The sequence below is a fragment of the Ranitomeya variabilis genome, chromosome 4, assembly GCF_051348905.1.
Source record: "Ranitomeya variabilis isolate aRanVar5 chromosome 4, aRanVar5.hap1, whole genome shotgun sequence".
NCBI lineage: Eukaryota > Metazoa > Chordata > Amphibia > Anura > Dendrobatidae > Ranitomeya > Ranitomeya variabilis.
In genome coordinates, this window is record NC_135235.1 from 254795969 (window position 1) to 255226665 (window position 430697).

The following is a 430697-nucleotide window of genomic DNA, read 5'->3' on the forward strand; positions in this document are numbered from 1 at the left end:
ATCGTGGCTCCAACGTTCACATTGAGAAATAATCAGTGGCGGCAAAAGAAAGAAGAAAAAATTTGCCGGTGGAGAGAGGGTCAACTTTCCATCCAAAACACATGTTTTTTAGTCACTATTCCTGTTATCTTGGCTGTTTCCTGCGTGTTTGTTGCTGGGGCGGCGCGCTCATCGAGGATGGGCTGTTTACTAGGCCTCTGCTCCATTCAGCAGGCATGTGTTGTCAATTTCCAAAATAAAAAAAAATAAAAATTTTTTTGCAATTTTTCTTTCATAGAACAAACTGAGACAAGAACCTTCCCTTCCGCCCTCGTCCTCTCTGTGTCTTCGTTTCAAAGCAATTTCTGGCTCTCGTTCCCCCTTTAGAGAAAGTTTCCTTGGCTGCTAAGCAAAAGTCGCTGGGCAGAAAGCCACAGCGGAGGGGCTGAGCTCTGGAGGAACAGGCGACTGCGGCATCTGCTCCCGGAGACCAGCGTTAGTCGGACGAGGCTGCGACACGAGACCTTTCAGGGCGGCGAGAAGGTAAGTGACGCACGGTACCCATCGCCGCCACGCCAGCTCTGCTATTTACTGTACACTTAAACATACTGTGAAATTAACAGTATAGATGTAGCAGAGTTTGGGGTGCGTGCAAAAGTAAGTAAAGTTTTACCTGCAGTCCTATGCAAAACCAAAGGTTAGACTTTGTGATATCACCATGCATTGTGCAGAATGACAAACTCAGCTGTGCAAACTAGCACTGCTACATCTGCTCATGACAGCTAGTTAACTGCTGCCTATGACAAACTCAGCTCTGCACCGTCCTACATACTATAGGATATTTGTCCTCAGGACATCTGACAAACTCAGCTCTACATCATCCTACATACTATAGGATATTTGTCCTCAGTTCATCTGACAAACTCAGCTCTGCACCATCCTACATACTATAGGATATTTGTCCTCAATTCATCTGACAAACTCAGCTCTGCACCGTCCTACATACTATAGGATATTTGTTCTCAGGACATCTGACAAACTCAACTCTGCACCGTCCTACATACTATAGGATATTTGTCCTCAGGACATCTGACAAACTCAGCTCTACATCATCCTACACACTATAGGATATTTGTCCTCAGTTCATCTGACAAACTCAGCTCTGCACCGTCCTACATACTATAGGATATTTGTCCTCAGTTCATCTGACAAACTCAGCTCTGCACTTTGCTAAATGATATAAACTACGGCTCCATTTGGGCTTCACCAGACGCCTCTCTGCTCCAATACAAACTCAGCTCTGCTACATATGTTCATGTTGTCGTAACCGTCCTGTACCAGTTCATTCAGACAAGTCATTAGCCGTGCAGATAAAGATGTGACAAGTCAACAGTAATGAAAAAAATGACACACTGACATAAACAGCGTCGCTTTCTGCAGTGTGAATTAAGTACAAGGTGCAGCACAGCTGAATTTGTCATTTTGACAGCAAGGTACATTACCGATGCTTTTGCACAGGGCTGAAACCATTTTACTACGTAAACTTCTATTTTTCTATCCCCTTGGTTAAATGCCACTTTCAGCCCTGCTACATCTGTATAGAAGTGAGCGATTGTAGCAATCGCAGTGTGACAGTGTATCTGATGGCCGCAGTCTTTTTTCACTGCTGGCTGGAGCAGTAAGGGTTAATCGTGGCCGCGCGCAGACACAGTTTCCAAGTCTTGCAGGCCGGGGTGTATGTTTACGGAGATCGCTTGGATTTCAGCCTCTAACTGTTAACCACAAAATTGCTTTATTTGTTTCCTTTAACAGTTTTAAAGTAAATTCACATTATATCGGGAAGATCCCGTGTTGCAGCGCCAGATGTGAGCGCTGCTGCGGCGGCGCGCGGAGAACACACACGGCTCACTACATAAATGTTGGGGCTGCAAAGAGGTTAAAAGATCTGGAGAGAAAAACCCAGCTTTCCTAAAGTCCTGATTAACAGAGGGGCGTAACTGAGCAGGGGGAGGGTGTGAAAGAAAGGGGGGGGGACTATAATATTGGCCATTAAATTTCACGCAACTTTAGAAAAACCAAAAATAAAAATAAAAAACAGATTCATTTTTAAAAATATTTTTAAACATTTTTTTTTCCGTTGATGGTTAGTGATTTGGGTGAGATGTAACATTGGATCTGTCAGAGCTCAGTGCTGCCATCTCTGAAGTATTGTGCCCCGGAAGGAGAGGTGCCAGTAGGTACACTCATCTGACCAGGCCAAATAAAAGGTTATCGCAGCAGATGGAGGTGAACTTTGTACAACAATAAACTAGTGGAAGTCACAATAATTGTAATGAGATTATGGAGCACCTTGTAACACGGATCTGAGTTTTAATTAATAGTCACAACTGCTCACATTAGAAGTGTGAGGAATAATACCAGTAGTAGTGATACTGTGATGTGGCCACCAGTCACACCCTATAAATACTGATCCTCCTGCATGTTCTTTTTTTCAGCTTGAATCTTAGGCTTCTTTACATCATTTTCACAATATTTGTCATTGCTCCTATTTTTTTTTTGCTATATCTCATCTTCTTCCCCTTTCTATTCTCATTGACCCGAAAAAAAATCTTATCCGTTCGATGTATCCATTGTCCAAAACATTCTATTATTCTATTTCCAATACCCCAATAGGTTTTGGCTTAGGATGAGGTTAAAGTTGCCCCCATATCTGTTCCCTTAAATAGAAAACAAAATCAATCCTGTTCCTTATACTTAATGTTTCATGGATATGAGACAGATGGGTAAGATAGATGTGAAATACAAACATATGAAACAAATAACATAAACACCCAATGTTTATTTTAAGACTTTGTGTACTATCTTTTTATGTGTAATATATACATATATAGTTTTATCTTCTTTTTATCTTGTATTCATCTATCTAAACATTTAGTCTATATCTCTCCTCTGCTTTATCTATCTATAAAGGCTCTGTATCTAATTATCCAATAATCAGGGTTGTACAGTTAATGTGACTCAATATTACTAATATCATGGGAAATGCCACAAGTAATACCAGTATCAGTGATCCTCAGTCATGGGATCCAGTCAGGCCCTATAAATGCAGCTTGTCTTCAATGTTCAGTTTTCTTCTTTGATCTTTGAGTTTTCAATGTCAACTGCATAATTTTTGTCATTGTTTTTATTAATCTTGCTGCTATTCATCCTCTTCAAACTGACCCTGCATAAAATTGAATCTATATGTGACAGATATAAGATTTCCAAACAGAGTATTATAATGGGGTAGATGTTGCACCCATTGCTGTTCCCTTAATTTGAAATTAAATGTAATCCTTATGCATAAAAAAGATGAACATCTAATAACTATATAAACCTATCAATCTATTATTTATCTATTATCTATATATATACTATCTATCTATTATCTATCTTCTATCTATCTATTATTGATCTATTATATATTATTTATATATTATCTATCTATCTATCTATCTATCTATCTATCTATCTATCTATCACCCCTGTCTTTGTTGTTTCAGTAATCAGGTTTGTGCAATCTCTGGATGTGGAAGGTTTCTGTCTCTCTCTTACACTACATTAGTGCTAATGTCTATGATTTAGGACAGGCCAGTTTCGTCTGTCCTAAATTAGTAGATTTTTCCTTCATGGTTCTCTATGGAGTATTGAAGGTATTGGTCTTACATTTCTTACATTAAAATAATAATGTAAGAGCTGTCAGTGGCTTACACTGAATGTACCTGGCATCCTTCAGGTTCAGTCTCTTTATGGGACTGCAGTTTCTATATTCTAACAGAAAGTTCTGAATATAAAATAAATAATATCAGACAGGAAAATCTGAGTTTTGTAAAGAGTTTGGATAAATTAGACGTCCTTTCTTCCTGTGAGTACATGTATTTCATTGGATTTGCACAGCTCCTATTAATAAAAACCAGCAGAGCTAAATACAGTCACCACATTTAGATAGAATAATCACATCGATATGAGAAATGAACATCGATGAGTGACAGATAACACAGATATGACGAAAATGCAGAAAATATATTAGATAAATAGAAGATACAGAATTTATAATTGGATGGATAAATAGAGCAATATATTGGATAGATTAAGTAGCTAGATATCAGATATTAGATGGATAGTAGAGTTGAGCAAAAGAAAAATTCTTAGGACCGTGGTCCAGCCAACAGCCATCTTGGTAGTCTCTGGCTTCCGGAATAGGGCCGTGTGAAGCTCCTCTGACCTGCCGGCATCCCCAGCGCCTCTCCTGCAGTAGGACCAACATGACATCATCATGGCGGTGTGACTCGCACATGACATCACACTGGGCCTACCAATCAGAAGAGGCGCTGGTGGTGATGGCTCGCAGGGCACTGTTCTTGCGGTCATGCATTACGCTGGACCAGGGTTTTGAGGCTTTTTTTCTGGTCATCTCTGTTGGATGGATTATCAGATATTGCACTGATGTAGCTCGATGTTAGATAAATGGATGATCTGACATTGGTTTTCTCAGCTTCATCGTATCTTATGACATTCATGTTTCCCTTTTGTGACTTTTCATGCGTTGGTCGCTCTGTACAGACCTGTGGTCCATATACCTTGGCTTATGCTGTAATCCCGAGCCCCTGCTCTTCTCTCATGTTACAGTCAATGGTTCGGTGCCAGGATTTAACCCTTCGTCATAAATGGAGAGTTCATGAATTACACAACGTATAAAGCAGTAATTGGGCAGAAAAGCTGCGCTCTGCAGCCTGAGCCTGGGAGACATTAACATCCATCATTTCCTGCATTTTCCTCTCTTCTCATAGATGTTTTCTGGCGATTAGGTCACTGGTTTTGCTAAACAAAATCTCATGGCTCGGTAATTATTCCTCTGGAGGATCCTCTGCTCTCCACCGGATCTTATTCTATATAGGTAAAAATAAACAAAAATGAGCATTTACCTCTAAAATAGAAATATATATCCTTAAATCATCCTCTTTCAAAAAGTTTTCAGAGTTTAATTTGTTCCTAGGAAGTTTGTCTGACAACCACAATGGCTTCCATTGTAGATCCCAGGGGAGTTGTCATACAGCTACTTAGCGTTCTTCATGGTAAATCTGCAAATATGTGCAGTGATCTAGGTAGAAACATCACAGCGTTGTGCTGGAGATTTTCTGCTCAGGAGTCTGTAAAAAGCGAGTGGCAACCAGTATATTACTAAAGCAACGCATGATGCACCAAACAACAACAGGAAAAGCTGTTCTCATCCCCCAAATTCTGTTCTAGGCATCACAAAATGTGTCAGAGTTTCCTAGAGCAATGACGATTCTACATGTAATGTATCAGAGGGAATGACCGGTCATAGTTTGTCTTAACTGCTGCAGTTCTCTAAGTCTGTAATCGCCTTTTTATTAAAATAAAAATCCACCTTTTTAATTTTCACGTGTTTTGTAGACTTGTCACAGATGATTTTAGGATGTCACAAATGATATCATTATATAACAGATGATGACATGGCAGCTGTGATATCATATTATTTGTGACACCACAATATTATCGCTGGTCATTACAACATACAGTACTGCGCAAATGTTTTAGGTAGAAAAATGCTGCAGAATAAGAAGCTTTCAGAAATGAAAGGGTTAATAGTATATTTCTATCAACTAACAAAATACAAAGTGAATGAACAAAAAAGAAATGTGAATCCCATCAGTATCTGGTGATTGCCCGTCACCTCCATCATCAGTATGTGGTGACCACCCGTTGCCCCGTCATCAGTATCTGGTGACCGCCTTTCACCTCCATCATCAATATCTGGTGACCGCCAGTCACCCCCATCATCAGTATCTGGTGACCGCCCATCGCCTCCATCATCAGTATCTGGTGACCGCCCGTCACCCCCATCATCAGTATCTGGTGACCGCCCATCGCCTCCATCATCAGTACCTGGTGACTGCCCATCTCCTCCATCATCAGTATCTGGTGACCGCCCGTCACCTCCATCATCAGTATCTGGTGACCGCCCGTCACCCCCATCATCAGTATCTGGCGACCGCCCGTCACCTCCATGATCAGTACCTGGTGACTGCCCGTTGCATCCATCATCAGTACCTGGTGACTGCCCGTCACCTCCATCATCAGTATCTGGTGATCGCACTTTGCCTGCATCACTTCTTCTTGTCACTTGTACACAGGTTATGAAGGATCTCGGCAGGAGATTGTGCCAAACATCTTGGAGACCTGACCCCAGATCTTCTGTGTATGAGGCTTGTGCGGATCCTTCTGCCTCTTCATGTGATCCCAGACAGATGGGATGATGTCAGATCAGGACTCTGTGGGACCGGATCATCACTCCCAGGACTCCTCGTTATTAATGAATTTGGCTGGATGTTGGGGTTCATTGTCCGACTGCAGAATAAATTTGGAGCCCATCAGACGCCTCGTGATGATATTACATGATGGGAAAGTATCTTCTGGAGTTTCAAGCATTGAGGACACCATTAATCTTGACCAAATCTACAATTCCATTTGCTGAAATACAGCCTCAAACTTGCAGGATCTTCCACCGTGCATCACCGCTCCTGCACACCCTCATTATTGTGCCTCTCATCAGCCCTTCAGGAACAATTTGCTTCTGCTACATTTCAATATTTAACATTTCGACTCATGAGTCTGGAGCACCTGATGCCATTTTTCTGCCCCTTGGCTCCTATGTTTTCGTGCATAGCTTGGCTTTGTTTCCATGTAGAAGAAAATGCTTTTGGCCACAATTCTTCTATGAAAGCTACTTGTGGCCTGACTTCTCCTAACAGTAGATGGCTATTTCTAGGTCCCACTGGTTGCTGCCAGGTCTCAGCTGATGGAACTGCTGAACATCTTCTGACTTCCAAAGGAAATAGCATGATGTGTCGTTCATCTGCTGCACTAAGTTTCTTTGGCCGGCCACTGTATCTACGGTTCTCAATGTTGCCACTTCTAGGTGTCCTCGATGCTGAGAAATCCTGGCAGATACTTACCCATCATGTAATACCATCAGGGAGGGGTCTGAGTGGCTCAGAATTTATTCTGCAGAAGGACAATGACCCCCAATATTCAGAAAATGTCATTAATGATGACGAGGAGTCCTGGGGGCGATGATCTCACATCATCCCATCTGTCTGGGATCACATGAAGACACAGAAGGATCCGCACAAGCCTCATACACAGAAGATCTGGGGTCAGTTCTCCAAGATGTTTGGAACAACCTCCTGCTGAGATCCTTCAAAAACTCTATGCAAGTGACAAGAAGTGATGGAGGCGATGGGCGGTCACCAGATATTGATGATGGGAGTGACAGGCGGTTACCAGACACTGATGATGGAGGTGATGGGCGGTCACCAGATACTGATGATGGAGGCGACAGGCGGTCACAAGATACTGATGATGGAGGTGACGGGCGGTCACCAAATATTGATGATATTTAAATTTTATTAATAGATAAAAATAAGCTATCATCATTTTATATTTTGAACCCATTTTTTCCACACCTGCCTAAAAGTTTTGCCCAGTACTGAATGTCACAGATGATAAGATTATATAACAAGTAGCAAAATAGATATAATAGAGAAAAACATAACTGAATGCTACAGATGATAAAATGTCACCGATGATAAAGTATCACAGATAAAAATATGATCTTATGATGTCACAGATGATAAAATCATGTAACCAGTCATATAATGATAACATAATAACAAAATAGATATCATAGATGACAACAGAACATGACGCCACAATGTGAGAAATGCTAAAATATCATAGATAAAAACATGATGTCACAGATGATAAAACAATATCACAGAAAATAATATGATGTCACAGATAATACAATTGTATCCCAGGTAACACATTTTGAATGATACGGTGATGTCACAGATGAAAAAATATCATGGATGATACAGTAAGAAGACCAGTTGTAGCAGCCGGTAACGTGTTTCATTTTCTCAGATGATATACGGTAATGTTTTATCTTCTGTGACATCATGAAGTTACGGACGGACCAATGCTGTGGAGCATCTGAATTCTTTGGGAGCCGCTTGGGAATTGTATAATTGGAGGATACTGCATGGAAATATATCTGTAATTTAAGGGAAAACGCTGTTTGTAGGATGGAGGAGATGATGCGTCACATTTCTCTTTAGTTCTGGGTTCAGCATGAGAAGTGCCTGATAACTGGAACATAACAAGGACTGTGGAGTAAATGGAAGCAGACAGTGCGGAGCATTGCTGGAGTGCGCAGCTCTGACACATCTGCAAGCGTTTTAGCCGTAGCGGAGCGGAGGGAATGCAGCTCGGGACCAGCAGCCGTGGTCCTGGGAATAATGAAACTGAAATTCTTATTAATGACCAGGAGAAATATTTCATGTAATTATACACTCGGGTCATCGTAAAGCTTTGATTCGGCTATATCTGGGTGATAATTCTATGGCTGCCATATCCCCCCAACCTGCCTTATTAGTTTCTAAGGCTAAGTTCACATTTGTGCGCCGCAGCGTCGGCGACGCAACGCACAACGCAAATGTAAACGCATGCACAACGCAGCGTTTTGTGACGCATGCGTCTACTTTTGCATGGTTTTGGGCGCAGAAAAAACTGCAACTTGCTGCGTCCTCTGCGCCCTGACGCATGCACCACAGTGACGCATGCATCACAAAACGCAAGTGCAACGCATGTCCATGCGCCCCCCATGTTAAATATAGGGGCGCATGACGCATGCGTCGCCGCGGCTGCGCCCGACGCAACGCAAATGTGAACGTAGCCTTACATGGTTACACTGTAATCCTTCCCCCACTCACACATCTTGTCAGTGGTTACAGTGTGAACGTTCTATCATTACAGCAGCACAGAACAGAGTATTTCAGGATGTGGGTGAGTTGATCTTGATCTTGTGGGTGATCACATCCTAAAAGTTATATAGTAAAAGGAGGAGCGTACGCTCTGCAGCGCAGAGTATTTTAGGATATCGGTGAGTTAATCTTGAGTTTGTGGGTGATCATTAACTAAAAGTTACGTATTAGAAGGAGCAGGGTGATATCTTCAGCAGCACAGAGTATTTTAGAAAAAGAGAGGTGCTGCTCTTTTTGGAGGTCACAAAATTAATGGGGTAGAAGTGTTTGTTAGCGAGGAGTAGGGGACAGTTGGAGGGTGTATGACTGTAGGGTCAGGGTTTGTATGTAGTCTGTAGCCATGGAGACACATAGGCGTGAACAGGAGCTGTGGACACAAAACGGTAGTGTATTTTCAGACATGACTTAGATTGGCTTATTGATTTTTCATACCTGGTTGTATAAGTATTCATACCCTAAAGGTAAAACGTTTGTTACAAAAGTCGAATGTTTTGGGTGTTTCCGGACCCTTAGCACTTTGCACAGGGGAATCATCTGAGGAGGTGTTGAGTGTCTGGAGCCAACCCTGCGCCAATGGCTTATTTCATCCTCAGGGAGGAATTGTTAAATGTCCCTGTGTGAGATAGTACCCACTGCCAAGCGGCACCAGCCTGTTTACAGTAACCGTGTGAGGCTCCAGCCTATAAAAGGCAATGTGGACCTGCGCCGGGTGAGGGAATGTAAACACTTGGGAGATTATTACTTCTATCATATACATTGAGGAACTGAACAGACCCCGAACCAAGAAACAAACCTGTCCCTGGACGCAGAATCCTGATTTACAGCTCCCAGCCACATACCAGGCACCAAGCAACTTCTTTGCTTTTTTTTCCTGAGTTTTATTTTTTTAGCGAATGGATAAAAAAAGGGAAAACACAAAATGCCTATACTGGTGGGGAATAATGTGCCAGAGACATGACAAATAGTTGCTGCTACTATGTGGAAGCCGGACGGTAACAGTGACTGCAATGGGCGCGATCAACACTCCATCATATTATTAGCAACAGTTGTGAGATCCATCCTGCTGTCTATTAATCTGCAACTGCAATCAGAATCCTTGGATAAATCACTTACATATTATATATTAATTGGGTCAGTGATTTACATTGTTTTTGTTTCATAAAGTTTGGAAATTTTGCTAATCCAATTTGCAATGAGGAAAGGGTGAATAATTTTGTCTCCACCTGTGTCTGTCCTATCTAAAAAGTAGAGAATCCCCGTGTACCACAGATATGGGTGCAAGCCATGGTTTTTAAATATTTATTTTGATCTATGAAGTTATGAGAATGATGTAATCAGGAATAAATAAAAGCCTTGGATTAATGTTACAGATAAACGGGAAGCACTGGAGCTCTGGGAGATGCGGGACCGGATAGAGCACTGACTCCGATCTAGTTAGTATTCTGGGATTTGTCATTCGTTATTATTGAATAACCTAAATGAAATGCTGAAGGTCAGAAGATGACATGTCTGAGGGTATGTGCACACGTTGCGGAAAGGTGTGCAGATTTTTCCGCACTGATTTTGGTAAATCCACAGGAAATCCGCACTGCGGATTTACTGCGGATTTACTGCGGAATTACCGCAGTTTTTCCGCGGATTTCACCTGCGGTTTTACACCTGCGGATTCCTATTATGGAACAGGTGTAAACCGCTGTGGAATCTGCACAAAGAATTGACATGCTGCGGAATAAACAAAGCTACATTTCCGCATGTTTTTTTCTGCAGCATGTGCACTGCGGATTTTGTTTTCCATTTTGTTTAGGTTTACATGGTGCTGTAAACTCATGGATAACTGCTACGAATTCGCAGCGGCCAATCCGCTGCGGATCCGCAGCAAAATCTGCAGCGTGTGCACATACCCTGAGTGTCTGCAGGTATTCCCACCACTTGGCTCTAGGCTTCCCCATACTCAGGGCAGAGATTCAGTTCACAGTCCGAGCCCTGTTGACGCCTCTGAGGCCGCTGAGTTTGGTTAGGAGCCCTGAGGCTGGTCCACACTTGGATCTCAAAACAAAAAAAAAGTAAAAAAATCAAAAATGCATCAAATGCCTGGACTGGCTAGGGCAGAGGTGTATAGAGCAAAAAGTATGATGCCCCACAAATATAAATCCTCCCAGCTCCCCACACAGTATGATGCCCAAAAGACCTCACATACCAAGAATGATGGCCCCCGCATACCCCCACCAACAGCATCATGGTCCCACATCCACTGTTCCACAGTATGATGTCCCCCAGAGCCTCCCACACAGGATAATGGACCCCGCTGTCCCACTCATAGCCCCCCTACAATGGTATGATAGGCCCAACAAGTACTGACATACTCAATTAAAGGAAAAACAATACTCCGCAACCCCCATTCTCTCGATGTGCTGCCTCGCTATTTACTGTGTGGACCGAACCTCCATGCAGCAGGCGCAATCTACTGCTGTCATTGCACCTACTGTGCTGAGATTCAGACATAGAGGCTGAATGGCGGAACAAGAAACTAATGATTCCCTGTTGCACCATTTTATTTAACTATCTGCACCCTGAAGATTCAGATACCCTTGAAATTGAGATGATGAGAGTAGTGCTGCTGCTGCAATTCATCACCTCCAACACGTGGCCCAATAGCCGCAGCATGGTCTGCCTCTATGGCCAGTACGCCACTGGACACCTAGCCCTACTTACCCAAAAACAGTAGAAAAGTTGCCTCAAATATTCTCAAATTCACCATAGAAGTTATTTGATTCTGTTCTGTAGAGCAATTAAACAAAACTGGAATTTTCAGACTTATGTGCCAGCGGAGTATGGAGGAAGAATGAAGCATATGCTGAGAAGAAGATGGCGGGACTCAGTGATGCCTGCAGTAAAGAACGGCGGGTGCTCGGATATGTCTACAGTGAAATATGGTGGGGGCTCGTTAATTCCTACAGTAAAGCATGGCGGGTGCTTGGATATGTCTACAGTGAAATACGTCGAGGGCTTGTTGATCCCTACAGTGAAGCACGGCAGGGGCTTAGTGATACCTGCAGTAAAGCACGATGGGGGCTCGGTGATTCCTACAGTGAAGTACGGTGGGGGCTTGGCGATTCCTACAGTGAAGCACGGCGGGGGCACGGTGATGCCTACAGTGAAGCACAATGAGGGCTCAGTGATGCCTACAGGGAAGCAAGGTGGGGCACGGTGATGCCTACAGTGAAGCACGGTGGGGGCTCGGTGATGTCTACAGTGAAGCATGTGGGGGCTTGGTGATATCTACATTGAAGCACGGTGGGGGCTCGGTGATGTCTACAGTGAAGCACGTGGGGGCTTGGTGATGTCTACATTGAAGCACGGCGGTGGCTCGGTGAGGTCTACAGTGAAGCACGTGGGGGCTTGGTGATGTCTACATTGAAGCACGGCGGTGGCTCGGTGAGGTCTACAGTGGATCACAGTGGAGGCTATGTATATATTGTGTGCAGCAGGTCACAACAGCTAGAGGGGCCCTACTAGATACTATTGATGCTGGTCATGAAGGAGTGAATAATCCTGAGACTGCAGGAATCAGGAATATTGCCATTTTGTGTTACATTTGGAGAAACCTCTTGGTGTAAATTGTGTTCAGATATTTACATTGTTCTTTTTTCTTTGGTTTACTGTGAACAGCAGAAACTTTGTACATTTTACTAATAAACAGAATTTACAATAGAAGAAGGGGGGATATAATTCGGATTTCAACTGTAAACTCCCCGGCCTCCACCGTGAGGCTTGTTGGCACCATCTCTGGCACCCGAAATATGGGAGAAATGCTCCGCCAGCTGAACCCCAGGTATAATCTATAAATGTCTGCAGAGCATTTCTCCATTGCATGAATAGCACAAAGCACTGCAAGCACATAACGTACGCTGAGCATTCCCACATTTTAATGTATGTAACATATAAACAGCTGCAGAGCATCACACGGTCTCATGTTTATAACCTATGAGCAGATGCAGAGCATTGCAACATCCTTCTACATGTACCGTATGGATGAGTGCAGAACACGAAGCGGCAACATGTATGACGAATGGATGTCCGCAGAGCATTCTCGCATTCTATTCTAACTGTGACATATGAACATCTGCAGAACATTGCAACCTGTAAATGTCTGCAGAACGTTCCCACGTCTGCGTCCACTGAAGGGCTGCAGAGCATTGCCATCCCTTGGCTCCACTGCTCCTGCGATGCTCTGCGCCAGCAATCACCGCTGGCAGGACTTATTCTAATGGCTGCCTGAGCGCAGAGCAAAAAAAATGAGACAAAGTAATGCAGCGCCTGTTTTAATTAATGGAGCAGCTGGAGAAGAGGGGCTTTATGGGACCCCTGTTCCTCCTAAACTCTCCAGCTGTACAATACTTTCCACATTAAACGCCGTTTCTTAACCACTTTCCTTAAAACAATTTTGGGCATTCATCTATAATTAGCTTTCCAGTAACGGAGAAGGAATTTAAGAGATTGGATGATGCCGAGCGAGGTGCAAAGGTAAAAAAAATATTATCGCACCGCTGCAGATAATGAGGCGACGCTGCGGGGAGTATGGGAACAGTTGGGAAGTGGGGGGTATGTGCGATCTTAAGTATGAGCTCCCCCAAAATAAACAAAATGTGTTGTGATGCGTGTGTTGTATCTGGGAAAGGGGGATGGTGGCTGCACTGATGATAGGGGCAATGGAGGGTCTGTGACAACCTAACAACTCCCGTCACATACTGACTATAAGACCATGGAAGTTCCCTTTAAACATGTAAGGGCACAGGTAAAGAATTCGGAACCTTCCACCTTTTGGGGACTCTTCTTACTTTCTTGCTCATATAATATGACTTGTATTCTGACTTCACTTTTTAAGAAAAAGATGTGTTTTCTGGGTTAGAAACTATCAAAAATCAGATAAAAATTCTCTGGAGAGGAAGCTGGCCGCCATCAGAGGCTAATACCTTCCTGAGGTTTTACTGTATGACCACAACATAGGAGCTGCCAACAGAGGAAAATCATTACCAGGGGCGGTCCTGAGCGCGGGCATCAGCAACCGAGAGGACGGGAAGCGGGGAGGATAGAAATGTACACACCGACTGCAACAATGTACACCCCGACTGCAACAATGTACACACCGACTGCAACAATGTGCACACCAACTGCAACAATGCAAACACCGACTGCAACACTGTACACACCGACTGCAACACTGTACACACCGACTGCAACAATGTACACCCCGACTGCAACAATGTACACACCGACTGCAACACTGTACACACCAACTGCAACAATGCAAACACCGACTGCAACACTGTACACACCGACTGCAACAATGTACACACCGACTGCAACTCTGTACACACCGACTGCAACAATGTACACACCGACTGCAACACTGTACACACCAACTGCAACAATGCAAACACCGACTGCAACACTGTACACACCGACTGCAACAATGTACACACCGACTGCAACAATGCAAACACCGACTGCAACACTGTACACACCGACTGCAACACTGTACACACCGACTGCAACAATGTAAACACCGACTGCAACAATGTAAACAACGACTGCAACAATGTACACACCGACTGCAACAATGTAAACACTGACTGCAACACTGTACACACCGACTGCAACAATGTAAACAATTGCAACAATGTAGACACCGACTGCAACAATGTAAACACCGACTGCAACAATGTAAACACCGACTGCATCACTGTACACACCGACTGCAACAATGTAAACACCGACTGCATCACTGTACACACCGACTGCAACAATGTAAACACTCACAGACGCACAAAGAGGACTTAAAAATCCTCCAGAAAATTGACAAAAAAAATCACTGAGAAAAAAGCAGAGATGGTTACCTGCTCTATTCACACAGCATGCATTTTGTAGCACTGGGCAGCCCGCCTGTATGTGCGTTAGTAATAGGCTGTAGACCAGATGCTCTGCATTGCTTGTGTAAACAATGCCACATACAGACTATTATCGCTTATCTTTTTGTGCACTAATGCCAAACAACCAATACTGGATTGAAAGTGGTTGTTTCATTGGTATTTTTTGCACCTGTGTTTTTGCCATCATTAATCGGGTCCGATGCGCCCTGCTGGTGCATTTGTTTGGAGGCTTCAGCAGGTAACCAACAATGTAAACACCAACTGCAACAATGTAAATGCAGCGCCCAAAAGACCTGGTCGTTGCAGTACTGACGCTCCGCCACTAAGGGGAGTGATGGTACGTCTGATGGCACTAAAAGAGTTCACCTGACCAGGTATCACAGTCACACATTACACTTCACACTCTGGCCACCAGGGGGAGCAAAGGGTTCTATGTATTAGGCCACTCCTCACAATCTGGTAAAACTGGGGGCTGGATAGGAAGTTAGTCAGAAGCTGACTGGGTTGGAACCAGGCAACATCCTGTGGCAGAGGGTGTTGCAGGGGAAGATTCAGGGGGGTCTCTGTCAGGGGTGGGATCCTGACAGTGACCTAGCGAACAGAACAGAACGTTACGGAGGCGCGCCTGCACCCATTGCGGCGGCATCCTAAGAAAGGAAACGAAGCAAGGTTTATTGTGGAGAAGTGAGAAACGAGATCGCAGCAAACAGGAGATAAAGCCAGTAGGAGTCGTGCCTTAAGATCGTGGCAACATCCTACTGAGGCACGTGGCCAGAACGCCGAGGAAGTATTGGGCTCCAAGCAGTACTTCAAACAGCGGCAGGACAGTTGATTATAGGTTGGCTGTCTCACCTAAATCACCTAAGCAGACATAGGGGGCAATTGTGGGAGAGGGGCGACGCTAGGGTCCCGGAAGAACTCCAGGCCTACCCGTCATACAGGTGCGTCCTATCCATATCATCTGGGGGACGGAGAAAGAACATCAGAACAGATACGAGTTGTGAGAAAGAACATCAGAAACAGACACAACAGTTGTGAAGACTATCCCGTGGTGCTCAGCAGGGAGGTACTACAACACACAGGCGCTAGAAGGTAGGCACTGATTTCCACCTGCAAAGGAAACTCTGGATGTGCCTTCGGACCGGCCGGTCTCAGCCAGCCCTGTTAGCAGTACTCTGGATTGCGGATCCCGAAGCCTTCAGTAAAGAGGTAAAGAGACTGCAACCCTGTGTCCTCGTTATTCATCGCGACCTGCACCACGCACCCTCATCACACCTTTCATTGGACGCCCCTTAGCAGGGTCACGGACCGGGTCTAGCCACCGTGACAACCCCAGGACCGAGACTGAGAGGCCCGGTACCGAGTACCCGGCGGCCCTGCGTCTGGGGGCGCTCTAACTTGGCGTCACGAACAGGATCTACTTAAGCCTGAAGAATCAGGTCATGTGTGCCTTGGAGCTGTGACTGAATTGTGCTTGAACTGTGATTTATTGCAAAGACTGTGAATTGCCACTTCCCGCCAAAACCGCCGCCATTACAGCGCCAAGGGGAGCGCAGGAGAAGAAGAAGGGCGTGGAAGTGGGCGTAGACAAGCTGAAGAGCGCGAAAGACAATGGCCGCCCAGTCTAAATGTTACTGTATCCTGAGGACGTGTCCGTCAGCAGCTGAGGTCCGCCTTCTTATCCTCTTTGGAGGGTGGAGACCATGGAGACGGGGCCGCCCACAAAAGAGAACGCAGGAAGACGATCTAGAAGAAGGGACAGACATGGCGGCCTCCAAGCAGCCATGTGGGGATGACCCGGCGCCAGCCCGCATCGTTGGGAGCGAGCCAGGACCCACCGCTACAGCGGGTGCTGACCGCTGCAGAGCTGCTTGCGAGAGGAGGACCCGGCAGCCGCTCGCCGGACGAATGGGTGGTTGCGGCCGAAGCCCGGCAGAAGGCACGATGCCGAGAAGCCCACGCCCGAGTGAGTTCCCAGCTGGTCCACTCTGCAGAGATCCGCCTGTCCCCTGCGTTTCCCTCTTCACCCGACCCGACCGCGGAAGACCCACGGACCCCGTCGCCGGGCCGTGAACCGCGGGAGCGGGATCTGAAACTGATGCCATGGATGGAGCACCGGCAGCGCCTGGTGGCCGCGTGGCGAAAGAAGGAAAGAGAAGCCCGACCTGTGGCCGTGATCGATCTGAGGGCCGAAGTGAAAGATCCTCCTACGAAGTGGGGTGTAGTGGTCACCTTTAACTCCCAGGAAGGAAGGGGAGTTATCCAGGAGATCGGGGAGTCGCTGAAGGTACATGTCGCCCAGGGCGAGGTGGAACCCTGCTATGGGGAGATTGACGCGGATCGCGACCTGCAGCCTGGAGATGCCGTAGTTTACACTCGGTGGCAGCGAGGGACTGGTTGGAGGGCTCAGGATGTCCAGCGGTGTACAGCTCTTCAGGCTGCCCCTGAGGCCCAGGAGAACGGACCCCTTATTGAGGAGCCGACTGCCGCCTGCGTTATGGAACATCCGGCGGTCTTGACCCAACGTGTGACCTTGAGTTCCACCCGTCCTCGGCTGAGAGGGGTGGACTTGGGGCCAGGCCTTCCTAAGCCACAGAGAGCTACCTGTGAGGTAAGGCCCTGGTGGAAACCACCTCCTGATTTATGAGCCTAAACTGCAGAAAGCTAAAATTGTATATAGTTCATGAACTGTTTGTCTTACGTGTCCTTTGCTGCTAATACCCGACCAGGGTTATTCTAAAAGGGATCCCTTTGTTTACCCAGGATCCCTATTGTTTTTTATTTTTGCTCTTGTTTTTATTTTTGCTTTTGTTCATCAATGTTACAAAGACTGCCGAATCATGGACGGTTCACAAACTGTATTGTAAATAGTTTGCACCTTCTTAAAGGTGCCCTTTACTGGTTTTACAAAAGAGAGAGCTTTTTGAACAGACTGTTCCTGAGTACAGCATGGAAGCTCTTGCCTTAAACGGACTTGCAGATAAAGAGAGTCTGCATTACCTCAAAGAGACTTGGTTCCCTCTTAAAGGGAACGTTCACTTGTTGCACTTAAAGTATAATGTTGCCGCAAAGAAAGTAAATGGTAATAATGTTTTACAGAGAAGTAATATGTAGTTAGTTAGATAGTTATAGAGAATGTTTTATAGTGTTACTAGAGATTGAGGACAGGAAAGAGTTGAAAGCCGAATTTCAATAAAGTAAACCCGTAGGGGTTAGTTAGTGAGTCCTCCTGAGAGCCATAGAGAGATGTTTAATTGATCCTGTACTAAGAAAAAAGGCAGTAGGCCTGGGCAGATAGACAGGCGGTCCTGCATATGAAAAATCAGAGAGTAAAAAGAAAAATGTTGCACTTAGAAAAGAGAAGTAAAGAAGAAGTTAATTTATATTTCAGAGTTTTATAGTAAGCCTTTAGTGGGTTCAGCCTATACGCCCTTAAAGGAAAAGTTAAATTATTGTTCAGAATTTGCACTTAGTAGAATACCCGGCTGGGTAATAGAAGTTATTTATAGTATGTTATTTAAAATATTTAAACCTGTTTTTGTTTGTAACTTTCAAGAGTCCTCACCTCCCATAAAGGGAAGCACTGTTATATTTACTTGTTCATTGCATTTCAAAATTTTGTATGTCTTTTGCTGACATGTATTGTTGTTTTCTTCCCAGTCTGGGAGTACTGGATTTAACCGGGGGGGGGGGGGGGGGAGTTCAGCGCCCCAGAGACCTGGTCGTTGCAGTACTGACGCTCCGCCACTAAGGGGAGTGATGGTGCGTCTGATGGCACTAAAGGAGTTCACCTGAACAGGTATCACAGTCACACATTACACTTCACACTCTGGCCACCAGGGGGAGCAAAGGGTTCTATGTATTAGGCCACTCCTCACAATCTGGTAAAACTGGGGGCTGGATAGGAAGTTAGTCAGAAGCTGACTGGGTTGGAACCAGGCAACATCCTGTGGCAGAGGGTGTTGCAGGGGAAGATTCAGGGGGTCTCTGTCAGGGGTGGGATCCTGACAGTGACCTAGCGAACAGAACAGAACGTTACACAGCCGCGCCTGCACCCGTTGCAGTGGCATCCTAAGAAAGGAAACGAAGCGAAGTTTATTGTGGAGAAGTGAGAAACGAGATCGCAGCAAAAAGGAGATAAAGCCAGTAGGAGTCGTGCCTTAAGATCGTGGCAACATCCTACTGAGTCGCGTAGCCGGCGGCCGGAACGCCGAGGAAGTATTGGGCTCCAAGCAGTACTTCAAACAGCGGCAGGACAGTTGATTATAGGTTGGCTGTCTCACCTAAATCACCTAAGCAGACATAGAGGGCAATTGTGGGAGAGGGGCGACGCTAGGGTCCCGGAAGAACTCCAGGCCTACCCGTCATACGGGTGCGTCCTAGCCATATCATCTGGGGGACGGAGAAAGAACATCAGAACAAATACGAGTTGTGAGAAAGAACATCAGAAACAGACACAACAGTTGTGAGGACTATCCCGTGGTGCTCAGCAGGGAGGTACTACAACACACAGGCGCTAGTAGGTAGGCACAGATTTCCACCTGCAAAGGGAACTCTGGATGTGCCTTCGGACCGGCCGGTCTCAGCCAGCCCTGTTAGCAGTACTCTGGATTGCGGATCCCGAAGCCTTCAGTAAAGAGGTAAAGAGACTGCAACCCTGTGTCCTCGTTATTCATCGCGACCTGCACCACACACCCTCATCACACCTTTCATTGGACGCCCCTTAGCAGGGTCACGGACCGGGTCTAGCCACCGTGACAACCCCAGGACCGAGACTGAGAGGCCCGGTACCGATTACCCCGCGGCCCTGTGTCTGGGGGCGCTCCATAAACACCAACTGCAACAATGTACACACCGACTGCAACAATGTAACAAAGATCCCGGAGTGACGGCCAGTGTTATACCATGTGGTCTTTATCTTGCACCCCAATGGTCAGCGTCATTATCCCGCACCCTGACTGTCAGCGTCATTATCCCGCACCCTGACTGTCAGCGTCATTATCCAGTACCCACAGTTTCAGTGTCATTATCCTGTACCCCCAGTGTCAGTGTCATTATCCTGTACCCCGAGTGTCAGTGTCATTATCCTGTCCTCCGAGTGTCAGTGTCATTATCCTGTACCCCGAGTGTCAGTGTCATTATCCCGTACCCCGAGTGTCGGCACCATTATCCTGTACCCCGAGTGTCAGCGTCATTATCCTGTACCCCGAGTGTCAGCGTCATTATCCTGTACCCCCAGTGTCAGTGTCATTATCCTGTACCCTGATTGTCAGCGTCATTATCCCGGACCCCAAGTATCAGTGTCATTATCCTTTACCCCTAGTGTCATTATCCTGTACCCCCAGTGTCAGTGTCATTATCCTGTACCCGAGTGTCATTATCCTGTACCCTGAGTGTCAGTGTCATTATCCTGTACCCCGAGTGTCAGTGCTATTATCCTGTACCCTGATTGTCAGTGTCATTATCCCGTACCCTGATTGTCAGCGTCATTATCCTGTACCCCAAGTGTCGGTGTCATTATCCTGTACCCCGAGTGTCAGTGTCACTATCCTGTACCCCCAGTGTCAGTGTCATTATCCTGTACCCTGATTGTCAGCGTCATTATCCCATACCCCAAGTGTCAGTGTCATTATCCTTTACCCCTAGTGTCATTATCCTGTACCCCGAGTGTCAGTGTCATTATCCTGTACCCCCAGTGTCATCATCCTGTACCCCGAGTGTCAGTGTCATTATCCTGTACCCCGAGTGTCAGTGTCATTATCCTGTACCCCCAGTGTCATTATCCTGTACCCTAGTGTCAGTGTCATTATCCTGTACCCTGAGTGTCAGTGTCATTATCCTGTACCCTGAGTGTCAGTGTCATTATCCTTTACCCCCAGTGTCATCATCCTGTACCCCGAGTGTCAGTGTCATTATCCTGTACCCCGAGTCAGTGTCATTATCCTGTACCCTGAGTGTCAGTGTCATTATGCTGTACCCCAAGTGTCGGTGTCATTATCCTGTACCCCGAGTGTCAGTGTCACTATCCTGTACCCCGAGTGTCAGTGCCATTATCCTGTACCCTGATTGTCAGCGTCATTATCCCGTACCCTGATTGTCAGCGTCATTATCCCGTACCCCAAGTGTCAGTGTCATTATCCTGTACCCCGAGTGTCGGCACCATTATCCTGTACCCCGAGTGTCAGCGTCATTATCCTGTACCCCGAGTGTCAGCGTCATTATCCTGTACCCCGAGTGTCAGTGTCATTATCCTGTACCCCGAGTGTCAGTGACATTATCCTGTACCCCGAGTGTCAGTGTCATTATCCTGTACCCCGAGTGTCAGCGTCATTATCCTGTACCCCGAGTGTCAGTGTCACTATCCTGTACCTCCAGTGTCAGTGTCATTATCCTGTACCCTGACTGTCAGCGTCATTATCCAGTACCCACAGTTTCAGTGTCATTATCCTGTACCCCCAGTGTCAGTGTCATTATCCTGTACCCCGAGTGTCAGTGCCATCATCCTGTACCCCGAATGTCAGTGTCATTAACCTGTACCCCGAGTGTCAGTGTCATTATCCTGTACCCCGAGTGTCAGTGTCATTATCCCGTACCCCGAGTGTCGGCACCATTATCCTGTACCCCGAGTGTCAGCGTCATTATCCTGTACCCCGAGTGTCAGCGTCATTATCCTGTACCCCCAGTGTCAGTGTCATTATCCTGTACCCTGATTGTCAGCGTCATTATCCCGGACCCCAAGTATCAGTGTCATTATCCTTTACCCCTAGTGTCATTATCCTGTACCCCCAGTGTCAGTGTCATTATCCTGTACCCGAGTGTCATTATCCTGTACCCTGAGTGTCAGTGTCATTATCCTGTACCCCGAGTGTCAGTGCTATTATCCTGTACCCCGAGTGTCAGTGTCATTATCCTGTACCCCGAGTGTCAGTGACATTATCCTGTACCCCGAGTGTCAGTGTCATTATCCTGTACCCCGAGTGTCAGCGTCATTATCCTGTACCCCGAGTGTCAGCGTCATTATCCTGTACCCCGAGTGTCAGTGTCATTATCCTGTACCCCGACTGTCAGCGACATTATCCTGTACCCCGAGTGTCAGTGTCATTATCCTGTACCTCTTGTGATAGTGTCGTGATACCCTACGTGGCACAATACGTGATATTTCCATCCTGTTCCCCACTGATTACCCCGCTGTGTGCCGCACACCGCTCTTCCTTTTGCCGTATGACATTGGTGATCGTTCTATGTCGATGACATTTCTGGTGATTTTGGGCATGGCGCCGCGGTTGTGTTGAGGTCTCACCACTGAGGATCCTTTTAGATCTGTTTTTCCCGCAGTCCTGGCGCAGTAGGGCGAGATCTCCACCGCAGATCGGGGGCTCCTCTGGCAGGAAGGATTATCTCATTTTCCAGCCTCAGGACGTCCTCTGTCCTCCGTACAAAACACAATCATTCTGCTAAGTTGAAATAATTGTGATGAGCGACGCGCCGGCTTTGATCTGCAATAATCTGACATCAGAGGAATGTTCAGCGGAGGATTAGAGGAGTAGGTGGAACGGAGGAGCAGCCACAATGGGCGACCTGGGAGCGCGGCGCAGCAATGGATGACGGGGCATTCCTGACACAATGGCCTACAGGGAAATCGATAACACCGGCCCTTTAATGATACATTGCACAAACTCTGCTGCCTCCGATTGTATGGACGACACCTCCATAGATGACAATATGACATCGCCCCGTTAGGAGTCACCCCGCACCTCACGTGAGCACTTTCCTGTGTCGGTATACAATCATCATTTCACACAATTGTTATTTATAGGCTCCATTCACACTGGTGTTCCTACAACGGAGCAGAAAACGGGACTGATAAGGTCAGGATCACGGCCAGGACGTCCTTATTGTCTATAATGGCGTCCATTTGTTTACATTACGGCTTCCGTCATTGTAACAGAAAAGTAATGTAGAACTGACGGCGTAGGCTCCCAATGGCCGGTCCAGGGGAGGGTGAAGGAAGCATTAAATCTGGTGTTTTATCTGATTACTTACTACTGTGATGACGCGTTTTTGGCCTCCACATCTGTCCCAGGCTTCCATCCCGAAACACGACCCCTAACCCAAAATGTCCAAAGTATGAAACTCTGACCCTGTGGATGTCTGTCTCATTAGTAACAAAGCTGAAGTCAATGGTTCCATCAAAGCCACAGACAAATACGGTTGCTTGACCATGTGCATGGCATTATGAAGTCTGAAGACTACCAACACATTTTGCAGCATAATGTAGGGCCCAGTGTGAGAAAGCTGGGTCTCCCTCAGAGGTCATGGGTCTTCCAGCAGGACAAGGACCCAAAACACACTTCAAAAAGCACTAGAAAATGGTTTGAGAGAAAGCACTGGAGACTTCTAAGGTGGCCAGCAATGAGTCCAGACCTGAATCCCATAGAACACCTGTGGAGAGATCTAAAAATGGCAGTTTGGAGAAGGCACCCTTCAAATATCAGGGACCTGGAGCAGTTTGCCAAAGAAGAATGGTCTAAAATTCCAGCAGAGCATTGTAAGAAACTCACTGATGGTTACCGGAAGCGGTTGGTCGCAGTTATTTTGGCTAAAGGTTGTGCAACCATTAGGCTGAGGGTGCCAATACTTTTGTCTGGCCCATTTTTGGAGTTTTGTGTGAAATGATCAATGTTTTTCTTTTTGCTTCATTTTCTTTTGTGTTTTTTCATTTAAGACAAATTAAATGAAGATAATAATGCCAAAGAATTTGTGATTGCAATCATTTTCCAGAAGAAACTGAGCATTATCTGACAGAATTGCAGGGGTGTGAATACTTTTGGCCATGACTGCAGAGCTCAATAATAGCACCGTATACAATAAGCTCTCCCTAGTGGTGCCTGCAGGAAGGGAGAATGTCACATTTTAACTCTTCATCTATGTATCCACATATATAACACTTATAGAACGCTCAGCTGTTACATTGTAGCAACCCAGCGTCCATACAGCAAGTAATATAGCAGCTGTATCTATATATATGAGGCATCGTGATTACTCGCTAATCCCGCTCCGTGCACAGTAGCTCCGCTCCCCACCCACATCACCACACATAATCCTGCCCCCCACCGCATTACCACACATAATCCTGCCCCCCACATAAAACCCACCCCCCCACCCCATTACCACACACAATCCCGCCCCCACCACATTGCCACACACAATCCCGCCCCTCCACCACATTGCCACACAATCCCGCCCCCACCACATTACCACACACAATCCGTGCCACATCACCACACACAATCCTGCCCCCCACATCACCACACATAATCCCGCCCCTACACCCCATTACCACACATAATCCCGCCCCTCCACCCCATTACCACACATAATCCCGCCCCATCACATCACCACACATAATACCGCCCCCCACCACATCACCACACATAATCCCGCCCCCCACCATATATAATCCTGACCCCCCACCCCATTACCACATAATCCCGCCCCCCTACACTATTACCACACATAATCCCGCCCCCACCCCATTACCACATAATCCCACCCCCCACCACACATCATCCCGCCCCCCCACCACATCACCACACATCATCCCGCCCCCCAACCACATAACCACACATCATCCCGCCCCCCACTACACCACACATAATCCCGCCCCCCCACCATATTACCACAGATAATCCCGCCCCCCACCACATTACCACACATAATCCCGTCCCCCACCACATCACCACACAATCCCACTCCCCCACCACATCACCACACATAATCCCGCCCCCCACCACATTACCACAGATAATCCCGCCCCCCCACCACATTACCACACATAATCCCGCCCCTCACCACATTACCACACATAATCCCGCCCCCCACCACATTACCACACATAATCCCGCCCCCCACCACATTACCACACATAATCCCGCCCCTCACCACATTACCACACATAATCCCGCCCCCCACCACATTACCACACAATCCCGCTCCCCCACCACATCACCACACATAATCCCGCCCCCACCACATTACCACAGATAATCCCGCCCCCCACCACATTACCACACAATCCCGCTCCCCCACCACATCACCACATATAATCCCGCCCCCCACCACATTACCACAGATAATCCCGCCCCCATCACATTACCACAGATGATCCCGCCCCCACCACATTACCACAGATGATCCCGCCCCCACCACATTACCACACATAATCCCACCCCCCCACCACATTACCACACATAATCTCGCCCCCTCACCACACATAATCCCGCCCCCCACCACATTACCACAGATAATCCCGCCCCCCACCACATTACCAAACATAATCCCGCCCCCACCACATCACCACAGATAATCCCGCCCCCCACCACATTACCACACATATTCCCGCCCCCCACCACACTACCACAATTATTGTTATTAACTTCATTTTAAGTTAATTTACCACCTGCGTAAGCGCTTTTGAATGTTGTCATTATTTACTTTAGTTTAATCACCTGCAGTGTTAATTAGATAGCAATGAGCGTGCCGAGATTAGCTGACTGGAAACAGCTAGTTCAATTACATAGCGGCAGTATTATAGTAGTTACAGTCATGGCCAAAAGTATTGACACCCCTGCAATTCTGTTAGATAATACTCATTTTCTTCCTGAAAATGATTGCAAACACAAATTCTTTGTTATTATTATCTTCATTTAATTTGTTTTAAATGAAAAAAGACAAAAGAGAATGAAGCAAAAAGCAAAACATTGATCATTTCACACAAAACTCCAAAAATGGGCCAGACAAAAGTATTGGCACCCTCAGCCTAATACTTGGTTGCACAACCTTTAGCCAAAATAACAGCGACCAACCGCTTCCGGTAACCATCAATGAGTTTCTTACCATGCTCTGCTGGAATTTTAGACCATTCTTCTTTGGCAAACTGCCCCAGGTCCCTGATATTTGAAGGGTGCCTTCTCCAAACTGCCATTTTTAGATCTCTCCACAGGTGTTCTATGGGATTCAGGTCTGGACTCATTGCTGGCCACCTTAGAAGTCTCCAGTGCTTCCTCTCAAACCATTTTCTATGGCTTTTTGAAGTGTGTTTTGGGTCATTGTCCTGCTGGAAGACCCATGACCTCTGAGGGAGACCCAGCTTTCTCACACTGGGCCCTACATTATGCTGCAAAATTTGTTGGTAGTCTTCAGACTTCATAATGCCATGCAGACGGTCAGCAGTCCAGTGCTAGAGGCAGCAAAGCAACCCCAAAACATCAGGGAACTTCTGCCATGTTTGACTGTAGGGACCGTGTTCTTTTCTTTGAATGCCTCTTTTTTTCTCCAGTAAACTCTATATTGATGCCTTTGCCCAAAAAGCTCTACTTTTGTCTCATCTGACCAGAGAACATTCTTCCAAAACGTTTTAGGCTGTTTTCACACGTTGCAGATTATTCGCGTTTTTTTCACGTTTTTTCCCTATAAAAACGCTATAAAACCGCAAATAATCTGCTTATATTATGCATCCTATCATTTTTAATGAATTCTGCACTTTTTGTACACATGATGCGTTTTTTTCCGCGGTAAAAACGCATCGCGGTAAAAAACGCAGCATGTTCATTAATTTTGCGTTTTTTTTGCGGATTTCCCACTTAAAATGCATTGGGAAATGTCCGGAAAAAACGCATCAATAACGCACCAAAAACGCGCAAAAAACGCGCAAAAAACGCATGCGGTTTTCTAGCAGATTTCTTGCAGAAAATTTCAGGTTTTCCTCAGGAATTTTCTGCAAGAATTCCTGAACGTGTGCACATAGCCTTAGGCTTTTTCAGGTAAGTTTCGGCAAACTCCAGCCTGGCTTTTTTATGTCTTGGGGTAAGAAGTGGGGTCTTCCTGGGTCTCCTACCATACAGTCCCTTTTCATTCAGACACCGACGGATAGTACGGGTTGACACTGTTGTACCCGCGGACTGCAGGGCAGCTTGAACTTGTTTGGATGTTAGTCGAGGTTCTTTATCCAACATCCGCACAATCTTGCATTGAAATCTCTTGTCAATTTTTCTTTTCCGTCCACATCTAGGGAGGTTAGCCACAGTGCCATGGGCTTTAAATTTCTTGATGACACTGCGCACGGTAGACACAGGAACATTCAGGTCTACAGATGGACTTGTAAAGGTGCCGTTACACTAAGCAACTTACCAGCGATCGCGACCAGCGACGTGATCGCTGGTAAGTTGCTGTGTGGTCGCTGGGGAGCTGTCACACAGACAGCTCTCTCCAGCGACCAAGCGACTTCGGCATCGCTGAAACTGTCTTCAGCGATGCCGAAGTCCCCATGTAAAAAAAAAAAAAACACTACATACGCACCTTCTGTCGTCCTTCATGTCCCTCGGCGCTTGCCGCACTGACTGTGTCTCAGCGCCGTCCGGCCGTAACAGCGGTGCCCAGCGGTGAACCGCAGTTACTGCAGGTTCACCGCTGGGCTCTGCTTTACGGCCGGACGGCGCTGAGACAGTCAGTACGGCAAGCTCCAGGGGACGTGATGGACAACAGACGGTGAGTATGTAGTGTTTTTTTTTTTTACTTTTACCATGGTATCCATGGTAAATATCGGGTTACTAAGTGCGGCCCTGCGCTTAGTAACCCGATGTTTACCATGGATACCAGTGAAGACATCGCTGGATCGGCGTCACACACGGCGATCCAGTGGTGTCAGCGGGAGAGTTGCGACGAAATAAAGTTCGTCCACTCTCCCTGCAACCAGCGATATCCCAGCAGGATCCAGATCGCTGCTGCGTGCCAAACATAGCGATATCGCTATGCAGGACGCTGCAACGTCACGTATCGCTGGCGATATCGCCTAGTGTGACGGTACCTTAAGCCTTGAGATTGCTCATGCTTCCTCACAATTTGGTTTCTCAAGTCCTCAGACAGTTCTTTGGTCTTCTTTCTTTTCTCCATGCTCAATGTGGTACACACAAGGACACAGGACAGAGGTTGAGTCAACTTTAATCCATGTCAACTGGCTGCAAGTGTGATTTCGTTATTGCCAACACCTGTTAGGTGCCACAGGTAAGTTACAGGTACTGTTAATTACACAAATTAGAGAAGCATCACATGATTTTTCGAACAGTGCCAATACTTTTGTCCACCCCCTTTTTTATGTTTGGTGTGGAATTATATCCAATTAGGACAATTCTTTTTGTGTTTTTTTCATTTAAGACAAATTAAATGAAGATAATAATACCAAAGAATTTGTGTTTGTAATCATTTTCAGGAAGAAACTGAGTATTATCTAACAGAATTGCAGGGGTGTCAATACTTTTGGCCATGACTGTATATTCTTGTACATAGGGGGCAGTATTATAGTAGTTATATTTTTGTACATAGGGGCAGTATTATAGTAGTTGTATTGTTGTACATAGGAGCAGTATTATAGTAGTTATATTCTTGTACATAGGAGCAGTATTATCGTAGTTATATTTTTATACATAGAAGCAGTATTATAGTAGTTATATTCTTGTACATAGGAGCAGTATTATAGTAGTTATATTCTCGTACATAGCGGAAGTGTTATAGTAGTTATATTCTTGTACATAGGGGCAGTATTATAGTAGTTATATTCTCGTTCATAGCGGCAGTATTATAGTAGTTATATTCTTGTACATAGGGGAAGTATTATAGCAGCTATATTCTCGTTCATAGCGGCAGTATTATAGTAGTTATATTCTTGTACATAGGGGCAGTATTATAGTAGTTATATTCTTGTACATAGCGGCAGTATTATAGTAGTTATATTCTTGTACATAGGAGCAGTATTATAGTAGTTATATTCTTGTACATAGGGGGCAGTATTATAGTTGTTATATTCTCGTACATAGCGGCAGTATTATAGTAGTTATATTCTTGTACATAGGGGGCAGTATTATAGTAGTTATATTCTCGTTCATAGCGGCAGTATTATAGTAGTTATATACTTGTACATAGGGGCAGTATTATAGTAGTTATTTTCCTGTACATAGGAGCAGTATTATAGTAGTTATATACTTGTACGTAGGAGCAGTATTATAGTAGTTATTTTCCTGTACATAGGAGCAGTATTATAGTAGTTATAAACTTGTACATAGGAGCAGTATTATAGTAGTTATATTCTTGTATATGGGGCAGTATTATAGCAGTTATATTCTTGTACATAGGAGCAGTATTATAGTAGTTATGTTCTTGTACATAGGAGCAGTAATATAGTAGTTAATTTCCTGTACATAGGAGCAGTATTATAGTAGTTATATACTTGTACATAGGAGCAGTATTATAGTAGTTATTTTCCTGTACATAGGAGCAGTATTATAGTAGTTATAAACTTGTACATAGGAGCAGTATTATAGTAGTTATATTCTTGTATATGGGGCAGTATTATAGCAGTTATATTCTTGTACATAGGAGCAGTATTATAGTAGTTATATTCTTGTACTTAGGGAGCAGTATTATAGTAGTTATATTCTTGTACATAGGGAGCAGTATTATAGTAGTTATATTCTTGTACATAGGGGGCAGTATTATAGTAGTTATATTCTTGTACATGGGGGCAGTATTATAGTAGTTATATTCTTGTACATGGGGGCAGTATTATAGTAGTTATATTCTTGTACATAGGAGCAGTATTATAGTAGGAAAAGCAGAAGTCCAGCGTGGGTGATGTCCATAAAAAATACCTTTTATTCCATTTTTGTTAAAAGCACATAAATCCAAAGTCCATCTTCATATCCATAGACACAAAAACGGGTGATTCATACCAGTGACAGTCACAGGCTTAAAGTGCATTAAAATCAAACGCGTTTCAACGGTCGTGCCGCCTTACTCATTGTGCGGCACGACCGTTGAATCGCGTTTGATTTTAATGCACTTTAAGCCTGTGACTGTCACTGGTATGAATCAGCCGTTTTTGTGTCTATGGATATGAAGATGGACTTTGGATTTATGTGCTTTTAACAAAAATGGAATAAAAGGTATTTTTTATGGACATCACCCACGCTGGACTTCTGCTTTTCCTTCATACTACTTGCAGCACTGCATGATCCGTGCGCTGGGACTGAGAGGAGGTGAGCTGATCTTCGTTGCTCTTTCTTTTCCAGTATTATAGTAGTTATATTCTTGTACATAGGAGCAGTATTATAGTAGTTATATTCTTGTATATAGGGGCAGTATTATAGTAGTTATATTCTTGTACATAGGAGCAGTAGTATAGTAGTTATATTCTTGTACATAGAGGCAGTATTATAGTAGTTATATTCTTGTACATAGGGGGCAGTATTGTAGTAGTTATATTCTTGTACATAGGGACAGTATTATAGTAGTTATATTCTTGTACATAGAGGCAGTATTATAGTAGTTATATTCTTGTAGATAGGAGCAGTATTATAGTAGTTACATGCTTGTACATAGGGGCAGTATTATAGTAGTCTTATTTTTGTACATAGGGGCAGTATTACACCATTTGCACCTTGCAGTGTTTTCCCACTTCATACATTACTATATTCTTGCTCTGGAGTGTGGCACACATTTACATTCCCCGTGTATCAGGTCCTTATGTCTGTACATAGCTGTAGCTTGTGTCCATGTGCAGACCCTAATCCCGCCACACTAATGTCGCACTAGTAAGCTCCATGTTTCCTGCTCGGCCCTCAATGATCTCACTGTAGAGATGTATAAAGTGTGAGGGACTGAGCACAGAGCCGGGTGACAGCTGTAAATCTGATCTTTCTGCTGCTAGTGGATTTTCTAAAATACGTAATTCATTTAATAACATTTCTTTGTTATTTTTATATGTTTTCCTTGCAGGATTTTGGCACTCGGACAGACGTCTCCAGGCCAGCTGCTCCAGGTAAGCGTGCAATAACTTAGTCTATATAATGAATGAATAAGAAAGTATGCGGCGTGAAAACTTGTGCAAACAATAGAGCCCAGGTCCTGAGTGCCGCCTCCGATATCAGCTTGTGATTGGTCACTATGGGTAAGGGTACTGTCACACAGTGGCACTTTGGTCGCTACGACGGTACGATCCGTGACGTTCCAGCGATATCCATACGATATCGTAATGTCTGACACGCTACTGCGATCAGGGACCCCGCTGAGAATCGTACGTCGTAGCAGATCGTTTGAAACTTTCTTTCGTCGTCAAGTGTCCCGCTGTGGCGGCATGATTGCATCGTGTGACACAGGTTGTATACGATGTGCGCACAGTAACCAATGGCTTCTACATCGCAAATACGTCATGAAATTATCGCTCCAGCGCCGTGTATTGCAACGTGTGACCGCAGTATACGACGCTGGAGCGATAATCAAGCGACGCTGCAACGTCACAGATCGTGCAGTCGTAGCGACCAAAGTGCCACTGTGTGACAGTACCCTAAAGGTTATAGAGAAGATATAACCTCAGGCGCATGACCTGTGGACAGATGTCTTCTCCATGAACTTGCCCATTCTGCTATGGGGGGTGGAGGATCAGCCCTGCTGCAAAACAGGAGCACCGCTTATCTCTGGGAAGCAGAGTGCCTTGCCAATAAAAATCACCCCCCAATGACACTGGATGGCAAGTGAGTCCTTTACTGATTGGTTGGATTGGGTTCCAAAATGATCATACCCATGGCCAGAGTGCCCTATTGTCGGGTGATTTTATTGGCTACAATGTAACTACATGATATGTATTGTAGTTGTTTGGCTTGTACCTTTAAATCTTAAAGGGGACCGCTCACAAATTTGAATGTTCCCTTTTTGAGGGAAGCGGAGGACTCACAAAGCAGTCCTGTCCCACCACTTATACCAGAGCACGTAGCTTTTAACCCCCATGTGCCCCGTCCAGGTGGCAGGTTCCCTTTAATTACTTGTGAATCAGAGCCAATAATACCTGACGGCAGGTGACACTGCACCTAGTGAGGCCATAATAAGCCCCTTACACATACTGCTCCTCAGTTTTGGGTATGACCTCAATTTTGGACGAGTGCCAAAGTAAATGGTGACGTGCCCCTTCCATATTTACTAGCAGCAGAGTGGGGGGTGACGTGACGGGGGGGCGGCTGTGCCCGGCTTTACGCAGCGTCGTGTCCTGAATGAGCAAAGTAACAGGAGACCGTTACATAATAGACGCAACGTGTACAAAGGGCTGGGGTGATCCCCCCCAGACACAGGGGATGAAACCCCCCAAAACATCGGAGGACCAGATCACACCGGGGAGTTATTTACAGGGGTCAGCAATGGAAATCTCATTATTTCTGTAAATATTGTATCTGTAAAGTTCAGACTTATATTTTACAATATGACTGATATCAGGCGTTCACTGTCATCTGACGCCCTGGGACGTGTTCTATCGATGTCGGACATATTGGAACGTTGCATCGTGTAATTATTGGTGACCAGGATGGTGTCTGTGCCTCGTGGTGGGTGCCACGCTGCTCCCTGGCACTCATTGTTTTCTGTTTACTTTTTTCCCATCTTTAAAACCATCAAGCGTTTGTGCCTTCCTGGAGATGGAACCAACAAGCGTTACATCTTCTCGTACCCGCGGGGCACAGGCCTCATTATTGTGTTTATGACTGCGCCATTCTTAGCTGTCACTTTCTACACCCTCGTCTTACAGATCGACCTAACACATATCTTGGTGTCTGAAAACGATTTGTGAGTTCATCCTTACACTTTGATAGTTTTCTTGCACCTTAGTGGGTCCTTCTACCCCGGGGGTCATTGTGGCTCCTATGTCCCTCTATAAAAGGAGCCTATGCCACCATTACCGTCATGTGGTCACCTCCAGGAGCAGCTCAATATTCCTATGGTGTCTCTCTTGGGGAGTTCTATTGTGCACTGTCGCCCTCGTTTTTCACCCGTCCCCTTCGTGCCAGTCTTGGAGGGATTGGGCCGGTCCTGGACGGAGGGTATGAGGCTGCCGGGGTGGGTGTTTTGGGTCCCTGTAGGCACCAGGAGGTTCTATGTTCCTTCTTCTCCTCCCTCCTCGGCCGCCATCCCTGCCACGAAGCACAATTGCAGGGATTTTGGCAGTGCGCTCTCCGTGTTTATGACATTTTCCGGCACAGATCAGAATGTTTTTTCCATCTTTGCATCGAGCAGCGCAGGCTTTGTATTCATTTTCACTAATCGACATCTTTTCCTCCTCTCTTCACTCTGCTGGGAAACACAATCCACTCTGGCAGTTCTCTGGATTAGCGCTAATGGAGGGAACGACTAAACTGTTTTTGAAGTAGAGAAGGCGGGACGGCCGGCTCCTGCAGCGACCCGAGCGGCGACTGAAATATGTCAGCTGCTCCGAGTGTCACTGATTATCCGACGGCAGCGGTGATCCAGCAAACCCAACACCCTGGCGAGGAGCGGGGAACATGGCGGTATAGGCCACTTTTCTTCATCTGCGGAGTTAACCCTTTGGGTAAAGCTGGCATCCTTAACTAAGCTCCTAAATGGAAAATCTAAAATGATACTTCGCGCTGCGCTTACTGGGGTCTGCTGGGCACTTGCACTTTTGGGTGCAAACGTGTCCATAGGCACCTAGTGGAATATAAAAGGGTCTCGGAGGGGCCGGAATATTTGGAGAATCGAGAAGATGCTGGACTGCAAGCAGTCGCCAGTTTTGCAGGGGACACTTGGCGGCTACCCAAGCACCCATAGCACTGGGGGTCCGTGCAATGCAGGGTGCCAGCGCTCCTCCAGGGTTGGGGCTCGATTCTGCTCGTCTCCTGGCTCATCGAGCCCCCATTTGCCTTTATACCAGCTGCTCCATTGTTGGTCCATAGACATGTAATTGGTCCGGGTCCGCTTACATACCCATCAGGCCATACGCCGCTGCCAGCCCTGGCATTGATGCACATAATACCCTATCCCATGGGGCATCCATAGGACATATGGCAGCGTGTGATGCCACGGAGGATCGGCAGCATTCCGCAGTCTGTGTGTACTGTAGCAGACATGGGGGGAAAGGTGCAGGGGGCTTTGATCTTTGCCCGCTGAATTTCCAAAGAAAACCTCTCAATGCCGCCTCTGCCGGAGCCGAATAATGAAAACAGCAGGATATGATCACTTTCCAAAGACTGATTCTCTGAGCTCCGAGCCGCAGCCATGAGGGATAAACGGCGGCCCTGAATGAAGGGTCAAAGAAAAAGATGGCTCAGGCCTTCAGAAAATCCTTTCAGAGAAGCCGGCCGCATTCTGCCCTGCAGCCATATTATTCTGCTCCTGTAAGTGGCCAGTGCCCGTCTCCGGGAAACCAGTATACGGCCACTTCTGTTCTCCGGGATGGGGAATGTTTGCTGGGTACACTGGCCACACAATATACCAGGAGGACACTGTCGGCCTCACTGCCCCGGGCTGCAGCTGCTGCACCGCCTCCTGCAAATTCCTGCAGAATATTAGGATCTTATGTAAATGTTGCATTAGGGGTTAATTTACAAAACAATCCTCCCTAAAATGCCTGAAAGAAGGTGGCACAATCTGTAACCATGCTGCCCTGCAACAATGTGTAGAGACCTAAGGCCTAAAATGGTGCGGAGGAAAAGAGCAATGTAGCGAATAGTGATGAGCGAGCATGCTCTGTTATCGGGTCATCTGAGCGTGCTCTGTTATCGGGTCATCTGAGCGTGCACGGATTGCGGGTCGTCTGAGCGTGCTCGGATATCGGGTCGTCTGAGTGTGCTCGGATATCGGGTCATCTGAGCGTGCTCGGATATCGGGTCGTCTGAGCGTGCTCGGATATCAGGTCGTCTGAGCGTGCTCGGATATCGGGTCGTCTGAGCGTGCTCGGATATCGGGTCGTCTGAGCGTGCTCGGATATCGGGTCGTCTGAGCGTGCTCGGATATCGGGTCGTCTGAGCGTGCTCGGATATCGGGTCGTCTGAGCGTGCTCGGATATATGGTTGTCTGAGCGTGCTCCGATATCGGGTCTTCTGAGCGTGCTCGCATATCGGGTCATCTGAGCGTGCTCGGATTTCGGGTCGTCTGAGCGTGCTCGGATATCAGGTTGTCTGAGCGTGCTCGGATATCAGGTTGTCTGAGCGTGCGTGGATGTTATCCTAGTATCCTGAGCGTGTTCGTATATTATGTTCAAGTCCCCGCGGCTGCATGATTCATGGTTGTTAGACATCCGCAACACATGTGGGAATTGTCTAAGGGTAGGTGCAGACAATCAGTAAACGCCATGGGTTGGACGTTGTGTACTTGTGCAGCGTCCGATGTTACAGCATAGTAGAGTTCAAGAAATCCCATCTCACTATGCGTCCAGAGAAGCCAGCGGCTCACCTGTGGAGACCGACATATGGTGCGTCTTTCCAGACAGCAGCAGGTCAATATCTCTTGCAGAGACACGAGTCTCCATAAGATAAATGTCCCGGTACAATGTATTGTACACGGTTTATCTGCACGGTTCAGTGATCACATTCGGATTCACCTGCGTTCAAAAGCCGGCAGCGGGCACGTGCTGCATCCAAAGCCCTGCCAGTTCCTGAATGTGTGCACCTACCCTTGCAGCCGCTGGGACTCGAACATAATATACGAGCATGCCCGAGATACTGAGAGAACACCCGAGCATGCTCAGATAACACGATATCGCTCATCACCAGTCGCGACTGCAGCATCTGCAAGGAGTCCAGACCAGATCAGATAATGTCATACAGTGAGTGCGGTGATGTCACAATCTCTGTGGTCGGTCGGTCTGTGATGTGATAATGTCATACAGTGAGTGCGGTGATGTCACAATCTCTGTAGCAGATCGGTCTGTGATTGGATGATGTCATACAGTGAGTGCAGTGATGTCACAATCTCTGTATCCGGTGGGTCTGTGATGTGATGATGTTATACAGTGAGTGCGGTGATGTCACAATCTCTGTAGCCGGTCTGTGATGTGATGACGTCATACAGTGAGTGCAGTGATGTCACAATCTCTAGCCGGTCAGTCTGTGATTGGATGATGTCATACAGTGAGTGTAGTGATGTCACAATCTCTGTAGCCGGTCGGTCTGTGATTGGATGATGTCATACAGTGAGTGCGGTGATGTCACAATCTCTGTAGTCAGTCGGTCTGTGTTTGGATGATGTCATACAGTGAGTGCAGTGATGTCACAATCTCTGTAGCCGGTCGGTCTGTGATTAGATGATGTCATACAGTGAGTGCAGTGATGTCACAATCTCTAGCCAGTCGGTCTGTGATTGGATGATGTCATACAGTGAGTGCAGTGATGTCACAATCTCTGTAGCCGGTCAGTCTGTGATTGGATGATGTCATACAGTGAGTGCATTGATGTCACAATCTCTGTAGCCGGTCGGTCTGTGATTGGATGATAAACCTTTAGGGATGGGGGCAGTGTTCTGGATCACTGCGTTGAGAAACACGTGATGGTGTCTCCGCGGTGTTGGATGTTTTGATCTCCCCGAGGTCATTCATCCTTATGTTTATAGTCTTTTCACTAGGCACTGCTCCTAATAGCCAGTTTCCTACTCCACACTGATGAGGGGCAGATACCCCGAAACAGCTGTCTGTGGATGGATACCATGTTTTGGCATAGGTGGTTTTCCTTTATTGGATGCTGCCCTTCCCGTGGTTGTTCCTTCCTGGTTAAAGACCTGGCTATTCATTGCTTGCGTTGAGAAACACGTGATGGTGTATCCGCAGCTTTTCTACATGTGATGTGATGATGTCATACAGTGAGTGCAGTGATGTCACAATGTCTGTGGCCGGCTGGGCTGTACATGACCTTGTTTGGGTGACATTACACAGTATAAGGGGACAGTTTTTTGCCATTGTTACTTGTGCCCCCCATACGGGCGGGGGCGATGCTGCGGCTTTTTCCCCGTTATTTTCTAGTCATCGGATAGTTTTGTTGCTGGTGTGTGAACCCCCGGACATGGCGCTGCCCCCGCATTGTCTGCATGATGGCCGCTGAATGCAGAGGTAGAAGAAGATCAGGTTCCAGCTCTGTGAATGCTGCGGACCCCCTGGGTGCAGCCATTAGGATCATTCCTGATTGGTCACACTCCACAGTCTCCTTCTTTTTCTTCCCTTTTTACTTTTGTCCTGCAAGCATGAAACTCTATCCTGTTACTGGAGGGGCCGGGGGCCAGGACAGAGGGGTCACACAGAAGCGGGGCCTCCTGCTGCATGCTACATAATCCATGGGAGGACATAAGTGTATCTGGATACCGCCCGTGTGCGCCTCATATGTACCCGGACTCGGGGGCTTGGGACCACGGCCTGTACCGCCATATGTGCAAAATCCATCTGTGACAAGGGCAACACAAATCTATGTTTCTTTTTCCATCTCCTGAAATACTCTGTGCTTCTGAAAAACTTTTACTTCCTCAACGCAAAACTTTTCGGACACCCCATTATCCCAGTGTTTTCCTTCTCCCATTATCACACAGATGAAGAGGTTACAAGACCAGCAGAAGACTCCTCTCCTGAAATACTCTGTGCTGCTGGATGATCCCGCCTCTTCTAGTGACTAATTCCCAATCTGTAGCCTCCCACAGGCTCAGCAGACTCCTCTCCTGAAATCCTCTGTGCTGCTGGATGATCCCGCCTCTTCTAGTGTCTAATTCCCAATCTGTAGCCTCCCACAGGCTCAGCAGATTCCTCTCCTGAAATCCTCTGTGCTGCTGGATGATCCCGCCTCTTCTAGTGTCTAATTCCCAATCTGTAGCCTCCCACAGGCTCAGCAGACTCCTCTACTGAAATCCTCTGTGCTGCTGAAGATACTCTCTATGGCAGAGCAGACATTTGCTGCAGCCATACTTTACTTCCAGAAGGGATGAACGCAGAATCGGAGCAGAACAGATACTGGAGGCGGCGGGACGTGATTGGACCCCGGGGATTATTCATCAGTTGGGTTTTCCAAATTTGCAGCAGAGGGTCCTGGGAGGAATCCGGAGTTTCTGGCCCCGTCGGAGCTTCCCATATCCTAGCGTGAACCCTGATACACGCCGTGTTCTGTATCGCTGCAGCATCAGAAAACATCACAAAAGCAAATTATCCGTGAAAGTATTCCTGCTGCCGTCCACGTGCCTGGATACCTGACCGGCAGCGACCCCTGCACAGTCCGAGGGCTGAACCGCGCCGCCCTATACAAGTCATGGCGTCGGGTGCAAATCCAGGACTGGCGGAGCTGGGTGACAACCAATGTACATTTTTTTCAAGCCAATAATTTGGACATTTTTGCCCTTTAAAGGAGTTTATACAAAATTATAAAAACATGGCTGCTTTCATCCAAAAATAGCGCCACACCTGACCACAGGTTGCATCTGGTATTGCATCTCCGCCCTATTAAAGTGAATGGAGCCGCAGACTCAACGGATGATAGAAACTAGTGAAATTAATGTACACAGTCAGCACTCGGAACGGACTTAGATCACCATTGGATGCTAACCTGCGGTCCTGTGCCCTTACTGCTGGCACCAGGTGGCTCAGGATGAACAGTGCCATTTCTCCTGCCCTGAGCCGTGTAGGTAACACCGCACCGTCTCCAGTAACTGATCCCAGGACGATTCTCATCCCAGATGGCGGTATATAATCCCGATGTTCCCGCTTCGTCCATTCCTCAGTGTTGGGTCACAGACATAAATTGCAAACCCCAAAAGCAGAAGAAAGCATAATCCGCGGGGACAATGGGGACGACAGAGGCCTTGATGAGATAACGAGGACCGTGCTGAAAATGGGCTCGGAGGAGCTGTCAGCGTGAGAACAATGGCCTCCTCAGAGAGCGGAGACACCGGGCGGAGGAGGCAGGTATGTTGATGACAGATCGCCAGGCTTCCTCATTCAGGTGCACAGGAGATTACGCCGCCCATATAATCGCCCCTGCAAAAAGGGATGAAAAACCCTCTGGGAAAATGGAATCTGGAAAAGTCTCAAAATTTTAGTTTCAAAGGGTCGTTCCACCTAAAACTCGCCACGTCGTCCCCCCGATCAGCACCTTACAGATATCTGGAAAAATCTTTACGCTGCAAATTTGGTTGTTCCTTTAAGGATCGCTGAGACCACTCTACGCCCTCCATGTCTGACGCTGTGAGGGTCCTACAAGCAGCCCCCCATACCTCACCTTCTGGAGTTACCTGCGCTCATACCTACATGATCAGGTCTTGGGTGGATTTGGGCATTAAATCCTCAGAAGCTAAATCAACAGAAAGTCCTGGACGCCGAGAGCCATAAAGTGGAGCGGATCGGCCAATCACAAGCCTTTATTATTTTTGTGGCCGGCGCTGGAAGGTGATTGGCTCTTGTGCTTTTTGTTGCAATTTTTGGGGCTAAGATCAGCGCAACATTGACCGAGTTGCATTGCGACATGCGACATACCAGAGCGCTGCCGAGAAGCGGAGGCGCTGTCCTCAGTCTTGAAGACCACGCATAATATTATTCTATGAATATTGTATAGGGGGATTTTTCCTATGAGAAGTGCGCTGCTGAATATGACCACAGGCAGTGTGCAGAGAATGTGCAGACCATTGCACCTACAGCATTGAAGGACACGTTCTTAGGCCACTCCTGCAGAACATTGCACTATTTGTATGAGACGGAGGTTTGTACCTTGTTCCCCCCCGGCTCTGTCTTTGCAAGTCATGAAGAACATCACCCCCCCCCATCAAAAACTTATTACAAAACATCCTGCAGAATGGGGTCCCACAAGACCCAGAGCCCCCAAAACTGTTCACTATGATGCAGAACATCTCCCCACTTTCAAATTACTGCAGATGATTTCTCCCAAATGTTAGAAAAATCGGGGTCTTCTCCAAGTCCAAAACGACTCCTATGTATAAGGCAGAGGACTGGGAACGGAATCTATAGACCACCGCTCTGCAGAGCATTGCACCCAGCACATATTGGCAACCATTGCTTCCCATAGATCTAGCATAACATGGCACCCCCATCATTGTCACTTCTTCATAGCACAGAGCATGGGAACCCCACACATTCTGCGGATCGTTACCCCCTACATATTTTGCAGATCGTTGCACCTCACATATCCTGCAGATCTTTGCCCCCCACATCTGGCACCAAGGAGGTAATATGTTCTATTGCATTGGTGCCAGGGGCTAATGAGGAAGTGATTTACACCCATGCAAAGTACCATTCTAATTAAGGTGGCGGCTGCTCTTTAATTAAGCAGCAATTCCTCCCCAAAGTCGCTTTTCTCATGCAAATCTGGAGAAGTTGCCTGACACAACAGCTCTATTGCCCATAGCTGAACCCCAATCTCAGGGTGTTAATCCTCTGTGCCTCCATTGTTGGGAGGATGTTGGACTTGTAGTAATTCCCAATCTTCTGCTCACGCTTGAAGTTTTGCCAGAGTTTTAAAAGTGGGTTCCCGCCAAGTGATGTGAAGGATTATCAGACACTTGGGAAATGGGACGACTCAATTCAGACAAGGACCAAGTGGAATCAACTTCACATCTTACATCAGATTTATTACATAGAGGATAATCTTACTTTTCTGCAGCCACCTCTAGGGGGAGCTCCCTTTATACAGAGATACATAAGATTCTGTCTGCAGCCACCTCTAGGGGGAGCTCCCTTTATACAGAGATACATAAGATTCTGTCTGCAGCCACCACTAGGGGGAGCTCCCTGTATACAGAGATACATGATAAGATTCTGTCTGCAGCCACCACTAGGGGAAGCTCCCTGTATACAGAGATACATGATAAGATCCTGTCTGCAGCCACCACTAGGGGGAGCTCCCTGTATACAGAGATACATGATAAGATCCTCTCTGCAGCCACCACTAGGGGGAGCTCCCTGTATACAGAGATACATGATAAGCTCCTGTCTGCAGCCACCACTAGGGGGAGCTCTCTGTATACAGAGATACATGATAAGATCCTGTCTGCAGCCACCACTAGGGGGAGCTCCCTGTATACAGAGATACATAAGATCCTGTCTGCAGCCACCACTAGGGGGAGCTCCCTGTATACAGAGATACATGATAAGATCCAGTCTGCAGCCACCACTAGGGGAGCTCCCTGTATACAGAGATACATGATAAGATCCTGTCTGCAGCCACCACTAGGGGGAGCTCCCTGTATACAGAGATGCATGATAATATCCTGTCTGCAGTCACCACTAGGGGGAGCTCCCTGTATACAGAGATACATGATAAGATCCTGTCTGCAGTCACCACTAGGGGGAGCTCCCTGTTTGCAGAGATACATGATAAGATCCTGGGCAGCGTCACTTTATGGGTTGTCACACCATTGACTTTGTGACCCCGGTAGCCCATTGTTTCACGGGTGCCCGATCTGTTAATGGCCGTTGCTGCTGTCCTCTGATGGCGGTGGTGTGTTTGGACGGTGTCCAGGGGAGGCGCGCGGCCGCGTCCTATCTCGCGGCTGCTATTTGCGGCCCAGCCGATGTTTATTTTATTCTTAGCCTGTGGAATCCTTTCACAGGAAAAGCCTAAATCAGCAGCAGCTATTTATAAGGTTGTGTGCGGAGTACACACACAGAATTGTCTCCATTCACAACACGGCGGCCATCTTTCATGGGAACCCGGCCACGTCCCATTACCATGGCGATTGTGTTTACTAGGATCACGCTCATCAGGATTTAGTGTCTAGACGTTAAGACTGGAACTTTACTGCGTGAGAAAAAGCCATAGTGAACGGCACGTCATGGTGCAGAGCGTGGCATCGATGACGGTAACGTGGCACCACAGCCGTCTACGACCAGTAGAGCCACCGGCCATAAATCATGACGAAATGTGACCAGGTCACCACTCACGTCTAGTTGGGTGCATCACACCACAATGGACACACATGAGATTAGATTGGATCTCCTCTTAGATGGTGAAGGCAGAAGGATCAGCAGAGCATTTGGGCTGTGCCCGAGGGGGAAAAAGTTGAGGGACACAAGAGTCTGATCATACTCCATATAGATGAGGAAAAGCAATGGTGGATCTGCCAAAAGCTGTGACTTTAATCACTTCATTGTCTGTGGTGGTTAATGTCCACACTCCACCCCACTATGGTGTACAGTCTATGCCAGCTACAGCCCACCTCATCTATGGTACACCCCATCTATGGTTCATCTTGTGTATTGTCCACCACATCTATGGTCCACCCTGTCTATGGTTCATTTTGTGTATTGTCCTCCCCATCTATGGTCCATCCCATCTATGGTCCACCCAGTCTATTGACCACCCTGTCTATGGTCCAACCTGTCTATTGTCTACCCAATCTAAAGTCCACCCCATCTATGATCCACCACATCTATGGTCTATGGTTCATCACACCTACGGTCCACCCCATCTATGACCCACCTCATCTATGGTCCACCTCATCTAGGGTCCACCTCATCTTTGGTCCACCCAGTCTATGGCTACTTTCACACTAGCGTTAACTGCATTCCGTCACAATGCGTCGTTTTGCCGAAAAAACGCATCCTGCAAAAGTGTTTGCAGGATGCGTTTTTTCACCATTGATTTACATTAAGCGACGCATTGTGACGGATTGCCACACGTCGCACCTGTCGTGCGACGGATGCGTCGTGCAGTGGCGGACCGTCGGGAGCAAAAAACGCTACATCTAACGTTTTTTGCTCACGACGGTCCGCTTTTTCCGACTGCGCATGCGCGTCCGGAACTCCGCCCCCACCTCCCCGCACCTCACAATGGGGCAGCGGATGCGCTGGAAAAATGCATCCGCTGCCCCCGTTGTGCGGCGGAGACAACGCTAGCGTCGGGAACGTCGGCCCGACGCTAGTGTGAAAGTAGCCTATGGTTCACCACATCTACGATCCACACCATCTATGATCCACCTCATCTATGATCCACCCCGACTATGGTTCACCACATTTAAGGTCCATCCTGTATATTGCCCACATCTATGGACCGTCTATAGCAGCTCCAGTGCACCCCATGTACGGTCCACCCTAGTTATGGAAGCTCATTTCTACCTGTTTTTTTTTTTTTTTATCTCCCAGTATATTGGAGCTCCAGTCCACCTCATCTATAGTCCACCATCTATGGCATCTTCAGTGTACCCCATTTTATGCTGGTTTCAGTCCAATCCATCTGTAAAGGGGTCTAAGGGTATGTCTCCACGTTCAGGATTGCATCAGGATTTGGTCAGGATTTTCCATCAGTATTTGTAAGCCAAAACCAGGAGTGGAACAATCAGAGGAAAAGTATAATAGAAACATATGCTCCACTTCTGCATTTATCACCCACTCCTGGTTTTGGCTTACAAATACTGATGGAAAATCCTGACCAAATCCTGATGCAATCCTGAACGTGGACACATACCCTAACTCTTCTGGTCTATGGCAGCAGTTAATGAAATCTATTTGGGCTTTTGTATATTTTTGCAATCCCAGTTCACTCCTATACTGGTTCCAGTCCCGGTGTTGAATACATCCAGTGCACACGTGTTACCGTGGTTTGTACTGTAATGTCCATAGGGGCCTTTTATTTTGACTGTAAAATTTTCTTGACATCAGAAAGTGAATTTCCAAACACCCAAACACTGCAGCCCTGACTAAGCCTGTGATTTATCTGCTGCAGCGCTCTGGAGATACTGGGACTATTCATGTGCCTGCAGGGCCAGGGTTTTTTCCTTTTCTTCCTCTTGGTGACTTCAAAGGCCTCCAGGATAAAACACAAATGTAGCAGCACAGAGGCTGCAACACAAGGAGCTTCCGCTGCTGAACACACCCAGAGGGCAAGTCCTGGAATGTGTGCGAGACAGGAAGTGTCCTGCAGTGATGTGTGCCCCCAATAGCACTACAGTGCATGCCAGGGGGTCGTTACCCTGTACCCCGAGTGTCAGCGTCATTATCCTGTACCCCGAGTGTCAGTGTCATTATCCTGTACCCCCAGTGTCAGCGCCATTATCCCGTACCCCGAGTGTCAGCGCCATTATCCCGTACCCCGAGTGTCAGTGTCATTATCCTGTACCCCGAGTGTCAGTGTCATTATCCTGTACCCCCAGTGTCGGTGTCATTATCCTGTACCCCGAGTGTCAGTATCATTATCCTGTACCCCGAGTGTCAGTGTCATTATCCTGTACCCCGAGTGTCAGTGCCATTATCCTGTACCCCCAGTGTCGGTGTCATTATCCTGTACCCCGAGTGTCAGTATCATTATCCTGTACCCCGAGTGTCAACGTCATTATCCTGTACCCCGAGTGTCAGTATCATTATCCTGTACCCCGAGTGTCAGTGTCATTATCCTGTACCCCCAGTGTCAGCGCCATTATCCCGTACCCCGAGTGTCAGCGCCATTATCCCGTACCCCGAGTGTCAGTGTCATTATCCTGTACCCCGAGTGTCAGTGTCATTATCCTGTACCCCCAGTGTCGGTGTCATTATCCTGTACCCCGAGTGTCAGTATCATTATCCTGTACCCCGAGTGTCAACGTCATTATCCTGTACCCCGAGTGTCAGTATCATTATCCTGTACCCCGAGTGTCAGTGTCATTATCCTGTACCCCCAGTGTCAGCGCCATTATCCCGTACCCCGAGTGTCAGCGCCATTATCCCGTACCCCGAGTGTCAGTGTCATTATCCTGTACCCCCAGTGTCAGTGTCATTATCCTGTACCCCGAGTGTCAGTGTCATTATCCTGTACCCCCAGTGTCAGCGTCATTATCCTGTACCCCGAGTGTCAGTGTCATTATCCTGTACCCCGAGTGTCAGTGTCATTATTCTGTACCCCCGAGTGTCGGTGTCATTATCCTGTACCCCGAGTGTCAGTGTCATTATCCTGTACCCCGAGTGTCGGTGTCATTATTCTGTACCCCCGAGTGTCGGTGTCATTATCCTGTACCCCGAGTGTCAGTGTCATTATCCTGTACCCCGAGTGTCAGTGTCATTATTCTGTACCCCGAGTGTCGGCGTCATTATCCTGTACCCCAAGTGTCAGTGCCATTATCCTGTACCCCGAGTGTCAGTGTCATTATCCTGTACCCCAAGTGTCAGTGCCATTATCCTGTACCCCGAGTGTTAGTGTCATTATCCTGTACCCCTGAGTGTTAGTGTTATTATTCTGTACCCCCGAGTGTCGGTGTCATTATCCTGTACCCCGAGTGTCAGCGTCATTATCCTGTACCCCGAGTGTCAGTGCCATTATCCTGTACCCCGAGTGTCAGTGTCATTATCCTGTACCCCGAGTGTCAGTGTCATTATCCTGTACCCCGAGTGTCGGCGTCATTATCCTGTACCCCGAGTGTCGGCGTCATTATCCTGTACCCCGAGTGTCAGTGTCATTATCCTGTACCCCGAGTGTTAGTGTCATTATTCTGTACCCCCGAGTGTCAGTGTCATTATTCTGTACCCCGAGTGTTAGTGTCATTATCCTGTACCCCTGAGTGTTAGTGTTATTATTCTGTACCCCCGAGTGTTGGTGTCATTATCCTGTACCCCGAGTGTCAGCGTCATTATCCTGTACCCCGAGTGTCAGTGCCATTATCCTGTACCCCGAGTGTCAGTGTCATTATCCTGTACCCCGAGTGTCAGTGTCATTATCCTGTACCCCCGAGTGTTAGTGTTATTATTCTGTACCCCGAGTGTCAGCGTCATTATCCTGTACCCCGAGTGTCAGCATCATTCTCCTGTACCCCGAGTGTCAGCGTCATTATCCTTTACCCCGAGTGTCAGTGTCATTATCCTGTACCCCCGAGTGTTAGTGTTATTATTCTGTACCCCGAGTGTCAGCGTCATTATCCTGTACCCCGAGTGTCAGCATCATTATCCTTTACCCCGAGTGTCAGTGTCATTATCCTGTACCCCGAGTGTTAGTGTCATTATCCTGTACCCCCGAGTGTCAGTGTCATTATCCTGTACCCCGAGTGTCAGTGTCATTATCCTTTACCCCGAGTGTCAGTGTCATTATCCTGTACCCCGAGTGTCAGCGTCATTATCCTGTACCCCGAGTGTCAGCGTCATTATCCTTTACCCCGAGTGTCAGCGCCATTATCCTGTACCCCAAGTGTCAGCGTCATTATCCTGTACCCTGAGCGTTATAATAAGTTATCTTTATATTTTAGGAGCAGATGAGATGCAGTGGAGGTAAAGTAGGCTGTGGGGACAGATGAGATGCAGTGGAGGTACAGTAGGTTGTGGGGGCAGATGAGATGCAGTGGAGGTACAGTAGGCTGTAGGGACAGATGAGATGCAGTGGAGGTACAGTAGGCTGTGGGGACAGATGAGATGCAGTGGAGGTACAGTAGGCTGTGGGGGCAGATGAGATGCAGTGGAGGTACAGTAGGCTGTGGGGACAGATGAGATGCAGTGGAGGTACAGTGGACTGTGGGGGCAGATGAGATGCAGTGGAGGTACAGTAAGTTGTGTGGGGCAGATGAGATGCAGTGGAGGTACAGTAGGCTGTGGGGGCAGATGAGATGCAGTGGATGTACAGTAGGCTGTGGGGACAGATGAGATGCAGTGGAGGTACAGTAGGCTGTGGGGGCAGATGAGATGCAGTGGAGGTACAGTAGGCTGTGGGGGCAGATGAGATGCAGTGGAGGTACAGTAAGTTGTGTGGGGCAGATGAGATGCAGTGGAGGTACAGTGGGCTGTGGGGGCAGATGAGATGCAGTGGAGGTACAGTGGGCTGTGGGGGCAGATGAGATGCAGTGGAGGTACAGTGGGCTGTGGGGGCAGATGAGACGCAGTGGAGGTACAGTAGGCTGTGGGGGCAGATGAGATGCAGTGGAGGTCGGTGTTTGCTCCATGTCGTGGCCTTGCAGGGTGCAGCAGCATTGCAGACAGAATATAATGTCACTTTGCCCCGAGCTGTCATTTCTGCAGTGAGGGGTCAGTCTAGGACGACCCTTTACCTAGCAGGAATGTGGGTGGGGGAGGGCACAGGGCCATTAACACTCGGTAGCCCGCACTGTCCCGGCACTGAAGGGGTTCATGAGGTGTATTCGGGATAGAGGGTCTTTCCCACACCAAGTCCAACCCTCGGAGCTTTCTCCACCCCCAGCTCCCTCCTCCGCCGCCTCCTCTACCTTCTTCCCAGTCACTTCTCCCGAGAGTTGAGCGCGGACGCTGCAGGCTCTGTGTGTTTTCTTGGGGTGTAGATCCGATCACACCTGAGCACCATTGTGCTGGCATGAAGAGGGGTCTCCGGTCCCCCAGACCAGGAGGAGCAGGCGTGACACCAGAAGCCATAACTGGCCACCGGGGATTCATACAAAGGATTGTTCCTGGCATCTCCAGAAAGTCTCGGAGAAACTCCTGATCTGTGCAGCCCCAGCACTGACCTGATCTCCTGGGGTGAAATTGCCTTCAGGGATCTTCTTGCGTGGACTTGTACTGGGAAATCCCTTGGTCTGGAATTATCAGAAGAAATACTCCAACTTGGACTTGTCCTGAGGGATCTCCTCCCTTGGACTTGTCCTGGGGGATCTCCTGTTTTTGACTTGTCCTGGGTTTTCTCCTGCTTTGGACTTGTCTTGGGGTTTCTCCTGTTTTTGACTTGTCTTGGGGTTTCTCCTGGTTTGGGTTTGTCCTGGTTTGGACTTGTCCTTGGGCATCTCCAGGCATTGGATTTTAGCTGAGGTTCTCATCGCTTGGACTTGATCTGAGGCATCTTGTTTGGATTTACTATAAGGGATGTACCCCGATATTCAGTTCAGATCCTATGGGCAGAGAGAGCCCTTGTCAGAGGTAAGATTCTCCCACCGATACGAACATACTATAGAGGTTCAGTCTTCATCAGTTACTTAGGAACCGTGTATTGTGCCACAGAGCTTACAATCTGGGGACCAGGATCTTCCCTGCAACTCCTTATATTCATTTTTTTTCTAGTCATTCGTGTTTCCTGTAGAATTTTCAATTATTTACTTATTTGTGTAGGAGGTTGTTTTGCCTCTCCAGCTGAAATGTGGTTATAACTGCCTGTTAACTTTGGGAGAATGATGGGAGTTGTAATTTTGTGGCAGCTGAAGAGGCACAGTTTGCAGAACATTACAGACATGAGTAGATGGACGGATGGGTAGATGGACGGATGGGTAGATGGACGGATGGGTAGATGGACGGATGGGTAGATGGACGGATGAGTAGATGGATGGGTAGATGGACGGATGGATAGATGGACGCATGAGTAGATGGACGCATGGATGGATGAGTAGATGGACGCATGAGTAGATGGATGGATGGATTGGTAGATGGATGGATGAGTAGATGGATGGATGAGTAGATGGATGGATGGGTAGATGGACGCATGAGCAAATGGATGGATGGATGAGTAGATGGACGCATGAGTAGATGGATGGATGGATTGGTAGATGGATGGATGAGTAGATGGATGGATGGGTAGATGGACGCATGAGTAGATGGATGGATGGATGAGTAGATGGATGGGTAGATGGACAGATGGGTAGATGGACGGATGGGTAGATGGACGGATGGGTAGATGGACGGATGGGTAGATGGACGGATGAGTAGATGGACGGATGAGTAGATGGACGGATGAGTAGATGGATGGATGAGTAGATGGACGGATGAGTAGATGGACGGATGAGTAGATGGACGGATGAGTAGATGGACGGATGAGTAGATGGACGGATGAGTAGATGGACGGATGAGTAGATGGACGGATGAGTAGATGGACGGATGAGTAGATGGACGGATGAGTAGATTGACGCATGAGTGGATGAATAGATGGATGGGTGGTTGCAGCAGCTGGACTAAGAATGTGTCTGGCAGTGTAAAACCTTGTACACATCAGTTCCCCTCCTCATCCTCCTTTGTGGTTTCTGGATGCAGTCAGGTGGTGTCTGTCCACATTATGGAGAACAATGCATACACGTTACTGTAGGACTACAACTACCAGCATGCTTGGCAGTCCCCTGTGTCACCTCTCCATCCCTCGCTGTATTCCTCGTGGATGTTACGTTCAGAGATTGTTTACACTTCTTGATACAATGTATCACTGCACAATGGCCGCTGCTTCTCATGGTTAGATGTTGTCATATGGGATTTTCCTTTTTTTCCCTTTCTTTGTCAAAGCTGCGATGTCACCTACTGGGGGAGCAAAGATCACCCCGAGCCTCTCCGCCAGTTGTGCATTGTTTGGAGTCTCTTTCAGGTCTAGACTGAATCTCTGCAGGATCCTGGCAGACAAATGCAAGGAAGAAAAAAGGAACTTTACACATTTGCAACCCAAGCTCTCCCCTCTCAGTCCCCTGCGGCTTCCCAGGCCTCTCCCAGCAGTGGGGGACAGCAGGGTAGAGGTGTGGGCTGCTGTCATTTCCATGGCTATATATCTTACTTTAGTTTGACCTCTTGCAGTCTCCACGTCATACCAAGCACCCACAGACCCCCAGGGGTGCACACAGGGTGACTGTGCTTCCTGGGCCTGGGAGCTATGGCTGTGATTGGAGTCATAGGGACCCAGAGATGTTCACATTTCCCTCTTTTCTGGAGTCTTTGTTCCTTTAATCCTCAATGGAAAGTTACTTTCCATCAATCTCACAAGGAAACTGTCAGTATTTACTCTGTGGCTCATTCCTTTTTATAAACTTTGTGAACTAATAGGAGGTACAAGATGTTACACCGAGGTGCCCCAGCTGGGATACACAGTGCACAGACCCAGCAGCTTAGGGGGGCCCTTTAAGTCCCACCATTAAACAGGGACAGCAATATATAAGGACAGAACATTGATAATTCTGCAGTATTGCGGAGATCTTCACAAATCTATAGCTTTGGATGATCTTTGCACATGTTTTGCTTTGGGGTGCAAGAGCCAGAAATAATATCTGGGGGTCACTCTGGGTAAATCCAGGCTGCGGAGAGGGTCGTGTATTCCTGTTAGGGTTTCTTACGTATATTCGATAATATGCAACTACACCCATATAGACTGTCATATAGACATCCAGCCAATAGATACCAAATTACAACACATTTGCAAAAAAAAACAACCATGACCTAATAGGTACAGTGCCAATTTTGATAATCCATTCCTAAAATCCAGATACTAAACTTCCAGGCCATCATTGAGGACATGGCTATATCATTATACACAGGCGAGACTGGCAACTCTGGTATCCCCCTTATGTCCATGGTGTAGATGGGGACCACTAGTGGCAGCAGAGCACTTAAGGCCCCGCACAGGAGAACGCCTTAATAAATTGATAATCACTTGCTACTATCTCTTTGTAGGACTATTTTACTAAAAACCTTCACTATATAATTAAAAAGTGAGCATTATAAACATGCGACGTTCCAAGATTTCGACATCTAAAGCTTTTGTTATGGGCACAGCCAGCAAATAAACAGGCCAAGCTTTAATAGACCCTCCCTGAGACTTATGTTTATCTTGGTCTGACCCTAAAATGCAGCCTAATAGTGACAATGTGAATAAGCTCCTACATAATAAATCTGATAGAATTGATGTAGAATTTCCATCAATCTGGAAGGTAATATTTCTGTAGAGTGTTCATGGATTACAATCACAGAAATTTCTGAAACAAACTGAAAGTATCCAGGGAAAGTAGAAAGACTGATACTCTGCCCTCTGTAGGTATAGTTGTATGTAACTCCCTGAAATAATGAATCCATTTCTGAAACAATATAAATCAGAGCACTGTTATAGTAGTTATATTCTTGTACATAGGGGCAGTATTATAGTAGTTATATTCTTGTACATAGGGGCAGTATTATAGTAGTTATATTCTTGTATATAGGAGCAGTATTATAGTAGTTATATTCTTGTACATAGGGGCAGTATTATAGTAGTTATATTCTTGTACATAGGGGCAGTATTATAGTAGTTATATTCTTGTACATAGGGGCAGTATTATAGTAGTTATAGTCTTGCATATAGGGGTAGTATTATAATAGTTATAGTCTTGTACATAGGGGCAGTATTATAGTAGTTATATTCTTGTACATAGGGGCAGTATTATAGTAGTTATATTCTTGTATATAGGAGCAGTATTATAGTAGTTATATTCTTGTACATAGGGGCAGTATTATAGTAGTTATATTCTTGTACATAGGGGCAGTATTATAGTAGTTGTATTCTTGTACATAGGAGCAGTATTATAGTAGTTATATTATTGTACATAGGAGGCAGTACTATAGTAGTTATATTCTTGTACATAGAGGGAAGTATTATAGTAGTTATATTGTTATATATAGGGGCAGTATTATAGTAGTTATATTCTTGTACATAGGAGCAGTATTATATTAGTTATATTCTTGTACATAGGGGACAGTATTATAGTAGTTATATTCTTGTACATAGAGGGAAGTATTATAGTAGTTATATTGTTATACATAGGAGCAGTATTATAGTAGTTATAGTCTTGTACATGGGAGCAGTATTATAGTAGTTATATTCTTGTACATAGAGGCAGTATTATAGTAGTTATATTCTTGTACATATGGGCAGTATTATAGTAGTTATATTCTTGTACATAGAGGCAGTATTATAGTAGTTATATTCTTGTACATAGGAGCAGTATTATAGTAGTTATATTCTTGTACATAGAGGCAGTATTATAGTAGTTATATTCGTGTACATAGGGGACAGTATTATAGTAGTTATATTCTTGTACATGGGGGCAGTATTATAGTAGTTGTATTTTTGTACATGGGGACAGTATTATAGTAGTTATATTCTTGTACATGGGGGCAGTATTATAGTAGTTGTATTTTTGTACATGGGGGCAGTATTATAGTAGTTGTTTTTTTGTACATGGAGGCAGTATTATAGTAGTTGTATTTTTGTACATAGGGGAAGTATTATACTAGTCATATTCTTGTATATAGGAGCAGTACTATAGTAGTTATAGTCTTGTACATAGGAGCAGTATTATAGTAGTTATATTCTTCTACATAGGGGCAGTATTATAGTAGTTTTATTCTTGTATGTAAAGAGACATATTGGACAGTGGGAAATTTGAGGACGAATCTTCACCTTGACCTGTCATGTTCCTCATTCTTAAACAACCATTACCCTGCTGAAGAGGACAATGTACAATGTTTAGGTAGCTTGCATGTATTGCGTCCAGCAGTGTATCGCCACATCAAACTGCCTATGCTGTTTTTTCTTCTTCCCATAGCACATTCGCCCATATGATGAAAAATGGGATTCATCCGACCAGGACTCCTCATTCAATTACTCCATATTCCAATTCTGCAGCTCTTGTGCCAATTGCATACACTCTAAGGGTACTGTCACACAGTACCATTTTGATCGCTACGACGGTACGATTCGTGACGTTCTAGCGATATCGTTACGATATCGCAGTGTCTGACACGCAGCAGCGATCAGGGATCCTGCTGAGAATCGTACGTCGTAGCAGATCGTGTGGAACTTTCTTTCGTCGCTTGATCACCCGCTGACATCGCTGGATCGTTGTGTGTGACAGCGATCCAGCGATGTGTTCGCTTGTAACCAGGGTAAACATCGGGTAACTAAGCGCAGGGCCGCGCTTAGTAACCCGATGTTTACCGTGGTTACCAGCGTAAAAGTAAAAAAAAAACAAACAGTACATACTCACATTCCGGTGTCTGTCCCCGGCGTCTCAGCTTCTCTCCACTGTGTGAGCGTCTGCCAGCCGGAAAGCGAGCACAGCGGTGACGTCTGACGTCACCGCTGTGCTTGCCGGCTATGGCGCTTACACAGTGGAGAGAAGCAGAACGCCGGGGACAGACACCAGAATGTAAGTATGTACTGTTTGTTTTTTTTTACTTTTACGCTGGTAACCACGGTAAACATCGGGTTACTAAGCGCGGCCCTGCGCTTAGTTACCCGATGTTTACCCTGGTTACCGGGGACTTCGGCATCGCTCCAGCGCCGTGATTGCAACGTGTGACAGCAGTCTACGACGCTGGAGCGATAATCATACGATCGCTGCGACGTCACGGATCGTGCCGTCGTAGCGATCAAAATGGTACTGTGTGACAGTACCCTAAGGCTGCCGTCACACTAGCAGTATTTGGTCAGTATTTTACATCAGTATTTGTAAGACAAAACTAGGAGTGGAACAATTAGAAGAAAAGTATAATAGAAACATATGCACCACTTCTGCATTTATCACCCACTCCTGGTTTTGGCTTACAAATACTGATGTAAAATACTGACCAAATACTGCTAGTGTGACGGCAGCCTTAAGGTACCTTCACACTGAGCGACTTTACAACGAGAACGACTGCGATCCGTGACGTTGCAGTGTCCTGGATAGCGATCTCGTTGTGTTTGACACGCAGCAGCGATCTGGATCCTGCTGTGATATCGCTGGTCGGAGCTAGAATTCCAGAACTTTATTTGGTCGTCAGATCGGTGTGTATCGTTGTGTTTGACAGCAAAAGTAACGATGCCTGCAATGTTTTACAATGGTAACCAGGGTAAACATCAGGTTACTAAGCGCAGGGCTGCGCTTAGTAACCCGATATTTACCCTGGTTACCATTGTAAAAGTAAAAAAAAAAAGTACATACTCACCTTCTGATGTCTGTCACGTCCCCCGGCGTCCACAGGGTTAAACTGCTTTCGGCAGGAGCGCTGCTAAATGCACGCGCTGCTGCCGAGAGCTTCACTGCACTGACTGTCAGTGCCGGCCGTAAAGCAGAGCACAGCGTTGACGTCACCGCTGTTACTGCCGGGTGCCGGCGCTGACACATTCAGTGCAGGGAAGCCGCCGGCGGGGGATGTGACAGACATCAGAAGGTGAGTATGTAGTGTTTTTTTTTTTACTTTTACAATGGTAACCAGGGTAAATATCGGGTTACTAAGCGCGGCCCTGCGCTTGGTAACCCGATGTTTACCCTGGTTACCCGGGTGCTGCAGGGGGACTTCGGCATCGTTGAAGACAGTTTCAACGATGCCGAAGTCGTTCCCCTGATCGTTGGTCGCTGGAGAGAGCTGTCTGTGTGACAGCTCCCCAGCGACCTAAACAGCGACGCTGCAGCGATCGTCTCGTTGTCTATATCGCTGCAGCGTCGCTGAGTGTGACGGTACCTTAACTGGTTTACATCTACGCTTTCCCATACACAGCAGGCTGCAGTGCTCTGCGTGTCCTGACTCCTTTCTATCATAGCTGTGATTCTCTGTGTGTCCTGACACCTTTCTATCATAGCTGTGATTCTCTGTGTGTCCTGACTCCTTTCTATCATAGCTGGGATGTTCTGTGTGTCCTGACACCTTAATATCATAGTTGTGATGCTCTGTGTGTCCTGACTCCTTTCTATCATAGCTGGGATGCTCTCTGTGTCCTGACATCTTACTATCATAGTTGTGATGCTCTGTGTGTCATGACACCTTTTATAGCATAACTGCGATGCTCTGTGTGTCCTGACACCTTTCTATCATAACTGCAATGCTCTGTGTGTCCTGACTCCTTTCTATCATAACTGCGATGCTCTGTGTGCCCTGACACCTTTCTATCATAGCTGCGATGCTCTGTGTCTCCTGACTCCTTTCTATCATAACTGCGATGCTCTGTGTGTCCTGACTCCTTTCTATCATAGCTGGGATGCTCTGTGTGTCCTGACTCCTTTCTATCAAAACTGCGATGCTCTGTGTGTCCTGACACCTTTCTATCATAGCTGCGATGCTCTGTGTGCCCGACACCTTTCTATCATAGCTGCGATGCTCTGTGTCTCCTGACTCCTTTCTATCATAACTGCGATGCTCTGTGTGTCCTGACTCCTTTCTATCAAAACTGCGATGCTCTGTGTGTCCTGACTCCTTTCTATCATAGCTGGGATGCTCTGTGTGTCCTGACTCCTTTCTATCATAGCTGGGATGCTCTGTGTGTCCTGACTCCTTTCTATCATAACTGCGATGCTCTGTGTGTCCTGACTCCTTTCTATCATAGCTGGGATGTTCTGTGTGTCCTAACTCCTTTCTATCATAGCTGCGATGCTCTGCGGGTCCTGACTCCTTTCTATCATAGCTGGGATGCTCTCTGTGTCCTGACATCTTACTATCATAGTTGTGATGCTCTGTGTGTCATGACACCTTATATATCATAACTGCGATGCTCTGTGTGTCCTGACTCCTTTCTATCATAGCTGGGATGCTCTGTGTGTCCTGACTCCTTTCTATCATAGCTGCGATGCTCTGTGTCTCCTGACTCCTTTCTATCATAACTGCGATGCTCTGTGTGTCCTGACTCCTTTCTATCATAACTGCGATGCTCTGTGTGCCCTGACACCTTTCTATCATAGCTGCGATGCTCTGTGTCTCCTGACTCCTTTCTATCATAACTGCGATGCTCTGTGTGCCCTGACACCTTTCTATCATAGCTGCGATGCTCTGTGTCTCCTGACTCCTTTCTATCATAACTGCGATGCTCTGTGTGTCCTGACTCCTTTCTATCAAAACTGCGATGCTCTGTGTGTCCTGACTCCTTTCTATCATAGCTGGGATGCTCTGTGTGTCCTGACTCCTTTCTATCATAGCTGGGATGCTCTGTGTGTCCTGACTCCTTTCTATCATAACTGCGATGCTCTGTGTGTCCTGACTCCTTTCTATCATAGCTGGGATGTTCTGTGTGTCCTAACTCCTTTCTATCATAGCTGCGATGCTCTGCGGGTCCTGACTCCTTTCTATCATAGCTGGGATGCTCTCTGTGTCCTGACATCTTACTATCATAGTTGTGATGCTCTGTGTGTCATGACACCTTATATATCATAACTGCGATGCTCTGTGTGTCCTGACTCCTTTCTATCATAGCTGGGATGCTCTGTGTGTCCTGACTCCTTTCTATCATAGCTGCGATGCTCTGTGTCTCCTGACTCCTTTCTATCATAACTGCGATGCTCTGTGTGTCCTGACTCCTTTCTATCATAACTGCGATGCTCTGTGTGCCCTGACACCTTTCTATCATAGCTGCGATGCTCTGTGTCTCCTGACTCCTTTCTATCATAACTGCGATGCTCTGTGTGCCCTGACACCTTTCTATCATAGCTGCGATGCTCTGTGTCTCCTGACTCCTTTCTATCATAACTGCGATGCTCTGTGTGTCCTGACTCCTTTCTATCAAAACTGCGATGCTCTGTGTGTCCTGACTCCTTTCTATCATAGCTGGGATGCTCTGTGTGTCCTGACTCCTTTCTATCATAGCTGGGATGCTCTGTGTGTCCTGACTCCTTTCTATCATAACTGCGATGCTCTGTGTGTCCTGACTCCTTTCTATCATAGCTGGGATGTTCTGTGTGTCCTAACTCCTTTCTATCATAGCTGCGATGCTCTGCGGGTCCTGACTCCTTTCTATCATAGCTGGGATGCTCTCTGTGTCCTGACATCTTACTATCATAGTTGTGATGCTCTGTGTGTCATGACACCTTATATATCATAACTGCGATGCTCTGTGTGTCCTGACTCCTTTCTATCATAGCTGGGATGCTCTGTGTGTCCTGACTCCTTTCTATCATAGCTGCGATGCTCTGCACGTCCTGCACCCTGTGTATACAGATAGATTTGTGATAGCGTACAGTTATGTGCAGACGGACCGCACAGCTCGTCTACAGCACATTGACATCGCAGTGGGCGATCCGCAGCCAGCGCCGTCCCGTACATGATCCAGTCCAGGTCTCTGGCACTTTCTTGTTATATACAGGAGAGGATCCAAGAACTGTTTGTGTTTTTCGATCTCCTTTTATCAATTCCCTTCTTGTACCTCGGCCAGTGATGGAGGAGAAACAGACGAGGTGCCGGTCTCCTCAGCTGTCACTGACATAAGACTGAAGAAAAGAAGTCTCTGCAGAAACAAAACTGAAGTGATGGATCATCCTGAGAGAGATCCCAGAGCTTGACACTGGGGGTGCAGGATAATGACACTGGGAGTACAGGATAATGACCCTGGGCGTGCAGGATAATGACACTGGGGGTGCAGGATAATGATACTGGGAGTGCAGGATAATGACCCTGGGCGTGCAGGATAATGACACTGGGGGTGCAGGATAATGACACTGGGAGTGCAGGATAATGACACTGGGCGTGCAGGATAATGACACTGGGGGTGCAGGATAATGACACTGGGCGTGCAGGATAATGACACTGGGGGTGCAGGATAATGATACTGGGAGTGCAGGATAATGACACTGGGGGTGCAGGATAATGATACTGGGAGTGCAGGATAATGATACTGGGGGTGCAGGATAATGACACTTGAGGTGCCGGATGATGAAACTTGGGGTACAGGCTTAACACTGACATTTGAGGTACAGGGTTCTGACACTTGGGGTACAGGGTTTTGACCAGTGGGGTACAGGGCTCTGACGCTCTGGGTACGGGGCTCTGACACTCGGGGCACGGGGCTCTGACACTCGGGGTACGGGGCTCTGACACTGTGGGTACAGGGCTTTGACCCTCGGGGTACAGACTGTACACATCTTTCTCCTGTTCTCTTCCTTTTCGCTCATCTTCATCTGTTCCTCATTTTCTCGGCACATTTGGACAGTAGTTTACGCCGGTTTTCGTGTGTGGAGGGGGAGGGGGTTAAACACAAATGTTATGTTTGGCTGTATCCAGTCACAGCAAATATTTCTTTCCTCGTTTTTTTTTTTCTTTTTTCTTGTGGTAAATTGACAAAGAAAAGTAACTTTCCTCCGCACTTCATATAATGTGCGCTGTGCGGGGAGCGGCGCAGCCCGGGCGCTTCGTTGCCTGCGAACAATCACATTACAGCTGTGGAATTAGCACATTCGTTTTACAGTTTTCTTTTCTTTTTTTTAATATATTTTTATTTTTTATTTTTAACTGCTTTTTTTTAATTCTGAACTTGAGATTAAACATTTTTTTTTTTTGTCCCTTGTTATCCTCTTTTTCTGGGAAATTCGAGTGCTATAGTGGCTGTAGAAGGGTCTCGAATGCAGCACAGAGTATTACGGGAGAGGAGCGCGCAGGCGGATTGCTGAATTGTGCCGATGTGCCCCAGTGCATTGAGGGATTACACCGCGGTGTCTGTGCAGAAAATGGCAACATGGGCAAGAGGGTAATAATGGTGTAAAATCGCCAAGCCTGTGATCACCCTGTGCCAGAAGTGGCCCTGGAGCTGGCTGTGGCCCCTGACCTCTTAGGGCTGTGCAGGTACCCAGAGCTACGTCCGCCCGTTCTCCAGGTCTTTTCACTGTAATTATGGGGTGGAAGCTCCTCCCATATGGCAGAGATAGGGCAGAGCATGACCAGGATGCCCCGCCCCTGTATCAGTTTTGCCCCTTGACTGCTCCTCTAAGGAGCGCAGGTCTGCCGCGGGGCGATCAGGCAGTCCTGAGTCTGCGTCGCTCCCCGTTTTCCTCCAGTTTTCGTCCTCCGGCCGCCGGTTTCCACATTTTTGTCCATATTCGTCCCCATTTCAGGTCTCCAGCGTCTTCCAGGCGTCTCCTCATCCTTCCCATTGTCTTCAGTTATTTAGAATGTAACGTCTTCCCAGCCGAAAACACTTGAAGAATGGCGTGGTCTCTTCTTCTCACGCCACAGCGGTAAAACAAAAGCCTGAACATGTGAACAGCGAGTCGTTTTCCCTTAGGAATGAATGGGAAGATTGTGTGTAGCGGAAACTGATATAAAAGACCTCAGTGTGAACACGTCCTGATATAAAGACCACAGTGTGAACATGCCCTGATATAAAAGACCTCAGTGTGAACACGTCCTGATATAAAAACCACAGCGTGAACACGCCCTGATATAAAAACCACAGCGTGAACACGTCCTGATATAAAAACCACAGCGTGAACACGTCCTGATATAAAGACCACAGTGAGAACACGTCCTGATATAAAAGACCTCAGTGTGAACGTCCTGATATAAAAACCACAGCGTGAACACGCCCTGATATAAAAACCACAGCGTGAACACGTCCTGATATAAAAACCACAGCGTGAACACGTCCTGATATAAAGACCACAGCGAGAACACGTCCTGATATAAAAGACCTCAGTGTGAACACGTCCTGATATAAAAGACCTCAGTGTGAACACGTCCTGATATAAAAGACCTCAGTGTGAACACGTCCTGATATAAAAGACCTCAGTGTGAACACGTCCTGATATAAAGACCACAGTGTGAACACGTCCTGATATAAAAGACCTCAGTGTGAACACGTCCTGATATAAAAGACCTCAGTGTGAACAGGTCCTGATATAAAGACCACAGTGAGAACACGTCCTGATATAAAAGACCTGTGTGAACAGGTCCTGATATAAAGACCACAGTGTGAACACGTCCTGATATAAAGACCACAGTGAGAACACGTCCTGATATAAAAGACCTCAGTGTGAACACGTCCTGATATAAAAGACCTCAGTGTGAACACGTCCTGATATAAAAGACCTCAGTGTGAACACGTCCTGATATAAAGACCACAGTGTGAACACGTCCTGATATAAAAGACCTCAGTGTGAACACGTCCTGATATAAAAGACCTCAGTGTGAACACGTCCTGATATAAAAGACCACAGTGAGAACACGTCCTGATATAAAGACCACAGTGAGAACACGTCCTGATATAAAAGACCTCAGTGTGAACACGTCCTGATATAAAAGACCTCAGTGTGAACACGTCCTGATATAAAAGACCTCAGTGTGAACACGTCCTGATATAAAGACCACAGTGTGAACACGTCCTGATATAAAAGACCTCAGTGTGAACAGGTCCTGATATAAAGACCACAGTGAGAACACGTCCTGATATAAAAGACCTGTGTGAACAGGTCCTGATATAAAGACCACAGTGTGAACACGTCCTGATATAAAGACCACAGTGAGAACACGTCCTGATATAAAAGACCTCAGTGTGAACAGGTCCTGATATAAAGACCACAGTGAGAACACGTCCTGATATAAAGACCACAGTGAGAACACGTCCTGATATAAAAGACCTCAGTGTGAACACGTCCTGATATAAAAGACCTCAGTGTGAACACGTCCTGATATAAAAGACCTCAGTGTGAACACGTCCTGATATAAAGACCACAGTGTGAACACGTCCTGATATAAAAGACCTCAGTGTGAACACGTCCTGATATAAAAGACCTCAGTGTGAACACGTCCTGATATAAAAGACCTCAGTGTGAACACGTCCTGATATAAAGACCACAGTGTGAACACGTCCTGATATAAAAGACCTCAGTGTGAACACGTCCTGATATAAAGACCACAGTGTGAACACGTCCTGATATAAAAGACCTCAGTGTGAACAGGTCCTGATATAAAGACCACAGTGAGAACACGTCCTGATATAAAAGACCTGTGTGAACAGGTCCTGATATAAAGACCACAGTGTGAACACGTCCTGATATAAAGACCACAGTGAGAACACGTCCTGATATAAAAGACCTCAGTGTGAACACGTCCTGATATAAAAGACCTCAGTGTGAACACGTCCTGATATAAAAGACCTCAGTGTGAACACGTCCTGATATAAAGACCACAGTGTGAACACGTCCTGATATAAAAGACCTCAGTGTGAACACGTCCTGATATAAAAGACCTCAGTGTGAACACGTCCTGATATAAAAGACCTCAGTGTGAACACGTCCTGATATAAAGACCACAGTGTGAACACGTCCTGATATAAAAGACCTCAGTGTGAACACGTCCTGATATAAAGACCACAGTGTGAACACGTCCTGATATAAAAGACCTCAGTGTGAACAGGTCCTGATATAAAGACCACAGTGAGAACACGTCCTGATATAAAAGACCTGTGTGAACAGGTCCTGATATAAAGACCACAGTGTGAACACGTCCTGATATAAAGACCACAGTGAGAACACGTCCTGATATAAAAGACCTCAGTGTGAACACGTCCTGATATAAAAGACCTCAGTGTGAACACGTCCTGATATAAAAGACCTGTGTGAACAGGTCCTGATATAAAGACCACAGTGTGAACACGTCCTGATATAAAGACCACAGTGAGAACACGTCCTGATATAAAAGACCTCAGTGTGAACACGTCCTGATATAAAAGACCTCAGTGTGAACACGTCCTGATATAAAAGACCTCAGTGTGAACACGTCCTGATATAAAGACCACAGTGTGAACACGTCCTGATATAAAAGACCTCAGTGTGAACACGTCCTGATATAAAAGACCTCAGTGTGAACACGTCCTGATATAAAAGACCTCAGTGTGAACACGTCCTGATATAAAGACCACAGTGTGAACACGTCCTGATATAAAAGACCTCAGTGTGAACACGTCCTGATATAAAGACCACAGTGTGAACACGTCCTGATATAAAAGACCTCAGTGTGAACACGTCCTGATATAAAAGACCTCAGTGTGAACACGTCCTGATATAAAAGACCTCAGTGTGAACACGTCCTGATATAAAGACCACAGTGTGAACACGTCCTGATATAAAAGACCTCAGTGTGAACACGTCCTGATATAAAGACCACAGTGTGAACACGTCCTGATATAAAAGACCTCAGTGTGAACAGGTCCTGATATAAAGACCACAGTGAGAACACGTCCTGATATAAAAGACCTGTGTGAACAGGTCCTGATATAAAGACCACAGTGTGAACACGTCCTGATATAAAGACCACAGTGAGAACACGTCCTGATATAAAAGACCTCAGTGTGAACACGTCCTGATATAAAAGACCTCAGTGTGAACACGTCCTGATATAAAAGACCTGTGTGAACAGGTCCTGATATAAAGACCACAGTGTGAACACGTCCTGATATAAAGACCACAGTGAGAACACGTCCTGATATAAAAGACCTCAGTGTGAACACGTCCTGATATAAAAGACCTCAGTGTGAACACGTCCTGATATAAAAGACCTCAGTGTGAACACGTCCTGATATAAAGACCACAGTGTGAACACGTCCTGATATAAAAGACCTCAGTGTGAACACGTCCTGATATAAAAGACCTCAGTGTGAACACGTCCTGATATAAAAGACCTCAGTGTGAACACGTCCTGATATAAAGACCACAGTGTGAACACGTCCTGATATAAAAGACCTCAGTGTGAACACGTCCTGATATAAAGACCACAGTGTGAACACGTCCTGATATAAAAGACCTCAGTGTGAACAGGTCCTGATATAAAGACCACAGTGAGAACACGTCCTGATATAAAAGACCTGTGTGAACAGGTCCTGATATAAAGACCACAGTGTGAACACGTCCTGATATAAAGACCACAGTGAGAACACGTCCTGATATAAAAGACCTCAGTGTGAACACGTCCTGATATAAAAGACCTCAGTGTGAACACGTCCTGATATAAAAGACCTCAGTGTGAACACGTCCTGATATAAAGACCACAGTGTGAACACGTCCTGATATAAAAGACCTCAGTGTGAACACGTCCTGATATAAAAGACCTCAGTGTGAACACGTCCTGATATAAAAGACCACAGTGAGAACACGTCCTGATATAAAGACCACAGTGAGAACACGTCCTGATATAAAAGACCTCAGTGTGAACACGTCCTGATATAAAAGACCTCAGTGTGAACACGTCCTGATATAAAAGACCTCAGTGTGAACACGTCCTGATATAAAGACCACAGTGTGAACACGTCCTGATATAAAAGACCTCAGTGTGAACAGGTCCTGATATAAAGACCACAGTGAGAACACGTCCTGATATAAAAGACCTGTGTGAACAGGTCCTGATATAAAGACCACAGTGTGAACACGTCCTGATATAAAGACCACAGTGAGAACACGTCCTGATATAAAAGACCTCAGTGTGAACAGGTCCTGATATAAAGACCACAGTGAGAACACGTCCTGATATAAAGACCACAGTGAGAACACGTCCTGATATAAAAGACCTCAGTGTGAACACGTCCTGATATAAAAGACCTCAGTGTGAACACGTCCTGATATAAAGACCACAGTGTGAACACGTCCTGATATAAAAGACCTCAGTGTGAACAGGTCCTGATATAAAGACCACAGTGTGAACACGTCCTGATATAAAGACCACAGTGAGAACACGTCCTGATATAAAAGACCTCAGTGTGAACACGTCCTGATATAAAAGACCTCAGTGTGAACACGTCCTGATATAAAGACCACAGTGTGAACACGTCCTGATATAAAAGACCTCAGTGTGAACACGTCCTGATATAAAGACCACAGTGAGAACACGTCCTGATATAAAAGACCTCAGTGTGAACAGGTCCTGATATAAAGACCACAGTGAGAACACGTCCTGATATAAAAGACCTGTGTGAACACGTCCTGATATAAAAGACCTCAGTGTGAACACGTCCTGATATAAAAGACCACAGTGTGAACATGTCCTGATATCAAGACCACAGTGTGAACACGTCCTGATATAAAGACCACAGTGTGAACACGCCCTGATATAAAAACCACAGTGTGAACACGCCCTGATATAAAAACCACAGTGTGAACACGCCCTGATATAAAAGACCTCAGTGTGAACACGTCCTGATATAAACACAGTGTGAACACGCCCTGATATAAAAGACCTCAGTGTGAACACGTCCTGATATAAAGACCACAGTGAGAACACGTCCTGATATAAAAGACCTCAGTGTGAACAGGTCCTGATATAAAGACCACAGTGAGAACACGTCCTGATATAAAAGACCTCAGTGTGAACATGTCCTGATATTAAGACCACAGTGTGAACACGTCCTGATATAAAGACCACAGTGTGAACACGCCCTGATATAAAAACCACAGTGTGAACACGCCCTGATATAAAAACCACAGTGTGAACACGCCCTGATATAAAAGACCTCAGTGTGAACACGTCCTGATATAAACACAGTGTGAACACGCCCTGATATAAAAGACCTCAGTGTGAACACGTCCTGATATAAAGACCACAGTGTGAACACGTCCTGATATAAAGACCACAGTGTGAACACGCCCTGATATAAAAACCACAGTGTGAACACGCCCTGATATAAAGACCACAGTGTGAACACGTCCTGATATAAAGACCACAGTGTGAACACGCCCTGATATAAAAGACCACAGTGTGAACACTCCCTGATATAAACACCACAGTTTGAACACGATAAAAATTAAAGAAAAGGACAGCGCCACACCAGGAAGTGACAGACAGGAATACGGCTGCAGGAGGCAGAATAAAGTGTATTCCTGTCTGTCACTTCCTGGTGTGGCGCTGTCCTTTTCTTTAATTTTTATCGTGGACTCTTCTGCTGGGATGGACCCCCTGGTGTGGACGTGCGCCCCGATGTCCATGGAGACAATGTCAGTATTGGGTGCGGTTTGACTTATTTTTGTTGGATACTCACAGTGTGAACACGTCCTAATATAAAGACCACAGTGTGAACACGTCCTGATATAAAGACCACAGTGTGAACAGGCCCTGAAGAGGTTTGGAGGTTTTTTTTTTCTGCAGCCATTTGATTGGACAGTGTCCAGTTTGGAGAACTTTTTTCTAAGTCTCTTCAGGGGAGGGGGAAAAAAGGCTCCGAAAACTTGTATTTCCACAAAGCAGATTTCCCATAGAAATGAATAGGACGCGTTCTCCAAGTGACTCTGGTTCTAAAATCCCCTTTATAGGATAGGACATGCTGGGAGTTGTAGTTTCTTGGCAGACGGAGACCACTGCCCGGGGCATTCCGGCTGCTACATGGTCTCCGCCTGTATTGGACGTCGTCTTCAGCTCATACACTGGCATCCACGGAGAATGGCCGCCCCCGCGGGAGGCGATGCGGACCCTGTGGGATACTTTAAAATTGACTTGGAAACTCGGCCAAGAGAACAGCGTGAAGATGCGGAGGATAAAGGCTTCTCTTCCATCTCCAAGGAGCCTCCGGCCCAAGGAATGTGTCAGTTTATTCTCTCTGTAGGAAACCTGTTGGCTCCACTACCTCCACAAAGGTAACGGGCCGGAGGCTTCCGCCGCTGCCCCCGCCTCCCCGAAACAACCCCGCCAACTGTACATTGTATCAAGATGTGAAATATTCCGGGTCTCTCTGTGCCATAGATGGAAAACGGAGCGTCAGATAAAGTCTGTGTAATAAGTAATTGTTCACACACCGCGGTTTTCAGTTTTCTGTATCCTGCGATGTAACATTTGTTATTTATTTGCCTTTGGGCATTGTACCAGCAGCCTGGCTCCATGACCGGTCCCTAGTTGACTCCCTGCAATGGTCGGGCGCACATGTAATAACGTCCTCACCCTTTATTATAAGCTTAAGGGTCTAGAAAATAGAACTTTTATAAGATTACATAATCATGGCCACATTAACAGCAGCGCCACCGCGGCCCGGAAGGTTGTGTGTGGTATTGCAGCTCTGCCTCATTGATTTTAGTAACACTGCATGGAAAGAGGGGGCACAAAGTGTTGTATGAAAGCAGCCATGATTTTTAGTCCACTACTCAACTTCTTAGGGTCTGTGCACATTTTGCGGATTCGCAGCTGTTTTCCATGCGTTTACAGTACAATGTAAACCTATGGAAAACAAAATCCGCAGTGCACATGCTGCGGAAAAGTAGCGTTGTTTATTCTGCAGCATGTCAATTCTTTGTGCAGATTCCGCAGCGTTTTACACCTATTCCATAATAGAAAACCGCAGGTGTAAAACTGCACAAAAACGCACTAAATCAGCTGTAAAACTGCAGATAAAACGCAGTGCGTTTTACCTGCGGATTTTTCAAAAACTGAGCGGAAAAATCCGCACAGAAATCTGCAATGTGGGCACATAAAAAGGGATCTAAACTTACTCAGAACTGTGCAAAAGTTCTAGGCAGGTGTGAAAAACAATTGCTGAAGGCGACGGTGCACTCACCAGATACTGATGATGGAGGTGACGGGCGGTCACAGATACTGATGATGGAGACGAAGGGCGGTCACCAGATACTGATGATGGAGGTGAAGGGCTGTCACAGATACTGATGATGGAGGCGACGGGCGGTCACCAGATACTGATGATGGAGGCGACGGGCGGTCACCAGATACTGATGTGATTTACATTTTTCTTTTGGTAATTCACTTTGCATAAATATTTGGAAACTTCCTATGTTGCAGATTTCTTCCACACCTGCCCAACACTTTTGCATGGTCCTTCACAATCAGGAGGGTAATGGCGTTGATGTCGCCGCTCTCCGCCCCTCGTAGAATCTTGCATTTCGCCTTCACTCTTGTCCTTGTGACAACACTTGTGGATGATGGGAGTTGTCGGCTGCTGGGGGAGCAGGTGCCCATTGTCCGACCTCCGATCCCTAATGATCTGTCTTCACTTGTATCACAATATTGATATCGGGGTGGACGGTTCCCGTACAGTGGAGATTTGGGGTCTGAGCGGCCATCGGACCCTGGTCCCCGTCTGATGATGACAGGTTGGATTTGTGAACTTTCCCTCAGGGATTCCTCCTCAGTGAAGCTTGTGCAGTTCTGCCTTTTTCTAGCTCGGAGCTTCAGCTCCTCTGCTGCTGTCAGTGAATGTTGCCGTCTTCATTGTATCCTGGGTCCCGTACACGGAGTCTGTGTAGATGATCCCCTGCCAGTGTCATAGGCTGCTCCATCCTCCTGCAGGTCCGGCCTCTGGATGAAGACGAGAAGCTTCTATTCACTGACAGGCAGCAGAGCTTTGCTGAAAAATTATGTTCATGCGACGTGGGTGGGGATCTCTCTGGAAACGCCCTGGCGGCAGCCCCACCCCGTGCTCTTCTCCCCTGTGAAGTGTTGACACCTCCTGTTTATTTTTCGGGTGTTCAAAGCCCCGACACCTGCCACCCCATCAGCTGCTCCGCCAAGAATGACCGCAACATTATCCGGGTGTCGGTCGGGCTTCTGCGGGGCGAGATGGTGCTGGAATCACTGGGGCTTCTCAGGGTGTAAGAGTCCACACTACAAGGGATTGTGACTGACTGTGCAAACCAAGCACAGCGCCCGGTGCACCCTCAGCGAGGCCAAGCATTGAAATGCCCCTTCCACATACTTTACCCATCTATCTCCTCCCTGCTCTGACTTTATGAAGCCAGAGCTGTCAATCAAAGAAGAAGAAGGGGCCGAGATAGAGGGAAGACCAGTAGGTGGGAAGGTGCACGCCAAGGGAGCATCGAGTGCGTGTGCTGGGTTTGATCAGTCATTCGATGCTGACAGTTCTGGTTTATTAGTGGGGCGCTTCTCAACAGTTTTATGGATCCTTCCCAGGTATCACTATGGGGCTCCAGGTGAGGGGCGGCTGGATCCCTAAATCTGCCATGCAGAGGGTTAGCTGCCAGCTGAGCATCCATGCAGCAGACCTCTATTCCTTCCCTGTCCCCCTATACACATGAACGCTCATCTCAACCGAGTGTCCATGTGTTTTCAGCACAAAGAGGAGAAAGCCGCTGCCAGACCCCTCTAGCCGCTGCCAGACCCCTCTAGCCACTTACAGACCCCTCTAGCCGCTGTCAGACCCCTCTAGCCACTGTCAGACCCCTCTTGTCGCTGTGAGACCCCTCTAGCCACTGCCAGACCCCTCTAGCCGCTGCCAGACCCCTCTAGCCACTTACAGACCCCTCTAGCCGCTGTCAGACCCCTCTAGCCACTGTCAGACCCCTCTTGTCGCTGTGAGACCCCTCTAGCCACTGCCAGACCCCTCTAGCCGCTGCCAGACCCCTCTAGCCACTTACAGACCCCTCTAGCCGCTGTCAGACCCCTCTAGCCACTTACAGACCCCTCTAGCCGCTGTCAGACCCCTCTAGCCACTGTCAGACCCCTCTTGTCGCTGTGAGACCCCTCTAGCCACTGCCAGACCCCTCTAGCCGCTGCCAGACCCCTCTAGCCGCTGCCAGACCCCTCTAGCCGCTGCCAGACCCCTCTAGTCGCTGCCATTTTTATGTTTGTTCTGTACCTTATATACTGTCAGGTTCTGGCTTTTTTGATACATTGATTTTATCACCGTCTCATCCTCAGACCCGGCAGTGACACTTGGGGGTCCAGTTTGCTCTCAGGTCTCACCTGGAATCGCTTTCATTCCTTGTGGTTTTCGGATTTGCCGGAGTCGTTACTTCTTTACTCTTCGTATATTTCTGGATTCTGCTTCTTATGTGTCAGATTCTTGCATTAGTTTGTTTCTTGCTGTTGGACCCTGGTGAAGCGCGGCCTGATCTCCAGCACTGGTCCCTTCCCATATTCTCTGTCCTCACAGTATTGTGTGTCAGGGGGAGTCAGGAGACCCCCATACATCAGCTGCTGAGACAGCAGGGGCCCCGTGTAGGAACAATACAGGTCCTTCTCAAAAAATTAGCATATAGTGTTAAATTTCATTATTTACCATAATGTAATGATTACAATTCAACTTTCATATATTATAGATTCATCATCCACCAACTGAAATTTGTCAGGTCTTTTATTGTTTTAATACTGATGATTTTGGCATACAACTCCTGATAACCCAAAAAACCTGTCTCAATAAATTAGCATATTTCACCCGTCCAATCAAATAAAAGTGTTTTTTAATAACAAACAAAAAAACCATCAAATAATAATGTTCAGTTATGCACTCAATACTTGGTCGGGAATCCTTTGGCAGAAATGACTGCTTCAATGCGGCGTGGCATGGAGGCAATCAGCCTGTGACACTGCTGAGATGTTATGGAGGCCCAGGATGCTTCAATAGCGGCCTTAAGCTCATCCAGAGTGTTGGGTCTTGCGTCTCTCAACTTTCTCTTCACAATATCCCACAGATTCTCTATGGGGTTCAGGTCAGGAGAGTTGGCAAGCCAATTGAGCACAGTAATACCATGGTCAGTAAACCATTTACCAGTGGTTTTGGCACTGTGAGCAGGTGCCAGGTCGTGCTGAAAAATGAAATCTTCATCTCCATAAAGCATTTCAGTTGATGGAAGCATGAAGTGCTCCAAAATCTCCTGATAGCTAGCTGCATTGACCCTGCCCTTGATGAAACACAGTGGACCAACACCAGCAGCTGACATGGCACCCCACACCATCACTGACTGTGGGTACTTGACACTGGACTTCAGGCATTTTGGCATTTCCTTCTCCCCAGTCTTCCTCCAGACTCTGGCACCTTGATTTCCGAATGACATGCAAAATTTGCTTTCATCAGAAAAAAGGACTTGGGACCACTTAGCAACAGTCCAGTGCTGCTTCTCTGTAGCCCAGGTCAGGCGCTTCTGCCGCTGTTTATGGTTCAAAAGTGGCTTTACCTGGGGAATGCGGCACCTGTAGCCCATTTCCTGCACACGCCTGTGCACGGTGGCTCTGGATGTTTCCACACCAGACTCAGTCCACTGCTTCCTCAGGTTCCCCAAGGTCTGGAATCGGTCCTTCTCCACAATCTTCCTCAGGGTCCGGTCACCTCTTCTCGTTGTACAGCGTTTTCTGCCACATTGTTTCCTTCCAACAGACTTACCATTGAGGTGCCTTGATACAGCACTCTGGGAACAGCCTATTTGTTGAGAAATTTCTTTCTGGGTCTTACCCTCTTGCTTGAGGGTGTCAATGATGGCCTTCTTGACATCTGTCAGGTCGCTAGTCTTACCCATGATGGGGGTTTTGAGTAATGAACCAGGCAGGGAGTTTTTAAAAGCCTCAGGTATCTTTTGCATGTGTTTAGAGTTAATTAGTTGATTCAGAAGATTAGGGTAATAGGTCGTTTAGAGAACCTTTTCTTGATATGCTAATTTATTGAGACAGGTTTTTTGGGTTATCAGGAGTTGTATGCCAAAATCATCAGTATTAAAACAATAAAAGACCTGACAAATTTCAGTTGGTGGATAATGAATCTATAATATATGAAAGTTTAATTGTAATCATTACATTATGGTAAATAATGAAATTTAACACTATATGCTAATTTTTTGAGAAGGACCTGTATAAGGGCCCTTTTGTATCCCAATTGCTCTTCATAATGCACAATCCCTCCTGTTTTGGAGGTAGTAGTGGCCCCCAGACCTCCTGGGCCCCTGGACAGCTGCTCAACGATATGTCGGCCCCTGATCAGATTGTTGGCCGGACCCTCTGAAATCTGAGTTTGGCCAATGTTCATCTCATGTGTCTGACGACCCTTCAATTATTAGTGAAATCCAGTATCCGGATCCAGTCCTGATCACAGGAAAGAGCTGCGGGCGATCGGGCAGCGTCTCTCCGGCACCTCGAGGACTCAGCTAATCTCTTCTGCTTCTCTTCCAGATTCTTCTGGTTTCTCCCCAACATTTGCACCGTTCATCGCTGTGACCTGGCGCTATGCATCCTGGACCGAGGCATCTGCTGCTTTGTCTCTCACTTCTCCTGCTGCCGACCAGGGCCGAGTCAGGTACAAGGGCAAATTATAATTATGTGACTGCACCAGCAGAACAGTGAGCGCAGCTCTGGAGTATAATACAGGATGTAACTCAGGATCAGTAATGTAATGTATGTACACAGTGACTGCACCAGCAGAACAGTGAGCGCAGCTCTGGAGTATAATACAGGATGTAACTCCGGATCAGTAATGTAATGTATGTACACAGTGACTGCACCAGCAGAATAGTGAGTGCAGCTCTGGAGTATAATGCACAACAGGCTGCGGGATCAATGCAGTAATCTTTAATATGGGAAGTCCTTGCTAATTTTTTAGGTAGATTTTCTTGAAATACCTTAGTGGTGCCACCTATAGGCGTCATTATGTGAATATATATTAGTTTCCTATAATTGCTCTTTCTTCCTTCCTTGTAGATGTGACTCTTCGCTTTCTGTCTGAGCCCCTTTCCACTGTGCAGAAGGCAGGGAGCAGGGTGACGCTGTTTTGCTCTGCAGAGTCGCCGCGGCCGCACATTTCATGGTTATTTAATGGAGAATTTTTGGATAGCAGAATGGGTCGGGATGTGGATGCTCCTCCAGGGCAGCTTGCCATCTCGGCTCTCGCTCCCCAGCACGTTGGACGTTATCAGTGCATGATGAATTCCAGCTCCGGCTCTATAATAAGTGCACCCGCAGCCGTGTCTATGGCCTGTGAGTACTGTGGGCGATGGACGGACGGAGCTCAGATACACCGATCCCTCAGCGAGACCTCTCAGCATGAGATCTTAGGGGATCACTAGGTCCGCACTCGTGTCACATTTTCTCTTTTTGTTTTGCAGATTTGGAAGATTTTGCAAACTCCTCGAAAGTGACTGTGACGGCTGATGAAGGAAGCAGCGTGATTATTAACTGCAGCGCCCCCCGAAGTGTCCCCCGTGTCCAGATACATTATAAAGTGAAAGGGAAATGGCTGGAGCGATCAGCAGGTGCGGCCGTGGGAACTCGTGTGATTGCATGGAGAGATGAGCCCCATAGCCGAGATTAAATGGTCCCTAGTATAACAATGCCAGGGGTCCGTCACTGGGCCCGGCTTCCGTCACTGGGCCCGGCTTCCGTCCCTGGGCTCGGCGTCCATCCCTGGGCCCAGCGTCCGTCCCTGGGCCCGTCGTATGTCACTGGGCCCGGCATCCGTTACAGTCATGGACCTCAAAAGCTCAAGGGGATGGCAACCATTGGGAGCCCTTTCGATGATAATAATATGGTCTCTTATCCACAAGGTGGGTGTCTTAGGGACCTCAGATTTAGGGTCCACAGTCTGACCGGACCCCGCACTCTGGTTCCTCAGTTTCCTTAGCTCCCTTGTGGATGGGGAGACCACCGAATGGTTCAGAATAAATAGTTTTGCTCCAGTCCACACTTCTGGGGGGTTTGCTTGCACCTTTATGGGCCACCTGTATGGCGTGTGTGCCCCATCACTAGTCAGGCATGCAGCGCCGGCTCATTCTTCATGGTTAGAGGTTGGAGGATCTCCTGGTATCTGGCACATGTCCCCTCCAGATGGAGCTCCCTTCGAAGCTGACCCTGCACAGACCAGTCCCACATGCGGCACTATCGCAGGTCAGGGATGACGCACTTTGCCTCTCTGTATAATAGCAGTTTCTATCTTTTATGTCTTTAGACAAGTTCCTGATTTTACCTTCAGGAAATCTGCAGATTTTCAATGTGTCCCTGGAGGATCGCGGACCGTATAGATGTGCGGCCTATAATCCAATGACCCATGAGCGGAAAATCAGCGCCTCGGTCTACAAGCTGGCTATAAGAGGTGAGCAGCGTGCATGGGGGGCCGATGGACCCACGTGGTCTAGTCTACGGGTCTGGACTGTCCTCTTACAGCTCTTCATTCCCTCCCGGCCAGATCCATCTCACGATGACGCCAGTGTCGCACCGCCGGTCATCACGCACAAGGTGTCCGCTCACCTGCACGACTCGCTGACTCTGGAGTGTGCACCCGCGGGCGCCGGTAATCTCCATGTTCGCTGGTATAAAGATGGACGTGATGCTATGGGGGAAAGATGGAGGAAACTGTGGTTCACTCATCTAGTGATCGAGGATGTGGAATCCGTGGACAGGGGGAACTACTCCTGTCAGCTGGGACATGACCCTCTGGGAATCGCTGTGGTCAATTATACAGTCACCATTCTAGGTAAGAAGCAGAACTCCAGAGCTGCACTCCCATGAGAAGTGTGGGTAGTGGGGCATTCGGAGACGGACGGTCCGGTGTGGTGTATATACAGGGCATTCGGAGACAGACGGTCCGGTGTGGTGTATATAGGGGGTATCCGGAGACGGACGGTCCGGTGTGGTGTGTATACGGGGCATTCGGAGACGGACGGTCCGGTGTGGTGTATATACGGGGCATTCGGAGAAGGACGGTCCTGTGTGGTGTGTATAGGGGGCATTCGGAGAAGGACAGTCTGGTGTGGTGTATATACGGGGCATTCGGAGACGGACGGTCCGATGTATATACGCCCCGGGGCATTCGGAGACGGACGGTGCGGTGTATATAGGGGGTATCCGGAGACGGACGTTCTGGTGTGGTGTATATACGGGGCATTCGGAGACGGACGGTCCGGTGTGGTGTATATACGGGGCATTCGGAGACGGACGGTCCGGTGTGGTGTATATACGGGGCATTCGGAGACGGACGGTCCGGTGTGGTGTATATACGGGGCATTCGGAGACGGACGGTCCGGTGTGGTGTATATACGGGGCATTCGGAGACGGACGGTCCGGTGTGGTGTATATACGGGGCATTCGGAGACGGACGATCCGGTGTGGTGTATATAGGGGCAACCGGAGACAGAGGGTCCGGTGTGGTGTATATACGGGGCATTTGGAGATGGGCGGTCTGATGTGGTGTATATACGGGGCATCCGGAGACAGACAGTGTGGTGTAGAGCACCGATCTGCTCCTGACTTCCTCATAAAATAACAATTCTTTATCAAGTTCTTCCTCTGTTATTCCTCTTGGAAATGAATGGCCAGATGAACAACTGGGCGTTACCATTCCTCCTGTCAATAAGGTGTGTTTCTGTGCAGCCTGACGCTGGACCCAATTAGTGTCGCCGTGTCATATATTTTCAGGAGGTGTAACCGAGGAACTACACAACGCAACATTGTAAGAAAAGAAACACCTCAGCGGCTCTATAGCCTTGTTCACATTGACTCCTATAGGGAACGTGGCGCCCAAAGTCTGCGGCCTCACATTCACCGATCAGACTCTGCTCGGGTCATGGACCTTGAAATACAAGGACAGCGATGGGCCCAGGCACCTGCAAGTCCTGCTAATGGTGTTGGATAAGTGGCGCACATGGAAATGACTGGATGTGAAGGCGTCCGTCATCTTTGTGATGCTGGAAGTGGGACCCTCCTTGAGCCATGACAGAGATTTAAGTGGTGAACTGTGTGCCCGCCCCTGAGCATCCTACTCCGCATGGAGGATGATGGGAAGAGTGGTCGTCACTCGTGAGTGGGGGCATTGCACCCCTGTAGCCCCCCAAACCCTCAGGGCCTTTAAGTTACTTTGTAATTAATTATCACCTCTTTGATTTGAGGACCCCCCGATCATGGAGCTTACGGGACCCCTGTAGGAGCGGTTTTATTGACTATTTTATGTATTTTATTTATTTGGGGACATTTTCTTCTCGCTTTATGTATTTTTCTGTTGCTGTCTGAACGCTGCAATTATCTGGATTTATTTCCCAGCTTATGTAATAGACGCGCTCATTATTTTGGCACGGGTGCCGATGCCGCTCACATCCTTGCTGGCACGTTCCCGTTGCCACCACAACAAGCTCTCGATTATGTGAGACAAGGTGTCTGGGTGATGGACAGGCGCATGGTGGGTGCAGTTGGCACTATGTCTGCGGGCCGAGTCCAGCACTAATCGGGGAGATTTACACTAGCTCCTGATCACGTCCATTACCGCCGCCCCTCCCCCCACCAGTCTCGGGGCACAGATCTATGGTCGCCTCTGCGTGTCCCAGCCGAGGACCCTCGCACAATGCAGGACGTGTCACCTCCAGATGTGGCGGCGCACACCACCGCTCCCCTGCTCCTCTTGGCACCGGAGTCGTTTTCTTCCATCTGTGCCAGTTCCATATTTATTATGTGATTTTATGTTCGTTGTCCCCGTTCCAGTCGTTGCGGCAATAAAACGCCGCTCGGAATGAAGTTTTCGGCTCATAGGAAAATATTTGGAAATTTACGTTTTATTGAAAATCCTTTGTTTATAGAACTTTTTCCTCCTTTTCTGGTTCATCGAGTGTAACGATCGCTAATCCAGAATTCCCGCTGATCGTGTAGATAGCGAGAACGGTCCAAACAGTGCACAGGCTGGGTGTGTCCATCAGCGGGGACTGGAGATGTTCACCATTATTGGGGTCTTCAGCGCCAATGCTTATGCAGTGGAGGCTTCTGTGAAACTCCACCCACTTGTCATTTTTCTTTCTGCTGGACTGGATCGTAGTAATGACCTCAGCGTGTGATTGCTACATTGTATCACAGTGATCTGTGGTCAGGTACTCTCAGCAGCACGGGCAATGAGTAAATGACTACTATACGAAAAATAAAATCTGTAGAAAAAAGTAAGTGAACCCAGTGCACGATACTCCCTCTCACATGCCGGCTCTGGCCTACAAGGCTTGTGACACCTGTTTCTTTTTTTTTGGGAAGGCTCGTGACTTTTATAGAGGAGACAGCTGTGGCTGCCCCATGGGTGTATGTGCTGCCATGCGCTGCCCCTCTGTGAGCAGCTCCAATGCACCCATAGTGATTTATTGATTAACCCTTCATATAACCACAGTTAGACATAGATGGGGGGACTAGTTTAGGGGGAACTACAAAATAAAACAAAGAGCTGACAAAGGGTATAGTCACCATAGAGACGCTTGTACTGCTGCTACTTATGGGGCCAATGACTTCACCAGGGGCCCTACTACTCTGGGATGGAGAGCTGTAGGGGCAGAGGACTCTTTTAAATGTGGGGCCCCTGTACGACAGATGGGATTACCACTATATGATGTCCTATTGCATTGATGGGCTTAACACCACACATTAACTGCTTTCCTGAGGTCAATTTTAGGGGCTCAAATGGCCATCCCCGCCCAGGAAGAGATTGCCTCCTCGGGGGCAGGACTGTAAAGTCACATGACCACATTGGGCTGTTTTGAATGGCTGAGAGGGTTCCCAGGAGGGCTGTTATAGAGCCCTCAGGTGCTGTAATTACTGTGCAGCTGTAAGATGTCATCAATGTAAAGGGTTTATGTTCCTTTATCCAGATCCCATGGGATTTCGTAGCAATTTAGTCATTAAGTTGTGAGCCACGCGGTGAATGGACACATGACCGTGGAATTGCTGCAGTGTTTCATGGTGATTCGTCATGGTAATGCTCAGCCGTGGTTTCTGAGGAATCGCTTTCCCTTTAAGATGCCGTTTTTCTCCAAGTCAATACTTATGTTTTATTATTATAGGATTATTTTTTACATTTGTCCTTTTTTATTCCTTGCAGAGGTCCCATCTATTTCGCACCCCCCTGAGGACCAGTCTGTGCTTCTGGGTGCAGATGTCACTTTTACCTGTGAGTGGCGAGGTAGCCCACTTCCTACCGTCACCTGGCTGCACAACTCCAAGGCGCTGCATCCGTCCTCGCGCCTCCGCCCATCGGGGAGCAAACTCCATGTTACAGGCGTAATGGCGGAGGATTCTGGGATGTATCAGTGCATGGCAGATAACGGCGTAGGGGCGGCACAGGCGGCAGCAAGACTCCGAGTACAATCAGGTGGGTGAAGATAATAGCACTGATGAGTATTGCACCGAACCGAGTTTTCAGACGTCTTAAAGGGGAAGTTTTGTCTCCTTTGCAAATTACAGATTAGGTTTGCGCTGCCCCGCTCTGAGAGATGCCGCCATCTAATGCTAGTGGCATCCCCGTTGAGAGATGGCGCCATCTAATGCCAGTGGCATCCCCGCTCTGAGAGATGCCGCCATCTAATGCCAGTGGCATCCCCGCTCTGAGAGATGCCGCCATCTGATGCCAGTGGCATCCCCGCTCTGAGAGATGCCGCCATCTGATGCCAGTGGCATCCCCGCTCTGAGAGATGCCGCAATCTGATGCTAGTGGTATCCCCGCTCTGAGAGATGCCGCCATCTGATGCCAGTGGCATCCCCGCTCTGAGAGATGCCGCAATCTGATGCTAGAGTCATTTCTAGTCTTTCTTCCATTCCATATACAGCAATACAAGAGCGCCACCTGCTGTCCGATCTGAGTCTTGCATCAATACTTGGCAAACAGTGAGAAGCCGATTGTAGCAAGTGGGAGGAGGCAGGATTCCCACTTTTTGCTTTTTTCTGATAGAAATCTTTACTAGAACAATTAGTGAGATTATTGACCTTTTTTACTCTGGACTGTCTCCAGTTATAACAATCTGGAAATTATGAGAAAAAGGGACAAATTCACGAACATGTCCCTGCAAAGTGACAAAATCCTGGAAGTGTAACTACACTTTTTTTGATACATTGTAGCCCCTCCAATGTACTGATTAGGGGGATCCGGGGACCCTCACAGACTGCACAAACCTCCGGGCAGAAGTGCTCAGTGAGTGCACACTTTCTATGTGTGAGGACACCGATCATCTGAGCTCTTGTGTCTTGGGGACTGAGTGATTATCGCTCCTGATTTGCCAATAGTCTGTACATCTAGAGGTTTTCTATTCTGGCTCCTGGGAAAGCAGGGTGGTGGCAGCGTCAGTCCCGTCGTGAGAGTGTCAGTCCCGTGATGGGAGCGTGGGTCCCGTGGTGGGAGCGTGGGTCCCGTGGTGGAGCGTCGGTCTCGTGGTGGCAGCGTCGGTCCCGTGGTGGCAGCGTTGGTGCCATGGTGGAAGCGTCGGTCCCGTGGTGGCAGCGTCGTTCCCGTGCTGGCAGCGTCGGTGCCATGGTGGAAGCGTCGGTCCCGTGGTGGGAGCGTCGGTCCCGTGGTGGAAGCGTCGGTCCCGTGGTGGCAGCGTCGGTCCCGTGGTGGCAGCGTTGGTTCTTGTTTTGCATCCTGTAGAGTAATTATTTAATTCCTTCCAGAATCCGGCTCCAGACCCTCCATTGTGTCGCCCCCTACAAGTCTGAGCGTTGTGAATGGAGAGTGGGTGACTCTGACCTGCAACGCCACCGGTCAGCCCACACCCGTCATCCGCTGGTTTGATGGCAACGGACCCATCAGTAGTCACCCATTCCATATCCTGCGTCCTAAACCGCGCAAGTCATCGCAGTCCAAGGCGGCAGGCAGCGGCGGCCCGGACCCCCTCCTTGTGGTCATGTCTCAGGCGGGGTCCAGCTCCTTGCACATCCCTGCAGTCCGGGGGCAGCACGCTGGCAGATACGTCTGCGAGGCCTCTAATCAGTTTGGATGGACCCGAGCAGAAGCCACGCTGACCGTCGGTAAGTTCTGTACCATAAATTGTGATTTCTTCTCCAAACATCTAATAAAATGATAAAAGCTTCGTAGCATCAATGTGATGGCACGGGTCCAACATGTAACTCGCCATCAGATATCGCACGATGCTCCATAGGGAACAGAAACAGCCTGGACTGGGCTTTGGGGCCCATTGGGGTAATGACTGGTCCCTGCGTTACTGTGGGGCTTGGTCAGAGCCATATTTCGCCCCCTACTGGCCATTGTCTTGCATTGCGCTCGTATAACAATATCTGACATCTTTTATTCTTGAGCCTCTTGCGGTCTCATGTGTCAGGTTTTGCTCTCTGGGGGGCGGTAATATTCTGAGCCCTTCATGTACGGCCCCCGCCTGGTCCGGCCATCTCATACTGGAGCCTCTGTTTGCTGATGGTATTTTCACGGCCTCGCAGGCAGCCAATGCTGGAGCCGATTATCAGCAGTTTCCGTCTGCAAAGGTGATTCATTCCGCTCGCCTTGTATGTGTGCAGCCTGTGTACGGGGGACAAATCGCAGGTGTGTCCCCCCGTGTCCCTCAGTTGTCCCTCCATTATAGCTGCTCCCTGGAAAGCTGGGTTCCTGGATGGAAGGTTGCCATTACACCGGCACTGTCCAGCTTTTCAGACTTCGGAAGGTCACATCTACCTAATCCTGCAGCAATAAATCCCTGGCCTCCATCCATCACCGGGCAGATTTGCCTCTCAGGGCTCTGGGACAGCTGGATAACAACCTATATGGCTGCCATTACAGGTCCTGTTAAGACTGCCACCCAACTGTTCCAGACTTGTGGCCAATCTGCTTAGTTATGGGATTATTTATCCCTCTGCTCCCTCGTATCGGTCAGATTTGCCTTTCAGGACTCTTGGACAGTTGGATGACAATCAATATGGCTGATGTTACAGCTTCCAGGTAAGATTGCCACCTAACTTTTCCAAACTTCTACTTAGTTGGGAAATTGTTGCTGTTATTGCAGAGAAGGGCACCCAACTTATCAAAACTCCTGAATGGCCGACCTGCCTGGTGACATTATGACCTGTTCTCTGATAAATCAATTGTACATTTGCCGTTATGGACACTGGGGCGTCTGGGTGATAACCAAAGTGACCACATTAATGCCATCCAGCTTTCCTAGACTCCTGAAGGGCAGAACTGCTTGGTTATGTAGTCTGCTGTAATTGCCACTATATTGGTGATCACCCCGCTGTCCGAGGGTCCGGATAGTTTGGGGCGCACATTGACTCATGCAGTTAATCAGAAGTATTTGAATTGTTGCATTTAATCCCTTAGTTCCCTATGAGATGAGCACGATACGTTTGGATGTGGCCCCCAGGACTACTGAAGACCCCGTCCTTGCCAGCGCTGCCCCCACAGACAAGCCTGTCAATGCCACCATGTTACCGGAGGCTCCCATCATCCTCAGCCCCCCACAGGCCACCAAGCCTGACATGTATTTCCTGGTGTGGCGATCAGGACGGGATGGCGGCCTACCGATCAATGCCTACTTCGTGCGCTATCGGAAGGTGAGCGCCATCATGTGCTGAAGTATGAGACGGAGCAGGATGCCCCGAGGCGCGCTCCTACAGGTTACTAAATCATCTCTCACCTCCGTAGCTGGATGATGATGGAAATGTGGTGGGATCCTGGAATTCTATACGAGTCCCAGCCAGCGAGAACGAGTTCCACCTCACAGAACTGGAGCCTGTCAGCCTATATGAGGTGCTGATGGTGGCCAGGAACGCAGCGGGCGAGGGGCAACCCGCCATGCTCACATTCCGAACCAGCAAAGGTGAGCCATGACCTGTACTGATCCTGCGTTACATACTGTATTATACCGCAAAGCTGCACTCACTATTCTGCTGGTGCAGTCACTGTGTACATACATTACTGATCCTGAGTTACATCCTGTATTATCCCCCAGAGCTGCACTCACTATTCTGCTGGTGCAGTCACTGTGTACATACATTACATTACTTATCCTGAGTTACCTCCTGTATTATACTCCAGAGCCGCACTCACTATTCTGCTGGTGCAGTCACTGTGTTCATACATTACTGATCCTGAGTTACATCCTGTATTATACCCCAGAGCAGCACTCACTATTCTGCTGGTGCAGTCACTGTGTACATGCATTACATTACTGATCCTGCGTTACATCCTGTATTATACTCCAGAGCTGCACTCACTATTCTGCTGGTGCAGTCACTGTGTTCATACATTACTGATCCTGAGTTACATCCTGTATTATACCCCAGAGCAGCACTCACTATTCTGCTGGTGCAGTCACTGTGTACATACATTACATTACTTATCCTGAGTTACCTCCTGTATTATACTCCAGAGCTGCACTCACTATTCTGCTGGTGCAGTCACAGTCACATTACATTACTGATCCTGAGTTACATCCTGTATTATTTGTCCTCAGAGCTGCACTCACTAGTCTGCTGACTTGAAATCTCCCACATCCCCTGGTTGCTCGGTGGCAGCGCAGAGCTTAGTCTGGTGATTTCTAGTTTGGGAATGACTATTGTCTACCAGACATTGTGCAGCTGATGTAGGAAATCTAACTGTCCTCCATTATAGCAGCTTTTAGTTGGTGTGTGCTCACAAGCTTGCTGACTATTTCCCATATGGCCCGGCTGTATTGTGTGCGCCTGGCCACTCATCAGCACATGTAATATTTTGCAGCACAACCTGATGTCAGATTGTTCTTTACTTTGCACAGAGAAGAGCTCGTCCTCCAAGAACACCCTGGCTCCTTCCCCTCCGGTCGGAAGACACAAGCAAGTCATTTCACCGGTGCAGAAGGACTCTGTTCGGCACAGCAGTGGTGAGTCGTCCACGGTGATATCTCGAAGTCAGTGAGGCTGCATTCACCTGTGCCGCAGTCCGACGCTTCTGGTTCTAAAATGGCTGATAACAGAGAACAATACACAGTGGTCACCTGTATATGTATGACGGTGCCATTCAGATGTGTTAACCCTTCACAGAAATGCTCAGGATGGCAATGGCGCTTTTTTTTCTGATGTGTAATATTTCTTGTTTCTCTTTCCTCTCCTCACTAATCTTCTCTTTGTTTCCTGCATTCTTTGTCCAAAGGGGATTGTGTTGTGTAAGTATCTAGTGTGCCAGCCGAGAAGACCACCACGTCCATCCCCTCCCCAGTCACTAACACTATACTGTGCTACATTCAACTCATCTCTGTGACCCAGATCATTGTTTCATCCATGTGTTATTGCGCACCCCTGGTACTTGGGGAACTGAGGATTCATGTAGTTATTACTTTATTATTTGTAAAAAAGAAACAGAAGTAGCTGGGTTTATACATCAATACGTCAGGAGGGATGGCGTTACCTGTGTTACAACCTAAGGAAAAGGCTGGTATAAGACTGGGGTGCTAGGACTGGAGTAGGGCAGGAACACAACAGAGGTAGGACATGTAGAGCATTGGCTGGTTGTGCAGGAGATGCAGCAGTCGCAGGCAGTGCAGGAGATGCAGCAGTCGGAGGCAGTGCAGGAGATGCAGCCAGGGTTGCTGACAGTGCAGGGGATGTAGCAGTGTTGCGGGCAGTGCAGGGGATGCAGCAGTTGCGGGCAGTGCAGGAGATGTAGCAGTGTTGCGGGCAGTGCAGGGGATGTAGCAGTGTTGCGGGCAGTGCAGGAGATGCATCAGGCCAAGGGCAGTGCAGTAAACGCATCAGGCTGAGAGCAGTGCAGGAGAAATGTCAAGGTCGCGGGCAGTGCAGGAGACACGTCAGGGTCACGGGCAGTGCAGGGGAAGGTGCAGAGCCGCGTGCAGTGCCAGGGACGCACCAGGGTTGCGAGCTGTGCAGGGAATGCAGCGGGGCTGTTGGCAATGCCGGGCATGCAGCAGGGCAGTGCAGAGGATGCATCAGGGCTGCTGGAAGTGCTGGGGGTGCAGCAGGGCCGTGGCAGTTCAGGGGGTGCAGCACGGCCACTGGCAGTGCAAGACATGCGTCAGGGTCGCGGGCACACAGGATGCAGCAGGGTTGTGGGCAGTGCAGGAGACGCGTCAGGTTCGCGGGCAGTGCAGGGGATGTAGCAGAGCCGCGCGCAGTGCAAGGGATGCAGCAGGGCTGCAGGCAGCGTCGCGGACGCAGCAGGGCAGTGCAGGGGATGCAGCAGGGCTGATGGCAGTGCAGAGGATGCAGCAGGGCCGCTGGCAGTTCAGGGCGTGCAGCAGAGCCACTGGCAGTGCAAGACATGCATCAGGGTAGCTGGCAGTGCAGGAGATGCAGCAGGGTCGCGGGCAGTGCAGGAGATGCAGCAGGGTCGCGGGCAGTGCAGGAGATGCAGCAGGGTCGCGGGCAGTGCAGGAGATGCAGCAGAGATGCGGGCAGTGCAGGGGATGCAGCAGAGCCACTGACAGTGCAGGGGATGCAGCAGGGCCTCGGGCAGTGCTGGGGATGCAGCAGGGCCTTGGGCAGTGCTGGCTGTACAGCAGAGATAGGTGTGGAGCTGTCCAGTGCCGCAGAGTCATCGGTAATGTTCATGTTTTACCCTTTTGTTCTGCATTCACAGTTCTAAATTGCATTTACTTTCCCCACTTTTAGTTCCTGAAGCCCCCGACCGTCCCACCATCTCCACTGCATCAGAGACCTCCGTCTATGTGACGTGGATTCCAAGAGCGAACGGCGGCTCCCCAATAACGTCCTTTAAAGTGGAGTATAGGAAAACTGGGAAGGCCTGGATGATGGCTGCAGAGAACATCCCTCCGTCTATGCTGTCCGTGGAGGTGTCTGCCCTGGAGCCAGGTATGATGGGAGCTGCCTGTAGCTGTGGCTGGCCACTGGACGGGTGTTGTAACCTGCTGGACATAATTACTCCACTTTACAGGTGCAGTGTATAAATTCCGAGTTATCGCCATTAATACATATGGGGAGAGCCGGCACAGTACAGTGTCCCGACCGTATCAAGTGGCCGGATACAGCAGCCGCCTCCCCAACCCCCTGATCGTCGGTCCTCGTATTGACCACACGGAGGCGGTGACTGACTCTGAGATCCTGCTGAAGTGGACGGTGAGCGACCCTCTGCCTCCTCTTCGCGCTCCTTATATTTGGGGTGACTTACAGCTTTCTTCTACTTTTCCAGTACATTCCGGCAAACAACAACAACACCCCGATCCAAGGCTTCTACATCTACTACCGGCCCACGGACAGCGACAATGACAGCGACTACAAGAGGGACATGGTGGAAGGTGAGTGCCAGGGGGACAGAGGCCTGGGGGGCTGACAGTCCCCTGGTGAATGCAGCAGATGAGGAAGAAACCAGAAATCTGATTAAGTCTAATTACAGGAACCAAAAAGCAGCATCAGATCAGTCACCTGCAGCCGGAGACCTCGTATGACATCAAGATGCAGTGCTTCAACGAGAGGGGAGCGAGCGACTACAGCAACGTGATGATCTGCGAGACCAAAGGTGAGCGGGCAGTGGCCGAGGTGGGAAACGAAAAGGGCCCTGTCATCGAGACAGGAAACGGCAGGGCCCCCCCCCCCCGGTCATCGAGAACAAGGAGGGAAACGGCAGGGTTCCCCCTGGTCATCGAGATAGGAAATGGCAGGGCTCCCCCTGGTCAGAGACCGAGGTGGGAAACGGCAGGGCCCCCCCTGGTCATCGAGACTGAGGAGGGAAACGGCAGGGCCCCCCCGGTCATCGAGACCGAGGAGGGAAAAGGCAGGGCCCCCAGTCATCGAGACCGAGGAGAGAAACGACAGGGCCCCTGGTCAAGGCCAAGGAGGGAAACGGCAGGGCACACCGGTCATCGAGACCGAGGAGCGAAATGGAGGGCCGCTAGTCATCGAGATTGAAGCGGGAAATGGCAGGGCCTCCAGTCATCGAGACCAAGGAGGGAAACGGCAGGGCCCCCCTGTCATCGAGGCCAAGGAGGGAAACGGCAGGGCCCCCCCGGTCATCGAGACCTATTAGGGAAACGGCATGGCCTCGGTCATCGAGACGGGAAACGGCAGGGCCCCAGTCATTGAGACCAAGGCTTTACACCCCCCGTTTAGACAAATACTGCTGAAAAAATCATTAAGAGGCGCATGCTGCCCCCAGAAATGATTCTACAAGCACGGAGTGGGCTACCCGTGTAAGCGGCTAAGCTCTGCTCACTTTTTAAGAAGATGGTGGAGCTGCCCGGAACAAGCGTAAGAAAACCCACAAAATTGTAAAAAATGTGCGAAATTTCAGTTTTATGTCCGAATTCTGGTGAAAACTGATAAATTGGCCTCTAGCTCTGACACACCGATACTATGGGTGCGGGGAAAGGATGCCGGCACACTGGGGTGCGGGGTAAGGACGCCGGCACTCGGGGTGCACACTAATGTATAACCGCATCACATTACAGCCCGCAGGAGTCCTGGAGCCTCGGAGTACCCGATGCTGCAGCTCAGCACTCCTTCCACCATAGAGCGAGGAGGGCAGGGAAGCTCCAGCTCATCCAGCACACTGGCGCGGAGCGGCGACATGCTCTATGTGATCGTGGGCTGTGTGTTAGGCGGGATGGTTCTGATCCTGATGACCTTCATCGCTATATGTCTCCTGAAGCATCGGCAGCAGAGTCTCCTGCACAGTAAGTTCTTCTAAAGCCACAAGCAGAACTTCTATTAGCTATGAGCAGAAATAATGGAGGAAAGTGACTGTACAGAGAATTAACAGGACACCGCCCAGACTACAGATTAGCTCCGTGCAGAATAAGAAGGAAATGGAGGCAGAATTTAGCTAAAAAGATGCAGAATAGTGAGTGCAGCTCTGGAGTATAATACAAGATCTAACTCCTCATCAGTAATGGAATTATGTACTCAGTGACTGCACCAGCAGAATAGTGAGTTAAGCTCTGGAGTATAATGCAGGATGTAACTCAGGATCAGTAATGTAATGTATTTACACCGTGACTGCACCAGCAGAATAGTGAGTGCAGCTCTGGGGTATAATACAGGATGTAACTCAGGATCAGTAATGTAATGTATGTACACAGTGACTGCACCAGCAGAATAGTGAGTGCAGCTCGGGAGTATAATACATGATATAATTTGATTATTACATATGAACATGTAAACTGTGATCTAGATGATATCAGAGACTTATTTGTCCATGTTGGACTTTCTTTCTGCAGAGTTCGAGCCTCCTGGTTATCTCTATCAAGGGTCAGATCTGAATGGACAGATGATTGAATATACCACTTTACCAGGAACAAGTCTCATCAATGGGAACGTTCATGGGGGATATATGGGAAATGGGAGCCTCACCAATGGCTGCCCCCACAGGCATCACAGCGTACATAATGGAGTAAACGGCATCCTAAATGGAGAATTATATACGACCTGTCCTAATTCTCTTAAGGGAACGTGTCCGGTGTATGAACACTTACCACACAGCATCTCCAATGTACGTCCACTGTAATAATGAGAACCAGTGTATTATAGAGAGCTCCATATCTGATCATACAGTACATGACGTCGGGGATGTTTTGTATTCCAGGGCGGTGTGCTTTATTCGCCTGTACCCCAGACAGACCCGTCCGAGTGCCGAAACTGCAGAAACTGCTGCAACAATAACCGGTCAGTAACGGAGGCAGCCACATGTTCCTTCTCTGTCTTGTTGCCTTCCTGGCCAGTGCACTACGATGATCACTAGCGGCTCACTACGTTCCTAGCAGTGCCCTCTCCTCCACCCTGTGGCACTTGTTTCTTGGTTGACATTCTGATCCCTTGCTTGCAAGCTGGAATTGACTCTTGCTCTTGTTGGGTTGAGTTTGGACTCGGGGGGGGGGGGGGGGTGTTATAGCACTGCATTGTGCTATTGTGTTATAGCACTGCATTGTGCCAGGGTTGAGGACTTAGGACTGGAGTCGATCGGTCTGGAGACGATCGTAGGTTTGCCCAACATGGAGGGCTAGGACCAGGGCCAGACTGGGACTAAAATTCAGCCCTGGCATTTGAAGTCGCACAGGCCCACTTGTCACATGGTGACTGTATAATATCTTTGTACACTTATAGGCTACAAGAAGTGAGGGGAGTGTAACACGACTATATAACATATAATTACAGCTGTATCCAGCATTACAGCTCAGCCCCCATAGAATGTAATACAGCACAGCCCCCATAGAATGTAATACAGCCAGCCCCCATAGACTATAATACAGTACAGCCCCATAGAATGTAATGCTGCACAGCCCCCATAGAATGTAATGCAGCACAGCCCCCATAGAATGTAATGCTGCACAGCCCCCATAGAATGTAATGCTGCACAGCCCCCATAGAATATAATGCAGCACAGGCCCATAGAATATAATGCAGCACAGGCCCATAGAATGGAATGCAGCACAGGCCCATAGAATACAATGCAGCACAGGCCCACAGAATACAATGCAGCACAGGACCATAGAATATAATGCAGGACAGGCCCATAGAATGGAATGCAGCACAGCCCCATAGAATATAATGCAGCACAGGCCCATAGAATACAATGCAGCACAGGCCCATAGAATATAATGCAGCAGAGGCCCATAGAATGGAATGCAGCACAACCCCCCCCCCCCCCCAATAGCTCCACAATCCAGTCATCACTCATTGATTAAAAAAAAACACTCTACTCACCTTTCCTCCTGCCCCGCGCTGCTCTGGCTCTGGTCTCAGCAGTCGCAGTCTGCCCGCCCGGTCACACAGCAGGTGCGCGATGATATGACGTCATCGCGCACCCGCAGTGTCAGCGGCAGGCAGAGCAGGGAATGATGGGAGAGGAAGCGTCAGCAGACGCTCTCTCCTCCATCATTGCATTCAACTGTACCGGTGTCTATGACGCCGGTATAGTTGAATGCGGGGCCGGGAGTGCGCCGACAGCGGGGAGAGTGTGCCGACAGCGGCACACTCGAGCGGCCCACTACTGCCACCGGCCCTTCTGGCATTTGCCAGAACTGCCCGATGGCCAGTCCGGCCCTGGCTAGGACTATTGTGTTGCTCAGCTTAGGGGGGGTTAGATTGGCCTTGAAACTTGAGCTGGGATTATTCATTGCTCGGGGGTTGTAACTAAAGGCCCCGTCTCACACAGCGACGCTGCAGCGATACAGACAACGATGCTGATCGCTGCAGCGTCGCTGTTTTGTCGCTGTGTGGTCGCTGGGGAGCTGTCACACAGACAGCTCTCTCCAGCGACCAACGATCAGGGGAACGACTTCGGCATCGTTGAAACTGTCTTCAACGATGCCGAAGTCCCCCTGCAGCACCCGGGTAACCAGGGTAAACATCGGGTTACTAAGCGCAGGGCCGCGCTTAGTAACCCGATGTTTACCCTGGTTACCAAAAAAACCAAACAGTACATACTCGCCTTTCGGTGTCCCTTGCCGTCTGCTTCCTGCTCTGACTGAGCCGCCGTACAGTGAGAGCAGAGCGCAGCGGTGACGTCACTGCTGTGATCTGCTCTCACTTTCCGGCCGGCAGTCAGAGCAGGAAGCAGACGCCGGGGGACCTGACGGACATCAGATGGTAAGTATGTACTGTTTGTTTCTTTTTACATTTACGCTGGTAACCAGGGTAAACATCGGGTTACTAAGCGCGGCCCTGCGCTTAGTAACCCGATGTTTACCCTGGTTACCAGTGAAGACATCGCTGGATCGGTGTCACACACACCGATTCAGCGATGTCAGCGGGACCTCAACGACCAAAAAAAGGTCCAGGCCATTCTGACACGACCAGCGATCTCGCAGCAGGGGCCTGATCGCTGGTACGTGTCACACATAGCGAGATCGCTACTGAGGTCGCTGTTGCGTCACAAAACTAGTGACTCAGCAGCGATCTCGCTAGCGATCTCGCTATGTGAGACGGGGCCTTAAGTTTGGAATCTGGGGTTGATGATCACCCATGTTGTTTTCAGATGCAGAACAGGCCAGACAAGCTTGGTTGACACCCTGATGATCGATCTTGAGAGCTCTCTGCCCTTTGTTATGGCTGCCTCATGACTACATTATATGATTTCTTCTTTTCTTTCAGGTGTTTTAATAAAATCAATGACTCTTACAACAGCAATGGCGCAGCCAGGGCTCCGTACCAAGAGGAGACCCAAGAAACCAAACCACTTGGTCCTGCATCAGCGCCCATGAACTTGTCATCCTCCGACGAATCTGAATATTCACCAGAAGTAGAGGTGGATGTGAAAGAGAAGGATGTACAGGCCCCGGCCCGACACCCTCCCCAGGACGGGACGCCAGAGATGAAAGCCGCCAATCCTGAAGGTGAGGGCACTAATGGCGCCAAGTGGTGTCTGTGTCTGGTTTGGCCATTGAGAATTTACAGTTCTATGGATTAAGGGAAGGTCACAGTTATATGTAGAATGTAAAGAGCCAAGTGTGACCAGAGGTCTCCTGGTCGGGCACAAGACTGTGAGGCCATGTGCACACGTTCAGTATTTTTCGTGTTTTTTTCTCGTTTTTTCGCTATAAAACCGTGATAAAAACGCGAAAAAAACGCTAACATATGCCTCCCATTATTTTCAGGGTATTCCGCATTTTTTGTGCAACTGTTGCATTTTTTTCCGCGAAAAAATCGCATCGCGGAAAAAAAAGCAACATGTTCATTAAATTTGCGGAATTGCGGGGTTCCGCACACCTAGGAATGCATTGATCTGCTTACTTCCCGCACGGGGCTGTTCACACCATGCGGGAAGTAAGCAGATTATGTGCGGTTGGTACCCAGGATGGAGGAGACTCTCCTCCACGGACTCGGCACCATATAATTGGTAAAAAAAAAAAGAATTAAAATACAAAATAGTGATATACTCACCTTCGATGGCCCCCGCAGTCTTTCCGCCTCTCAGGTGCATGCTGCCGCTTCGGTTCCTATAGCTGGTGTGTGGTGAAGGACCTGCAATGACGTCGTGGTCTTGTGATTGGTCGCGAGACCGGTCATGTGACCGCTCACGTGACCGCGACGTCATCGAAGGTCCTGCACACACACATCATCTATAGGAACGGACGCCGCTGTGGAGATCGGCTGCCTGAAGGTGAGTATAACCATTTTTTTTATTTTTTTTTATTACTTTTAAACATTCTATCTTTTACTATAGATGCTGCATAGGCTGCATCTATAGTAAAAAGTTGGTCACACTTGTCAAACATTATGTTTGACAAGTGTGACCAACCTGTCAGTCAGTTTTCCAAGCGATGCTACAGATCGCTTGGAAAACTTTAGCATTCTGCAAGCTAATTTCGCTTGCAAAATGCTAAAAAAAACGCGAAAAAAAACCGGGAAAAAAACGCAAAAAAAAATATGCGGATTTCTTGCAGAAAATTTCCGGTTTTCTTCAGGAAATTTCTACAAGAAATCCTGACGTGTGCACATACCCTGAGGGACATGCTGATAAAGAGGAGCAAAGATCTTAGGATTAGGCAGCCGATGAAGAAGACTACAGGTTGCAGAGACATAATCATGGAGTAGAGAAGATGCAGAGAATACAAAAACTCACGTCTGGGCAGAGAAGGCGGCGTTGACCACAGAGGACACCAGAGTGATGTTCTGTAGATAAGGGTATAGCTTCAAATTGGGATGGTTACAGGGATTGTTCACTACTCAGAAAACCCCTTCTTAAAGGCTTAAGAAGAAGGGGTGGACATGAGAGAGTATAGAGGATGGAGTATGGATGAGGACATGGTGAAGGATAGAGAATGAGGGAGAGTAACAGAGGACGAAGAAGGACGTGGGAGAATAATAGAGGCTGGAGGAGGATAGATGATGATATGGCAGAGTACTAGAGGATGGAGGACAATGAGGCTACGGGAGAGTAGTAGTGGTTTGCGGGTAGAAGATGAGGATATGGGGAAGTAATAGAGGCTGGAGGAGGATGAGGACATGGGAGAGTTATGGAGGAAGATGTGGTGGAGGATAGAAGATGAGGATAAGGGAGAGTAATAGAGGATGGAGGATGACAAGGACAAGGTGGAGGATAGAAGATGAGGATATGGGAGGATACTACTCTCCCATGTCCTCCACAATGTCGTCCTCCTTCTCCATCATCTATTACTCCCCCATATCCTCGTCTTCTACCCACCAACCGCTACTACTTTCCGGTAGCCTTGTCTTCTCTCCTCCACCATGTCATAGTCGTCCTCCATTCTCTATTACTCTCCCACGTCCTCCTTCATCCTCTATCCTCCAGCACGTCGTCTATCCCGTTCCTGGTGGTGTAGTGGAGGATAGAAGACAAGGATGTGGGAGAGTAAGAGAGGATGGAGGAGGATGAGGACATTGTGGAGGATAGAAGATGAGGATACGGGAGAGTTGTAGAGGTTAGCGGATAGAAGACGAGAATATGGGGGAGTAATAGAGGAGGACGAGCACATGTTGGAGGATAGAAGACAAGGATACGGGAGAGTAGTGGAGGATGGAGGAGGACTTGGTTATGGCTGAATAAAAACCACACTTCCCTGACATTCTCAGGTGACGGTTGCTCCAGTATACGAGACGATGGCGGCTTCACATCACCGACTCCTATTGTTCTAAGTTCCTGTGATGAAAACCAGACTCGGACGTTAGATGGCTCCACCGGCCGCCAGCAGCTGCCGATAGCAGAAGCGTGAACCAGAGCCCAGGACTGCACTTTCCTCTTTACAGCAGCATCACACGACTGCGGACCACCCATTACAATGTAACGCAGTCGTGCTTTGGGCCCATGGGACAAGTACATCACCTGTGCTGACATTGTCCCACCTGTTCCCCGGGAACACACGAGATTCACTTATTTATATCCCGTGCCAATATGGCTGCTCTGCTCACTACAAAAGAAATGTCCTAAAAGCTGCGGCTGCATTGGTAGGACCCTGCATCGCGTTCCCGTGACGCACGCCAGGCCAGTACATGCACTGTATAGAAAGCATAGTCTGTGCTGCCATATACAGAAAACATGCCCCCTGGTGTCCTGTGGGAGAAATAATCCTGACTGACAGAACCAAATTGGACAAAGTACGTTTTGCATATGGCGTCCGATCTGTCCCATGACTTTTGGTACAACCAATCATGGCAGATAATGGCGGCTTAGAGTTGGTGTTAGCTGTGCAGGTGGCGCGGTGTCGTTACTTGGCCTGTAAATATAGTGGCCGGGGGCAGACGGGCGTGGATGGCAGAGAGAAGCACTTTAGTCCTGGCTCTGTCCGTGTTATATGTGATTAAATTATAAGATATTATTTAATATTACTTATGCACTAATTGACCGTTGTAATAATCAGTAACGACCTCGTCCTGTACAGTCGTGTTCACAGCCGACACTCTGCAATTATATTTTTTTTTAAAGCAAAATATTAGTCACCTCGATGTGGCGCAGTGACGGCCAGAGAAATGAGTTGTATATATGTTGTATCATTGTCGGCGTGATGTAATAACGCACCGCTGCTAATTATGATTAGTGATGGCCGCCATTGTGCTGAGGGATTTGTCTTTACTTCCCGGTGGGCCTCGTTGTGCGGCCTAATACCAAGCTCACCTATGAGGGGCAATGAGCGCACGGGTTGGCAGTAATATTGAGGCGATGGCTGCAAACTGTCGAGCAAACAGCTCCATGTATCTCAGCTTCCTGCATCGTGAGTGAGTCGCACCCTTAATTTCTAGTTCACTTAATATCTAAACATGGTGAATTTGGGGACCGTTCGTGCGCTGTTCGGCAGCTCCAGAGGCGATGTTCAGCCTCGGGCTGTATGTATCCTCTATCCCGGGATGGGGGTCCGTGCTCTTAGCTAATCGCTCCCCACATTACTGACACCAGTATGTCTCAGGCTGAGGAGGGCACGACTACCTTCCACGTATGGTCAGTGTTGCCCCCGTGTCCCTGATTATGATGGGGGTCCCGGCGTTTGTGGGAAAACGTGCAAAGATATCTACAGGGAGCCCAGACTGTATAGTGACCTGGCCCCTCAGAGGACCCCCTTCCAGCAGCGGGACGTTCTCCGTGCAGCTCCTATCCGGCTGCGGTGTAATTTATTATAATGGCGCTGTTCTAAGTGTCGCGTATTATTATTTATGTCAGGAGCGCGAGGCGTCTGGCAGATCGCTCATGGTTATTGGTATATAGAGGAGGGGTGGCAGATTGAGACGTTGGCCAAGACACGAGGGAGACGATGATTGTTTCACTGCATCTTATGTCACTTAGCACATATATAACTGGTCTGGGACTTGTAGTTCTCCAGATGACAATGTCATGTCCCATCCTCCATGTGCCCATAGTGCAGCACTTTCCAGGATTGCACGTTTGTGTCCGATCCCCCCGTACCTTGTACACACTCTGACATACATGATCCGTGGAGACCCCCCGGACCATGGGACCTCCGTTCACAACTTTCTGCCTTGTTCTTAGTTTTATTTTCTGCAAAGTATAAAGTGTTATTTCTTATCATAGAAAAAATTACTATTTTCCTACAAAGAAGCGGAATTATTCTGTAGCAGTTTGTACATAAGTGTTGTAGGATTTCGTGTTTCCGGTTTTAACTTTTTGTTATATTGTAATATAATATTAAAAAGACAGATGCCTAATATACAACACGATGTGTGGCGTGATCATTGATGGAGGTGTGAGAGCCGCCAACATGCTGGAAACCCCGGGAATACACTGCAGTAATGGCAGACATGAGCCATTCACTGGCAGCAAGCAGTGGTACACTGCAGAAATGGCAGACGTGAGCCATTTACTGGCAGCAAGCAGTGGTACACTGCAGTAATGGCAGACACGTGAGCCATTCACTGGCAGCAAGCAGTGGTGCTGAAAGCAAAGTATTGGAATGCTGCCGGACTCTGCATTCGGGCTCACGCAGGGAGAAGGTGCAGAAATCATGGGATCGTGCAGATAGACTGCGACTTTCTAATCTTTATGCATCAATAGTCTCTATTCCCAGGATCTCTGCTAGCTGTCAACAGAAAGATTTACTCTGTGGCTACCAGACTAGGACAAAGTGATCTTCCCCAGCTGGCCAGCGAGGGCCGGGGGACTTGTGAGCCTCGTGATTACAAACACCTCCATGACAGGCAGGGGTCTGTGATGTTGCGGGGGTCCTAGCCATCACAAGTGGTGCTCAGGATGCCAGTGTACGAGTACAGTGTACATTAAAACTAAGGCGCTGACGTCATCTTGGTTTTAAAAGGACTTTTCCAGTTTTATGTGCAAAGTTTTTATTGTGAACTATGTACAAAAAAAATCCCGAACGCACCCAGGTACGAGGCTGAATTCCATCAGATCCGAAATGTTAAAGGAATTTCTGATCATAAATAAGGTATTTTCAGAAAGCTGAAGTCTTGTGATGAGTGAACGTGCCCGATAAGGTGTTACCATGCTCTGGTGCTAACCAAGTGTTTTCGCCATGCTTGAATAATATGTTCGAGTCCCCGTGGCTGCTCGATAGCCACAACACATATAGGGATTGCCTAAGGCTACGTTCACATTTGCGTTGTGCGCCGCAGCGTCGGCGACGCAACGCACAACGCAAATGTGAACGCATGCACAACGCAGCGTTTTGTGACGCATGCGTCCTTTTTTTGCTTGATTTTGGACACACAAAAAATGCCCTGACGCGTGCGCCGCAGCGACGCATGCGTCACAAAACGCAAATGCAACGCATGTCCATGCGCCCCCATGTTAAATATAGGGGTGCATGACGCATGCGGCGACGCAGCGGCGCCCGACGCTGCGTCGCACAACGCTAATGTGAACGTAGCCTTACAGGCGTGGATTGCGGCTGTCGAAAAGCCTTGAGACATGCAGCCGCGGGGACTCGAACATATTATTCGAGCACGCCGAAGACACTCTGTTCATTAAAAAGAGCGTGTGCCAACTAAAGTAACTATTAATCTGAGTTCATACCTCCAACATTTAAGTCCCACAACAAATCCCCCAGCAACACCCAGATATGATGAAACACCACCCTTAATAAGCAATCTGAGCATATAAACCACGTCTGTAATGGTCCCTTGTGTGGTCGGGTTACTCATCCATGCGGCCCAGGATTTCTGCGGCGACATCCCTGCTCCTCCACGATGAGACCTTCCTCTAGGACGATGCCGTCACAGTGATGGTGACATTGACCGGCGGCTCCTCTGAGGTTGGAGACATCTGGGACAGGGGCACCTCCGAGTTACTGGGACCAGATGCTAATGGGGAAATAGGAAAAATAAAATAAAATCAGCAAATTCTCTGATATTTCCCACGTCTCTACCTCCTGTCTGGACTGAACATGCCAGGAAACCCCAGCAGTGACCTCCTCAGCCATTGCCATTCACTGTGTGCCCAGAGAAAGCGGCAGAGAATTGGTTTTTTTGTTTGCCTCCTGAAACCTTAGACTTTAATAAGACCAAACTCACACAAGCACTGAAATAATCGGGCCGATCAGACCGGGTTTACGAGTGGCTCGCTGCAATCATCCACATCGCGGACGGGTGTAGGAACGGCTCTGTGCAATCATACACATCAGACGGGTGTAGGAGCGGCTCAGTGCAATCATAAACATCGTGGACGGGTGTAGGAGTGGCTCGGTGCAATCATACACATCGCGGACGGGTGTAGGAACGTCTCAGTGCAATCATACATATCGGAGTGGTGTAAGAACGGCTCGGTGCAATCATACACATCGGACGGGTGTAGGAACGTCTCGGAACAATCATCCACATTGGACAGGTGTAGGAGCGGCTCTGTGAAATCATACACATCATACACATTGGACGGGTGTAAGAACGGCTCGGTGCAATCATACACCTCGCGGACGGGTGTAGGAATGGCTCTGTGCAATCATACACATCGCGGACGGGTATAGGAACGGCTCGGTGCAATCATACACATCGCGGACGGGTGTAGGAACGTCTCGGTGCAATCATACACATCGGACGGTGTAGGAACGACTCGGAGCAATCATCCACATTGGACGGGTGTAGGATCGGCTCAGTGCAATCATACACATCGTGGACGGGTGTAGGAGTGGCTCGGTGAAATCATACACATCGCGGACGGGTGTAGGAACGGCTCTGTGCAATCATACACATCAGACGGGTGTAGGAGCGGCTCAGTGCAATCATACACATCGTGGACGGGTGTAGGAGTGGCTCGGTGCAATCATACACATCGCGGACGGGTGTAGGAACGTCTCAGTGCAATCATACATATCGGAGTGGTGTAAGAACGGCTCGGTGCAATCATACACATCGGACGGGTGTAGGAACGTCTCGGAACAATCATCCACATTGGACAGGTGTAGGAGCGGCTCTGTGAAATCATACACATCGGACGGGTGTAGGAACGGCTCGGTGCAAATCATACACATCGCGGACGGGTGAAGGAACGTCTCGGTGCATTCTCAGTGCAATCATCCACATCGGACGGGTGTAGGAACGGCTCGGTGCAATCATACACATCGCGGACGGGTGTAGGAACGTCTCGGTGCAATCATCCACATTGGACGGGTGTAGGAGCGGCTCTGTGAAATCATACACATCGGACGGGTGTAAGAACGGCTCGGTGCAATCATACACATCGCGGACGGGTGTAGGAACGGCTCTGCAATCATACACATCGCGGACGGGTGTAGGAACGGATCGGTGCAATCATACACATCGCGGACGGGTGTAGGAACGGCTCGGAGCAATCATACACATCGCGGACGGGTGTAGGAACGTCTCGGTGCAATCATACACATCAGACGGGTGTAGGAACGGCTCGGTGCAATCATACACATCGCGGACGGGTGTAGGAGTGGCTCGGTGCAATCACACATCGCGGACGGGTGTAGGAACGTCTCAGTGCAATCATACATATCGGAGTGGTGTAAGAACGGCTCGGTGCAATCATACACATCGGACGGGTGTAGGAACGTCTCGGAACAATCATCCACATTGGACAGGTGTAGGAGCGGCTCTGTGAAATCATACACATCGGACGGGTGTAAGAACGGCTCGGTGCAATCATACACATCGCGGACGGGTGTAGGAACGGCTCTGTGCAATCATACACATCGCGGACGGGTGTAGGAACGGCTCGGTGCAATCATACACATCGCGGACGGGTGAAGGAACGTCTCGGTGCATTCTCAGTGCAATCATCCACATCGGACGGGTGTAGGAACGGCTCGGTGCAATCATACACATCGCGGACGGGTGTAGGAACGTCTCGGTGCAATCATCCACATTGGACGGGTGTAGGAGCGGCTCTGTGAAATCATACACATCGGACGGGTGTAAGAACGGCTCGGTGCAATCATACACATCGCGGACGGGTGTAGGAACGGCTCTGCAATCATACACATCGCGGACGGGTGTAGGAACGGATCGGTGCAATCATACACATCGCGGACGGGTGTAGGAACGGCTCGGAGCAATCATACACATCACGGACGGGTGTAGGAACGTCTCGGTGCAATCATACACATCGGACTGGTGTAAGAACTGCTCGGTGCAATCATACACATCGGACGGGTGTAGGAACGTCTCGGAGCAATCATACACATTGGACGGGTGTAGGAGCGGCTCTGTGAAATCATACACATCGGACGGGTGTAAGAACGGCTCGGTGCAATCATACACATCGCGGACGGGTGTAAGAACGGCTCGGTGCAATCATACACATCGGACGGGTGTAGGAACGTCTCGGAGCAATCATACACATTGGACGGGTGTAGGAGCGGCTCTGTGAAATCATACACATCGGACGGGTGTAAGAACGGCTCGGTGCAATCATACACATCGCGGACGGGTGTAAGAACGGCTCGGTGCAACCATACACATCGCGGACGGGTGTAGGAACGTCTCGGTGCAATCATACACATCGCGGACGGGTGTAGGAATGGATCGGTGCAATCATACACATCGCGGACGGGTGTAGAAACGGCTCGGAGCAATCATACACATCGCGGACGGGTGTAGGAACGGCTCGGTGCAATCATACACATCGCGGACGGGTGTAGGAACGTCTCGGTGCAAACATACACATCGGACTGGTGTAAGAACGGACTGGTGTAAGAACGGCTCGGTGCAATCATACACATCGGACGGGTGTAGGAACGTCTCGGTGCAATCATCCACATCGGACGGGTGTAGGAACGTCTCGGAGCAATCATCCACATTGGACGGGTGTAGGAGCGGCTCTGTGAAATCATACACATCGGACGGGTGTAAGAACGGCTCGGTGCAATCATACACCTCGCGAACGGGTGTAGGAACGGCTCTGTGCAATCATACACATCGCGGACGGGTGTAGGAACGGCTCGGAGCAATCATACACATCGCGGACGGGTGTAGGAACGGCTCGGTGCAATCATACACATCGCGGACGGGTGTAGGAACGTCTCGGTGCAATCATACACATCGCGGACGGGTGTAGGAACGTCTCGGTGCAATCATACACATCGCGGACGGGTGTAGGAACGTCTCGGTGCAATCATACACATCGGACTGGTGTAAGAACGGCTCGGTGCAATCATACACATCGGACGGGTGTAGGAACGTCTCGGTGCAATCATCCACATTGGACGGGTGTAGGAGCGGCTCTGTGAAATCATACACATCGGACGGGTGTAAGAACGGCTCGGTGCAATCATACACCTCGCGGACGGGTGTAGGAACGGCTCGGAGCAATCATACACATCGCGGACGGGTGTAGGAACGGCTCGGTGCAATCATACACATCGCGGACGGGTGTAGGAACGTCTCGGTGCAATCATACACATCGCGGACGGGTGTAATCACGTCTCGGTGCAATCATACACATCGGACTGGTGTAAGAACGGCTCGGTGCAATCATACACATCGCGGACGGGTGTAGGAATGGCTCAGTGCAATCATATACATCGCGGACAGGTGTAAGAACGGCTCAGTGCAATCATATACATCGTGGACGGGTGTATTAGCGGCTCGGTACAATCGTAAACAGCGTGGAAGGGTATACGAGGGGCTCAGAGCAATCATCCATAGGGCATTGCAAAGATGGATGAGAATAAAGCATGCTGCATGTTTTTCCCCCAAAATTGCTCATGCACATGGACTGACATTGGGTCAGTTTGCCGTCCATGTGCACACTGACCATAAATAAGCTGGTCTGAACACCGGGAGACCCTGTTTAATATGCACCATCAGGGGCTTCACACAGTAATATGATGGTCCCTTACCCTCAGCAGGAGCTTCTGCCGCTGGTGCATTTCCGGCACTGGCAGGTCCTTCTTCACCATCTGCTGCTGTTTCCGCATCTTCAGGGTTGCGGATGTTTTCTCGGGACTCAGCCGTGGCGCTAATGAGCAGATGAGACAGAGTCATAGAAAGGTTCTCATGGAGACTGACCTACCGAACATACACAGGGTGAGTCCATATGGGACAGATGTGCTCGGTAACCAGTGAGACACAAAAGTCAGCATAGGAGCTGTATACACAAAATGAGCCACTTTTTAATCAACATTGCTTTCTAAATAATTCTTTTTTATAGATGGTCAAAAGCCATATAATTAGTTGTAATTTCCCAACTCATTAAAGTATTTTACTTACGGTCTGAAGAACAAGTCGTGCAATCCTGGAGGAGATATAAGAAGGAGAAATAATACTGTGGTTAGAAAACATTGGAGAGTTATTACAGCCAGACGTATCTGTCATCGCAGCTCCATTCAAACTCCCATTAACTGCATTCTTGCGACTGAGAAATCGGGGGGACAGTGGTCTCTCTGCTGGCGATCAGGGCGGGTGCCACTAATCCAGCGTTTATCACCTATGAGAGGCTTGTGGCTAAAATACCCCTGTAATTCAATGTCAAGCCTATGACTGTGTGGGCCCCCTGTGTAGGACACCGCTGCAGGGGGGGGGGGAAGAATAGCAAAAAATAAATAAATAATAGGACTCTCCTGTTTCTATGAAAACCCGGGCCCATGAGGAGGTGTGATGTGCACAGACCTCGCGCAATTCCACATCATGTGCTTGACAAATTTAGGAGAGATCCCAAAAAAGAGAATTAAAATTTTCTTCTCTACTGGGTGTGAAACCACCGGCACCGTGCACTCCATGGTCACCCAGAATCAGTAATATCAGATATTAATCTGCAGTCATTAGCCGCCATGTGAACAGTAACAATAAGGCCGCGCCAATATCCGGAGATCGGGTCATCGTCACTCACGTGGGTTGTTCTCGCGGTTCCGGACAATGTACTGGAAAACCAGAAGGCTGGCTACACTGGCCACCAACATACCAGCAAAGCCGGCCCCGATAGCGGCAGGGTAAACGTTATTTGGAGGATCGGCTGGAAGGAAAAGAATTATACTAATCTGTAAGAATGACCGGTTAAAAGGGATGGTACAATATTATTCTGTGTGGACAAATCTGATCAGTAAGGGACATGACCTGGCGCGGCGGCCATTACTGCTCTGACACGGACACTCTGGTGAAGGGTGCACACTGTATGACAACTCAGGTGTTACAGTCAGGTTGTCAGATGGTGAGACCCGAACACCGAATTTAACCAAAAATATTTAGGTATTTTCCAGGCACAGAGTTAAAAGGAATATGAAAAGTTTATGGAGGGAAAAAAACATATAAAAGAATAGAATTACTGACCACTAGAGATCCGACAGCTCAGCCCCGCAACATCCAAAACTGAACATGGTCCAATCACCAATCACCTGGCCGATGAGGACGATTGGCTGCAGCGTCAGGCGTCTGGTGGCCGGGACATGATCACATCCGATCCTGGAGGACAGCACTGGATTCCAGTGGTAAGTAACTTTCTTTGACATGGATGCCTCGCCTCTGTAAACTTTTAAGAAGTCATTTAAAACCCCTTTAAGGGTCAATAAAAGGAGAAAATAATAACAGAAAAAGTTAATTAGCACACTGCTCTTCTCCTCTCTCTCTCGAGAGAGAACAGGGGCCAGTGAACCCGAAGCCACAGTACAGTGAGAGAGACGTAGCTATACGAGGCAGGTGGTCCAATCACAGTGGTCAGAGAGGGCCAGCCATACAGGCAGAAATTGAGTGCACCCTATATATCCTGCAGCGGCCTCAAAGTAGAAGGGTCGGATGTTTCTGAAAATCGACTAAACTCCTTAGAAAATCCCCAAGATTCCCCAGAAGAACAGGAGTATGGAAAGGAATAAGGAGCAGACGTCAGCGCACAGCACCACATCTCACATCTGTATGCTGGAGGTCTGGGCCCCGTACGAGCCCCAGAAGGCAGTAAGGTCACCATCATCACTGGTAAATGTCACTCACACCCTGGCACTGGAATCTTTGGTACAAGGGTACCAATACTTTTACACCAGACCCATGAACCTCAGACTGTACCTGGTGTTTTCACCTCAGAAGGAAATCCCGTTGTCTTATGGTTGACAGCCAGTATCCTGAAAGCGTATACGATTGAAGGGTCCAGTCCTCCAAGTTTGTGCCCCCGGATTTCAGGCTCGATGTCATTGGCCACCGTGTCCCAGGTAGCGGCCTGGACGGATCGCTTAGGAATTGGGACAGATCGGATGCTGGCTTGTCGCTGGACCATAAAACCAGTCAGGTCCCCGGTGCCTTGTGTCATCCACTCCACATCCACCTCCGTCCTCTGCCGGCTGTAGAGAAGTTTACTGATGGTCACATTGGGGGGCGTAGGATATTCTGGCAAGGAAACGCAAAAAAGGCTAAAATAAACAATTAGTTAGGCATACACCATTTTCTGGGGCTTTTTGTTGCGCCGGGGGCATGGGTTAAAGTCTCAAAAGACTTGGAATTTGAGGTTGGGGTAAGCAAATACCAGGGATTAGTCTCCCCGGTGGTTGTGTTCCTTCTTCTCGATGGTTGAGGTTCTTCTCCTCGGAGGTTGGCTTCCTTCTTCCTGGTGGTTGGATTCCTTCTCGCCGGTGGCTGGCTTCCTTCTCCCCGGTGGCTGGCTTCCTTCTTCCCGGTGGCTGGCTTCCTTCTTCCCGGTGGTTGGGGAAGCAGGAGAACAGGGGGACCCCATTTATAATTACAACCAAGGCAGCTTGTACTCACTGTTCACACGCAGCCGCAGTAACAGAGACGTGTTCCCGACAGCGTTGGAGGCCAGGCATCGGTACAATCCACTATCCGTGTCCCACTCAGTCTCCCGCACTGTCAGCGCTGACAGCCCGTTCTCCCGGTATATGCCGTACTTCTGAGAATCAGTGATTATCTCCTTGTTGGAGTTGTCGTACCAGGTGATTTCGGAGCTGGGGGTGGCCAACGTTAGGTGACAGCTCAGCTGGGCATTATTTCCTTCTAATATGGAGGTGTCAAGATTCGGAGAGTCCAAAACTGGAGCCACTGTGAAAAGCGGAGGAGCGGGAAGGTTCAGAAAACATTCTGCAGACTTACATATGGTCTATGTAACAAGGGTGCAAATATAACCGAGAAAACAAAAAGGGTGGACAAGGCAAACGTCAGAGGCCGGCACGTGCTTGGGGGGTCATATAGTGAGGACTATGGAGGCTCAGGGGTCACCGCCTTCACCCTGAGGTTCTGCAAACTGAGCCAAATATTGTTCAAATTAAAAGCTTTGAAACATTTATAAACTTAGGGGCATTTGCATCTTTTTCATCTAAGTTCTGTTTTGTGCCTTACCGAGTTGGATGAGGCAGTGTGCGGGCTCCGCCATCATGGGGTGCAGAGCGGTGCAGGTGAATAATCTGCCATTGTACGTCCGGTCGGGCTTGAACACGTAGATGTTGGAGGACTCCTTGATGTCTCCGATCTCATGGTTATTCCATTGCAGGGTGATCCGGGGCAGCCCGCCACTCCACTCACACGTCAACATGATGAACTCATTCATCTTCGTGGCTACTGCAGAGCAATTGGGGCCACCAGGAGGCATCACTGACACAAAGGAGCGAAATGCAGCGAATGAATAAACCGTGCACAGTCTCTACGCATCACCTCCTTACTGATTTTATGAAATACAAATTTAAAAAGACAGATACTTAATTAAAGTGTTTTCTAAACGTTTAACACATCACAATCTGTATAAAAATAGAAATAATGTTTTACCCTGGACACTGGGGTTATATTATATTATACCTCCATACCTCATGTACCTTCCACAACACTTAACACCTCTATATACAGGGAATGTCACAGCTCACCTCCTCCTGTACAATGACTGATAACACCTCTATATACAGTAGATAACACAGGATCCACCATTCACAATAGGTGATGTCACAGCTCACCTTCTCCTCCTGTACAATGACTGATAACACCTCTATATACAGTAGATAACACAGGACCCACCATTCACAATAGGTGATGTCACAGCTCACCTCCTCCTCCTGTACAATGACTGATAACACCTCTATATACAGTAGATAACACAGGATCCACCATACACAATAGGTGATGTCACAGCTCACCTCCTCCTCCTGTGCAATGACTGATAACACCTCTATATAGAGTAGATAACACAGGAACCACCATTCACTATAGGTGATGTCACAGCTCACCTCCTCCTCCTGTACAATGACTGATAACACCTCTATATACAGTAGATAACACAGGATCCACCATACACAATAGGTGATGTCACAGCTCACCTCCTCCTCCTGTGCAATGACTGATAACACCTCTATATAGAGTAGATAACACAGGAACCACCATTCACTATAGGTGATGTCACAGCTCACCTCCTCCTCCTGTACAATGACTGATAACACCTCTATATACAGGGGGCATCCTACAGCATATTGGACGGCGGGGCTGTGGTCAACCTGGATGTTCCCTTACTCTCCATCACCCACAGTGGAGTGGCGGGGTTGTTACTTACCCACTGTGGTGCTGCAGTTGATGTCTTTCTTGAGAGACGGGTGGGAGATGGTGCAGGTGAAGGCACTCCCGTTCCGCAGCTCTGCGCCATTTTTTACCAGAGTTGTGTTTGAGTTTGACACAATGACTTTGTTGACTTCATTTGGTTGTACCCAGTGGACCTGCGCCAGGGGAAGACCCCCCGGCCAGGAGCACCACAGCGCCACATCCTTGTAGTTACCGTGAGGCTGCGCTGTGCAGGTGGGAGACCCCTCTGGTAAATCTGCACGAAAAACAGTGAGAATGCACCAAAAAAAACACATGAACGGGCACAATCCCCACCATATCAGCTGCGTCTGCTGCCACCTTCAGGCCCCTGCGTAGACAAATCAGTGAGAACGAATATGATATGTACAAAGTACTGTGCAAAAGTGGAGAGGCTGGAGAGAAAATTGCTGAAAATCGACAAACTGTCAGAAGTAGAAGAGATAATGGTTTATGTATATCTATTCTCAAAATCCAAAGTGAATGAACAAAAGAGAACAGTAAATCCTATCAGTATCTGGTGACCGCCCGTCACTTCCATCATCAGTATGTGGTGACCGCCCGTCACCTCCATCATCAGTATGTGGTGACCCCCCATCACCTCCATCATCAGTATGTGGTGACCCCCCGTCACCTCCATCATCAGTATGTGGTGACCGCCCGTCACCTCCATCATCAGTATGTGGTGACCGCCCGTCACCTCCATCATCAGTATGTGGTGACCGCCCGTCACCTCCATCATCAGTATGTGGTGACCCCCCATCACCTCCATCATCAGTATGTGGTGACCCCCCGTCACCTCCATCATCAGTATGTGGTGACCGCCCGTCACCTCCATCATCAGTATGTGGTGACCGCCCGTCACCTCCATCATCAGTATGTGGTGACCGCCCGTCACCTCCATCATCAGTATGTGGTGACCGCCCGTCACCTCCATCATCAGTATCTGGTGACCGCCCGTCACCTCCATCATCAGTATCTGGTGACCGCCCGTCACCTCCTTCATCAGTATCTGGTGATCGCCCGTCGCCTCCATCCTCAGTGTCTGGTGACAGCCCATCGTCTCCATCCCTTCTTCGTCACTTGTACACAGGTTATGAAGGATCTCGGCAGGAGATTGTGCCAGACATCTTGGAGACCTAACCCCTGATCTCCTGTGTGTGAGGCTTGTGCGGATCCTTCTGTCTTTTTAGGTACATTCTCACGGTCAGTAAACGCTGCAGGTTGGATGCTGCATACACCCGCAGCGCCCAGATGTTACAGCATAGTGGGCGGATTTCAAGAAATCCCATCTCCACTATGCGTGAGCCGGTGCCTGCAGTTTCCCTGCAGAGACGTACATACGGTGCGTCTTTCCAGACTGCAGAATATCAATTTATCTCAGCAAGATAAATGTCACCCGAACAATGTACTGGACGCGTTGATTCCGCACAGTTCAGTGACCACATGCGGAATCGCCTGCATTCAAAAGCCGACAGCAGACATGTGCTGAGTCCAAAGCCCTGCCGATTATTGACTGTGTGGTTGGAGCCTAACTTTCTCATACTTATTGAAAAAATGACCTAGTATGGGACTGACAAAGCTGCATTTAGATGGATTCATAACTGGCTCAGTGATCGTACTCAAAGAGTGGTCATAAATGGTTGCACATTCAGTTGGAAAAGGATTTCCAGTGGGGACCACAAGGTTCTGTCCTGGCCTTAGTGTTACAAGTGGGGACCACAAGGCTCTGTCCTGGCCCCAGTGTTACAAGTGGGGACCACAAGGTTCTGTCCTGGCCCCAGTGTTACAAGTGGGGACCACAAGGCTCTGTCCTGGCCCCAGTGTTACAAATGGGGACCACAAGGCTCTGTCCTGGCCCCAGTATTACAAGTGGGGACCACAAGGCTCTGTCCTGGCCCCAGTGTTACAAGTGGGGACCAAAAGGTTCTGTCCTGGCCCCAGTGTTACAAGTGGGGACCACAAGGCTCTGTCCTGGCCCCAGTGTTACAAGTGGGGACCACAAGGCTCTGTCATGGCCCCAGTGTTACAAGTGGGGACCACAAGGCTCTGTCATGGCCCCAGTGTTACAAGTGGGGACCACAAGGCTCTGTCATGGCCCCAGTGTTACAAGTGGGGACCACAAGGCTCTGTCCTGGCCCCAGTGTTACAAGTGGGGACCACAAGGTTCTGTCCTGGCCCCAGTGTTACCAGTGGGGACCACAAGGCTCTGTCCTGGCCCCAGTGTTGTTCAACATTTTTATAAATGATCTACACAAGGAAACTGAAGGTAAACTAATCAAGTTGACAGATAATGCAAAGCTAGGAGGGATAGCTAACACTAGAGAAGACAGAGAAAGGATTCTGAAGGATCTAGATAAACTGGAACAATGGGCAGTAACTAATAGAATGGTATTTTACAGGGAGAAATGCAAGATTCTACATCTGAGCAAGCAAAACTATAATTACATCTGTAGAATGGGAGGAATAGAACTAAACAACAGCACGTGTGAAAAAGATTTGTGTATACTAATAGATCACAGACTGCACATGAGTCAACAGTGTGATGCAGCAGCAAAAAGGCAAACACAATTCTAGGATGTATTAAGAGAAACAGAGTCTAGATCACGTGAAATAATTCTTCCCCTCTACTCCTCGTTGGTCAGGCCTCATCTGGAATACTGTGTCCAGTTCTGGGCACCAAATTATAAAAAAGGCATTGAAAAAGTGGAGCAAGTCCAGAGAAGAGCGACCAGGATGGTGAGTATGTCAGAATGTCCCAACAGGCCTCATACACAGAAGGTCTGGGCTCAGTTCTCCAAGATGTTTGGAACAACCTCCTGCAGAGATCCTTCATAAGCAGTGTACAAGTGACGAGAAGTAGTAATGAAGGCGACGGGCGGTCACCAGATACTGATGATGGAGGAGACGGGCGGTCACCAGATACTGATGATGAAGGTGATGGGCGGTCACCAGATACTGATGATGAAGGCGATGGGTGGTCACTGGAAACTGATGATGGAGGTGATGGGCGGTCACCGGATACTGATGGAGGCGAAAGGCGGTCACCAGATACTAATGATGGAGGCGACGGGCAGTCACTGGATACTGATGATGGAGGTGACGGGCAGTCACCAGATCCTGATGATGGAGGCGATGGGTGGTCAGCAGATCCTGATGATGAAGGCGATGGGCGTTCACCAGATACTGATGATGGAGGCGACGGGCAGTCAACAGTTCCTGATGATGGAGGCGAGGGGCGGTCACCAGACCCTGATGATGGAGGCGAGGGGCGGTCACCAGACCCTGATGATGGAGGCGATGGGAGGTCACCAGATCCTGATGATGGAGGCGACGGGCGGTCACCAGATTCTGATGATGGTGGCGATGGGCGGTCACCGGATACTGATAACGGAGGCGATGGGCGGTCACTAGATACTGATGATGGAGGAGATGGGTCGGGGGGGGGGGCACACTAGATACTGATGAAATTCACATTTCTCTTTTCTTTATGCACTTTGCATTTTATTCATTCATAAAAATAAACCATTAACCCTTCTATTACTGCACTTTTTTTCCCCTCACCTGCATAAAACTTTTGTAAAGTTCTGTATATAATATGAGCACGTATCACAAGTGCAAATTCTGAAAAAAATACAGGGAGCCCCCGCTTTTGAACTTGGGGGATTCAGCTGCAGTGCAGTCTCCCCCATGGTAAGTCATGAACCCAATATAAGACGATTACCTCCAGCATACAGAAGGTTGGACGTGGTGCCGCATCTGCACATGTGCAAGAAAAGTAACATCCAGAACAGAAACACAAGATGGTTACAAGTGATCACATCGAACAAGAGATGGACAAATAAATAGCAAGATACCCGGCTGGGTTACTGGCCTGTGCACCAGATGGCGGCACTTCATAGACGCTGCGGACAGCAGATTCTGGGAACTTCACAAGTTCTACAAGGTTTTTATATTTTAATCCTTCACAATCTATAGGATCTCTGCTTGTATTTAGTGAATGAAACCTCTTTGGCTTATGGTCACAGGGTGCAAAGCAAACAGATGTTGTCCTGTCCTAGCTGAGAAGCGAGTGCCCTGGCCAGAGCTGCACTGACACATTGCAGCAAACCATAGCAGTGTGCAGAGGATGTAGTCAGCTCTGGATTGCCGAGGCTGGAGACACTAGTAGCAAACGCTCAGCTGTGACAAGTGTGAGGTTTGTAGATGTTGTAAATAAAAATGTTCCTATTCTCTGACAGCAAGCAGAGATCTGGATGAGGAATTGTATCACAAGAGGATTAGGAAGTTGCAGATTGTGTTGTAATATAAAATAACAGAACTGGGAAAACATCTGCACAGGTGAAGAGGCGACGCACTTACAGTAGACGGTGAGGATGATGGTGCTCTGGGTCCGGGTGTTGAGCTGGGCGTTCTGTGCCAAGCAGGTGTACAAGCCGGTCTGTGTGCGGGAGATCTTGGGAATGACGTACATCTGCCCGGTGGACATCTGAGAGTTGTTATAAAACCAGATGTAGTGGCATGGAGGGTTGGAAGATGCTGAACAGTTCAGTGTCACCTCCTCCAGCTCGTTGGCAGCAAAACCAGTCTCACTGATGGCGTATGGCTTAATGGTGATTTCAGGTTCATCTGGGCCGTCTAGAAGAAACAGTGGACGCGCCGTTACCATATTGCAAGATATGTACTAAAAAAAAAAAAAAAGGTAAATTCACAGCATTTTCTCCAGGTTACAAAAACAGAGGAGTCACTACAGACATTACATACTGATCCTGTATTATGCTCCAGAGCTGCTCTCACTATTCCGCTGGTGCAGTCACTGTGTACATACATTACATTACTGATCCTGAGTTACCTCCTGTATTATACCCCAGAGCTGCACTCACTATTCTGCTGGTGCAGTCACTGTGTACATACATTACATTACTGATCCTGAGTTACATCCTGTTTTATACCCCAGAGCTGCACTCACTATTCTGCTGGTGCAGTCACTGTGTACATACATTACATTACTGATCCTGAGTTACATCCTGTTTTATACCCCAGAGCTGCACTCACTATTCTGCTGGTGCAGTCACTGTGTACATACATTACATTACTGATCCTGAGTTACCTCCTGTATTATACCCCAGAGCTGCACTCACTATTCTGCTGGTGCAGTCACTGTGTACATACATTACATTACTGATCCTGAGTTACATCTTGCATTATGCTCCAGAGCGGCACTCACTATTCTGCCGGTGCAGTCACTGTGTACATACATTACATTACTGATCCTGAGTTACATCCTGTATTATACCCCAGAGCTGCACTCACTATTTTGCTGGTGCAGTCACTGTGTACATACATTACATTACTGATCCTGAGTTACATCCTGTATTATACTCCAGAGCTGCACTCACTATTTTGCTGGAGCAGTCACTGTGTACATACATTACATTACTGATCCTGAGTTACATCTTGCATTATGCTCCAGAGCGGCACTCACTATTCTGCTGGTGCAGTCACTGTGTACATACATTACATTACTGATCCTGAGTTACATCCTGTATTATACCCCAGAGCTGCACTCACTATTTTGCTGGTGCAGTCACTGTGTACATACATTACATTACTGATCCTGAGTTACATCCTGTATTATACCCCAGAGCTGCACTCACTATTCTGCTGGTGCAGTCACTGTGTACATACATTACTGATCCTGAGTTACATCCTGTATTATACTTCGGAGCTGCAGTCACTATTCTGCTGGTGCAGTCACTGTGTACATACATTACATTACTGATCCTGAGTTACATCCTGTATTATACCCCAGAGCTGCACTCACTATTCTGCTGGTGCAGTCACTGTGTACATACATTACATTACTGATTCTGAGTTACATCCTGTATTATACCCCAGAGCTGCACTCACTATTCTGCAGTGGTGGAGTTGGAAAACTCACATATAACGTCCAGGTAGAGTCTCCCGCTGGTCTCCTCATTGACCATGTTCCTGGCGGTGCAGGTGTACCAGCCGGTGTGGGATCGTGTCGCCGGCTGCAGGATGAGGCCGCTGCTGTTGCCGTCTTGTACAGTGAACGTCCCGTCCAGGATCGTGTGTCTCTGCCAGATGAAGCTGAGGGGTCTGGTTCCAGCCTCAACAGCACAGGACAACACCACTGCGGACCCTTCCACCGGCGTCTGCTCGTCGATGTGTAGATTGGGCTTTGTAACCGGCACTAAAACAGAAAAATCCCAATGAGAGGAGACATGGAGAGCTACCTGTATGTGCACAGCTGATGGTTTGTTACACTGAACCAGCAAGTCCGATACACTGTAACAAAGTGCAGATGTGAGAGCACAGTGGATAAATGCTTTACCTAGAACAGTCAGGTTAATGGAGACCGTTGGTGCAGAGATGTACGACTCCTCCCTGAACGCTATACAAGTGTACCGGCCCGCGGCCGCCGGCTTCAGGTTCTCTATGAGGAGCGAGCTGCCGGTCAGCGTGACGACTCCCAGAGCTGACGCTTCCTCGTACACATTACCCTTGCGAGCGATGAGGACGATTTCATCCGTTCCGATGATAATAAACGTCCAGATGAGGACGAAGGAGGAGTCAATGTCTCCACACTTAAGCTCCACAGAACGGCCCAGCACCCCGTCCACTGATAGCACCTTGTTCTCGCGACTTAGCGCCTCACCTGGGGATGCAGAAAAGCTTCAATGAGGACGAGACATTATGGTGGTGATTTCAGCTCTGAGGTGCAGGTTTACATTGCGGATTTCATGTTCAGCAACGAATACGGCAAAATCTGCACCGAATCAGAGATGAAGATGTTGGTATTAATGCAGATTTGGTGCAAAATGGGACAAAAAAAACGGACTGAGAAGGGACAACGGACACTTGTAACGGGATGATTGATGGCCGCTTGTAACGGGACAACGGCTACTTGTAATGGGACAACAGCTACTTGTAACGGGATGACTGATGGCCGCTTGTAAAGGGATGAATGGTGGCTGCTTATTAACGAAACGATGAACGCTTGTAATGGGATGATTGCTTGTATCGGAACGACAACTGCTTGTAACGGGATGAGGGCCGCTTGTAAGGGGATGATTGATGGCCACTTGTAACGGGAAGATTGGTGTTCGCTTGTATCGAAACGACAGCTGCTTGTAATGGGATGAGGGCCGCTTGTAACGGGATGATTGAGGATCACTTGTAATGGGATGATTGATGGCTGCATGTAACGGGACGACAGCCGTTTGTAACGGGGTGATTGAGGATCACTTATCATGGGATGATAGATGGCCGCTTGAAACGGGACGACCGCTTGTAACAAAAGCTTGGATTAGTATTAATTTTTTGCATGAGAAAAATAAATACGATGCTGAAATATGGACCTAAAGTGGATGAAATTTGCCTTTTTCTTAAGTACAAAATGCCCCCTGATGTCTGAACGAGGCCTCAGCGCTCCCTCTGATGTCCCAGAAGTGCCCATCTATGATATATGTCACCTGCTGTAGCAGGGTCCCCTCAGATGCCACATCCGTAGCTGTGCTGCCCCCCGTACTTGCCTCCTGCAGGCTTGGACCACATGTTAATGTTGGGGGCAATAAGTCAAATATGTGCGGAGGGTCCGTGCAATGTGCAGAGGGTTCATGCAGGATGCGGAGGGTCCATGCAGGGTGCAGTGTGTGGAGGATGCAGTATGTAGCCACCCACCATATGCCGTCTACCCCTCCAGTTATGGTGGTCGTACTCACCCACTGTCAGCAGCGTGTGCAGCACGCACAGAAGTGCCAGGAGTTTCTGCAGTTTACATTCCCTGCTTACACCATGATCCATGTCCCCATGTCGCTCCTGGATGAAACCTACGAGGAGAAGTTGTCAGATGTCTGGACAGATTATCCTCTGCCAAACCGCGTCCACTGCAATCACTACTGGAAGAATGCGCTCAGTTTCCATACTGCATGGACGATCGCGTTTCAGGCAGTGAATTATTCAGTCCGGAGCTGTAATCGTGTTTCCTGTTACACACTATGGTCCTATCACAATGTATAATGCAGGAGCCGGAGCAGCACTCCCCAAACATGAAACCTCCTCCAGCCTCGGGTCTCCGCTGTAGCCGGGATATTAATCTGTAAGGTTATTAAAGTAAGTGGAGAAAGCAGAAAAGAAAGGTAAAAGAAGAGCAATGACCGTAGCGCAGGGTGGCCACGAGATCCTGCAGAGAACACACAAAAGCTGGGTGCCGGCCACAAGATCCTAGAGAGAACACAGAAAAGCTGCGTGCCGGCTGTGAGGAAATCAAGAGCCAGGGAATATGAAAATCCCCCCCCCCCCCCCCCCGCCGTCACCAACCTGTGACGGAGCTTAATCACAGCTCTCTGGCGCCCCCTTACCCTCAGGTCAGTCAGGGAACTGCACATAGGATAAGTTGCCAGAGAGGCTGCCCTGTTACGCACTGGTTATCGAGGCACTCTGCAGTGAGGGTGGTGTATATATCACCAGTCCCAGACCAGGAATATATAACACCAGAACGGTATGCTGCCACCAGTTCCTCGTTAGATATAAGCTCAGTCCGTTAACAAGCTCATATCGGGTCAGAAACCAACCCCAGGTAGCATATAAGTACTAGCTGGACTCACGGACATGGGAAATCAGGATTTGAAGTAAAACAGCAGCCCAAAATTAATTGATATTCTAATTGCCGAAAGGCGTGCTAGATACTACAAATACATACAGCTGGGACAGCTATAGAAAGAGGAGATACAGGGGTGCATGCGGAGGGCTACCAGGATTCTGGTGGCATTTTGGACTTAACCCCGAGATGCACGGTACTCCCATAATTCATCTCTACGTGTCGGTGCTCAAGTGTCTAAAACTTCCATTGATACTGTTGTGCAGCAGTATCCACGCGGTGCAGTGATGAGGCAGTGACCCAGCAAAGCTCAAAGCAAAATGTGTTTAATGTCCAAACTCTCACAGTGCACAGCACGCTGTATCCTCCGGATTGGAGACGGGAAAACAAAGACAGTCCGTGACCGGTTGCCGTGGGCGACTGCACCACGTGTACGTTGAGAGTGCCAGGCCTGTTAGCTCCACTTGGCCCTGTGTTGCCTCACACAGATTAAGCTCTGCAAAGCCTTCTGCTGTGCCAGCTTGCAAGGCCAAAATTTACACAATCAACCCACTGCTGCAGGGATTTTCAACAGAACCTGTGGCCGTTGGTCACATGGAAAACCCAGGGCCGGGGAGGAAACGGACTGCCCCACTGCCATTCTGTAGTCCATTAAAAAAATAAAAGCCCGTGGCAGGTTTTCTTAAACCTGCCTTGGACAAATAGCTTGCCCAATATCGACACTTACGTCTATTCTGCATTGCAATCAAAGCTATGCCTGTGACTTCAATACACTCCCACAGCCTCAATATGCTTCTTTGACATCCTGGGGGACACATAGCGACCCTCACATTTAACATCCTTCACTGCCTCACAATACTGATTGACACTGACAGCCTTGCACAGAAGACAGCAGGGGTTCCCAGCTCTGCTCCTCCTCGCCTTAATTAACACTTGGCCTCCAATTCTCTGGCCATATGGCAAAGTCCCGCTCTTTTGGGAATTTGTGTACTTATCCCAAGGGTGGAGGACACAATTCAGGGGTGAAGGGAGATCTCTGGATAATCTATTGGGCCTGAATTAATAAATTCAAAACGGAGTCTCCCTTGTCCCTCACACTGGCCAACATGGCGGCCATGAGATCCTACAGAGAACACACAGAAAAGCTGGGAGCCGGCCAACATGGCGGCCACGAGATCCTACACAGATTTGCAGACACACACACACAGATCCATCTGTGCACTTAATACCATTTTATGTTACTGTTGTAAACAGAAGCATTGAATCTGATCTTTGTATATTTTTCACTGCGTTTACGGTTTTTGCGCTTTTACTTTCTGCTGATTGGACATTTTACTTATAATGATATCAGATTGATACAAGTGGAGAAAACCGCTGCCGCGAGATAAAACGCACTAAAAGAAAAAAAAAATATATAAACATAAAAAGGAAATACAGTAAAATGTGAATGAAATTAAAGGGGTCTTCTGGGACAAGAAGCGATAATGCATCCATGGGACAGGAGACGACAGAGGAGTGAACGTCTCATTTGTCGGACCTCCGCCGATGTGATCATGTATGCTGTGACTGGGGTCACTGTTGGCAGAGGACTCTCAAAGTCAATGTATTTTACATTGTTTGCATTCATCTAACTGCACAATTGCAAAGAACAATAGTTTAACACATTATGCAATTTGTTACCGGAGCCCCTTTACAGTAATTAATACTGCAGAAAAAACAATTTTTTTTTAAACTTTCCAAATGTATTTGAGCATTAAAGGGAAGGTGCCATCAAAAATTTTTTTTCCAGCAATTGAAAAAAAATTAAAAAAATAATTATATAATAATTTTTATAATAATAATATTTTTTATTTATATAGCGCCAAAATATTCCGCAGCGCTTTACAAATTATAGAGGGGACTTGTACAGACAATAGACATTACAGCATAACAGAAATCACAGTTCAAAATAGATACCAGGAGGAATGAGGGCCCTGCTCGCAAGCTTACAAACTATGAGGAAAAGGGGAGAATGTAAAGAATTAATGTTTAAATTTTCTTAAAAAATATTATAATTTGTTTATAATTTAGTAAAATATGAAAAATAATTTTAAAAGGTTTGACATTTCCACTTTTAAACAATAGGGGGAGCAGCTAATGAAATTTGACAAAAAACCTAGTGTACAACTAGCTCACATTACTGCACTGCAGTAATTATGGGCGGAGTCTGCTGACATGTGTGTGATGTCTCCTCCCCTTCAGGGTGTTTGCTAAGGGATAAGAGGATGATATTCAGGAACCCAGTGAGCAGCCATTTTGTTGGTGACTGCAAAGTTATACTGACAAGTAGACAGTCATCGAGGATGGCAGGCAGCAAGGATTCTGGGAGATATGTGGTGGAAGGAGCAGGGTGACAGCAGCACAGAGTATTTCAGGAGAGCAGTGTGCTGGTCTATGGGGGTGGGCACCATGTTCAGTGTGCGGAGCAGCCAGGGATTTACGTAGAGTGCTATCTTTTATACACATGGATAGACCGTCTGCTCCACAGAAATCCAGGAAACATTTCTGTGGATTGATGGCCTGTTCTGATCCAGACTTTGCATGCAGACCCCATTCCCCTCCTCAGATCCTGTCTTCTCCATCCTGTCCTGGCAATGTGTGAAAGCGAGGTGACAGGCGCAGTCCGGGGTGACGCTGGGAAGGAAATGTAGCCATATAGTAACGATAAACATGGGACCCCTCTCTTCAGCTGCCTCACCAGCCCTGACTGCACCTAACTGGAGGTCATGCTGCCCCCTCTGTTACCCCAGACCCGTGTGCAGCTGCTCAGCCATGACCACCATAGAATGGGTCCCTTTTCTGAAGATAATACTGCCATAGTGTTCTCACAGAATACCACCATATATATCACACATAATACTGTCCTATAGTTCTCACATAATCCCATCATATAGATTGCAAATAACGACGCCATAGTGTTCTCACATACCGCCATATAGATCTCACATAATACCGCCATATAGATCACACATAACGGGGGAGAGGAGTACATAGGAGAGGATTAGATACATAGCTCAGCAGTCAGTATCACACAGGACAGTATTAGATACACAGCTCAGTCAGTATCATACAGGATAGGATTAGATACATGGCTCAGCCGTCAGTATCACAAAGGATAGCATTAGATACACAGCTCAGCAGTCAATATCACACAGGGGAGGATTAGATACACATCTCAGCACAGTAAGGGTACCTTCACACTGAACAACTTAACAACGTTATCATTGTGTTTGACACGCAGCAGCGATCAGGATCCTGCTGTGACATCGTTGGTCGGAGCTAGGAGGCCAGAACCTTATTTCGTCGCTGGATCTCCCGCAGACATCTTTGAAACGGCGTGTGTGACACGGATTCAGCGATGTCTTCAATGGTAACCAGGGTAAACATCGGGTTACTAAGCGCAGGGCCGCGCTTAGTAACCCGATGTTTACCCTGGTTATCAGTGTAAATGTAAAAAAAAAAAAAAACCACTACATATTTACATTCCGATGTCTGTCGCGTCCCCCGGCGTTCTGCTTCCCTGCACTGTCTCAGCGAAGGCTGGCCGTAAAGCAGAGCACAGCGGTGACGTCACCGCTCTGCTTTTACGGCCGGCGCTTACAGTGCAGGGAAGCAGAACGCCGGGGGACGCGACAGACATCGGAATGTAAGTATGTAGTGTTTGGTTTTTTTTACATTTACACTGGTAACCAGGGTAAACATCGGGTTACTAAGCGCGGCCCTGCGCTTAGTAACCCGATGTTTACCCTGGTTACCCGGGGACTTCGGCATCGTTGGTCGCTGGAGAGCTGTCTGACAGCTCTCCAGCGACCACACAGCGACGCTGCAGCGATCGGCATTGTTGTCTAGATCGCTGCAGCGTCGCTAAATGTGACGGTACCTTAACACACAGAATAGGATTAGATACACGGCTCAGCAGACAGTATCACACAGGATAGGATTAGATACACGGCTCAGCAGACAGTATCACACAGGAGATGATTAGATACACAGCTCAGTCAGTATCATACAGGACAGGATTAGATGCATGGTTCAGCAGTCAGTATCCCACAGGATAGGATTAGATACACGGCTCAGCAGACAGTATCACACAGGATAGGATTAGGTACACAGCTCAGTCAGTATCACACAGGATAGGATTAGATACACGGCTCAGCAGTCAGTATCACACAGGAGAGGATTAGATACACGGCTCAGCAGACAGTATCACACAGGATAGGATTAGCTACACAGCTCAGTCAGTATCACACAGGATAGGATTAGATGCATGGCTCAGCAGACTGTATCACACAGGAGAGGAGTAGATACACGGCTCAGCAAAGTATCACACAGGAGAGGATTAGATACACAGCTCAGTTAGTATCACACATGATAGGATTAGATGCATGGCTCAGCAGACAGTATTACACAGGAGAGGATTAGATACACAGTCAGCACAGTAACACACATGGGAGGAGATACACTGCTCAGAGTCAGCACCACAAAGGATAGGATTAGATTGCCTCTCCCCCTCCCCACTGATACTTACTTCACTGCTCTGCTGCGGAGTCCTTTCTCCCTCCCGTCTTGGTCTCCTTCTCCTCCTCCTATAACCGCAGGGCTCCTGCGATTATACTGGGAAACTGGAGCTCACAGATGCACTGTGAGCTCCAGGAAGATGGCGCCGGTCTCCTGCCTCTGCTGTGGACGGCTCAGGGGGCATGGCCAGATCACAGCAGGGAGAATCACAATGATAGTAATGGGGTCGGACGCCGACCGCAGCCTCCTATGCCCAGGGCTGCCGTATTTGCAGAGTGTAAGGCTACTTTCACACACAGCATATTTGCTGCGTATTTTTACGCGCGCGTATTTTGCTGCTGCTTTACCTGCGTTTTTTTACGCAGGCAAAAAACGCAGCTGCTTTCACACACAGCGTTTTTTGCTGCGTTTTTTGCAGCTGCGTTTTTTTCAGCATTGTGTACTGAAAATAAAGTTTGTTTGAAAAAAAAAAAAAGGGGAAAAAAAAAAAGAGTCATTGAGGTCATTTCCTGTCTTTATGACTCAGAATACAATACACACTGGAGTTAACATCATGTCGATTCTGCCAGCTGCAATGGCCTTGAGCCAAAGACGCCTCAGCAAGCGGAACAGACATCAGCTGGGGTTTACTAACCCCACTGTCACTAACCCCAGGTTACTAGGGCAGGCGTCAGTCAGACGCCCCCCCTCGTAACCCTGTACGGTGAGGGTATGTTCACACGATCCTGATTTCAATCCTTTTTTTTCAGGACAAAAACCGCAGCTCTTGGCAGAAAACGCAGGTGCGTTTTTGGTGCGTTTTTGATGCGGTTTTTAGTGCGGTTTTTTATGCAGTTTTCTCTGCAGATTGTCTGTGTTTGACACAAATAAAGCTTTAACTGCAGTGGGGGAAAAAAAAAAGAAATGATGTCATTTCCTTGTCCAACCCTTTTCTTCTTCCATCCTTCATTTTGGGACTAAACACCAAAATGAGTGGACGTGTTTTGAATGACAGCGCTCCGCAGAGTGCTGAGCGTAGGCCAGATCACAGCCCGCGGATCCAGCTCTATCCAGCTATTTAAGTCTACGTTCACATTTGCGGTCTGCGCCGCAGCGTCGGGCGCCGCATGCGTCATGCGCCCCTATATTTAACATGGGGGCGCATGGACATGCGTCGCACTTGCGTTTTGCGCCGCATGCGTCACTGCAGCGCACGCATCCGGCCGCAGAGGACGCAGCAAGTTGCATTTTTGCTGCGTCCAAAATCAATCAAAAAAAGGACGCATGCGGCGCACAACGCAAATGTGAACATAGCCTAAGTGCCACGTATTTAAGTGCCACGTATTTAAGTGCCACGTATTTAAGTGCCACGTATTTAAGTGCCACGTATTTAAGTGCCACGTATTTAAGTGCCACGTATTTAAGTGCCACGTATTTAAGTGCCACGTATTTAAGTGCCACGTATTTAAGTGCCACGTATTTCAGTGCCACGTATTTCAGTGCCACGTATTTCAGTGCCACGTGCCACGTATTTCAGTGCCACGTATTTAAGTGTCACGTGCCACGTATTTAAGTGCCACGTATTTCAGTGCCACGTATTTCAGTGCCACGTACCACGTATTTCAGTGCCACGTGCCACGTATTTCAGTGCCACGTGCCACGTATTTAAGTGTCACGTGCCACGTATTTAAGTGCCACGTATTTCAGTGCCACGTATTTCAGTGCCACGTGCCACGTATTTCAGTGCCACGTGCCACGTATTTCAGTGCCACGTGCCACGTATTTAAGTGTCACGTGCCACGTATTTAAGTGCCACGTATTTCAGTGCCACGTATTTCAGTGCCACGTATTTCAGTGCCACGTGCCACGTATTTAAGTGCCACGTGCCACGTATTTAAGTGCCACGTGCCACGTATTTAAGTGCCACGTTTCACGTATTTCAGTGCCACGTATTTCAGTGCCACGTATTTCAGTGCCACATGCCACGTATTTCAGTGCCACGTGCCACGTATTTAAGTGCCACGTGCCACGTATTTAAGTGCCACGTATCACGTATTTCAGTGCCACGTATTTCAGTGCCACGTATCAAAGTGCCACGTGCCACGTATCAAAGTGCCACGTGCCACATATTTCAGTGCCACGTATCAAAGTGCCACGTGCCACGTATCAAAGTGCCACGTATCAAAGTGCCACGTGCCACATATTTCAGTGCCACATATTTCAGTGCCACGTATCAAAGTGCCACGTATCAAAGTGACTGAGCGCCGGCCCTAAACTGAAAGTGAAAGCAGAGCGGTGACGTCACCGCTGTGCTGTTAAGGCCGGCGCTCAGTCAGTGTCAGGAAGCAGAGGCTGGGGGACGCGCAGGTGAGTATGTACTGTTTGTTTTTTTACTTTTACGCTGGTAACCAGGGTAAACATCGGGTTACTAAGCGCGGCCCTGCGCTTAGCAACCCGATGTTTACCCTGGTTACCCGGGGGCCTCGGCATCGTTGGTCGCTGGAGAGCGGTCTGTGTGACAGCTCTCCAGCGATCAAACAGCGACGCTGCAGCGATCGGCATCGTTGTCTCTATCGCTGCAGCGTCGCTACACACGCTACACACACACACACACACACACTCACACCATGCTGCTTCACTGGGGGGCGGGGCTTCCCTCTTCCTGTCCGACGTCACGTCCGGTCCTGGGTGTCAACCCCTCCGTACAAAGACGCCGACACCCAGGACAAAGGCGCTGTGTGTGCACGTTAATATGGGGCCCTAGGGGGATACGCAGACACGCCGCTGCGTAAAGAATTGACATGTCAATTCTTTTTACGCCGGCGTGTTTGCAGACAAAAGCGCCGCGTTTTTTTGCGGTGTGTCTGAACGGCAAAGTGAATTTCTCATTCACTTTGCCGGCAGACGAAAATGACATTGCGCATTTTTGAAAAGCGCCCGCAAAATAGCGCTCAAAAATGCGCTATGTCTGAAAGTAGCCTAAGTGTCGTGCAGCTACACTTACACTTCTGCAAAGCAAAAAGGCGTCGCCAAGTGGCTGAAAAAAAATTAATAAAAAAAAAATGTTAAAGTTAAAAAATGTAAATTTGTATTAAAAATAATTGTTTATATAAACAATCATTTTTAATACAAAAAATAAAATGCGGCACCTTCCCTTTAATTTTCAGTGCAGTTTTCTTTGGCTGCATGTGAACACATCCCAACGGCATCACAAGTCTGGGATCAATTCTGCTGTGACCGTCGGAGCAGTAACAATGGTCAGGAGCGCTGCTCACAAGAATACTGATAATGTGAGAAGACCGAGCCCCAGGCCAGTGGACCAGGAGGGTCCGGAGTGGAGCATTAGGAGGGGGACACAGTATAGCCGGCAAGGAAAGTGGCTCCCCGAGGTTGGTAATGTATGTGGGGTAAAGGATGGTGGTCTCTATGGTGGGCACAGTATGGCCAGAACTGGGCATGACACCCCAAGGCTAGTAATGTGTCATGGTTCCCAATGGCAAGGGAACGTAAGAAACATATAAATAACGAACGAGCTCTCGGGTGATGGAAACTCGAGTTGACCGTGAGCTAAATCTACCACACAACTAATAGTAGCCAGGGAGCATACCTACGGCTTCCTAAATGCCACGCGCCAGCCGGAGGACTAACTACGCCTGGTAGAGGAAAAAACAGACCTGGCTTACCTCTAGGGAAATACCCCAAAAGATGATAGCAGCCCCCCACATGTAATAACGGTGAATTAAGAGGAAAAAACATACACAGTATGAAAGTAGATTTAGCAAAGAGAGGTCCACTTACTAGATAGCAGAAGGATACAAAAGAGGACTTCACGGTCAACTGAAAACCCTTTCAAAAACCATCCTGAAATTACTTTAAGACTCCTGTGTCAACTCATGACACAGGAGTGGCAATTTCAGCCCGCAAGAGCTTCCAGCTACAGAGAATTACAAAAACTGCAAACTGGACAAAAGATACAAAACAAAAGGACAAAGTCCACTTAGCTGATCAGCAGACTAGTAGCAGGAACATGCAACCGAAGGCTCTGGTTACAATGATGACCGGCAAGGAAATGACTGGAGAGCAAGGCTAAATAGGAAACTCCCAAACACTGATGGAAGCAGGTGAACAGAAGCAGCAAAGGCAAACAAGTCACCAGTACCACCAGCAACCACCAGGGGAGCCCAAAAAGCGGATACACAACAGTACCCTCCCCTTAAGGAGGGGGCACCGAACCCTCACAAGAACCGCCAGGGCGATCTGGATGAGCCCTATGAAAGGCACAAACCAAATCCGAGGCATGAACATCAGAGGCTGTTACCCAAGAATTATCTTCCTGACCATAGCCTTTCCATTTAACCAGATATTGAAGTCTCCGTCTGGAAATACGGGAGTCCAAGATCTTCTCTACGACGTACTCCAATTCACCCTCCACCAGCACAGGAGCAGGAGGTTCAGTAGAAGGAACCACCGGTACCTCATATCTCCGCAACAGCGACCGATGGAACACATTATGGATAGCGAAAGATGCCGGGAGGTCCAAACGAAAGGAAACAGGGTTAAGAATCTCCAAAATCCTATAAGGACCGATGAACCGAGGCTTAAATTTGGGAGAAGAAACCCTCATAGGGACAAAACGGGAAGACAACCACACCAAGTCCCCAACGCGAAGGTGGGGACCAACACGACGACGACGGTTAGCAAACTGCTGAGTCCTCTCCTGGGACAATTCCAAATTATCCACCACTTGTCCCCAAATCCGATGCAACCGATCCACCACAGCATCCACTCCAGGACAATCCGAAGATTCAACCTGACCAGATGAAAAACGCGGATGAAACCCTGAATTGCAAAAGAAAGGAGGAACCAAAGTGGCAGAACTAGCCCGATTATTAAGAGCAAACTCCGCCAACGGCAGAAAGGCAACCCAATCATCCTGATCCGCAGACACAAAACACCTCAAATAAGTCTCCAAAGTTTGATTAGTTCGCTCCGTCTGGCCATTGGTCTGAGGATGGAATGCAGACGAAAAGGACAAATCAATGCCCAACCTGGCACAGACTGCCCGCCAAAATCTAGACACGAACTGGGTACCCCTGTCAGAAACGATGTTTTCCGGAATACCATGCAAGCGAACCACATTTTGAAAAAACAGAGGGACCAACTCAGATGAGGAAGGCAACTTAGGCAATGGCACTAAATGAACCATTTTAGAAAAACGGTCACACACCACCCAGATGACAGACATCTTCTGAGAAACAGGGAGATCCGAGATAAAGTCCATAGAGATGTGCGTCCAAGGCCTCTTAGGAATAGGCAAGGGCAACAATAACCCACTAGCCCTAGAACAACAAGGCTTGGCCCGAGCACACACATCGCAAGACTGCACAAAAACACGCACATCTCGAGACAGGGAAGGCCACCAGAAGGATCTAGCCACCAAATCTCTGGTGCCAAAAATTCCCGGATGACCTGCCAGAGTAGAAGAATGAACTTCCGAGATGACTCTAGTGGTCCAATCGTCAGGAACAAACAGTCTACCAGACGGACAACGATCAGGTCTATCCGCCTGAAATTCTTGCAAAGCACGTCGCAGATCTGGAGAGACAGCAGACAAAACCACCCCATCCTTAAGGACACCAGCAGGTTCAGAATTCCCAGGAGAGTCAGGCTCAAAACTCCTAGAAAGAGCATCTGCCTTCACATTCCTAGAACCCGGTAAGTACGAGACCACAAAATTAAACCGGGAAAAGAACAACGACCAACGTGCCTGTCTAGGATTCAGGCGCCTGGCAGACTCCAAATAAATTAAATTCTTGTGATCAGTCAAAACTACCACCTGATGTCTGGCACCCTCAAGCCAATGACGCCACTCCTCAAATGCCCACTTCATGGCCAAAAGCTCCCGATTACCAACATCATAGTTTCGCTCGGCGGCCGAAAATTTTCGCGAAAAGAACGCACAAGGTCTCATCACTGAGCAGTCGGAACTTCTCTGCGACAAAACCGCCCCCGCTCCGATCTCGGAAGCATCGATCTCAACCTGAAAGGGAAGAGAAACATCAGGCTGGCGCAACACAGGGGCAGACAAAAAGCGGCGCTTAAGCTCCTGAAAGGCCTCCACAGCAGCAGGGGACCAATTGGCAACATCAGCACCCTTTTTAGTCAAATCCGTCAGAGGTTTAGCAACGCCAGAAAAACCAGCTATAAATCGACGATAAAAATTAGCAAAGCCCAAGAATTTCTGAAGACTCTTCAGAGAAGTAGGCTGCGTCCAGTCGTAAATAGCCCGAACCTTGACAGGGTCCATCTCAATAGAAGAAGGGGAAAAAATGTACCCCAAAAAGGAAATTTTTTGAACCCCAAAAACACACTTTGAACCCTTTACACACAAAGAATTCTCCCGCAAAACCTGAAAAACCCTCCTGACCTGCTGAACATGAGACTCCCAGTCATCAGAAAAAATCAAAATATCATCCAAGTACACAATCATAAATTTATCCAAATATTCACGGAAAATATCATGCATTAAGGACTGAAAGACAGAAGGTGCATTAGAAAGGCCGAAAGGCATTACCAAATACTCAAAATGGCTCTCAGGCGTATTAAATGCGGTTTTCCACTCATCCCCCTGCTTAATTCGCACCAAATTATACGCCCCACGAAGATCAATCTTAGAGAACCACTTAGCCCCCCTTATGCGAGCAAACAAATCAGTCAGTAAAGGCAACGGATACTGATATTTGACTGTAATTTTATTCAGGAGTCGATAATCAATACAAGGCCTCAGAGAGCCATCCTTTTTAGAGACAAAGAAAAAACCGGCTCCTAAAGGTGATGAAGAAGGACGAATATGTCCCTTTTCCAGGGACTCCTTAATATACTCGCGCATAGCAGCATGTTCAGGTACAGATAGGTTAAACAAACGACCCTTTGGAAATTTACTGCCAGGAATCAGATCTATGGCGCAATCACAATCCCTGTGAGGAGGGAGTGAACCAATTTTAGGCTCTTCAAAAATATCACGATAATCAGACAAAAATGCCGGAATCTCAGATGGAATAGATGACGAAATGGACACCAAAGGAGTGTCCCCATGAGCCCCCCCGACATCCCCAGCTTAACACAGACATAGCTTTCCAGTCAAGGACTGGGTTATGAGACTGTAGCCATGGTAATCCAAGCACCAAAACATCATGTAAATTGTACAACACAAGGAAGCGAATCACCTCCTGATGGTCTGGAGTCATACGCATAGTCACTTGCGTCCAGAACTGTGGTTTATTACAAGCCAAAGGTGTAGAATCAATACCCTTCAGAGGTATAGGGACTTCCAGAGGCTCCAAATCAAACCCACAGCGCCTGGCAAAGGACCAGTCCATAAGACTCAGAGCGGCGCCAGAGTCCACATAGGCATCCACGGTAATAACTTATAATGAACAAATCAAGGTTACAGACAAAATAAATTTGGACTGTAAAGTGCCAATTGAAATAGACTTGTCAACCTTCCTAGTACGTTTAGAGCATGCCGATATAACATGAGCAGAATCACCACAATAGAAGCACAACCCATTTTTACGCCTATAATTCTGCCGCTCGCTTCTAGACATAATTCTGTCACATTGCATTTTCTCTGGCGTCTCTTCAGAAGATACCGCCAAATGGTGCACGGGTTTGCGCTCCCGCAAACGCCGATCAATCTGAATTGCCATTGTCATGGACTCATTCAGACCTGTAGGCGCAGGGAACCCGACCATAACATCTTTAACGGCATCAGAAAGGCCCTCTCTGAAATTTGCCGCTAAGGCGCACTCATTCCACTGAGTAAGCACAGACCATTTACGAAATTTTTGGCAGTATATCTCAGCTTCATCTTGCCCTTGAGATAGGGCTATCAAAGCTTTTTCAGCTTGAATCTCCAAATTAGGTTCCTCATAAAGCAACCCTAAAGCCAGGAAAAACGCATCCACATTGAGCAGAGCAGGATCCCCTGGTGCCAATGAAAATGCCCAATTTTGAGGGTCACCTCGCAGCAAAGAAATTAATCTTGACCTGCTGGACAGGATCTCCTGAGGAGTGAGGTCTGAGAGAAAGGAATAATTTACAATTATATTTGAAATTCAGAAACCGAGATCTATCTCCGGAAAATACCTCTGGTGTAGGGATTTTAGGTTCAGAAATAGGAGTATGCATAACAAAATCTTGTAAATTTTGAACCTTCGTAGCAAGATTATTTAAACCTGCAGCCAAACTCTGAGGATCCATCTTTAAACAGGTGAGCTCAGAGCCATTCAAGGATTATAAGGAGAGAAAGGCAAATGCAGTAATTAGAGCTGAAATACAACTGATCCAACTATGGAGCAAGCATAGGGAAAAAAAATAAAAAAAATTTACAGACTTCTTTTTTCTCTCCTTTCTTCTGCCAATAAGTTTAACACGGGCCGGTCATACTGTCATGGTTCCCAATGGCAAGGGAACGTAAGAAACATATAAATAACGAACGAGCTCTCGGGTGATGGAAACTCGAGTTGACCGTGAGCTAAATCTACCACACAATTAATAGTAGCCAGGGAGCATACCTACGGCTTCCTAAATGCCACGCGCCAGCCGGAGGACTAACTACGCCTGGTAGAGGAAAAAACAGACCTGGCTTACCTCTAGGGAAATACCCCAAAAGATGATAGCAGCCCCCCACATGTAATAACGGTGAATTAAGAGGAAAAAACATACACAGTATGAAAGTAGATTTAGCAAAGAGAGGTCCACTTACTAGATAGCAGAAGGATACAAAAGAGGACTTCACGGTCAACTGAAAACCCTTTCAAAAACCATCCTGAAATTACTTTAAGACTCCTGTGTCAACTCATGACACAGGAGTGGCAATTTCAGCCCGCAAGAGCTTCCAGCTACAGAGAATTACAAAAACTGCAAACTGGACAAAAGATACAAAACAAAGGACAAAGTCCACTTAGCTGATCAGCAGACTAGTAGCAGGAACATGCAACCGAAGGCTCTGGTTACAATGATGACCGGCAAGGAAATGACTGGAGAGCAAGGCTAAATAGGAAACTCCCAAACACTGATGGAAGCAGGTGAACAGAAGCAGCAAAGGCAAACAAGTCACCAGTACCACCAGCAACCACCAGGGGAGCCCAAAAAGGGGATACACAACAGTAATGTGTCAGGACTCTGAACATTTTTTACCTTTTGTGCATTACTGCCCTTTTCCAAGATGGCGTTTTTGGTCTCATGTGCACTGTGTCTTCCTGCTATAAAACTCCACCCCAGCCTTCAGTCTGTGCTAGAGTATTCTGCCTCGCATCCAGCTCCTGACCTCTGATTACTCCCTGGCTATACACCTGCTCCTGTGAACCTGTGTGGTGATCCTGCTACTCTGCTCTGAGTTCCTGCTGCATACACAAGTTTCCAGTAATCCTCCATCTGCTGTTCGAGTTTACTTCCATCTGCATTTGCTGGACATGTAAGCTGTTTCTGCTTTGCAATAACCTGAGACTATTAACCAGGCCTCCCTGGTTGAGCTAAGATATGATTTGAACTGCCTAATAAGCATATCTATCTGTGCCTGGACTAAGACAAGGATTTATTTGTGTCAAGTATCCTCAAGAATAACTGTGCTTCATAGACTTTCTGCTCGATTGCATTTTCCTCTGAAGTTTCCTATAGACTGCTAAGCTGCGTTTATTATTTGCACCAAGTGTTGTGGACTTGCGTTTCTTTCTGCACCTGTTTGAATCACCGTGTGATAATATAGACTTTACCACTTATAAAACTGTGTCCTGTAGTTGTCTTGTTCCACGCAAAGAGTCTCCTGAGTTATCCCCTATAATTATTACAGGATACTCTAGCCTAAAAAAAAAAAAAGGAGACTGCTGGAACAATGACTGCAGAAAGCAAATTGGAGCAGGTGTTTTCCATAATTAGATCACTGCAGAAAGATGTGGATGGTCTGCAAAATAAGTTTGGAAGCTTTGAACACAATCAACAAGTGTTTGGACAAACTTTGCAGGACTTGAGCAACCGCATGGCAGCCCAGGAAAACAAACTTGCTGGCATAGAGTCCCAGTATGGACGGGCTTTTCAGGACATAAGCATGCAAATAGCTGCACAGGTGACTTTACCTCTAGGCAACCGCCACCAGCTGGCCCACCTAAGTTGCCCCCATTCAGATTTAATGGTGATCGCGACAAATTTTGTGGCTTTGTGAATCAATGTATGCTATATTTTGATGTGCATGCTGACTGTTTTCCTACTGATAGATCCAAAGTATTGTGTGTAATAATGCTACTGACCTCACGAGCGCTTGCCTGGGTGAATCCGATGATTGAGTCTCGTGACCCACGGTTAAATGACTTGGATGATTTCTTGGCCGCTATGGCATTAATGTTTGATGACCCTAATCGCCGTGCAACCGCTGAATCTGCTTTGTTGTCTTTACGCCAGGCTAAACGTTCTGTTATTGAGTATGCCACTGAATTCAGGAGATTGGCGGTAGATACCAAATGGGACAGTTATGCACAATTGCCTATTTTTAAAAGGGGTCTGTCTAGTATTGTAAAAGATGAACTAGCCCGCTCTGAGTCACCACAAGAGCTAGAGACATTTATACAGCATTGTGTGCGCATAGACATTCGCCTTTCTGAGCGTAGGCAGGAGAAATTTGCTGCATATAACAGTGTTTCTAACTTTTCCCTTCCTTCCAAAGAGCCTGCAGGTAAAACCTCTCGGGAGGTGCACATGCAAATTGATTCCATTCAGAGGCACGAGATTAATGAGCGCCGGGAGCATCGCCTTCGTGAAAGTCTATGTTTCTACTGTGGCCAGTCTCACCACTTCTTGATCAATTGTCCTAAGTGTCCTAGACGGCCTAACAAGGTGCTAGCAGCAATAGGGGAGTATGACAACTGTGATGATGAATCTGACATCTCTGAATGTAGCCTGCCTTTAAACGCTGTATTCCATTCACTTTCTATGATTTCACCCCCCAAGGAGCTGAAGAAAAAGAACTCTCACTGTTCTCTCCCTATTAAGATCCTGTGTTCAGCCCTATTCTCCCTGGGTCCATCCATAGTGATCAGGTGGGCTTTGTGCCGCACAGGGAGGCCAAGGATAACACGGTGAAGAAGATTGCTTCTGGCCTCGTACATGCGCACAGGAAAGGTACCAGCATGCTTATTATGTATTGACGCTGAGAAGGCGTTTGATCGTCTAGGCTGGACCTTTCTACGAGCCTCCCTGAAACAACTGGGAGTGGGACCTAACATGCTGGAGAGGATTTTTGCTCTGTATCATAGGCCTATGGCCCGTCTTAGAGTGAACGGCACCCTTTCCCCGCCCATTGACATAAGAAACGGGACCCATCAGGGTTGCCCCCTTTCTTTATATCCTTGCGATGGAGCATCTGGCAGTGGCATTACGGAAGACACCTGATATTGAGGGTCTGCGGATTGGCCAACATTATTATTATTTATTGTTATAGCGCCATTTATTCCATGGCGCTTTACATGTGAGGAGGGGTATACATAATAAAAACAAGTACAATAATCTTAAACAATACAAGTCATAACTGGTACAGGAGTGAGGACCCTGCCCGCGAAGGCTCACAATCTACAAGGGATGGGTGAGAATACAGTAGGTGAGGATAGAGCTGGTCATGCAGCGGTTTGGTTACTGCAGGTTGTAGGCTTGTCGGAAGAGGTGGGTCTTCAGGTTCTTTTTGAAGATTTCGATGGTAGGCGAGAGTCTGATGTGTTGTGGTAGAGGGTTCCAGAGTAGGGGTGATACGCGAGAGAAATCTTGTATGCGATTGTGGGAAGAGGAGATAAGAGGGGAGTAGAGAAGGAGATCTTGTGAGGATCGGAGGTTGCGTGTAGGTAAGTACCGGGAGACGAGGTCACAGATGTATGGAGGAGACAGGTTGTGGATGGCTTTGTACGTCATGGTTAGGGTTTTGTACTGGAGTCTCTGGGCAATGGGGAGCCAGTGAAGGGATTGACAGAGGGGAGAGGCAGGGGAATAGCGGGGGGACAGGTGGATTAGTCGGGCAGCAGAGTTTAGAATAGATTGGAGGGGTGCGAGAGTGTTCGAGGAGAGGCCACAGAGCAGGAGGTTGCAGTAGTCAAGGCGAGAGATGATGAGGGCATGGACTAGGGTTTTTGCAGTTTCTTGGTTGAGGAATGAACGGATTCGTGAAATATTTTTGAGTTGAAGTCGGCAGGAAGTGGAAAGGGCTTGGATATGTGGTTTGAAGGAGAGATCAGCGTCAAGGATTACCCCGAGGCAGCGAGCTTGTGGGACTGGGGAGAGTGGGCAGCCATTTACTGTAATGGTTAGGTTCGTTGGGGGGGGGTCGCGTGAGATGGGGGAAAGATGATGAGTTCTGTTTTGTCCATGTTAAGTTTCAGAAATCTAGCGGAGAAGAAGGATGAAATAGTGGACAGACATTGAGGGATTCTGGTTAGTAGGGAGGTGATATCTGGTCCAGAGATGTAGATCTGTGTGTCATCAGCATAGAGGTGATACTGGAAGCCATGAGATTCTATGAGCTGTCCCAGTTTAAGATATCCCTGTATGCGGATGATTTATTGCTGTACATTACCAACCCGACCGTGGCTTTTCCTGTACTTCTCCGAGAGTTCCATAGGTTCGGGGAGGTTTCAAACTTTAAAGTCAACTACTCCAAGACGGAGGCGCTCAATATCTCCCTGCCTGATAATCTAGTCTCTCAGCTCCAGGCGTCCTTCTCTTTTAAGTGGAAAACCGACGCCTTAAAATATTTAGGAGTCTTAATACCTGCTGACATTAGTGCAACATATGCTCTGAACTACGTCCCGCTCTTGCAGAAAACTATCTTAGACCTTAAACGGTATGGCAGACCTCAGCTATCTTGGTTCGGACAGGTGGGAGTGGTCAAAATGGATATTTTACCCCGATTCCTCTATCTCTTTCAGACTGCTCCAGTGCAGATTCCGGATTGCTTTTTCAGGCGCCTGCAGTCGGCCATCAATAGCTTTATTTGGGGAACTAAGAAGCCGCGGACTCAATTCTCAGTGTTAGTGAGACCCAAGACTAAGGGTGGGGTAGGCCTTCCTGATTTTAAACGTTATTACCAGGCAGTCTTGCTCTCTAGGATTGTCGACTGGAGGTTCAGTGATGCTCATAAACAGTGGGTGCTTCTGGAGAAACTTTTATCGCCCTCTTCTTTGTACTGGCTGCCTTGGCTGGGGGGGGACCGGACGCCCACCTGTGTCGAGTTTTGCTCCACTCACACAGATTGTTTTGAGGTTTTGGGATAGATCCTATGTGAAATTAAGCCTGACCTCCCGATTGAGCAGACTGAGTCCCCTTTTTGACAATCCGGCTTTACCCCCAGCAATGAATAGATCTACGTATATGTGTTGGTCAGGACTTGACGGGGTGGGACTGGGTCAGGTGAAGGATAAGCTTGCGGGGCTCTCCGGCGTGCGGGGGTTACGAGGTTCTGATCTTACGACACCAGAGTTTCTGCAATTGTAGAGCTTTCTTTCCAGTGTGCCGATGGGGGCGCTGACGCCATTTGAGTCCCTGATGCTCCCTACCGAGGGTCCCTCCCACGTGGTTTCGGTGCTCTATGGCCTGGTCTTGAATTCACTTCCCCCTACTACGCTGGGATTTATGGAGGCTTGGGAGAGGGACCTGGGGATCACCTTTTCTGAGGCGGATAGTCTGAAAATTTTTACTCTTGCACATAAGATGACGATGTCCAGTCAGGCGCAGGAGAGGAATTATAAATTACTGACACGCTGGTATAGGTGTCCCACCTTTCTCCACAGGATTAACCCAGAGATCTCGGACGCCTGCTGGAGATGTGGCTCCGCCAAGGGCTCTATGCTTCATGTTTGGTGGTCCTGTGGTCCCCTGCAACCCTTCTGGAACTCAGTTTTCGATGCCTTTCACTTGATGACTGGGGTCCGCCACGAGCCCTCCCCCCAAATGGCCCTACTGTCCCTGATACCCAGTTCGATAGCTTCCGTTAAAAAGGGGATCCTGAGATTTTGCCTAATAGCTGTCAGGGCAGTTATTCCCCAGCATTGGAGGTCTACTGAGGTCCCTCCACGGAGGAATGGATAGCTGAAATGGGTAGATTACATCGTCTGGAGTCGCTGGTGGCGGGTGATGGTGATGCTGCATATGACCAGAGGCGCCCCTGGTTCCTCTGGCAATCCTTCAAGGAGAGCACAGGGTTCCTGACTTGGCTGCGTACATACTCATAATTCTCAATACGTGGGCGTGTACATTGCTGGGTCTCCCTTAACCCCCCCCCCCTCCCTCCCCTTTTCCTCCATTCCCTTTTTTTTCTCTTTCTTTCCTTTCTCCTATTTCTACAATTGCTTTTCTTACAGGTTCTGTATTTTGTATATAAGGTCTATGTCCCGAGGTGATTCTCAAGATGAGAACCATGTACCCTTTATGTGCCAGAGTTCTTGTTCAACTACACTTGTGCTGTGTTCTCAGAGACGTAATGTATAGCTCTGGACATAGTAATGATTCTTTTTACTGTTTTTCCTGTTTAAAATTTCAATAAATATATTTACTGAAAGATCCTGTGTTCAGGACAGTGGATTTCCAGTGCAGCTATGATTGACTCTGGTGCAGGTGGCAATTTCATGGATATCGCATTTGCCAAGGAACATGGTATTAAAATTCAGCAAAGAGCCTCTCCAATTACCATGGAAACAGTGGATGGGTCACCTTTAATCTCTGGGCCTGTGGATCAGGAGACCGTACCCCTTGAAATTTTGTTGGAGCCTAATCATCAGGAGCAACTTTCTTTCTTGCTAATTTCTTCTCCTCATTTTCCTGTGATTTTAGGCATTCCTTGGTTGCGTTCTCAGAACCCAAATATCAACTGGGAGACAAAGGAGATTATCTTCCCAACAAGGAGCAACTCAGCGTTAACAGAAGCTGTCCCTGAGTCCACGGCTACGGAACCACATGTACAGGTATTTTCTTTACCTCCAGCTTATAAAGAGTTCTCTGACATCTGTGACAAGAATGCAGATCAGCTTCCTCCACACAGGCATTATGACTGTCCCATTGAGCTGCTTCCCGGGGCAGCCATTCCTTTCGGTAACGTATACCCTTTGGCGGCACCTGAGCTTCAAGCCTAAAAGAGTATATTGATGAAAATCTGGCCAAAGGCTTCATACGTCCTTCTTCCTCACCAGCAGGGGCACCTATCTTTTTTGTAAAGAAGAAGGATGGGACCCTGAGACCCTGTGTTGACTATCGGGAACTCAATAAGGTAACCGTACGAAACCGTTACCCTTTGCCTTTGATTCCCGAATTACTGGAAAGAGTCCGCCATGCTAAGGTGTTCTCTAAACTGGATCTTCGTGGGGCTTATAATTTGGTGCGTATTCGTCCAGGGGATGAGTGGAAGACAGCATTCAGATGCCGGTATGGTCACTTTGAATCTCTTGTGATGCCCTTCGGGCTTTGTAACGTCTCTGCAACATTTCAACAAATGACATTTTCAGAGATTTGTTGGACCAGTTTGTAGTGATCTATTTGGACGATATACTAATCTTTTCTGACTCTCTACAGGAACATGAAGAACATGTCAAAACTGTTTTAAGACGTCTGAAAGAGAACCATCTGTATATTAAGCCGAAGAAATGCGAGTTCCATCATTCTGAGATACAGTTCTTAGGTTATATCATCTCTCCCCAGGGGCTGAACATGGAATCTGGTAAGATTCAGGCTATCCTTGACTGGCCGGTACCCAAGAACGTTAAGGAGGTCCAACGTTTTATTGGTTTTGCAAATTTCTACAGACGTTTCATTCGAAATTTTTCTGATATTGTCCGTCCCATTACTTTCTTGACAAAGAAGGAAAAGCCTTTTAAGTGGTCATCACAGGCTCAAGAAGCTTTTGATCGGCTTAAGATCTGTTTCACATCACCACCGCTGTTGATACACCCAGATCCAACACTTCCTTTCATTGTGGAGGTGGACGCTTCTGATAATGCTTTGGGGGCTATTCTCTCCCAAAGAACAGGAGAGAAGGGTCTGCTACATCCTTGTGCTTTCTTTTCCCGTAGACTAACCTCAGCAGAGAAGAATTACGACGTGGGAGACAAGGAATTGCTGGCTATTATTGCGGCTTTCAAAGAATGGAGGCATCATCTGCAAGGAGCTGCACAACAGATCATAGTGCTAAATGCCCATCGCAATCTAGAGTTCCTTAGATACGCTAGATGTCTTTCTCCTCGTCAGGCTCGTTGGAACTTATTTTTAAATCAATTTAACTTTGTTATCTCGTACCGTCCAGGTTCTCGTAATGGGAAGGCTGATGCTTTATCCCGAATCCATGCTGCGGATTCCGTACCTGGAGCTCTGTCCAAGACCATTCTGATGCCAATTTCATCGGAGTTATCCACGATCAGGACTTGTAGAAGGAGTGCAGGGAGGCCTATGAAGGTGATGTATTTCTGGCCAACCTGTTGTGAATTCTGTTCTCGAACTCCCTCCGGTGGTTATGAATGGTACTTCGGTGAGTTCTGTCCATGGACTCCCTCTGGTGGCTGTGAGTGGAGCTGCTGGCTCTGAGGTTCTTTCCTCAGCTGACCTCGTTTAGTTCTAGGCTGCTGCTCTATTTAACTCCACTTAGATCATTACTTGATGCCAGCTGTCAATGTTTTAGTACTGGTTCAGTTGGATCTCTCAGATGACCTGTCTACTCCAGCAAAAGCTAAGTCCCTGCTAGCTTATTTGTTTACCACTGTTTTTCTTGTCCAGCTTGCTATCATGATTTGGCCCAGCTAGCTGGAAGCTCTGGGATGCAGAGTGGCACCTCCACGCCGTGAGTCAGTGCGGGGGTCTCTTTTGCACACTCTGCGTGTTTTTTTGGTAGTTTTTTATGCTGACCGCACAGATACCTTTTTTATCCTCAGTCTGTTTAGTTAAGGCCGGCTTCCTTTGCTGAAACCTATTTCATTCCTGTGTTTGTGACTTCCATCTTAACTCACAGTCAATATTTGTGGGGGGCTGCTTATTTCTTTTGGGAATTTCTCTGAGGCAAGTTAGGCTTTATTTTCTATCTTTAGGGGTAGTTAGCTCTTAGGCTGTGAAGAGGCGTCTAGGCAGAGTCAGGTATGCTCCACGGCTATTTCTAGTTGTTTGTGATAGGATTAGGGGTTGCGGTCAGCAAAGCTCCCACTTCCCAGAGCTTGTCCTGTATTTCTAGTTTGCTCATCAGGTCATTCCTAGTGCTCATAACCACCAGGTCATCATAACACCAACCCACCTGTGGATATTAATCTTGTCTTTAAAGGGAACCTGTCACCACGTTTTTGGAAGATGGGATAAAAATAGCGTTAAATAGGGGCAGAGGTGGGCGTTACATTAGTGTGTTTGTTATGCGTTTATTACCCACCTAAGTTGCCGAAATACCTTTGCAAAGTCTCCGTTTTCGCCTGTCAATCAGGCTGGTCTGGTCAAAAGGGCGTTGTCTTCCCCCAGATTTTGCGTAGTTTTCCGTTGGTGGCGTAGTGGTGTGCGCATGCCCAAGGTCCCGAATCCTCTGCCAGGGGATTTAAAAGAGCGCGCTGTTCGTTTTCATTGGTGATCGGTGGGCGCGGCCATCTTCCTTTGGCCGCGCGTGCGCAGAAGCGGCGCTCTGCTGGCCGCGGCTTCAGGAAAATGGCCGCCGCGATATCCATCTGCGCACGCGCGGCATCCCACGGCCATTTTCCTGAAGCCGCGGCCAGCAGAGCGCCGCTTCTGCGCACGCGCGGCCAAAGGAAGATGGCCGCGCCCACCGATCACCAATGAAAACGAACAGCGCGCTCTTTTAAATCCCATGGCAGAGGATTCAGGACTTTGGGCATGCGCACACCACTACGCCACCAACGGAAAACTACGCAAAATCTGGGGGAAGACAAGACGCCCTTTTGACCAGACCAGCCTGATTGACAGGCGAAAACGGAGACTTTGCAAAGGTATTTCGGCAACTTAGGTGGGTAATAAACGCATAACAAACACACTAATGTAATGCCCACCTCTGCCCCTATTTAACGCTATTTTTATCCCATCTTCCAAAAACGTGGTGACAGGTTCCCTTTAAGGGTGGCATGTGGTTCAGAGATCGACGTATCTACGTCCCGGAGGTCGTCCGTCTGCATATCCTCAAGTTGGTACATGACTCCAAGTTGGCTGGTCACAGGGGGGTACAGAAGACACAAGAGTTCTTGAGTCGATTCTTCTGGTGGCCAACTTGCCTGAAGGATACCAAAGACTATGTTCTCTCTTGGGAGGTATGTGCCCGTTACAAGACTCCTCATGTGGCACCTACGGGTCTTCTACAACCATTACCTGTTCCGTCCCGCCCTTGGGGGTCTATATCAATGGACTTTATTGTGGAGCTGCCTACATCGGGGGTCATGAATACAATCATGGTGGTAGTTGATCGCCTGACTAAAGCTGCTCATTTTGTTCCGTGCACTGGCCTCCCCTCAGCTAAAGATACAGTGAACTTGGTTATACAGAATGTCTTTCGGTTGCACGGGGTTCCGGATGAGATCATCTCTGACCGTGGAGTACAGTTCACTTCAAGATTCTGGAAGGGGTTTTGCTCTGCACTCAATATTAATGTCTGTCTCTCTTCTGCTTACCATCCCCAGACAAATGGTCAGACTGAGTGTACCAACCAGACGCTGGAACAATATCTAAGATGTTGTGTCAGCCATCTCCAGGATGATTGGTTGGAGTTGCTGCCGTTAGCCGAATTTTCATATAATAATTCTCAGAGCGCCTCCACTAAATTTACACCTTTCTTTGCCAATCTGGGTTATCATTCGCGTATTTTACCTAGGTCTACAATTAATTCTCCGGTTCCGGCAGTGGAGGAAAGGCTGACTGCGATGAGACAGAATCTGGAGGTTCTGAAGGAATCCCTGACCACAGCTCAAGAACGTTATAAGAGATCGGCTGATAGATTCCGTAAACCTGCACCCATGTTCAAGGTAGGAGATTCCGTGTGGTTAGCAACTAAGAATCTGAAGTTAAACGTTCCTTCACAAAAACTTGGACAGAAATTCATTGGCCCTTTCAAGATCAACGGTATTGTGAGCTCTGTGGCCTGCCGGCTGAAGTTGCCTAGGACAATGAAGGTACACCCAGTTTTTCATGTATCTTTACTAAAGCCTGTATCTCCTAATACCTTCCAGGGACATGTTGTGCCACCTCCGCAGCCTGTGGTGATTGATGGGCAAGAACAATTCATGGTGGAGGAAATTATTGATTCCAGGATTCGCAAGAATCGGCTCCAATATCTGATAAGATGGCAGGGATATCCCCCTGAGGAAGACTCTTGGGAACCTGTGGAAAACATCAATGCCCAATAGAAGATTTCTCATTTTCATCAGAGATTCCCTGAGAAACCAGGTCCAGGATCATCCTGAGGCCGCTTCTAAGGAGGGAGTAATGTCAGGACTCTGAACATTTTTTACCTTTTGTGCATTACTGCCCTTTTCCAAGATGGCGTCTCATGTGCACTGTGTCTTCCTGCTATAAAACTCCACCCCAGCCTTCAGTCTGTGCTAGAGTATTCTGCCTCGCATCCAGCTCCTGACCTCTGATTACTCCCTGGCTATACACCTGCTCTGTGAACCTGTGTGGTGATCCTGCTACTCTGCTCTGAGTTCCTGCTGCATACACAAGTTTCCAGTAATCCTCCATCTGCTGTTCGTGTTTACTTCCATCTGCATTTGCTGGACATGTAAGTTGTCTCTGCTTTGCAATAACCTGAGACTATTAACCAGGCCTCCCTGGTTGAGCTAAGATATGATTTGAACTGCCTAATAAGCATATCTATCTGGGCCTGGACTAAGACAAGGATTTATTTGTGTCAAGTATCCTCAAGAATAACTGTGCTTCATAGACTTTCTGCTTGATTGCATTTTCCTCTGCAGTTTCCTATAGACTGCTAAGCTGCGTTTATTATTTGCACCAAGTGTTGTGGACTTGAGTTTCTCTCTGCACCTGTTTGAATCACCGTGTGATAATATAGACTTTACCACTTATGAAACTGTGTCCTGTGGTTGTCTTGTTCCACGCAAAGAGTCTCCTGAGTTATCCCCTATAATTATTACATAATGTATGAGGGGGGGGGGGGGGGGAGTGAAGGGTGGTCTCTATATGGTGGGCACTGTATGGCCGGAACTGGGCACGACACCCCAAGGCTAGTAATGTATGGGGGGGGGGGTGAATTGTGGTGGTCTCTATATGGTGGGCACAGTATAGCCGGCACTGGACATGGCTCCCTGAGGTAGGTAGTGTATGTGGGGGTAAAGGATAGTGGTCTCTATGTGGTGGCCACAGTATGGCCGGCACTGGACGTGGCTCCCTGAGGTTGGTAGTGTATGGGACGGTAAAGGTTAGTAGTCTCTATATGGTGGGCACAACATGTACGGAACTGTATGTGGCTCCCCGAGGTTGGTAGTGTATGGGAGGAGTAAAGGGTGGTGGTCTCTATATGGTACGTACGGTATGGCCGGCACTGGACGTGGCTCCCTGAGGTTGGTAGTGTATGGGAGGGGTAAAGGGTGGTGGTCTCTATATGGTGGGCACAGTATGGCCGGCACTGGACGTGGCTCCCCGAGGTTGGTAGTGTATGGGAGGGGTAAAGGGTGGTCGTCTCTATATGGTGGGTACAGTATGGCCAACACTGGACGTGGCTCCCTGAGGTTGGTAATATATGGGGAGGCAGAGCTGTGGAGTCGGAGCCCATTTTGGTGGAGTCGGAATAAAATGGACCGACTCCTAAAATATATAATAAATTGGGTACAGTAACAAATTAAAGAAAAGAAACATGCCAATAAGTCAGGGACCACCTATAAAATTAGTATTTATTAATTTAAACACCACACCAAAACATTAAACCATTTTAAAACAGACATATTTTCATATAACCCATGAATGGGGTATGCCAACTGCACTTAGACGCACCACAAGAAAAATGTAAACATGCAGAGAATAATTGAAAAACCCCCTCTATAATGGACTTGCCCCTGATGAAGCCACTCTAGTGGGGACACGCGTTGGGCTTCACATGCCCCCTGCCTTTCTTGTCTACACCTATTCTGGTCCTGGTCTATAAGTATTGTTTCCATATTTCCAGGTAGCAATCTTCTGCAGCTGCCTCAGAGATTATCAACCTATACCCCCGGCTTTCTTTTAGGAATCTCACTCTGTTACTCTATTATTTTTGATTGTTATTCAATACATGCTGCTTGGTTGTCTCTGTTAAAGGGAACCTGTCACCCCCAAAATCGATGGTGAGGTAAGCCCACCGTCATCAGGGTCTTATCTACAGCATTCTGTAATGCTGTAGAAAAGCCCCCGATGTGTTACCTGAAAGAGGAGAAAAAGAGGTTATATTATACTCACCCAGGGGCGGTCCTGCTGCGGTCCGGTCCGATGGGTGTCTCAGGTCCTCTCCGGCGCCTCCTATCTTCATTCCATGACATCCTCTTCTGGTATTCACGCCGTGGCTCCGGCGTACTTTATCCGCCCTGTTGAGGGCAGAGCAAAGTACTGTAGTGCACAGGCGCACTGCAGTACTTTGCTCTGACTTCAACAGGGCAAAGTACGCCTGTGCCGGAGCCGCGGCGTGAAGACCAGAAGAGGATGTCATGGAATGAAGATGGGAGGCGCTGTACCGGACCTGAGACTCCCATCGGAGCGGGACCGCCCCTGGGTGAGTATAATCTAACGTCTTTTTCTCCTCTTTCAGGTAACATCGGCGGCTTATCTACAGCATTACAGAATGCATTACAGAATGCTGTAGATAAGCCCCTGATGACGGTGAGCTTACCTCACCATCGATTTTGGGGGTGACAGGTTCCCTTAAACAGATTTTTAGGCTGTAGGTTGTGTTATGTTAGGATGGGACCCAAGTCCATCTTGCTCACTACATCATTGTTAACCCTTTAGCATTCATGTATGTTTCTACCATTAGCTGTTTAGTTAAATCGTGATTTTTTAGGATTACATTCTTGTTAACATTTGCAAATATTTACTCAGCCTTCAATACCCCCATTATGCTCTAGACTCGAGTCTAGAGCCTACACACACTTCCTGATTTGTTCATATGCCCCCTTGTTATATATAGGGTGTCAAAATATGATCATGCAACAGATGTCACAACTCTAATGTAATGATAGAACTATTAGTCCATTATAGAGGGTTTTTTTCAAATGTTCTCTGCATGTTTACATTTTTCTTGTGGTGCATCTAAGTGCAATGGGGATACCCCATGCATGGGTTAGGGTACTTTCACACTAGCGTTTTTTGCAATACGTCGCAATGCGTCATTTTGGCGAAAAAACACATCCTGCAAAGTTGTCTGCAGGATGCGTTTTTTCCCCATTGACTAACATTAGCGACGCATTGCGACGCATTGACACACGTCGCAACCGTCATGCGACGGTTGCGTCGTGTTGTGGCGGACCGTCGGCAGCAAAAAACGTTGCTTGCAACGTTTTTTGCTACGTCGAGAACGTCTTTTCCGACCGCGCATGCACGGCCGGAACTCCGCCCCCTCCTCCCCGCACCTCACAATGGGGCAGCGGATGCGCTGAAAATCAGCATCCGCTGCACCCGTTGTGCAGCGCAAACAACGCTAGCGTCGGTACGTCGGCCCGACGCACTGCGACGGGCCGAGTACGACACTAGTGTGAAAGTAGCCTTATATTTCATACGTCTGTTTTTAAATGGTTTTAGTGTTTTGGTGTGGTGTTTAAATCAATCAAATACTAATTTTATAGGTGGTCCCTGACTTATTGGCATGTTTCTTTAATTTGTTACTGTACCCAATTTATTATATATTTTAGGAGTCGGTCCATTTTATTCCGACTCCACCAAAATGGGCTCCGACTCCACAGCTCTGCCTCCCCATATATTACCAACCTCAGGGAGCCACGTCCAGTGTTGGCCATACTGTACCCACCATATAGAGACCACCACCCTTTACCCCTCCCATACACTACCAACCTCGGGGAACCACTTCCAGTGCCGGCCATACTGTGCCCACCATATAGGTGGTCCCTGACTTATTAGCATGTTTCTTTCCATCTTTAAATTTGTTGCTATGTACGGACATGCTTCAGGATGATCCAGTGTGCCGATTTTGGCTGATGGTGCCCTCTCCACTCCCCTTTTTTTCAAATTGGGCACAGTAGTTCAATGCAGTTTGTGGGGAATATTTTTTCCATAAGAATTTAGGAAAGTTATGAAATGTCCTGTAAATGTCCTTACTATTCCTGATCCAAGGTCTAGACTTTTAGCTGCATGTAGAAAAGCCGCGGAGACACCATCACGTGTTTCTCAACACAAGCAATAGATAGCCAGGTCTTTCACCGGGAAGGAACAACCACGGGAAGGGAAGCATCCAATAAAGGAAAACCGCCTATGCCAAAACATGGTATCCATCCACAGACAGCAGTTTCGGGGTATTGTGCCCCTCATCAGTGTGGAGTAGGAAACTGGCTATTAGGAGCACTTTTAGCTGAGATGAATCTGTGCTGCAATTATCTTCATGATAATTAGTGAAGCTCCTCCTCTACAGACAAGGTGAAAAAATAAACACACAGGGAAGGAATGCCTGCATTCATCTCAGTACTTCTGGAGTGAACAGGAAAGCAGGATTAAGGTAAGTACTTTCTAAAGCTATATCTAAACCTTTCAATAAACTGTGCATAAATCAATAGTCTAGTTTATGTTGTCTCTGTATGCTTGATGCTTTAGTTTGTTTTTCCTCTTAGCTCATGTCTGGAAAAATTAGATGCTCTGATGACTTATATACGCTATACATAGAATATAAGGGGAAAAACTTTTCTGACATGTCAAATTCGGAAATACAGTAACAGAATCCATGAAGACATATTTGTGTGTGTGTTCTGGAATATGATTCAGCACAAACATGCACCCTCTTCATAGACTGAAGAAATATGATGTGAAGCATTTAGTGAGCTGTACCCTGAGACAAGCCTGAAAGTTCAGAGTAAAGCTATCTAACAACATATTTTACAAACTTTATACTTATCTGTCCTATTGATTTATGCTAAGATTGTTTTATTTGTATCCTAAATAGTACAGTGCATGATACCCTATTCTTGCAAGAATCACAACATACCGTATATACTCGAGTATAAGCCGAGATTTTCAGCCCAAATTTTTGGGCTGAAAGTGCCCCTCTCGGCTTATACTCGAGTCATGATCGGTGGTGGGGTCGGCGGGTGAGCACTGTCATATACTCACCTAGTCCCGGCGTTCCTGTCGCTCCCTCTGCCCGTCACACTGTCTTCGGTGCCGCAGCCTCTTCCCCTGAGCGGTCACGTGGGACCGCTCATTAGAGAAATGAATAGGCTGCTCCACCTCCCATAGGGGCGGAGCTGCATAATTCATTTCTCTAATCAGCGGTGCCGGTGACCGCTGACAGAGGAAGAGGCTGCGGCACCGAAGAACAGCTGTCCGGGGGAAGGAGCCAGGGACGCCGGGAGCAGGTAAGTATGTCATATTCACCTGTCCTCGTTCCACACGCCGGGCGCCGCGCCATCTTCCCGGCGTCTCTCCGCTCTGACTGTTCAGGCAGAGGGCGCGATGACGCATATAGTGTGCGCGCCGCCCTCTGCCTGATCAGTCAGTGCGGAGAGACACCGGGACCGGACGTGAGGAGCTGCAAGCAAGAGAGGTGAGTATGTGTTGTTTTTTTTTTTTTTTTATTACAGCAGCAGCAGCAGCTATGGGGCAATAATGGACGGTGCAGAGCACTATATGGCACAGCTATGGGGCAATGGTGCAGAGCACTATATGGCACAGCTATGGGGCAATAATGGACGGTGCAGAGCACTATATGGCACAGCTATGGGGCAATAATGAACGGTGCAGAGCACTATATGGCACAGCTATGGGGCAACGGTGCAGAGCACTATATGGCACAGCTATGGGGCAACGGTGCAGAGCACTATATGGCACAGCTATGGGGCAACGGTGCAGAGCACTATATATATGGCACAGCTATGGGGCAATGGTGCAGAGCACTATATGGCACAGCTATGGGGCAACGGTGCAGAGCACTATATGGCACAGCTATGGGGCAACGGTGCAGAGCACTATATGGCACAGCTATGGGGCAACGGTGCAGAGCACTATATGGCACAGCTATGGGGCAATGGTGCAGAGCACTATATGGCACAGCTATGGGGCAACGGTGCAGAGCACTATATGGCACAGCTATAGGACAACGGTGCAGAGCACTATATGGCACAGCTGTGGGGCAACGGTGCAGAGCACTATATGGCACAGCTGTGGGGCAACGGTGCAGAGCACTATATGGCACAGCTGTGGGGCAACGGTGCAGAGCACTATATGGCACAGCTATGGGGCAATGGTGCAGAGCACTATATGGCACAGCTATGGGGCAACGGTGCAGAGCACTATATGGCACAGCTATGGGGCAATGGTGCAGAGCACTATATGGCACAGCTATGGGGCAACGGTGCAGAGCATTATATATATGGCACAGCTATGGGGCAACGGTGCAGAGCATTGTATATATGGCACAGCTTTATGTGGAGCATCTATGGGGCCATAATGAACGGTGCAGAGCATTATATGTGGCACAGCTTTATGTGGAGCATCTATGGGGCCACAATGAATGGTATGGAGTATCTATTTTTAATTTTGAAATTCACCGGTACCTGCTGCATTTTCCACCCTAGGCTTATACTCGAGTCAATAAGTTTTCCCAGTTTTTTGTGGCAAAATTAGGGGGGTCGGCTTATACTCTGGTTGGCTTATACTCGAGTATATACGGTACCTAACTATTTTTTTTTTACAGGACAAAATTATTTTGAGAGCAAATTTACAGTACATAATTACAAAATGTCTAAGAAGCATCTTATGAAGACAGCTGTAGTTGAGCATTTCACAGTGATTCAAGATAAAAAAAATTTTTATGTGTCAGTGTATAAGTGACCCAGATGAAAACAAATGCTGTGATGCCAAAATCAGTGCATACTCAGGCAGTGATAAAATGTTCCTTCAAGAGCTTCCAATCTAAAAAGACATTCACAACGCTGCCACCCAGAAGTTTACAAAGCTGTGATTGAAAAAGATCACAGCAGCATCAAGAAACCAGAGACCAGCACTTCTCGCCAGGCAAAGGAGGAGAAAAGAGCATCTCAAACATCAGTTACAAGATATTTTGTAAGTGACAAAGTTACTGTAACAATGACAGCAGATGTGTTTAAAGGACAGCTCATCGAGCTTGTCGTGAAGGACAGTGTACCATTATTGTTTGCATGACCAGCTTTTACAGCTCTTAATGGAGAAATGGCCCGCAAACTTGGCGTTTCTCTGGAAAGAGAAAGTATTAGAAAATTAGTGACTGAAGAAGCCCTTAACCAAAAGGAAGATCTGATTTATTCACACTGCAGGGCGGGATCTCGGGAAGCACGGCAGCACAGGCGCAGTCAGCAAGACATCAAATTATGTCAGAAGATGGGCAGCGCTAACTGCGCATGCCCAAGGCATAAAATAACAGCGCAGGCGCCGGGACAGTTGAAAACGCTGAGTAGGCGGCGCCAGGCGGGCATGAGTGACGGCGGTGCTGCGTCTGCATTAGGGGGGAAAGACCTGCCCCCAGGACTGTTTCAAGGTATTTTGGACAAATTGCAAAATCGATTATTTCTGCAGTTACAGCACCAAGAACTAAAAGAGCCACCTTGTCAGAATGCAGCATTAGTGCTGCACAAGGTGGCTCTTTTAGTTACAAACGCCTGGGGGGTGACAGGTTCCCTTTAATGATTGAGCGATTGCTTGAGCTTTAACCCTTTCCTGTAGATCTGGCCAACCCTCAGGTAACACTACATGAAGGTCAATGGACATAGGTGGCTGAATTGAAGGAATTGCTTTATCATCCATTTACAGTTACTAAAAAGTTACAAGCTGAGGATTTAACTCCTGGCATTTTCTTTTTATAAAGGAGTGTAAGAACTTCTTGTTTTGCCTTTCTCAAAGAGGAGGTTTAATTGCAAATGGCATTGCTGCTTCAATGAAAAGGAGAGAGACACGGCTATTAGAAAATAAAATTCTTCTGGCAGCTGTTTATGTGGACCCGAGTCATCGCATATTGCTGGATAATCAACAGCTACTAAAGGAAAAGAAGCTCTAATTGAGGTAGCAGTTAGGATGAGTGGTCTACAGGACGGCCAAGAGGAAGAGGACTCAGGCCCTGCCAGTGCTCCTGCTGCCGTTCCTTCAGATGAGGAGTTTGATTTCGACAAGTATTTGGACGACATGGATCAGGCAAAGCGTCGCTGCAGGGAAAAAGATTCCACTCTCATAGAAAACAGTGACAATATTTCAGCAAAATTTTTCACTTGCTCTCAAAGAAGTAGAAGCGTTCAATCGTTCATCAAAACTGACTGTGCACAAGGCAATTCCTTTATACCCTGAAATTGTTAGAGATGTTGCCTATGTGGTTATTGCTTTGTCACCAACCCAAATTTAGTGTAGAGAGGTTGTTCTCTAGCCTTAAAATAATTAGGTCAGATGTGAGGTCATCTATGAAGGAGGATCTGATGGGAGGCGATACTATTTCTCAGAACAAATTCATAGACTGCACAAATGTTATTCAGTACATCTTTGTTGAAAACTTGTTTTTTTCCTCTTACTGCAGAGTGTGTAATAAATTGTAAGAAAAATATTTAGAATTGAGAGTCCTCAGTGGTTGATACCTTTTAATGGCTAACTGAAAAGATGGTAACAAATTGCAAGCTTTCGAGACTACATACGTCTCTTCATCAGGCAAAGACTAAAACAAATTCTGAAGAATCACATATTTATGCACAACATAGTATAAAAAAAAAAAAAAAAAGGGAGAGGGGAAAAAACCATGGATAAGCCAGGTGACATGAAGCAGAATTACCATGGGTGATAAACAGTTACGTCCATAAATATTGGGCCTATTCTTAGATAAGGATTGTTATATTGTCCTGTGATTAGGGTCTGGTTCTGTTGTGATGACCCCACATGGTCTGATGGGCAAGTTCATTAGTTGATGTAAAAAGACATAAATCCGTGTGACACATTCATTCCTGCATTTAGAGTGTCAAAGGTCGTCATCAGTTTATATTCCCAGACTCTCCTGTCTTTCTGCGATTTGAAGTTACCCTTTAATACAAGTAATTTCATGTCCATAATGTTATCATTTGGGAGACAGAAATGTATTGCCACAGGTATATCCATTCTTTTTTCTCTTATTGTATGGCGATGAGAGTTCATCCTTGTTCTCAGTTTCTGCCCTGTCTCCCCCACATACAGTCCCCCAGTTGGACATTTAGTACAAATAATTAGGTACACCACATTAGAAGTGACGCAGCTGAATGTACCTGGTATCTTGTAGTCCTGATGTGAGTTGGGGATCTTTATCTTGTCCGTGGTCATTATAAATGGACAGGTTTTACATTTTTTCTGGTTGCAAGGAAAGGTACCTGCAGCTGTTGGAGAGGACAGGGAGCTCTTGACAATGATGCTTCTTAGATTTGGGGGCTGCCTAAAACACAGTAGTGGGGGGTCTGGAAAAATTGCTTGTAGTCGGGCATCTTTTTGCAGTAAAGGTTGTAATTTCCATGCAGCTCTGTTGAGGAGAGCCATAAGATCAAATACTTAATTAACCTCAACACATAAGGTAATTGAGGGAAGCAACCTATAACATGTATTGTTTAACCTTACATAAGTTTTCCTCAGACAAAGTAAGACACTTAAGATGGCTGCCATCTCCTATACCAGAGCCATGTGCTCTGGTATCCAAGATGAACAATGAAGACACTGAAGATGGCCGCCATTTCCTGTTTTAGCATGCCGCATGGTCTGGTATCCAAGATGACGCCCATCCTGATGACCTCATGGATCCACCCACAGCGACGCCCACCCTGATGACCTCATGGATCCGCCCATGGACTTGCTCATGCCCAACCCACTAACCAATGGAATACATCCGATCACTCCCATTTTAGAGCTAACCGAGCCCCCTTACAGGAGATATATAACATTGTGTTTGACTAATAAATCTCTTCTTGGAGCTGAGCCACACATTGATCAAGGAGAGTTACAGCTGACTGTGTCTGGTGTATTTCTTTAGTGCACATGATCAATATATCCATTAGGCCAGGAGTAGGCAACTAGAGAATTGAACATTTATATTAATTGTTCAACCCTAATATTTGGCCGCCCAACCTGGGGCCAGCAGAGGAGAGCCCTGAACCCTGTAAAACCGGCGGGTGGAACGGCTGGATGCACTGAGTACCCCGAATCTGGAGACTGATCACCTCTTTAACAGAACACGGTAAGTCTGCTGATTTTTTATAATCTGTAGTCTTTACCTGTGTCTTTCGGGGTATCCTGTGCAGATTGCCTGACCGTGTCCGGTTTTCTTGGTATCTGTAAGACGGCAGAAAGGGTATCTCCGCTGCTGGTCATTTAATTGCAAGAACCGTCACATGTTTTAGTTGCCTACTGCCTGTTACATGTTGTGAAGAGGGGAGATGAATAGTAGTTAGAAAAAAGTGTTTACAGAGGGCTAGAGGCAAGTGATAAAACAGGAAAAACGGGTTTTTACACTGGTAGTTAGGAGAAGCATTGTGTTTGGAACAGGACAGGTTTCTAGGAAGCAAGTGTTTACAGAAAGAAAAGCATGTGGTAGGACGGGAAAAACAAGTTTTGTTTTTTTTTAGGGAAGGAAAGCAAGCAAGTGTAGAAAAATAATTTTTGTCTGTGGTATACGGTTGTCGCCTGTGATAAGATTTTCAGTTCTGTACAAGAGAGACTAGGACCTGGAGTGAATTGACTCGGCCTAGGAAGGCCCGGTAAAGCTTGGAGCGAATTGGCTCAGTTCGGGCATAATAAATTGTGTAGCGGCTCATTGAAACTTGGAGCGAATTGGCTCAGTTCGAGCCAATTAAATTTATAGTTTTTCTTTTTTTTTTTTTTTGCCCCGTGACATCGAGTGAGTTGACTCTGCACGGGGACCGGTAAGTTAGGGAGCAATTTGACAAAGTAGGGAATAATTGGTTTGTAAAGTACGGAGCACGGAAGTCAGACAGGGACCACGTGACAAGAAGCAATAGGAACTGAGTACTGCAGACTCAGTTCCCTTTAGAATCTCAGGTTTGAGTCATCTCCCCCGTCTTATTGTTTGTTTGGTGTTTGTTATCTTGATAGATAGATATATATATATACTGTATATCTATAGAAAGATGGAGAAATTAATGCAGTTCTGCCGTATAGGCACTAAGCCAAATTCAGATGGCAGGATAGACTCATGCACATTAGTAGCGACTCGTGAAGGGAAGAGTCATATTAAGCAATGTAAAAAGCTTATGAAGTTGTGTGGAATGCCAGAAGGGGGAAGGTTGCAGCCCCTGGACTGGAAGCTTGTCTTGAAAGAAAGAAAAGGTATCCTAGAAGATAATGGATTGTTGTGTACTGCTAGGGCATGGGAAAGAGTCTCTGAAAGTCTGTATAGAGAAAATTGGATAGAGGAGGAAAGGAAAAAAAGAGGTAGAGTTTTGACCTATGTGTATTACAAAAATATATCCTGTGAGCGGCCACCACCGTATAATGGTGGCCCAGAGCCATGTGGTAAATGTAATGGTGGCCATTTTGTTAATGGCGAATGTGTTAAATGTAAAAGCAGCCAAAATGGTGGCCCAGAGCCATGTGGTAAATGTAATGGTGGCCATTTTGTTAATGGCGAATGTGTTAAATGTAAAAGCAGCCAAAATGGTGGCCCAGAGCCATGTGGTAAATGTAATGGTGGCCATTTTGTTAATGGCGAATGTGTTACATGTAAAAGCAGCCAAAATGGTGGCCCAGAGCCATGTGGTAAATAATGGTGGCCATTTTGTTAATGGCGAATGTGTTAAATGTAATAGCAGCCAAAATGGTGGCCCAGAGCCAGGTGCTAAATGTAATGGCGGCCATCTTGTTGGTGGTAAATATAATTCTGATGGCGGCCATCTTGTTGGTGGTAAATATAATTCTGATGGTGGCCATCTTGTTGGTGGTAAATATAATTCTGATGGCGGCCGTCTTGTTGGTGGTAAATATAATTCTGATGGCGGCCATTTCATGGATGGCAAATGTAATTCTGACGGCGGCCATGTTGTGGATGGCGAATGTGCTGCTCCTGGTGGTGAACATCTCAGATTAAGGCTACACGCCACATCACCAAATCCTTGTTACCCAGTAATGACCACTAACGGCCAATACTATATTCCTTCGGGAAGTGAACAGGCTTTACCCATGTTTCCTGTCTCAGTTGTTTCCAATGGGGCACCAACCCTTTCCCCTATCACTCCTGTTGTGAATCCAGCAGTCCTCCCACCTGGATCGTCCCCAGCACCTACCCTTTCTACTGTCACTTCCACTGCCAATTTAGCCGCACACCCACATGAGATGCTCCAAGCAGCAGCCTCTCCTCCCAATGCTTCCACAACAGCACTCTCACGTAGCCTACATAACCCTATGCCCAGTACCTCACAGGCTGTCTCGCAGCCAAGCGCACACCTGTATGGGACGGTGGCGACTGTATCAAGGGGGGGCTCAATGTGGGAGGGGGATACCAATAGCACAGGAAGCACAAAGGGGAGGGAATGTTGGCAACCTATTTTTGAAAAAGAACTTCCTGAGGGACCCTTGTTAGTGGTGGGAAAGGGTGACATAACAATGGAGACAGACGCTATTGTTAATGCTGCCAATTCTCGGTTAGAGCACAATGGAGGTGTAGCTAGAGCTATAGTGGAAGCAGGAGGGGCGACTATTCAAGCTGACAGTCAAATCATTGTTGAGTCACGTGGTCAGATAGCTGTTGGGGACACAGCGGTGACTAAAGCTGGCAGTCTTCCATGTAGAATGATCATACATGCTGTGACCCCTACTTATGACCCTATTCATCCAGACGTTAGTGCTCAACAACTTCGTGCAGCAATAACTCGCATTTTAGAGTATGCAAATATTAGTGAGCACATTGAGACCTTGACAATTCCCGCCATTGGTGTTGGCATTTTCGGTTTCCCTGTTCATGCATGTACAAGGGAAATCGTTGAAATTATAATAAACAAGTGTAGCCCCCCAAGCATTTGCTGCCTTTCTGAAATCAGGTTAATTAGTAATGAGGACAGGACTGTTAAAGCTTTTAAGACTGCCTGCATCACCTGGACCCCACACCATGATACTGGAGCTGCCCAAATAGAGCCCCTCATTCCAGGACTGTTACCTCCTCCTGCTCCTCATAAACAAGGGATTACATCTGTACTCGCGGTGCCATCTCTACTCCCGCCTCAGGTGCCGCCACCAACAGTGCCGATGCTCATGTCTGAAGAGCCCACCCTCTATGTCAAGTTTACACCCCAGCAAGCTGCTACTCTGTTGAACCAGCTTCCAGATCCAGAAAAACAGCCGATGCCTTTCTACAGGAGCATGCTTCAAATACAAAGGAATTACTCAGCCACGTGGCAAGATCTCATTTCCCTGGCAAATCTTAAAGCGGGCGATGCATATTGGCCTGTTATGGAGGCCGCATTCAATGATGCCTCACTTGCCAGTGACACCACATGGGACTCTGGTATTTTGTTTTGCCAACAACTTAAGACATGGGCCTCGGATAAGTTGGCGGATCAGTCAACATCTTTCAAGGATGTCACGCAGGAACCAGGGGAATCAGTGGAGAGATATCATGCTCGTTTAGCCCAAATGTTTAATGACCTTGGCTTCAGTAACCAAATAAAAGTTCAACGGACACTGCTCGTCTCCTCTTTTGTTGAAGGCCTACGAGAAGCCCTGAGGAAGCAATTTCAAGCAATCAGACCTGAATATGCTACATTGGATCCTAAGGATGTTTTAACAATAGCTAAGGGATTCGAAAAAACACTCCCTGAGAAATTGATACCCTCAAACAAAAAGACCCATATTCTATGGACTGATGTACAATATCAAAACCAGCAACTTCTATCACCTCGTAGCAAAGACGTCTGCTTCAATTGTGGCAACCCAGGTCACCGAAAACGAGATTGTAGAGTCCCTTTCCCAAGACGCAGATTCAGGAATCACAACGATGATAATCGCAGATTCAACTATCCTCGTTACAATGACCAATACTACGAACGACCACTACAAGCTCAGATGCATCCCGATGTCAATCACACCGCAGCTCTGATGGATCTAAGTACCCGATAGGACAAGGGCAAGCCCGTGTCCACTACTTTGGCTTCCATGTCTGGTCCTATAGCCAAAGTAACTATCAACGTTCAAGGCAAACCCTTACCGTTTCTTGTGGATACAGGTGCAGCCAGAAGTGTTATCAGATTACAGGACCTGCCTTTTCCCGATCTGATATCCTCTGAAGCCGTGACATGCGTGGGAGTGGATGGCAAGCCTACTTCTAACAAGCTCACCCGTAAGATACAGGTTGGACCATACGAAGATATGTTTATGCGTCTAGTAGTGTCCCCCACTTGTCCTACCAACCTTCTGGGAGCAGACCTTCTCCAAAAGCTGAGAGCAACTATAGCTTATTCATCAGATGGTCTCACCATCACCGACCCGCTCGATCCGAGCGAAGAGTGTCAACTTCAAGCTGCACCTCTGCTTATGATGATGGATGAAGCTGCTAAAACAGTCTCGAGTGTTCCGCCAGAAGTAATGTCACAAGTTCCATCTACTCTATGGTCTACTGGCCCTGAAGATATTGCTGTGCCCCCGGTGCGGGTCATTCTTAAACCTGGAGCTCAGCTTCCAAGGGTGCCCCAATATCCACTCAAATCTGTCCAAGAAGAGTCTTTAGCCACTCAAATTAAGACTCTCTTGGAGAACGGGGCACTAGTCAAATGTAACTCTCCCTGTAACACACCTTTGTTTCCAGTAAAGAAGAGGACATTAAAAGGAGAAGCTCCAAAGTATCGTATGGTTCAAGATCTCCGGGCTGTTAACGCAGCAACTGTACTAGAAAGTCCAATTGTGCCCAATCCACATACATTGCTGTCGGAAATACCATCAGATGCAGAACGTTTCACTGTTATAGACCTGGCCAATGCTTTCTTCAGCATACCACTGCATTCAGAAGATTGGTACCTGTTTGCTTTCACTTACAGAGGATCACAATATACCTGGACGGTCTTACCACAAGGAGCACAGAACTCACCAAGTCATTTCTCTCAGGCCCTTGCCACTTGTCTACAGCCATGGAGAGAGATTAACCATCAAGTTGTCCTCCTTCAATATGTGGATGATCTCCTACTATGCTGTCCTAATCAGGCGACCGCTGAAGAGTCAAGTCTCAGTCTTCTTCTTCATCTTGCACAACAAAACTGTAAGGTGTCCCTCAACAAAGTCCAGTGGTGTCAGCCTAAAGTCGTGTTTTTAGGCCACTGTCTCTCTCCGAAATTGAAACACCTAACGGATGAAAGGAAGCTTGCTATTAAGACCGTTCCTCTACCAAAAGGACCTAAGCAGTTACAAGCTTTTTTGGAACTTATCACATATTGTCGCCAATGGATTCCAGACGCCTCCAAGCTGATGCAACCGTTGTACGATGACCTTAAGACGTCAGCATTTCCACTATGTCCCAAATCTGTTGAAGCCTTCTATGCTCTTAAACAGGCCATACAGTCTGCACCAGCTCTTGGAATCCCAAATTATCAACTACCTTTTTACTTGTTTGTCAGTGAAGTAGCAGGACATGCTTCCGGAGTCCTAGCACAAAAACATGGGGGAAGAACAAGACCAATCGGCTACTACTCTGCCCGCCTGGACTCTGTGTCTCAAGCTTCCCCGACTTGCCTCAGAGCTGTTCATGCTGCACATATGCTTCTGGACAAAACTTCTGATATCATCTTAGGACATCCGGTTCTCTTAATGGCTCCACACGACATAAAAGCTATTCTAGGCCAGACTCAACCTAAACACCTGTCGCTACAGCGTCATATGAGACTCCAATGTTCCCTCTTGATTCCGGATAATATCACTCTTGTCCTCTGCACCATCCTCAACCCGTCCACGCTGCTTCCTCTTTCCAGGGGGGATGTGGATGATGATACTGATGCTCTCGGAGAAGATGCCTCTACACACTCAGAGGATCATGACTGTCTCGAACAAATGCAGGAAGAAGCAGCCTCCAAGAAAAACGTGTCTGAAGACCCACTCCCACATGCTGACCTGACGTTCTTCACTGATGGTTCCAGATTTGCAGATGAAACTGGAAGATTCCATACGGGGTATGCCGTGGTTACACATGACCAGGTCATCTCAGCTGGATCGCTACCACCGCACATGTCTGCACAAGAAGCGGAACTTAAAGCTTTGACGTTGGCTTGTCAGGAAGCGACGGAGAAGGTGGTCAACATCTACACGGATTCAAGATACGCTTTTGGAGTGGCTCATGACTTCGGCAGTATCTGGGCAGCCAGAAGATACCTAACGTCCAGTGGAACTCCTGTAAAACATGCTGCTATCATACAAGAACTTGTGGCCGCTCTAGATCTACCTTTGGAGGTTGCAGTAATCAAGATCAAAGCTCACGGGAGATTGGATTCTCCAGAAGCAAGGGGGAATTTCTTTGCTGACAAAACAGCAAAAACCTATGCTGTGCATCCATTCGGGAAAGAAAAAGCAGCGGTGTACGTGTCACAAGACACTGAAGAAGGGACTAAAGGCTCTCTTATGAGAATCATCCATCTACATCAAGACAAGACATCAGATGATGAAAAGAAGTCATGGCAAGAAGGAGGAGCTAAAAAGGATGAAGATGGAGTCTGGAGGATGAACAAAAAGGTCTGTCTACCCCGTAATCTGTACCCTTCAGTGACAGAATGGGCACACGGTATCACCCACAGAGGCAAGAATCAGATGAATGACCTAATTTGGAAGACTTATATGGCACCTGGAATCTCTACTGTTACCCAAAAATATTGCAAGTCCTGCCTTGTGTGTGCAACATGCAATCCAGCACCGCCTCAGAAAGTTACTCAGAAACATTTGGCTAAACCACTTTATCCCTTTCAGAGGATTCAGATTGATCACATTCAAATGCCAAAAGTAGGGAAGTACGAGTATGTACTGGTAGTGACTGACATGTTCTCAGGATGGCCCGAAGCCTATCCAGTAACAAACATGACTGCCAGAGTGACTGTTAAGAGACTGATGACTGAAGTAGTCTGCAGATATGGGGTCCCAGAGGTAATTGAGAGTGACCAAGGACCTGCGTTCACTGCAGCACTGACTAAGGAACTATGGACACTGGTGGGAGCGGATTTGGGTTTACATACTCCATATCACCCTCAGAGCAGTGGGAAAGTAGAGAGATTGAATGGCACCTTGAAAAATAAAATACTGAAAGCCAGTCAGGAGGTCAGACTTCCTTGGACAGACATTTTGCCCATTGCCTTATACTCAGTCAGAAACACTCCAAGGGGTCACACTAAACTCACACCATACGAGATTCTTTTTGGGGGGCCTCCAAGGTTGGGTCAATATTTTCCACAACAGCTAGCCTTAGGAAGTGATACTTTGGTGAAATATGTAATTGCCCTTACTAAAGAACTGTCAGTAACACATGCACGAGTTTTATCATCCATTCCAGATCCAGATTCCATTGAAGGTACCCATACTTTCCAACCCGGTGACTACGTGCTGGTTAAGAAGTTCGTCAGAAAGACTTCCCTGGAGTTGAGATTTGAGGGTCCCTACCAAGTGCTCCTGACTACTCCTACTTCGGTCAAACTTGAAGGAAGACCGACGTGGATACACGCCTCTCACTGCAAGAAGTTCGTGCCACCATCAGAACCCTCTACATAATGTTGCATATCCTTTACTTTGTGTGTTGTGCCATTCTATACTCCTTTGTAGGAGCACAACAGGTCGCAATCACCCAAACTGGGGGGGTGATCACATTCTGGTACAATACTACTGCACACGTTGCTTCTTTTAAATTTGATTATTGTGATGTAGTACAGTGTGACACTAAGTGGGTTTCCTCACCTTCCACAATGAGTCAACCGGCACAGCTGAGATCAGGACAACAATATATATGTGTTACAGGTGATGGATGGGGACGAACATGTAGTTCATGGAGGGCGGTCGGGTGGAACACTGGTGAAGATTGGGGGTATAGACCAAACACAGCTTCAAGAAAACAGGACTCACAGGGCAAATCCCTACTCACTAGGATGACACTCTCCCGTACAAAAGTCCTCAAACCCTGTGATACCATTGGCCAATGCAACCCTTTAGTCCTCAACCTGGAGAACCCTCAACCTGGCGATAATGGCACCTATCTGCTGGGTACATATGTAAATGGTGTGTGTGCCAGTTGTGCCCATCTAGGTCAATTCATATTAGCAGATATAAAAGAAATGTCCCCAAAAGATAAAAATAAGCATTCAAACCCTCTTAACAAGGTGACAGCCATTGCAAACCCCACATTTGAAGATATTCTTGCCATTGAAACAGGATACACTGAGACCAACTTATGGTTGAAGTGGATGAAATATACAGCCAATCAATATAATAAATCTAATTGCTTTGTCTGTGCAGGAGCGAGACCCCACTTGGGATCTGTCCCTCTAGATTTACCCCCAGATGTGGAAAAATGTTTCCTGAGTCTGTTTACTAACAAATCCCTTGATGAAACAAATTGCGAAAATTGGAAAAAGAAGTATCCCATAGTCACAAAAACACCTAATCCAGGTGAAGGCATCACCATATACCCAGGAAAGTACACCTGTTACACTAATACTGAAGGGAGCATATTTTTGGGTAATTTCACAAAGGGATATTGCAGCAGATATAGTAATGCAAGCAGGGGGGACCTGATTAACCAAACCCAGTCTATTTCTGATGTTTTCTGGATATGTGGAGACATGAAGATCAGAACTCATTTAGAAGGAGAGTGGATAGGAGAATGTACACTAGCCAAAGCCATAATGCCCTTCTACATAGCAGCAGAAGGTGAGGAAGCCCTAACTTCAGAAAATCTCCACAGAACAAAACGGGAAACAAATTTAGAACCAAGAGACAGTTTTGACCCCCACATTTATATCGATGCTATAGGAGTCCCAAGGGGGGTACCAGATGAATTTAAAGCCAGGGATCAAGTCAAAGCAGGTTTTGAATCATTTATCTTACCCCTAGTGACTATAAATAAAAATGTAGACTGGATCAATTACATCTATTATAATCAACAGAGATTTGTCAATTACACTAGAGAAGCTCTTCAAGGTTTGGCAGACCAACTAGGCCCTACATCAATAATGGCTTTTCAAAACAGAATGGCCCTTGACATGATATTGGCAGAAAAAGGAGGTGTTTGCAAAATGGTGAAAACTGCATGCTGTACCTATATTCCAGATAATACAGGTCCCACAGGGAAGGTTACAGTAGCCATAAAAAAGCTGAACTCCCTACAAAAAGAATTAAAGAAAAATTCAGGTGTAGAAGATCCCTGGGACCAGTACTTTTCATGGATGAAAGGGTGGCAGAGATGGCTAGCTCAGATAGGCGTAGTTATCCTCGTCGTCCTAATCGTTGCAGCTATTATTGTTTGTTGTGTTCTTCTCTGTGTAAGGAAAATGATCGAAAGAGGAGTAAAAACATCAGTGCCCATTTTCATAGCTCAGGAGGTGAGTTATTCTGCAGACATAGAACAGCTAGGCCCTCTTCGGTCTTTTACAGTCCACAACTAGGCAGTCAGAGCAGCTGTATGGAATTTTGTGCCTACTTCGGTCAGGATTGCTGAGCGCCTCCTGGATCCATCTCTCACATTGTAAACTTCTTAGACAGGTAGGGACAGAGTAGGATCTGACCTGCTTGTCAAAGTCCAGCTACAAAGGGAGGTTTTCCATAAGGGAAAACTTGTCTCAAACTGGTGAAAACTCCAATTCCCCCTCCCGGGCAAGACGGTCAGATCTAGGATGTGTACAACAGGGTTAGTCGCATGTGTATTTTACTCTAAGTAACCATGGAGATGGGAGATTGGAGAGTAATAGATCCAGCAGGTTGGGAAGTCCCGAGGACACTGGTAACACGCTCCGATATACCTCCTCAGTATACCCATAATTGGTCACACATTCTCTGGTGTCTATAGCATCCATATTGTCATGAAGCCTCTGATGTCATAATAACACTTAACATCGATGGGTTAGGGAACCACGGTGGGATCAAGATAAAAGAAAAGGTTAATAAAGTATTTAGGGGGGACTGTTGAGGAGAGCCATAAGATCAAATACTTAATTAACCTCAACACATAAGGTAATTGAGGGAAGCAACCTATAACATGTATTGTTTAACCTTACATAAGTTTTCCTCAGACAAAGTAAGACACTTAAGATGGCTGCCATCTCCTATACCAGAGCCATGTGCTCTGGTATCCAAGATGAACAATGAAGACACTGAAGATGGCCGCCATTTCCTGTTTTAGCATGCCGCATGGTCTGGTATCCAAGATGACGCCCATCCTGATGACCTCATGGATCCACCCACAGCGACGCCCACCCTGATGACCTCACGGACCAACCCACCTTGATGACCTCATGGATCCGCCCATGGACTTGCTCATGCCCAACCCACTAACCAATGGAATACATCCGATCACTCCCATTTTAGAGCTAACCGAGCCCCCTTACAGGAGATATATAACATTGTGTTTGACTAATAAATCTCTTCTTGGAGCTGAGCCACACATTGATCAAGGAGAGTTACAGCTGACTGTGTCTGGTGTATTTCTTTAGTGCACATGATCAATATATCCATTAGGCCAGGAGTAGGCAACTAGAGAATTGAACATTTATATTAATTGTTCAACCCTAATATTTCCCCTTAGCGTCTCCAGATTAGGATTGTAGGTAACTACTAGAGGTACCCGGTTATTTTCTTCTTTAGTTTTGTAATGTAGCAGGTGATTCCTTGATATTCTGGTGGCTCTTGTGATCTGATTTTCAATTGTTCTTGGATGGTAGCCCTGATTCAAAAAGGTCTTTCTGAGGCGACCAAGGTGTTCATCTCTATCCGTTGGGTTGGAACATATACGATTGTATCTGATGGCTTGGCTGTAGACAATGGAGTTTTTTATGTGTTTTGGATGGAAACTGTCCCATTTAAGGTATGTTGGACGGTCGATTGGCTTCTGATACAGGGATGTCTCTATTTTATTGTTCTGCAGCTTAATAATGGTGTCCAGAAAGTAAATTTCAGTGCAGGAGTAGTTGAGTGTTAAGTTGATGGTGGGGTGAAATTGATTAAACTGTTCATGGAACGTCTTTAGCTGTGGCTCAGACTCCGTCCAGATGATTAAAATGTCATCAATGTAGCGGTAGTACGCCAGAGGCCTGATGGGAGATGAGGACAAAAAGTCGCTTTCAAGCTTGGCCATGAAAAGATTTGCATACTGTGGGGCCATTTTACTTCCCATTGCTGTGCCAGTCTCCTGTAGATAGATCTTCTTGTCAAACTCAAAGTAATTGTGGGTGAGGATGAATTTTATAAGTTTCACCACAGAATTTGCATCAGTCCCTGTGTTTTCCAGGAAGAATTTGCAGGCATTTAATCCATCCTGGTGTGGGATATTGGAGTACAAAGATTCCACATCCATGGTGGCCAGGATGGTTCCTTCTGGTAGAGGACCTATTGCTGATAGTTTATTCAATAGGTCAGTTGTGTCCTGAATGAAGCTGGGTGTGTCCTTTACCAAGGGTTTAAGAACACCCTCTACCCATCCAGATACCTGCTCAGTAAGGGTGCCCACACATGAAATAATTGGTCTTCCTGGGTTTCCAGATTTGTGGATTTTGGGAAGCATGTAGAATGTCCCTGTTCTTGGACTTTCTGGTATCAGGTCATTGGCTCTTATGGATACGTCGGGCAGACAAGATACTAACTTGTTTAGTTCCTTGTAATAGTCCTGTGTAGGATCCGACTCCAACTTTTTGTAGTAGCGTGTGTCCATAAGTTGTCTGTTTGCTTCCTTCATATAGTCTGATGTGTTCATCATGACTATTGCACTACCCTTGTCAGCAGGTTTGATGATGATTTCTTTGTTGGTTTTCAGAGACTGTATGGCCTTTCTCTCCTGGGCACTGATGTTGAATGCTTGTGTCCTGTTAGTGTCTATGTTTGTGGATTTTATGAAATGTCTGAAGGAGTCTATATAGTTATCCAAATAAGGGTTGCGTCCAGGTGGAGGTGTCCAGTCTGACCTCTTCTTTGTTGTTAGGATCCCTTTTCCTTCAGTCCAGGTGGGTTCTGAATCTTCTGTATCATTGAAATATTCCCTCAGACGCAGTCTCCTGAAAAAATGTTCCATATCACTGCAGAGTTCAGTTTTATCCAGGGCCTTAGTAGGACAAAATGAGAGTCCTCTGGAAAGCACGGACAGCTCCACTTTGTTGGGTTTATAATCTGAGAGATTAATGACAGTTATTTGTGCCTGGAATGGAGTGGTTGTCCAAGTTGTCAGGTTTAGGGTATGTGCACACGTTGCGGATTTCTTGCAGAAAATTCCTGAAGAAAACCGGAAATTTTCTGCAAGAAATCCGCATTTTTTTTTTTGCGTTTTTTTTCCGTTTTTTTCGCGTTTTTTTAGCATTCTGCAAGCGTAATTAGCTTGCAGAATGCTAAAGTTTTCCCTGCGATCTGTAGCATCGCTTGGAAAACTGACTGACAGGTTGGTCACACTTGTCAAACATAGCGTTTGACAAGTGTGACCAACTTTTTACTATAGATGCAGCCTATGCAGCATCTATAGTAAAAGATAGAATGTTTAAAAATAATAAAAAAAATAAAAAAATGCTTATACTCACCCAGACATCTCACCGGCGTCCGTTCCGTATAGCTGGTCTGTGCGCACAGGACCTCCCGTGACGTCACGGTCACGTGAGCGGTCACATGACCGCTCACGACCAATCACAGGACAGTGACGTCATTCGGCGAGGTCCTTCAGCGCACACCAGGTACAGAAACCGAACGGCAGCGTGCGAGGAGGCGGCAAGACATCGAGGGTGAGTATAGGACTGTTTATTATTTTATTTCTTATTTTTTGACCACTTATATGGTGCCCAGTGCGTGGAGGAGAGTCTCCTCTCCTCCACCCTGGGTACCAACCGCATATAATCTGCTTACTTCCCGCATGGTGTGCACAGCCCCGTGCGGGAAGTAAGCAGATCAATGGACCCCTAGGTGTGCGGAATCCCTGCAATTCCGCATTTTTAATGAACATGTTGCTTTTTTTTCCGCTATGCGATTTTTTCGCGGAAAAAATCGCAACATTTGCACCAAAAATGCGGAATACCCTGTAAATAATAGGAGGCTTATGTAAGCGTTTTTTTTCGCGTTTTTATCACGTTTTTATAGCGAAAAAACGCGAAAAAAACGCTAACAATCCTGAACGTGTGCACATGGCCTTAGGCTTTGTTTTGTATCTGTTTGCATAGAGTCCTGAATTGAGGCGCAATCTGTGCAGTTTCTTTTCCTTGTTATGAATTAGATGGGTCCGTAGTTTGTTGTAATATTGTTGTAATTTTTGCTCTGTGTCTTCTGTAAGTGTTTTCCTCAGAGATTCAAACTGCCCTTGGACTTTACTCTTTATGCTGTAGCAGACATGCAAAAGATGTTTCCTTAATCTCTCTGAAGTCCTGTGACACAGGTTCTGCGCATAATGGGTGTTGTAGGTATGAAGAATTGGGTTTGTAATCCAGAGTCCTTTGGGAATTAGATTCTCCTTTTTGCATGTAGATAGGAAAAAAATGTCACTGTCCATTTGTGCACGTTTCTTCAGAAGTGGTTTTAGTTCCATAAAGATGCGGTACATTCTGGTATCCTCCATTTTGATACAGGAAAGAAATATATCTTGGTACCGTGTTAGCCAGTAGATAGAAAAATATTTAGAATTGAGAGTCCTCAGTGGTTGATACCTTTTAATGGCTAACTGAAAAGACAATCACAGGACAATAAAACAATCCTTATCTAAGAATTGGCCCAATATTTATGGACGTAACTGTTTATCACCCATGGTAATTCTGCTTCATGTCACCTGGCTTATCCATGGTTTTTTTCCCCTCTCCCTTTTTTTTTTTCTATACTATGTTGTGCATAAACATGTGATTCTTCAGAATTTGTTTTAGTCTTTGCCTGATGAAGAGACGTATGTAGTCTCGAAAGCTTGCAATTTGCTACCATCTTTTCAGTTAGCCATTAAAAGGTATCAACCACTGAGGACTCTCAATTCTAAATATTTTTCTATCTACTGGCTAACACGGTACCAAGGTATATTTCTTTCCTGTATCAAAATGGAGGATACCAGAATGTACCGCATCTTTATGGAACTAAAACCACTTCTGAAGAAACGTGCACAAATGGACAGTGACATTTTTTTCCCATCTACATGCAAAAAGGAGAATCTAATTCCCAAAGGACTCTGGATTACAAACCCAATTCTTCATACCTACAACACCCATTATGCACAGAACCTGTGTCACAGGACTTCTGAGAGATTAAGGAATCATCTTTTGAATGTCTGCTACAGCATAAAGAGTAAAGTCCAAGGGCAGTTTGAATCTCTGAGGAAAACACTTACAGAAGACACAGAGCAAAAATTACAACAATATTACAACAAACTACGGACCCATCTAATTCATAACAAGGAAAAGAAACTGCACAGATTGCGCCTCAATTCAGGACTCTATGCAAACAGATACAAAACAAAGCCTAAATCTGACAATTTGGACAACCACTCCATTCCAGGCACAAATAACTGTGTCATTAATCTCTCAGATTATAAACCCAACAAAGTGGAGCTGTCCGTGCTTTCCAGAGGACTCTCATTTTGTCCTACTAAGGCCCTGGATAAAACTGAACTCTGCAGTGATATGGAACATTTTTTCAGGAGACTGCGTCTGAGGGAATATTTCAATGATACAGAAGATTCAGAACCCACCTGGACTGAAGGAAAAGGGATCCTAACAACAAAGAAGAGGTCAGACTGGACACCTCCACCGGGACGCAACCTTTATTTGGATAACTATATAGACTCCTTCAGACATTTGATAAAATCCACCATCATAGACACTAACAGGACACAAGCATTCAACATCAGTGCCCAGGAGAGAAAGGCCATACAGTCTCTGAAAACCAACAAAGAAATCATCATCAAACCTGCTGACAAGGGTGGTGCAATAGTCATGATGAACACATCAGACTATATGAAGGAAGCAAACAGACAACTTATGGACACACACTACTACAAAAAGTTGGAGTCGGATCCTACACAGGACTATTACAAGGAACTAAACAAGTTAGTATCTTGTCTGCCCGACGTATCCATAAGAGCCAATGACCTGATACCAGAAAGTCCAAGAACAGGGACATTCTACATGCTTCCCAAAATCCACAAATCTGGAAACCCAGGAAGACTAATTATTTCATGTGTGGGCACCCTTACTGAGCAGGTATCTGGATGGGTAGAGGGTGTTCTTAAACCCTTGGTAAAGGACACACCCAGCTTCATTCAGGACACAACTGACCTATTGAATAAACTATCAGCAATAGGTCCTCTACCAGAAGGAACCATCCTGGCCACCATGGATGTGGAATCTTTGTACTCCAATATCCCACACCAGGATGGATTAAATGCCTGCAAATTCTTCCTGGAAAACACAGGGACTGATGCAAATTCTGTGGTGAAACTTATAAAATTCATCCTCACCCACAATTACTTTGAGTTTGACAAGAAGATCTATCTACAGGAGACTGGCACAGCAATGAGAAGTAAAATGGCCCCACAGTATGCAAATCTTTTCATGGCCAAGCTTGAAAGCGACTTTTTGTCCTCATGTCCCATCAGGCCTCTGGCGTACTACCGCTACATTGATGACATTTTAATCATCTGGACGGAGTCTGAACGACAGCTAAAGACGTTCCATGAACAGTTTAATCAATTTCACCCCACCATCAACTTGACACTCAACTACTCCTGTGTCATGGTTCTCAATGGCAAGAGACCGTAGTAAAGCATACAAAAGGACTAGCTCTTGGAAGATGGGAACTCGAGCTGACTGTGAGCTAAACCTACCGCACAACTAACAGTGGCCGGGTAGCGTGCCTTCGTTTTATCCCTAGACGCCCAGCGCCAGCCGGAGGACTGACTGACCCTAGCAGAGGAAAATACAGACCTGGCTTACCTCTAGAGAAATTTTCCCCAAAAGGCAGACAGTAGCCCCCACATATATTGTCGGTGATTTTAGAGGAAAATGACACACGAAGTATGAAGATAGGTTTAGCAAATTGAGGTCCGCTTACTAGATAGTAGGAAGACAGAAAAGGGAACTTCACAGTCAGCTGAAAACCCTTTCAAAACACCATCCCGAAATTACTTTAAAACTCTAATATCAACTCATGACACCAGAGTGGCAATTTCAGCTCACAAGAGCTTCCAGCCTCAGAAATATTCAAAAACAGAGAACTGGAACAAAAATGCAAAACAATCTTAGGACTACAAGTCCAACTTAGCTGATAGTAGTCTAGGAGCAGGAACATGCAACAGAAAGGCTTCTGGTAACATTGTTGGCCGGCATAGAAATGACTGAGGAGCAAGGCTAAATAGAAACTCCCACATCCTGATGGAAACAGGTGAACAGAGGAGATGAAGCACACAAGTTCAGTACCACCAGTAACCACCGGGGGAGCCCAGAAACCAAATTCACAACACTCCTGCACTGAAATTAACTTTCTGGACACCATCATTAAGCTGCAGAACAATAAAATAGAGACATCCCTGTATCAGAAGCCAGTCGACCGTCCAACATACCTTAAATGGGACAGTTTCCATCCAAAACACATAAAAAACTCCATTGTCTACAGCCAAGCCATCAGATACAATCGTATATGTTCCAACCCAATGGATAGAGATGAACACCTGGGTTGCCTCAGAAAGACCTTTTTGAATCAGGGCTACCATCCAAGAACAATTGAAAATCAGATCACAAGAGCCACCAGAATATCAAGGAATCACCTGCTACATTACAAAACTAAAGAAGAAAATAACCGGGTACCTCTAGTAGTTACCTACAATCCTAATCTGGAGACGCTAAGGGGAGCTGCACAGAAATTACAACCTTTACTGCAAAAAGATGCCCGACTACAAGCAATTTTTCCAGACCCCCCACTACTGTGTTTTAGGCAGCCCCCAAATCTAAGAAGCATCATTGTCAAGAGCTCCCTGTCCTCTCCAACAGCTGCAGGTACCTTTCCTTGCAACCAGAAAAAATGTAAAACCTGTCCATTTATAATGACCACGGACAAGATAAAGATCCCCAACTCACATCAGGACTACAAGATACCAGGTACATTCAGCTGCGTCACTTCTAATGTGGTTTACCTAATTATTTGTACTAAATGTCCAACTGGGGGTCTGTATGTGGGGGAGACAGGGCAGAAACTGAGAACAAGGATGAACTCTCATCGCCATACAATAAGAGAAAAAAGAATGGATATACCTGTGGCAATACATTTCTGTCTCCCAAATCATAACATTATGGACATGAAATTACTTGTATTAACCCCTTCATGACCCAGCCTATTTTGGCCTTAATGACCTTGCCGTTTTTTGCAATTCTGACCAGTGTCCCTTTATGAGGTAATAACTCGGGAACGCTTCAACGGATCCTAGCGATTCTGAGATTGTTTTTTCGTGACATATTGGGCTTCATGTTAGTGGTAAATTTAGGTTGATAATTTCTGCGTTTATTTGTGAAAAAAATGGAAATTTGGCGAAAATTTTGAAAATTTTGCAATTTTCACATTTTGAATTTTTATTCTGTTAAACCAGAGAGTTATGTGACACAAAATAGTTAATAAATAACATTTCCCACATGTCTACTTTACATCAGCACAATTTTGGAAACAACATTTTTTTTTGCTAGGAAGTTATAAGGGTTAAAATTTGACCAGTGATTTCTCATTTTTACAACAAAATTTACAAAACCATTTTTTTTAGGGACCACCTCACATTTGAAGTAAATTTGAGGGTTCTATATGGCTGAAAATACCCAAAAGTGACACCATTCTAAAAACTGCACCCCTCAGGGTGCTCAAAACCACATTCAAGAAGCTTATTAACCCTTCAGGTGTTTCACAGCAGCAGAAGCAACATGGAAGGAAAAAATGAACATTTAACTTTTTAGTCACAAAAATGATCTTTTAGCAACAATTTTTTTATTTTCCCAAGGGTAAAAGGAGAAACTGGACCACGAAAGTTGTTGTCCAATTTGTTCTGAGTACGCTGATACCTCATATGTGGGGGTAAACCACTGTTTGGGCGCACGGCAGAACTCGGAAGGGAAGGAGCGCCATTTGACTTTTTGAATGAAAAATTGGCTCCAATCTTTAGCGGACACCATGTCGCGTTTGGAGAGCCCCCGTGTGCCTAAACATTGGAGCTCCCCCACAAGTGACCCCATTTTGGAAACTAGACGCCCCAAGGAACTTATCTAGATGCATAGTGAGCACTTTAAACCCTCAGGTGCTTCACAAATTGATCCGTAAAAATGAAAAAGTACTTTTTTTTTCACAAAAAAATTCTTTTAGCCTCAATTTTTTAATTTTCACATGGGCGACAGGATAAAATGGATCCTAAAATTTGTTGGGCAATTTCTCCTGAGTACGCCGATACCTCATATGTGGGGGTAAACCACTGTTTGGGCGCATAGCAAGGCTCGGAAGGGAAGGCGCGCCATTTGACTTTTTGAATGGAAAATTAGCTCCAATCGTTAGCGGACACCATGTCGCGTTTGGAGAGCCCCTGTGTGCCTAAACATTGGAGCTTCCCCATAAGTGACCCCATTTTGGAAACTAGACCTCCCAAGGAACTAATCTAGATGTGTGGTGAGCACTTTGAACCCCCAAGTGCTTCACAGAAGTTTATAACGCAGAGCCATGAAAATTAAAAAATAATTTTTCTTTTCTTAAAAAATTTTTTTTAGCCCTGAATTTTTTATTTTCCCAAGGGTAACAGGGGAAATTTGGCCCCAATAGTTGTTGTCCAGTTTCTCCTGAGTATGGTGATACCCCATATGTGGGGGTAAACCACTGTTTGGGCACATGCCGGAGCTCGGAAGTGAAGTAGTGACGTTTTGAAATGCAGACTTTGATGGAATGCTCTGCGGGCATCACGTTGCGTTTGCAGAGCCCCTGATGTGCCTAAACAGTAGAAACCCCCCACAAATGACCCCATTTTGGAAACTAAACCCCCAAGGGAACTTATCTAGATGTGTGGTGAGCACTTTGAACCATCAAGTGCTTCACAGAAGTTTATAACGCAGAGCCGTGAAAATAAAAAATCATTTTTCTTTCCTCAAAAATAATTTTTTAGCCTGCAATTTTTTATTTTCCCAAGGGTTACAGGAGAAATTGGACCCCAAAAGTTGTTGATCAGTTTCTCCTGAGTACGCTGGTACCCCATATGTGGGGGTAAACCACTGTTTGGGCACACGTCGGGGCTCGGAAGGGAGAGAGCACCATTTTACTTTTTCAACGCAAGATTGGCTGGAATCAATGGTGGCGCCGTGTCGCGTTTGGAGACCCCCTGATGTGCCTAAAAAGTGGAAACCCCTCAATTCTAACTCCAACACTAACCCCAACACACCCCTAACTCTAATCCCAACCCTAACCCCAACACACCCCTAACCCTAGTCTTACCCCTAATTCCAACCGTAACCCTAAGGCTATGTGCTCACGTTGCGGATTTGTGTGGATTTTTCCGCAGTTTTTGAAAAATCTCCAGGTAAAACGCACTACGCTTTACCTGCGGATTTACCACGGATTTCCAGTGTTTTTTGTGTGGATTTCACTTGCGGATTCCTATTATGGAGCAGGTGTAAAACGCTGCGGAATTGCACAAAGAATTGACATGTTGCGGAAAATACAACGCAGCGTTTCCGCGCTGTATTTTCCGCACCACGGGCACAGCGGATTTGGTTTTCCATAGGTTTACGTGGTACTGTAAACGTGATGGAAAACTGATACGAATCCGCAGCGACCAATCCGCTGCGGATCCGCAGCCAAATCCTCACCGTGTGCACATAGCCTAATTCTAACCCTAATTCCAACCCTAACCCTAATTGCAACCCTAATTCTAACCCTAATTCTAACCCTAATTCTAACCCTAATTCTAACCCTAGCCCTAAGTGCAACCCTAGCCCTAAGTGCAACCCTAGCCCTAAGTGCAACCCTAGCCCTAAGTGCAACCCTAGCCCTAAGTGCAACCCTAGCCCTAAGTGCAACCCTAGCCCTAAGTGCAACCCTAGCCCTAAGTGCAACCCTAGTCCTAAGTGCATCCCTAGCCCTAAGTGCAACCCTAGCCCTAAGTGCATCCCTAGCCCTAAGTGCAACCCTAAGTGCAACCCTAGCCCTAAGTGCAACCCTAAGTGCAACCCTAGCCCTAAGTGCAACCCTAAGTGCAACCCTAAGTGCAACCCTAGCCCTAAGTGCAACCCTAAGTGCAACCCTAGCCCTAAGTGCAACCCTAAGTGCAACCCTAAGTGCAACCCTAGCCCTAAGTGCAACCCTAAGTGCAACCCTACCCCTAACCCTACCCCTACCCCTACCCCTACCCCTAACCCTACCCCTAACCCTAATGGAAAAACAAAAATAATATTTTCTGTATTTTATTATTGTCCCTACCTATGGGGGTGATAAAGGGGGGGATTTATTTACTATTTTTTTTATTTTGATCGCTGTGATAGAACTTATCATAGCGACCAAAATGTGCAGGAACGAATCTGCCGGCTGGCAGATTCGGCGGGCGCACTGCGCATGCGCCCGCCATTTTCCAAGATGGCGGCGCCCATGAAGAAGACAGACGGACACCGGGAGGGACATCGGAGCTAGGTAAGTATGGGGGGTGGGACCGGAACACAGGGGGGGGGATCGGAGGACCTGGGGAGCGGACAGGAGGACCGGGGGAGCGGACAGGAGGGAGGAGGGGAGCGGAACGGAGATCGGGGCAGAAAGGACGACTGGGGAGGCGATCGGTGGGGTGGGGGCAGATCGGGGTCTCCAGCCATGGCAGATGCTATTGCAGCATCGGCCATGGCTGGATTGTAATATTTCACCATTTTCATAGGTGAAATATTACAAATCGCTCTGATTGGCAGTTTCACTTTCAACAGCCAATCAGAGCGATCGTAGCCACGGGGGGGTGAAGCCACCCCCCCTGGGCTGAAGTACCACTCCCCCTGTCTCTGCAGATCGGGTAAAATGGGAGTTAACCCCTTCACCCGATCTGCAAGGACGCGATCATTCTGTGACACAGCATATGCGTCACAGGTCGGATTGGCACCGACTTTCATGACGCATACGCTGTGTCACAGGTCGGGAAGGGGTTAAAGGGTAACTTCAAATCGCAGAAAGACAGGAGAGTCTGGGAATATAAACTGATGACGACCTTTGACACTCTAAATGCAGGAATGAATGTGTCACACGGATTTATGTCTTTTTACATCAACTAATGAACTTGCCCATCAGACCATGTGGGGTCATCACAACAGAACCAGACCCTAATCACAGGACAATATAACAATCCTTATCTAAGAATAGGCCCAATATTTATGGACGTAACTGTTTATCACCCATGGTAATTCTGCTTCATGTCACCTGGCTTATCCATGGTTTTTTCCCCTCTCCCTTTTTTTTTCTTCTATACTATGTTGTGCATAAATATGTGATTCTTCAGAATTTGTTTTAGTCTTTGCCTGATGAAGAGACGTATGTAGTCTCGAAAGCTTGCAATTTGTTACCATCTTTTCAGTTAGCCATTAAAAGGTATCAACCACTGAGGACTCTCAATTCTAAATATTTTTCTATCTACTGGCTAACACGGTACCAAGATATATTTCTTTCCTGTAATAAATTGTAAATATGCAAAAGTTTTTTTGATCTACAGTTGTATTCCAATAAATGTTTTACGTTCTAAGTGGCTTGATTATTGTATCATAATGATTAAAAGCCTGATGTTACCATTTTACCACAGTAAATTTATCACTTAAACATGAGCCATGTATGAGGGAGTCAGAGTCGGTGTCATGGTCATGGAAATTGAGGAGTCGAAGGTTTAGCTTACCAACTCCATAGCCCAGGGGGGGGGGGGGGGGGTAAAGGATGGTGGTCTCTATATGGTGGGCACAGTATGGCCGGCACTGGTGGTGGCTCCCCAAGATTAGCAGTGTATTGGGGGGTAAAGGGTGGTGGTCTCTATATGGTGGGCACAGTATGGCCGGCACTGGACGTGGCTCCTAGAGGTTGGTAATGTATGGGAGGGCAAATGATGGTGGGCACAGTATGGCTGGCACTGGACGAGGCTGGTAGTGTATGGTGGGGTAAAGGGTGGTGGTCTCTATATAGTGGTATATAGTGGGCACAGTATGGCTGGCACTGGAGGTGGCTCCCTGAGATTAGTAGTGTATTGGGGTGTAAAGGTTGGTGGTTTCTATATGGTGGGCACAGTGTGGCCGGCACTGGATGTGGCTCCCGAAGGTTGGTAGTGTATGTGGGGGTAAAGGGTGGTGGTTTCTAAATGGTAGGCACAGTATGGCCGGCACTGAATGTGGCTCCACAAGGTAGGTAGTGTATGTGGGGGTAAAGGGTGGTGGTCTCTATATGGTGGGTACAGTATGGCTGGCACTGGACGTGACTCTCCAAGGTTGGTAATGTACAGTGGGTACGGAAAGTATTCAGACCCTTTACATTTTTCACTCTGTTTCATTGCAGCCATTTGGTAAATTCAAAAAAGTTCATTTTTTTCTCATTAATGTACACTCTGCACCACATCTTGCCTGAAAAAAAAAAAAAAAACAGAAATTTAAAAATTTTTGCAAACTTACTAAAAAAGAAACTGAAATATCACATGGTCATAAGTCTTTAGACACCTTGCTCAGTATTGAGTAGAAGCCCCCTTTTGAGCTAGTACAGCCATGAGTCTTCTTGTGAATGATGCAACAAGTTTTTCACCCCTGGATTTGGGGATCCTCTGCCATTCTTCCTTGCAGATCCTCTCCAGTTCCGTCAGGTTGGATGGTGAACGTTGGTGGACTCCATTTTCAGGTCTCTCCAGAGATGCTCAATTGTGTTTAGGTCAGGGCTCTGGCTTGGCCGGTCACGAATGGTCACAGAGTTGTTCTGAAGTCACTCCTTTGTTATTTTAGCCGTGTGCTTAGGGTCATCGTCTTGTTGGAAGGTGAACCTTTGGCCAAGTCTGAGGTCCAGAGCACTCTGGAAGAGGTTTTCATCCAGGATATCCCTTTACTTGGCCGCATTCATGTTTCCTTCAATGACAACCAGTCGTCCTGTCCCTGCAGCTGATACTCCCATGGCATGATGCGGCCACCACCATGCTTCACTGTTGGGATTGTATTGGGCAGTTGATGAGCAGTGCCTGGTTTTCTCCACACAAACCGCCTAGAATTATCACCAAAAAGGTCTATCTTCGTCTCATCAGACCAGAGAATCTTATTTCTCAGTCTGGGAGTCATTCATGTGTTTTTTAGCAAACTCTATGCGGGCTTTCATATGTGTTGCACTGAGGAGAGGCTTCCATCGGGCCACTCTGCCATAAAGGCCCGACTGGTGGAGGGCTGCAGTGATAGGTGACTTTGTTGTACTTTCTCCCATCTCCCTACTGTATCTCTGGAGCTGAGCCACAGTTATCTTGGGGTTCTTCTTTACCTCTCTCACCAAGGCTCATCTCCCACGATTGCTCAGTTTGGATGGACGGCCAGATCTAGGAAGACTTCTGGCGGTCCCAAACTTCTTCCATTTAAGGATTATGGAGGCCACTGTGCTCATAGGAACCTTGAGTACTGCAGAAATTCTGTTGTAACCTTGGCCTGATATGTGCCTTGCCACAGTTCTGTCTCTGAGCTCCTTGGCCAGTGCCTTTGTCCTCGATTCTCATTTGGTCTGACATGCACTGTGAGCTAATGAGTGCTGCTGGAGAAAATTAGGAAATACAAGCACGGTCACAGGAGCACTGAAATGAAGCCAGGACAAGACTATTGGTGTAAACTACAACGTGTTTCGACGGTACCCCATCTTTATCAGGTGATCGTGCTTCTATTTCCTAGTTTTATTCGCTCCTTCTAGAAGGTGCACGGCTGGAACTGCATTGAATCCTGCTTCCCTTTTTAACTCCCTCATTGCCCTCACAGCGCTCCTAATAGACCGCTATTTTCCTGACTTATATCTGCTGGAGAAAATAGCACAAAATAGGGTCTTATCCGAAACACAAACTGTTAATACAATTGAATTGTACTCACCAGATAGAGCTTTAATTTAGCTTGTAGGAATATTCACTGCAGCAGATCCCTTGATGACCAACTGTAGGAAAAAAAAAATGGGGTAAACGTGGATTTACTCTGCGCTGCTGAATAACTGGAAGTCCGGGCGTATTATCATAAAGAAAACCACATTTCTTTATAATACGCCCGGATTTCCAGTTATTTAGCAGAACAGAGTAAATCCACATTTACCCCATTTTTTTTCCATGGACTGCAAGCTGTGAGGTCTTATATAGACAGGTGTGCGCCTTTCCAAATCAAGTCCTATCAGTTTAATTAAACACAGCTGGCCTCCAATAAAGGAGTAGAACCATCTCAAGGAGGATAACAAGGAAATGGACAGCTTGTGACTTAAATATGAGTGTCCGCGCAAAGGGTCTGAATACTTATGACCATGTGATATTTCAGTTTTTCTTTTTTAATACATTTGCAAAAAATTCTACATTTCTGTTTTTTTTTCAGTCAAGATGGGGTGGCAGAGTGTACATTAATGAGAACAATTAACTTTTTTGAATTTACCAAATGGCTGCAATGAAACAAAGAGTTGAAATTTAAAGGGGTCTGAATACTTTCCGTACCCACTGTATAGGGGGGTAAAGGGTGGTGGTCTGTATATGGTGGGCACAGTATGTGACTCTCCGAGGTTGGTAATGTATGGGGTAAAGTGTGGTGGTCTCTATATGGTGAGTACAGTATGGCTGGCACTGGACGTGATTCTCCGAGGTTGGTAATGTATGGGGGGTAAAGGATGGTGCTCACAGTATGGCTGGCACCAGGGATGGGTATAGTGTGGTTGGCACATTACGTGACTTCTGAGGCTGGCACGGTTTTGGGTGCTGCACACATTCCGGTCGATAGCCAATACCCACCTCATTTAAGAGCCTCGATTTAAAGTTGTTCACATTTTTCAATGACATGGAGCTACAGCTTCTATGTGATGAAGAGGTTCTGCAGCAGCAGTGTGCATCATCACGAATACCCCGTCCTGACCTTACACTACAGGAATATCACCAGCCCCCTGTGGTTGGTTCTGTGCAGTCACTGAGTTTTTGATATTGTCATATCCATCATCCGGGATATTATAAGGGACCGGCGCCATACTTACCAGCAGGTGATAGTGGGAGTTGTAATCCTGGGGGTCTAGTAAGGAGACCCCACAGTGATTCCCTGCGCACGTCCCCCACTGATTAGGTAAGTTGTTTACAGCATGGAGTTGGTGTTCGGTGCCGTCCTCGCCCGTTCTGCCATCCTGTAAGGTGCCGTCTCCGGTTACTGCAGAACTCGATACCTTCAGACGCAGGAATGAAGTGTACTGTCTCATTAGTCATTTAGGGAGAGAATTGGGTATCAGGGGGCGCAGGACGTATGAGCGCAACAGAGGGAGACACGTGACCCCCCAGAGCAACAGCGCTCTTTACCACTAATCTAATAAAGGGTTAAGGAAGCTGTGATGTCTATGAGGCACATGGCGCAGAGGGGCGGTACTGATTATAGGGCCCAGGAGTAGAGGAGCGACAATGATTATAGGGCACAGGACTAGAAGAGGAGCAGCACTAATTATAGGGCCCAGGAGTAGAGGAGCAGCACTGATTATAAGGCCCAGGAGTAGAGGAGCAGCACTGATTATAGGGCACAGGACTAGAAGAGGGGCAGCACTAATTATAGGGCCCAGGAGTAGAGGAGCAGCACTGATTATAGGGCCCAGGAGTAGAGGAGCAGCACTGATTATAGGGCCCAGGAGTAGAGGAGCCGCACTAATTATAAGGCCCAGGAGTAGAGGCGCGGCACTAATTATAAGGCACAGAACTAGAGGGGCGGCACTAATTATAAGGCCCAGGAGTAGAGGAGCAGCACTGATTATAGGGCACAGGACTAGAAGAGGGGCAGCACTAATTATAGGGCCCAGGAGTAGAGGAGCCGCACTAATTATAAGGCCCAGGAGTAGAGGCGCGGCACTAATTATAGGGCACAGAACTAGAGGGGCGGCACTAATTATAGGGCCCAGGAGTAGAAGAGGGGCAGCACTAATTATAGGGCACAGGAGTACAGGGGCTGCACTAATTATAGGGCACAGGAGTAGAGGGGCGGCACTAATTATAGGGCACAGGAGTAGAAGAGGGGCAGCACTAATTATAGGGCACAGGACTAGAGGAGCAGCACTAATTATAAGGCCCAGGACTAGAGAAGCAGCACTAATTATAGGGCACAGGACTAGAGGAGCGGCACTCATTATAGGGCACAGCACTAGAGGCAGAGCACTAACTACTGTATAGGGCACAGTAGTAGAGGGACAGCACTAAATATAGAGCACACTAGAGGGGTGCCAGTAAATATAGGGGTAGCACTAATTATAGTGCACAGTAGAGGGGTGCCAGTAATTATAGGGCACTGTAGTAGAGGGGTGGCATTAATTATAGTGCACAATAAAGGGGTGCCAGTAATTATAGGGCACTGTAGTAGAGGGGCCGCACGAATTGTGGGGCACGGTACAGGGGAGTAACTATAGGACACAGTAGTAGGGGGCAGCACTAATTATAGTGCACAGTAGAGGGGTGCCAGTAAATATAGGGCATAGTAGTAGAGGGGCAGCACTAATTATAGTGCACAGTAGAGGGGTGCCAGTAATTATAGGGCACTGTAGTAGAGGGGCAGCACTTATTATAGTGCACAGTAGAGGGGTGCCAGTAATTATAGGGCACTGTAGTAGAGGGGCCGCACGAATTGTGGGGCACGGTACAAGGGTGTAACTATAGGACACAGTAGTAGAGGGGCAGCACTAATTATAGTGCACAGTAGAGGGGTGCCCGTAATTACTGCTCTTTGGTGTGTGGCACTGTGTAGGCAAAATATAACACTTTACAATGAGATGGAGGAGGGTGGAAGTTGCTATTTGATGGAGGACTGAGGTCATTAAGGCTACATTCACATTTGCGTTGTTGGGCGCAGCGTCGTCGACGCATGCATCATGCGCCCCTATCTTTAACATGGGGAGTGCATGGACATGCGCCGGTATGCGTTGTACTGCGTTTTACAACGCATGCGTCATATAGACGCACAAGACAGGGCGCAGGGGACGCTACTTGTAGCGTTTTCCCTGCGCTGAAATTCCCGATCTGTAGGATCTTATGACAACGCATACGTCGCAAAACGCTGCGTTGTGTACATGCGTTGTTGGTCGCGTCGCCGACGCTGCGCCCAACAACACAAATGTGAACGTAGCCTAATTAGGTTTTCCAGATTGCTAAAAACTACAATTCCCAGCATGCCCTGCTAGCTCTTCTCTGACTCTCAGGGCATGCTGGGAGTTATAGGTCTTTGTGCCCACTGTATGGCACTCCATGGGCACTATGGGGGCATTTTGGAATAGACATTCCTGATTCATAAGTGTAGGTGCACACGGTCAGTAACTGGCAGCGCTTTGGATGTAGCACTTTTGCAGCCATCTATTGAACGCAGGTGACTCTTCTGTATTCACAGAACCCTGCCTAAATTAATACATTATATGGGAGAAATTTATCTTACAGAGACTCGTGTCTGCAAAAGAGAAATTGACATCCTGGATGGGACCTGTGCACAGTATATACCGTGTGGGAATAAATATACTAGAAATAGGAGGAAACCAATATGGCTAAATAGAGCTGTAAGGGGCGCAATAAGGGACAAAAAGAAAGCATTTAGACAATTAAAGGAAGTAGGTAGTGAGGAGGCATAAAATAAATACAGAAAATTAAATAAATTCTGTAAAAAGCAAATCAAGGCAGCAAAGATTGAGACAGAGAGACTCATTGCCAGAGAGAGTAAAAATAATCCCAAAATATTCTTTAACTATATAAATAGTAAGAAACTAAAAAATGACAGTGTTGGTCCCCTTAAAAATAGTCTGGGTGAAATGGTGGATGAGGATGAGGAAAAAGCCAATATGCTAAATGACTTTTTTTCATCAGTATTTACAAAAGAAAATCCCGTGGCAGACAAAATGACTAGTGATAAAAATTCCCCATTAAATGTCACCTGCTTAACCCAGCAGGAAGTACAGCGGCGTCTAAAAATAACTAAAATTGACAAATCTCCGGGCCCGGATGGGATACACCCCCGAGTACTGCAGGAACTAAGTACAGTCATTGATAGACCATTATTTTTAATCTTTAAAGACTCCATAATAACAGGGTCTGTACCACAGGACTGGCGTATAGCAAATGTGGTGCCAATATTCAAAAAAGGGGCAAAAACTGAACTCGGTAATTATAGGCCAGTAAGCTTAACCTCTACTGTGGGTAAAATCCTGGAGGGCATTCTAAGGGATGCTATACTGGAGTATCTGAAGAGGAATAACCTTATGACCCAGTATCAGCACGGGTTTACTAGGGACCGTTCATGTCAGACTAATTTGATCAGCTTCTATGAAGAGGTAAGTTCCGGACTGGACCAAGGGAACCCAGTGGACGTAGTGTATATGGACTTTTCCAAAGCTTTTGATAGGGTGCCACACAAAAGGTTGTTACTAGTGTTGAGCATTCCGATACTGCAAGTATCGGGTATCGGCCGATACTTGCTGTATCGGAATTCCGATACCGAGATCCGATATTTTTGTGATATCGGGTATCGGTATCGAAACAACATTAATGTAAAAATGTGTAAAAGAGAGAATTAAAATAAAAAATATTGCTATACTCACCTCTCCGACGCAGCCTGCACCTTACCGAGGGAAGCGGCAGCGTTCTTTGTTTAAAATTTGCGCTTTTCTTTCCTTTACGTGAGTCCCGGCTTGTGATTGGTTGCGTGCCGCCCATGTGACCGGGACGCAACCAATCACAGCAAGCCGTGACGTAATTTCAGGTCCTTCAGGATTTTAAAATTACGTTCCGGCGTTGTGATTGGTTGCGTCGCAGTCACATGGGCGACGCAACCAATCACAGCAAGCCGTGACGTAATTTCAGGTCCTTAAGGATTTTAAAATTACGTCCCGGCTTTGTGATTGGTTGCGTCGCAGTCACATGGGAGACGCAACCAATCACAAGCCGTGACGTCACGGGAGGCTGGACACGCGCGCATTTTAAAATGGGCGCGTGTCCAGCCTCCCGTGACGTCCCGGCTTGTGATTGGTTGATCGCGGCGCAACCAATCACAAGCCGGGACGTCACGGGAGGCTGGACACGCGCGCATTTTAAAATGGGCGCGTGTCCAGCCTCCCGTGACGTCCCGGCTTGTGATTGGTTGATCGCGGCGCAACCAATCACAAGCCGGGAGGCTGGACACGCGCGCATTTTAAAAAGCGCGCGTGTCCAGCCTCCCGTGACGTCACGGCTTGTGATTGGTTAATGGCGGCCATGTTGCCGGGACGCGGACCAATCACAGCAAGCCGTGACGTAATTTCGTCACGGCTTGCTGTGATTGGTCCGCGTCCCGGCAACATGGCGCCGTGACCAATCATAAGCCGGGACGTCACTGGAGGCTGGACACGCGCGCTTTTTAAAAAGCGCGCGTGTCCAGCCTCCCGTGACGTCACGGCTTGTGATTGGTTAATGGCGGCCATGTTGCCGGGACGCGGACCAATCACAGCAAGCCGTGACGTAATTTCGTCACGGCTTGCTGTGATTGGTCCGCGTCCCGGCAACATGGCCGCCCTGACCAATCACAAGCCGGGACTTCACGTAACCAAGTAAAAGCGCGAATTTTAAACAAACAACGCTGCCGGTTCCCTCGCTGAGGTCCAGGCTGCGTCGGACAGGTGAGTATAGCGATATTTTTTATTTTAATTCTTTCTTTTACACATTTATATGGATCCCAGGGCCTGAAGGAGAGTTTCCTCTCCTTCAGACCCTGGGAACCATCAGGATACCGTCCGATACTTGAGTCCCATTGACTTGTATTGGTATCGGGTATCGGTATCGGATTGGATCCGATACTTTGCCGGTATCGGCCGATACTTTCCGATACTGATACTTTCAAGTATCGGACGGTATCGCTCAACACTAGTTGTTACATAAAATGAGAGTAATGGGGATAGGGGAAAATATGTGTAAGTGGGTTGAGAGCTGGCTCAGGGATAGGAAACAAAGGGTGGTTATTAATGGAGCACACTCGGACTGGGTCGCGGTTAGCAGTGGGGTACCACAAGGGTCAGTATTGGGCCCTCTTCTTTTTAACATATTTATTAATGACCTTGTAGGGGGCATTCAGAGTAGAATTTCAATATTTGCAGATGACATTAAACTCTGCAGGGTAATCAATACAGGGGAGGACAATTTTATATTACAGGATGATTTATGTAAACTAGAAGCTTGGGCTGATAAATGGCAAATGAGTTTTAATGGGGATAAATGTAAGGTCATGCACTTGGGTAGAAGTAATAAGATGTATAACTATGTGCTTAATTCTAAAACTCTGGGCAAAACCGTCAATGAAAAAAACCTGGGTGTATGGGTTGATGACAAACTCAAATTCAGTGGCCAGTGTCAGGCAGCTGCTACAAAGGCAAATAAAATAATGGGATGTATTAAAAGAGGCATAGATGCTCATGAGGAGAACATAATTTTACCTCTATACAAGTCACTAGTTTGACCACACTTAGAATACTGTGCACAGTTCTGGTCTCCGGTGTATAAGAAAGACATAGCTGAACTGGAGCGGGTGCAGAGAAGAGCGACCAAGGTTATTAGAGGACTGGGGGGTCTGCAATACCAAGATAGGTTATTACACTTGGGGCTATTTAGTTTGGAAAAACGAAGACTAAGGGGTGATCTTATCTTAATGTATAAATATATGAGGGGACAGTACAAAGACCTTTCTGATGATCTTTTTAATCATAGACCTGAGACAGGGACAAGGGGGCATCCTCTACGTCTGGAGGAAAAAAGGTTTAAGCATAATAACAGACGCGGATTCTTTACTGTAAGAGCAGTGAGACTATGGAACTCTCTGCCGTATGATGTTGTAATGAGTGATTCATTAAGTAAATTTAAGAGGGGACTGGATACCTTTCTGGAAAAGTATAATGTTACAGGGTATATACACTAGATTCCTTGATAAGGCGTTGATCCAGGGAACTAGTCTGATTGCCGTATGTGGAGTCGGGAAGGAATTTTTTTCCCCAAGGTGGAGCTTACTCTTTGCCACATGGTTTTTTTTTGCCTTCCTCTGGATCAACATGTTAGGGCATGTTAGGTTAGGCTATGGGTTGAACTAGATGGACTTACAGTCTTCCTTCAACCTTAATAACTATGTAACTATGCTGGAAAGATGCGCCCCATGTCCGTCAGGTGCACACAGTCAGTAAATGCAGCAGGTTGGATGCTGGGTACTCGTGCAGAGGCCAGATGTTACGGAATAGTGGATGGGATTTCAAGAAATCCCATGTCTGCTATGTGTTCATAGACGCCCGCAAATTTCACTCATACAATATATTGGAAGCGATGAATGCGCATGGTTCAGTGATCACAGAGGATATGTGACCACGGTCAGGAATTTGCAGGGCTTTGGACGCAGCACGTTTGCTGACGGCTTTAGACCGCAGGCGATTCTGCACCCATTATATTTTATGGGTATTGTATTCCCACGGTCAGTAAATGCTGCGGGTTGAACGCTGTATACATCAGCAGCGTCCAGATGTTACAGCATAGTGAGGGGATTTCAAGAAACCCCATGTCCATTATGTGTGCACTGATGCCCGCGGATCACCTACGGAAATGTAAATATATAAATAAATATCACCCGTGTAAGGCTACTTTCACACTAGCGTCGTGCACTGCACGTCGCAATGCGACGTGCCGACGCAACGACGCTAGCGTTGAAAGCGCCGCACAACGGGGGCAGCGGATGCAGTTTTTCAACGCATCCGCTGCCCCATTGTGAGGTGCGGGGAGGAGGGGCAGAGTTCCGGCCGCGCATGCGCGGTCGGAAATGGCGGACCGTCGGCACAAAAAATGTTACATGTAGCGTTTTTTTGTGCCGACGGTCCGCCAAAACACGACGCATCCGTCGCACGACGGATGCGACGTGTGGCAATCCGTCGCTAATGCAAGCCAATGGAGACAAAACGCATCCTGCAAGCACTTTTGCAGGATGCGTTTTTTCTCCAAACGACGTATTGCGACGGAGGCTAGTGTGAAAGTAGCCTAAGGCTACGAGCCTCCGCAAGATAAATATCACCCGTGTAAGGCTACAAGCCTCCACAAGATAAATATAACCCGTGTAAGGCTACGAGCCTCCGCAAGATAAATATCACCCGTATAAGACTACGAGCCTCCGCAAGATAAATATCACCCATGTAAGGCTACGAGCCTCCGCAAGATAAATATCACCCGTGTAAGGCTACGAGCCTCCACAAGATAAATATCACCCATGTAAGGCTACGAGCCTCCGCAAGATAAATATCACCCATGTAAGGCTACGAGCCTCCGCAAGATAAATATCACCCGTATAAGACTACGAGCCTCCGCAAGATAAATATCACCCGTGTAAGGCTACGAGCCACCGCAAGATAAATATCACCCATGTAAGGCTACGAGCCTCCGCAAGATAAATATCACCCATGTAAGGCTACGAGCCTCCACAACATATTTATCACCCATGTAAGGCTACGAGTCTCCGCAAGATAAATATCACCCATGTAAGGCTACGAGCCTCCGCAAGATAAATATCACCCATGTAAGGCTACGAGCCTCCACAAGATAAATATCACCCATGTAAGGCTACGAGCCTCCACAACATATTTATCACCTGTGTAAGGCTTCTTTCACACTTCAGTTGTTTGGTGTCAGTCACTTCCGACATAGTGACGGATCGACGGATCCGTCACAATTGTTGAGAAAACGGTTCCAACGGATCCGTTTTTTTTTACGGATCCGTTACTTGGGGGTTGTCTGGGAAAAATATCTACTTTTTGGAGCATGCGCAATTGAAAAAACGGATTGGGGCGACGGATCCGCCGAAATGACGGTTGCGACCATAGGCGGCCATTCTATGGAATGACGGACGCGATGGATCCGCTGCGAACCGTCATTTCGGCGTTGACAAAAAACGTTTCAATGTCCGTCTATATCTAGACAACGTCCGCCAAATTTCGACGGATCCGTCGCATGACGGATGGAACTGACGACCATCCGTCACAATCCGTCGCCAATGCAAGTCTATGGGAAAATAACGGATCCGCCAAAAAAAAAATTACGGATCCGTTATTTGAGGAAACTGGCGGTTTTAGACTGACGCGAAAAAACTGAAGTGTGAAAGAGGCCTAAAGGTACCGTCACACTAAGCGACGCTGCAGCGATAGCGACAGCAATGCCGATCGCTGCAGCGTCGCTGTGTGGTCGCTGGAGAGCTGTCACACAGACCGCTCTCCAGCGACCAGCGATGCCGAGGTCCCCGGGTAACCAGGGTAAACATCGGGTTGCTAAGCGCAGGGCCGCGCTTAGTAACCCGATGTTTACCCTGGTTACCAGCGTAAAAGTTAAAAAAACAAACATTACATGCTCACCTGCGCGTCCCCCAGCCTCTGCATCCTGACGCTGACTGAGCTCCGGCCCTAACAGCAGAGCGGTGACGTCACCGCTGTTGCTTTCACTTTCAGTTTAGGGCCGGCGCTCAGTGTCAGGAAGCAGAGGCTGGGGGACGCGCAGGTGAGCATGTACTGTTTGTTTTTTTAACTTTTACGCTGGTAACCAGGGTAAACATCGGGTTACTAAGCGCGGCCCTGCGCTTAGTAACCCGATGTTTACCCTGGTTACCAGTGTAAAATATCGCTGGTATCGTCGCTTTTGCTGTCAAACACGGCGATACACGGCGACCTAGCGACCAAATAATGTGCAGACCTTCTAGCAGCGACCAGCAATTTCACAGCGGGATCCAGATCGCTGCTGCGTGTCAAATACAGCGATATCGCCATCCAGGTCGCTGCAACGTCACGGATTGCTGGCGATATCGCCTAGTGTGACGGTACCTTTAGGCTTCAAGCCTCCGCAAGGTAAATATCACCCGTGTAAGGTTACGAGCCTCTGCAAGATAAATATCACCTAGGCTACGAGTCTCCGCAAGATAAATATCACCCGTGTAAGGCTACGAGCCTCCACAAGATAAATATCACCCATGAAAGGCTACGAGCCTCCGCAAGATAAATGTCACCTGTACAAGGCTATGTCCCCACGGCCAGGAACCAGCAGCGCTTTGGACGCAGCAGTGCTGTACTGGGGGCGGCAGGTGTGTGAAGACCCCGACTGCTTCTGAAGACCGACGACAGCAAAGGTAAGTGTCTGTATACAGTATATAGTGTATGTAACAGTATATAGAGTATATACTAGTATGAATATAGTATATAGTGTACATGACGGGACGTACTAAAGAATGAAGAAAAGGAATGAACATAACTTATAGGTCAAAAGACATGAAGAGGTAATATAGATTTCTTATGCATCTTGGATATGAAATGAACGTGACTTATATGTAGACAATTAGGAAATCAACACAGATCCCATATACACGGGTGTATATTATATTCCCTGTGCTTTATAGGTGGGGAATGAACATGAAATATATGTAGATAATAGAGAAGTGAACACATTCCCCATATATACAGGTGTATATTACAGTCCATGAGCTTTATAGGTGGGGAATGAACATGAAATATATGTAGATAATAGAGAAATGAACACATTCCCCATATATACAGGTGTATATTACAGTCCATGAGCTTTATGGGTGGGGCAGCACGGTGGCTCAGTGGATAGCAGCGCTTGCAGTCCTGGGTTCTAATCCCACCTTGGACAACATCTGCAAGGAGTTTGTGTGTTCTCCCCGTGTTTGTGTGGGTTTCCTCCGGGTCCTCCGGTTTCCTCCAACATTCCAAAGACATACTGATAGGGAATCTAGATTGTGAGCCCCATCGGGGACAGTGATGATAATGTGTGCAAACTGTAAAGCGCTGTGGAATATGTTAGTGCTATATAAAAATAATTTATATGGGGAATGTGTTCATTCTCCTATTATCTACATATATTTTATGTTCATCCCCCACCTATAAAGCTCAGGGAATATAATATACACCTCTTTATATGGGGAATGTGTTGATTTCCTAATTGTCTACATATAAATCATGTTCATTTCATGCTGTATCTAAGATGCATAAGAAATCTATAATACCTCTGCATCTCTTTGGACCTATAAGTTATTATGTTCATTCTTTTTCTTTATTCCTTTTCTTAATTCTTTTTAGTGAGTCCCGAGGGAAGAGTGACGTGATAGCCGATGTTCACATGGGTCAGATACCTGCCAGAACTTAGAAGGAAGGAGGAGAAGTGTCAGACTCACTGACTGCTGGGAGGCTGTTCTCTGCCGCTATCAGAGGTAGTGAAGAGGCAAAAGGAGGTGGTGACAGCTGGAGATCTGGCCAGTAATGGTATGTGCACGCGTAGAATGGTCCACTGCGGATTTTTCCGCAGCAGATTAAATAAATCCGCAGGGCAAAAACACTGCGTTTTTCCTGCGGATTAATCGCGGTTTTTGTGCGGATTCCACTGCGGTTTTACACCTGCGGGTTTCTATTATGGAGCAGGTGTAAAACCGCTGCGGATTCCGCACAAAGAATTGACATGCTGCGGAATGTAAACCACTGCGTTTCCGCGCATTTTTTTCCGCAGCATGTGCACTGCGGATTGCGTTTCCCATAGGTTTACATTGTACTGTAAACTCATGGGAACCCGCTGCGGACCCGCAGCAAAATCCGCAGCGTGTGAACATAGCCAAAGTGCTGAAGGAGGACTGAAGATGGGAGAATGCACCTGCCAGAGCGACATCATATGTAAGTAATAAAATGTGTGCAGACTTACTGTCATCTATGTGTATTACATACTTCTGTGCACCTGTTTGTAAAAATATAATATATATATATATATATATATATATATATATATATATATATATATATATATATATATATATATATATATATATATATATATATATATTGTAGCATAGCGCCTACTACGTGTCTTGGGGAACACTCGATTGGCAGCAGAATCAAAGCATTCGGGCACGGTTTTCTATCGAAACACAGTCTTTTCGGTTTATTTCACACAATGTAAACCATATCCACAGGAACTTGGTAACAGATTAAACACCGTCTGCAAATATTCATCTTTACCACAGTTCGTCTCTTACCCCGGTCAGCATTATACACGGTTTTCAGACCGTTACCCGTTGGCAACCTTTACGGGTTCCTGGACACCCCTTGGCCTCCGAGGTGCCCATACACAATGTCTCTCACTCTGACCCGGTCAGTATCACACGGTTCCTTCCCATTACCTGTTGGTGCCACACAGGTTTCCCGGATACCACTCCTCCACGGAGGTATCCATCAGACGTTTCTCACTGACCCCGGTCAGTATCATACATGGATCTCCATCCGTCCCACACACTCACACTGACTTCAGGTCAGTCCCAGGTCCTCAACACAGACCTCCCAGGTCTACAGTCTCCAGGTGCTTCCAGGACGACTCCACTCGCATGAGCCTCCAACACCAACCGTCCGTGCTATGTCCAGCACGCAGGCTCTCCAGCCTGGAATGGGCACTGTGTGCTTCCAGGACGTCTGTCCCCACCTGAAACCGTCCAGCACCCAGGCCACTCTGCAGTGTCCTGTCAGGACACACGGAAGTGTGTCCACCCTGACAGACACTTACTCACTAACACTCACATTCCCATTCCACCATGTGCTCCACACACCTCCTTTACATAGGTGTAACCACACCCAGGTACCTGTCACATGGCTAGTCAGGTGAGAGTGACATCACCACAGGTCCTTGCACACCATATATATGCCTCAATGCATATCTCAAGGAGCACACACAGCGCCCCCTAGCTGCCACAGGGGTCGCTTTACCACAATATATCTAATATATAAAGCTGTATGTGTGTATGTCCGGGATTGGCATCTGAACCATCGCAGCTACAGCCACAAAATTTTGCACAGTCACACGTCTGGACCCCGAGAGCGTCATAGGCTATGTTGTGAGGTGAAATTTTAACCCCGTGCTTTCCAATTCACCAAACAATTTTGCCCCTATCTACATAATGGGGAAAAAGTGAAAGGAAAAGTGTTGGAGGCGTCGCAGCTACAGGCACAAAATTTTGCACAGTCACACGTCTGGACCCCGAGAGCGTCAAAGCTATGTTGTGAGGTGAAATTTTAACCCCGCGCTTTCCAATTCACCAAACAATTTTGCCCCTATCTACATGATGGAGAAAAAATGAAAGGAAAAGTGTTGGAGGCAAATTAACAGCTGCCAGATGTGAACAAGGGGGACTTAAAGAATGAGAGTGATGGCGCCAAAGAGTATATACTGTACAGTTGCTAAGGTGGGGCCCCGACATGGGATAATCACCACACCACCACGGGGATATGAACACACACACACACAAAATGCGCCACACACTACCACGTGCTCGAACACATATACCACCCTCAGCGCACATTTCACCACACATACACCAACCTCGCCACATAAAAGTCGAAACACAAAAGTCGCCGCTCAAAACTCGCCACGCGCAAAACTCTCCACATGCAAAACTCGCCACACGTGCAAAACTCACCTCATGGAAAACTCGCCACACGCAAAACTTGCACACGCGGAAAAATTGCCACATGCACAAAAGTTGCAACACATGCAAAAGTTGTCTCACACAAAACTTGCACATACTCAAAAGGCACCACACATAAAACTCGCCACGCGCAAAACTCGCCATGCGCAAAACTTGCTGCACACAACTTGCTACGCTAACCTGTCACATGCAACTCGACACACAAAAAGTTGCTACACGCATGTTGCCACACAACTCATCTCACAAAAGTCGCTACATGCATGTCGCCACAGGCAACTCAACACACACAACTTGACACATGAAACTCGCCCTAAAACACACACAAGTCTGGTATTATCCTTCAAAAATAAAAATCTGATTAATAAGCAGACAAACTACAAGAGCAACAAATGTACCATATAGGAATCCGGCAGCTGTCAGTCACATGACCAGTCTATTATGTGTATGTGTGAGCTAATATATACTGCCAAGGGGTGGGCTTCCTGTTGGCTGGGGATTTATCAGGCTGCCAATTTAGCTTACAAATACTGAGGTAAAAATACTGACAAAATAAGTGTGAACGAGGTCTAATACAGGAGGAGATGACATACAGATATATACTATATACAGGAGGAGATGACACACAGGTATATACTATTTACAGGGGAGATGACGCACAGGTATATACTATATACAGGAGGAGATGACACACAGATATATACTATATACAGGAGAGATGACACACAGGTATATACTATAGAGGAGGAGATGACATACAGGTACATACTACATACAGGAGGAGATGACATACAGGTATATACTATATATAGGAGGAGATGACACACAGGTATATGCTATGTATAGGAGGAGATGACATACAGGTATATACTATATACAGGAGGAGATGACACACAGGTATATACAGGAGGAGATGACATACAGGTACATACTATATACAGGAGGAGATGACACACAGGTATATACTATATTCAGGAGCAGATAACACACAGGTACATACTATATACAGGAGGAGATGACATACAGGTATATACTATATACAGGAGATGACATACAGGTGTATACTATATATAAGACAGATGACAAACATGTATATACTGAGGGGAAAATGAGAGGTGTGAGGTGAAAATGAGGGGTGTGAGGTGAAAATGAAAAGGTGTGAGTGCAAAATAAGAGGAGTGAGGGAAAATAGTGGAGTGATCGGAAAATGACAGATGCGAGGTCGAAATGACAAGTGTTAGGGGGGAATGAGAGGAGTGAGGGGGAAAATGAGAGGCGTGATGGGAAAATAAGAGAAGTGAGGTGCTATAACTAACCACAGATATTTACTATGCCCAGGCAACGCCGGGCTCTTCAGCTTATATATATATATATATATATATATATATATATATATATATATATATATATATATATATATATATATATATTATACACAGTACAGACCAAAAGTTTGGACACACCCTCTCATTTAAAGATTTCTCTGTATTTTCTTGACTATGAAAATTGTAAATTCACACTGAAGGCATCAAAACTATGAATTAACACATGTGGAATTATATACTTAACAAAAAAGTGTGAAATAGATGAAAATATGTCTTATATTCTAGGTTCTTCAAAGTAGCCACCTTTTGCTTTGATGACTGCTTTGCACACTCTTGGCATTCTCTTGATGAGCTTCAAGAGGTAGTCCCCGGGAATGGTTTTCACTTCACAGGTGTGCCCTGTCAGGTTTAATAAGTGGGATTTCTTGCCTTATAAATGGTGTTGGGACCATCAGTTGTGTCGTGCAGAAGTCTGGTGGATACACAGCTGATAGTCCTACTGAATAGACTGTTAGAATTTGTATTATGGCAAGAAAAAAGCAGCTAAGTAAAGAAAAATGAGTGGCCATCATTACTTTAAGAAGTGAAGGTCAGTCAGTCCGAAAAATTGGGAAAACTTTGAAAATGTCCCCAAGTGCAGTGGCAAAAAGCCCACGCCATTTTTTTTGGGTCATTTTTTAAAAAATTAAACAGATATTGCGTTTAAGGCCTGGGGTAACACTAGCGAGAAACTCGCACGAGTCTCGCACCTCAATACCCGGCACTGCCGCTGGCACTCGGGACCGGAGTGTGCGGCTGCAGACCCGTTGAAGCGCAAGCACTGCGCGAAACGGTCGTCGTCTCCTCCTGCTCGCCCGAGCTCCACTCCTCTTCCCCCGGCCATGAAGTTTTATCCATGAAGATTGAATAAAGCTGTTTTTTTGAGATCGGTGAGTGCATTCCGCTTTTTCTTCTTTTCATTCTATGGACCACATCTGTTTTTCTATAGAGTTGCACCCGGAATCTTAGGTGTGGCTGTTCTGGACAAAGATGACTTATAAATACCAGCTTTTATTCTATTAATAAGTTTTGGGCAGTGCCTTTCACCTTTGTCTTCGTTTCTGAAAACCATAAGTAAGACGTTGGGTGAGAAGGAGACAACTGTTAGTGCAATAGTAAGAAAATGGAAGAAATACAAATTTCTGTCAATCGACATCAATCTGGGGCACCATGCAAAATCTCACCACATGGGGTATCCTTGATCATGAGGAAGGTGAGAGGTCAGCCTAAAACTACACAGGGGGAACTTGTTAATGATCTCAAGGCAGCTGGGCCCACAGTCACCAAGAAAACCACTGGTAACACATTACGCCATAAAGGTTTTAAATCCTGCAGTGCTCGCATGGTCCCTCTGCTCAAAATGGCACATGTGCAGGCCCGTCTGAAGTTTGCCAATGAACACCTGGATGATTCTGAAAGTAATTGGGAGAAGGTGCTGTGGTCAGATGAGACAAAAATTTAAGTCTTTAGCATTAACTCGACCCGCCATGTTTGGAGGAAGAGAAATGCCTATGACTAGGGTTGAGCGACTTTCATTTTTTTAAGATCGAGTAGGGTTTTGGGAAACCCGATTTTGTCCAGAGTCGAGTCGAGTGCAGTCGGCCGATTGTCGCTAAAAGTCGGGGATCGACCGAAACACGAAACCCAATGCAAGTCAATGGGGAAGCATAGTCGGCAGTGAGTGGAGGCCAGGAAAACACCTACAGTGCCCATTTTAATGCCAAAAACATCCATTCTTGTTTCTGAAGCTTGTCAATCTTAATTAACTTTATAATAATAGTTGGGCATAGGAAATTGGGGGTCATTTGGCAAAAGTTGTGGGGGGAGTAGGGCTGGCTCAAGTTTTTCGTGGGCCCAGGAAATGCGGACTACGTCACGGCGGTGTTGCAGGGAGAGGTAAGTATTTCAACGTTGCAAGTGCTGTGATCCTGAGCAAGCAGGGGGGGCCCACTCGTTTGCATTGGCACTGGCACAGGGCCCCTCAAAGTACGGCGGTGTGTTTGCATGGCGGGGGCGCCTCCCACCAGCAGCGACACTTTTGCGTACTCTGAGGGGCCCTGTGCCAGTGACGTCGCCAACGAGTATGCCCCCCCACCTGATGAAGGAACCTGCACTTTCATCTGCACCTTCCTCTTTGTCCCCGTGTAAGGTGGTATAACATGCGGGAAGGGGAACCTTACTTTCAGCAGGGTCAGATTCTGGCTGTGTAGAGTACAAGGGGAATGTAGTGGTCTAGGTCAATGTACCAGCAGACTCATCTAGCAGTGGCTGGGCAATGGGCAGGATGAGGAGGAAACAGATATAGGGCCAAAGAATAAAGTAGGCTAAATGCAGTTCAAAATTGGTAACAGGACTAAACAGGCGGCATTGCTTTGTTCAGTGGAGTAGCAAACCCAAGAGCAGCAGACACTGTTTCAAGGGCCTAACCACACTAGTAGGCCAAATGCAGTTTAATATCTGATAGTATAGGCCGAAAGCCAGAATGTGGAAGCTCAGCTTTGTTCAGTTGAGGACAACACCAGGGAGGGGCAGACACCGTTAGTAGGCCGGAACAGCCAATTTTTTAAAAAACAGCAGTTAATAAGAGCCAGAAGGTAGAAGCTCAGCTTTATTCAGTTGAGGACAACACCAGGCAGGGGCAGACACCTTTAGTAGGCCGGAACAGACAATTTTTAAAAAAAACAGCAGTTAATAAGAGGCAGAAGGTAGAAGCTCAGCTTTATTCAGTTGAGGACAACACCAGGCAGGGGCAGACACCTTTAGTAGGTCGGAACAGCCAATTTTTAAAAAAAACAGCAGTTAATAAGAGGCAGAAGGTAGAAGCTCAGCTTTATTCAGTTGAGGACAACACCAGGCAGGGGCAGACACTTTTAGTAGGCCGGAACAGCCAATTTTTTAAAAAAACAGCAGTTAATAAGAGGCAGAAGGTAGAAGCTCAGCTTTATTCAGTTGAGGACAACACCAGGCAGGGGCAGACACCTTTAGTAGGCCGGAACAGCCAATTTTTTAAAAAAACAGCAGTTAATAAGAGGCAGAAGGTAGAAGCTCAGCTTTATTCAGTTGAGGACAACACCAGGCAGGGGCAGACACCTTTAGTAGGCCGGAACAGCCAATTTTTAAAAAAAACAGCAGTTAATAAGAGGCAGAAGGTAGAAGCTCAGCTTTATTCAGTTGAGGACAACACCAGGCAGGGGCAGACACCTTTAGTAGGCCGGAACAGCCAATTTTTTTAAAAAACAGCAGTTAATAAGAGGCAGAAGGTAGAAGCTCAGCTTTATTCAGTTGAGGACAACACCAGGCAGGGGCAGACACCTTTAGTAGGCCGGAACAGCCAATTTTTTTAAAAAACAGCAGTTAATAAGAGGCAGAAGGTAGAAGCTCAGCTTTATTCAGTTGAGGACAACACCAGGCAGGGGCAGACACCTTTAGTAGGCCGGAACAGCCAATTTTTTTAAAAAACAGCAGTTAATAAGAGGCAGAAGGTAGAAGCTCAGCTTTATTCAGTTGAGGACAACACCAGGCAGGGGCAGACACCGTTAGTAGGACGGAACAGCCAATTTTTTAAAAAAACAGCAGTTAATAAGAGCCAGAAGGTAGAAGCTCAGCTTTATTCAGTTGAGGACAACACCAGGCAGGGGCAGACACCTTTAGTAGGACGGAACAGCCAATTTTTTAAAAAAACAGCAGTTAATAAGAGGCAGAAGGTAGAAGCTCAGCTTTATTCAGTTGAGGACAACACCAGGCAGGGGCAGACACTTTTAGTAGGCCGGAACAGCCAATTTTTTTAAAAAACAGCAGTTAATAAGAGCCAGAATGTGGAAGCTCAGCTTTGTTCAGTTGAGGACAACACCAGGGAGGGGCAGACACCGTTAGTAGGCCGGAACAGCCAATTTTTTAAAAAACAGCAGCTAATAAAAGCCAGAAGGTAGAAGCTCAGCTTTATTCAGTTGAGGACAACACCAGGCAGGGGCAGACACCTTTAGTAGGCCGGAACAGCCAATTTTTTAAAAAAACAGCAGTTAATAAGAGGCAGAAGGTAGAAGCTCAGCTTTATTCAGTTGAGGACAACACCAGGCAGGGGCAGACACCTTTAGTAGGCCGGAACAGCCAATTTTTTAAAAAAACAGCAGTTAATAAGAGGCAGAAGGTAGAAGCTCAGCTTTATTCAGTTGAGGACAACACCAGGCAGGGGCAGACACCTTTAGTAGGCCGGAACAGCCAATTTTTTAAAAAAACAGCAGTTAATAAGAGGCAGAAGGTAGAAGCTCAGCTTTATTCAGTTGAGGACAACACCAGGCAGGGGCAGACACCTTTAGTTGGCCGGAACAGCCAATTTTTTAAAAAAACAGCAGTTAATAAGAGGCAGAAGGTAGAAGCTCAGCTTTATTCAGTTGAGGACAACACCAGGCAGGGGCAGACACCTTTAGTAGGCCGGAACAGCCAATTTTTTAAAAAAACAGCAGTTAATAAGAGGCAGAAGGTAGAAGCTCAGCTTTATTCAGTTGAGGACAACACCAGGCAGGGGCAGACACCTTTAGTAGGCCGGAACAGCCAATTTTTTAAAAAAACAGCAGTTAATAAGAGGCAGAAGGTAGAAGCTCAGCTTTATTCAGTTGAGGACAACACCAGGCAGGGGCAGACACCTTTAGTAGGCCGGAACAGCCAATTTTTTTAAAAAACAGCAGTTAATAAGAGGCAGAAGGTAGAAGCTCAGCTTTATTCAGTTGAGGACAACACCAGGCAGGGGCAGACACCTTTAGTAGGCCGGAACAGCCAATTTTTTTAAAAAACAGCAGTTAATAAGAGGCAGAAGGTAGAAGCTCAGCTTTATTCAGTTGAGGACAACACCAGGCAGGGGCAGACACCTTTAGTAGGCCGGAACAGCCAATTTTTAAAAAAAACAGCAGTTAATAAGAGGCAGAAGGTAGAAGCTCAGCTTTATTCAGTTGAGGACAACACCAGGCAGGGGCAGACACCTTTAGTAGGCCGGAACAGCCAATTTTTTTAAAAAACAGCAGTTAATAAGAGGCAGAAGGTAGAAGCTCAGCTTTATTCAGTTGAGGACAACACCAGGCAGGGGCAGACACCGTTAGTAGGACGGAACAGCCAATTTTTTAAAAAAACAGCAGTTAATAAGAGCCAGAAGGTAGAAGCTCAGCTTTATTCAGTTGAGGACAACACCAGGCAGGGGCAGACACCTTTAGTAGGACGGAACAGCCAATTTTTTAAAAAAACAGCAGTTAATAAGAGGCAGAAGGTAGAAGCTCAGCTTTATTCAGTTGAGGACAACACCAGGCAGGGGCAGACACTTTTAGTAGGCCGGAACAGCCAATTTTTTTAAAAAACAGCAGTTAATAAGAGCCAGAATGTGGAAGCTCAGCTTTGTTCAGTTGAGGACAACACCAGGGAGGGGCAGACACCGTTAGTAGGCCGGAACAGCCAATTTTTTAAAAAACAGCAGCTAATAAAAGCCAGAAGGTAGAAGCTCAGCTTTATTCAGTTGAGGACAACACCAGGCAGGGGCAGACACCTTTAGTAGGCCGGAACAGCCAATTTTTTAAAAAAACAGCAGTTAATAAGAGGCAGAAGGTAGAAGCTCAGCTTTATTCAGTTGAGGACAACACCAGGCAGGGGCAGACACCTTTAGTAGGCCGGAACAGCCAATTTTTAAAAAAAACAGCAGTTAATAAGAGGCAGAAGGTAGAAGCTCAGCTTTATTCAGTTGAGGACAACACCAGGCAGGGGCAGACACCTTTAGTAGGCCGGAACAGCCAATTTTTTAAAAAAACAGCAGTTAATAAGAGGCAGAAGGTAGAAGCTCAGCTTTATTCAGTTGAGGACAACACCAGGCAGGGGCAGACACCTTTAGTTGGCCGGAACAGCCAATTTTTTTAAAAAACAGCAGTTAATAAGAGGCAGAAGGTAGAAGCTCAGCTTTATTCAGTTGAGGACAACACCAGGCAGGGGCAGACACCTTTAGTAGGCCGGAACAGCCAATTTTTTAAAAAAACAGCAGTTAATAAGAGGCAGAAGGTAGAAGCTCAGCTTTATTCAGTTGAGGACAACACCAGGCAGGGGCAGACACCTTTAGTAGGCCGGAACAGCCAATTTTTTTAAAAAACAGCAGTTAATAAGAGGCAGAAGGTAGAAGCTCAGCTTTATTCAGTTGAGGACAACACCAGGCAGGGGCAGACACCTTTAGTAGGCCGGAACAGCCAATTTTTTTAAAAAACAGCAGTTAATAAGAGGCAGAAGGTAGAAGCTCAGCTTTATTCAGTTGAGGACAACACCAGGCAGGGGCAGACACCTTTAGTTGGCCGGAACAGCCAATTTTTTAAAAAAACAGCAGTTAATAAGAGGCAGAAGGTAGAAGCTCAGCTTTATTCAGTTGAGGACAACACCAGGCAGGGGCAGACACCTTTAGTAGGCCGGAACAGCCAATTTCATTTTTAAAAATCGTAATTTGGAACAGAAGGTTGAAGCACAGCTTTATTCAGTTGAGGACAACACCAGGGAGGGGCAGACACCGTTAGTAGGCCGTAACCTAAGTTGAAGGCCAAATGCAGTTTTAGGGTACCGTCACACAGTGCAATTTTGATCGCTACAACGGCACGATTCGTGACGTTCCAGCGATGCATTTACGATATCGTTGTGTCTGACACGCTACTGCGATCCGGATCCCCGCTGAGAATCGTACGTCGTAGCAGATCGTTTGAAACTTTCTTTCGTCGTCTAGTGTCCCGCTGTGGCGGCATGATTGCATTGTGTGACACAGGTTGTATACGATGTGCGCACAGTAACCAATGGCTTCTACATCGCAAATACGTCATGAAATTATCGCTCCAGCGCCGTGTATTGCAACGTGTGACCGCAGTATACGACGCTGGAACGATACTTATACGACTCTGCAACGTCACGAATCGTGCCGTCGTAGCGATGAAAATGGCACTGTGTGACGGTACCCTAACCCTCCGTCACGCGCAATACATCTGACAGGCACACAGTAATTAGTTTCACTTCTCTCTCCTTGCCCACTTATCAGAAAACCCCACCCATCCTAGTTATCTCCTGACTCTACAGGCTCTGTGAAACCTGATATCACAGTGACTCAGCAGACCTTCTAGTGAGCAGATATCAACACTTTGGCTTCTCAGGCACATTGCGCCTGATTTCAACACAAATTGAAAGGTTAGTATTTTCTTTTTTTATTCATCACGATTGTGTATTTAGCTTGTTTTATGAAGGATTAATGCTAAGTTAGTGTACATAAGTACTGTTTTCTTAGACAAAAGGAGGGTGGCTTCTAAGGCACATTGCGCCCTAACACATACTCTTTCTCTCTTGCTTCAGATTTTCTGCTGCAATGGCCAGAAAACAGTATGATTCATCTAAACCCCTTCATTTAGAAGAAATGAAGATTTTTTTGTTAGAAGATGATGAGGAAGAACCAGCAGTAACTGAGGATTTAGAGGAATCTAGTGACATTTCATCTGAAGATGAGGTAGCAGAATGTAACACTGATTCTGGAACAGAGCAGGATGGTGATGACACTGATACAGAGGAAACAGACACAGATCTAGCTTATTATTTGGGCAAAGATAAAAATACAAAGTGGAACAAAAAGGCACCCAAGAACAAACAGCGCAGAGAATCCCACAATATTATTACACACCTTCCTGGAGTTATTGGAAGTGCTAGAAAAGCTAAAACTGCAGTGGAATGTTGGAGTAATCTAATTACAGATAGCATGTTGGAAACTATTGTTCGGTTCACTAACCAGTATATTGACACAATCAAAGAGCAATTCTCCAGAGAGAGGGACATCAAAAACACTGATGTGATTGAACTCAAGGCATTTATTGGCTTGTTATACCTAGCTGGTGCTTTCAGATCAAATAGGCAAAGTGTGGAGGAGCTGTGGGGGACAGACGGTGATGGCATCGAAAAATTCAGCCTTGTGATGAATCTGAAACGATTCAAAGTCCTGATCCGTTGCCTCCGTTTCGATGATCGAAGTACCCGGACAGAACAAAAAGGTTATGACCGGCTTGCACCAATTCGGGACATATTTCAACAATTTATTATGAATTTTCAAAAAAGCTATTGCCCGGGGCAAAACCTCACTATTGATGAGATGCTTCCAGGTTTCCGTGGAAGATGTGGTTTTCGGCAATATATACCATCGAAGCCAAACAAATATGGAATTAAAATTTTTGCCATGGTTGATGCAAGGATGATGTACATTATGAACATGGAAGTTTATTGTGGAAGACAGCCACCAGGTCCTTTCAATGTGAGCAACAAGCCTAGTGATGTGGTAAAGAGAATTGCTGAGCCAATGTTTGGATCTGGTCGAAATATCACTGCTGACAACTGGTTTACTGACTTTGATCTGATTGATTGTTTAAAAACGAAAAAGCTGTCATATGTGGGAACTGTTAGAAAAAAAAAAAGGCAGTTGCCGCCAGATTTTCTATATACAAAAGGCAAACAACAGTATAGCACTATGTTTGGGTTCAGTAATGGAAAGATTTTAGTTTCTTACATCCCACGCGAGAGGAAAAATGTGATTTTGGTCTCTTCATTACATAATGATTACACCATTGATCCAGAGTCTGGGGAGCTAAGGAAACCAGAAATCATAACTTTTTATAATTTGACCAAAAGCGGCGTTGACACTGCTGACCAAATGTGTGGCAATTTCAATGTAAGTCGAAATACCAAACGCTGGCCGATGGTAATCTTCTTTACAATGCTGAATGTGGGTGGCATCAACTCACAAGTAATTTACCTCAGTAATGAACTTAAACAAATGCGCAGAAGAATGTAACTAAAACAATTGGCTAATGAACTGGTGAGTGGAGAGCTAAGCCTAAGAAGTACAAAGACGGTTGGAATGCCCCTTGCCCTGCAACTCCGGTTGAAGAGATATCGTCCCACGGACGTTCCAGGACAAACACCGACTCTACCACCTTCTAAAAGACGCAGTTGTACTACCTGCTCATTTGTATCTGGTTTCAGAAGGCTTTCTAAATATGACTGCAAAATATGTAAAGAATCAATCTGCCTTTCCCATGCAACTTTCGTCTGCCAGCCTTGCTTTTCTAAGTGTACCTGTGCTGCTTCTGCTGCAATTGAAACCACTGAAGATGAGTAGAAAATAATTAAGTAACATCTAAGTGCAATATCCTTTAAGTTTTTTGCCATAATTTAATATTTAAGCAATAGTTAAGTAAAGATAACTGGAGCCTATTTGGCGTTACTACCGAAAAGTGGTACTTTTAGTTTTAATAAGTTTATGGTTAATAAATGGGTTTTTTTGCATCTGATTTGGTGTAATCTCTTTTAATACATTCCTATGAAGGTCACTGACTACTTCTATAGTCCTGAAATTGAAATATGTAGCTACTATAGGTGGTTTTCTGACCTGTGCTTGTCAGGCACATTGCGCCTGAACTGACGAGAATCTATATTGCGTCTGACGGAGGGTTAATATCTGATACTATAGGCCGAAAGCCATAAGGTTGAAGCACAGCTTTATTCAGTTGCAGCTTCTTGGCAATAATATAAAGAAGACGCGACAGGACAACACTCGGTGGATGCCATATCTGTGTTTTCAACGGAAAAAAACCTTTCAGTTAACTACTTGCAGGAGAAAGTTTTTGTAGCTGGTGGCCAATTTTTGTACTGTACCAGTTTTTTGTTGTATGTGTTTTTGTTTTTAATGTTAAAATGTCTGCATTTGATATCTCTCCAGTATTTTCTTTTTTATAAGCAAAATACTTCTTTTTATATTTTCTGATGTTTTATACCGGAGTGTTCCTCGGGACACGCTTATAAAGTGTCTTATATATGTGTTTCTAATGAGTCACATTATATATTTTTTGTAATTGTGGCTCTAAGAGATCTCAAAGATTTCATGGTTTGGAAATGATTGTTATGCCTTTACTGTTATATATACTAAAAACTGAATGGACACTTGTCAGCTCTTCTCAGGTGAAATGTTATCAAGTTCCGTCTGTTGGGCCATTATTCTAGGTCATACCCCCAGATCTGTGAACTGAGCAGTAAGGAAAATTAGCTGGTCTAAGAAGCATATCCATCTTTCCTACTTAAACACTTTCTTCATTGCTACTTAATGTGTTATATTTTAAAGCCATTGCAAGATTTTATAGAAGGAACTGATTGTAATTATCACCATAGGTATCATCACCTTTTAAGGACAGTGGGCAATCATTCAGCACTTTTTTGTAGGCATACATCCTCTCCCCAGCAACCTGTATGCATTTGACATGACATTATTTGTTCCTTTTATTGCATTACTTTCTTCATTGATTCCTTTTGCATAATTTATATGTAGTTTTAGTGCTGGTTTTGTACTCTGAGCTTGTTGCCCTGTGCACAATATTTTAAGACAGACTGAAATGTCAAGTTTGTTCTGTCAAAAGCAGTAGTGTTTCAAAATAGATAAAAAAAACATAAAGACAACATTCTAGAGCTGCTGTTATACTTAAAGACAGTAAAATGTGATAACAACTATTAGCAGGTCATCTTTAGTATGTAGGTTTGATGAATCGGTGAGTGGTTGTATTGTATTGTGTGTGGTATTGTTATTAGTATTGTGAATTTTATTAAAATGTTTGCCTTCTGATTCAGTGTTTACTTTTCTTAATTTCCAAAATGCATGATTTCTTTGAAGGTTGTGTCTTCTGTCTTTACACACTTCTTTCTTAACCCCTTCCCAACATGCGCCATATATGTACAGTGCTGTGGGATCATATGAGCTCACACAAAGCACCGTCACGATCAAATGTGGGTGTCAACTCAATATGAGAGGTGACGCCCTGCTAGCATTGATCGTGGGCGTTTAGCCCCTCTGATGCTGCTGTCAATATGGGGAGAACTACGTCCATGCATAGACTACTGGGGTCTTAACGCCATTACTTAAGAATAAGTATCCTTTGCCCTTGATATCTGAGCTCTTTGATAGACTCTGTAATGCCCCAGCCGTTTTCCAAGACTTTGTGAACGACATCTTCCGGGTGATGCTCACCACCTCGGTCGTAGTCTATCTGGATTATATTCTCATCTACTCTCCAGATATTGACTCAAATCAGAGAGATGTTTGCAAAGTTTTTGACCTCTTACGGGCAAACTGAAGTGTGTGTTTGAGCAGGAGTCTTTGCCTTTCCTTGGCTATATCATCTCTGACCAGGGATTGGCTATGGATCCTGCCAAGCTACAGGCTGTAATGGACTGGCAAGAACCCCATTCTCTTAAAGCAGTGCAGCGCTTTATGGGGTTCATTAATTACTATCGCCAGTTCATCCCACACTTCTCATCTTTGGTAGCTCCCTTGGTTGCCCTCACCAAGAAGGGAGCAAATCCCAAGTTGTGGTCGGAGGAGGTCTCCAAGGCCCTACTCACTATTAAGTCACACTTCGCTAGTGCTCCCATCCTACATCGCCCCGATGTAGATAAGCCATTTATAATAGAGGTGGATGCCTCATCCGTTGGTGCTGGAGCAGTCCTCTTCCAAAAGGATGCTCAAGGTCGGAAGCATCCTTGCTTCTTCTACAAGACCTTCTCACCAGCGGAGAGGAATTATTCCATCGTGGACAGGGAGTTGCTAGCCATGAAGTTGGCTTTCTCAGAGTGGAGACACCTCCTAAAGTTGTTACAGACCAAAAAAATTTTGTGTACTAACAGACAGCCCAGCGGCAAAATGCTCGCCAGGCCAGATGGTCCCTGTTCTTCTCCCGGTTCCATTTCACCCAAACTTTTTTCTCCAGGTTGAAGAACATTCGTGCCGACGCTCTCTCCCGCTCCGTAGTGTCATCAGAGGAGGAGGAGCCTTGGCTTATTGTCCCTTCTGAGAGCCTGAGAACCGTGGCTCCGGATTCACTAGAGTCTGTTCCCCCGGGCAAGACTTTTGTACCATCAAATTTGCGACCGGAGTTTCTCTGTTGGGCTCCTTTGTCCAAGGAGGGTACACATTTCGGGATCAAGAGGACATTTGAGCTTCTGGCGAGAACATACTGGTGGCCGCTTATGGCTCGTGACGTCGGGGATAATATTCGGGCATGTGTCTCCTGCGCCAAGAATCGGTCTACTCGGCAACGGCCGGCTGGGCTACTTTACCCCCTGCCAGTGGCAGACAGGCCCTGGGAGATGGTCGGGATGGACTTCGTGGTGGGCTTACTTAAGTGTCGTAGCTGCACCGTTATCTGGGTAGTCACCGATCAAAGTACAGCGGTGTGTTTGCACGGCGGGGGCGCCTCCCACCGGTAGCAACACTTTTGCGTACTATGAGGGGCCCTGTGGCAGTGACGTTGCCAACGAGTATTCCTCCCCCCACCTGATGAAGGAACCTGCACCTTCATCTGCACCTTCCTCTTTGTCCCCGTGTAAGGTGGTATTTTATGCGGGAAGGGGGACCTGACTTTCAGCAGGGTCACAATCTTGCAGTGTAGCGTGCACGGGGAATGTTGCATTATGGGTCAATGTACCAGAAGAATCATCTATCACTGGCTGGGCAATGGGCAGGATGAGGGGGAAACAGATATGGGCCCAAAGAATAAAGTGGGCTAAATGCAGTTCAAAATTGGTAACAGGACTAAACAGGCGGCATTGCTTTGTTCAGTGGAGTAGCAAACCCAGGAGCAGCAGACACTGTTTTAAGGGCCCAACCACACTAGTAGGCCAAATGCAGTTTAATATCTGCTACTATAGGCCTAAAGACTGAAGCTCAGCTTTATACAGTTGAGGACAACACCAGGGAGGGGCAGAAACCGTTAGTAGGCCATAAACACCATTTTGTTTTTTAAACAAAACACCAGTTAATGAGAGGCAGAAGGTTGAAGCTCAGCTGTATTCAGTTGAGGGCAACACCAGGGAGGGGGAGAAACCGTTAGTAGGCCCTAACACCATTTTTTTTTTTTTTAAAAACAGCAGTTAATGAGAGGCAGAAGGTAGAAGCTCAGCTTCATTCATTTGAGGACAACTTGAATTAGGGACTGCAGACAGGCTTCCTAGGCCTAAAATACCTAAAAATAGGCTCAAGGCAGTTTTACATCGGTTACATGGATACACAGGCAGCATTGTTGTCAGTGGAGGAGTATTTAAAGTAGGGACCGCAGACAGGCTATCAAAGGCCTAAAATAACAAACAATAGGCTCATGGCAGTTTTACATCGGTTACATGGATACACAGGCAGCATTGTTGTCAGTGGGGGAGTATTTAAAGTAGGGACCGCAGACAGGCTATCAAAGGCCTAAAAGAACAAAACATAGGCTCATGGCAGTTTTACGTCGGTTACATGGATACACAGGCAGCTTGGTGGTCAGTGGAGGAGTATTTAAAGTAGGGACCGCAGACAGGCTATCAAAGGCCTAAAATAACAAAACATAGGCTCATGGCAGTTTTACGTCGGTTACATGGATACACAGGCAGCTTGGTGGTCAGTGGAGGAGTATTTAAAGTAGGGACCGCAGACAGGCTATCAAAGGCCTAAAATAACAAAACATAGGCTCATGGCAGTTTTACGTCGGTTACATGGATACACAGGCAGCTTGGTGGTCAGTGGAGGAGTATTTAAAGTAGGGACCGCAGACAGGCTATCAAAGGCCTGAAATAACAAACAATAGGCTCATGGCAGTTTTACATCGGTTACATGGATACACAGGCAGCATTGTTGTCAGTGGGGGAGTATTTAAAGTAGGGACCGCAGACAGGCTATCAAAGGCCTAAAATAACAAACAATAGGCTCATGGCAGTTTTACATCGGTTACATGGATACACAGGCAGGCAGCATTGTGGTCAGTGGAGGAGTATTGCAAGGAGTGTCTGTCCCAGTACTCCCAAAATATAAATAGATGTTAATGTCTCGCAAAACAACCAAAAAAAAAAAAAAGGTGGCATACTTAGGTACAGGGGTGGGCTCATCTGCTGAGTTTCTGACATAGTAATTTGGCAGTAACTATTTAATGGTGCCAATATAGGACACAGACTACTTTAACCCCTTCCCGACCCATGACGCCTATGCGGCGTCATGGAATGATCGCATCCCTGCAGATCGGGTGAAAGGGTTAATTCCTATTTTACCCGATCTGCAGGGAGAGGGGGAGTTGTACTTCAGCCTAGGGGGGTGGCTTTGCCCCCACGTGGCTACGATCGCTCTGATTGGCTGTTGAAAGTGCAACAGCCAATCAGAGCAATTTGCAATATTTCACCTATGAAAATGGTGAAATATTGCAATCCAGCCATGGCCGATGCTGCAATAGCATCTGCCATGGCTGGAAATCATGTTCTGGCCCCCCCCACCGCCCCCGATCTCCTCCCCAGTCCACCGTTCTGTCCGGTACCCCCCTCCGTCCCCCTGTTCGCTCCCCCGTGCTCCTGTCCGCTCCCCCGTGCTCCTGTCCGCTCCCCCCGTCCTCCGATCCCCCCCCTGTGCTCCGATCCACCCCCCCACCACCCCCTCATACTTACCGATCCTCCCGTAGTCGGTCCGTCTTCTCCCTGGGCGCCGCCATCTTCCAAGATGGCGGGCGCATGCTCAGTGCGCCCGCCGAATCTGCAGGCTGGCAGATTCGTTACAGGTACATTTTGATCGCTGTGGTAGGTTCTACCACAGCGATCAAAATAAAAAAATAATAAATAAACCCCCCCCCTTTATCACCCCCATAGGTAGGGACAATAATAAAATAAAGAAAATATATATTTTTTTTTTCCACTAGGGTTAGAACTAGGGTTAGAACTAGGGGTAGGGTTAGGGGTAGGGTTAGGGTTACGGGTAGGGTTAGGGTAATGGCATGTGCGCACAGAGCGGATCGGCCGCGGATCCGCAGCGGATCGACCGCGGATCCGCAGCGGATCGGCCGCGGATCCGCAGCGGATCGACCGCGGATCCGCAGCGGATCGGCCGCGGATCCGCAGCGGATCGGCAGCGGATCCGCAGCGGATCGGCAGGGGATCGGCCGCGGATCCGCAGCGGATCGGCCGCGGATCGGCAGCGGATCGACCGCGGATCCGCAGCGGATCGGCCGCGGATCCGCAGCGGATCGACCGCGGATTCGCAGCGGATCGGCCGCGGATCCGCAGCGGATCGACCGCGGATCCGCAGCGGATCGGCAGCGGATCCGCAGCGGATCGGCAGCGGATCCGCAGCGGATTGGCCGCAGATCTGCAGCGGATTGTCAGCGGATTGGCCGCGGATCCGCAGCGGATTGGCAGCGGATTGGCCGCGGATCCGCAGCGGATTGGCCGCTGCGAATTCGAAGCAGTTTTCCATCAGGTTTACAGTACCATGTACACCTAAGGAAAACCAAATCCGCTGTGCCCATGGTGCGGAAAATTCCGTGCAGAAACGCTGCATTGTATTTTCCGCAGCATGTCAATTCTTTGTGCGGATTCCGCAGCGTTTTACACCTGTTCCTCAATAGGAATCCGCAGGTGAAATCCGCACAAAAAAACACTGGAAATCTGCTGTAAATCCGCAGGCAAAACGCAGTGCCTTTTACCTGCAGATTTTTCAAAAATCGTGCGGAAAAATCTCACACGAATCCGCAACGTGGGCACATAGCCTTAGGGTTAGGGTTGGAATTAGAGTTCGGGTTGGAATTAGGGCTAGGGTTTGAAATAGGGTTAAGATTAGGCTTGTGGTTAGGGTTACGGATAGGGTTAGGGGTGTGTTGGGGTTACAGTTGTGGTTAGGGTTGGGATTAGGGTTACGGTTGGGATTAGGGTTAGGATTAGGGTTGGAATTAGGGTTACGGTTGTGTTGCGGTTAGGGTTGTGGTTAGGGGTGTGTTGGGGTTAGGGTTGTGATTACGGTTATGGCTACAGTTGGGATTAGGATTAGGGGTGTGTTGGGGTTAGTGTTGAAGTTAGAATTGAGGGGTTTCCACTGTTTAGGCACATCAGGGGTCTCCAAACGCAACATGGCGCCACCATTGATTCCAGCCAATCTTGCGTTCAAAAAGTCAAATGGTGCTCCCGCCCTTCCAAGCCCCGACGTGCGCCCAAACAGTGGTTTACCCCCACATTTGGGGTACCAGCGTACTCAGGACAAACTGGGCAACAACTGTTGGGGTCCAATTTCTCCTGTTACCCTTGCAAAAATAAAAAATTACTTGCTAAAACATAATTTTTGAGGAAAGAACAATTATTTTTTATTTTTCACGGCTCTGCGTTATAAACTTCTGTGAAGCACTTGGGGGTTGAAAGTGCTCACCACACATCTAGATAAGTTCCTTGGGGGGTCTAGTTTCCAAAATGGGGTTACTTGTGGGGGGTGTTTCTACTGTTTAGGCACATCAGGGGCTCTGCAAATGCAATGTGACGCCCGCAGACCATTCCATCAAAGTCTGCATTTCAAATGTCACTACTTCCCTTCCGAGCCCTGACGTGTGCCCAAACAGTGGTTTACCCCTACATGTGGGGTATCAGCGTACTCACAACAAACTGGGCAACAAATATTGGGGTCCAAATTCTCCTGTTACCCTTGTGAAAATAAAAAATTGCTTGCTAAAACATCTTTTTTGAGGAAAGAAAAATGATTTTTTATTTTCACGGCTCTGCGTTGTAAACTTCTGTGAAGCACTTGGGGGTTGAACGTGCTCACCACACATCTAGATAAGTTCCTTGGGGGGTCTAGTTTCCAAAATGGGGTCACTTGTGGGGGGTTTCTACTGTTTAGGCATATCAGGGGCTCTGCAAACGTAACATGATGCCCGCAGACCATTCCATCAAAGTCTGCATTCCAAAACGTCACTACTTCCCTTCCGAGCCCCGGCATGTGCCCAAACAGTGGTTTACCCCCACATATGGGGTATCAGCGTACTCAGGAGAAACTGGACAACAACTTTTGGGGTCCAATTTCTCCTGTTACTCTTGCAAAAATAAAAAATTCTGGGCTAAAAAAATATTTTTGAGGAAAGGAAACACATTTATTATTTTCACGGCTCTGCGTTATAAACTTCTGTGAAGCACTTGGGGATTCAAAGTGCTCACCACACATCTAGATTAGTTCCCTTGGGGGTCTAGTTTCCAAAATGGAGTCACTTGTGGGGAGTTCCTACTGTTTAGGCACATCAGGGACTCTGCAAACGCAACCTGATGCCCGCAGAGCATTCCATCAAAGTCTGCATTTCAAAACGTCACTACTTCCCTTCCGAACCCCGACGTGTGCCAAAACAGTGGTTTACCCCCACATATGGGGTATCAGCGTACTCAGGAGAAACTGGACAACAACTTTTGGGGTCCAATTTCTCCTGTTACTCTTGCAAAAATAAAAAAATTCTGGGCTAAAAAAATATTTTTGAGGAAAGGAAACACATTTTTTATTTTCACGGCTCTGCGTTATAAACTTCTGTGAAGCACTTGGGGGTTCAAAGTGCTCACTACAAATCTAGATAAGTTCCCTTGGGGGTCTAGTTTCCAAAATGGAGTCAATTGTGGGGAGTTCCTACTGTTTAGGCACATCAGGGGCTCTGCAAACGCAACCTGACGCCCGCAGAGCATTCCATCAAAGTCTGCATTTCAAAACGTCACTACTTCCCTTCCGAACCCCGACGTGTGCCAAAACAGTGGTTTACCCCCACATATGGGGTATCATCGTACTCAGGAGAAACTGGACAACAACTTTTGGGGTCCAATTTCTCCTATTACCCTTGGGAAAATAAAAAATTGTGGGCTAAAAAATCATTTTTGAGAAAAGAAAAATTATTTTTTATTTTCATGGCTCTGCGTTATAAACTTCTGTGAAGCACTTGGGGGTTCAAAGTGCTCACCACACATCTAGATTAGTTCCTTGGGAGGTCTAATTTCCAAAATGGGGTCACTTGTGCGGGAGCTCCAATGTTTAGGCACACAGGGGCTCTCCAAACGCGACATGGTGTCCGCTAATGATTGGAGCTAATTTTCCATTCAAAAAGCCAAATGGCGTGCCTTCCCTTCCGAGCCCTGCCGTGCGCCCAAACAGTGGTTTACCCCCACATATGGGGTATCATCGTACTCAGGACAAACTGGACAACAACATTTGGGGTCCAATTTCTCCTATTACCCTTGGGAAAATAAAAAATTCTGGGCTAAAAATCATTTTTGAGGAAAGAAAAATTATTTTTTTATTTTCACGGCTCTGCGTTATAAACTTCTGTGAAGCACCTGGGGGTTATAAGTGCTCACTATGCATCTAGATAAGTTCCTTGGGGGGTCTAGTTTCCAAAATGGGGTCACTTGTAGGGGAGCTCCAATGTTTAGGCACACAGGGGCTCTCCAAATGCGACATGGTGTCCGCTAACGATTGGAGCTAATTTTCCATTCAAAAAGTCAAATGGCACGCCTCCCCTTCCGAGCCTTGCCGTGCACCCAAACAGTGGTTTACCCCCACATATGAGGTATCGGCATACTCAGGAGAAATTGCCCAACAAATTTTAGGATCCATTTTATCCTGTTGCCCATGTGAAAATTAAAGAATTGAGGCTAAAAGAAATTTTGTGTGAAAAAAAAGTACTTTTTCATTTTTGCGGATCAATTTGTGAAGCACCTGGGGGTTTAAAGTGCTCACTATGCCTCTAGATGAGTTCCTTGGGGGGTCTAGTTTCCAAAATGGGGTCACTTGTGGAGGAGCTTCAATGTTTAGGCACACAGGGGCTTTCCAAACGCGACATGGTGTCCGCTAACGATGGAGATAATTTTTCATTCAAAAAGTCAAATGGCGCTCCTTCCCTTCCGAGCCTTACCATGTGCCCAAACAGTTGTTTACCCCCACATGTGAGGTATTGGTGTACTCAGGAGAAATTGCCCAACAAAATTTAGGATCCATTTTATCCTGTTGCCCATGTGAAAATGAAAAAATTGAGGCTAAAATAATTTTTTTGTGAAAAAAAAGTACTTTTTCATTTTTACGGATCAATTTGTGAAGCACCTGGGGGTTTAAAGTGCTCACTATGCTTCTAGATAAGTTCCTTGGGGGGTCTAGTTTCCAAAATGTGGTCACTTGTGGGGGAGCTCCAATGTTTAGGCACACGGGGGCTCTCCAAACGCGACATGGTGTCCGCTAAAGATTGGAGCCAATTTTTCATTCAAAAAGTCAAATGGCGCTCCTTCCCTTCCGAGCCCTGCCGTGCGCCCAAACAGTGGTTTACCCCCACATATGAGGTATCAGCGTACTCAGGACAAATTGGACAACAACCTTCGTGGTCCAGTTTTTCCTTTTACCCTTGGGAAAATAAAAAATTGTTGCTAAAAGATCATTTTTGTGACTAAAAAGTTAAATGTTCATTTTTTACTTCCATGTTGCTTCTGCTGCTGTGAAACACCTGAAGGGTTAATAAACTTCTTGAATGTGGTTTTGAGCACCTTGAGGGGTGCAGTTTTTAGAATGGTGTCACTTTTGGGTATTTTCAGCCATATAGAACCCTCAAACTGACTTCAAATGTGAGGTGGTCCCTAAAAAAAATGGTTTTGTAAATTTTGTTGTAAAAATGAGAAATCACTGGTCAAATTTTAACCCTTATAACTTCCTAGCAAAAAAAAAATTTGTTTCCAAAATTGTGCTGATGTAAAGTAGACATGTGGGAAATGTTATTTATTAACTATTTTGTGTCACATAACTCTCTGGTTTAACAGAATAAAAATTCAAAATGTGAAAATTGCGAAATTTTCAAAATTTTTGCCAAATTTCCACTTTTTTCACAAATAAACTCAGAAATTATCGACCTAAATTTACCACTAACAAGAAGCCCAATATGTCACGAAAAAACAATCTCAGAATCGCTAGGATCCGTTGAAGCGTTCCTGAGTTATTACCTCATAAAGGGACACTGGTCAGAATTGCAAAAAACGGCAAGGTCATGAAGGGGTTAAGTTGCATCATAGATGTCTACAAATTTGTATTGTCAGTGCCAGACATTGAATGATGTCAGCGAATAGACTAAACATTGGTGGAGCTGTGCGACATAATTTTGCACGTGGTAGAGCACAGTTTGAGCTGGGGGAGGGGGGAACCCTCTTGTGGCCGGCGGGACCGCCCCAGGGCCCCTCATGTTACAACGGTGTGTCTGACGTTGGGTGCGCACCACCACCGCCAGAGACACTACATTGTACTATGAGGGACCCAGTGGCAGTGCCGTCGACCAAAAGCGGGCACACCCACCTCTTCAGACAAACAGCAGTCTCACGGGTGCTTGCGCCAAGTCGCGATACCACGGCCCCGTGTGGGGAGTTTGGCCATTTAGGGAGGTGTAAACATGTCGTATGCTGGACAATCAGCTGCAGCAAATTATACATTAGAAAAGTAATTCACAGTAGTCCACAGGCAAGAGCTTTTCATAGGAAAGCTAGGTGTCGGCCGGGCAAGGTGGGGCAAAAGATTTCGAAATCCAGTTGTGGTTCATTTTAATGAATGTTAGATCGTCAACATTTTGGGTAGCCAGACGAGTCCTTTTTTCGGTTAATATTGAACCTGCAGCACTGAATACTCTTTCTGATAGGACACTTGCTGCCGGGCAAGCAAGCTCCTGCAATGCATATTCTGCCAATTCTGGCCAGGTGTCTAATTTTGATGCCCAGTAATCAAATGGGAATGACGGTTGAGGGAGAACATCGATAAGGGATGAAAAATAGTTAGTAACCATACTGGACAAATGTTGTCTCCTGTCACTTTCAATTGATGCAGCAGTACCTGTCCTGTCTGCGGTCATAGCAAAATCACTCCACAACCTGGTCAGAAAACCCCTCTGTCCAACGCCACTTCTGATGTGTGCACCCCTAACACTCCTAGTCTGCTGCCCCCTGGAGCTCGTGTGAGAACGATCACGTGCGCTGTGTGCTGGGAATGCCTGAAGCAAACGGTCAACAAGAGTTGATTGTTTGGTTGCTAATATTAGTTCCAAGTTCTCATGTGGCATAATATTTTGCAATTTGCCTTTATAGCGTGGATCAAGGAGGCAGGCCAACCAGTAATCGTCATCGTTCATCATTTTCGTAATGCGTGTGTCCCTTTTTAGGATACGCAAGGCATAATCCGCCATGTGGGCCAAAGTTCCAGTTGTCAAATCTCCGGTTGTGATTGGTTGAGGGGCAGTTTCAGGCAAATCTACGTCACTTGTGTCCCTCAAAAAACCAGAACCCGGCCTTGCCACGCAACCAATTTCCAGTGCCCCCGGGAAAGCTTCCGCATTAAAAATATACTCATCCCCATCATCCTCCTCGTCCTCCACCTCCTCTTCGCCCGCTACCTCGTCCTGTACACTGCCCTGACCAGACAATGGCTGACTGTCATCAAGGCTTTCCTCTTCCTCTGGTGCAGACGCCTGCTCCTTTATGTGCGTCAAACTTTGCATCAGCAGACGCATTAGGGGGATGCTCATGCTTATTACGGCGTTGTCTGCACTAACCAGCCGTGTGCATTCCTCAAAACACTGAAGGACTTGACACATGTCTTGTATCTTGGACCACTGCACACCTGACAACTCCATGTCTGCCATCCTACTGCCTGCCCGTGTATGTGTATCCTCCCACAAAAACATAACAGCCCGCCTCTGTTGGCACAGTCTCTGAAGCATGTGCAGTGTTGAGTTCCACCTTGTTGCAACGTCTATGATTAGGCGATGCTGGGGAAGGTTCAAAGACCGCTGATAGGTCTGCATACGGCTGGCGTGTACAGGCGAACGTCGGATATGTGAGCAAAGTCCACGCACTTTGAGGAGCAGGTCGGAGAACCCAGGATAAGTTTTCAATAAGCACTGCACCACCAGGTTTAAGGTGTGAGCCAGGCAAGGAATCTGTTTCAGTTGGGAAAGGGAGATGGCAGCCATGAAATTCCTTCCGTTATCACTCACTACCTTGCCTGCCTCAAGATCTACTGTGCCCAGCCACGACTGCGTTTCTTGTTGCAAGAACTCGGACAGAACTTCCGCGGTGTGTCTGTTGTCGCCCAAACACTTCATAGCCAATACAGCCTGCTGACGCTTGCCAGTAGCTGGCCCATAATGGGACAACTGGTGTGCAACAGTGTCATCTGCCGATGGAGTGGTTGGCCGACTGCGGTCTGTGGAAGAGCTGTAGCTTCTGCAGGAGGACGAGGAGGAGGAGGGGGTGCGAACGCCTACAGCCAACTGTTTCCTAGACCGTGGGCTAGGCACAACTGTCCCGAAATTGATGTCCCCTGTGGACCCTGCATCCACCACATTCACCCAGTGTGCCGTGATGGACACATAACGTCCCTGGCCATGCCTACTGGTCCATGCATCTGTAGTCAGGTGCACCTTTGTACTCACAGATTGCCTGAGTGCATGGACGATGCGCTGTTTAACATGCTGGTGCAGGGCTGGGATGGCTTTTCTTGAAAAAAAGTGTCGACTGGGTAGCTCGTATCGTGGTTCAGCGTACTCCATCAGGGCTTTGAAAGCTTCGCTTTCAACTAACCGGTAGGGCATCATCTCTAACGAGATTAGTCTAGCTATGTGGGCGTTAAAACCCTGTGTACGCGGATGCGAGGATAAGTACTTCCTTTTTCTAACCAGAGTCTCATGTAGTGTGAGCTGAACTGGAGAGATGGAGATCGTGGAACTTGCGGGTGTGCCGGTGGACATGGCAGACTGAGAGACGGTTGGAGACGGTATTGTTTCCGCCGGTGCCCTAGATGCAATATTTCCTCCTACAAAACTGGTGATTCCCTGACTGCTTTTGGCTGTCAAAGAAACCTGCACAGATACTGCCGGTGGTGCGGAAAATGGTGGCCTTACAGTGACGGAAGGGATGTTGCGTTGCTGACTAGCTTCATTGGCCGAGGGTGCTACAACCTTAAGGGACGTTTGGTAGTTAGTCCAGGCTTGAAAATGCATGGTGGTTAAGTGTCTATGCATGCAACTAGTATTGAGACTTTTCAGATTCTGACCTCTGCTTAAGCTAGTTAAACATTTTTGACAAATGACTTTGCGCTGATCAATTGGATGTTGTTTAAAAAAATGCCAGACTGCACTCTTCCTAGCATCGGATCCCTTTTCAGGGATTGCAGACTGAGCTTTAACCGGATGGCCACGCTGTCCTCCAACAGGTTTTGGCTTTGACACGCGTTTTGGGCCAGATACGGGCCCGGCAGATGGAACCTGTTGCGATGTTGATGCCTGCTGCGGCCCCTCCTCCACCTCCGCTTCTGAACTACTGCCGCCTGCACCCTGTTCCCCCAATGGCTGCCAATCGGGGTCAACAACTGGGTCATCTATTACCTCCTCTTCGAGCTCGTGTGCAACTTCGTCTGTGTCACTGTGTCGGTCGGTGGTATAGCGTTCGTGGCGGGGCAACATAGTCTCATCAGGGTCTGATTGTGGATCAGTACCCTGAGAGGGCAATGTTGTGGTCTCAGTCAAAGGAGCAGCATAGTACTCTGGCTGTGGCTGTGCATCAGTGCACTCCATGTCAGAATCTACTTGTAATGGGCATGGCCTGTTAAGTGTTTCACTTTCTAAGCCAGGGACGGTATATGTAAAGAGCTCCATGGAGTAACCCGTTGTGTCGCCTGCTGCATCCTTCTCTCTTGTTGTTGTTTTTGCTGAGGAGGACAAGGAAGCGACTTGTCCCTGACCGTGAACATCCACAAGCGACGCGCTGCTTTTACATTTACCAGTTTCAGAAGAGGAGGCAAAAGAGCTAGAGGCTGAGTCTGCAATGTAAGCCAAAACTTGCTGTTGCTGCTCCGGCTTTAAAAGCGGTTTTCCTACTCCCAGAAAAGAAAGCTTTCGAGGCCTTGTGTAGCCAGACGACGAAACAGGCTCCACAGCTCCAGACTTAGGTGGAATATTTTTATCCCCACGACCACCTGATGCTCCACTACCACTACCATCATTACCAGCTGACAATGAACGCCCATGGCCACGACCTCTTGCACCAGACTTCCTCATTGTTTTAAAATCTTAACCAAAGTAACTTTATTTGTTGCTGTCAAACAACTTACACGGTGAGCTATAACTTCAGTATGATTTCAATATCCCTTAACAGGTTGGTGAGACCACAAGGAAAATCAGGCACAATGTTACACACTCTGTTTTCTGTGGCACCAAATCACAGAGATGACACACACGCAGGACTGTCACTCAAGCACAAATGTCAATATTAATCTCTCACCTATTTTTTTTTTTTTCTCAGGGAGACTTTAGAAACCAAATAAGATAAAATGTTTTTTTCAGGGACAATTTAGAAACCAAATAATAAAAAAAATAAAAAAAATAAATAGGCTTTCTATGGCCCACTGAGTGAGAGATGGCACACACAGGAGTCAGGAGTGGCACACAAGCCCTGACTGAGTCCAATATTTTTCTCCCACTGATTGATGTAGTGTTTTTTTGTTAAGGTAGATTTTAGAACCCAAATCAAGGAAAAAAATAAATAGGCTTTCTATGGCCCACAATTTGAGAGAGAGAGGTGGCACACCCAGGAGTCAAGAATGGCACACAAGCTGAAAGGGCAATATTAATCTCCCACTGTTTTTTTATTTATTTATTTATTTTTCAGGGAGACTTTAGAAACCAAATAATAATAAAAAAAAAAAGGCTTTCTATGGCCCACTGAATGAGAGATGGCACACACAGGAGTGGCACACAAGGCCTGACTGAGGCCAATATTTTTCTCCCACTGATTGATGTAGTGTTTTTTTGTTACGGTAGATTTTAGAACCCAAATCAAGGAAAAAAATAAATAGGCTTTCTATGGCCCACAATTTGAGAGAGAGAGGTGGCACACCCAGGAGTCAAGACTGGCACACAAGCTGAAAGGGCAATATTAACCCCTTCACCCCCGGAGCTTTTTCCGTTTTCGTTTTTCGCTCCCCTCCTTCCCAGAGCTATAACTTTTTTATTTTTCCGTCAATTTGGCCATGTGAGGGCTTATTTTTTGCGGGACGAGTTGTACTTTTGAACGACATCATTGGTTTTAGCATGTCGTGTACTAGAAAACGGGAAAAAAATTCTAAGTGCAGTGAAATTGCAAAAAAAGTGCAATCCCACACTTGTTTTTTGCTTGCCTATTTTGCTAGGTTCACTAAATGCTAAAACTGACCTGCCATTATGATTCTCCAGGTCACTACGAGTTCATAGACACCTAACATGACTAGGTTATTTTTCACCTAAGTGGTGAAAAAAAATTCCAAACTTTGCAAAAAACAAAACAAAATTGCGCCATTTTCCGATACTCGTAGCGTCTCCATTTTTCGTGATCTGGGGTCAGGTGAGGGCTTATTTTTTGCGTGCCGAGCTGGCGTTTTTAATGATAGCATTTTGGTGTAGATACGTTCTTTTGATCGCCCGTTATTGCATTTTAATGCAATGTCGTGGCGACCAAAAAAACGTAAATCTGGCGTTTCGAATTTTTTTCTCATTACGCCATTTAGCGATCAGGTTAATGCTTTTTTTTTATTGATAGATCGGGCGATTCTGAACGCGGCGATACCAAATATGTGTAGGTTGGGGTTTTTTTTTATTGATTTATTTTGATTGGGGCGAAAGGGGGGTGATTTAAACTTTTATATTTTTTTTTATTTTTTTCACATTTTTAAAAACTTTTTTTTTTTACTTTTGCCATGCTTCTATAGCCTCCATGGGAGGCTAGAAGCAGGCACAGCCCGATCGGCTCTGCTACATAACAGCGATCATCAGATCGCTGTTATGTAGGAGAATTGCAGGTGTGCTGTGAGCGCCGACCACAGGGTGGCGCTCACAGCCACCGGCGATCAGTAACCATAGAGGTCTTAAGGACCTCTATGGTTACAATGGAGGAGCATCGCCGACCCCCGATCATGTGACGGGGGTCGGCGATGCGCTCATATCCGGCCGCACGGCCGGATGCGGTAGTTAAATGCCGCTGTCTGCGTTTGACAGCGGCATTTAACTAGTTAATAGCGGCGGGTGATCGCGATTTCACCCGCCGCTATTGCGCGCACATGTCAGCTGTAAAAAACAGCTGACATGTCGCGACTTTGATGTGCGCTCACCGGCGGAGCGCACATCAAAGCGGGGGTCCCGACATGTGACGTACTATTCCGTCACATGTCGGGAAGGGGTTAATCTCCCACTGTTTTTTTATTTATTTTTTTTTTTTTCAGGGAGACTTTAGAAACCAAATAATAATAATAATAAAAAAAAGGCTTTCTATGGCCCACTGAATGAGAGATGGCACACACAGGAGTGGCACACAAGCCCTGACTGAGTCCAATATTTTTCTCCCACTGATTGATGTAGTGTTTTTTTGTTAAGGTAGATTTTAGAATCCAAATCAAGGAAAAAAATAAATAGGCTTTCTATGGCCCACAATTTGAGAGAGAGAGGTGGCACACCCAGGAGTCAAGACTGGCACACAAGCTGAAAGGGCAATATTAATCTCCCACTGTTTTTTTATTTATTTATTTTTTTTCAGGGAGACTTTAGAAACCAAATATTAAAAAAAAAAAAAAAAAAAAAGGCTTTCTATGGCCCACCCACTGAATTTGAGATGGCACACACAGGAGTGGCACACAAGCCCTGACTGAGGCCAATATTTTTCTCCCACTGATTGATGCAGTGTTTTTTTGTTAAGGTAGATTTTAGAACCCAAATCAAGGAAAAAAATAAATAGGCTTTCTATGGCCCACTGAGTGAGAGATGGCACACACAGGAGTGGCACACAAGCCCTGACTGAGGCCAATATTTTTCTCCCACTGATTGATGTAGTGTTTTTTCTTCAAGGTAGATTTTAGAACCCAAATCAAGGAAAAAAATAAATAGGCTTTCTATGGCCCACAATTTGAGATAGAGAGGTGGCACACCCAGGAGTCAAGACTGGCACACAAGCTGAAAGGGCAATATTAATCTCCCACTGTTTTTTTATTTATTTATTTATTTTTTCAGGGAGACTTTAGAAACCAAATAATAATAATAATAAAAAAGGCTTTCTATGGCCCACTGAATGAGAGATGGCACACACAGGAGTGGCACACAAGCCCTGACTGAGGCCAATATTTTTCTCCCACTGATTGATGTAGTGTTTTTTTGTTAAGGTAGATTTTAGAACCCAAATCAAGGAAAAAAATAAATAGGCTTTCTATGGCCCACTGAGTGAGAGATGGCACACACAGGAGTGGCACACAAGCCCTGACTGAGGCCAATATTTTTCTCCCACTGATTGATGTAGTGTTTTTTTTTAAGGTAGATTTTAGAACCCAAATCAAGGAAAAAAATAAATAGGCTTTCTATGGCCCACAATTTGAGATAGAGAGGTGGCACACCCAGGAGTCAAGACTGGCACACAAGCTGAAAGGGCAATATTAATCTCCCACTGTTTTTTTATTTATTTATTTTTTTTCAGGGAGACTTTAGAAACCAAATAATAATAATAATAATAAAAAAAAGGCTTTCTATGGCCCACTGAATGAGAGATGGCACACACAGGAGTGGCACACAAGCCCTGACTGAGGCCAATATTTTTCTCCCACTGATTGATGTAGTGTTTTTTTGTTAAGGTAGATTTTAGAACCCAAATCAAGGAAAAAAATAAATAGGCTTTCTATGGCCCACTCAGTGAGAGATGGCACACACAGGGATGGCACTCTAGCAGAAATGCCAATCTTAATCTCCCACAAAAAACAAAACAAAAAAAAAACAGGGACTGTCCTACAATTACTATCTCCCTGCAGTAATCTCAGCCAGGTATGGCAGGCAGCAATAGGAGTGGACTGATGCACAAATTAAATAAAAAGTGTGGACAAACAAAAAAGATAGCTGTGCAGAAAGGAAGGAACAAGAGGATATGTGCTTTGAAAAAAGCAGTTGGTTTCCACAGTGGCGTACACACAGCAATACAGCTATCAAGGAGCCTTCTAGGGCAGCCCAATGAGCTACAGCGCTGAGAGAAAAAAAAAAAATGTAGCTTCCACTGTCCCTGCACACCAAAGGTGGTGTTGGACAGTGGAAATCGCTACAGCACAAGCGGTTTGGTGGTTAGTGGACCCTGCCTAACGCTATCCCTGCTTCTGACGAAGCGGCAGCAACCTCTCCCTAAGCTCAGATCAGCAGCAGTGAGATGGCGGTCGGCGGGAACGCCCCTTTATAGCCCCTGTGACGCCGCAGACAGCAAGCCAATCACTGCAATGCCCTTCTCTAAGATGGTGGGGACCAGGACCTATGTCATCACGCTGCCCACACTCTGCGTTCACCTTCATTGGCTGAGAAGTGGCGCTTTTCGCGTCATTGAAACGCGACTTTGGCGCGAAAGTCGCGTACCGCATGGCCGATGCAACGCTGGGATCGGCTCGGTTTCATGAGACACCGATTTTGCCAAAAGTCAGCGACTTTTGAAAATGAACGACCCGTTTCGCTCAACCCTACCTATGACCCAAAGAACACTGTCCCCACTGTCAAGCATGGAGGTGGAAACATTATGCTTTGGGGTGTTTCTTCTCTGCTAAGGGCACAGGACTACATCACCGCATCAATGGGAGAATGGATAGAGCAATGTACAGTAAAATCCTGAGTGACAACCTCCTTCCCTCAGCCAGGACATTAAGGCTATGTGCACACTTTGCGGATTCCACTGAGGAATTTTCCGCAGCGGAATTCCAAAATCCGCAGTGAAAACCCGCTGCGGTTTTTACTGCGGATTTCTCGCGGTTTTTACTGCGGTTTCTTCTGCGGATTTTCATCTGCAGTTTCCTATTGGAGCAGGTGAAAATCCGCAGAAAAGAAGTGACATGCTGCGGAATGGTTTCCGCGCGTTTTTTTCCGCAGCATGTGCACAGCGTTTTTTGTTTCCCATAGGTTTACATTGTACTGTAAACTCATGGGAAACTGCTGCGGATCCGCAGCGGTCAAATCCGCTGCGGATCCGCAGTGGAATCCGCAAAGTGTGCACATAGCCTAAAAATGGGTCGTGGCTGGGTCTGCCAGCTAGACTATGACCAAAAACATACAGCCAAGGCAACAAAGGAGTGGCTGAAAAAGAAGCACATTAAGGTCATGGAGTGGCATAGCCAGACTCAGGACCTTAATCCCATAGAAAAGTTATGGAGGGAGTTGAAGCTCCAAGTTGCCCACCGACAGCCTCAAAATCCTACTGATTTAAAGATGATCTGCAAAGAGGAGTGGAACAAAATTCCTCCTGACATGTGCGCAAACCTCATCATCAACTACAAAAAATGTCTGACTGCTGTGCTTGCCAACAAGGATTTTGCCACCAAGTATTAAGTCTTGGTTGCCAGAGGGATCAAATACTTATTTCTTACTGCAAAATGAAAATACATTTATATAATTTCTAAAATGTGATTTTCGGGATTATATTTTTGATACTCTATATCTCTCAATGTTAAAATTAACCTACCCTTAAAATTCTAGACTGTTAATGTCTTTGTCAGTGGGCAAACTTACAAAATCAGCAAGGGATCAAATACTTTTTTCCCCCACTGCATGTTAGGTGGTTGGTGTGTAAGAAACTGTATGGTCCTCCATCCCTAGTCTGATAGTGTCCCATTTCCCATACCCTGTGTACTGTTATTAGTGCTCGCTTCCTGTGACTGCTTCGGCGGTGTCCGTATCCTGATATCGCGTCTGCAGTATCGGTTCCCTCCCGTCTATTATTACGTAACATCCTCTCTATTTATGTATGGTGCAGTCCTTTATTATGTAGCATCCTGTTATGTGGAGCGCCGTCCTTTATTACACAGTATCATCTCTTGTCATCTACAGCACCGTCCCTTACATTGAGTATTCTCATCATTTTTGTTATTCACAGCGCCCTCTCTTTATTGCATAGTGTCCTCTCCTGTAAAATGTAAAATGACAGCTGATGGAGCAGCATCTGACCAGAAGACCAGTCCATCAGCCGCATCCATCACAAAAGAAGCTTTCCCATTCTCCATCAGCCATCATTTCAGTTTATATCTAACAAGAATGGACAATATGTAATAAAGAAAAGGGAGGTATAAATAACAAAAATAACGAGAATCTGATCTGTAAGGGACAGTGCTGTATGTAACAAGAGGGAACTATGTGATAAGGGACGGCACTATACATAAAGAGAGTGCACTGTGTAATAAGGGGCGGCAATATATATAATGAGAGGAGACTGTAAAAAATATGTACCGTATATAATCGAGTATAAGCCGACCCAAGTATAAGCTGACGCCCCCTAATTTTGCCACAAAAAACTGCGAAAACTTAATGATTCGAGTGTAAGCCTAGGGTGGAAAATGCAGCAGCTTTCGGTAAATGTCAAAAATAAAAATAGATACCAATAAAAGTAAAATTAATTGAGACATCAGTAGGTTAAGTGTTTTTGAATATCCATATTGAATCAGGAGCCCCATATAACGCTCCATACAGTTCATGATGGCCCCATGTGATGCTCCATATTAAAATATGCCCCATATAATGCTGCACAAATGTTGATTATGACCCCATAAGATGCTCCATACAGACATTTTCCCCATACAATGCTGCACAAATGCTGATTATGGCCCCATACGATGCTCCATAGACACATTTGCCCCCATACAATGCTGCACAAATGCTTATTATGGCCCCATAAGATGCTCCATAGAGATATTTGCCCCCATATAACGCTGCACATGGCCCCATAAGATGCTCCATAGAGATATTTGCTCCATATGCTGTTGCTGCGATAAAAAAAAAAAAAAATCACATACTCACCTCTCGTCGCTCAGGCCCCCGGCACTTGCAATATTCACTTGTCCCATGTTCCACCATCAGCGCCGCTGTGTCTTCCACGTCCTCTGCACTGGCTGTTCAGGCAGAGGGCGGCGCGCACACTAATCGCGTCATCACGCCCTCTGACCTGAGTGTCACTGCAGAGGACGCGGAAGACGGAGCGGCGCCGACGGTGGAACGTGGGACAGGTGAATATGTGACCGCTCAATACAGGAAGAAGCTGTCAGCACCCGGAGAACCAGGGACATGCAGGGACCGTGCCAGGAGCAGGTGAGTATTATTAGACAGCTGCCGCTCCCCCTTCCCTGCCAACCAATGGGAATGACTCGAGTATAAGCCGAGAGGGACAATTTCAGTCTAAAAAAGGGCTGAAATTCTCGGCTTATACTCGAGTATATACGGTATATCTGTAGCTTGGTAGCCATAAAAGGAGAGGGGGCCCAGATACATTTCTTGCACTGGGGACCCAAGCTGTCTGTGTCTGCCCCTGTATTTCATATTGACATGATTTAGAACTTTGTTTATTTACCATTTTGGAAACAAGACCCCTTAGGCCATGTTCACACTTTGCGGGTTTTACCGCGGGTCCGCAGCAGTTTCCATTGCGTTTACAGTTACATGTAAACCCTATGGAAACCGCAATCCGCTGTGCACATGCTGCGGGAAAAACCACGCAGAAACGCAGCGGTTTACATTCCGCAGCATGTCACTTCTTTGTGCAGAATCGCGGCGATTCTGAACCCATAGGAATGCATTGATTCGCTTACTTCCCGCATGGGGCTGTGCCCACGATGCGGGAAGTAAGTGGATCATGTGCGGATGGTACCCGGAGTGGAGGAGAGGAGACTTAAAAGAATTAAAATAAAAAATCATGATATACTCACCTCTCAGCGCTGCACGCGGCCGTCTGGTCGCAGGGTTGCTATGCGAGCAGGACCTGCGGTGACGTCGCGGTCACATGACCGTGACGTCACGAAGGGTCCTTCTCGCACAGCATCTTTGGAACCGGACCGCCGCGTGCAGCGCCGATGAGATCGGGACGTCAGAGGGTGAGTATATAACCTTTTTTTTTTTTTATTTTAACATTACTATTGATGCTGCATATTGCTGCATATGCAGCATCAATAGTATAGGTGGAAACCCGCAGCGGAAACCACAAAACAAACCGCGATAAATCTGCAGGGATAACCACAGTGGTTTTGCCCTGCAGATTTATCAAATCCGCTGCGGGAGAACCCGCAGAGACCTGACCTACGTGTGCACATAGTCTTAGGGAACTTATCTAGATATGTGGTGAGCACCTTGAAACCCCAGGTGCTTCACAGAACTTGAAAATAAAAAAAAATCACATTTTCCCAACAAAAATTATTTTTAGCTCCAAATATTGCATTTTCACAAGGATAACAGGAGAAATTGCACCATACAATTGCCCATAACAGCCAATTCACAGAGCCGATTTCACAATATCAGAGCAATTTACATAATAAAGGTTATCTCTGTGAGCGGTGACACTACTGGATCTGCGCTGGCACGGGAGGGGAGCACAGGTGTTTTTATTTTAACAGGGGCAAATAATTAGATTGAGAAGGGGTTGTCCTAGTAGTGGGAAATCCCTTTAAACAACAGCGCAATACCCCCAACGAGCAGGAAGCCAGGAGAGCAGTGTCCTTCAGAGGATAAGATGAGAAAACCTCGTTAAGAGCACAGAAACATCTTTTATAAAGACCAACAGTAGATTATTTTCACCCATAGTTTTTGTGGATTTTTTTTGCTTGTAGGAAACTCTGTTGTTTTCATTCATATTATTACCAGCTCTTCCCAGATGATATTTTATTTAATTCAGATATGTTTATGTCTTTTTATTCCTTTACAAGTCCTACAAAGAAACTTTTGGCAAAACACATGAACGAAACGTCACATTTAGGGCTTTTTGTAAAATAAACTCAGTTAAAGTGAGCATCACACAATAATAAGCCTGATGTTTGTAGTACATTTAATATTTACCTGTTGTCTTTTAGGCGACAGATGAAAAAATGCAGAAAATGTGAAATACGAAAACTTGCTGGTTGCTGTACGCTATGCTGATAGCACACTGGTACAGCGTGGGTTACAGGCACCCAGCACAATACAAGTGTGTGCCCCCTAACCCGTGAAGCATTAGTACTCCGAGACCTTTCCAAAACTCCAGTATTACCAGTAAATTGTAATCTATGGGAAAATACTGATGTAATTATACTTTGAGATTTTATGTCTTATTTAAAAAAAAAAAAAATTCTGCTTTTTGCTGAAATCAGATCTCAAATTTTCAAAATATTAAACGTTATACATTATTATATTTGTTTGTTCTTCATTTTCTTACTACATTTTTTTATGTAACAATTTTATTGCCCTAGCCCTATTCTTAATCATATATAATCCTAACTCTATTCCTAATCTGGTCCCTAACCCCAGCCCTAAGCCTAGTCCCGGGCCTAACCATAACCCTGGATAAGTCCCTTTCCTTACTTGTAACACTAGCTTGGATTAGAAATAATGTAAAAGTATAAAAGCAGCTCTAACTAATAAATGAAGACAGTATTGAGCGGCAAAGCGAATGCCCACCTAAGTCTACTTATGCGGAGCGCACAAGGTGGGATGATTTTGCCAGTGGTTGCTGCTCTCTACATAAGCAAAGACCAAAATTACAAATCTCAGTATAATGAAGTGAGCTTTATCATAGAAGATGCTGCCTAAGCAGAGTACAGCAGCCTATGGCAAACTCATCTGGAGTGGTCTACTCTACATAGCCAGAAACAAAGACAACCGAAAATAAATAGCTAATGAATAAACACTGGTTATATGCACTGCACGTGATTAGAGCTGTCTCCAATAATTAGCTGCTCATCTTCTGTCACCATAGTCACTGCTTATACATGGCACTGAAGTCGAAATCAGTTTGTCACAGACTGCTGTGCTCTGCATAGGCAGGAATCAAAACAAACATTATTATCCTTAGCTTTGTCATTTCAGCCACTGCTTATACTGAGTACAGCAGTAGCTGAGAAACTAATATTGCTTGCTTTGTTCACATCCACTCGAGCTCTCAGCTGATTCTCAATAAGTACAATGGTCAGGTATACAGTTTATTGATGGTTGTGTGGACCAATAATACAGAACATTGTTAAAATGGGCCCAACAATCCTAACATTATCTGTGAGATAATACTCAAGTGATGGAAAATTGCAAAGATAAAGATTAGATCAACTAACTAAAAACAGTGAAACAGAAACAGATTTACCGTATATACTCGAGTATAAGCTGAGATTTTCAGCCCAAATTTTTGGGCTGAAAGTGTCCCTCTCGGCTTATACTCGAGTCATAGTCGGCAGGTGAGGGGGAGAGAGCAGTGTCACATACTCACCTGGTCCCGGCGCTCCTAACGCTGTTCCAGCCTGTCCCATGGTCTCCAGGGCTGCAGCTCTTCTTCTATTCAGCGGTCACGTGGTACCGCTCATTAAAGTAATGAATATGGACTCCACTCCCATAGAGGCGGAGCTGCATATTCATTACTGTAATCAGCGGTACTGGTGACCGCTGATTACAGGAAGAAGCTGCGGTACCATGGGACAGGCAGGGACAGCGTCAGGAGCGCCGGGACCAGGTGAGTATTTCATATTCACCTGTCCGCGTTCCATTCGCCGGGCGCCGCTCCGTCTTCCCGTCCTCTTGCTGTGACTGTGCAGGTCAGAGGGCGCGATGACGTATTAGTGCGCGCGCCGCCCTCTGCCTGAACAGTCAGTGCGGAGAGACGGGATGCTGAGGAGCAGCGACGAGAGATGAGTATGTGATTTTTTTTTTTTTTATATATTGCAGCAGCAGCATTACATGTGGCTGTATGGAGCGTCTATGGGGCCATAAACAACTGCATGGAGCATTAAATTGGATCGTCTATGGGGCCATAAACAACTGCATGGAGCATTATATGGAGCGTCTATGGGGCCATAAACAACTGCATGGAGCATTATATGGAGCGTCTATGGGGCCATAAACAACAGCATGGAGCATTATATGGGGCATCTATGGGGCCATAACTGCATGGAGCATTATATGGGGCATCTATGGGGCAATAACTGTATGGAGCATTATATGGGGCATCTATGGGGCCATAACTGCATGGAGCATTATATGGGGCATCTATGGGGCAATAAATGGGGCATCTATGGGGCCATAACTGCATGGAGGATTATATGGGGCATATATGGGGCCATAACTGCATGGAGCTTTATATGGAGCATCTATGGGGCCATAACTGCATGAAGCTTTATATGGAGCATCTATGGGGCCATAACTGCATGGAGCTTTATATGGAGCATCTATGGGGCCATAATTGCATGGAGCATTATATGGAGCATCTATGGGGCCATAACTGCATGGAGGATTATATGGAGCATCTATGGGGCCATAACTGCATGGAGCATCTATGGGGCCATAACTGCATGGAGAGCATTATGTGGAGCATTATATGGGGCCATAACTGCATGGAGGATTATATGGGGCATCTATGGGGCCATAACTGCATGGAGCATTATATGGGGCATCTATGGGGCCATAAAGAACTGCATGGATCATTATATGGGGCTCCTGATTCAATATGGATATTCAAAAAAACTTAACCTACTGATGTCTCAATTAATTTTACTTTTATTGGTATCTATTTTTATTTTTGACATATACCGGTAGCTGCTGCATTTCCCACCCTAGGCTTATACCCCTCCTCACTTGTAAAGCGCCATGGAATAAATGGCGCTATAACAATAAATAATAATAATAATAATAATAATAATACTCGAGTCAATAAGTTTTCCCAGTTTTTTGTTGCAAAATTAGGGGGTCGGCTTGTACTCGGGTCGGCTTATACTCGAGTATATACGGTAATTGTATTCCAACCCGTATATCAAATTGATACATTCCTATAGCATATACCCTGGAATCCTATTGGTCAGTTACTGATCACATGACCAGTGTCATCCAGGTGCCCGTGCGCTCAGTTGACAGTTGAGGAAAGTGACAGTTGGAGTTGATGGTGAAGGTGAAGAATCTGTCTGTGGATTATAAGCAAAGCGCTAATATGGAGAAAGAAGAGTTTGTAGGGAGGAAGAGAGCGAGGAAAAGAAGACACTTGGATTCATTATCTGATGACGAGCCTTCAATCAAAAAAACAAAAAAAGCAGACTCCGGACGGAAGACGTCTCCCACCCCAGAAATGGAGCGAGTGCCTGAGGACTTCATTGCCCAGAGTGAAGGGCTAAAGAACAGAAGAGACTTCGCCTCATCGGCTGATGAGAAGTCTTCAATCAAAGAGCCCAAAAGGAAGGGCAAAAAGAGGAAGAATCCAGACGCAGGACAGAAGACGTCTCCCACCCCAGAAATGGAGCGAGTGCATGAGGACGTCATTGCCCAGAGTGAAGGGCTAAAGAACAGAAGAGACTTCGCCTCATCGGCTGATGAGAAGTCTTCAATCAAAGAGCCCAAAAGGAAGGGCAAAAAGAGGAAGAATCCAGACGCAGGACAGAAGATGTCTCCCACCCCAGAGATGGACCGAGTGGATGAAGACATCATTGTCCAGAGGATAGGACCAAAGAAAAGAAGAATCGGCCTGGACTGTGCAGAGGAAGGAAAGACACCAATTATTAAGACCAACATTCAGGAAAAAAAAGACCTGCAGAAGTACCCAGGAGGCTCAGGTAAGTAGAGATAAAGAACTATCAATTACAGAGAAAGTTATTGTACATGTTTTATATCTCCACATGTAATCCGGGGAAAAAAGTCAGCAAAATAATTCTACATCAAATGAACCTTTTATAATGAAAAATTACCAAAACCAGTTTTATATTAGTGCAGAAGATTACAGGTGTTGTAGGCAGTTTACCAATGGGAATGTACAACAATAACATTAGGGTTAAATCATCAAGGTGAATGTCTACTTTATTTCTCTACATTTCAGTTCACCCGTTGTGTATGTCCTATTCTAATGTATAATGTTCTTCTGTCAACTCCACTGTCATGTCAATTAAGTAATTCATTTTATGATTTTTATGATTTAAGTTGTGCTGATGTGATAACATAATTTCCCACGGGATCAATAAAGTGTATCGTATCGTATCGTATCGTAACATGGTCAGAGTTATCTGTTCCCAATTCATGGTGACATGTTCTTATCATTGTGTAATGTCCAGGTTCAGCTCTGATGAGATTTACCACAAGATATGGAAAAGGCTGACACCTTTTTAAAGGGAATCTGTCAGCATGATATAGGGGCAGAGACCCTTATACCAATGATATACTACTTATTGGACTACATGGTGTAATTTTGATAAAATGACAGTCTTATCAGCTGCAGATTTACCAGTTCTCTCGATGCTGAGCTCTGTATAACCCTGCTAACAACACTGATTGGAAGTATTCTGTGTATGTGTACACTGTGCATAGGCAGAAAGCTCCGAATCAGTGGTCGAGTTATACAGAGCTCATGAATATGGATAACTATCTTGCAGCAGTCCTCTACTGATAATCTCCTGCTGATAAAACAGTGATTTTATAAAAACTACAGCAAGCAGCTCAATACGTGATACATTTCTCTTTATATATTACAGTATATAGATATATAATTCTAAATATGGTATATTAGATCTCAGATTAGGCGTTAAAACCTTGGTGACATAACCCCTTTAAATGCTGCAGTATCTGAAATAAAATAAAAAACACACACCTCCTGGAATGGCGCCATTCCCACGATGCTGGCACTGAGTCTCCTGTAAACATGGAGTGCTTTTACTTTGTTGCTCTGCAGCACTCAGAAGGGGTTGACCAGTAGTGAATAACTCCTTAAATGACTTTCTCTGCCGTAAACGGTCCTAGAAGTTGCCACATTTGTTGCCAATGTTATAATGTTACTATTTCCTCCTCTACTCCCCTTTTATTTAGTCTTTCCACATTCACATACAAGGTTTCTCCAGTTTATCCCCCCCCACTCTTGAACTCTCTACCCCAACATATCAGACTCTCACCTACTGTGGAAACCTTCCTAAGGAACCTGAAGGCCTACGTCTTCCGACAAGCCTACAACCTGCAGTAACCCTCGCTCCACCACACCGCTGCACGACCAGCGCTGCCCTCCCTTCTGTATCCTCACCCACCCCCTGTAGACTGTGAGCCCTCGGGGGCAGGGTCCTCGCTCCTCCTGTACCAGTCGCTGACTCGTATTGGTCAGGATTATTGCACCTGTTATTACTATGTATTCTCCTTCTCACATGTAAAGCGCTATGGAGTAAATGGCGCTATAATAATAAATAATAATAATCCATGGGAGGACTAGGTGAAGTGCATTATATTCTATGAAGGACCATGGGGAGTGCATTATCTTGTTTGGAGGACCATGGGAGGTGCATTATCTTGTTTGGAGGACCATGGGAAGTGCATTATTGTTATGACCCCAATGGCGAGGGTCTCAGAGGAACGTGGAAGTCTGCAGAATACAAAAATCCAGCTCATAGGGCAGTGGTAACTGGTTTGACCATATATCTACTCCTAACGCCAACACTAGAAGTAGCCGGGGATCATTCCTACGTTGATTCTAGATGACACGCGCCAGCCGGAGAATCTAGCTACCCCTAGTAGAGGAAAACAAAGACCTTTCTTGCCTCCAGAGAAGGGGACCCCAAAGCTGGATAGAAGCCCCCCACAAATAATGACGGTGAGGTAAGAGGAAATGACAAACACAGAAATGAACCAGGTTTAGCACAGAGAGGCCCGCTTACTGATAGCAGAATAAAGAAAGGTAACTTATATGGTCAAAAAAAACCCTATCAAAATCCACACTGGAAATTCAAGAACCCCCGAACCGTCTAACGGTCCGGGGGGAGAACACCAGCTCCCTAGAGCTTCCAGCAAAGGTCAGGATATAGATTAGGAACAAGCTGGACAAAAAATACAAAACCAAAACAAATAGCAAAAAGCAAAAGGCAGACTTAGCTGATATAACTGGAACCAGGATCAGTAGACAAGAGCACAGCAGACTAGCTCTGATAACTACGTTGCCAGGCATTGAACTGAAGGTCCAGGGAGCTTATATAGCAACACCCCTAACTAACGACCCAGGTGCGGATAAAAGGAATGACAGAAAAACCAGAGTCAAAAAACTAGTAACCACTAGAGGGAGCAAAAAGCAAATTCACAACAGTACCCCCCCCCTTAGTGAGGGGTCACCGAACCCTCACCACGACCACCAGGGCGATCAGGATGAGCGGCATGAAAGGCACGAACCAAATCGGCCGCATGAACATCAGAGGCGACCACCCAGGAATTATCCTCCTGACCATAGCCCTTCCACTTGACCAGGTACTGAAGCCTCCGCCTGGAGAGGCGAGAATCCAAGATCTTCTCCACCACGTACTCCAACTCGCCCTCCACCAACACCGGAGCAGGAGGCTCAGCAGAAGGAACTACAGGCACAATGTACCGCCGCAACAAGGACCTATGAAATACATTGTGAATAGCAAACGACACAGGAAGATCCAGACGAAAAGATACAGGATTAAGGATTTCCAATATCTTGTAAGGCCCAATAAAACGAGGTTTAAATTTGGGAGAGGAGACCTTCATAGGAACAAAGCGGGAAGAAAGCCACACCAAATTCCCAACGCGTAGTCGGGGACCCACACCGCGGCGGCGGTTGGCAAAGCGCTGAGCCTTCTCCTGTGACAACTTCAAGTTGTCCACCACATGATTCCAGATCTGCTGCAACCTATCCACCACAGAATCCACCCCAGGACAGTCAGAAGGCTCCACATGACCCGAAGAAAAGCGAGGATGGAAACCAGAGTTGCAGAAAAAAGGCGAAACCAAGGTGGCGGAACTAGCCCGATTATTAAGGGCAAACTCAGCCAACGGCAAGAATGTCACCCAATCGTCCTGATCAGCAGAGACAAAACACCTCAAATAAGCCTCCAAAGTCTGATTGGTTCGCTCCGTCTGTCCATTAGTCTGAGGATGGAAAGCAGACGAAAACGACAAATCAATGCCCATCCTACTACAAAAGGATCGCCAGAACCTGGAAACGAACTGGGATCCTCTGTCTGACACAATATTCTCAGGGATGCCGTGCAAACGAACCACGTTCTGGAAAAACACAGGAACCAGATCGGAAGATGAAGGCAGCTTAGGCAAAGGAACCAAATGGACCATCTTGGAGAAACGATCACATATCACCCAGATAACGGACATGCCCTGAGATAGCGGAAGATCAGAAATGAAATCCATGGAGATATGTGTCCAAGGTCTCTTCGGGACAGGCAAAGGCAAGAGCAAACCGCTGGCACGAGAACAGCAAGGCTTAGCTCGAGCACAAGTCCCACAGGACTGCACAAATGACCGCACATCCCTTGACAAGGAAGGCCACCAAAAGGACCTGGCCACCAGATCTCTGGTGCCAAAAATTCCCGGGTGACCTGCCAACACCGAGGAATGAACCTCGGAAATGACTCTGCTGGTCCACTTATCCGGGACAAACAGTCTGTCAGGTGGACAAGACTCAGGCCTATCAGCCTGAAATCTCTGCAACACACGTCGCAGATCCGGAGAAATAGCTGACAAGATAACTCCATCTTTAAGAATACCAACAGGATCAGCGACTCCAGGAGCATCAGGCACAAAGCTCCTAGAAAGAGCATCGGCCTTCACATTCTTTGAACCTGGTAAATACGAGACAACAAAATCAAAGCGGGAGAAAAACAATGACCAGCGGGCCTGTCTCGGATTAAGGCGTTTAGCAGACTCGAGATACATCAGATTTTTGTGATCAGTCAAGACCACCACACGATGCTTAGCACCCTCGAGCCAATGACGCCACTCCTCAAATGCCCATTTCATGGCCAACAACTCCCGATTGCCCACATCATAATTTCGCTCGGCAGGCGAAAACTTCCTAGAGAAAAAGGCACAAGGTTTCATAACAGAGCAACCAGGGCCTCTCTGCGACAAAACGGCCCCTGCCCCAATCTCCGAAGCATCCACCTCAACCTGAAAGGGAAGTGAGACGTCAGGCTGGCACAAAACAGGCGCCGAAGTAAACCGGCGTTTCAACTCCTGGAAAGCCTCCACGGCAGCAGGAGCCCAGTTAGCTACATCGGAGCCCTTCTTGGTCATATCCGTCAAAGGTTTCACAATGCTAGAAAAATTAGCGATAAAACGACGGTAGAAGTTAGCGAAGCCCAAGAACTTCTGAAGACTCTTAACTGACGAGGGCTGAGTCCAATCAAGAATAGCTCGGACCTTGACTGGGTCCATCTCCACAGCAGAAGGGGAAAAAATGAACCCCAAAAAGGGAACCTTCTGTACACCAAAGAGACACTTTGAGCCCTTGACAAACAAAGAATTTTCACGCAAAATTTTAAAGACCAACCTGACCTGCTCCACATGCGAATCCCAATTATCAGAAAAAAACCAAAATATCATCCAGATAAACAATCAAAAATTTATCCAGATACTTCCGGAAAATGTCATGCATAAAGGACTGAAAAACTGAAGGCGCATTGGAGAGCCCAAAAGGCATCACCAAGTACTCAAAATGACCTTCGGGCGTATTGAATGCGGTTTTCCATTCATCACCTTGCTTAATGCGCACAAGGTTGTACGCACCACGAAGGTCTATCTTGGTGAACCACTTGGCACCCTTAATCCGGGCAAACAAGTCAGACAACAGCGGTAAAGGATACTGAAATTTGACAGTGATCTTATTTAAAAGCCGATAATCAATACAAGGTCTCAAAGATCCGTCCTTTTTTGCCACAAAAAAGAATCCCGCACCAAGAGGGGAAGAAGACGGACGAATATGTCCTTTCTCCAGAGACTCCTTGATATATGAACGCATAGCGGTATGTTCAGGTACCGACAGATTAAACAGTCTTCCCTTAGGAAATTTACTGCCTGGGATCAAATCTATAGCACAGTCACAGTCCCTATGAGGAGGCAGTGCACTGGACTCAGACTCACTGAAGACATCCTGATAATCAGACAAATACTCCGGAACTTCCGAAGGCGTAGAAGAAGCAATAGACACAGGCAGGGAATCCCCATGAATACCACGACAGCCCCAACTTGAGACTGACATAGCCTTCCAGTCCAGGACTGGATTATGGGTCTGTAACCATGGCAGCCCTAAAACAACCAAATCATGCATTTTATGTAAAACCAGGAAACGTATCACCTCGCGGTGTTCAGGAATCATGCACATGGTAACCTGTGTCCAATACTGCGGTTTATTTGCTGCCAATGGTGTAGCATCAATACCCCTAAGAGGAATAGGATTTTCTAATGGTTCAAGAGTAAAACCGCAGCGCTTAGCAAATGAGAGATCCATGAGACTCAGGGCAGCACCTGAATCTACAAACGCCATGACAGGATAAGATGACAGTGAGCAAATCAAAGTTACAGACAGAATAAATTTAGGTTGCAAATTACCAACGGTGACAGGACTAACAACCTTAGCTATACGTTTAGAGCATGCTGAGATAACATGTGTAGAATCACCACAGTAGTAGCACAAGCCATTCCGGCGTCTATGAATTTTCCGCTCATTTCTAGTCAGGATTCTATCACATTGCATTAAATCAGGTGTCTGTTCAGACAACACCATGAGGGAATTTGCGGTTTTTCTATCACATTGCACCGAATTAGGTGTCTGTTCAGACAACACCATGAGGGAATTTGCGGTAATAACTCAGGAGACTCTTTGCGTGGAGCAAGATAACTACAGGACACAGTTTTATAAGTGGTAAAGTCTATATTATCACACGGTGATTCAAACAGGTGCAGAGAGAAACTCAAGTCCACAACACTTGGTTGTTATGACCCCAATGGCGAGGGTCTCAGAGGAACGTGGAAGTCTGCAGAATACAAAAATCCAGCTCATAGGGCAGTGGTAACTGGGTTGACCATATATCTACTCCTAACGCCAACACTAGAAGTAGCCGGGGATCATTCCTACGTTGATTCTAGATGACACGCGCCAGCCGGAGAATCTAGCTACCCCTAGTAGAGGAAAACAAAGACCTTTCTTGCCTCCAGAGAAGGGGACCCCAAAGCTGGATAGAAGCCCCCCACAAATAATGACGGTGAGGTAAGAGGAAATGACAAACACAGAAATGAACCAGGTTTAGCACAGAGAGGCCCGCTTACTGATAGCAGAATAAAGAAAGGTAACTTATATGGTCAACAAAAACCCTATCAAAATCCACACTGGAAATTCAAGAACCCCCGAACCGTCTAACGGTCCGGGGGGAGAACACCAGCTCCCTAGAGCTTCCAGCAAAGGTCAGGATATAGATTAGGAACAAGCTGGACAAAAAATACAAAACCAAAACAAATAGCAAAAGGCAGACTTAGCTGATATAACTGGAACCAGGATCAGTAGACAAGAGCACAGCAGACTAGCTCTGATAACTACGTTGCCAGGCATTGAACTGAAGGTCCAGGGAGCTTATATAGCAACACCCCTAACTAAAGACCCAGGTGCGGATAAAAGGAATGACAGAAAAACCAGAGTCAAAAAACTAGTAACCACTAGAGGGAGCAAAAAGCAAATTCACAACACATTATATTCAATGGAGTACCATGAGGAGTTAATTTTATTCTATAGAGTACCATGAGGAGTTCATTGTATTCTATAGAGGACCATGGAGAGTACATTATATTGTATGGGGGACCATGAGGGGTGCATTATACTGTATGGAGGATTATAAGAGGTTAATTATATTGTATGGAGGACCATGGGGTACATTATATTGTATTGAGGACCATTGAGGGTGCATTATATTCTTAGGAGGACCACGGGGAGTGCATAAAATTCTCTGGAGGACCATGGGGTGTACATTAAATTGTTTGGTGGATCATGGGGAGTGTATTATATTCTATGGAGGACTATGGGGGTGGATTATAGCCTATGGAGGACCATGGGGAGTACATTATATTGTATGGAGGACCATGAAGAGGGCATTATGTTGTATGAAGGACCATAGGTCGCTCATTGCATTCTATGGATGACCATGGGGAGAACATTATATTCTATTGAGGACCATGGGGGGTGCATAAGCTTGTTTGAAGGACCATTGGGAGTGCATTTTATGGAAGACCACGGAGAGCGCATTACATTCTATGGAGGACTATGGGGGCTGCATTATAGTCTATGAAGGACCATGGGGAGTGCATTTTATGGAGGACCACGGAGAGCGCATTATATTCTAGGGAGGACTATGGGGGCTGCATTATAGTCTATGAAGGATCATGGGGAGTCTACTATATTCCCAGGAGGAAAATGGGGTGTGCATTATATTTTTAAGAGGACTCTGGGGAGTGCATTATATTCTAGGGAGGACTATGGGGGGTGCATTATAGTCTATGAAGGACCATGGGGAGTCTACTATATTCTCGGAAGGAAAATGGGGTGTGCATTATATTTTTAAGAGGACTCTGGGGAGTGCATTATATTCTAGGAAGGACTATGGGGGGTGCATTATGTTCTATGAAGGACCATGGGGAGTCTACTATATTCTCGGGAGGAAAATGGGGTGTGCATTATATTTTTAAGAGGACTATGGGGAGTGCATTATATTCTAGGGAGGACTATGGGGGGTGCATTATAGTCTATGAAGGACCATGGGGAGTCTACTATATTCTCGGAAGGAAAATGGGGTGTGCATTATATTGTTAAGAGGAGTATGGGGAGTGCATTATATTCTAGGGAGGACTATGGGGGGTGCATTATATTCTATGGAGGACCATGGCGACTGCATTGTATTGTATGGAGGACCATGGTCAGGCCCCAAGAAGCAACCTTGCGAAACTGTGCACGTCGGACAAGGGGATCTCTAGCAGCAGCTGGCCCTACCGCACAGTCTGACAGTTCCAGTCTTCTAGCAGGTATCTAACTATATGAGCATTCTGAACTTCCTGGACATTTAATACACCTTTTTACTGAGATCTGTCAGCACATGTGATGTGAAGGAACTAGCTTCTATGGCATATAATCCATAAGCACCTCACCTTGTCTTCACTCCTCCTGGACTTTGTTTCTTTCCTTTCCTTCTTGCAGGCAGCTATTTAATATTGCATCTGCAAAACTTAGCATATAAAGCAACTTTGTAGTGCTTGCTAAGTCTCTCCGTTCCTGTCCCTTCATGAATGTAAGGATTATACATTCGCCTGCTTCTTTTATGCATGGTGCTCGCATTATATTGTTTAGCTGTGCGCTTTATCATTACTTGCTGCTGCTTCCTTTCCCCATCATTTGGAGGCCCTTTTTTCTTGCCCTGTCTTTTCAAATTTGTTTTTATACTATTGTTATTTTATAAAGATATTCTTTTATTTGCATGTTGTTTCATATCAATTCTCTTCTATATGGCACCTTACCATAGTAGATGATGTTAGTCATATATTGATGAAGTGTCCTTAGCCTCTTTATTATTGTATCGCATTATATTGTATGGATCACCATGGTGAGGTACATTGCATTCTATGGAGGACCATGTGGAGCGCATTATATTCTATGGAGGAAAATGGGGTGTCCATTACATTGTATGGAAGACCATGGGGAGGGCATTATATTGTATGGAGGTCAATGGGGGTACATTACATTCTACAGATGACCATAGGGAGCACATTACACTCTATGGAGGACCATAGGGAGCCCATTATATTCTATTTAGGACCATGGGAAGTGCATTATATTGTATGGAGAGCCATGTGGAGTGGATTATATTTTATAGATCAGCTGGGTGGGTGCATTCTATTCTTTGGAGGACCATGGGGAGGCCATCATATTGTATAGAGGACAATTGCAGGTTCATTATATTGTATGAAGGAACACGGGGAGCTCATTACATTCTATAGAGGACCATGGGGAGCGCATTATATCTTATGGAGCACCATGGGGTGCGCATTCAATTCTATGGAGGGCCACGTGGCTTGTATTATATTGTATAGAGGACTATGGGGGGTGCATTATACTGCATGGAGGACCATGGTGGTGCAGTATATTATATAGAGTTCCGTGGGAGTGCATTACATTGTATGGAGGACCATAGGGGTGCATTATATTGTGTGGTGGACAATGGGAAGGGCATTATATTGTATAAATGTCCATGGGGGTGCTTTATATTGTATGGAGGACCACGGGGGGGGGGGGGGGTTATATTGTGTGGAGGACCATAGGGGTGCATTTTATTGTATAGAGTACCATGGGGAGTGCATTATACTATATGGAGGATTATGAAGGGCTGCATTTTATTGTATGGAGGACTATGGGGAGTGCATTAAATTGTAAAGATGACCATGAGGGGTGCATTATGTTGAATCGAGAACCATGGAGAGTGCATTATATTGCATGGAGGACCATGGGGGGTCCATTATATTGTATAAAGAACCATGGGGGATTGTATTATATTTTATAGAGGACTATAGGTGGTTCATTATATTGTATGGAGGACCATAGGGGTGCATTATATTGTATGGAGGGCCAAGTTAGGGCATTACATTGCACGGAGGACCATAAGTAGTGAATTATATTGTATAGATGACAATAGGGCGTGCATTATATTGTATGGAGGACCATGGAAAGTGCATTATATTGTATAGAGGACAATGGGGGGGTTTATTATACTGAATAGAGGACCATAGGGGGTTTAATATATTGTATAGAGGACCATGGGACGTGCATTATACTATAAAGAGGACCAAAGGGGTACATTGTAATGTATAGAGGACAATGGGGATGTGCATTATATTCTATGGAGGACCAAGGAGAGCACATTATATTTTATGGAGGACCATTGGGAGTGCAATATATTGCATACATGACCATGGGAATGCATTGTATTCTATGGAGGACCATGGGGAGTGCATTATGTTGTATGGAGGACGGTGGGGTGTATTATATTGTGTGGAGGACCATAGGGAAGGCATTATATTGTATAGATGACCTTGGGGGTGTTTTATATTGTAGGGAGGACCACGGGGGTGCATTATATTGTGTGGATGACCATGGAGGGTGCATTTTATTGTACAGAGTATCATGGGGAGTGCATTATACTATATGGAGGATTATGGAGGGGTGCATTATATTGTATGGAGGACTATGGGGAGGGAGATTTATATTCTATGGAGAACCATTGAAAGTGCATTACATTGTATGGAGGACCATGGGAGGTGCATTATATTCTATAGAGGACCATGGGGAATGCATTATATTGTATAATAGACCATGGGGAGTGCATTATTGTCTATGAACAATCGTGGGGAGGGCATTATGTTGTATGGAGGACCGTAGGGAGTATATTATCTTGCATGGAGGTCCATGGGGAGTGCATCATATTATATGGAGGACCATAGGGAGTGCATTATATTGTATAGGTGATTTGTGGGTTCATTATCTATATATATAATTGTCTAAGGGTCACTTCCGTCTGTCTGTCCCAGAAATTATATTGTATAGAGGACAAAAGGAGGTTCATTATATTGTAAAGAGGACAATAGGAGGTTCATTATATTGTATATAGCACCATGGGGAGAGCATTATATTTATAGAAACTTAATTCCAGCTCACCCAGTTGCTCTATGCTCATCCATCTGGGGCTCAGACACTGGGTCATGTCGACCATGTAAATTTTTCTTATGTATGCACCATATTTCTTTTGAAAAGTAAAAAGAAAAGGAAAATCCAGGCCTGTTGAGCCGGATTCCAATTTTTTCTATTTTCCTTGATGTGAGAGCATAATATTGTATGGAGGACCATGGGGAGCTCATTACATTCTATGGCGGACCATGGAGAGTACATTATATTCTCTGTAGGGCCGTGTGGAGCGCATTATATTCTATGGAGCACTATGGGGAGCGCGTTATATTGTTTGGAGGACCATGGGGGATTGAATTATATTGTATAGAAGACAATAGGAGGTTCATTATATTGTATGGAGGATCATGGCAAGTGCATTGCATTATATGGAGGACCATGATGAGTGCTTTATATTGTATGGACGACAATAGGGAGCGCATTATATTGTGTAGATGACATTGGTGGGTGAATTATATTGTATTTAGGACCATGGGAAGGTCATTATATTGTATAGAGGACAAAAGGAAATGGTTCATCATATTGTACGGATGACCATGGGGGGTGCATTATATTTTATAGAAGACCTTGGGTTGTGTATTATATTGAATAGAGGACCATGGGAATGCATTATGTTGTATATAGAACAATGGGAGGTGCATGATATTGTAGGAAGGACCATGGAGAGTGCATTAAACTATATAGAGGACCAAGGGGAGTGCATTATATTATATGGGGACCATGGAGAGTACATTGTATTGTATGGAGGACAATTGGAGATTCATTATATTGTATAGATGACCATGGACTAGGACTATGGGCTGTGCATTATATTACATGAAGGATAACAGGGATTGCAATATACTGTATAGAGAACCATGGGCGGTGCATTATACTGTATAGAGGCCATGAGGAGTGCATTATCTTACATGGAGGAGTATGAGGGTGCATTCTATCTTATGGAGGACAATGGGGGGTACGTTATTTATTATATGGAGGACTATGGCGAATGCATTATACTGTATGGAGTACCATGGGGAGTGCATTATATTGTATGGAGGACAAGAGGGGCTAAATTTTATTGTAAGGAGGATCATAGGCGGTGCAATTTTATTCTATTGAGGACCATGGGGAGAGCAATATATTGTATTGTATGTCCATGCTGGACATAAGAAGGATATGGGACTCTCATTGAGTATATGGGGAGGCTATGTGAGGCTCATGCAGTATATAGGAGGCTGTGTGGGGTTCATGGTGTATATGGGGATGCTGTGTGGGGGTCATGCTGTATATGGTGAGGCTGTGGAGGCTCATGCAGTATATAGGGAGGCTGTGTGGGGCTCATACAGTATATGGGGAAGCTGTGTGAGGCTCATGCTGTATATGGGGAGGCTGTATGAGGCTCATGCTGTATATAGGGAGGCTGTGTGGGGCTTATGCTGTATATGGGGAGGCTGTGTGGGGCTCATGCTGTATATAGGAGGCTGTGTGGGGCTCACGCAGTGTATATGGGGAGGCTTTGTGGAGCTCATGCATTGTATAGGGAGGCTGTGTTGGGCTCATGCAGTATATGGGAGGCTGTGTGGGGCTCATGCTGTATACAGGGAGGCTGTGTGGGGCTCATGCTGTATATAGGGAGGTTGTGTGGGGCTCATGCTGTATACAGGGAGGCTGTGTGGGGCTCATGCTGTGTATAGGGAAGCTGTTTGGGGCTCTTGCTGGACATGGGGAGGCTCTGTGGGGCTCATGCTGTATATAGGGAGGCTGTGTGGGGCTCATGCTGTATATAGGGAGGCTGTGTGGGGCTCATGCTGTATATAGGGAGGCTGTGTGGGGCTCATACAGTATATGGGGAGGCTGTGTGAGGTTCATGCAGTATATAGGGAGGCTGTGTGGGGCTCATGCAACATATAGGGAGGTTGTGAGGGGCTCATGCAGTATATAGGGAGGCTGTGTGGGGGTCATGCTGTATATGGGGAGGCTGTGTGAGGCTCATGCTGTATATGGGGAGGCTGTGTGGGGCTCATGCTGTATATAGGGAGGCTGTGTGGGGCTCATGCTGTATATAGGGAGGCTGAGTGGGGCTCATGCTGTATATAGGAGGCTGTGTGGGGCTCATACAGTATATGGGGAGGCTTGTGTGGCTCATGGAATATATAGGGAGGCTGTGTGGGGCTAATGCAGTATATAGGGAGGCTGTGTGGGGCTCATGCAGTATATAGTGAGGCTGTGTGGGGCTCATGTTGTATTTAGGGAGGCTGTGTGGGGATCATGCAGTATATGGGGAGGCTGTATGGGACTCATGCAATATATGGGGTGGCTGTGTGGGGCTCATACTGTATATAGGGAGGCTGTGTGGGGCTCATACAGTATATGGGGAGGCTGTGTGGGGCTCATGGAATATATAGGGAGGCTGTGTGGGGCTCATGCTGTGTATATAGGGAGGCTGTGTAGGTGTCATGTTGTATATAAGGAGGCTGTGTGGGGCTCATGCTGTATATGGGGAGGCTGTGTGGGGCTCATGCTGTATATGGGGAAGCTGTGTGGGGCTCATGGAATATATAGGGAGGCTGTGTTTGGCTCATGCTTTATATGGGAGGCTGTGTGGGGCTCATACAGTGTATGGTGAGGCTGTGTTGGGCTCATGCAGTCTATAGGGAGGCTGTGGGGCTCATGCTGTATATAGGGAGGCTGTGTGGGGCTCATGCTGTATATAGGGAGGCTGTGCGGGGCTCATGCAGTATAAGGGGAGGCTGTGTGGGGCTCATGGAATATATAGGGAGGCTGTGTGGGCCTCATGCTGTATATAGGGAGGCTGTGGGGCTCATGCAGTATATAGGGAGGCTGTGTGGGGCTCTTGCAGTATATGGAGAAACTGTGTGTGGGCTCATGCAGTATATGGGGATGCTGTGTGGGGCTCATGCAGTTTATGGGGAGGCTGTGTGGGGCTCGTGCTGTTATAGGGAGGCTATGTGAGGCTCATGCTGTATATGGAGAGGCTGTGTGGGGCTCATGGAATATATAGGGAGGCTGTTTGGGGCTAATGCAGTATATAGGGAGGCTGTGTGGGGCTCATGCTGTATATAGGGAGGCTGTGTGGGGCTCATGTTGTATTTAGGGAGGCTGTGTGGGGCTCATACAGTATATGGGGAGGTTGTGTGGAGCTCATGCTGTATATAGGGAGGCTGTGTGAGGCTCATGCTGTATATAGTGAGGCTGTGTGGGGCTCATGCAGTATATGGGGAGGCTGTGTGGGGCTCATGCAGTATATGGGGAGGCTGTGTGGGGTTCATTCAGTATATGGGGAGGTTGTGTGGAGCTCATGCTATATATAGGGAGGCTGTGTGAGGCTCATGCTGTATATAGGGAGGCTGTGTGAGGCTCATGCTGTATATAGTGAGGCTGTGTGGGGCTCATGCAGTATATGGGGAGGCTGTGTGGGGCTCATGGAATATATAGCGAGGCTGTGTTGGGCTCATGCAGTATATAGGGAGGCTGTGGGGCTCATGCTGTATATAGGGAGGCTGTGTGGGGCTCATGTTGTATATGGGGAGGCTGTATGGGGCTCATGCAGTATAAGGGGAGGCTGTGTGGGGCTCATGCTGTATATAGGGAGGCTGTGTGGGCTCATGCAGTATATGGGGATGCTGTGTGGGGCTCATGCTGTATATAGGGAGGCTGTGTGGGGCTTATGGAATATATAGGGAGGCTGTGTGGGGCTAATGCAGTGTATAGGGAGGCTGTGTGGGGCTCATGCTGTATATAGGGAGGCTGTGTGGGGCTCATGCAGTATATGGGGAGGCTGTGTGGGGCTCATGCAGTATATAGGAAGGCTGTGTGGGGCTCATGCAGTATATACGGAGGCTGTGTGGGGCTCATGCAGTATATAGGGAGGCTGTGTGGGGCTCATGCAGTATATAGGGAGGCTGTGTGGGGCTCATGCAGTATATAGGAAGGCTGTGTGAGGCTCATGCAGTATATACGGAGGCTGTGTGAGGCTCATGCAGTATATGGGGAGGCTGTGTGGGGCTCATGCAGTATATAGGAAGGCTGTGTGGGGCTCATGCAGTATATAGGAAGGCTGTGTGAGGCTCATGCAGTATATACGGAGGCTGTGTGAGGCTCATGCAGTATATACGGAGGCTGTGTGGGACTCATGCAGTATATAGGAAGGCTGTGTGGGGCTCATGCAGTATATAGGAAGGCTGTGTGAGGCTCATGCAGTATATACGGAGGCTGTGTGAGGCTCATGCAGTATATACGGAGGCTGTGTGGGGCTCATGCAGTATATAGGGAGGCTGTGTGACGCTCATGCAGTATATACGGAGGCTGTGTGAGGCTCATGCAGTATATACGGAGGCTGTGTGGGGCTCATGCAGTATATAGGAAGGCTGTGAGGCTCATGCAGTATATAGGAAGGCTGTGTGGGGCTCATGCAGTATATACGGAGGCTGTGTGGGGCTCATGCAGTATATAGAGGCTGTGTGAGGCTCATGCAGTATATAGGGAGGCTGTGTGGGGCTCATGCAGTATATAGGGAGGCTGTGTGGGGCTTATGCAGTATATACGGAGGCTGTGTGGGGCTCATGCAGTATATACGGAGGCTGTGTGAGGCTCATGCAGTATATGGGGAGGCTGTGTGGGGCTCATGCAGTATATAGGGAGGCTGTGTGGGGCTCATGCAGTATATAGGAAGGCTGTGTGGGGCTCATGCAGTATATAGGAAGGCTGTGTGAGGCTCATGCAGTATATGGGGAGGCTGTGTGAGGCTCATGCAGTATATGGGGAGGCTGTGTGAGGCTCATGCAGTATATACGGAGGCTGTGTGGGGCTCATGCAGTATATAGGGAGGCTGTGTGGGGCTCATGCAGTATATAGGGAGGCTGTGTGGGGCTCTTTGCTGGACATGGGGAGGCTGTGTGTGGCTCATGCAGTATATACGGAGGCTGTGTGGGGCTCATGCAGTATATAGGAAGGCTGTGAGGCTCATGCAGTATATACGGAGGCTGTGTGGGGCTCATGCAGTATATACGGAGGCTGTGTGGGGCTCATGCAGTATATACGGAGGCTGTGTGAGGCTCATGCAGTATATAGGGAGGCTGTGTGGGGCTCATGCAGTATATAGGGAGGCTGTGTGGGGCTCTTTGCTGGACATGGGGAGGCTGTGTGGGTCTAAGACTTCAGCAGGCGGAAAATTACTTTGTAAAGGCTGGCAAGTTGGGAGATACGCTTTTCTGTGACCCCAGCAGTTTTTTATTTAGTTTTTTTTTTAAGGGGGAACTATTGGAACTTCTGCTCCAGTGCACCATGATTTCTATGTACGCCCCTGCTTATATGGCTCCTGTAATGCAGAGTATATTCCCCATATTGCTGGGTTCTCCTCCGTTGTCCGTGCTCCATCTCCTGACAGCAGTGGTAGACCAGTGACATGGAGCTGCTGTCCCCTAATGTATAATTCAGGGTCTCATCCTCATTTATCAAAACTGTTCATTAAATTGTCTTTGTTGCCCATAGCAACCAACCAGAGTTCAGCTTTCATTTCTCAAAATGCTTAGGTAAAATGACCGCTGATCACTGATTGGTTGTTATGAGCACAGTAGATAGTCCTGATGTACGGCTGTGTGCACACGTTGTGTTTTTGCTGCGTTTATTCAGTGCAGATTTGTCATAAAACGTAAAGTGTTTCTTGATTCCAGAAAAGTGAATGAGAATCCTGAAGTCTCATGCTCACCTTGCTTATCTGTGACTTGCAGATTTGGTGCAGATTTAAATCCGTAGCATGTCAATTCTTTCAGCGTTTTTCCTGCAGATTTCACTCATTCTGAGTGGGGAAAAATCTGCCCCAAACTCACAAGTAAGGCTACTTTCACACTAGCGTTTTTGGCTGCATGTCGCAATGCGTCGTTTAGGAGTAAAAACGCATCCTGCAAAGTTGTCTGCAGGATGCGTTTTTTCCCCATAGACTAACATTACCGACGCATTGCGACGCACTGCCACACGTCGCAACCGTCGTGCGACGGTTGCGTCGTGTTTTCGCGCACCGCCGCCACCAAAAAAAGTTACATGTAACGTTTTCTTGTGCGTCGGGACCGCCATTTTCGACCGCACATGCGCGGCCGAAACTCCGCCCCCTCCTCCCCGAACCTTACAATGAAGCAGCGGAAGCGTCTTAAGACTGCTTCCGCTGCCAACGTCGGGCATTTTCTTCACATTATGCGTCGGTACGTCGGGCCAACGCAGCGCGACGGCCCCGTACCGACGCTAGTGTGAAAGCAGCCTAAACAATGCAGCAAAAATGCGCGTTTTGCCACAGAGTTTTACCTGACATGACTTCTTTTAGACAAGTCTTCAACCACCTCTATAGCTGCATGGGAGACATACAGAGTGACAAGGAGGGTGAAGCTGGGGGTCCGGGGAAGAGTCTGAGCTGTCAGGAGGGATTCATAGCTGGAGAGGTCATCTTACAGGTCACATGACATCAGAGACTGACTTCCTGTTGGAGCGCCCCCAAGGGCTAGGGGTACTCGACATCGGGTCCTTCGGTTCTCAAGGGGGATGTCATAGTGGCTGACCCGGTCCGTGGCCCTTGGGAGGTCCGTTGTAAAAGGGGAAAGGTATTTAGAGGGATATGTTCGTGACACCACCTGTGGTATTCGGTCAGGGTGACCGACGCTGCTTAGGGGTCCGCTGGGGTGATGATATGGCAGCTAGATGGTATACCTTCCCACAGGTGAAGTGTGCCCCAGGGCTTCCCAGAGTGTAGATGGTGGATGGTGTGAGACGCAGTGAAGAACGAGGACACAAGGTTGCAGTCTCTTTACCTTTACTGAAGACTTCAGCATCCACAGTCCAGAGCACCAGATCACAGGGCAGGCAGAGTCCGCCCGGTTTGGAGGCAAATCTAGAGTCCCCTTATCCAGGTGGAAATCAGTAGCCTTCCTCTAGCGCCTGGGTGTTGTAGTACCTTATTGCTGAGCCTCTCATAAGGTCCTCACAACTGTTGTAGATGTTCTAGATGTTGTGTCTCTCTCTGTCCCCCCAGATGGATAGGACAAACCTGTATGACCGGTGGCCTGAGGCTTTTTACAGGGCCTCTATCATGCCCCAGCCTCTCGTGGGTGCCACCTTGCCTCCTGGGTATAGGGCGGGAAGGTAACGTGGATTTAGCTGTCCTGCCGGTCTCTGGAGCAAGGCATAGTGAACTGTTGCTCCCTCGGTTTTCCGGCTACCGGGATCCTGCGCCTCAGAAGGAGGCAGCCTGTGTAGGGCAGAACTCCTTCTGTTTTTCTCTCCTTTTGCTATGACTTCTCCTCACTCTCTACAATACAGTTCTCTGTTCGTGTCTCTTTCTGGAAGCTGCCGCACGTGGGGCAGGCGCAGCTCTGTGTCCTTCTGTCTAGGCCTCGGACAGGATCCCACCCCAACTACCTGAGCAGAGCTCAGATAGCAACTGCCTGAGCGGAGCTCAGCCAGCTTCTGTCTAACTTCCTATCCAGACCACCAGTTTTACCTAATTGTGACGAGTGCCCTAATAAATAGGAGCATAGCTCCCCCTGGTGGACTGGAGTGTGAAATGTGTTGTGTTGGTGTTACCTGGTAGTGAGATCTCCTTTATCGCCTCCAACCGTAACACCACTCCCCCTAGAGGAGAATGATATTACTGCAACGACCAGGACCCTGGGGCGCTGCACTGTCAACACATTAGTGCATGTACTGTAATAGTTATCAGACCGGAGATCACATGACCCAACTCCCTATAATGAAGGGGGGATGTGTCAATGTAACTGATGTGGGATGAAAGAAAGCACTTCTGGACGACCCTTACATTATACATTTCTGGGCAGTCCACTCATTAATCTGCACTGACGGTCTAAAACATCAATGGAGTGTAAGCAGCTAGCACAAGATGGTGAAGCTGTGGGGTGGCGAGCAGACTGTCAGCCAGACTTCCCAGACAGTAGGGAAAACCTGGCTTATTACCATGCTCACCATCTCCATGGTTGAATACACTGTGCTAAACCAGCGCTTCTGTATACAGAGTAAGAAGAGATTAGAAGACATGGACTGTGCTTCCTTCTCCAGATCCAGAGAACATGTGACGCTAGATGTAGGGAGGGACCAGGAGCTGCTTGGCTGTAGGAGGTCAGGTCAGCTCTGCCATGCAGGCCGGAGGCTGAAATTCTCCTGTAACTGGGGAGAATATAGCAGCCTAAGCTACAGGGTAAATTAGCACTAATAAGAATGTTAACCCCTTTATGACCGTGGAAATGTTGGTACGTCCAAGGTCGCCTCCCCCTGATTTTATCAGCTGACATGTGACCCTAACAGCTGCGGTTGGAATCGCTATCCACCCGCGGCTGTTAAGGCTACTTTCACACTAGCGTCGGGCCCGGCCCGTCGCAGTGCGTCGGGCCGAAGTCACCAACGCTAGCGTTGTCTCCGACGCACAACGGGGGCAGCGAATGCATTTTTCCAGCGCATCCGCTGCCCCATTGTGAGGTGCGGGGAAGTGCGGGGAGGTGGGGGCGGAGTTCCGGCCGCGCATGCGCGGACGGAAACAGCGGACCGTCGGGAGCAAAAAACGTAACATGTAGCGTTTTTTGGTCCCGAAGGTCCGCCACAACACGGCGCAACCATCGCACGACGGTTGCGACGCGTGTCAATCCGTCGCATAATGTTAGTCTATGGGGAAAAAACGCATCCTGCAAACACTTTTGCAGGATGCGTTTTTTCGGCAAAACGACGCATTGTGGCGGATTGCAGTTAACGCCAGTGTGAAAGTAGCCTAACATGTTTAATGCCGCTGTCAATCTCTGACAGCGGAATGTAACATGATCGTGCCGGAAGCGCATCACAAACCCTGCCCATCGACACCCACGTCACATGACCGCGGGCTGCTAATGAATTGGCATGACAACCCAGAGTCTGCGGAGACCACTGTCATTGTCATCACCCAAACTGCTGTGAGTATTTTAGCTACAGAAACGCCCTGCCATGTGTAGCACAGGTGATCGGAGGATCGCAGCTTCTAGTCTCCCATGGACCATTGTACCCAGTAAAAAGTAAAAACACATTCCCCCCATATGAACAAGAAAAGGGAATCTAAAAAATGCCATAAAAAGTAAGCCCCATGTAAGGCAAAAAAAGGCAAAACTTTTGAATATCCAAGTGAGAACATTCTTTTTAGAGCACTTATAAGCGCATGTATGAGAAAACCCGAAAAAGTGTATGGTCAGGAATGGGGGGGTGCAGCCTGGTCGCAAACTGGTTAAACAGCTAGAATACTGAAGGCGAGTGATCTTTATATATGGAAAAAAAATACTGGAGCGATTTTCTAAAAAGGAGACTGTCAGCAGGTTTGTCTGCAAATTTATATTTTTAGCTGCATCATAACTGAGAAAATGTAGCTTTAATCTGAGTTACGTTGCTCCCGAGTTTTGGGAATTCTGTGACTATGACATGCCCCTGGCATTCTGCAGTAAGTGCTTTACCGCACCTCTGCTCTGGAGTGACAGTTGTAGCATTCGTCCAGATGCCCGTTTAGATGCCCCTCCAGATGCAAGTCAATTTGAAAATGGCGCCCGCCATGCCTGCGCAGTAGCAGCTATCAGTATGTATAGATTCCATAGCTGCTATTGCGCAGGCGCTGGCATCACTATCTTGGAGGAGGAAATCTTTTCTTTCTTCTCCAGCTAGATTGCGCCGCCGGGGCCTGCACAATAGCAGCTATCGGATCTCTATATACACCGGTAGCTGCTACTGCGCAGGTGCGGCAAGTGCCATTTTCAAATTTTTTTTTTTTCTCCAAGCTGAATAACATGAATAAAATGTATTCGTGTCACAGTAAACATGCGATTATGCTGCAGTGCAGGTGGTACGGCCGGCACCTTCCTGCAGAAGCACTTTTTATGTATATACAGATATTCAATATGCAAACTAGTGGGCAGGTCAGTGAGGGATCAGTGACCTGTCAGCAGTCGGCATTATTAATATATTATCAGACACCATATACACCAAACACACCTTAGGGCATGAGAATCTCATTAACACAAAACTGAAAATACAGATTAAAGAACAACCACATCGCCCAAGGTATCATTGTAAGGCCGGGGTCACACTTGCAAGTGCAATGCGAGACCCTCACCTCAATTCCTGGCACTGCTGCCGGCACTTGGGACCGGAGTGTTCAGCTGTATAGAAATCCATGCAGCCGCACACTCCAGTCCCAAGTGCCGGAAGCAGTGCTGGGTATTGAGGCGAGAAACTCGCGCCGGTTTCTCACATTGCACTCACAAGAGTGACCTTGGCCTAATCAGTATAACGGCGCCAACCTGACACTGTGTGTAGGTTACTGTGCACAATCCTGCTGACAGGATCCCTTTAAGCACCTTTTCAGATCTCCCATCTAGAGCTGCCAGCACAATACTGTAGCACTTTGCTGTTTCCATCAGTCCCATAAATTTTGAGTTGAAAATAGCAATATGCATGTTTCACCACTATCATATACAAAAACCCTCGTCAATGGACGACTGCAGGGGTCCTTTTCTAGTGATCATGAGAGTCCCAGAGTAAGATAGGTGATAAGTAGAGTCAGGAAAATGTATTCAAGTGAAGTTCAATTTTACAAACATCACTATTCTTTTCCATATTTTTTGTAGTTTGCTCCTAAGGAATTCAGTAAAATAGTTTCCACAATTTTTGTTGAACTGTACAGAGTCGGCCGAAGGTTAAAAAACTAATGTCTCTGCTGCTTGTTGTCCCCCTTACGGTCCTCAACACCTCTACTTGCCATCACTGTGCCATGAAACCTCAGGCATCTTCACACTAGGCTGGGAGTAGACCCTGGGTGTCCCTGAGTCTGGAAGTCCTGGTCTACAGTACTCGTTGTAAGGCTGTGGCACATGTCGTAACATCATGACTTGCTTCATGACTCTAGCAAGGGACTTCCAGCTGCAAGTAGGCCCCAGGACATCTCTTTGGATAAGCAGGGAATTCACAGGCCTAGTCACGGACAGAAGTCCCGGCCTAGTGTGAAGATGACCGGGTTCCATCAGCGCATGCTGGCAGTAAGGAGCAGCGCCAAGGACCTTGTGGATGACAAAGAGCAGAAAAGTGGAGCTGTGAGGGGAGTATTAATTTTCTGGGTATTTTTTCCTGCATATTATGCTTCGGGAGTCTTACCATACCCCAGTACCTGAGAGCTTAGTAAAGGAAATCGAATTAGCTGAGAATAAATTCACTGTAAATCGAATGTCCAGGTAAAATCCAGAATGCTGTAGATAAGCCCCTGATGCCGGTGGGCTTAGCTCATCTTCGATTTTGGGAGTGACAGGTTCTCTTTAACAGACAGAACCGTATAAGATTAATTACATGAATACTAAGTTGCTTATTAATAAAATCCATTAAAGGGATCCTGTCACCAAGTTTGGCCTGTGTGAGATACGGCCACCACCTTTTAGGGATGATATACAGTATTCTATAGTGCGGTATATCTGCCCTCAACCCGACCTGTAAGAGAAAAAGACCTTTTATTATACTCACCTGCAGGGCGGTCCGGTCCAAACGGTGACAATGTTCTTAATCCGACGCCTCCCATCTTCTTATGATCGCCGTCCTCCTTGCTTTGTGTAGATGACACGTCCTTGCATCATCCGCACAGTTTCCTCGGCATCGCGCTCCTGTGCAGTCATACTTCTCAGCCCTTTTGAGTGGAGAGCGAAGTACTGCAGTGAGCATACGTCAAGGTTCTTTGTCTTTTCCCGGCACCTGCGCACTGAAATACTTTATTCTGCGCTCAATCTGGCAGAGAAGTATGACTGCACAGGAGCGCTATGCCGAGAAGACTGTGTGGATGACGCAGGGACACGTCATCCATGCGAAGCAAGAAGGAGGACAAGAATCGTAGGAAGATGGGAGGTGCCGGACCAAGAACATCGACACCCCTCGGACCGGACCGCCCCGCAGGTGGGACTAATAAAAGGTCTTTTTCTTGTCTCACGGGTCAGGTTGAGGCAGATATATCGCATTATAGAAGGCTGTATATCAGCCCTGAATGGTGGTGTCATATCTCATATTGGCCAAACCTGGTGACAGCTTCGCTTTAACACAATTTATGAAATGAAGAACAAGCTTTACTTAGAACAGAAGATTTCCTCAGTGCGAATAATGTCCTGTAAATGTTAGATTTATTCTGACATTTCCCATTCATCCCCCCTGGTAGGAAGCAGCGGTGTTTGGCCATCCAGCTCCAGCATAATCTCTCATTCCATCAAGGATAGATTATTATTCCACCATGTGATCGGAGTTGGAAGCTTTGGAAAGGTCCTGATGGCGGAAGATACTTTAACCCGCAAAGAATTTGCAGTGAAGATCATCGGCAAAACAGCCCTGCTGGCCGGAGGGGATAGGCTGGATGTGATGGTGGAGAGGCGAGTTCTGCAGCTGGCATCTGGAAGCCCCTTCCTCGTCCACTCAGCCTTCGCATTTCAGACCAAGGTATCATTGTGACTACTTAGCGCTATAAGATTTGGCCACTTCTCTAATGTTGGTGACCTGTTCATCTGAATGGGAGCTGTCCTGCAGGACCCAGGAGTGACCACTAAACCTTGTGTGCTCCGTACACTGCTCACATCCGGCTTTTAGAGGAGACGGTAACAGCTGATTGGACCTTAGAGCCACCTCCACAGAATGCAGCCTTAGTGCTGCTGAAGGTGGCTCTTTTACCTTAGTAGGCCCTGGGGGTAGTGACAGGTTCCCTTTAATGACATATTCTGAGGATGGGCTCATTATAAGAGTGAAAAACCCCTTTATCAATTGTCGCTGCACTACAAGCCTCACTGCTCAATGGGCAATACCTCTGCCAGGGACAAACTTTACAGATGTGATGTAGGAGGTATTAATGTGCAGAACAAAATGGCTCTAATAGTTATCCATTTTTTTGAGGTTGGATTGAAAACAATAGCCAGCTTGCTAGTGTTTTTGAGGTTTTACGGCTCTTACATATTATGTTACCTTTATTCTCGGGGTGTTTATGATTATGGTAAAACCAGCTACAACGCTCCTGCGGAAAGTGAGTATATGTTTATTTTTTATTTTTTTAACCTGTCATACGTGGCTTGGCAATATACTACGTGGCTTTGCAATATACTACGTGGCTCTGTGCTGTATACTACGTCACTGGGCAATATACTACGTGGCTGGGCAATATACTACGTGGCTCTGTGCTGTATACTACGTGGCTCTGTGCTGTATACTACGTGGCTGGGCAATATACTACGTGGCTGGGCAATATACTACGTGGCTGGGCAATATACTACGTCACTGGGCAATATACTACGTGGCTCTGTGCTGTATACTACGTGGCTCTGTGCTGTATACTACGTGGCTGGGCAATATACTACGTCACTGTGCAATATACTACGTGGCTCTGTGCTGTATACTATGTGGCTCTGTGCTGTATACTACGTGGCTGGGCAATATACTACGTGGCTGGGCAATATACTACGTGGCTGGGCAATATACTACGTGGCTCTGTGCTGTATACTACGTCACTGGGCAATATACTACGTGGCTCAGTGCTGTATACTACGTCACTGGGCAATATACTACATCACTGGGCAATATACTACGTCACTGGGCAATATACTACGTCACTGGGCAATATACTACGTGGACATACATATTCTAGAATACCCAATGCGTTAGAATCGGGCCACAATCTAGTATTCTACATAATTGTTTAGAATGTTAGGGGTCCCAGCAGTTAAAACACCTTTTTCATTCAATGAGTGACTACATATCACAGCAATATGCTTTCATTTAACTTTCTTGGATAGAAAACCCCTTTAAGTAGTAAAATCTGTATTTGTCTTTAGTGTATAATAAATGCAAATGTTCCATATTACAGATTAATATTTTCTTTGGAATGGAGTACATGCGCTGTGGGGACTTTCACCAACTTCTAGAAAGGAATGGGCCACTAGACATCGCCAGTGCCAGGTAATGTGTTAAAAGAGTTGTCCGATCTCAGAAGAAAAGTCATCAGTCACTGTACATGACTGCAGACTGCCAGATTGTGACAGGGGGCAATGCGCACACAGTCACGACTTCCCTGTGTTCCCCAATCAGGTGGGCGATCCTGTGTACAATTTGCACATTTGTGGTCACGTGCTGACTAGTCTCACCCGGCTTCTCTCAGTAGTAAAGAATTGAGAGACGTGCAGGGTACAGTCAGAACATAATCGCCAATATGTAATTTTCATACACTCATTCATTCATTCATTCATTCATTCATTCCTACCTTCTCGAGACTGCAGTACTGATAGTGTGCACTTCTTACACCGTCACGATTCGGCGGTCATATACAGTGACTGCAGACTTTTCTTCTGAGACCGGACAACCCTTTTATAAAACCCTCTAAGTTAAGAGGAATAATATAGAATAATGCTTCTAATGACTGATATGATTGCCAGGTTTCCTCTCTATGGGATCTGATACTTATTCATTTTCTCTTTGTCAGATTCTATACCGCCGAACTGGTGTGTGGGATCCAGTTCCTCCATTCAAGAGGCGTCATCCACAGGTAATCTAGTCAGTGTTAGGCCGGGTCACACCAGCGTATATTCTCTCATCTAAGAGAATCCGGACGATTATCCAAATCGCACGTTGATTAAACTCTGAACAGAATTTGATCAGAGTGATCACAGTGTGATTTCATTTTTTCGGATGAGGAGAAGATGGGAAAAAAAAGTCTCCATCATCTGCAATCAGACTGCACTCAGATGTCATCCGAGTGTAGTGTGATGTTTTCCATGGACTCATTGACTTGCATATTGAAGCATGATCCGATAATCTGATCCAACTCGGGCATGTTGCGATCGGAAACAATCAGACATGTACACGGCCCCATAGAATAACATTGGTCCGAGTGCAATCTGATGTTTTGTCACCCAGTGACAGAATGATGCGCTGTACCTGGGGTCTAGTCGTCCTGTCTGGTGTCACAGACAGGAAGCTGCAGATGAGCGGCCGTCACATGTCATACAGTGATCCCTACAGTGCGCAGGTAGGGTACATAGTAATGGAGTCATCTCAGATGAGCAAAGTACAGCAGGAAGAGAAAAGCGGTTTATTCCCATCTGTCATCATGTGACCACAGATAGAAGAAGAACACTTACTTTATACTCAGGTTATTTTTCTTTTTCTTACAGAGACCTAAAGCCCGAGAACATCCTGGTGGCTGAGACGGGCCATATTAAGATCACGGATTACGGTCTAGCACTTGACAACATGCACGGAGACCAAACAGCCACCGGATTCGCTGGAACAATAGGTGACATGGCTCCTGAGGTGAGAATAGAATGTTTTTATTTTTTGTATATACCGTATTTTTCGCTTTGTAAGACGCTCCGGATTATAAGACGCACCCCAAATTTTGAGGAGAAAAATAGGAAAAAACTTTTTAATAAATTGGTGGGGCGTCTTATAATCCATGCGTCTTATTACTTACCAGGGGTTGTGGCTGTGGTGGATCAGGGTCCCAGGGTCGTTGCTGGAGGCAGGAGTGGAGCATTGCTGCAGGCTGGGATGAGGGGTTCTGCAGGGGGCTCCTGTGCTGCAGGGGGGCTCCTGTGCTGCAAGCTGGGATGAGGGGTCTGCAGGGGGCTCCTGTGCTGCAGGGCTGTCTCCGGTGCTGCGGGGTCTCTGGCGACATTTTGTGAAAGGCCAGAGCCCCCGGCAGTTCGTCCATGCGTTCCTGTATGACTGACTCCGGGAAAATGGCCGCCGGAATCTCGAGAGATGAGATCTCAGCGCTGAAATCTCATCTCCCGAGATTCCGGTGGCCATTTTCCCGAAATTAGTCATACTGGAACGCATGGACGAACTGCCGGGGGGCTCTGGTCTTTCACAAAATGTCGCCAGAGCCCCCCGCAGCACCGGAGCCTCCAGCATCACCCGGGGCAGCAGCGGACAACCCCGGCAGCGGCGGCGGACGACAGCGGAGGCGGGCGGTAGCGGCGGCGGACACCCCCTCATCCCAGCCTGTAATGGTAAGCGGTATATCCGCTTTGTTAGACGCACTCACATTTCCCCCCCAAATTTGGGGGAAATAAAGTGCGTCTTACAAAGCGGAAAATACGGTAAAAGGTTTTTCAGGTAATTTCACATTGATTAGCTTTATTTATGCGCGTTCACCAATATAAAATCATTGGGGGTCCGATCCCACTGATTAGCTGTTCTTACAGAAGCAACCAGAGCAGAACATCGCACCTCTGTACTGTTTAGTGGTCAGTACTGAGGACTGCAGATCAGACCGTGTTCATTTCAGTAGGGACTAATCTGTAGTACCAGCAATGGCCACTAACCAGTGAGGGGAGCTGTGACGCCTGTTTATTGGTTATACCACCGGCGGAGGTGATAACAGCTAATCAGTGGGACTGCCGGGTGTTGGCTCCCACCATTCTTATATTGATGATCTGTTCTGCTCATCAATATAAAGTATTAGAAACCCCCTATAAATGATTTTCATTATAAATATCACCCATCCCCAGAAAAGGTGAGAAATGTGTGACCTCCGGGGGCTTCACTGCTATGTACCCCACAATCACCAAATGGGAGGACCAGAGCCTCCTACTCTTCCCAGGCTACATGTCTACATGGACAGTGAACTATGGCCGACCAGGTGTAATGCTGAGTTATCCGGACCATAGATGTCCTAAAGGGTTAATAAAATGCGTAATGATGATACAGGAAAATGTGTTATTTTATGTGCATTTATTACATTTATTACATAACACGCATCAGTTGTATCTAGTACATCGGACTAAGCTGCTCTGTGTATATTAGACAAGGCCAGCCGCCACCTCAATACTATCAGCCATAATGCCACAGATAGCTCCTTAACCCCTTCATGGCATATGGCGGACATGCCGGATATATGTTGTGTCTCTGCTTTCATGCGGGCTCACCCGCAGAGCCTTCATCTTTTCCGGCAGATGATGGGTGATTTAATGAGCCATCATGTGCCGTTATCAGCTGCGGGTGTGACACTGCTCTGTCTACGTCTGTTAACCTGTTAAATCCTGCGGTCAATCTCAGACAATGGCATTTAACATGTGCAGGCGGGGGTGTGCGTTTTTCCATACTCCCATCAATGGGCCCATGACATGATCATGATCTCAGAAAATGGCAACACAAGTAAAGGTTGTTTTTTTTTTACAAATCTAAGATTTTCTTTTTCACCACTTAAATAAAAAAAATATATACATTTTTGGAATGAGTAATTTCACTGACCTGGATAATGATATTGTCAGTTTTATCACATAATGAACATGGTAAATAAAAAAAATGTAAGTGCATCACATGATAAAACGAATGATGTCAAGTACAACTCGTCCTTCAAAAAACAAGCTCTCATATAGTTATGTGGACGGAAAAATAAAAAAGTTATGGCTCTTCAAAGAAGGAACATGCTAAAACAAAAAAAGCTGACAATCTCTTGGTATGAAGGGGTTACAGTGTGAGCCGGTAACACACTGAGCCGAGCATTGTGTGCGCCGTCACACCCATATATATTACATTCACTCTGTTAGTATAGTTTATTAAGTTCATTTATGGAGCATAATTATGGAAGATCCTTTGTGCCTCTGACTGAGTAGTAAGGCTTACTGCCATTACTATAGGATCACATAACAATATGAGTGACATATACGTGCGGTGACAGGAGGTGGCACTACTAATAATGCTGCTCTATGGCAGATCCTGGACATGCAGCAGTATTACGCCGGAGTCGACTGGTTCTCGCTTGGAGTCATCATAAACCAGATGCTGACCAGTTTTACTACCTACAATCCTGCAGTGTTTGATGAGTCCTCCTCCGGCGCCAAGGACATCATTGAACAGGTCAGTATGTTCCCGGTATAAGGGTCTAGTATTGGGGTCATACAATGTTAGTAGTCCCTGACCCGGAGGCTGTAATTGTACTGAACACAGTCTTACACAGACATCTTCTCCCAATCCTCAACCTCGTAAACAACATTTACTATGTCCCGCTATGGATAAGAGAAGTAGAGATCCATTGCTTGCACCCCCTCATCACTAAATATCACTATCATATACCATCACAGCACACAACGCGTCATGGAGAGCAACAATCAGAAAGAAGTGATCACTGTGTATAATCTTTCCTGGTCAGATCACAGGGCTCACTCACTAAATCCTAAATACATTTCTCCTTTTCAGCTCCTGCAGGAAGATCCAGTTCAGCGACTAGGAGTCCATGGTAACATCCGAGAACACCTCTTCTTCCAGCGAATTGATTGGGTCTCTGTGGAAGCCCTTAGGATGGCCCCACCATACATCCCTGTAGTAAGTAATGGGAGAATTCTCCCATGGATCTGAATAAGATTCTCTCCCACAATCGTCTACGCTTTTGGTTCTGTGATACATTATGTTTAGTGTCAGGGTTGGAAAATAATTTGGCTCGCGTTATTGGACAATGTAATCTCTTAGCAGTGTATGTCTAGTCTACAGGATTGTTCTTCTTTCAGGCCCTTTTGAGGGTTACATGCAAATAATTAACTAGTTATAAGTTCTGTTAGGTACAAGCCATTTAAAGGGAATCTGTCACCCCAAAAATCGTATATGAGCTAAGGCCACTGGCATCAGGGGCTTATCTAAAGCATTCTGTAATGCTGTAGATAAGCCCCCGATGTAACCTGAAAGGTAAGAAAAACAGGTTATATTATACTCACCCAGGGGCGGTCCCTTTTCGTTTCGGGACCGATAGGTGTCGCGGTCCGGGTCCAGGGTCTCCTATCTTCATTCGATGACGTCCTCTTCTTATCTTCCTGCCGCGGCTCCTGTTGAGGGCAGAGCGAAGTACTGCTGGGCCTCTCTGACCTTTCCCGGCGCCTGCGCACTGCAGTACTTTGCTCTGCCCTCAACAGGGCACACAAAGTACACCTGCGCCGAAGCCGCGGCAGGAAGACAAGAAGAGGACGTCATCGTATAAAGATAGGAGGCGCCGCACCCATCAGACCCGAAATTAACCAGGACCGCCCCTGGGTGAGTATAATATAACCTGTTTTTCTTACCTTTCAGGTTACATCGGGGGCTTATCTACAGCATTACAGAATGCTGTAGATAAGCCCCTGATGCTGGTGGCCTGAGCTCATATACAATTTTTGGGGGTGACAGATTCCCTTTAATCAGACAAAGCATTGCATAGCCGTCTGTAGCTGGAGCTAGAGAAGACCGCCCTTGGTAAAACATTTTTTTACATGAGCCCTCCATAAGGAGCAGTTCATAAGATTTTTATATTTTTCATGCAGACCTGGAAGTGATTCTAAAGATTAATTTACATTTTTAAATAACATTTCTCCTTTTTATAGTCTCCACTGCTAATTTACACCAGATGAAAACTAAAACAAAAAATAGGAACACATTTTTGTCAAAAAACAGAACTGATGGAGCTAGGCCAATTCAGAAAGACCTATAGGTACAAGAGAACGAGAGACACCAGGAAGAACAAAATGTATTAGAGTAAAAAAAATACCAGTGTATACTGGTGTGGACAAAGAATGGAAAAACCACTCGGAAAACAAGGAAGACCAAAAGGAGGAGGCACTGAGACGCAGGTCACTTATTGCAGGAAATAAGTATCAGGACAAAGAGGTATCTTTCCTATATACCAACTGCCGCTGTGTTTCCATGATGTTTGATTATTACTTTTTATATAATATTTTCCTTATTCATGTTGTTTGTGAGTGCCTTCTGTGACGCCACTTACCGTACTAGATAATAAAGGTGTTTTTACTTTATAGAGACCTCTTTGTCCTGACATTTTTTTCCTGCAATAAGTAACCTGCGGCTCGGTGACTCCTCCTTTTGGTCTTCCTATTTTTTTTTTCAATTCGGAAAGAGTCTGTAAACAGGTGAAAGTGTTCAGAGCTGAAGTGATAAGTACAGATTGTACTGATATAAACACTTGTCGTTCTCACCATACTTGGGCTATTGCCTGTTACCTGCACATAATTCAGCATCCTATGTATGATGAGACAGAAATGTGACCGGCCATAGAGATGATTAGTGGCGCTGCAGCTCATTGAAGTGACCAGACGTCAGCTGCAATGCTCATGGTGCTGGTTTTGTCTCTAAGATATTATATTCACATTTGAAAATGTTCCTTTAAAGGGAACCTGTCACCAGGTTTGTCCCATATGAGACATTTCAGCCCTGATATACATCATTCTAATGTGCTGTATATCTGCCCCTATTCCAACATGCAAGACAAGAAAAAGACCTTTTACATACTCCCCTACAGGGCGTTCGGGTTCGATGGGCATCGCTGGTGTAGGTCTGGTGCCTCCCTTCTTCTAGTGATGCCGTTCCCCTTCTTGCTTCATGTGGATGACGTGTCCTATATCAGCCACACAATGTCCCCGGAATTGCGCTCCTGAGCAAACGTACTTATGACCAGGGGGCAGAGTAAAGTCCTGCAGTGCGCATGCGGCGGAGCTCTTTGAACTTTCCTGGTGCATGCGCACTGCAGGACATTGATCGGCCCTTCACAGGGCTGAGAGAAGTACGCCTGCGCAGGAGTGTGATACCGGGGACACTGTGGATGACGAAGGACGCATCATCCACACGAAGCAAGAAAGAGGACGGCATTGCAAGAAGAAGGGAGCCATTGGACCAAGACAGCGATGCACATCGGACCTGACCTCCCGTAGGTGAATATTATAAAAGGTCTTGCTTGTCTTGCAGGTTTGGTTGGGGGCATGTATACAGCATATTAGAATGCTGTATATCAGGGCTGAAAGGTACTGGCCTTACCTCATATGGTACTAACCTGGTGACAGGTTCCTTTTAATATTGAACTATTATTTTCAATACTTAAAGTCAAAACTGTTTGATTAGTCACTAAGTTCACCATGACTTTTTTCTGCATTTTTTTCTATAGCCAACTAAGCCTAATCCCAGGGTCTGTGCTTTTAAGCTGTTCGGAGGGTTTCCATTTTTCAACTGAAAACCCTCAACAAGACACCGGCTCAATAACACCAGAGCAAGCTGCGTACCTGAGCTTCCAGAAGACCACGCCGAGAAGACCAGAGCATCGGATGTCCAACACCATCTGGGACCTACAAAAATATAACTAAGTGATAAGTATAGGTAATTATAAGAAAGGATAGGTATATTTAGTCTAATAAAAAAAGAGAAAAAGATAAGTCTAAGTATAGGTAAAAATAATAATTCTAGGTAAGTATTTCTAAGAATGTATAAGAATAGACAAATATAGGTAAGAAAGGATAGGTATGTTTAGTCTTTAATAAAAAAAAAAAAAGAAAAAAAAGATAAGTATAGATAAGTAAGGATAAGTATAGGTAAATATAGCTAAGAAATGATAGGCCCCGTATATTTAAAAAAAAAAAAAAGAAAAAAAAGACAAGTATAGATAAGTAAGGATAACTATAGGCAAATATAGCTAAGAAATGATAGGCCCCGTATATTTAGAATAAAAAAAAAAGAAGATAAGTATAGATAAGTAAGGATAACTATAGGTAAATATAGCTAACAAATGATAGGCCCCGTATATTTAAAATAAAAAAAAAAAAAGAAAAAGATAAGTATAGATAAGTAAGGAAAAGTATAGGTAAATATAGCTAAGAAATGATAGGCCCCGCATATTTAAAATAAAAAATATATATATATAAGTATAGATAAGTAAAGGTAACTATAGGTAAATATAGCTAAGAAATGATAGGCCCCGTATATTTAAAATAAAAAAAATAAAAAATATATAAGTATAGATAAGTAAGGATAACTATAGGTAAATATAGCTAAGAAATGATAGGCCCCGTATATTTAAAATAAAAAAATATATATAAGTATAGATAAGTAAGGTTAGGAATAGATAAATATAGCTAAGAAATGATAGGCCCCGTATATTTAAAATTAAAAAAAAGATAAGTATAGATAAGTAAAGATAGATAAATATAGGTAAGAAAGGATAGGTATATTTAAAAAAATAAATAAAAAAAGCTAAGTATAGATAATCGCCCAGTGTAAGTGCCCCCTTAGTTATACATAAGCTTTATATAGCCTAGAGATAAAGATAAGGTAGAAATATAAGTATTAGATAAGTATATAATTCCCCATGTACAGGGGTGACAGGGCCCATCCAGCGCTGACACTGCAGTGACCCAGGGATTAGCCGATCGCCAGGACATGGGGTCAGGAAGGAATTTTTCCCCACACATGGGGTTGTTTCGCCTTCCTCTGGGTCACATACTCTTTATGCAGTAAATCCTATAAATGGCGCTGGATGATTACAATAAATTAAACTAAATAATATAATAGATAACAATAAAAATTAATAAACCCCATTCATTGTGTCTGCGTCTTCTTTATATTCTTTTATTATAATGTTGGACGGCTGTAGTGATTGTGACAAATGGCGGGGAATTAAGGGTTAATCCGATACTTTGTGTGGAGTTGGGTCACGTGATGACAGTGATGTTATGGCATCTGTCATATGGCTTTCCCAGACTGATGTCACTGCCCCATCATGCCCCACATCATCCATCACATGTAGTACATGGGATAGGGCCGACGCCATCAGCGACTGTAACCCAAGTGTAGTCTCCTCCACTAATGTCCCTGCAGGGCACAGATCATGTAGAGGACGCCATATTCCATAGTCACTGTACTTACCCCACAGGAGCTCCACACCGAGCACCATCTCAGGAGCCTCCAGCCCATCACATATGGAAAGGTGACCTGGAGCAAGGGGATGTAATGGGATAGAATAGATTAGTGCAGCAAGAGATGTATCCGGAGGATAGAGATGGAAAAGGAGGTGTCGTTGGCTGTACAGAACAAGGCGGTACAGTGGCAGGATAAAGATGGTGGGAACAGGACGCCACAAGGTAAAGTTATAATAGTAGTAAGCTGAACTGGCAACATGGCCACAAGCCTGAGAGCCAAGGAGTGGCATGTGTCCCCGATAATGGGGCCAGAAAGAACATCAAAGCAAGAAAAAATGCACTGAAATAATATTCAACACAAAACCTTTTCAGGTTAAGAATTTTTCGACTCATAGAAAACCCCTTTACTCATTAAACAGCCTAATAAAAGGGTACTTCCACCATAAATAGTTAATGCCCATCCACAGGATAAGTCATCACTGTCCGATAGGTGCACGCCAATTCCAATGTATAGAGAGATGGTCGTGTATATTAGTGGTCCTTTTCATTGATTTCCATGGGAGTTATGGAAAAAGATGTAAAAGCAGAATAGGGAACAGCCATTCTGAAGAAAGGTGTGGAGTATAAGGCTTTGTGCATTTTTTTCACGGTCTTTCGCTATAAAAACGCGAAAAAAACGCATACATTAAGCATCCTACTTAATAGAATGCAATCCGCATTTTTTGTGCACATGCTGCACTGTTTTCCTGAGTGGAATCGCATTCCAGAAAAAAACGCAGTATGCTCATTAAATTTGCGGAATCGCAGGGATTCCGCACACCTAGGAGTGCATTGATCTGCTTACTTCCCGCATGGGGCTATACCCACCATGCAGGAAGTAAGCAGATCAGGTGCGGTTGGAACCCAGGGTGGAGGAGAGGAGACTTTCCTCCACGGACTGGGCACCATATAATTGTTTAAAAAAAAAGAGTTAAAATAGAAAATAGTGATATACTCACCTTCTGATGACACCGGAGTTTTCCCGCCTCTCAGCGGTTGCACACTACCGCTTCCGTTCCCAGGGATGCTGTGTGTGAAGGACCTGCGATGACGTCGCGGTCACATGACCGCGATGACGTCGCGGTCACGTAACAGTGACGTCATCGCAGGTCCTGCACACAAAGCATTTATAGGAACGGAAGCCGCTGAGGAGATCGGGGGCCATCAGAAGGTGAGTATAACCATTTTTTAAATTTGTTTTAAATTATTTTTAACATTATATCTTTTACTATTGATGCTGCATAGGCAGCATCAATAGTAAAAAGTTGGTCACACTTGTCAAACACTGTTTGACAAGTGTGACCATCCTGTCAATCAGTTTTCCAAGCGATGCTGCAGATCGCTTGGAAAACGCTAGCATTCTGCAAGCTAATTACGTTTGCAAAACGCTAGTGTTTAGCGGGAATACGCATGCCAATTCTGCATGCGATATACCCGTGGCAGAAGTTGCAGAATTGCCGCGAAAATTTCCGGAAATTTTTAGCCAAAATGTGAGATTGGCATTCGTCAGATAGTTATGGCTTATTCGATGGACACAAATGTCTGAGATGGGAATACACCTTAATAGTGGATCTGTTAGCATCACATTACACACTGCAAAACTCATTATGTCTCTCAAATCTGATGAGGCTGGTGTACTTACCATGAAAATCAGTGTCAAAATGGCTGTCTAATTATCACACTTAAAAGATCATTTTATGAGCCCAGCTAGAAATAGACTCAAACAAATAAGGCTACTTACACACTTCCCTCTTTCAGCTCCCGTCACAATTCGTCGATTTTTGAGAATGCAGGATCCTGCAAAAAAAATTTGCAGGATCCTGCATTTTCCCATAGACTTGTATTAGCGACGGATCACGACGGATGGCCATACGTCGCATCCGTCGTATGACCGATCCGTCATGTTTTGGCGGACCGTTGTATGGAAAAAACGTTCAATGTAACATTTTTTTGTCTGCGTCGGGAAAGCGTGTAGCGACGGATCCTGCGTCATACGTCGTTCACTAGAATAGAAGCCTATGGACGCAGGATCCGTCGCTGACCGTCACACACTGGAATCCAGCGACGGATCCAGTTTTTCCCCTCTGAGCATGCCCGGAACGATTTTCAAGTCCAGGAAACAAATCTCTCTCTCACGCTCTCTCTCTCTCATTTATTTTCCCGGAATTTGTGGACGACGCATCCGTCATTACACTGGATGCGTCGCACACGTTTTCACTTTTTATGACGTCCGTCGATCCGTCATTTTGCTGCACTACGACGGTCACAAAAAGACGGAAGTGTGAAAGAAGCCTAATTTTCAAATTAGGCAGGAAACTTTTATAAAGCGTCATACAGCCTTTCTTAGAATGGAGTAACACTAGAGATGAATACGGACGAGTGCTATGCGAGAAAAAAAATAGCATAGCAGTCGGACCACTGTTAATCTATGGGGCAGCTCCCATCACCGTTTTTTTTCTCGGCCGTATTACACATGCGAGTGAAATCGCCAATGCAAGTCTATGGGTACTAGAAAAAAAATCTCACACCACGCGGACCATCAGTGTGACTTGCAAGAAATACGCACCGGTGTTCTTTGAAAAGCCAGCATGTGCGGTGTACAGTAAAATCACAGTGACAGGTTAGAATAGATAGAATACATATACACACATAGAATAGGTGTAATATATATGTCAGTGACACACATAGATACATAGAAGAATAGCCGTTAATTCATTTGTTGGCTTCTGTAAAATCACTGCAGGAGCCGACAGGTAGGAGACATGGTTTACAAATTATGGAACTTGTGTTATGACCTGGTGGTTAAGGAGCAACATAGATATGACCTGATGGTTAGGAGCAACACAGATATGACCTGGTGGTTAGGAGCCACACAGATATGACCTGGTGGTTAGGAGCAACACAAATATGACCTGATGGTTAAGAGCAACACAGATATGACCTGGTGGTTAAGAGCAACACAGATATGATCTGGTGGTTAAGACAAAACATGGGACAAGCTCTGAGTAGCTGGTAACTATACTGACCGCAACCCTAATCCTAACGCCAACACTAGAAATAGCTGTGGAGCGTTCCTATCTCTCCCTAGACGCCTCTTCACAGCCTAAGAACTAACTACCCTAAAAGATGAAACAGAAAAACTATCTTGCCTCAGAGAAATTTCCCCAAAGGAAAGATAGCCACCCACATATATTGACTGTTAGTAGAGATGGAAATTACATACACAGAGATGAAATACAGATTTTAGCAAAGGAGGCCAATTCTAGTCTAGATAGACAGAAATAGGAAAGATACTGTGCGGTCAGTATTAAAAACTAGAAAATCCACGCAGATAATGCAAAAATGGACTCCACACCGACTCACGATATGGAGGAGCAAATCTGCTTCCCAGAGCTCCCAGCTAGCCTGAATGAATCATAATGACAAGCTGGACAAAAAGAAACATAACATAAGTTGAACAATTAAGTCCAAAGCAAATGGACAAAACCATAACTAGCAAGGACTTATCTTATGCTGAAATGGACAGGCCATGAGAAATATCCGAGGAGAAAACTGGATCTAACCCTAAGACATTGACAGCTGGCATGCACTGAAGTCCAGAGCCAGATTAAATAGAGAGTGAGCAGGGGCAATAAGTGAACACAGCTGCTAAGGCTGAATCCAAGGAGCAGCAGTTCCACTTGCCACCACCAGAGGGAACCCAAGGGCAGAACCCACAAAAGTGCTATTCACAACAAACTTGTATGCATTTAATACAAGAATCTTTTCGGAAACAAAATGGCATGGGCTCCCGCACAATTTTCTGCGCCAGAGAGGGAAAGCCAGCAACTGGGGGCCGATGTTTATAGCTTAGGAAGGGCTTAATACCCATGGATCTTCCCAAGCTATGAATCTCAGCCCGCACCTGTGTATTTAGCATTTACTGGCTATTAAAATAGGGGGGCCGCCCAACAAAATGATGTGGGTCCCCCTATAATAGCCAGAAAAGGCTATGCAGACAGCTGCGGGCTGATATTAATAGCCTAGGAAGGGACCATGGTTATTGGTTTCCCCTCAGCTACAAACACCAGCTCACTGCCGCCCCAGAAATGGCGCATCTCTAAGATGCACCAATTCTGGCACTTAGCCTCTCTCTTCCCACTGCCCTGTAGCAGTGTCATAAGGGGTAATAGTTGGGGTGTTGATGTCACCTTTGTATTGTAAGGTGACAACAAGCTGGCTTAGTAATGGAGAGATGCCAATAAGACACCTATCCATTACTAAACCTATCGTTGTGAAAGGGTTAAATAAAGACACAGCCTGAATAAAGTCTTTTAATGAAATAAAACACTAAACACAGTTTGCCATCTTTATTATTCAGCTAATCCATAAAATGCCCTTGATCTCCTGTAATAAAAAAAAACAAAAACAAACCAACAATATATCATACTTGCCTGGCGTTCAGTCCCACGCCGTAATCCATATCTAGGGGATATACAGTTTACAACCAGGAGCGGTGCTAATGCGACCGTCCCGGCTGTAAACCACTGATGGATGAATGAGAAGCTGCCGGCGGCAGCATCTGTGACTAGCGGTGCTGTATTTTTGTATAAGCTTCTATATATTGATATTTTTTGTATATGTTAATTGTTTGTTATTTCAATACATTTTCGTCTTTTTACATACTGTACCTTCATAGTCCTCCATTGGTTTCATGTTTGTAGTGAAGGGATCACTATGTGATGGTATGTGAGGCTCTACGCTTTTAGGTGTTAGGGTACCGTCACAGTGCCATTTTGATCGCTACGACAGCACGATTCGTGACGCTCCAGCGATATCGTTACGATCTTGCAGTGTCTGACACGCTACTGCGATCAGGAACGATAATCATGCGACGCTGCAACGTCACAGATCGTGCCGTCGTAGCGATCAAAATGGCACTGTGTGACGGTACCCTTAGAGTCTCATTATACAGTCTGCCCTTGTCCCAGTATACTCTTTACTTGTCAGAAGTAGCAGGGGGTCGGTCTGCAAGACATTGGAGCTTCTTCAGACTGATATCTGTCTCCAGGGCCTCCTGGAAGCTCTGACTGTCAGTCTGCAGGCCCTGGCCTTGTGTGACTTCCAGGCCCTGGTCTGAAGCTGAGTCTTCAGTGTTGGTTATCAGGGACCTTGTTGGGTCTGCCATGTGAGGAGGCTCCGAGGCCACAGTATGGGCCTCCTGTTCTGGCAGTTCTGTCTGAGACTCATCCCCGATTCTCTGGGGTTGAGTCTGAGCTGCAGCCTGACTCCGGGTCACAGCTGCCACATACGTACAGTCCTGTGCAATGGTACATTTTCTCCTTGCACGGGATCTCAGGTGGGTCATTTGCTTCCACCTTCTCTGTAGCATTTACTTGCAAGGGAGAATTATAGTGGGGCACCATCCTCCCCAGGTCTGTGTCTAGCAACACATTGGTGGGAATAGCCTCTGATACTCCCACTTCTCTCTGTCCTTTCCCTGCTCCACAGTTCTCATTATCCGTCGCATCAGAGCCGGCCACAAAGGGGACAGACGGTGGGGACACAGATGGCTTTGTGGTTGTGGCTGGACATTTCTCCCTATCAGGGCAGACAGCGCTAACATGTCCTACTTTGTTGCAGGAGAAGCACCGGTATGCATCACCTAGAGAATGTCTATTCCCCGGGATCCCATAGGAGGTGGGCTTGGACAGCACTGGTGATCGGCCGGCAGAGGAGAAAGGGTCCCCGTTTGGCTTTCCTCCCTTCTAGCTGAATCCCGATGGCTTCCGCACCTCAGGCATCCTGTTAGCCACATAACAGTCAGCAATCCTTGTTGTACAACTGTGGGGCACAAGTGAAGAAATTGATCCTTGACCATAAGATCCATTAACAGAAAGATCTGTTAACAGAAAGTCCCCTGATCCATTGGTGGAACGTGGTCCTCAAGGTGCTCACAACACCTGCATAGCTGTCAGCTGATCCACGTTGTAGGTTCCGGAACTTTCTCCGATACACTTCTGGGCTTAGATTGTATTTCCTGATCAGGGCCTCTTTTGTGGCCTCATAGTTCTCATCTAGGTCTAGTGGGAGGCCAGCAAAAACTTCCAGGGCTTTGCCTCTCAACCCTGGGGTTACACACTGCGCCCACTGCTCACGGGGTAGATAGTATTGCCTGCAGCGCAGATTGGAATCACTTGTTCCCAGCTCTTGTAACGCCATTTGTAAAGTAAAGTTCATAGGCTCCTCAGCATTGGCATTTCCATCAGGTATCTCTGGTGCAAGAGCTGGCATTGCTGAGTTTCTCCGAGGTGGACTCTCTCCTTGCCCAGTACTTTGCTCTATGTCCTGCTCGACCAAGGCGCGCATCAGCAGTTCCTTGGATCTGTCGGCCGTCTCTATGCCTCTCTGCTCACAGAGGCCAGTCAGAACCTCTTTGCTCTGCTTCTTGTACTGGACTGCCATATCGATGAACAGCCTTTGCCAAATAAAATATAGAAAAGAAAAACAGGGAAGGGAAAATGATTGCAAGTATGTCTAAGTAAGCACTGAGTTGAACCTTGTAGCTGGAGCACTCCTCGTAAGGATACCAATTCTTTAGTACAGGGAATAATTGCTTAAACCATGCACTAATGCTCTAATAGAAATAATTCTATCCCACCGCTCTGCCACCAATTTGCCACGTACCCGCTTCTCAGCACGCGAGTTGGGGTTGCGTCTGCAAGGGTTAATTTATCTCCCCTCTCTCAGTCCAGCATTCAACCTCTGTCCTATGCTGTAATGGGAGCATAAATCACACACCAACCCAGGCCACACACTCGCTCATACAGGCTGCCACCAGTCACCGAACACACGGGCGATGAGTCCTGCAAATATTACTACTAATGTCTGCCAATCATAAGGCTCACACAGTTTAAGGCTATGGATTCTTTAGAACATGCAAAGTTCAACTTGTTAAAGTTTGATGCTTTAATACAAAAAGGTACAGTGCTTACAATAAAAAGGGTATAAAAATATGTAATAAAAAAACATACAAATATGCAAAACAGTTATAAAAATAAACGGGAGAAAACTTACAGAAATATCTAACTGTGTAGTCTGCTTTCTGCTCCCTGAGGGGGAAACGAATATGGACTGGAACACATCAGCTTGGCTGCCCCTCAATCTGTGAACCCCCCCTTTGTGTGTAGGTCTAATTTATAGAGTCACCCTGGAGGTCAAATTTCTAGACCAGCCTCTCATGTTAATATTTATAACTGCTTGTTTGTGACTGGACCTTGAACACTCCACCAATGAATATATTATTTTCTCTTAAATTCTCTGCGTATGTTTCTCACAGATAGATAGTGTCAGGCTGTAATTGACATCTCCTCAAAAGAAACAGAAGGTGTGGAGCGCTTCCCCTTCCTGGTTCTTAGCAAGACCCCCTGGCGAGACTGGAGACAGTAGACTGCTTTCTCAGGATAACATATGATGTGACCCCCGTGAGACCTGCAGTCTCAGGACAGATGTTAAATTACTGCTAGTCAAACATATATACCTATACATATTTTGCTACATTGCGTATATCCAGTGTGCTGCTGCTTTCACTGCTCATATAGAAGCACAGCTTCTGTCCTGCACTCACTTCCTCTTTCTTCCTTTTCTATAGGTAATTTTCTCTGCCCTCCAGGACTGCATACATGCTTTCTCCCCTTTCTAAAGGTCTGTGTAAAACACCCTTTCATTCCCTCGTTATTTCTAACAGTGAGAGAAATTAGAAGGGTGATGGATTTGGTTCTGGTTTGAAAAACATACAATAAATGACAGACACTGTAGTAGCAAAATGGTGGAATTTATTTTAAGGGTGACTAATTAAAAAATTGCTTAACTTTGCATTTAGGAAGGAAATAATCCATAAAATGATTCATTGCTTTGATTTTGAGCTTACCTAAGCTGATGAAAGTCGTGGAACTCAGGGGAAGGCAGGAAGGGCAGATGGTAGCCACAATGTGATATTTTGGTGGAAATCAGAGCAAGACAAAACCATAGCATGATGGTAGCTACGTGGGATCCCATCATCATTGGTCTGGCCATGGATGGTGACATGTTGGAAAACTGTAGTTTTAAGAAAGGATAATTAATGTGGAGAGCACAAGAGAAGCGATGACTGTTAGGCTACATGCACATCTCAATTTTCTCTACATCAGGGGAAATCTGAAGTGTCCACAGGCGCCATGTCCCCAGTGTATAGCATAAGTAGGTCCATGCAGTGGCGTATCCAGGGGGGAGCAGCCGGGGCACGTGCCCCGGGCGCAGCCGACAGGGGGTCGCCAGCGGGCCGCCTGATGATGCAGAGGTCCAAGGAGGCTCCTCGGCGGCGGCATTCTGCCACCCCAACACAGATACTCAGCATAAGGGGAAGGGGAGTGGGGGCTGTCTAATTATACTCAACTACTCCTGGCGCGGTCCCTGCAGGTCCCTCGTTCCCCGGCAGCTTCTTACTGTACTGAGCGGTCACATGGTACTGCTCATTACTGTAATGAATATGCGGTTCCACCTCCCATAGGGGTGGAGCCGCATATTCATTACTGTAATGAGCGGTAACGGTGACCGCTCAATACAGGAAGAAGCCGCGGTGCTGGGGAACCAGGGACTGCACCGCGCCAGGAGCAGGTGAGTATAATGGGGAGGGGGAGCGCAGCGATGCGCGATATTGACCTGCTCGTTCCGGCGCCGCTCCGTCTTCTGCAGTGACGCTCAGGTCAGAGGGCGCGGTGACGTGGTTAGTGCGCGCCCTCTGCCTGAAAGTCAGTGCAGAAGACGCTGAAGATGGAGCGGCGCTGGAACGAAATCAGGTAAATATTGAAAGTGCCGGGGACCTGAGCGACGGAGAAGTGAGTATGAGATTTTTTTTTTTTTTTATCGCAGCAACAGCAAATGGGGCAAATGTCTGTATGGAGCATCTTATGGGGCCATATTTAATGTTTCTGCAGCACTATATGGCGCAAATATATTTATGGAGCATCTTATGGGGCCATAATCAAGGTTTGTGCAGCACTATATTGGGCAAATGTGTCTATGGAGGATCTTATGGGGCCATTATTAACCTTTATGCAGGATTATATGAGGCATATTTTATATCTACTATATAATTGTCTAAGGGGTACTTCCGTCTGTCCTTCTGTCTGTCTGTCGGCAACTTCCGTAACGGTTATTCATTCTCTGATTGGTCTCGCCAGCTGCCTGTCATGGCTGCCGTGACCAATCAGTGACGCGCACAGTCCGGAAGAAAATGGCCGTTCCTTACTCCCCGCACTCACTGCCGGCGCCCGCATACGCTGTCCGGTCACTGCTCACACAGGGTAAATGCCGGCGGTAAGGGACCGCGCTATGCCGAGGGTAACGCACTCCGTAACCGCCGCTATTAACCCTGTGTGTCCCTAATTTTTTACTATTGAGGCTGCCTATTCGGCATCAATAGTAAAAAAATGTAATGTTAAAAATAATAAAATTAAAAAAAAAAAACGGCTATACTCACCCTCCGTAGTTCGCCGAGCCGCTGGCCGCCATCTTCCGTTCCCGCCGATGTATTGCAAAATTACCGCTAAGTCTTCTGGGTAATTTCGCAATACATCCTGGGAAAGGAAGATGGCGGCCGGCGCCCTCGGCTCGGCTTAGCTTCGGTGGATCCCAAGCGTCGGTAACCGCTTCCTGGATCCAGGCTCCAATGGAAGGTGAGCATATAACTATTTTTTATTTTAATTCTTTTTTTTTTTTTGTAACAGGAATATCATGCCTACATTGCTATATATGTGGCCTGTGCAATATACTACATGGGCTGCGCAATATACTATGTGGGCTGCACAATATACTAAGTGGGCTGCGCAATATACTAAGTGGGCTGCGCAATATACTAAGTGGGCTGCGCAATATACTAAGTGGGCTGCGCAATATACTAAGTGGGCTGCGCAATATACTAAGTGGGCTGCGCAATATACTAAGTGGGCTGCGCAATATACAACGGGCTGCGCAATATACTACGTGAGCTGGGCAATATACTACGTGGGCTGCGCAATATACTAAGTGGGCTGCGCAATATACAACGTGGGCTGCGCAATATACAACGTGGGCTGCGCAATGTACTACGCGGGCAGCGCAATGTACTGCGTGGGCTGCGCAATGTACTGCGTGGGCTGCGCAATGTACTGCGTGGGCTGCGCAATGTACTGCGTGGGCTGCGCAATGTACTGCGTGGGCTGCGCAATGTGCTGCGTGGGTTGCGCAATGTGCTGCGTGGGCTGCGCAATGTGCTGCGTGGGCTGCGCAATGTGCTGCATGGGCTGCGCAATGTGCTGCGTGGGCTGCGCAATGTGCTGCGTGGGCTACGCAATGTGCTGCGTGGGCTGCGCAATGTACTGCCTGGGCTGCGCAATGTACAACGTGGGCTGTGCTATACACTACGCATATATATTCTAGAATACCCGATGCGTTAGAATCGGGCCACCATCTAGTAGTTACATATTTACAAAGTTATTAAGGTTGAAGGAAGACTTTAAGTCCATCTAGTTCAACCCATAGCCTAACCTAACATGCCCTAACATGTTGATCCAGAGGAAGGCAAAAAAAAAACATGTGGCAAAGAGTAAGCTCCACCTTGGGGAAAAAAATTCCTTCCCGACCCCACATACGGCAATCAGACTAGTTCCCTGGATCAACGCCCTATCAAGGAATCTAATATATATACCCTGTAACATTATACTGTTCCAGAAAGGTATCCAGTCCCCTCTTAAATTTAAGTAATGAATCACTCATTACAACATCATACAGCAGAGAGTTCCATAGTCTCACTGCTCTTACAGTAAAGAATCCGCGTCTGTTATTATGCTTAAACCTTTTTTGCTCCAGACGTAGAGGATGCCCCCTTGTCCCTGTCTCAGGTCTACGATTAAAAAGATCATCAGAAAGGTCTTTGTACTGTCCCCTCATATATTTATACATTAAAATAAGATCACCCCTTAGTCTTCGTTTTTCCAAACTAAATAGCCCCTAGTGTAATAACCTATCTTGGTATTGCAGACCCCCCAGTCCTCTAATAACCTTGGTCGCTCTTCTCTGCACCCGCTCCAGTTCAGCTATGTCTTTCTTATACACCGGAGACCAGAACTGTGCACAGTATTCTAAGTGTGGTCGAACTAGTGACTTGTATAGAGGTAAAATTATGTTCTCCTCATGAGCATCTATGCTTCTTTTAATGCATCCCATTATTTTATTTGCCTTTGTAGCAGCTGCCTGACACTGGCCACTGAATAGGAGTTTGTCATCCAACCATACACCCAGGTCTTTTTCATTGACGGTTTTGCCCAGAGTTTTAGAATTAAGCACATAGTTATACATCTTATTACTTCTACCCAAGTGCATGACCTTACATTTATCCACATTAAAGCTCATTTGCCATTTATCAGCCCAAGCTTCTAGTTCACATAAATCATCCTGTAATATAAAATTGTCCTCCCCTGTATTGATTACCCTGCAGAGTTTAGGGTCATCTGCAAATATTGAAATTCTACTCTGAATGCCCCCTACAAGGTCATTAATAAATATGTTAAAAAGAAGAGGGCCCAATACTGACCCATGTGGTACCCCACTGCTAACCGCGACGCAGTCCGAGTGTGCTCCATTAATAACCACCCTTTGTTTCCTATCCCTGATCCAACTCTCAATCCACTTACACATATTTTCCCCTATCTCCATTATTCTCATTTTAAGTAACAACCTTTTGTGTGGCACTGTATCAAAAGCTTTAGAAAAGTCCATATACACTATGTCCACTGGGTTCCCTTGGTCCAGTCCGGAACTTACCTCTTCATAGAAGCTGATCAAATTAGTCTGACATGAAAAAAAAAACAGACAGCAATTCCTCCCTTGGAAACTCCCTGATTCCAAAATCACTGAATCACAAGTCGCTGAATCACAAGTCGCTGAATCACAAGTCGCTGAATCACAAGTCGCTGAATCACAAGTCGCTGAATCACAAGTCGCTGAATCACAAGTCGCTGAATCACAAGTCGCTGAATCACAAGTCGCTGAATCACAAGTCGCTGAATCACACGTCGCTGAATCACACGTCGCTGAATCACACGTCGCTGAATCACACGTCGCTGAATCACACGTCGCTGAATCACACGTCGCTGAATCACAAGTCGCTGAATCACAAGTCGCTGAATCACAAGTCGCTGAATCACAAGTCGCTGAATCACAAGTCGCTGAATCACTAGTCGCTGAATCACACGTCGCTGAATCACACGTCGCTGAATCACAAGTCGCTGAATCACAAGTCGCTGAATCACAAGTCGCTGAATCACAAGTCGCTGAATCACAAGTCGCTGAATCACAAGTCGCTGAATCACAAGTCGCTGAATCACAAGTCGCTGAATCACAAGTCGCTGAATCACGTCGCTGAATCACACGTCGCTGAATCACACGTCGCTGAATCACACGTCGCTGAATCACACGTCGCTGAATCACAAGTCGCTGAATCACAAGTCGCTGAATCACAAGTCGCTGAATCACAAGTCGCTGAATCACTAGTCGCTGAATCACTAGTCGCTGAATCACTAGTCGCTGAATCACTAGTCGCTGAATCACAAGTCGCTGAATCACACGTTGCTGAATCACACGTCGCTGAATCACAAGTCGCTGAATCACAAGTCGCTGAATCACAAGTCGCTGAATCACAAGTCGCTGAATCACAAGTCACTGAATCACAAGTCACTGAATCACAAGTCGCTGAATCACAAGTCGCTGAATCACAAGTCGCTGAATCACAAGTCGCTGAATCACACGTCGCTGAATCACAAGTCGCTGAATCACAAGTCGCTGAATCACAAGTCGCTGAATCACAAGTCGCTGAATCACAAGTCGCTGAATCACAAGTCGCTGAATCACAAGTCGCTGAATCACAAGTCGCTGAATCACAAGTCGCTGAATCACAAGTCGCTGAATCACGTCGCTGAATCACACGTCGCTGAATCACACGTCGCTGAATCACACGTCGCTGAATCACAAGTCGCTGAATCACAAGTCGCTGAATCACAAGTCGCTGAATCACTAGTCGCTGAATCACACGTCGCTGAATCACACGTCGCTGAATCACACGTCGCTGAATCACACGTCGCTGAATCACAAGTCGCTGAATCACAAGTCGCTGAATCACAAGTCGCTGAATCACAAGTCGCTGAATCACAAGTCGCTGAATCACAAGTCACTGAATCACAAGTCACTGAATCACAAGTCACTGAATCACAAGTCACTGAATCACGTCGCTGAATCACACGTCGCTGAATCACAAGTCGCTGAATCACAAGTCGCTGAATCACAAGTCGCTGAATCACAAGTCGCTGAATCACAAGTCGCTGAATCACTAGTCGCTGAATCACACGTCGCTGAATCACACGTCGCTGAATCACAAGTCGCTGAATCACAAGTCGCTGAATCACAAGTCGCTGAATCACAAGTCGCTGAATCACAAGTCACTGAATCACAAGTCACTGAATCACAAGTCACTGAATCACAAGTCACACTTACCGCCGTTCACACTTACGCTCAGGTCACACTCAGCTCGTTCACACTCGCTAAGCTGAAGATTTATAGATTTTTTTTTTGTTTTTTTTTCTTCTCTCTGTCTCCCCTCAACAGCAATCCACCTTGCTGTTCAAATGCACTTCCAAAAAGTTCCTCCAAGCACCGCCAACGACAACACACCCTTCTCCTCCTGCACGCCACATGGTGCTATAATGGCGGCAGTTTTGGCGGCAATTAGCAGTTCAACAAATTCGAGTCTCTTAGGCGCACAAGACCTATCATAATGGGTCGGTCCATCCTGTTCATGATGCAAGTTTGGAGCGCCCACCAGGGCTGTGGGGTACTTGGTACCGGGCCAGTAATTAAAGGGATATGTCACGGTGGCAGTTACCCGGTCCGTGGCCTTGGGCTTCCAAATTAAGGGTACGTTCACACAGGACTTTTTTGCTGCTTTTTTTTGCTGCTTTTTTTTATGCTAATTTAGGTGCGTTTTTTTGGTGCGTTTTTGGTGCGTTTTTTGGGTACGTTCACACAGGACTTTTTTGCTGCAGATTTTTGCTGCTTTTTTTATGCCAATTTTCAGCTGCTAGGACACCTCACAATGGCTCTTCACACCTTATTACCAGGAACTCCCTCACAATAGATCACAATCAGGACACCTCACAATGGCTCTTCACACCTCACAATGGCTCACAATGGCTCTTCACACCTCACTACCAGGAACTCCCTCACAATAGATCACAATCAGGACACCTCACAATGGCTCTTCACACCTCACAATGGCTCTTCACACCTCACTACCAGGAACTCCCTCACAATAGATCACAATCAGGACACCTCACAATGGCTCTTCACACCTCACAATGGCTCACAATGGCTCTTCACACCTCACTAACCACACCCCTAAGCTCTTGGCTGTGAGATCCCTTCCTGCTGGCCATGATTTTCTGCACAAAAAACGCAGCAAATAATGCTACATGCGTTTTTTCAGCGTTTTTGCAGCGTTTTTTTCATCACCCATTCAAGTCAATGGGTGAAAAAACGCTGCAAAAACGCAGCAAAAACGCTGAAAGAAGTGACATGCCCTATGTCCAAAAAAAGCAGCAAAGCAGAAAAAACTGATCAAACAAAAAACCAACGTGTGTGCATGAGATTTCTGAAATCTCATAGGCTTTACTGGTACTGTAAAAAGCAGCTGAAAATTAGCATAAAAAAAAGCAGCAAAAAAAAGCAGCAAAAAAGTCCTGTGTGAACGTACCCTAAAGGGGATTTGAAATGGGAAATAAAGTTTGTTCGTGACGCCACCTGTGGAATTCGGTCAGGGATGACCGACGCTGCTTAAAGGGGTCCTCTGGGGTGATGTTGTGGCAGCAGGGGTGGTATGGCATCCCACAGGTGGAGTTGGGTCCCCAGGGCTACCGGTGTATAGATAAAGATGGTAGAGGGTGCAGCAAGAAACAGAGGACACAGGATTGCAGTCTCTTAACCTTTTTACTGTAGATTTCAGGCAGCCACAGTCCAGGGTACCAGATCACGGGCGCTGGTGTGGTCCGGCCAGCTTGGAAGCGACTCAGGTATCCCCCTAACCAGGTGGGGTTGGAAGCCTTCCACTACGCTTTGTTGTAGTCCCTTGCTGCCTTAGGCCTCACACAAGGTCCTCATGTTTTCTCTCTGTCTCCCTAGTTGGTAGGACACTATCTGTATGACAGGTAACTCGAGCCTTTTTACAGGGTCTCTCAGATGACGCCGGGCTCTCTGTGCTTCTGTGTCTTCAGGTCTTAATGGTGGACAGGTGACTTGAAATCTAGCTGTCCGCCGGTTTCTGCTGTGGGGCATGAAGTTACCCCCACAGCCTCGGTCGTCCGGCTACCGGTATCTGCGCTTCAGCTTGGAGGGAGCACAATCGCGGCTCTCCTCCAGCTCCTTACTCGCCTTTGCTCCTTCACTGTTTCTACAACTATTCAGTTCTCTTTCTCTCCTCCTCCAGTTCTCTCTTTCCTGGAGCTGCAGAATTCGGTCTGCACGGCCCCTCCTCTCCTCTGTCCCTCTGACAGACTACCCCAGACTGCTGTCTGGCACCAACTAACTAACTCCAAGCCAGAACATATATCTATATTTAGGGAAGCTCCCTTGAAACCGGCTCAGTGCTCCCCCTTCTGGCCTGGAGTCAGAACATGTTGCATTTATGTGAATACCTGTTAAATGGATCCTTCCTCACTTCCAGGCATGGTATCACTCTCCTCGTGAGGAATGCAATGCCACTGTAACAACCAGGATCCTGAGGTGTTACAGAAGCCCCTCTGCTCCTCCTGCTGGAGTCTCTATGGAGTCGGGGTTGCCCTGCACTCTGAGCATCAGCCTACATGCATACTACAGGTGAAGGGGGGGGACTTTTTGAACTCCTGTCATGACCATCTGTAAAGTAAGTGACTGGCCAGTGGGGGGATAATTGTGCTTAGTGAAGACATTAGCCACTATAAGGCTGTGTGCCCACGTTGCGTTTTTTATGTGTTTCCGCCGTGGTTTTTGCTGCAGCAGAGACGCTTAAAAAACGCATTCCTATGCAATCTTATGGGATTCCGCAGTTGCTGTGCCCATGCTGCGCATTTTTGCGATGAGGAATCGCATAGCGGTAAAATCCGCAGCAAGCTCATTATTACTACGGAATCGCGGCGATTCCGCCGCCATAGGATTGCATTGAAACGCTCACTTTACGCATGTGGCTATGCCCACCGTGAATAAAGTGAGTGCTTCATGTGCAGATGGTACCCAAGGTTTGGAGGAGAGGAGACCCTCCTTCAGGCAAATTTTAGGCCACGCCTCTGATGACACCCATTCATAATTAGTCACACCCATATCCACGTCCCAACCACACCTATTTAGCACTGTTGATCACACTGTTTCATATACAATAATTATAAACAAAAAAATATGGCCACACAATGCTCCATACCGTATAATGGCCACACATGATGCTCCATATTGTATAATGACCACACATGATGCTCCATACTGTATAATGGCCACGCATGATGCTCCATACTGTATAATGACTGCACATGATGCTCCATACTGTATAATGACCGCACATGATGCTCCATACTGTATAATGACCGCACATGATGCTCCATACTGTACAATGGCCGCACATGATGCTCCATACTGTATAATGGCCGCACATGATGCTCCATACTGTATCATGACCGCACATGATGCTCCATACTGTATCATGACCGCACATGATGCTCCATATTGTATGACTGCACATGATGCTCCATACTGTATAATGACCGCACATGATGCTCCATACTGTATAATGACCGCACATGATGCTCCATACTGTATAACTCCACATGATGCTCAATACTGTATAATGACCGTACATGATGCTCCATACTGTATGATGACCGCACGTGATGCTCCATACTGTATGTTGGCCGCACATGATGCTCCATACTGTATAACTCCACATGCTCAATACTGTATAATGACCGTACATGATGCTCCATACTGTATAATGACCGCACATGATGTTCCATACTGTATATTGGCCGCACATGATACTTCGTACCATATAATGGCCACACATAGCTACTCCTACACACGCGGCTGCGCTCCGTACACTTTGCACACACGGCTCCACTCCGTACACGCGCTCTGCTCCATACACCTCATACACACGTGGCTCCGCTCCATACACCTCGTACACACATGGCTCCGCTCCGTACACCTCGTACACACACGGCTCCGCTCCGTACACCTCGTACACACACGGCTCTGCTCCGTACACCTCGTACACACACGGCTCCGCTCCGTACACCTCGTACACACACGGCTCCGCTCCGTACACCTCGTACACACACGGCTCCGCTCCGTACACCTCGTACACACAAGGCTCCGCTCCGTACACCTCGTACACACAAGGCTCCGCTCCGTACACCTCGTACACACACGGCTCCGCTCTGTACACCTTGTACACACACGGCTAACTGCACAGACTTCTCCATACCTGATACGTCGATCTGCAATGACAGCAGCAGAGGCCAGTAACAGAGGAGGCTGTCAGTGTTCATCCCACCATGATCAGCCCCACTCATTCCACGCACGATTAGTTTACTATCCAGGCATGATTAGCTCAGCAGTCCACTGGTCTGCTTATTGCGGCACCCAGGGCCGCCATCAGGGCATTACAGCCGTGACTGGCGTATGGGGCCCGGTGGGCAGAGAGGGCCCGCAGCGGGCCCCGTCTCATCTGCCCACCGGGCCCCTACCGGCAGCCGCAGGCTGAACCGGGCCCTTAGCTGCGGCCGGCGCTGCAGCGCCCGCACGTCAATAGTTAACAGCCGCCAGCCAATCTGAGGCTGGCAGCTGACGTCAGCCGCAGCGTGCATGTCGCCGGCGAGTGCACGCTGCAGCTGCTTGGAGAAAGCAGGAGCGCGGGAGGTAAGTAGAGCTTGTTTTTTTTTTTTTTACTGAGAGCGGCGATCCACAGGGGCAGAGATGCTGGACACAGGGGCAGAGATGCTGGACACAGGGGCAGAGATGCTGGACACAGGGGCAGAGATGCTGGACACAGGGGCAGAGATGCTGGACACAGGGGCAGAGATGCTGGACACAGGGGCAGAGATGCTGGACACAGGGGCAGAGATGCTGGACACAGGGGCAGAGATGCTGGACACAGGGGCAGAGATGCTGGACACAGGGGCAGAGATGCTGGACACAGGGGCAGAGATGCTGGACACAGGGGCAGAGATGCTGGACACAGGGGCAGAGATGCTGGACACAGGGGCAGAGATGCTGGACACAGGGGCAGAGATGCTGGACACAGGGGCAGAGATGCTGGACACAGGGGCAGAGATGCTGGACACAGGGGCAGAGATGCTGGACACAGGGGCAGAGATGCTGGACACAGGGGCAGAGATGCTGGACACAGGGGCAGAGATGCTGGACACAGGGGCAGAGATGCTGGACACAGGGGCAGAGATGCTGGACACAGGGGCAGAGATGCTGGACACAGGGGCAGAGATGCTGGACACAGGGGCAGAGATGCTGGACACAGGGGCAGAGATGCTGGACACAGGGGCAGAGATGCTGGACACAGGGGCAGAGATGCTGGACACAGGGGCAGAGATGCTGGACATGGGGGCATGACTGGAGACACTGGGGGCAGAATTGGAGACAGATTGTGCAGGATCATGGGGCAGGATGGATACGATGGAGACAGATGGGGCAGGATGGGGAGATCATATGGGGCAGGATGGATACTCATGAGGGCAGGATGGGAGAACATATGGCTGACGCCAGGAATGAGACACACGGGGGGCCAGGTTGGGGAATATTATTACCATAGGGACTAATTAAGGGATATTATTACTGCAGTGATGTATTTATTTTTTGAGGACACTGTTTTAAATGAGGGGGCGGTCCTGTTACTGTGTAGAGTGACAATATGTCGCCTCTTTTTCTTTATGCGGTGTAATGTAGAAGTTGGGAAAAATTAAGTAATGTGTTCTACAAGCGGAGCTCGAGATAACTGTGTTATTTCCTGCAGAAACGAGTCCTGGCTGGAAGACATGATGGCGGTCTGTGCTGGATGAAAGATGAAGGACTTCACCTAGAGACGTCACTGGTAAGTCAGTGTTACCTATACACTGACACTATACACTGTATACTATATACAGAGCTCCTGTGTATAATTTCACTAGTGATCACTGTATTATCTGTACACAGACACTGCATACTAAGTACAGATCTCCTGTGTATAATGACACTTATGGTGATAGTGTGGTGCTTTTTTTTTTATTACTGATCAGAATTGTAGTATTCAGTAACTATGTGGTGGTAATATGTGGTCTGGTCATGGTGTAGCGGTATTTGTTCTTTGTATGTGATATTATTCGATCACTGTGGTGGTAATATGTCATCTGGTCATGGTGTAGCGGTATTTGTTCTTTTTATGTGATATTATTGGTCATTTTAAAAATTGAAAAATAAATAAAAATATACCTAAATTGTATTGCATATTTTAACAAATATTTAATAGGTTACAGCACAGTAGGGCCTCACCAAAAGAGTCTACCGTGTTATGGTGGCGGCTTACAAAATCTTTTGGCCAAAACAAAAGCTGCCGGCTATATGTGTGACTTGGTGATGGGAACTGCTAGGGTATGTGTCCACGTTAAGTAAACGCTGCGTGTTTGACGCTGCGTGGGGCCACAGCGTCAAACACGCAGCGTCCAGATGTTCCAGCATAGTGAAGGGGATTTTATGAAATCCCGTCTCCACTATGCGTGGTAACACGCACCCTGCGACTCTGGACATGCAGCGCTTCTTTTAAGATCGCAGCATGTCCGTGTTCCTTGCGGCAGCTGCGCCGCCGCAAGCTATAACACAGGGCCCTATGTGTGGGGTGCGATGATCCCGGATGTGTGCAATGAACACATCCGGCATCATCGCGTCACAGTAGGTGCGGGGCTTAGCGCCGAGCGGGTTTGCCGCTCCGACGCAACCGCCGGCCATCCTGAAGGTGGACACGTACCCTCAATGTGTGATTGGTGAGAAGTGGAGTTTTTCCAAGAGAGAGCGGTGGGACTGTGGAGAGTTTGAGGGGTGGAGCGTGGAGGCGGGGCTGGGGTGGAGCCTGGGCGGAGTCTCAAGGGGGCCCCGAAACTTTTGCCAGTATGGGGCCCCGAAATTTCTAGTGGCAGCCCTGCGCAGGACGTCTGCTGCCGGCTATTGAATGCAGGCGATTCCGCATTTGGTCACTGAACCGTGGGGAATCACGGGGCCCAGTACATTGTACGGGTGATATTTATCTTGCAGAGAAGGAGCATCTCCACAAGATAAATAGACATGCTACAGTCTGGAAAGTCGAGCCGCATGTCCGTCTCCACAGGGAAGCCGCGGGTGCCGATGCACGCATAGTGGAGATGGAATATCTTCAAATCCCCCCACTATGCTGTAACATCTGGAAGCTGCGGATGTACACAGCGTCCAACCCGCAGCGTTTACTGGCCGTGGAACCATACCCCAATGTATTGGACGGATGTCATGAAGATAGGGAAAAAAGTATGTGACGCATCCAGTGTAATGACTGACGCGTCGTCCAGAAATTCTGGGAATTAAATGACCGGGGGGAGAGAGAGAGAGAGACTTTTTCCCAGATCTGAAAATCCTTCCAGGCATGCTCAGAGGGGGAAAACGGGATCCGTCACTGGATTCCAGTGTGTGACAGTCAGCGATAGATCCTGCGTCCATAGGCTTCCATTACAGCCGACCACGGGCAGCGCAGGATGTGTCGCTGGCCGATTTTCCGATGTGCAGAAAAAAAAAAAATCCTATGAATGTTTTCTCCGCACAACGGACCGCTATTTTCCGACGGATCCAGTGCACGACGGATGAAAAGGATGGTCATCCGTCACAATCCGTCGCTAATACAAGTCTTTGAGAAAATGCAGGATCCTGCATTCTCAAAAATCGACGGATTGTGATGGAAGCTAAAAAACGCAAGTGTGAAAGTAGCCTGAGGCCACGGTCACACAGTCAGTATTTGGTCAGTATTTGACATCAGTATTTGTAACCTGGAGCTGGTGATAAATACAGGAGTGGTGACTTGTTTCTATTATACTTTTCCTCTGACTGCTCCTCTCCTAACAAACACTGAGGTAAACAAAACACTGAGGTAAAAAAAAAACACTGACCAAACACAGAGGTAAAAAAAAAAAAAAAAACACTGACCAAACACTGAGGTGAAAAAAACCAAACACTGAGGTAAAAAAAACAAAAAAAAACACACCGATTAAACCCTGAGGTAAAAAAAATACAATGAGGTAAAAATACATTGACCACATACTGAGGTAAAAAACTGACCAAACACTGAGGTAGAGGTAAAATACGGGACATACTAAAAAGAATGAAGAAAAGGAATAAATAAAAAGAATGAACATAATAACTTTTAGGTCCAAAGAGATGGAGAGGTGTTATAGATTTCTTATGCATCTTGGATATGAAATGAACACGAAATATATGTAGAATATTAGGAAATCAACATATCCCATATAAACAGGTGTATATTATATTCCCTGAGCCTGATAGGTGGGGAATGACCATGAAATATATGTAGAGAATAAGGGAATGAACACATATCCCATATAAACAGGTGTATATTATATTCCCTGTGCCTGATAGGTGGGGAATGAAGATGAAATATATGTAGATAATAGGGGAATGAACACATATCCCATATAAACAGGTGTATATTATATTCCCTGTGCCTGATAGGTGGGGAATGAAGATTAAATATATGTAGATAATAGGGGAATGAACACATATCCCATATAAACAGGTGTATATTATATTCCCTGTGCCTGATAGGTGGGAATGAAGATGAAATATATATAGATAATAGGAGAATGAACACATATCCCATATAAACAGGTGTATATTATATTCCCTGAGCCTGATAGGTGGGGAATGAACATGAAATATATGTAGAGAATAGGAGAATGAACACATATCCCATATAAACAGGTGTATATTATATTCCCTAACACTGATAGGTGGGGAATGAAGATGAAATATATGTAGAGAATAGGAGAATGATCACATATCCCATATAAACAGGTGCATATTATATTCCCTGAGCGTGATAGGTGGGGAATGAACATGAAATATATGTAGAGAATAGAGGAATGAACACATATCCCATATAAACAGGTGTATATTATATTCCCTATGCATGATAGGTGGGGAATGAACATGAAATATATGTAGAGAATAGAGGAATGAACACATATCCCATATAAACAGGTGTATATTATTTTCCCTGTGCCTGATAGGTGGGGAATGAACATGAAATATATGTAGATAATAGGAGAATGAACACATATCCCATATAAACAGGTGTATATTATATTCCCTGTGCCTGATAGGTGGGGAATGAACATGGAATATATGTAGAGAAGAGAGGAATGAACACATATCCCATATAAACAGGTGTATATTATATTCCCTGAGCCTGATAGGTGGGGAATGAACATGGAATATATGTGGAGAAGAGAGGAATGAATACATATCCCATATAAACAGGTGTATATTATATTCCCTGAGCCTGATAGGTGGGGAATGAACATGAAATATATGTAGAGAATAGAGGAATGAACACATATCCCATATAAACAGGTGTATATTATATTCCCTGAGCCTGATAGGTGGGGAATGAACATGAAATATATGTAGAGAATAGAGGAATGAACACATATCCCATATAAACAGGTGTATATTATATTCCCTGTGCCTGATAGGTGGGGAATGAACATGGAATATATGTAGAGAAGAGAGGAATGAACACATATCCCATATAAACAGGTGTATATTATATTCCCTGAGCCTGATAGGTGGGGAATGAACATGAAATATATGTAGAGAATAGGAGAATGAACACATATCCCATATAAACAGGTGTATATTATATTCCCTAACACTGATAGGTGGGGAATGAAGATGAAATATATGTAGAGAATAGGAGAATGAACACATATCCCATATAAACAGGTGCATATTATATTCCCTGAGCGTGATAGGTGGGGAATGAACATGAAATATATGTAGAGAATAGAGGAATGAACACATATCCCATATAAACAGGTGTATATTATATTCCCTATGCATGATAGGTGGGGAATGACCATGAAATATATGTAGAGAATAAAGGAATGAACACATATCCCATATAAACAGGTGTATATTATTTTCCCTGTGCCTGATAGGTGGGGAATGAACATGAAATATATGTAGAGAATAGGGGAATGAACACATATCCCATATAAACAGGTGTATATTATATTCACTGTGCCTGATAAGTGGGGAATGAACATGGAATATATGTAGAGAAGAGAGGAATGAACACATATCCCATATAAACAGGTGTATATTATATTCCCTATGCATGATAGGTGGGGAATGAACATGAAATATAAGTAGAGAATAGAGGAATGAACACATATCCCATATAAACAGGTGTATATTATTTTCCCTGTGCCTGATAGGTGGGGAATGAACATGAAATATATGTAGAGAATAGAGGAATGAACACATATCCCATATAAACAGGTGTATATTATTTTCCCTGTGCCTGATAGGTGGGGAATGAACATGAAATATATCTAGAGAATAGGGGAATGAACACATATCCCATATAAACAGGTGTATATTATATTCCCTGAGCCTGATAGGTGGGGAATGAACATGAAATATATGTAGAGAATAGAGGAATGAACACATATCCCATATAAACACGTGTATATTATATTCCCTGTGCCTGATAGGTGGGAATGAAGATGAAATATATGTAGATAATAGGGGAATGAACACATATCCCATATAAACAGGTGTATATTATATTCCCTGAGCCTGATAGGTGGGGAATGAACATGAAATATATGTAGAGAATAGAGCAATGAACACATATCCCATATAAACAGGTGTATATTATTTTCCCTGTGCCTGATAGGTGGGGAATGAACATTAAATATATGTAGAGAATAGAGGAATGAACACATATCCCATATAAACAGGTGTATATTATATTCCCTATGCATGATAGGTGGGGAATGAACATGAAATATATGTAGAGAATATAGGAATGAACACATATCCCATATAAACAGGTGTATATTATTTTCCCTGTGCCTGATAGGTAGGGAATGAACATGAAATATATGTAGAGAATAGGGGAATGAACACATATCCCATATAAACAGGTGTATATTATATTCCCTGTGCCTGATAGGTGGGGAATGAACATGAAATATATGTAGATAATAGGAGAATGAACACATATCCCATATAAACAGGTGTATATTATATTCCCTGAGCGTGATAGGTGGGGAATGAACATGAAATATATGTAGAGAATAGAGGAATGAACACATATCCCATATAAACAGGTGTATATTATATTCCCTATGCATGATAGGTGGGGAATGAACATGAAATATATGTAGAGAATAGAGGAATGAACACATATCCCATATAAACAGGTGTATATTATTTTCCCTGTGCCTGATAGGTGGGGAATGAACATGAAATATATGTAGAGAATAGAGGAATGAACACATATCCCATATAAACAGGTGTATATTATTTTCCCTGTGCCTGATAGGTGGGGAATGAACATGAAATATATGTAGAGAATAAGGGAATGAACACATATCCCATATAAACAGGTGTATACTATATTCCCTGAGCCTGATAGGTGGGGAATGAACATGAAATATATCTAGAGAATAGGGGAATGAACACATATCCCATATAAACAGGTGTATATTATTTTCCCTGTGCCTGATAGGTGGGGAATGAACATGAAATATATGTAGAGAATAGGGGAATGAACACATATCCCATATAAACAGGTGTACATTATATTCCCTGAGCCTGATAGGTGGGGAATGAACATGAAATATATGTAGAGAATAGAGGAATGAACACATATCCCATATAAACAGGTGTATATTATATTCCCTATGCATGATAGGTGGGTAATGAACATGAAATATATGTAGAGAATAGGAGAATGAACACATATCCCATATAAACAGGTGCATATTATTTTCCCTGTGCCTGATAGGTGGGGAATGAACATGAAATATATGTAGAGAATAGGGGAATGAACACATATCCCATATAAACAGGTGTATATTATATTCCCTGAGCGTGATAGGTGGGGAATGAACATGAAATATATGTAGAGAATAGAGGAATGAACACATATCCCATATAAACAGGTGTATATTATATTCCCTATGCATGATAGGTGGGGAATGAACATGAAATATATGTAGAGAATAGAGGAATGAACACATATCCCATATAAACAGGTGTATATTATTTTCCCTGTGCCTGATAGGTGGGGAATGAACATGAAATATATGTAGAGAATAGAGGAATGAACACATATCCCATATAAACAGGTGTATATTATTTTCCCTGTGCCTGATAGGTGGGGAATGAACATGAAATATATGTAGAGAATAAGGGAATGAACACATATCCCATATAAACAGGTGTATACTATATTCCCTGAGCCTGATAGGTGGGGAATGAACATGAAATATATCTAGAGAATAGGGGAATGAACACATATCCCATATAAACAGGTGTATATTATTTTCCCTGTGCCTGATAGGTGGGGAATGAACATGAAATATATGTAGAGAATAGGAGAATGAACACATATCCCATATAAACAGGTGCATATTATTTTCCCTGTGCCTGATAGGTGGGGAATGAACATGAAATATATGTAGAGAATAGGGGAATGAACACATATCCCATATAAACAGGTGTATATTATATTCCCTGTGCCTGATAGGTGGGGAATGAACATGAAATATATGTAGATAATAGGAGAATGAACACATATCCCATATAAACAGGTGTATATTATATTCCCTGAGCGTGATAGGTGGGGAATGAACATGAAATATATGTAGAGAATAGAGGAATGAACACATATCCCATATAAACAGGTGTATATTATATTCCCTATGCATGATAGGTGGGGAATGAACATGAAATATATGTAGAGAATAGAGGAATGAACACATATCCCATATAAACAGGTGTATATTATTTTCCCTGTGCCTGATAGGTGGGGAATGAACATGAAATATATGTAGAGAATAGAGGAATGAACACATATCCCATATAAACAGGTGTATATTATTTTCCCTGTGCCTGATAGGTGGGGAATGAACATGAAATATATGTAGAGAATAAGGGAATGAACACATATCCCATATAAACAGGTGTATACTATATTCCCTGAGCCTGATAGGTGGGGAATGAACATGAAATATATCTAGAGAATAGGGGAATGAACACATATCCCATATAAACAGGGGTATATTATTTTCCCTGTGCCTGATAGGTGGGGAATGAACATGAAATATATGTAGAGAATAGGAGAATGAACACATACCCCATATAAACAGGTGCATATTATTTTCCCTGTGCCTGATAGGTGGGGAATGAACATGAAATATATGTAGAGAATAGAGGAATGAACACATATCCCATATAAACAGGTGTATATTATATTCCCTATGCATGATAGGTGGGGAATGAACATGAAATATATGTAGAGAATATAGGAATGAACACATATCCCATATAAACAGGTGTATATTATTTTCCCTGTGCCTGATAGGTGGGGAATGAACATGAAATATATGTAGAGAATAGGGGAATGAACACATATCCCATATAAACAGGTGTATATTATATTCCCTGTGCCTGATAGGTGGGGAATGAACATGAAATATATGTAGATAATAGGAGAATGAACACATATCCCATATAAACAGGTGTATACTATATTCCCTGAGCCTGATAGGTGGGGAATGAACATGAAATATATCTAGAGAATAGGGGAATGAACACATATCCCATATAAACAGGTGTATATTATTTTCCCTGTGCCTGATAGGTGGGTAATGAACATGAAATATATGTAGAGAATAGGAGAATGAACACATATCCCATATAAACAGGTGCATATTATTTTCCCTGTGCCTGATAGGTGGGGAATGAACATGAAATATATGTAGAGAATAGAGGAATGAACACATATCCCATATAAACAGGTGTATATTATATTCCCTATGCATGATAGGTGGGGAATGAACATGAAATATATGTAGAGAATATAGGAATGAACACATATCCCATATAAACAGGTGTATATTATTTTCCCTGTGCCTGATAGGTGGGGAATGAACATGAAATATATGTAGAGAATAGGGGAATGAACACATATCCCATATAAACAGGTGTATATTATATTCCCTGTGCCTGATAGGTGGGGAATGAACATGAAATATATGTAGATAATAGGAGAATGAACACATATCCCATATAAACAGGTGTATATTATATTCCCTGAGCGTGATAGGTGGGGAATGAACATGAAATATATGTAGAGAATAGAGGAATGAACACATATCCCATATAAACAGGTGTATATTATATTCCCTATGCATGATAGGTGGGGAATGAACATGAAATATATGTAGAGAATAGAGGAATGAACACATATCCCATATAAACAGGTGTATATTATTTTCCCTGTGCCTGATAGGTGGGGAATGAACATGAAATATATGTAGAGAATAGAGGAATGAACACATATCCCATATAAACAGGTGTATATTATTTTCCCTGTGCCTGATAGGTGGGGAATGAACATGAAATATATGTAGAGAATAAGGGAATGAACACATATCCCATATAAACAGGTGTATACTATATTCCCTGAGCCTGATAGGTGGGGAATGAACATGAAATATATCTAGAGAATAGGGGAATGAACACATATCCCATATAAACAGGTGTATATTATTTTCCCTGTGCCTGATAGGTGGGGAATGAACATGAAATATATGTAGAGAATAGGGGAATGAACACATATCCCATATAAACAGGTGTACATTATATTCCCTGAGCCTGATAGGTGGGGAATGAACATGAAATATATGTAGAGAATAGAGGAATGAACACATATCCCATATAAACAGGTGTATATTATATTCCCTATGCATGATAGGTGGGTAATGAACATGAAATATATGTAGAGAATAGGAGAATGAACACATATCCCATATAAACAGGTGCATATTATATTCCCTGAGCGTGATAGGTGGGGAATGAACATAAAATATATGTAGAGAATAGGAGAGTGAACTGTGACGGGGTGTACGGCAGAGCAAGAAGGGACAACAGGCCAAGGGATGATTCAACAGATTTATTATCAAGAATGCTGGAACAACACATGCAGGTAGATCTACAGAGTCCACAATTAGTCCAACGGAACTGGTTCGGGGGCACTTACCGATAATCCTTGTGCCAGCTAACAAAACAATAGTGCACACGAGTCCAAGGGATCTCAAAACAATCCCACAAACGACGTGATATGTCCTCAACTCAATTCTCGCCCCGTTCGCTTCCACAGTCCCAGAAGGACATGGGGTCTTGCCTCAGCTAAGAATACCCACTCCTTCTCTTCCAGTCTCCAACACACATCTGATCTCAAAATAAGAATGGACTGTCTGAGCTCCTGGGATCCGCCCCTGAAGGGGGTAGGGGTCACACCTTCTATTCAATGGCTGAGTCCACCAGAAGATTCTATTCTGGTCGGCTCCACTTAGTCTAGGTCGTATGTACATTTGACTAGCCCCCTGCTGAGAGGAAGAATGGCTATTCCTTCACTAGTGTTGACAAAGCTTAATTACATTATAGGTTAGGGCTGCAAGTATTGGGGGAAGGAGACATTGTTACAGGTGACTCCCAGCACAAGAAAATACAATGCATAAATTACAGCTAATAGAAACCAGAGAACAGTTACATACATCAAATGGCATATTATTCAAATGCAGGACAGGGCAAAAGTACATATCATGACATGAACACATATCCCATATATACAGGTGTATATTATATTCCCTGAGCCTGATAGGTGGGGATGGGGAATGAAGATGAAATATATGTAAATAATAGAGGAATGAACACATATCCCATATAAACAGGTGTACATTATATTCCCTGAGCCTGATAGGTGGGGAATGAACATGAAATATATGTAGAGAATAGGAGAATGAACACATATCCCATATAAACAGGTGTATATTATATTCCCTGTGCCATTCACAAGTCCAGGGGTACCATCTGGTAATCCAAATCCAGCAGGGTGGGCAAGACCATATAACATCACGTGGCCAATGATCCCCATTTTTGTTTTTTTTAAAGACCAAGATCATGCTCTTCACCCGAGTGTTCTGAAAAGGAGACTAATGGTGCCACTAAAAAAGTGCACTAATATGAAGTCACTTGAAACCCTCTCCAACAGGAAAAGGGCTCCAAAAACCATTCCCTGACTCTCCAAGCCAGAAGGCCACAGTGAGTGTCAGAGCCAAGTAGCTTCCCCTAGCCAAAACCAAGGGAGACCTAATCTTAATCCGAGCATCTGCTTGAGCTGCCACCTGAGTGAAAACTAGGAGCCATCGACTGTCGACTCCACCACTGAGATAGAAGAGTTAGGGGTCATGGGGGGAACAGAACCTGATAGCCACACAGTACACCCCTAGACCATCAGAGGGAATCCATAAGGGGACTGCATATGAAAAGTACTAGTAACGGACACAAGGGAAAAGTGAAACATGCAAAATAGTGAAAAAAATAACGAATTTTCCAAAGTATGGTAATTTTGGCTGTACCTTGCAAATGGGAATTTAAACATTCCCTGAACCTTGCCAGGAGGTCCGGATTAAGGGTATGTGCAAAACAAGTATTAAGTAAAGGCTTGTGGAAATGTGCCTTAGTTCTTGTGTTTCCAAGGCCAGTAGATTAAAGTACCCCAGTGTCAACACTATTGGACCACTTTGAACCTCAGGCTTTCAAACTTACAAGCCATAATGGCATTGATCGTGGCAGCCAAGCTTTCCACCAAGGATTCTGGGGTAGGGGGAGCACAATGTCATAATCACTGGAATGAAGTTCTAAAGCAGGCATGTACAACATATGGCCTGCAGTCTACATGTGACCTGCAAAGGATGCCGTGCTGCCTGCGGAGGTGTTCTGGATGCCCTGGTCCCTTTTTCCTCTCTTCAAATGTATTCACTATTCACATGTTTTGGACGTGAATACATTTTAACACTGTGGTGCGGAACTGGAGCAAAGGAGCGTAAGTCTGATCTGGCCCCAACTTGCAGAGGCATGATGAGGTCAGCACGCTGCTGACTTTATCACACTGTTGCCGGCACCGACGGGCTGCAGAGGAGTAGAGACATCAAGGGCAACACTAAGCGGTCCATGAAGGATCTGAAGATTAAATGAGTTATCGTTGTGGATAAGGGGGGGGGGATTAATGTTGCTGTGAGAGCACATAATGGGGTGACAATTGTGAAAGGGGGCACAGTTTTGCGAGAGGCAGTGGTGATGGGGGTTACTTTATTCAGAGAGGCAGTATGTTTGTGTGTGGGGGATATTTGGGAGAAGGATGGTGGGAGAATATTTTAGGAAGGGACAGTGCATGCAATATTTTACAGACATGCATTGTGCAGAGGATATTTTGAGTAGGGCAGGGTGAGGGGAAATTTTGGGCATGAAGCACAGTGAGGGACAATTATTTATTCAGGGGCACAGCATGGGAGTTATTTATAATTCATGTCATGGGGCAGTTTAACAATATTTCTATTTTAAGGGCACCATGATGGGAAGTGCTACAAAAGACTGGAAAAGAGGGAAGGCTGCAGAGATGAGCTCTCGGCGTGAAATGTCATCATGGCATCTGTGCTACAAGTAGACAAAAAAGGATAGGGAAAAATTCAATCAAAGAAATGTCAAATATAAGGCACATGTAAGTAAACATTTATTTGTGATCCTGGCTACGTCTCCTCGGTGCTGTGTTTCTTATATGGTCCACTGTCTGATGATGACTGTTACCAACTCCCAATATCTCCTCAACATTGTTAAAGACATACTTGGATTTGTGAAACAATTGTACAAGGGGCTGACCCGACATTGCATTTGATTGGTGTACCAAACTTGGTGATTTATTAGATGTACGGATGGTGGTTATGATGCTGCATTCATGAACTGACGGTGGTTCTTGTGCTGTATTCTTGTACTGACAGTGGTTCTGGGGCTGCATATACAGTAGTGTTCAAAATAATAGCAGTGTCTTAGGTAATCACAAAATCTTTATACTAGTTTTATTTCCATGCATTGGGAAGATTGCACATTGTTTTGTAATTCAAAATATTACGACAAATGTATATAACTTTTAACTAATTTACATAAAATAACAAAAAAATAACATTAGGCTGTTTAAATAAATAGCAGTGTCTGCTTGGATTTAGCATTCCTGAGAATCACTAACTAATATTTAGTTGTATAAACACATTTTTTTTATAACTGCTTCACATCTATCACATCTTCTTATCTATGTAGAGTCAACCAACTTCTGGCCCCGGTCACTTGTTATTCAAGCCCAGGATGCTTGGGCTACATCCCACAATTTTTTGGTATTAGTTGGCTTTGCCTCAGAAGCGGCATCTTTGATTTCATCCTACAAGTATTCTATCGGATTAAGGTCCGGGAATTGGGCAGGCCACTACAAAACATCAATTTTGTTGGACTGTAACCAAGATTTTGCTCGTGTACTGGTATGTTTAGGGTCGTTGTCTTGTTGAAACGCCGATTTCAAGGCCATGTCCTCTTCAACATAAGGCAACATGACCTCTTCAAGTATTTTAATATATGCAAACTGGTCCATGATCTCTGGTATGCAGTAAAAAGGTCCAGCACCATAGTAAGAGAAACCTGCCCATATCATAATGCTGGCACCACCATGCTTCTCTGTCTTCAGAGTGTACTGTGGCCTGAATGCAGAATTTAGGGGTCATCTGACGAACTGTCTGTGGCTATTTTACCCAAAAAGAACAATTTTACTTTCTTCAGTTCACAAAATGTTTCTCCATTTTTATTTAAGCCAGTTGAGGTGTTATTTGGCACATTATATCCACACGTCTTTCTTTTAACAGTGGGACTTTGCAGGGACTTCTTGCTAAGAGATTAGCTTCACACAGGCGTCTTCTAACTGTCGTAGTCCTCACAGGTAACTTGAGACTGTCTGGGATCATCCTGGAGCCTATCAGTGGCTGATCCTTTGCCATGTTGGTTATTTTTCCATCCATTTGAATGGTGGTCTTCCATTTTCTTCCTCGTCTCTCTGGTTTGGCTTTACATTATTAAACATTGGAGATCATATTAACTGAACAGCCTATCATTGTCTGCACTTCTTTATAAGTTTTACCCTCTCCAATCAACTTTTAATCAACTTTTAATCAACTCTCCAACTTTTTAATCAAAGTACGCTGTTCTTCTGAACAATGTCTTGAACGCCCCATATTTCTCAGGCTTTCAAGGTGAAATGCATGTACAACATGTCCTGGCTTTAGCCTTAAATAAGGGCACCTGATTCACACCTGTTTCTTCACAGAATGATTGACCTCATCAATTGAACTCCACATTGCTATTATTTTGAACTCACCTCCTTTCAATTAATTATTCAAGTAATATAATTTATACCAAAAACAAGTGATTAATCTGGTTAGTAATATTGGACTTCTAGTATTTTGAATAGAGATGAGTGAATTTGTTTGGATAATGATCGCCAAACATTAATTCTGCACGAATATGGCACATTCGGATTCGTGATCGGAAACCCGAGCAAAATTTTGTAAAAATCTTTAACATTTGGTAAAAGAGCGGGAAAATATTTGCATTGCCACAAAAATATTTTCAGCACTTTAGCAACGATAATGGTGGTGTTTTTTCAGAGTTTGGCATGTGTTTCATGAGGGGAGGGGGTATGCAGAGCTCAGAGGTGCGGCGTTCTTTGAAGCACAGCACAGCATTAATTTTTTTTCCCCCTGACTTTGTGTGCACATTGCGGTTAGCCAATCAGGGTGCAGGAAACACTCATAATGTACTGACACTACGGCTTATGTAATTGGCTGGTGAAATCACATGTTCCTCTCCATATACATAGCGGAAATCTTGTTTTAGCGTCATTTTGACACTGACACAGCACAGAGAGGCTGCTCCTGACATAGCCACTGTCACTAACAAGATTTCAGCTATTTAGTTCGGCGGTGTATATCAGTCAGATAGTGTAGCTTGTGTCCAGGGTGGCTGCAAAATTTACCTTCCAGCGCTTTTTTTGGCCATTACTGAGGTCAACAGACAAAGTCAGCAGGGCACATGTCCTACAAGTTTGTTGTGCGCTGATTCTATAGTTCTACATGCACGGGTATAGCATTGTAAATTACTGTATATACTCGAGTATAAGCTGAGATATTAAGCCCATTTTTTGGCCTAAAAGTGCCCCTCTTGTCTTCTACTCTAGTCAATGTCCCAGGGGGTCAGTGGGGGAGGGGGAGCGGCAGCTGTCACATCATTCTCACCTGCTCCCAAAACAGTCTCTGCACTTCCCTGCTTCTCCAATGGTCTCCAGCGCCCGCAGCTCTTCCTTTGTTCAGCGGTCACATGGTTCCACTCATTAAAGTAATTAATATGGATGCCACTACACTCCCATAGGCGTGGAGCACATATTCATTACTTTAATGAGCGGTACCATGAGACTTATGAACACAGGAACAAGCTGCCGGCGTACACCAGGAGGGTGAGTATAACGGGGGAGGGTGAGCCATGCGATATTCACCAGTCCCCCTTCCACCATCGGGCTCTCCCTTCTGTGTCCTCTGGCTGTGACGTTCAGGTCTGAGTGCGCGCCCTCTGCCTGAACAATCACTGCAGAGACCTGGAAGACTGTTGTGAATTCTGCTCTTGGGCTTCCTCCGGTGGTTATAAGTGGTAGCACTGCTGTCTTCAATCGCAGCATTTCATCAGGTGTGTCCACTTAATGCTATCCACTGGGCTATTTAGTTTTGCCTCACCCTTCAGTCAGTGCCAGTTGTCCATTGTTCCTGGAGGATTCACATCTCTTCTGGTCTCTCCTGCTTTGCTGTTCATTGCAACAAAGATAAGTTCTGGCTTTGTTTTTGCAGTCCACATGCTGTGGGCCTTATAGTTCAGTGCATTTCTATGTTTTGTCTTGTCCAGCTTGGTCTGTATAAGGACTTGCTCAGCCAAGCTGGAATCTCTGGAGATGCAGATATACCCTCCATACCTTTAGTTAGATGTGGAGATTTGTATTTTCTGTGGTGGATATTTTATAGTATTTTAATACTGACCGCATAGCACTCTGTCCTATCCTTTCTATCTAGCTAGAATGGCGTCCTTTGCTAAATCCTGATTTCAGTCTGTGTATGTTAATTCCCTCTCCTCTCACAGTCAATATTTGTGAAGGGCTGTCTGTCCTTTGGGGATTTTCTCTGAGGCAAGATAGTTTTTCCGTTTCTCTCTCTGGGGGTATTTAGTCCTTCGGCTGTGACGAGGTGTCTGGGGAGTGACAGGAACATCCCACGGCTACTTCTAGTTGCGGTGTTAGGTTCAGGGTCCGCGGTCAGTACAGGTACCACCTTCTCCAGAGTACATCTCATGCTGCTCCTAGTCCACCAAATCATAACAGAAGACACAGTGGCGCGCCGCGATGGAATGGGTACCGGTGAATATTGCAAGTGCTGGGGACCTGGCATCAGCGACGAGAGGTGAGTATGTAATTTTTTTTATCGCAGCAGCAGCATACAGGGCATATTACTCTATGGAGCATCTTATGGGGCCATCAACCTTTGTGCAGCATTATATGGGCCATAATATTCTATGGAGCATCTTATGGGGCCATCGTTATTAGTGATGGGCGAGTGTACTCGTTGCTCGGGCTAGTTAGATGGGTAATTGCATATCAGTCAGACACCGTTGGTACCTATTGTCCAGTGTGGCTGTTAAAAATTTACTTTTCAACCTTTTTTTTTTTTTTTTGGGGGGGGGGGGTCATACTGAGGTTGCCAGACAAATACAGCAGGGCACGTGTTGTGCACTGTTTCTATTGTGATCCATGCATGAATATAGCATTCTAATTCTATGATGCTAGTGAAAAAATAACCGGCTGTATCCCCGTTTGTAATTTAGTGCTGTGGTGCTGTCTGCAGACCTAAGGCACATAAAAAAAAAGTTATAATTTTTTCGGTTGCGAAATTTGAAACAGCCTGCTGTATCCTACGTAGCCATTTTGTGGCGGTGATATGAAACTGTCTGCAAACCTAAGGCACATTGAAAAAAAATTTTTTTTCATTTGCAAAAAATTAGACAACCCGCTGTATCACACAATTTCCCATTTGTTTGTGTTGAGATTAAGCTGTAGATGCCTGATTCAGGAGGCAAAAACAAATTATTCTGTTATTAGCGTCATACAGTAAGGGACCTGAGTTGAAACATTTTTTGTAGCATCTAGTGTGTTATAGAGGCCTGATACATAGGCCACAAACAATTTCTTCTGTTATTTATGTCATACAGTAAGGGTCCTGACTTGAAAAATAGTTTGTAGCATCTAGTGTGTTATAGAGGCCTGATACATAGGCCAAAAACAAATTCTTCTGTTAGTAACATCCTACAGTAAGGGACATGAGTTTTAAAAATAGTTTGTAGCATCTAGTGTGTTATAGAGGCCTGATCCTTTGTCCAAAAATAAAATATATTTTCTGTGACTAACATGATACAGCACGCCATATTTCTACTTTGAATTTACTTTGGATTTTATTGTCTCTGAAAATCAGCTGTTTGCAGAGGTGGTAAAGACTTTAACCCCTTCCCTTTGACGCAGCATATGCATCATAAAAACCTGTGCCAATCCAACCTGTGACGCAGCATATGTGTCATGGTCGGATTGCGCTCCTGCAGGCCGGATGAAAGGGTTAACTGTAATTTCACCAGACCTGCAGGGACATGGGGAGTGGTACTTGAGCCCAGAGGGGGTGGCTTCGCCCCCCCCCGCCTTGGCTACGATTGCTCTGATTGGCTGTTGAAAGTGACATTTCATTTTCACTTTCAATCAGAGCGATAGTAATATTTCAACAATGAAAATTGGTGAAATATTACAATCCAGACATGGCCGATGCTGCAATAGCATCAGCCATGGCTGGAGATCACGATTTGCCCCCCGCCATCGGTCTCCCCACCGTTCTACATCCAGTCATCTGCCGTCCTCCGCTCCCCCGTCCTCCTGTCCGCTCCACCTGCAGTCTGATTTCCCCCCCACTGTAAGATCCCCCCCTCATATTTAACGACCTCCGGTGTCCCTCCCGGTGTCCGTGCATCTGCTCCATGGGCGCCGCCATCTTCCAAAATGGCGGGCGCATGCGCAGTGCGCCCGCCGAATCTGCCAGCCGGCAGATTCGTTCCAGGTACATTTTGATCGCTGTGGTAGGTTCTATCACAGCGTTCAAAATAAAAAAAATTATAAATAACCCCCTCCTTTATCACCCCCATAGGTAGGGGCAATAATAAAATAAAGAAAAAATATTTACTTTTATTTTTCCACTAGGGTTAGGGTTAGAACTTGGGTTAGGGTTAGAACTATGGTTATGGTTAGAGTAAGGGTTAGTGTTAGGGTTAGGGCTAGGACTAGGGTTAGCGCTAGGGCTAAGGTTAGGGCTAGGGTTAGAATTACGGTTAGAATTAGGCTATGTTCAAACTGTGCGGATTGGCCTCTGCGGATTCGTAGCAGTTTTCCATTTTTCCATCACGTTTACAGGAACATGTAAACCTATGGAAAACCAAATCCGCAGTGCCCATGGTGCGGAAAATACCACGCGGCAATGCTGCGTTGTATTTTCTGCACTCAATTCTTTGTGCGGATTCCGCAGCGTTTTACACCTGTTCCTCAATAAGAATCCACCAGTGAAATCCGCACAAAACACTATGGAAATCCATGGTATATCCACAGGTAAAGAGCAGTGCAGTTTACCTGTGGATTTTTTAAAAACTGTGCGGGAAAATCCTCACATGAATCCGCAATGTGGTGTCAGGACTCTGAACATTTTTAGTACCTTTTTGTGCATTACTGCCCTTTTCCAAGATGGCGTCTTTGGTCTCATGTGCACTGTGTATTCCTGCTATAAAACTCCACCCCAGCCTTCAGTCTGTGGTAGAGTATTCTGCCTTGCATCCAGCTCCTGACCTCTGGTGACTCCCTGGCTATATACCTGCTCCTGTGAACCTGTGTGGTTATCCTGCTACTCTGCTCTGAGTTCCTGCTGCATACACCAGTTCCAGTAATCCTCCTTCATCTGCTACTCGTGTTCACTTCCATCTGCATTTGCTGGACATGTAAGCTGTTGCTGCTCTTCAAGAACCTGAGACTATTACCCAGACCTCCCTGGTTGAGCTAAGATATTATTTGAACTGCCTTATAAGCATATCTATCTGTGTTTTGGACTAAGCAAGGATCTATTCGTGTCAAGTATCCTCAAGAATAATTGTGCTTCATAGACTTTATGCTTGATTGCATTTTCCTCTGAAGTTTCCTATATACTGCTGAGCTGCATTTGATATTTGCTCCAAGTGTTGTGGACTTGAGTTTCTCTCTGCATCTGTTTGAATCACCATGTGATAATATAGACTTTACCACTTATAAAACTGTGTCCTGTAGTTTTCTTGTTCCACGCAAAGAGTCTCCTAAGTTATCCACTATAATTATTACACGTGGGCATAGCCTTAGGATTAGGGTTGCAATTAGGGTTAGGGTTAGAAATAGGGTTAAGATTAGAGATGAGCCACCTCCCTAGTGTTCGGGTTCAGTTCGTCAAACAGGGAGATGTTCGCCGAACTGTTCGTCGAACTGTTCGACGAACACCATCGAACCCCATTGAAACCAATGGCAGGCAAACACAAACACATACAAACACATGGAAAACACATAGAAAACACCTTAAAAGGTGTCTAAAAGCTGACAAACTGCTCAGAAGACACAACAAACACATGGAAAAGTCACAACTACACATAGTCATGCGAAAAGAAAAGAGGTGGAGGAGTGAAAGGAAGAGGAGACACAGATATAGGCATGTCATGCCCTTCTAAAGTTAAGAAAGGCTGGAGTAAAAATCTAAACACCCAGACGTCTTGAAAAAAAAAAAATATATATATCTTTAGGTAGAATGGCAGCGGGTCCATTCAGAACCCTTTCCTTAAGGTACCTTCACACTGAGCGACTTAACAACGATATCACTAGCGATCCGTGACGTTGCAGCTTCCTGGATAGCGATATCGTTGTGTTTGACACGCAGCAGCGATCTGGATCCTGCTGCGAAATCGTTGGTCGGAGCTACAAGGCCAGCACCTTATTTCGTCGCTGGATCTCCTGCAGACATCGCTGAATCGGTGTGTGTGACACCGATTCAGCGATGTCTTCACTGGCAACCAGGGTAAACATCGGGTTACTAAGCGCAGGGCCGTGCTTAGTAACCCGATGTTTACCCTGGTTACCATTGTAAATGTAAAAAAAAAAAAAACAGTACATACTCACATTCCGGTGTCTGTCCCCTCGCCGTCAGCTTCCCGCACTGACTGTGAGCGCTGGCCGGCCGTAAAGCACAGCGGTGACGTCACCGCTCTGCTGTTAGGGCCGGCGCTGAGACACTGCAGGGAAGCTGAGGCCGGGAAACAGACACCAGAATGTAAGTATGTACTGTTTGGGTTTTTTTACATTTACACTGGTAACCAGGGTAAATTTGATCAAGGTCTCCCTCATCTGATGAGTCTTCCATGCCCAGCGTCAGTTCGTCCTCCACTTCTTCCTCGCCTCCTGCACCTTCCTCAACAGTTTGGCTTGCTACCATGCGCCCTCGGTAATCCCTCTCCCCAAGCCTCCTGTAACGGGGGACTAGGTGAGCGAGAGCTAATAACCCGGGCCCCTGCAATTTCCCTCAGACTAGGGGAATACTGACTGACCCTCTACCTGAAGTTTACACTGATGGTGTGCATGTTCAGGCCTCGAACCTCACCCTGCCTCCTGACTCAACCCTGAGCTGTAAACCTCCCCCCTCCACCCAATGAATGCAATACACCAATACCCACAGTTAGCACAGACAAGGATAAAGGAAAATATACACCACGCTGCAGTCACTCATGAATACACTATAAATGTGCAGGGCAAAATAGACACAAATATAGGAAGGAGTAAATAAGACAAAGGAAAATACACCACCAGCAACGATTCTCCAACAACCAGCTCTCCACTCCAAAGCGAGATAACAAATGCGCAAGACAGAAGCTATAATCGGCGACACCCAATGACCAGGAGAAATATTTAAAGGCAATGGGCAAGGCCCAGCTACCAATCCGAGGATCAGGTAAATTAACCCCCGAACAGCTAGACAAAATCTAGCCAACGCCAATGAGCACGTAGTGGTCAAAAGCGGAACTACCGCTGTCTGTCAGACGACCTGGTCTGAACGGCGTCCGACATGACACCTCCAATGCCAGCCGCATTGGTGCTGCCAACCTTCTTGACCTTGGAGATATGATCCCTTCCGCATACGACTCCTCCTGTTCCTCCTCCTCCTCTTGTTGCACCACCTGACTCCGAACACTGTGTGGGGCTAGTTTCACATTAGCGTTTAAATCCGCAGCGTTTAAAACGCATCTGCAAGTGGTGGAAATAACGCATATAAACGTGTACAAACGCGGCGTTTTATAGACGCATGCGTTGTCACATGCGGTTAAAAAAACGCCGCGTTTGTACACGTTTATATGAGTTTTTTCCTGCATTTGCGTTTTTGGTACGCATCATGAGAAATTTCACAAGAGAAAAATCAAGATAACCAGACACCGCCAATGGGACTACAGAGGGCGTGTATTATGGGATTTCTATATATAGACCCTAGGGCTACTGAAATTTTAACAGTTTGCTACTGTATCCTGTGTCATGATGGATCTTCGCATGGAGAGCTTTTATTTCAACCTGGATTTCAGCTTCAAGCTGTTCCTTGACTGTGCTTTTGCTTGGGAGCAAGACAGAAATCGTGAAAGATGGAGAAGGAGACAACGTAGGCGTTTTTGTAGGCACCCCATAATTGAACTACGTGAGAGCCGTGGAGCCTATCATATGCTGTATGCTGAGCTTAATGCCAACCCAGAGACATTCCAGGAATACACTAGGATGTTGCAAGACTCGTTCCGGGATTTGCTTTCTCGTGTCCAAGAAGCCATACGGCGACAGGACACCCAGCTCCGTAGAGCAATTCCACCGGAGGAACGTATGCTGGTTACATTAAGGTACGTTCAAAATCTAAACCAATGACAGTCCAAATTTAGTGTTTTCTGACATTTTTTTGGGGGTATTTTCCTTTCTTTCTTTAGCGTAACTACACCATACAGATTTATGGCAACTGGAGAGAGTTTATCATCCCTCCACTTCCAATACCGGCTTGGAATATCCACCCTGTCCGGAATAGTTGTGGACACCTGCCGGGCTTTGTGGAATGTACTCCGGGATGAGTTTATACCCCTACCCACCTTGGACATGTGGCTTGAAATTGCGGAAAAACTCTGGAGTGTGTGTGATTTCCGCAACTGTTTAGGAGCGGTGGATGGAAAGCACATTCGCATTATCAAACCAGCCAGAACAGGATCGGAGTACTTCAATTACAAAAAATATTTTTCTGTTGTGCTCATGGCAATAGCCGATGCGAACTGTCGCTTCATCGCCGTGGACATTGGAGCTTTTGCCCGTGGCAACGATTCCCAAACTTTCAAGAACTCTGATATAGGCCGCCGTGTGTATGGCAAAAATTTCAATTTTCCCCCTCCACAACCTCTCCCCAACACTCAAGGTCCACCAATGCCATTTGTTATGGTTTGGGATGAGGCCTTTCAGATGTGTGAAAACCTACTGAAGCCCTATTCCAGTCGGGACTTGAACCACACTAGAAGGATCTTTAACTACAGACTGACCAGGGCCCGAAGAACTGTAGAGTATACCTTTGGCATCCTGGTCGCTAAATGGCGCATTCTTGCATCAGCCATAATCTAAAAGTGGAAACAGTCGACGAGGTGGTCAAAGCCTGTGTGGTTCTGCACAATTATATAATGGTTAAGGAGCAACCCAACATTGAACTGGATGAACATGTTGCACACCCACTGCCCGATTTCCAGCATCACCCGCTGCGGTCAACTGCAGCTGTTGGTCACATGCGGGACCAATTTGCTGCCTTTTTCTATTCAGATGTTGGACGTGTGTCATGGCAGGACAATGTTGTGTAAAGGTCCTGTTGTAATTCGATCTGTACCAGTAATTTTCTACAATGATAATAATATTTTTCATTAAAAAACTTTATAATATTTCTCATTAATAAACTTTAGTTTTGGTTGTGTTGACCGTGTCTCCTATCTTTTTCCTCTCCAAACCAAGGCTGTCCTAAAACTGGCAGTATTTGATCTGTATTTAATATCAGTTTTTGTAATCCAAAACCAGGAGTGGGTGATAAAGGCAGAGGTGCTAGTTATTATGTTAATATCATAATTTACCTCTAATTGTTCCACTCCTTGTTTTGGCTTACAAATACTGATATAAAACACTGGCCACATACTGCTTGTAATGGCAGCCATGTTGCTTTATTGGTAAGCTTGTTGACGTCATTGCGTCATGATTCTCTTCTCCTGTATCCATTGGACACAAACTGAAGAGACAATCACTGTCACACTATCTATACTCATCAAGTCAGGTGTCAGAAATAATGAATTCATGATAAACATATACAGGTTCATGAATTCACTATTTCTGTCACCTGTGCAGGTGAGCATAGATATGTAGTGCGTGACCACCATTGTCCCTCCAGTTGTGTGTTTAGATTATGTATGAAGAAGAGAAAATGGTGGTTATACAAGGCAGTTCTCTACTCAACAGGTCAGGTGTTACTCAACAGGTCAGGTGTCATAACTAATGAGTTTTTTTACACCTGACCTGTTCAGTAGAGGTCTGCACTGTATTTCCACCATTTTCTCTTCAGACTGCCACACTAGGCACAGACAAAAAGAGATTATGGAGATACATGTAATATTTTTTGGCCCACCTCATATATGTATACTAAAGACACACAAAGCTGCAGTCTTTTTATTTTTAACTACTGGAGATATGATGTGGCCCAAAAAGTAAGTGTGTGGCGAAGTTTCTTGGCGCACGGTGTATGTTGCCGGCGGCGGAAGACACAATAAACCAAACATAATTGTGGCAAATCAAACTTTTTTTATTTTGTAACAACCCAAAATATTATTTACTGCACCGGCTTGGGGTAGAGTGATGTAAACGGGGGGTGTGAAGCACTGAGACCTGGCTAACCGTGGACGACGCAGAGGTGGCCGGAGAAGGGGCAATGAAACTAGAAGGGTCTGGAAGTTCGGGGATGGGGCTTGACACATGAGAGGCTTGAGACGCGCTGGAAGGATGAGACAAACCTGACATTACAGACACATTGGGAGGTGAAGGGGGAGGAATGCTAAGAGTCCTCTGTTTTTTTTTTTTTTTTGTAATTTCTTTTTGGTTTGCCTGGTTGAGGGAGGTCTTGGTGGGCTCATATGGCGTTGTGGCGGGTGACCTGTCAGGGTCCGGCTGCACTGTGCCAGAGTCCATAGTGCTCATAGAGTGTGCAGCCATGCCAGAGTCCATTGTGCTCGTAGAGCATGCAGCTATGCCAGAGTCCATAGCAGTGGTAGAGCATGCAGCCATGCCAGAGTACATAGTGCTCGTAGAGCATGCAGCCATGCCAGAGTCCATAGCGCTCGTAGAGCGTGCAGCCATGCCAGAGTCCATAGCGCTTGTATAGCGGAAGGCCATGCCAGGGTCCTTCTGCATCGTGGAGGTGGCGGTACGGAAGGCCATGCCAGGGTCCTGCTACATCGTGGAGGTGGCGGTACGGAAGGCCATGCCAGGGTCCTGCTGCATCGTGGTGGTGGCGGTACGGAAGGCCATGCCAGGGTCCTGCTGCATCGTGGTGGTGGCGGTACGGAAGGCCATGCCAGGGTCCTGCTGCATCGTGGTGTCAGTGGAGGAGGTCCAAGCAGGAGCAATGGATATCATGGTGGTGGCGGTGGGATGTCCAACTGCAGTCGGCATGGTGGTGGTGCTGTAGTGGTGTCCGGCTGTGGAAGGAATTGAGGTGGCCGTGCAGTGGGATGCAGCAGAGGTCGACATTGAGGTCAATCGTGACAGTGAAGGCACAAGTGGATATGCCCCCACTGTCTGCTGGAAATACCGACTCTGCTGCATAGCCTGCACGTAAGCAGCATTGCAGGCCTGCATGACACTCAGCTGGAGATCAGGAGTAAGGTGTTCCAACATGCCCTGGTCAATTTGATTAAAAAAATGATTTGCTGGACTCTGGAGGTCGGCTTTCACTTGATCAAGGCTTTTGCTGACCTCATGGATACGTGCATTTAAGAGGTTATGTGAAACATCCATCCGGTCACCCAAATCCTTGATTGCGTCGTGTAAAACCAAGTTCAAGTGCAAAAACTCGGGCATGAGTGACCTGTCTGAAGCCCTCTGCCGCTGCTGGGATGAGCCCAAAAAAAAGGGGCAGTGGAAGAGGACTGCGAAAGGGGAAGACCTGATGGACCAGCTCCCTGGTCTCCAGTTAGTGTGGAAGATCCGTGGCTGTCGGATGAAGGACCGCTCCAGAACCTGGGCCAACAGTAGTGCTGTATGTGCTGTGAAAAAAGGAAAAAGAAAATTACTATTAAAAATTTACCAGACGCAAAATCCTGTGGAATGTAAAAATACAGATTATGACAATACAATACAACCTAATGCACGTGATAAATACTTACGTTCTCTGGGCAAGGACCAGTCTTAAAAATGACAGAACGCAATGGTATTTGTAGCGTCTGATCCTTGCTCCTGAACCACTGGGAACACGGCTCTCTTGACGCAGGTCCTTGTTGAAGCGGTCCTTCATCGAACGCCAACGTGTTTTGACTTTGGATACTGTTTAAAAAAAATTTTCATCAGAAAAAGTACTTTTGGCCGTGCTCACACAACTGTGTGTGATGACAGAAACTCCAGAGAGTTTCTTTCATCACACAGTCGAGTGAGCATGGCCAAGGTCTCTGCTACTTCACACTGCAGTGCAATACTTATCAAATGCAGTTCGGACCCGTGTCGGGGCGTTGTCCCAGCCATCCCACATCACTTGGGCCACCTCATTCCATAACCGCCGGATCGTGATGTTGTTCGAGTGCAGTGGATCCCGGGTGTCCCACAACGGGACTCGCTCCTGATCCAGGGTGATAAGGAGGTCATTCTCTATCAGATCATCCTCCCGTTGTGAAACATAAAAATTAAAGAAAGTCATTAAAGTTTGCTCAATTAACATAAGGAAAACAAAGAAAAAAGATGCCGAGAAATGGCATGAATAGGAAAGTCAACATACAAAAGGATTCCATAAGAAAAAAGTAAAGAAATACGAGTGGAAAGAAAGGAAGATTCAAGAATATTACATTGAGGACAGTCAGCCTTGTATACGTACCCGCTGCCGTCTTTCCACCGGACCTTGACTCTGCTGCTCCTGCCCTGTCTCTGCCGCAGTAGAAGGGCTCTAAAAAAAAAGAAAAAATCAAATTGTCACATGTGTCGATGTGACAGTGAATACTTTCCAATCAGACGAGGCAAATACTCACCTCACTGACATGCTCCACTTCCGACTGTCCTGGCTGAAACTCCTCACCAGGTGAAGAATCCGAACACATTCTGATGCATGTAGAAAGAAAGAAATGGCAGAAATTGGGACATGTAGAGACAGAAAATAGAAAATGAAGGCATTGGCTAGGATATACTCACATTGTTCAGGGTCTTGTTTTCCTCCAAGATGTAGCCTGTGTCTTGTCTGCTTCAGAGTCTGGTGAGAAGTGACCTGCAACTGTCCACACCCTCCCTTTATCACCTTGATGGTGGGGGGTGGCTTATCAGTGTCTAGACATGTTTTTCTCAATTGAAACCCATGCGTTCAAAAACGCAACAAAACGCATGTGCTTAAAAACGCATGCGTTTACATTGACAGCAATGCGTTTTTTGTCACAATCCTTGCGCAATCGAACGCATGTGTTTCCTGCTGGCAAATAGACGCCTCTAGAAATTACTACATGTTGCATTTCCGCACCAAGCCGCAAACGACGAGACGACGCATGCGTCGTCAAACGCGGCAAAACTCGAAAAAAAAACGCATGCGTTTTTAATGTTAAATATAGGAATACACGACGCATGCGTTTATATGCGGTACAAACGCTGCAGCCACAAACGCAAATGTGAAACCAGCCTAAGGTGTGCTCCAGCATGTAAATCACGGGAATGGTGATGCTGATAATGGCATCGTCACGACTAAACATCTTCGTTGCTATTTCAAAACTGTGCAGAAGGGTGCATAGGTCCCTGATCTGAGACCACTCCTGCAGTGTGATTTGCCCCACCTCTTGATCTCGTTGGCCCAGGCTATACGTCATAACGTATTGCACCAGGGCTCGTCGGTGCTGCCACAGTCGCTGCAACATGTGCACAGTCGAATTCCACCGTGTGGGTACATCGCATTTCAGCTGGTGAACTGGCAGGCCCAACGACTTCTGTAGAGTTGCAAGTCGTCGAGCTGCGGGATGAGAACGACGGAAGTAAGCACACAGCGACCGTGCCCTCTGCAGAAGCCCATCTAGTCCGGGATAGTGGGATAAAAATTGCTGGACAACCAGATTCAGAACGTGAGCCATACAAGGCACATGTGTGACATTGCCCTGGCGAAGGGCCGCACCCAGGTTTGCAGCATTGTCTCACACGGCCTTCCCTGGCTGCAGGTTGAGTGGAGACAACCATTGATGGAACTCGGTCTCCCGAGCTGTCCACAACTCCTCAGCTGTGTGACTCACATTTCCCAGACATTTCAATGTAAACACTGCCTGATGCCGTTGATCCCTGGTAACAGCATAGTGAGGAGGTGTGCAGGATTCCTTCTGCGCAGTTACAACGCGGGTGGCAGAGGAGGTTGAGGAGGCAGAAGCAGTGGAGGAACTTCTAGATACAGAGGATCGATGAGCAACGAGCAACTCGTGGGGACGGCAAGACTTGGACAGCAGCCCCTTCTCCTGATGTCGCCGTAGTTACCCAGTGCCCAGTCACCGACATGTAACGCCCATGTCCATGTCTACTTGTCCAAGTGTCTGTGGTGAAATGCACCCTGTCACACACAGAGTTTCTCAAGGAAGCGGTGATGTTGTGTGCGACATGCTGGTGTAGCACAGGCACAGCTTTCTTTGAGAAGTAGTGGCAACTGGGCATCTGGTACTGGGGCACTGCGACGGACATAAGGTCTCAAAAATCCTCTGTGTCCACCAGGTGGAAAGGCAGCTTTTCTGTAGCCAACAGCTTGCAGATGGATAAATTCAATCTCTTAGCTTTGTCATGGATAGGATGAAATGGTCTTTTACTTGTCCACATCTGAGGGCTGGCTGCCGTGCTTAGACGGAGTTGAGTAGGGTGTCCCTGGCAAACTGCTGGTCTGTGAGGAAGGTGCAGGCGGATATGTTTTGTTGCGTTGATCAAAATGTGGTGTCGATGTCGGAGAGTGCTCAACACCAGCAGGTGTTTCCACTTGCAAATGTCCTGATGACCTGCCAATCACACTGGCTGTTGTGGGTAAAGAGGTGGAAGGTCTGCTTCCAAAACCATGTGCGACTGCTGTCCCCACAGTCACGGAGGATGAAGAGGACACGGATGCACTTGATGGGGCAGATGGTGGTTGACCCGGCCCACTAGGCCACATTGTAGCACAGTGAGCTTCCCACTGCAAGTTATGCCTCATATCCATGTGACGGTTCATGCATGAAGTACTGAAGATACTGATTTTTTGGCCTCTACTGAGATTTTGTTGACAAATCTTACAGACAACATGAGTTGGGTCATCCTTTGCGATGTCAAAAAATGCCCAGGCTATGCAAGGCTTTGAGCCCGTGCGACCTGAAGAGCCACCACGACTTCTGGTCTGAGGCACAACTGGGGTTGAGGATGCAGTTGTTGACGTGCTTCCAGTACTCCGTCTCTGTCCAGGAAGGCGCACCATTACCTCGTAGTCAGACTCGTCACTAGCATCCTCCTCCACCTCCTCTGCTGACCTCATGGACTGGCAGACTGGGGGTTGACAGTAAGTGGGGTCTACAACCTCGTCATCATCATCCTGTGTGTTCTCACACCCGTCGTCCTCTGAGCCAACCTCTTTCTGCCCCGACCGAAAAGTCAAGTTTTCGTTCCAATCAGGTATCTCAGTCTCATCATCATCTTCCTCATTGTCTCCACCAACAGGAGTTACAGTTTGGGAACGAGGGTCTACATTATACTCAGAACCTTCTTCATCTGAGCCTGGATCAGACTCACAAAGATTCTGGGCATCAGTGCAGATCATTTCCTCGTCTGGATTCACAGAAGCTCTGGAGCACACCTCTGATTCCCAGGCTATAGTATGCGTAAACAGCTCTACAGACTCAACCATGTGTGCTACCCCATGCTCAGATGGGCAGCTGGAGACTTGGGAGCTGTGAGGAAGCAAGTGCAATTGGGGTGACAACTCTGAGGACTGGCGTAGTTGTGATGTTGAAGTTGACATGGAGGAGAGCCCACTTGACCGAGCACTTGATATCACAGCACCTGCTGTTTATGTGCCTCATCTGGAATTTTTGGCGATGCTTGTAGCGATGGTCGTAAGAAAGGGATCATATCAGATTGTCCACGAAAAGAAGTAGACATCTTACTTTGGCTGGAAGATGGTCTTTCTTCTGCAGAATTTACTGTTGCTTTACCACCTACCCCACGGACACAACATTTTTTTCCCTTTCCAACACGCCTATTCCTCTTTCCACCAGCAGCAGGCCTTTTGCCACTCATTTTAGTGCTTAATTGGCAACTCTGTATCTGAAGTTGTTGGCACAACAACCGATGGATGAAAACCGAGCACAACTGAGAGGCCAAACTTTGGTACTAGGCCCAAAACTATCACCTGGATTAGATGCAGTGAAAATAGAGATACACAATCGGTGTAGCTAGCTTCACAGGCGGGCTACTCTGCTGACGTGCAGACAATGCTACTAGGCCCAAAACTATCAACTGGATTAGATGCAGTGAAAATAGAGATACACAGGCGGTATAGCTTGTTTCACAGGCGGGCTACTCTGCTGACGTACAGACACTGCTACTAAGCCCAAAACGATTTACTGGGTTAGATGCCGTAAAAAATGAGATACACAGGCAGTGTAGCTAGCTTCACAGGCGGGCTACTCACGTGACCGCCACGCGACCAATCACAAGCCGCGACGTCATCTAAGGTCTTTCAAGCGCTCATTCTTAGGAACGGAGGCTGCCGGTTACAACCAGGGCGCGTCAGAGGGTGAGTATATCCCTATTTTTTATTTTAATTCTTTATTTTACACATTAATATGGTTCCCATACCGATTCCCGATACCACAAAAGTCTCTGAACTCGGTATCGGAATTCCGATACTTGCGGTATCGGAATGCTAAACACTAGTGACGACGGGGCAAATGGCTGGTTCTCATTGGGCAAGGAGTGACATGTGACATACACAGCCAATGACACATGCCCTTGCTTGTCTGCATCCCATGCACATTGCTGTGTGTGTGCGCACTGCTGATAGGCTGGGAGACTGCACCGCCCCTCTGTAAATGCGGGAAAGAAAATAAAATGGAGATTGGCGTTATTTCAGCACAGATCTATCCCCCGCCCACTATACACTGAAACAGTCCATTAACAATGATAAACAGTTTTAATGTGCAAATAAAGCTAGGCTTTTGGTGAACGAACAGTTATCGAACAGAAACTTGAACAGAAGAATTTTAAGCAAATTGTTCGGGTTCGTCGAAAGACTCAAACACCGCCCAAAACAGTTCGAATTTGAAATTGGTGAACAGTTCGACTCGAACACCGCTCATCTGTAGTTAAAATTAGGGTTCAGGGTGTGTTGGTGTTAGGGTTAGGCTTCTGGTTAGGGTTATGGTTATGGTTAGGGGTGTGTTGGGGCTAGTGTTGGAGTTAGAATTTAGGGGTTTCCACTGTTTAGGCACATCAGGGGTCTCCAAACGCGACATGGGGCCAACATTAATTTTCAACCAATCTTGCGTTCAAAAAGTCAAATGGTGCTCCCTCCCTTCTGAGCCCCAACGTGCGCCCAAACAGTGGTTTACCCAAACATATGGGTTATCGCCGTACTCATGAAAAATTGCACAACAACTTTGGGGGTCTAATTTCTCCTGTTACCCTTTGGAAAAAAAAATGGGGGGCTAAAAACTTATTGTTGCAGAAATTTTTTATTTTTATTTTCAGGGCTCTGAGTTATAAATTTCTGTGAAGCACTTGGGGGATCAAAGTGCTCACCACACATCTAGATAAGTTCCTTGGGTGGTCTAGTTTCTATAATGGGGTCACTTGTGGGGGGTTTCTACTGGTTAGGCACATCAGGGGCTCTGCAAACGTAACATGATGCCGCAGACCATTCTATCAAAGTCTGCATTCCAAAACGTCACTACTTCCCTTCCGAGCTCTGCCATGCGCCCAAACAGTGGTTTCCCCCCACATACGGGGTATCAGCGTACTCAGTACAAACTGGACAATAATTTGAGTTCAATTTCTCCTGTTACTCTTGTGAAAATAAAAAATTGCTTGTTAAGAAATAATTTTTGAGGAAGGAAAAATGATTTTTTATTTGCACGGCTCTGCGTTATAAACTTCTGTGAAGCACTTGGGGGTTCAAAGTGCTCACCACACATCTAGATTAGTTCCAGGGGATGTCTAGTTTCAAAAAAGGGGTCACTTGTGGGGGAGCGCCAATGTTTAGGCACACAGGGGCTCTACAAACGCGACATGGTGTCCGCTAAAGATTGGAGCCAATTTTTCATTGAAAAATTCAAATGGCGCTCCTTCCCTTCCGAACCCTGTCGTGCGACTAAACAGTGGTTCCCCCCCACAAATGGGGTATCGGTGTACTCAAGACAAATTGTACAATAACTTTTGCCATCCAGTTTCTCCTTTTATCCTTGGAAAAATAAAAAAATTGTTGCTAAAAGATCATTTTTGTGACTAAAAAGTTATATGTTCATTTTTTCCTTCCATGTTGCTTCTTCTGCTGTGAAGCACCTGACGGGTTAATAAACTTCTTGAATGTGATTTTGAGCAGCTTGAGGGGTGCAGTTTTTAGAATGGTGTCACTTTTTGGCATTTTCAGCCATATAGACCCCTCAAAATGACTTCAAATGTGAGGTGGTCCTTAAAAAAATAGTTTTGTAAATATTGTTGTAAAAATGAGAAATCGCAGGTCAAATTTTAACCCTTATAACTTCCTAGCAAAAATAAATTTTGTTTCCAAAATTGTGCTGATGTAGAGTTAACATGTGGGAAGTGTTATTTATTAACTATTTTGTGTCACATAACTCTCGTTTAACAGAATAAAAATTCAAAATTTGAAAATTGTGAAATTTTCAAAATTTTTGCCAAATTTCCATTCTTTTCACAAATAAATGCAAAAATTATCTACCTAAATTTACCACTAACATGAAGCCCGATATTTCACGAAAAAAAGAACCGCTAGGATCCGTTGAAGCGGTCCTGAGTTATTACCTCATAAAGGGACACTGGTCAGAATAGCAAAAAATGGCCAGGTCATTAAGGTCAAAATAGGCTGGGTCATGAAGGGGTTAAAATATAATTTTTGATTGTTAATACTGTGCTCCTACCAAACTATCTGATCAACATGACTGGGAAAAAGCAAGGTCGTGGTGGAAGGGGAATTATGCTTGCTGAACGTGGGGTAGATGGTAATGTTTGTGAAAGCACCAGAGAAGCAACATCTATGCAAAGAAAACTGACAACTTATGTTACTGGACAGGTTACACCACTACCTTTCTTTGGCAAGCACACAGCGGTACACCATGTCGATGATGCCCCAAAAGAGCATGTACTCGAATAGATGGCAAATGCAGCTTCAAGTGGCCTCTCCTCCTCTTCCTCCACCTCAACATCACACCCAGTACAGTCTACAGATGTGGCACCCAAATTCCCCTTGCTTCCCCCTGCGTCCCAAATATCAAAACGTTCAACTGACTGTACGGAGCCACAGATGGGTGAGTCTGAAGAGCTGTTCACATATTCTATGCCATGTTCATCAGAAGTGTACACAAAAGCTTTGCAGAGTCAAGAGGAGGAAATCTGCACCGATGCCTAAATTTTTTTTAGCTTGGATACGGGGCAGGAAGAAGTCCGGTCCGAACAGACTCCTGACCCTCCTCATCAGACGTTAACCCCTTGGGGGGCGTGTGATCCTTATGAGACTCAGATATCTGAGGCTCACGCGGACTGTACTCTGCTGTCAGGGCAAGAAGAGGAGGAGTGTGACTTCAATCGCAAGGAATGTGATAACCCAGGGGATGATGATGATGTGTTAAATCCCAGTTGGTGTGAACATAGAGGCACACAGCTGAGTGGTGTCTGACAATAATTTTTGGAAATGTGAACACTACTGATGAGCGAATATACTCATTGCTCGGGTTTTCCCGAGCATGCTCGGGTGATCTCAGAGTATTTTTTAGTGTTTGGAGATTAAGTTTTCATCACCTCAGCTGAATGATTTACAGCTATTAGCCAGGATGAGTACTTGTGGAGGTTGCCTGGTTGCTAGGGAATCCCCACATGTAATCAAGCAGGCTAGTAGCTGTAAATCATTCAGCTGTCGCGATGAAAACTTAATCTCCGAACACTAACAAATAAAAGGAGATCACCCGATGGAAAAACCCAAGCATTGAGTATATTCGCTCATCACTAGTGAACACTCATGGTTGAGCGTCCATCTGCTGGATTGGGTGTAGAGAAAAACCTGTTGGTTCCTATTCTACTATTTCTACTGTGGTGAAATTGATGCCACTTCGGTGGTGTCAAGCCCTCATTTTTAAGTAGCAGTAGGCCTCCAAGACCGTCAGGCCCCCACTTCCTTGGACTTAACTACCCTTGTTACTATCCTTACATTTTTCTGACAATGTTAGTCTAGAAAACTGATATTTGGTCCACATGAGTGTGGCTTAGCATGAAAGCAGGTTGAGGTGATGAATGTGGTGTCAGGTCTCCCAGAAAAGGGGCCCTACACCAATCCCTCACCCACCTCGTCTTACTGTTACTTTCATTGGAAAGCTTTAAATGTTATCCCAGATCTTATACCTCATGTCTGGCAGATTGCTGCAGTTCCATGCTGCAATTTGTACTGTGGGTGAATTGAGGCCACTTTCCTGGTGTCTGTCCTTGGGGCCGTTCTAATGTGTTGTGCATGAGTTTGTTTTTGCCTGCCACTGACGCGAATGGCATTTGGCTATGTTCAGCGAATATTCAAAGAATTTATCGGCGTATATTGCAAATTTTGCAAGCGCTATCTGAACCGAACATTGAAATATTCGCTCATCTATAATTTTGAACACTACTGTAAGGGTACTGTCACACAGTGACACTTTGGACGCTACGACGGCACGATCCGTGACGTCGCAGCGTCGTATGATTATCGCTCCAGCGTCGTTAATCACGGCGCTGGAGCGATGCCGAAGTCCCCGGGTAACCAGGGTAAACATCGGGTTACTAAGCGCAGGGCCGCGCTTAGTAACCCGATGTTTACCCTGGTTAACATTGTGAATGTAAAAAAAAATAAAAAAAAATACATACTTCCATTCCGGTGTCTGTCACGTCCCTCGCCGTCAGCTTCCCGCACTGACTGTGTCAGTGCCGGCCGTAAAGCACAGCACAGTGGTGACGTCACCGCTGTGCTCTGCTTTTACTTTACAGCCGGCACTCACAGTCAGTGCGGGAAGCTGATGGCGAGGGATGTGACATACACCGGAATGTCAGTATGTAGTGGTTTTTTTTTTTACATTTACAATGGTAACCAGGGTAAACATCGGGTTACTAAGCGCGGCCCTGCGCTTAGTAACCAGATGTTTACCCTGGTTACAAGCGAACACATCACTGGATCGGTGTCACACACACCGATCCAGCGATGACAGCGGGTGATCCAGCGACAAAATAAAGTTCTGGACTTCTAGCTCCGACCAGCGATGTCACAGCAGGATCCTGATCGCTCCTGCGTGTCAAACACAACAAGATCGCTATCCAGGACGCTGCAACGTCACGGATCGCTAGCGATGTCGTTTCGTGTGAAGGTACCTTTAGTGTTGTATCTTAAAAGGGCTAGGTGCCATTACTTTGGCCATTATACACAGGGGATAATTTGGCATGTCGTATTGTGTTTTTTCTTGCCAAACATGTTACATTTGAAGAGATATCAAGCTTAGGTAATATAATACACACCTGTTTATATGGGATATGTGTTCATTCTCCTATTCTCTACATATATTTCATGTTCATTCCCCACCTATCAGGCTCAGGGAATATTGTCATGATATGTACTTTTGCCCTGTCCTGTATTTGAATAATATGCCATTTGATGTATGTAACTGTTCTCTGGTTTCTATTAGCTGTAATATATGTAATTTCTTGTGCTGGGAGTCACCTGTAACAATGTCTCCTTCCCCCAATACTTGCAGCCCTAACCTATAATGTAATTAAGCTTTGTCAACACTAGTGAAGGAATAGCCATTCTTCCTCTCAGCAGGGGGCTAGTCAAATGTACATACGACCTAGACTAAGTGGAGCCGACTAGAATAGAATCTTCTGGTGGACTCAGCCATTGAATAGAAGGTGTGACCCCTACCCCCTTCAGGGGCGGATCCCAGGAGCTCAGACAGTCCATTCTTATTTTGAGATCAGATGTGTGTTGGAGACTGGAAGAGAAGGAGTGGGAATTCTTAGCTGAGGCAAGACCCCATGACCATCTGGGACTGCGGAAGCGAACGGGGCGAGAATTGAGATGAGGACATATCTCGTCGTTCGTGGGATTGTTTTGAGATCCCTTGGACTCATGTGGACTATTGTTTTGTTAGCTGGCACAAGGATTATCGGTAGGTGCCCCCGAACCGGTTCCGTTGGACTAATTGTGGACTCTCTAGATCTACCTGCATGTGTTGTTCCAGCGTTCTTGATAATAAATCTGTTGAATCATCCCTTGGCCTGTTGTCCCTTCTTGCTCTGCCGTACACCCCGTCACAGTTCACTCTCCTATTCTCTACATATATTTTATGTTCATTCCCCACCTATCACGCTCAGGGAATATAATATGCACCCATTTATATGGGATATGTGTTCATTCCCTTATTCTCTACATATATTTCATGGTCATTCCCCACCTATCACGCTCAGGGAATATAATATACACCTGTTTTTATGGGATATGTGTTCATTCTCCTATTATCTACATATATTTCATGTTCATTCCCCACCTATCAGGCACAGGGAATATAATATACACCTGTTTATATGGGATATGTGTTCATTCTCCTATTCTCTACATATATTTCATGTTCATTCCCCACCTATCAGGCTCAGGGAATATAATATACACCTGTTTATATGGGATATGTGTTCATTCCTCTATTCTCTACATATATTTCATGTTCATTCCCCACCTATCAGGCTCAGGGAATATAATATACACCTGTTTATATGGGATATGTGTTCATTCCCCTATTCTCTAGATATATTTCATGTTCATTCCCCACCTATCAGGCACAGGGAAAATAATATACACCTGTTTAAATGGGATATGTGTTCATTCCTCTATTCTCTACATATATTTCATGTTCATTCCCCACCTATCAGGCACAGGGAAAATAATATACACCTGTTTATATGGGATATGTGTTCATTCCTCTATTCTCTACATATATTTCATGTTCATTCCCCACCTATTATGCATAGGGAATATAATATACACCTGTTTATATGGGATATGTGTTCATTCCTCTATTCTCTACATATATTTCATGTTCATTCCCCACCTATCAGGCACAGGGAATATAATATACACCTGTTTATATGGGATATGTGTTCATTCCTCTATTCTCTACATATATTTCATGTTCATTCCCCACCTATCAGGCTCAGGGAATATAATATACACCTGTTTATATGGGATATGTGTTCATTCCCCTATTCTCTAGATATATTTCATCTTCATTCCCCACCTATCAGTGTTAGGGAATATAATATACACCTGTTTATATGGGATATGTGTTCATTCTCCTATTCTCTACATATATTTCATGTTCATTCCCCACCTATCAGGCTCAGGGAATATAATATACACCTGTTTATATGGGATATGTGTTCATTCCCCTATTATCTACATATATTTCATCTTCATTCCCACCTATCAGGCACAGGGAATATAATATACACCTGTTTATATGGGATATGTGTTCATTCCTCTATTCTCTACATATATTTCATGTTCATTCCCCACCTATCAGGCTCAGGGAATATAATATACACCTGTTTATATGGGATATGTGTTCATTCCCCTATTCTCTAGATATATTTCATGTTCATTCCCCACCTATCAGGCACAGGGAAAATAATATACACCTGTTTATATGGGATATGTGTTAATTCCTCTATTCTCTACATATATTTCATGTTCATTCCCCACCTATCAGGCACAGGGAAAATAATATACACCTGTTTATATGGGATATGTGTTCATTCTCCTATTCTCTACATATATTTCATGTTCATTCCCCACCTATCAGGCTCAGGGAATTTAGTATACACCTGCTTATATGGGATATGTGTTCATTCCTCTATTATCTACATATATTCCATGTTCATTCCCCACCTATCAGGCTCAGGGAATATAGTATACACCTGCTTATATGGGATATGTGTTAATTCCTCTATTATCTACATATATTCCATGTTCATTCCCCACCTATCAGGCTCAGGGAATATAGTATACACCTGCTTATATGGGATATGTGTTCATTCCTCTATTATCTACATATATTCCATGTTCATTCCCCACCTATCAGGCTCAGGGAATATAGTATACACCTGTTTATATGGGATATGTGTTCATTCTCCTATTATCTACATATATTTCATCTTCATTCCCCACCTATCAGGCTCAGGGAATATAATATACACCTGTTTGTATGGGATATGTGTTCATTCCCCTATTATCTACATATATTCCATGTTCATTCCCCACCTATCAGGCACAGGGAATATTATATACACCTGTTTATATGGGATATGTGTTCATTATCCTATTATCTACATATATTTCATCTTCATTCCCCACCTATCAGGCTCAGGGAATATAATATACACCTGTTTATATGGGATATGTGTTCATTCCTCTATTATCTACATATATTCCATGTTCATTCCCACCTATCAGGCTCAGGGAATTTAATATACACCTGTTTATATGGGATATGTGTTCATTCTCCTATTATCTACATATATTTCATCTTCATTCCCCACCTATCAGGCTCAGGGAATATAGTATACACCTGTATATATGGGATATGTGTTCATTCCTCTATTACCTACATATATTTCATGTTCATTCCCCACCTATCAGGCTCAGGGAATATAATATACACCTGTTTATATGGGATATGTGTTCATTCTCGTATTATCTATATATATTTCATCTTCATTCCCCACCTATCAGGCACAGGGAATATAATATACACCTGTTTATATGGGATATGTGTTCATTCCTCTATTATCTACATATATTCCATGTTCATTCCCCACATATCAGGCTCAGGGAATATAGTATACACCTGTATATATGGGATATGTGTTCATTCCTCTATTATCTACATATATTTCATCTTCATTCCCCACCTATCAGGCTCAGGGAATATAGTATACACCTGCTTATATGGGATATGTGTTCATTCCTCTATTATCTACATATATTCCATGTTCATTCCCCACCTATCAGGCTCAGGGAATATAGTATACACCTGTTTATATGGGATATGTGTTCATTCTCCTATTATCTACATATATTTCATCTTCATTCCCCACCTATCAGGCTCAGGGAATATAATATACACCTGTTTGTATGGGATATGTGTTCATTCCCCTATTATCTACATATATTCCATGTTCATTCCCCACCTATCAGGCACAGGGAATATTATATACACCTGTTTATATGGGATATGTGTTCATTATCCTATTATCTACATATATTTCATCTTCATTCCCCACCTATCAGGCTCAGGGAATATAATATACACCTGTTTATATGGGATATGTGTTCATTCCTCTATTATCTACATATATTCCATGTTCATTCCCACCTATCAGGCTCAGGGAATTTAATATACACCTGTTTATATGGGATATGTGTTCATTCTCCTATTATCTACATATATTTCATCTTCATTCCCCACCTATCAGGCTCAGGGAATATAGTATACACCTGTATATATGGGATATGTGTTCATTCCTCTATTACCTACATATATTTCATGTTCATTCCCACCTATCAGGCTCAGGGAATATAATATACACCTGTTTATATGGGATATGTGTTCATTCCCCTATTCTCTAGATATATTTCATGTTCATTCCCCACCTATCAGGCACAGGGAAAATAATATACACCTGTTTATATGGGATATGTGTTAATTCCTCTATTCTCTACATATATTTCATGTTCATTCCCCACCTATCAGGCACAGGGAAAATAATATACACCTGTTTATATGGGATATGTGTTCATTCTCCTATTCTCTACATATATTTCATGTTCATTCCCCACCTATCAGGCTCAGGGAATTTAGTATACACCTGCTTATATGGGATATGTGTTCATTCCTCTATTATCTACATATATTCCATGTTCATTCCCCACCTATCAGGCTCAGGGAATATAGTATACACCTGCTTATATGGGATATGTGTTAATTCCTCTATTATCTACATATATTCCATGTTCATTCCCCACCTATCAGGCTCAGGGAATATAGTATACACCTGCTTATATGGGATATGTGTTCATTCCTCTATTATCTACATATATTCCATGTTCATTCCCCACCTATCAGGCTCAGGGAATATAGTATACACCTGTTTATATGGGATATGTGTTCATTCTCCTATTATCTACATATATTTCATCTTCATTCCCCACCTATCAGGCTCAGGGAATATAATATACACCTGTTTGTATGGGATATGTGTTCATTCCCCTATTATCTACATATATTCCATGTTCATTCCCCACCTATCAGGCACAGGGAATATTATATACACCTGTTTATATGGGATATGTGTTCATTATCCTATTATCTACATATATTTCATCTTCATTCCCCACCTATCAGGCTCAGGGAATATAATATACACCTGTTTATATGGGATATGTGTTCATTCCTCTATTATCTACATATATTCCATGTTCATTCCCACCTATCAGGCTCAGGGAATTTAATATACACCTGTTTATATGGGATATGTGTTCATTCTCCTATTATCTACATATATTTCATCTTCATTCCCCACCTATCAGGCTCAGGGAATATAGTATACACCTGTATATATGGGATATGTGTTCATTCCTCTATTACCTACATATATTTCATGTTCATTCCCCACCTATCAGGCTCAGGGAATATAATATACACCTGTTTATATGGGATATGTGTTCATTCTCGTATTATCTACATATATTTCATCTTCATTCCCCACCTATCAGGCACAGGGAATATAATATACACCTGTTTATATGGGATATGTGTTCATTCCTCTATTATCTACATATATTCCATGTTCATTCCCCACATATCAGGCTCAGGGAATATAGTATACACCTGTATATATGGGATATGTGTTCATTCCTCTATTATCTACATATATTTCATCTTCATTCCCCACCTATCAGGCTCAGGGAATATAGTATACACCTGCTTATATGGGATATGTGTTCATTCCTCTATTATCTACATATATTCCATGTTCATTCCCCACCTATCAGGCTCAGGGAATATAGTATACACCTGTTTATATGGGATATGTGTTCATTCTCCTATTATCTACATATATTTCATCTTCATTCCCCACCTATCAGGCTCAGGGAATATAATATACACCTGTTTGTATGGGATATGTGTTCATTCCCCTATTATCTACATATATTCCATGTTCATTCCCCACCTATCAGGCACAGGGAATATTATATACACCTGTTTATATGGGATATGTGTTCATTATCCTATTATCTACATATATTTCATCTTCATTCCCCACCTATCAGGCTCAGGGAATATAATATACACCTGTTTATATGGGATATGTGTTCATTCCTCTATTATCTACATATATTCCATGTTCATTCCCACCTATCAGGCTCAGGGAATTTAATATACACCTGTTTATATGGGATATGTGTTCATTCTCCTATTATCTACATATATTTCATCTTCATTCCCCACCTATCAGGCTCAGGGAATATAGTATACACCTGTATATATGGGATATGTGTTCATTCCTCTATTACCTACATATATTTCATGTTCATTCCCCACCTATCAGGCTCAGGGAATATAATATACACCTGTTTATATGGGATATGTGTTCATTCTCGTATTATCTACATATATTTCATCTTCATTCCCCACCTATCAGGCACAGGGAATATAATATACACCTGTTTATATGGGATATGTGTTCATTCCTCTATTATCTACATATATTCCATGTTCATTCCCCACATATCAGGCTCAGGGAATATAGTATACACCTGTATATATGGGATATGTGTTCATTCCTCTATTATCTACATATATTTCATCTTCATTCCCCACCTATCAGGCTCAGGGAATATAATATACACCTGTTTATATGGGATATGTGTTCATTCCTCTATTATCTACATATATTCCATGTTCATTCCCCACATATCAGGCTCAGGGAATATAGTATACACCTGTATATATGGGATATGTGTTCATTCCTCTATTATCTACATATATTTCATCTTCATTCCCCACCTATCAGGCTCAGGGAATATAGTATATACCTGTTTATATGGGATCTATGTTGATTTCCTAATTTTCTACATGTAATTCATGTTCAGTTCATATCCAAGATGCATAAGAAATCTATAACACCTCTCCATCTCTTTGGAGCTATAAGTTATTATGTTCATTCTTTTTATTTATTCCTTTTCTTCATTCTTTTTAGTATGTCCCGTAAAATACTGAGTGTGTGAACGTGGCATGATGAGGCGAGTGTCGGGCTCCTGTGTCGCAGTGTACACACCACACACACGCACGCTCATACACACACGCACGCTCATACACACACGCACGCTCATACACACACGCACGCTCATACACACACGCACGCTCATACACACACGCACGCTCATACACACACGCTCATACACACACGCACGCTCATACACACACGCTCACCATGCACCGCGGCCTTCTCCTCAGTGACGGCCCTCGCCACCTGTGTTCCCCCACAGCAGCGCCACCTGCTGGTGAACGGTCTCTACCCTCACACCGCCGCCTGCGCGCTGACGTCACGGCCCGGGCTTTTGCTAAAAAAGAGGCGGAGTCAGGAGCGGCCAGCCCGCCCGAGCGTTGCTAGGATCACGTGGAGGAAGGCTCGATGGCTGCTGTGCGCCGTAACGGCGGTGCGTGGCATGGAAGAGAGGTGTCCGCCGCCTCCCAGAGCTCCACAGCGTGCGGGGCTTCATGTGCAGCAATGTCCGACCGGAACAACAATGTAAATACATGTAATGTGCGAGTCCGGGCCTATACTGTGTGCGGAGGAGGGACTGCTACTCCCAGCACCGAGGATTCACTAGTACTCCGCCTGTGCTTCTGCTGTGAGGGGAGACTACAACTCCCAGCATGTGCTGGAGCGCCCAGTTGCAGACCCTATTTCAAGGGCGATCACCCAGCAGTGATCTCTGACCTAAAGGTGTCCGTGGCCTGGCGCCATCCCTGCTGTCTATAGGTGTCCGTGGCCTGGCGCCTTCCCTGCTGTCTATAGGTGTCCGTGGCCTGGCGCCTTCCCTGCTGTCTATAGGTGTCCGTGGCCTGGCGCCTTCCCTGCTGTCTATAGGTGTCCGTGGCCTGGCGCCGTCCCTGCTGTCTATAGGTGTCTGTGGCGTGGCGCCGTCCCTGCTGTCTATAGGTGTCTGTGGCCTGGCGCCGTCCCTGCTGTCTATAGGTGTCTGTGGCCTGGCGCCTTCCCTGGTGCCGTCCCTGCTGTCTATAGGTGGCCTGGCGCTGTCTATAGGTGTCCGTGGCCTGGTGCTGTCTATAGGTGTCTGTGGCCTGGCGCTGTCCCTGCTGTCTATAGGTGTCCGTGGCCTGGTTCCGTCCCTGCTGTCTATAGGTGGCCTGGCGCTGTCTATAGGTGTCCGTGGCCTGGTGCTGTCTATAGGTGTCTGTGGCGTGGCGCCGTCCCTGCTGTCTATAGGTGTCTGTGGCCTGGCGCCTTCCCTGCTGTCTATAGGTGTCAGTGGCCTGGTGCCGTCCCTGCTGTCTATAGGTGGCCTGGCGCTGTCTATAGGTGTCCGTGGCCTGGTGCTGTCTATAGGTGTCTGTGGCCTGGCGCTGTCCCTGCTGTCTATAGGTGTCCGTGGCCTGGTTCCGTCCCTGCTGTCTATAGGTGGCCTGGCGCTGTCTATAGGTGTCCGTGGCCTTGCGCTGTCTATAGGTGTCCGTGGCCTGGTGCCGTCCCTGCTGTCTATAGGTGGCCTGGCGCTGTCTATAGGTGTCCGTGGCCTGGTGCCGTCCCTGCTGTCTATAGGTGTCCGTGGCCTGGCGCCTTCCCTGCTGTCTATAGGTGTCCGTGGCCTGGTGCCGTCCCTGCTGTCTATAGGTGGCCTGGCGCTGTCTATAGGTGTCCGTGGCCTGGTGCCGTCCCTGCTGTCTATAGGTGTCCGTGGCCTGGCGCTGTCCCTGCTGTCTATAGGTGTCCGTGGCCTGGCGCTGTCCCTGCTGTCTATAGGTGTCTGTGGCCTGGCACCTTCCCTGCTGTCTATAGGTGTCCGTGGCCTGGCGCCGTCCCTGCTGTCTATAGGTGGCCTGGCGCCGTCCCTGCTGTCTAGGTGTCCGTGGCTTGGCGCCGACCCTGCTGTCTATAGGTGTCCGTGGCTTGGCGGCTTCCTTGCTGTCTATAGGGGTACGTGGCTTGGCGCCGCCCCTGTTGTCTATAGGTGTCTGTGGTTTGGCGCCAACCCTGCTGTCTATAGGTGTCCGTGGCTTGGCGCCGACCCTGCTGTCTATAGGTGTCCGTGGCTTGGCGCTGACCCTGCTGTCTATAGGTGTCCGTGGTTTGGCGCTGACCCTGCTGTCTATAGGTGTCCGTGGCTTGGTGCCGTCCTTGCTGTCTATAGGTTCTGTGGCTTGGCGCTACCCCTGCTGTCTATAGGTGTCTGTGGCTTGGCACTACCCCTGCTGTCTATAGGTGTCTGTGGCTTGGCGCTACCCCTGCTGTCTATAGGTGTCTGTGGCTTGGCGCTGCCCCTGCTGTCTGTACGTGTCCGTGGCTTTGCGCTGTGCAGATTACGCGGAGCTGACGGCTTTTGCTGCGTTCCTGTCCTGCGCTCGTCCGTGTGCAGCGATGTATCTGATTGTCCAGCACATCAGGCACAACTGTTTATTATTGCTTCGGATTACCTGGTTACCCTGACTGTAATCTGCTGGATTATTGGATTTATGCAGCTGCTGATAACTTCTCCATATGTGATCGTCATACTGAGTGCCTCCATGTCTTACAGGTTATTGCTCCTGATTGTCCAGATCACGATCAGTCAGGTAAGTCCAGTTATTCTGATATACCTGCCCTTCCTGACTCCTGCTACCGCGGGTGCTCTTGTTAAAGATCCCTGCCGGCTGTCAGTGAATGGAAACTTGGCCTGTATATATCCGTTCAGTAAATGCGTTAATATCCTATTTCAGGCCATTACTGGGACCGTGGCGAGGAGGAGGGTGTCAGTAAGTTTAGCGTTTTGTAACCTATATATTATGCTCGGTGCAGGGGTCTCTTTCCATCCACCACGGTGTCTGGCACTAGGAGGCGCCGCTGTCACCCCTGTGTATGGGTGCATGTAGGACAGGCAGCGTCTCCTTCCTGCAGATGGTGCCACTTGCCGCATCTTTTCACTGTTCAGGGGTCTCTTTGGGGCTGCTCCATAGGCTGACATGCCCCGCGCACACATGGCTGCCGCTGTCGCCACGGCCACTGGGATTAGGGCTAAATTTATAGATAAATCGTTAGAAAAGTAAAGATCTTGTGTTCTCTTCTGTTGCAGACGAACAGGCGACAAACTCCCTCCTGAATAAGCTGATCCGGATCTCTCTGGTGGAGTCCAGCCATAATTTGGAGGTGCAGCAGAGAGACCCCTCGTCTCCATTGTACTCCGTGAAGTCCTTTGAGGAGCTGCACTTGTAAGTGATCACAGTACAGAAAACCGTGACCATAAAAGGGTTAATCCAGCAGTAACCAGAGGTGCAGGGTCCGATATAAAGGGAGAGGGTGACAAGTGCTAGAAGACCTGGTGGTGTTATGGGGTTGCGCGTGGCGTTACGGGGATTTCATGACGCGGCGGTGTGTGGTGTTTCGGGGGCGTGCATGGCTGGGTGTTACGGTGGTGCGGTGTTAGGGGCGTGCGTGGCTGGGTGTTAAGGTGGCGCGGTGTTACGTGGCGTGCGTGACGTTACGATGGCGTGCGTGACGTGCTGCTGTTTCTGCAGGAAGCCCGATCTGCTCCAGGGGATCTATGGAATGGGCTTCAACAGACCCTCCAAAATCCAGGCCACTGCTCTCCCGATGATTCTCGCTGACCCGTAAGTATAGATGTCCTTCATGTGTCGTCTGGCCATAAACTACAGGATAAATGTGTGTCGAGGTGTAAGTTAACCCCCCGTGGGTGGCCGTCTGTGGACCCATTTTGTTAAACCCTCAGAACGGTACTCGGGTTTTTAATTTTAACGCCGGTGACAGAGTTCCTAATCACAATTTGGCAGAGATTTAATGCTATTAATTTGACTAATGAAATATCCTGTGCTATCTCTGGTGGAAATCTTAGAAATTGGCCAATTCATCGAGCCGATATTACACATTGCTCCAACATTAGAGCCACGAACTTGGCATGGCGTGCACGGACCGGCCAGCAGCAGAGAAATACATAATGACGTCACGCTCCGGTCGAGAGTCGCTGGTCAGTCCGTGCCCCACCGTCCAATTTTATATGGCCAGCTGACTGCGCCCTTATTCTAATTTTCCGTTGTCAGCAGCACTCCACTCCGTCCTCCGGCTCACTGGTTGTCGGAGTGCTTGTGGACAGTTTGGACCAGTGGCGAGGACGGGCTGCTGGTCTGAACGTAGCCCTTTCCGCAGGCTGCTCAGAGGTGGTTTTGTTCCTGCACCATGTGAGAAGCGCAGGGGGATCCAGCAATGCTGCTAACTTCAGAGCGGAGCGAGGCTGTAAAGCACAGAGCCCACAGGCGGCACGAGCTCCTCACCTGGGGAGCTGGCCACGAGCTCCTCACCTGGGGAGCTGGCCACGAGCTCCTCACCTGGGGAGCTGGCCACGAGCTCCTCACCTGGGGAGCTGGCCACGAGCTCCTCACCTGGGGAGCTGGCCACGAGCTCCTCACCTGGGGAGCTGGCCACGAGCTCCTCACCTGGGGAGCTGGCCACGAGCTCCTCACCTGGGGAGCTGGCCACGAGCTCCTCACCTGGGGAGCTGGCCACGAGCTCCTCACCTGGGGAGCTGGCCACGAGCTCCTCACCTGGGGAGCTGGCCACGAGCTCCTCACCTGGGGAGCTGGCCACGAGCTCCTCACCTGGGGAGCTGGCCACGAGCTCCTCACCTGGGGAGCTGGCCACGAGCTCCTCACCTGGGGAGCTGGCCACGAGCTCCTCACCTGGGGAGCTGGCCACGAGCTCCTCACCTGGGGAGCTGGCCACGAGCTCCTCACCTGGGGAGCTGGCCACGAGCTCCTCACCTGGGGAGCTGGCCACGAGCTCCTCACCTGGGGAGCTGGCCACGAGCTCCTCACCTGGGGAGCTGGCCACGAGCTCCTCACCTGGGGAGCTGGCCACGAGCTCCTCACCTGGGGAGCTGGCCACGAGCTCCTCACCTGGGGAGCTGGCCACGAGCTCACCTGGGGAGCTGGCCACGAGCTCCTCACCTGGGGAGCTGGCCACGAGCTCCTCACCTGGGGAGCTGGCCACGAGCTCCTCACCTGGGGAGCTGGCCACGAGCTCCTCACCTGGGGAGCTGGCCACGAGCTCCTCACCTGGGGAGCTGGCCACGAGCTCACCTGGGGAGCTGGCCACGAGCTCCTCACCTGGGGAGCTGGCCACGAGCTCCTCACCTGGGGAGCTGGCCACGAGCTCCTCACCTGGGGAGCTGGCCACGAGCTCCTCACCTGGGGAGCTGGCCACGAGCTCCTCACCTGGGGAGCTGGCCACGAGCTCCTCACCTGGGGAGCTGGCCACGAGCTCCTCACCTGGGGAGCTGGCCACGAGCTCCTCACCTGGGGAGCTGGCCACGAGCTCCTCACCTGGGGAGCTGGCCACGAGCTCCTCACCTGGGGAGCTGGCCACGAGCTCCTCACCTGGGGAGCTGGCCACGAGCTCCTCACCTGGGGAGCTGGCCACGAGCTCCTCACCTGGGGAGCTGGCCACGAGCTCCTCACCTGGGGAGCTGGCCACGAGCTCCTCACCTGGGGAGCTGGCCACGAGCTCCTCACCTGGGGAGCTGGCCACGAGCTCCTCACCTGGGGAGCTGGCCACGAGCTCCTCACCTGGGGAGCTGGCCACGAGCTCCTCACCTGGGGAGCTGGCCACGAGCTCCTCACCTGGGGAGCTGGCCACGAGCTCCTCACCTGGGGAGCTGGCCTCTCCGATACCACAGGGTGACCAGTAAGCTATAAAATCCTAGAAGGTAAATTGCAAAGTTCCTTGTTCTTACAAGAACTTTGCAAATTCATGCATTAAAACCTCTTTAAAACAAAGAGCAATGACTTCACAGCCACCATTGCCCTGACTACTGAGGCCACTGGTCGGTGTCCGGTTACTGGTAGTTGGGGTCAGTGAGATACTGATGGCCTCTCCCTGCTCAGCTAAGACCCCGCATAGGAGCTGTCCACTTGTTAGCATCGGGCAGGAAATTACTTGTACGACTTAAACAGCAGAAAAAAAAGTTTATATATATATATATATATTTTTCTCTATCCCCATGATGGCACCACGGAGAGAGGGGTCCGCCCCCAGGGACAGGAAACCTACAGGTGAAAAAGGGCGTACCTCTCTCCCACATCAGTTGGTTTCCTGTCCCTGACGGGGAACCTACAGCACGTACCTGAAGGATTCTTCGTGGGATTCCAGGGGCTGGTCCAGTCGATTTCTTGATAGGGGGTGCCCTGTCACGGCTGGATTGAGCGGTTTTCTCCCCCCTTTTTCCCTTCCCTGAAGCACCACCACAGGGGTCGGCGGGCCTCATGGGTGAGTGAGGGGGGAAGGCAGTGAAAGGATCAAGTCTGCCTTCCTCACAAAAAAAAAAAAAGGGGGTAGGAAGGAGCTGGTGACGGCGGTCACCAAAAGAGCTCTATACCACCGCATGGAGGTAGCGGCGGCTACCTTTCCATAAGCCCAGGCAAAATCGGGGCCGCAGAGCCCGAACCAGATGAGGTGACCGGACGCCGTGGGCAGAGACGCCGGCGCCATTACCGCCGAAGTGCAGAGCCGTTACCGCCGAAGTGCAGGCGCCGACAAACAGCGCTAGTACGCGCGCCGGCGTCCTAGCGCATATCTTTCCCCATGTGAGGCCGGCGATCCAGGGAACCGGGAGTTGGGCGGGCGCATGCGCAGACCGTCACTTCCGGTGTCGCCGGTACAATATGATAAAAGAACCCTCAGCAAGCGAGAAAGTGTGGCAAATTCAAACTCCAGTGCACCAGACAGTGCGGAGGCCACTATGAGTGAGAACGAGCAGCAGGATGTGCAGGAAGTCGTCCAACTATCCCCTGAGCAAGCACAGGTGCAGTGGCGTCTGCACTTACAGCATCAGCGCAAAGGGAACTCTTCCTCTGTACAGCGCAGCAGCAGCGGGCGATCAGAGTCACAACGCAGCCGGGGGTCTGCAAAAACCACACGGCCGGCGACGATTCCAGCGGATACAGTCCCCAGGCCCGAGACGGTATCTCTGATCCACAGGGGGTGAGTGACCTACGTGAAAGTGCTGAGTTTTAATACGGGGTTACTCTTTTTTCCTAGGGAAGAAAATGTGCAGGCAAAACAAAGCATAGAGAATGTGCGATATGTTCAGAGGAACTGCCTTCCTCCTGGGAAAAGAGACTGTGCAGCACTTGTATAAAAAAGACAATTCAGGAGGAAACTCCAGCATTTGCCTCAGAACTAAAGTCATTAATAAAAAGCCAGGTGGAAAGTGCCCTTAAAGGCATTAAATCCACAAAGAAAAAACATAAAACAAGTCATGGGTTCCCTGAGTCTAGTGCTGACGAGTCAGAAAGCGAGCTATCTGACTCAAATGATTCATCAGCCTCTAACACCTCTTCAGTGTCTTCAGAAGGGGGACGCAATTGCTTCCCTATCGAGGAGACAGACGCTTTAGTGAAAGCTGTCAGGTCAACAATGGGGCTGGTAGATGAGCGACCTAAAAGAACAGCGCAGGACATAATGTTCAGCGGTCTGGAACAAAAGAAAAGAAGAGCATTCCCAATAAACGAAAAAATTCACTCTCTAATTAAGAGAGAATGGAAAAAGCCAGACAAAAAAGCTCTTCTGACCCCCAAGAGAAAGTATCCTTTCGATGATCCAGCCTGCTCATCCTGGAGTAAGGCACCAAAGTTAGATGTGGCCATAGCGATGGCTTCTAAAAAGTTTGCCCTGCCATTTGAGGACATGGGTACCTTAAAAGACCCAATGGACAAAAAAGCCGAGACTTTTTTAAAAAACTCCTGGGAAGTGGCAGGGGGTGGGCTAAAACCAGCCATCGCGGCCACCTGCACGGCCCGCGCCCTAATGGTATGGATCGAGCATTTGGACTCCCAGTTAAAGGAGAAAGTCTCAAGAGAGACAATTCAAAAATCAGTGTCCGTAATGCAAGGTGCAGCAGCCTTTTTGGCTGATGCATCCGTAGACTCGGTCAGGCTAGCAGCCAGGTCAGCCGCCTTCTCAAACGCCGCAAGACGTGCCCTGTGGCTAAAATGCTGGCCTGGGGATCTTCAGACGAAAACGAGACTATGTGCAATACCTTGCGAAGGCGAATTCTTGTTCGGGTCAACGCTAGATGATATCCTCGACAAAGCCGGGGATAAGAAAAAATCTTTCCCTGGATTCCCCAACCAGTCTTACAGGCGTTCCTTTCGGAATAGAAAATTCATGCGGAGGAGACCCCCTAAAGGGAACAAAGAGGCATGGGAAGACAAAAGAAATAAAAACAGAGGTTTCCTGTTCAACAAACCCACCCCTGATAATAAGAAAACTCAATGAAGGTATTCCCCGGGTCGGTGGGAGACTAGCCGGTTTTCTTCCAGCCTGGGAAAAAATCTCAGTCCCTGGATTTTAGGCATAATACGAGAAGGGCTCAAACTAAAATTCCGCGTTCCCCCCCCCCCCCCCCCCCCCCCAACAACTTCTTTATGGTAACACCGCAGAGACAGTCACAAGAACAGTCAGCTCTCCAGGAAGAGATTTTAAAGGCCCCGTCTCACATAGCGAGATCGCTAGCGATATCGCTGCTGAGTCACAAGTTTTGTGACGCAACAGCGACCTCAGTAGCGATCTCGCTATGTGTGACACGTACCAGCGATCAGGCCCCTGCTGTGAGATCGCTGGTCGTGTCGGAATGGCCTGGACCGTTTTTTGGTCGTTGAGGTCCCGCTGACATCGCTGAATCGGTGTGTGTGACACCGATCCAGCGATGTCTTCACTGGTAACCAGGGTAAACATCGGGTTACTAAGTGCAGGGCCGCGCTTAGTAACCCGATGTTTACCCTGGTTACCAGCGTAAATGTAAAAAAAACCAAACAGTACATACTCACCATCTGATGTCCGTCAGGTCCCTTGCCGTCTGCTTCCTGCTCTGACTGTCTGCCGGCCGTACAGTGAGAGCACAGCACAGCAGTGACGTCACCGCTCTGCTCTCACTGTACGGCGGCACTCAGTCAGCAGGAAGCAGACGGCAAGGGACCTGACGGGCATCAGATGGTGAGTATGTAGTGTTTGTTTTTTTTTACATTTACGCTGGTAACCAGGGTAAACATTGGGTTACTAAGCGCGGCCCTGCGCTTAGTAACCCGATGTTTACTCTGGTTACCTGGGTGCTGCAGGGGGACTTCAGCATCGTTGAAGACAGTTTCAACGATGCCGAAGTCGTTCCCCTGATCGTTGGTCGCTGGAGAGAGCTATCTGTGTGACAGCTCCCCAGCGACCACACAACGGCTTGCCAACGATCACGGCCAGGTCGTATCGCTGGTCGTGATCGTTGGTAAATCGCTATGTGAGACGGGGCCTTTAGCCTAATCCAGAAGGGAGTCTTACAGGAAGTCCCACACCAGGAAAGAGGCATGGGCTTCTACTCCCCCCTCTTTCTCCGAAGGAAACCAGATGGATTGTACAGGACGATCATAAATCTCAAAAAATTAAACAGTTTCCTCGAAATCCCACACTTCAAAATGGAGACAATAAAATCTTGCGTGAAAATACTCTTTCCGTTGTGTTTCATGACTGTTCTAGACTTACGAGATGCATACTACCATGTGCCGATCCACAGGGATCATCGAAAGTATCTCAGACTAGCAGCGAATATCCAGGGGGAGACACTATCAGTTCCGGGCCCTCCCATTTGGGTTAGCTATCGCACCCCGGGTATTCACGAAAATAATGTCGGAAGTGATGGCTCATATACGGGAACAGAATATCCTGATAGTTCCCTACCTGGACGATCTCCTTGTAGCAGGGGCATCATTCCATCACTGCAAACAACAGTTGGATTTGGTCATGACTTCTCTGTCAAGCCTAGGTTGGCTATTGAACCTTTCCAAATCCAAAGTAGTCCCTTCTCAGGTACAGGAGTACTTGGGGATAGTCCTGGACTCAAGCACACAAATGTGCTATCTTCCTCAGGGGAAGATTCAAAAAATGACACAGGCTGTGTTGCAGTTGTCGACATCCCCGGTCACCACTCTCAGGAAAGCTATGTCGCTGCTGGGCTCTATGACAGCCTGCATCCCGGCCGTACAGTGGGCACAGTGTCATACCCGGGACCTACAATGGGAGACTTTAAATTCAAGCCTGTATCTGGGCGGAAATTTAGACGGGCAATTAAGCATATCATCAACTACGATACACTCCCTAGAATAGTGGGCGAACCCAGTAAATCTTACCAAGGGGGTCCCTTGGGCACTACCGACGGAGAAAATCCTGACGACGGATGCAAGCCCCTGGGGGTGGGGAGCACATGTAGACGGTCAAGTGGCACAAGGGAACTGGAACAAAAATCAAGAACTAACCTCATCAAACATGAAAGAACTGTTAGCGGTAAAGCTCGCCCTGACACACTTTCTAAAACTCCTTCGCTCCCACCACGTAAAAATCTTTTCAGACAATCAGGTGGTAGTAGCATATCTAAACCACCAAGGGGGTACCAGGTCGCAAGCACTGATGAAAGAAACTCGATCCATCTTTCACATAGCAGAGCACAACCTGAAGTCTCTAACAGCCCTCTACATAAAAGGCTCAGAAAACCAAACCGCAGACTTCCTCATCAGGACGTGCTTAAAACAGGGGGAGTGGGAGCTAAAACAATCGGTGTTCAACCAGATAGTAATGCGTTGGGGAGAGCCAGAGATAGACCTATTCGCGGACAGTCAAAACCGGAAGGTAAAAATGTTCTGCTCAATCAATCCCCGGGGGGGCCCAGTAGCTCTGGACGCCCATACAATTCCCTGGAACTATCGCCTCGCCTACGCGTTCCCTCCAATATCCCTTATTCCCCTAGTCCTGAGGAAAATTCGGGAGGAGGGAGCAACTGTGATAGTAATAGCTCCGTTCTGGCCTCGCAGAATATGGTTTTCTTGGCTAAGAAAAATGTCCATAGACAGCCCATGGGTTCTACCAGACTCTCAAAATCTGTTATCCCAGGGCCCAGTGTGTCACCCCAGCGTAAAAAGCCTACACATGACAGCTTGGCTTTTGAAAGGAAGCTATTGAGCGATAAAGGTTTCTCACCCATTCTGGTGTCCACATTATTACAGAGTAGGAAACTCGTAACCACCAGGATATATGGGAATGGGAAAGTGTGGAGAAAATTTTTGTCGGTATCGGGTGCAGACCCATCGGGGGAAATCCCAATAGGGGAAATTATTGAGTTCCTGCAAAAGGGGTTGGAAAAAGGTTTAGCTACGAGTACTCTGAAGGTATATATGATAATCCGAAAAAAGGAGTCATGGAGTTGTCTTTAAAGGTACAAAAAAGTAACATGTTTATTAACAACCATTTATATTAAAATGCTCATAGTAGAGTACACACTCAGGGTCATAGTAGAATAATGTTGTGAATCATGGAAACAGGTAAACAACAACCACATGACACACCTTCAGTATACGTCTTGAGAACCCAGGTAAAACAGAATAAATAACTGGCAGTACCAGCTTACTAATCCCACCAGAAATACATATCAGGTGGAAGACTAAAGAAATGTAAAAGATCGGGCCTCACCCATGTTAGACGTGGTGTGTACCTGTGGAACCGCCAGCCCCTACGCGCGTTTCGCGTAGGCTTCTTCGGGGGGCTGTCTCTGAAGGTTCAGGTAGCAGCCTTGGGAGCGTTGTATAATTACGATCTAGCCAGAAACCGATGGATCACAAGATTCATTAAAGCCGCGGGTAGATCAAGGCCTATCCCTCTTCATAATGCCCCTCCATGGGACTTAAACCTTGTTTTAAATGCGCTAACCAAACCTCCCTTTGAACCCCTGGCAGACGCACCCCTAAAGGTCCTATCTCTAAAAACCACACTCCTAGTGGCCCTAACCTCGGCCCGTCGTGTCAGTGACATACAAGCACTATCCGCGTGTCCTCCCTTTACTCAAATTCTCGACGATAGTCATTTTAAAAACTGACCCGGCTTACCTCCCTAAGATCGCGTCACAATTTCACAGGACACAAGAGATCTCTCTGCCCTCATTTTGTCCCAACCCCAAAAATGAGGGAGAAAAAACACTGCATACCCTTGACGTAAAAAGGTGCCTAGTCCGATATTTGTCAGCCACTAGGGAGTGCAGGAAGGATAGGGCTCTGTTTGTCTGCTTCCAGGGTCCACGGAAGGGACAAAAAGCATCGAAAGCCACGTTAGCAAGGTGGATAAGAGATGCCATCGCCCTATCCTACTCATCCAGCGGGACGGCCATCCCGGAGAATATAAAAGCTCACTCAACCAGAGCAGTGGCATCATCCTGGGCGGAGAGAGCTGGCGCTTCGATACAACAGATATGTAGAGCGGCCACTTGGTCTTACATTTTTCAAACACTACCGCTTAGACTTGACCTCCTCTGATCTCACCTTTGGGCGAAGGGTTCTAGAGGCAGTGGTCCCTCCCTAAGAGTTACAATCTATGCAAATCTCTCCGTGGTGCCATCATGGGGATAGAGAAAATTATAGTTACTTACCGATAACGGTATTTCTCTGATCCCATGATGGCACCCGTATATTCCCTCCCCTTTTCACACACAGGTGTGCACATTATAATGTATTAATAATTAGCTTTAGTCACGGTGCCTCTGTTAAAAATTGTTAAGCTTAATTTGTGTAAATATTAAGTTGCAGCTGAAGTTCTGTAGAAGGCTCTGTAAACCAACTGATGTGGGAGAGAGGTACGCCCTTTTTCACCTGTAGGTTTCCTGTCCCTGGGGGCGGACCCCTCTCTCCGTGGTGCCATCATGGGATCAGAGAAATACCGTTATCGGTAAGTAACTATAATTTTTTTTTTCTCTCTAGACCACAGAATCTGATCGCTCAGAGCCAGTCAGGGACAGGGAAGACGGCAGCGTTTGTTCTGGCGATGCTCAGCAGGGTCGATGTCAAGAAAAAATACCCCCAGGTGAGTGTTAGGGCTCGTACACATGGCACTTAAAGGGGGTCTTCTAGTCTAGATGAATCATCACCTGTCCAGTGGATATGTGATAATTGTAGATTGGTGTGGGCCCAGGACCCCCACTAATTGCCAAAACTGGGACTTGTGCCACTTTCTTCCCTGGTTTTCCCTTGTACATAAGACCACTGCCTGGAGGAGCTAAACGAACAGGCGCCCTCACTGACAAATATGAGGGTAGCCCAACGCAGCACTGCTATGCTGTCACTCGGTGCCATAGCTTGGCAACCAGCCAGTGTAGGACCAGGACTGTTCTGACAATCGCTGTGGGTCCTAGAGGTGAGACCCCCACTGTGACCCTACGCCTTTAAGAGCAGCATTTCATACTGTGAGACAGAGATCAGTAACCTGCTGCAGTCCAGATCTTCTTACACAACAACTCCCAGCGTGCCCTGACACCTGCCCAGCCTGTGGCTGCCTTGGAATGCTGGAACTTGTAGTTTCCTTCAGTTAGTGTATGTTCACATGATGCAGATTCATTGCAGAAACGTCTGTCCATTCCCAAATATCTGAATGGAGCTAATTCAGATGAACAAGAAAGGTGCTGATATTTCTCCTGCAAACCTGCCTATGACCACCCCACGGGCGTCACACCAGGCTCCTCGGGATGAGAACGGATGTTCTCCCCGGTTGATTCTTGTTTTTATTTTATAAAGCCGAAACCGTCCTCTTTAGTGTTTTTGGTGGAGATTTTTTCCCCCTGAAGTGTTCTTTGCGGCCGTTTCATTGGTCAGGGCTTAGTTTGGAGAGATTTCCTTTAGGATTCGCTATTGGAAGTGATATGTACTTATTTTAAGTTTTTTTTTTTGTTTGTTTTTTTTTTATTTTGTGTATTTTTTCAAAACCACTTAATGAAAAAAACTAAAAAAAAAAAACCCTGTGAACAGCAAAGTGACATGATTTTGGCGCAGATGCCATAAAAAAAAAAGGCGAGCTAACCCCTCGTTGCTGTCTCATTCCCATCCTCAGTGCATCTGCCTCAGTCCCACATTTGAGTTGGCTTTACAGACGGGAGACGTCCTGAAACAGATGGGGAAGTTCTGTGAAGGAATTGATGTGATCTTTGCGATCCGTGGGAACAGACGTGAGTAGCGTTGCTGTATACCGGAGCCAAATCTGCAATGTTTTGCTCCTTGCGGATGCATTTGCACTTCACTTTTGCATTTTGGCCCCAATATATTATCATTCAATAAATGGCAATAAACTGTACAGTATAATTCCTGTCTTCTATTAAGTGTCTGTTCCTGGTACTGCAGCTCAGCTCCTATTGAAATGTATGTGATCTGAACCACAGTACTCCTGAACGGCCACTAGATGGCATACGGAGCTGTAGTCTTTTAATATGTCCTACTGCTACCCTGAGCAATGGATCAGGAATCTCGTCTTCCAAGTATAGAAGATGCATGGAGCATTCCAGCTGCAAATTGTCTTTTTTTTTTTTTTCACTATATTTTTTCAGCAACCAGAGGATCCAGAATAGAATCTCAGATCATTGTAGGAACGCCAGGAACGGTAATGGACTGGTGCTTCAAGCTCAAACTTTTCAATGTTGAAAACATAAAAGTATTCGTCCTGGATGAAGCAGACGTCATGATCGGCTGCCAGGGATATTCTGACCACAGCGTCCGAGTGAAGCGGTGAGTTTCCCGGGACCGAAGGGGGTGTCTAAATCGAGTTGTACATCCGGTGTACTGACCTGTCACTCACTCATGGCAACCACAGGACGAGCCACAAATGTGTCTGATGGGGATACTCTCCTAAATCTGTCTACAGTCTATGTAGGTGTAATGTATCATAACTCTATGTACGTTTAACCTCTGGGACCCTCAATGATCCGATGATTAAAGTGGGCCGCACATTGATCTAGTGCTGCACTATTGCCATGTTTGTGGGCCCCCAGTGCTGCGGTGCCTAAGGCACGGGCACTGCGGCACCTCTTCTTCTAGGGATGTCTGTCTCCTCCCCGCAGGGTGATGCCACCCGACTGCCAGATGCTCCTGTTTTCTGCCACCTTTGATGAGTCTGTCTGGTATTTTGCTGAGAGGATTGTTCCAAATCCGAACATTATAAAAGTAAAGAAGGAAGACGTCACTCTGAAGAACATTAGACAATTCTACAACTTTTGTGAAAGCAATGAAGAGAAATTCGTGGCGCTATGCAACATGTATGGGTCGATGACGATAGCGCAGGCAATCATCTTCTGTCAGGTACAGTCCCATCTCGCACCATGTAACACTGTCAGAGGTAATTTCTGTGACACCAACCAGTATTTATCTTTTGAAATAGACTCGGAAAACTGCAAACTGGCTTTCCCGAGAAATGGCTAGTGATGGGCACCAGGTGGCCCTGCTGAGCGGAGAACTGTCAGTGAGCGACCGAGCAAATATCATCCAGAGATTCCGGGATGGCAAAGAGAAGGTTCTCATCACCACCAACGTCTGCGCACGAGGTAAGACCACCGAGGAGGCATCCTGACCCACCAGGCTGAGGGCTTATGTCTTAATCACATTTGTAAGAGATGCTTACGGCATTGGCCCTAAAAGTGCAATCGACGTGTACATACATTACATTACTAACCCTGAGTTACATCCTGTATTATACTCCAGAGCTGCACTCACTATTCCGCTGGTGCAGTCACTGTGTACATACATTACATTACTGATCCTGCGTTACATTCTGTATTATACTCCAGAGCTGCACTCACTATTCTGCTGGTTATTCCTACGTCCGTTTACCTTAATATGAAGAGTATCCTAAATGCTATTAGAGCGACATTTGTGCAGACACTGAACAAGCAGGAGATCCTAGGAGACCTCCGCTGAGGAGCTTAATGCAGTCAGTAGCAGGTAAGGATCGTCCTCGGTTAGGGCTCCAGTGTGTCTTTGCAGGCCGGGCTTGTGTGATCACAGCTCTGCTTTATTTTCCCAGCAGGGAATGTTATTATATATCTTTCTCAGTCGCCCATGACAGCACACCAGAGAGAGGGGATCCGCCCTTCAGGGACAGGAAACCTACAGGATAAAAGGGCGGTACCTCTCCCCTGCATCAGTTTGGTTTCCTGTCCCTGACGGGGAACCTTCTGGACGGTACCTGAGAAGAACCGTGAAGAAGCCTGGAGTCCGGAACCGGCCAGTCCGAGTCCTGGTAGTGGGGATGCCCCTGCCACGGCTGGTGCGGTGTCCGAAGCCGCTACGACCGACGGGTCCTCAGCGTGAGTGGGGGGAAGCGCAGCCGCCACTCCGGATAGGTGTTGGGGCTCCCGGCATTCGGCTGCACTCAGGACACCGGCGTTTCCAAGATGGCGCCGCACCGGAGGTGATAGGACGACTTCCGGTTCGGGGGCAGCGCTGTAACCAAGGTGTACCAAAATGGCGCTGCCCCGGAACCGGATTACTTCATTTCCGGGTCCCTGACTGCGCGCGCATGCGCAGTAGCATTTTTCAAAAAAAAAAAAATGAACGCTTCCTCATCGATGCAGCCACAGAGGAGGGGCTAATGATGAGCGCTCTGTTTAAAAGATGGTGCACATAGGAGACTCCTTGCTGCATGCCGTCCCAGGGTAATTAGCCATGGAAGACAGCGATCAGCAGCTCCAGCCGCCGCCACCACCGCAGCAGCAGCAGCGCCACCATCAACGACCGAAACCGGACGCACAAAAGAAGCGAACCTCTGCGGGCACCCGGAGTTCTCGGTCTGGTAGCCATTCCACACAACGTAGCAAGGATTCCAGCGTGATGAATCAGCTACAATCTACGGATCTCTGTTCAAGATCCTACCCCTCCTCCAGAACCGGTACCTGTGGCTGCGTCTGATTGGTGAGTGATCTTCGTGAAAGCTAATTTTTTTGTAATTGGGGTCCCTCTTCTCCTTTATCCTAGGCAAGGAAGAGAACGGCAAAAACAAAGCACAGAACCTGCCCATTGTGCGATAAAGAATTACCGCAATCTTGGGATAAAAAGTTATGCGATTCATGTATTGGTCAAGTCCTCTGCGAGGAGACTCCAAACTTTGCCTCTGAGTTACGGTCCGTAATCAAAACAGAGGTGGAATCTGTGTTTAAAACCCTTAAAGGAGAAAGGAAAGTCAGTAGGGAAAAACCTAATCCTTGTAGGAATTCTGATTCCTCCAGCTCTGATATGGTAAACTCAGATACACAGGACCCCTCTTTCTCTTCTTCAGATGATGAAAGGGGAGGTCGTCATTGTTTTCCCTTAGATGAGGTTGATGGCCTTGTTAAAGCGGTGAGGTCGACAATGGGGGGTATTGGACCCTCGTCCTGACAAAACAGTTCAGGATGTTATGTTCGGAGGACTATGCCAAAAAAAGCGGAAAGTTTTTCCCCTAAATGAAAATATATAAACATTAATCAAAAAAGAGTGGGAAAAACCAGAGAGGAAAAATGCATCAGTTCCCTCTATTAAAAGAAAATATCCCTTTGAAGAGGAATCTTCCACTTCATGGGATAAGGCTCCCAAACTTGACGTGGCGGTAGCTAAAGCCTCAAAAAGATACGCGTTACCATTTGAGGATATGGGTACCCTAAAAGACCCTCTTGACAAGAGAGCCGACACCTTTCTTAAAGGTGCCTGGGAGTCGGCAGGAGGATGCTTGAGACCGGCCATAGCAGCGGCTTGCACGTCACGCTCACTTATGATCTGGATTGACAACTTAGAGAAACAGCTGAGGGATGGGGTACCCAGAAATAAGGTGTTAGACTCTATTCCTATGATTAGAGGTGCCGCGGCATTTCTAGCGGATTCGTCTGCCGACTCAATCAAATTAACGTCTAAATCTGCAGCCCTCTCAAATGCAGCACGCAGAACCCTGTGGCTAAAAAGCTGGCCAGGAGATTTACAAACTAAACACAAACTGTGTTCTATCCCGTGTGAGGGCAAGTTTCTCTTTGGAGAGACTCTAGACGATATCCTGCAAAAAGCAGGTGATAAAAAGAAGGGGTTCCCCATCCTGACTCCAACGTTCAATAAGCGGCCCTTTCGGAGTAGGAAATTTTTTAGGAGAAGACCACCAAGAGAACAAAACCGCTGGGACGATGGGAAAAGAAGAGAAAGAGGGTTCCTCTTCGGTAGTTCCCCACGCGATAAGAAACCCCCCCCCTAAGTGACGTCTCCCCCAGGGTGGGAGGGAGGTTGTCTCAATTCCTCCCGGCCTGGGAAAAAATTACTACCAGCCCCTGGATATTAAATCTGATAAACGCAGGGCTTCAAATAGAATTTTTTTTCCCTACCCCCCCGACACTATGTAGTAACTCCACTGAGGTCTTCTGCCCAACAACAAGAAGCTCTAGAACTCGAAATCCTAAAATTATTGGACAAAAATGTCATCCTGGAAGTTCCCCCTCTGGAGAGAAAGAAGGGTTTCTACTCCCCATTATTCCTGGTTCCCAAACCAGACGGGTCTTTCCGGACCATAATAAACTTACGGAAATGAAACACTTACGTAAAGAACAAACGATTCAAAATGGAATCAATAAAGTCGACAATAAAAAAACCTGTTTCCGAACTGTTTTATGGTAGTTCTAGATCTCAGCGACGCATATTATCACGTCCCCATCCACAAGGATTCTCAAAAATTCCTCAGACTGGCAGTGGTCATAAAGGGGCAGATAAGGGAATACCAATACAGAGCCCTTCCCTTTGGCATATCAATTGCGCCTCGCATCTTCACCAAATTGGTAGCAGAGATGATGGCACATCTAAGAGAAGAGAACATCTTAATCGTTCCATATTTGGACGACTTCTTGATTGTAAGCAGCTCGGCCCAACTCTGCAGTCAGCAATGCCAAAGAGTGATAGACATTTTGAAAAAACTAGGCTGGCTGGTGAACCTTCAGAAGTCAAAACTGGAACCAACCAGGGTCCAGGAATTTTTGGGTCTCACTCTGGACTCAAGTTCCCAAGAATGTCGCCTCCCAATTCAGAAAAGACAAAAGATATTACATCTAGTGTCAGAAGCTTGTTCAAAACCTTCCATGTCTCTGAGGAAGGCGATGTCGTTACTGGGGTCCCTCTCTGCTTGCCTTCCAGCAGTTCAGTGGGCGCAGCTCCACACGAGACCCCTCCAGTGGGACATTTTAAAAAACCAGAGTTTACTAAGGGGTCGGTTAGAGGGTCGCATGACTCTAAGTTCGCCCGTTATTCATTCCCTAACCTGGTGGTTAAATCCCACAAACCTATCAAAAGGGATTCCATGGGTGATAGAGGGCCCTCAGATAGTAACAACAGATGCAAGTCCCACAGGGTGGGGGGCCCATCTAAACAACAAACTCTCTCAGGGGGTATGGACGAGTCGGGAACTCGAGACTTCCTCAAACCAAAAAGAGCTAAGAGCGGTGAATCATGCACTACTTTTTTTCCTAAGAGAATTACAAGGGCATCATGTCTGAATTTTTTCGCACAACAAAGTAGTTGTAGCTTACTTGAACCACCAGGGGGGGACCAGGTCTCAAACATTAATGGAAACTACCTCCGAAATTTTCAGCCTAGTACAGAACAATTTTCTATCCATATCAGCCCTACATATAAAAGGAGTAGAGAACCAGGAAGCCGACTTCCTAAGTCGTACCCAACTAAAACAAGGAAAATGGTCCTTGAATCAGGGAATATTCAACAAAATCACAGACTTATGGGGCATCCCTGTAATAGACCTCTTTGCAAACATGCACAACAGGAAGGTGAAAACCTTTTGCTCCTTAGATCCCAGAGGGAATCCTCAGGCAGTAGATGCATTTACGATTCCCTGGACACAAACTCTTGCGTACGCATTTCCTCCCATCATCCTCATTCCAGCAGTCCTGCGGAAAATCAGGCAGGACAAATCCAGATTTATCCTAATAGCCCCCTTCTGGCCCAAAAGGGCCTGGTTCTCCTGGCTGAGGATGCTATCGATCACCGATCCCTGGGTCCTTCCGGATCTTCCGGACCTTCTGTCTCAGGGACCGGTGTTCTACCCCCAGTCAGAGAATCTCCACTTAACAGCGTGGAATTTGAGAGGTCACTATTGAGGGATAGAGGGTTTTCTAACAAACTAGTCTCTACACTAATGAAAAGTAGAAAACCCGTGACCACAAAAATATATGGTAAAACTTGGCAAAAATGTTTATCCTCCTCTGGGGTCAGGTTGTAAGACGGGGTTCCAGTGACTGAAATATTAGAATTTCTACAAAAGGGGTTAGACTTGGGCCTTTCAATAAGTACCTTAAAAGTACAGATATCAGCCCTAGGAGCACTGTACTGTGAAAATATAGCAGCAAACCCTTGGGTGATACGGTTTATCAGAGCAGCCGCAAGGTCTAAACCTGTAACAGTAAAAAAATTACCAACTTGGGACTTGAACTTAGGGTACCGTCACACATTGAAATTTTCATCGCTGCGACGGCACGATTCGTGACGTCGCAGCGTCGTATGAATATCGCTCCAGCGTCGTAGACTGCGGTCACACGTTGCAATCACGGCGCTGGAGCGATGCCGAAGTCCCCGGGTAACCAGGGTAAACATCGGGTAACTAAGCGCAGGGCCGCGCTTAGTTACCCGATGTTTACCCTGGTTACAAGCGAAGACATCGCTGGATCGCTGTCACACACAACGATCCAGCGATGTCAGCGGGTGATCAAGCGACGAAAGAAAGTTCCAAACGATCTGCTACGACGTACGATTCTCAGCAGGGTGTCTGATCGCAGTAGCGTGTCAGACACAGCGATATCGTAACGATATCGCTAGAACGTCACGAATCGTAACGTCGTAGCGATGGAAATTTCAATGTGTGACGGTACCCTTAGTCTTGTCAGCCCTGACAGAACCCCCGTTTGAGCCTGTAGAGTCAATACCTCTTAGGATTCTATCACTTAAAACTGCCCTCCTAATAGCCCTGACATCGGCCCGTAGAATAAGTGATCTCCGCAAACCCTCCCTTTACACAAATCCTGGATGATAAGGTTGTACTAAAGACAGACCCTGCTTATCTACCCAAAGTAGCATCCATATTTCACAGGTCCCAGGAAATAATACTTCCTTCCTTCTGTCCAGACCCTAAAAATAGGAAAGAAGAAAAATTCCACACACTAGATGTGAGAAGGTGTTTAATCCAATATATTAAATCCACCCAACAGTGTAGGAAGGAAGGGTCTCTTTTTATCTGCTTCCAGGGGCCTAGGAAAGGACTCAAAGCTTCTAAGAGCACTATAGCCCGATGGGTAACAGACGCAATAGCCGTGGCCTACTCATCCACCGGGAACGCCATTCCACAGGGACTGAAGGCCCACTCTACAAGGGCTATGGCGACCTCCTGGGCCGAAAGGTCAGAGGTACCATTAGATCAAATCTGTAAGGCGGCCACCTGGTCATCACCATCAACCTTTTTCAGACACTATCGCCTAGACCTAGCCTCTTCATCTGACCTAACCTTCGGAAGAAGGGTTCTGCAGGCTGTGGTCCCTCCCTAACCAATATATCTCTGCAATTCTCTCTGGTGTGCTGTCATGGGCGACTGAGAAAGTCATAGTTACTCACCGATAACGGTGTTTCTCAGAGCCCATGACAGCACCTACTTATTCCCCCCCCCTCATCACGTGTGCGGTGAGCACATTATTTTGTGTGAAGTGCCTTTTCATATAGACACGGTGTTTACTTGTTAAGCAATATGATAAAATTGTATATTTTTTGTTGTTGTGACTAACCTGGAGGACCTCCGATGCTCTGTAAATAAAACTGATGCAGGGGAGAGGTACCGCCCTTTTATCCTGTAGGTTTCCTGCCCCTGAAGGGCGGATCCCCTCTCTCTGGTGTGCTGTCATGGGCTCTGAGAAACACCGTTATCGGTGAGTAACTATGACTTTTATTTTTCTTTTTTTCAGGAATTGATATAGAACAAGTTTCTATTGTTGTGAATTTTGACCTGCCGGTCACAGTAGAAGGCCTGACGGACTACGAGACGTACCTGCATCGCATCGGTCGCACCGGCAGGTTCGGTAAGAAGGGTGTGGCGATCAGTCTGGTGGAGAAGTGTTTCATGTACATCCTGAGGGACATCGAAGAGCATTTCGGTAAGTGACCGTCATTGTATAATACCGCCTCTACGTGCGAGAATAACCGGGGGATAGTAGATAATTACCCAGGACTGCCGCGTTGGAAGATTTTTCCTTTATTAAGATTATGTAAATGTTCGTCACACGTCGGATGCTGATGTACAAAGCTGAATTCACTCCATGCAGAAAAGGCGCCGTCCGATGGCAGCGACCAGGGCTAGCTCCAGTCGCTGCTGATTAGTCGCAGCATATGATATTTAACTCAATGATAAATGCTGTAAAGTAGAGAAAAATCTGAATGCCAAAATTACCATTTATCGATCACTTCCTTCTCCAAAAAAAAGTATGAAAACGTACGTACCCCAAAATGGTATCGGAAAGAAAAGAAAAACTACCCCTCAATGCACAAAAACAAAATCGGTGGAAAATAAATAAAAATGTAAAAAAAAACAAAATATATATATATTCTCAGAAAATGGTGACTTTTGTTCCCCAAATTGTGAGGCCACATGGATGTGACTTGTTCTGTTTCCTCCTTTTCCCTCCAGGCACAAAGATCGTGCAGTTGGATACTGGAGACTTTGACGAGGTGAAAAGACTCTGCTGCTGATGACGGAGAATCTTCATGTTTTATAAGGCTGTTCTTGGTTAACAAAAAAAAGTTTACTCCGCACTGGGGAGTTCTGCACTATGGACACAAGTTTTGGCACTAAGTTCTCACAGTTGTTTGTTTTTGTTTTTTGTTTTTTTTGCACTTCTGTAAATTTGTAAATCACTTTATTTGTAAATATCACTTTATATAAGAGGCGAATGATCGGCCCACTCCTAGTTTTTGCTTCGGGGGGCTTGAGACCCTCCGATCATACACTGGTGACTGACGCTGGGTCACACAATCGATCAGTAATATTAATTGGGAAGACATGCACTTGGTGAACGATCACAGATACAATGTGTTATATCTGCATTACTTTTAACACGTGCACTGAGGATAGCGGGAACATAAAGGGGTCCCCCCGACACCTCTTCAGATTATCAGAGCCCCCTTATAGACATCTCCGTCCTTGGGTTCAGGATGCAGCCGCCGTCTTTGTGAAGCCTTTTATCTAAATGTTCTTCTTTTCCTGGTGTGACGAATGTTCTCTTATTTTTTTTTTTTTGTAAAGTTTTGTTATGTACTCAATGGAAATATTTTCCAGGAAAATTTTATGTTGATATTTTTATTAAATCTGTTACTGTTCTAGAGTATGTGTCTTTGTGTGATGGGAGTCTCTCTGATCCCACCCTCTACACCGGAGAGTGGCGCGATCACGTCTTGCCATCATACCCAATCTGTGAGTTTCGCCTCTGCTTTGTCAGGGGCTGATGTGTCAGCCATATTTCTAGTTCATCTCCCAGTAAGATAATGGATGTAATTGGAATGTTACCTGTGTATCTTACACAAGAATACCATGTCCTCTATGCTCGGCCTCCTGGAAACGCAATGACATATACACCTGGATCCCCTGTACCACCACCCTACATGTATGTATACAAGTAGATCGCTATACCAAGCTGTATTTATTCAGTCGCCATGACAGCACAACGAGAGAGGGGATCCGCCCTTCAGGGACAGGAAACCTCAGACATAAAAGGGCGGCAACTCACTCCCCCGCCAGTTGGTTTCCTGTCCCTGACAGGGGAACCTCTTCAGGCAGACCCTAAGAAGAGGGTTGAAGATCATAGAAGATATCTCGCTTCTGACAGACCGACGTAGGCAGCGGGGGTCCCCTACCTCGGCCTGGTCAGATTGTGGAAGCACCACACGGCAGGGGTACTGTCTGTGTCGGTGACAGCAGTGAGAAGCGGCCTCTGGTGGAGGCTGACTTCTATTGTGGGCCGCGTGTACCTGGTAAGTATACAGGGCTGTGCTTTGCGGGGTCGTGTCTGCTGGGGCCTCCGGGGTCTGTGCGCTGCCTAGGCGGGCGCGCTGATTGCTCCGGGCGGTGCTGGCATCTCCCTGCGCGTGTCGGCCGGCAATGCCGCGGTCGCGACCGGAAGTGACGTTTCCGGATGTTGCGGCTGGCGGCGCGGCCTGATGACGCGACGGGGCATGCGCAGTAGCGCCGTCCCGGTCAATGGCCCTGTTGTCCGGGCTGTGCTGGATCTCGGCGGGGGCGCGACTCTGGGAAGCGTGCCCTATCAGCGCCTGGTACTGATCGCACCACCTGGAGATCCTGCTGTCCCCCATCCGGGGGTGGTACCATGGGGGTATATTTAAGGTAGCACATGTCGGCTGCAAGGTGCTCCTTATCCTTTCTCTTGATGGATTCGCCAGAAGGAGCTTCGCAGCTGGTCAGACAGCAGCAGCAACAGCAGGAGTTGGAAGAGCCTCAAGTCAGCTCCCAGCGGCGATCTAGTGGCAGTAGTCGCGCTGGTGGAGCTAAAGCGGCTCAGAAATCAACCAAGTCCTCAGGCTGTAAGGAACCTCCGGCTAAGAAGGACCCCCCGATCACGGTACCATTCGCTGCAAGGATGGGTAAGTGAGCTACGTGAAAGTACGCTTTCTGATTGCTGTCCCTCCTTGTATTCCCTCTCTCCTTATTAGGGGAGAAAATGTGCTTCCAAGTCCAAGCATAGGGAGTGTGCCATGTGTATAGAGCCACTTCCAGATGGGCATAAAGAGAAGCTGTGCAGATCCTGCATACAGCGTTTGATTGAGGAGGCGGCCCCTGACCTTACGTCTACTCTTAGGGACATGGTTAAACAGGAGGTCAGAGATTCCATGAGGTCCAGGTCTCACAAGGCAGTTTCCAAAAAAAGAAAGGAAATTTCATCCCCAGCCTCAGATGTGGATTCTGAGACAGGTGGTGCGAGCTCGGATTTTCTTCCATCATCTTCAGCGGACATAGAATCTGGCCGAGCCTGTCTGTCACTTGATAGGATTAATCACCTAGTGAAAGCCGTCAACAACACTATGGGGATTGAAGAGACCCAGTCAGAATGTTCCATTCAGGACATAATGTTCAAGGGCATAGATCGTAAATCCCGAAGGGTTTTTCCTGTGGTAGATAAAATCAAGTCGCTGATTACAAAAGAATGGAAGAAACCCGAAAGGAAGGGGTCACTTCCGCCAGCATTCAAAAGGAGGTATCCTTTCGAGGAGGAGGCTTCATCCTCTTGGGACAAGGTCCCGAAATTGGATGCAGCAGTGGCCAAAGCGTGCAGGAAAACTTCTCTCCCATTTGAGGATTTAGGAAACCTAAAGGACCCGCTTGATAGGAAAGCTGATGTGTTCCTTAAAGGGGCTTGGGAGACATCAGCGGGATCCCTGAGGCCAGCAATTGCAGCCACTTGCACAGCCCGGTCATTGATGGTGTGGCTAGGCCACCTGGAAGACCAACTCAAGGATAAAGTTCCTAGAAGATAGGAAAATCCTATCGCCACGACAGCACCCCAACGAGAGAGGGGATCCGGACAGGAACCTACAGGATTTAAAGGGGCGGTCCCCCTCGCCACTCCAGTTTGGGTTCCTGTCCGGACGGCTGGAGCCTGCAGGATGTCTTACCCGGGTCCGCCATGCTTCTGTGCGGTATCCGTTGGGAACGGCAGAATCGGGGGCCCGGAAGCAGCGTCGGGGGTGTCCTGCGTGCAGACCCCCCCTCGTCTGGCCATACGGAGCACGTTCCAGGAGTCGGGCAGTGCCGTCCTGGTCCGCAGTGCAGGCGCAGGGTTCAGCGTTCTCACCGGCGCTGGTGAACCCGGAAGTAGTTGTTACACTTCCGGGGGAGGAGTGCGGCTGCTCATATGAAAGGCCGGCGGCTATGGAATGCGGCGTGCAGCAAGATGTCCTCAGTAGGGGACGCGGAGCACCCTCAGGGAGAGGGATCAGAGCAGCGCAGCAAGAGCGGTAGCGGCCGCTCAGGAAGCAGCAGCAGAGTGGTACGGGGGCAGCGGCATGCAGGCGCCCCAGCGTCACAGAAGGATTCGTCTCGTCCAAAATCGGTATTCACGGGGTCAGCTTGTGGTGAGTGTTAAAAGTACACCTGATGCTGACATGGTCTATTCTGTGCTTTGTTTTAGGGTAAAAAGTAATCTAAATCAAAGCATAAGCAATGTGCTCTATGCACGACTCCAATGCCTGACAGTTACACTAAAAGGCTTTGCCAGGCTTGCATCTCTCAGACCTTAGAAGAGGAAGCCCCCCTTCATTCATCAGACCTCAGAGCTGTCATCAGGGAAGAGAGTTATTCCCTTAGAGGCAGCCACCATGAAAAGTCGGTCAGGGACATATCTCCTGGATCTAGCCCATCGTTGAAAGGTGAATGTTCCCGTTCCTCATCACCATCATCCTCAGATGAGGAGGGAAGGCCATGTTTTTTTCGGTACAAAATATGGATGTTAGTTAAAGGGGTCCGAGCAACCATGGGCATTGCGGAAAACAGGGAACCGAGTTCGGCGCAAGACATAATGTTTGCGGGCTTGTGCCAGAAAAGTCGTAAGTCATTCCCGGTAGTAGATACGGTTAAGACCCTTAAGCGGGAATGGGATAAACAGGATAAGGGGTTCCTACCGTCATCAGCAAAAAGAAGGTATCCCTTTGACGACAATGACTTGACGGAATGGATGAAGGTCCCGAAGGTGGACGCAGCGGTGGCTTTTACATCTAAAGTTGGTACCCTGCCTCTGGAGGATGTAGGCCTGCTGAAAGATCCGTCAGATAGGAAAGCAGATATGTTGTTGAAGAAGGTGTGGGAGTCTTCGGCTGGAGCATTCAAGCCGGCGATCTCGAGTACATGTACAGCTAGGTCTGTCATGGTTTGGATAACTGTTATGGTTCCCAATGGCAGGGGAACATCAGAAGCATAGAAAAAACGGACAAGCTCTCGGGTGATGGAAACTAGAGCTGACTGCGATGCTAAACCTATACACACAACTAATAGTAGCCAGGGGACGTACCTACGTTTTCGCTAGACGTCTCGCACCAGCCGGAGAGCTAACTACCCCTGGTAGATGAAACACAGTCCTGGCTTGCCTCCAGAGGAAAATCCCCCACAGGAGATAGTAGCCCCCCACATATAATAACGGTGAGTTAAGATGAAAAGACAAACGTAGTATGAAAGCAGATTTAGCACAGCGAGGCCCACTAACTAGATAGCAGAAGGATACAATAGTGGACTTCGCAGTCAGCTACAAAACCCTATCAAATACCATCCTGAAATTACCTTAAACTCATGTGCCAACTCATGGCACCGGAGTGGCAATTTCAGCCCACAAGAGCTTCCAGCTGCAGAGAATCACATAACTGCAAACTGGACAAAAGATACAAAAATAGACTAAGGACAGAAATGTCCAACTTAGCTGATCAGCAGACTGGGAGCAGGTACATGCAACAGAAAGACTCTGGTTACATTGATGGCCGGCATTGGAATGACTGAGGAACAAGGCTAAATAGGAAACTCCCACATCCTGATAGAAACAGGTGAAAAGCTCACAAGACACCAGTACCACAAGCGACCACTGGGGGAGCCAAATAACCGAATCACAACAGTACCCCCCCTTAAGGAGGGGGCACCGAACCCTCACAAGAACCACCAGGGCGATCTGGATGAGCCCTATGAAAGGCACGGACAAAATCAGAGGCATGAACATCTGAAGCTGAAACCCAAGAATTATCCTCCTGACCGTAGCCCTTCCACTTAACCAGATATTGAAGTCTCCGTCTGGAAACACGGGAGTCCAAGATTTTCTCCACCACGTACTCCAATTCACCCTCAACCAGCACAGGAGCAGGAGGCTCAACAGAAGGCACAACTGGCACCTCATACCTCCGCAATAACGACCGATGGAAAACATTATGGATAGCAAAGGATGCTGGGAGGTCCAAACGAAAAGACACAGGGTTAAGAATTTCCAAAATCCTATAAGGACCGATGAACCGAGGCTTAAACTTAGAAGAGACCCTCATAGGGACAAAACGGGAAGACAACCACACCAAGTCCCCAACACGAAGACGAGGACCAACACGACGATGGCGATTAGCAAAATGCTGAGTCCTCTCCTGGGACAACTTTAAATTGTCCACCACCTGCCCCCAAATACGATGCAACCTGTCCACCATAGTATCCACTCCAGGACAATCCGAAGATTCCACCTGACCAGATGAAAAACGAGGATGGAACCCCGAATTGCAAAAGAAAGGGGAAACCAAAGTGGCAGAACTGGCCCGATTATTAAGGGCAAACTCTGCCAACGGCAAAAAGGTGACCCAGTCATCCTGATCAGCAGACACAAAACACCTCAAATAAGTCTCCAAGGTCTGATTAGTACGCTCCGTCTGGCCATTCGTCTGAGGATGAAATGCAGACGAAAAAGACAAATCAATGCCCATCCTGGCACAAAACGCCCGCCAAAATCTGGACACAAACTGAGATCCCCTGTCAGAAACTATATTCTCCGGGATACCATGCAACCGAACCACATTCTGAAAAAACAGAGGCACCAACTCAGATGAGGAAGGCAACTTGGGCAAAGGTACCAAATGAACCATCTTAGAAAAACGGTCACACACAACCCAGATGACAGACATTTTCTGAGAAACAGGGAGATCAGAAATAAAATCCATAGAGATGTGTGCCCAAGGCCTCTTAGGAATAGGCAAGGACAACAACAATCCACTAGCCCGAGAACAACAAGGCTTGGCCCGAGCACAAACATCACAAGACTGCACAAAAGTACGCACGTCCCGAGACAGGGAAGGCCACCAGAAGAACCTAGCCACCAAATCCCTGGTACCAAAAATTCCCGGATGACCTGCCAACGCAGAAGAATGAACCTCCGAGATGACTCTACTGGTCCACTCATCCGGCACAAACAATCTACCAGGCGGACAACGATCAGGCCGATCCACCTGAAACTCTTGTAAAGCACGTCGCAGGTCAGGGGAGACAGCAGACAATATCACCCCATCCTTAAGGATACCCGTAGGTTTAGAATCACCAGGGAAATCGGGTTCAAAACTCCTAGAAAGGGCATCCGCCTTCACATTTTTAGAACCTGGCAGATACGAGACCACAAAATTAAACCGAGAGAAAAACAACGACCAGCGCGCCTGTCTAGGATTCATACGTCTGGCCGACTCAAGATAAATCAAATTCTTGTGATCAGTCAAGACCACCACCTGATGTCTAGCACCCTCAAGCCAATGACGCCACTCCTCGAATGCCCATTTCATCGCCAAAAGCTCCCGATTACCAACATCATAGTTTCGCTCAGCGGGCGAAAATTTTCGAGAAAAGAACGCACAAGGTCTCATCACTGAACCATCTGAACTTTTCTGTGACAAAACCGCCCCCGCTCCAATCTCGGAAGCATCAACTTCCACCTGAAAAGGAAGTGAAACATCAGGCTGGCGCAACACAGGGGCAGAAGAAAAGCGGCGCTTAAGCTCTCGAAAGGCCTCCAGAGCAGCAGGAGACCAATCGGCAACATCAGCACCTTTTTTAGTCAAATCAGTCAAAGGCTTGACCACGCTAGAAAAACCAGTGATGAATCGACGATAAAAATTAGCAAAGCCCAAAAATTTCTGAAGGCTCTTAAGAGAAGTCGGCTGCGTCCAGTCACAAATTGCCCGAACCTTAACAGGATCCATCTCAATAGAAGAAGGGGAAAAAATGTACCCCAGAAAAGAAATCTTCTGAACCCCAAATACGCACTTTGAACCCTTTACAAACAGAGAATTGGTCCGCAAAACCTGAAAAACCTTCCTAACCTGTTGAACATGAGACTCCCAGTCATCCGAAAAAATCAAAACGTCATCCAGATACACAACCATGAATTTATCCAGATATTCACGGAAAATATTGTGCATAAAGGACTGAAAGACCGAAGGGGCATTTGACAAACCAAAAGGCATTACCAAATACTCAAAATGGCCCTCGGGCGTATTAAATGCGGTTTTCCACTCATCCCCCTGCTTAATTCGCACCAAATTATACGCACCACGAAGATCAATCTTAGAGAACCACTTGGCTCCCTTAATGCGAGCGAATAAATCTGTCAGCAATGGCAAAGGATACTGATATTTGACTGTGATCTTATTTAAGAGTCTATAATCAATACAAGGTCTCAAAGAACCATCTCTTTTGGCTACAAAAAAGAACCCTGCTCCTAAAGGAGACGAAGAAGGACGAATATGTCCTTTTTCCAAGGACTCCCTAATATACTCTCGCATAGCAGCATGTTCAGGTACAGACAGATTGAATAAACGACCCTTAGGAAATTTACTGCCAGGAATCAAATCTATGGCGCAATCACAATCTCTGTGAGGGGGAAGAGAATTAAGAGTAGACTCCTCAAAAACATCACAATAATCAGACAAAAAAGCCGGGATCTCAGAGGGAATAGATGAAGCAATGGAAACCAATGGTGCGCCCCCATGATTTCCCTGACATCCCCAGCTTAGTACAGACATTGTTTTCCAGTCAAGGACTGGGTTATGGGTTTGCAACCATGGCAATCCCAGCACTAATACATCATGTAGATTAAACAACACAAGGAAGCGAATCACCTCCTGATGGTCTGGAGTCATACGCATAGTCACTTGTGTCCAGTATTGTAGTTTATTACTAGCCAATGGTGTAGAATCGATACCCTTTAAAGGTATAGGGACTTCCAGAGGCTCTAGATCAAACCCACAGCGCCTGGCAAAGGACCAATCCATAAGACTCAAAGCGGCACCAGAATCCACATAAGCATCCGCGACAATAGAAGATAACGAACAAATTAAAGTCACAGACAAAATAAACTTGGACTGCAAAGTGCCAATAGCAGAGTATTTAGCAACTTTGTTCGTTTTGAGCATGCTGATATAACATGAGTTGAATTCCCACAATAGAAGCACAACCCATTTTTGCGCCTATAATTCTGACGTTCGCTTCTAGACAGAAAACTATCACATTGCATACTCTCTGGTGCTTTCTCAGAAGACACCGCCAAATGGTGCACAGGTTTGCGTTCCCGTAAACGCCGATCAATCTGAATAGCCATTGTCATGGACTCATTCAGACCCGTAGGCGTAGGAAACCCCACCATGACGTCTTTTACGGCATCAGAGAGCCCTTCTCTGAAATTTGCCGCCAGAGCGCACTCATTCCACTGAGTAAGCACAGACCATTTTCGAAATTTCTGGCAATATATTTCGGCTTCATCTTGCCCCTGAGAGAGGGCTATCAAGGCCTTTTCAGCCTGAATCTCTAAATTAGGTTCCTCATAAAGTAACCCTAAGGCCAGAAAAAACACATCCACATTGAGCAACGCAGGATCCCCTGGTGCCAATAAAAATGCCCAATTTTGAGGGTCACCCCGCAATAATGAAATCACAATTTTAACCTGCTGTGCAGGATCTCCAGCAGAGTGAGATCTCAGAGAAAGAAACAATTTACAATTGTATTTAAAATTCAGAAAACAAGATCGATCTCCGGAGAAAAACTCTGGTATAGGAATTTTAGGTTCAGACCGAGGAGCATGTGTAACAAAATCTTGTATATTCTGAACTTTAGCAGCAAGATTATTCAAATTTGTAGCCAGACTCTGGAGATCCATATTTCAACAGATAAAGTCTGAGCCATTCAGGGGTTAAGAGGAGAGGAAAGCAGGAGACTGCAATTAGAGCTGGAGTGCAACTTCAGAGGGAGAAAAAAAAAATAAAAAATCCACACAGTTCCTTTTCTCTCCTGCTTCAGCCCATAGATTAAACATGTAGGCCGGCCATACTGTTATGGTTCCCAATGGCAGGGGAACATCAGAAGCATAGAAAAAACGGACAAGCTCTCGGGTGATGGAAACTAGAGCTGACCGCGATGCTAAACCTATACACACAACTAATAGTAGCCAGGGGACGTACCTACGTTTTCGCTAGACGTCTCGCACCAGCCGGAGAGCTAACTACCCCTGGTAGATGAAACACAGTCCTGGCTTGCCTCCAGAGGAAAATCCCCCACAGGAGATAGTAGCCCCCCACATATAATAACGGTGAGTTAAGATGAAAAGACAAACGTATGAAAGCAGATTTAGCACAGCGAGGCCCACTAACTAGATAGCAGAAGGATACAATAGTGGACTTCGCAGTCAGCTACAAAACCCTATCAAATACCATCCTGAAATTACCTTAAACTCATGTGCCAACTCATGGCACCGGAGTGGCAATTTCAGCCCACAAGAGCTTCCAGCTGCAGAGAATCACATAACTGCAAACTGGACAAAAGATACAAAAATAGACTAAGGACAGAAATGTCCAACTTAGCTGATCAGCAGACTGGGAGCAGGTACATGCAACAGAAAGACTCTGGTTACATTGATGGCCGGCATTGGAATGACTGAGGAACAAGGCTAAATAGGAAACTCCCACATCCTGATAGAAACAGGTGAAAAGCTCACAAGACACCAGTACCACAAGCGACCACTGGGGGAGCCAAATAACCGAATCACAACAGATAACCCAGCTGGAAGAGCAGTTAAAATCCAAAGTACCCAGAGATAAAATACTGAGCTCCCTTTCACAAATACGTGAAGGTGTGGCGTATTTGGCAGATGCATCGGTGGATTCCCTGAAGCTGGCAGCCAGGTCAGCAGGTCTCTCGAACGCAGCCCGCCGAGCCCTGTGGCTTAAAACCTGGAAGGGGGATTCCCAGGCAAAAGCTAAACTTTGTACAATTCCGTGTAGGGGAATACCTTCAAGAGACGCTTCCCGTACCGGAGACCTTACCAGAACCGAGAGTGGGAGTCAACAGAGCCAAAAAAAAAAAGGTCCGGACTTTAATGCCTCTTCATCCTCCTCAAGACGCAGAAGGAATTACCGTTAATATTCCAGTAGAGGGCAGATTGAAGTACTTCTATACTCAGTGGGCCAGAATAACTTCGAGCAATTGGGTTCTGGGTATAGTTAAGTCAGGGTTAAAATTAGAATTCCGGGAAAGATCTTCAAATTTTTATATTTTGACTGCCCCTGATTCCTTAGTCCAACAGAAAGCCCTGGAAAAGGAGGTTCAGACATTAATACAAAAGGAAGTGATAGTTGAGGTTCCGAAACATCAGCAGGGGAAAGGTTTCTATTCCCCTTTATTTTTAATCTCCAAACCAGATGGATCCTTCCGAACCATCATAAATTTACGGAGATTGAACAAATATCTGCAATACCATGCCTTTAAGATGGAGTCGATTTAAAACGGCGACTAAACTTCTTTTTCCCAGATGCTATATGACAGTCCTGGATTTAAAGGATGCGTATTACCATCTGCCTATTCACAAGGATCATCAACAATTCCTCAGAATGGCGGTGCGCCTAAACGATCAGGTCAGACACTTTCAGTTTACTGCAATGCCATTTGGTTTAACAATAGCACCGAGGGTGTTTCCTAAGGTCATTGCGGAAGTAATGGCCTATGTCCAAGAGCAAGATACATTAATTATACCCTACTTGGATGACTTCCTGATAGTAGGGAATTCGTTTTTTCAGTGTAGGAGTCGACTAAAGCATGTAATATCTTCCTTACAGGACTTGGGTTGGCTAGTCAATATAGAAAAGTCAAGATTGGAGCCATCAACAACTCAGACTTTCTTGGGTATTCTGCTAAACTCGGAAGACCAACTATATTTCCTTCCGGAAAAGAAAAAGCAGACTATTGTGCACAAAGTCAGTACTGTGATAAAAACACCAGATCTGACTTTGAGAGACGCTATGTCCCTTCTGGGATCCCTAACATCTTGCATACCAGCCGTCCAGTGGGCTCAATTCCACACTCGAGTATTACAGGCCCAGGTCTTGGACGCAGAGAAGAGTCTTCAAGGTCAATTAGGCAGAAGACTCAGGCTATCCACCTCCACTCTACACAATCTAAGATGGTGGCTAAATATGGAACATTTAGAAAAAGGGGTGCACTGGAGTATAGTACCAGACAACACGGTGACAACCAACGCCAGTCCGATAGGTTGGGGAGCTCACATAGGAGATGTTTGGACTCAAGGGCAATGGTCTCTCTTAGAAGCTCAAGAGTCCTCAAATGGGAAAGCGCTTATGGCAGTAAAAAAGGCCCTACTCAGGCTGCTACCATCTCTGCGGGATTCACATGTAAGGATCCAGTCAGACAACACAACAGTAGTGTAGTAGAACACGGCACTCTGGGTATCTGAGAGGTGCTCAAGTTAGGTATCCAACCCGTAGTAAATCAACAATAATATACTTGGCACTCAGGAGAACTTTGTAGTGAAGTCAAAACATCATTTATTCAGTGCATCCAGTTCAACATGAACGTTTTCGGTCCAAACATAGGACCTTCATCAGACAGGATTTTTGAATACTGGAATACACAGTGTGTCTGTATGGGCCCACGGATGGTGCCAGAGTAAGACAAAATCCAGGAGGTGTTGTACCGCCTTGTACAGTATGTGAGAATGCGCTGCCAAAGGGCGAGATGCTCGCTGATGCAGAGAGCGCTTGTGTAATAGACGGATCCGGGCTGCAGATAGGCGAGGTACTCGCTGTTGAGGAGGGTGCTGATGCTGCAGAGGAGAAAAGGCGCCGTGCAGAGGGACCTCCCGGAGACGCGTCTCCGGGAGGTCCCTCTGCACGGCGCCTTTTCTCCTCTGCAGCATCAGCACCCTCCTCAACAGCGAGTACCTCGCCTATCTGCAGCCCGGATCCGTCTATTACACAAGCGCTCTCTGCATCAGCGAGCATCTCGCCCTTTGGCAGCGCATTCTCACATACTGTACAAGGCGGTACAACACCTCCTGGATTTTGTCTTACTCTGGCACCATCCGTGGGCCCATACAGACACACTGTGTATTCCAGTATTCAAAAATCCTGTCTGATGAAGGTCCTATGTTTGGACCGAAAACGTTCATGTTGAACTGGATGCACTGAATAAATGATGTTTTGACTTCACTACAAAGTTCTCCTGAGTGCCAAGTATATTATTGTTGAACACAACAGTAGTAGCATATCTCAACCACCAGGGAGGGACAAGGTCCAGTTCCCTAATGAACACCGCTACGGACATACTCCTCATAGCCGAAGCTCACTTTCGTTCTGTCAGCCGTGCACATTCGAGGGGAACTCAACACAGAAGCAGATTACCTCAGTCGTCATTCTCTTCATCAGGGAGAATGGGTTCTAGATCGTCGGGTATTCAAACAGATAGTAGACCTGTGGGGGTTACCTGATATAGACTTGTTTGCAACAAGGGAGAACAGACAAACCAGGAAGTTTGCTTCGCTTCAGGTAGCAGACAAACCCTGTATAATAGACTCCCTTCAGATTCACTGGAATTTCCCACTGGCATATGCATTTCCCCCAATGTGTCTGATCCCTATAGTCCTCAGAAAGATCAGGGAGGAGGGGGCGAGAGTGATCATGATTGCCCCCTTCTGGCCCAGGAGGGCGTGGTTCTCTGTGCTCAGGGCAATGTCGGTGACCGACCCCTGGATATTGCTGGCCAGTCCGGAACTTCTTTCCCAGGGTCCATTCCGTTACCCCAATGTGGAATCCCTGCATCTGACGGCGTGGAATTTGAGAGGGAGTTATTGAGGAGGAGAGGTTTTTCAGAAGCTCTGATATCCACCCTTTTAAATAGCCGGAAAGAAGTTACAACTAAAATCTATTCCAAAACTTGGAAAAAGTTCCTTGCCTTTTACCAACATCCCTTTTCTGGCAAAGTTCCATTTCCGGCTATTTTGGAATTCTTACAAAAAGGCAGAGAATTGGGCTTAGCGGTAAATACCCTTGGAGTCTAAATATCAGCTTTGGGAGCATTATATAACAGTGATGTGGCAGGGGATAGATGGGTAGCCAGATTTATTAAAGCCACCGAACGTAGTAACCCAGTGTATGTTCCTAAATTACCACCATGGGATTTAAATTTGGTATTGGATGCGTTGACAGAGCCTGCCTTTGAGCCTTTGGACTGTCTCCTTAAAAAACTTAGCTTTAAAAACAGCCTTCCTGGTGGCCCGGACTTCCGCTAGGAGAGTGAGTGATTTACAAGCATTGTCAATAGACCCTCCTTATTTAATGGTTTTTCAGGATAAAATAGTTTTAAAACCAGATCCAGCGTATCTACCCAAAGTAGCCTCCAAATTTCATAGAAGTCAGGAAATAGTTTTGCCATCATTCTGTAACAATCCCGTTTCAGCCGAAGAGCAGAAATGTCATAAGCTAGATGTCAGAAGAACAGTATTAGAATACCTGCACAAGACAGAACCAGGGAAGCAGAGTAGGGCTCTGTTTGTTTCCTTTCAGAATCCAAGGAAAGGAGCGAGTGTAACAAAAGCATCTATTGCCAGATGGATACGAGATACGATAGTTCTTGCTTATACTGCCAAGGGTCAGATACCTCCAGAAGGCATCAGGGCCCACTCCACTCGAGCCATGGCCTCATCCTGGGCGGAGAGAGCGGACGTCTCCATAGATGTAATATGTAAGGCGGCAACGTGGTCATCTGCTTCCACCTTTTATAGACATTACCGTCTTGATTTATCCACAGAGGCCAGTTTAGTTTTTGGCCGTTCAGTACTTAGTGCTGTAGTCCCACCCACGTGATGGATCTTTGAAAGTCTCTCGTTGGGGTGCTGTCGTGGCGATAGGAAAACCGGTTTTTACGTACCGGTAATAGGATTTTACAGAGTCCACGACAGCACCCGCACATTCCCCCCCGTAGTTAATCACTGGATTCCTGCACTCTATTGGAAGGTGTGCCATTAGTTATCACTCTTTAGAGGTGATGGTATTTAGTAATGTTTAAGTATATATGATTATGTACTAACTCAATGGGCGGTGTCCCTTGTACTCTGAAACACAAACGAGTGGCGAGGGGGACCGCCCCTTTAAATCCTGTAGGTTCCTGTCCGGATGGTGGGCGGATCCCCTCTCTCGTTGGGGTGCTGTCGTGGACTCTGTAAAATCCTATTACCGGTACGTAAAAACCGGTTTCGTTCCTATGTCCATAATTCAAGATGCAGCAGCCTTTCAGATGCGTCAGCGGATTCTGTTAGGCTGGCCGCAAGGTCCTCAGCCTTATCCAACGCAGCCCGTAGAGCACTTTGGATAAAATGTTGGCCAGGAGACTTACAGGCCAGATCAAAGCTATGTGGCATCCCCTGTGAAGGGGTTCATTTGTTTGGACCGGTGCTAGATGAGCTGCTCGAGAAGGCAGGTGACAGTAAAAAGCGGTTCCCTCTTTTGAGAAAACCCTTTCATAGGCGAGATTACAACAGAGGATGGTCTTATCACCGAAGATCTGACAGAGATCCAAACAGAGAATCGACCAGATATAACAGCAACAGAAGAAGAGGTAGAGGTTATATGTTTAACTCCCCTCGGGACTCTAAAAAACCTCAATGACTGGCGGTCCAGGTGGGCGGTAGGCTTTTAGCCTTCTACCCAGCCTGGTTGAAGATCACCAATAGTCCGTGGATTCTCAGTATCATTAAAGAAGGTTTAAAATTCCAGTTCCATCATATCCCTCAGGACAAATTTAAATTAACTCCCATCCGTTCTTCTCCTGCAGAACAATTGGCACTGGAGTCAGAAGTCCAGGATCTCCAACAAAAGAGGGTTTTGATTAGAGTACCCACGGAAGAACGAGGTAAGGGGTTTTATTCCTGATAAAAAAAGCCTGATGGGTCATATCGTACCATCATCAATCTAAAAGGCCTGAATGAATTCTTGCTGATCCCATCCTTTAAAATGGAATCTGTGAAAAAGGCAATAAAGGTTCTCTTTCACAATTGCTTCATGGTTGTCTTAGATCTGAAAGACGCCTATTACCATGTCCCAATACATGTAAATCATCAGCGTTTTCTCAGGGTGGCGGTTTCTCTTGCCGGCACAGTAGAGCACTTTCAATATCAGGCACTTCCTTTTGGTGTTGCAGTTGCTCCCCGGGTTTTCACTAAGATCATGGTAGAGGTTATGGCACACCTTCACAAACAAAACATACTAATAATTCCCTACCTAGATGATTTATTGATTGTGGGACGTTCAGAGTCACACTGTAAAGACCAGTTGGAGAAGGTGATAGCAGCATTACATAACTTAGGATGGGTTATTAATCTCAAGAAGTCACGCCTTCAGCCCTTAACATCACAGGAGTTTTTAGGTGTTATTATAGATTCGGGTAAGCAGGAATGTCGCCTGCCGGACTCAAAAGTGGACAGTATCCATCGGCTGGTCACCAGAGCGATTAGTAATCCCGTAGTCTCCTTAAGAGGAGCGATGTCACTTTTGGGTTCCCTTACTTCTTGTTTTCCGGCGGTGCTCTGGGCACAGTTTCACTCCAGGTCTCTGCAGTGGGATGTTCTACATAATTTTCGTCGGCTGGGCGCTAATCTCTATAACAAATTTTCACTATCTGTTGAGACCACTAATTCACTAACTTGGTGGACGCACATATCGAATCTTCGTAGAGGGGTACCCTGGACAAATCGGATAACGCGAGTAATAACTGATGCTAGCCCCATGGGTTGGGGGGCACACTGGGAGGATAATTGGATCCAGGGTCTGTGGTCCCAGTCTGAACGAAACTCATCCTCCAATCTAAAGGAATTGTTGGCGGTAGAACGCGCATTAAATGGGTTCCTTATACCTCTGCAGGGTAGACAAGTCAGACTATTCTCTGACAACCAGGTGACTGTTGCCTATATTAACCATCAAGGAGGTACGCGGTCTAGGTCGTTAATGGACGTTGCGAATCGTATTTTTCAGATGGCCGAGAATCACCTACTTTCCCTTACGGCTCTTCATATAAAGGGAAAACGAAATACCATGGCCGATTATTTAAGCCGCAACTAACTCAAACAAGGGGACTGGTCTCTAAAACCGGATGTCTTCAATCAGATCGTGCATTTGTGGGGATGTCCAGAAATAGATCTCTTTGCCAGTCGAGGAAACAGAAAGCTACATCAATTCTGTTCCCTAAATCCAAGGGACAACCCGTATGCAGTCGATGCTCTCCTAATCTCCTGGAACTTCAGTCTCGCCTATGCCTTTCCCCCTCTAAACCTAATTCCTATAGTTCTGAGGAAAATACGGGAAGACAGGGCCCGAGTGATTCTAATAGCCCCGTTCTGGCCCAGAAGATCGTGGTTCCCATGGCTGAGAAACATGTCCATTTCCCAGCCATGGATCCTTTCAGAAATACCAGACCTCCTCTCCCAGGGCCCAGTCCTGCATCCACGAGTAGCCAACTTACACCTAACAGCGTGGAATTTGAGAGGTCACTACTAAAGGGGAAAGGATTTTCTCAAAATCTTATAGATAAACTTCTTAAGAGTAGGAAAACCTCTACGACAAACATCAGGGTTTGGAGAAAGTTCCTATCGAGTTCAGGGGCACAGGTTGATCAAAAGCCTTGTATCACTCAAATTTTAGAATTTTTACAAAGGGGACTGGAGATGGGCTTAGCCACCAGCACCCTCAGAGTTCAGGTGTCAGCTCTGGGGGCGCTATATAATTCTAACTTAGTCAGTAATCATTGGATATCTAGGTTCTTCAAGGCGGTTACCAGATCCAGACCGGTTATTAAACAAAAAATAGTGCCATGGGACCTAAATCTTATGCTTTGAGCTCTAACACAAGCCCCGTTCGAGCCTATTGATACTGTCCCAATCAAAATCCTGTCGGTCAAAACGGCCCTCTTAGTTGCCCTCACGTCCGCAAGAAGGGTTAGTGATCTGCAAGCATTGTCTAGACAACCTCCATATATGCAGTTTAGGGAAGATAGAGTTATGAAACCTGACCCCCTTTATCTTCCAAAAGTTGCTTCAAAATTTCATAGATCACGAGGTGGTGCTACCTTCGTTTTGTTCTAATCCTTCTAATGATAAGGAACATAGATTTCATTGTTTGGATGTACGAAGGTGTCTTCTCAAATACATTTCAGTTACAGACAAGTGGAAAAAAGATAACTCGTTATTTATATCCTACCAGGGAGTTAGGAGAGGGCTTAGGGTATCAAAAAATACACTAGCCAGATGGATCAGGGAGGCGATATCTCTCGCTTATACCGCAGGTGGCGTGGAAATTCCAGAAGGTATAAAGGCTCACTCCACTCGTGCGGTAGCCACATCCTGGGCTGAGAGAGCAGAGGTGTCGATTGAAGACATTTGTAAGGCGGCCACATGGTCTTCTCCATCTACCTTTCTTAGGGTATGTGCACACGTCCGGATTTCTTGCAGAAATTTCCTGAAGAAAACCGGAAATTTTCTGCAAGAAATCCGCATTTTTTTTTTTGCGTCTTTTTTTCCGTTTTTTTTCGCGTTATTTTAGCATTCTGCAAGCGTAATTAGCTTGCAGAATGCTAAAGTTTTCCAAGCGATCTGTAGCATCGCTTGGAAAACTGACTGACAGGTTGGTCACACTTGTCAAACATAGCGTTTGACAAGTGTGACCATCTTTTTATTATAGATGCTGCCTATGCAGCATCTATAGTAAAAGAATGTTTAAAAAAAATAAAAGAAATGGTTATACTCACCTGCAGGCGTCTGTTCCTATAGATGCCGGTGTGGTTCAGGACCTTCCATGACGTCGCGGTCACGTGAGCGGTCACATGACCGGTCTCGACCAATCACAAGACCGCGAAGTCATCGCAGGTCCTTCACCGCACACCAGCTATAGAAACCGAAGCGGCAGCATGCAGCGGAGAGGCGGGAAGACATCGAAGGTGAGTATATGACTATTTTTTATTTTAATTCTTTTTTTTTTGACCAATTATATGGTGCCCAGTCTGTGGAGGAGATTCTCCTCTCCTCCACCCTGGGTACCATCCGCACATAATCTGCTTACTTCCCGCATGGTGTGCACAGCCCCGTGCGGGAAGTAAGCAGATCAATGCACTCCTAGGTGTGCGGAATCCCCTGCAATTCCGCATTTTAATGAACATGTTGCTTTTTTTTCCGCAATGCGATTTTTTTCGCGGAAAAAAAGGCTACATTTGCACAAAAAATGCGGAATACACTGAAAATAATGGGAGGCATATGTTAACGTTTTTTTTGCGTTTTTATCACGTTTTTATAGCAAAAAACCGCGAAAAATACTGAACGTGTGCACATGGCCTCAGACACTATAGATTAGATCTAGGTGGCTCCTCCGACCTCACATTTGGGAGAAGGGTGCTGGAGGCAGTGGTCCCTCCCTAGTCACTTTTCACTTCTCTGAAAGTCTCTCGTTGTGCTGTCATGGCGACTGAATAAATACGTACGCTACTTACCTAGTAGCAGTGTTTTTTCAGGAGCCATGACAGCACCCTTATATTCCCTACCCTCTTTGCTTATTGGGATCGACACTTCCTTTAGTAAATTCCTAAGGTTATTCACTGGGTGAATTGTACCATGTTTTAAAATTATTTATGTGCTACTAACCTAGAAGGTCCTTTCGTACTCTGTAAACCAACTGGCGGGGGAGTGAGGTGCCGCCCTTTTATGTCTGAGGTTTCCTGTCCCTGAAGGGGCGGATCCCCTCTCTCGTTGTGCTGTCATGGCTCCTGAAAAAACACTGCTACCAGGTAAGTAGCGTACGTATATCTCTGGGGTACAAAGCGCCCACTGTTAGTAGATTTGACCACTTGTGACCCCCACCGCTAAAAAAAAAAAAGCCTGCGAGGGCAGAAATAAACCATAGTATACGGTATAAAACTGCAAGACATGTTGTAGAGGCAATGATAAAGTCCCTCACATTGTGTGAAAAAAGCCCCCAAAACGTAAACGTAATGGGGTGTGTATAACTTATACATGGTCTCTGGAACCCACCAATCCCCACAGCACACAATGCGCGCGCTAGGGGGATTCATATGCCTGCAGTCACACAGTGGCTGTAGACTTATCGGTTTAGACGGAACAACCCATTTAACTTGTTTATCACTTGACAATCCCTTTATCACCTATATACAGAATGGGTGATAACTTATTGATCGTGGGAGTCAGACTGCTGGGACCTGCATCGAATTAGCTTTTACCCCCCCTTATAGGATGGAGCAGCAGTGCCCACGTCCATCTGCGCTGCATTCCCTATGGGGCTGCTCAGCAATGTCCACCGTCAAGAAAACCAGCCTCTGCGGGTGTGTGCACATGTTGCGGAAAGGTGTGCAGATTTTTCCGCACTGATTTTGGTAAATCCGCACTGCGGAATTACCGTGTTTTTTGTGCGAATACCTATTATGGAGCAGGTGTAAACCGCGGCGGAATCTGCACAAAGAATTGACATGCTGCGGAATAAACAATGCAGCGTTTCCGTGCATTTTTTTCGGCAGCATGTGCACTGCGGTTTTTGTTTTCCCATACGTTTACATGGTACTGTAAACTCATGGAAAACTGCTGCGAATCCGCAGCAAAATCCGCAACATGTGCACCTACCCTAAACCGTGCACCAATCCTAAAAGGAAAAATTGGGCCACGAATCCCATCTAGACCAACATAAGCCAAATCCTTATCTTAGCTTCCCTCAGTAGCTAGTTATCGTTTAACGTCATTGATCTTTGTTGTTATTGCAGCTGTACTGAACTCACTATTCTGCTGGTGCAGTCACTGTGTACATACATTACTGATCCGGAGTTACATCCTGTATTATACCCCAGAGCTGCACTCACTATTCTGCTGGTGCAGTCACTGTGTACATACATTACTGATCTGGAGTTACATCCTGTATTATACCCCAGAGCTGCACTCACTATTCTGCTGGTGCAGTCACTGTGTACATACATTACATTACTGATCCTGAGTTACCTCCTGTATTATACTCCAGAGCTGCACTCACTATTCTGCTGGTGCAGTTGTAATGACCAGAGGTCCGAATAAGATCCAGTGAGTCACAAACCAAGACTAAGGCAGAAATCTCCAACAGTTGTTTACTCAAAGGCAAAATAACTAAGGTAGTATGGAGAATACTAAGGCAGATGCACCCCAAAGATACACCAATTCAGCATCCGCTGAAATCACTGTGCCACTCCAAGGTCTCCTGAGAAGTGTATGCTCCAACAGACTAATTATCAATTTACCTAACAGAACAACTCAATACAAGAACAAGTGTAAATTGATTGTAGTGCAGTCAAGGGAGCCCCTGGAATGGCACACTGAGTATAACTTATACACATCTAATATTAACGATTAAACACTCTGAACAGGGATACCCGGGTATCTATGACTATGGTACCGTATCCTGAGATAGATCTCGTCTTAGGCAGGAATCTGCACAGGCTGCAGCCAGTCCATATCTTCAGCGCCAATAAGTTACAGCAGGCTCCTCTGTCTTGTCGGCCGATGCCGAGCCCAAACGCCGGGGACTTAGTTTGGTGGCCTCACGATGTTGTCTCTGCTTCTGTAGCTCCTAGAAATGCTCCCACAACAACCCGTCCGTCTCTATATCAGCAGTCTGTCCAAACTTATTTCTCCACTCAATGCACAGGGACTCCACAGACTCTCAAACACGTACTGAGTTTCCAGTGAAGTCTCAGTCTGCCAAAATAAAAGGTTAGCTCTTCTCCAGAAAAACGTTAGCAACAAAAGTCTCACAGGGTTAAATAAAAGGTTAGCTCTTCTCCAGAAAAACGTTCGCAACAAAAAGTCTCTCAAAAGCTTTTTCTCCAACACACTCGCAGTAAATCCACACAGTCTCTTGCTATATCACTGCAGCTTCTTCTCCTCTTCCCACCTTTTTCTTCCTCCTTCCTTGTCTGACACTTTACACACAGGACACCAGACCCCACCCACCAGCACACATTGTCTTCGGGAGTCTGGCAGTGTCTGTCCCATGCTGCAGCAGGCAAAAACCACAGGGTCCTAGTGCTCTCTCAGTGGGACTACAGTTCACCCTCTTACATGCCACCCCACTAGAGGTTGGCGTCCTCGACACACCTTCCCACTCAAATTCATCCTGAGCATATCGCTGAGGCGGTATTCCTGCCGTAGATCGTGTAGTTCTCCTGAGTCCTACATCAACAGGTGCAACCCTAGGGGGAGCTAAAGTCTCTTCCGTGGTCGTGTTAGTGGACGCAAGTGGAGTTGTCTCCTCCTGCGGCTCGTCAGGACCAAGCAGTTGACCTGACGCGCTCTCCTCAACAGCATCCTCCACATTCCCAACATTCTCATCACACAAGGCCAGATTGGCCACAGGGGGCAAATAAACAGGTGCAGGAGTAAGCACACCATCAAATTCAAGATCATTCAGATTTCCCGCCCCTTGGGACATGGCCTCTGGCTCTAGGGGGATAGGCGCCGAATCTTCAAACCAGCACCGTTGTAGCATGTTACGGTGCAAATTACGGGTTGGCCCCCCTGTCCCCACCGGTTCGACCTCGTACACTGGAGTCTCAGGATTCACCTGTTTTTTTTATCAGATACGGTATCGCCTCCCATCGGTCACTCAGCTTCCCTGACCGTCATTTTGTCCCCACCAACACTGTCTCCCGGAGAGAACAATTCTGTTTGTGCGGGTGCCTATGAACCACCTGGCGAAGGCGGTCGCCCACCACCTGATGCACCACCCTCAACCGCCGCCGATGCTCTCGTACCCACTCGGATGCAGTCCGAAGGGGAACGGAGGAGGGATCTGGCATGTTCAAATCCTCAATGTCTCGGCCAGGTCTACCAAATATCAACATGTGCGGCGAGTAACCAGTAGTACTGTGCACCCTGTTATTGTAAGCCCACATCAATTCGGGAAGATACTCAGGCCAGCGTGTCTGTTGCTGACTCTCTAAGGACCTCAACATTTGCAACAAGGTCCGATTAAAACGCTCACACGCCCAGTTACCCTGAGGGTGGTAAGGCGTTGTTCTCGACTGCTCGATACCATAGAGCTGGTGCAACTCCTTCATCAACGTCCCCTGAAAGCAGGCCCCTTGATCTGAATGTACTCTCCGCGGACACCCGAACACTTGGAAGAAATGTCGGCACACGGCCTCAGCCGCTGACTTGGCCGTCTGATCTCTTGTCGGCACCGCTACAGCATACTTGGTAAAGTGATCTGTCATCACCAGGCAATAGGAGTACCCCGACGTAGAGTACCCTATCAACACGTAGTCAATCATGAGTAGCTCCAGCGGAGCTGAAGTCTTAATAGACTGTGGGAGCCCGCTGCTCAGGGCTTTTATTGAGCCCACAAATTCGGCACTGCCGACACGCGTCTGCCACCATCCCTCCCAACTCAGGGCAGTAGAGGACTCGCTGCAACCACTGAAGTGTCTTTTCACTTCCGAAATGGGCCCCCTTCTCATGCGCCTCACGAGCGACCACTGGACCCATCCCCACAGGAATTATCAGTTGGTACCGATGCTGCAGCTCCAATGGCAGGGACACCTTACGATACAAAATACCTTGTTCCACACACAATTTATCCCATTGTCGAAGGAGTTTCATTCCTTCCATGGACAACTGAGCCTTGTCCTCTGCACGGGGCCAGACCTTGTTTTGTACCCAACGGCGCACAAGTGCAACGTCCGGACACTCGTCCTGGACTTTTGTCCAATCTGAGGGTGTTTTACCCAGGACACAGGGCATCCCGGTGGCCACCCCACTTGAGTGTACCACACTTTGGAAGATAGGTATCTGCCCCAAAGCTGGAGTTTCAGTGTCCTCAAGTTGTTCGTCAACATCTTCCCCTGATGACCCAAGGGGCACTCTTGACAATGCATCTGCATTGCCGTTTTCTCGACCCGAGCGAAATTTAATGCGGTAATTGAACTTGGCTAGTCTGGCGACCCACCGCTGCTCCAACGCTCCCAGTTTTGCATTCTCTAAGTGGGCTAGCGGGTTGTTATCTGTCATGACTAGCACCTCAGCTCCTGTAAGATACTCGGCAAAGCGTTCTGTCATTGCCCATACCAGGGCCAGCAATTCCAGCCGGAATGCGCTGTAGTTAGCCGGATTTCGCTTGGAGTCTCTTAAAGACCTGCTGCCATAAGAAATCACTCGCTCTCGGCCGTCCTGCACCTGTGCTAGTACTGCCCCCAACCCATGGAGACTACCATCGGTATACAACAAAAAAGGGGTGTCAAACCGGGCGTATGCCAGCAATGGGGCACTCGTTAGGGCGGTTTTCACTTCATCAAATGCCTTTTTCTGTAGGGGTCCCCATGGAATGGGCTGATTTCGAGGACCCAGCGCTGTCCCTCTCAAAAGTTCGTTCAATGGACTCACCACTTGTGAGAATTTTAGGCACAAATCGCCGATAGTATCCTGCTAGGCCTAGGAAGGCCCGCACTTCCCGCAGGTCACAAGGAGGTGGCCACTCTTGTACCGCCTTAATCTTACTGGCTATCGGTAGTACCCCGTCCGGGGTCACCAGATGCCCCAAATATTCAATCTGGTCTCGTAACAGTTGACATTTTTTTGGCTTTATTTTCAGACCGTAGCTCTTGAGACGCCGGAGAACTTGACGCAGCTTCTCCAGATGATCTTCAAATGAGGTTCCGAACACCACAATGTCGTCTAGATATATCAGGACTGATTAAAAATTTAGATCGCCTAAGCAATGTTCCATCAGGCGTTGGAAGGTTCCCGGGGCGGTAGCGAGGCCAAAGGGCATCCGGTTGAACTCAAAGAGCCCCATTGGCAAGACAAATGCCGTCTTGGCCCGATCTTTTTCAGCCATTGGGACCTGCCAGTATCCGCTTGCCAAATCCAACGTTGAGAAATACTTGGCCCGACCCAGGGCCGACAGGGATTCTTCAATACGGGGTAAAGGATATGCGTCCCGTACGGTGTGGGCGTTCAATTTCCGATAGTCCACACAAAATCGAAGTGTCCCATCCTTCTTGCGGACCAAGACTACAGGGGCCGCCCAGGGACTCCGGCTCTCTCGGATCACTTGGTTGTCCAGCATACTGGCCACCATGCTTTTCACCTCTTGATAGAGCGCTGAATTTGACGATATCTTTCTCTAATGGGTGGAGTATCCCCCGTTGGAATCTCATGCTCAATCGTCTGGGTACACCCGAAGTCCTCTCCATGTCGGGAAAAGGTCTCTTGATGTTCCCACAAAACTCTCTCCAACTGCTCCAACTGCACGGGGGTCAGCTTCTCCCGATCCACTCCCATCTGCTCCATGATCACATGACCATTCCATTCCTCCGTAGGAGGCTCAGTCCGGCCTACCTCGACCGCAAATGTCCAGGATGACTGTTGGTCTGGTCGCAGTTCGAATCCTGCATTTTCCGGCACCTTCTCTGCCGGCACAAACAGTTCAGCCAGTATGGTTCCAGCGGGAATTGTAACAGTTTCATCTAAAACATTGATGCATCGGACCGGCACTCATCCATTCTTCACAATCGCCAAAGACCGGGCCACATGTACCTTGGCAAATGAGGAACTCTCTTGGGCGGGCTCAAGTAGCACTTCAAGCCCATTCAATCTCTGTGCAGCTCCCACCGGCAGCATTAAGAGTTCCTCTTGTCTGGGTCCCAGCAGGATCGGGGCCCACGATGGCACTCGAACCCGGCCCACCCGGCCACCTGGGACCGCACTTTTCAGCAAGTCGCAACTCAGCACTAGACGGTGTAGAATTCTCTGTGTAGGTCGGTGTCTTGTCGCACGGGCCCAGTATCGAGGTCCTTCACTGGCATACATATGGTGATTCAAGTCTCGCAGCACGTTCATTCCGAGCGTCACCTCCATCCCTCTTCTAGGGGGGTGATCCACCAGTACTACCCCTTTCTGCCCCAGCTCTTGACCAAACATTTTTAGTTGCATCCACACGATCCCCTTGACTGACAGTTGGCCATTATTTGCGGCGGTCAGTCGTATCACTCGGCCATCCTCTGGAATCACTAGTCGACTGAAGTATCTCTCATATACTTCTAGAGGCATTATAGTACATTCGGATCCCGTGTCAACCAAGCACCTCATCTTCCGCCCTTCAAACTCTGCTTCTATCACTGGACTACATGCAAACAAATCTTGCTCATTCCGTCGAGGGCTTTGTTCGGGTGGGGCCGCTGCTGCTTGCCCTCTCATGGCAGCAGCCGGAAGTTTAAAGCCGGCGACGGGGTTTCTGGGGCCGCAAGCGTCCGGCAGTAACGAGAGATGTGTCCCTGGCGGCCACACTTCCAGCAGGTGATTGTTCCACGTGGACGAGGGCTTGAGTCATTCTGATAGGACGACCTGGTCATCTGTGGGGTCATCGTTCCAGGGGGTGGGGCAAGAGGCCCCCGTGAGGGGGTAGAGGCGGGATCAACTGTCAGTTGAGACAATTTTAGCTTCAACTCCTTCACCTCAGCACGCAAAGCTTGTACCACGCTTACCAGCCCCTCTCCCCCTGACCCTGATGACCCACCTTCCTCCAGCTGGGCACTGTTCACTGACCCCTTGGGCACATGGGCAGATTTCTCTTCCCTTTCCACTGCAGCTCGGTAAATCTGCCAGAAAGATAATTCTGGTGTAACCCGGGCCATTTCCAACAGTTTGTCCCGGAGAAGTCTATTGGCTAAACCGGTGATGAATTGATCCCGGAGCAAGCGGTCTACCTCCCGGAACGCTCCCATGGCCCCCAGGTCTAGTCGCTGCATCTCATTCAACTTCTTTTGCAAGATATTAGAGTACTGCATCAGAGACTCACACTCTCTCTGGGGACGATTAAAGAATAGAGACCGAAGCTGGGCCACACGCGCTCGGCCCCACAAACTCCCTTCTAACAGTTCCAAAATGTTTTCTAACGTATCCCTCTCTGATTCTGGGTGCACCATCACCATATGCCTGATATCGCCCTCCAGTGCATTTAATGCCAGCTCAGCGCGTAACGCGGGGGTCAAATTACACATGCGCAGAATGCTCCGGATCCTCTCGGCCCAATCTTGCAACGCCATATTGCGCCCGTCGTATTTCGGCATGTGCTGAAGTAAAGCTCCTACAGGCACATACCCTCCCGGAGTCGCCGCGGCTGCCAGGGGTACCCCAACCCCCGAGGGAGATGCGGATACAGCGGGGTCATTTCTACCCTCGCCCTCGTCCATGACAAACACTGGATCCTGCCGACTACGCCAAAAATGTAATGACCAGAGGTCCGAATGAGATCCAGTGAGTCACAAACCAAGACTAAGGCAGAAATCTCCAACAGTTGTTTACTCAAAGGCAAAATAACTAAGGTAGTATGGAGAATACTAAGGCAGATGCACCCCAAAGATACACCAATTCAGCATCAGCTGAAATCACTGTGCCACTCCAAGGTCTCCTGAGAAGTGTATGCTCCAACAGACTAATTATCAATTTACCTAACAGAACAACTCAATACAAGAACAAGTGTAAATTGATTGTAGTGCAGTCAAGGGAGCCCCTGGAATGGCACACTGAGTATAACTTATACACATCTAATATTAACGATTAAACACTCTGAACAGGGATACCCGGGTATCTATGACTATGGTACCGTATCCTGAGATAGATCTCATCTTAGGCAGGAATCTGCACAGGCTGCAGCCAGTCCATATCTTCAGCGCCAATAAGTTACAGCAGGCTCCTCTGTCTTGTCGGCCGTTGCCGAGCCCAAACGCCGGGGACTTAGTTTGGTGGCCTCACGATGTTGTCTCTGCTTCTGTAGCTCCTAGAAATGCTCCCACAACAACCCGTCCGTCTCTATATCAGCAGTCTGTCCAAACTTATTTCTTCACTCAATGCACAGGGACTCCACAGACTCTCAAACACGTACTGAGTTTCCAGTGAAGTCTCAGTCTTCCAAAATAAAAGGTTAGCTCTTCTCCAGAAAAACGTTAGCAACAAAAAGTCTCTCAAAAGCTTTTTCTCCAACACACTCACAGTAAATCCACACAGTCTCTTGCTATATCACTGCAGCTTCTTCTCCTCTTCCCGCCTTTTTCTTCCTCCTTCCTTGTCTGACACTTTACACACAGGACACCAGACCCCACCCACCAGCACACATTGTCTCCGGGAGTCTGGCAGTGTCTGTCCCATGCTGCAGCAGGCAAAAACCACAGGGTCCTAGTGCTCTCTCAGTGGGACTACAGTTCACCCTCTTACACAGTCACTGTGTACATACATTACATTACTGATCCTGAGTTACCTCCTGTATTATACCCCAGAGCTGCACTCACTATTCTGCTTGTGCAGTCACTGTGTACATACATTACATTACTGATCCTGAGTTACATTCTGTATTATACCCCTGAGCTGCACTCACTATTCTGCTGGTGCAGTCACTGTGTACATACATTACATTACTGATCCTGAGTTACATCCTGTATTCTACTCCAGAGCTGCACTCACTATTCTGTTGGTTATTCCTACATCCGTTTACCTTAATATGAAGATTATCCTAAATGCTATTAGAGCGACATTTGTGCAGACACTGAACAAGCAGGAGATCCTAGGAGACCTCCGCTGAGGAGCTTAATGCAGTCAGTAGCAGGTAAGGATCGTCCTCGGTAGGGCTCCGGTGTGTCTTTGCAGGCCGGGCTTGTGTGATCACAGCTCTGCTTTATTTTCCCAGCAGGGAATGTTATTATATCTTTTATTTTTCCGTTTTCAGGAATTGTTATAAATATCAGCTTGAAGAGTATAACCCAATAATATTAAAACATAACCTTTAATAACCTCATTGAAAATAAGACATACAATAAACAAGGAAGTGCTCACGCCGATAACAGTGCAGATAAAAAACTGGTTGGATCTCACCAATTGCAGACTAGAGAAGCCCACGTAGATGATAGAGGGTCCCAGGGAGGGTCCAGGAGAGATGGAGAAATGTATAAGGGGGTGGAGACCTATTCACTGCTCCCCTGTCGTGCCCCAGCATTTACTCCTGTCCTGACAAGGACAGGCCCACGTGAGCCTTAAACTGGACACCCCCCACCAAGTGTGTAATGATAAATGCCTCCCAACGCGTTTCTTCTCCAATCACGGAGATTCATCAGGGGAGTTCAAAAGAACAATGAGCTCCATTTTGCCTAAATCCATAGCATTGAGGATATCAGCAATGGCTGTATGTCCTCTGGTAGTCAGAGAGATTGTGTGTGGCCGTCTGCCACAATCGGTGAGTGGACCAGAAGTGACACCCGCTGTCTGTTTATAAAGATAATGGGCCAAAACCCCCCAGGAAGTGAAAATAAGCAACCCCCAATGTCCGTCCCCCGTGACTCACTGTATCACGCTGCGCTCCAAGATCCTGGAACGCACGCCAGTCCCACACTAATGTCTCACATCCGGCCGCCGCTTATTCCTAGCGTGCCGGGTGACCGGAAGTGCCCTGCCGCGCTCCACACTCATGGAGCGCACGCCGGCACTATATCACCGCCCAACATCCGGCCAACACTTGTGCTCGACGTGCCAGATGACCGGAAGTACCCAAATGCGCTCCACACTCATGGAGCGCATACATAACATCCGGCCACCGCTTATGCCCAGCGTACCGAGTGGCCGGAAGTACCCGCGCCATTTTGGAAAAGCACCTTCCGGTGCGACAATATCCATATGCGTTCCACAGAGGGACGCACAGCATGACGCCACAGTGTGTGCGCCTTACTAGGCCTGTGACTGACGGTGCCTCACTGTTGCTATGTGCTCGAACCAGGAATCCCATAGCAGGATGGCCCTAAGAGTATATATGCCGCTATCCATCTAGTCAGGAGGTACCAATATGAAAAACATTAACAGGCAGTGGTAAGACTTGAAAAAACAGTACAGTGGTACAGTGCCTCTGATACAATAGTCGAGACACAAAGATACAGTAGTAAGGATGGTATAATGCACAAAACTATACTCATAACCTTGATAATCAAAAGGGGGCAGAGCGATATACAGAAACAGTGATACAGGAATACATATAATACAATAAACTTTACCCCAAACCTAGATTCCCCTGCAAACAAAGGACATTTCATTGGCAGCAATTACTATAAGGCATATATCATAAAATGCCTATTAATTTTATTAGTCATCCGTACCCTTAATACGCCCTAAATAACTGGAAGTGTCCAGGTAGGCTGATATGTGTAACTAGTGAGTACATATCTCATCAGGAATTAGGATAAAACTAGGGATGGGGGATGGGGGTGGGGGAGGAAAGAGGGGGGGGTTTATCAAATTCGACACATACCCAAAAAGATGACAGCAATAAAATTATTCGTATGTCCAAAAGTAAATGTACGAATCCCTCATAAACTGGAAAGTATCCTAATGTAAATAACCATGTTTATAGTCCATCAGTACCAGTTTTGTTCAGGAGAGGGAAACCAAAGAGCAAAGAAAGTGATCCTGCCCCATCAATTTGCATATGTTTTGTTTACTATGACCATTTCAAAGGGCTGGTACAGACACTGATGTACGTCCGCAAGAATAGTAGTGAATAGACGTAAATATTAGGATATTAGAATAAAGGACATATGATGGACAGACCACAGGAGAGAGGCAATATACTAGATTGTAAACAAATGTGACAGAAGAGATGGCCCATAAAATGAATGCCGGACCTACAAAAAACAGCCAAAATTGAGCTGTTCATTGAGTCCATGCGGGTGACAGGTGTCCAACAAGAAAATCCATCTTGCCTCTCTTTGTAACAAGATTTTAATCAGTCACCTCCCCTGGGTGGAGGAGACACCTTGTCAATCCCCATGAAGCCAATAACCTTAACATCTCCACCATGCTGGGTGTTCACATGTCTGGCAATGGGGGTATCCCTCTGGTTGCGGATATCCCCCAGATGTTCTCCTACCCGTCTACGAAGTTCACGTGTAGTTTTGCCAATATAGGAGATGCCACAGGTACATACAGCCCGGTACACTACCCCTTTAGACTTGCAATTGATTAATTCCTTGATGGTATATGTTTTCTGAGTACGAATATTATGGAATTCTTTAGCCACCTGTATTGATTCACATGCAATACATCTACCACATTTATAGCAGCCCCTAGGTCTATTGGGCAGCCAAGTGGAGTGAACAGGGGTAGTGAGATGACTGTGTACCAGTCGGTCCCCTAGTGTTTTGCACTTTCTGTAGGTCACCTGAGGTACCGTACCAACCGCCTCCGTCAGGTCCTCATCCATTGCTAGGATACCCCAGTATTTCTCAAGAATGGCTCTAACCAGAGGGGCCCCATTGTCAAATGCACAGATCATTCTGATGGTTTTGGAGTTATTATTCTCCCTCCTTCGTGGTACCAGGAGATCATTTCTGACCCTCGTCACAGCATGCTGATATGCCTCCCTCAGCACCCGATCAGGGTAACCTCTCTCTCCAAAAACCTGGATCTGAGATCTCTTGCTTTGATCCTGAAATCAACCTCATCAGAGCAATTCCTCCTCAGGCGGAGGTATTGGCCCTTAGGGATGCCTTTTTTGAGGGAATATGGATGATGACTATCCCATCTCAACACAGAGTTAGTGGAGGTAGGCTTTCTGAAAATTGTGGTATCAAGACCATCCCGGCTATTTTTAGAAATCAGGATATCAAGGAATGGCAAACTTTTTTCTTCCAACTCAGAGGTAAATCTTAAACCCAGATTGTTTTGGTTAAGTGACGACAAGAATTCATGGAAGGTATCCTTAGTACCCTTCCACAAAACAAATACATCGTCTATATAACGGACCCAAAGGTCAATATAGACGGTAAAGTGTTCATTTGCCTCGGTGAATACGGTGGTGTCCTCCCACCAGCCCAGGAACAAGTTGGCATAGCTGGGTGCACATGGGCTACCCATAGCAGTGCCCCTGAGCTGGTGGAGGACCTTCCCGTTAAATAGGAAATAGTTGTTGTGAAGGACATAATCAAGAAGGGTCAACAAAAACTTATTATGAGGGACGAACTGTTGTCCCCTCGTACTCAAAAAATACTGTACCCCCTGTATCCCACAATCATGTGGGATAGATGAGTACAGTGACTCCACGTCAATGCTTGCCAGAAACGACCCAGGTTCGAAATACCTTCAAGTCCGCGCAATAGATCCATGGTATCCCTAATATACGATGGGATGGATATCACAAATGGTCTGAGAATCTGATCAATATAGGTACCCACATTCTGACAGATACTACCTATCCCCGACACAATCGGTCTCCCCTTTAAGGGGGCTGTGCCTTTGTGAACTTTTGGGAGGGTATAGAATGTAGCCGTGATCGGGTGCTGAGGGAGGAGGAAATGATATTCCTCTTGGCTTATTAGGTTATCAGCTTTTGCTTTTTGTAGAATATTTTCAAGATCCCTCATACATCGTGCTGTTGGATTCTGCAAAACCCGAGCATAAGTGGTATGATCGTTCAATAGGGTAAGACACATGTCCTTATATTGTTCCACATCCATCACTACCACGTTGCCCCCCTTGTCAGAGGGCTTAAAGATAACAGTATTATCCGTTTCAAAATTATGGAGTGCTGTGATCTGTGCTTTGGTAAGGTTGTGCCTTGATTTATTACCCGTAAGCTTTATAAACAGACAGCGGGTGTCACTTCTGGTCCACTCACCGATTGTGGCAGACGGCCACACACAATCTCTCTGACTACCAGAGGACATACAGCCATTGCTGATATCCTCAATGCTATGGATTTGGGCAAAATGGAGCTCATTGTTCTTTTGAACTCCCCTGATGAATCTCCGTGATTGGAGAAGAAACGCGTTGGGAGGCATTTATCATTACACACTTGGTGGGGGGTGTCCAGTTTAAGGCTCACGTGGGCCTGTCCTTGTCAGGACAGGAGTAAATGCTGGGGCACGACAGGGGAGCAGTGAATAGGTCTCCACCCCCTTATACATTTCTCCATCTCTCCTGGACCCTCCCTGGGACCCTCTATCATCTACGTGGGCTTCTCTAGTCTGCAATTGGTGAGATCCAACCAGTTTTTTATCTGCACTGTTATCGGCGTGAGCACTTCCTTGTTTATTGTATGTCTTATTTTCAATGAGGTTATTAAAGGTTATGTTTTAATATTATTGGGTTATACTCTTCAAGCTGATATTTACTGTTTTCCCTAAGAGTTGTGCAACAGTTTGGTATTCCAAGCTGCAGCTGTTTATCAGGAATTGTTATAGAACAAGTTTCTGTTGTTGTGAATTTTGACCTGCCGGTCACAGTAGAAGGCCTGACGGACTACGAGACGTACCTGCATCGCATCGGTCGCACCGGCAGGTTCGGTAAGAAGGGCGTGGCTATCAGTCTGGTGGAGAAGTGTTTCATGTACATCCTGAAGGACAGCGAAGAGCATTTCGGTAAGTGACCGTCAGTGTATAATACCAGGACTGCCACGTTGGAAGATTTTTCCTTTATTAAGATTATATAAATGTTCGTCACACGTCGGATGCTGATGTACAAAGCTGAACTCTCTCTATGCAGAAAAGGCAGCGACCAGGGCTAGCTCCAGGCGCTGCTGATTAGTCGCAGCATATGATATTTAACTCAATACGCTGTAAAGTAGAGAAAAATCTGAATGCCAAAATTGCCATTTATCGATCACTTCCTCCTCCAAAAAAATTTATGAAAATGTACGTACCCCAAAATGGTATCGGAAAGAAAAGAAAAACTACTGCTCAATGCGCAAAAGCAAAATCGGTGGAAAATAAATAAAAATGTAAAAAAACAATATATATATTTATATATTTATTTATTTATATATTTTCTCAGAAAATGGTGACTTTTGTTCCCCGAATTGTGAGGCCACATGGGTGTGACTTGTTCTCTTTCCTCCTTTTCCCTCCAGGCACAAAGATCGTGCAGTTGGATACTGGAGACTTTGACGAGGTGAAAAGACTCTGCTGCTGATGAGGACTGAGAATCTTCATGTTTTATAAGGCTGTTGTTGGTGAAGAAGAAAAAAAAGTTTACTCCGTGCACTGGGGAGGTCTGCACTATGGACACAAGTTTTGGCACTAAGTTCTCAGTTGTTTGTTTGTTTTTTTTTTGCACTTCTGTAAATTTGTAAATCACTTTATTTGTAAGTATCACTTTATATAAGAGGCGAATGATCGGCCCACTCCTAGTTTTTGCTTTGGGGGGCTTGAGACCCTCCGATCAAACACGGGTGCCTGACGCTGGGTCACACAATCGATCAGTAATGTTAATTGGGAAGACATGCACTTGGTGAACGATCACAGATACAATGTGTTATATCTGCATTACTTTTAACACGTGCACTGAGGATAGCGGGAACATAAAGGGGTCCCCCGACACCTCTTCAGATTATCAGAGCCCCATTATAGACATCTCCATCCTTGGGTTCAGGATGCAGCCGTCTTTGTGAAGCCTTTTATCTAAATGTTCTTCGTTTCCTGGTGTGACGAATGTTCTCTTATTTTTTTGTAAAGTTTTTGTTACGTATTCAAAGGAAATATTTTCCAGGAAAGTTTTATGCTGATATTTTTATTAAATCTGTTACTGTTCTAGAGTAAGTGTCTTTGTGTGATGGGAGTCTCTCTGATCCCACCCTCTACACCGGAGAGTGGCGCGATCACGTCTTGCCATCATACCCAATCTGTGAGTTTCGCCTCTGCTTTGTCAGGGGCTGATGTGTCGGCCATATTTCAAGTTCATCTCCCAGTAAGATAATTGATGTAATGTTACCTGTGTATCTTACACAAGAATACCATGTCCTCTATGCTCGGCCTCCTGGAAACGCAATGACATATACACCTGGATCCCCTGTACCACTACCCTACACGTACGCTTACAAGTAGATCGCTATACCAAGCTGTATATCTCTGGGGTACACTGTCCCACTGTTAGTAGATTTGACCACTTGTGACCCCCACCGCTAAAAAAAAAAAAAAGCCTGCGAGGGCAGAAATAAACCATAGTATACGGTATAAAACTGCAAGACATGTTGTAGAGGCAATTATAAAGTCCCTCACATTGTGTGAAAAAAGCCCCCAAAACGTAAACGTAACGGGGTGTGTATAACTCATACATGGTCTCTGTTCCCCGGTCTGAAACCCGCCAATCCCCACAGCGCACAATGCGCTGTGCTAGGGGGATTCATATGCCTGCAGTCACACAGTGGCTGTAGACTTATCGGTTTAGACTGAACAACCCTTTTAACTTGTTTTCACTTGACAATCCCTTTTTCTCGATCGCCTCTCAATGGGGGACACAGGAACCATGGGTGTATGCTGCTGCCACTAGGAGGCTGACACTATGCACAAAAAGTTAGCTCCTCCTCTGCAGTGTACACCCCACCGACTGGCATTATACTCTTCAGTTTAGCTTAGTGTCAGTAGGAGGTGGACACCGCTCTTTTATTAGACCCCTATCTACCTCAATGTGCGTCGTTTTTCTTTTCAGGTTTCCGGAGGGATACAGTGTGAATAGTCACAACTGTAATCCCACATTATGGACTATGAGTACAGCGTGTACTGCGAGTACAGCATGTACTGCCACCCCGTATCCTCATAGATCCGACTGCAGGACCAAAGAACTCGTCACTGGGAAAGCCTAGCACACAAGCGTGCTCAGATGACCGGTCCTGCCTCCGTCCCCCACCCACTCGCCCTCCAGAGCCGGTTGGTTGGAGGAGACGAGGACGTCCATCACCTGTTCCACGGACGTCTAATACCCTCCACGGCTTGAGGTTAGTAATGGATGGCGTGGGATGTTTAGGTGAGTATCCCTTTCCCTTCCCACCTGCCCTTCTGTCTCATGGGGGGTCTCTGCGGATTCCCTGTTACAGGGTGCGCAATCCTCTTTCTTGTCAGGGAAATATGGGCTCCTGCGGCCACATCTTTGCTCTGTGCGGCGCGGCGCCCTATGGCAGCTGTGCTGCTGTTCCTGCGCCCTGCACTTTTCCTCTGGCGGCCGCATTTTTTACCTGGCACTTGGGTGACAGTTCGTCCGGCGACCGCATTTTTTACAGGCAGCCGCACTACCTCGGCTGCGGTCGTTTCTTTGGTCTGTGCGGCACGGCCCCCTACAGGCAGCCGTGCCGTTCTCCGGCGACTGTTCCGTTTCCGGTCCCGTGGCCCTCCCCGGCGGCCGCCAGCTTCTAATTTAGGTCCCGGCTTCTCCCGGGGCCTACTTCCGGCCGCGACTCCGCCTACTTCCTGCGTTCTCGGGCAGGTTTTTCTCCCGCCCGACTGTCTCAACGAGCTCCGCCCCCGGCGCCATTTTGGTGCTTCTGGCCAGGGAATTAGCCCTGCCCACCACCAGGAACGCCTTGTTATGTCTTCCCAAGAGTGCGAATCCTTGCGTCCTCCACCCTTGCGGTCGTCTCAGCCCCACAGCCGGTCCCGGACAGGAGAGTTGCAGAGGTCTGCTCCATCTGCCTGCACCCCTGCTTTGAGGATCATTCTGAAGCGCATCTTCAAAACCGTGCAGCTTTCCATCCGAAAATCGCATCGCCTGCCGTGAGTAGCTCTGCTCTGCAGACTGACTCTCCTCTGCCCTTCTGTCCTCTAACCCAGAGGTCCCCAACAGGACCGGGCCGTTGGGGTTTATCAGCCGGTCCGCGGCGCCGCTGACAGCTACTTAAGCGGCTAACCACGCCGGTTGTGCGGCCTCCATTCTGTCACACTGCAGCGCCGCAGCGTTCGTCATTCCCCCTTTGGTGGGCGGCCGTGGAGTTCGGGCGGAAGTCTCCTCCCCCTCATCCGCCACTCCCTCCTCCCATGTACGAGCAGGGCGGGCGGCTTCCACAGCCCGCCATGTATTTCCGGAGTCACCATGGGTGCCTGTGCGTGTGTGCGGGAACAGCGGGCTGGGCCCCTCTGAATGAAGGTATTACTGGCGGCTGTGCAGGGTCCATGTGTGGGGAGCTGGGGTATATGTAGCAGTGCTGAATATTTTTTTGTTGATAGGATTTCATGAAGTGGCCATGAAACTTAATAAATAACAAACTCAGCTCTGCTACATCAGTAAAAAACCAATTGATTAATCATTAATCAATTGTTTTTTTACTGATGTAGCAGAGCTGAGTTTGTTATTTACTGTTTGTTACTCATGTGCTCTCAAGAGAAGTTATCGGTCCACACTGCACTGATAAAAGTACCACAAAGCTTTAGCATGAGGCCAGATGTAGCAGAGAGGAATGTGTCACTTGTAGATTTCATACACAGAGTGATTCATTTGTCGGGTTTATGAAACACTGAACACAGATGTAGCAGAGCTGATGGTGTCACAGCAGAGTACATTCATTAATCATTGTGTGGACCGATAACTTCTCTTGAGAGCACATGATCAATGACTAACACAGGTCTGCTACATCCGCACCGCCGTGCCGGAGGAAATGTTATGGAATGATCAGGAAACTGTCAAGGAGCGAAAGAAAAAGAACAAATCCAGCCCTCATTATAAATGTCATAATTATATGATAAGTATGCACTAAGCTCCATCCCTCCATAACCCCACCCCCATATGACCAAAACCCCGCCCCTGCCCCACCCCCACCGGGCCATGGAAAACTGGTGTTGCTTAAAGCCGGTCCCTGGTGCAAAAAAGGTTGGGGACCTCTGCTCTAACCTTCAGGCATTTCTCAGGGGTTCGTTCGCCATGTCTACTTCCAAGGGAGGTCGCTCTCGTCCTACTTCTGCCTCTACTTCCTCTGTCTTAGTCAAACACTTTGCGTGTTTGACTTGTAACTGCAAACTTCCGTCAGGTCAGTCCTCTCCCCTCCCCTCTGTCAGACCTGCAGCAACCCCATTATGCCCACTGCCCAGGACCCCCCTGCTGTTCCGCCTGAGAGTGAAGCCTCTACCCCAGCCTGGGCTTCCTCTCTGTCACAATCCGTAGCGGATCTAACACGGGTGTCTCAAACTCTTGTATCCGTGCTTGATAGGTTGCCCCTGCAGACCCCCGCAGTAGCCAGCGGGTTGCCGGAGGCCCTGTATGAGCCTTCCGTTATAGGCCCCAAAAGGTCCAGACAGGAACGCCGGTCTGAGTCCTCAGCCCGTTCCATCTCACCCCACGGTCCTTCTCTGCGGTTGGCTTCCCCAGGGTCCTCCTCCCCTGAGTCAGGCGAGGCGTTCTCTGATGCGCCTTCGGAGGATATTTCGGAGCTGGATTTGAGCCAAATCTCCAACATGAGGGATATGGTTCAGAACCTCATTGGAGCGATAAATCAGACCTGTGGCATCAAAGATTCCTCTACGGAACCCGCAGACCAGGCGGTTTCGTTTAGACGATCTAAACCACCCTTCAAGTTTTTCGCCCCTCACCCTGAATTTGAAGAGATCATGATAAGAGAAAGAGAGAAATCCGACCAGACGCTTTCAGAGAGGAAAGTGCTTTGGCGTTTTATATCCTTTTTCTCCGGAGCTCACCGCTATTGGACGGCTTCTCCCTCAGTGGATCCTCCAGTTTCCAGGCTGTCCACCAACACGGTCCTCCCGCTATCCGGCGGGGCATCTCTGAAAGACTCTAATGATAGTTCTAGAGTCCTTTGCGAAGTCAGCCTTCGAGGCGGCTGCCTCCTCTCTATGCCCGGCCTTTGCTTCCACTTGGGTTTCTAAATCCATATCCAAATGGGCCAAACACCTCTGTCAGGGCATCTTGGACGGGGCTCCACCCGGACAGCTGGCGGAGCTTGCCAACCAGATTTCTCATGCGGGCGAATACCTGGTCTCCGCTTCCCTGGATGCCGCGTCTTGTTCGGCCCAGGCGTCCAGCAACGCTGTTGCCATCCGTCGGACCGTTTGGCTCAAGGCCTGGCAGGCAGACTTCTCTTCTAAAAAGTCCCTTACCAGCCTGCCTTTTCAGGGTTCACGTCTCTTTGGTTCCAAGCTGGACCAAACCATTAAGGACGCCACCGGGGGCACAAGTTCTCTTCTTCCCCAGGCTAAACCTCGTCGCCCTTCTACTAGACGGCAATTTCGGTCTTTTCGGCCTTTTCATCGCTTTGCGGCGTCAAACGCTTTTTGCCAGCAGCAACAAAGGCCACAGGCACGTCAAGAGAAGAAGGCAGAATCCTTTAAACCCACTCCTTCCTGGCGTTCTCCCTACTCCCAGGGTAGATCCTCCAGGGCTGGAAGATCCACCTTGGCATGACTCTCGGCTAGACCCCAGCCCACCTCAAAAGCTGGGCGGCCATCTCCTCTTCTTCAGGGTCATCTGGATCTCCTCAGTAGAGGACGCATGGGTCAGGGAAGTTGTATCCTCGGGATACAAGATAGTTTGTTTCACAACCCCGGGATCGTTTCTTCGAATCCCAACCTCCAAGAGACCCCGCTCTAGTTACGGGTTTCTTCGCAGTCATCGCTTCTCTCCTCAAAGCCGGGGTAATCGTTACCGTCCCAGAAAAAGAACGGTTCACAGGGTTCTATTCGAATCTTTTTGTGGTACCGAAAAAAGACGGCAAGGTTCGTCCCGTTCTGGACCTCAAATTGCTGAACAAGAGAGTTCGTCTGAAGCACTTCAGGATGGAATCCCTTCGTTCAGTAATTGCATCCATGGAGGCTCAGGAATTTCTGTGTTCCATAGATATTCAGGACGCCTACCTCCATGTTCCGATATTCCCGGGACATCACCGTTTCTTGCGCTTTGCGGTGCTCCAGGAACATTTTCAGTTTGTCGCCCTGCTATTCGGTCTTGCAACCGCCCCAAGAGTTTTCATGAAGATCATGGCGGCGCTGATGGCCATCTTGAGGGTCAGAGGTCTGGTTCTGTTTCCATACCTCGATGACATCCTCATCAAGGCTCCGTCCTTTTCTCAGGCTCAAGAAAGTCTGTCCATCATTCTCAACACCCTAGCCCGTTTCGGGTGGCTGGTCAACCGGAAGAAGTCCTGCCTTATTCCTTCTCAGCGCATCATCTTTCTGGGCATGCTCTTTGACACTCGTCAGACCAAAGTCTTCCTTCCCGAAGAAAAGAGAGCCATCCTTCGTCGGGACATACGCTTGCTCCAGGGTCCTCGCCCTCCCTCCCTGCGATCAGCCATGAAAGTTCTGGGGAGGATGGTAACATTAGAAGCGATTCCCTTCGCCCAATTCCATTCGCGACCCCTTCAGCAAGCCATTCTGTCTCAGTGGGACAGGTCTGTCTTCTCCCTGGATCATCCGATCCGACTTTCTCCCTGGGTCAAATGGTCCCTCAACTGGTGGCTGACGTCACCTCTCATTTCCCAGGGCAGGTCCTTTCTTCCAGTTCACTGGCAGGTGGTGACGACGGACGCCAGCCTGCTCGGCTGGGGTGTGGTGTTTCGCCACCTGACGGTTCAGGGCCGTTGGTCGGCGCAGGAGTCAACTCTGCCAATCAATGTCCTCGAGATTCGGGCCATCTTTCTGTCCCTCCGCCACTGGGAAAGGATTCTCAGGGGCCTACCAATCCGAATCCAGATGGACAACGCCATGGCTGTGGCTTACGTCAACCACCAGGGGGGGACTCGGAGCTCCTTGGCCCTTGCCGAGGTATCCAAGATCCTCCTCTGGGCAGAGGCAATGGTTCAGGTGATGTCCGCGGTGCATATCCCCGGCGTGGACAATTGAGCCGCCAACTTCCTCAGCCGCGAGGGTCTCGCAGCAGGAGAAAGGTCCCTGCACCAGGAAGTCTTCCATCAGATTTGTCTTCGATGGGGGACTCCGGACGTGGACCTCACAGCGTCTCGAACGAACAGGAAGGTTCCTCAGTTCGTCTCCAGGTCTCGCGATCCTCTTACAGTGGGCGTCGACGCTCTGGCCATTCCTTGGTCACAGTTCACACTGCCCTACCTGTTCCCACCCCTTCCCTTGCTTCCCAAACTGTTGAAAAAGATCAAGGCGGAAGGGGTGCTGGTCATTCTGATTGCCACGGATTGGCCCAGGAGAGCTTGGTTCGCGGAGATTGTCAACCTTCTCGCGGACGCCCCCTGGCGCCTTCCAGACAGGCCCGATCTGCTTTCTCAGGGTCCGATCTGCCACCCGAATTCTCGGTCACTCAGTTTAACGGCGTGGCTGTTGAGACCGCAGTTCTAAGAGCTTCCGGCTTTTCGGACTGGGTGATTCACACCATGATCCAGGCTCGGAAGCCTTCGTCTTCCAGGATCTACTACCGTACCTGGAAGGTCTACTTCCGTTGGTGCGAGTCCAACCACGTTCCATCTTTGTCCTTTTCCCTGCCTTCCATCTTGGCCTTCCTTCAGGCAGGACTGGATTCAGGCCTTGCTCTTAGTTCCCTAAAGGGCTAAGTTTCTGCGCTCTCCATCCTTTTTCAAAAGACTTTATCTTCTCTGCCACAGGTTAAGACCTTCCTTCAAGGAGCAGCCCATGCTGTCCCTCTGTATAGGGCCCCAGTGGATTCATGGGATTTAAATCTGGTCCTGGACATTCTGAGGGTTCTCCCTTTGAGCCTCCCGTCAGTTCTTTCGTGGAAGGTGGCCTTTCTTGTGGCCATCACTTCTATCTGCCGCGTTTCCGAGTTGGCGGCCCTCTCTTGCCGACCTTCGTTCTTGGTCATTCACCAGGACAAGGTGGTCCTCAGGCCTCCACCTTCCTTCCTTCCTTCCTAAGGTGGTTTCCACCTTTCACCTCAACGAGGACATCGTTCTACCTTCTTTTTGTCCAGCTCCAACTCATCCTCTGGAGCGATCGTTGAACAAGCTGGACCTAGTCAGGGCAGTAAGGATCTACCTGGATAGAACGTCCGCTTTCTGGAAGACGGATTCTTTTTTCGTCATTCCTGACGCGTAGAGGCCTACCTGCTTCTAAGTCGACTATTGCTCGCTGGATCAGAACGGCGATTCTGGAGGCTTACCGGGTCAAGAACAGAGTGCCCCCTCCTGGAATTAAGGCTTACTCTACCCGAGCAGTCGGCGTCTCCTGGCCGGTGCACCACAGGGCTTCCGCCCTACAGCTTTGCAAAGCGTCAACCTGGTCTTCCATCCACACATTCGCCAAATTTTACAAGGTCCATACCTACGCTACGCTTCGGCGGATGCCAGCCTAGGCAGAAGGATCTTGCAGGCGGCATTGGTGAGTCCTCTGACCTGATGGAAGTCTGTTTTTCCCACCCCAGGGACTGCTTTGGGACGTCCCATGGTTCCTGTGTCCCCCAATGAGAGGCGATAGAGAAAACAGGATTTTTGGTTGCTTACCGTAAAATGTTTCTCGGAGCCTCCATCGGGGGACACAGCTCCCTCCCATGTTAGTTTTCGCTGTTCTGTGTTCTATGACTGTTCTCATGTTTACAGTTCTCATGTTTGTGGTTCTGTTTCAACCTTACTGTTTTTCTCCTGCTTTCTCACTAACTGAAGAGTATAATGCCAGTCGGTGGGGTGTACACTGCAGAGGAGGAGCTAACTTTTTTTTGTGCATAGTGTCAGCCTCCTAGTGGCAGCAGCATACACCCATGGTTCCTGTATCCCCCAATGGAGGCTCCGAGAAACAGATTTTACGGTAAGCAACCAAAAATCCTGTTATCACCTGTATACAGAAAGGGTGATAACTTATTGCTCGTGGGGGTCTGACCTCTGCAACCTGCATCGAATTAGCTTTTACCCCCTTATAGGACGGAGCAGCAGTGCACATGTCCCATCTGCACTGCCTTCCCTATGGGGCTGCTCAGCACTGTCCACCGTCAAGAAAACCAGTCTCTAAGGGTATGTGCACACGTTGCGGAAAGGTGTGTGGATTTTTGTGCACTGATTTTGGTAATTCTGCACTGCAGATTTACTGAGTTTTTTTCCTCAGTTTTTCTGCAGATTCCACCTGTGGTTTTACACCTGCAGATTCCTATTATGGAGCAGGTGTAAACCGCTGCGGAATCTGTACAAAGAATTGACATGCTGCGGAATAAACAATACAGCGTTTCTGCAGTTTTGTTCCGCAGCATGTGCACTGCGAATTTTGTTTTCCATAGGTTTACATGGTACTGTAAACTCATGGAAAACAGTGAATCCGCAGCAAAATCCGCAACATGTGCACATACCCTAAACCGTGCACCAATCCTAAAAGAAAAAGTGGGCCATGAATCCCATCTAGACCCACATAAGCCAAATCCTTAACGTAGCTTCCCTCAGTAGCTAGTTATCGTTTAATGTCATTGATCTTTGTTGTTATTGCAGCTGTACTGAACTCACTGATGTCACCGATTATTCAGTCCCAGCATATAAAGTGGCCAGATATTGTCCATTTGGAATAATCTGCAATATCTGTATTGGTGAGATGATTGGGCAAGCAGAAAAGCATAGCCTGATGTTTCCATTGTATAGATATCTATTGAGATGATATCCAAAATGCTGTGGTGACCGGACTGTGTTTCTGGGTTAGATGTATACTCCTCCAGTGTATGATTACACTGCATGGCCCATGCATAAAACCTCACCATCTCCCCATAAAATTATCTTCCTAGTTCACCAGAGTGTGTTTTTTTTTTTTAAATGGTGGCATCCAGGTTGTCCCCATTGCGGTCCCTCAAGACTGCAAAATAATATTGGTATTTTCACTTTTCTGATATAGCTATTTTCTAGTTTTGAACTTTAATTTTTTCCCCTCACTGGCTTAATATCAATAACTCATTCACTCACACCCTATCAACATAACTGTACACGTGCTTATTTTAGGTTGATTTCTTATTTAATTCCCTTGCACTTGCAATCATTTCAGGAACCAAATTGTCAAGTGATCTCTTACAAAGCCTAGTCAAAAACACAGCAGTGACAGAGTTGTCCAGCTGCCATGAAATGCCAGGTGTGAGTTTTTACCAACCCTGCTAATCACAGCCATAGACAGTAGTATTCACACGTGACTGTTGAGGGAGGATCTAAATTGATCCTTCACGGTTAACTCAGTGATTTCCAAATTAATCTACAGGGCGTTGCCGGCAACTGAAAATGACCAGACGGAGACGTGTGTCTCTGTATGGGGGATCGAGCAGATCTCTGGCCCCCGTTTTATTGTGTATAGCTTTTCATAATCATAGAAATTATACTTCAACCAATCAGCATAAGAACACGCTCACAGTTCTTAACCTATAAGAATACAGGAAAAACTTAACCCATGAGTATACAGAAAAACCGGAAACTACATATATGGTCATATCTTCTTGGCATAGTATGTGTTTTTCTAACAGGTGCCTCAGTCTTGTATAGCGATACACCCCCCGAATCTATTATCTGGCTCGAGTCAGAAGACTCAAGGTCTTTATACCAATTATGAACCATAGCCTAGTTGAATAGCAGGCTTGTGAACAACAAGATAAAGTTACTTCTTGGCAGCTGTAACCTTTTACCTAATTAAATAACAGAATTTATCTTTAAGCAACAAGAAAATGGAGTCAAAAACACAAAATGGAGAACCTTTCTTAATTTGTCCCTTCACATTCCCCCCTAGATAAATTTTGTTAATTAATGTCCAGCATCAGAGGTACTATCCCAAGCTCTAAGCTCGAGGGGTACTGGTCTTCACATGACTGGTGCCATGTTACCAGCCATGGCTGTTGCGGTGTACCCGTCCCCCCTGTATACTAAAATTTATGAATAACAATTGTTGATAACAGTAGTGGGGATCTTTTGAAGATAGCCATGCGCTTGGCTCCAACATCTTCATCAGGTAACTTTGTGAAATCGGTGTAGAGAAGAGCAGGGGTGGTAACGCTTTTGGTATCATCATTAGTTGTCTTAGTGCAGAGTTTCCTAATACATACAGAAATACACCAAAGAACAAGTTTTAGTATTACATACATGACAAGGATAAAGGCAACAATATATAACAAACTTTTCAAGATTCCAGCTATCCAGTCCCCAAGTCCCTCAAACCAATTGGCTGGATTAAGAAAGGAAAAGGTATCTGCCCACAACTGTCCTTATTATGGTCATTGTCTTTATCATATTAATCTTCGAGTCTTTGAATATCCTCCAAGTTTAACTTCATTGTGCTATTGGGATCTAAATAATGACAGCATGCGGGTCCAATAACCTGACACATACCATCCTGTGCTGCTGTTAAATAATCCAGTAATACAGTATATTGATTAGTGACTATGATAAGTTGGTTTTGGACAGCAACAGTAGTATTAAGTATATCCAAAATTTGATCATCTAGATAGTCTGTGGCCCTAACCAATTTATCCCACATTTGTGTAATCATAGGGTAAATGAAAATAGAACTGACAATTTTATTGGCTATACCCATCTGTACTACTAATCTTTCATGATATTGTACAAACTTATTACTCAAGGATATTGGGGAATTTAGGCTGTCCCATGCGGTTACCAATATTATTATATGGCAATACGAAAAACCAAAACATTATGTCCCCTTATTTGCTACTAGTCTGTTTGACCAGCTTGCAGTGCGATACGTGGATCCACGTCCACCTTCCTTCCAGCTTTACTGACATAGGAGTAATGAGGAGGACTTGGTAGGGACCGTCATACAAGGGTTCTAGTCTGTACTTTCTGACATGGCTTTTCACGACCATGAAACCACCAGACTTAAGTTGTGACAAATGTCGGTTTCTGCTGAATCTGGAAGGGAAGAAGAAACTAAAACATGGATGTTAGCAAGATTTTTACTAAGCTGAATAACATATTGAACAGCACGGTCAGTTTCCTCTGATAACTACTAAGGCTGGAAATTTGCAACTGGGGGCCTAGCACCAAACAGTATCTCATATGGGGACAGGCCATGTTTTGCCTTAGGGGTAGTACGAATGTGGTACAGTACAATGGGTAGGAGCTCTGGCCATGGAGCCGTAGTCCTGCATCATTTTGGTCAATTGTCCCTTCAGTGTGCCATTCAGCCTCTCAACTTTCCCACTGGATTGTGGATGGTACGGAGTATGGAGCGCTACAGTGGATCCAAGCATTATCAGAACCTCCTGATACACATGAGAAGAAAAGGCCGGACCTTGGTCACTTTCGACGACTTCTGGAACACCATATCTGCATATAACTTCTATCACCAGTTTCTTCGCTGTGGTTTTTGCAGTCATGTTGGTAATGGGGAATGCTTCTGGCCAACTGGAGAACATGTCGACAACCACCAGACAATATTCATACCTTCCAGACTTATGGTCCACCTGGAGCCTTTGGAAAGGATAGTCGGGCTTAGCAAGATGCTTCGGGGGTACACGTTGAAGTTGACCGGGATTGCAGGTCTGACAGATATTACATGCACGGTTGAGTGCTGTCCGGACTGTAGAAATACCTGGAGCCCAGTAGAATTTTTGTACCGGGGCAAGGGCCTGGTTTTTTTTTTTTTTTTTTACGCGATGTGTGGGCCCATGTGCCCACATGGCAATAGCAGGGTACATCCGCTTAGGGAGACACACAAGTTGGTCCTTTTTCCAGAGACCATTGTCCATACATGCTCCATCAGCCTTCCACTGCTTCACTTCTTCCTTTTGGGGACATTCTCTGCATCGTCATTAAGCGATCTCGCAGGGTCCGACAGAAAACCTCAGTCTGGCGTAGATCATCAGGTTACGGTAGTCAGTGTTTCTTGTAACTGTTTACGTTGAGAGCGTGTGGTCACCATAGTTGATATGGTCTGTTCAACGGGTAGGAGAGCAGCAGCTTTTGCTTGCATATCCACAAAGGCGTTACCAACAGTGTGTGGACTTTTCCTAGGACCGTGCACCTTGATAATGGCCACCTGCGTAGGTAATTTGATTGAGTCCATGAGGGTCTTAACAGCTTCAGCATTCTTCACTGGAGTCTCGGCGGTGGTAATAAACCATCGATTGGCCCATAGGGCTCCGAAATCGTGAACAATACCAAATGCATACTGTGAGTCCGTGTATATATTAGCCCACCTGTCTTTGACCAGAACACATGCAGTAGACAGAGCCTGAAGTTCTACTTCTTGTGCTGACTGTGAGGGAGGGAGTGCAGCTCCGTGCACTACAGTATCTTCCTTAGTAACAGCGTATCCGGTGTGGAATCTGCCAAACTCATCAGCACATCTTAAACCGTCTTCCAGGGCATTGTAGAGAGGTTGCATTATGCGGGATGCGTCCGGTATCCACTGACGACAATAAGTACATAGTCCAAGAAAACGCTGGAGTTCAGTCTCATCGTTTGGAAAAGGAAGGGAGCTGACGGCTATTTTTCTTTCTTCTGTGAGGAGTCTGGCACCCTGAAGGAGACAGTGACCTAAAAATATCACTTGACCAAGGCAGAACTGAAGTTTTGAGTCCGAAACCCGACAGTTCAGATCTGCCAGATACTTGAGGAGGCTAACAGTGGTAACAATGGCTTCCTGCTCTGTTCGTGCACACAACAAAACATCATCCACATACTGAAGCAGCGTGACATAGGGGTGTTCTAACTGCCAGGGTAAAAGACACTTGCCCATATTTTTTGCAAACTGATTGGGACTGTTTTGGGCCCCTTGTGGCATAACTGTCCATGTCAATTGTCGTCCCTGATAAATGAATACAAACAGAACTGGCAATCTGGGTGTAATGGAATGCTGAAAAAGGCATTGGCGAGGTCGATAACTGTGAACCAAGCAGCATCCTGAGGTATCTGGGACAAAAGAGTATGTGGATTAGGCACCACCGGAGTTTCCAGAACAGTAACTGCATTAACTGCCCGTGGATCTTGTACCAGCCGGTACACAGGGGGTTGGCCGGGTGAGGTATTTTTCTTAACGGGAAACAAGGGCGTGTTACATGGGGAAACACAGGGCACCATTATCGAGTAACTTTTGTATGTGCCCCTTGAGGCACCGCTCCTGATCATGTTTCAAAGGGTACTGATAGACTTTGGGAAAAGGGGCACAAGGTTTGAGAAACACTTTTACTGGTTCCACAGGAATTATTGGGGGTGGATCTGGGCCTATCAGGGCCATCATAACCGTGGGAAGGGCGTGTAGGATACAGATCTCATTGTGTTCATCTGCATAGGGGTTATATAGCGTAAGGACCATCTGACCATCATCTTGGAATTGTATTCTGGAGCGGAACTGTGATAAATCTGCCCCCAGTAAATTTACCGGACATATAGGAGACATTACGAACTGATCCGTGACTTCAGGGAAAGGGTCCCACAGGGATAGGTTTTATAAGAGTATATTTATTGGGTCTGCCATCTACACCGATTAAAACAAACTCTTGGTCTGAGAATTGACATGGCGGGGCTGGGGAGGGAGATTCAAAGACATAGGGTTAAAAAAGATATTGGATTTGTGTAAGGTAGGGAGGGCAGGAGCTGAAGTCTGTTACGTGGGCCACTGATAAGGAACATAAGGAACGGAGCTGCGTCCTTGCAGCAGTGTGTGTGTGTGTGGGGGGGGGCTGAGATTGGAGTAGGAATCACTGCGGCCACTGATTTAACCTTTAATTTCCCTGCTGATGCAGAACGGGCTAAATTCTTTTGAAAACGCTTTACTATTTTCAATGCATCATCCGGAGTGGAAGTCTCGATATCAGGTCTAACTGACATTATTGCCTCTTTCAATTCAGATTTAAGGCCGGACATTAAAGCTGTCACAAAAAGGTGTGAATGGGCTTTATTTTACAATGAGAATCCCAGATCTTTAAATACTACCATAAGACGCCTATAGAACTTCTCGGCAGTCCAGGATATATTGGTGCCTTGGGGTTAAGGGGCATAGGGCTTACAGTCGGGAGTAGAGGCTTAATTTCCTGGGGAGGGACCATATTATCTAGCAGGGAGACCCCCTGTCCCAAATGTTTTGATTGTTTGCTTTCCCGACACATTTCTCTCAGTCACTTTCTCAGTTCCTTCTTGCACCACAAAACATCCAGTTTGTTTTTTTTTTGTCATAGTAATAGACAACTTTCCTTCTTCAACATAATTCACTTCCTCTGTTGATCCTCAATTTGCTATATATCAACCAGTCAACTTGAAGCAGGTGAATCTTTTACCGATCTTTCAATTACACTGATAATCAAACAATCACTTACAAGTTTCCTTCTAAAACTAGGTACCATATTTCACTTTAAACACAAATCTCCCAGCGCGACAGAAAATATAGAGAAACTTAGAACGCAGCTATGTGCCCCCTCCATACGAGAGGCACAGCAGAGATAAGAAAAATCACAGCATTCCTCAACACAGAGAAAGCAATAGCGCAGCTGTTGGACTCCCCCCCTCCCATCGGGTATTTTAGAGATAAACACAGAAACGGAATACAGCAGTTCTCAGACTTAATTAATTTCTACAAAACCTTCATCACACAATTCACATACCAGAACACCTTAGAAAAACCCATAATTGAGAATATTTTATCTGCGTTCCTGACAGATTTATTTCCCCGTCTTTGAGCTAACAATATCAGATTCATCACACAAATTCAAAGTCTTTTTTTCCTTCCACGGAAACTGATTCTCCTTTAGAGCTAAATATCCTTACTTTGTCGTGCATAGTACTAGAGCGGCCGTATAGTCTATTCCACTAGGTTTACCTGTCCCCCGCTGGGACAACCCAAAAACGCGGTACTCAGTGAAAGGAGGAGGGCGTCTTAGACTTTCCCTCCGGACACCTCTGGACATATATAAATATATAATTCCTGAGTTACGCATCCTACCCAATCTTCGATCACCTCACCGCGCCTGATTCTAACAGTGATCAGGAATTCAGGATATTTTGACTGTAAAGAGAATTACATCACTGGTCAATCCGGGGTGTCTGTCCCTTATGAGGTACGGTTCGAGCAGTGGGCTGCCAACGGAACTACACCTCTATATGATTCCACCCAAGATTCACCCCACCATCGGGGACAAACCTCAGATCCTCTTTGCAGCACAAACACAGGAAAACCACACCAAATGGTCAGTCTGGACAGTATAACTGCCAACTTAACGTGGTTGTTGTGGGGGATGATCAGTCCCAATTTTCCAGTGCCTGTGTCCGGTCCGAGGGTCCTTTGTCTTGTTGTCCTCCGGGGGGCAGAGGCGTTCCTGTTTGGGGCCCCACGTTGGGCGCCAACTGTTGAGGGAGGATCTAAATTGATCCTTCACGGTTAACTCAGTGATTTCCAAATTAATCTACAGGGCGTTGCCGGCAACTGAAAATGACCAGACGGAGACGTGTGTCTCTGTATGGGGGATCGAGCAGATCTCTGGCCCCCGTTTTATTGTGTATCGCTTTTCATAATCATAGAAATTATACTTCAACCAATCAGCATAAGAACACGCTCACAGTTCTTAACCTATAAGAATACAGGAAAAACTTAACCCATGAGTATACAGAAAAACCGGAGACTACATATATGGTCATATCTTCTTGGCATAGTATGTGTTTTTCTAACAGGTGCCTCAGTCTTGTATAGCGATACACCCCCCGAATCTATTATCTGGCTCGAGTCAGAAGACTCAAGGTCTTTATACCAATTATGAACCATAGCCTAGTTGAATAGCAGGCTTGTGAACAACAAGATAAAGTTACTTCTTGGCAGCTGTAACCTTTTACCTAATTAAATAACAGAATTTATCTTTAAGCAACAAGAAAATGGAGTCAAAAACACAAAATGGAGAACCTTTCTTAATTTGTCCCTTCACAGTGAGTGATTACACATCAGCAGTTGATGTTTGCTGGTATTGCTGGTGTTTGAGGCAGGTGCCATGTACAAAGAAGACTCTGCTCCCATACCTGCTGTACATGGACAAAAGGTGTTAACAAGGGGGTTAGACAATGTGTCAACATAAATCACAAAATCAACAGCAAGTCCACTAGATGAGATAATGTCCAGAGATAGAACATTTCCTCTTATCCAAATTGTGCATTGCAGTGTACAAAGCCTGTCATCATTTAGACCCAATGTGACCTCATGGTCCATGCAGGACATATATAAAATACTAAATACATAGAAACTTCAGGTCATTCGCATGAAAGATGGCTGGTATAGTCTATGGGAGAACGCATTCAGTGGAAGCCCCAATGGTTGATTGTCCCACAGCTCAGACTCACCTAAGAGATTTATAGACCTCTAATAGGTGGGAGACATTTAGCAGTGGTGGTGTGTATAATTGGGGGGCGGACATCGTCCTTCACCATCCGGGTGTAATGCCACCATTAGGCTTTGTTGCACTGCTTTAGCAGTCTGCGTCTTCCTCAGTGTCTAGAGGAGATGGGTTCAACCTGAGTCACAGAGAAAGGAATCTTTCCACAATAAACCCAGCGCCCGATCCCAACATTGCAGGTTTTTTCCTTTCTGATCAGGACCACCATGTTTCAGGTGTTGGACAGAGGAGCAAATTCCAATTCTCAGGAGTAGATAATTTTGGTTGTGAAGATGCTCAGAGGGGAACACACTCGCCCCAGAGGAGCAGTTGCCTTCCCTGAGGGTCTCTTCCATTACGTAAACCACAAGGTTCCACCTTTCATGAACGGAGTCGAGTTGTACACCATCTTCACGGCGAGGGGCATGCCTGCCCTCCAAACAGCCTCACATGGGGATACCTTTTGGCCTCTTCATGTGCAGCTTGACCTCCTTTCCACGCCACTGATTGGCTGTTAAAGAGGCTCTGAAGATCTCGGCCTTTAGACCCTCTGGCCATGGTCTATGTTCACACATCGGAGGCCACCAGATGCAAGCAGTGAAGTATTGATATGTTGGTTTGCTTAATCCCCAGCACTGTTGCATGTACGGTCTTGGCCTTTAAGGGTCAGGCCTCCATGCCTCCCCTTTCAGCGTCCTCTATACTTTGCTCTTCGGTAATGCTGTAGCTCATTAAGCTTTAACCCTTCACTATCACAGCATTGAGCTTCAGCCATTCTGCAAGGCTACCAGGTGGGCTTCAAGGCAGACATCCTCCAGGTTGGTGCCATGACATCCTCTGTTAGCCCGTGGCATAAGATCTGCCACGCTACCATGTTAATGACAGATGCCAGATTTACGTTTTATTTTTTGGTACAGGTTTTCTTTTGCCACAGTCTTTACTGGAAGCGCAAGGGCAAAGCCAACTTCCCCGTGAGAATAAAAAAAAGGATTAAAAATGAAAATTTTTCTCCTTAAAACATGCCACAAAACGACCCGTGTGAAAACCTTTTAATAAGCATTATAAAGTGATTACAGAAAATCTGCAGCTCCAAAAACACAAAGTGAGAGAAACATACAATTTATCAACATGGTTAACAGGACAGGTGCTAAATAAGGCAAAGTTCAGCAATGGGGCACAGAGAAATATATATACAGAGAAGTGACTGACGCCAGTGACGAGGCCGAGCCCCGCACTGCTCCGTCTAGTTGGGCGGCTTGAGTGGCTCTCGTGGCGACTGCACCCGCCGGGCGCCTCTCCGCTGCACCGGCGACTCCACCTTCCATACTCCAGGCTGCGGTGCCCTAAGAGGATGGAAGAAAACACAAATCTTGGCACACCGGTGGAAGAGTCACAATCATTTCTGACAAAACTTCTTTGGGACAATTAGTTCTATCCGCTCTGGATCACTGCACGGCCCGCCCACGCAGTACCCACAGCCCACCCACACAGTACCCCTGGCCCGCCCACACAGTACTCACGGCCTGTCTGGAGATACGATGCATAGAACGTTCTCCTGGTTTTTTGAAGTGTTCAAGTTTTCGTCTGGCGTCTGGTTGGCACTGATGTAACTCACCCCCGCGCCAAAAGTCACATTACTAATGGTTCCTGCAAATATACATGTGGACACAATTCACTGCCGCGGCTGAACTATCCCCTACCGGACACTTGCCGCCATATCTGGTGCAGGGGATGGGTCTGACTTAGCGGCGGTGGCATACTTACTCTCCGGAGTGCTAATAGCTCTTCCTTCAAGGGACGTGTTGGATCGTTGTTCGGAGCTGCTGAATGTTACTGCAGGAAAAAAGCACGAATGATCAACCAGGATTAATTTTATCGGAAGGTGGCATGTACCCGGCCCACCCTGCCTCGCCAGGACAGTGATGCCAGCCCACCCTATAACCGCATTCTGTTCATACCCGGCTTATTGCTGCTGGAGAAGGACGGCGTTGAAGGCTTCGCCCCGATGCTTTTGCTTCTCGGCTTCCATTGCTTTTCCACGGTTTTCTTTGCAGAGTTGAGGATGGCAAAAGTGCTGAGCGACATCTGCCTGAAGAAGCGGACACAGCCGTCAGCAGACAGGTCCCAGGATCGGAGCCGAACCCTGTAGGTTTGATGCTTACCTCGTCCGGAAACCTTGTCCTGCAAGGGTGCCAACCATGGGTGTAATGGGTGTAGATGGCCCCTCGCCTGGGACCTCCTGTATGGCGCGCAGAGGGGAGCCAAGAGCGGCTGGGTTTTGGGGAGAACCAGCACCGTCAGCAGTGGCCTATGAACACAGAGAATAGTGAGGACAAAGCCCTGCAACCCATCCTGTACTGAAGGGGCCGACGGCCAGGTGCAACATCCCAGGAGGGGGATAGCGGGAAGAGCGTCAGTGCTCAGGCGCCATGATACAATCAGCGCTCTACTCCTGTGCCCACACTCCATGCGGACCCCCGCGCACACTCCCTAGCTTGTACAAGCATTTGCTGGGGAGGGAAGGGGCTAAAGGCATATTAACCCCTTGACCCCAAAGCCTGGTTGCACGTTAATGACCATGCCAATTTTTTCAATTCTGATGAGTTTCACTTTATGCGGTAATTGACAAAAATGTAGAAAAATGTAAAACTTTTCATGTTATGCCCTTAATCCAAAGAGTCATATCACACAAAATAGTTAATCAATAACATTTCCCACATGTCTACTTTACATCAGCACATTTTTTTTAAACACATTTTTTGGTAGGAAGTTAGAAGGGTTAAAAGTTTACCACCAATGTCTAATTTTTCTAATAAAATTTAATTTTTTTTTTTTTTTTGGGGACCGCCTCACATTTGAAGTCACTGAGGGGTTTATATGACAGAAAATACCCCAAAGTGACAACATTATAAAAACTGCACCTCTCAAGGTGTTCTAAACCACATTTGAGGATTTTATTAACTCTTCAGGTGCTTCACAGGAACTCAAGTAATGTGGAAATAAGAAAAAAAAAAAAAAAAAAAAATGAACATTTCACTTTTTTGTTAACAAAATTTTTCCTTATTTTCACAAGGGTATCAGGAGAAAATGGAGCCCATTAGTTGTGCAATTTCTCCAGAGTACACAATCTCATATATGTGGGGGGAAAAAGCACTGTTTGGGTGCACGCCTGGGCCGCCATGTTGCGATTGGAGAGGCCCCGAGGTGCCTCAACAGTGGAAACTACACCCCACAAGGAACTTACCTAGATGTGTGGTGAGCACCTTGAATCCCCAAGTGCTTCATAGAAATTTACAATGTTGAGCCATGAAAAGTAAAATCAGTTTTTTTTTTCCACAAAAATTGTTCTTTTAGCTCCATTGTTTTTTATTTTCAGAAGAGTAACAAGAGAAAATGGACCCAAAAAATTGTTGTGCAGTTTCTCCTGAGTACACAGATATTCCATATGTCGGAGAAAACTACTGTTTGGGTGCACGGCAAGGCTCAGAACGGAAGGAGAGACTCTCGGAGCACTCGCTGCACCTTATTTGTGATCTTTCCTTCTTCATTGTTTGGAGAAACTGCTGGAAAACATTGACCTGGGATGATACGGGCACCATCAGTTTCAGAAGTACAGGGACCCTCACCTTCCCGAGTGCCAAACATTAGGTTCTTGATGGGAAGAAGGTCCTCGTATTGCTTGCCGATTGAAAGGGCACAAAAGCATTTGGGTAGGAGGTTGTAGAGGGCACACAGCATTATTACTGGAGACAAGTCGACTAAGTCGATGACCGCCATAAAACAGTTGTGATGTAACCGCTTTATGGCCGTGTTCAGACTCCATCTTGAAGGAGCGGTTGTTTATCTACCTGTTGAGGTTCCTCAGATTGATAGTTCTGAAGGAACCATCATCAGTTTTTTTTTTTTTATCAAAAAGACGTGGGAATAAAATCCCCTTCCCTTTTCCTGGTCTGGGACCTCGCACATAACCTGTTTATTGGACCCATGATCTCTGCCTCCAGGGCTAGTTCTTCCGATGACCTCTTGTCATGAAAGTTTTAAGCGGCATGTAGAATTCCCCCCCCAAATCTTCAGACCCTCTTACTATATTCAGAACCCAGAGACTGGGGGAGATGTTCTCCCAGGACTGGATAACGAGGGAGATGTTCCCCCTACCACTAGCCTGGCATCATGGAGAGGGCTTCTGGAAGATGAAGAGGGGCCACCGATCATAAATCCGGCCTCCTTTCTGCCCTTAAATTCCCCACTTCCTTCTTTCTCCCGTAGGACGTCCCCTATGAAATCTTTTCCTCTGAAAGGAAGGCTCTCGCATCTCTAGGGAATCCAGGAAAGCCCTTCTTATTGGCACCGGCCTTTTCCAGGTTGTCGTCTAATTCTTCCCGAATAGACATTGTCCATCGCATGAAATGGTGCATAGTCTTACATGGCAAATCCCCTGGAAAGCCCTGTAGCCATAAGGCTCGTCTGGCAACATTTGATGGCCCTGCCGACTTAGCCGTACGGAGTCTGAGTTAGTGTCCGCCAGGAACGCTGCCGCTCCATGTAGCAGGGGCATATTGGCCAGGATTTTCTCCCTCGGGGGGGGGGGGGGGTCTTGCCCTTACGCTGCTCCTCCATTTGTTGGAGGCAGATCATAAGGGAGCGGGCATTGCAGGCTTCAGACCCCCTGCAGCTGCCTCCCAGGTGTGCTTTAGGCATCCATCCGCTTTCTTGCCTAGCGGATCCCTGAGCCCCCCGGAGTCCTCAGAGGGCAGAGACAACCTCTGATGACTACCACTGCTCCATCAATTCTCATGACTTGATCTCAGAGTCCTTTTCCGCACAGGATAACTCCTGTCTGAGGATGAGGGTAAGGCATCAGTCCCGTTTTTTCCCCCACTCATTATTAATGAACGCCTGGAGTTTACCATTAACCGTAAAGGTTCGCTTTCTCCTCTCCTCCAACCCTCTGAACATCACGTCTTCCAGGGACCTAGATGACTTCTCTTCTTTTAGGCACATTGTTGACCTAACGTGTCCGATTAGTCCATCAGTGTCCTCCACTGGAAAGCCTGGCCTGCCCCCCCATGTCACTGTCCGAGGAGGAGGACTCACTGCGACATTCTTCCCCCCCCGATAGTTAGAGAATCATCTGACTCCATAGAGACCTCCCTAGATCTTTTCTTTCCTTTTATTCAAAGGGATTTAAGGTAACCTTCCACCTCAGCCCTGATAACAGACCTAAGGCTTGCGGCAAAGTCTGGGGTCTCTTCCCTGATTGTTTTTCATCTGTAAAACCGCTGATTCCAACACAAGATTCCCATCAAGGACAGGAAACCAACAGAGGCGGGGAGAGAGGTACTGCCCTGTTATTTCAGTAGATTTCCTGTCCTTGCGGGGCGGATCCCTCTCAGGTGGTGCCATCATGGGTGAACTTAAATGTTCATTTTTTCCTTTCACATTGCTTCAGTTCCTGTGAAGCACCTGAAGGGTTAATAAACTTCTTGAATGTGGTGCACCTTGAGGGGGTTGAGCAGGTTTTAGAATGGTGTCACGTTTGGGTATTTTCTGTCATGTGCACCCCTCATAGTGACTTCAAACATCCTAATTTTGTTTTGTTAGGTTTCCAAAATTGTGCTGATGTAAAGTAGACAAGTGGGAAATGTTATTCATTAACTATTTTGTGTGACATGTCTCTGATTTAAGGACTTAAGAATTAAAATTGCAAAATGTTCAAAATTTGTCAAATTTCCATTTTTTTGCCATAAATAAACGCAAGTCATAGTGAACAAATGTTACGGCTATCATGGAGGACAATTCGTCAATCCCAGAATCACCGGGATCCTCTGAAGCTCCAGAGTTATAACCTCATAAAGGGACAGTTGTCAGGATTGTAAAGTTTCGCCCCGGTCAGGAGGATGATAACAGGCCCAGGGGTGAAGGGGTGAATGTGAATAGAAGCGCCCCTGAACCTCAACTGGTAGCAAAAGCCGAAAGCATCAAACTGGACGTCTCAGGAAGCGGAGAAGTGCAGCAGCTCCCCTTTAGTCACAGCGGAGGGTCCATCAATAGGACAACCACCTATAGGGATAATCTACCCCTCTATACCCAGCACATCCAGTGGCAGAGCACCAGCCCCCCAGGTACACCCGCAGCGCCCATCCACCTCACCTGCAGACTCCCCGGTACACCCGCAGCGCCCTTCCCCCCTCGCCCGCGGCCTCCCAGGTACACCCACAGCGCCCGTCCCCCTCGCCCGTGGCCTCCCCGATATACCCGCAGCGTCCGTCACCCATGGCCTCCCAGGTATACCCGCAGCGCCCGTCCCTCGCCCATGGCCTCCCGGGTACACCCGCAGCACCTGTCCCCCTCGCCTATGGCCTCCCCGATACACCCGCAGCGCCCGTCACAACCCAGGTACACCCAGACTCCCCGGTACACCTGCAGCGCCCATCCCCCTCGCCCGTAGCCTCCCCGATACACCCGCAGCGCCCATCCCCGTGGCCTCCCAGGTACACCCGCAGCACCCATCCCCCTCGCCCGCAGACTTCCTGGTACACCTGCAGCGCCCGTCCCCCTCACCTGTGGACTCCCTGGTACACCCGCAGTAGTTGTCTCCTGCTCCTTCTGCAGCTGCTCCTCATACATCTTCATGTCATATTCCAGCTCTGCCGCCAGCTGTTTATCCGCAGCGAAGAAGTCCTTGATCTCATCGCGGTAGTCCTGCATCATCTCCTGCAGGTGGAGCAGAACATCATCACGCCGGTACAGACGACCCTTGCGGGTTCCTTGCACCATTACCTACCCGCAAGTAGTTCATGAGGTCTCGCATGGCCGGGATCCGCTGCTGCTCCAACATGCCCTTCAGAGACGAGATGATGGGGATGATGTTTTCTACAAAGTTCTTCTTCTGGACCTATGCAGGGAGAAGAAAGCAAGTGAGGCAGCAGACCCGGGGCAGAGAAACCACGGCCGTCAGCGGTACCACGTCACCTGGGAAATGAGCTTCTTCTGTGCCACCTGCATCACAGCGTCAGCCATGGCCATCTCATCGTCATCCCCACCGCCGATGTCCTCTCCGGGTTTTGACCTCATTGCCGATAACTTAATCTCCTTGCAGCTCATGATCTCAAAGATGTCGGACAGCAGCTCATTGGCTTCCATGTCGATCGGTAACAGCCCGTCCACGAAGAACGCTGCGGACAGAGGGAGAAGGACAACGATCACTGCACAGACCCCACCAGGCAGATGATCTAATGTACCGCCATCAACCCTCATAAAAGGTCTAGGAGGACAACGTCCGGCTTGCGGTTCTCCGTCGTGACTACAAGTCCCAGCACGATATGACTGCCTGCTGCTTCCATGCCATGCTGGTCCTTGTAGTTCCAGCTGCACAGCCACAGGCGAGGTGTAGGTTATGGTCGGGTGCAGACGTACCTAGCACATTCTCGCTGATCTTCAGCGTCAGGTTGAACCTCTGCTCGTCGGTGAAGTGCTCCAGCAGGAACAGGTAGATCTTCATCCGCTTCTCCTTGTTCTCTTTCCCTTTCAAGGAGAAAAGTATCTTCTCCCTAAAATGCAGATTGGCCGTCAGCGGGTCCAGGGGGTAACGATGCAGCGGCGGTGGCATTGGGGGGGGGGCTCACCTCTCACTCTGGGGAAACTTGTTGTACTTGTCGTGTTTGTCGTAGGACGTGAAGTGGAAGATGCATTCGATGAAATGCTGCGAGAACATCACCGGGTTTCTTTTCAGGAGAAGATGAACCAAGCAAAACTCCCCGAACCTGAAAGGTGGGAGCGGAGGGTAAGGTCCCCGCACAGAGCCGAGGCCCGGCCCCCCGACTCCAGAGACTTACTGGGCGATATCGGGGTCTGGGTCCACCAGGACACTGACGAAGCGGAAGAACAGCGACCCTTTCCACTTCACAAACTCCTCCTGCAACGAGGACACAAGCGGATGTGAGGACGCCCCGTCCCTGGGGGGCTGGCGGACCACTAAGCATTGTTCAGGTGGTCTATAGCTTGTTATATTATTACTAATGGCTAGAAAGTAATAACCTCAGCGGCACTGGAAATACTGCGCCGCTGGTCCGTGCCGCTCACCTGCAGCAGGTTGGTCAGCATGATCAGGGTCTGTTTTCTGATGAAAGCGTCTCTGTCCCGGAGACACACGGACACATTAGGGATGTATCTGTCCGCCATCGTAGTGTACCGAACACACAGGTCACAGATGACGATGATCACGTTGTTGCGGATGGCCAAGTCATTAGATACTTCCAGCTCTCGAGCCAGAGCGGGAATACACTTCTTAGCCAGATCCTCATGCTGGAGACACAGCTTCCCTGAGGGAGAAAGAGTGCAGAACAAGGATTTATACAGTCTACATATAGAGTAAGTCAAGAGAAAGATCAGCCACTGTGTATACGCAACATCCTGCATTATACTTCAGAGCTGCACTCACTATTCTGCTGGTGCAGTCACTGTGTAAATACATTACATTACTGATCCTGAGTTACATCCTGTATTATACTCCAGAGCTGCACTCACTATTCTGCTGGTGCAGTCACTGTGTAAATACATTACATTACTGATCCCGAGTTACATCCTGTATTATACTCCAGAGCTGCACTCACTATTCTGCTGGTGCAGTCACTGTGTACATACATTACATTACTGATCCTGAGTTACAATAATCAAAAATCACTTGGCACTCAGAGGATTATTTGCAAGATGATTATTCCATTTATTTGTGCATCCAGTTAAAGAATAAACGTTTTCGGTCCATACATCAGACCTTCATCAGAAATTCCTTTTTATCAAACTGGAAAAACAGGAAAAACAATGCACGTAGGTATATCAAGGCCAGACAGGCCTGAACTGGGTAACCCAGGACCAAGAGGAGAGAGGCAGAACGCCTCTATATTCCTGAAGAGACTGTGCTGGGTGAAGGCGCAAATCCGCCGCTATGGATGGCGCTGGAGACGCCAGCTATGTGGCGTGGAGACAGAAGTTCCCGGGGACCGCTGTGCTCACTATTCTGCCGACTGTCATTTCATTACCTGCAGGTTTTCCCTATAAATGATAACCTGTAACACAAATGTGCAGTTTTCTCACCGAGTGTGATGAAGGCGTGGGCTCGGATCAGGGGCGGCATAGAAGACCCTCGGAACTGGGACAGTGGTTGGGACAGCGGAGCGCCACCTTGCTCAGTGTCACCTGAGTCTATGGAGTAAGAGGTAGACGTTACTGCAGCCCCGAACCTTCTCCCACATCAGGATATGTCATACACAGACACCGCTCACTCTGCTCTGGGGACACTGAGGCTAAGATGGACTGAACCAGGAGGAGGACTTTTTTCTCGACACGTGCCGGACAAAGCTGAGCGGCTTCTCCCAGTATGAAGAGATGTCGGACCTAAGAAGGGGTAGATTATAACAGAAAACATGAGAAATTACCAAAAAGTCTACAAAGGGGTAATTCCATCTACAGCCAGCAGGGGGAGGACTTTCTATGCGGAGATGATTTACACCAGAGCTTGTGGCTACAAGAAGGACGTGTGGAAATAAATTCAGTAGAACATTGTTAATAGACAGGATGGAAGTAAATGAGGGACTCCAAGTCACAGTCTCTGCTTGATGTCAGTGAATGCAGACAACATTCATACTGCAATCCTGTACGGTGCAGTGGATGCAACTGTATCTGGTCGAAACAACGCTCTTCGATCTCCAATAGTTTGCTACAATGTACAGTATCAGTGCAGGCAGCTCAGCTCACAGAGCACAGTCCAGCATTTATACAGATGCCGGATGCGAATGCCTGCCATAAATCCCCCCATATGACACAGCCTGCACCGGAGCCGCTCCACACACCCGACGTATACAGTATATCTGACATTGAGCAGGAAAGGGTTGATATTTTTTAGACGAGGATGGAAGGCGCAGAATATTACGTCTCTCACCATTAATTGCTGATCAAACGAAACGTTCTGTGTGTCGGCCATCACCACGGAGGAAATGTGCGCCTCGCAGACGGACACCAGGTCCCCACAGACCTCATTGAGCAGCTCCTGCAGCCCGAGAAAATGGAGAGCAGTGAGTGAGGTTACTGCCAGCGGCCTCTAGGTGGAGCCGGTGAGCGCATGGCGTGTACATCAGGATACCGAGGCCACGGTGTCGGTGCGCTACCTGCACGGCTTCAGGCGCCTCCCGGTGAGCGTAGCACAACTTCTGCAGGGTCTCCACAGCCGGACTGATGATCTCCGGGGGAAAGGTACACTCCGTCAGCCAGGACTTTACTTCATCTGTAAGAGGAGGACATTACAGTACCTGCTGCCTGGCGCCGGCCTCCCCCATTATTATTATTAACAGAGTCATGAATAAGCCGTAACCACAAGCTCAAGATCTCCGCTTGCTGAGGAAGACTCGATGGTTTCCGGCCTCCGAAGGCGAGGAGTCAATGACAGCAAGCAGAGGTCCTAGGAATGGAGAGGAAGCGGTGCCAGCATGGTTAGATCTAACGGGCCCCTGCAGCTCACCGATCAGCTGCGCCCTCTGCTCTGCGGGGAGATGTTTGGCGATGTGTCCGATCACGCACAGGATGTGCCCGGTGGTGGCGCTGGAGCCGGCGTCCGTCTCCCTGGAAGAGGCAGAATAAAGCTGAACTCCGCGTCGTCACGAGCCCTGCAGGCGAGATCCGCCACACTCACCGCCTCAGATGCTCCCAGGAAGTCAGGATTTTAGCGTAGTCCAGTTTGGGTGCGGAGCCGGCGACCTTGGAGAGCAGCATCCAGGCGGAGGCCGCGCGCTCCGTCTCCGTGTGAGAGATCAGGTTGTTGATTAATGTGGAGGTAAATTTATCCCGCTTGGCCCAGATGTGAAACGCCTTTGTCAGGTAGCGGCTGCGGATACACAAGAGTCTGGTAATCCGGCATCGATGGAGTGGTGCCGAAGTATCACATGACTATTAGCTGGCGGGAGCCTCGAGCGCGGGACGGTGTGTGACCACTGATTAACCGCACAGATCACTGTGACCGCGGCTCACAGGGGCCGGCTGTGTGACGTGGACCCTGCTGACCCTCCAGACACCCTCTGTCGGGCAGGAGATCATGCTCACACACCCCTCTGTCCTGCACACGCGCACCACCACCACTCCTCAGTCCTGCACACGCGCACCACCACCACCACCACTCCTCAGTCCTGCACACACACGCACGCACCACCACCACCACCACCCCGTCCTGCGCACGCACCACCACCACTCCGTCCTGCGCACGCACGCACCACCACTCCGTCCTGCACTCACGCACCACCACTCCGCCCTGCACTCACGCACGCACCACCACTCCGTCCTGCACTCACGCACGCACCACCACTCCGTCCTGCACTCACGCACGCACCACCACTCCGTCCTGCACTCACGCACGCACCACCACTCCGTCCTGCACTCACGCACGCACCACCACTCCGTCCTGCACTCACGCACGCACCACCACTCCGTCCTGCACTCACGCACGCACCACCACTCCGTCCTGCACTCACGCACGCACCACCACTCCGTCCTGCACTCACGCACGCACCACCACTCCGTCCTGCACTCACGCACGCACCACCACTCCGTCCTGCACTCACGCACGCACCACCACTCCGTCCTGCACTCACGCACGCACCACCACCACCACTCCGTCCGGCGCGTACACACCACCACTCCATCCAGCATGCACCACCCCTGCATCCTGCACACACTTTCCACCCCTGTACTGTCCTGTACGCACCCCCCCTCCGTCCTGCAGGTCCCACCTGAGGTCCTGGCTCTCGGTGGTCAGCAGGTGAAGCAGGTCCCAGCTCAGCTTCTGCTTCTCGTCCTCCTCCCGGTAGCGGTTCTGGTGCTTGATGCTCTGCAGGAGGAGCTGCTCCAGACACTCCAGGGTTTTGTCCTGCACGGTCATCTCTGTGTCCAGCACCACCGGGATCAGCCCGGTCAGACAGGCCTTCTGCACCGCCACATTGTGAGGCTGGGCCTAGCCAGAACAGAAACAAAACCTCAGCTGTGAGAAGTATTAGATCGTTTTTACAGCTTGAGAACGCAAACAATAAAGGCTTCCATCTGCTGCCAGCAAGAAGCTGATACCAAGTGTTAGACCTGCTTTACACTGCAGCTTCACTCAAGCAGCCATTTAGAGACTTTATGGGTTACTGTAATCTGGAAATAACATTTAATGAATTTGCAAATTAGTTACGGTTCACATCCAAAGCTGCACCCAAAAAATGAAACTCTGCCTCATTTGTCTCCATTATTAACCCTTTATCTCCTGCGGATTACTTCACCCCTATGAAGAGCAGGATCTGCTGAGGAAGAGGTGCAATGTCCGAGGTGTCACACACGTCCAAGCAATCAGGAGCAGAGTGCAGCTCAGGATGTGACTAGAGCCTTAAAAGAAACACCCCCTGAATGACTGCAGCACGAGCAGTGCGCAGACGGCGCACCTGTAGCAGCTCGGACAGGGAGGTCAGCGCCTGCTTCCGCACGGACACGGCGGGGTCTCGGCAGCGGTCCTGCAGGGTGCACAGATCACTGGAACTGCAGGGGATCAGGTTGTACTTCAGGATATTCACCAGGACCTGGAGAAGAAAAGATCTGGGAGATGGAGATCCACAAGAATCCTGGAGAGATCAGCCAATCACCGATCCTCCCCATGATCACCGCTCACCTGCAGCGCAGATTTCCGGACGTTCGTCTTCTCGTCGCCGGCTCTGAGCCGCAGCATCGCCAGCATGTCCCTGCCTGGAAGAGCCACGAAAACAAATGTATCTGCCACGTACGAGACCGGACACAGATGACCATGTGATCAATCACGGGAATATGTAGCAATGCATGATGGGAGTTGTAGTTTCACAACAGCTGGAGGACGAGAGTCCAGCGCCACTCACCATCAGTCCCCATGGGGTCACAGTCGTCCGTCACCTCAATGGTCCTCAGGGCACCAGGGGTCTTGCGGCTGTGAGTAGAAGCTGCCGGGGACAATAGCATAAGCAGATAATGAACAGACCCGGCTACGACTCGTCTGACCGCCACCAGACCCGGCCACGAATCGTCCGACCGCCAACACCAGAGCTGGCCACGGCGCGTCCAACCGCCACCACCAGAGCTGGCCACGGCACGTCCGACCCCCACAGCTGGCCACGGCGCGTCCGACCCCCACCACCAGAGCTGGCCACGGTGCGTCCGACCGCCGCCACCAGAGCTGGCCACGGTGCATCCGACCGCCGCCACCACCAGACCCGGCCACGGCACGTCCAACCACCACCAGACCCGGCATGTCCAACTACCAGACCCGGCCACGGCACGTCAGACCGCCACCACCAAACCCGGCCACGGTGCCACTCACATCCCCTCTTACCTTCTGTGCCGTTCACCGTGCTCTCAGTGGCTGCATCGGCTGCAGAGATTGTACGACAGCTGCCTAAGAACGGGAAACGAGAGGCAAAAAATGACCAAGAACAAATCCAGGAAATGCAGCCATCACACCGAGCACCAGCAGCCGAAACCCCACATCAGCCCTTATTTACCCAAACTACTGACCCGACTGGGACACATTCAGACCGCACAGTGACTGCACCAGCAGAATAGTGAGTGCAGCTCTGGAGTATAATACAGGATGTAACTCAGGATCAGTAATGTAATGTATGTACACAGTGACTGCACCAGCAGAATAGTGAGCGCAGCTCTGGAGTATAATACAGGATGTAATTCAGGATCAGTTATGTATGTACACAGTGACTGCACCAGCAGAATAGTGAGTGCAACTCTGGGGTATAATACAGGATGTAACTCAGGATCAGTTATGTATGTACACAGTGACTGCGGCAGCAGAATAGTGCGTGCAGCTCTGGAGTATAATACAAGATGTAACTCAGGATCAGTAATGTAATGTATGTACACAGTGACTGCACCAGCAGAATAGTGAGTGCAGCTCTGGGGTATATTACAGGATGTAACTCAGGATCAGTTTCTTCTATTAAGCAACAGGCAGGCAGGAGGTGCAGACGTTACTACTAGTCAGGACGTGGGTGTACTTACTTCCTTGCAGCAGCTCGGTGACTCCTTCGGACACAGTTGTGGTGTTTTTTTCCAGACAGTGAGCCAGACATGACAGCGCTTTACTCCGCACAGTCGGGGCTTTGTCGGAGCAGCGGCTGAACACCATGGCGTGCAGCAGGAACTTGTGCTGTACAAGCTTTATTCTCTCCACCGGGAGGGAAGCATCGGGCGTCCGCTCCGGCAGCTCCAGCAGAGCGATGGCGACGTCCAGAGCAAACACTCGATACGAGATCTGTGCCAGGAGATCGGTACAAGGGGTTAAAATGGTCGCAGTTACAGGGATCATTACAATTGAAACCTTAAAACATAATTTTCACCATTTTTAGGATCACGGTCGGCAGTCAGAGAATATAAACAGTTCATTCCCCGACACTAAACTTATTCTGAGGTTGTTACAATCGCGTCCAGTCTACAAATTCCTCTGATCAGTAAGTCTGGAGTTCACACTCACATGATCCATCTGCGCTGACACACTGCAACAAACCTTCAGGGAAGGAATTTTACGCTGATACAACTGTGGAAACCGCTCAGCCGTTTGGTTTAGGTCTCTGAATTCTCACCTGATTGTGAACACGTTTCCAGTCACCCGCAGACAGCAGAACCATCAGGTAGAAGATAGTTCTGCAATGTTTTATCTATTGGATCGCACCTAGAAACAAGCAGCAAAGAGGATGGCGGCGGCGGCTGCTGCACGTGGAAGGGCAGTGGACAACGGCTGCTGCACGTGGAAGAGCAGAGGACAACTGCTGCTGCTGCACGTGGAGGAACAGGCGCGTCGTACCTTGGCATTGCGGGAGTATTTGTACAGCCAGTCTATGAAGGAGGCGTATTCCGGGTCCGGAAGCTTCTCTAGTAGTTTCACTAGAGCGTTGGCGGCAGAAGTTCTGTACTCAGACTTATCCGGGAACTGGAAGACAAAACGTAACCAAAGGAGCATGGACGGAGGGAGCGTGCGGCAGGGAGGGAGAGCGCGGCAGGGAGGGAGGGAGCGCGCAGCAGGGAGGGAGGGAGCGGCAGGGAGCTAAGGAGAGCGCGGCAGGGAGCGCACCGATAGTCATCTCTAAATGAACAGGACAATTGTGACTAGTCAGCAGAATTCGTAACTTATGAGAAAGTTCTCCTCATACAGGAGATTGTCCGGTCACAACACATTGATCACCTAACTATCGGATTATAGTCTGAAATTAGCGGGGGTCCGACACCCAGTGCCCCCAATGGTCAGCATCAGCTCTGGTGCTTACAGGGTGTCCCGGAGATGCTGAGTGCAGCGGCCGCTGCGGTTCTGCACAATGGACGGAGCTGCACATAGCGGCCATATATCCACATCCCCCCACTATCCAGCGGTGGGCTCACCATGCCCGGACTGCTGCTTTCTTGATCCGATCACATCTGATGTCCCCCAGTTTAAGGCTGGATTCACACATGTGTGTTTTGCCAGTTATGAGTGTACAGACTGCGATGCACAGACCGTCCGCGGGTCTTGTCTCGGACCTGACAGTCTCACTGTCACTATGACGCTCTCAGGATGGAGGCGGGAGCCCGGTGTTGGGTCTGGACACAGATGTGTGAATCCGGCTGAGAAGAGCAGTCACATGTGAGTCTCCTGGATCCAGTCACCAGGGCGGCGATGTACGGGTAAACGGGGCACAGGGACGGCGTCCGGACCCTCCTGAAGGACTGGGAGCCCATGGCTCGTGTTCACACTGAAGCGCATTTACGGGGGTATTCTGCAGTGACGCACTTCGTATCTGGGAGGCAGCAGCTAACGGTAAGTGCCGGACCACAAGCACTAACGGCAGGTGCAGGACACCCACAGATAATCTGCAGACGAGACGTCCTCGGGCGCAGGTCGGCGATATGTGGGCGCTTTACCTTCACACATACGTGCTGCAATAAGATGTGGAGAACAGGGAAGGACGCCTCCTTCAGCTCATCCACCAGGAAACTGCGGAGGAGAAACACATTATCAGGACACCGGTCAGACGTCGCCATCTGCTGGATGAAAAAGCTAAGTGCAGATTACAATGTAAACTACGTACGACCATAAGAAATTACAGCGATGCAACAAGGCAGCGATACACATCACAGATACTAACCTGACAAATCGGACCGCCTGGTCCCTGGCACTGGTGACTGGAGCGGTGACGCTGAGCAGGGTGGGGTGCGACCCTTCGCCTCCCTTCACCATGAGAATGACGCTCAGCAGGCGCTGGAAAAGACGGCGAAGAGTCTGAAAGAGGAAAAGGAAAAACGTGTGAAGGCGATGGCAGCAGGATCATGAGGAGACCAGAAGGGGCAAGGAACCTAGAAGTGACAGCCTCCAAGCCGTCACTAATGCCTTAGGCGTGGGCTGCCCTGGTCCTAGTACATGGTGGCGGCCCCACCGCCCCGACACTGCTCGGAGGGCCCACCGCCCCGACACTGCTCGGAGGGCCCACCGCCCCGACACTGCTCGGAGGGCCCACCGCCCCGACACTGCCTGTTTATTAAGGGAGAGGTTACAGAGACCAGATCGTGTCCCACACCTGATTGCAATCTCCGTGCAGGGGCAGACACAGCAGCCACAAGCCGTGGTATGCCAGCTGTGGCACGTACTGCATCCGCTCGGGTGAACTGCGAATATAAAAAGACATGAAAGGTTAGATACAACGAGCACATCCCAAGAAAGGAGCAATTGGTAATTGTACAGTTTATTGCCAAGGTTCCTGGCCTCCACTACAAGCTATCAGAGGTGGCCAGTTTCCATGGAAAGGAGCGCAGCACTTACAAGTTTATAGCAAAACTGCTTGTAAGTGCTGATCGGCATCTGGCCGGATGTCGCCATCATTAGTGCCCGCGCTCCTCGGATGCTTCCACCATTGGAGAAGACACAATTTTGACCAGAGGCGCAGCCTGGTCCTTACTGTAGCATTATTGTAAGTTACCCCCCCCCATATTCACCGATTCCTGGGAGGACCACCCGAAACCTGAAGAAGGGGGCTCTGCAGTGCCAAGCCAACAAGCACAGCCACCCTTCACTTACTGCCACTATCTCCGGGAGTCTTGAGCTGCTCATGACCACCCTACGCTCTGTCTTCACAATCGGTGGGACCCCCAGCAATCAGTACATTAATGGATAACTCACAACCTCATTATTTAGGAAAAAAAGCCACAGAAAAACTCACCTGGAACTGGAAAATGCTAAAACTTGTGGGACCGTCTCAAAGCTGGTGAGATTGATGAAGGTCTGCGAAGAAACGAGGAGAGGGCAGCCGTCACTCCTACGAATGATGGGATTTCCCAGGCGGACGCCCCTGCTCAGAAAGGAGCTGTAATAACGGGTTGTGCCCCACTGCGCCCTCAGCCAGATGAGAGATTGTGGTCATCTCCCACCATGAACCGTGAGCACGAGGACTCGGAGCATCGGACTGGAGCAGCCAGTCCTCACCTGCACACAGTGCACCAAGCTCTGCGGCTTCTCCTTCAGGGAAAACGTCTGCAGGAGTCGCAGGAAGTTGTTCAGGAGGAGGATGATGGCGTCTCGGATGTTCTTCAGGTCGTGGGTAGAGAAGAAGACGTCCTCCTCCTGCGCCTCCTCCTCCAAGTCATCACTCATCTGACAACACAACATGGAGACGAGAGATCACACGGATCCGACTGTTCTGCAGCTCACTGCATCTTGGTCTCCGAATGCCCCGTGGTGCCCGCCGCCCCGTCATCCCTGGTCATACCTCAGTGTCGTTCCGGCGGGGTGGTCTCGGCCGCTTCCTTCCTCCGCGGTTGCTGCCCTGGGAGCTTTTTGTGGAGTCCTTCTTCCTTTTCCGGCTGCTCTCCGGGTCCTGGGGCCAGCACTTCTCCAGGCAGCTCACGCTCTTATCAAACAGCACGGGGTGAAACACCCGGTTGACGACACTTCCTGCCATAGAGAAGAGCGGCAGTCATGTAACGGTCACAGCCCGCGATGTTACACTGGGCTTCACGGGCGGACCAGAACCAGGAGCCCAAAAACTAATCGCTGATAGCTGCCCCCCACCTGATCTCGCACCAGGTCCGATGCCCGGGATGATATCGGGGGCACTCACCTGGCACTTCCAGCAGAAGGAAGTACAATCCGGCTGCAGTGAGGCCCAGCGTCCGCTGCATGGCCCCCGCCGCCTTCTTCTCTTCCGCCTGGATGAAGTGGTAGAGCACGGCCACCAAAGAGTTACAGCAGATGTTGTTCTCCGACAACAGGACCCAGGCGCTCTGCAGGAAGCGGCAAAAGTAAGAGGCGGCCACAGAGGCGCTGCGCGAGGCGGCCACAGAGGCGCTATACAAGGCAGGAAGTGGCAGAAGAGGAGTTACACGAGGCAGGAAGCGGCAGAAGAGGCGCTACACGAGGCAGGAAGCGGCAGAAGAGGCGTTACACGAGGCAGGAAGCGGCAGAAGAAGCGCTACACGAGGCAGGAAGCGGCAGACGTAAGAGGCGCTACACGAGGCAGGAAGCGGCAGAAGTAAGAGGCGTTACACGAGGCAGGAAGCAGCAGAAGAGGCGCTACACGAGGCAGGAAGCGGCAGAAGAGGCGCTACACGAGGCAGGAAGCGGCAGAAGAGGCGCTACACGAGGCAGGAAGCGGCAGAAGAGGCGCTACACGAGGCAGGAAGCGGCAGAAGTAAAAGGCGCTACAAGAGGCAGGAAGCGGCAGAAGAGGCGCTACACGAGGCAGGAAGCGGCAGAAGAGGCGCTACACGAGGCAGGAAGCAGCAGAAGAGGCGCTACATGAGGCAGGAAGTGGCAGACGTAAGAGGCGCTACACGAGGCAGGAAGCGGCAGAAGTAAGAGGCGCTACATGAGGCGCAACGCTCAGCCTTACACGAGGCGGCAGAAGAGGCCCTAACCAGCGAGTTCACCTGATCATCAGATGTGAAAGGCAGAAGAGCCTCATACAAGTAATTCAGCACCTCCAGCCCGTTCTCCACGATATCAGCCTCCACACGGGAGTCCAGTGGCTCAGACTCTGTGAAGTCCAAGTCCCAGACGGAATCCACCCAGGCTGCAAGAGAAGAAACACCGGTGTAATGTACATGCAGGATAAAAGAATGGGGAGCACAGCTCTGGGGAATAATACATGCTCAGTACTGTAATGTATATACACAGTGACTGCACCAGCAGAATAGTGAGTGCAGCTCTGGAGTATAATACAGGATGTAACTCAGGATCAGTAATGTAATGTATGTACATAGTGACCGCACCAGCAGAATAGTGAGTGCAGCCCTGGAGTATACTACAGGATGTAACTCAGGATCAGTAATGTAATGTATGTACACAGTGACTGCACCAGCAGAATAGTGAGTGCAGCTCTGGGGTATAATACAGGATGCAACTCAGGATCAGTAATGTAATGTATGTACACAGTGACTGCATGAAATAGCTCGACGAGGTGGTGAAAAAGCAAAGTCTTGGTACTTTATTCACTTCATATCAAAAAATAGAGGATAAAACAACAGCACAATATAATTAAAAACACTATCTACGCGTTTCTGGTGACATAGCACCCTTAGTCATGATAACTTTAGTGCAGCCTGTTCTATGCTTTTATGCTGGCAACACCGGTGCTATGGCTAATTACAAAAGGTAATCTAGTCAAAATGAAAACACATGATAGTGTGTGCAAGCTGCAATTAGTTGCACAAGACAGATAGAAAAAAAGCACAGAAAAAAAACACAACAAGCAGACTACATGTATACTTTGGCTATATAAAAGAAAATACAAAATAAATATGTCATTCCATAATAATTCGTTGTTTACAAATGAAGCATGTGGAGTTATATGACATATAATAATAAATATCCAAAAGGTTTTTGATATATCGAATTCTTTATGAAGTAGCTGGAAGAAAATGATTAGAGCAAAAATGAAAGACCTGTTGGGTGTTTCATTTGTATGTTCCAAGATAATCATTCGAAGAGAATTTTTATTCAAAGAAGATTTTTACACAGTATCTTGAGCGATCTCTAAATCGGAGACCTATGAAGATATATAAATAAATAAAAAATTCTGATTATTGACATGATGATGGTTATAAGGATACAGAAAATGATTAAGGAGGCAGGTATTAATTTACTGAATAAGAAACCTATGGACTGCATTGGGGACATTCGGGGCAAAAGTAAACGTGAAACAATGGAGCAGCGGTCAGCTACACAGAGAGGAGAACATTGCAAATCTGTAGATCTGACAGGTGAGTTCGAGCACCATAAAGGTGCTGATGCCTGTCATTAAGAAAAAAATATATATTTTGTTAGTATACATACTTAATGAAACACCTCGATTGTGTATAAAAACTAGTATCCGACAAAAACGGCAGAAGAGAGAAATTTCATAAATAATAATATTCCACACCAATAGGGAGTGATGTTGACACAAGCATTAGCTCGAACACCCGAACCATGTCTGGAAACCAATGCCCGGCGAGAAAAAAAAAAAAAAAAAAATTTGAATTATATAAGTTTTAAGGAAAATGACACTAATAGAAAAGCAGTGTCATTTTCCTTAAAACGTATATAATTCAAATTTTTTATTTTTTTTTTTTCCCGTCGTTTTTTTGTTTTTTCCTTTTTTTTTTCTCGCCGGGCATTGGTTTCCAGACATGGTTCGGGTGTTCGAGCTAATGCTCGTGTCAACATCACTCCCTATTGGTGTGGAATATTATTATTTATGAAATTTCTCTCTTCTGCCGTTTTTGTCGGATACTAGTTTTTATACACAATCGAGGTGTTTCATTAACCCCTTCCCGACCTTTGAAGCCACTTAGGCGTCATGAAAGTCGGTGCCAATCCGACCCATGACGCCTATGTGGCGTCATGGAATGATCGCGTCTCTGCAGATCGGGTGAAAGGGTTAACTCCGATTTCACCCGATCTGCAGAGAGAGGGGGAGTTGTACTTCAGCCCAGGGGGGGTGGCTTTGCCCCCACGTGGCTACGATCGCTCTGATTGGCTGTTGAAAGTGCAACAGCCAATCAGAGCAATTTGCAATATTTCACCTAAGAAAATGGTGAAATATTGCAATCCAGCCATGGCCGATGCTGCAATAGCATCTGCCATGGCTGGAAATCATGTTCTGCCCCCCCCACCGCCCCCGATCTCCTCCCCAGTCCTCCGTTTTTGTCCGGTACCCCCCTCCGTTCCCCTGTCCGCTCCCCCGTGCTCCTGTCCGCTCCCCCGGTCCTCCGATCCCCCCCCCTGTGCTCCGATCCACCCCCCCACCACCCCCTCATACTTACCGAGCCTCCCGAAGTCGGTCCGTCTTCTCCCTGGGCGCCGCCATCTTCCAAAATGGCGGGCGCATGCGCAGTACGCCCGCCGAATCTGCCGGCCGGCAAATGCGTTCTATGTACATTTTGATCACTGTGGTAAACTTATCACAGTGATCAAAATAAAAAAATAGTAAATGCCCCCCCCCTTTATCACCCCCATAGGTAGGGACAATAATAAAATAAAGAAATTTTTTTTTTCCCACTAGGGTTAGAACTAGGGTTAGGGTTAGAACTAGGGTTAGAACTAGGGTTAGGGTTAGAACTAGGGTTAGCGTTAGAATTAGGCTACGTTCACATTAGCGTTAAGCTAATGTGCGTCGGGTTTGCGTCGGCGACGCATGCGTCATGCGCCCCTATACTTAACATGGGGGACGCATGCGTTTTTTTTTGTTGCGTTGTGCGACACATGCGTCTTTTTTGCCGCAAGCGTCGGACCAAGAAAACGCAACAAGTTGCATTTTTCTTGCGTCCGATTTTCGGCAAAAACCGACGCATGCGTCGCAAAACGCAGCGTTTTTGCGTGCGTTTTGACGCGTTTTTGCGTGCGTTGTGCCGCCGACGCAACGGCGCACAACGCTAGTGTGAACGTAGCTTTAGGCTATGTGCACACGGTGCAGATTTGGCTGCGGATCCGCAGCGGATTGGCCGCTGCGGATTCATAGCAGTGTTCCATCAGGTTTACAGTACCATGTAAACCTATGGAAAACCAAATCCGCTGTGCCCATGGTGCGGAAAATACCACGCGGAAATGCTGCGCTGTATTTTCCGCAGCATGTCAATTCTTTGTGCGGATTTTGCGTTTTACAGCTGTTCCTCAATAGGAATCCGCAGGTGAAATCCGCATAAAAAACACTGGAAATCCGCGGTAAATCCGCAGGTAAAACGCAGTGCCTTTTACCTGCGGATTTTTAAAAAATGGTGCGGAAAAATCTCACACGAATCCGCAACGTGGGCACATAGCGTTAGGGTTAGAATTAGTGTTAGGGCTGGAATTAGGGCTAGGGTTGGAAATAGGATTAAGAATAGGCTTGTGGTTAGGGTTATGGTTAGGGGTGTGTTGGGGTTAAAGTTGTGGTTAGGGGTGTGTTGGGGTTGGGTTGTGATTAGGGTTATGGCTAGAGTTGGGATTAGGGGTGTGTTGGGGTTAGTGTTGGAGTTAGAATTTAGGGGTTTCCACTGTTTAGGCACATCAGGGGTCTCCAAACGCAACGTGGCGCCACCATTGATTCCAGCCAATCTTGCGTTCAAAAAGTCAAATGGTGCTCCCTCCCTTCCGAGCCCCGACGTGTGCCCAAACAGTGGTTTACCCCTACATATGGGGTACCAGCATACTCAGGACAAACTGGGCAACTATTATTGGGGTCCAATTTCTTCTGTTACCCTTGCGAAAATAAAACATTATGTTTTAGCAAGCAATTTTAGAGGAATGAAAAATTATTTTTTATTTTCACGGCTCTGCGTTACAAAATTCTGTGAAGCACTTGGGGGTTCAAAGTGCTCACTATACATCTAGATAAGTTCCTTCGGGGGTCTAGTTTCCAAAATGGGGTCACTTGTGGGGGTTTCTACTGTTTAGGCACATCAGGGGCTCTGGAAATTGAATGTGATGCACACAGACCACTCCATCAAAGCCTGCATTTCAAAACTTCACTACCTCCCTTCCGAGCCCCGACTTGTGCCCAAACAGTGGTTTACCCCCACATATGGGGTATCAGTGTACTCAGGACAAACTGGGCAACTATTATTGGGGTCCAATTTCTTCTGTTACCCTTGCGAAAATAAAAAATTGCTTGCTAAAACATCATTTTTAAGGAAAGAAAAATGATTTTTTATTTTCACGGCTCTGCGTTGTAAACTTCTGTGAAGCACTTGGGGGTTCAAAGTGCTCACCACTTATCTAGATAAGTTCCTTGGGGGGGTCTAGTTTCCAAAATGGGGTCACTTGTGGGGGGTTTCTACTGTTTAGGCATATCAGGGGCTCTGCAAATGGAATGTGACGCACGCAGACCACTCCATCAAAGCCTGCATTTCAAGATGTCACTACCTCCCTTCCGAGCCCCGACTTGTGCCCAAACAGTGGTTTACCCCCACATATGGGGTATCAGCGTACTCAGGAGAAACTGGACAACAACTTTTGGGGTCCAATTTCTTCTGTTACCCTTGGGAAAATAAAAAAAATTGTGGGCTAAAAAATCATTTTTGAGAAAAGAAAAATTATTTTTTATTTTCATGGCTCTGCGTTATAAACTTCTGTGAAGCACTTGGGGGTTCAAAGTGCTCACCACACATCTAGATTAGTTCCTTGGGAGGTCTAGTTTCGAAAATGGGGTCACTAGTGGGGGAGCTCCAATGTTTAGGCACACAGGGGCTCTCCAAACGCGACATGGTGTCCGCTAACGATTGGAGCTAATTTTCCATTCAAAAAGTCAAATGGCGCTCCTTCCCTTCCGAGCCTTACCATGTGCCCAAACAGTGGTTTACCCCCACATGTGAGGTATCCGTGTACTCAGGCGAAATTGCCCAACAAATTTTAGGATCCATTTTATCCCGTTGCCCATGTGAAAAGGAAAGAATTGAGGCTAAAAGAAATTTTGTGTGAAAAAAAAGTACTTTTTCATTTTTGCGGATCAATTTGTGAAGCACCTGAGGGTTTAAAGTGCTCACTATGCCTCTAGATAAGTTCCTTGGGGGGTCTAGTTTCCAAAATGGGGTCACTTGTGGAGGAGCTCCAATGTTTAGGCACACAGGGGCTTTCCAAACGCGACATGGTGTCCGCTAAAGATTGGAGCCAATTTTTCATTCAAAAAGTCAAATGGCGCTCCTTCCCTTCCGAGCCCTGTCGTGCGCCTAAACAGTGGTTTACCCCCACATATGAGGTATCAGCGTACTCAGGACAAATTGGACAACAACGTCCGTTGTCCAGTTTCTCCTTTTACCCTTGGGAAAATAAAAAAATATAGTTCTTACCGATAACGGTATTTCTCTGAGCCCATGACGGCACCACGGAGAGAGGGGATCCGCCCACCAAGGACAGGAAACCTACGGATAAAAAAGGCGGTACCACTCTCCTGCATCAGTTTGTTTACATAGAGAATGATGGGAGACTACTAAGGCATTTGTAAATTTTAATCGTTTAGCCTAGTAAGATACCGCGTGACTTTAACTAAAAGTAGACTATAAATAGACTATGGCACTCTTTAAATGTGCACACCCATAAGTGAAGGGAGTGACTGTACGGGTGCCGTCATGGGCTCAGAGAAATACCGTTATCGGTAAGAACTATATTTTTCTCTGATCGCCCATGACGGCACCACGGAGAGAATTGCATAGATAGTACATTCAGGGAGGGACCACTGCTTCCAGAACCCTTTTACCGAAGGTAAGATCTGAGGAAGAGATTAGGTCCAATCTATAGTGCCTATAGAATGTGGATGGTGAGGACCAGGTAGCAGCTCTACATATCTGGTCTATAGAAGCTCCGGCCTTCTCCGCCCAGGAAGTCGCCACTGCCCTTGTCGAGTGAGCCTTAACCTCCCCGGGAACGGACATCCCACTTGCCGAGTATGAAAGACTGATGGCGTCCGTGATCCATCTTGCTATGGTGGCTTTAGAAGCTTTTTTCCCCTTCCGGGGACCCTGGAAACACACAAACAGAGAGGAATCCTCCCTACTCTCTCTAGTGGCTTCTAGGTAGTGTAAGAGACACCTTCTTACATCCAGTGTATGTAATGTTTGTTCCTCCTTATTTGTAGGGTTGGGACAGAAGGAGGGGAGAGATATCTCTTGAGACCTGTGAAATTTCAAAGCCACTTTCGGGAGATATGCTGGATCTGTTTTTAAAATGACCCTATCCTCTAAAATTTGTGTGTAAGGGGGATTAACTGAGAGAGCCTGTAAGTCGCTAACTCTACGGGCAGAAGTGAGGGCGACTAACAGAGCGGTTTTGAGAGACAAGTTTTTTATTGAAGTTTTGTGTAATGGTTCAAATGGTGGACTAGTCAGGGCTTTAAGGACCAAGTTTTAAGTCCCATTGTGGAACCACTTTCACTGGCAGAGGCCTCGATCTTCCTGCTGCTCTGATGAATCTAGAGACCCACCTATTTGAAGCCAAGTCAAAATTGAATAATGCTCCCAATGCCGCCACGTGAACTTTTAGGGTACTGGTGGCTAAACCCATCTCCAAACCTTTTTGTAGGAACTCTAATATGGAATTAAAGGGAACCTATCACCCCGTTTTTTAAAGATTAGATAAAAATAGTGTAAAATAGGGGCAGAGCTGGGCTTTACATTTGTGCCTTTTTGGTGCCTTTACACCCCCGTTAAGCTGCCGAAATACCTTTGTGAAGTGGCCGTTTTGTCCTGTCACTCAAGTTGGTCAGGTCGGATGGGCGTGGTCACAGGGCTGTTTCTCCCCCAGATCAGGCTCACCATTACGTTGGTGGCATAGTGGTGTGCGCATGTCCAAAGAGAAGATCCACTGCCCAGGAGATTCAAAACAGCGCGGTCTACGCTATTCGCCCTTTACCGGTGGGCGCGGCCATCTTTCCTGTGGCCGCGCGTGCGCAGATGGAGCGCTCTGCTGCCCGGGGCTTCAGGAAAATGGCCGCGGGATTCCGCGCGTGCGCAGATGGACATCGCGGCGGCCATTTTCCTGAAGCCCCGGGCAGCAGAGCGCTCCATCTGCGCACGCGCAGCCACAGGAAAGATGGCCGCGCCCACCGGTAAACGGCGAATAGCGTAGACCGCGCTGTTTTGAATCTCCTGGGCAGTGGATCTTCGCTTTGGACATGCGCACACCACTACGCCACCAACGTAATGATGAGCCTGATCTGGGGGAGAAACAGCGCTGTGACCACGCCCATCCGACCTGACCACCTTGAGTGACAGCAGAAAACGGCCACTTCACAAAAGGTATTTCGGCAGCCTAACGGGGGTGTAAAGGCACCAAAAAGGCACTAATGTAAAGCCCAGCTCTGCCCCTATTTCACACTATTTTTATCTAATTTTTAAAAAAACGGGGTGATAGGTTCCCTTTAAGGGGAATCTCCTTCCCTATTTTTGCACCTGAAGAAGACAAAAACTTTTTCCATATTTTGCCGTACTGTCTTGTTGTAACCGGCTTCCTACTTTTTAACAGAGTTGAGATTACACCCGAAGAGAACCCCCTGTTTTCTAATATTTTCCTCTCAAGAGCCAAGCTGTCAAGTGCAAGTTCTTGACTCGCGGATGACAGACTGGGCCCTGCGATAATAGATCCTGGAGGTCTGGTAATACCCAAGGGTCGGATATTGACATCTTCCTCATCCATGAGAACCAAGGTCTCTTCGGCCAGAACGGGGCAATTAAGATGACCAGTGCCCCGTCCTCCCGAATCTTCCTCAGCACCGCTGGAATCAGAATGAGAGGAGGAAAGGCATAGACCAGATGGTGACCCCAAGAAATCAGGAAAGCATCCAGAGCTACTGGGTTCCCCAAGGGAGATAGGGAGCAGAAGGAGGCTACTTTTTTGTTTAAATGGCTCGCGAAGAGATCTATTTTGGGAACCCCCCATTTTTGTGTGATCTGAGTAAATATCACTGGATTTAGTTCCCATTCCCCCTGTTTTAGGCTGGAACGACTTAGAAAGTCTGCCTTGTAATTGTCTACACCCTTTATGTGTAGGCTTGTCAGGGATAGAAGGTTGCTCTCGGCTATTTGAAGGATTGAGCTGGTCACTTCCATTAGATTTTTGGAACGGGTACCCCCCTGATGATTTAGGTAGGATACTACTACTTGATTGTCCGACATCACCCTTACATGGTGAGACTGAAGGACTCCCAAAAATTCCTGAAGGGCAAATTTCACTGCCAGGAGTTCCTTCATATTGGAGGAATTGTTTGCAAGGGACGGAGACCAAATGCCCTGGGCTACTAGGTCGCCCAGATGAGCCCCCCACCCTGAGGGGCTTGCGTCCGTAGTTAGGACCTTCGAGATCGGGATTACCCATTGGATTCCCTTGGAAAGATTTTCCTGCAATGTCCACCAAGTCAGGGAGTGATTGGTGCGAGGAAACAATGTTATCCGCCCGTCTAAATGCTCTCCTAGAAGGTTTTGCTCTGACAGTAGTTGCCATTGGAGATCTCTTGAATGTAGTTGGGCCCACTGGACCGCCGGGATGCAAGAGGTCATAGAGCCTAATAGGGACATGCCCTGACGGAGTGTTATGGAGGGAAGAGATTGTACTCTTAACGCTAAACTTTTTATCTTTTGTATTTTGTTCTCTGGGAGCCGACATTCCATTTGTTTGGAGTCTAGAGTGAGACCTAGGTACTCCTGAACCTGAGAAGGCACCAGTCTGGATTTTTCTAGGTTTATTAGCCAACCTAGATCTTTTAGAGAATGAATCACTAGGTCTAGTTGACTCTTGCAATGCTGCGGGGAGGAGCCTATCACCAGGAAGTCGTCCAGATATGGTACGATCAGGGTATTTTCCTCCCTGAGGTGCGCCATTACCTCCGCAACCAACTTTGTAAAAACCCTCGGGGTGATTGCTAAGCCAAATGGTAGAGCTGAGAACTGGAAGTGACTTAGGACTCCCTGGATGTGGACTGCCAGTCTGAGGGATTTTTTGGTGGTCCTTGTGTATTGGGACGTGATAATATGCGTCCTTTAGGTCCAGGACCACCATGAAGCATTGAGGAAATAGCATCTTGATAGATGATTTTACTGTTTCCATCTTGAATGCTTGAACCTCTAGGTAGTTGTTTAGGTTTTTCAAATTGATAATGGTCCTGAAGGAACCATCTGGCTTCTTCCTCAGGAAAAGAGGGGAATAGTACCCTTGCCCTCTTTCCTGAGGGGGAACTTCCAGGAGTACTCCTTTTTTTACTAACCCGACAACCTCGTTTTCTAGCGTCAACTGCTCTTCTGCCGAGGATCTTGTGGGTGTTATCTTGAAAGAGGGACGGGGGTACCTCTTGAATGTTAATCTCAGTCCCGACTCTATGATGTTTAGTATCCATCGACTTGAGGTAATCTTTTCCCAGGCTGGGAGAAAGAGAGATAATCTCCCCCCCACCTGGGGCGAACCTTCATTGTGAAGGTTTTTTGTTGTCATTGAGGTTTTTATTAAAGATAAACCCCTTATTTTTGTTCTTTTTATGTTCCCATTTCCCCTGGTTTCTCCCAGTGTTCCTACGGAAAAACCTCTTGTTCCGAAAGGGCTTCCTATAAGAGGGGAGACCCAGAGGGGGGGAAGGATTTTTTCTTGTCCCCCGCTTTTTCCAAGATGTCATCTAGGGTGGAACCAAACAGAAATTCTCCTTCACAGGGGATAGTACACAGTTTTGTTTTCGTCTGTAGGTCGCCTGGCCAATTCTTAAGCCAGGGGCGCGCCTGGCCGCATTAGCAAACCCTGCTGCTCTGGCGGATAGCCTGATAGAGTCGGCCGAGGCCCCTCTCATTACAGGTAATGTGTCCAGCATTGAGTCGCGGGAAGTTTTCCCCTTTAATTGACCCTCTAGTTGGTTCAGCCAAATCATCAGGGAGCGTGAAGTACATGCTGCCGCTACTGCCGGCTTCAGGCCTCCTCCCGCTGCCTCCCAGGCACCTTTGAGAAAGGCATCTGCCTTTTTGTCCATAGGGTCTTTTAGGACCCCCATGTCCTCGAACGGGAGGGAAAATTTTTTAGAGGCTTTAGCGATCGCTACATCTAATTTGGGGGCCTTCTCCCAAAAGGAGCAGGATTCCTCCTCGAAGGGGTATTTTCTTTTTGGCGTTAAAAGAGCCTTTCTCATGGGCTTCTTCCATTCTTTCTTAATTAAGGCTGCTATTGCTTCGTTAAGAGGGAACGCTCTTCTCTTTTTTTGTTCCAGGCCCCCAAACATTATGTCTTGTACCGATTTTTTAGGGTGGGAGTCTACCAGACCCATGGTACTTCTCACGGCTTTTATGAGGCCATCAGTATCCTCTAGAGGGAAACAGTTATGTCCCCCCAAGGAAGAAGTAGATGATGAAGATGAGGTGGAGGAGTTGGAGGACACTGAACCCTCACTATCGCTTCCTGATTTTGATACGGGAGATGGGGATCTGAGTCTGGTTTTTCTCCTTTTTTCCCCACTTTTTAGTGATCTGAAGGTGTCCTCTACTTGTTCCTTAATCAGGCTTTTAAGATCTGTTGCAAACCCAGGAAGGTTTTCGGATAAAGTTTGCTGAATGCAAGTATTGCATAGTCTCTTATCCCATGTAGGTGGAAGATCCTCTCTACAGATGGCGCAACTTTTGTGCTTAGTTTTACATACGCTTTTCCTCCCCTACAAGAGACAAATAACAATCTTACTGTCTCTGACATTCACGAAGATCCACTTACCACCTCCAGGACCCATAAATACCGGTTGGGGATTCTCTGCCTCTGGCTTCTTCCCCGACACCGTACTGGACTCCTTACTGTGCTGGGACCTTTGGCGTTCTTTGCTGGTGTCCTGGTGCCCTTTCTGCTGTCGCCTTTTTTGCTGCTGCTGCGGCGATGCTACAGGTGGAGGTGACTCGGGCTGAGGTGATGTCGGGTCGCTCATACTGCTGCTGGTCTGCGGATGCTGAGCTGACGCTGCGGCACTATTACTCATGAGGCTCTTTGCTTGTTACTGCAGAGCCACTGGGGGGGATGTGGATTACTATATTTAAACTCTCCCGCCGCTTCTTGCGCAGTCCACGAGGAAGAGCGCCGAACGCCGGCGTCTATGCATTAGCTCGGCGCCCACCGCCGGCGCAGATCGCGCCTAGCGCCCGAGCGGCGCCCCTCAGCGCCTGCGCAGACCGCGCCCAGCGCCCGAGCGGCGCCCCGTCAGCGCCTGCGCAGACCGCGCCCAGCGCCCGAGCGGCGCCCCGTCAGCGCCTGCGCAGACCGCGCCCAGCGCCCGAGCGGTAATCCATCGGCGCCTCGCGAGACCAGCTTAGATCCCGGGCATGCGCCAAACTTTCAAGATGGCGCCCGAAAGCAGCTATGGCGGTGCTGACCGGCGCCCCCGGTCCTATGCAGCCCTTGTAGCGCGTTACTCTGCACGCCCGATGGCGGTGCAGCGTGCAGACTCATGCTTGTTTAGGGAGGGTCGCGCTGCACCTCCCGCAACCACAGAGGGACCCCCCTGGATGTTGCCGCTGCTGCATCTTACCTGGGGAGGTGACTGCGACTCCTTGTCACCTCCCCCGCACACCCTGTCGCCCCTGGCTCCCAGCGGTGGCGCTTTGGGTCACCACCCTAGCCGAGGCAGAGGGACCCCAGCTGCCTGAATCGGACCGGTTGGCCCCGGAATTCCAACGTCGAACTGGTAAGTCCGTAGGTCTCCCATCAAGGACAGGAAACCAACTGATGCAGGAGAGTGGTACCGCCTTTTTTATCCGTAGGTTTCCTGTCCTTGGTGGGCGGATCCCCTCTCTCCGTGGTGCCGTCATGGGCGATCAGAGAAAAATTGTTGCTAAAAGATCATTTTTGTGACTAAAAAGTTAAATGTTCATTTTTTACTTCCATGTTGCTTCTGCTGCTGTTAAACACCTGAAGGGTTAATAAACTTCTTGAATGTGGTTTTGAGCACCTTGAGGGGTGCAGTTTTTAGAATGGTGTCACATTTGGGTATTTTCAGCCATATAGAACCCTCAAAATGACTTCAAATGTGAGGTGGTCCCTAAAAAAATGGTTTTGTAAATTTTGTTGTAAAAATGAGAAATCACTGGTCAAATTTTAACCCTTATAACTTCCTAGCAAAAAAAAAAATTGTTTCCAAAATTGTGCTGATGTAAAGTAGACATGTGGGAAATGTTATTTATTAACTATTTTGTGTCACATAACTCTCTGGTTTAACAGAATAAAAATTCAAAATGTGAAAATTGCGAATTTTTCAAAATTTTCGCCAAATTTCCGTTTTTTCCACAAATAAACTCAGAAATTATCGACCTAAATTTACCACTAACATGAAGCCCAATATGTCACGAAAAAACAATCTCAGAATCGCTAGGATCCGTTGAAGCGTTCCTGAGTTATTACCTCATAAAGGGACACTGGTCAGAATTGCAAAAAACGGCAAGGTCATTAAGGCTAAAATAGGCTGGGTCATGAAGGGGTTAAGTATGTATACTAACAAAATATATATTTTTTTCTTAATGACAGGCATCAGCACCTTTATGGTGCTCGAACTCACCTGTCAGATCTACAGATTTGCAATGTTCTCCTCCTCTCTGTGTAGCTGACCGCTGCTCCATTGTTTCATGTTTACTTTTGCCCCGAATGTCCCCAATGCAGTCCATAGGTTTCTTATTCAGTAAATTAATACCTGCCTCCTTAATCATTTTCTGTATCCTTATAACCATCATCATGTCAATAATCAGAATTTTTTATTTATTTATATATCTTCATAGGTCTCCGATTTAGAGATCGCTCAAGATACTGTGTAAAAATCTTCTTTGAATAAAAATTCTCTTTGAATGATTATCTTGGAACATACAAATGAAACACCCAACAGGTCTTTCATTTTTGCTCTAATCATTTTCTTCCAGCTACTTCATAAAGAATTCGATATATCAAAAACCTTTTGGATATTTATTATTATGTCATATAACTCCACATGCTTCATTTGTAAACAACGAATTATTATGGAATGACATATATTTATTTTGTATTTTCTTTTATATAGCCAAAGTATACATGTAGTCTGCTTGTTGTGTTTTTTTCTGTGCTTTTTTTCTATCTGTCTGGTGCAACTAATTGCAGCTTGCACACACTATCATGTGTTTTCATTTTGACTAGATTACCTTTTGTAATTAGCCATAGCACCGGTGTGCCTACTGGGTGCTAGCATAAAAGCATAGAACAGGCTGCACTAAAGTTATCATGACTAAGGGTGCTATGTCACCAGAAATGCGTAGATAGTGTTTTTAATTATATTGTGCTGTTGTTTTATCCTCTATTTTTTGATATGAAATGAATAAAGTACCAAGACTTTGCTTTTTCACCACCTCGTCGAGCTGGATTTTTTTTTCTATTTCCTGCATTCCTCACGCCTTGACACAGTGTTTCCGTGCTCTGAGCCTCCAGGGACTACAACTATGGTGAGCTGGATTTTTTCTTTTGTCTTCACACAGTGACTGCACCAGCAGAGTAGTGAATGCAGCTCTGAAGTATAATACAGGATGTAACACAGGATCAGTAATGTAATGTATGTACACAGTGACTGCACCAGCAGAATAGTGAGTGTAGCTCTGGGGTATAATACAGGATGTAACTCAGGATCAGTAATGTATGTACACAGTGACTGCACCAGCAGAATAGTGAGTGCAGCTCTGGGGTGTAATACAGGATGTAACTCAGGATCAGTAATGTATGTACACAGTGACTGCACCAGCAGAATAGTGAGTGCACCAGCAGAATAGTGAGTGCAGCTCTGGAGTATAATACAGGCTGTAACTCAGGATCAGTAATGTGTGTACACAGTGACTGCACCAGCAGAATAGTGAGTGCAGCTCTGGAGTATAATACAGGCTGTAACTCAGGATCAGTAATGTGTGTACACAGTGACTGCACCAGCAGAATAGTGAGTGCAGCTCTGGAGTATAATACAGGATGTAACTCAGGATCAGTAATGTATGTACACAGTGACTGCACCAGCAGAATAGTGAGTGCAGCTCTGGAGTATAATACAGGAGGTAACTCAGGATCAGTAATGTATGTACACAGTGACTGCACCAGCAGAATAGTGAGTGCAGCTCTGGAGTATAATACAGGAGGTAACTCAGGATCAGTAATGTGTGTACACAGTGACTGCACCAGCAGAATAGTGAGTGCAGCTCTGGGGTATAATGCAGGATGTAACTCAGGATCAGTAATGTAATGTATGTACACAGTGACCGCACCAGCAGAATAGTGAGTGCAGCTCTGGGGTATAATGCTGCACACTGTATAGGAGTAGCACGCTGCCGTCACGCTGGACGTTGTAGTTACACAATTGCAGGCCGGACTCACCTTTCCTCAGGCTCCGGAGCCCGCACCGGTCCAGGGCCTCCAGCAGCACCGCAGACTTATCCGCCATCTCCCGGCGTTTTCTGCAGACTCCGCCACTCCTCCGTTAGTTGCTGCCCAGCGCCAAAACCCAACACGAAATTACCAATCAAACATTGGAACGTCATCACTATGCTTCGCCTTCAGCCAATGAGAACCAAGGACTTGAATGCTCGTGTAACGGCCATCTCTCTTAGTGGCTTAGGTAGCGGGTTAATGAAGGTTGCCCAAAATAAATATGGTGCGCCTCCATTACGTCAGTAGTACGCTGCATTGACTCTGACGCCTGCGCACTGGCTCTGCTCGGCCATTCTGGGATCATATTGGTGTCTGGCATCACAGTGTCGTGCGGCGTCATCCAGGCCGAGCTGTGCGCGTGCGCACTGTGCTGGACACTGAGTAGCGGAGACCGGGGTCTGTGGAGATTCGGTGCTGTCAGCCGCCTGGTTCCGGGCCCTCGTCTCCGCCGCAGCCATGAGCTTCTTCGGCTTCGGGCCGGCAGCGGAGCTGGACATCACGCTGACGGATGCAGAGAGCCGCCGGCGGGTGGAGCACAAGACGGAGGACGGCAAGAAGGAGAAATATTTCCTTTTCTACGACGGAGAGACGGTGTCCGGCCGCGTCACCGTCACCCTGCGGAGCCCGGGCAAGAGGCTGGAGCACCAGGGGCTGAAGATCGAGTTCATCGGGCAGATCGGTGAGGAGGGCGGGGCTCTGCGCGAGCACTACAACTCCCAGCAATGTCCCATGGGTGACGTGAGGGCACTACAAGTCCCAGAAGGTGCAGCTGGGGGACCACAGGTGCCAGCAGTGGCAGGTGGTGTAGCCGGGGGACCACAGGTGCCAGCAGTGAAGGGGGTGCAGCCGGGGCACCACAGGTCCCAGCAGTGACACGGGGTGCAACTGGGGGACCACAGGTGCCAGGAGTGACAGGTGGTGCAGCCGGGGGACCACAGGTGACAGGTGGTGCAGCCGGGGGACCACAGTTGACAGGGGGTGCAGCCGGGGGACCACAGCTGCCAATAGTGACAAGGGGTTGCCAGCAGTGACAGGTGGTGCAGCCAGGGGACCACAGGTGCCAGCAGTGACACAGGGTGCAACCGGGGGACCACAGGTGCCAGCAGTGACAGGGGGTGCAACCGGGGGACCACAGGTGCCAGCAGTGACAGGGGGTGCCAGCAATGACGGGGCGCAACCAGGGGACCTCAGGTGCCATCATTGACAGGGTGCTGCCGGGGGACCACAGGTGCCAGCAGTGACAGGGTGCAGCCGGGGGACCACAGGTGCCAGCAGTGACAGGGTGCAGCCGGGGGACCACAAGTGCCAGCAGTGACAGGGTGCAGCCGGGGGACCACAAGTGACAGGGGGTGTAGCCGAGGGACCACAGGTGCCAGCAGTGACAGGGGGTGCTGCTGGGGGAACACAGGTGGCAGCAGTGACGGTGTGCAGCCGGGGGACCACAAGTGCCAGCAGTGACAGGGGGTGCAACCGGGGGACCCCAAGTGCCAGCAGTGACAGGGGGTGCAGCTGGGGGACCACAGGTGTTGGCGCTCTTTCTCTGGTTGTTACAATGTATCGGCGGGGGGCTCCTCTGGTTGTTACAATGTATCGGGGGGCTTCTGCTCTGGTTGTTACAATGTATCGGGGGCTCCTGCTCTGGTTGTTACAATGTATCGGGGGCTCCTGCTCTGGTTGTTACAATGTATCGGGGGCTCCTGCTCTGGTTGTTACAATGTATCGGGGGCTCCTGCTCTGGTTGTTACAATGTATCGGGGGCTCCTGCTCTGGTTGTTACAGTGAATCGGGGGCTCCTGCTCTGGCTGTTACAATGTATCGGGGGGCTCCTTCTCTGGATATCGGGGGCTTCTGCGCTGGTTGTTACAATGTGTTGGCGCAGAGATCAGAGTCAGCTCTGGAGTATAAGGGTAAGTTCACACAGGGCATTTTTGATGCGTTTTTTTGCTAATTTTTTGGGTTTTTATAGTATCAGCAAAGCCTATGATGTTTCAAAACTCTCATGCACACACATTGGTTTTTTTGTGTGATCAGTATTTTGTGCTTTGCTGCGTTTTTTTGACATAGAGCATGTCACTTCTTTCAGTGTTTTTGACCCATTGACTTGAATGAGTGTTGAAAAAACGCAGCAAAAATGCAGGTATCATTATTTGCTACGTTGTTGCTGCTGAAAATTCAAGGACATTAGAATGGACAAAGTGAAAAAAACCGCACCAAAAACGCACCTAAACCTGCGTTTTTGATGCAGCGTCTTTCCTGCCAAGAAGATCAGGTTTTGTTGCAGAAAAAAAAGCAGCAAGAACGCCCTGTGTGAACTTACCCTAAAGGTCTCCATGAAGACGCCATTAGGATCTCGGCCTCCTGTTAGTAAGGAACAATCAGCAGCAGAGATCCTAAGGTGGATTTCCAGATACCGGGAACGTTACTGATTTCTGAACCCAACTACAACTCCCAGTGTGGCCAGTATGTCAGTGTGCTGGGACTTGCATGCTGGGACTTGTAGTTGTTCAGTTGCTGTAGCGGTCACTGATTTCTATATAGCAGCACTTGGTCTCCAGGGTTTGGCCTTTGGTGTACATTTGTGCCGGGCCCCCCAGGGGACACAGCGGCCCCTGTGCTGAGCTCAGCTGTTTGATTCCTGCTGATAGAGGAAGTTGTTTTCTTATTCTGTTCTGGTAAACATCTCCCACCTCAAAGAGTGACCGTTCCCGGACCCCACGGCCACCCGCCGGGCATCCACCCCTCCGCCCGCAAGAAGGGAAACAGCTGCTGATATGAGGTCACTGGTGGAATGGACCCGCAGGCGACTACGTCCTGTGTGGAGCGCTCTGCTCAGCCTGAGCCTGCTGATTCAGGAATAGGATACCAGAACTGCAGTGAAGACTGACAAAGTAGGGGAAATATACGGCAGGTATAGGTGGCATTCAGGCTCTGGGGAAAGCTGGGTGACACTATGGGCACAGTGCGGGTATTCATTATTGGAGTCACCCAGCTGAGAATGCTCCATATATCATGTATAAGACAGGTCAGGATGGGAAGTGTCTGTGCAGCCGTGACCCTCAGTGTCAGGAGATCAGTGTGTATCGTATCTGCAGAAGTGACGCTGCTGGCGGGAAATATGGAAGCCTCCAGCTCTGCTCCCCGGTGCAGGATTGTGACTCGTGCAGGATCAGTTATATCCAGACATCCAGGTTTGTGGAGTCGGAGTCAGTGTCCATTTTGGTGGAATCGGAGTCTGTATAAAATGGACTGACTCCAACTCCTAATATATAATAAGTTGGGTTCAGTGCAGGATGTGCTGTAAATGTTTTCAGAATAATTTGGGAAAATTATGAAATGTTCTATAAATGTCTGTTTAGTTCCTGATCTTAGGATCTCGGCATTTAGTGGAGATGAATCTGTGCTGCACTTTATGTACATGCTCAGCCAGCAGTGACCGATGCTGTGGAGTCAGGGGTCTGGCTTACCGACTCCACAGTCTTATCAGTAGTGGATTGCGGCTGGTGCAGGATCAGTTATTTCTTGGTATCAGTCAGGGCTATGGAGTCGGCAATCCAAACCACTGACCCCACAGCATCAGTCACTATGTACATAAAGTGCAGCACAGATTCATCTCAACTAAAAGCCGAGATCAGGAACAGAACAGACATTTATAGAACATTTCATAACTTTCCCAAATTATTATGAAAACATTTACAGCACATCCTGCACGGACCAACTGAACCCAATTTCTTATATGTTTTGGGAATCGCAGTCGGTCCATTTTATACCATCTCCACTAAAACGGACACCAACTCCGACTGCACAGTCTTCGCATCATTAGTTGATTGCTGCTGGTGCAGGATCAGTTATTTCCAGGCATCAGTACTGGAATGTGCCTCGTGCAGGATCGGAGATCTCCTCTACATATTTCTGCATGTCAGTGAATAGACTCCTCTTCCTCCTCTCCTCCTCTTCCGCTTCTCCTCCTCTTTTTCACATTCTCATGCTTCTCTTGCACCTCTCCTCCTCTTACGCCTCGACCCCTTCTCCTTGCGCCTCTCTTCTTTTCCTCTTGCGCCGCTCGTCTTCTCGTCTTGCGCCGCTCGTCTTGCGCCGCTCGTCTTCTCGTCTTGCGCCGCTCGTCTTCTCGTCTTGCGCCGCTCGTCTTCTCGTCTTGCGCGTTTCCTTTTGCGCCTCTCCTCTAATTTTGCGCCTCTCCTCTGCTCCTCTCCTCTTCTGCCTCTCCTCTGCTCCTCTTGCGCATTTCCTATTGCGCATCTCCTCTTCTTTTCCACTTTTCCTCTGCTCCTCTTCTCTTCTGCCTCTCTGCTCCTTTCCTCCTCTGCTTCTCCTCTGCTCCTTTCCTCTTCTGCCTCTCCTCTGCGCCTCTCCTCTGCTCCTCTTGCGCATTTCCTATTGCGCATCTCCTCTTCTTTTCCACCTTTCCTCTGCTCCTCTTCTCTTCTGCCTCTCTGCTCCTTTCCTCCTCTGCTTCTCCTCTGCTCCTCTCTTCCGCCTCTGCTCCTCTTCTGCCTCCTCACTCTTCTCCCGCTTCCTCCTCAGAGTTGTACTACGACCGGGGAAACCACCATGAGTTCGTGTCGCTGGTGAAGGATTTGGCGCGGCCCGGGGAGCTCTCGCAATCACAGAGTTTCGACTTTGAGTTCACTCACGTGGAGAAGCCGTACGAGTCGTACACTGGGCAGAACGTGAAGCTACGGTACGGTGCTGGGGAATCTCACAAATTAAAGGGGCTGTACAGAGAAAGATAAAGCTCTGTAACTTTGGATCAATATCTCTGATTGTGTCATTGAATGGGAACATTCTTGATTCCATCCAATCCTTCTCAAAGCTGCTGAGGGTCTGGTTCAGTTATACTCAGTGTTGTGTTAAGTGCCGCAGCAAACATTTGTGTCCTGTCCTGACACTTTGTTGCAATGTGTCAGTGCAGGACTGATGCTGCAGATTCAGAGTGCGATAATGGCAGGGGAGGCCGGTGGTGTGGAGCGGGTGGGTGCTGCGTTTTCTGCCGTTTTCACCTCTGCCGGTCTCGTCCGCCCAGGTACTTCCTGCGCGCCACCCTCAGCCGCCGGCTCAATGATGTGGGGAAAGAGCTGGATATCGTGGTCCACACGCTGAGCACGTACCCCGAGATGAACTCTTCCATCAAGATGGAGGTGGGGATCGAAGATTGTCTGCACATCGAATTTGAGTACAACAAGTCCAAGTAAGTCTGCGCCCATCACCCTCCTCGGAGTAACGTCTGTTTTCCGATATTTTGGCTCCGTTTTGCTGCGATGCTTAATTCCTAGACCCCATTCACACGCAGATTGTTTTGGTGCAGCTTTCACCCTCCTCGGTTGTATTCACACTGCGGTCAGATCGCGGTTTATTGCGGTAAGGCGGCCGATTGACTAGTTCCAAATTTTAAAAAAAAATGCATCAAAATCTTAATTAAAATGCTGCAGAGTTGGCGAGTACGAGTGGTGTGAACGTGGCCGCCGGCTGCAGCGGTCCAAGTAAGCCACCCAGTATACAGCAGCCGTCCTCCAGGTCTGAACGCCGCCCTGTTTTCTCCTGTAACAGATATCACCTGAAAGACGTCATCGTGGGGAAAATCTACTTCCTTTTGGTGCGAATCAAGATCAAACACATGGAGATCGATATCATCAAGCGGGAGACCACGGGCACCGGCCCAAACGTCTACCACGAAAACGACACCATCGCCAAGTACGAGATCATGGACGGAGCGCCCGTGCGAGGTACCGTCCACGCCCGCGAGTGTTCGGTGACTGCCTGTGTGGGTGAGTCGGCACCCAGCTTTTCCAAACTCCTGAACGGCACGTCTGCCTAACAGTGATTGCCCTGCCCCCATGTAATGTGCTCAGGAGCCTGGAAAAGCTGGGTGACCTCCAATATATCCACAGGCCCCCTGCAGCACCCCCGCAGTGCAGCGACCATCTTTATTCTCAGGACTGATCACACTTAACCTCCGCGGTAACTTTTCTCCTCGTCTTCCTCGACCTGTAGGTGAATCCATCCCCATCCGGCTGTTCCTGGCGGGATACGAGCTGACCCCAACGATGAGGGACATCAACAAGAAGTTCAGCGTGCGCTATTACCTCAACTTAGTGCTGATCGACGAGGAGGAGAGGCGCTACTTCAAACAGCAGGTGAGCAGCGCCCCCCGTGGTAGGAGTGAGGGGCTGCACACACTTTCATACATAGGCACAGTCATCTCTTATCAGCCCTGTGGCTCTAAATGATGCCGCTCCGCTGGTGGCCGCCATCACTGTGCCATCTGGATGTCACCGGATCTGTGATTGGTGCAGCGATCAGGTGACGGAAAATATCTGAGCGCATGTGCCTGATCACTGCGCCAATCGCTGTCTTCACCTGGACTATGTGGCCATTGTTTTCGGTGAGGGTCCCAGGTGTCAGATCCGTCAAGTGATGGCGTATGCTGGCGACACACAATCGGGCGGGACGTCTGCATGCTTCTTGGCCGCACCAGATTATCGTGCCTTCTCCCGTCCTCTCTCCTCCAGGAGGTGGTGTTATGGCGTAAAGGAGACATCGTGCGGAAGAGCATGTCTCACCAGGCCGCCATCGCCTCGCAGAGATTCGAGGGAACGCACCCCGACAACCGGCCTCAGCTGAGCGGGGCGGCCGCAGGAGACCAAGAGAACGAGTGACTGCCTGTTCGGTAGGACAACGGCTTCATTAGTGACTAAACAGACTCTCGGAGCCCACCCGTCCGCCACCCGTGACCCCACAGACACTCGGTGGGTCAAGCTTGCAGAGGGGCACGGCCGGCGTCTCTTTCCGGGCCGGCTGTCCGTTCCTTTTGTTGCTACTTGACATTGTGCAACATAGGGGTGGGGGAGGGAGGGGATCGCGCCTCTTAACCCTTTGTGTTTATACTTTTTACGCTCTCATCGGCTTGTCCTTGTTGCAGTTGAAGCCCCGCACATCGGGCTGGAGGTCCTAAGGGTCGGCCTGTGCCCACATGTAAGTGCCCCTTCACCGTGTGGTTGTAGTTAGTGCTGACCCTCGACTATCGGTGCCCATATAGGACCCGACTGTCCGTTCCAAGCACCTCTCACCAGTGTAGCGTCGCTCTGCTTTACCCCTTCCCTGGATTCAGATGCAGAGGACGGACCGTCTCCGTTATATAGACAGTATAAAGAGGGATAATAAGGAGATGCATGCTGGGAAGAAGCCTCCCAGGTACAGTAGCTGGATCTTAAAGGGACAGACTGCTGAAGTCACAAAAGTTTTCTGTCGCCGGACACAAGCTGCTCCGACGCGCACTGCCATAGACTTCACTGCACTCAGACTCGCTCGCAGTTCTCTGCGATTTTTTTTTTTTTTCTAATTGTCTCACAGATCAGGGCGGCAGAAGTTTTGGGTCGTGCGATTTGTCTGAGAATTGTTGCCCCATGACACAAGTTGCAGGGCGGCCACGGCCACCTCCGAGGAGCAGCTGATATCGGTCACCAATTGATGGAAAAATCCAGTCTATGGTGGCTGATAAGAGCTATAAAGTGAGTACACCTGGCCGGAGGTTTGGACTTTGGCCGTGACGCAGATCACACAGTGTAATGCCAGTAAATGGGGTCACTCGGCCACCCCATGGCACCATGACAAGCAAGGTACCATGGTTCACTGTCACGGTGGTGGTACCGCGCGGGTCCCATCTCCACCCACATTACGCCATGATGGTTACCATATGACAGTGGTATGGTGTCAGGTGAAGGTGCAGAGGTTCTGACCTCGGAGTCCAGGTCCATCGAGTGCCGGCGCTGGTATCTCATTCATGATCTGGTTTTATATAAGCTAAAAAGGAGGACCCCATCTCCTTAAGTGGGGGCGGTGAACTATGGGACCCCCAACAGATCCAGAGAGAAAGGTGGCCGTGACAGTTCAGCACCGCGGTGCCTTCCTGGTTTTCTGTGCACAATGTGGCCCCAGGAACAGCAGGCATCCCCGGGGCCCTGCCGTGCAGAGAAACAATGGCTGAACTGCCGCCCTTTTAATCTCTGGGTGGGTAATGGTCTCAGAGATCTGACCCCCACGATCATAAAGTCCCAGCGCATACTTTATATGATTGATATACCTCTAACAAGAACTGGAAAGTTTAGCGAATCTCCTCTGGGACTGGACGGCGTCCCCCTCCTCTATTCACAGACGGTCATTCAACGTGGGCAGACGGACACTGACTATAAATCACAGCCGATCAGTGACATGATGCATCTGGATGACCCTCCTATAGTATAGGCATGAAGGAACTGAAGAGGTTAAATTAAAGGGGTGCCTTCCCACTGGCCCTCCATTAGGACAAGCTCCTTCTGAATCTCATCAGATAGATGTCCGACAGCATCGTCCTCTGCGCGCAGCGACCAAAACATGCGACCCTACCGCTTTTATACACAATAGGGCATTAATCTGCGTTTCTGACGGAGGTCGGGCCGCGCTCCTGACAAGTCTGTTAGCAAATGCTGGAATCCCCATGAAATAACCGCTCTGGAGCAGATTTCCATGTGCATTCCTCTATTTTCCCTCCTGGAAATGGTAGAAAACAATGCGACAATTTGCGTCATGTAACAGTGGGATGTAAATTTCTACAATGTCTGATACTGATGATGAGACCACGTGGGGACACGGCTCAATAACAGTGGAACGCCAAGCTGTCAGGTTGGTTATGCATTGCCTGGAGGGGTAAAAGAGGATCGACAAAGCAGAATTTCCAGATTTTTTTTTTCCTAAATGGGGAATATTAATTATTTACTAGATTAGACCTGTCCATCATCCTGCAAAATGGACGAACATTTAGACTTCAACCTCCACGCATGCCACAACTCGCCGTCTCACTTATCGTCAACCTCACAGTATTCTTTTCTAGCTGCCATTCGCGTTTACAAAAAAAATCTCAACCCAAAAACGTTAATTTTCTTTTCACTTTGACTCATCAAATCCGTTGCGAGGACGGCAATGGACCAAAATATGGAGAGGAACGAGCAAAGCCAAGTGTATATCATATACAACTGGCACATCTCCCACATGTAAGGTAAGGGATAAAGGCGGCAGTATCAGTATTTTTTGTTTTATGTTAAAATAAAAAAAAAATTTATAAAGTGAAGTCCCAGTATTTCACGTTTCCCAGGTTACAGTAATGGGTACGGACGCTGCCCCTGGTACATGGTATATTGCAGTGTATTTATTAGGTGGGCACTGATGTATTGCACTTTGTACCCATGGCTGTGCCTCTAACCCCACTAGTAGATTGTAAGCTCTTGGGAGCCAGGCTTCGGCGCCCGCACTACACGTCTGCGAGAAACATTTAGACACATTGCAGAAAGGTTAAAGTTCACCCTCGATCCAAAAAAACAACCTCCATTCCGACTGCAGTGTTTATTTCCCATGGTTCATTGTGTAAATGTCTATTTTACATTGTTTTTATTAGTCTCAGATTAAATAACAATGTCTCAGAATGAAGAAGGGTGCTCATTATGTGGGGGTCCGATCCTTGGCCGAAAGGTGCGTCTAGAGCGGAAAAAGCCCTCCTCGTGCAGAGAGGTGCTTATTATGTAAAGGAACGCTTATTGTACAGGGGGAGTCTCATTGGCTGAAGGGGTGAGCGGAGGGGCTACTCAGTGCATGGGGCTGCTCCTGAGGCAGAGGGGGACGCTCCTTGTGCAGGGGACTGCTCCTGGGGCGGATGGAGCTGTTCCTTGTGCAGGCGGCTGCTCATGGGGAGATGGGGGAAGCGCTCATTGGGAACGGGACTGCTCCTGGTGCAGAGGGGGCTGTTCTTTGTGCTGAGGGTCCCTCCTGGGATGTAGGGGGCCTCTCCTGGGGCTGAGAGGTGGGTTGTCCAATGGAAGGACCATACAAGACCTGGGGTCCCATCTCCATATTCTCTTATCTATTGAAGCTCCCGGGCGCAGTGCATTGTGGGCCGTGGGTACGTTATGGAGCATTTACACCAGTAATCGGCCATTGAGATTATTCACTGGTGTCGGCGCTCATTAGTTGGGTGATCGGATCGTTTCTTGTGATAACGGAGCAATCGGATCTGACAACAATGGAGCTAAACTGTAGTCTGTTTCCACGGGCGACGCAGACCTTGCCTCTAATTACGGCGGTTTAGGCCCCGATTCATTGTTGCTTTTGCGCCTCTTTTATTTTTATGGCCCTTATTCTTTGAAAGCTTTTGACTCCTGATTTATTGGTTTCTTCTTTCCACCACTGGTGGGCGAATATGTGTCTCCTGATGTTTCCGCCTGATTCATCACTTGCGACTTTTTGAAGAATGTAACTGAGCAGTGGGCGCATTTTAACTTCCCGGTTACGGATGTAAGTCCCGGCCTGATTGCAGATCTACTGCCCTGAATAACTGCATTATACTGTTACAGGGATTGTCCGGGACTTATGTCATCACTAGCAAAGCGAGGGGGCGGTCTGACACC

General features: G+C 47.0%; 6 protein-coding genes across 15 annotated transcripts; 4 read left to right on the forward strand and 2 right to left on the reverse strand.

The window, feature by feature from the left end:
- The first annotated feature begins 326 nt into the window (after positions 1 to 326).
- On the forward strand, positions 327 to 91977 carry CDON (cell adhesion associated, oncogene regulated). 2 transcript variants are annotated; one of them, XM_077249531.1, is made up of 21 exons: positions 327 to 522; positions 30626 to 30668; positions 69852 to 69975; positions 70377 to 70652; positions 70781 to 70927; positions 71620 to 71763; positions 71857 to 72144; positions 75511 to 75780; positions 77073 to 77429; positions 78730 to 78962; positions 79054 to 79228; positions 80165 to 80269; positions 82014 to 82214; positions 82297 to 82478; positions 82552 to 82657; positions 82756 to 82878; positions 83807 to 84031; positions 84575 to 84846; positions 84940 to 85019; positions 87447 to 87688; positions 89889 to 91977. In XM_077249531.1, the coding sequence occupies exons 3-21, from the start codon at positions 69906 to 69908 to the stop codon at positions 90026 to 90028; spliced, it is 3636 nt and encodes a 1211-aa protein (XP_077105646.1). In that variant the 5' UTR covers positions 327 to 522; positions 30626 to 30668; positions 69852 to 69905; the 3' UTR covers positions 90029 to 91977. The 2 variants fall into 2 exon arrangements, with proteins under 2 accessions (XP_077105646.1, XP_077105645.1); XM_077249530.1 differs by lacking the exons at positions 327 to 522; positions 30626 to 30668 and adding an exon at positions 46786 to 47435.
- Positions 91978 to 92583: 606 nt separating this feature from the next.
- Positions 92584 to 314401, reverse strand: VSIG10L2 (V-set and immunoglobulin domain containing 10 like 2). 5 transcript variants are annotated; one of them, XM_077249532.1, is made up of 16 exons: positions 314314 to 314401; positions 261758 to 261924; positions 253817 to 253882; positions 252181 to 252243; positions 109976 to 110083; positions 108586 to 108909; positions 108169 to 108444; positions 106590 to 106865; positions 102205 to 102465; positions 101010 to 101261; positions 100422 to 100712; positions 99729 to 100046; positions 98566 to 98688; positions 97947 to 97971; positions 97577 to 97695; positions 92584 to 93578 (listed from the first exon to the last, which is right to left on the reverse strand). In XM_077249532.1, exons 3-16 carry the CDS (start codon positions 253842 to 253844, stop codon positions 93478 to 93480), a joined length of 2565 nt encoding a protein of 854 aa, XP_077105647.1. In that variant the 5' UTR covers positions 253845 to 253882; positions 261758 to 261924; positions 314314 to 314401; the 3' UTR covers positions 92584 to 93477. The 5 variants fall into 5 exon arrangements, with proteins under 5 accessions (XP_077105647.1, XP_077105649.1, XP_077105650.1 ...); XM_077249534.1 differs by lacking the exon at positions 314314 to 314401 and adding an exon at positions 271400 to 271462; XM_077249535.1 differs by lacking the exon at positions 109976 to 110083.
- Positions 178869 to 253488, forward strand: LOC143764197 (protein kinase C delta type-like). 3 transcript variants are annotated; one of them, XM_077249541.1, is made up of 9 exons: positions 178869 to 179060; positions 180028 to 180210; positions 243324 to 243598; positions 245010 to 245101; positions 245622 to 245684; positions 246313 to 246451; positions 248861 to 249004; positions 249344 to 249469; positions 252066 to 253488. In XM_077249541.1, the coding sequence occupies exons 3-9, from the start codon at positions 243431 to 243433 to the stop codon at positions 252129 to 252131; spliced, it is 798 nt and encodes a 265-aa protein (XP_077105656.1). In that variant the 5' UTR covers positions 178869 to 179060; positions 180028 to 180210; positions 243324 to 243430; the 3' UTR covers positions 252132 to 253488. The 3 variants fall into 3 exon arrangements, with proteins under 3 accessions (XP_077105656.1, XP_077105657.1, XP_077105658.1); XM_077249542.1 differs by lacking the exon at positions 180028 to 180210; XM_077249543.1 differs by lacking the exons at positions 178869 to 179060; positions 180028 to 180210 and adding an exon at positions 240045 to 240066.
- DDX25 (DEAD-box helicase 25) lies at positions 314222 to 337328 on the forward strand. Of its 3 annotated transcripts, none has more exons than XM_077249538.1 (12): positions 314222 to 314632; positions 316641 to 316677; positions 316822 to 316857; positions 317175 to 317310; positions 317617 to 317709; positions 326893 to 326995; positions 328016 to 328130; positions 328506 to 328683; positions 329016 to 329253; positions 329333 to 329495; positions 335916 to 336104; positions 336635 to 337328. In XM_077249538.1, the coding sequence occupies exons 1-12, from the start codon at positions 314516 to 314518 to the stop codon at positions 336694 to 336696; spliced, it is 1467 nt and encodes a 488-aa protein (XP_077105653.1). In that variant the 5' UTR covers positions 314222 to 314515; the 3' UTR covers positions 336697 to 337328. The 3 variants fall into 3 exon arrangements, with proteins under 3 accessions (XP_077105653.1, XP_077105654.1, XP_077105655.1); XM_077249540.1 differs by having other exon boundaries at positions 314463 to 314540; XM_077249539.1 differs by lacking the exon at positions 316822 to 316857 and having other exon boundaries at positions 314445 to 314632.
- A 50553-nt stretch (positions 337329 to 387881) lies between these two features.
- Positions 387882 to 420435, reverse strand: NCAPD3 (non-SMC condensin II complex subunit D3). The gene is made up of 34 exons (XM_077249544.1): positions 420193 to 420435; positions 405795 to 405937; positions 404987 to 405149; positions 404636 to 404820; positions 404353 to 404520; positions 404090 to 404151; positions 403451 to 403538; positions 403022 to 403155; positions 402798 to 402870; positions 401707 to 401832; positions 400905 to 401157; positions 400225 to 400287; positions 399755 to 399835; positions 399535 to 399608; positions 399311 to 399445; positions 398624 to 398844; positions 397534 to 397725; positions 397363 to 397463; positions 397013 to 397128; positions 396787 to 396894; positions 396131 to 396242; positions 395943 to 396050; positions 394932 to 395170; positions 394685 to 394764; positions 394475 to 394612; positions 394266 to 394399; positions 393822 to 394024; positions 393634 to 393744; positions 393411 to 393563; positions 389012 to 389157; positions 388808 to 388938; positions 388614 to 388682; positions 388370 to 388496; positions 387882 to 388192 (listed from the first exon to the last, which is right to left on the reverse strand). The coding sequence occupies exons 1-34, from the start codon at positions 420257 to 420259 to the stop codon at positions 388093 to 388095; spliced, it is 4404 nt and encodes a 1467-aa protein (XP_077105659.1). The 5' UTR covers positions 420260 to 420435; the 3' UTR covers positions 387882 to 388092.
- Positions 420436 to 420531: 96 nt separating this feature from the next.
- VPS26B (VPS26 retromer complex component B) lies at positions 420532 to 429719 on the forward strand. Its single transcript, XM_077249551.1, has 6 exons — positions 420532 to 420925; positions 424789 to 424945; positions 425288 to 425452; positions 425812 to 425987; positions 426256 to 426398; positions 426774 to 429719. Exons 1-6 carry the CDS (start codon positions 420703 to 420705, stop codon positions 426918 to 426920), a joined length of 1011 nt encoding a protein of 336 aa, XP_077105666.1. The 5' UTR covers positions 420532 to 420702; the 3' UTR covers positions 426921 to 429719.
- The last annotated feature ends 978 nt before the right edge of the window (positions 429720 to 430697 follow it).

Coding starts and splice junctions, on each gene's coding strand:
- CDON (XM_077249531.1), top strand. CDS start 69,906: ATGCATCCTGGACCGAGGCATCTGCTGCTTTGTCTCTCACTTCTCCTG. Junction 82,879..83,806: donor GATGATCTGCGAGACCAAAG/GTGAGCGGGCAG, acceptor ATCACATTACAG/CCCGCAGGAGTCCTGGAGCC. Junction 84,032..84,574: donor GCAGCAGAGTCTCCTGCACA/GTAAGTTCTTCT, acceptor TTCTTTCTGCAG/AGTTCGAGCCTCCTGGTTAT.
- LOC143764197 (XM_077249541.1), top strand. CDS start 243,431: ATGGCGGAAGATACTTTAACCCGCAAAGAATTTGCAGTGAAGATCATC. Junction 245,685..246,312: donor TCAAGAGGCGTCATCCACAG/GTAATCTAGTCA, acceptor TTTTTCTTACAG/AGACCTAAAGCCCGAGAACA. Junction 249,005..249,343: donor CCAAGGACATCATTGAACAG/GTCAGTATGTTC, acceptor TCTCCTTTTCAG/CTCCTGCAGGAAGATCCAGT.
- VSIG10L2 (XM_077249532.1), bottom strand. CDS start 253,844: ATGGTGCTCGGTGTGGAGCTCCTGTGGG. Junction 102,466..106,589: donor CATCATCCTCACCGTCTACT/GTAAGTGCGTCG, acceptor TTTTTCGTGCAG/ATTTACCAGAGGGGTCTCCC. Junction 100,713..101,009: donor ACACTGCCTCATCCAACTCG/GTAAGGCACAAA, acceptor CGCTTTTCACAG/TGGCTCCAGTTTTGGACTCT.
- DDX25 (XM_077249538.1), top strand. CDS start 314,516: ATGGCTGCTGTGCGCCGTAACGGCGGTGCGTGGCATGGAAGAGAGGTG. Junction 316,678..316,821: donor TCCAGATCACGATCAGTCAG/GTAAGTCCAGTT, acceptor ATCCTATTTCAG/GCCATTACTGGGACCGTGGC. Junction 336,105..336,634: donor GGACATCGAAGAGCATTTCG/GTAAGTGACCGT, acceptor TTTTCCCTCCAG/GCACAAAGATCGTGCAGTTG.
- NCAPD3 (XM_077249544.1), bottom strand. CDS start 420,259: ATGGCGGATAAGTCTGCGGTGCTGCTGGAGGCCCTGGACCGGTGCGGG. Junction 401,833..402,797: donor TGCAGCACGTATGTGTGAAG/GTAAAGCGCCCA, acceptor TTTGTCTTCCAG/TTCCCGGATAAGTCTGAGTA. Junction 398,845..399,310: donor CCCTGTCCGAGCTGCTACAG/GTGCGCCGTCTG, acceptor TGTTCTGGCTAG/GCCCAGCCTCACAATGTGGC.
- VPS26B (XM_077249551.1), top strand. CDS start 420,703: ATGAGCTTCTTCGGCTTCGGGCCGGCAGCGGAGCTGGACATCACGCTG. Junction 425,988..426,255: donor GGACGGAGCGCCCGTGCGAG/GTACCGTCCACG, acceptor CTCGACCTGTAG/GTGAATCCATCCCCATCCGG. Junction 426,399..426,773: donor GGCGCTACTTCAAACAGCAG/GTGAGCAGCGCC, acceptor TCTCTCCTCCAG/GAGGTGGTGTTATGGCGTAA.